A 486,814-nucleotide genomic window follows, 5' to 3' on the forward strand; every position below is an offset into this window, starting at 1 on the left:
CTTTCAAAAATGTAAAAATAATATAAACATATTTTAAAATGCATTAGTCAATTGCACTATAGTGAAAAATTGCAGCATATACCATTTCACTCTTAATTCAGGTCAATAATTATACAATTTCCACAGTTGCGAGGCGATAAGCTTCTGAAATCAAGCGTAATGGTTCAGTATGTTCTGATATGATGCACTTAATGAGATTTGAGGTGGTTTTGCCAGATATAGCATTACTACAAATTGCATTGCCCTCGCTAATCAAATCAAATGCAACGCTCGAAAAAAATAGGCCACGTATGATGTTTGTCGCACCATAATTTCACAGCAAAGCTCCTGTTTTAATTAAAGCAGCCCACGCAGGATAGTCCAGGCATTTCGAAGAATACTTGCCCCTCCTTTGTCCTTTTTTTCATCCTCGGTGCAGATTTGCATGAGCCGTTGCGGTAGGAGGTGACTCCCCCATACTGCATTTACATACATAAATCTGTGGAGCACATTTGTCCATTACAGCTGAGTATCCTAAGAGCAGGGCCTCGGGGTCCGGCGGTCTAATAAGCCATGCGCTGTCAGAGCCGCGGTGCATCATCATAAATTGTGCATGGAGGTTATGTTTTAAACATTGCACTGCTAGCATGCGCGCACACACACACACACGCACCCAAATAAACAGCGCGTGCACACAAAAATCACGTTGAGCTGTATGTATCGTATACGTACAGGCCTATAGGATCTGTTCTTGTCTGAGCGGGTAGTGTTGGTTTCACCAGACGGACGAGCAACTGAACCAGAGGGTGTGATGCAGCCCATCTGTATCAAACGGAGCGCTCATGTAGGCACCCATATTGCCCAGTGGTTTGAGTCTTAATTTCCAGGAAGGGGGCTGGGATTTCTTCTGATGTGTGAGAGCACACGTCTGTATGCATGTGTGCTAAAGCATGCCTGGATGCATCGTGCATTTTGGCAGCACACAATCTGTATATGCAAAAGGGAGGCTGAAGTGGATTGTTAAATTCGAGTGTTTCAAACCAAACAACATAACCAACCGCAAATGAGAGGTGCAAAGATGCAAATTCCCATAAATATGTCTTTATCTGTATGGGCACACGATTCATTCGGTGTAATTGACACAGAAGTGAATCCCAGCTACCAGGCACAGACAGCAACAAGTCATTTTTAGCTGTGTGCTGAGGATATATAGAGAACAGAGAAAAGCATAAAACAGGGCGGTAAGAAGTGCAAATGATATCCCAGCAAACAGAACATTTCCATAACGTTAGCATATGGTTCCCATTTGTTTTTGTTTTTTGGGGGGTTTTTTTGGGAACCAAATAGTAACATTGTAGGAATTTTTCTCTGTAGGTTTTTGTAACCAATTGTAAGTCGCTTTGGATAAAAGCATCTGCAAAATGACTAAATATAAATGTAACCAAAAACTAGCCCTCCCAGAACTTTTGTTTGTGACAACCTAAAGAGAACCTATACAGAACATTCTCTAGTTATTTTTAGTGTTTTTTAATAACTGAAATTAGTCCCTTTGCACCCTGAAACTGCTATTATATTAAAATCTAAAAATAAAAATTGTTGGGCAATTTGAAATAAAACAAATGTTAACTCAAATAATATATGTCGGTGTGTGTCACGGAACGGTCAGGCTCCACCGCCACTCAAGCACAACGATCACTATCACCTGAGTTCTGATCACCTGCACCCAATCATCTCATCATCAGCCAGTATAAAGGCACACACCTCAGTCAGCACATTTGTCTGGTCTTGTACTCACGAAGTGGACTCTCTGTCTTAGTACAGCTCTATTATACTTACCAGTGTGACTTACCCCTTGTGTTCTTCCATAGTTCTCCTAGTCAGTGTGCTGAGGGGTGTGCTCCTTCGACTCGTCTCCGGTTCTCCTGGATCCCTGTAAGACAAGACACGCAGTTACTTCTCTGCTCCGATTCTCAAGAAAGATCTCTTAGGACTATTACTCACCCGCTGATCTTCCTGCCTGTTTCTCCATTGACTCTTCTGTGCACATTTTAATTATACGTGCCATCTGTGTCCAGCCACTTCTGTTACAGTATGCACAGAATGGGCATCCACGATCCATTTCAAGAGCTGGTGGATTCTCTCCAGCGGGTTCTGCTCCATGCACCATTATACTTTGTGTGTGTGTGTACTTACTGTATTTCAGCTACATTTCTCGTTTTTGTTTAATTTAATTTAAAGTTCTAAAATAACTAAACTAATAAATAAAAGTTAATAACAGAAAAATTGAATAAAAACTACTAATACTTTAACAAAAATTAAAGTGAAAACAGAAAATATAAAAAGTTGATAGCATATTTTTTTTTTATAAATATTAAAATTTAAATTTATCTGAATATTATTATTTTTTTATTTATTATTAAAATATATTGTTTTTATACTTATCAATGAATTTTTATATTGTACTATTTTTGATGGCATCATCTGCAGTGCATCATGGGATAGTTTACTGGTTCATGGCATTCGGAAGTGTTAAGAATTTGTAAAAATGCTTATGGTAAAAATGAATGGGGAAAATGCTTCTGATAAAGTGGGCGTCACCGCTCCTCGGCCTGTGGAGATGCAGCGATCGTCGGTTCTTCATTGCATTGGTGCTACTCCATCTTTCTCTCTCTCCACCCCCTTCCCATTGTCGACCGCCCGTCAAAACCCACTCAGCCCTTCCCCATCACCCCCCAACGACAGCCACCTCCCCTCCCTCCCTCCCGCCCTTCCATGAGTGTAGCATTTAGTGATTAATGTGAGTTTTAATTGTCAAGCTCACTTTTATGCTCATTAAAGTGTATTATGCAGCAGTTAGGGTATTAAAGTTCAGTGAGAAATTTCATGCATACTAATCAGAATGCAAATGAGGCTGGCATAAAAGAATCCCTAGGTGCTGGCAGAAGTGTCGTTAGTTATCTCTCGCCGTGGCTGTCTCCAGCAAGCTAAAGAAATGACTCGGGCTAAATAGATTTTTTTGGTACATGTGCAGGGATGGAGCAGACCATGTAAAAAGCCAGCTTAAGAATGGAAAGGAGCATGATAAAAAGAACTATTCATTGCCGTGTAACAATTAGGACAATGGCGCTAGATAGAAATAGCTTTCTGTACAGAAAGGGAAAAAGCTGCGGCAGCCATTGTGAATGGAAAACGTACATTGTGTGACGCTGTTTGCACTGGAATCTCGTGTAAGAACAGCCGAAATTATGGCCGCTTTTGTGAGCATACAAGCACAAAGGAAATATTTTTATATATTAACATATTTTACATACTTATTTGATTATGGTGAAAAGAACGAAAACAAGGCATTTAAATATAAACAGTCAAAATATTAAACTTAAAAGAAATAGTTCAGGCAAATATGAAAATTCTGTCATTTACTTGCACTCATGTCCAAACCTGTATCAGTTTCTTTTTTCTATGGAGCACAAAAGCAGAAAGTAGCTCTTCTGTACAATGAAAGTGGATGAAAGCAGCCAAATCCAAAAGGACAAAAAAGTGACTTGTTATTGAAAATGTTTCCTTTTATCATAAAGCCAGTGCAAGTGTTCAGATAATATCCATCCAACACTTTTGGAAATAAAGTTTCCAAAAGGGGGTTTTCACAGTCAGCAATGCCCTGCCATAGAAGAGCCATTTTAGGTTTCCCTAAGAACCTTTCTTAAAGGAATAGTTCACCCAAAAATGAACATTTGCTGAGCAGTTACACGCCCTCAGGCCATCAAAGATGTAGATGAGTTTGTTTCTTCATGGAAACAAATTCTGAGAAATTTAGCAATTCATCACTTGCTCACCAATGGATGCCCTGAAGTGAATGGGTGCCGTCAGAATGAGAGTCCAAACAGCTGATAAAAACATCGCAATAATTAACAAGTAATCCACACCACGCCAGTCCATCAGTTAACATCTTGTGAAGCGAAAAGCTGCATGTTTGTAAGAAAGAAATACATAATTAAGGAAATTTTAACTTTAAATCGTTGCTGCAGGCCAAACTGCTACTCCACTATCTATAATATGGTTTCCTCCAGTGAAAAAGTTGTCTGCTCTGAATCAGGAGAGAAATCTGCACAAATCAAGCACAGTTTACAAAGGAAAAAACAAGTCCAAAAGAGTTCTGAACAAATATATGGATGAATTTTTATGTGAGAGGACAACCGAGGATGGACGTTTTCACTGGAGGAAGCGTTATTAAGGATTATAGACACTTCTGTATTTTGGCCAGAAGAGATGGTTTAAAGTTAAAAGTCCTTTTGTGATGGATTTGTTTCTTTCAAACATGCAGCTTTTCAGTTCACAAGACAATAATTGATGGACTGGAGTGGTGTGGATAACTTGTGATGTTTTTATCAGTTGTTTGGATTGTCATTCTGACGGCACCCATTCACTGCAGAGGATCCAATGGTGATGTAATGTTAAATTTCTCCAAATCTGTTGGAGAAATGAGGGCGAGTAATTTTCAGCAAATTTTCATTTTTGGATGAACTATTCCGTTAAAATAACTATTTTTTCCTATACTGTATTTTTTAGAAATGTAAAGAACCTTCTTCTACTGTAAAGAACCTTTTGTGGAACGTGGAAAGGTTCCATGCATGTTAAAGTCCCTGTGAAATCAAAATTTTAGTTTTTTGGGAAAAGATTTAGTATCAATATGTTAGTCTTGAGGTTATCTATAAGCCATTGTGCTCCAAAACAGTGACAAAATTCGCACTATTTTTTTCTTTACGTCACCTCATACTTCAGCTTCTCATCAAATCGTCTGAACAATCAAACACTCTCTAGAATCCGAAGCGTCCGCCCCCTACACTATAAATAGACGCTGAAGTGCCAGCTGAGATCAGTCACTTGTTCACAGGATTTGTCCAACCTGAATTCCGGAAATGTTGGGATGTTTTTTTAATAATGAATAAAATGTAAATTAAAAGATTTTCAAATCCCTTGAGCCAATATTTTATTCACAACAGAACATAAAGAACATAACAAATGTTGAAATGGAGAAATTTTATACTTTTATCCACTAAATGAGTTCATTTCAAATTTGATGCCTGGTACAGGTCTCAAATAAGTTGGCACGGGGAAACAAAGGCCTGAAAAAGCAAGAAATTTTGAAAAGATTCACCTGGGAGAACATCTAGCAACTAATTAAGTTAATTGACATCAGGTCTGTAACATGATTAGCTATAAAAGGGATGTCTTAGAGAGGCAGAGTCTCTCAGAAGTAAAGATGGGCAGAGGCTCTCCAATCTGTGAAAGAGTGTGTAAAAAGATTGTGGAATGCTTTAAAAACAACGTTACTCAACGTCAAGTTGCAAAGGCTTTGCAAATCTCATCATCTACAGTGCATAACATCATCAAACGATTCAGAGAAACTGGAGAAATCTCTGTGCGTAAGGGACAAGGCCGAAGATCTTTGTTGGAAGCCTGTGGTCTTCGGGCCCTCAGACGACACTGCATCACTCATCGGCATGATTCTGTCATTGACATTACTAAATGGGCCCAGGAATACTTCCAGAAACCACTGTCGGTAAACACAATCCGCCGTGCCATCTGCAGATGCCACCTAAGCTCTATGTGAACATGGTCCAGAAGATCCGTCATGTCCTGTGGGCCAAAGCTCATTTAAAATGGACTGTTTCAAAGTGGAAAAGTGTTCTATGGTCAGACGAGTCCAAATTGGACATTCTTGTTGGAAATCACGGATGCCATGTCCTCCAGCTACAGAGGAGGGAGACGTTCCAGCGTGTTATCAGCGTTCAGTTCAAAATCCAGCATCTCTGATGTATGGGGGTGCATAAGTGCATCCGGTATGGGCAGCTTGCATGTTTTGGAAGGCATCATGAACGCTGAAACATATATAAAGGTTTTAGAGCAACATATGCTCCCCTCCAGACGACGTCTATTTCAAGGAAGGCCTTGTGTATTTCAGCAGGACAATGCAAAACCACATACTGCAGCTATTACAACAGCATGGCTTCGTAGTAGAAGAGTCTGGGTACTGAATTTGCCTGCCTGCAGTCCAGATCTTTCACCTATAGAGAACATTTGCCATATCATTAAACAAAAATACATCAAAGACGACCACAAACTCTTCAGCAACTGGAAACCGATATCAGGCAAGAATGGGACCAAATTCTAACACCAAAACTCCAGAAACTCATAACCTCGATGCCCAGACGTCTTCAAACGAAGAGGAGATGCTACACCACGGTAAACATGCCCCCGTCCCAACTATTTTGAGACCTGTAGCAGGCATCAAAATAGATTTTGTGCATAAAATTGTAAACTTTCTCAGTTTAAACCTTTGTTATGCTATCTATGTTCTATTGTGAATAAAATATTGGCTCATGTGATTTGAAATTATTTTAGTTTTCAATTTATTCAAATTTAAAAAACTTTGGAATTCGGGATGTATTTTCTGTACAGTGAATGGCACGTAGTGCACTATATAGGGGATAGGGAACGATTCAGACAGTGTAATTATGCTTTAAATTGGGGCAAAAGAAGTTTGGTTTCGCGCTATGTCACACTAACCGATGCACCGCGCACACACAGTCTGCTCCGGTCAAGACATGATAGCACGGAGCAGATATGCTCGAGTTGGCGCAGACCACAAAACGTATCGGACCGATTTGAATTTTACACAGAATACAAAATTTTATAGCAATATGGATAAGATTATGGCTGTCATGCCCTGTCAAATGTGTTATAAATGAATGCTATTGGGTATTTAAAAAGGGGGCGGGCTCTTATTTTTAAGAGTGTAGAACTAAAAAAATTATGCAGTATGCTTTTAAAAGCTAACAAAAATGCAAATAGGAAATATTATCATTTTTAAGTTATTTAGTGAAAAAATGATCTCCTGTTATTGCGAAAGCAAAGATGAATGTACGAAGTGTGCACGTGTGTGACTAAGAGCATAAACGAGTGCCCTCTCTTGCCCCTCACAGTGGCACACACGCGGGGAGAAGAGCTTCTGTCATTATAGCTGCTCCATATTCCTGTCTGCAGGGCAAGATGAAACAATAATAAAGATATTCAAAATGAGGCCCATACATTTTCTCCCCAGCGTGATGTGAGCGCACAGCGATATGACAGCGCTGGTCCGATTGCTCGGCACCAGGAGGGGGTTCCTGGATGTTAATGAGATTCACACAGGTATTTGGGAACAATGCAAAACCTTACTGGCTACCCACAATTCAGCTTGCATCGCATTGCATGAAATTGTCTTGTTTTTCTTGACCTCTTTTCTTTTTTGAGAGCTGTGTGAGCAACAGTACCAAAGACTGAAGACAGACAGTGTATATGTCCTGCTTTACTCTATATGCTTTTCAAAGTCTCAAGATGACTTAAAAGTATTTAAATGTATAAGTTGTTATTAAAATATTAGAATAACCAAATGCTATCTAAATTAAAATGGTAAAAACAAAAAAACATAATTCACTAAAATGTATTTAATATAATGTAATACAAATAATATTTACATTTATGATTGTTAATATATTAAAATACTCGAAACCAAAATGCTAAAAAAAATACATAACTCAAGATTTCATCTGAAATGTATTCATGTAAAATAATGTAATATATAAAATAAAATAAAAATAATACAATATTTTAAGTATTTAATTGTATAATTATCAATATATTAAAATATTTAAACTCTAAATCATAAATCAAGAGATTTTAATGTAAAATTTAATGTTATTTAAAAAAAGTTAATATTTAAATGTATAATTATCAATATATTAAAACAATAAACGCTAAATTGACAGTTTAAAAATACCTAAATCAAGACATTTTTATGTAATAAAAATAATAAATAATAAAATAAAAATAATTTAAGTATCTAAATGTATTAATTATATATATTGAAATAATTAAACCAATCTAAATTAAAATGGTAAAAAAATACATAAATCAAGAAATGTATTTTAATGTATAATATAATAAAAAATAATCAATGATAAAATAAATAGAAAATAATTTAAGTATTTAAATATATACTTTATATATATTTAAATACTTAAATATAAAGTATATATTTAAGTATTTAAATATATATAAAGTATATATTTAAATACTTAAATATATACTTTATATTTAATATAATGCATTTTTATGCAATATTATCATGTAATAAAAATAATAAATGTAAATATTGTACAAAACGCATCTCTTTAACTAGTCTATATTTTTCAGTTCATTTTATTTATTTTTTTACTTTGTTTTGCATTACATTTTAATCACTGCAACATCAGTATCACACTACAATATTATATTCAAAATTCTATTCAGGTACGACCCATAAAGACGTTTTGCTAGGTTTGATGTCTGTTACTAAACATGACACACCAAGTTGACTTCAGAAGAGCACACGAGTCATATAAAAAATATCGAGAAACATAAACAATCACAAATATTCACAGAAAAAGCAGGCTTATGAGAAAAATAATGAACTAATTAGTTACTTGAACTGTTCTTTTAATCATTCACACTTCTCTTTGGATAGTGTATGCCAAATTAATAAATGTTCTCAGAAGTTCTCAGTTCTGTTTTATCCCTGAAATAGAAATGATTGCACATGTGACATTAAGCAGAAGAGGCGATGCCGTCGTAAATACATCGACACACTTTAAAGGGAAACAAAAGTGATAGAGTTTAATACCAGCAAAATAGTCTTGCTATGATAAATCTATGTGTGTGTCTGTATAATTAAAAACACGGGAAAGATCAGAGTACAGGCGACTCGGGCCGGTCCAAATCCCCTGATTCTCTGTTTTGCCAGCTGTCATTTACATGATGCCAAAATGTTGTCAGATCAAACAGATTTGTTTTGGCCAAGCCTGTACGGATCCTTTGATCAATTATCCTAATTAGGAGGGCAGTTATCCAGGATAGAATTCCATATGCATGAATAAAAGTTTGTCCTCTGTGACAGAGCAGCCCGAACTTTTCAAGAGTACAGAACCACCTGAATGTCACATGGCTCACAAGGGCAGCTTATTGACTGGGATCATATGAAAAAAACTAATTATATTTTGTCTTCTAAGGAATATGCAGACATGATAAAATGATTGTAACTGAACCAGGGTTATTTTTGCTAACTAAAACATTTTTCATGTTAATTCAAATACATTAAAATCAAATAATTTGTTTAAATGTCTACGTTGTTGTCAATATAATTCAATATTTGAACTCTAATCTAAATAAAAAAGCTAATCTTATGTATACAGTATAATGTAATAAAACAATAAATAATAAAATAAAAGTAATAAAAAGTAAGTGTTTAAACGTATAAATGATTAATATATTAAAATAATTAAACTCTAACCTAACTTAAAATGCTAAAATACATACATCAAAATGTAAACTGATATGCATTTCTTATGTAATACTATAATGCAATAAAATAAGATGATAAAATAAGTGTTAAAATGTATAACATATAAATTACTAAATACTAAAATAGATGTATTTCTTATGTAATATAATAATGTTAGAGAAATAATACATAGTAAATTAAAATAATAATATAATTTAAGTATTTAAATGTATAAATTATTATCCATATTTTTTTTATTTAAACTGTATTTGTAATTAAAATGCTACAAAACACATGTAAACTGTATACTTTTCATGTAATATTCTAAGGTAATAAAATAATTTAAATGTATAAATTATTAAAACGCTAAAAATACATTAATAAAGACATTTATTTCTAATGCAATATTGTAATATTATAGAAATAATGAATAGTACATTTAAAATAATAATACAATTTAGGTATTTAAATGTATGTATTATTATTGATATATTAAAATATAAAATCTTATTTGAAATACTAAAAAAATACTAAAAAACACATAAATCAATGTAATCCAAATAATAAATACAAATATTACAATAATGTATTTAAATGTATAAATTATTAATATTTTAAAATAATGCAACTCTAATCTAAATTAAAATGCTAAAATAATACATTACAAATATATCAAATATAAATATTAGATGAAAAACTAAATAAAATAACTAAAAACTAAAACTGAATAAATGAAACCTATAATGCAATATTAAAAAAGTAATAAAATTATCATAAAAAGCACATAATAAAACTCCTAAACATTTACATAAAATTAAATTGAAAACTGAAAATTTAAAAATTAAAGCTAATTCAAAATGTTATAACAATATCCATAAACGCTTATTGTAAATAAAATGGAGATTTTAAGAATATTTCACTGAAGATTTTGACAGTATCATGTAAACAAACCTTTGATAAATTTAAACAAACAGTCTGAAGTGTGTGCATTTTCATGCAAACTAAGTAATAAAAAAAGCTTTATTAAAAAAGCAAGATAAATGCTTCATTTGTAGAAATATTACACTGAACCACATGCTTTCATCAAAAACACTGCCTACTAAACGCTCTGGCACGCTGCATGTGTCCATTAAAACCTCTGAAATGACAGATGAGGGAAGCGGACACTAATCTGAAATACATTGCATTGATCGGCTGGAGATTACAACATCCCAGCAATGAGTTGCAATTAGTTACATCACATTTCTCAATCAATTAAACTTACCCTGAGGCCACACTTTTTAATATCACCGGTGAGACTCTTGCATGAAATTAAATTAGCGCTCTCTCTCGTTAGGTGGTACCTTCTCCTTTTGTAGTTTTATCACAGACACCGACTGTGGTCTTCAGATCTGTCTCTTGATCAGATGTAGAATCACCTGGAATGAAAATGAGGAGAGACTTTACCCTTCACGGACTGGAGTTAATTTGAACATCTGACTATAGCAAAGATAAGAGTTAAAACAGGTGAAATATGAAAGATCTGCACAGAATGACTCTGGATTGACTGCTGAAATGTGGCATAAAGTTTGCTTGAATTCACCTTCAGGTTGTGTGAAGGATAACTCTCTCAGCAAACGTTTGATCCGTTTAAATTGGGAGCAAACCTTTTCCCTTTACACTGCACATTTAAGATTAATAGATCTCATTTATCTGTTTAGCAGAAGCCTTTAAACCAAAGCAGCATAAAAGATAAATGAAATTACTGTGTTGGATTCTGCAGCATTTGAGCAAGGGAAGAAATATTTAGAATAGGGATGAACAATATCACTTATTTTCATTTCAGTCTGGTAAAGGACACACACACACACACACACACACACATGTTGGGTTTCCATGTTTTATGGGGACATCCCATAGGCGCAATGGTTTTTATACTGTACAATCTGTGTGTGCTATTGCCCTACACCAACCCTACACCTAAACTTAGCCCTCACAGGAAACATGCTGCATTTTTAGATTTTCAAAAAACTTTATGCTGTATGATTTATAAGCTTGTTTCCTCATGGGGACCAAAAAATGTCCCCACAAGATTAAGATTTACTGGTATTACTATCCTTGTGGGGACATTTGGTCCCCAGGACGTGATAAATACCAGGTGCACACACACACACACACTCACACACACTCACACACACACACACACACACACACACACACACACACACACACACACACACACACACACACACACACACTCACACTCACACACTCACACACACACACACACACACACTCAAACACACACACTCACACACTCACACACACTCACACACACACACACACACACACACACACACACACACACACACTCAAACACACACACACACACACACACACACACACACACTCAAACACACACACACACACACACACACACACTCAAACACACACACACACACACACACACACACTCAAACACACACACACACACACACACACACAGGGTAAACGGCTTTGGTTGAGAATTTAGGATCAGTGTTTAAAATATGTGTATGGCATCAATAAAGCAAGACAAAAATCTAGAACAGAATTTAGAATAGAATTTATTGCAAAAAGTCTAGTAGATTTGTGTGTTGTGACTTACCAGCCCACATTTCTTTTATTTCAGGGGTTTTCCAATCGGTTTATGACAAAATCTTAGAGAACAATGGTCAACTTATTTTCATTTTGGGGGGGGGGGGGGGGGGGGGGCAGAAAAACAATCAGTTCATCAATAATCTATGTATATACTGATAATACAAATTGTTATTTATTTATTAGAACAGATTAAATAAATCCATGTTTTCAAAATAAAATAAATAAATAAAATTATATTTATTTGTATTTTTTCTTTGCCTTTATAATTACATATTACCATACATACTATTTACTACTTTATTTTTGATGTACAACAAAATGTTATAGAAAAAAAGGAAATTAAATAAAACCAAATATATATTTTTTGGGGAAAATTATATATATATCTATGTATTATTATATATATATATATATATATATATGTATGTATATATATATATATATATATATATATATATATATATATATACATATATACAGTGTGCATATATATATATATATATATATATATATAATTCTTACATTATACATGCACACACAAACAAATACATAAATATATATAATTTTGTCAAAATTATATATGTATAATTATATACATATATGTATGTGTATATATATATATATATATATAATATATAGATTTTATTTGTCAAAATTTGATAAATATATATATATATAAATTAATTATATAATTTAAATATATTTATAATATAATATAATTGTATTACAAAGATATTTATAATATAATTATAAAGTTAATAAATGTATTAATTTATATAAATATAATTATCTATCTATCTATTTTTGACAAATAAAAGCTTTTAATAATGAACATGTTGTCTTTATAATAACATGCATGCTTTGCAGTATTTTTACACGTATAGTATAATTGTGTCTGTATAGGGGGTAATAGGTAGGTTTTCTATATTTTGACAGCTTGTGTAGGACGCAGCTCTCGTACGCTATTCATATTTACATGCCTGTTTTTTAATTTCCTCTAATACCTACGATTTCTGTTTTTCTTTCATTCGTGTGTGGACGGCGTTTCCAAGCTCTCATGCCTCTTCCTGTTGTGAACTTCTGACACTCATTATGACTCCAGCAAGGATTCCGCCTTCCATGCCTTTTTTAGCACGGCTGTAGACGCGCAGGCCACGCCCCTTGCTTATTTTGTCTACGCAAAGGCTCCGAAGCCCCGCCCTTTTGACCAAATAAGTCCAGGCTGTCCTTACACGGAGAACAATCGATGCGCGTCGCAACCTTTTCCTTTCCTCATCCCGTTTATATAGTACGGCGACTTCCGCCCTTGCCGTTAAAGCAGTGCGATCATGGCGGAGCGCGTTCAGCAGCCCCCAGCTAAACGGTTCTGCTGCCGACCCGGGTATAGTACGACGTGTAGACAGGGGCAGCGAGCCAGTGGAACGGTATGCGGCGGTTCTGGTTCAGGCCAAGGGGGATCCAGCAAAACCCAGAGCCCCGAGACTCTCCTGGACATTGCAGCGCGGAAAGTAGCGGAGAAGTGGCCGTTCCAACGGGTGGAGGAGCGTTTCGAGCGCATCCCGGAGCCCGTACAGCGGCGGATCGTGTACTGGTCTTTCCCGAGGAGCGAACGGGAGATCTGCATGTATTCCTCGTTCAACACTGGCGGAGAGGAGAGCGCGTCTAGCGGGGAGAACGTAGACGAGACGCGGTTACCGTTCCGCCGCGGCATCGCATTGCTGGAGAGCGGCTGTGTGGACAACGTATTACAAGTCGGTGAGTGTGGATGTAAACCCGCGGCTTGGAAAACGTTTAAATCTACCGATTCCAGTCACCATCGCGCAGACACAGTCGAGAGAAAACGTTCGTATGTCGTTTAAAAGAGGAACACGAGTCGAATGAAAAGGACTATTGAATTAACGGCGAACAAAGGGAGGAATACAACGGGTTTAAATCTCTCGACAGGGTGCCGGTGATGTCGTTTCGCACTTTTAGACACCGAGCTCCGGTTTATCGATGCGTTCTGGGAACGAATACACCGCAGCGCTTCTGTATCTGCGCGAGATAAACAGCGCGGAAGTGCAGCTCGACGCCTGTCGCTCATCCATTCAGCGTTTAAACCACATTTTCTAGACTTTTTCGTTATTCTTTCACCTCGGACTTGTTTTGTAGTTCGACTTTAGTCGGTGTAGCGACACATTAATCGTGTGTTTTTTCGTAAAGCGATTGAAATGTCACATCTTCCGAAGCTTGTCTGGTCTGTTTATTTTTCTGAAGTGAAAGCGCGAGGAGGAGGTGGTACTGGTGTAGTAAGACTGCTGGATGTAGATCATGTCAACTAAAATAGCATGAATAGACGCGAATATTTGTTGTTATTGCAGACAAGACCCTGACTCTTGTTTTTAGCAGCGAAACACCGCTGGGTTTTGTGTTTAGTGGGTGCGCATATCAAATAGCCCTATTGAAATTGGCACTTTGTTCCCATTTTCATGTTCATTTGTGTCTTTTCAGCTTTCCGTCACCCTCCAAAAGGAAGGGAAACAAAAGCTGCTTTTTATTTTCTTTCAGTGCTTGTTAAATGGAAAAGATTTGGGAAAGGGGTGGGAGGAATGGCGATTTAAAGACGCAGCGCCTCGATTTCTTTTTAAACGTCTCCTAATTATATGCAGACGTTCCGGCTGACCCTCGTGACGTCAGCGTGCGCCTAAAATTGTCAAAGTAGCTCCGAACGCGATATTCAGCTCTGGCATGTAGTGATTCACCCGCTTTGTTGTTTAGCAACTTTATCCACCTTTGTTTTTAAAGTCCCTGCAATTGATTCTGCAGCTCTCCGCCCTTTGGAAACAATTCAAGATTTTAATCGCATTAGTGCCTTTGCTTAATTCGAATTGTAATGCAATAAGCGGACGTAATTTTCTGCATAACCATTCCCCCTCTCCTCCACGTCTGTAGCCTGCAAGAGAAGAGGTGCCTCAGCTGGGCTCTGTGCCCTCACCCTTCAGCCAAAATGGGTTTGTGCTCTCAGGGAAACGCACACACTGGCCCATGTGTGTCTTCCCTGCCCGGAGCCTCTCGAGTGGACTGGCTGTCTTGGAAGATCAAGGGCTCTTGCCCTTTTTCCAACAGGCTACGTGGAGCTCTCTGCTTTTGATTCTGCTTTTTCCCTTTGTGTGCGCCTCATTCCGAGCTCCGGCGATGGGAAATGACAAGCCTGCGTGCACGGGGAGGGTTTCTTGGCTGATTGCATCCCAGTATGGAATGCTCTGCAAAAATAAAGCCAAGTGGCGATAAATAAAAGATGCAATCTTGCGATGCAGGCCGGGCTGGGGGGGTTGCTTCCAGCAGACCCGGATTAGCCCCGATAGGTAGAGCTCACCGTGACGAACGAGCCGAGACTGAATTCAGGACAGGAATTTGTTTTCCTTTCTGTCATATGCAGGGGGAGGGGATGCAATAAAGCGATATATTTCTCATAAATATGTCCGTGGCGTCGCTCGGCTGGCAGTTGGCCACGATACTCTATATTTACATACCAAGGGCATCCAAGCAGCCCTCCTCTTTTAGCGCACGCAGGGAATGTTTATCGCATTACAGGATATGTAGATGATACATGCAGCACTGATCTTGGGGGAAAGTGTGTGTGTGTGTGTTTTCATGAACAATTTGGCTGAAGCACACTGCTGTGGAAACGCAGGCGATATAGCTCTGGGTTGCAATTGCAAACCCAGTAGAAGTTATGAATTTATTACCAGTGCTTATGCGCTCTATTGCTGCGACTTGCGTCGTATTGATCACCCAGAGCCTTAAAGGTCACCGGGTTCAAGTTCAACCCCCTTCTTTCCAGCCTTGTGTTGCATTTCCATCTGTTATGACTTTATTAGGCTGCCTATCGGTGATCCTATTATCTTATAATCTGTCTTTTGCTTGCGATATGTTTGCCAATATGCTCAGCTGTTAAAGATCAATCGGAATTAACCACAAATACCATGTGATGCATGTCGGTGATGTGCTGTTTGATGTGTAATAACAATACCGAGGCAAAGATCACAGGTCTCCATAGTATATGTCAGTACTTTCAGTTGGCGTAATAACGTGACAGTTAAATCTCAAAGCGACCCAGTGATGTCAATTTCCATTAATATAGCTCGAGTCAGGACGTTTTGCGGCGTGTTCTCGGAAATACTGGAGGTTTTTTGAAATTCTAGCATTGTAGATGTTAATGGAAGAACCATATGTGAGTCCCAGAGGTGTATTGATCAGATGAAGAAGACGGTGTCATAGCGGCGTAATGATATAACGGGACGGAGTAAACTGATTTGTTTATTGATCGTGCATCAGAGGAGATGCACATTTCCATCAGCCTTATTAACCCAGAAAGGGTGTGTGTGTGTGTGTGTAAAGAATGACAAACAGAGCTGCACATGCTGTAATGTGTGTTCTAGCTCAGTGAGCCAGTGGAAAGAAAAGCCTTATGCCCGCGTTAACGTTTCTGCCATTCATACACAGAAGTGCAAAATTTAAGATGTACAACTTAAATCTTGCATGAGGCTGTTGCTTTTGGGGCCTGTCAGAAATGCCATGTGGAAGAGAGCGTTGCTGAGTGTTTAACGGTTTGGTAGATTCGAGGTCAGTGTGCCGGTGTAATTGCTTTATGATGCTTTATAAGATGTGTGACGTGTCTGTAAAACTGCTGATGCTTTTTCTACCTTCCTTTCATTTCCCCCTTTCATTTTTCTCATTTTCACTCAGAAACTGATAGTAAATTATATAATTATAATAATATAAAAATATAATTGCAATTATTTGTGACAGCAAGTAGCATGGAATTAAACATTACAATTTAAAGACTGATATATTTAAACATACTTGAATAGTCTTTATTTACAACTTCTAAAATAGTTTTTTACAATGTAGAAGAAATTTAGTTGAAATATGTAAATTAATTCATGGGTAATGGACTTGGCATGCTATAATACTACCATTCAGTATATATAGCTAACTTGTGAATATACACATTTTTTGTATGCATACAATAGTCACAATGCAATGTGGTTGACTTGATATTCTACTGAACCTAAAGTAATATCAGTCATGGTTTTTAACATCTTTCTTTAATGAGACTGCCAAAAATACTGCAAAATCTGTTTATTTCTTAGATGCTTAACTATTTGAAATACATAAAGTATATTATAAATAAAAAGTTCTGTTTCACAATGTTTTAAAAACAGAAAGCAGTATTTCATAATATTTCTTTACAAATGCAGATAATGTTTCAGAAACTCACATATTGTTTTATGTGAGTTTTTTTTTTTTAAATATTGTTTTAGCTCAGCATTAAATCAGATTACATGGTCTTGCCGTAAACGCTATGTTTTCCGCAGCAGCTTTGAGAAGTCAGATTGACAGTAAGCTACAGATTTGCACCATGTATTGAAAGTTAGCGCTCCACCCACGATGATCTTTGATATAGTTTGTGGTGGAGGGCGTAAGATCTGCTCTCTGCTGCAGGGTCTTCTATAATATTAGACTGTAGTTTTCTTCACACGTCACATGCTTCAGCTAAAAATCTACCACAGCTTTATTACCAGCATTACCAGTCATATAAAAACCCAGCGATTCATTCTTGTGGAATTCAGCCTGTTCTGGAGATTTGGTGAGCTACGTTGCGAAATATCACATCATAACAAAGTGCATTTTGACTTCATTGTGAAGTTTAGCCTGAATGTTACATTCCAAACTACTGCTGTGACCCAAAGCACTCGGTTTCAGCTAAACTAGAAACCTGCAGTTGTCAGATGAAAGCTAGTCTTCCTAGTTTGGATGCTAGGTTGAACTCAAATGTTTACATGCATGACAGACTATTCGACAAAGCAAAGATGGAGGATTCTGGCATTGAGCGAGCTTCTGTGCTCTTCCATTCCCTGGAGAAGTTTGCTCTTGTGAGTTGTAATGCGTAATGATGTGATATGCATTTAAGTGATGTTGGTCAGAAAGTGGACTTGCTCGGCATCTTCATATTTCGTTGTCTTTTCACTCCCCAATGAAGATAGGAAGCTTTTATAGTACAAAAAAAGATGCATTAGGTGTGTAATCGATGCTTTGTGTTCTCATGCTGTCACAGAGAATGATGGGAGATATAGTTTAGCCTCGTAGACTGGTGAAATGTTTCTGGCAAGCTTGTAAAAGTTAAAATCCACAGTGAAAACAATATCAGCGAGCTTCTGATTTGGGGTGTTTGAGTTTGCAATGCTTTATTTCAAAATGTTAAAATTATAATTCAAAACGAAAACATAATTATGATTAATATCAATGACTTTGTGATTTGATTTCTGCGATTCTTTTTATTATAAAGGATCAGAGGTGTTTTATGAATTTTCAGTGCTCCATGAACTTCCAGGTTGATTTCGATGATTTGATATTACGAGAATCAATCATATGTTGAAATGAGTAAATAAAGAAATTAATTTAGTTTTATTTTAATAGGCGTCAATATCCGTGAGCTTCCGATTGGATTACTATGATTTAAAAAAAATAATCAGATTTTTTTTTTTTTATGAATTTGAGGGGCGTTGTTTTATTTTAATAGATGTCAAAATGTTCAAATTAAAATTCACAATGAAAATGTTTATGGTCAATATCAGCAGCTTCTGATTTGATTTCTATGATGTCATAATAAGAATCAGAAATGTTTTACAGTCACGACATAAATAAATGTCGACCTGTGACTGCACATACTATGTGCAAGTTGTTCATTTTGATGATTAATATGTGCAGATTTAACTATTTATTGAATTTTGGAATCTTTGGTCACATTGCTTTTACTGCTACTTGAGGTCGTAGAGATTTTACCCTGGTAAAGGGGTTTGCGGCTGTAGTAAAACACTGAAATTCATGCGTCTCAATCTCCTTTGTGAGATAAATGAAGTGCATCCAGTAAGCAGTCGGCAGTCATTTTCTGTAGCGTTTGACCTTGTTCTGGAGGATTGTAGTGTTTCTCGGTATGGTAATATCTGCATGCACTTCAGTTTGAGAGCGGCGTCATGGTCAAGTATCTGGAGAGGATCAAGGAGTTTGACATCGCAAAGCTTCCTCTCCACAGGATCACAGAGCAACGACAGGCTGCCCTTGTATCATTATTTAATAGCCACCCTTCCTGTTCCTCCCTGTATTATTTTGTAGCGTAGGCCTAAACTAAGATGTTACTCAGTAGCCACTTGTGTATGCGTCTCAGACCATGATTGACTGGAATGTGCTCCGCTTCCCAGCATCTACATACTTGAGCAGCATCCAGTGCCCTGGACGGGTGGAGTTTGGTCACAAGGCCCTGCCTGGGCCCTCTTAGATCTCACCAACAGCCAAACACGGTTCCAACTGATGGTTTCGGAAAGAAAAAGATTGCAAACGTTTGCATTTTTTTTTTCCTCTGTATTTTTTTCCTCGAGTTCTATTTTTGAAATCAATAGTTTTTCAGTGTCATAGTGTAAAGTTTAGCATGCATTCATCCTTACTATTTACGGACTGTTGCTTTATTCCCCGTTGCGCTTGTTGTTCTGTTTAAAATGCATATATAGTCAACAATGAAAAACTATTAATATTTATTTATTTATTAATAAAACTATTAATAAATTTCAAAAAATGCAAAATCATTTGTTTTAATTTTTAATGTTTATTTTAAATTAATTCATGTTTGTTTATAGTATCTTAATATTAATTCAAACAGAATGAAATAGAAAAATTATAATAAGAATTGTCACCATCTTCATTCTTCAGTTTGAGATGCATATCTGATAAACAATGTGATAAACTTTTTTTATTACTTCATTAATTATTTATTTAGTTAGATCAGTATGTTACATTATTTAATTTTACATTGAACATTACTTTTTTTGTTCATTCATTTTTGGTTAATAATCCATTTAGTTAATTTATGAAGCTAGAAATATTAAAAAAAATTGTGAATGAAAAAATAACACCTTTATTAATAAATGTTATTGTAATATACATATGATACATATGCGTCAGCAATGCACAATATATGTTCTATATGTTAACATTTGTTAATGCATTTTGCATCATGAACTAACAATGAAGAATTAAATTTTTTAATTTTTAATGTTTATGTTGGTTTACATTGTGTTTATTGTATATAGACATACATTTGGTTTATTCATTGTGTATAGACATTAATGCTAATTTATACAGCTTGAAATAATATGAAAATTGTAAATGGAAAAAAAAAGAACATTAACCTAGTGTCACGCTCGTCTGTTTCAAATGCATATGCGCTCCATCTGTGCGTATGGTGTTGTCATATTAAGTTTGACTGCCCAGCGAATACCTTTTGAATCTGACTCAGTTATTAGTAATCTGAGCGGTTAGAGTGCGTTCTGCTCCTTATGGAGTTTCTGTGTTGACGTGCAGCAGTACAGCCCTCATCTGTGAACATACTGAAGCTTTAGGTGTTTCTAGACGGAATGGGGTTTTTTTTTGGATTGTGCTCAGGCCTGAATGAAGACACCTCGCCCTCATTCACCTGTCATTGTTTCCCTTCATTGCCTGAATCAATCTGTTCAGCTAAAGATAATGGCTGATCATTGAAATGCATGGCATAAGCGAAGCATTTAGTGTACTGAATGAAGCTGTTGACATGTTTTTCTGTGCATTCATCGGGTGTTTATCAGCATTGCTTTAAATGCAAATGGGATTCAATGCTATTTGTACAGAATCAATTTTTATTCATGTGGCAGTGATTCAGGAGCTGTATTGAGCTGAAGTAGAGAGTTCAAGCACATGAACCCGAGGCCGCGGTCAGTGATTTCAAAAGGTTATGCTTTAGTTGTCTTTGAGAGGCTTTGAATCTCTAACTAAGCTAGTGGCCTGAGACTGAGAGAAAGTATTTTTGATCAAATAAATGCAGCCTTGATGAACATAAAATGCATATCTTGCAGAAATGGTAAGAGGTAGCATGCTATTCTGAACGCACTTCCCCTTTAAGAGCCTTTCTGTACTAACCTTCAACATGCACTTGGGCAAGGAGCATGGGAAGTCTAAATATTATTAGCTCATACTCTGGTTTGTTTCATAGGGAGGCGTTTGATGGAGGAGCGAGCGTCTTTAATTGCTTTTAGGGCCGCAGCTGTATGGGTTTTTTTGTTAGTTAATATTTAGTTAATCTCTAGACTCCAGACCTGCGGGAGAGTTTTCCAGCACCTCTTCATCCATCTTGCGCTGATCTGTATTCCTCCAGCACCATTAACCTTCACTGAGGGCGAGGAAGAGGGGGGAGAGGAGTCGAGTTTGTGGGGGCAGGGATACCGAGGACTCTCTCCGCTCTGTTTGTTTTCCATTACACGCCTCTACGATCGGCCACGCTCTCCTGGCCTATGTTTGCAGCAGACATCAGGGCTCACCGCAGGCCCATACGGCACCGGGCCCTATAAAAAGGCTCAAACGTCGGGGCCCAGTATTCCCGAACGCAGGGAATTACCTCAAAAGCCAGATTGCCTGTCCTGTCCCTAATCCAGGCTACAGCGAGACACTGGCAGCGGATCTGGATTCGGACGGAAACCCCGAAGCGCGCTGACGCACAAACCGGGTGATTCGCACAGGGGAACGGGCCGTCGGATCTCGCGACCTCTCGCGCTCCGTATGTTGACTTCTACGAGGGACGGCGAGTGGGTTGTTTGTCCCGAACCATCTTCTTTTTCGACTAGGGCCCGATCGGTCTTCATTATCTAGGCCGCAGCTGAGACCTGGAAACAGCTCGGTGATGAATGAGACCTTTAAGCTCGCATTAATAGCTAAGTATTGCTCATAAGGAGCTTTAGATTGGTGCTCGCTGCTTGATTGGTGCGCCGCTCGCCGCTAATGTCTTTGTGTGTCTTTGAAGAGCGTTTCGAGTGCTTGTGCTGCTTTTAGAATGATAAAGCCACCATTTTGCGTGTTTTAGGTCGCTCAGAGGCCTCTAGATTGGTAAAGTGCTGCAGGCTTTGACATGTAGAGTCCATAGAGGGACGTAAGAAAATTCAACATTGCTCTGCATGTAATGTTATCAAGTTTTGTCATTTACTCATCCTCAAGCTCCAAAAATGACAAAAAGCACCATAGTGTGTATGAATATCTGAAGATACCTGATCATTTTTTTCAGAAGAACAGACCCAGTACTGCTGCATCTGTTGCACATGCTTGTATTTATACTTCACGTTTGAGTAGATCATCTTTTTTTTTTTTTTTGTTATGGTCATTTTTCTACTCATTTTGATGAAAATATCCTTTACGCTGCCGGTTAAATGTTTGGGGGTCAGTAAGATTTTATTTTTTAAAGAAATGTATTATTTTATTCAGCAAAGATGCATTAAATTGGTCGAAAGTGACAGTAAAGACATTTATAATGTTAATAAGAATTGCTATTTCAGATAAATGCTGTTCTTTTTAACTGGCTGTTTATCAAAGAATTTTAAAAATCCACAGTTTCCACAAAATATTAGATGTTTTCAACATTGAGAATAATCAGAAATGTTTCTTGTGCAGCAAATCAAGATATTAGAATGATATCTGAAGGATCATGTGACACTGAAGACTGGAGTAATGATGCTGAAAATTCGTTCATTCTTTGTCTGTTTGTCTTCACAAAGTGATTAACACATTCTGACTAGTGCGTAACGTAATTAAGATTCACTATTCATAATAAAGTGCTTTAGTTTACCGGTTTCACGAACTCGAGAGGGTCAATCCTCTCGATAAACTATTCTTTCTTGATTTGTTATTTGCCTGTTTTTTAGAGCCTAATTTTCTTGTGTGGAAAGAGCAGCTTTAACATTCTGCTCAATATCTCCTTTAGTGTTTCACAGAGGAAATAAAAGAATGCAGGTCTGAGGGCGAGTAAATCACGTGATTTTAATTTGTAGGCGCTCTCTCTCTTTAAAGAGCTCAGCTGTGAGCGTGTAGAGGAGGAGCTCGGCTTGGCGCGGCACGTTTGATGGTGATATAGCGGGCTGTGACGGAGGGGCTGTTATTTCCCTTTTCTCTTGTTTTTCTTCTCTTTTGTCTAAGCGTGGTTAACCTGACCACGGAGCAGAGCTAGCAGCTGTTCTCCTGACGATCAGTTTCAAAAGCAAACCCGGGTCACCACTTATCCACCATTTCCTGCTGCAGCTCCTACTTCTGGGACCCATGTGCTGGATAGACTTACACACACACACACACACACACACCCCTCCTCCTCCACCCCTGCCTTCCGTCTGCATGCCGGCTCTAATGAGCTATGAAGAACAGGACGCCGAGAGTTTAACCTTCCCGTTCAAACGGCCCGTCTTTAGGTAAACAAAACAAACACAGGCTCCTTCAGGGGCCGCACATGCTCGCACAGGCCCTTCGTGCCCCGTGTGAATCGCTGTTGTTGATCCAAAACCTCGCCCATCTCGGTCTCACCCTTCGAGAACCAGTAGATCCTGAAGTCAAACAGGTTGAAATGGATCACGAAGCGCAGGCCTGGTGACGCGCCGCACGAGATGAACGTAGGCTATTTGGCGTGAGCGCTTGGCAGAAGTGTGTGTTGGGAGTCGCAGCGGATTGAACGTGAATCACACATGGGCCCGTTTACTTCCTTAATGCATGTTTCTGGTTTTGTGAATGATTCATCAGTTATTCACAAAAATGCGCTTGTTATTGTAATCTTTCCTTACTTTCTTTATTAGCTGCGTCAACAATCAGTCATGCTTTTTCATTCCCTCCCCTGTTGCCAGTGTTATTTTAGAATTATTCATGCACTTTTGGAGTTTTCATTAATTTTGTTTTAACTTTTAGTTTTAGTTTTTGACATGTAGAGTCCATAGAGGGACGTAAGAAAATTCTACATTGCTGTGATGCTCAAATCATTTTTTTATTTGAGTTTTAGTTTGTCATTTCAGTACTTAAACGTAATTTATTTCAGTTTGTTGCCAAGGTAAAATTTCTAATTTAAGTTTCCCATCTAATAATTATATTTTATTTCATTTTTGCTTTTGGCCGAAAACGTCATTTTAATTTCAGTTAACTTAACACTGGTTGAACATTTTTCATTATCCGTTCAATTCTTGATGGATAAAATCATGTTTTTTGTCACTAAATGTTTTGTTTTACTCACTAACTTGTTGGATTGCAGAACTAAAATGAGTTGTGAGTGATGATTCATGTTGACTTTTTAGTGTTTAGGGCTCAGTATCCACTTTAAGGCTGTTTTGAAGGGTACACTATCAAAATATCTGATGAAATCGGGCGCGATGATGATTCTCTATGGCAGATGATATTGTTTTATTGTTTTAGTGTGTGTGTGCGGTGGCATGTTTTCCCATCAGGTTTTGAAATGAGGATGCCAGACGGGGGAAATGGAAACACTGCGGCGGCTCGATTTGCTTGCTGAGCCGGAGTATGCAAACTATTGACAGACCTTTATCATTTTTATTTACTGGAGCGCGGGAGGCAGGAGTGTGTGTCAATTCGCTGGCAGAGCCCAAAACCGTCCGAGATTTATGGGTGCATAAGGAAGATGAATGGATGGGTCCCACTTCCTCCGCCGAACGCCTTCCGATGACAGAATACGCCATAAATGACACATTTAGAACTGTGAGAATTGGGCGGCATCCATTAATTTAGTGTGGGTATTGACAATGACTTGAAAACGGGGGGGAAAGAGGCTAGTTGTGAACTGTAATAATGATTGTAATTCCATCCGTGAGCTGCGAGAAAAGCTACAAAACAGAATAGGATTCAGAAATGGTGTGCAGCATGACAAATCACCCGTGCCAGACCAAAAGGGTTAGCAGTCTGTAAATTACACCCGGAGAAAGAAAACAAAAGCTTGGGAGCGTTTGGAAATGCATTTATTTTTTACGTCAGTTCACCAGCATGTAATCTGACTTACTCCTACAAGATGGAATTGTGCAAAATTGCTTGTAAAAGACACCGTGAGCCTTTGTTTAGTTTGTAGCCTCTTGCCTAACCTGAACGATTAGTCGTTGTGTTTGGGATGAAAGGTGACGCCATCGGCGCATTAAGTTGACGTTAAGTGAATGAATTGTTCGAGACGTGCTGTAAGATAAGCGAACAAGTCATTCTTTGTGTTTGACTCAGCTACAAGCCTGCTTTTGTGCCTCATAAGAGTTCACAGCACCCCCATAAAACCAGCTAGTGAGTCAGTAACTGTTCAAACGTGGTTTGGAGTGGCTCATATCCTCTAAACGAGTTTTTCTGGATAAGGAATCATTTAACACCAGGCCAGGAGACTTTAAGAACTCCCCAGTAAGCATTTTCTCTCAGAAACACGAGTAATATGTTTAACGTTAAGGAAAATCGGTCTGCGGTTTTGCGACGGGACAGCCGCACTGGCATGGCAGCCCTTTGCAGTAAGTCTACTGTGACTTTGACACGCTTTTAAAAAGTTCTTGAGCGGAGCACAGCTGTGCTGGCACTGATTGTCTCCACACACACACACACACACATGGCTGCCAGCAGGTGTGGGTGGCGTTTGCATTACTAAGGTTTTGGCATGTTTGTCTCTGACAAGGTTAAAGTTTTAAATGGGCATTGTGTCACAGCACCCTGCATCTGTGGAGAAGAAACAACTGAAATGCTCACATAATTAACTTTTGGAGATTTGTTGCAAGCGGTTATGAAAGGCAAAGGGCTATTTTTCTCTCAAGCATTTTGTTTCATTTTATGCTGCGGTCATGTCTCGTCGAAGCTGTTCACGTTCCCAGACTCAGAAATCGCTCATTTTCTAAAGAGGATCTATGGGCGGCTGTGTTGTTGATGATGGCAAAACTAGTTTTGTGTCTTTATGCATGGTAGCTTTGAGGTTAATCTATATGCTAGGGCTTAAATTTTGCCAGCAGATTCAGTCTTTGTGTTTCAGGAAAACAGACCAAAATGATTAATCATCATCTTGGACTTTTTGTTCGGTACGAGAATAAGAACATCCACCCACATTGAAATACTATGCAAAAATATTCCTATTTTAAGCATTCTTTTTTCATTAAAAATATCCGAAAAACAAGATTGATTTATTTGAAGTGATTTTAAGACTTGTTTTCAGAGATTGTCTATTTTATGTTAGTGTAATTTGTCTTGCTGCACTGGCAGATTTTTACACTTGTTTTCATCTTGTTTATACTTGTATTAAAGAGACAATCTATGAAAATGAGTCTTAAAATCTTATGCAGTGTTTCTGAAGTAAATTTATCTTGTTTTAAGGATTTTTGGATATGTTTTTTTAATAGAAAACAAGATTTATCAATGATTTTTAGATGCTATAGCTGGAAAATCAGACAAAAATACTAAATACTCATTAAGAATTTATATTTTTTTTTGGAGTTTAGCAAATCATGATTCATGGCTATGATGTAAACTAAGTAGCCCTGCTATATGCTACTTCCTGTTTAAGTAGGAAGTAAGATTTTAATGGGTGATTAATGTATTCTCTTGCTAAATATTTAATTACAAAGCACCCCAGGTACAATTGCAAAATTTTGGTGAAAATTTGCATGCAAAAATTAGTTGTCAATAGTGTTGCGACATACCGTTCACACAGAAGTCACTTTCAAAACAAGCAGCTGTCTTTTGGTCAATGTGGTGATTTTGCGTGGGCGAACGTCGTGTAAAACTGCATTGCATAGATTTCTATAAATATGACTGGATTTTTGGACATTTTGCAAAGGAATTGTAAATGTAATTGCACTTTAACACTGGCTGCTACCTTTTTGATAATATGCAAATTGGAAACTTGTATTCATATTCAACAAAGATGTGAACGTTTTATACTAGGTCACAAACTTGTAATTCCGACATTGGCCTGACTGCTGTTCACAGTGAGATGCTTCAGTACCGAATAGATGGTGGTCACCAGTCAGAACTGCAGCTGCGGACAGAAAACGTAAGCGGGCCGCTGACAAAACCCTGGGGGATCTCGAGAGGTTTCAGCTGTCTCCGCAACACACACTGAGAATAATGGATCTGTTTGTGTTGTGCTCTGAATGACACATCGGACCCAATTTATACGTTCTGACACACAAGTTTGTGCTAACACACCTCTGCAGATCACCAATACTGATACGATCTGGGCGCAGCACGTTTTTGTTTGCTGTCGGTTTCTGCTGTGTCCTTCTGGGAAGTGGCCGCATGTGCCTCCAGCACTGATCACACACTGGGAATTAGGTCTGACACACACATGGCTGGTTGGCTCGCTTGCTCTCTCTCGCTCACTCAATCCGGGGGAGGAGGTGTGGAGAGGCGGAGCTTGGCAGCAGAATTCCTTCTTTGTGCTGCAGTTGTAGGCCCGGCTTTGTCTCGAATTTTATGGCGGTTGATGTCGTAGACCGAGGACATGTGTGCTCGTTAGCTTTAAAAATGAGCCATGTGGCTAAAATGAGCAGCGCCACAATACCCATCTCCTTAGCCGTGTTCCAGCGGGCACAATGAGGGCTTGGCATGACAGCCTGTCGCCATGCCACTCCACCCAATGGCTCCAGCTGCACGCTGGTCCCGTTCCCGCTGTGCGAGAGGTCTTTTCCAGATGGAACATGTCCACCTTCCACTTTCCCCTCAGACAGGAATGCGCCACCTCCCTGCTGGATCCGAGTTTAGGTTTTGGCCATTAACCTCTACAAACAAATGACAACTGGCTCTTTCTGATCAGCCCAAGTGGGAGCATATGTGGCGGGCCGCTCTTTCTTCTTCTACCGAACCAGAAGGATCGGACGTTGTTTATAACCACCTTCCTTTGTCCGTGAGCCGATGCAGCATGTGGTGCCAATTGAGAATCTTTTTCTGTTGTAATAACTCTTTCCAGTCAGCTTTGAACAAACTTCTTTGAAAAGTTTCTGCTAACAGGAAGTGCAGCTGAGTAGCTGGAGGCCGTTAAATGAACTGTTGAATATGACTGTCTTGACCGCCAAGGTGACAGATTCTTGTTCAAATTGGATTGTTTTTTTTTTTTCTGCCTATTTATGCAGCCTGCGCACCTGTTGGAGTTAAGAGGTCAAGGGTCGTACTGCTCTGTTTGTGCCCTGCCCCCAGTCTCTGAGCAGCAGCAAGTGTTCATTTGTGCAGGTGGAGAAGCACCGGCGGCTCTCAAATGGTGCTGGGCAGTTGACTTTAAAGTGACAGACTGTTGACAGGTTTTACTCCAACTGCACATTGCTAACAGATAGCTTTAATTAACATGCCTGCTCTTGGGCTTGTTTAATAGCATTGGTGTTTTGTGAATTCCACTGTATTCCAATGTGTGTATGTGACTTAAGTCCTTTTGAGGCGGTTCACTCTTTTTAATAGTAATATAAATTAAATATTTAATATTTTAATATAAAAAAAATTATTTAATACATTCATACATTTATATGATGTATACATTTAATTTATACATATTTATTGTTTTAAGTCACTAATCCAAATTTTATCAATTGGTGTTACTATACAATAACACATTGGCTCAAACTATTTTTTTTAAATGTTGAAATAAATTGACAGCTGTGTAGACCAAGTGTAAATATGTATATGTCAGTGTTGATCAATGTAATATTGACTTTAAACAACTTAATTCCAAACAGAGATCTGTAGGCACAACTATAAACACAAGCTCTTTCCAGCTAATATCACCATCAGCCAGTGTTTGCATGTTAAATATTGTTTCTGTTATCTGGTCTGTTACAGCTGCAGGCTCCATTCATATTTTCATTGTTAAAAAATGTATTTGGCTTTTTACAGCATTAAATTTCTGTTGCAATAACAAATGTTACAGTAACATTTTAAATTATAGCCTAATTAAAAACCGACAACAGTGTTATAGATAAATTGAAAGTCACTTGAAAATGTTTGCTATTGAGGTTTGCCTTTTTTTACAAACTGAAATAGAAATTAAGAGTTTTTTTGTAACACGTGACAACATAAAATATGCTTTTTACTTTTGAATTTATTTAAATTTGATTTTCTCTTGAAATTACAGCATTTTACCGTAGGCCCCTGCAAGTTTTTTATATCTTCTTTAATCTAACAGTTTTTTCAGCTCATTAGCTCACTAGTAGAGGGTCCAAACCTGAAATAGTGGTGCCAGATACAGGAAAATCTCTAAAATGTGTTGTTTGAGGGGCCTCCAGGAATCACTTTTAGAAACGCTGCTTTAGATGATTTCAAGGAGAGCATTTGTGACTTCTGTCCTGGCACACACGGCCTTTTTTCTGTTGTAATCTGAGATTTTTATAATGTTTCACTTCCTCTATCGTCCCACGCAAGGTTCACGCGAGGCAGGCTGATGAATATTCATGAGCGTGGAGGTTTTCTCCTCTGATCTGTGGTTGGCAAAGATCTGAGGGCAGAAGGCATCCTTATGACATTTCCCTTCAAAAGAATCATTTCAGAGGGTGATTTCTCTCTCTCAGTATCGAACACTGTTTCGTTTAGCTGTTCGCTCGTTCTTGTGCTCTGCCCTTCATTGATTAACCCGTTAAGTGTTTGGTTTTGTTAATGAACATCATACATCATGGCCACAGTACGAATCTTATCCCATCTCTGAAAGCCGCCTACATGCTTAAAATCCAAGAATAAGTGATTAAACCAATCTGAAGGTGAAATGTAATGTTATTTTTCATGTCTGTTCTGAATGCAGTGATGTTTGGATGAGATGAAGCTTCTGAAATAAAGAAGCATTGTTGTGTCTGTGGGCCGAAGTGAAGCTCTCAGGACTGCTTTACTTTAGGAGGCTCCTCTCGTGTGTTATGGAGCTCTTTAGTCGTTTCCCTTGCAGCTGGCTCTGAGAACAGCTGACACAACCAGAGCCCAGGAGGCTTGTGGGAAGCCGTGGCCCGTCAGTAGGGGGAATGAGGGGGTTTTGGCCGTAGCCTTTACTGCAGGAACAGCTGGAAGCAAGCGGTGTTCACATGCGTTCAGAGCCTCTGGTCTTCATGCAGGCCGAAGGGCTCGGGGAGCATCTAAACGTCCCTTTGCTCAGTCCTCCAGTGACTGTATGTTATGAAAGGCTGATAACTGTGTTTTCTGGCTGCTTGAACTTATTTTTAGACTCATTCATGACATTTATTGTAATTTGTTGTTAAGTATCTATACCTATACTTTATTACATACATAAATTGAGGATTAAACGATAAAGTAAAGTGTATATATATATATATATATATATATATATATATATATATATATATATATATATATATATATATATTAGTAAAATATATTATTATAGGATTATATTTAAATTTAGTTTAATATTTTTATTTCTTTATCCATTAATCCTCAATTTATGTATGTAATAATGTATAGGTATAGATACTTTAATAATAATAATAATAATAATAATAATAATAATAACATTTATTATTTTAAGAAATTATATTATTTCAAATAACCGGTTGATAGTAATTTATTTTCATTTGTGTGTGTGTGTACATTTAATTAATAAAATCTAATTAATAAAATGTAATACATTTTATTTTCTATTATTATTGTTATTTAATCAATTTAAGCATAATTTGTTCATTAAAATACAATGCAAAATATAATTTGTTTTTTTACTTATTTGAGAAACAAAGAAATACGTTACATGAAAATATATAAAATAATATATTTTAATTATTTGTTATAAATGTATTATAATTAATTGTAGTAATATAAATATGTAAATGTATAAATAAAATATATTATTATAATTAATTTATTATGAAAATATTATTAATTATTATAAAATACTTTAAATATTTATTTGACTTTTTTTTTCTACTTTATGTAATGTTTGTATGAATTCTTAAAATGTAGCTTATTTAACGATGTATTGTGTACTTTAACAATACTTTTTCTTCTGGATATCAGTTATCAGTCATTTAAATATTAAACATCTAATAATCGTATCATTTGGATATTACATCAGGATTGTGGGTATTATGTCATTATTTCCCCCTGCATTTGAGCTCATGGTAGATGCATTATCACTAAAAAAATGGAGCTTTTTGTGGTGTTTTTTCCAAGTAACATTTATTAATTTTTATTTTAATATACATTGGCCAGAGTTCTGGAAGCTTTTGTGTTTGCAGAACGACTTGAGAGCAGATGAGGAAGTTGGAAAGAGTGTCAGGAAAGAAGATAGAAAACAAGGAGGGGTTCGGTGGGCGTCAGCCTCGCCAAACCCTCAAAAGTGTCTCGGAGAGCCTCACAGAAAAAACTAAAGATGGCCGACTAGGCCAGCTCTGTTAAATATGTTTTCATTTTAAGTAGCAGACAGACACTGGGGCTTTGGTTTATAGCGGAACAAAGCTGAAAGCCATATGCCCGACTCTGATCAATGGGACCTCGCAGCACGTCGATGTGCCTTTATAGCCGGTGCCTATATTTAATTACCCATCCACCCCCACCTGATCATTCCCACATGTTTGTTGCTCGCGTTTAGTTGTCAAAAACACGACGCTGCTTGGTCCGTGACGACAGTAAGGTCTGGGTGGCGAAGTAAGCTGTCGTTTGCTTGTGCTCGTATTAATTTGTGTTCTTGCGTGCGAAATGCAACCAGACGTATTTGGGTTACAGATTGTAGTGCTCTTGAGAGAACCGTGTTCTTTAAAGCCTGTTGGAGGTTTGCTTTCATATTCAATGAAATGGCTCTAATGCATCCCGCGCGCCTCTGTCCTCCCCCTTCGCTCTATTATGCTCTCTCTATCTCTCTCGCTCTGCTTTTCAGTTCTCCGCTGATCCAAAAACTCAAGCACTACTTGTCAAGTCGCTCTCCAAGCTTGTGTCCTTGAGAATCAAACGGAGAGAAAAAAAAAAAAAGTGTCTGTTTCTCCCGGCTCTTTGGAGGCTTTGTCCCGCTCCCGGTGAGAACTTGGAGCCGAATGCGCTGTTTGTTGACATGCCCGAGTGTGTGCGCGTCCGGCTTTCGTATGATGTGGCTTTTTACCCGTGAGCTGACCGTGATGGAGCGGCACCGATGGCCCTGTTCTCCTGATAAGGCCATGTTATAGTTACCGCCTCTCGGCCCTCTTCCCCCGCTCCTATCGGCCCGGAAGGAGATCCAGGCTCTCGGTGGAGCCGTTTTAGCCCTGTTTTTCCTTCCTTATCATCAAGAGAGAGTCTAAATATGAGCGTGTCAGGAAAATAGGCCTGACCCTGCGTGATCTGCAGCAGTGCTTCTCAACTCGTGGTTCAGATGGGGTCACGGACAGCAGGGAAGAAACTATTTTGAATGCAAATAAAATGCAGCTAGTTGGGTATAGTTTAGACAGATTTGTAAATATGTATAAGTAAATGTATTTCATATATTAAATATGAAATGTATTTAAATATATGAATGTGTTCATTATTATTTTATTCATTTGATTATTTAAATTTAAATATATTATGTTGTTATGTATTTAAATATGACTATTAAAAATATTAATTTGATTATTTTTGAGATTTATATTAATTTTAAACATTGCAGAGATCATTATTTTATATTTATTTATAATATTTATATGTTATTTAAGTATATGAAATCTACTTGTATTATTTATATTATTATTATTATTATTATAAATGATCATTAATATCTGTTTAGTTTAAATATGTATATAAAAATATGTATAATATTTTATGTAAATATTAAATAAATATTTTAATACATTCATATATTTATTATAGTTAAATATACAAATGTATGAATATATGCATTTTATGTATAATATTTATTTTAAATATTTAATTACATAATACACATAAATACATATTTAAATAAAATGTATGTATAATATTATAAATATTACTAATATATTTTTAGTGTATGCACATGTCCTCTATTTAAATCAAGTCATCTGATGCTCTTCAAGTTCATCTTTAAAACACTAATAATTTAATAAGACTATTAAATGAAATCTTAGTTAAAATGTTAGAATAAAGATATCTTAAATCTAACCTTATACATTTTATAGAGATCTTTTTTTTTTTTTTTTTTTTTTTTTTTTGCTGTAATGCCTGAATTCAGTTGCTTCATTTAAAATGATTGTTTGTTTATTTACTTTAAAAAATATTCAACTAAATAGTTTGGAATTTATTATATTAGAATGTCAATTTGAATTAGAATTCAACACTTATTTTAATATTAAATTTTTTTAAGGACCCCTTTGTTCACTTTTGTATGACTTGGGCAGAGTGTTGGGTCACAACTCCGTGTCCATGTAAAGTCGTGACGCTCAACAGTGCGTAGTTTACCGTCTGGGTCTGGATCTTCTCTCTCGCCTCCCTTCTGCGACCCCGTTCCAGTCGTGACGCGCCCGTGTCCTTTCTTAATTGAAACACAGACCTGCGTGTCGCTGCGGAGGAGGACGGTTCGCGCTGCGGCTCCCCTCTCTGCGCAGGAATTCTGGGAGTTAAAGGTGAGGGAAGTGAAAAGGCTGACTGCGCTGTGTGTGTTTGCATTGCGCCTGATCTGTGTGTCAAAGCGCCACGACTGTGAACTAGCCAGCTGACCTGTCTGATGAATGACCACTGCTTTTACTGCTCTTAGCTGTTGCTGTTGGAAATGCGCGGGATAAAGGGGAATTTTCATAGAGGCTAAAACCAATATCTGACCGGGCATTCACTCTCGGACAGAATGCTTTCAATGTGCAACTAATTAGTGGAACTTTGTTTTGAGAGCAAGGGGGGGGGGATTGTTTAGGATGAGCGATGTGACCGTTTCGTGTCAGGAAAAGGTTCCTGCGGTATTTGAAGAGAACTATCTTTTTACATTTGCTGAAGAAAATGTGCATGCCAATGCAGAATTCACTGCCAGGATGCCAGGAGGTTGTGGGTGCTTGCCAGGACGTTGCTATGCAGTTGCTAGGGTGTTCTGGATGGTTGCTAGATGATTGTTTTCTGGCCCAAGTCTTTGTGATGCTTGAGTCTCTGCACCAGTTTACGTCTAGATTCTATTATTAATTTATTATTATTGTTATTCTTATTAAGTAGTTTTTATTGTATTTCATCTTATGTTTTATTTGTCTTTCTTTTGTTCTGTTTTATTTGATCTTTTAGCCATGTTATTGTTTGTTTGAATTTTGCTTTTTGTTTCATTTACTTTTTTCTTTTCTTTGCCTTTTATCTTTGTCTCTCATAGTTTACAGATTTTTATTTTTTATCTTTTAGCCATTTTATCATTCATTTAATTATTTTTTTGTTTTTTCTTTGCCGTTTTATACTTTTAGCCATTTTATTCTTGGTTTTATTATTTTTTTATTTTGTCATTTTACAGATTTATTTTGTTTTTATTTTATCTTATGTTTTGGTGTTCATAGTTTTTAAGTTTTTGTTTATATATATTATTATATTATGATTTAAAAAAAAAAACATTTTATTGTTAATTTTCATTTAGGTTTTTTTTTCATTGATTTTAGAGTTTTTATTTTTAGTATTTGTATTTTATTTGATCTTTTTGTTTTATTCTTTACAAAATATTATTTTATATTTTGGCATTTTAAGTTTTGCCATTTTATTTGAATTCTTTGCTGTTTATTTGTTTGTTTGTTTTTTTCTACCAGGTAAGCATTATAAGTTTGGCCGCTAAGAAAAGTAATTGCACACCTCTCCTCAACAAGCTGCATGATTCAACCTGTCATTTGTTTTGGAATTATTATTGCATATTATTATTATTATAATTATTATGGAATTATTGCATGATTCAAACCGTGAGGGACAAGCTACACAGAAAAGTGTACTACCTTAAGTGTAAGCAATAGTAATCACGTTACTTGCTTTAGTGAAAACCCACTAATAACTTGCTGCCATCCATTTTGCTCATGAAAGCCAGTCGGGTAACAACCACATATTATAATCTATTATTCAGAGAGCTAAGTGCATGAACTTTCCCTCCAATTAGGCCTAAGTGTTGGTTGCACTAAAGTAAAGATTAGAGCAAAGACTGTCAAATTTCAGTTCTAAAACGGAACTCTTCTCTCTGGTACACACTGAGTGGTTGCGTTCAGTCATGCTACTTGATTTCCAGTAATAAAAACAATAAAAATCGCCAGCAGCAGTTATAGTTTTGGTAAGGATGTCGTTTTGGTCATGAATGTTTTGGTGATTGTAATGAGTCATTCCAAGTTGGCATGTGTTAACGTCACATTTGTGGTCACCAGCATGCTTGTCGAATCAAGCCCAGACTTTATAACAAGTCTTACGGGAATGGAGACGTTGTCAGCAAATTTCTCTGGTTTTAGATGAGATTCTGTATCCCATAATCACCGCTGTGATCCCTGATCGCTAGCTAACTAATCGCTGAAGTATCTGAACATCATTCATCACTGATGTTGGCGGATCTCTGTAGGTCTTTAATAGTTGAGCGATGCATGTCTCGGCTGGAATTAACGCCGGTTAAAGGCGAGTCGTTAGTCAGTAATGCTATACAGCTGGTAGAGATGCCACTGGCCTTTTTTTTACAAGCTTACATACTTAAACACACATGTTGTAGCTTTCTGTACTTCGTTGTTTGAATAATCTGTCAGCTTTGTTTTGAAAGAGAAGACTCAAGCTGTGACCTTATTATTGTACGTTGACCTCACTTTCTCCACCCTGTCTCTCCACCCACGTTGCAATTAGTGAGTTGCAGCGAGCGTGATAATCCCCATTCAGATCGGTCATTCTGTCGACTCAGACCTAAAGAGTGCATCCTCCTCTGTGCCTCAACCATGGGTCTTCTGCTGCCGAAAGCCAAAAATCCAGTCATTCCCATGGCCAGATGGAGCTCTTTTATTTTAAAGCTAATGTTTGAAGAGGAGCCCACCAGTTTCCTCAAATGAGTCTTGGCAGGCTTCGGCGGAGGCATGATGGTCGCAATTAGACTCAAAATGTCACCGGACCGCCCTCAGAGATGAGTTCTGAGTGGTTTGATCGGTTTGTTGCCAGTAAAGTCTCTCATAGACCTCAGAAGAATTAACTGGTGTGACGTCACTTTGAACAAAATCAGGCCAAAATGAAGTTTATTTCAGGAGTTTGAAACAGCTTGTCAAAGCGGACTTTCGGAAAAGTTGGCTTTGGCTGGTAAATACCTTCCAGGTCCTATTGGTCCATGGCGATTATCTAATAGTTAGGCTCCGCCTTCTTTGACGTGGAAATCTTCTCTGGTTAATTTCTTCAGTTCAATCAAAACATGAATGCACTGGAGAGCTGCTTTAGTATAAATTGACGTTGTAATTATTATTCAAAGTGACCGTAATTGTTTTCATCCAAAGTTGCTAATTTAGCTTATGCACAGAATTGGAATATCGCATAAAACGTTTGCAAATAAAGCACTGTTTCCATTCGGTGAGTTGACGAGAACAATTTTGTAACATCGTAACAAACTGCCAGCAGATATCTCAAATAAACGTGGAATTTACTGCAATAGGAGAAGCCACTGTGGGTGTTCTTCGTATATAATAAATGATTTGCACCTTAGAGCGTACAGAGAGAATGCTACTTGTGTTTGGATACCCGATGTTTGGGAATGCAACTGTGTGACAGTTCTGGGATATCTGATTCTGGCAGTTCTGATTATGCAAAATCATTTTGACGACTGGCATTTTGATTCAAGCATTTTAGAATGATTAAAGGTGCAGTATGTAATATTGACTGCTAATGGCTGAAATGGATACTGCAGTCTAAATTCTAAATATTAGAGCCATTTCTCCCGCCTGCTCCTCCTCAGACTCCGTTCACGTGGGTTGCCAGATTAGGGTACGCTAGAAGAACGATTGCAATTGACAATGAAAAAGGACAAGCCAAACCATGTAAGCTGTTGAGCTGATTTATCCGCTTTTTAATATTCCTCTTGGTCATTGAGCTTTTTAGATGGATGCCGAGGCTTTTTAGCTCGGTCAGAATCTGCAATCTCTGACCCGGTTTGTTTGCTGGCTCCCATGGCTGAAATTTGCTGTGTTATCTGCGAACTTGCAACCCGGGCAGTTGAAATACTATTGGTTAAATTGGCAGTGGGCGGAGTCACACAGACCAAAACAATTCCAACATGAAACACACATTTGAAAAGTACAGGCAGTAGTCTTGTTCTTTTGGGGTAACAAGTATGTTAACATGCTTCCAAAATATCTGCAAACATATTATGGTATTTTTATGCTTTAGCACAGTCCAAAAAAAACGCATATAGCACCCTTAAAACAACATTTGAGTTTTGTGATGCGATTGATCTGCTGGTCAGTCCAGTTATTTAGTCACATCATTCGTTGAGGCAAAGTCACCCGAGTTTTTTGTTGCGCATCGAGAAATTTATTCGGTAAGAGTGTTTCCATAATTAGTTTATTTGCATACCTTCTTATCAACTTCATTGAGCACATACATTTTTTTTAAAGAGCATTTTTTGAATTTATGCTCATCTTGCTGTTTCCATCCAGCATTTATTTTTAATTTTTTATGCAGTATCCCAAAATTTGCATAAAATTAGACAAACTCCCGGAACGAACTTCGTTTTGGCCTGCTTTTGTTTGAAACGGTTACACCAGTTCATTCTTTGAATTAATTTGAAGTATATCAGGGCCTTAACTCCTCAGATTCAAGCTGGCAAACTTGTGTGGCACACCCATCCACCCTCATCTCGATTTGTTTCATCAGGCTCTAATTCATCAGAGTTTCAATTGACCTAGTTTGGGGGGAAATCCTCATTGACCTAATTTGTGGACAGCTTGCTTGCATATATCCCAGTTCCTCCCCCAGCTCCCATCACATGCTCCTCTACTTCTCATTGTTGTCGCCTGCTTGGAGGTCTTTGGCGTTTTGGGCTGGAAGGCCTTGGCGACTCCTTTTGTGGTTCTCCAAGGGCCGTGGAGAGGGGTTTGGAGGCCTATTGTTGGCGAATCTTTAGTTGGAGAGCCCCTCACTCTTCTTGACAATTACGTACCGACCTAAACCCCACCCCCTCTTCGGTTCGACCCCTCCAGGGACTAGCTGGTGTGTCTAAACGAGAGATTGGGTTCTCTATTGTAAGCGGGGCTTACAGCTACCTTACACTGCACACCTAACCCCGCACATTCAGTCGCACATAATGCCGGGCTGGGAGGGAAGCCGGAGGTCTTGTAGGAGGGGTGGGATGCTGTTGAAAGAGGTGGAGAATGCTATTGTGTCCCGGGCCTGCAGTTAAAGACAGGTCTAGTCACAGCAAGTTGAGAATGACCCCCTCCAGACAGTCGTGTCAACCGTCTCTTGAGCGCCCCGGCCACCACCGCTGCTCTGAATGGGGAGGAAGCGCCTGATGGTGCCTTGGCTCTTTTACAGCTTCCTCTCATGGCCGGTTTTGGCTCGCTGGCTCAGTGAAGTGGTGGTGCCATTTTGTTTGCTAAAGCCATTGAAAGATAAAGCTGTTTACAATCCAATTTAAACCAAACAAACAATGGCAGAAATTAATGAACTTTTGAGTTTCGTCAACCGATATGGGTCTTTCAGTTGCCAGTGTTGGTGATATTAAAGCAGGGTGGGAATATAATATAGATCTTTATATGTGTATGTGTATGAAGTATGTGTTCCTTTTTATTTTATTTTTTCTTGTATTTGTTAATTATAAAAAAAAAAATCTTTATTTCTTGTGTGTGTGTGTGTGTGTGTGTGTATATATATGTGTATATATATCAATCACATCCAAAAGAAAAGTTTGTATTTATATAATATATACGTGTTTTTTAATATATATGTAATATTTTTAAATTTGTATATTTATTATTAAATGTATTTTTATATATTAATTAATATTTATTATATATCTAAATAAATAAATAAATAAATAAATAAATACAATACAATTCATATTCATGTGTATATATATTATTTATATACACACACACACACATATTATGTAAACGCAAACTTCTTTTTTATTTTGGATGCGATAAATTGATTTGACAGCCCTAATGTGCGTGTTTATTCATTTATTTGTTTTGGAAGATGGATACATTTTTTATAATACATTGAATAGCAAATGAGACATTCACAAAATTGTGAATATAAACCAGAACCTTATATACTAATTATTTACAAAAACTGTTTTGAAAACAAGCAAAAGTAAAATAAAAATAGCGTAAATGTAAGTTTTATGAATAATTTACAAACAGGGTTCATATGATCCTTGAAATATTGAGGAATTTTAAACTTTATGTACATTTAACATATATTTTATATATTGCATGAAAATTTTAGCCTTTTATGCAAAATTCATGGAAAAATCATGCAAATTAAGAAATTGTGGGAATCCTGTACACAGAAATCTTGAACAATGCTCAGTGTTTATTATAGATTTAAACCTCAAAAGTAGCCAAATAATCTTATATCGCAGTCTAGTTTACTTGGTAAATCTAATTTCAATCCAGCAGCACGTCTTTCAGGCCTCTGCTGTGGATTGGAGGACACACACAGACTGTCTTATAACCCGTCCACGTTCAGGGACACAAGGCTGCCAGGTGTAATTTGTAGGCAAGGGGACCTTCCTCCTCAGGGGTGACATTTAAATCTTATTTGTGGGCGATGCAGTGAAGTTTCACCTTTTCAAACATGCCATTTGCTCTCCTTTTTTTAGCTGTGCGCACGTCTGTCTCCTAGGATTGGAGGATATTATAGAGCCAGGCCGCTGGCTGTGTATTAACGCACCAATGAAAAGCAGATAAACATTTATGAGATGCCGTAGTCTTATGGCTGAATTCAAATTCTTGCTCATGCATAAAGGGAACTAGATTAGACTTTTTAAAAAGGTCCGCCCGCACAAAGCTCGAGATTCTCTTTGCCACTTGTCTGGTCGCGTTTCTAACCTCTGAACGCCGGACTCGTGTCAAATGCCATTACGTGCCCTTCCTGTCCATCAAAGGCCATGTCTGCTGATGCTTTGAGTTCCAGTAGGATATTTTCATATCTGGCAGTGCAGTAGGCGTTGGGCAAGAACTTGGTGTTTCGAAGAGCTGCAGGACGTGGGTATTTGAATTCTGGGAAGGAGATTTGCTTGTTTATTTCGTGTTTTTGGTATAGCACACGTCATGCGTTCATTTTAACCCTCCACATGGCGTGTGCACAAAATAGTGACCAGGATGCAAAGAGTTAAAGGTTGGCGGCTGTGGCGGCCCGCGCTATTATGCAAGCTGTTAAGCAAAAAGGAAGTGCATTACAAAATGCTGAGCTCAGAGGTCTGGCGTGCGGCCAAGCCTTGTTTTTTTTTGTTTTTTTCTTCGCCACAGCTGAGGGCTTTCTAAGCTTCCCACCAGTGGGTTTGTCTACTGTTTAGGAATTCTCTCTCTCTCTCGCTCCTCCCTCGTGTGCCCGTGACGTCAGCAGTTCAGCTCGGGGCCAGGCACGGTTCGGGGTTGAGCCACACAGGGGAGTGTCTGTGGCACGTTTGTGTGTGGGTTTACTTGGCTGTACTTTCAGGATGAATTTATCCCCAGACGTTAGTGAGATTTGACTCCTTTTGAGGACGCCTTCATTGGAAAAATGTGTCTGGAACATATTTTTTATTCTTAAAATGCAGTTTTATTTTAGAGCGTTTATGAAAACAAAGATGGCAAAAGCAAAATGCAGTCTCAACACATTCTGACAATTGAATCATGTCATTTTTAGCAATCCCAGTCAAATGTATTCATATAAATTCGATGCGTATGTAAAAATATTATTTATTTACGTCATGTTTTATTTTAGTTGCTTTCACTAGGACTTGGCTATTATAGATAAAAAAGACTTTTAATGGAAACATAATTTATTAATATTTTTCAACCTTTTGCTCAAAATAACTTTTGAATTTTATGCTCATTTAAAATTTATAATATTTATTATATTATGAATCCTCATTTATATGCACTAATATAACGATACATAATGGACAGAAATACCTACATATATTTTCTAAGTTGTATGTCAACATCAAAATCATCAGATATGTTGTGAATATTTAATGCAAATTGCATTTGTGTGTTTGTCCAACATTAATTTTTATTTGTTATTTATTAATTATTTATAGATTTTTTTTCATTTTTTTTTTCTTTAGGAAAGAAAATCACTGCTCCACCAACAATTTCAATATAGACACTATACATTTCCACCATTACATTATTTATTTATTTATTTATTTATTTATGTTTATTATTCTTTAGATTAATCACTGCTCTACCAAAGTTTTTAATATATATGCAGTTATATATACACAAAAAAAAAAAAAAAAAAAATATATATATATATATATAAAAAATTAACAATGTTTTTAATTTAGAAATGTTTTATGTTAGGTTTAGATTTGTAGTTTTTGTTAGTCTATAGTAATCATACTTTACTAGGAACAATTCTAGTGTACATTTAGATGGCCAAGAAATTTAATTAAATTTTTTGAAAGGGTACTGTTCTCCATAAGGCTTTTTAATAAGTGAATTATTACAAACGAGGCGTGTGTGTGTTTGGCAGTGGAGCTGTGGGCGGCTCTTCGTCTGTGAGTGGGTGCTGGTGACTGACAGCATGTGCAGCACATCCCGTGTGGCCTCTGTGTCACATGACTGTGGAGTAAAACGGGCAGGGTTTGTCTGGGGAGGTCTCTTCACATCCACTACATATTTGCCAACCCCTCTCATCCGCGGGCCTCCGTGCGTGTCTGCTTTCCTCTTGTGCACATTATTAGTCAGGTTTTCCAGTCGGTTAGTCTGGGTGTAAATTCCAGGCATACTAACCGAGCAAGCGTCTCTAAGGAGAAGTGAAAAGCTTGAAGTGTGCACATCTTCACCACTGTTTTCCACTAATAACCGCTTGGTTCTTGAAGCCTAAAATTAGTTTTGAGACTAGTAAACTTAAGACTTTAATTTGTAGTTACGTCCTATCATTACACCTCTTAAAGGCTTTGTATGTTTTTATAGAAACTTACTAACAAAGCTTGTCTAAAATAGATTATTTTGTCTTTTAAAAATCTAATATTACTTGGTGGGTGAATAGTTAATTCTGATTATTACTAATAAATATAACTAATATAGTATATACGTAACTTATAACTAATAAATTGAGCAATAGTGTCATGTTTTAGGCCTAAATTTATTATAATACATAAATATTTATGTATTTGAATTGTGTATAATCCATCTGGGTTACACAGTTTTAAACATATACTAATAAACTTAATGTGATGCATATTTCTCAGTCATACAAAAATGAAACGGATACGATTTTTCACAATCAGATTTATGTTTATTCCAAGCAATTTGAAAAAAAAAAACTAAAGAGATTATTTAAATAAAATCAAGTAGATGCAAAGTTAATAAACTATGCCATTATTTTTCTTATCTGTGTTGTATATGTATAATTGACAAATATACATAACATTAAGTTTGTTATTTTATATTAAAACTATCCAAGCAGATAGAAATTTATGTAATTCAAATACATGCATCTTTCATAAATTTGTGCCTTTTTATTTTATTTTGTGTATAAAAGCAAATATCCACTAAAAGTTGTGCATCACTGTTATTTCTTCAAGTTTGTTTTGCTCTCTTTATTAAATTCTTATTACATTTTTTTAGCTTTACAGATCTTTATCCTTCTGTATCATAAAAGAAACGGCATTAAGCGTGTGGTATGTCGAGTAAAAATGATCTCCTAAAGCCTCATGTGCATGTAGCTATTGCTGATATTATGTGGCAAAGGGGCGTAAACGCAGTTCGTCCCACGTTACGTGGCTCCTTCCTATTTTTAAATGGCGTTACCGCCGGGATTCTAATGTGCAGGGAGGGGTCCAGATCTGAGCCCTCGTCTGGGGAGAGACGGGCGGATGGTCGTGGCCTGGCAGACTCAGCGCTGACATTACTCACACAGCCGGCAGGCCTCAATCAGGTCAGACTGTGCGCACACTGGTTAGACGCCACATTTCCACCCTGTTTATTCCTAGAAAGTCTCTGGCTCCTGCAGCAGGAGTCTGTTTTACTAAAACCTAGTGAACGGCCCACCTTGATGGCATTTTTAGGCAGCCTAGATGTGCTCCATATATGTGAAGGCTAGACTAAACGCTAGAACATCGTCTGAATGTTCGTCTGAACATCGTCTGGGGCAGTCGTGGCCTAATGGTTAGAGAGTCGGACTCGTAATCCAAAGGTTGCGGGTTCGAGTCTCAGGCCGGCAGGGATTGTAGGTGGGGGGAGTGAATGTCCAGCGCTCTCTCCACCTTCAATACCACGACTGAGGTGCCCTTGAGCAAGGCACCGAACCCCCAACTGCTCCCCGGGCGCTGCAGCATAAATGGCTGCCCACTGCTCCGGGTGTGTGTTCACGGTGTGTGTGTGTGTGTGTGTGTGTGTGTGTGTGTGCACTTGGATGGGTTAAATGAAGAGCACAATTTCTGAGTATGGGTCACCATAATTGGCCACACGTCACTTCACTTTCACTGAAATTAGCACTGTATGTATGATTCATAAATAAGGCGATCTCAGAATGCATTGTGATAAACTGGTGAATAGTAAAATGTTGAGTATAGATTAGTTTATAATTAAGATGTGTGGTTTTTATTCTGTACAGAAAAGTAACAATAGAATTATATATGGTTCTATCTAGTTATTAATTAGTATCATTGATGTACTGTTGTAGTTTTTGTTAATAATTTGAATTAGACTGTATTTCTTTATATTTTCTGTAATGTTAAAGTTTTATACATTTAGTTTTTTAAATGTTTATATATTTATTATTTTTGTTTATTAGTTTTCATTTAATTCGTTCTAGTTATTTTAGTACTTCTAAACTTTAAACAATTTCTATATTTTATTTTATTTAAATTAATGTTTATTTATAAATGGCTTCATCCATCAGTGCTTTTTAGTATCACTGATAAACTATTATAGTTTTTGTTAATATTTTGAATATTTTGTTTCCACTTTAAATTTAGTCAAAGTTTTAATTTTATGTGTGTGTATTTTGTTTTCATATGTCTACATAGTATTTATTTATATATATTTTAATTTATTTATTTTTAGATATTTTTATTTATTTATTTTAGTGCATAAACTAAGCAAAAAAAAGAAATGTTGCCTTGACAACTAAATGGAATAAGTTTACTTTTTAATATTTTATTTCAGTTAACATTTTACTTTAACATTTTATTTCAAGTAACAATTTTCTTTATGGTAATAGCTTTAGTTAACGACAATAACCCTGCTGTCTAATGAAAAAATGCATCATTTTTATTGTGTATTTTACTACTTTAACAGTTTTAAACTAGTCTCCTAGCATGTCACAGCTGAAAAGTGTTTAAAACCAGCCTTGTTGGGCTGGGAGACCAGCAAACTAGCTTAGGCTGGTTTAAGCTGTTTTTTGCAGTAAAGTAAGAACACAAGGTTCACCAGGTTCTGGACCGTATCTTATCTTAAACTACCACTCTTTTTCTTTAAGTGGCTGATGGCTAACGCTAATGATTGGCATGGTGGGAGCTCCGATCCTGAAGCCTGACCCTACTGAAACACTAAGTGTGTCCCAAATAGTAGTTTTCCACTTCCCCGGCAGGCCGAGCTGAACGTCAGTGCTGTTGTTCCCTGCAGTGATGAAGTGGACCAGCACTCATGATAAAGGGCAGGAACGTTATATTTAGGAGCTTTTACCACCAGTGTTCAGACTCAAACTTTAGCTTTGCTTATCTTGTCTTCTCCCTGGATGCTTTACTGAGAAACTTTGTCCATGTTTCCACAGGGTGATTTAGCCTGTTTTTGCTTTTAGTTCTCATCTTTTAGTTTGAGCTTAATAATAATAATAATAATAATAATTATCATCATGATCATCATCACAAATAATATTATTATTATTAGTTATTTTATTAATACCAATTATTATTTGTATTAATAATATTAAGAAACTATAAATTATTGTTGATATTAGTTATTTTATTAATATTATTAGTATTACTATTTAAAAAAATCTTTCATTGGTATTTATTCCTGGTATTTAATTAATAATAACATTTAATAATAATAAAAAATAAATAAATAAAAAGCTTCCAAAATATTAAGGAATTATATACGCCTAGTATTTATTTATTTATTATACTTATGAATTTGTCTCTTTTTTTGTAAAGGAATAGTTCTTTGAATGGACTACAAGGCTTTTGTAACACTATGCTTATGTTTGTTCTGCTGTGCAGAGGGACTCATGCAGGTGCTTTCTTACGTTTGAGGAAACAAGGGTGGATGTTGTGTTGTAACGTGTGGATATTTTAACAGCTTCAGTGCTCAGCGTGTAGTTCGATCCCGAGCACCAGGGAAGCGGTTCGTCCGTAGCCTTCGGTGCTGTTCCCTCGTCATGTGTTTCCAACAACCTGGTTTTCTGTTTCATCCTGTAACACGAATCAGCAGCGTATAGCGTCTCCGAGCCCACCGCAGGAAACAGGTGTACGTCTGGAGGGGTGTGTTCCTCTGGTGTCCGCTCCTCCTCTCTCGTGTGTTTTGGGAAAGCGATCCGCTGAGCAAACAGAGTGCTGGAAGAGGAGGTGGAGAGCCGGCTGGTGGACGAGGGCCCCGTGTGGCACGGTAAAGCCTGATTGTTGTGAAAACACTGCTGGGCTGCAGCTGTGCTTTTCCAGGCCTCTAGAGCCGAGTGGAGAAGACCTGTGGCACGCTGTTTACCGACGGACCACACACCAAGACTTTTACACTCCACATATCAGCGTAAGATGTGGAACCACACGGAGTCATGCATTAAGCAGGTATACGCTTGCAAATCAGCATGAAATCAAATGCAACTTTCTTATTACGCATTTTGCATTGCATTATGGAAGTAAAAAGGCTTATGAATGGCGTTTACATGTAAACATTAGGTAAATGGCTGAATGTTGCTGTGGCGAGTCCCTGTAGTGTCTGTTTTCAGTGGTTTTCAGGAGACCAGATGTAATTCCAGCCTGCAGATCGAGGGCCATTTTCTGGTTATTTTCAGTCGGCCTTTCACAGAGACAATATAGACAGTCTAATACCCAGAATGCAGCTCTCTGTGGGTCAGAGGGGGATTCATTCATTACGTCTGACTGACCGTGCTGTGCCAATATCCATGAATTCATGAGCTCGCCTGTGCTTTCGAAAGAAGTCTCTTCTGCTCACCAAGGCTGCATTTATTTGATTGAAAATACAGTAAAAATAGTAATATTGTGAAATATTATTACAATTTAAAAAAACTGTTTTTATTTGAATATATTGTAAGATGTAATTTATTGCTGTGATGCAAAGCTGTATTTTCAGTATCATTACTCCAGTCTTCAGTGTCACATGATCCTTCAGGAATCATTCTAATATTCTGATTTACTGCTCCGTGAGCATTTCTGATTATTAACAAATGTTGAAAGCAACTCTGCTTTTATGAACAGCATTTATGTGAAATAGAAATCCATTGTAACATTATTGTCTTTACTGCCACTTCTGATCAATTTAAAAAAATTATATATATATATACATACACACACACACACACACACACACACACATATATATACATATACATATACATGCATACTTCACTGGGATTTTCCAAACTCAGTTAGACATGTATTTGGCTATGGAATTAAATTTGCTGAAGTATTCACAAATATAAGATGTAAGGCTGCGATTGCAGTCATTAATGTTTTCCAAACGTCTCATGAGATCAATTATTTAATTTGTAAGCAGGGAAGCAGCTCCTCCTTGACCCCGCTCAAGGTTTCCAGCTCAAGTTTCGCAAGCGTTATATACTATATTTGGCTGCATTTATTTGACTTTGAATTGGAATCTCATTTTTTTCTTGAAGTGGTGAGCTCTGAGGGGACGTGGTAGTAATCGCTCCACCGACCGTTTTTAGCAGACTTTAACTGCTGTGTTGAAAATGCTTTTGATCCGCTTCCGTGTGTTTGGGTGGTCCAGAGAAGAAAACAAACTGGTTTGTGTAGAAACGGAGTGAGGCTTTCAGTACGGTTAACTTGGTTTCTGGGACAACGTCTCAGTGTTGGCTCGGGCTAAAATTGGCTACTTTTGAGACGCACTGGCCTCTGTGGGAACTCGTGTATGACCCTCCTTAAGGGCGCGGAGGGGTTGAAATGTCAGCGTTTAATAACTTGCACATGAGATACTGAAACGCACATGTTTTCTAATCATGCTGGGATGAGGAAAAAGAGCGCAGACATGTTTTTTTCCCTTATAGATAGTTCAAAGCTGCATTTAATTGAATTAGAAATCTTTTGGAACATTGTAAATGTGTTTACTGTCACTTTTGGTCAATTTATTGCATTGCAGAATTAATAATAGCAATAATCATATTTCCTTTTTCTTTTTTTATGTAATTTTTAGTTTTTGATTTGATGGCTTACTAAGTTAAACCATTTTTTCCTCTCCTTTCTAGTCTTAAATAGAAGGATTTTTAAAAATGTTCTCACCCTCAGGCCATCCACGATGTGGAGGAGTTTATTTCTTCATCGGATTTGGAGAAATGTAGTATTGCATCACTTGTTGACCAATGCAGTGAATGGGTGCCGTCAGAATGAGAGTCCAAACAGCTGATTAAAACATCACAATAATCCACACCACTCCAGTCCATCAATTAATGTCTTGTGAAGTGAAAAGCTGCATGTTTGTAAGTCCATAATCCATAATAACGCCTCCTTAAGTGAAAAAATCTTCTGTTGTCCTCTCACATCAGAATCCACCCACATATTTGTTTAGATCTATTTTGGACTTTTTTTGCTTGTAAACAGTGTTTGATCTGTGCATATTTCTCTCCTGATTCAGACAAGACAACTTTTTCCCAGGAAAAAAAACAATATCATGGATGGAGGACTCGTAATTTAGCTGGAAAAATGTCTTGATGGAATTGTTTTTTACAAACATGCAGCTTTTCACTTCACAAGACATTAATTGATGGACTGGTGTAGAGTGGATTATTGTGATGTTCTTATCAGCTGTTTGGACTCTCATTCACTGCAGAGGATCTATAGCTTAGCAAGTGATGGAATGCTACATTTCTCAAAATCTTAATGAAGAAATAAACTCATCTACATCTTGGATGACCTGAGGGTGAGTAAATTTCTGCAAATTTTTTGGTGAACTTTCGTTAAAAAATGGCTTCACATTCTCAACACTATCTTGTTTTTCCTCTTCATGACCGAAGCGCTTTATAAAGCAGGTGGCGTCTCGCTGCTCATCTGGAGGGCTGTGACTGGAGCCAGTGAGCTGAAAACACACATCACATACAATTTGGTTAGTTCTTGCCAGTGTGGCTGGAGTAAGATGATGGCCAGAGACAGGCCTGCAAAGATAAACACGTTTTGCATCATTAAGCACAGTGTTTCGAATCACTGCCATCGTTCCCAAAGCAAACATTCCCTGGCTCCGATATCTTCCAGCATAAAGGAAACCACTTGTTTGTTTGCACGAGCGATGTTGAGCAATGCATTGTGGGTTTCCTTGTGAAAACGAGTAGTGCGACACAGATGTCGGCCCTTCTTGTTGTAAAATCTTCGATATGCGTGGTTCTGTTTGTATGCATGAGACGTTTGTCTTCATGTTTAGTAGCTGTGCTGCATTCCTCTGCCTTTTCCAATGTGTAGGTCAGAGCTAATTGGACATTTTGAGACAGAAATACTTGAAAAGGTCGGTTTTGGGGCCGGAAAGGTTAGATGCATGTCTGTTTGAAGGCCGGCATGGGACGTAGCGCTCCGGCGTTGGACGGGAGAGGATTTACGGTGGAAATCTGCACCGCACTCAGACTTGTCGATCTCTGTCTGCGCACATTTCTGCTGTGCTTTTCATTCCAGCCACCATTCTTCTTCATTTACTTTGTCAGGGTGTGTGAGAGTGACTAGCTTCGCTGTCGGCCAGGAAACGAGGAGTTATCAATCTCCTCGACTCAGTAGCGTCAGGTCCTCGTGGCAGATCCAGCAGCTCGTCTGAGAGAAACTTCACCTCGCCGCTTGCATAAATGCACCCTTACGTAGATCTAGATCTGTGGTTCTCAACTAGTTTTTTTTTGAGAACTCACAGGATTTACACTTTCTATTTGTTGTTTTGTATAATAGGTGTTCATAAGAAGCCGAAACCTTTATCTCAGTCGGGTTGTATTTTCTTTTTGTGTAGTTTCGTTTTTGAGGATGTGGGCTTGTCACACTATCCTTATATGTTGACACTGGCATAGTTTGGCTAGTTTTGCCAAGTGACCAATGAATTTATGCCAAAATACAGCTTGATTGGAAGCACAACTTTTGTCATTCCCCAAAAAAAGGGAACTGCTTTCACCCGTTTAAAAAAAAAACCTGTTTAGTTTGTTGTAGGTGAACATAGGTCAGTAAAATGAAGGCATAGGTCAATAAAAATTGTATATAAAGTTATATGAAAATTATTTAATATATAAATACATATTCAAAAAGTAATGTCTAAAGTAAAATGTATTATTTAGTTTGTTTATTTATAATTTCATTGATATTTATAGTAATCTTCAAATATATTTTTATATATATTTTGCTTTAAGAAAAATCCTATTTTGGTACTATGTTATTTTTATTTATTTTTATATTTTATTTTTTATATTATTATTTTTTATTTATTTGTTTTGTGACCTAACATGCTATTACCTGTTAAAGAAAATCTTCTAACATTTGTTTGTTTGGAAAAAACTAAAGACAATCTAACAAAAACAAGTCAGTAGGGTTCAATATTGTTTGTAGTGGTTTTTTTTTTTCAATAAAAATATGAAATGAAAGCCATACATGTTTGTAATGACATGACGGTGAATAAATGATTAAAATTTAAATTTTTGGGTCAGCTATCCCTTTAACAATCTATGCTTAGAAAAGAAAAAACTATGCAAAACGTCATATGCAGCTGTCTTCCAGTTGATAACCGCCACAGTAGATGCCACAGTACATCCATAATCTAAATCCTGATCTTATTAGCGGTCAGAAAAAGTTCAAAACTCTCAAATCAGCTTATTTCTGCCACTTGTAGCTGCGTTGCGTTAGCATTTCTAGTATGTTGTAATTTCTCGCCGTCCCAAGCGGAGTATTAGCTATAGATTGTCCTGCTGTGCCAGTCTGAAGTGTGTGAACTCCTCAGGGTTTTACCGAAGTGCTTTAATAAAACTGACCACAGAGAAAATGTCTTAATTAAAGTCGTACTAATTGTCTTGTTGCCCCAGCTATTCCATTAACTCTGCCTTAAACATTATCTGTCGGTGCAGTAAATCCCCCTGCAGGACAGGCGCTGACATAACTCACGCACGCGTCCAACAGCTCCCGCTTATAAAAGCATGATATACGACACGGGGTGTAATTATTTGTCATAAAAACCCAATAAATGTCATTGTGGCATGTGCGAGGTACATTGAAGCTGTTTTCGCCATTGCGTAGCGTACATAGTGTTATTATAATTGAAAATGCCTTCACTTGAAATACTTGACGTGTGCTGTGCTATGCCGTACTTTCATGCATGCATCTTTTATGAGCTCAATTGCAAGTTTATATGGAATATATTTTTTATGTGTATTTTTAGATTTAAAAAATGTGTACATATAAATATTTAAATATATAACCAAATAGTTTTTAATGTACATTTTTTAAATAATTTTTTTTACAAATATATTTAAATATATATATATTTTTAATAAGAATATGTAAATATTAAAAATACTTAAATATTTAATAAATACTTAAAGATATGTAGATATTTAGAAAATATGTGAATGTTTTAATGTAAATATTTTTCTCATATTTACATATTTAAATGTGTAAATATAAAAAATGCTTGTTTAAAAATATTTGCATGGCGTGTGAATATTTTTTTGTTTTATAAAAAAATTATGTAAATAATAAAAATATTAAAATAAAAAAACTTACATGTAATTATTAAATTATGAAAATGTTTTTAATGTAATGTTTCCTCAAGTGTGTTTTTTTTTTTAAATATGCAAAATATTTAAAAATATATATAAATATTTATGAATTAAATTTTTTACATATAAAAATATGTAAAAATGAAAAATAGAGAATTTCAAATGAACATTTTTAAAATGCATCTTTAAATTTTTCACTTATGTTCTCAAACATATTTTTAAAATATGTAAGTATAAATTATAATAAAAATCAATAAATATTTCAAATTGTTTGTAGTGCTGTAGAATCGACTGCTTCAGTGAATCTTCCCAAAAAACAGAGATGAAGTAGCTTACGCTCGGCAGTGTAATGCAGGGAGAAAGTGGTGTTTGATGGAGGTGAGGCTAATTATTTAGCAGGCTGTCAGAGAACAGCAGGAAGCTCCCAGCAGCCTTTAACCCGGTCTAACAGATGGCTCCGTTCTGATGAACTGTCCTGGAGACACGGCTCCTCGCACGATACGAGGACTCAGGAGACTCTGTGCTCTCCCTGTACGACATCCTCTCCTGACGCCGGCAGCTCGTTAAAGAGCTCCCCCATCTCCAAATCCACCTCTTATGCCAAGAAAACCATTTAGAGTGTGATTGTTTGTGTGTGTGTGTGTGTGTGTGCGCGCTGCTGTGTATCGTCAGGGTCTGTCTATGGGTAACTCTATATACAGGTCATATTTCACCCTGAAATCTAAAGAATGGAATGGAGAAAATACACTTTGCTCAAAGAACAAAACTTATTTGTGCTTAATTGGTGTCATTGCATTCATCTGAATATGAAATGTTAATTTGTACTTTTTTGGTATATATCAATCAACAATTACCCTCGCTCACCTGTAGGTGATTGATAGGTGTGTAGGATAAGTTATCTTATATATATCTTTATCTATATATATCTTTTCTGTTTTTAACTTCATAAGGTAACCCAGAATGGTTTGTCGTCTGTTAATGCAGCGATTCCCAACACCGGCGCCCACGTGCTGCTCCACATTCATTTGGGTCATGATGAATAGCAGAATCTCTCCCGCGTTTGTTTATATTGGCTTCCAATTCTGCGCTTGCTTTCATTATTACCTTCCCTGTCCTCGGGGAGCGTTTTAGAGAAAAATAATTTTGATTATGAAGCTCGCTGCTGAGCTCGTCGTCTGAGAGTTTAAGTGTTTGTGTCTGGTGATGAACAGAGCGCTGTAAGTGGCCACCTTGAGACGGCCTGCGTAATTAGTTGATTTGCTGTGATATACGAAACATCGCTGCTTTTGTTTGCATCCCGTGCAGATGAATAGAAGTGCTGTTTCCTGAGGCGGATGGCAGTTTGCGTTGAGGAATCCCCCCTAAAGACGTCTAGACATGCATCACGTGTTTATTTAGGATCAGGCCGTCTTAAACACTAAGCAGGGTTTGACGATGCGGCACGTCTAAAGTGAGTAGTCAGAGCACTAGGTGGGTGTATTAGCCTCGTCTTTTTGTTTCCACACAAACCTGCACATGACGGGTGCAAACAGAGGATCAAACGGCGTCTTACGCAAGCGTTGTTGGCGAAAGCATGGATCGGAGCGCCGCCGGCCAGTTCCTCTGCATTCGGCCTTCTGTAAAAGCTTTTCTTGAACTCTGTTTCGAAATCGCTTCTGGCGTCTTCTTTCTCCACATCCTACAAGCGAAGGCTTTTCTCAAGTGATTGAATATATTTAGCACTGTGGAAAGGCGTATAGGTGGACACTGCTGGGTCAGCACTTTGGGAAAGGAAGTGAAACTTGAACATTCATCCCTTTTCTCTTGTACCAGTAGTGGGCTGCTCCCACCGCTAACAGGATATGTGCTGTTTAAGGGTGAGGAGGCTTTCTTATCCTTCAGGCAAGAGCTCATTTGGATGTGAGGCACAGAGTCCATTAAATAGAAGTAGTTTATGATATTATTTTAATGCAGGTTGGTGGTTTTGATGTTTATGTGTACTAGGGTAGCAAGAATAGACTAGGATTGTCTCAATAATAAAATAGTAGTAGTCAATACAAACAAAACTAATATTGAACACAGTCCTTTATGTAAAAGTTTAAAAACACAGTATTTTTAAATATGTATTTATATTATTTACATTTTCAGATTCTGATTTTTGACATGTTTATAAATGTATTTTTGTCAGTGGGAATTAAAAAAAAATGTATGGGAATTTTTTATTTTATTTTAATTTATTTATTTGGGTTATTTGGTTTTTATTTCATATCTTCCAATTATTTTATTTAGTTTTTTTTTTGTCTTGTTATAAATATTTATATATATATATATATATATATATATATATATATATATATATATATATATATATATATATATATATATATATATATATATATATATATATATATATATATATATATATATATATATATTATATATATTTTTTTAAAAGTATTTATTGATCTTATTTATAATTAATATTTTTTAATTTTAAAAGTATTTTATTTGGTTTATAAATTAATTTTAGAAGTACTTTTTATTTAATTATTTTTTTTCTCTACATTTAATACATTTTTTAATGACATTTTTGTAACAATTTTAATCAGTGGGATGAATGAAAACAGTATTTGTAAATTATTAATATATATTATTTTATTTTTTTAATTGTACGTTTTGTTGCTGTTTTTATTAATTTATTTTTGGACAATCTACTTGGCAAGCAGTAGGACAAATGAAAGCAATAGAACAAAGGCACAAATAAAGTACTTAAGTGCTTAAATATTGGAAGCAGCCCGAGCAGGAAGTGAAGTCAGCCGTAGACGGGCACATTTGAACTCCCTGGGCGTTGGGCGGCTCATTAATGTCTGCTTTACTTCCTAGTAAATGTACGATTCTCCGCCTCTTTTGGATCGAAACTTCAAATAATATTCAAATGAGCATCTGTATTATTCAGTCCTGCCTTTGTAATGGCACACGCCAGTCACCGAGGAGCTCCACCCACATTGCCCACCCCAACACACACACACACACACACACACACATCTGTTCACCACTCGTAGACTGAAACTTCCTCATCCTCTCTCCGCTATGCATTCTGCCTGTATCCATTTTCACTTTATCATGACATTTAATATTGAATGGTTGCTAATGTGTTCTGCCTGGTTGCTAGGTTGCTGATTATGCAGCCAGACTGGTAGATAGGGGAAATTTTTTTTAGATTCAGAATTTTTAAATTCTGAATCTAAAAGTGGGATTTATTTATTTGTTGTTTTTTAAATACATTTTTTATTTGAAAATTATTTTATTTATTTTTAAGTTTTTTTATTTTATCTTTAAAAAAAATCATTTTATACATTTTTATTTATTTTGTTTGTTTTTTTGATATGTTGATTTCATTTTTTTTTCTTTTGTTTTATTTTTAATTCATAGTTAGCATTTTTGTTTTTACTTTTTTTTTTTAAAGTATTTTTTGCCTTTTAATTTTTAAATTTTTGATTCATTTTTTAAGCATTTATTTATTTATTCGGTTTTATTCATTTTTTATTTTTAAAAATATTGTTTGTTTATTTATTTAATCCACTACACTACAGGAAAACCAGTTGAAAATCAGTTGGCAAAATAAAGCCCGATCATTTAAAATGCTGAATTTAAGTGAAGCGTCAAAGCTCTTGGAGAAAATATAATCAGAAAACATTTATGTAATTATCTGGACTTTTCCAAAGAGTTGAAAAAAATCCAAAGTTGAACTCTTTCTTTGTCTCTGTGTCTCAGGTTTCCATTTGAGCGGCACAGTAACGGAACCGGCCACGTCGTCAGAACCCGAGATGGTGTGCAGCGTAGCCATTAGCTTCGACCGCTGCAAGATTACCTCCGTAACGTGCGGCTGCGGAAACAAGGACATCTTCTACTGCGCCCATGTGGTGGCGCTGTCCCTGTACCGCGTACGGCGGCCCGAGCAGGTCAAACTTCACCTCCCCATCTCAGAGACTCTATTTCAGATGAACAGGGACCAGTTGCAGAAGTTTGTGCAGTATCTGATCACCGTCCACCACACGGAAGTGCTGCCCACGGCCCAGAAACTGGCCGACGAGATTCTCTCCCAGAACTCAGAGATCAATCAAGTGCACGGTGAGCTCCGGCTGCGTCCGAGGAGTGTGCTTGAAGCACCCTTGATATCAAGAGCATTACTGCTTGACGTTCCTACTGTCTATCAGAGCTAACTACCAGACTAGGCTTAAACTTTCATAGTTTCTATTTATATAATATTTATTATACTATAACAGATTTATTGTTTAAAATGTTTACATTTACAAAACAAATCTAAAAATAAATAAAACAAACAATATTCATATATATATATTTATATTATATTTTTTTTTTTTTTTTTTTTGTGTTAAGGAGGCCATATTCTACAAAAAGTTGTTTTTTTTCAGTTTTATTTATTTATTTTACTATATTGAGATTAAAAGGCATTGTGTTGTTTGGATTTTTTGGATGCTTTTTGTTATAACATCAAAGGCCCATATTCTGCATTTTGTAGCTTTTTTTTTTAGATCTTTATAATAAAATATTTTCTGCATATTTTTTTTTATTTTTTTTTTAGTCATTATTCTTATAAAATAAATACAAAAATCTATTACAAAATGAAAATATTAGTTTTATTTATATTTAGATTTCATTATTTATACTTTTATATTATTTATATTATTTTTATTTATTATTATGTTGAGCTTAAAATGTATCATAGTGGCCAAATATTATTCTTGATTAATTAATTTATTTACTTTTCTTTCTTTTTTTTTTTCTTTTTTTTTTTACTTTATTTTGTAATGAATTAATTTATTTTACATAACCATTTTCTCACCCTCTGTCTATCCTTAGAAGTAAACAAGCTGTTTTTCTGCAGCACCTTTCAGATTTCTGTTTTCTGTTCTGATTATCCAGTTTTCCATGTGCGAAAGCACTGACTTGTGGGTTGCCTGTAAATGTAGTCACGAATGTAAAGTGTGGTATCACAAACATGAAGATAACGTCTTCAGACACTTTTGCAGCTTAGTTTCTATAGATCTGCTGAAAATGGCAAACAAAATCCATATTTCCATAACTGGACCCTTTAAAAATGAGTTGGCTGATTTTGTAAAGTGCACACAGATTAGTATTAGCACTGTTTCTAGGCTCTGCTGCGTCCTGGAGCTGTTGCTGTGAGTATTATACCCTGATGACATAAATCTAAAGGGAAAGAAAGACTCTTATAGTCTCTCTTATCGTTTCGACATTAGGCACAATGGTCATATTATATTTCACTTTTGTCGGGAAAGGGAAATCTAAAGCGGATGTGCCAATTATAGGGGAAAAAAGCGTCAGCAAACAGCACATTGCAGAACTGGGGGGGGGGGGGGGGGAGTGCTTTCATCAGGCTGGGCCTGTGTGAGGTCACGGCTGGAATGCAGGAAGTTGGTTTGATGTGGCGTCTAATAAATCTTTACTATAGACCCTCAGCATTGGTGACGGCGCTTAAATCATCAGCCTTTGTTTGGGGTTCGAGGGGGTTTCCTTCTCAAACACCAGGGTGCTTCTGCATTGCATTAAGGCTCTGTGTCGATCGCACTAATTGCGTGGAAGAATTTTGGCTGATAAATAATCTCTGGTTTTGATTTTCCATGACTATAATCTGTAATGCCTCGTTTTACGGGCTTTTATTTTGTGAAAGTCCCATTTGATCAACATAAGCATCACCATACTGTTCGCTGATCGCTTGATTGTGTGTTTCTAAATCAGGGGCCCCGGACCCCACGGCGGGGGCCAGCGTGGACGATGAGAACTGCTGGCATTTGGACGAGGAGCAGGTCCAGGAGCAGGTCAAACTCTTCCTGTCCCAGGGGGGATACCATGGCTCGGGCAAACAGCTCAATCTCCTGTTCTCAAAGGTGGGCTGGAGCTCCAGGAGCCGCTCGTGATGATTTCAACTTCTCCACATCACCGCATTAGCATTTTAAGCGATCAAATAATGCTTAAAGTTTAGCATGGTCTCTGAAAAGATATCCTAACCAGGCATGATGCAACCTTGAACAAAAAAAAATGTTCTGTTTTGCAAATAAAATATTTTAGGAAGCTACAAAATCAAGGCCAATCAAAAAACATTCCATGTTAAATTGCATAAGCCACACCGTCAGTTGAAAGAAATTGATTATTTTATTCCGCAAAATGCATTAAATTGAGAAAAAGTGACCTTTATTATAAAGAAAAATGAATGCTGTTCTTCTGAACTTTCTGTTCATTAAAGAATCCTTACAAAGAAAATGTGTCATGGTTTCCACAAAATTATTAATCAGCTGTTTTCTGATTTATGACACTGAATATATTTTATAAAATCTTTAGATTTATTTATTTCTGTACGTTAATGACACTAATATATTTTAATTAAAATTAATTATAAATGATTTTATATTACTTTTTTTGATCATATTCTTATAAAATATATTCAAATAAATTTAAATGAGGAATAGAATTACCTCAGGAATAAATGTATACTGCTATACATATGTGAGCGATATAATGTTTCCAGAACGGCAATAAAAAAATATAGTTCACAGTATTTGATCAATTAAATGCAGCCTTGGTGAGCAGAAGAGACTTATTTAAAAACATTAAAAAAATCTGGTAATGTTTGTGTGTTTGAACAAAAATTAATTGTAGAGAGAGGATGTTCACTTTTAATCATGTCTGCTTTGGATATGGTATGCCTGTTCTTAAATCTTGCATGCGTGTACTCATTTTCCTGCAGGTACGGGAGATGCTGAAGATGCGGGACTCGAACGGCGCTCGCATGCTAACGCTAATCACAGAGCAGTTCATGGCCGACCCGCGGCTGGCTCTGTGGCGGCAGCAGGGAACCACAATGACGGACAAATACCGGCAGCTGTGGGACGAGTTAGGTGAGAACAACACAAACAATAAACTTTTTTAGCTTTTTCAGCACCAGAATTTCGGCTGAATTTTTAATTAATTTTTTTCTGAATTTTTTAAATTCCAGACTTATTGTGCTAGATTGCACGTCTTAAGTGGCATCTGTATGGGAACTGGTCGGTTGTATTGTTTCTCGCAGTCCGCCGTGTTTTTCGAGTCCGTCTTCACTGCACTCAGCGTCTGTGCGGATCTCCGTTTAAAATCCACCTGCGTCTCTGAGGACCGCCATTTAGGGGATGCTGCCGTTGCCAGATTGCAATATTGCTTGATCAATATTGCATATTCTTTTCCCACTTAAAACCCTCTCGGGTGTTTCCATCTAAAATATACTGTGGTAAGCACACGAGCCAACCCAAGCACTAGAAACGGGCGACGCACTTTAGGCCGTTTCCGAAGTGCTGCGTCCTGCTTCTATTGCTTCAATTACTGTAACTGGATCAAAACGTACAGAGCCAACAACAAATGTTGTTTTACTGCCATTCAATCCACCTAGAGTACTATATGTATGGAATATATCATGTTTTTTCCGCCTTTCCGTCTCAATCTCCTGCTATCAGCAATATTGGAATGAAAGCGGTGAAAATTGGAAGGACGTGTAATCATTTTAATTGTGACTGGCTCGCCGCATCGTGTCAGCCTGCCAATTCTCAAATCCTGTGATGTTTCATCAATTATGCCTTGGCACTCTGCGGCAGTAGGCACAATTGCTGGTGTCCAGGTCCCTTGGTGCCAAGCGCTGAAGCAGAGCGGGAGATAAGCAGTAGACCAATGGACCCGCAAATCAGACGTTCAAGCATTTGATGAGATAATATGGGAACGCAAACGTTTCGAGCTGCTTGATCTTGTGTGTCGAAATGTGGCCAAATGCAGTTGATAATGTGGTGCAAGTGCAATGTTCCTCAGTGTTTTTGCACTGGTATTGTTGCATGCATTAGAGTAAACTAGTACTTCATCTACTGTGCATTGGCAAAGCTTATATAAAATACTTTTCAGCAAGGATGCATTAAATTGGTTAAAAGTTAGAGAAAAGACATCTTCAAATGCTGTTCTTTTGTACTTTCTATTCGTTAAATAAACGTTTCAGCATGCATAAATCGGCATATTAGAATGATCTCTGAAGGATCATGTGACTCTGAAGACTGGAGTAAGGATGCTGAAAATTCAGCTTTGCATCACAGGAATAAATTACGTCTTACAATATATTCAAATTATATATTCAGTTATTTGAAATCTTAATAATATTTTACAATATTACTGTTTTAACAGTATTTTTGATCAAATGAATGCAGTCTCAGTAAGCATAAGAGACTTTGTTCAAAAACATTAAAACATTTAAGTGCTTGTGTAAAGTATGTTTCTGTCCTCAGTTTGAAAGTTTCGAGGGCTGAAGTGTTCGAGGCTGATGCTTTTGTGTCCGAGCTGACGCTGTGACAAGGAATTTGTGGGGCTGAACAAGATTAGCAGGCGTTTGTGTGCAGTGAGGCCTTCTGTGTCACATTTTTGTTTGACGGAGGATGAGGAGAGGCTGCAGGAAGGGGAAGAGAGGCCTTTTGTGTCTCAAAGGGAAGTGGGCTGTTTAACGAGTGGCCCCTGGATGGGGGCTCCCAACCAACACCAGTCCTACTCCCTTATAATGTTGCATCCCACAGAATTTAAGGGTGCTTTCACATCTGTAGTTCGGTTCATTTGGTCCAGACCAAAGGCAAAAAATGATACATTGTAGCTATTTTTAGCCGTTTTGGTTCCTTTTCACACCACACTGTTTGCTCTGGTCCGAACCAGCTGAAACGAACCAAAACGCAGTCACGTGACATCCGCTTCACTTGTTGGCTAGATGTGTCTTTGAACGCATTCCCTAAACTGCTTTTCGATTGGTCAGAAAGAGTGTGCGGGAAAATTCCAACGGTGCTTTACAGGAGTAAAATGCAGCAGACAGCACACTGCTATTACATTATTATTACTCACCACAAACGAACCGCTCCAGGGTTCGTTTGAAAGCGTGCCGAGACCACCTCTTCAATGAGGTCTCTGTACACTTGTTTGGTCTGCTTTTGGTGCGCACCCGAGTGCAATTGCTGCATTCTCACCTGCCCAATCGAACTGCACCAAGAGGGAAAACGAACTCTAGTGCGATTCAACCGAACTAAATGAGGCAGGTGTGAAAGCAACCTAAGGGAAATGCAGTGTGCAATATGTGCAGTCTTTCCCAGGTTTCTAGTCTTGTCTGGTCTGGTTTACAGATTAATTTGGTCAAGAGCAGCCCACATAGACAGGAAGAGAAGCAAGTTCTGCTTCATTGCTTTATATTTAGGAGATATTTGAAAACCAATGATACCACAATAATGGACAGAAGCAAGCGGTTACACTAAAGAAAATGAGAGGAAAATGGGTCTTTGTTCATTTTTATTACATTTTATTGTATTTAATTATTATTATTATTATTATTGTTTCTATAACACCTTTTAAAACCCTTTGAACCTACATATATAATTTTTTTGCATGTTCAGAAGAAGAGCTGCCCTGTCTGCAATATAAACTGGTCTGTGTCAGTAAATTGCTCAGTGCAAAGAAAGAGAAGTAATGGGAACCTGGTATTTCTGGGGTTTTTTTCATGTGTCTAATAGACATGAACATGTTCTTTGAAAAACATCTATGACCTTTGAAACATGTCTACTCTTCATGCTCTGTTTACTATGGTTTCAATAATAATAAACATACATTTGCATGAAGTATCCATATTTGTTCATGCCCATGTTAGAGTATTGAAAACTTGAAAAGTAGTCATTTAAGGTACATTTAGAACAAATAAAAGTGCGATTAATCACGAGTTAACTCATGACAATCATGCGATTTAATCGCGATTTAAATATTTTAATCGATTGACAGCCCTAATTATATTATATTATATTATTAGAATCTTATTAAACCCTTTGAACCCATTGTTGTATTTATATTATCATTTCTCAGCAAAAGACCTTTACATTATTATTATGACAGATTATTTTATAATTTATTATCATTAATATCATTATCATTTCTCAGCATATAAACCTTTGCACCCATTCTTTAATTGAATTGAATTTATTTTATTATTTTGCATTTGCATCCTGATTCCTTTGAGTTGTTTTATTAAGTACCCTTGTGAAAAAGAAGTGTACTTAAGTATAATTTTATAAAGTGTACTTATTGCAGAAGTAACATACTTTAAAAGAACACACAAGTGCAAATTAAATGTTATTTTCGACGCTTAAATACATTGAATTTGTAATTAACTTCAAATGTATCACATTTTAAAGTGATTATTAAATGCAATACGTTGAAATTGAGTGTTTTTTTTAAAACCACTTAAGTGGTACTTTTTAGTACATCTTTATATGTACTTTCATAATTGTTTCTAGTGTCTTTTAGAATATGGTTAAAATGTACTACTAATGTACTAAGCAATTAATGTTAACTAAAATATACTTTAATGTCAGTTAACAATACACTTAAGCATGAATTAAATGTAATATTTTCGACCACCTAAATGCATGTTATTTGTAATTGATTTCAAATATATTACAGTTTAAAATGACATTAAATGCAATTAGTTGAACTTTGAGTGATATTTTTGAACCACTTAAGTGGGACTTTAGTATATTTTATATGTACTTTGAAATATGGTAAATATGTCCTTCTCAATAAGCAATTCGTGTGAACTAACATATACTTAAATGTCATTTAGTATAGGCAATTTAAAATTTTATTTAAAAAATCTCTTAATTACCTAGTTACAATCAACACAATAAAAACCCACTACATTTATTGACAAAACAATCTCTAAAACAAATACATAAAAATGCTTTTTGCAACACTTTGTTCTCCAGGCTCTTACTTATAAGTGAGTTAATGCAAAATCACTTACATACAAAAGTAACTAATCTCGCCATCATAGAAAACATCATTCTGTTTCCTCATCGGGGACCTAAAAATGTCCACAAGGTCAAAATTTACTGATATTACTATCCTTGTGGAGTCATTTGGTCTCCATAACGTATAGGATTACTAACAAACACACTTAATAAGAAAATTATTATTCGTACAACAAATGAGACCTTATTGTAAAAGATTACCAAACTGTGTTAATGGTACCCTAACTTCCACAGACGAGGCTTAAGACCAGCCCCATTCTAAAATGTAATTCTGAGCTGTTTCAACTGAAAGAAACTTGCATTGACTGATCTTTATAAATACCAGTGCCTTTGTTTTGTCTCAAGATGCACCCCAGTAATGTTTTTTCTAAGGCATGTTAATGAAAATGACTTAAATGTCCTTATTGAACTATGGCCTAATCTGGTCTTGGTCTAAGCCCGGTCTGTGAAACCAGGCCATAAATTCTCAAACCTGTACTAGCACCAACATTAAACGGGACCAAAAGGTTTCTTGTAAAATCTTACTCCAGCATTAGTGAATGCAAGTTTGACTAAATAAAGTTCCAAATGAACTTGCTGTGAAGCAGTGATTGTCAGTGTCCCAGAAACTCTTCATCGGCAGTAAACTTCAAATGTCATGAAGCTGCACACCATCTCTCCACAGAACGGAAACGTTCCAAAGAGGCAGGAAAGTCAGAAAAAAATTCCTTGAGGAAAGAAAAAGAACAATTGTTATAAAACATATCCAGTCATTATAAATGGTTCAGTTGAGTGAAAGCAAGTTGCAACACAGTTGCAGCCCAAAGTTTATATACGCCTTGCAGTATCTGCAAAATGTTAATAATTTAAGCAGTAAGAGGGTAGAGGGGTAGAATTATTAAAAAAATGGCAGTTTCTGCTCTGATGAAGAAGTTTATTCTGCAAGGTGTAATGTAAACTTTTGACCACATCTGCATCAGGTAGAGGTAAAGGACCTCAATCATCAGGGCAACATCGTAGTAGAACGCTGTTCCTTCAGATTTCCTGATCACACCATCTTCACTGACACTGGGCTTTAAAAATACTTTAAAGGGAATAAAACATAACTTTATCAATTACCCAAATATAGATAAATATCCCAAAATCTATGAAAATGAAGAAAGCTACCTTACATTTTTTCTCCCTCATCTTGCCTTGCAAGTTTCTCTCGCAGATCTTCATGAAGAACATTCCTGTATTTACCACGACTAACACAGCAAAGCTGCTGTCCTCTTCCTTTGGTTTGTTACCTGTAAAATACAAGATGATTAAAGGAGATCTGTAAATGCACAGATGGGAATATATTACTTGCAAATGGAAAAGATTCAAAGAATTTCAAATTCATGCGTGATCAGGGTGAGCTGACTTACTTCTAACATCACGTTTCCATACTGTATCTCCAGTAACAAATCTGTACTGACCTTGCAAAATGAATAACTCCAGATAAGTACAAAATATTACATATTGTAAACAACCAGTAATGAAACATCTCGCTCTTCAAATGCAAAAAAAACCACAACATTATTTCTAGAGGTGGCTGATATATTGAATATTACTGGTGGTTATAATATCGATTATATACATTAAATATTACAAGATCGGGTCTTTGAATTTTGCCTAGTAGCGTTACATTGAATTTTAAATAGTTTAGTTAAAAATACAATATTGTATTTTCAGCAGTCAAATTTCTTGGTCCACACACGATAACATTCCGATGTCAGAATGCATTCATAGATGAATTATAGGACACGATTAATTCTCCTCCCGAGTGCATATAGCAAGAACTGCCAGGTGTGAATGACTCTAAATTAAGAGTAAAGAAAGCTTATATCAAGATATACTTACCTGATTCATTATCTGCCGTACATAGTCTCATCTGTAATCCTCCCTCACGCGTCGCAATTACAAAAACTTGACGTAGTATTTTTGCCGCATGCGCATAAAACGAGATACTTGGGTGCGTGGTTACATGTTATTTCAGGCTTTTCATTTCTGTTCAAGTTCAACTTGTCCTAATTCATTGTGTAATTAGACCAAAGACTATTAGACTCATTCATGACTCATTCACCTAACTAAAGTCAGCCATTTTTTACAGTGCAGTAGAGCCCTGCGTTTCGGCCAGGGCCCAATGGGCCCTGACTTTTTTACGCCTCTAGGGCCGGGCTTCAGGCCAATTTCCACGTCATAGTTCAGACGCGGGCTGGGCCTCGGGCCTGTTTTGGGTTTCTCCTTATTTTTATATTGTAGACATCCATCGATTAGTGATGAAAAAAATTGCCATGCTGGTGGAAACAACAAAGACGGGCTCGGGTCGGACTCGGGTCGGTAATTCTGATAAGCTGTCGGACGTGGGCTGGGCTAGGGCCTGAGCGTCTCGGGCCAGGGCTGGGCTAGGGCCTAAATTTGAGGCCCGGCACGGCTCTACAGTACAGTACAGTACAGGCCTGGTCTAATTAAAATCAAATGTATTTGAAAGCAAATTAATTTTGTTTAGATCTGTTAAACTTTTGCTTGCAATTAAATGTGTTTAAGTGAGAACAACATAATGATATTGAAAGTATTTTGTACACCGATATAAAGTACAGTTTTATTGGAGTATTCTATAAGAGTGTATTTAAGTTTAGAAGAAAAATACATTTCAAGTGCATTAACAAATGCAATTTTGAAGAACACACTTAAGTTGAAATTAAAATCAATTATTTTACATGTGCTTTAATATATTGATAAATATATCAAAATGTGTACTTATTTAAAACACAATAAAATCATAATTATGTCAAATGTATAAGTAATACTTAATTAGACATTATTATTATTATTATTATTATAATTATAAAGTGCATTTTTAAAAAGTGCACTTAAGTATGTTAAGACCTATTGTCATTAAAGTGTACTCCCTTTAAGTACACTTAAGTGGCCTTTAATTTAGATTATATTATATTATCTGCAAGTGCACTTTTTAAAAAGTATACTTTTAATAATTGAAGTACACAAAAAATACACTTTTACTGCAATTAAACACACTACTTTTTCACAAGGGTATAAGGCAGACTGTTTGGAGCTTTGTTTTGCTCTCATGATTTTATTTTTGTGTTTTTGGCGAACATTCTGTGGACGTGTTGACTCAATCCAGATAAACACCGGAGGAGTCCCTTCTGGGCGAGCTCCGCCATTTTGAGAGCTCTTACACCCCTGAAGAACCCGTGGAGGGGCCCTGGTTCATTAAAAAGAGGAGGCGAGCGAGATCGGAGGGGCACATCTTCCCTCTCTCCCTCTCTCAGATGAATCATTACACCTGTCAGGCCCTCTAAGCCCTGGCGTAATTGGAGAAGCCTTCGTTATGAAGGCTGCCCCCTCCTCTTCCTCCCTGACAAGCACGATAATGCGAAGACTGTTTCATTAAATCCCGGACACTTAATCTGACACCGGCGGTCAGGTAGGCTGAGGATGAGGAGCGGAGGAGACGGCTGCCAGCGAGTGCGAGAGGGAGATTACAGCCCAGATTTATATGCTCGCCCCTCCCAGCATCCTTCACTCCGCTGCTTCCTTCATCCGTCTCTCGCTCCCTCTGCTGCGAGCGGGTCGCTTTTGTTGGGGGAACAAAGGCACGCTTGCATCAGGCAGGTCTCGGATCGCTTTTATTCATTATTTTCACAATTACGTTTGGTGCAGCTAGTGGCAGTCGCTCTGCTCGCCGTCGGCCCCATAGAAAACCCATACTGCTGGAGCAGTCGCAGTGTTCATGCTCTCATAATGACTGATCCTCACCAATCACACTATACTAGTTGTGTGGATGTCGTCTGCTTGTTGTTGTGTCACGATAACAACTTTTTGTTGCACGATATATTGCCCCAGAAATAATTGCGATAAGCAATATTTTTGTTATAAGACCATTTTATGCCACTGAATATATGTGACCCTGGAGCACAAAACCAGTCATGAGTAGCACAGGTATATTTGTAGCAATAGCTGACAATACATTGTATGGGTCAAAATTATTAATTTTCCTTTTATGCCAAAATCATTAGGATATTAAGTAAAGCTCATGTTCCATCAATACATTTTGTAAATTTTCTACCGTATATATATATTAAAACGTAATTTTTGATTTGTAATATGCATTGCTAAGAACTTAATTTGGACAACTTTAAAGGCGATTTTCTCAATATTAAAATTTTTTTTGCGCCCTCAGATTCCAGGTTTTCAAATAGTTATATCTCGGCCAAATACTGTCCTATCCTAACAAACCATACATCAATGGAAAGCTTATTTATTCATTTAACTTGAAAGAAATTGACCCTTATGACTGGTTTTGTGGTCCAGGGTCACATATGATCATAATATAACAGCATAATAATGCTAGAAGGCCTACACACTTTCAAATGACAACAAACGCTCAATTATGTATTATATTATGTATTAACTATGATGATTATTGTTTTTGATGTAAAATTTCACATTTTATTATATATTATAAATTATTATTTTCCCCAAAACCTTCGCACCCATATATTATATTACATTATGTTATGATGTTTTATTATTATTATTATTATTTTGGCCGCCCTGGTCGATCCCATAGAAAAGGCCAAATTGCTTGAGCATTTGCTATGTTTATGCATGTGTGTTTCTGAGAGAGTGGAACCATGGGATGCTTTGGGCTCGAGACAGGCGTGCTGACAGCAGGGATGAGATTTGGAGTGAAAGCTCAAATTAGGCCCGTGAAAGACACGGTCAGAGCGAAGGGGGAGGGCTGTGTGCGCTTGATTGTGTGGATGAATTTATTCAGCAAAACTCAATATTGTTTTAATTAATCTGGGCACAGGGGCCTGTGTGCTGAAAGCGACTCCTTTTCATCTAGGTTACGTATGACTGAGGAGGCTGGAAATTAGGCCACGACTTCTCTCAGCTGACATAATTACACTAGCGAGCGCTAATCCTTCACATTGTCCAAACACAAAGCCGTATAGCCAGCAAGTTTAAGACAATGGCGGGCTAAATAGCCAACGGCGTCTTGATTAGCACGTAGCATTCTCCCCTCCCTCGCGTCGCACCTCACTTATTATGATCTTGTCGTAATGAATTACAGCTGCTTTAACCATTTTTTGCTTTCAATCAGTGGTTTGTGAGAGATACTGGACGATGTGACAGATGAGTTTAGCTTTGGTTTAGCCATAACAACCACTTTGAGGTGTTTTATTATGTCTTCTTTGCTGTTGTTTGTGGTGTTTACTGTCTTGTTCGTTGTAGATCCGTTCGCGCCTGTCTAGGAATGGTAACCATAAGAAATTTGCCAGTTCTCATTTCCACTGAATACATGTTTATACTGTAAGCAACCTTGTCTCGTAGTTCCCTACACTGGAAGTGTCGTAGGTGCCACCTAAGAATGTTCACTAACTAGTTATCGGCAAGTTATGGGCAACTGGAAAATGGGTGAATAACTTTTTTTGCCTGATGTAGACACGGTTTCATTTAGCAAGTCTTGGCGCTGTTTTAGTAGCATTTATTAGAAAAGAACTCCAGAAGTGTATCTTTAACTGGAGTCATGAGTCATTCAAAAGAATCGACTCTAAGAATCATTCACTCACATATCAGACTTATCACATATCAGATGTTGTTTGTAAGGACATCGAATTTAATGTCTTATTTTATTGAGAGCTTTAGTTTAGTGTTACACAGGAGAATGCTGACGCTCATAAATTCATGAGAATCTGGATTTCTGTAATATTTGATTGATTTCTAACCCTACTCCTGTCCTAGAGGCATTCAAGTCATTATTATATTATTATATTATATTAAATTAATTTGTTGGCTGTTGTTATAATAATATTATTATTATTATTATTATTATTATTATTATTAAATTTTTTATTTAAATTTTATTTTATTTCCCAGAACAAAAAAGGAACTATATTATATTTATTATTATTATTATTATTATTATTTTTTTATTTAAATTTTATTTTATTTCCCAGAACAAAAAAGGAACTATATTATTATTATTATTATTATTATTATTATTAATAGTAGTGGTATTTTGCAGCAAAGAACTTTGCACCTAATTTTATATTATTATAATGCAATGCAATACATTTATTATACTTTGATTATTATATTTGTACCCTGACTCCTGCCTCTAAACTTCTCCTGGCATAGAGGCATTGAAGTCTCTGAGATTTGCATTTTTCAGATGTGCCGCTGCGTCCTGTGTTTGCATGTTCCATGGTGCATGTTTTCTCATCTCTTCCACGTCTGTTGTCCTTCATGCCCAAACAAAGAGCCGAGACTCGGTCCCATCCCCCCACGAGTCTCCCATGCTCCTCCAGATTTCCTCACATCTCTCCCTCCTGCTTTCCTTCTCTCTCTCTCCTCCTTTGTCTTCCACTCTTTTCTCTCACCACTATCTAATTCCTCTCCTGCCATCATACATTTGTCTCTCCCGCTCGCTTCATTTCTCCCCCCTTCTCGTTGTTTTCTCCTTCGCCCCTCCTCCATCTCTAGTTCTCGTTCTCTCAGCTGGCTCTTGCAGGTATTCTCAGTATGTCACTGTGGAGCACTCTGGGAGTGATTAAACCATCATACACAATCCGTATGGCACGGCGCTCGCGTCAGGCTCCATACATCACTGCCTAATGCAGCCAATGGGATGAATTAGAGGAGAAATGAACCTCAAGGGTTGCGGCTGCTCGGCGGTGACGTTCTGCAGCTTTGCCCTGTGAGGGACGTACGTGTATCGATCCGGAGCTTTATGCTCAACTTCTTTGTACCTTTTGGCTTAAAAGAGGCCTGTATTTCAGGATGGATGTCATCTAACTTATTTTTATTACTTTTTTAAATCAGGGATTGTGAGCATTTGGTGTATTTATAGAGTAGAAACTCCACTCGCTGCCATCATTTTTGAGCAACCAACACATCAGATGGACAGTTCATCATCAGATATGAAGTATATTTGATTGTGCTAAAGTGGAACTACTGCAAGTATTCTTCAGGTGTACTTTAAATATCTTGCATTTAAAGACCAATATTATTCAGAGATCACGCAATCCTCATCAACAGTGACAATAAAACACATTTTAGGGCTTTATATTAAGAAATGTGCATTGTGCACAAGTAGTACTCCAAATAAAGTTTAATTATCATTTTTATATCTGTAAGTCTCGAGTGATATGTCAGTAAATATGTTAATAGATACTTCATATGAAATAAATATATTTGTGTATATATATTACTTTTTACTAGGGCCATATTGATATAAAAACACAAAGAGAAAGAATATATATTCCATTCGTTGTTATCAACAACATGAAGTGCATTAAACTACATCAAAGTTTACCAAAATTGACTTTGTGAAGAAACTGCAGGGGGGTTCCTGAGTTTAATGTAAAGGTAATAATTAATTAAATCATCAAATTAAAATAATTATTTTTTTTAATTACAACAATCAAAATAAAACGCTTAAAAATATTAACTATTATTTTGATTTATCGGCATGTCAAGTGACCATGTGAATATGTAATCAATAAAAAAGTAACTGAAGTCTGATTATGAGTATTTTAATGTTATATAATTTAGTTATGTGTTCCAGATTAATCTCACATACAGATAGATAGGTCATCATTAATTTGCATTGTAAAATTGCCAATCCAAAATTTGCAAATCCAAATTCTGTATCTTCATTTTCAATGTGCATAGAGCAGAAAGTTACATCACAACAATATAAATCCAAAAATGATATCTGGTTATTCATCCAATCAAAAGGATTGCATTCAGTTCCTTGTCAACTTCAGTAAGCCCGAGCAAAAATACATGAAGCTGATTCTGAGAAATTGCTGTCATTAGTGGCTCAGGATTATATGATTACCATCAAATTTAAAGCGGAGCATAAAGGAAACGATTTGACGAGCTCTCTGAGGTCGTTTGTCTGCGTTAAAGGTAACGGCGTTCAGTCGAGCAGTCAGCTGACCTATTTATCTGTTTGTCTGTCAGACATAATGAAGCTCTCTGTCTGTTTGTACCATATGAACCTCCCAGGCCGATTCGGAGGCTGTATGGTGAGGCCTACATCATCTATTTCTTAAGAACCCACCAAGCTTCCCTCCATATTGCTTTGTGTTGACGCTCCATGTCTTTCCCAGGTGCCTTGTGGATGTGTATCGTGCTGAACCCCCACTGTAAGCCGGAACAGAAGGCCGCTTGGCTCAGGCAGCTCAAGAAGTGGAACAGTGTGGACGTGTGTCCCTTGGAGGACGGTAACCACGGCAACGAGCTGCCCAATTTAACCAATGCCTTGCCTCAAGGTGCACACGGCAACCAAGGTAAGCGTGTGTGTGTGTGTGTCATGGCGGTGGGGGTAGAAACAGGGTGTTTTAATCAACCGTGCCTCCGTGCGCCCCTTTTATTAGGCTTTGTGTGACTAATGGAATGCCCCTAATAACAGCGGTTCAGTACTTCCTCCCTGGCTTTTGTCCTTGCTGTGCTAATCATAACTCTGGGCGAAAGCGAGGGTTGGGGCGGGGGGGGAAATAGCTCCATTGAAACTTTTCGATTAGTCAGGTCTTTTATACCGAGGCGACAGCGTCTGCAGAGATTTTATGATGTGTTTTGTTATAAATATTCATGCTCCAGACAGGTAATTGCAAAGAAATGACTTCCCCTTTTCCTAAGGCATGAGTATTTTGGGCATGAATGGGCTCTAGACTGGTTGGCACAGAGGTTGTATAGATTTAATTAGAGTTTTTGTCTGGGATGCACCAAGGCTGGGCGATATAGCTTTATTGTTTCTGTTGACAATAAAGCAATGAATTGATGAATTAATCAACTCAGTGTGCTTCAGTTGCTGTTTATAGACTGTTCAAAAGTTTGGTGTCCGTATTATTTGTATTTATTGTTAAAAGAATTGAATGTTTATTCAGCAAGGATGCATTAAATTGATCAAAAGTGACAGTAAAGGCATTTATATAATGTTTCCGTTCCAAATGAATACTGTTATTTTGAACTTTCTGTTCATCACAGAACATTGAAAAAAAATCACGATTTCCACATAAATATGTATCAGCACAACTGTTTTCCGCGCTAATAACAATAAGAAATGTTTCTTGAGCATATCAGAATGATTTCTGAAGGATCATGTGACACTGAAGACTGGAGTAATGATGCTGAAATTCAGCTTTGATCACAGCAATAAATAATAAAATTACTGTTTTTGTTTTTTTAAATCAAATAAATCCTGCCTTGGTGAGCAAAAGAGACTGACTTCTGCATATAAGACCCCAAACTTTTGAACTGACTGTCTAATTCAATGATTAATTTGTGTTATCACTCAAATGTTTACAGAAGTCCCTGCATCACATAGTTTACTTTGTTTTTGCATAATATGAAATATTATCAAAAGGCTTGATATAATCATTTCTTATAGCTAGATCACCCAGCCCATGTAATGCCATCTTGCAGCGGTCATGTCGGTATCTGCACCACCTGTGAATGACAGTTCAGCTCGCTGCACTAATCTACGGACTTATTTCCGAAGGTTTTACCGTTTGCCCCTGACTGACAGGCCCCCAGGGGCCTCGCTCTCAGAGCTAGCATTGAGAATGACAGAGCAATTTCCTTTCCCTTTTCCCTGTCTCTCCTCCTCCTCCTCCTCTTCTTCGTCCTCAGATTCGGGCACCCGGCCCCACCGGACGGTTTTCACGCGAGCCATCGAGGCATGCGATCTCCACTGGCAAGACAGCCACTTACAGCACATTATCAACGACGACCTCTACACCAACTACTGTTACCATGACAACACTGAAAATTCGCTCTTTGACTCTCGCGGCTGGCCCCTGTGGCACGGTGAGCGGCTCGGCCAGAAAAAGACGTTTGTTTGACTCGCCTCTTTGTGTTATGCAGTCTATAGCATTAAGAAAAAAAGCAGAGCAAGTTTAAGAAAAAAAGCAATGAATGGAGGCTTTATTGGGAGCGAGAACAAGAGTTTCTAACAAAATGAAAGGCATTTTTATTTTCTGTCCTGCTGGCCTTTTGCGTGCGGGTGAATATGTTTCTATTGTGCCCATCTGAGGTTTGTTAAAGGATTTTTTTGGGCGGTTTCTATCACAGAACACGTCCCTACGGCCTGTGCCAGGGTAGATGCACTGAGATCTCACGGTTACCCACGGGAAGCACTGCGATTGGCCATCGCCATCGTCAACACCCTGCGCCGGCAGCAGCAGAAACAGCTGGAGCTCTTCCGAAACCACAAGAAAGGTGAGTTAAAAACTGTATTGAATTTATTCTGTATTCTATTGTATTATAGAATGATGTAATGCCTCAGATGAACTTGCTAACATTCGACTAACATTCGACTACAACCATGGCTACATTTCCAAAAACCTTTAAGCCTAAGTAGCTCATGGAAGCATTAGCACCAATGGTCTCTATGATCAACTTAGCTCATAATGCTTTTGGGAAAGGCAGCCCATGTCTGAGTTATTAATGGTATTTGATGCATCGCATCACTGCTTATTTGCATAGTATTCTAAAGTATTTTAGTAATCTAAACCTCAGGTGTCCCCAGAATGTGTCTGTGAAGTTTCAGCTCCAAATACACCATAAGTCATTTATTATATCATTTTGAAAATGCCTGTTTTGAATGGAAGCAGTCTGTTTTTGTGCATGTATCTTTAAATGCAAAAGAGCTGCTGTACCTCAGATACTCTGCCAAAAATCATCGGTTTGGTTTTGATGTCTATCGCACTGAAATCATGCGTTTTAAAGCCATATCGGTTTATACGGTTCGGATATACGGGTTTCTGAGCATGCACATCCGAAGCACGTGCACAGAAAGCAGCTGTTACACGGCATGTGAGTACTATGTCTAATTGCGTTTAAACTGTCAAGTTTATGTTAAAAACGCACATAAGTTACAAAAACACAGTCTGTTATGTTTGGGAAAGGTATCGCATGTCTTTATTAGATCTGTGTATTAAGTGACAGCAGCGTCTACGCTGTTAATATGACCCAAACAATAAAATAAAAACAGAAAATCACTCACTGCTCTGAACTGAATAACTTCTGTAGATTTAATAAAAAGATATTTCTTACTTGAATGCTGCGCTTAAATGCTCTAGCGTGAAGATAAACATGATGGATTGTGTGCAGCTCACTCAGGGCAGGGTCCCTGCTAATACGGCAGTGTCCGTCAACAGTCGTGGGTGGGGCTTGTAAAATGTGATGTCACATTTTACAGATTCTGCGAACGGCTCATTATAAGACACTGCTTATGATTTATGGGGATTAAAATAGGAGTGGGTGGATTTTTTATCCTTATTGGGGTGGTTGTGTACACACACTGCCAACACACATTTATGTTCAAACAACATGTAAAAGTGAATTTTTTTTTTTAGATTGGACAGACCCTCATTGTATTGCCAACAGCCACTTGTGTTGCCAGATATCATTCATTTTTATTTTAAAACAGTGATTTGCAGATGCTTTGATGCTGCAGATCATGTCGTATATGTGCAGTTTAAGTCTGACATGTTCTCTCTGTAATTTAACGTCTTTTTTCTGTCCTCCGTATCATTAACGGTGCCAAAAAGGCCAAAAAATGCCCAATTATCTTTTCAGTACTGTGTTCCTGTGCTCGCTGTCTCAGTATCTAATGGCCAGGTAACGGTTTCATGCAGCACTGCTCTTCACTAGAGCTGAATGTCCACTCATGCCCAGCAGGGCTCAGGTCAATTGCATTTAAATGCAAATGACTGCTTGTTGTGGTAAAAGTGCCAACGCATAATTCATATTATTTAAATGAGGCAGCTCTATGGCCCGGTTCTGGGCTTTATGTAAAACACCAGTGCTGTGATTCCACGAGACGGATGCTATAGGAAATCACAGTCTCCCACTGTTCACCTCACATAGTCAGACTCTAGATACGGTGTTGTCTTTTGGTAGATTGTGTGCTATTTGTATCACTACAGTATGTTATGTATTTATTTCTTTATTGAATTACATATATTTATAATTTCTCTAGTCATCTGCAGTGACTTAAGAATCAACTAGAGTATGACTCATATTAATAATGACTCGCCCTAATAAGCACAATAAATAACTCAAATAGTGAGTAAAATTGTGCATTTTTACTTACTTTTTTATCAATGCATGTCATTACTAAATAAAATTCTCAAGTTTGTTGCAATGCTTTCTGGAATAGTTGCTGGCAATTACAAAGTACCATGTAAAGCAGTGCAGTTTTCTTCTTTTTGGAACAGCATTAGCTTAGGGAACATGCCTTTTGATGTAGGTTGCCTAGATAGGGAGCTCTCTGGGGTTTGGAACAGAGCTTGAAGGCCATTGCTTGCATAAATAAGGTCAAAAAGAGTGTTTCTTTGTGTACCATCCAAAAACAAACCATTTTATATTTTTCTCTATCTAGATCTGCTTCATAAAGGGGTGACATCCATCACTAATTTAGAGGGATGGGTGGGACACCCTTTGGACCCCATTGGAACGCTCTTCAGCACGCTGATGGAAACGGGCCGCGGGGATGAAGACAGTTCGCAAGGCGGGTTTCTAGATTTCTCAGGTACAAAGACGTGAGATGCCGCAGCATGAGTCTTATTACAAGTCTTATTAACACCCTGTTAAAGCTTCAGGCATCTTAAGCATCTTCTGTAATATTTATAGTAAAAACTGTTAATGTAAACATTTATACAGTATATTTCATGCGCCATGTGCTCCACTTAGGAAAAGTCAGTCTGTAAATCATGTCGTTTTTGCTTTATCGACAGAATGTCTGTTTGCAACAAGAGTTTTCAGGTTTTTAAACCACCGTAGTAGAACCGATCAACCCTCTCTCGAATTAACCTCACGTATGCTGCTACTTTACCCTCTGATTAAAAAGATATGGTATATATTAAGAGTAAAGCATGAGTCTCTTTTATCTGAGCCTAAAAGTCATAACTTTATTCCCTGCTGCATTTTTAATTCACTTTTAATTTTAATGATTTCTGTTGCCATCTCTTATTCATGAGCTTTGATTGGAGAGATGACTGTATCATAATCAGAGAACACAGTGCTGCAATTATACATTATTGTTACCTTTGGGCTCATGCCCATTCTGATTGGCACCTGAAAGGGTAGATGCGATCGCCCATCTCCAGCAAGCCCACTCAAGATGGAGACCACAGAGCCACAAGTCTTGTGTTCATGCAAATTCCTATCTACACTTGAACCCCTTAATGAACTTATACCTGATTAGGAATCTTATGGTCCATAAGGGATTTTGATGAGGATAGGATTTTGTATGATACCGGATATCTGTGGACTATGTAGGAGCTGTAACTTTGCCCGACATATCCCTATGTAGCCGTCCAAATCTCCCAGCTTCCTGTCTAGTGCTTCCTGTTAGGTTCAGTCAGTCTAAGAGTAGACAAGGCTCTCCTTAAGCCAAAGCACTGGCTTTTATTTCTCTCTTGCTGTGGTTGGCTTTGAATTTAGAGTTTATTAGGGAAGGAGAAAGAAAGAGATTTGGTGGTGGGAGTGCAGAATAAAAGAAGGTGTGAAGCCTCAAGCTTCCCTCTTTGCGCAAATTTTTGATTAGGACATTAAATCCTCCCGGAGCCAGCCGCACGGGTCCAAAGAGGCATCATTAAAACATTATGATGCTTCTCATTATTAGCCCCAAATGAGTCGCCAATGGTATTAATGTGTAACCGAGAACATGGAGCTCTGGATTCACTTTGCTGTTAAAATGGTAACGACATGAACAATTTTTTTTTTATGTATTTTTTTAATACATGGCTCGTTTGCTGTTTTTCAAGGTTTTAAGGGAGGGGTTTGCGCAAAAGTCCTTTTGTAAAGCTTGTTTTAATCTAAGCATATCTTTAGGCCTTCAGGCATAACACATATCATTTTGGCCCAGTGTTTGCATGGTGGAATCTCAATTTTAGAAACCAGAGGGAATGAATCTTTACTACCAATTAAAAGCCTGGAATTGATGCTGATGGGTCAATGATGCCCAGCCAATCAGATTCCTGACTCCCTAGGACCAAATCCAGCCTTTTGAATGGCTGCATAGGATTGGTTCCTCGTTTTTAGCACTGAGGGCTTAACCTCTCAGCCAATCAAAGGAATTGGTGCAAGTAACTCACAGCCAAAAGTCTGGTTGGGGAGTCAATCTTTAGCACCATATTCAGCCTTTTCAATCGACTACTGTGCAACCAATTAAAAAGCTGTATTTGGTCCTTAGGGATTGGCCCCTTAGCAAATTAAAAGGTTGAATTTGGTGCTAATCAAATGGCTCAGTTTGGTCTTGAGGGACTGCCTCCTCAGCAACAAATCTGCTTTTTGATTGCACGCACAGGTTCTGTTCCTCACACCCAATAAGACGACTGGATTTGGTGCCAAAGGATCGATGTCTCCGCCAATAATATAGCTGGATTTGGTGCTAAGGATAAGTTTCTCAAAGCCAGTTGAAAGACTGGTTTAGGCATCAATCCTTAGCACCATATTTGGCCTTTTAATTGGCCGAGGTGTTGAGCCTTCGGCACTAAATACAGCCTTTTGATTGGTTAAGGGGCTAATCCTCGGCACAATCGACTTTCAGTCGACTCCAGTTCAGCCAATTAAAAAGCTGGATTTGATGCCGAGTTGTCGGGAGTTGGCGGCCATGTAGCTGGAGATCAGTGAAGAGTGAAGAGCAGGGGCTCAGCCTGTCTGTCTTTCTGTCTGTCTCGCTCTCAACCTAGTTACTAAATACAGCCTGGGCCTCGTCATATCCAATAGCATTTCGTACCATCTCACAGATATGAATGTGATGCGTGAAACATCCAATGCATTTGTGAGTCCAGGGTACAGTGTATTACCTCAGTCACTCAGGAGCCTAATTGAGCATGCCTTGCCTTATGCCCTATCAGGCTGAGCTGCTTCATTAGACCAGGCAGAGTCCAGGCAGAGTTCCTCTCTGGTGCCTCATTATACGACAAGACCTGTCCAAGAACCAGTGCCTGGGAGGAAGGTCTCACTACGGTGGATAACTCCGGAGGTGTCACCACCTCCCGGTTTCTTACGTTCTTTCTGTTTCTCGCCCTCTGCAGCCAGCACAATGAGCTCGAGCAAGCACAGCGAGCTGCACTTGTTTCCGTCCACGCGCCGCTTCCTGGAGGAGGGCGAGTCATATCTGGCCCTGGCGGTGGAAACGGCCCTGATGGGACTGGGTCAGCAGAGAATCATGCCCGATGGACTGTACGCCCAAGAGAAGGTGTGCCGCAACGAGGAGCACCTCATCGCCAAGCTGCAGGAAGTTGACCTGGACGACACCCTGGTCAAGATCTTCCGCAAGCAAGCTGTCTTCCTGTTAGAGGGTAAGTCTTGGTGATTTACAGTGCGAGGGAATGACGGCAATGCTGTTTGTTTTTCATTAACTGAGGCTGAAAGCAATAGCCTGGGGAAGCAATTTGGACATAGCTAACAATTCTGGAATGGGTGCATCTGATTTCCTCTTGCATCAGCGTAATATCTAGCCAAATAGTTTGTGAAGCGTGTCTTTTAAAAAATCTGCTCTAGGATAGCACATACTATATACCAAGGGTGTCCAATTCTGCTCTCTGAGGACTGCCTTCATGCAGATTGAATGTTCCTAGTAATCTTGAAGACCTTGATTATCTGGTTCAGTTGTTGGTTCAGAAGGTGATGCTCTGGAAGTTGATACTGTAATAAGCATGAAAAATACAGTTAAATCTAATGTATTTTTTTTTTACTAAACATACAGATGATGTTAAACTATCTAGGGATCGCAACCTTGTGGAGGCCTCCCCAGCAAAATTCGCCACCATGATGTTGAAATTATCTTAGCAACCTTACCTGTATTTGTGAATCCATTGCTAATGTTTCAGAATCATTTCTAGGGCATTGGTAGGGTGTTCTGGGTGGATGCTAGTCAGTTGCAAACCTTGTTAGATGGTCGCTTACTTCGCAAGGCCCTAGTAACCACTTAGAATATCTTAGCAACTAACCTAGAACAGTCTAGCAAACGATTCAGAAACTTAAGAAATTCATGAGCTGGGAAAGTTGTGAAGCTAAGAGCCGCCTCTGAACGCCACTGGGTTGTTTTGAAAAGAATGAAGAGAACTGATAAACTGAATCCACACAGTCAGAGCATGACTGTGTGGATTCCTCCACCTAGCATATGCCAAGAGCATGACGGGGGCACAAAAACCATTTTAAATGATCCGCAGCAGTTATTCATGCGCCTTTACAAAACCTGTTTAATACATATTTTGAATATTTAAAGATCTTTGTCAGCATATACATATACACACAACTCATTCATGAAACACAAGCAGAAGGAAAATCGTTCTTTCAAGTATTCTTGAGTAAATTGACATTCATTTCAAAGCAACAATTTAAGCTTAGTTTTACAAATTAACACTGAAATCAGTTCTGCTTGTTCTTTCTTTTCGCATTCTCTTCAGTATGTATGTTTCCATCCAAGTTGCAAATTTAATATATGCACAAAATTTTAATATAGCGAAAATGTTTGTATTTGTTTCGAAGCAACGATATATATTTGGTTTTACGAAATAAGAAGCAAAACTGATTTTGGTGGTAATAATTCATAAAACTAAGTGAAAATTGTAGCCTTGAAACAACAAATATGTAAATAAATGCAAATTTGTTATTTACCCCAAAAATTGCACACAAAAATTTTAATTTCCAAGTAATGTATGTTTCCATTCAAATTGATATATTAGTTTCAAAGAAACAATTGGTTTAGTTCTATGAATTATCACTGAAATCACTTCTGCTTGTTTTTATATGAATTGTTGCATTCATCTAAGTATAGATGTTTCCATCCAGTTCATGAGCTGGGAAAGTTGTGAAACTACCAAACTTAAACATCATGGTGGCATGTTTTGCAGGGGCAAGAACCATGCTTGTTTTCTTCAGAAAGCCTAGTTGTTTTCCTCTTTTAACAAAGTTTCAGACTCCATTAAGTTGTATTTCCCTCAGAGCAGTGTTCAGCATGCGCAAAGGCGCTCAGTGGTGGACGAGGCTGTTTGTTTCACTCGCGGCTGGTGATGGGAGTAAAAGGAAACTGTCTTTGCCTGCAGAGCCGCCTCTGATCGCCACTGGGTTGTTTTGAAAGAATGAAGAGAACTGATAAACTGGCCCCGCTGTGTGGATTCCTCCACCCAGCATATGCCAAGAGCGTGACGGGGGCACAATAAACAGGAAGGCACGCATTCTATTGGATACAGGGTTTGGGGGAGTTCTGGCCAAATGTGAAAATCCATCAAAACAACAAGAGCGTTCTCACACTGAGACACATCCAGTGCATGCCACCCCCTTCCAGCACACGCTTTAATAGAGTTAGCATGCTCAGCTGTTGTGTGTGTTTGTGTGTGTTCAGTTAGTATCTTCAGCAAGATGTGGCTGTAGCTCTGTTGCACGCCTAGTGAGCTGCCTTGCTGTCAGCTGGCTACATAAGCAGATGCTTACTAAGGTTCAATTGAACAGAGGTTGACCAAACACTTTACATATACCAAGACGGTTTACTCATATTACTATGAATGGGAAAATGTTCAATGCGCAAAATTGCAGAATATATCCTACATTCTAATTAAAAGAGCCAGTAGCCAATTGACCCTTCTCAAAGACCTGCCCCCCTTTGTTACTGTTGCTATGTCCGACAAGCCATGGCGCTCTCACGCCACACATCATGTTCTCACGCAGTGAAAAATACATCGCGAAATAAAGAGGACACTGACAACATGCTGACAGACAAAACACAGCAGGTCGCTTTTGATATAAAACTCTCATCTTTCAAAGTTTGTCTTTTTTTTTTTTATTATTTCAAAGACAGTTTTATGGATCTTTAGTGTGTTGTGACAGATTGCTGTAACGCCAGTTAAAGCAGCACATGAACCAATCATCTCTTCCTCTTTTCTACTTATAGCGCCATATAAACATGAATGAACATCAGAAGGTATCTTTATTCAACCGTGGAAAAATGTCAATACACACCATTTTTCAAGTTCAAGTCCACCAGTGTTAATCTACTCTCCTGTCTGGTTTGTTTGTTAGACAAAAATGGCAGATTCGGCGTGATGATTGGTCAGATTGCCTGTCAATCAAACTCCCTGCGACGGGTCAGTTGGTTTAAAGTCATCGCATCACTGCAGTTGACATTAGAGGCCACCCTAAGCTTTACCATCCTGAAATATACAATATACAAGTTTGAACTTAAAAAAACAACATTTATTGGTCAGATTTGATTGCCAGTTTGAAATGTTATTTAAATGTGACTTGAGATTTCAGTATTTCCACATGCATGTATATAAAAACAGCTTGAAGCTCTAATAAGTATAAAATACATAGTACAGTCCAATTCAGTTTTTTGTTTGCTATTTTTTTCTATTAAATACATAGTCATGAAATGATTTATTTTTCGCTCAAAGCTTATCACAAGGCATTCTGGGAAGTATACATGCAGTGCTGTGCTTATAATTTAGCCAAAACAAGGGATGTTATGAGGCAGCATGATTAGAACTGTTCCTAGCTCCCGCGGTGCAAACACGCCAAAAAGGCAATCCCAGAATGCCTTGCAAAGAAGGCAATCCCAGAATGCTTTGCAACAAACTCTGTGGAGATTGTGTATCCTTGATGACTAATTAGTCAAGATAGATGTTGATTATACATATACTTTAATATTTAGTTATACTACTATATAATATTACTAAATATTTGTGTAATATATATTTTTAATGCTTATCAGAGTTAGCTAGTCAAGTCTAGTCGAGTGCTATTTGTGAGTTTCTGCCTATGCAGAGCATCACATATGAGGTTTTATTTTGGTTTATTTTGGCCTAGGAAGCTGGTAACACGTTATGCCTCTCATGAATGTTTGTTAGTGTCTGTTTCTATGTCCAGTGCCGTGTGTATTTGTGAAGTGGCTTGTGGTCGCTGTGCTCTGTCGAAAATAATCTAATGACAGGGAAAGCTAAGCTCTCACATATGGCTTCTAGCATTGCAGTTTATATTGTAGGCAAGTGTGAAAAGGCCTGCATGCTTGAAAGTGGGTGTGTGGTTTTCATCTGGTTTGAGGATGAGGAGAGGGAGGGTCTGTAAAACGATGCAGCACTCGCCCCCGGAAACACCACGGACCGCTTTTTGTGCGTTTGGCCTGCAAATGGATAACGTTACTTGATGCTTTTCAGAGAAGATGTTATCAGTGTTCACTCTTGAACTACAGTACGACCAATCTATGGTGTTGGAGAGAAACCGATGGTGATACGCTTACAATACCATGGCGGTGTTTAAAGCAGAATGCAAATACTAAGTGATGGCAGCACCACTGTACTTTGTGGTTTTCATGTGTCATGCTGAAGGGTATCTTAGGTGTGTTTGCATCACTTGATTGTGTGGTGAAACATGAACCCCGAAGGCGTTTCTTTCTCACAAACACACTCTTACACCCTGTTTGTACCTACAAATCTGTGCATTTCTAACCACATCTCACACCTTCAGAAGGGCATGTGCTGTATCTTCTGAAGGTGTACGACAGCTTTATTCAAATCATTGTTCACGCTTTTTCAAACTTGCTGTTTATATTGGTGATGAAAATAACTAAATGTTAAAAAAAGTACTTTCTATAAGTTTCATCCATATCTTATGTGACAGTGTTGTTTTAAACATTTCACAGAAGTGTTACACCTATATAAATTGAGTAGTATGTATGAATGGACATTAATAACTCTGTTCATTTAAATCAGTGATTCCTAAACTGGGGAGTTGATAATTATTTAAATTTATAAATATGTCAACTTACAATTAATCAGTCATTTTAAATCATAATGAAATGCATAGCATACCCTGGAGAACCAAAAAAGGTGAATGTGTTCAATTTGACACATTAACTTCAATCTGCAAAGCCAGAAATTAAATAGAAAAATAATGCAATGCATTGAAATTTGAAATGCAATGGTTTATTGCACCTTTAGTCAACATCTAAATAATCTGTTATTTGTTGAGTACCGTATTTGACACATCAGGCTTTTTTTTGGCTCATACAGCGTGATATAATGAAAATTTGGAGCTTAAATTTTTATTCAGAAGTCCAAACGGAGCAAAAGTATGCAATTTGGTGCAGTTGTTAAAGGCCTTTTACTTGTTAAAAAACTAAAAGCTATCAGTCAGATGACAGAAGGCAATGTAGTAGACTGTGTGCAACAAGTTTTTCAGCAAAGTTTGATCATGTTGATTATTTAGAGGCCTTGCGTTTTACAAATGATAGTAGGCTTTTTAGGGTTAAAATATCCGGGGGGACCTAAAGTAAATGTAAAAATTGGCTGACAAAAAATTTGGGAATCCCTGATTTAAATAAGTAAATGCAATTGTTCCTGTATGTTTTTGGGTGCATGAACGGGTGTGTTTTTCTCTTGCAGGTGGACCCTACAGTGGTTTGGGAGAGCTCATCTATAGAGAGAGCGTTCCGATGCACACGTTTGCCAAGTATCTCTTCACATGCCTCCTACCTCACGATGCCGAACTGGCATACAAAATTGCACTGAGAGCAATGCGGTGAGTTTCCACAGGCCGCATGGGCGACACACTGCTGCCAAAACCATCACGTTCACCTAAAGTAATGAACACGCCCACGGCTGTGGCTTATTTTCCCCTCGCGTCTCTTGTTTTTACCGTCTTTACTCACCCTGAGAAGGCACGGTTACGTCTTCGCTGATTCTCAGATGTGTGTGTGTGTGTGTGTGTGTGTAGGGCGTGAGGTTATCTGGGGCACCGTTTAATCAAAAGGGACCTTTTGCTTGGAAAACTGTTAAATAATTCATGGCCACTGAAAATGAGTTTTTGAAAAAGTGTGAATAATAAATATGTGTCGTTGAGTCTAATTTGGGCTGCAGAGGTAACGCAGAGCACTCCTTTCACCCCACACTCCCCCTCGACTCCTCAAGCGCATTTGTGGCCGTTTGTGTATGCGCACTTGTACAAACCCCGTGTTAGCAACAATTTTACATTATCAGCAGCAGTTATTCATGCGCCTTTACAAAACCTGTTTAATGCATATTTTGAATATTTAAATAAGGTCTTTGTCAGCATATACATAACTCATTCATGAAACACAAGCAGAAAGAAAATCGTTCTTTCAACTATTCTTGAGTAAATTGACATTCATTTCAAAGCAACAATTTAAGCTTAGTTTTACAAATTATTAACACTGAAATCAGTTCTGCTTGTTCTTATGTACATTTTCGCATGTACCAAAGTAGCAAATTTAATATATGCACAAAATTAACGATATATATTTGGTTTTACGAATTAAGAAGCAAAACTGATTTCGGTGGTAATAATTCATCAAACTAAGTGAACATTGTAGTCTTGAAACAACAAATATATAAATAAATGCAAATTTATGTAATTTACCCAAAAATGACACACAAAAATTTCAATTTCCAAGTAATGCATGTTTCCATTCAAATTGATATATTCGCTTCAAAGAAAAAATTGGTTTAGTTTTACGAATTATCACTTCTGCTTGTTTTTATATAAATTGTTGCATTCATCTAAGTATAGATGTTTCCATCCAAGTTGTAAATTTAATTTACACGTAAATTGATAATTGCGACATATTTAGTTTTGCGAATCAACACAAATCCGTTTTGCTTGTTCTTATTCAAATTGTCACATTCACTTAAATATAGATGTTTCCATCTAGGTTGCCAATTTAATGTATGCGCAAAATTGGAATTTTGCATAAATTGATGTACTCACGTATTTCAAAGCAACAGTTTACGTTTAGTTTTACGAATTAACACCGAAATCAGTTTTGCTTGTTATGATGTAAATTGGTCCATTCACTCGAGTATTATGTTTCCAACCAAGTTGCAAAGTTAAACTGTGCGCAAAATTTGGATATCGTAAAAAACAGTTTGCGATAAAACGGCACTTCCAACCCATGTGTTCAAGCAAACTATGCTGTCATTTTCAGGCAAATTGGTGCAAAGTAGAAATGAAAGTGAGAGGTAATAGTAGCCAGTCATCTGAGTGTGACATGACCTGATGAAAACTAGCTGTGAACGTTTTTGCAAGAATGATTCACTGAAATTTTGTTAGTTATGCTTGTGTTTCTTAAATGAGTGTCGATGTGCAACAGAAATTCTTAAACTGTGTCCTAAATAGGTGTCATGCAATAATTGGTTGATCCACACTGAAAGCAAAAATGATGTGCAGCGCGATCACGGCCAGTCCGAATATATTTAATGCTTAATATGCAGTTAATCGCAGTGGACTTCACTGTGAACATCAGTGTTATCTTTGATCGTATGTTGCTTTATGGCTGGTTCTGGCAGGGTTTCCAACTTCAGGCTGGTCCAACAGATTTATATAAACATCTTGTCATGGATTTCCTCTCATATGTTTTATTAATTTTCCTTTTTTGACCAACCCACATAAAAAAATCCAAATCTGTATGGTATTATATTTTGATTGGATTGTGTTTAACGGGGGATTTGCAGCTAAGGATACCGTATAAAGTCGATGGTATCAAACAAAGATCCACATCAATTTAGCCAGCGCAGGAGCTTCGGGCTCAGTATTGACGTTCTCTATAAAAAGACCGTGGCCTCCAAATAACTGCTCTCCATGGCATTGGCTCAGACGAGGGCTGATCTCCTCATACTACAATTCCCTTTGTAGATGGCTTGGTAATTAGCTCCATGCCAGGACATGGTGCTTTGACACATTTGCGCTGCACTGGAGACGAAGGACGAAATCCTGCTCCGACATGAATATGCGTGATCAGATCATTTTTAGTTGCATATGATCGGAAAGCCAAGGTAGCCTCAAAGCCATCAAAGATGCCCAACATGCAACTAACGGCCAATTTACAAGATCATATTCGACATCTGCACATAATGAGGATGTCAATTTTGTAAGTGCACAGCAAAAATATGCTCCTATTAAGATCTCTGAAGTTCATGTCACGATTCAAACAGGGTCGAATCCAGTCAGATGCGCCTGTTGGCCTCATTGTAGTATTTCAGAAGCGTAGTGAGTGTCCAGACAAACAGGATATTCAGTAATGGGGTGTGTGTAAAGGCCGCGGGCCGCCTCCAGGCTCATGTTAGCTGGCTAAAACAATACAGCAAAACCTCTGTTTGAGAACGACACACTGTCCTTTCCCTGAGGAAACTTCTGCTGTGGTTCTAGAGCAGGTGAAATATTCAGTATTGTCTTGTTATACTGTATTTTATTATTTACATCCATAAATCAGTCCTTTCTTGTCAGTTAATAACATTTTAATAACACAATTTTTTTTTTTATAATAATAACCTGATATATATAGTAATAATAAAGTGAAAGTCTATGCATTTACATCAGTGTTAGATGATGAATGCATAATTTTTTTATTAAAGGGAACCTATTATGCTCCTTTTTACAAGATGTAAAATAAGTCTCTGATATCATGATGCATGGCATGCTATCACAAACTTTATAAGTCCCACTCGTGATTTATGAGCTCAACAAACTCAAGCAATCACCTCACATTGCTTTCATATGCAACTTTTAACCACCACATTCCTATTCACGATCATTCATGAAGGCAGCACCAGTGAAAACAGACAGAGATGATGGTAGCTTTAGCATCATTGGCCTTACAGAGTACCAAGAAGCTCTTTCAGAAAGGCAATTTGGAAAACAAACACGTGATACTTACTTTGTCTGGAGCAGGCGCTCGTGCACAAAGCGTTGGTATTGTTCCCTACACGTATTGCGGACTTTTCCAGGACATTTCCTTAGACAATGAAACTTAACCCCACTGCCCTCAGTGGCTCAGATGGAGGGAGTCTATGGAGACTCCTCGTTAGTGCATCCCAAAACACAGGCAAATTCACTTTCTGACAGCAGGTGGCGCTTATAGAACAGCAATAACAATATAGTGTTTCCACTGCTGTACACCGCTCCGTGCTTATAAACACTCATTTAATACTGTATGTATTTTACAGAGGTAAGAGGAAAAGAAAATGCCATCAAAACTTTTCTGAAGACAGTTCTCCTCAGAAATACATTCAAATACCCCCACCCCAATTCAGTATTTATGGTTTTCTTCCAGTATTTCGAGCAACTATTCTCTCCTCTTCGTGTCCGTCTTCAGTGCATTTTTGTAATATCATGATGATCACTACGTTTGTGTTACCAAATGGTGTCTTGTCAGTAATAACCTTCCCGCGCGGTATATGGGCCATTTTTTATTACTGTCACATGGTGTGACGTGCCGCCCTGCAACAGCCCAGTAGTCTGCACTGGACGCCACAAAGCGACTATTGCAAATAATTTGATTAGAATCATGCATCAGTTTTACTGCCGGGGATTTGTCATGTTGCACAAGCACCGTATTGTATACTGTATTTTTCCGCATCATGCCGGGCCGCTTGCGTCCAGTGTAGACACGTGTCATCATTGCTGTAGGAAAGGAATTCTTGCCTTTTCGTGCACATTAGTTGGACCAGCCTGAAAAATAAATTTTTACACATTTACTGTGCAACATTTACTGTCCACATACCACTGTCATGTGTTATTGATGATTGACTGTACTCCTCCACAGGATGTGGTTTGGAACTAACTCTGGTGTTAATCTTTTTTTTGTTCGCAGGTTACCAGTGTTGGAATCCATGGCTCCTTCGGGCGACATGTCCCGGCATCACCATATAGTATCAGTCGTCCCCAATCGTTATCCAAGATGGTTCACCCTCAGCCACATCGAGTCCCAGCAGTGTGAGCTGGCCTCCACCATGCTCACTGCAGCCAAAGGTTAGCACGTTGCATTCGCCAGCGCGTCCATCACTCACGCACAGGCTGCAATTACCCTGACAATAGCAAAATCCGTAAAGTCAAATCTGCATTCGTCTCCTCGTTTTGGAGAAACGAGACGCTTGGAGAAGTTGCAAATTCACAGCACTATTTTTAAGATCTAATCTCACCGCAGTGCAGAGAAGCTGGAATCAGAGGAAATCAACAAGCTTTTGAAGGTTTTCTCAGCGTCTTGCATCACACAAAGCGTCTGGCACTAGTGCTGACTCACGGCTCATTATGCAGCTCTGTGTGTGTGTGTGTGTGTGTGTGTGTGTGTGTGTGTGTGTGAGCATGCACGTGTGTGCATGTGTGATGCAGTGCTGTAGACGGGGGAAAGGTTTCTGAGCGCCTGATGTTTCTCCAAGGTCACTTGTGACTGTTTGCAGTGTTTACAAAAATGGCCAGTCATGTCAAATTTCCATCACTTGTGTGAATCCGTTTATATCCCATGAAATATTTACGAAATATTAAACATTCTCTGTCCTCCCTTGTATTTTTAGTTGAGATGGACATGAAGACCTGAGTAGTCAATGTTTGATCATCTTTAATTAAATAAATAATATTAATTAAATTAATTATATTAACATTAAATATTTGTATACTGACAACATTTAATCATAAATGCATAAATATTATATTTATGTATTATTTATTATTAACATATTTATATTTTATATATAGAAAGAGAAATATGTAAAAATACACTCTATTATATGTTTAATTATTATTTTAAATATTTTGCATTATACATCTAAAATGTATACATATAAAATATATAAAACTCTTTCTCTATACTTCTCTATACTTTTTTGGTCACTGCATAATTTGCACATTTCCATGCGTTATATTTCAGTTTTAATAGCTTTACCATGTAGAAATCATTCGTACAGATGTCTACGTCTTAACGCGTTGTTTTCCTGTGTTGTTTGTAGGTGATGCTCGAAGGTTAGAGACAGTATTAGAGTCCATACAGAAGAACATTCACTCCTCCTCTCATATCTTCAAACTGGCGCAGGATGCCTTTAAGATAGCGACGCTCATGGACAGTCTGCCGGACATCACTCTGCTGAAGGTCTCCCTGGAGCTGGGTCTTCAGGTATCCACTTCTTCATCCATCAGCACACCGTGATCTCTACTTTTAACTGTTTTTACCCATTTCCTTGTGTTTTCTTTTCTAAATCGCAGGTAATGCGTATGACGCTTTCAACGCTCAACTGGCGGCGGCGAGAGATGGTACGATGGCTAGTCACATGTGCCACAGAAGTTGGTAAGTTTGAGCCTTCATCTTTCACTGTAAGCAGATTTTGGCCATTACAACGGTATGATAGCGAAACTGGGTTGAGTAACCTAAACAGCCATGACTTACTTGTTGCCTGTGTAAAATTGCAAAAATTGATTTAAAAATACAATAAATAATTCAGTTTATTAATGATAAAATAAAAAAGATTTTTCTATCATCAGGTCTTTGCTGGTTACAAAAAAAGCAATTAGGTCTAGTCAGTCTAGGCCTCACCTTACAGTGATTTTACCACGTTGTGGTAGTGAAGCAGAGTAAAATTGCATTTTGATTAAAAAAAAAATACTGTTCAAGAGTTATTCAGTTTATTAATAGTCAAATAATATAATGTAATGATTTAAATCAAAACAGTAAAATAATACTAATCATTGCATAGCCATTGCAAAAATTATAATAATAATAAAAAAATTATAATGGATGCATCACTATTAATTTTATGAATTTAATATTAATAAAAAGTATTATAAATATATAAAAAATAAAAAATATCTAAACGTATATAAATATTATATATACATATAGTATAATTAAAAATATTAATATACTATGAATTAAATAATAAATATGCATGTGTAATGCATCTTACATTTAAGTTGTGCAATTGTTTAAATTAAACAAAATAATTAAAAAAAATGCTAATAATTACTTATGACATTTCGAGTAAAAATATAATTTATTACATTTTGATGAAATATTATGAAGACTTTTTTATGTGCTCTGACAAATTGAGCACAGCACGAGCATGTATAAAGTAAGTAAACAGGGACAGTCTTGTTTTACGGAAATTGAGTGACATTCTGCTCCCTCGTGTGTGTCTGCAGGGGTCTACGCACTGGACAGCATCATGCAGAGCTGGTTCACCCTCTTCACACCCACCGAGGCTACGAGCATCGTGGCCACCACGGTCATGTCCAACAGCACCATCGTCCGGCTGCACCTCGACTGCCATCAGCAGGAGAACCTGGCGAGCAGCGCGCGGACGTTAGCCCTGCAGTGCGCCATGAAGGACCCTCAGAACTGCGCGCTGTCGGCCCTCACGCTCTGCGAGAAGGACCACATCGCCTTCGAGACGGCCTACCAGATCGTGCTGGACGCGGCCACCACGGGCATGAGCTACACGCAGCTGTTCACCATCGCGCGCTACATGGAGCACCGCGGCTACCCCATGCGCGCGTACAAACTGGCCACGCTCGCGATGGTGCATTTGAACCTGAGCTACAACCAGGACACGCATCCCGCCATCAACGACGTGCTTTGGGCTTGTGCGCTCAGCCACTCGCTGGGAAAGAACGAGCTCGCCGCCATCATCCCGCTGGTGGTGAAGAGCGTCAAGTGCGCCACCGTGCTTTCGGACATATTGCGACGTTGCACGCTGACCACGCCTGGCATGGTGGCGCTGCACAGCCGCAGGAACTCTGGGAAGTTGATGTCATTGGACAAAGCCCCTCTAAGACAGCTTTTGGACGCTACGATCGGGGCCTACATCAACACAACGCACTCGAGGCTCACGCACATCAGCCCACGGCACTACAGCGAGTTCATAGAGTTCCTCAGCAAAGCCAGAGAGACTTTCCTCATGGCACACGACGGACACATTCAGTTCACACAGTTCATAGACAACCTGAAACAGATATACAAAGGCAAAAAGAAACTCATGATGCTCGTGCGCGAGCGCTTCGGCTAGTCCGCCTTTGTATGCTTTCTAAGTCAAAAAAAAAAAAAAAGAAACGACAAAAACAATACGAACCACACCGGTATTATGTGTATAGACTTGCGTTTGCGCAAAAAAACGGAAAAAAAAGTGGAGCGTTGTCATGTTGTGGAAGTTTGTGTGTTTCCCCTTTATTTGTGTGAAAGCGTGTGAGAGTATGTCACGACGTTTCGGTTTACACTGAGTATATGTTGTCCAGTGGCGAAAGTCCACACAGCACTCCAGATCTCTCTGTTAAACATTCACAGCCTCAAAGTGAAAAAGAAATATGGCTTTAAACCAAACAACACCTCCATCCTAAGTGACAAGTACCTCGTACGGCTTCAGCTTTACTCCTTCCTGAACCAGTCACACATTACCAGTGTACTAAAGAAGTGTTAGAAACGAGAAAAACAAAAACACGTCTCCATTTTTTGAGTTTCCTTTTCAGTTCACCAGGCTAATTGCGTGGCTTTGCAGTGCTTTTTCGTCCAAAAGCATGTCTCACACACACACACACGCTCTTCAACCCCATTGTGCTTGCGCTTGTGGAAACTTAGCGACTGTCGACATACATCTCAGGGATTCTCTTTGAAAAAAAAAGGAAAAAAAAGAAGAAAAAAATGGTCATGAAAGAATGAGAGGATTTTATTGTACTGTATATATGATAGTATATGTCTGAATATTGAAAAATGTATACGTTAACTAATTTATAAAAAGAATATTCTATGTAATGCAAAATACTTGAAGCTGCAGTACCTTGGTTTGAAACTAAACATATCAGAGGGACTAAAAGCGAGCCTCGGGCTGTGTTCGGAACGGAAGGCTAGCGCGCTGCTTACTGCGAAACAGGCATTATTCCACAATTAACGTTTCACGTGATTTCATGACGTTGCATGTTTAATTCAGTTCATCTTGGAAATGAAACTAGGTGTTTTTCACATTTAATCCAATTTAAAGCGCATTGCATTGCACAGTGTCCATACTACACACTGCAGCCGCAGGAGCAGTACGCTAGCGTGTTATTCCGAACACAGCCGTGCTGTCGGGGCTGGAATCGGGCAGTGAACCTGTGTGCTGGGTATCTATGCAGAGCCACCTCCGATGCACGATCCGAGCGGTACGGGATGCGTTGGCGTAGACCCGACCGCGCAGGGCACCAGTGGTTTGGACGGACACCCAGTGAACCAGAGCAGCAAGCCTTAGCATTAAGAATTGGGAATGCAAGAAACGCAGGCCCACGTGCCTCAAAAAACGCCTAGAAATGTAGATCCAACAGTATCGATGTTAACGCAAACATGCCGAGCGATTGGCCTGACGCTCTTGTTTCTTTCCACAATAATCGAGTCACGACGAAGCTCCATTTTTATGCACAATAACATGTACATGCCTATCTGCTGACATCTTAACTTTGTGCAAGACAGAAAGTTGCTGTGTAGGTCTGACTGTTCAAACGTTTTTAAAACGCTTTTTTGGTTCTTTTGTTTGTTTTTTACGTTTCTTGTTTTTTTTTTTGTCGTTCCTATAGGATTCCTCAACGAAAACAGCCTTCTTTCTTGCCTTGTCTTAACGCTTTAAAATAACCAAACTGGAGTTCTAACTACCAAACTTGTTCGTTAAAAATGAAAGCCAACCGACTTTGGTTACAACTTTACCGTCTTTAATTTGAGCTGAATTTGCTGGTTCTGTGTTCTGTGCTTTAAAAAGCAGTTCTCCTATGTTTTAGGTGCAAAAACATTGTCGAGTGTCCCCTTCCTTAGAGGTATGTCTGTAGCTCTTTTTCTTTTTTTTGTTCGTTTAGAAACAAAACTATCATTTTTCTCCATTTTATTTATTATGAAAGGTAAACGATTGTACTTCTTCACCCGTGTCAACATTCTCATGAAGTTGAATTTAAGATTTGATACACCGATATCAATTTATTTATGTAACTAAATCACTGTTTTATAAACTTGTTAATGATTCAACATTTTTGTTTTAATTAAAATTAGTTTTTTGAGAGGAAGCAAATCATCGAGTCATTTGTGTGCACAACACTCACTTTTTCCATGACTGATTTTCATAGAATGTTCATCTGTTTAGGATATAAACAAATAATAATGAGAAAAATTTACATTTATCATTTATAATACATTTCTTAGACTCGGATCATTTTGCTTGTATTTTTCACCAAATGTGTAATGCATTCTGGAATTAAGAACAAGAAATAATTGTGCATTTTAGAAAATCCTACACATTGGGAATCTGCTTAAAATGGTAGCTATTCACTAGATTTGGAACAAATGGTTAGTATAAATCAGAAAATGCGCTCAGTTTTACGTAAAAGTCTTAAACTATCATTATGGGTTATCCAGCAATCCCTCCTTTGTCTTGTGCTTCTGAGTTAGATCAGCTTTAAGATTTACAGTTTAGTAATTTCCAGATGCCAGTTCTACAAAGACGTGTCCCTCTTGTCTAAACCAAACAGGAAGTGGACAAACGGGCTGCAGTGGAAGATTATGACACTTGCGTTGCTCCTTCACACTGGGATCGGAACGATAAGGTTGACCACAGTTACTCAAAAACTGATCCTCTCACACTCTCGATTGCTTTTATTGGCAAACTTCCAGGAATTACAAGCCAAGAGCTTGAAGCCATTGAGATGTCAAGAACGTGAAGGACTGAACGATGTTAAATACTGCAGGAAAAACTCATTCTCACACTGATAAGGTGGGCAACCTCACACGGTGTAAATTACATTTGTCGTAAATTACACCCCCCCCCCGCGCGATTTTTCCTGAGCATCAACCCAGAACGTGATCCCGGGGCCCCTCCTGGAGATTTGCTTAGGGCCCCCATAACCTAAATGCCCCTGGATAAGGTGCGGTCACTTTTACCATTGTTTTGTGAATTTTCGTGGGCAAATTCCGATCAGGAATCAACAGGATCAGAAATTTCATGTGAAAAAAGTTCATTTAGAAACTGGTTCATTTGGTCATGCAAATTCACCTTGATTACAACAGAAAGCTGCTTGGTTTGAAAGTGAACGTTACTTTAGTTGATTAATATGACCATATGTCCGGTTTCAAAATGCCATGGGATTTGAAATGCCAGCCAGGAACTCGATGCTCTTTTGCCATTCATTCATCACTATTTTATACCTAATTCAATGGTAATGTTATATCATAAATGCAAATATAAAAAAAAAAACGGTATGTCTAAATTAATATTAAGTGACCTTTTATACTAGGGTGACCATACGTGCCATTTTTCCCGGACACGTCCTGGCCAGGATTTCTCTTGGAAAACATGAGGAACCGATGTCATACACTGATCGGTCTGCACATGCAAGCAAAGCCAAATCCTAGATATTTTATGCAATATAGAAATCCTGGCCAGGATGTGTCCGGGAAAAATGCCACGTATGGTCACCCTTTTTTATACACAATATTGTCTGTTTTTGCACTATTCAGCCAACGAAAATAGTTCTAAACAGAGTCGATGATACTTTGTTTTTTGAACAAATTGGTTGTCAATGATTCAGTGACCCATTCATAAAGACATTCTTGTGCTTCGTTTCTGATTGAATCAGCCGTTTTGAAGAAATCAGTTGAATGAATGAATCAATGACTCACTTAAGACTTGCTTCCACCTACTTGCAGTTTTAGTTTCACATTTAGAGTATCATTTCATTTTCTCCCAATATTACATATACTGAACCAGTTAATCAAAGAATCTTTTTAGTGATACAGAAATGACCTCCCTACTTGAATAAAGTTACTGTTTAATGAAAGCACCACAGTTTACATTCTGTAGCTGCACAATAATAGGCTATATTAATTACATTATTTCAGAAGAGGAAAAAAAATCGCACTCTGCCCCTTTTAACTTGAAACAGAAATTAATGTTTTAAAAGAATGCATATGGATGCTTTTCCACATTTGCTTTGGGCTGCAAAAACCACAGAGTTTTGCAGTTTTTCCACCTCTCTTCATCAGCAGAACGGACAGATGGGACGAAGACCTGTGCTGACCGACGCTTTTCACTCTCATTTTGTTACTGAGAGCACAGATGCACAGTCAATCCAAGATGGAGCACTTTGCCCAGACCATCAGCCCCTCAGTACATTTGGAAGGACAAACTGTAATAGCCTCAGCCATAATTCCCATGAAGCATTTTCAGGCCTGTGAGGAGATCTGTTCCTGCCAAAGCGGTGTGGAACAGGAGGCCGGGGGGTTCGGGGGGAGATATCCAAGTGCTTGATTGAAGACAGTGACAAATTCAAGCTTTTCTGTGACTTCAGGCCTGGCACAACATACCACTGACCGCAGACACAGGATCCATGCACTAAAACAATAGCACTGACATTAATGTTTGCTTATATTTACAGTAAAATATTACTTTGTGGTTTAAAATAGTATGTGAAACAGCAGCTTTTCACACTGCGCTAAACTTTGTTGTTCTAAACCCTATGTTTATCCCCGGTAGAGGAAGGTTTCACACTTATGATTTTGAAGCGTATTTAGTGCCGCTTCTTACCCAGGGTTAATCCCGCATTACCCTGCCAAACATGTACAGTGTGAATCGATGCTGTGTTAGAATGCTCCACCTAGATGCTTGGCAACAAACAACCAATCGCTCCATCTTATTCACATGCTTTAGTACAGTAATGGAAACTCGTTTCAATATTTGAGGGTGAAAAAAAAAAAATTCAGTGAAACCGTTTAATGCCTAGCTTTATAGTACAAAAAAATCCATGCATTTGATATTACATTGTATACGAGGATAGAGATATGTGTTCATCCAATCATTGACACAGACGCCGTAAAATATGCAAATGAGAACGTTAACCCAGGGTTTTATGCAGATTCAGCATATGAATATTAAGTGTTAACCCCAGCTAAATTATGAGCAGTGTGAAACATAAAATAAAATAACCCTGGATTTCATTTACCAGAGGGGTTAGAATGACCCTGGGTTAACTATGTAAGTGTGAAAAGCACTTAAGACTAGACAGGTCTTAGACTAAACCAGGGTTAGGCCATTGTTCAATTAGGACATTTAAGTAATTTTATAAACGTGCCTTTGGAAAAAAAACATTACTGGTGTGTATCTAAAGACAAAACAACGGCACTGACATGTTTTAAGATCAGTAAGTGCAAGTTTATTTCAGTTAAAACAGCTCAGACTTTCATTTTAGACTGGGACTAGTCTTAAGCCTTGTTTGTGAAACCGGGGGAATATGTTAAATTGTTGTCACTTAACTTAACCATGTTGCTTGATTAATACAGTGGCATCTAGTTAGCATGTCAGAAATATTATAATTTCTGACAGTTTCTCATTTATTTAGTATTTTTAATGGTTTTGTTTTGCTTCACATGAAATGCACTGTAAACTACCTACACAAATAGCATGCAAAACTTTGAAATGTTTCAAAGATAAGTATGCAAATAAAGGTTTAAGTATGTTCTCCCATTGTTGAATATTTAATTGAGCATATTATTTGATTTAGTTTTATTCAATTCTGCATAATGGACCTTTTGCCCATTTGATCAAATAAGTAGTAAAGAGTTTAAAAATTACAGCTGATATCACATTTGGTTTATTAATCAATCTGAGAGCATTGCATTATGGGATTTGGCCCTGACACACAGTGATCTGGTTGTTTACTTCACATTTTAGCAAATGTATTAGGTCATCTGGGTATTCAATTCATGCAGAAGATCCGCATTTAAACATCGCATGAGCAGTAAGCCATTCTGAGCATACACCCACTGATATTTGAACATTTTTAAAAAATGCATGCAGCTATAAAGCATTAAACGGGTTCCTTTTAAACCTTTCATTGCCCATGAGACATTTGTGAAATTTCCTTTTCTCCAACTCATCGACCAGTGCTCTGAACGGCCGGATAAAGAGATACGGTATCTATTGTAACGGCAGCAGAGCGCTGTACACTTCCTCCTTGGGAGGAAACGCTGGTTGTAAATGTCGTCTGTTGACATGTGTTGCTAACACAGGCGTTTAGTGCTGGGCAGTGGTCAACTTTGATCCTTTATCATAAGACAACCAGACCCAAACACCCTACAATTACTGCAGAGCCAGCTGGGCCGGACAGAACCTCTCACAGCCTCAACAGGAAGCAGAATCCCTGATACAATGAACGACTGCAGCCAGGAACACCACAACCTCCTGCTTTCACAGACACACATCCACAGAAAACTCTCAAAATGCCTCAAAGTACTCCAAGGTCACATAATACATCTCATCCCCCATTAAATGTCTCTTAATATGTTTTTTATTACAATATCACAATTAAGTAGACGTAAATTGTAAATCACTTTGAGAAGATGTTTAAATTTTTATAAAAGACAACATCCCAGTTGTTTATTCATTTAGTTGTTTCAAATAAAACTTTTCTTGGGAATATTGTTTGAGCTGATAATCCATTTATAGGTTTGTCCTGGAATCCTGTTAGTCTTCAGTAAAATCCCTTTAACAAACTAAAGCCTCAGTGACATCACGGCCCAGGAAGTGACATGATTTTGGAGGGGAAACAACAGCACTAATAAGTAAGTGATATTTTGTGGTGTTACTTGGTTTGTGTCACTATATACTCTATCCTGTTTAATCAAACTACACAAAGTTAACTTTATGGTTATGTTTAGCCGTGTATTTCCATCATTTCCTTGCATCATTTTTGTAAACAATCAAGTTCTAATAAATAAGGTTTAATTGTCTGAGACTGACCAGAGCATATAGAACTGCTTTCTGTAGATTACCAGCATATTTATATTTTAAAATACACTGAATTCAGTATGGGAAGAAATGATCTAATGATCTCAGTTTGGTATAAGAACTGTTGTATTCCAGAATAAGGCAAAGACTCAAGGTTTTATATTGTTGGAGCTTTACCAGCTGGCTGGATACCTCCAGTGTTGTGCTTTGACAAGAATATGGAAGGGAGATGGAAGGAAACATTTTTTGGAAATGTTCCTCGAGTGAGGTTTAAGAAGATATCCAGAAGGAAGCCAGGGGTGAAAAGTAGTATAGTTCTTCCTTCAGGCCATTGATGTTTTCTGGAGACTGTTCATAAGATCATATCCGACTAATGTAGGCATTTATTTCATTTTATTAACCCATGAAATTAATAATAGGTTTTTGAGTCGCTTTTTATCCATTCACCATCCAATTAATTCCTTATGGAATAAATCAAGATTTATTTTTCAATTTTATTTTCAAATTATGAAAGTAAAATGGATTAAGATATGGTTGTAAAACTAAATTATTGTTAATTATTTTAATAATTTTTTTAGCACAAAAGCGTCGGCTAACGTTATAAGTGCACCTCAGGGAATAAAGCACAATGTTTTTAAAAAAGTGTATGATATAAGTGAGGGCGTCAAACTTTACTTTAACTGCAGAAATGAGCTGGTAAATGCCACTGGTCATAATGTGGGAGCAACAGAACGCACTGACCAATCAATACGCTTCACATTTTACCCAGTCGCCACTGTTTGCTCTTTTGGAAAAAAGTATTTCCATATGAGGGCTTTGAAGGCCACCTTTTGAACTTTCACATTCTCAAGATTTTCAGATCTCACTTTTCAATTATGCATGCTTTAACCTTTCATGCTCTCCTGTGCAAATCAGTGTCAGTTCTCTGTGATCTGTTTCTTTCACAATCTGAGGGCTTTAAAACTAATCATTGCATTAAATAATGCTTGATTTAGACAATGTGGACCAGACCACATCTGGCCCGGTTATCAATCATGAGTGGGCTTAGAACACACAGAGCGTATAGTGTGATCAAACCTGAACCTCTGACAGACAGAAAACATGCGTTGGTGTTTGTGTGTAATCTGTTGAGCGGATAATGTTGTGTTTTACCACACTGTCACAGTAAAAGCATGTTGGTGATAAGCATCACAGTCACATGCAGTAATCCTGTTGGCTGAATACACCAGACATGTGGAAGGCAGAAAGGGCCAAAAGTCTTTAAACAGAACAATGTCAACATGCACTTTTTGTCCATGTTAACGTGACACCATGCATAGCAGCCAATGAGATTTCTGTATTTGAGACTATTTTTGCATATGGGTCGCAATAGAACATTGACGTGTTTATTCCCAAAGGTGTTGGTATGCTGTATGCAAACATCAGGCATTATATTTTTTCATAAGAGTTAATACATTGGTGCACTGTGTGTGATGTCAATCTTATGTCATGATTTGTCATGTCCTTTTTACACCATGTCCTAAAAACACGCAATGCGACAAAATTCCAGCGACAAGCAATTTGGGAGTCCACACCAGACACAACGCGACAGAATCAATCAAATATCACAGCCAATCAGAAGCACTCTGCACTGGCAATGAAATGGATACTTTTATAATCTAATTCATAAATATTAAAGCTTTTTAACATCATTAAATGTACATACTGAGTGACTGATAACATCTGTTATGGAATACACTCGTTGGTTCGCAGTGAGTTCACAGTTTTAACAGACATCTTTGCTTTAATTAATTTTCAAGATCTGAGGTAAACTATCTGTTGTTGCTTTCAGTATGACTATACGGTCACTCAAAATGATATTTAAACACATATTAGGCACGTTTAACTTTGAATAAAGCACATAATCACCTGAGATTATATACTGTCATGTTTGTATGTTGTTGTTCCGTCGCCGTCACAGCTAGTTAGGACAAAAACTCTGATTAACATGGAAAAGATACCTTTTATCGTATAGTTATAAAGTTTTTTCTTAGGTAGAAAAGTCTTCATTTGCATTATAACATTAATTAATTTACTCTGGCACAGTAGATATCAACAAAGCAATGCTGCAATAACTTAAAGAAAGGATTAATGTGTAGGTAAATCTGCTTTAAAAAGAGTATTACACACTCTAATATGACCAGAATGTGTGTGTTGAGAAACACATTCAAATTTGGAGTCTGAACACCATAAAACTCATCTTGACAGGTAGGCTATACTAAAGAAATGTGGTGCAAACTGATGCCCTAAAATTACCAGAATGTGCATGTCTACAAATACAAAAGAAACTGTTTGTCGCGTTAACACAGACTAACCGTACACGTTGACAAGAACAAGTTTTGGCCCCGTCTGCCTTCCATAGACACATCATATTACTATGTGTAGTTGCAAAGTTAAATACATATTGATTTGAAAACAGATATTGATCTGAATTGATAGATAGTGAGTTTTAAGGTTTATTTATATAAAGATACATGCATCTGCACTGACTCCAGATATTGTGTGTATTTGTCTCTTTAATAGAAACCCATAATATTACGCTACGCTATATCATGAAAACACCCCAAAGCGTTTCAAGCAAATCAAATTAACACACATATTAATAATTCCTGCTGAATGTGTGTATGTGAGTGTGTTGCAGCAGGATTTCATAGGGTAGCGTCTTCTTACGACACACTGAGATAAACCGCGGGAGGTGTGTGGGGGCCGTGCGGGATTAAATTAGGCACACAGGGGCTTATAGGAACCGAAGGACAGCGTAGGCAGTGATACCTCACAGCTCACCTGAGCGAGTGTGTCCTTGAGAGATAGGAGTCTGTAATCCCTGTGCCTCCGCTGGGAACGCCGGGAATGCGGCGAGAATTCATGCATCAGGCTTAAGGTCACACTCGCTCACTCCAGTGATGCTGGATTTGCTGTATGTGCACCTACATGCACAAGTGAAGTGACTGACAGGTGAGTAAATGGTTAGTTATGCTGATGTTAGTCTGCATGTTCAACAACAATAACAACAACAACAAAAAAAGCCATTTCTAATCGCTTATTTAAGACATGGGCAAAACCAAAGTTTTCCATGTTAATAGCATCAAATCTTTTAAAGATCTCAAAGTTTTGTTTAAGGCACAAGTTCCCTAGTTATTCATAAGCAGATATCTGTTTGCAAAGTTATTTTTATTTTTATGACTAAAATTCTTAAAATGATTGACAAAACTATAATAGCAATAATTGCTCTCTATTAAGTTTTTATATGTCCCTGATGAGGAAGAGGGACAATTAATTGGTATTTTTATTGTGGTGTAATTCAGGGTTATAAATGTTAACTAAAATAAAAAGAAGTTTACAAATCTTTAAAATAAAAAATGAATAATATATAAAAAAATACATAATATATATAAAAAATAAAATAATATATATGTATTATATAAAAAATGAAAAAGACTAAAATGTAATTAAAATTTAAATTTAAAATTTAAAATGTTTCTATGTAGGTGCTATAAAAATTTTAAATCTAAAGCATAAAACTATATAGACATAAAAGATATATAAACATGACACAAACCACACAAAATTGCTACATCTAACTAACTTTAAAATGAAAACAGAAAATATAAAATGTTTCTATGCAGTTGCTAAACTAAAAAACTATTATCTAAAACATAATAGAAACATGCAAAAAAAGATTAAAAAATGACCAAAAACACACAAAATTACTCAAATATAACTAAAATTAAAATGTAAGCAGAAATAAAAAAATAAATGAAATATATTTTTAAAATATTTAATATTATAATCTACTTGACATTTACTCAGTCCTATTAAACACGTGTGAATTTTGCTGATTTTCCCCTAGAATAAGTGTATAAAATGCCAAAAGAAGTATATCTGGGCATGGTTATCAAGGATAAACTGTGTTAAAATCTGATTTAATGAAGTATAAGTATGGGCAGTTTATGATAAATGTGGGCTCAGATCTGTTAAAGAAAAATCTAAGGTGCCCTTTAAGTTCATTAACTTAACTATTGACCCTGTGATCTAAAAATGTCAGCCTCCTCAAGTTCCCCGTGAGGGGGATTTCCTTGTGGTTGGCGAATTTGATTCCCCCCCCCCTTTCGATACAGAACTAGCCTTGACGTTCTCCCCTGGGCGATGAGGAAACTTTGGGGCTGAAGCGACTGCTGGCGTTTGAAGCCTCCAGGCCCTCGTCCCCATTGCTGGGCTTCAAAGACGATCTGGCCACAGATGCACCGTTAACCTGGAGATTTAAACAAGGTCTTTGCAAGTTCTTCTTATATCTAAAACATCTATCAGCATGTGATACATTGCACCAGGGTATTTGTGACCTTTTCTCTGGAGATGAAAGCCCCATCACACGCTTTCATCTAAAGTAGCTGCACTCTCAAGATTTGAAGCCACTGTCGCGTTGTATTTTTGAGTCTCTGGACAGGCGAGTGACATCCTAACATCTCAACTTTAAAGGCAAATGAAAATGTCACACATAGGAACAATTGCTGTCCATAAAGTTTTCATAAATGTCACTGCTAAGGAAAGAAGAAAATGATGGACAATTAACTGACCTGGATTAATAGCTTTTTTGTAAACATGCATTTAATTTACTAGATATTTACATTTTCTGTAAACACGTGATTTTTTTCCTGTGCAAAACAGGCTACACATAATATTATAGAGTGCAGCTATGTTTTTTAATGTTTTAGAAAAAAGGCTGCAATTATTTGATAAAAAAAAAAAAAAAAAAAACTATTTTAAATAACTGTTTTCTAAAAATATAATTTATTCCTGTGATCAAAGCTTAATTTTTAGTATATTAATCCAGTCTTCAGTGTCACATGATCCTTCAGAAATCATTTTAATATACTGATTTACTGCTCAAGAAACATTTCTGATTATGTAAAAAACAGTTGTGCTGCTTCATATTTTTGTGGAAACTGATACATTGTTTTTCACGATTGAGCTTCATATTTGTTCAAATGTCTAACGCACAGTGTGATTCCAGGGACCAATAAACTATTTTTTTTATATATATTTTATTAATTTAATTCATTTTTAGTTTTAGTCAGTATGAAGTTTTTTTGCATTTGATTTTATTTCAGTTAAAATTTTGTCACAAAATTGCTTTTTTTAGTATAAAGTTTTAGTTAATTATACTAACCTAGTGCTTAACATATCAGTAGTTGATGAATACATATGAAAATTAATTATATAGCTCATTTTTGATTGGGTTGAGCTATTATTTCATTATTATGAAAATAATATTATGAATGAAATAGAGATATATTTATAACTCGCCATATTTGATGAAAATTAGCACTGAGCTCACTGATGTGTTTCCCAGAATGAAACACGCTTATCAGACTTAGAAGTCGGCCAAGACGTCTTAAAAGGCAGCATGAGAGGTGGTGTTTGGAGGATAAAATCAGACTGTCTCGACTTTTATATATAACTTTTACTGACAGGAGTCTTTCCTGAAGTTCGTATTAATATTGGGCCCTAACTTGCCTCTGTCTCTTGTGTAAAATCTCCTCTAGTTTCTCCTCTGTAAAGCCACGTTGTGTAACTCCAGAGAGACTAGCGGCACACTCTCTGATTTATTTATCTCACAAAAATGCCCTTCCTTCACATCCCAAGTGGATTTCTATAAATGCCTCATGAATACCCCTTTTATTTTTATTTATGGGCCAGGCTTTTATAATTGAATAGTAATTAATACCGTCAGTCTCCAGCCCCGGCTCCGTTCTTTACATAGACGCTCTCAGGTGATGAATGGGGCCCATCTATTACGCTACCTAACAAGGGCCGGTTCCTCACGTCATTCCTGATTAAAGTATCGTTCCTCCGTGCTCATTTTCACACGAAAAAAGACTGGCTCTCAATTTAATTTCGAAATTGCCCTCGATAACGTCGGACTGTTCTCCGGCAACCTGACCACTCAGTAAAATAGATCTCTTGTAAGATTCATAATAGATGAAGAAGAATAGAGACCATTAATAAAACTGATAACTTCATTTAGGCATTGTGAATTCAGGAGCATTTTACCAGAGGGCCCCCATTACTTTTTATTGTATTTAAAGGAGATATAATTAATGTCCGTGATCAGTGAAATTCCAAAATACCTTGACAGAGCAGGTAATTATGGGTATGACTGATATTCTAATATTCACTTCTGCTCTGTTCTGTAATGCTTCCTTTTAACTGCTTCTCAGAATGACATCATGGTAAATAATGTGAGGCTTAAATGCTGACGTATTCAACACGGAAACAAATAATACCATTAGGAGAGGATGCCATTACAATTCAAATATATAATATGTTTTCAGGTCATTTTAATGGTGTGCTATAAAGAATTTGTGTGTATATGTGTATATATATATATATATAATTTAAGAATATATATGCTTTTTAATGGTATATTTTTAAGGATATATATATACGCACACACACACACACACACAGACAGATATAATACAAATATATAATATATAATACAAAATTTATTTGAAAAGTCTTCTTGTCACTAGTGGCACAGACAGAGTATATTTGGATTTATTAACATTTTTAATTGGCTGTTTCCATTTTAATTTAGGTTTTAGTGTTTTTTTTTTATGTGTTTTTTAGTTTAACGTTTGTACTGCAATTTATTTGTTAGTTTCTGATTTTTTTTGTTTTGTTTGTTTTAATGCTTATTTACATGCATATTGGAAGTTCTTATACGTCAAATAAACCAGATCTGGCTCGTTTAAATGAAGCTCTGGATGGCTGACCTTTAGCTAACTGTACTTTGGTTGTGTTTAAAAGTTCTAAAAAGGACCTATAGAAGTTCCTGTTATAGACCTGAACCACTTATAAGGCATTGAATAATTTGGATGAATCCAATGCTAATTTAATAGGTTAAAGATTGTCTGGTTATATCAGCGGTTAATGCCTGCTAGATGCCATGACAACACCATGTGGGCAAAAAAGCATCAGTAACACTTTACTTTAACCCTTTAGGTATAATGCATTATATTCATAATGTACCTTGTAATGCATTATATATTTTCATAAATAATTGTAACCAAAGTAAAAATATAATATTTTCATATTCCTTGTTACATCTGAAATTGGTTGTTTGTAGTGTTTTAATGCCATATACGTTCTGAAGGTGCACCAATGAATAAATTAATTTTATAATGCATTATAACTGTGGTTAGAATTAATAATGAGACCACACAATGCATTATAAGGTGCATTACAAGGCATAATTAATGCATTAAAGATACTTTTATAATGCATTATAATATAAAGCCTTCAAGTAAAGTGTTCAAGCATTCTACACTGTAAAAAAAATATTCATATACTGAAATACTGAAAATAATTTTTGTATCCATTAAAAAAAGCTATAAATAAAACAAAGATTATTTCCTTTATTTAACCAGGAAAATCCCATTACGATATTACAATCTCTTCTTTCAGTGAGATTATTGAAGTAAGTTTTAAAATAAAATGGGGTGGTGACGGCGCAGTGGATAAGACACATGCCTTTGGTGTGAGAGACCCGGGTTCGAATCCACTGTGAGACACCAATGTGTCCCTGAGCAAGACACTTAACCCCTAGTTGCTCCAGAGGCGTGCGACCTCTGACATATATAGCACTTGTAAGTCGCTTTGGATAAAAGCGTCAGCTAAATGTAAAATGCTATTTTAGTTTTTTCTGTTTATTAATTTAATGTTAATGTTCTTTGCAATTGTTTGTGAAATTTACTAGAAATGTCTTTGTGAAATAGAAATGTGAATAATTGTTTCTACACCAGAAACAATTCATATTTTTCAGTGTATATAAACCTTCAAATATAGCATATTTTTCCATTTACAGCCATGTAAAAGTATGGACATATTTTGAAAAAATACATTGTGTTGCAAGCAACATAAAAATACCCATAATGTATTACGTTGTAGTAGAATTGTTTACCATTTGTTTGTTTGTTTTTTCTTATTTTTGTGTTCATAAACATGTGACAAATACATTGCGTCACATGACATTTATGGCTCAGGAGATTGGTTACAAATAAAGCAAAGTAGAACCTTTCAGCCAATCAGAATCCTCCTATCACTCCAGAGCAGCACAAGTGCAGAAACACACACATTAACCTGACAGACAAGCACTTTCTGTGACCACCAAGAGCTGAACGCACATCAAAGCACTTTGTGTCTCATTGGCAGGGGGCCATTTTTCTTCTATTGTTCTCAGCCATCCTCCAAATCTCACACACACACACACACACATACTGTATCAACTGTGTAATGACAGCATTAGCGCAGGCAGCATAGGCAGCTCCGGTGAACTAAAAGTCACCACTTGTCTTTGCGTTTTCAGCTTGAGTGTTTCGTCTCTGCTGATTATTTTGCAGTTTGTTTCCCTGCTTGGGCTTCTGAAGTGAGGTGTGAGCCACCGAGACAATGAACACCTTATGTTCCGCTCCACCTGTTCACTGACAGGCAGTCGAGCAGGTGTGTGTGTGTGTGTGTGTGTGTGTGTGTGTGTTGTAGTAAACATGCAGAGCGGGTTCCCAGGTGACAACACACTGACACATATACACATGCACAAACACACACACACACACACACCGGCACACTTTTAACATCTCAATTTAACCTGATTTATACACAAACTGGAGCATGTTGAAATGAGGGCCTGTTCTTGTCATTTTGTGGTTTAGATGCGACATCTTTCTATATACAGTACACTATCGTTTGAGGTCAGTGAGACTCTTTTTTTTAAAAGAAAGTAATACTTTTATTCAGCTAGTATGCATTAAATTGACCAAAAGTGACCGTAAAGACATTTGTCATATGAAAAAATATTTAATAAAACTAAAATCTGAAGCAGCACAACTGTTTTCAACATAGATAATAACCAGAAATGTTTCCTGAGCAGCAAATCAGCATATTAGAATGATTTCTGAAGGATTGTATGACACTGAAGACTAGAGTAATTACATTTTTAAATACGTTAAATTAGAAAACAGCTATTTTTAAATTGCAATATTTCACTGCCTTCTTTTTCATTTTCATTACTTAAAATAAAATAAATGCTATAAAGAGAGTATATATCATTATTTTAATTGTATTAAATATAACAATGCAATATAAAAAATGTTAAATGTTAATAAAAACTGTTATAGTATCTCAATGACATTAAAATAACAGTATATAGTGTTTATTCTATGCAGGTACGCATATGTGAATGCTTGGCCAACGGATGTCATTGCATCACTGTGGCAGGTCTCTGAACTCAAAGGTGATGGAGTGTCCTGTGCTATTCAAACAGATGTGTTGTTATTCAGGTAGCTTCCCATAAACATGTTTAGTTTAACTAACTTGCTTGCTTTATTTAAAAGAGAAAACCTGACTGTAGAAGGCGGCAATTCATGCTAACGTTTGCTTTAGTGCCCCTTGTGACATGCATTGCTTTATGAATTCTGATGCATAGAATTGAGTTAATGGATGACGTTCAAGCTAATATTCTCCTACTTTTGGAAGTAATACAGATTTTGTGGATTTTTAACTTTCAATGGTTCAATTTCCAACGCCGCAGGAACAAAGCCTTCCTGATTAAAATCGCAGGCAGTGTGTTGTTTGACGGCTTTTCACTGTAATTTTATGACGTGACCCCTCCTGTTAAGTGAGCTATTAGAGCCTAACTGTCCATTTAATACACATAACCAGCGCAGCAGCTCGCAGAAAGCTTCATTAAGAAAGCATGTTTGGGCTAGCAAAAACACTATGCAGATATAAAGAGAGAAGTAATTACTGGAAATTAGCTGAACATCTGCTTGTGGTTTTGGGTTACCCTGAGATTAATTAAATGAAATATGGAGATATCTGGTGTGTGTTTTTTCCATCAAACAGTGATGCTGCAGTGTGGCCACATTGAAATGCTGAGATGAAATGAGATTTTGAAGCGCTTGCTGATTTGTGAACCGCAGCTGGACAGCGATAGTTTTGGCAAGCCCTCACACCTCTGACCTGAAGTGGATCTCCACAGATTTAACAACTGTACTCAGGATATGTGATGGAATTGGGCTTTAACATCTAAAAGTAATCTGTCAATGTGGATTAAAGGAAAGGTTCACCCAAAAATACAAATTTGCTGAAAATTGACTCACCCTCAGGTCATCTGGGATGTTTATTGTTTATCCTCATTAGCTTTCACGTGAATGTAATTTAACCTTCGCCGGTAGCCACGATAACTTTATATGCATATCACTAACATTGGGCCGAAACTGATAATGAAGCACTATGGCTGCTCTGTTCTGAACCATCTGAAGTTTTTTTTTAGCACTTGGCCATACCATAGGGTAGTACTCGAGATGCGATAAAACTAATGACTGTACCGCATCTTTTAAAAGTGAAGACGGGATAAATGCAGAACATTTCCTGGCCACGGCTATACCTTTACCCATAGTACTTACTATATAATCTATATGTTTGGACCAGGACAACGTATTGTCAAGCATCACACCCAGCAACTTAACATGTATTACTTGTTCCATTGGCACCCCATTAATAAATAAATTCAAATCAGCAGCTTTAGTCATACTATTTTTGTTACTAAAAACAATACATTTGTTTTTTTCTAAATTTTAAATCAATTTATTCATTCGAACCCACTTTGTAATTGTTAACAACTCATCACTTAGGTTTTTCTGAAGCTCAGTTAATGTATGTGCCGCGGAAAGCATTGTAGAATCATCAGCATACATGACTATATTTGCCTTATCAATAGCATATGGTAAATCATTTATAAAAATGGAAAACAATAATGGGCCTAAACAACTACCCTGTGGTACACCACAGTAGATATTTATAGCCTCCGAGAAAGATCCATTATAAAACACTCTCTGTTTTCTATTAGAAAGATAACTTCCGATCCAATCAAGAGCAGTGAGTGAAAAACCATAACATTTTAGTTTAGCAACAAGAATGTCATGATCAATAACATCAAAAGTATAGTCTAATAAGACAGCACCCACCAGTTTCTTATCATCTAGGGTTGCTAACCATTCGTCTGTCATGTGTATAAGAGCAGTACTTGTGGGGTGTCCTGGTCTGTAACCATGTTGTGTATTAGTAAATAATCCATCGATTCTAACATTTGTTTAAAAATCATTTTCTCCAAGAGCTTGCTCAAAATAGGAAGAATATTAATTGGCCTACAATTAGATCCTGAAAAGTCTGTTTTCCCCTTTTTAAGTAATGGTATAATTTTAGATTATTTCCATAGATTCGGATATACACCACTAAGCAAACATCTATTAAATATATGACAGATTGGTTGAGCGAGCTGACTAGCTACTGTTTTTAGCGATTTGTCATCTAGATGATCAACTCCACAAGATTTATCATCTGGAATTAAAAGCAGCATCTGTTCTACTGTGTTTTGATCAATAGGACTAAAATTAAAACAACATATTTTATCTTTCAACATTTTAACAAGTCATTAATATACATGTTAGATCTTAAATTATTCACTTTATTAATAAAAAAAGTGTTAAAATAATTAGCTATATCTAAGGGTTTAATGATAAACTGTCCATCATTTTCCACACACCCTTGCAAATTGTTAGTCTTTCTACACATTATTTAATTTAATGTTTTCCACAATTCCTTTCTGTCACCAGCTGCACATCTTATTTTATTCTTATAATATTCCCTCTTTTTGATATAATTTAACTTTGTAACATTGTTTCTTAACTTACGATACAATTGTTTATTATGGTCATTTCCTGATTTCTGTGCAGCCTCCTTTGCCTTATCTCTTTGAAGCATTAATGACCTCAGATCATCATCGAGGCAAGGTGCAATTTTAGCTTTTACTGATCTTTTTGTAAGTGGAGCATATTTATCAATTAACTTATTTACTGTATCCATAAAAATATTGGGGGCTAGTTTGACATCTTGTTTCTTCATCAGATTTGAAGAAATTTAGCATTACATCACTTGCGGAAGTCGTGGCCTAATGGTTAGAGAGTCGGACTCGTAATCGAAAGGTTGCGGGTTCGAGTCCCCGGCCGGCAGGGATTGTAGGTGGGGGGAGTGAATGTACAGCGCTCTCTCCACCCTCAATACCACGACTGAGGTGCCCTTGAGCAAGGCACCGAACCCCCAATTGCTCCCCGGGCGCCGCAGCATGGCTGCCCACTGCTCCGGGTGTGTGTTCACGGTGTGTGTGTGTGTGTGTGTGTGTGTGTGTGTGTGTGTGTGTGTGTGTGCATGTGCATTTGTTCACTACTCACTGCTGTGTGTGTGCACTTGGATGGGTTACAAATGGGTGTGTGCACCAATTTCGAGTATGGGTCACCATACTTGACAATACGTCACGACTGCTCACCAGTGGATCCTCTGCAGTGAATGGGTGCCGTCAGAATGAGAGTCCAAGCATCTGATAAAAACATCACAATAATCCACAACAAATGAAAAGCAGTATGTTTGTAAGAAACAAATCCATCATTAAATAACTTTAAACCATTGCTTCTGGCCTAAAAATACTCTCTTTCTGACGGCACCCATTCACTGCAGAGGATCCATAGGTGAGCAAGTGATGTAATGCTACATTTCTCCAAATCTGATGAAGAAACAAACTCATCTACATCCCAGATGGCCTGAGGGTAAGTACATTTTCAGCACATTTTTCTTTTTGGGATGAACTTTAAATTAGTTTCATCCCACTATATAAGAAACACAATCTTGTCAACCAGAAAACTTGTGTTCTATTATTTGCACTAACATCTGATGAAATTGGATGTTCGTTTACTACAAAAAAAAAATTAAATTACACTTTATATGCTGATTAGCTAAACACCATCTGCAGGTAATCACTTCCATCTAAGCTTGTTTCAAAAACTTTAAAATCCTAAATATTGAAACAAATTGTCAAAAACATACGCAAATTGTCTAAAACATATATCTTCCTGCTGACACTGCTCAAATCATATAGCAAACTGTTCGTATGCTACCAAGTAAAAAAAAAAAAAAAAAAAAAAAAAAGATTTTGTATTTAATCATGTGTTTTGACTGCAGATGCAATGCAAAAAAAAAAAATATTACTCAGTATTTCTGTCTTGTTTAGTACAAATCTAAACATTCATAAAACAAGCTAAATTTACTGGAGAAACAAAAAATAAATCTTGCTTGCTAAAACATAAAAAAATAGTGATTCAATGATTAAAACAAGAAAAAACTGAAAAATTAGATTGTTTTCCCTTTGAATTAAGTTTAATATTCTTGCATTGGCAGTATAAACTCACATTTTTCTGAAAACAAGACTTGAGAAGGAAAATTATTTAAGACATTAAGGCCTGGTTTCATAGACACTGTTTAGCCTAATCCAGGATTTGGTCATGGTTCAATTAGGACATTTAAGTAATTTTTATAAACATGCCTTAGAAAAAAGCATCACTCGTATGCATCTTAAGACAAAACAAAAGCACTGACATGTTTTAAGATCAGTCAATGCAAGTTTCTTTCAGTTGAAATAGCTCAGATTTACATTTTAGTCTAGGACTGGACTTTAGCCTTGTCTGTGAAACCAGGGCTAAGTCTTGTTTTCTGAAAAAAGAAAAAAACAATCTAAACAAATATTAATCTTATGTTATCTTATTTTGTTTATCAAGTAAATATATCTTGATTAAAGAGTGTTTTGATAATTGTACTGGAAAACGAGACAAAAACACACATGCAGGTCAGCCTGCATTAATTCTCATTAAGCGCTTCATATCTCATCAGGATGAAGAGGTGTTTGCTCTTTCGAAACCTACATCCCTTCACCCCTGTGTCAGTTGTCTGTTTTTCTTTGTGTCATCTGGGCAAAGTCTACCAGTTGTCATGGCTTTGCGCTTCGAGTGTCTATCATCGGTTCCTCGCCGCGCTCCTCTGAGAGAGAGAGAGAGAGAGAGAGCACGCGTTCTGACCGGAGAATACAGCTATAAACACAGTGACATTTCCATAATAAGCTATACGGTAATGACTGGCTAAACTATAAAGGGAGTTTATGATGTCAGTAGGAAATGAGAGGCAAAGTGCACGAGTTAGAAATAAAGGCATGTGGCGTTTCGGAAGCAGAGACGGAGAGAGATAGAGGGGGGTGGAGCTCTTTTCCACCAGCCATCATCCCAGATAATAAGCGGGGAGGTTGGCCCAGCGGTGGGGCTGTCACACACACACACACACACACATTCCGCACAGATGAAGGCCAAGCTGAGCTGAGAAGCCCAGGCAGGTCCCAGTGGCACTGATGGAGCCATCAGCTGCTGGCGTGACAGGTGCCCCCTCGTCCCCGCGCAGAGGTGATCATTTTCTGCCGCTGCATAATGGACCATTGTTCCGCGCTACAGACCCCCCCCTTCCTGTTGTTTCGCTCGCGCGCTCTCTTTGTCTCTTGCTGCCTTTAAGTCATGTGGAATTATTGTATTTACGAGCGCACTTGAGCACCACCAAAATAGCGTAATTACCGGTGGGCAACTCGAGACTTTTGCTGCATTCAGGTGCACATGGTAAACGTCTACTTTGGAGGTGGAGCTATTCGTTGGCATTCATATTTATCTCAATGTCAGTTGCTTGGCTGGCGCACAATATTCAAAACATGTCTGCTATATGAGGAACTAAAGCATGGTCATGTTAACCAGATATCAGGGTTATTATAGTTAACTAAAACTAAAACCATAGAAACAGACACGTTTTTGCTATACTTGAAATAAAAATAACAGAAATTAAATTACATAAAATAAAGAACTTAATTTATTTCAGCTAGTTGCCAAAGTAACATTTCGCATTTTTTATTTAGTTAAACCTTCGGTGCCAAAATAACTAAGGGGGCCTTTGCAGGACACCATTTTCAACTAAAAACAGAAAACGTTTTATGCGTTTTAGTCGTTCATTTACACAACAGTGGTGTTTTGGGGGCTTGAAAATGCTAACTTTTGAAAACAGGTTTCGACGTTCAAGTTTTTGAAAATGATGTTCTTATTGCATACAAAAATGCTAATTTGTGAAAACGGTGATGTCATACACATTCATATTATGTGTTCACTCTATAGGTACTGTGTTTCTTTAAAGGTGACATCACCGACTACTGGCCGGGCATGCATATTGCAGCATTTTAGTCATTTTCGTGCATTTGTGTAAATAGGGATAATTTTGTCTGTATGATAAAGTTTTTTTCCATTTTCAGAACATCACTGTTGTGTAAACGTACCCTAAAACACTAATAAAAATGAATAACAACTATATAGACATTTAAAACAATAGCTAATAAAAATGACAGAAACACAATTGAAATTGCTATAACTTTAAAAAATAAAATGAAATGGAAAAACAAAAAAAAAAGTATTTTTTCTTAGTAAGTCAGAAACCTGTTACACTTGCTGCCTTCATGTCATCTTATAAATGCAGTGCATTTCAACGTAACTTAAAAGCATGAAGCAACAGCTCCATAACACATTTTTACTCTTCCTTTTGTTGCGTAGGTCTAAAATAAAAATGCGCATTTAATATCTAATATTTGTTTGTAATTCCAAGTCCCGACCTCATAAGTAGGAACTTCCCAAGAGGAGCATGTCTCTTTTCACCTTGTTTGTCGAGCAGCGCCCCGTTACGTTCTGCTGCGACCGTCTGAAGTTGTTTGTTGGCGTAATGCTCACATAAAACACACGTGGCAGATGGTGATGCTGAGATTTTGCAGCAAGATTTCTTTGGCTCGCAGGAACACAGAAGCTCTCAGCCGCTCATGTCAGATATCAGCAGTCAGGTGAATAGATGAAGCAATTTGTGGGGGTGCGAAGGCGTACTGAAAGAGCGGAGGATGAGAGAAGGTGGAGACAGGCGGGTGAGAAGGTGATGTGATGGTCTGGGGTGAGAGTGATGCTTCCTTGGGGGAAGGGTGAGAGGCAGGCGGATCACAGGAAGTCCACAGGGGAGCAAATCTAGGGATGTGTCAGGATTCAGGCTCCCGCTCCAAACCCCTTCATCCAGATTTCTGTGCCAAAATCCTCCAGCTCTGAGAACTCGGCTCGTACGGGGATATGTGCACATCAAATCTTTCTGAAATCCATGTATCCTGCTTTCTTTCTGCATTTCCTTCATGTTCATTTTATTTGTAATATAATTTCACATCTGCTTCTGCATCTTACAGATAAATCTATTTGAAATTACAATGCATTTTTTTATTTTCTCCTTTTTTTTGTTTTTTGTTTTTCAATAGCATAAAATCAATTTACTTTTTGTAAATGTTTTACAAAAATATATACATCTGGTATGTAACACCCTCACAGATGGATAAAGTCCCACAGGTTTTTTTTTAGTTTTTTTTATATATATATATATATATTTTATGTGAAAACATCACATTAAAATATTAAATTGTATTAATGTTGCCTTGGCTGTTATCTTAAATAAAATAATTTTAAGTTGAAGTATAAAATTGCTAAAACTAAAATATAAAATAAATTAAAATAATAAAAAAACAAGAACTAACAGAAATTATACAAAATTACTAAAACTAAACTTAAAATTAAAACATTTAATAAATACTATAAACAGTATATAAATAATACTAAAATAATGCTGATTAAATTGTTTCTCATGATGGTCTCCTACATTAACCAAAAGGCTATTTCTACTACAGGTTATGATACTAATCACAACGATGGTGACTTTGATTATTTTATTGTATTTTAGAGAGTACATTTTTTTTTTTTTTTTTTTTTTTTTTAAGCATTGCATGTTGTTTTCTAACAAATAGCTCATTTTGCTTTGAAATTAAAATAGTCATCGTTATCCTTAAAATATTACAATCTATTTCCTATTTAATGTTTAATTAAGTTTTTTTTTTTTCTGATTTCATATTCAGACCTGTGAAGCAGCTGAATGTTGTATGTAAAGTTGTATGCAACTAATTTGATTTAATATATTATGAACATAATTCAGCATATGAGGGCGTTGCTATTTGATTCTTATGGGTGTTCTAAAACCTAAAATGATTATTATAAGTGAATCAAATCTAGTAAATTCATTGCATTCCCTTCATGACTTGACCCTCAGGAAGCAGAAGCGGCAGAAAACAGTCTGTGTCTCTTTCAGACGCGACACCTGAGCAGAAGGTCACCAAGCAGATGAACTGAAGAGGCAGGCCGTCCTCATCCCAGCATCTCTCCATCACTGCCTGCCGATATTGTGTCCCGCATCATAATGGCTTCCAAGAGTATTCATTTGCTGAAGAGTCTCACATACCTGGAATTCGTGAGAGCGTCACTTCAGATTCACTCTTTCTTCGGCACTCATTCTGCACTTTATTACACTGAAACGCTTCTGACCCTGGCTATAATTCCCATTCTATTTCAAGGAGAGCATCGCAATAAAGCACAAATCTAGGGGTGGGAGTGAAATCCAATGGGGTCCTGGATTGTGAATGTCAGAGCGAGCAAACAGAGGGGGATGGGCTGGAGAGAAGGAAGAGAAAAAGCGCAAGAACAGAGAAAGGGAGAGTGTGTGATGGCTTACTGTGAATATTTTTGCGCCTCTTGTGTTCTATCTGTTATCACGGCGTTTGACTCGCCTCTTGACGTGTCAGTCCCGACTTCAAAAGAATCCAGGCACCAGCCTTTCACCCCCCACTATATATGCTTCGGAATCGCTTCTGGGATTGAATTAGGGCAAATCCATTATACAGTTGCCATGGAGACCAAGGCACAAATGCTGATAAAGTGTGCGTGTGCGTTTTTTTTCTCGCCAAATAGGCTCGATGAAACAGACTGCATGCATGCGAGCCACATTCCGCACAGAATGACAGCAAAACTTCCTGTGTGTGTGTGTGTGTGTGAGTGTTTGCCATGAAAGGTCTGACTCCGATTGGGAATGCTTAAGTAGTCGAGCGCCTGCAGGAGTGCTGCGCTTACCCATACTATCATTGTGGCGCTGAGACAGAATCGAGCTCGGGTGCCAATTAAGGGAAGGTTGGGCCGCTGCTGGAGCAGCCACAAATAATCTGTCACTTTCATTGGATGGCTACAAACGGTTGAGATGGTTATCATTACAAAAACAAGAGCATGTTCAATCAGACGGAGGGATAAATCACACCGCGTCTGACGTGGAACAAAGGCACCTGGGGTTGAGAGATACAGGCGCTGTATCACCTGAATATAAAAACACATGCAGTACAGAAGCTCCTGATGCCACGTTTAGAAGAACAAAATACTGGCTTCGTTGACTTACCTGCATGCCGCTCAAATTGCATATATGATATTTTCCATTACATGGACCATACTAGCTGTCATACTATTATATAATAAAGCATATAGTAGCTATATATATATATTTGGTGAAAACAAAGGACAAAAGTGGAGACCAAACCTACTGCCTGTATTTAAGCCCATATTGTATTTTCATTTAGTTTGAGATGAATGGGAATGCTGACTATGTCATGCCTATAGAATTTAGTATTTCATTAATTTCCTTCTGGTTTTTATGGGACTAGTTTAGCCAAAAGTGAAAATACTGTTACTTCCTCACATGTTGCTCAAATCACATTTTTTTAAGTTAAATGGGCCACATAGTACAGCAATTCTTTTGCTGAATTTTTTTATTATTTTTTATAGCATCTATGCACTTAAATGAACAATTCTATGTTAATTCTAGGTTTTGTCGAGTCCAGGTAAACTCAACATGAGGACATGATAATATACTGTGCGCATCCTTTTGAACTAAGGCTGGTGCTAGCTGTATCATATATTGTAATACATGAATATGTAATATATAATATAATTCCTCTTTTTAGCTTTATTTCATTGCATTTCACTATGCAGCATCAATTTGATATGGGCGGTGCCAGAGTGATTAGCCACAGATGATTGGCTCAGACTAAACTCAAGATGGCAGCATGCAGGTCATGTACTTTCAAATCAGAACTGAATTTAGAAAGCCTTTTAAACTGCAATTTGAATTTGAATGTAAGGATCTAAAAAGAATAGAAATTCATACAACTGTCACTTTTAACTAGAAAAATACTCTTGATGTGGCCTGAATGCAGGAAAAAGCCATCAAAGCAGTCACATTTCACAAAAGACAGACCTCAGCCAGTGCATGGACGCAAACGAGCGTGATTTGTTCCCTTAAAATATTCTTTAGAGATGTGATTGTGCAGTTTTTGGGCAAGAATGATTTTACGCACACAGCCATGTGTGTGTGTGTGTGTGTGTGTGTGTGTCAGCATCTGCGTTTCAGTAAGCCGCTCTGTAATTCATGCGACCTTTCTTTGTGTTCAAGCCATACAGTAAGTCAATACTCTCTTTCTGCCGGCACAATCTTTAAACTCTTTTATTTTATGCAGACAAGCAGAATTCCATATTAGCTTATTTCCAGGGAGCGCCGTTGGAAGTCGTGGAAGCACCTCTAGCCATGTCATTATAATATATTATACACAAATTTGCTGCAGATCACTTTCATCCTGGGCAAATGGCTGCGGAGAGACGGAGAAATGAGAGGGAAGGGAGGCAACAGCGTGGCCGTGCGCCACCATTCAACAGAATCCAATTTACAGAGGCAATGAGGGATATGACACATAATGTATACTAATTTCACATCAGGCTAATATAACCTCAAACATGCTCTCTTTACCGAACACGCATACATAAACGGCCCCGGCCTCATCCGAAGCTTGGAAAGCTAAAATGCTAAAACATCACAGAATGACACTCTGTGAAGATGGTTTTGTGAGAGTAATTGTGACTTTTATTTCCCCAAACTAAACAGAATCAAGCAATATCACAATGTCAAATGTGATTCATGCATATTAAAACTTGCCACTGGATTTAATATCAGCGGCACTGGTTTATGCATCTTATACGTCAACATGAAACTTTTTACTGTATCTTCTGTCTCGGTTGCACCAATTGACCGTTGAAATGTAAAAGTTGCATTGTTATATAAATAACCCAATAAACACTCAGAATAACCCAACAAGCGATCCAATATGTTTAACACAGATATTGGGTACCCAATGTTTTTTAGAGTGTAGGAAAAATATTAGTTAAAAAATATTAGACGGCGATGACAGAATTTTCATTATTTGTGAAGGTAATTGTTTTCCCTGTTCTTTACATCAGTGAGAACCCGTGTCCTTGACTGTCTAAACCAAAGGCTGTGTGACTCTGAAAGGCCATTAGTCTCTGAGACGTTCAGCTGAAATCCTCCTCTGTGTGGAGTTGTTTCATATCCACATGCAGCAGAACAGCTGTACTGATATGTTAGTATGCACATGAAGTGCATGTCTGCCTGTTGGCTAGAAGAGATACTGCGCAGCATATGACCGCATATCTCCCTGTTGACATTTAGAGAGTTTTGGTATGCAAATGGAACTCCATGTATGTGCCATCTGTGTAATGTCTTTTGTTGCGTATGTGCGCCTGTAAATTGAGCCCGAGAGAGAAAGTGAGGCCATTGCACATAATCAGGCACAAAAAACACACAACCAACACACATTTTGTGATGTCGGACATATATGAAGGTTGAATAATAAAAAATTTGCATATTCTATCATATCAAACTTTTAAGAAATCTAAAATAATAACTTACAAAATGTATAAAAACTTTTTTTTTTAAACGAGAAAAGGCTTGTCTTAATGTTTCAATAGACCTCAGATTTTGCATTATCTATATTTCTTTATTTATTGTGTGTTTGTTAGTTAATATTTCATATTTTTTAAAAGACTGGTTTATTTCATAGACGTTTTGCTACCTGCTTTTAAACTGATACTGCTGAGGCATTTGTTTAAAAAAAAAAATCATAATTTTATGGGGGTCTTTTAAAAGGGTGCTTTATCAAATATTTTATTAAATGTATTTAATTTTTAAACAACTTTTTTACTAAAGGAGTCTGACAATTGCCAACCTCTCTGTTAATGATCATGTTTAAACCAAAAAGTTGTGACTTCTTATCTACAGTCTGTATCACCTTTGTTCTAATATGCTAATGTGTGCATATATTAATAAGATTGGGCCTAATATGCATATTTTACACCAATAAAGATGCGAAATTTGTTTTCGTGCATTTTGATTTGTCAGTTTTATTTTTATGAAATAACCCTTCTCCTGTATTTCCTCCCCTTAAGAGTAGTTCACCCTAAAATCATAATTTACTTTATGCATTTCTTTCTTAAGTGGAACACAAAAGAATTTTCATTTTTGGGTGGGCTATCCCTTTAACAAAGAACCAAATGAAGCCATGTGAAGACAAAAGAGAATTTCCTCCCACTGTTTTTTCATGCACAATCTCTGCCAGACCAAAAGTGCTTCAGAGTTCATTTGTCACTTCACAGATCACTAGTTCCTGTTAAGAGTGGCTGAACGCGGGGGCCCAAATGTGCGCCGGAGAGACGTGTCGCTGTTTGTCATGCCGAGAGAGATGCATTGCGATTTGCACAGGATGTGTGAAGCCTCACCCCCCGTCCCGTTCCGTTCCACCACTTCAGGGGCCCGGCCGCATCCATGCACACGCATCCTTGATGTGGGGACGAGAAACATCTTTTATCACCATTGTGTGGTGCAGCGCGCGCGGTCCAGATGGAGGGATAAAACATGCATGAGTCGCCCGCAGCTCTGAAAATAATTATACTCATTTACCAGAGACAGAGAGCGTGCATCCAACCAAGTCACCACCCATCATAGAGACAAGCTCCCAGCATACTAATGAAGACACAAGACAATGACTGACCACCATAGAGGGAAACAGCGAGCATGTGAGAGAATGTGTGTCTGTAACTTTTAAGAAAGAGTGAGGGAAAGTGTGTGAGAGAGATAGACAGGTGTCACGCAGACCATGTGCTGGTTTAGCACTTGTGTCATAAGGAGTTTAACAGTGTCATAGTTCTCCTTAAAGGGATATTTCGCATTTTCGCAGAGAAGAGCAAAGTAGCCAGTCACAGACATGTTTATTGATTTCTACAACGCAATGGCCAATCAGAGGTGTTTAGGTTGGAATCCACCCACTCACAGCTTTTTGTCAAGTGCCGAGTTCTATCATGCTCGTAACTTCATAAAAAAAAGTTTCATTGTGTGGTCACATTTATTGGTTAAAACAGAAATTTGTAAGTTCGTGATGAATGAGTGACAGTTTTTAATACATTTAAAGGTAGCACTCTTTGCATGCTGTATACGATAATATATTCAGAATTTAAATAAAACTTGTTTTTCAGCTTGACAAGCGACCACGTACGACACAGAGATAGCTAACTATTACACTATATAGATCAAGATAATAATTTCAGAGGCACAGAGTGATGTGATTCTGCAACAGAGCCTGATCCAAATGCGGGATTTAGGTAAGGAAACTGTTATTAATTATTTGTATTTGCTGCCATGCCAAATCATGCACCTACTTGCTTTTCTGTTTAATTTAAGTGTTAGTGAATTATTGTAGTGTTACCCAAATAATGCATTTTTTTTGCATTACTTGAAAACCAAACGCACGTATAAAAGCCCCGCCAAGTCGTGCGTCCTGGTGCCGGGCCTGATCCCCTCCCTGGCACATGAGGAAAGAACTCTTTCTCAGAGATGGGGCACCCTCTGGCACCCGCGTCCAGATCTGTGGAACCTCCACGTGTGGTCCCTAGACAGGACGCGGAGGTCCCAGGTGATCTACCCCAGGTGGACACTGCAAGAGCACCCTCTACGAGGCATGCCTATACCTTGAAGTGGAACCTTTTCGTTGAATGGTGCTCTTCTCACCAGGAAGACCCCCGGAGATTCCCGATCAGAGTGGTGCTTTCCTTCCTTCAGGAGGGGTTGGAGCGAAGGCTGTCTCCTTCCAACCTAAAAGTGTATGTTGCCGCAATTGGCGTACATCACGATCCAGTGATGCTCAAATCTGGCTCGCGAGATCCACTTTCCTGCAGAGTTTAGCTCCAACTCTGATCAAACTCACCTACCTGTGATTTTCTAATGATCCTGAAGATTGATTAGCATGCTCAGGTGTGTTTGATTAGGGTTAGAGCTAAACTCTGTAGGAAAGTGGATCTCACGAGCCAGATTTGAGGATCCCTGCTGTAGACTGAGTCTTTGGGGAAGCATGACCTGATCATCAGGTTCCTGAAGGGCGCAAGGAGACTAAATCCTCTTACCCTCTTGGGATCCCAAATGCGATAAATATGAACGGCTTGGTGTCAGTTTTGACGTAAACAACATCTTCTCCGCATGATGTTCTCTTTTTCCGCAATATTTTGAATGAACAATGTAGCAGCGCCGCATCCAGTGGGTTCAACTGGATAGGCAAAAAAACAACAACATTAAAATGCAAAGACACCTACATCATCATCACATCATCATCGCATCATGTGTGCCACTGATAAGGCTGCCTGATGCACATGTAAAATTCGAATGCAACATTTTTATTAAGGATTTTTATTTTAAATTCGAAAATGTTAAGCAAATGAATGCCAGTGGGAAGGGCCTATGGTAAGAAGACTATTCGTCGATGTCTTGCTCTGGAGGCAGTGTTTATGCAAACGAGTGCATCTAGGTGACGTCACCTTGCACCTCAGATCCAAAACAAGCCGTTTTTGGAGCTTGATTAAAAAAACAGAGTGTCTATTTACACTATGTGCACAAAGCCCGCCTTGTTGGCAAAGGCTATTTACTCTAACTCCGCCCACCAACCTGTGATTGGGATAGTCAACAATGCAAAAAGACACTCAAACATCTGTCTCAGTGGTGTAGATGGTAAATTGCGTGCTTTTTAACGCGATCAACCTGAGTTCTCGCCTTTTGCCAAACTTTTTTTCCTCCCTTCAAATCTCATCTTGCATCGGAAAGGCATTTATCTTCAATAAAAATAATCAAAAAGTTGAAAATAAAGTATCGGGTAGGGTTAGGGTAGGTGTAGGGAGGGCTTTGTCCCAATCAGGTGGCATCTATTTAATAGCCTAATTTGAATTAAAACTATAATTTACACTCAATACGTTATTATTGCGTACTGTTTTATAATGTACTACAATACTGAGGTGCAGATAATTGCCACTGTTTGCAATAAGTAGTATAAATAGCAGAAAATCTTGTTATTTTAACATAGTGTAAATAGAATCTATAGCAATTAACACTTAGTGTAAATAGCATATCGTTAAAAAATACTGCTATTTTCACTTAGAGTAAATAGAATCCATTGCTATGTGCATTTAGTGTAAATAGCAGCTATCACTATTTACACTTAGTGCAGCCGCTGCCTTAAAAAATGCTTTTTTATATATAATGAGGAGGACGTTTTAAGCTATGAAACTTGCAGGATGTTTTAATGGCACAAAGACCTCTTATATGCCAAAAAGTCAAGGCAAATTTGATTTCTCATGTCATGACCCCTTTAAAATTGTGGGGAGGACCAACAGTTTCAGTACATTTATATGTAAAATAGCTGGCTTACATTGTAGTGCATTTGATGTAAACACAGTTTGTGTTCTATTTCACAATATGAAACATAAAACTATGTAGGGCAGTCATTGCATGTACAGTTTAGCATCATATTTGACTGCAGAATGATGCAGATGAGCAGAAGAGAGCTATTCAGTGGTCATTTAAAACCAGCACAGGCTACAGGTAACTCTCGGCCTGCAGAGACCGTTCATGGACATTGTGTTCGTGGAGTCGTGTGTATTTGGGATGTGCATTCTGCCGCCGGCGCTACAGTAATTGATGAATGTGCTGTTTAAACGGTGGAATATGAATGAACAGCAGGTCCCCTTGAGAATATTCCGCAGTATTGTAATCAACCCTGCTGATAGTGTCCCTACCTTTGACTAATGGCCTTAAAAGAAGCCTCTTAGAGCTCAGTTATTAAATTTACGATTCACACAGCCAGGCGTCCCATCTCTGACCCAGTCGGACTTCCGTGCAACAGACTGAATTATTAGCCTAGTTGCTTGAAGACAGTGAAATTATTAAACAATATTACAGCTCTGTATGCACGCTACATTTTGTGAAAAATGTAATGGATTTAGACCTTCATGAATGATTCAAATAGAGTTTTATGTTTGTTAATGAAGCTCATAAGTTTAAGATTCACGATGTATTGCTTGCATGATCAGAAAAGTCTCTGTTGTACTTTATCACATAAATGCAGCCATGATTAAACAGCACTAAATGTAGACAATATAGTGTAGTGTATTTCATGTAATGTCTTTTGTGATGCCTAAAACATTAATAAAATTACAGAGAAGATTTGGTATGTATATACAAACATGCTGCATAAACCAAAGCCATGATAATGTGCTAGATACACTCTTAAAAATAAATGCTCCAAAAGAGCGATGCCATAGAAAAACCATTATCGGTTCCACAAAGAACCTCTCAGTGTTCTTGAAAGAACATGTTTGTGTGAAGAACATTTTCCTTATCTAAAGAACCTTTTTCTACTATAAAGAACCTTTTGCGGAATGGAAAGGTTCCATGAATGTTAAAATTCTTCATGGAACCATATATACATTTATTTATAAGAGTGTACCATAGAAAAAAATTTAATATTAGAATTATTTGTAAATATTGGCTGTTCTGAAAACAATGTTTTGATTGCTTGTAACACATCTCTCTCTCTCTCTCTCTCTCTCTCTCTCTCACTCCAGTGAACCTGTTCGAAAACTTTCCGGACGGAGGTGGAAATCTGCTCAATGAGCCTTGATTTATGTCTTTCGATATTAACACATTTTTCATCCAGAGGCCGGATGGAAAGCAAAGCTGATGAAGGATGGGAGGTAATCAAGGGTCTAATGTGGAGCAATGCCTGACCACAAATGAGTAATGAAGTTGCTAAGAATTCAAATGGCATTAGTTCAGACATTATATAATGAATATTACATTGACTTTCAGTCATTCTATAATGTCCCCTGGTAAAGTAACGGCAGGTAACGAATTTGTTTGCCCTACTTATGTTTGCTTTAGTAGTTTACAGTATGATTCTGTAAAATCACTTTCGATAACATGGTGTCTTGTATATTTAAATATGTATAGATATAGGGATATAAATTGTGTATTAATATATATTATATATTAATTATAATATATATATATATATACTGTGTATATATATTTTTTTCATACACATCTCTATCTGTATATCTATCTATATCTATAGATATAATCTAAATTTTTGCAAAAATATTGTAATTATTTGATGGCTGGTTAATATACATGTATAAAACTATTAATATATTAATTCTCTCTATCTCTCTGTCTCTCTCTCTCTCTCTCTCTCTATATATATATATATATATATATACAAGCATGATAGCAATTATAAAATATTTAACCTAAAAATGAACAAAATATAGATATCTTATATAAATATATGCACTTTTCACACTTATGACTTATTGTGGATAATGTTAATTTAATTAATAATTGGTGCATTGTGGAATATTGCAGTAAATATATGCATTAATCAGAACTGCACTCAGAAACTAACTGTATATGCCTTATGTATAGCGCACAGGTATAAGCTATTAGATCTGCTTATGCATGTATAGATTCAGAACAGTACACTAATAAACGCATGCAAGTGGCCTTTAGCAACTGTCCTTTGAGACTCGCCATTGACAAACCTACAAGCAGTAATTGGACCATTACGAGTCCCTGGGATCTGTATTGATTTTTCTGTTTTTAGGGCCCAGTCAAATAGTCATGGTCTAGACATCAGGGCTTGTTTCTTAAGTCCTTCTGCCATAATCAGCATATGTTGGCTGATCTCTGTGCATTTCCATGTTGTGTTTAATACAGGATTATGCTGGATTAAAGATGATCACCATCTCTCTAAATTGCGCTTATCCTCCAGTTTCTTGAGAGAGGGAAACATAAATTATTGGCTTTGGTGGTCATGATAAATCAGGATATTGGACATAGACCTCTGCATTTAAATCCAAACCGATCATCGTATGGATCGAGAATGGAGAAACCTCTGTTGCACACAGTAACCAACGGACCTTGTGATACCTAAGATAAACTGAATCAGTTTTTAACCCTTGTGCATCAATTTAAAAAAGTTATATGTCCATACTGGACAAAAATGCCCATGTCAAAAAACTGTCATAAAAATTTGAAGCTTGGGAGCACAGTTAAGTTCGGTCTCATTTTAAAGATGACCCATGGCAGATTATTGTTGAATTAAACAGTTTAAAAAGTTAAACAAAAAAAAAAAGTTATAGAGGTTTAAGTTTATGATAATGCTTTTTGAACAATATTTTATATAAAATATATATTTTAATAAACATGTTGAACTCTAAACCTGCTAGAAAATCAAAGCCATAAATATAATGAGGCTAATATCTCAAAAAATGAGCTTTCAGTAAGATTTTGTTTGGGCGTAGTACCACATTTTCCCCATTAGATGCCAGCAAAACTCTGGTTGGATTTGTGATTTGCAGTGGAGTTTTTCTCTCTCAAATATTACAAGCACACACACACACACACATTGTTTATGACACATACAAACCACACTCTTACATCCATACCAACACACTCACGCAATTATAGCTGCATTATTTATCCAGTTGGCTCTATAATATGCAGGAGCAGGAAACAGGAATAAACCAAGTATTTGCTTTTTAGGCCAAACCTGAAAAAATGGCACCATCTGGTAAAACAATAGTAGAAAATTACATTTTGAAGGCTTGCCAACTGAATGAAAGCCTATTAACAAAAATTGCATAATTAAAAATAGCAGTTTTAATGGGTTTCAATGGGGACATTTTTGTCCTTAAGGTCCTGAGAGGAACAATTTTGTGTACCTAGTGCAAAACAGATTTATTAAAGGAAATTGAAGTGAAATAGAAAGATTCAAATAAAAATACACACCTGTGCCAAAATATATGCAGTTGGTAATAACAGACAAAAATGTCCAAAAGGTTGCACCAGGTGTTAATGTTTTAGTGAGTGTGAATGCAGTATGCAATATGCAATTGTTTCTCACAATTCTGACTTTTTTCTCTGAATTCTGAGTTCTCTGAGTTTCTCTGAATTCTGAATTCTAAATCTTGCAACTGTTTTTTTTCCCTTCTGAATTCAAAATTGTTCCCACCCCAGAATAAAACATATGAAGCATAATTGCAACATTTTATCTCACAATTCTGACTTTTTTTCTTGTAATTGCAAGTTCATATTCATATTTCACAATTATGAATTTTTGCAATTTCATTTTTATGTCTCACAATTTGAAATTTGTTTCTCGCAATTCTGAAAAAAGTCGGAAATTGCTAGATATAAACAGAGACTTTTTTCTCGCAATTGCTCAGTTTATATCTCGCAACTCTGTTTTTCTTTGAATTCTGAGTTTTCATCTCCCAATTCCCTTTTTTTCCACCATCGAATAAAAAATACAAAAGGTAATTCTGACTTTATGTCTCACAAGTCTGAAATTTTCTTGAAATTCTGTTTATATCTCACTCCAGTTTTTATCTTGCTTTTCTTTTCTTTTTTTCCTCAATTCTGTGTTTATATCTCATAATTCCAAGTTTATATGTCACATTTCCGAGTTTATATGTCACAATTCGGAGTTCATATCTCACAATTCGGAGTTTATAAAGAATGTTGGAAAAAATTATGGAAAAAAAAAGTTATGAGATAAAAAGTTGCAATTACCTTTTTAATGTTTTTATCCTTGTGGCAGAAACCAGCTTCTATACATTTGTGCTACATAAATAATGACTATTTCCAAACAGGTTTGCCAGTCATGTAGCTCCGCCCCAAACTCATGCCATTGGATGAGGCAAAAGTTTTGTGTTCCGACGTTTATAATCCGAAGCAGAGAGATCATCCAGAGCGTTTAAGAAAGTGTTCTGTAAAGTGTGAGTTTGGGACAGGCCGTGACTTCCTACTGGCTGAAATATTCATCAACGGCTGTCTGAGGGAAACACATGTGCTAATGCCTACAAGCTCAGTGCCAAGGGCTCTTTTCACATCGTCAGTCACAGGACATCACATCAAACGCTCATCTGAACAAAAGAAAGGCCCAGTGCAGCCAGATGCGCCAAACCTGCCCACACGCTCCGAGATAAAAATACTCATCGATCATGACAAATCATGACAAACAGTACGGATATGGCTCACATACAAGTCTCTATGGTGTGATGTGGTCATGTTTAGTCCTGTATAGACAATACATCACTAATGCCTCATTATAGCACACGACAGTGATTATGGCCTTTATATAAAAAAGCTTTAATCCAGCTACACTGTATACAGTAGAATAGTATGACTTATTGTTAACTATATATATATATATAGTTATTTTTATATTTTATATATTTTTAAAACTTTAATTAGTCTTTACTATGACTTTTTATTCATTTAACACATCTAACACATTTCATTTAACACATTTAACATATATATATATATATCTATCACAGGTCCCCAAAAAAATAAAAATAAGCAGCACAACAGTTTCCAACATTGAATCATATACAGTCGTATAAATCAGTATATTAGAATGATTTCTGAAGGATCATGTGACACTGAAGACTGGAGTAATGATGCTGAAAATTCAGCTTTGTTTACAGAAATAAATTATATTTTAAAGTATATTAAAATAGAAAACTGTTATTTTAAATTGCAATAATATTTCACAAAATAACAGTTTTTTTCTGTATTTTTGATCAAATAGATAAAGCCTTGATGAGCAGAAGAAACTTCTTTAAAAAACAATACAATTGTTGACCTTATATTTAAAGAAAAGAAAAAAAAAGAAATTTATGTGGATGTCTTACAATATTACATTTTATATAATGTATCATAATAAACCTATTTTAATAAGAATTATCTATTTCATTTATATATTCTATAAAATAATAAAGTCAACTGAGTAATCAAAATGTTTTATTGTTATTAATGAAATAGTTCATATTTATTACATATATTATTTTTAATAATGAAATGTGGAATTACTTGGACGTGATGTGCAACACTTAAAACATAATATCCCTACAGAAAATAATCAAATAACACCAGGTGGACCTGAATATATTTTTTTATGTCATTCTTGGCTGTGTTTACTGGTTTCAGTCCGTTCAAACTAAATTAGCTCACTGTATATTTCCACAGTTGGCCTTAAAATAGCAGACGCTGTAAATGTTTTATTAAAAAGTTCAATTTATGGCAAAGTCTAATATCTACAGATATCCCAGGATTCAGTTCTCCAGCTCTAAGAGCAGGCAGGGCAATATGACACAAGATAGATGCGTCTCATTTGAGACGAGCTTTGCATATTCAGGAGCCGCTATAATAAAGTCAGATGGATGGGGTGTGCATCGTTCATGATAGGTAGAGGAGGAGCGGGATGTGTGAGAGAGAGAGAGAGAGAGAGATGTAAACAGTGAGTGACACGGTGCTCTAAAATAAGCCCTTCATAACCCTTGTGTCTCCTATCTGACAGTAGCTGTAAATCCCAAATGTAATGATGATACGGCTGCAAAAGCAGCTCTGTGAGGCCTCTGGATACAATATCTGAATGTGAGCAATAATTCAAGACTTGTGCGGAGGCCTTCCTCTTCATCAAGGCTTTAAAAGACTGATCAAAATATAGCAATGCATAATGACTGCCATTGAAGGACTCGCTACCCACCAGTAACTCTAAAAACCAAACAAGCATCTGCTTTTCTATAGGGTCTTTGTTTTACTTTTAAGCATATGTCTGGTTTTCCATATTGGTAAGATTTTAGAAAGTCTGCATTATGAAATGCAGCAGTTTCAGACAGATCAGTTAACATTCTCCAATAACCTCAGCAGCCGAAGCGGCATCAGTCAGAAAAGAGCATTTGTGGATGAAGGTTTATTTGATGATGAAAATTATTAAGACAGCATTTTTGGGGGTAATAACATGCACTGATTAATCATTCATGATATAAACAAGATGTGCAATGTTTAGATCAAACCATGTTTAATCTTTTACTTTTATGTAACAGATTAGAATAAAGTTTAATTATGAACAAAACTTTGAATATGAATATTGCATATTTACTATAGTTAAATAAAACTAAAACCATTAAAAACATTTTTGTTTCTTGAAATGACATAATTGTTAACTAAAATCAAATATAAAAATATAAATGAACTTAAACTTATATTTCTGCTAGTTGCCAACATTTCCCATTTTTGTTTAGTTTACCTTGTAGTAAATACATTGAAGTAGTATAAGTTTAACTATATACACATATAAAAACGAATAAATGATAAAAACACAACAAAATTACTAAAACTTTCAAATTAAAGTGAAAAAATAAAAAAATAAAAATCGTATCAAATTCAAAATATTAACAAACTATAAATGATGCTAAAATAACACTGGAATATTTTATCTAGCATGAAAATGGCATCTTACACTGTTTTCATATCTGTTCAAGTTGAAATAAAATTACTATGTTCAAACATTTTTTTTTATCATAGGCTATTATTTACTGTATACAGAATGAGTACACTATGTTCCCAGCTAACAAAAATATGTCCTAAGGATGTTTTACTAACATTCCCAATAAGTTCTCTGAACATTATAAAGGTCCAGTTATTAAAAAAAAAAATGAAATTTTTTTTATTATGCAAATATTTAGGAAACATTCAATTTGATCATTTTGGCAACGTTTGGAAACATTATGGGAAAGTTACTTTTGAATGTTCTCTGAAAATTCTGAAACAAGTTGTAACATTCATTGAGCAGATGACTTTGACTGAATGTTCTATTAACATTACTGGAACAATGTTAGTTCCGAACTTTGAGAGAACGTTCGCCAAGGTTCTGAAAGTGATCCTTGTTTGCTGGGATGCATGTTTAATTTACAAAGTGGCATCTAATTGCAATTTGAGGCAAGTAATAAGCTAATTCACATTCCAATTTTGTGGAAAGAAATCTGTAAGTTTCAAATCACAGTCAAGAAAGAGATTTGATATTGCTCCAGTTTAAACGACTATATGTAATGCAAATGTAAATGGAAGTTGAGTATATTCCAGCGTTCTTTGTTTGTATAGGCTACTCCACATTTACATAAAAGTATTTCGGTATACATAAATACATGCTGTGCAGTACATGTAACGCACAAGTAGTGTATTTCCATTGAAGAATGTGTGGTTGTGAGCCTGCATCTGCAAGTCCAAATAACACAGCACGTGGCCGCGTGACAAAGGCTGTCCAAAGTGAGGCCTGAAAATAAGCATGCTCTTTGTAATCATCGTTAAGTAATTTATATATTTATTTATTTTTACAAATGCTTCTGTTCTTTTTCATCTAAAAATGAATGTTGTGCCGTACACATTGTTGTTTATGTGATATCAGAAACTTCTCCAAAGCCTATAAATTATTCTCAGCGTCCCTTTGATTCCCCCAAAACGACTTTCGTGCTTTTCCTACACAACTGGGCATGCATTTTTAAAAAGTAGTCATATGGTTTGAATAGTTATTCTGAAGCTGCCGTGCATGCAAGTTTAATGGGAAAACTAGATTAGTCATTGAATTCACCCGGTGGAAATGCATAAAATCACTTCAGAGTGATTCTATAATTAGGGGTACATGTCATCTCCATGGACTCTATTATCAATTTTACAAATTTTTCATTAACTTTTCACTTCAAACAATGACCACTTTTATATCAGGGGACATTTGTAATTAATTTAATACAAAAATTCAACAGATATCCATCTTTTATCTTGCAAAAATGGCTTATTCTATACTGGAAGTTGCTGTTTTTGTGCTGTCCGATTTGTTATATTTATAAATATGTAGAGAAAGAATATAAAAACATAAGTTAATCAAGTTCTTGTACTTATTAGTCCAAGGTCAACAGTTTGCACAAGGCCCTAAAATGGCCGAAATGTCAACTGTGTTATCTGTCAACTGTGTTACCCATCAGCTGTAACTCAGTTGACAAGGATTAACACGGTTGACATTGTTGGCAATTTAGGGTCAATGTATGCAATTTATACACACCGAAGAAGGCCTTTGAGCCGGAACGTATGTGTCCTTGTCCTATTGGTGATAAAATGTTGAATAAAACGAAAAGAAAAGACTATTTCGTGTGAATGTGGATCATGGTTTTGTGTAATAAGTGATTTAATGGATCAACGCGTCTAAACGAAAGATCAAGCGACGAAAGAGTGCAGTGCAAACAACTTTTGTGGGTCTATTTATGCTCCCACTGAGTACTGTTGATAAAATAAATATTCACAAACTATTGTCATTATACGGAAATTACATAGGAATTGCCTAAATACCATGATTTGCATTACAATGGATAAACTTAACTGATCTGGCCACACTTTCTATGAACTCAGTAGACCTATCCATAATATTATATACACATTATATTCACATTTGTCAAGGGTTATAATGCATTCAGAATTCCTCATGATTGACTTAAACCTATATAATATTATAGATTTGGCATATATCTGTTTCTGTAGGGTGACCATATGTGCCATTTTTCCCGGACACGTACTGGCCAGGATTTCTTCATTGCCTAAAATATCTAGGTTTTGGCTTTGTTTGCGTGTGGTGTATGACTTTGGTTCCTTATGTTTTCTAAACGCTCTCGAGGTACTTTGAATCAAAGCAATATAGAAATATAGACGCCGCAAGCCGACTCTGAGCCGGGCCTCTCAGTGCCACTACCCGTTTGAGGTGAGAACACAGGAGGAAACCGGTTCGACACGTAGGCTATAAAACCTAGCGAACGTGTTGGGAGTCGCCGAACCCGCAGCTCTACAGATGTCTGCTAGCGAGGCACCACGAGTCAGCGCCCAGGACGATGCGACACCCCTAGTGGAGTGAGCACGCAACCTGAGCGGGCAGGGCACACCTTGTGCTTCATAGGCCAAGGTGACGGCATCCACTATCCAGTGGGCCATCCTCTGCTTGGAGACAGCCTTCCCCTTCTGCTGTCCTCCGTAACAGACAAAGAGCTGTTCCGAGGTCCTGAAGCTCTGAGTTCTATCCACGTACTGTCGCAGTTCGCGTACAGGACAGAGCAAAGCTAGGGCTGGGTCTGCCTCCTCCAGGGGCAGCGCTTGCAAGTTCACTACCTGGCCCTAAAGGGAGGGGTAGGAACCTTAGGCACATAGCCGGGCCGGGGCCTCAGTGTTACACTGGAGTCAGCCGGCCCAAACTCAAGGCACGATTCGTCGACCGAAAATGCCTGCAGGTCCCCCACCCTCTTGATCGAGGCCAATACAGTCAGGAGTAGGGTCTTCATAGAGAGAAACTTCAACTCGACTGAGTGCAAAGGCTCAAAGGGGGCAGTTTGTAGGTCATCTCTGGGTTTGGCTCGGACAACGCTACCACACCCGAAGGGGGAAACGCAGCCGAGTCGTCATCCCCGGAGAGAGAGTGCTCACCCTCCGATGCAGCGATCGCCATCTGGTCGTCAGAGGGGGCACCGAAGTGAAAGGGAACGTGACTCGGAGTGACCGACTGAAAGGGAACAAACGTTAATTTGCATTAACATATTTAAAAAGACATTAGAGCTTAAGCTTGCCAAATAATTAATTTAGCACATTAAGGGGATATATTATTCAACCACCTAGTTTATTTATCAAAAAAGAATACTAATTTTCTGAGTTCTTGGCTGACCTGAAATGTACCCCTAAATATAGAATGACTCTTCACAGCAGATCGAGATGTCTGGCATGTTAGACTTTATAAAATATCACGCTTCCTGATGTTACAGCAGCACTTGCACCGAAAGAGCTTTGCGCGTCTGTCACAAGTCTCGTTTGGGAATTGCATTTATTTATTTATTAGGCAGAGATGCCAAATATCAGTATAAGTTAGATTAGATGGAGATCCGCTTTGAGGGTCTGACAGTAGTGAATAATTTACAGAGACAAACATGCAGATTTAACACAAGCAGTGATCACACCAGTCTGGTAACACGCTGTCACGCGAGCGCGCAGGTGCGCACTTTGTCATTTGAACATCAGCCCTTCGCGCTTTGTTGATGGAGTATCAAATGCGTTTAGAATGAAACTGGAATATACAATTCTGAATGGAAATTGACAAATAATGAAAATTAATAGCGGCTCACGCTGTGCAGAGGTGTGACAGCGCTTTGAATAGAGGAGGAGATAATGACTTTATCATCAAAGCGCCGTATAAATGACAGCCAGCAGACTGGAGATGAGAAATAAAGCACTTCATAAAACACACAGATCAGCTGATGGCACGAGACTAGTCTGCGTTTATTTGTTAGCTTGCTTTAAAAGCTGAGATTTGTATGTTTGTATTCCAGCAGATCATCTCAGCTTGGTTTGTTTTCATTAGGTGTATGGAAACATCAATGAGTTTTAAGATGCGTAATAACATTTTAGAACTCAGTTTTGAACGGATTAACCATTTGAATGCACTGCCTACTTCTAACAGTAAACTTTTTCAGACTAATGTTCTGGCAAGTTATGAACAAACCAAACCAGTAACTTTAACGGAGTGTCTATTTACTCTAAGTGCAAATAGCCCTTCTTGTTGGCAAAGGCTATTTACAATAACTCCGCCCACCAGCGTGTGATTGGGTTAGTCAACTATAAAATAAGCATCAGTTTGGTACGGCCCATGCTTTTTGACGCGATCGACCCGAGTTCGAGTCCTTTTCAAATCTCATATCGCATCGGAAAGGCATTTATGTTCAATAAAAATTAAGGAAATAATCAAAAAGTTGAAAATAATGTATCGGGTAGGTGTAGGGAGGACTTTATTGTCCCAATAAGGTGGCATCTATTTAATAATTTGAATTAAAACTATAATTTACATGCAATACATTATTGTTGTGTACTGTTTTATAATGTACTACAATACTGAGGTGAAGATAATTGCCACTATTTGCAATAAGTAGTATAAATAGCAGAAAATATTGCTATTTTAACAGTGTAAATAGAATCTATAGCTATTTGCACTTAGTGTAAATAGCATATTGTTAAAAATATTGCTATTTTCACTTGGTGTAAACAGAATCCATTTCCATTTGCATTTAGTGTAAATAGTATCTATCGCTAAAAAAAATGCTATTTGTACTTAGTGTAAATAGCCGCTGCCTAACTTTCATAGAACATTCCTTCAAAGTTATCTGCATGGCCTTGAATAATGTTCTCAAAACGTCAGAACTGTTTAAACATTCCCATAATGTTTTCAAAATGATCAAATTGCGTATTCCCTTAATGTTTGCAGTAGCTGGGTTATTGTTCATTTCAGTCTGTTTAGAAAACAAAGTTCAACGTTATATGGTCATTAATAATTTTTTGTCCAACGGAATGTTCAGAGAATGTTCAAAAATAACTTTCCCATAATGTTTGCAAAATTTAAAAAAATATGGAATGTTGCTTTAACATTCACATAACCGGGAAATACCTTTTTTATGAATTAAAAATTAGAGAACATGCAGAAATAACGTTTTCATAACTTAATAGGAAAATTTTTGTTAGCTGTGTTATTATTCATTTCAGTCTGTTGGCTATAGAAAACAATCGAGTTCAAAATTATCTGGTCTTTCATAATGTTCTCAAAATGCCAGCACAAAACTTTATTTATCGTTCATGGAATGTTTTTTTCTGAAACATTTTAGTTGGATGCTGACTTAACATTTTTTAAATGTTACTACTTGTCTCAGAACGTTCGGAAAACTCTCAGAAGTATAATTTCCATAATGTTTGCAAAATTCTAAAATGGAATGTTTTCTTAAAGTTAATAGCCAAAAAAAATAAATAATAAAGTTTTTTAAAAATCTGGAAGTTCAGAAATAACGTTTTCATAACTTAATATTTTTGTTATTTGGGTTATTATTTTAATCCTTATAGAAATAAGTTGTATGGGTCTTTTATGATATCACGTGAATATGTTTTGATGGAGCTCAAAAGATAGAGCAGGCGCTAGCAACAGGTCATGGGTTCAATTCCCAGGGAAGGCATGAATTGAAAAAATAAATGCAAAGCAAGTCACTTTGGAAAAAAGCATCTGCCAAATGGATAAAAGTAATTGAGATACATAGGCCTACCGCACATGATGCACTAAATATACCCTAATATGAAGCGAATCAAGTGCAGTGCATTGTGGGATAGGTCATGCTGCACATTTTGCCAAATTTAGTAGGTCATGCACAATTTTTGCATACTGTGCACGGCTTACATACTCTCTATGAAAGTAGTATGCTATTGTGATCAGTCTGCACGCCGAAAAGACCAGCCCTGACTCACTGCAAATGTGTATTGAAATAAACGCTGGACATTCAGTTTTGCTGTTTTATATTAGTTTTCAAATGTTTGCCGTGATGTCCTTTGCTCTCTTTCCAAGCGTGAGGCCTTTGTAATCTCACACCGGTAGCAGGGGTGAGAAAGCACGAACACACAACAAACAAACGCATTGTTTTTCTGCAGCACACAATCTCATTCTGCGCTTCAGAGTCTCTGGAGGAAGTCTTTCAGTCGCCTTTCACCTCGCTGTGGGTCCCGATCAGCCCGCGTGTCGTCTGTCAAATCTCCACGCAGGAGAAGAAAAAGACTCAGAATGAGGGAGCGCCGCATCCGAATTCATTCCCCAGGTAATTCATCTCCTGCTGTGTGAAAGAAAAATGAGTGGAAAGAAAGTAAATACGCTCCATTCAGAGACAGATGCATCATGGGATGTGTGTTGTCTTCCTCTCCACTGCCTCAATCATCTAAACAGAAACCGTCCCGAACCCTAGACACCCTGATCAGAGGGAACACAATGAAATAATGATATTGGCCGTGACATTTTGCTGTGATTTTCAGAGGGATATTTAATTGTATTCATCACATAGAGCCAACAGGAGCAGAAGATGCAGATTCTGACCGGGAAGAAGCCATTAGTCAAATTACACACACCGTCTAGGTCTTTACAAAAGCCAATATCTGACACCAGCCTCTTTTATTGCAGAAGAATGATGGCAATTCTAGCGTGACACATTCATTTCTTTGGTTCAGACGGGCTGTGTAAAGGGCTTAGATGAGGAATTTCTTTGTCATCGCAGAACAAAGCCAAAACAGACACAGCAACATTAAAGAAATATGATATTTTGTAAGAGGGAGTTTAACTATATCACATGATCACAGCGGAGTGCCATATGCTTTGTTTACTGCATAAGTCAAGTACTACTAGCTACACACACTGAAGGAAGGTCATGGGTTCAATACTTGAGTTTTTGATTGCCACAGAATATGAATTTGATTCATTCTTCATTTTGTCTAAAATAAAATTCAAATGTCACATTTATGTTATGTGATGAACAGTCAAATAAATGCTATTTTTAAAGGGGTCATGAACTGAGAAACCAAAATTCTCTTGATCTTTTGACAGATGAGGTCGTTGTACTATAAAAACATGTTGTAAGTTTCAGAACTCAAAACTTTCTTGTTGGTCTAAAAACAGCTTATATTGAAGTCAGTCTGCCAAAATGACAGCTAATGGAATGTGCCACTCTATGATGCAATGGTGTGGATAAGCACCGCCTCCACAGAAGATGATCAACGCCTACTTCTACATCGCTGCCTGTTTAGCCCCGCCCACCGATTCGCACATGTGGTGTTTACGAAAGAGGCGAAAATGCAGGTCTACACAGAAACCAAAAAAATATGCCTCTGAAGACAAGAAGATGCTGTGCAGTGCCAAGTTGTGGAAAAACTCAGTCTTTGCATTGCCCTCCTTCTGATCCCAACATTAGGAAAGCGTTAATTAACTTTATTTTTAACGTTTTTAACCTATATCACTGCAGCGTCCATCTGTGAAGGATGTAAAAACAGGACAAAAAATAGCCTATTACTTCTAAATTATGACATTTTTGATGGAAAAATCTTGAAAACATAATGTAAGTGGACCTCAGAGAACAGTACAAAATAAAAAAACAAAGGCAGTTCATGACCTCTTTAAAGTATAACTACAAGAATTGTACATTAGTATACAGACTTTAATATTTCTGTAATTATGCATACCATAAATAAAAATATCTACAAATAAAAACACATATTATGTTATATAATATTATTTTTAACTAACTGAGGGATGAGTCCAAATGATATTGATTTAAATATCCAATAGGCCAAAAAATTAACTTACAAAGCACCTGTACAAATTATTATATTATATTATATTGTATTGTATTATATTAAAATTTTGTAGTTTCTTTGCAAGTTTTTCTTTTTCTTATTTTTTGTGGCCTCGTGGAGATTAAAAGAATTAAAATGAATTTTTACAAACCTTTTTCTTAGTTATCGAGGGATAAATGAGTAAAATTTACAAAGAATCTGTTCAAACTAATATAATATATAATATAATATAATTTTATATTTGTTCAATAATTGTGCGATTTTTCCAAATATTTTTTTTAATTAAGAATAAATTGCAAAGCGACTATACAAATATTATATTATATTTTTGTATTACTAATTAAGGGATAAGTCAAAATTTATATTTATTTCTTTAATCTCCAAGAGGCCCAAAAAAGTAAAACTTATAATGCAACTGTAAAAAAATAAATATAATACTAATTATGGGAGTCAAAAACTTTTTTTCCCCTTTAATCTCCAAAAAGTAAAAAAAAATCCCATTTATATCCCTTTTGGAAATATGTATGTCATTCTTTGGTCAATGAGTTTTCTGAACTAGTTCTAGTTTCAGATATATGACTGAACAGTCTTGTTATTCCATTCCATGTTGGAGTTTTAATCAGGTCTGACCTCAAACAGACAGCCGGTATGATTATGTATGAGAGGCCAAAAACATATTAGTTATGTTGCCACTGCAAACAAAGAGAGCAGGGCAAAGTTGTGCGGTGAATCTCTGGGGTGTTTTGCAGCTCCAATGCACAGGAGTAAGGGCCGTGCTTCTGCCGTCTCCCATTATTCATGAAACCTCTCTTTTGGGTTTATTCTCTCTCTTTCCCCTCATTTCCACGGCGACTTACACACTGGAGTCTGAGGTTGCGTGACATTAATTAAACCCGGGAAACCTGCCATGACTCGGAGCAGAAATCTGCCTTCATTTGTTTGCTTCTTTATGAACCACTGACTTTAGTGGCCAATGAGATGAACGCCAATCTGCTTTTAAACTGTTGCCTAATTGAAAACATTTCTCAGATCTAAAGAAAAATAAGATTGCATGCGTGTTACAGATAAAAAGGTCTTAAAATTGCATGCATTTCATTGTATTAGGTAACGATATGCTCCTGTATAAACGCTGAGACTGTGGCAGGGCCGGTTGACTGTTACTGGAGAAACAGATGATGAGAGAGTGATGACGAACCCACCCGGGACTGAAGAGGTGCGTTCAGCTGACAGCGAGAGTGGCCCGCTCCATTCATCTCCACCAATAGATTGTCATCATACAGAAGAATGACAGCACAGTTCAAGGCAAAGGAGCTGAGGAAGTGTCTGCGTCTGACAGATGTTTCCAGCTCACAAGAACAACACATTTTCTCATTCAGAAGACCTGCGTCTAGTGTTCACTTCAAACATTGCATGCTGTAACACTTTAGGGTTCAAACTGAATCCAATATTAAATGTGAGTTTCTCAGGTGCTTGTTTGATTTCGGCCTCAGTAAAGTAAAAGTGACATATAAATAATTTTACAAAAGGGTCAAACAAGACAATTAAGGGTCAGGTGTAGTTTTTAAAAAATACAATCATATGTAAAAATATGCACATATAGTATACATTTCATTCTATTGTATCCCGTAGCCTACTGTACATGATCATTCAAAGTTTTTAGAGTAAGTTTGAAGTCTCTCTTGCTCTTTTTATTTAATCAAAAATACAGTAATATTGTGAAATATTATTGGTATTTCAAATAACCAGTTTCTATTGTAATATATTGTAAAATGCAATTTATACCTGTGATGTCAAAGCTGCATTTTCAGCATCATTACTCCAGTCTTCAGTGTCACATGATCCTTCAGAAATCATAATATGCTGATTTGTGCTCAAGAAACATTTATGATTATCAATGTAAAAAACCCCAAAAAACATGAATATTTTTAGTTACTGAATCCATAAATGTTTATTTTATAGATTATTGTTCACACAAAAGTAGCTTACTTATGTTTTAAAAGTTATGTAAAACAATAAATCACTGAACAATGAGGTTTCCTCATAATTAAACTGTTTCTTTCAGCGCATTTCACGCAAAACAGCCCTTTGCTGCCATCATGTGTATTTCTGAAAAAAATGAATATAATTTAAGTTACATCCTTAGGAATGAAATATTTTAAATTAATTTTATTTACAGTTTAAATGGAAGCAATTAAACTGATTTTATGTCAAGTTAGTAGATTAAATATAAGATATAGTACTAGTTTATTAGGAAGAAAGCATACATATATATTTTTTTGATATTTTTTGACATAAATCTTGTTTTATTTATTTGATTTGTATTAAAAAAATTATGTTAATTAAAAGCAATCTTACTCGAGAAAAAAGAAAAAACCAACAACAACTGTTGGACATATTGCGTCCAATGCAACTAGACAAAAGAGGCTGATGTGACATTCTGTGATGGGTGTGTGAGCGCTCTGCGCATGCGCGCTCTTCCTTCTCTCCCTCCTGACCTCCTCCCGGTTTCCGCTGCGCTGCTGCCGCTGATCAACTTCTCCCGTGAAAGCCGCTCAAAATCCTCCATACAGATCCTGGCACACACATGAGGCATGGCAGGTCTCTTCGGGAAGATCCAGATCGGCATTTATGTGGAGATCAAGCGCAGTGATGGTGAGTCACACCCAGCAGCAGCTCGTTTATCAGACTGAGATGCAGTTTGTCGGTGCATCATCTTTGTTTAACCCGGTAAACCCGTTTAACGCAAGACATCTGGTGCAAACGACGGGAGAGGCTCGATATACGCCTGTGCATAAACATACAATACCCTTCCGTCCTTGGCACGCCGTTGTATTGCCTGTTTTTTGGGATGCATGCTCCTGCTAACCCGTTAGAGAATTTACGAATGCTACTATGGCAGAGGTTTGACTCATTAAATATTAATGAGGTCGTCCTGACGTTGCTTGGTAACCGTGTTAGAGCGCTTTACGCTGATGTGAGGATTTCAGCCAATCAGAGAAGCGTACTGGGAAAACTTCACGGAACGTAATTAATATTCATAAGCCAAGCTATAGTACATGAATAAATTCGCAGTCTGTTAGCATCATCCATGAGGCAGACGCACAGAGACATCGCCTGCTAAACTCGTGTGTACTGCTGTTGTAGTTTACTTGGTGTTTTAGTTTAGTTTATTGTCATTTCGGGAATTTGCAAGTCTAAAGTTCAGGCAAATTTAATTTCTGCCGTGAATATTACAGATAAGAATTCATTTGAAACTAGTACAATAAACAAAATAATACACATTTTACTAATATTAGCCTATTGTTAATACAATGCAGGTGTAGATATGCAGGCATAGGGTCTGTAAGTGGAAGGTTGCAGGTTTGAGACCTGAATACACATTTGAAGGAATTGTTCACCAAAAAATGAAAATTTGCTTAAAATTTTTTTGAAATGTATGAGTTTGTTTCTTTACTTGCTCATCAGTGGATCCTCTGCAGTGAATGAGTTTCGTAATAATTAGTTCAAATTCAGCTATCAATTTGCACTGGCCACCAATTCAAGGCATTAATGTTTGCCTACAAAACCAGCTCTGGCTCTGCACCCCTTTACCTAAATTCATTACTTCAGACCTATGTGCTTCTAGAAGCTTGCGTTCTGCAAGTGAACGTCGCTTTGTGCCATCCCAAAGACACACAATCACTTTCACAGACTTTTACATTAAATGTTCCCTCCTGGTGGAATGACCTGCCCGACTCAATCTGAGCAGCTGAGTCCTTATCCATCTTCAAGAATCGGCTAAAACACATCTCTTCCATCTTTACTTGACCCTCTAACTCTAGCACTCTCTATTCTAATTCTATTCTCAAAAAAAAAGCTTGTCTCACTTGCACTCTATTCATTTACTAATTGCTTGTTTTCTTTAAAAAAAAAATTAGCTTGCTCTTTATTTATTATACAATTAACAAAAGCAAAAAAAAAGGCCTCAAATGCTAGCTTTCTATTCTATCGGTTTTCTTTTTATTTATTATATAATTAAAAACCCATGCTACATGTACTACTTTAAGCTAACTGAGACTTGTTATAGCACTTGCATATTGTTGCTGTTTTGTTGATTTTGATTGCTTCCATTGTCCTCATTTGTAAGTCGCTTTGGATAAAAGCATCTGCTAAATGTAAATGTAAACGGCTGATAAAAACATCACAATAATCCACACTACTCCAGTCCATCAATTAATGTCTTGCAAAACAAAAATCTGCAAGTTTGTAAGAAATCCATCAAGATGTTTTAACTTAAACCTTCAGTCATCTCATCTGAATTAGGAGAGAAATATGCACAGATGAAACATTGTTTACAAGCCGAAACAGTCCTAAATTTGATGTGAGAGGAGAAACACAGATTAACTTTTTAATTTTACATTTATGCATTTAGCAGACCTTACATTGCATTCAAGTTACAGTTTTTACATTTTATCAGCTCTTGCTTTCCCTGGGAATCGAACCCATGACTTTGGCGTTGCTAGCGCCATGCTCTACTATTTGAGCTACAGGAAAGTCAAGTACAGGAAGATGAACTTTTACACTGGAGGAAGTGTTATTATGGATTATGGACCCTTTATTTTGGGGCGTTATTAAGTGTTTGTAGTGCTATCATAGAGCTGCAGATTTCTGCAGTAAACCCTTGTTTTATTATGTATTCCAGGAAGAATCCACCAGGCCATGGTGACGTCACTGAACGAAGACAATGACAGCGTGACGGTGGAGTGGATTGAAAACGGAGACACAAAAGGGAAAGAGGTGAACGTCTCAATCATATTCAGTATGTCCATCATAATGCACTGAAGACAAAAGCTTATATGTTTCATTCATGGTTGTATGTCTTTGTAGTTGTACATCTGTAATAGAGACACACAGATAAAACACTGATGTGTCAGCAAGCATCAAGGGAGATTTATTCTAAAGCAGCTTTTCTACCTCTGCCTTAAATAGCTTCCAGGTTTATCAGCAGTCTTTAGTTATTAAATGCTGTGCATTAATGTGTGTATGAAATTTAAAAACCTAGACAAAAGTTTATTGCTCACATGTTGCTCCATTATAGCTAAATATCAACTGAATCTCAGATGTTTCTCCAAGCAGTCCTCATGAGAAATCGAGGTATAAAATGAATATGGATAGCATACTGCCAGGTATGGTGACCCATACTCGGAATTCGTGCTCTGCATTTAACCCATGCAAAGTGCACACACACACACACACACACCGTGAACACACACCCGGAGCAGTGGGCAGCCATTTATGCTGCGGTGCCCGGGGAGCAGTTGGGGGTTCGGTGCCTTGCTCAAGGGCACCTCAGTCGTGGTATTGAGGGTGGAGAGAGCGCTGGACATTCACTCCCCCCACCTACAATCCCTGCCGGCCCGAGACTCAAACCCACAACCTTTGGATTACAAGTTCAACTCTCTAACCATTATCTGAACACACTTTCTGATCTTCATAGGAGTCTGTATTTTATCTCTTTGCTGTCCAGGAGAAACAGCTGAGATACTGAGATCTCGTTTTGTTCCTGTGGGATGATTATTTTTAGCAGCTTTTACAACTGTGGAAAATCCTGTGTGCCGTGAGTAGAAGTGCTTTTGAAACTGACAGCCTGATGCTCGTGCTCTCGTTCTCCGTGTACAGGTCGATCTGGAGAGCATATTTGCACTAAATCCAGACATTGCACCTGAAGAGGAAATCCCACAAAGTCCTGAGACCCCTCCACCGCCCGTGTCCAGTGCCAGCAAAATCAACAAGATCCCTCAAAACAAGGTCTGTGTCCATTTCGCTACACCTTAATAGTCGTAACCAAGAGGAGGAATGAGCACAGAAGCAGACAGACAGATGATTGTAGCGCACTCAATATGGTTTTTATAACTTCTCAGATGGATTTCTAGACAGGAGTCATAAAGTCATAAAAAAAACTGTTTCAAGTTTTTACGGTGAAATCAATACAGGCTGGGTCATTACTAGTCGTAAACACACAAAAAAACACTAAAATACCTTGCATTGTGGCATCCTATGTTACCCATAAGCCCTTACGCATGTGTGTGTGTGTCTATATATCTATAAAAATATACTACAAAAATATAAATTAGTTGTACTACTAAATTATAATAGTTTAATTTTTTTTTTTCCATTTAATGGATTGTAAGTCTACCATGGTAAATTACTGTATATATGTAGCAACTAGTAGGCGGTAATTTGGCATAAATTCACTGTGAATGTTTTATTGTGTAGATGTATATTGCAGCTAAATGAAAAGATGCTTCAAATTGGATTATATGAAACATGTTTATTTTCTTGGGTTCATCATTTCTAGAATCGTCGAACAGTAGCGCCACCGAAAAATGAAACGCCTGCAAGGGATAATCGAGGTATGATGTCATGCATAGTAATTTCAGCTTGCTCAGGATTTTAAAATATTTTGATATGAAAGCTTGATATCAGTGTTATTTAGTATTATTTATATATTATAATAGTAATTAATTTTTGAAATGAATTAGCTTTTATTTTCATATTTTCAATTTTCATTTGAATTTGTTTTTGTAAATTTCTACTTAGCTTTATTTTCCTTTGTTTTAGTTCTTTAACTTAAGTTATTTCGGTTAGTTGCCAAGGCAAGATTTCCAATTTTTTTGTTTTTCATCTACTATGTATATTTTATTTCAGCCTTTCAATTAACGAAAGCATTTTCATAGACAAAGACAAAAATTGCCTTTAAGTTTTTTTTCTTAAGGCATTTAAGTTGATGATCGAGTAATAATATAATAAAAGCATTAACAAGCACATCTGTTCCTCTTCAATACTGTTTAAAGCATCCCAGGATGCACTTCATGAAGTTTTCATTTGTGTCATGTTTTGAACAACATTCTCATATTTCCACTTATGTTATTTCAGAATTATAACTTGCTGTTATTTTAGCATGATAGACAAAAAAGCTTGTCTGTCTACATGTTTGTCTGATAGCTGTGGCACTTGATCTGTCAATCTTTTTATGGTCTGTGATGTGATCTCCATTATTCAGTCACTGTAGGTACGACTCGAGCGCGGCCGAGCCAACAGACCGAACCTCCTCCACCAGCGCCCATCCCGCCTCCACCCATCCAAAACCAGACCCTACAGCAGCAGAACGGTACCACAACACCTCACTAATGTTTTGTGGTTTTCCACAAAAATATGAAGCAGCACAACTGTTTTCAACATTGATAATATTAAGAAATGTTTGTTGAGCACAAATCAGCATATTATACTGATTTCTGAAAGATCATGTGACACTGAAGACTGGAGTAATGATGCTGAAAATACAGCTTTGCATCATAGGAATAAATTACATTTTACAATATATTAAAATAGAAAACAGTTACCGTATTGACCCGAATATAAGACAATGTTTTTTTCTTGAAAATATTTTTTTTTTTAAATGTGGTCGTCTTATATTCAGGGTCTAGACTTTGACATGTCAATAATACACCCACAACAATAGGTGGCACCAAACACGCATAAAACGAGCGTGCCATGAAATATATAATGTAATGTGTGTTGTAAAGATTGTGAGTGAAAACAAAAGAAAAAGAAAATGCTTACAGTGGCATGAGTCGTGACTGTCATGTTAGCCTGATGGGACTAAATTTATTTTGTTAGCACACATTGCTATTTTTGTGGTGAACAATTCATCCATGCAAGTCAATCCACAAAAAAAATTTGTTTGCCTTCATAATCTTTAATCCAAATCTGAAAATGCTCCTCCTCTCTAAAATGATGGGTCTTCTCTGATGACATCAGTTTGACGGATTGGGCGTGAGCATGGCATCCTTAACCACGCCCCTCCAACTGTCAGTGTTAATTTCCGAATGAAACGCCTACTTTAATACATCAAATCAATTCGCAGTAGAAAAAACAAGCCATGCCCTCTATTTTCCTCATTCAGTATTCTGTTTCTCTCGGAAGTATGTCACAATACGGAAGTAAAAACGGTCGCAAACTTCCCGTACTATGAGATGAATAGCCTAAATGTTATATAATTCAGATGGGCTACCTGTTGTTTTTATGGTATGTCAAAAAGTGTATATTTTTAAATTGTTGGTACATTTTACCAGTATTTACCATAGTTTCAAAACAAAAATGAAAATAGGAAAAATATGCAATATGAAAATAATTTAAGAAAAAATGTGTTTTATAGAGAAAAAAAACCAAACAAGATTTGGTTTTCAAAAAGCCTTTTTCCCAAAAGGTACATCTGGAAAAAGGGGGGTCGTCTTATATTTGGGTCAATACGGTCATTTAAATTATAATAATATTTCACAATATTACTGTTATTTTGATCGAATAAATGTAGCCTTAGTGAGCAGAAAGAGACTTTTTAAGAAAAAATATATAATCGTACTGACCCCAAACCTTTGAACAGTTGTGTAATTATTGGCACACATCATGTGTGTGTGTGTTGTGATGATGTTGAGAGTGTGTGATATCTGAAGAGGAGAGACTGAGGGGCAGTCACATCAGAACAAAAGCAGCATTTAGAGTTGTTTTCCAGAGATGAGCCCTCATGTTGCCATTGTTGACGTTAAACACCTACTAATTCACACTGACTTTAGAATTATGTAACACAAAACGCCTGTTACAGTGAGTTTAACTGATCAGTATTATTAATGATAAATGTAAGTGTTTGTAAAATATTGAGTCTGTTTCCAGTGTCAGAGTTGTGTGTGTGTGTCTGCAGCTCGCAGGAAGTCCAACTGTGTCAAGGAAGTGGAGAAACTTCAAGAGAAGCGGGAGAAGAGGCGATTACAGCAGCAGGAGCTGAGAGAGAAAAGAGCACAGGTGACCGAAAACACTGGAATACTAGTGTTGCTTAATGCATATTATAATTATAAATAAGTTCATTTATATATATTTATATATGTGTGTGTGTGTGTGGTGTTTTATTGCCTAATGTGCGTTGCAATTGTAATGTTCTTTATTAATTTATGTTGCTTATTGCACATTATAATAAAATTTTATCTGTTTATTTATTTATTATATACTATGAATATTATTGGCTTGGTGACAAATAGCATTTGGCAGGTTGGCGGGTGTTAATTTCAAACTCTGCTTACAATATTAACAGAGTTTTTTTTATTACACAGGAAATCGATGTCATAACCCCTAATTATGAAATCATGTGCATGATCCGAGACTTCCGAGCGAGTTTGGACTACAGACCGCTGACCACTGCAGATCTGGTGAAGAACTGCATCAGCACCATCATGTGCTCCCACACTTATTTAATTTCCATGTGATACATTAGCTGTGCTGCATGATATTATAATAGATATGGCTTTATAATATGTATATGTTCTCAGATTGAGGACCACAGGATATGCGTGTGTGTTCGGACGCGTCCACTGAACAAGAAAGGTAAGGATGAAATCTTGTGATTCTGTATTGTCAGTGTGTTGGTGTTGTTTGTGATGCAGCACATCATGTGTGTTGACTCTCAGAGCTGACCGTGAAGGATCTGGACGTCATCACCATCCCCAGTAAAGACGTGGTCATGGTGCACGAGCCCAAGCAGAAAGTGGATTTAACCAGATACCTGGAGAACCAGACGTTCCGCTTCGATTACGCTTTCGACGACACCTCGACAAACGAAATGGTGTACAGGTCAGTTATTTGTGGTTTGACAGAGAAATAGTGAGTATGAAAGACGAGAGAGAAAAAAATAACCTGTTCAGTCTCATGCTGTGAAAAGTAACAAATATAAATACATATATATTTCATAAAAGTAAAATATATAAATGTTAATATATTAAAAAATATATATATAAAAACAATTTGTGGAGTCTTACACTATGCGAAGTAACAAATATATTAATATGTGAAAAAAAATTTGTTTTACACTGTACAAAGTCACATGTATAACAATATATTTATATGAAAAAAAAAACATAAAAATTTTATTTGTTCAGACTCGAGCTGTACAAAGTAACAAATTTACAAATATATATATTTTTATAAAATGTTAATATATAAAAATATTAATATTTAAAAAATATCATATTTCTTCCGTTTTGCAGTGTAAAAAGTAACAAATTAATATTTTTTATAAAAACAAATATATAAAAAATACATACAATTGTGTTTGCTCAGTCTTGCACTAAATATATAAAATGCCATTATTTCTGAATAAAAGAGTGTTTTCTAATCTCTTAATATTGTTTTCTCTACTTACATGGCATAGGTAATATTAGCAGACAAGAAATTTATTTTAGAGACAAGAGAAAGTCATTTCATTCTGAAGAAAAAATTCTGAGAACAATAATTTTTTTTAAATTAGAATAACATGCATTTATGAATAAGATTATAGATGTATTAGTAATAGTCATATAATATAAAGTGAAGTCTCTGGGTGTGATGTGTTTCAGGTTCACCGCTCGGCCGCTGGTGGAGACCATATTTGAGAGGGGAATGGCCACTTGTTTTGCTTACGGTCAGACGGGCAGCGGGAAAACTCATGTAAGCAGATGACATCACATTACAGGAACAGGGCCCGTATTCCTAAAGATTCTAAGAATCCTTTTAGAGAGCTCCTAATTTAGCTTAAACATTTCTAACTAGGAGTCTTAGCTTAAAAGTGATTCAGGACCATATATATATATATATATATATATATATATATATATATATATATATATATATATATATATTCTTTATTTTTTATTATCCATGCTGTCATACGTAACATATTTTATAAGAAATGAAGAGCAACATAATAAGTGCTGTAACAGACCCAAATCATCACTGCTGCATAGTTGCATTTTTCCAGTTGCCAAATATGTTAATGTAGTGATTACATCCATTTCTGGCGCTATGGCATTTCAGCGCGGTGTCGGAGTTAGTGTGTCTCTAATAAGATCGGTCACAAACATGATCCCTGCACGATCTAATGTGTAGCGTCTTATTAACTCACATGTGTGCAACACATTTCTTCTCCCTCTTCATGTTTCGTTCATTTTCTCCGCTGCTAAAGAAACTCTTCAGCCCCTTAAAAGTCCTCGTCCGCACTCCTAACAATTTTGGACCTTAAGACCTCTTTTAAGGGTTAAGATGCTTTCTGAATTATGTTTTTCTTTATCTTTTCTTTAATTTTAAGAGGAAACACCCACATTTCTAAGATTTTTCTTAGAATTTTGTTACTAGGAGCAACTCTCAGCACTAAGATTTTTCATGAATACGGGCCCAGATCTTCCCAGAGGATCCTCTGTTTGTCATAATCCATTTTCCCTTCATTCCAGACCATGGGAGGAGATTTTTCTGGGAAGAACCAGGATTGCTCCAAAGGGATCTACGCTCTCGCTGGTGTGTGTCCGACTGAGTGTTTTCTGTTCAAATATTGAGTGATCATTTTCCTTAATGTGACTGTGCTCTTCTTTCAGCACGGGATGTTTTTCTCATGTTAAAAAAACCAAACTACAAGAAGTTGGATCTTCAGGTGTACGCGACGTTCTTTGAAATCTACAGCGGGAAGGCAAGTTCTGTGGTTCACAGTAATAATTCATGTAATAAACGAGTTAATGAAAAAATAATAAAATATTTATTATAAAAATAGCAGTGTTATTGTAGTATTATTTATATACTACCGTATTGACCCGAATATAAGACAACCCTGGCTATAAGACGACCCCCCTTTTTCCAGATTGGAAAAAGGCTTTTTGAAAACCTTTTACTGAGAAAAAAAAAAATCTTAAATTATTTTCATATTGCATATTTTTCCTATTTTAATTTTTGGTTTGAAAGTATGGTAAATACTGGTAAAATGTACCAACAATCACATTTAAAAATGTACACTTTTTGATATACCATAAAAATAGCCTGAATATCTGAATTATATAACATTTAGTCTATCCATCTCATAGTAGCCTACCAACATTTTATTAACAGTAAAAGTGAAATCTTATTGTAGTCTTCAAATCTGGGTACTGTCTTACATTTTAAAATCACTTACAGAGGAAGTTTGTTCCCATCAGGCTAACATGACAGTCACGACTCGTGCCGCTGTAAGCTTTTCTTTTTCTTTTGTTTTCACTCGCAATCTTCTAACATTATTACAACACACATTGCATTATGTATTTCATGAAACACTCGTTTTATTGCTTGTTTGACGCCGCCTATTGTTGTGGGTGTATTATTGACATGTCAAAGTCTAGACCAGGGGTGTCAAACTCAGTTCCTGGAGGGCCGCAGCCTGCAGAGTTTTCCAACCCTGCTCCAACACACATAGCATGTAGTTTTCAAATATGCCTGAAGGACTTGATTAGCTGGATCAGGTGTGTTAAATTTTAGAGTTGAATCTAAATCTGCTGGGCTGTTGCCCTCCAGGAAGTGAGTTTTACACCCCTGGGCCCGTATCCCTAAAGATTCTGAGAATCCTCTCAGAGAGCTCCTAACTCAACCTAAAAATTCCTTGCCAGGAGTTTTAGCTTAGAAGTGATTCCAGAACATTTTCAGTGAACTCTGAGCAAGGAATGGATGGAAAATCCTATCTTAGTGAGGAGGTGTGGTTGACCCCGTTGCTAGGTATGAGTCATCATTTCAAAAGCCGTGATTGGTTGATCCTACAAGTTTGATGAAAATGAACTTTTGGTGATAATGAGCAAAGGATGTACCCTCAAATCAATAAACATAATTATACACTCTAATCTTATGCAGACTGTAATTGTAAATAATATTTCACATTCAAGAAAATATCTGGAAAATGAATAGTATGCTGTAGGGGTTATAGCCTAACATTAGAATCTAAAATATGTGAAAACTTAAGCTCATTACACCCTGTTCAAATAATGATTTGTGTCTTATTTGCTCATATTAATATCCTAGCTGGCATATTTTGTACTTTCACTCCCATATGGACCCCATTGAAAACAAGATGGCCTATCTCAAGGGGCTGTCCTTAATGAAGTAGTAATTGCATCTCTAAGGAGATCCAACACAAACATGATTCCTGCACGATACAATCTGTAGCGTCTCAATAATTCCCTGTCATCCAGTGTTTGCAGGACATCTCTCCTGCCTCCTCTGTTGGCCATTTTGTGCAGCTGCTTAGGGGAACTCCTAAGCCACTAAAAGTCCTCTTCCCTGCTCTTAGCAGATCTCGCCTTAGGAGCCCTTTTAAGCGCTGGGAATCTTGAGGAATAGCTTTTATATTAACTGGGATTTTCGTGTCACTTTTAGGGGAAATTCGAAGAAAACATCATGACTCTGAGAATTTTCTTAGAATTTGGCCGCTAGGAGCCACTTTTTGCACAAAAATTCTTTAGGGATACGGGCCCAGGTCTAGACCCTGAATATAAGACGACCCCGGTTTTTCAGATGTATTTCCAAGAAAAAAAACATTGTCTTATATTCGGGCCAATACGGTTATTTTAATTTTACTTTAGTAATGTTTTGTGATTTGACATTTGTATTAGTTAAATATATTAATAAGAAGTTATTAGTTATATAGTTAGGGCTGTGCAATTAATCGCATGCGATTGTCATGCGCATCTCGTCAGAAAAGCCGGTTCTGTGATTAGCGCTAAATCTCCATCACCTGCTTTCAAATGGAGCGGCATTTAATACACAGAGCCGTAGTTCACTGACAAGCTAGGCAATATCGCGTTCATAATCGCAGATGAATCGCATTCGATTATGAACGATTAAGTCAAATTTGAGTGGGCCGTTGCAGGTGTTTGACCTTCTGAACAGGAAGGCGAAGCTGCGTGTTCTTGAAGACGGGAAGCAGCAGGTTCAGGTGGTTGGGCTGCAGGAACGAGAGGTCAAATGCACCGAGGACGTGCTCAAACTCATCGAGATGGGCAACAGCTGCAGGTATGACCAGTCCCAAGAATTTATAAATAGAATTCAGTTTAAGAATTGCAGTTTGTTAGTAAAAAATAAATAAATATACATACATGCATGCATATATATATATATATATATATATATATATATATATATATATATATATATATTGACATTGACGTGACATACGGCCAAGTATAGTGACCCATACTCGGAATGCGTGCTCTGCATTTAACCCATCCAACATGCACAGACACAGCAGTGAACACACACACACACACATATATATATATATATATTTCAAATTCTTTATTTTATTTATGTGAATAATTTGTAAAAATCAGAAGTTTCCAACAGTGTCACCATTAAAACAGTCATATTATGGTATTAATCTTGTTTTTTTTGTGTGTGTGCTTTTCCTCAGGACATCTGGACAGACCTCGGCTAACGCTCACTCGTCCCGCAGTCACGCCGTGTTTCAGATTATCCTCCGCAGGAGGGGCAAAATGCACGGTAAATTCTCTCTCATCGACCTGGCAGGGAACGAGCGAGGGGCGGACACGTCGAGCGCCGACCGACAGACGCGTCTCGAGGGTGCCGAGATCAACAAAAGTCTGCTGGCGCTGAAGGTTTGTGCTCCACATCGTCTCACACGGCTCATGTTTTGATGTTCCACACCTGTGAACTGTATCATCATGTTAGTATCTGGGTTGATTTCTGTTTGTGTGACAGGAGTGCATCAGGGCTTTGGGTCGAAACAAACCACATACTCCGTTTAGAGCCAGTAAACTCACACAGGTCTTAAGAGATTCCTTCATCGGAGAAAACTCTAGAACATGTATGGTAAGAACACTGGGATATTCATATATTCATTTTCAACACATAGTGGCATTTGTGAGTGATTTAAATGTGTTTGATCTTTTGTGAATAGATCGCTACAATCTCTCCTGGAATGGCATCATGTGAAAACACATTAAACACTCTGAGATACGCCAACAGGTACGGATGTGAGCTCATGAGACACTGCAGCTGGTGTTACAAACACAAAATGTTGTATACACTACATAAAGCCTTTCACTATATCCAGATATTTGCCGAATGTTGTTTAACCCTTTTTTTCAACGTTTATAAAGCAAGTAACCAGACAGCCACATCCAGTGAGATCTGGGGGCTGTGATTAATGGGAAAAAATCATATATATTTGAATCATATACACACATTTTTTTCACAAGAATATAAAATAGAATTTGTTTGAGTTTTAAGATGTTGTATGTAAAAATAGAGTATATTTATATTATGCACACTGTATTTATGTACATATTCATAAATTTGCATTATTTTCTTATTAAAATTTGTTACGTAAAACTAAGTAAAATTCTGAAATTATGTATAATCCTTCATCTAATTGTATGTATTAATACACTATATTTTTATCATTTTCTTTTTTTTATTTAAATTGATTATGCATATTTTTTTTACATGACTATAAAAACAATGAGTTTAAATAATTGCATGTAAGTACAAATGTGTAGTAATAAATAAATGTATTATTTATTTTAAAAAAAGTATTAAAGTATATCTATATAAATATGTACAGTGGTGGCCGAAATTGTTAGAACACCTGACAGATCTGAAAATATTGACCTTTTTTGTCTCCAAAACATGATTTAATTTCATAATGTTCATGAAACATGCAGATGGTTGTTCTGAACACAACAAATACTAGATGAAGATAGTCGTAAAGTTTTTATCCACTCATAACTTTAATATTTGATGTGTCCACCTTTTGCAGCAATTCCAGCAGCACATCTCTCTGGCATAGTGTCAATATATTTCCTGAGTACTTCAGATTTATACACATATTCTATAAATAAATATTATTTTTTGTACATATGAATATATTTATTTTCATATTCAAATTTAAACAATTTTAATGATTTGTAAAATTCTATTTTTATAACAAAATATATTGTATTATTTATTATACACATACACATTAATTTATAATGAATCATATTAATAATTATTACATATGACATTGATAGATATGCTGATTTGGAAAGATGATGAATCCGGAATCCTGTAACAGCTGAATGTTAGGGTTAGGATGTCGTTTGTGTTGGAGGGGTTTGTAATTCCTGTCTGTCGTCCCGTCTTCAGAGTGAAGGAGTTTGGGATCAGTCCCTCCGACATTCCCTTCTCTCAGGGGGGCGGCGGGCGCTCCGATCTCTCTCCTACCTATGAGTACGATGACTTTGCTACCTCACCCAGCAGGTCTCACCCTTTTCCAGTTTCAAGCCTGTCTCACTTCAGACAGAGCCTCCACACGAGTCCTGTGTTTCTAATGATTTGCTTCCGTTATGCTCCTTTATGTTTTGGTCCCTTGTTTTTCGAGTCCATTTTTTCCCATTTCAGGCATGTTTCTGTTTTGCGTTGCTGCTGCACTAACATTTGAACAGTTAGTGCTTGCTTGTGCCTTATAGAGCGACTGGAGTCCGTCATTATCATGCTGCATGAACATGTTTATGTAACATTACCCATTCTGTTGGTTTATTGTGTCTTGAGTCCCTCATGCTTTCATATGGTGACTGCGGTGAATTATTATGCAATCGAGGTTTATGGACATGTTCATAAATTTACACAATTTTCTTATTAAAATTTCTTATACAATTGTTTATAATCAATTACATTGCATCGATGTATTTATACACTTTATATTTTATTTTTTATAGTTGAGAATGTTTATATGCATAATTTTTCACAAGAATAAAAAAAAAAGTACATGAATTTTGAAAATTGCATGCATGTATAAAATATACGTGTGTGTATATATATATATATATATATATATATATATATATATATATATATATAGAGAGAGAGAGAGAGATGCACACGTGCACGCATACATTCTATAATTTATTTAAATGTTTATGAACTTCTTTATATTACATTTTAAAAATTAATCAAATATAATGTATCTCTATAGACTATTTTTAGAATAGAAATTTTAAGTTTAAATATATACTCTTAAAAATTCTATTTTATATATTTAAACTACATTAATCATTTGTAGCACTTTTAATCAAATATATTGATTAAAAATGTTACAAAGCATTAATGTAGTTTAAACAGTTAAAATGTATATCATGTCTAATATATTTATATTAATATAGTATTATAAAGAGTTTGTAAAATGCTAAAATTATCAGTTTACATATCACATTCATATGTATATTTATCATTTATATTTTGTGTGTACTTTTCAGGCATGTTTCTGTTATGATTTTGCGATGCAGCTGCACTAACATGTTAGTTTGTGTTTGCTTGTGCCTTATAGAGCAGCTGGAGCCCGTCATTATGCTGCATGAACATGTTTATATAACATTACCCATTCTGTTGGTTTATTGGATCCTAAATGCTGTTACACGTTGACTGCGGTGAACTGAGACGCTGTCTGTGACCGTAGGGTGAAGGAGCTGAGCATCGACCCCAGTGCGGTGATGGAGGGGCTCTCCGCTGGACACTCGGTCAGTCAGCTGGACGTGCTGGAGGCTCAGTGGGGAGTGGGCAGCTCTCCTCAGAGAGACGATCTCAAGCTGCTCTGTGAACAAAACGTAAGCTCTAACCTCACAGCTCAGCTTGTTTGGGCTGGTATGAAAACTTGATGTTGATGTTGTGCACAGGAAGAGGAAGTGTCCCCGCAGCTCTTCACCTTCCATGAGATGGTGTCTCAGCTGGTGGAGATGGAGGAGCAGGTTCTGGAGGACCACCGCGCTGTGTTTCAGGTGTGTGCTGTTATCCACAGAGGAGAAACTTAGATCGGGCGTATGGAGCACTTTATCTGTCATTAAACTGCCTTAAAGTAGCCTTCAAATAAGGTCAACTTGCTTTAGAAGTAAAACTACAAAAGGTGCTAAACTGTTAAACATGTATAACATAACTATTATAATACAGGGCTGGCAACTCTCACGCAATTAACACTTTTCTCACGCTCTCACGCCACACATCCATTTTCTCACGCAGTCAAAAGCACCTTTAGTTAAAACTATAATAATAAGATATTAGCGAAACATATTTGGTAAAGGCTCCATGTGCGCATTTGTGTTTGTGCTCTGGAAAGCGTCGAGTTTCTTTACAACGTGTTTTCGTAGCGTTGAGCAATGTAGCCAATCACAGACATATGCATTCATTTCTTGAACACCTGTGATTGGCCATTGCGCTCACTCACTTCTAAACTCGTGTAAATAAGAGATTCATTATTTCGCGATGAACTGAAGTAAGTGACACCTTTTTTAGTGATTTTAAAGGAATGGCTATTTGCACACATTCTAATCCGTTGAATAAAAGTTTTATTTTTTGTGCCTCTAACGCTAAAATTTTACTTTGCCAAGCCAAATACAGTTTTTAAAGTAAATGGGTGCCTTCCACTCCTCCCGTTTTTTCTTTTCACTGTTTGGCAGAAATGATGGGTTTTTCCAAAATATATGGTCACATGACAGTAAAAGTGTACAGTTGACAAGATACAAGGTGTGGGTCAACTTACCCACTGGCTCATCTTACCCCACTCTTCCTATAACATTAACTACTATGTCCAGATGTCGGACAAAACTCTGGTGTTTTATATATTTTTTTATTTAAAATGTGTGTGTTTGTGTGTGTGTGTGTGTGCATGTTTATGAGGACACAAATTTGTATAACGACATGGGTATGACAGAGGTATTACAATATGAAGGTGGTTTATGAGGACACTGCCTATGTCCCCGTAATACAAAAGGCTTAAAAAACATACTAAATGGTGTTTTTTTTGAAAATCTAAAAATGCACAAAGTTTCCTGTGAGGGCTAAGTTTAGGTGTAGGGTTGGTGTAGGGCAATAGCACACACAGTTTGTTCAGTATAAAAACCATTACGCCTATGGAGAGTCCCCATAAACCACAAAAACCAACATGTGTGTGTGTGTGTGTGTGTGTATATACATATACATATACATACATACATGCATATATTCCTGGAATTCTCACTCCAAGTTGAACTCAAAAGTTGGCAGCCCTGTATTATATCTGACTATATGCTGTTCACGGGTTAAGAATTATTAATGCTTGTAAAAAAAAAAGTGTCTTCTGCTCATCAAAGCTGCATTTATTTGATTAGAAATACATTAAATAGTAATATTTTGAAATATTATTTCAATTTAAAATTATGGTTTTCTCTTTGACAATTTTTCAGCATCATTACGCCAGTCTTCAGTGTCACATGATCCTTCAGAAATCATTTTAATTGATTTGCTGCTTAAGAAACATTTCTGATTATCAATATTGAAAATGGTTAATTTTTCAGAATTCTTTGAATAGAAAGTTCGAAAGAACAGCATTTATTTGAAATGGAAGTATTTTGTAATATTACAAATGTCTTTACTGTCACTTTTGATCAATTTAATGTCCTTTCATTCCTTTAAAAAAAAACTTTTGATCTGTAGTTTTTTGTGCTTATAAAGTTAGGGGGGAAATCCTTAAAAACATGTAATTAAAAATAGTAATACAAAGTTTTATTAATATTTTTTATTTTATTTTATATACATAATATACATTCTAGAAATATTATTTATCATGCATTTCTATTCAAGTTCTTTATGTAAACCATATTAATTTGTAAAATTCTTAAATTATCAATTATATTCTATCTATATGCATTTATATAGTCTTATAACTGTAAACAATATATAATGTTTGTGCACATATCTATGTATAAACAATTACTAAAATAAAATAAAAAAATGCCAAACCTTTGAACTGCACTGTATATCTTGATTTTGCTTAGGCTTAAAAAAAATTTTGTTTTGTTTTAAAAATGTCTTGTTAGTTTGGCGGTCATGTTGTGTTTGGTGTTGTAGGAGTCCATACGCTGGCTGGAGGATGAGAAGGTTCTTCTAGAGATGACAGAGGAAGTTGATTATGATGTGGAATCATTTGCCACTCAGCTTGAGCAAATCCTGGATCAGAAGATTGATGTGTTAACAGAGCTCAGAGGTCAGTGTGTTCACAGTCGTCCTCCAAGAACCTGCATTTAGAAGAAAATAACTGTCTAAAGGTCCTTGCACACTGAATCCGAAAATTTTGCGTGCGTTTTTCCATTTTTCTCATCCTTTCCTATCAAAATGCATGCTACGGATGCGAAAACGCAGAAAATCGATCCTGATCTGATTTTTTTTTTATGACGGGCGAACGTTTCAGAGGCAGTGTGTAAACGTGATTGACACAACGTGAGGTCATATTTATTTTTTAACGTGCAAAAATTTCGGACTCAGCGTGCAATGGCCTTAAGTCTTAGATGTCACAGGTTTAAATGTGATGCATATTAATTAAAGACAAAAATAAGTGGAAATTGTTTATTTTTAGAACATAAATTTTCTCCAAAAAAAACCCAATTACTGTAGTTTAAATTCATTTTCAATTTAATGAAGTGATGTTCTGCATTATAATACATGATTTAAAAAATTGTTGTCAATTTTAAAGAATAATATAAAAAGTAATGTCAAAAATGACAAATGTTTTATTATAGACTTAAGTTTTAAAATAGACTTTATATGCATACAGTAAAATTCTAAAATGTAGAAAATTATCTATTTACATGTTTGTTTAATAGAAAAATAGATGAATGGACTTCAAATAGACTTCAGTTTCTTTAAACAAAATAAACACTTCTGTGTTTGGGGCTGAAATGTAATCTGAATAAGAGAGAGTTTCATTTTTTTATCATTGATTGAATCTCAGGCAACAGTATGACAAACCCATCATTCTTGCGTCTCTTATGAAGTTGTTTTCTTCATGTCAAATCAAATGCGTTGCCAGTGTGCCACAGTAAACTGTGTTTGGTTTGGTCTCAGATAAAGTGAAGTCTTTCCGCTCGGCTCTTCAGGAAGAGGAACAGGCCAGTAAGCAGATCAACCCCAAACGCCCACGAGCCCTGTAGCCACACAGCACCAGCAGAACAATCCCATCAGCCCTCATCTCATCAGTGTATCTACATGTGTAACCTGTACGTGATGTGACGCTTTCTTTCATTCGAAAAGCACATTTTAACTGTATAGATGATTTGAGTTCTTACTCAATTGAATGATGATAGAGTTTAAGGCCATGAGAGGGCATACGGTGAGCTAATGCATGAACAAACTGGAGAATCCTGTAAATATGTCATTGACTCATTCATGCTTTTCAGATGTATATATATACTGCTCATCTACTCTCATAACAGTTTGCCAGTTAATGAAATGAGATTATACCGTCCCAATGGAAAAGAGCGGATACAGTCTAGAAATAGTCACAATTAGGGATGCACTGATATAGACATTTCAACCACTTATTTTTATGACTACTAATTAAGGAAGCTGGTTTCCAACACAGGATGACAAAATAAAGGTACTTAATTGTTTTTGGGATGAAAAAAAATCTCTGCTATATATATATAGTTTATATCTCAAGATCCAGTTGTTTTTTTTTCTCTCAGAATCATGAGAAACTCTGACTCTCACCATTCTGAGATTTACATCTCGCAATTCTGTACTTTTTAGGCTCTGTTTACACGTGCGTTTCGTTTTAAAACGGTGTTTTAGAATGAAAAAGATTCTCGTCTACACTGGCGTTTCAGAAACGATCTCTGTCTACACTACACAACCGAATACGCATGTCACATGACCATTCATGCAGGTACAACCATAGATATATAGGTAGATACCACATTATTTAGATGGCGGACGCGTCTGCGTGCTTGGAGCGGTCGAATGGGGAATCTACCCATACATATCTATGGGTACAACTATGAGCATGATGTTATAGTTTACACGGTCATCAAGGACACGCAGAGGGAATGTGGGCAGCCATGCCATCGTTTTCAAAAGTCTCTGTTTGGGTCCGTTTACACTGAAACACAACACCGGAGTTTTCAAACTAAAACCGGGTCTGCAGCGTTTTCAAAAGTCTCCTTATTCGACCTCAAACGCCAGAGAAGTGTAAATGATAGGCATAACCGTAGCAAAAGGTATGCGTTTTAAAACGAAAACGCACTAGTGTAAACGGGGCCTTAATTCTGCATATATATAAATAAATAAAGGTAATTGCAACTTCTCACAGTTCTGATTTTTTTTTTTTTTTTTTTTGCGAGTTTGTCTTACAATCAGGACTTTTCTGAGTTTATAGCTCACAATTCTGCTTATATCTCGCAATTCTGACTTCTCTGAATTGGAAGAAAAACAAAAAAAAAAACATAACTGGGATAAAAGGTCGCAATTACCTTTTTTATTTTTTAATCCTGTGATTGAAACAAATTTCTATAGCTAACCAGTCTGTAATGTTTTTTTTTTTTTAACTCTCTGGTGCTCTTAGGTAATTATTTTTTTTTTAACCAAAATCTGGATGGTACAAAACTTGAAGGTTTTGCTACTTGCTATGGGGAACACAGGAAAAAACTAACTTAAAGGTTAAATGGTCCTAAATAAAATAGTCATACACTTGCACTGTTTGCTAACTAATGGGAAATAAATTTCATCTAGTGTAAAAGTTTGTTAGTGCGTCCAAATAAAATTCTACTGAAAGCTCATTTTTTGTGATATCAACCTCAAATTTGGAACCCAACTTTAGATTTATGACTTTTTTTTATTTTTTTTTATAATAAAATGTTTTGGAAAACATTTCTTATAAAATGTAAAAAAATATATATATTTTTGTGCATTTTTCATAAACTTCTATTGCTTTTTTTAAATGCTTTTTTTGTACTCCAAAGCATTCATGATTTAAGACAGTTTATACTTTTTTTTATAAGTGGTTAAAAGACAAATGGATCAACTATTCCATAAATTTTAGTACCATAAAATCCCTTGAAAATACAAGATAAAAACATTATCAAACATATAGTACACTAACTTAATTACAAATAATACAAATTCAGTCCTTTTTCACTGACATCTGAGGAGCACCAGAAGGTTAAACGAAAACACACTGCGAGTCATTTGTGAAGCTCAAACATGACAATTATTTCAAATAATTTTTTTTTTATAAAACAATATGTATATATGTATGAATGACATGCTTCATGTAAAATCAGGCATAAAAATATACAAGTGGGAAATACTGTGTAAGAAAACTGGGGGCCCCATATTGATTGCAATGAAAATTGTAATGGCCCATATTGATATAGTCAGATATATATTGTGCATCCCTAGTTACAGTAGAAGTTGCATGACTGCAATACAGATGATCTCTATGGAGACCTACAGAAACTGCTGAATTTAACTCCTGTAGCAGTGAGACCATACATGACCTTTTTTATTATTGCCAGTAAGAGCCTTTTCTGTAACAAAAAAACAAATGCAGGCCTTATTGCACCAACTTCACAGTAAACTGATAGATTTCCATGAAAGAAACGTGTCAGTGAACAAACTAATCATGCTAATTCAGCTGAGAAGAACAGGCCAGAGAAGTTCAGATATATTAAGAAGAACGATTTTGTTACCATACAGTGTTTTGTTTTCATTTTGAGGAATATGTAAAAGTGGCCATTATAACATTCAGGCTACTGTCTCTTTTTTTATTTTTTATTAACGCATCAGTGTTTTGTTTTTTTTAATGTTGGCCATCAATGCTTGAATGATTTTTTCCCCGTCTCATTTGAAGAGTTTGTGTAATGAGGGGAATCTGGAGCTCTACAGGACTCGGTGTTTCAATGTATTGCGTTGCTAAAATAAAGAGTCATTTGAAGACATTCTTCTGCTAATATTATTCAGAAAACTAAAATGAAATGTCCTCTAAACAATTTGAAACTAGGAAATTAATTTATACATAAAGCACAGTGCCAAAGGAAAAAAATGCAGATTTCTAAAACTACTGTAAGTTGTGACAAATGACATCGTATGTAAATGTTTTCACTTGTGATTCGTTAAAAACATTCATTTGAAAGTGAAACACCACTAATTATATCTTTAGAATTATACTTAAAATTAATACTGTCAAATTGATTAATCATGATTAAATGCATCCAAAATAAAATATAAACTTAATCAAATTAAATTAAAATTTAATTTTAATTGAAGATGTCAACATTGCAACACTGTAAATGCAAATTTATATTAATTTTAATTGAGTTTTAATTATCCTACAGGTTTTAAAGACTGCAAAGATATCTGAAATGTAAATCTGAATATTAAAAAAATAACCCCATTAGTTACAATAAGTATTAAATTAAAAAATAACCCATGCCACTTGGGTTCTTCTATGTGAATTCTAGGGGCCCATCTTATCCAAAGGGTCTAATTTGAGCTTTTTACTTAAAAATGAAAACTTTAACTTTTACTCCACAAATTCAAAAACATGGTAACACTTTACAAAATGGTTCATTATTTAACATTAGTTTAACAACATTAGTAAAAACGAACTAAAAATGAACAATACTTCTACTGCATTTATTAATCTTAATGTTAATTTGAGCATTTACTAATGCATTATTAAAATCACAGGTTGTGTTTTTTAACATTAGACTAACATGAATAAACAACGAACAACTGTTTTTTCATTAACATTAATAAAGATTAATAAATAGTGTAATAAATGCATTGTTCGGGTTAGTTAATACATTAACTAATGTTAACAAATAACACCTTATTGTAAAATGTTACCAAAAACATTGATGTGTCCACAAATCCCTCATTAAAAACCACTTAAAAACATTAATATTCCACATAATGCGGTATCATAGATTACTATTATCTAGAGAGATAGAATTAGATCAGTGAACCTCAGAACTGTTTAGTTTACTAAACTTGTCTTTATGTCACAAATGTTCATATTCAGATGAAACTAAAATTCAGATTTTGTGCCATCTATGGTTAAGAGAAATAATTAAGGTGCGATCAAATTTAGCACGCTTATTGAAATATATTTTGCAATTATTTAAATATGACTAATTTTCAAATAGTTTGTTGTAAATCAACATCTTAGGAAAATGTTGTGGGGTTTCAAATCCAAATATGACCTTTTGCTACAAAACAAGGCATCAATTTTGTGTCTTCTGTAGAGGACATCAAGTCAATACAGGAAGAAATTATAAATCAATATCCCGATGAAATAACATATTCTTATGAATGTTGCCAAGTTATTAATTCCATAATTACACTTCTTTTTTCATTACATGCTGCCCTAAGAACATATTAATATACAAATTAGTTACAATGTATTGATACATTGCGTACACTGTAAAAAATGTCCGTTAAAATAAGTGAAATGCTGTAAAATCACATTAAAATACTGTAAATTGAATTACAGTGAAACATTGTATACTTTACAGTGTAATTTAGTAACATGTTAAACTAAATTCAACATCAAAATTATGTTTTTTAAAAATACTTTCTCTGTGTAAAAGACATATTGATGTTATTTTGACAAACACAAACTGTTTTTGCAATACAATGCAATACAGTATAAATGGCAATGAAATTGTGTTAAAATTACAATTAAATTCTGTAGACATGCATGGTTTCCAAAATGCTGTAAGAAAGACTGTCACTTCAATGTTGCCTATTTATTTAGCCTGTTATTATTTTATGAAAGGTGAGCAGTATTTGGATTGTTTTAGCAATGATTTTAGGGGGAATGTTCAAACAAACACCCTGGGTAAATGAACACTGAAGCACGTTGGAGGACCAGTGCAAAGTGTCTCTGTCTGGTAAGTAGCCTAAAATCGTTGAAAATCTCTATTTTTTCTGCTTCTGCTTCAGTTCAGACATCCTCATTGGATTCTTTGGTTCTAGACTCGTTGCCAAGGTGAGATAACACACGTTCTAGTCCGCGGAGAAGCCTATCGCTGCAGCCTGTAGGATTGATATCCATATCCAAGTCGGCCATATTCATTACGTCACGTTCGATGAGATATCCAAGTAAAACAAACTGCAAAACGACAGAAGACAACTACAAAAGACGAACTTTATGCTGGTAAGTGACCACACATAGTGTCTTATGTTCATAACGACTTTGCTTTGTTGACATTGGGGAACAATAATGCACGTAATACGGTGATATTTGCCTCGTTGTCGTGTCAATTTAACGTTAACGTTAGCTGGAGCAAGCTTGTTCATGCAATATTATCCCGCTGTGCGAAATTAACTATACACATTTTCAGTTTGCTAAATTATGCAAGATTAGTAAGACCTAAGCTGCTGTTATAGCTAAATATGAGTTCGGCATGAAAAACACTAACGTTAGTTTCCAGTGTTGGCCAAAATAACTAAAGTCAGTTAAGCTTTTATAGTGTTGTATCTGCATTTAGTAAGCTTCAGTCATTGCAAGAGTTTTTTTTGTACTTAAGTCCGCGAGCCTAGTTTGTTTCAGCCATATTTGCTGCTCGCGCGCCCTCACTCAGCAAGAACTCTCTCTCTTCTCGTCGTGGTGTTTACAACAGCTTTATACAATTTTGATAGAAAATTAAGTGCTACCTGCTTATATAGCGTGGTAAGTCTGCACTGCCTTTTAGAGACAACAGGCTGCAAAAGTTCGTTTACTTTAAAGTCATCCTTTACTGCTCACATGTCCAGGAAACATGGGGACTGTTCAGCTAGTACCATCAGTGAAATATATAAGGAGGTTACACCACAGTCCTCTGATGCTGCATTTCATGATGCCTCCCAGAATCTAGCCCCAAATGATGCGCCAAATAATGACTTGCCTCAGAATTTGAACGAGACTTTTCTTAGAAATATGTGCATGTTCTATCTTAAGTTGCAAGGCCAGCTCCTCCTTCCAGCTTCAACCATACAAATAATTGTTGAAGAAATGCAAAATTTGCATGAAATGGGACAGGAATACACATCAAGTAAACTGCATACACTTTTGAGAGAGGAACTGAGTCTGACAGATGATGCCATTGATCAAATTGAAGCCTGTTTGAGGGATTCAGATCTCTTCTCCAACTCTCACCAGGGCCCACTGAGGTCAATATATTCAAGAGCACAGATATTCAAAAGCATGTTCCGGTACATAGAACCTACAAAGGTTGCATTAGGAAGTGATGAAAGTTTGACACAGAGGTTTGCTTATTATATTCCAGTGAAGCAGACATTGGCCAACTTATTAGAATCTGAGTTATGGAAAAATGCAATATCACAGTCTTGTGACTCAGATACAGATGTGCTTTGTGATATAAAAGATGGAAAAATCTGCAAGTCAAACAAGTTCTTCAAAGAAAATCCAGGGTGTCTTAAGCTGATTCTGTATCAGGATGCATTTGAAATCGTAAATCCTCTTGGCTCAGCAAAGAAAAAACACAAACTTGTTGCAGTCTTGCCTGTTCATGTGAGGTCCAACACTGATCACATGTCCCTTGTCTTACTATGTGGTGAGAATGATTTAAAACACTTTGGACCTGGTAAGATCTTTTCAGAGTTGTTACAGGATTTAAAAGATTTAGAAGGAAATGGGATCACTGTTGGTGGTGAAACAGTCAAAGGGGCTTTGTATTGTGTTGCTGGTGACAATTTGGGATCACACAGTATTGGAGGGTTTACAGAAAACTTCAGTCAATCTCAGTACTTTTGCAGATACTGTGAAATTACTCGACGTGACTTTCATGATGACCCACATGTTTGTGGTCCACAGCGCAACCCAGACAATTACGAGGCAGCTCTTGGACACCTACAAGCAGAAGGCATCAGAGACGTCAAAGGAATTAAGGTAAATTCCGTTTTCAATAACTTGGAATCCTTTCATGTATGTCAGCTTGGGCCATGACTTATTTGAGGGTATTAACATCACTAATTTGGTAGATTTTTATCCCTTAAAGTCGTACATCATCAATGGGCACCGAGTCATTCCATTAAAGCATAGTATATTGTCACAGTGAATTTCCACACACACTGTACTGTCTACAGCATGCTATCAGACACACTGCGTCAACCAGTAAGCCATGACTTGTTATAGGTATAATGGCAGGTACTTATGTGTATAAACCAGTAAATATAACAGAAGTCCAGTGTGTTATATGCTGGTTTAAACTGTAAAATGTACATGTTATTCGGTAAATTTTGTTGTATATTTTACGGAATTGTTCTGGTAACCCCAGCTGCCAGTTTTTTTCCGTAAAAACTACGGGATTTGTTTTACACTGTAGAATGGGAATACCAAGTTATGGAAATTTTACACAAATATTGTTGCATCAAGTAGAATTGTATATTAAATCATTCTATGCAGGGGCGCACCTGAACATTTGCTGAGGGGTATGCAAAGTTAGTGTTGGTGCCCCCTGTATTCTAGCCCTGAGACTAACTTCTGCAAGTCAATGACCAAAAGCCCATTAACTAGCTTGTGCATGGAGGGATACAAACTCATCGGGAGAAAACAAAAAAGGGTGTTATATAAGAAACATCCCTTTTAACTCCTGAGAGCTGACCCCAGCTTTTTTTTATTTCAAAGACATTTAATATTTCTCACTTTTTAATATTTTTTGTTATTATTCATGTTATTATTCTATGTTAGTCGCCAACAAACCAGCTTCAGACTAACAATGACACTCCAAACTATCCTGTCACTACAGATGAAACAACAGTTTATCTCGGTGGTGTGGGAAGTGAATCAGCAGACCAATGCTACTCGTGTCGAGCAGAAACCGGCGTCTCCGACGCTGCAAAGCATTTCCAGTCCTAACACGGGTCAGAGCTCTTACCTGATCGTAACCCTTCTTTTTACAGTGATATTCCTCTTTGGAAATCGTCTCGGCTCTCTCATGTCTTAATATATATATACAGTATATACAGTCTTTCAACAAATCTCCCACACACTCACTCACTCTGTCCCCCATCATGAACGTAAACACTTGATTGGCTACAAGAGTGTTGTGGTGCTCGGTCTGATTGGTCAGACCCATTTTGTGTATATATATATATATATATATATATATATATATATATATATCCAAACCTGCCATCTCCCACACTTGTGCGTCAGTTTAAAAAACAGTGATGGAAAAAGTAATCAAAAAATCATAAATTTTAGGATTTTAACAAAATTACCACGCTTCAAACTAATTTCTCACTACACACATACAGACACTGCTGTCCATACCAATACCAAAACAATGATAATTACATAATTTCAATTAAATTCTAATTTTTTTCAGTAGAAGTAGAAAACTAGAGAATAAACTCAAGTATTTGCTTAACAGGCCAAACTTGAGAAAATGGTGCGATCAAAGTCCTGAGTGTTCTTTTGTATGTAATGCAAATAAGATTTATGAATAGAAATGAGAGTGAAATATTAAAATTCCAATAAAAATGCACTTCCCCTCCCGTTTAAAAAAAAATTTAACTCAAAGTTTTTTTTATTTTTCAAAAATCTCAAAGTTTTATTGTGTTAGTTAGCTGTTTTTTTTTAAAGGGGTCATCTGATGCCCATTTTCCACAAGTTGATATGATTCTATAGGGTCTTAATGAAAAGTCTGTAACATACTTTGGTTAAATTTTCTCTGTACGTCATTCTGACAGGAATCTCAGAACAGCCTGATTTGAGAAAGGGGATTTTGAAATAGGGATTTTAAAAAATCACTGGGTGGATTTTTATCATTATAGGATGGATGTGTACACACACTTCCAACACACATTTATGTTCAAACTTGTATAGTGAATTTTGCATCCGATGACCCCTTTAACCTTGTCAAAATAACTGCAGTTTGATTGAGATTAATTGGAATGCACAATAAAAATATCCGTTTTTGAAAATGAACTCTTCATACACACACACACACATATATATACAGTGCCCTCCAAAAGTATTGGAACAGTAAGGCCAATTCCTTTATTTTTGCTGTAGACTGAAAACATTTGGGTTTGACATCAAAAGATGAATATGAGATGAGAGATTAACATTTCAGCTTTTATTTACAGGTATTTTCATCTGGATCTGATACACAATTTAGAAGATAGCACCTTTTGTTTGAACCCACCCATTTTTCATGTTACCAAAAGTATTGGAACAGATAGAATTAACAGATTAAAGTGAAAAAGACTTAATATTTAGTTGCAAATCCTTTGCTTTCAATAACTGCATCAAGCCTGTGACCCACTGACATCACCAAACTTTAGCATTCTTCTTTTGTGATGCTTTTCCAGGCTTTCACCGCAGCCTCTTTCAGTTTTGGGGGGTTACTCCCTTCAGTCTCTTCTTTAGCAGGTAAAATGCATACTCTACAGGGTTTAAGTGTGGAGATGGACTTGGCCAGTCTAAAACCTTCCACTTCTTGCCCCTGATGAACTCCTTTGTTGTTTTGGCACTATGTTTCGGGTCATTATCTTGCTGCATGATGAAGGATCTCCCAATCTGTTTGGTTGCATCTTTCTGTAAATTGTCAGAAAATATTTCTGTAGACTTCTGAGTTAATTTAGCTGCTGCCATCATGTGTTACATCATTAATGAAGATTAACGAGCCTGTCCCAGAAGAAGCGATGAAAGCCCAAGCCATTACATTACTTGTGTAATGTGTACTATAATGTACACCTGTGTACACTGTGTTTCAGATGAGCTTGTATGTTTGGGATCATGAGCAGATCCTTTCCTTCTCCAAACCTTAGCCTTTCCATCACTTTGGTCCATAAAATCAGTCCATAAAACCTTGTCCGAGAATTTGTGAGGCTCGTCTCCTATTCTTCTTGCTAATGAGTGGTTTGCATCTTCTGGAGCATCTCCTCTGTACTTTTGTTCATGAAGTCTTCTGCAAACAGTAGATTGTAATCCCTTCACTCCTGCCCTCTGGAGGTTGTTGCTGATGTCACTAACAGGTGTTTTAGGGTCTTTCTTTACAGCTGTCACAATGTTTCTGTCATCAACTGCAAATGTTTTCCTTGATCTACCCGTTTGAGGTGTGTTACTCAGTACACCAGTTTTATTAGTAGTATTATTGTTTGAATAATCAATTAATAGGACACACCAGGGCAACAAAACACACCTGTCAGTCACATGTTCCAATACTTTTGGTAACATGAAAAATGGGTGGGTTCAAACAAAAGGTGCTATCTTCTAAGTTGTGTATCAGATCCAGATGAAAATACCTGTAAATAAAAGCTGAAATGTTAATCTCTCATCTCATATTCATCTTTTGATGTCAAACCCAAATGTTTTCAGTCTACAGCAAAAGTAAAGGAATTGACCTCACTGTTCCAATACTTTTGGAGGGCACTGTGTGTGTATATACACACACTCACCGGCCACTTTATTAGGTACACCTGTTCAATCGCTTGGTAACACAAATTGCTAATCAGCCAATCACATGGGTTCGACGTGTTGTGCATTCAGATGGTATTCTGCATACCTTGGTTGTAACGAGTGGTTATTTGAGGCACTGTTGCCTTTCTATCATCTCTAACCAGTCTGCCCATTCTCCTCTGACCTCTGACATCAACAAGGCATTTTCATCCAAACAACTGCCGCTCACTGGATATTTTCTCTTTTTCGGACCATTCTCTGTAAACCCCAGAGATGATTGTGCGTGAAAATCCCAGTAGATCAGCAGTTTTTGAAATACTCAGGCCCGTCTGTCACCAACAACCATTCCACGTTCAAAGTCACTTAAATCCCCTTTCTTCCCCATTCTGATGCTCGCTTTGAACTTCAGCAAGTCGTCTTCACCACATCTAGATGCCTACATGCATTGAGTTGCTGCCATGTGATTGGCTGATTAGCAATTTGTGTTACCAAGCGATTGAACAGGTGTACCTAATAAAGTGGCCGGTGAGTGTGTGTATGTATATATATATGTATATATGTATATGTATATATATATATATATGTGTGTGTGTGTGTGTGTGTGTGTGTGTGTGTATATATATATATATATATATATATATATATATATATATATATATAGTTTTCACACTTCATAAAGCATGATAAATCACAAAAGACTTTCACAGTTGTCCAACTGTATTTAATCCACAGTACATACAGTTATACATATGAGAGCACTGAACCTGGTAAGAAAACTGTAAAGGAGCGAGTCAGTCCAGATCAGTATATCAACAGGAGTGTTAAAATGAACCTGCAGTACGTCTCCATTCATCATCGAAAAGTTGTTGGGAAAGTGATTCTTTGAAATGATTTGTACAGCAATCTGAAAGTTTTGGCAACAAACAAGATGGGCACAAAACATAAAACCTTCGAGATATTTCACCATATTTATTTCATCCAATCAGCTTGTGTTGTGAAACTCTTGTGCACACTAATCATAACAGCATTTACATGTCAAAAATACTGTAGATGTCAACATTTTACCAGTATTTCTATGCATTTAACACCTGTCTTTCAATATATGCAATTACTCAGATGTCAGTTTTTTTAAAAATATGATTGGATTTGGGATTATCGTTAAGATCATTTAAATATTTGGTAGTAACAATTTATATGATGATCTATATAGACAACAGCATATTCGGAATAACTATAAATTGGAGGTTTGTAGTGTGGCCCATTATTGAAGAGTACAGGAAAGTGTACAAAAGCTCTTCTGTGACATGCAAAGTACAAAAGTGGCTATAATCTGGTTTATCTGAAGATATAATACTCGCACACTGGCCTACAAGCGAGGCCGCAGATGTTTAAACGGATAATTGCCGTGTAAAAACTGTGGCACGAATGTCGATCACAATTTTGTATGATTCCCTGCAATGCAGTTTGGAAATAAACCTCAATGGAGCGCATAAACTTGCCCAACATTGGTGGAAAGTAGCTTGAAAACAGGTTAAAGTAGGTCAGTTCAGATGGCAAGAATGTGTGTGTGTGTGTGTGTGTGGAATAACGTAACGGAAATTTGAAATCTCCAGACTAAGAATTTGTTCAGTGGTTAACATTCAAATTATAAACCAACAACCAAAATTATCTGGATATCAGCGGTACAAGTTCACAAACCTTTCAACATATTCAATTGAGAACCCTGATGTCTAGTACCAAACTAGACGCATTAAAACTGTGAAGACTAGTAATACCAGTCCAAATGCCATTTCGGAGTTGTACAGCACCAATTTAAACTTGGTTGTTTGGAGCGAATTTATCACAGAACCACTTTCACAATTCTGATTCACATTACATGGAAACTTCAACGCGATAAACCGGATTCCAGAGTAGGAGGTCTCCAGAAGATCTGCAGAATAAGAGCGTTTTTGTACACGTGTAGGTGTGCGTGCTCCTTGCCTCGCTTGTTTGCGGAACTGATTGTCCGTGCGGTGGCGGTGGTGGCGTCGTCTAGAGTTTTGCTACGGAAACACGGTCAACGATTATGCACAAGGAGACACGTCATTGGTCCGTTAAAAGAAGCATTTCAGAACTGTTGAACAAAAGAATAAAGCAACACATGGAAACCTGAAATATCCATTATCTTATTAAGCTACAGAAATAAATAAATTCTGACCGTAACATATCCTATATAGTGAAATTTACATCTTTACAGTATCTACACTGTTTGAAGTTCAATTCAGAACATCCGCTCCGGACGAAGCCTCCCGGTTCGATTCCGAGAACAAGTCCGCACATGCAGCATGGCTATTCCAGTGTGTTCATGACACAGAAACAAACTGCGTACAGTTTCACGACTCTGTCATGCTGTCCGATCTAAAATCGTGAAAATTAAAAGCACAATTTCTATATAACTTGAATCACTTATGAACATATGGACAATATCATAGAGAACTGAACTGTAAAGGACTGAAGTTAATCTAAAAATGATTAAAATCTTAAAAACACTATACATGTGCCACCGAAACACTTGGGGAACGTTGCTACAATGCATTGGAAACGTCGGACGTGTTCGGGTTCCTATGATCTGCCTGGTTATGGCACATTTCTTGCGTTTTGTTTTCTATATATCGGAGAAATATATAATCGAGCATATGCGCACAAAATACCCTGCCATAAATAATAAGGGTCATGTACTACACGCCAACGTTATGTAGCGACATGAGATGGTAACAAGGACCTCCACTATTCCACTAGTGCAAAAAAACAATGAGGTTATGCAGTTGCAGAACTACAGCTTTCGAAATGAATCGTTTTGGCCGTCGGCGGAATCGAGTGAGTCGAACCGCTCCCCTGGAAATGAGTGCAAAGGATTTCGAGAGGAAATGATCAAGTGAAATCTTGGAAAAATTGTCCGTCATGCAAATACAGCATGCTGCACGGCGCGTCCTCGATGGGAAATTCTCTCCACGTCGACAGCAACAGCGGAAAAGTTTTACTTCAGCAGATGTGGCGTGTGCTTAGGATCGTGTTTGGTGGCTCAGAAGTGAACAAAACAGCAAGGAGGAAAGAAACGTGACCCAGCAGCCTATGTCGAGGTGGCATCCCGGAGGTATTGCAAGCAGATGGCCTTGTAAAGGGATAGCTGTTCCTTTGAGAGTTTGTTGGTACTCTGAATACAAAGTTAAGGCCTCTGATGACCTGCAGACGGAGTTTGGTGTGATGGGATTTGATCCTTATTGCCAAATGCTGCTGGGAATCGACTCGGAGAGGCTGCCGGGATGGGCCGGCCCAACAGAAACCAATGAGAAGAGGGACGAGAAATGGCCTCTGGGTCTTATCAGCTCCTCGAGTTCATGGCTGCCCTGAGCAGGTAAGAGGAGGCACGTATTTACATGTGTGGGAATCTCGGAAGGGGAATGATGGGAAAAGCGGGAAAAGTCCATACCCACCCAACAATCCGTTTTTCAGTCCCAACAGTACATTCAATCAAGTCAGAGGCGAGGGCCATGACCCAGAGCGATGCTTAAGGCGCTAGATTTCTGGAAAATGTTTGGCTGCCGGACTAAAAAAAATGAAAACATGAACAATTCCCATGCAACAATAGTAATGCCGTGAGGTTCGCTCACAGAGTCTGTTGTAATACTGTGAGATTTTGTCGTGTCTGATCCTGCAGCCCCCATGTGCCTCCAGAATTTGGACCCGGTGGGTGGAGCCTATTTCGGGCTCAAGGCTCCGCCCTCGAGTCTGCTGGTTCGACCCCAGCAGCCGCCGGCGATGCTCATGCTCCTCTGGGCACGTTCTGCCCGCTCGCGGTCGCATTCTGATTGGCTCTGTGCACGTTCGGGACGTCCTATCTGCACGGGCGGCGTGGAGGACGTGGGTTGTGAGGAAATGGTGCGCAACAGGTGATTGCGCTTCCGCAGGAAATCCCCACTGCCGCCAAGCCCGAAACTGCCTTTCCGTAGGACCATGCGAGTGCTGCCGGTCTTGGCAGGTCTCGATCTCTGATTGTATTCTAGCTGGGACAGGTGAGACGCGTAGCCATCGGCGATGAACTGTGGAGAGAGAGCAACAGGTCAGTGAGAGTAAACTATTTTCACTGACTATTATTAGCTATTTTATTAACTATTATTTTATCTCCCAAACTCTGGAATAGCCTTCCTGATAGCGTTCGGGGTTCAGACACACTCTCTCTGTGTAAATCTAAATAAAAGGCATCTCTTTGTCCAAGCATTCACATAATGGATCTCAAAACCCTGTACTTCAGCTATATCTGATCAAATTTGCTTGGATTGAACATCATTATTGCTTGGTTTTTGCTTCTCTGCTTCTGCTATGGGATTGGCATCCCAAGGTAACTAGAAATTACACAAGCTTCAGTCTGGATCCAGCCCCTACAAAGATCTGAGAAGAGATGATACCAACCCCTCAGAGGACCTCAGATGATGCTAACCCTGAACCAACATATAAAACTAAGTTTGAATGCAACATATAATCATTGCTGTTATAGTGTTCACCATCTGTTTGATTACGTCATTAACTAACTGCATGATCACTGTACATTTCTGCCATATGGACATTAACTTGACCGATAAGCTACTACTAAATATAAAGTCGAATTTTTTATTTTCTGTAAAGCTGCTTGGCAACGATTTGTATCGCGAAAAGCGATTTACAAATAAACTTGAATTGAATTGAATTGACAGTGCATAAAAACTAAAGATACCTGGCACTGGTGCTGCATTTTCTTCGTTGGTCTCCCTACGATGTAGATCTGTGATGGCGGCAGACCCAGTGACGTGTACACAGAGATGTCTTTAGTGGATCCATAAGCAGCAAAGATCTTCATATGTGCCTACAAAACAGCAGGATGTTTGAACAATTTAAATATAAGCAAAGACTGACACATTATATGTCTTAGATCTGTTTAAACACCCTCCCTTGTCCTTTTATGCTCTTGTTTGATCACCGGCTGCATTCCAGTTGGCATACTATCCGTACTAGGGGTGGCACGGTTCAACTTTTTCACGGTTCGGTTTGTATCACGGTTTAAGAGTCACGGTTTCGGTATGGTTCGGTATGTTTAGGGAAAAACTATACTGTCCAATAAAAATAACGAAAATAAGAATAATCTATCTAACTACAAGCAACAGCACAAATAAATATACAATAAAGATACAAATAAAATAATCAGTGATTTTCAGGTTTTTTTTAGGTAGGTCTATAAGCATTAGTTTTTAGGTACAGAAATTGAATCAAGTAATCAAATGTAATTGCATTGCATATTTGACTGTATAAATTAAAGATTAATCTTTATTAAAGTCACAAAAGTGATTCAATCAAGAGCAGTGAGTGATTTTTTTGTTGTTGCTGTTTGATTAATTTTAAGAAAGTGCTGTCACTTTAAGAGAATGCAGTAGCTGATCCAGTGCACGGATACTATGCGTTGAGCCGGTTATGTCTGCTATAGGATACTTACCAAGACGGGCATTTTGACATAATTGTTGTGTGAATTTGTCCATTCAAACACAATACTTCAGAGAGAGCTTAATAGTTGAGGCACAAGTTTGCGTGCTTCTGATGATCGAGTGCACGCATCTTCTCACTGCACGTGTGAGCTCGCGTCCTCTGGCTCTTAAATGTTTAAACTGGCAAAGCTTACATGAGTTTAGTTCAAATATCAACGTTTACTGTTCAGTGATGATGGAGTAAATGACTGCTCATAATCCAGCATACGGCACTCACATTGAACAAGAGTGAATGGTTTGTTCACTTTTTTTTCTCCTCGTCGCTGTTATTGTAATGTACTGGGAAGCCAGAATGCGCATCCATTATCAGAAACATACATTAGCCGAACCCTTTTACGTGTTATTTATAACAAACCATATTATACACATGCCTTGTCAGATTTAAATTGAACCGCGGCGCTAGCGCGTGCCGAACCGTGTGTGGAGAACCGTATGGTTCGAACTGTGCCACCCCTAATCTGTACTACATACTAGGGCTGGGCAATATGGCCAAAAATATTAATCACAATATTTCTTTCCACATCATTCAATATTTATAGCAATAATTATTTCAAACCATTATTAAAGAAGGAAATGCATTTTACATTGTTCAAAGAAGTCTTCATAGGGCCCCATTAAATCCCCACAAAGTTTTTTTTCCCAAATTCTGTTTTCCATTAAAATTCTTATTAGAATGTTTATTTTAATCTTTAAAAATGTAATCAAAATGAAAATATAAGAATTAATATATATATATATAAATTATTTGTATAATATATACTGTATTTTGTTTTTCAAATAATGTGCTGCACAACAGAAGTATACTGTATAAATTAAAACATTAAATGTGACCGGTGCTGGCAAAATGAGTCGATTGGAGATTCCAAAGCAGAATCAACATGCAACGTTGCATATTTTCCTCCAATTCTTTTCTTAATAATAATTACTATATTATTAATCACAATATAGCTATTTTTATTTTATCTTTGTTATTCAAAACAAGAACAAAGATGCAAATAAACAGTATTTAATCAAGAGCAGCGAGTGATTTTCTTTTAATGTAACATTTGAGACAGATCTATATTAAGACCTACTGTAATGCATGGATCAAATATAATGTTACACATCAGATTTTCCCCCAACTATTAACTAAACGTTCATGTCAGTCATAACAGATGATGATGTGAATCTCCCCAATACATTCACATTAATGTACTTTATAAGGGAGATCGGGTGCTCGCGGAAAGGCGCGTCTTATGCACTTTTGCTTCGCAAATGTCAGTCAGCACGATCGTCATCAGCATGGGTTTGAAAATCATATTTCACTGATTTGGACTCATGTCATCGAGAATTCGATATGAATATTAACAATATGAAATTCTTTATTATAATATTAATAATAATGATAATTCACTGCAATATTTTAATTAATTGTATTATAAATCATTCTTAATTGTATGAAATGACAATTGTAGTTTTATCCATATTATACAAGTATACTATGAAATATTTATATAGTCTATACAAATTTAAAGAGTTATTTTATTAGAGTATACATTATTACTGTTCATGACAGTACATGACGCAAGCGTGATGACGTTGAACACGCTGGATCTGGATCATGTAATGTCGTGAACGCACGTCCACAAGAGAAACAGTAGAGACGAAAATGTGGAATAAATCTGTATTTTTGTTTTCTTTGCGCAAAAAGTATTCTTGTGGCTTCGTAAAGTTACAGTTGACAGACTGATGTCACATGGACTACTTTGTTGATCATCTTGGTACTTTTCTGGACCTTGATCGTGTTAGGGATCTATGGCAGGGTCTGAGAGCTTTCAGATTCCATCAAAAATATCGTAATTTGTGTTCTGAAGATGAACGGAGGTCTTACGGGGTTTTTTTTATACAACACTTGACAGAATTTTCATTTTTGGGTGAACTATCCCTTTAAGGTCAATGCATTCCAAATGATAGTAATTTATTACCCACATCCCCTTACAGAAGAGAAGGAGTTTGTGTATATTCTCACCTCTGTGATGAGAGACTTGAGGAAGTTGGCTTTGTGTCGGAGGGGGTCGTGTACGAGCCCGTCACAGAAGGACACGATCCCGTGAGGGAAGTTGTGCTGTGAAAGCCAGGCCACCACGCGCTGCTTCTGCATGTCTGGACGGCCCGTCACGTACACTATCAGGTAACCCAGATCCTGCCAGTGCCTAAACCAGGACCAACCACCATCAGGAACAGCAAACATTACAAATGACTGGCCTGTGAGCATTATTAACCCTCTAAAGCCTGACATACAAAATAATAGTCAAATGGTTTTTTTGTTTTTTTTTCAAATGGAAGAGTTTATTGAACCTTTAGACAAAATATTAATTGTTGAGTATCATATTTGATACATCAGGCTTTTATGGCTCATATAGTGTGATATAGTAACAATATGGGCTCATATTGTGAAGGATGAAAAACACCTACATTTTGTTCAGTGGCTCAAACTGAGCAGAAATATGCAATTTGGAGAGGATGCTGATATTTATGTCTTCTAAGATGAAATTCTGATTCTGAAAGAGTCTGAACTATCAATCAGACAACAGAAGGCATGAGATTGTGTACAACAGTTTTTTCAGTAAGGTTTCGATCATGTATCTGATCAGAAATGTGCCTATCAAATGTGATGCATTAGGCTTTATAGAGTTTATAAATTCATAAAGACCTCACCTGACCACATCAACCGCTCCTGCTCGCACTTTAGGGTCGCTGCCCATGATGGACACGCTGGCGGCAAACGAGCCGTCGATGCTGAACACCACAAACTCAGTGCTGCGTGGCAGCACCGTCAGGTAACTATCAGCAGATGTGTGGTCGCCCCTTCAGACACAATGAATATCATTCAATTGATGAAAATACAAGCTTTTCTGTGCAGAATAAATGTAGATTTCAGATGTACCTGACCACCATTTTGACCGGATACACGCCGATGCTCAGCCGCTTGTTCTCGGGAATGGTGTAGAAAACCCGGCCGCTGCTATTGGTCAGTTCTGTGCTGAAATACACCCACTCACCGGACGGAGGCTGGGTCATGATGTGGATGTCCACCTAGAAAACAGCACAAAAATTAGATGACATGAATTAGCAGTGAAACCAAACAAGATACTAGACTTTTAAATGAAATGTTCCCTCCTGGTGGAATGACCTGCCCAACTCAATCTGAGCAGCTGAGTACTTACCCATCTTCAAGAATCAGCTAAAAACTCATCTCTTCCATCTTTACTTGACCCTCTAACTCTAGCACTCTCTATTCTAATTCTATTCTTAAAAAAAAAAAACTTGCCCCTTAAGACTTGTACTCTATTCATTTTACTAATTGTTTTCTTTAAAAACAAAAAACTAAACACTAGCTTCTCTATTCTTTTTGTATTCTATCTATTTGTTTTCTTTTTTATTTATTATACAATTAATAAAAAGCAAAAAAAAAAAAAAGCACTAACACTAGCTTGATCTATTCTTTTTCTATTCTGTTTTATTTTTACTTATTATATAATAAATAAAAAAAACCTTGCTACCTTGCTTGTACTGTTAGGCTAACTGAGACTTGTTATAGCACTTGCATATCGTTGCTCTTTTGTTGATTTTGATTGCTTCCATTGTCCTCATTTGTAAGTCGCTTTGGATAAAAGCATCTAAGAACGTGAGTGAAGTTAAGGTGGTCTTACTCATTTTTCACTGGGATCTACACGAACTGAAGTTCACAGGTCACTAACCTTCTCTCCTGTCAGAGTGACCATGTCCAGCGGCCCATACATGAAGCGACCCGTGACCACCTGATTGCCGTCCTCTGTAAACACGGCATCGTTGACACGGTGGTTTGCCGTAACGTTCTTCGACACAAACACATCTTTACGTCAGCAACATTCCCTTAATGTATTCAACAGTAATTTGGGATTTCAGAGATGTCGAGGTACCGTCTCACCCTGATCTTCACGTGGGTTCTCTTCCTTATCCACTTCTCCCGCGGTTTGGACGGAGTGAATTCTGTCACTTCCTTCCCATCAAGTTCCAGAATACTGGAGTTCTCATGCCTCATTACCTGAGAGCCAGAAAAAGAATAAATAAAATTACATTTGCCTAATTTCATTAGGAATTGTGTTTATAGGATGATTGTTTTAATGGTAAATCCAATGCAACTTTATGCAATTATGCAATAAAAACAAATAAAAAAGCAATAAAAATGTAGGCACTAAGAATTAAAAAATTACGCCCCCAATCTGTACATTCTCCAATTTCATAATTAGTTATTTTCGTTCCTAGATGAAGTATCACCAAAATACAATCTTTTTGTAATTAATTAATAATTAATAAATAAACAAATAAAAAATAACATACTAATACACCTTCATATTTGAATAAAAGCCATGACAAACATTATCAATTATATTATATATGTCCAATTTAATTAAGGAATTGCTATTCTAAGATAATTGCCCTTATTTTTATTACATAATGTTACCAGAAACAGGAGTTTAATTTAATAAAGATTACAATTTTACTATGGTCTTTTAAACATATTTAAATAACTAAATAAAAATGTATAAATACAAAAATGGCATAATAAAAACCTTTTTTTAACTGGGGGGGGGGGGGGGGTGCAGCAAAATAAATTATATTGTATTTGCAATATATATAAATAATACAAATATTATTATTTATTAAAAGGAATGGCTTTTCAAGGATTATTGCCTTTTTTGTTACTGAAAATTGTGAAGTTTAATATAATAAAGATAAGCATTTTATAATAACCCTATTAAACATATTTAAATAACTAAATATAAAATGTATAAAAAAACAACTAAATATTAAATAAAAACGTATTTAAATTGAATGTATTTTAATAAAAGCCAGAAAATAATTATATTATATTTGCCTTATTTCATTATAGTCAACTATTGACAATTATACTAGAAAAGCTGCTCTTTTTTTTCAGTACTACATGCCTGCAATGCACTGTGTATCTGCATAGCGGTGCAAATAACCCCGAACGTTTCTTTAAGCAGAATTAATATTTTATCATCTGGTAATCTTCACCTGTCGGAGCAGGAAAGACACAACGTCTGTTGATTCCCAGTAGGAGGCGTGAAACAGGTGAGGTAGAGCCACAGTGGGGAACGCAGTCAGAGCATCAGGACAGTACAGGGCGAAATCAATGCGCTTCGTGCCCCACCAGCGAGCAGCGACTGCAGGAGAGACGACAGGACGTTCAGTCATGCCTGTCCAAACCATTACTGCTACAACAGCAGCTTCAAATACCATTACAGATTTCGGTTTCATCTGTACATAATTCATGAGCGTTTCATCTGCTGGTTCTAGGACAGGACGAGGACATGTGATGCAGGATTGCTTCAGGGTCTCAAAAGGAATTAAAGAAATGGAAAGTTGTTGTTTTGTAATGTGCACTGGGCCGTGCGAGGCTGTAGTGCACATCTCTTGTCTGCTTCCTCTCATGACCCATTGCAAAGACACTTAAGAACACAACCCAGTTTTTGGTTTGCAATTCTTTCAATCGGGGTTGAATGTTCTTGAATGGCCTCTAGTTCTCTACAACTAGGATTGGGAATCAAAAAACAGACTTGAGTCTGTGCTTCAACTTCACTTCAGCGTCAGCGAAACTGTACTGTGCTCGCAGCGCCTGCTCTTCAATACACGCACAAAGGTGCCGGCCTTAATTAATCGCGATTAATTTCAGAAAATGTGCGATTAGTTATTTTTTTTCGATTGACAATACTAATTAAATTATATAATATTATTTGGGTGAATATTAAATTATTTGCATAATAATATGAATTGTGATGATATTTTTTTAATTATTAGTAATTAATCATTATTTGCATAATACGTGTTAAAATGTTAATAATTTTTTTGTATTTTCTTAATTATTACATTAAAATCTAATTATTGATAACATATTGTAATGTAATAAAGATTACAATTTTGTAATAGTCTTTAAACATTTTTAGTTTAAAATAATAATGAATTTTAATTTAAAAATAAGTAATTTTGCTTAATATATAGTTATGATCACTTACTGGGTGGGGCTGCGTCATCAAATCATAAAGTGGAATCAGAATCACTAAACTCCTTATGATTCCCATCCTTATGTATAAGCGACCGCTAACAGAAGACATACACGCCATGAGCATGATGCACAGCCAGATAATGGGAGCAAGACAAGTTAACATCCTTCAAAGCATCTTCAGAGGGTTTTCATCATTCAGAGCAAACCCAGAGCGGCTCAGGGCTCAGCAGATGAAGAACCAGAGCGCCAGCGCCGAGCTTTAAAAGGAAGGGGGCATGAATTCGAAAAACAAGGGCATCAGAGCTGGGGAGGTCAGCAAGAAAACAGGCTGAAGATTTGGAGGGCTAAAACAGGAAGTAGGAGGGATTGCAGGGAATGCAGTAATGGTAGAAACTAACACAGGCAAACAGGAGAGCGGGTGCATCTCTGACCGGACGTCTACCCACGCTCCAAGTACCTTGCTCGATGTCCAGCGGGACACATGGAGATGGCGGGTCTGAGGCGAGCGAGGGTGAGGACTCAAAGCCTAGAGAGACGCTCTGCTCTGAATCATCCAAACAGCTGGAATCCTGCCTTTCTACCTGCTGCTTATTTTGCGCTTTGCTGGATTTGGGGGAGGAGTTTCGGGAGCCGCTTTTATTATAGGGAAGGGCCAATTGGGACAAAAGACTGAGCTTTTTGGACAGACTAAGTTGGCATGCTTGCGCAACTAGAGAAAAAAACAACATCAAAACAACAGCAGTCAAAAGATGAACATGACATGTGTGATAGTTCCTAGCTATATCTGCAGCGTTAAAATGTAGAAACCCTGTTTTTGCTGTTTAATATTTCTGTGGAAACCACTGTTTCTGTGGAAAGACTTTTATGATGTTACTAAATATTTCTACTCCAAATAAATGCTGCTTTTGAACTTTAAAAAATCCTGGAAAATGTTTAATGGTTTCTACAAAAACATTAAGCAGCAAAACATTGATGATAACACAGCAATATTTTTTTTTATTAAAGAATAATGGAATAAAAACTATTTCATAATCTATATATAATCATAATTGTATATATATATAATGTATGTATGTAGTTATGTACGTATGTATGTGTGTGTGTGTGTGTGTGTGTGTGTGTAATTACAGATTATATATATATCACATTTGCAGAAATAATATTGCTATTTGTATAATAATATTTTTGTATGTTTTTGATGCTTAAAATGTTTTCAACATTAATATATTGTATATTGTAATCATTTTTTAAAATAATAAATTAAATAGATTGAATAAGTAAAATTAATTAGATCAAGTGTAATTAAAGATAATAATAATAATATCACTAATTTTAAATATAAAGTGTACTGTAAAATCTATTTATGCACTACTGCAAATTAAAATTCATGCTCAATGGCTGCTGAAAATTCATCTTTACCATCTTTGCACAGGAATAAATGACACATTAAAATAGAAAAAAAGTTACTTTAAACAGCAATAATATTTTAATATTTTTTAACAGTTTTTACTGTATTTTTGATCAAATAAATGTAGATTTCTTTAAAAAAAAATTTTTTAAAAATTAAAGATCCTGAACTTTTAAAGCATAGTGAGTATATTCATGTTTATATGAGTATATTTTTATTTATTCCATATTTAATGTAAATGGAAAAAAAGTGTTTTGTGGTAAAAACACCAATTACTCAATTACTCCACTGCTGCATTATGATATATTTAATATCTAGACTACTGTATTCTGCTAACTGACTGTGTGTGTGTGTGTTAGCTTACTGTTGGCGATGTTGGAGGCAGTGTAACTGTCCGCTAACCCTGACACCTGGCTGGCGATGCTGGTCTCGCTGGCCCTGCGCGCCCCGCGGAAGGCTGGGATGGATGCTGGAGACGAAGGATTGGAGTGATCCGCAAACATGATGCTGTGAGACTGCATCGCATCCGCTGTGAGGACCAAAACCAGCAATTACTCGCACAGACCAGGAACTGACAGGAAAATTAGGGCCCAGAAATCAGAAAATCCAGTACTGACAAAATCTCTGTTCCAAAACCTAGTGCATCCAAAAGGCATTACAGGTGCGCTCACAGGGCAGCAGAGATCTCACTAGATTTTGGAACGGAGCTTAAATGATGTATCATTATTATTTGTAAAAGGGCCATTTGATTCAAAATGATGAAAGGAAGTGAAAAGAAGAAGCAAACACAAAACCAAAGAGAGATAAAAGTAGTAAATATTGCCCCTGAGTCCATTCTGACAAATTCTGAAGGAATTTAGGAGAGCATTTATAGCTGATTTTATTAGAAGGCCTCATGAGGCATTATTTCCCAAATACACATGCAACCCATCATCAGAATCAGGATTTGTCATTAGTCAAGGTGCTTGAATATAGATTTGTCTTATTATTCTTGTTGTATTGCTATTTTAAAGGTGAAGTGTGTCATTTTTTTTTGGGGGGGGGGGGGGGGGGGGTACAAAAATTGGTTTCCAAACAGGTTTCCTAAACACTGCCCACAGGTTGGACCTATATTTTTCACCAAAACTAAAAAACAAATATTTAGAAATTTAAGGACCATTATTTTCATAAAATTACAAGTACATTTCCAAAAGCATTCCCCATAATTAATTAATATAAAAATAATTATATTTTATTAAATAATATATACTAAAATAATTAATGAATGTCTAAAAATAAATTATATTATATAAAATAATTACATTCTACTATAATTTGTATTCTATTAATTCTAATATTTGAATTTTTTCATAAAAAAAAATTAAAAAAACTAAGCAATTCAAATTCACATAGCTCAAAAGTAAATAGTAAGCAAATAAATTAATTAATTAATTAAATATTTACCTAATGAATGATTGAAAAAATATATTGTATATTTTCATAAATAATATAAAAAATAAATACAACATTAATTAAAATAATTGATGTATGATATAAAAATAAATTATAATTAAAATATACTATATATAAAATACATAAATTGTAATTAATGTATTAATTAAATTAATTTTACACATATATCTTTACAATTCACATTACTCAAAGTAAACAGTGAGTAAATCAATAAATAGATAAATAATTAACTATTCATTAAGTAAATATTTAACAAATTATACACACATATACATATATATATATAAAATTAGTAAAATATTCGTAAAACATCCTGATGCATTACAGTACTAAGTATAGGGGCAAATATATTATGATCTATCTTCAGATTTTTTGGTGAAATGTAACGCTCTTTGCAAGTCAACCCATGAATGGCTTATAAATGTGTCCACACTGAAGTTTTTTAATACTAAAAGAAAATACACACATTGAACACACTTTACCTCTAAACTCAATACCATCAGTTCCACATTGCAGAAACCAGTGGAAGGAAGTCAGTCAAAACTCAAAAAGACAAGCTCAAATCAGAGAATCAATGTCAGAGCAGACGCACAAACACAGCTAATGTGAAATGAGGGCACACGCCACACAGGGTGACACACATAACAGGGGTGATTACGCTAAAGGGATGCAAGAAACCAGGAATGGCTACACACACTCGGCGGGGGCCGGCGTGGCTTGCCAGTTGAGCACAGGGACAGGAATGGAAGTCTCGCTGATGCCATCCTGACAGCGCTGGGCGGCACAGCTCACACTCTCCAACAGGAGGTGAGGGTTACTCTGGATGGTTTCCACTGCCACAAGTCAAACCCAGCGGCATGAGGGACGTGGAGACATGAGAGCGACGGGAAGGGGAGAGAGACAAAGAAACAGAAAATAAAGACTAATAACAGACAGAAATGACACGAACCGAGACACGAGAACAGCAGTCATGAAGCAAATTCACGGCAGAACTGCAGTGATGGACGATGCTCTTAAGTGCTGCTTTAAACCATTCAAATAATAATGAAATACAGGTGATCGCACATTGGCCCCGTTCACAGTGGTATTACCACCCGTTTTGGGTGATACAATGACAAATTTATGTATTTATGATGTATTTAAAAACAATTTGTGCAAACGAGGTCCAAAATACCGTCAGAAATGCATGTGACTACATTGCATTTGAAATGTAAACGCTACTGTGTTCAAATGCATCCTAACCTGTCAATCATCCATGGCACTAAAACAAATATGTAAACATTTATGTGCAGCTTTCTGGGCATATTTAGCATTTTTAATCACATGCTGTGAGACATCACATAGCGAATGATGTATGCAGAAGGGATATTATAGAAAACATACTAAAACTTAAAAACATTAACATTTATGTTTTGAATCGCTCTCGTGTACTGATCGTTCTGCAGCGCTGCTTCATGTCGAATACCCCTAATAACTAGAGCGCATTAGCATCAGTAGTTCACGGCTCAATCGCGAGTTATTGTCATTACCGTTAGTTACTACAGCCTACAGTTTGCTAGCTAGCTATGCCTTCGTCACATACATGCATAATACCTGGTTGCGATCATTTACAAAACAGCTCGGTCTCCTTATTAAATAAGCTGCTAGAGGAAGACAGTTGAGAGAGACGGCAGCTTTCCCGTGAGTGGGCGTGGTTTCAGCGCCGCCAGTGGAAACGCCCCCAGCGTTTGAGAGCAGAGAATACTGCTTATTTTATTTACTTGGCATTTTGTTTTAGCATTCAAATTTGGCTGGGTGATTAATAACACATTTTTCTGTGGTGTGACAAACTCATTTAATATTGACTTTGCACGGACTTCAACTATAATTAAGAGAAAAAAAATTATAAAAATATTAATTTGATAAACTATAATCGTATCTTGATTGTAAAACAGTCATAACATCAGGGACCGTCCACCCAAAATCCAATCACAAGTGGTCAGAGGAGATGCATGTCAATACCAGGTGAAAAACAATGCTCTGTCTCGCCTGACCACTGGTGATCAGATCACTCCAGACAGGTATTATCTGCAGGGGTCCTACACATTTTCCATTTCAAAATTCCATACTTTTCCAGACTCAAATTTCCAAATCTCTCGGTAGATTTTCAGACCTAAATGAATAAATTATTTTAAATAAATTATAACAAATTATTTTCAGCTTTATATTTGGTATATAGTACAGTCATCTTTAAATATTTTTATTTATTTATCATTTAATTATTATTATTTTAATTATGTAAATATTATTATTTATTTATTTGATTGATTTTATCAAAGTGACAACATACAGAGTCCCTAAAATAAAAAAAATAATAAATAAATAAAAAATACAGACTTTTACATGCACACAAGAAACTTTTTTGAGCCCTCAAGAAACTATTCACATGTGCATGGTAATGTTTTGCATGCTTACACATTACAGGTTCTAGTTTTATAAAACCTATTTCCTTTGTGCATCACTGCCATCTTCCTATGAATAAAATGAGGGCATGGATGCACATGAATTAAAAGAGATCTACCTGCTCAAAATGTTGCCCGTCTTATGGTAGTACCTCTAATATAAAGGCCTGATGTCCAATTTAACACATCCTCTGTGGCGGCACAGAAACCATGACACGAAATGGGCTGATGGCATAAAATTTGCCAAGTTCAAGGGTCTATAAAAAAAGACTGGTATTGTAAAAAAAGAGTTTAAGATTTGGCTTTCATTGGGGCAGTATGCCATATTTCAAAGCCTTAGGTAACGCATACTCTGTGGCGGCCAAGAAGTCTCACCACGAAATGAGCTGATGGCACAACAGGTGGCTCAGTGTTCATTGTCCTATATGCTAAATTTAATGGTTCATTGTGCACACATAAAAGTCTGTATATTTTTTTATTTTTGCAAAGGTCCTTGAGGTTATGTAATTCGGTGCTAAGAATATAGTGTGAAGAAACCCAAAATGCTTATAACATGCATTTTGCATAATAAAAATGTGCACCTTGAATTCATTCAGTCATATTTGGCGATCACTAAAGAATCACTAAACAGCTGCCATGAAACCTCACTTCTTGTACGATAAACTTATTTTCATTAAATTCTTAATTTTCTATTCTAAAAAAACTAAATAGGGTCAAAAGTCTGGAAACACAAATATTTTTCCATACTCTGTTTTCTTTTTTCCATACTTTTCCAAACCCCGTAGGAACCCTGAATCTGGGTCATAGCAGGTGTGCGTGTTGACTGAGAAATCTCTCCACTCTTACCCAGCAGCGCTGACTGGCCGTCGCCCAGCGGGAAGCGCTGGTATCGCGGCACGCTAAACGGTGGCATCAGGTGGAAGCGCTTCTCCAGCAGCGGCTCCAGACGAGAAGCGGAGGGATCCGCCGGGTGGAACAGGTTGTAAACCTGCTGGCACGCCGGACGAAGATGAGCCACTGTAGGACGGAAGAATGAAAGACAAGAAAACGTCTAGTATACACATATTGAAATAGAAATACACATTTTTTTTACTCAGCTGGTTTGTTGTAGTTCACTTCTACACTATAGTTCAGAAGTTTGGGGTTGGTAAGATTTATTAATATTTTGAAAGAAGTCTCTTCTGCTGTCTAAAGGTCCTTGCACACAGAGTCCGAAATTTTCGCGTGTTTTTCCATTTTTCCATATTCCTCATCCTTTCCTATCAAAATGCATGCTACGGATACGAAAAAGCAGAAAATGGAAACTGATCAAAATTTTTTTATGACTGACTCAGTGTGCAATAACCTTAAGACTGCATTTATTTGATGAAAAATATAGCAAAAACAGTAATATTATGAAATATTATTACAATTTAAAATAACTGTTTTCTATTTGAATATACTGTAAAATTGATTTATTCCTGTGATGCAAAGCTGAATTTTCAGCAACTTCAGTCTTCGCTGTCACGTGATCCTTCAGAAATCATTCTAATATACTGATTTACTGCTCAAGAATGTTTTTTTTATTAATGTTGAAAACAGTTGTGCTGGGTAATATTTTTGGGGAAATTGATAAATGTACTTTTTCAGGAATCCCTGAGAAATAGAAAGTTCAAAAGAACAGCATTAATTTGAAACAAAAATATTTTATAACATTATTAATGTCTTTACAGTCAATTTTGTTCATTTTAATGCATCCTTGCTGAATAAAAGTATTCATAGTATTAATTTCTTTAAAAAATGACTTCTGAACAGCAGTGTATTTTCAGTAGTTTTTTTCCCATCATAAACTAGCTAAAAAAATAATGTTGCCTTTGGTGTTATGCCTTCAATATTTTATTCAACACATTGATCCTTGTGTTTGTTTTGTCTGACGAGCTCTACATAACAGATGTTGGATTGGGAAACCCCCGTCAGCACACCGTTCACGTTCTAGCCCTCTAAAACAATCGCCCATAATCTGCCAGCAACTGATTTAAGTTGCTTATAGGATTAATATGTTTGAAGCCTTTAAAAGATTTGAAAGACTGGACTTCAGAACAAAAACAGAATGAACAATAGAGATCACACAGTCCTAGTAATGCATCAGAAGAAGTCACACTTTAAATGATCTCTTTGTCATCCACTCTGACAGGATTTCATTCTCTTTCATCCACTAGAATCTATAATAAGAGTATTCAAGGTTAACACACCGTCCAAAGAAGGGACGACGGTTTTCCTCAGAGCGAGGACCAGGCCGAGCGGAGAGCCGAAGAGGAAGAAGTCAGACACTTCGAAGTCGAACTTTCCCAGAGCGCCTCCTCCCTCCAGCATGGTACTGCTGCTGGACCGGCGCGAACCCGGATCGTTCCTCAAAACGCTGGAGTGCAGACTACATACAAACAACTTACACAATTATCTTTATAACTGCATCTTTTACATTATTACAACACTGATATGGAAATGTCAAGAAATGTATAATATATTGGTCCCATTGTAACCCGCCTCCTCTCCACGCGGAGGGATGTTGAAAGTCGTTCACAACTAGTTACAATATGGCCTAAGCATTCGCCTATTTTTCATTTACATTACATTTACATTTACATTTATTCATTTAGCTGACGCTTTTATCCAAAGCGACTTACAATTGCTATATATGTCAGAGGTCGCACGCCTCTGGAGCAACTAGGGGTTAAGTGTCTTGCTCAGGGACACATTGGTGTCTCACAGTGGATTCGAACCCGGGTCTCTCACACCAAAGGCATGTGTCTTATCCTCTGCGCCATCACCACCCATTTTTCACAATAATAATCTTTTATCAGGCAGTACTCCATTTCATTGTCTGCAATGGACTCATAATAAAGTATTAGTGGTTTAAAATCCTTCCAGAATATCAAAACTTAATATAACCTGCCAGTCACCTCCTTTTTTATGTATTTGTGCATTAGATGGGCCCTACGGGTGTATGGGGTGCCTTGGATCTCTCAGCTGCCTGTTCACCCTTTGCACAAACTAACCCTTCCTTCTGAGGAATCTCCCTCCTCTGCTTCAGTCATTCAAACCTTTATCTATTACTACTGTTTGGGCTAAGGATCTTAATGAGGATGTGCATGTTTTATTTTTGGATCAGGTATGTTTAAATTGTCACCAAATGATTCATTGGAAATTGCTGCATAGGGTTTGCTTTTATATGAATCTGTCGTCTTCTCCTAAGTGTAATCTCCGTTCCTAAGGAGTTTTAGGCACGTTTTTGCATTTTTTTGGGGAGTGACCCTCTCTCTCACCTTTTTGGACTTCTTTTGGAATTGGTTTCCTTTTTAGAAAAATGGAAATTTGTATTGCTGAAATTGCATATATTAATAACTGTGAAAACTAAACCCATTTAGTGCATTTAATTGCCATATTACATTCAAAATGCAAATACAAATATATAAAAATCTATTTCAAATTACTTTGAAAAAGATAAACATAGTACAACCTAAAACTCGACATAAATCAAAATAATAGTAATAAAAAAAAAACCAATAAAACCTAAACAATGTGCAACTTAACTTTCAAGTTTCAGCCTAACTACAGCTCAGGCATCACATAAGCCTTTACTGTATTCTTAGAAGGCCTTGTGGCTTTTGTAAGAGGCACAAATGAGTGGACAGGAAGCTAACATGGAACAAAAACAAGCGTCCATACACATAAAATTGTCCACATTTTTCAGCAACATGAATTTAAAGTTATGTGGAGAATGAACCCTCTTAAATGTCTCTCTGCATACTGGTGTGTGTGTGTGTGTGTGTAATCCTTTAAAGGAGCATGTAGTTGCAAACACAGTGCTCTGTATACAGTTACAGTAAATGGTAAAGATGCACCGAAATGATAATTATGGGCCGAAACTGAGAATTCTGGATGTGCTTGGTCGAAAACCGAAACCGAAAATGCTTTGTAATAATTATTTATTTTATTAAATAAAGTAACTTTTTAATTTAACTCAATTTTAATGACACAGAATTTAAAAAAACACAAGCCAATAAAATAACCACACTTTTATTTAAAGAAAATTGGACAGAAAATATATTAATATTAAATATTATTTTTATTCAGTTCTATGCAACAGTATCAGACATAACTGTTGTTGGTGTTGTTTTTGACTAATTATCCAAATAATGTATAGTCCTGCAAACGGTTTTTCCTTTCTCAAAATTCGGCGGAGGTGGTACCATCCTGATCCTGAGCACACAATGTACCTAACCATCAACTGGCTGAAACAAACACTTGCTATGATTAAAGAAAATAACAATTATAAAGTTATGTTTTATTTTCTCTCACCTAATGTTATTTATTCTTAAAATAGCTTTATGAAATGTTTTCTTTTTCCTCAGACATTCTATGTATCTGTTTCTCAAATGAAGGCATAAAACATTAATTTCATTTATCTTTATATTATTGAAAATTAAACTTTTTGGCAAACAAAGGGGATTTACTATTAAAATTAAAACATGGAAGAAATGTTGTGTGATCATTCCTGGTAGTATGTACATTCTGCTGAACAAATATATTTCTGCTGCAATGTCTTCAAATTAAACCGGACTTTTATTTTGATGGGTTGCCGTGAATGCCTTTAAATTTCTGTGTATATGATATGACGCTAGTTTTACTCAAATGAAACGGTAAAACGCTCATGAAGTGACTCTCAGATCAGTTCTGGAGATGTTTGTGTGTTTATGTCCTCATTGAGACAGTGTGTGTGGTAAAGGACAGTGCATCCCTAGTAAATGGACTAAACGATTCTTCGAATCACATCATTTGCCTTGATGATTTTTTGTATTCGAATTACTCTGGTTACTCGAGGAATCTTTTCAGCCCTAAATTTAATATAATATAATATATTATATTATTCAATATTTAAATATTTCGATTTTTACTACATATTTGCCCATGAATTTGCATCAGTTCTAAGATTTTTCATCTCTTTCTCCAGGACTGGAAAGCAATTAAATAAATATTACTTTTTGCAGGTTTTCCATGACCATGAGAACCCTTTTTTTTTTTTATATACATGTTTAAAAATATATATATTTGTAATATTTTGAATTATCTTATATTTTTGAAAACTGCCCCTTATTGCTTGAAATAGAAACATAATCTCTGCTATTATCTGCTTTCCCGACATGCTAAAGAAAAGCTAATATTGGCCAATTCAAATACTGTCATGAGTATATTGGGTCCCTAATTATGATAAATAAAAAAAGACACATTCATTTAAATGATAAATGAAGTCAGTGGCTCACCTGGTCAGGAAGGCTTGGTGCTGTTTGATGGTGTCGAGCTCGTAGGTGGAGGAGTCGCTGCGTTTGCGGGGCAGCTGTTTTTTAGGGTCGTCCTGACCGCTGGAACGAGGAATGTCTATATTACTGCGGCTGAGGTGCCGACTGCCCTCCAGAGTCAAACCCGAGCCTGAACCCGAGCAGTGAGAGCTGTTTATAATGATCCCTGGTGACAGCAGGTCATTGTCCTGCAGAGGAAGTGAAGCCATGATTAGCATTACAGGGTTCATGTGATGGAAAACAGCATTTTTCATGCTCTTCTGAAATAAAAGACTTTGATGTATTACTGCTATTGACACACAAATACAAAATTATGCATTTAGTCTTATCTGTTATGTTGTGATTGATTACGGGTAATTAATAACTGTCTGGATGTGTTCACCTGCACACTGACAATGCTGCCGCGTCGGCTGCTGTTTTGACTCTCTGACACGGTGATGTTGCTGCTGCAGAGAGCATCAAATCCCAGAATGCCTCCCACACAGTCACCAATCAGACACACCTGCACACAGACACACATTACATCACATACAGAGAGTCGTGTGCTGGGCAATGAATGAGGAAAATTACCATTTAAAAACAACATTCACAGCACTTCCATGATGTGACACACAGCGTCACTGTTGCTAGCAGTTTAACATGTTGCTCACGTTTCTATTGAGTTAGCTCATTGCTAACATGTTTTATCATAGATACCTCATTAGCGACTCTTTCTATGGGCCGCGATACGCAAGCCATCTGCCATTTTTTAGAACGGTCTGCGAACCTTTGAGCGCGTTGACTGTGTGCGTCTACAACAGCAACTTATACACTTGTATATCTTTGAATACTCATTGATCATTATGGTGAATGACAAGTTGACCAAAATGGCGGACGCGTCAACTTATCTGGAGTGGTTGAATAGGGCATCTATACATATCTATGTGTTTTAACATGTTACTAGCATGATTTAACACCGTGTTAACATGTTTCTAGTATGTATTAACACATTGGTAGCATGTTTCAAGCATGATTTAACACATAGCTAACATGTTTTTACATGTTGCTAGCATGATTTAACACCTTGTTAACATGTTTCTAGTATGTATTAACACATTGGTAGCATGTTTCAAGCATGATTTAACACATAGCTAACATGTTTTTACATGTTGCTAGCATGATTTAACACCTTGTTAACATGTTTCTAGTATGTATTAACACATTGGTAGCATGTTTCAACATGCAGCTAACATGTTTCAAGCATGATTTAACACATAGCTAACATGTTTTTACATGTTGCTAGCATGATTTAACACCTTGTTAACATGTTTCTAGTATGTATTAACACATTGGTAGCATGTTTCAAGCATGATTTAACACATAGCTAACATGTTGTTACATGTTGCTAGCATGATTTAACACCTTGTTAACATGTTTCTAGTATGTATTAACACATTGGTAGCATGTTTCAAGCATGATTTAACACATAGCTAACATGTTGTTACATGTTGCTAGCATGATTTAACACACTGCTAACATGTTTCTAGTATGTATTAACACATTGGTAGCATGTTTCAACATGCAGCTAACATGTTTCAAGCATGATTTAACACATTGCTAACATGTTTTTACATGTTGCTAGCATGATTTAACACCTTGTTAACATGTTTCTAGCATGTAATAGCACATTGCTAGCATTATTTAACAACTTGCTTACATGTTTCTAACACATTTAACACATTGTTAACATGTTTTAACATCTTCATAACATGATTTTACATATTGTTTGTTTTAGCCTGTTGCTAGCATGATTTAACATGCTGTTAACAAGTTTCTAACATAATTTAACACATTGCTAGCATGTTTTAAAATATTGCTAACATGATTTAACAAATTGCTAACATGTCATAATGCTGCTAGCATGATTTAAAACATTGCTTGCGGGATCTAATTTGATAAGCACGATTGAGCACATTGATAATGTTTTAACATATTGTTAGCATGATTTAGCACACTGCTAACATGTTATAACATGCTACTAACCTGATTTAATATATGGCTTGCATGTTTTAACTTGTTAACATGATTTAACACACTGCTAACATGTTTTAACATTGCAAGCATGATTTAACGACTTGCTTACATGTTTCTATTGAATTAGCAAATTACTAACATGTTAACATGTTACTAGCATGATTTAACACCTTGTTAATATATTTCTAGCATGTATTAGTGCTATAACATGCTGCTAGCATTACACATTGTTAATAAGTTTTAACATGTTTGTTAATAATTTAACATGTTAGCATGTTTGTAGCATAATTTAGCACATTGTTTAATTTTTTGCATTTTGTTAGCACGACTTAGCATGTTGCTAGCATGTTTAAAACATTACTAGCTAGCATGTCCAGCTATGTGGGACTTGTCTATGAAAGTCTAAAGGCCCTTTCACACCAAGCACGATAACTATAAAGATAACAATAAAGATCTAAAAATCATTCTCAATATTAAAGAAATGCAGAGTCCACACCACAACTATAACAATAAAGGCACAGAGACTTTCAGAACGATTTTTTCCAGTTGATGAATGATACAAACACCGACGCTTCGAATAAACAGACGATGTGTGTGGACGCTAATATCTTTATCTTTATAGTTATCTATATAGTTTTTCTCGATTGCTAACACACTATAACTGATTCATTTGACCCAATTTTCCAAACCATTCATACAGTTCTCGAAACAAAGACACGTTTCTTAAAACTTTTAACACATTTCACCTGTTTTCTCAGTGTTTTCTGCAAAGCTCTACACAAGAACGGCATCATTTTGCACAGGTCTCATTCAGAAAACACAAACACACAATATAACTACCTCATGAATCACAAAATGAACACAAATAGCACACATTTATCCATGTGTGAACATTCAGCAGCAAAACTGATGACACACAGGTCAGAATCTCAGGATGATATGAGCAGGAGCACAGCTGATTATGTGTTTTGGAAAATGAATCCTGGTAATGGGATACAAAGAGGAATAGGAGGAGAAAAGAAAAATGAATGGGATGAGGTCAAGGGTCATTTGTTGCTGATGAAATATAAAGCATTGTAGTTGACCACGTTCTTGTGCATGGAACGACCCATAAGGAAAGCTGCCTGCAGGCTCATCTACAGGGTTTTACACTGCTTACACATTACACTTGCAGTACATATAGCAGTATTTCAGTTGAGAGGACTTTCATTATTCTTTCTATACTGCACCACACACCCTCAAACTCATAACTGTTCAATTGATTTGTAGCCAAGTACTTCTTACATGTATTTGTGAGGAACTGAGAGTTGACTGTCTAGGGGAGGAAACATCTTTTGTCAGAAGACTAAGAAACTGCTATAGTATAACAAATAAGGATATTACCAATACTGTAATGCAACTTGGCAGAGGATGCAGAATTAATTAAATTTATTACAGTAACTGACAGCAGGGGTGGGAATCGCAGGGTACCTCACGATACGATATAATCACGATACATGGCTCACGATAATATCACGATACAGTGATTCTGTGATATATTGCTAGACAATCATATAATGATACATCACAATATCTGTCTTACTATGAAAACAAAATGCCTGTGAAAAGGTTAAGTGCAAGTTATCTTTCTTTAAGTCCAAATTGTTAGAAAACAGCAAAAACAAGTTCTGTAAATCAATTTTAACAAATAAATTAATCATTTTATTCTTGGACTTCTTAAAAGCTTATACTTTTCTCTGTGTGTAGACCAACACATTTAACTGCTTATCAACATATATATATATATATATATATATAAACCTGGTACATTTCAAAATGTACCTGAAATGCTATTCATCTACTGTAAGATAACTTTACAGTACTGTAATGAAAGTAAACTTTTCTTCAAGTTTATTGGTGAATGTTACTGTATCTGCACCGCTCTATTTATGCTGCAGACTGTAACAGTCATTGAATAGCAAGATGTTTCCTGTTTCCCAAAAGGAGGTTTTTGTAACAGTGTTTTGAATTGATCTCACTAGTGTTCTCTAGTCAGGAAGATAGTTTGTGTATCATCTGAGGCCAAAAATTTGATTCTGACAAAAGAGAATATGTTTTAGACTAAAATGTTTGACTTTGACCTGGAAGTTTGAATTTTACACAAGTTGCTGTGTAGTTTTGAGATTAAGTTTATAGTTGTGAGAAAATGGTGAAATGTTTCATGAATTGTGTGTTAGCAGTTGAGAAAAACTAGATTTTTCACTTTTTAATGTGTGGTTTACAAAAATCTGATGTCCGATCAGTTAGAAATGATACATTTATTATAGTTTTTATTTTGTTGACATGATCATGTCAACAAAATAAAAACTCAAATAGAACCTCAATGATACTAAAATTATATAATTTTAAGAGCACATCATTTGATGTTCTTCTTCAGCACATTGATCCCAAAAGTTAATTTTAGACTCTTTATCAAACACACTAAAACTAGATGCATATATGACTGGCACACAGTTTATAAATAATCTGTAAATAGAGAGAGAAAAACCCAAAGCACTGACCTGTCCGGTGAAAGTGGCTCCCTCCAGGGATTTGATGAAGTCACCGTAGACCTGATTGGCTCGCACTATGACCGTTGCCACGGCGTCCTGGTACTGTGGTGCAGAGGTGGCCAATAGGGGCAGGGCGGCCAGAGGGATGTGATCCTGACTGTTGGAGAGGCAGCCTTCGTCATAGCTGTAGGGACTCAAACTGTGTCAAGGACACAAGAACAGAGAGCATGCTGGGTCACCGGATTAGCACGAAGAACTGCATACTACCATACTAGTCTTTCTGCAGCATACACTCATATGATCTACTGCAATTGCCAAAATGCGCTGTGTTTACAGCAGTTAAAACTCTATCCCACAATGCAATGTGTTTTCAAAGGTGTAATGAATTAATCAATATCAACAACAATTTGATATCTTTTTCTCACTCCTTATTTGAATGGACACAAAATTGGATGTTACTTACTAAATTAAACATGTGATACAGTGAAGGCACTGACAACGTAGCAAGTGATTTATATAAAAATGTATAACTTTCAGATCTGATCCAAAACATTAAGGATCTCAGACTAAAACATTTGAATACATTTACACAATATACAAACTAATAAAAAACTTAAATATAATTAAAATTTAAAATAAACAACAGCATTTAACATTTTTTAAATTATTTGTTATTATGAAGCAACAATAATAAACATAAATGAGTATATATATTATTATTATTTAATAAATAAATTATTAAATTATTAATTGCAGGGAATTAAAAAGTATTAATTTACAATTGATTTCTTTACTAATTAATTAAATGCTAAGTAATTAATTAGTAAATAAATAAATAAAATAAAGGACTTTCTGGGAACATTATTATGCAATAATTTTAATCTATTTTTCTATACCAAATAAATAAAAGTATGTATGTATGCATTTATTTACTTATTTTTTGAAAATAAATTACTTAATTACAGGGACTTTCTGGAAACATTATTAAGCAATAATTCTTAACCATTTTTCTATACCAAATTATTTTACTATTTAAAATACAATAAAATAAAAGCAGGGACTCTGGAACCATTACTAAGTGATAATTGTCAAGCTACTGAAATATTCAAAAGTTGTAAGTGTTGCCAGTTTAAGTTACACCTTATGACCTAATGACTACCAGAGGTGGTGTTTATTCTCCTGGCAGTGGATTGCGTGTGTGTTCATGCTCACTTCGACACCAGAGAGAAGGCCTCCACACACACGGCCGGACACGGAACTGGGCGTATGGCAATGCGGCCCAATGCAGCGGGGTAATGAACCCGCATCACAGCATCAAACGCACTGCTGATGGTGTTGACGTCCCCCTGCTTGCTGTTCTGGTCTCCGCTGCCCGTATCCAGGATGTTTCCGCCATGCAGGACCAGGATGAGGACGTGGATCTTGGACGGCTGTAAGCACTGCTGTGAGGAACAGTCCTGAGGGACACATTTGGACAGCTGTATATGGTTCGTTTAAAACATCCACACACACTCGTGACAACATGCTATTGTGAAAGAGAACGACTTACTAACAAACAACACGGTACAGAAGGCTTCCGGAAGTACAAATCCCATTCAACATCTCCATAGATAAATCAATTTTCAGTTCAAACACATAAATCTTTCAACACAGACCTGCCTTGAGAAACACGGACATATGCTTCTGTAGAAACCACGTCACAAGTGGGTCGACTCGGATGACCAGAGCTAATATTAGCTACCTATATAGCATTAGTGGGGCTGCTGTGGTGTTAAAAATAAAATAACATAAAATACATCAGAGGTGATTTCTAATAAGAAGCTGTCATTATGTTGATTATGACATTTTGGCTGACTTCACTGTCATACAAATTATTGCTCGTTAATTTTTATGCTCAATATCAAAAATAATTATGCATAAAAGTTTAATCATATTTGTTCATGCTAGTTGCATGTACAGATGTTTAATATTCAAAACTCTTATTAATAATACTAAAATAAAAAGAATAATAAAATGAAAAAAGGAAATGAAGCATTCAATTATTTTTTTATAATTAATATTTTTATATTCTCTTAATAAAATGAATGAATAATTTATACATTTAATTTAATAAAATAATATTGTATAATAATAATATTTTAAAATATATATTTATTTTATAAATTGAGATAATTATATAATATATATTATATATATTTTAATGTTATTAAAATTAACACTTTACAATAAGGTTGCACTAGTTTAATGCTAGTTAATGCACTAGTTGATGAATTAAATGAAATTTATTAACAAAGGGCAATACATTTGTCACAGTATTTTTAAATCTTTGTTAAATTTAGTTTAAAAAATGCTGAAGTTCATTGTTAGTTCATGTAAACTCAGATAGAGTCGATTATGCTACCAGATACAACTTTTAAAAAATGTTATAATGCATTATTAAATGTTGAAATTAACATCAAAGGTGACATATCATGAAACAGTTTGATTTGTCCTATGGACAAGACGAATGGGAAAACACTTCCAGAACACAGACTGCCAAAAATGGGCATCACTGTTGACTTAAGGAATGCATTGATAAAACTTCTACGCCACAGAATAACTACATGTCTACATCTGAAGAGTGTGTCTACTTTACAAAACAACACTTCTGACAGCATAAAGATCAGCTAAACTAAGCAAACAACACAGTAAAACGCCTTTGATTCTACATAACTTAAGAGCTACACGTCTAGCGGATGTAAACAGATGATGTCGCTGTGACTCACAGCTGGGCGTTTGCGTGCTGTACGTCGACGCTTACGGACGCTGGATCGCCGCATGGCCCTGCGTCTCTGAGGAGCAGAGTTAAAGAGCACTGAGATCATCCTAAAGGCCCTCAACCCCTGATCGTGCTCTTCCACCACACGCCCCATCAAACCCTTCACACCATGAGAACTTGACCTTATGACTATATGCTGAGCCGACCTTTGCAATGACAGACCGCCGTTTCATTTAGTCAAAGGTCATATGGTTTGTTCACTGATAGTGTGGCGCAGATGCAAAATGAAATCGCTTTTGCATAACATACCCTCAGAGAAGCTCTAATGCTTTTTTCCCCATTTTCTCGTCAGCATAAACACAGCGTGACTATTGCTGAATTTCTCCTCCATTAGTGTGAGTACAGATCAATGCGTTTTTCACTGCTGCAGTTGCATTAACAGTACAACACTGCTGCATAAATATGTATTATGTAACGTTTATGTTGTAGTATATTTCCATTCATTTTAATGGGAAAGTGTGCATTAAAATACACAGCTCCAGATATACCTCATTGAGCCGCTCCACGCTGGTGGTCCCAGAAAACTCCCCACCCGATTCTTGATAGTCACCTAGAAACATAAAATGAATGTGCTTAATGCAAGGGGGAGGGTGGGGATGGGTCACATATGCATCATGATAAAAAAACCATATGCATTGATGAAAAAGAAAAAACTCAAATCATTTATCATATTAAGAAAACTGTAACTATTTAGAAAAATTAAGTATTTATTTATTAAGTATTATATATATAAATAACTATTCAATTAATATACTTTATTATTAATTGATATTAAAATATTTATATGTTGCTTAATTTATTCTCTCAGATTAATCTGCATTGATGCAAAATAAAAAAATAAAAAGTCAAATGAATAAAATAATTGTATTAATATTAATAAAGTACAGAAATAATAATAATGTAATTATTATAGTGCTGTCAAAATTAGCGCGTTAACGCAGACGATTAATTTTTTCAGTTCAACGCATTCAAATTATTTATCGCCGTTAACGCAGGGGCGGGGCCTAGGGTTGGCCACTCCACTCATAACTGCTAATTCGGTGTCTTTTTTCTTGACAAGAAGTGCATTTATTCAGTCGCAGAACGTCTTTACGAGCACATCAAACAGGAGACGTTTCAGATGCGGAAACTGTACTGTGCTTGCAGTGAGCGGCACTCATTTCATATCAAATTGTGAAAGAATCTACAAGCATGCAATGATTGACAGCACTAAATTATTAATAAGAATATATACACTTAATTTTATTAATATTAATAATATATTAGATGTGTGTAAACTCAATTTATAAATATTAAATTAATAATTCATTCAAATAATAACTATATTTTTCTATATTACTTATATTAATATTACTACAAAATGTAGTTTTAAATTAGCATTATAATATTAATTTAATAATTTAACTACATATTTAATAATTTAAATTAATATATATTTCTAAATGGCTAAGTAATGATTATTTTAATATTATTAGCATGGAATTCAGTGTAATTAGTGTTCCATAATCTCACACTGTTTGACACAGACCCTAACCTCCTCAGAGTCAATGGGGCTCCTTTACCGCTAATCCTATTAAAGATGTGAAAATCTCTGTATTTGGAGGATGAATGGAAAAAAAACTCCTTCTAGCGGGCTCGGTTTATGCATTACAAAACCAAAGCATCAGAAAAAATGCTTTGCATCACCCGCCTCGGCGGCCCAAAATACCCCCCTACAATTGGAGAGCGTGTCGGATGGGTGAAGATAATCCCAGCGTACCCTGGGCTTCCTCTGCCTCCGCTGTGTCGATTTTATCCATCAGATCATTGGAGTTCCATTTGGTGATCTCCTTGGCAAAGATCTCCTCGTTGTCAGAGAAGTCCTCTGAGGAACATGGATTCAGACTTTAGTAAATAACAGACTGCCATGAGCACCTTCTAAAACTCAGGATCAATCCTGCATTACCGTGAGCGTCAAAGAACTCGTCGTCTGTGCTGTCCTCCGAATCTCTGGCGATGCTCTGCATGCGCCATTCAGAAATGCTGTGACGTGAAGGACTTCCTGCACACACATTATGAAAACAATGCATGGAAAAAAATAATAATCACATATACATCATGATTCTCTCTCAAACTAATAAGCATTGATGAAAGAGGCAAAAATAAAATAAAAAGGACTAACCATAGTTGTAGTACTATTAATAAAAATAAATAATACAATTTATTATTAATGAATTAATTATAAAAAATATGTATAATACATAGATATATATAATAATATACATATACACTTAAATTAATTTACATACAAAATTCATACATTTATGTATTCTACATAATATAAAGACATATTATATAATATACACAATTATATAACTATTAGTGTAATACTATTAGTAGTACAGTATAGTTATATAGTGTAATACTATTACATTAATACATTTTTTATATTAAAATAAACTATTTAAAAAAAGAATTTCATAATATTATGAAATATTATTTTCAGCAACATTACTCCAGTCTTCAGTGTCACATGCAGAGGTGGGAAGTAACGAGTTACATTTACTTGAGTTCATTTTTGGGGTAACTAATACTTTTAGAGTATATTTTAAAATGGGTACTTTTACTCTTACTCAAGTACATTTTTAGTGAAAAAACGGTTCTTTTACTTCGTTACTGTGGGCGACGCTCCTCTCGTTACTTTATCTTAATGCAATACAAGTTAAAAATGCTTCAATTTATCCCAAGCGCGCCGTCTACTTTCACTGGGCAATGAGAGATGCCCATTTGCGAATGATTCATTCTTTTGAGTCGATTCTGTTCAAAGGCTTGATCAAACCAGTTGGCAAACCAGTGAATCGATTCACGAATCAGTTTATCAGTAACCACATCAGTAATCAGTAAATAAAAATATAATATAGATATACAGCATATGATCCAAAGTAACTAGTAACTAACTACTTGAGTAGTTTTTTTTATCCGATACTTTTTTACTCTTACTCAAGTAACTATTCAGACTATTGCTTTTACTTGAGTAAATATTTCTACAAGTACTTTTAGTTGAGTACAGTTTTTGGGTACTCTACCCACCTCTGGTCACATGATCCTTCAGAAATCCTTCTAATATGCTGATTTGCTGCTCAACAAACAATTCTTATCAATATTTAAAATAGTTGCACTGATTAATATTTTTGCGCAAAAAAAAAAATTTTTTTCAAGATTCTTTGAACAAAGTTCAAAAGAACAGCATTTATTTTAAATAAAAATATTATATAACATGACAAATGTCTTTACTGTCACATTTGACCAATTTAATGCATATATATATATATATATATATGTGTGTGTGTGTGTGTGTGTGTGTCTACTGATCACCATGCATTTTTGAAGTATGGCGGTGTGTACGTACCCCCTCTCTTCGAGGAACGTGAGGACCTGGAAGAGGTGGACCACTGCTTGGTCAGCTCTCCTCGCGCCTGCAGCGTGTCCCCCATGGTCCTCGTCGTGCCCTCGGCTTCGATGGAGCTGATGGCCTCCTTGGCTTCGTGCTGTTTCTCGGGGCTGGTGACGGCGCCGTTGTTCTCGCCACCCTCCTCGTTGCAGCTGTACTGCGCCATCTTCTGTGCCAGAGCCAGCTGCGTCTCCAGCTCCAGCTGCCGGATATCCTCCATGGTCAGACCGTACCACTCATCCTGCCAACACCAGGCCTGCCGATGAGCGCGTACCATCACCTTCCTCAGCCCTGATGAGAAGATATCATGATTTTAAAGGTCATTGCAAGCCAACTAGTTTAGGGAGGGAAGCAACTGTTTGCGGTAGATTTTTACATCTTCTGAAGATAATAATAATAATTTGTTACATTTATATAGTGCTTTTCTGGGTACTCAAAGCACTTTACATTGTGAGGGCGTAACGGTTGCAGAAGTCAGCACCCCATGCTATGTTTTTGCGAAGGTGTTTGGAATGGTTTTTAATGCATTTATGTGGTCGCTAAGGTCTTCTGAATGGTTGTTAGGTCTACGAGTTGAGTACAGCACTTACATGCTAGAAAAAGAGCCTCAGACAACAGATGTGAGAAAATGTAAAACATTACTTTAACAAAGTAACATAATTAGTAACAATTAATTAGCTAGGTTACTTTTAAAAGTAACATTCCTCAAAACTGCTGTCAACCATACAATTATAGTTTTTTTTTTTATTAAATTTCTTTTTTCTGTTTTCATTTTTTCCTTGAATTTGAGCTATTTTCATGTATGTTTTGTCATTTCTATTAGTTTTATTAATTTAATTAATTTATTATTTTTTTCATAGATTTTCTTTTAATGTGTTACTTTAGTACTTTGACAAACTAAACAAAATTTAGAAATGTGCATTTTCTAGTTGAAATATGTTTTTTGTAATTTCAAGTTATTTTAAGTAATAAAAATAAACACGATGCATTTCTAAAACTAATAATACAGTATGTATAATAATATACACATACACTTTTAATCTATTAATTTGCATACATAATTAGCAATTATGCAATTTTTCATAATTCAGAAATGTTCCTTACTGCTTTTATTTCAAGTAATGAAATGTTTTTTTACAGTTTTAGTTTTAGTTAACTAAAATAACCCTGCTTCACTGATGACTCTGTCTGTGAGATCGCTCAACATTTAGGGTGGATGTGTGGTTTGGCTTATTTCCTTGTGCGATTTCCTCGACTGATTAAGATGTGTCTAAGACGAAGCTAACCAGTCTTTCAGATAATTGAACTTGGTAATAAAGAGACGTGCAAACAAAATTGTTTTCACAGCGGCCAGGAAACAGCGAGAGGAAAAATTGATAAAAATAAAAGGAAATCGGCCAAAGATGGGAAAGAGTTTCGTAAATGGGGAACGGCAACAGTCCGCCCGCAAATTATCAGAGAAAGGAGCCAATAAACAAACAGATATCAAAGTAATGAAAAAGATTAAGTGGCGCTCAAACGGCACATGGAAAGGAAATTAATTTTGCCTTGATGTAGTCAGGAGGAGGCGGTTCTCTGAGAGCGTTGATTTTCACTGCATCAATCTCCTTTTCATTAAGTGCAGGTTAATGATCAAGGGCTTTTTTCCTGACAGAAAGCTTGACACCTGCTGCCCACCCACGCACAACGATAACAGGACGTTACCAAGCATCATTTCACGCAAATATGCAGCAGATGGATCAGCTGACTCATATAGAATTATTGGAGAGACAAATGTCCTCTCAGAGCTAATAACACTGGTGGACATATGGTAGAGGACACCACTGATAACAGTACCGGTACTAAGTTAATAATAAATTCACTGGATTATCGAAAATATTCATTGTTATATCATTTAAAAAGGTTTCGTTTGAACATTTCCGAACACTTACCCACATCGTGAATGAAGCGCTCAATCTTGGACTGCATGCCCCAGTATCGAAACTCCACTTTACACAACTTGTAAGCGCACATGACGGGCATTTTGCCTGGGTTGTTGTTGATTTCCGCGATCCAGTCATCAGACAGGGGGCCCCGCTGGGTTTTATATGACTTGTAGAGTTTGGGGTCTTCCTCAGCCAGGTACTCATGAGGGGCGACGAATTCATTCACAATATCGATGGGATCTGTGAAAGACCACTGTTCCATTAGCAATCACTTTTTTTTGGGAGAACAAGGCACGATGGGTGAACAGGATCATATTTAGACTTTTATTGCTACCAAATCAGTTCATCAGAGATTTTATAGGACCTTCTGAAAGGTAATAACACAGACATTGAGGCTGTAAAACCTGGTTTATCTGTTTGTCTTATGTGCCATAAAGCTTTTCTTTTATTCAAACAGCTTTGGCATAAGGAATCGAGCTGTTCCATTAAAAAAAACAACTTTGTTTAGAAAGACTGACATGAAAATAGCATTGACTGTATGTAGTGTGTGTATAGATTTCTTTTTACTCTACTTTGTTTGCTAACTTGTCTTTTTTTAAAGACCAAGTCTTATAGGAACAGTTCATCCAAAAATAAAAATCTGCTGAAAACTTACTCTCAGGCCATCCGAGATGTAGATGATTTTGTTTCTTCATGGAAACACATTTAGAGAAATTTAGCATTACGTCACTTGTTCATCAATGGATGCTCTGCAGTGAATGGGTGCCGTCAGAATGAGAGTCCAAACAGTTTATAATCCACAAGTAATCCACACAGCTCCAGTCCAATAATTAACGTCTTCTGAACTGAAAAGCTATATGTTTGTAAGAAACAAATCCATCACAAAAGTCTTTTAACTTTAAACCATCTCTTCTAGCCAAAATACCAGTCCATAATCCATAATAATGCTTCCTCCAGTGAAAACGTTGTTGGGACTTTTCCAAACTCCCTCAAAACTGCAGTTGTTAAGCCCCTTCTGAAAAAGCGCAATCTTGATAACACCATGTTGAGCAACTATAGACCCATATCAAATCTTCCTTTCATAGGTAAGATTATTGAAAAGGTAGTTTTTAATCAGCTGAACAACTACTTAAAGTCAAATGGATACCTGGACAATTTTCAGTCTGGTTTCCGAGCACATCACAGAACAGAGACAGCACTCATTAAGATAATAAATGATATTCGCGTCAATTCTGATTCTGGCAAAATATCAGTGCTGGTACTACTAGATCTTAGTGCTGCGTTTGACACTGTCGATCATAACATACTTTTAGAGAGACTGGAAAACTGGGTCGGGCTTTCTGGGATGGCACTCAAATGGTTCAGGTCATACTTAGAAGGGAGAGGTTATTATGTGAGTATAGGAGAGCATAAGTCTAAGTGGACGGCCATGACATGTGGAGTCCCACAAGGCTCAATTCTTGCACCGCTCTTGTTTAACCTGTATATGCTCCCACTAAGTCAGATAATGAGGAAGAACCAAATTGCCTATCACAGCTATGCTGATGATACTCAGATTTACCTAGCCTTATCTCCAAATGACTACAGCCCCATTGACTCCCTCTGCCAATGCATTGATGAAATTAACAGTTGGATGTGCCAGAACTTTCTTCAGTTAAACAAGGAGAAAACTGAAGTCATTGCATTTGGAAACAAAGATGAAGTTCTCAAGGTGAATGCATACCTTGACTCTAGGGGTCAAACAACTAAAAATCAAGTCAGAAATCTTGGGGTGATTCTGGAGACAGACCTTAGTTTCAGTAGTCATGTCAAAGCAATAACTAAATCAGCATACTATCATCTCAAAAATATTGCAAGAATTAGATGTTTTGTCTCCAATCAAGACTTGGAGAAACTTGTTCATGCCTTTATCACCAGCAGGGTGGATTACTGTAATGGTCTCCTCACCGGCCTTCCCAAGAAGACCATTAGACAACTGCAGCTCATCCAGAACGCTGCTGCCAGGATTCTGACTAGAACCAGAAAATCTGAGCATATCACACCAGTCCTCAGGTCCTTACACTGGCTTCCAGTTACATTTAGGATTGATTTTAAAGTACTTTTACTCGTTTATAAGTCACTCAATGGCCTAGGACCTAAATATATTGCTGATATGCTCACTGAATATAAACCAAACAGACCACTCAGATCATTAGGATCGAGTCAGTTAGAAATACCAAGGGTTCACACAAAACAAGGGGAGTCTGCTTTTAGCTATTATGCGGCCCGCAGCTGGAACCAGCTTCCAGAAGAGATCAGATGTGCTAAAACATTAGCAACATTTAAATCAAGACTCAAAACTCACCTGTTTAACTGTGCATTTGAATGAGCACTGTGCTGTATGTCCGAACTGACTGCAATACATTTTATGTATAATCATTTTCTTTAAATTTATTTTAAATCATTTTCTATATCATTTTAAAATTCCTTGTTTTTATTATTCTTATTTCCATGTTTTTATTGATTTTAATGTCTATTTCACTTTCTTTTATGTAAAGCACTTTGAATTACCACTGTGTATGAAATGTGCTATATAAATAAACTTGCCTTGCCTTGCCTTCCCTCACATCAAAATCCTGATTAGATCTGTTTGGGCTGTTTTTGCTTGTAAACGATGCTTGATCTGTGTACATCACTCTCCTGATTCAGACGAGACGACTTGTTCACCAGACAAAGCAATAGTATGGACAGAACTTAAAAACCCCTTGAAGGTTTTATTCATTACAATTCGCTTCACAAGATGATTATTTGTGGATTAATGTGATGTTTTTATCAGCTGTTCGGACTCTCCTTCTGACGGCACCCATTCTCTGCAGAGGATCCTTTGGTGAACAAGTGATGTAATGCTCAATTTCTCCAAACCTGTTGAAGAAACAAACTCATTCACAGCTTGAATCTATTTCTATTTCTTTATTTTTCTACAATGTCCTCATTTGTATAGCTGTATAGTTGTATGTACATATGTTTAAACTGTATTATCTGTATTTGAACGTGTTTAATGTTAACTGTATGCACCAAGGGTCTGAGAGTAATGCAATTTCAATTCTCTGTATGTATGTGCCGTACATGTGGAAGAATTGACAATAAAGCAGACTTGACTTGACTTGAATGACCTGAGGGTGAGTACATTTTCAGCAATTTTTCATTATTGGACGAACTATCCATTTAATTCAGAGCTGTAATCTTTACTGTGTTGAGAACCTAACTTTGTAGGTCTTCAATTATTCACAGTTGCAAGGTGCAGATTGGTTTCTGATCTTGAGTTGTTTCCTGTTTGTAGACTGCCGTGTCATCAGACGGCCTCTAGGTGTCTCTACAGCACACTCATGAAGGTACATGTTGTCAGTAAGGAATGGAGTTATGTAACAGCAGTCACAGGGCGCTTCCCCCTGCAGTGCCTGGTCTGTCTATGTTTAGCTCAGAAAGCCTCCAGTACCTGTCCCAGAGTGCAACGGGGCACTCGTGCCGCGGCACGCTACTCAACAGCAGCATGGTACTATGTCAATGAATCGGCACGCTGTCTGCATCTTAAACACTGAAGCATGACTCGAGAGCTCTTCCTGCTGGAATGCTTGAGATTGGTCTCACAAGCAAGCAGGGCTCACGTGTAAAGAAGCATGCTAAGGACAGGATCTCTTGGAAATGCAACTGCTCAAAATGCTCAGTTGTGCTTTTGCAGTTAAAAAACTGTCAAAAGCATCAAATATATGCATTAAGCAGAGTAAAAATAAAGAAGGTGCAACAGTACCTATATCCCGTTGCCTCTTTTCAGCCGAGGACATGTTGAAGACGTCATTATGGCAACCCGTATCCGGCTTGTAGTACGTCTCGATATCGATGGAGAACTTTTCGACGAAAGGACACGTGTAGCTGCAGGACAGGCGAGGAGAGATTAACTCTGATGTAATTTCATCATATCAGTGTCATGCATTAACGCAAGCGCTCTGCAATGAGGTTCATGTGAGCTTATCCCTTCTTAAGTAACAGATATATGTTTATTGCAGTAGGAGCTGAGCTGAACTCAACGTGCTTTGATGCAACATTCCCTATTAAACCAAAAAGATGCTTTAAGAAAGTAAACACAGGTCTATTTTGATTCCATGTTGAGTCCAAGATCAAAACAGCAAGGCCTGACTTGAATGTTAAAAGCTGATGTGGGTATTTACCAGAGTACTTTTGAAAGAGAGCCAGAGGGTTTTATTATTAGGAGATAGCACACTCACCGTGTGCGGGTGTATGGGTAGGCGTTCCAGGATTCCTCTTCCACACGAAGAGCGGCTTTTGGCAAGATGGAGCGGAACCAGCTAGGTATGTGTTGGCCGATGTGGTAAACCTTATGGGTGTATTGACCAGAGCCACCTGGGCCATCCGTGTAGGGTCGGTTCTCCAGAATCTCCACCCCGCTCCCCTCGCCTTCGCTCTCTTCACGACTCTTTTTCTGCAGGGAGGGAAAGGTCTGGGATAAGGGTTCACTTTTTTTGTATTAATCTCTTTGTACAATACAGATACTTTCAAAGCAGCTTCATATTAGTACAAAGGAAAAGAACAGTGTTAATGTTGTAGAATTCACCAATTATGAAACCAATTCAATTTCAGCTATAAAAGCAGCTCTGCAAGAGCCAAGTGTGTCAATATTCAACCCAAGTCAGTTCAATGATGATTCGCTTCAGTTGAATGAGTGTCCATGTGCAAAGTTAGTGTCATTATCAAATTTGTTGTTTCAATTCAGTTCAACAGTTATGTCAATGTTGCAAAGTACAGGTACATCTAAAAAAATTGGAATATATTTTTTGTCACTCATTTCAGAAAGTGAAACCCATATATTATATAGATTCATTACACAAAGAGTGAAATATTTCAAGCCTTTATTTCTTGAAATGTTGATGATTATGACTTACAATTAATGAAAACCCAAAATTCAGTTTCTCAGAAAATTTCAATATTACATAAGATCAATAAAAAAAGGATATTTTAAACAGAAATGTCAGGCTTCTGAAAAGTAGGTTAATTTCTATGCACTCAATACTTGGTAGGGGCTCCTCTTGCATGAATTACTGCATCAATGCGGCGTGGCATGGAGTTGACCAGCCTGTGGCACTGCTCAGGTGTAATTGAAGCCCAGGTTGCTTTGATAGCAGCCTTCAGGTCATCTGCATTGTTGGGTCTGGTGTCTCTCATCTTCCTCTTGACAATACCCCACAGATTCTCTATGGGGTTCAGCTCAGGCGAGTTTGCTGGCCAATCAAGCACAGTAACACCATGGTCACTGAACCAGCTCTTGGTACCTTTGGCAGTGTGGGCAGGTGCCAAGTCCTGCTGGAAAATGAAATCAGCATCTCCATAAAGCTTGTCAGCAGAAGGAAGCATGAAGTGCTCTAAAATTTCCTGGTAGATGGCTGCGTTGACTGTGGACTTCAGAAAACACAGTGGACCAACATCAGCAGATGACATGGCAGCCCAAATCATCACTGACTGTGGAAACTTCACACTGGACTTCAAGCAACATGGATTCTGTGCCTCTCCACTGTTCCTCCAGACTCTGGGACCTTGATTTCCAAATAAAATGCAAAATTTACTTTCATCTGAAAAGAGGACTTTGGACCACTGAGCAACAGTCCAGTTCTTTTTCTCCACAGCCCAGGTAAGACGCTTCTGGCGTTGTCTCTGGTTCAGAAGTGGCTTGGTAGCCCTTTTCCTGAAGACGTCTGAGCGTGGAGACTCTTGATGCACTGACTCCAGCTTCAGTCCACTCCTTGTGAAGCTCTTCCAAGTGATTGAATCAGCTTTGCTCGACAGTATTCTCAAGCTTGCAGTCATCCCTGTTGCTTGTGCACCTTTTCGTACCCAATTTCTTCCTTCCAGTCAACTTTGCATTTAATATGCTTTGATACAGCACTCTGTGAACAGCCACAGCTTTCAGTAATGACCCTCTGTGACTTACCCTCTTTGTGGAGGGCGTCAATGTTCATCTTCTGGATCATTGCCAAGTCAGCAGTCTTCCCCATTATTGTGGTTTCAAAGAACAAGAGATACTCAGAATTTATACTGTAGAGATGGTCATTAATTGAAACTCAAATGTAAATATTCTAATATTTTGAGATACTGATTTTTGACTTTCATGAGCTGTAAGCTCTAATCATCAAAATTAAAACAAAAAAACTTTTGAAATGTTTTACTTTACATGCAATGAATCTAAAATATATGAAAGTTTCACTTTTTGAAATAAGTTACACATTTTTTTTAAACTTTTTCCCGATATTCAAATTTGAGATGTACCGTACATCAGCTATTAAATTAAATTGAGTTGAATGAGTGTCAATTTTGCAGTGTCGTTATTCAGCACAATTCCATTTAAATTGATTTAAACTCAATTCAAAAACAATGTTGATGCTGCAAAGTTAGTGTCGTTGTCCAGCTTAATTCAGTTCATATTTGTTGTTCATATTTGTTGATTCAATTCAGATCAGTAACTGTGTAAAGTTCATCAATTATGAAACAAATTAAATTAAGCTACAAGCAGCTCTAGAGAAGGCTATTGTGTTGTTATTCAGCTCAAGTCAGTTCAATGTTGATTCAATTCAGATGAATGAGTGTCAATGCTGCAAAGTTGGTGTCATTATCAAATTCTGTTGTTTCAATTCAGTTCAATAATTGTCAACGTTGAAAAATTCATCGATTACGAAATGGGTTTAACTCAGACAAGTGGCTGTACAGAAGACAATAGTGTTGTTATTTAGCTCAATTGTGTTCAATTTTAATTCAATTCAGTTGAATGAGTGTCGATGCCACAAAGTCATTTAAAGGTACAATATGTACGTTTTTGCCACTAGAGGTCGCATTTTCAAAACAATAACAAAGGTGAAGCTTGACGATGCTATGAAGGAGGATGTTCACGGATGAGGTAATGGATACATTTTTTTATTACTTGTACCTTCCACAGCTATTTTACATTGTCAAAGAACATTATGACTGACTTAAGTCTAGCGCGAGTTTAAGCACTCTCAAAAAACTCCCCTTATACTCAGTAAAGCTGTCTATACACGGTTTTATGAATGAATCTCTTACATCATACATACATCTACACTTTGTTGTCTATGATAAGAGAATTTGCGTGAGAGCTGAATTCAGTCAGCGAGCGCGTGCAGTGAACAAAAAACTCTGATTGGCCATTGTATTCATAAGCTCAACAGACTCGTGTGTGATTGGTTATAATGCGCAACACTATAAAATCGCATTTAAAAAAATCATGGCGCAACATTGAGCAGATCTAAATTTAATGCTGCGGTAAACACTTTTCATTTCATTTTCATGTTCAATAACTGTGTCAATGCTGCAAAGTTGATCAATTCTAAAACAAGTTCAAATGAGCTATAAACGGCTCTACAGAAGACAAGTCACTATTCACCTCAATTCCATTTAAATTAGTTTCAACTCAATTCAAAAACAGTTGTCAGTGCTGCAAAATCTATCAAATGTCAATCAACTTAAGCTATAAAGCAGTTCTAGAAAAGACAAGTGTCATTAATCCATTCAATCCAGTTCAATAACTGTCAATATTTCACAGTTCATAAATTCTGAACAAATTCAATTCAACTATAAACAGCACTACAGAAGAGAACAGCATCATTATTTCATTCATGTCCGTTCATTTCAGCTGAATAACAGTCGATATTGCAAAGTTACATTCTAAAAGTTATAATACATTAAATTACATTCATTATCCAGTTCAAGTTCTGTTCTCATCCAATAGTGTCAGTACAGTTTAATCGATAATATTACGCTGGAAGCTTAAAACCTCCTTAGGAAACTCAATGTTAAAGGAAGCTGACAGTCTATCCCAAAACAGAATTGACTCCAACCCAACAGAAGTCAACTACACACTCAGCGATGTTGGTGCTGGCCAATCAAGGAACGCCACACCTTCAGCTTTGTCAGTAAGATAAGCCAAGTCTCAGTGTGATTGCCAGCAGACAGATCCGTGAAAATAGGGTACAGTTTTGGCACGGCTCCTGAGCTGTGAATTCTGGGAGAAAGCCCACTGTGCCAGTCAGGGTGGCACATGCCATCATATCTGCCTCGCTGAAGGTGGTCATATGAAGATGGTGGCTAATTGCATTCCAATTAACTTATGAATTCATCAGGGACAAGTTTGGCCCACTTAGGTCCACTATGGCATTGCCACTATGGAGAAGAAGTTTGTCCTGGGCCCCGAATGTGAAGATAAAATTCAGAACACATTGCAAAACATCGTTTTAATTTTGTACAGCATTTTTTAAATTTCTATTTGAACTAATTGACATTGATATAGGTGTAATTATGTAATTATTATGCGCCCTCTGTGTTTAAATAAAAGACGGATGATGACAGGCCAGTGAAGCTGGCACACTTGCAGGGCAGATGGCCACACAGATCCCATCAGCCATGACTCTGCATTAGCAAGATGATAGTGGGGTGATTAAAAGCCAACAAAGCTTGCTTAAGACCTTCATTAAGGTGAAGTTTGTTACAGAGATGCAGAAGAATGTTATAGTGTTTTCATTTCATCTGAGTGCTCTCATGAGACGACCGCATGGGCACTGAATGCCAACACAGTCTAAAGATGGAAAACGTGGTAATCATATTATTGCAGAAGCTGTTAGTATTTCTTTATGACCTAACTTCACTGATTTATTTTTTTTTCAATAACATTTTTATAATAAATGTATATTTTTATTTATATTAAAATGATATATTTATTTTATAAGTTTGTTTGGGAATTTGGTTGCACGATAGAACGAGAGAGACAGATAGACAGAGAGACAGATAGATATATAACAATAGAACGACAGAAAGAACGATAGAACGCTAAAATTATAGATCAAATGAACAAACGATAGATAGAAATACAACGATACAACAATAGCTAACTTCATTTCCCAGAATGCATTGCCTGTGTTACAAAGTGTCCATTCGTTTCAATTTAGTGATAATTCCTCTTCCTCTCATTTCAATTCGTATTCAACTTCCTGTGTGTCGTGGCAAATACAATTCAAATTCACACTCATGAATTGAAAGGAAGCTAATTCTTCAAATGTGAGAAAGGCACGCTTTTTGTAAAATGCGGTGCAAAACGACCTCGCCCCCGAGACGCCTCAGAAACCATCATTCTTGGCCTCTCAGTTTCAGGCGTTACTAATGCATCCTCAATCACTGGATACGTGGTGAGTAATACATTTCCATTTTAAAAGCACAGGCCCGTGCCAGCGAGGGAATAGATGTCGCACCTCTCTCAATGTCAGACCGCTGCTTCTCTCTCTTTCTGCCAGGCTACTGTCAAACTCACAGACTGCACTGTCAGGACTGACGTCGTTAGGCGTGTGAAGCAGCAGCCCGTCGGAGGCGATCCGCAGGTCTGGAGCTCACAGGTGCTGAAACGGGCCGATCACGTCCTCTTGTTAGAGGTGAGATGTCAGCAGCTGGTGGTGGCAGGCGGGACAGGCGAGAGAGGGAACGGACAGCAGAAGCACTGGGCTGCGGTATCTGTTTTTGCTCATCCTCCGAGCGTGGAGTCGCCAGCACTTCATTATGGCGCTGACAGATGACATGAGGCCCTGCACCCGCTACAATCAATCCCTCGCACACACCTCAGAGAAGTGTGGTCCCGATAACATGAGGCTGTGCAATAGGGATGCAACGATATCAAAATCTCACAATACAATAATAATAACTCCACGAGATGATATTTATTGCGATATAAAAAAAAAAGAAATTAAGAATTGAAAAAATAATGTTTTTTAAAGTTAAATTAATCTATATAATACACTTTGAAAATTCAAAATTAAGAGCTGCAACCCATGTTCTTAACTAAGAAACTTAAATCAGAAAAAAGTCAGTGAATTGACTTATACCAGAACTTACCAGAACCACGTACTCTTTTTATTTGTCTCAGTGTAAATTACATTCACACTGGTATTTTAGGAAGCCAAACTAATTAAAATAATAATAATAACAACAATGACAGTAATAGCCATATATTGTAAAACAACTGCACTGTAAAATAAATGAAAATTAATATTTCATGGGAATATTATTTCTTATTTACACTACAGTAGGGAAATTACAATACTTCTTTCCTTAAATGTCACTTGAAAGAGATATTTTTAATTTGGACCGCATTTAAACCGCTAATCAAGCTAAAACATGCTAACAAAATGCTAACTACATGGTAGTCATGCTAAAACATGCTAGCAACATATTAATCAGGTTAAAACATGTTAACCATGCTAAAAACATCCTAGCAACATATTAATCAGGTTAAAACATGTTAACCATGCTAAAAACATGTTAAATCATGTTAACAACATGCTATCAACATCTGTCTAATCTATCTATACTTTCAAACGTTAAGCTTTTATAACTGCTTCAAACTTTCAGATTAGGCTCTCTCAACAAATTACATTTCAACTGTAAAATGACAATACTAATATTAAATCTGTCTTAAAGGGATAGTTCATCCAAAGAACCAAGAACCAACATTCTGAAAAATCTTCTTGTATGTTCAAAAGAAGAAAGAAATGCATGTAGGTTTGGGACGACATGAGGGTGAGTAAATCATGACTATTTTCATTTTGGGGCGAACTGTCCCTTTAATTTCTTCATTACGCTAAATCACCATTTTTATTATAACAGAAAACTGCAGAAAGCTTCTCTTTTGTTGATAAGAGTTTCTCAATATGAGAAGATGATTGCCACATGTTGCACTTACAAATGCATGATAAAATGACCCAAACCCAGAGCATATGCAGAGACGAGTTTGATAACTGAACTAAGCCAGATAACGATTTTGTTTTTCATTATTAATCGTGCAGCCCTATTTATTGTTGAAAAAGCATTTAGCATTGTTTTTTTCCTCCAACCACAACCTTATCAGGACAGACCAGTGACCTGTTTTTCGGTCACAACGCACTAGCTGAAGAACCAGTTTTTCAGTGCAATGTTTTTAAATAAACATCACCTCACTTTGCACAGTCTATGAGATGTTGAACTCGCAAAAGTGAAGAGAGATGATGATCTTGCTTGTGCAATTCAATTTGTGATGCATGTAATCAATCATCATTTGATGTCTGCGCAGGATGAGTAACGCACCAAAATGTAATTCTTGTTTTATTGACTTAGTATTTCCATGTATTTTTAAGTGCAAGAATATGCAAAAGATAACTTAATATCACACTTAAACTGATAGATACACATAAAAATATCAGAATGCTTATCTGAATGTGAAAAACAGATGTGCATTAGTATATTAGATCTGTGCATTAGGCCTCAAAGTTACAGGTCAAATAACCAAAACAAACCTTTTTTTAAATATTTTAAATCATCTTATAATTTTGGCAAGGCAAGTAAAAATCCTTAGCCTTGCTCCAACTGACTTTCAAATATTTGCTTTAAATAAGAAAAGAAAAAAGACTTGATTGAGTAAACTACGATTCTGAACACAATCAATCACTTGTTGATAGAAACTCTAATGATGAATTTTAATGACCCAGTTTGATAGAATAGCAATAATGATAAAATAAGAGTAATAATTTAGTTGGATTCATTTCTTTTACGAAGGTAGTGCTGATGGTACAAAGGTATGCTGTGCTGAGAAATCACTTTGCTCAGCGTTTATGACAAAATACAAATATATTTGAAAGGCCAATAACTGCTGAGAGGTCACAATGAAGACAGGAAAAATGCACGGTTGGCACCGAGTGCCTCGTTGTGACTACTGTAAGTGATGGAAAGCAGAAAACTGGAGCTAAGTTTTGCCTGGCAGGATTCCTGTGCACTCTAGCTAATTACATATTTCACATGGATGACTTTAATTCAAATGAAAAACGACTAGACCCTACATGGAGCGTCCACTGAGATTTGCTGCTCTCCAGTTGATTTCTACCACCTGGGATTTGCCCTCAAAATATTCGCCCATCTTGCTGAAGCCGTGCCGGGCTCTACTCTTAATTTAGTATCTCAGTGGATGGACGGAACGCAAATGCTGCCCTATATGGACACAGACGGCCAAGATCATGTGAGAGGTTTAACCTCGGCGCGATGCACCTCCGCTGCCCATCTGTGGACAGCAGAAATCACGGGAGTGAAGTTGCCCTGGCAACAGGCCTGCATCATCATGACCTCTCCCTCCGTCTTCTGCTCTCGCGCCGCAAACAAATGACTGCAGCGAGCGCCACGCTCCGGCTGATGTCACGGGTATCCATGGCAACCGGAGCTCAGCTGTGACGCTGCAGAGGATGGGGTCTGACCGGAGGGGAGAGAAACAGGAGCGCCAGAGATGCCGCGGGAAGCTTCAGAAAGCCAAATTCCTGCCGTTTGCTGGTGTGCGGAACAAAAATGACCATATTCAATATATACCTCAAAATAATTGTTTGCTTGCCTTGAAATGGATTAAAATGACCTTTTTTTTTTTTTTGACCGGCACATAACAATTACATTTTTTTTTTTTGTCATTGTTGCCAAATAGATTTGAAAGGTTTCATATTTTTAAAATCTAGGTAAAAGTGAATATAAAGTCAAAGAAAAAAATACATTTAAAAATTAAGTTAAAAAAAGGTGTTTCAAAGGTGTTGGCATAATTAAGTAAAAGATCTTGTATATCTACAAGCATATTTAACTAAACATTAAACATTTTTTAACAAAAATATAAACAGCAAAAATAATTACATATTTTAAACTAAAACAGTATATAAATGCATAAAGAGCAAGCTACATATATTTGAACTAAAACAATTTCATATAATATAAATAAACAGTATTATTATTAACTGAAACATTTTAATTATATAAACTTAATAACGCCAACATTAATCTACACATTTTTAACAAACATTTTAATATAATAAAACAATCAAAAAGCTACATTAATTTACATTATATTTTTAATTAATATTTTTCATATTTTTTATTATTATAAAATAAATATGTTATTTTATTAATATATATAAATTTTATTAATATATATAAATATGTTTTATAATATTATTATATAATATATAATTATATAATAATATTATTATTATATAATATTATATTATTGTTATAAACATTTTAAGACAAAAATTATTAACAGCAACAGTAAGCTACATATACTTTTAACTAAAAGTTAATATAGTTATTATAATAATTTAATATTTAAAATAATTTAGTAACGTAACAGCAAAATTTGATCTGAAACATTTTGATATAATATATAAATATATAAACAGCAACTCACTTGTTTCTGATTTACATCATTTATCATGTTTAAATCAGAAACACTTAAAATATTAAGAAAAAAAAAAATCTTAAATGGCATGTGGTTTAGGAAACTTAATGACCAGACACAAAGTGCACTTAAAATCGCTGCAATATCCATGATGTGGCTTAATTTGATCGCCCCCCCCCCTAGCCTGAACTAATCAATCTAAATCTATAATGCACTGTAACGCGAACGGATGACACACAGCAGCTTACGACATGAAAAACTCTTCTTTGGTGCATCACACACAGCAAAAGGCACCTCACGCCAACCACAGAAGAACTAGATTTGTTTATATTTCCACCAGCGTTGAACATCTGTTCACAGTTCCTGACCAGAGTTCTGCTGTGTAACACGAAGCTCATAGAATGGCACTCACACACACACACACCCCGGTTTACTACTACACCAGCGGGGTCACACTGACGGTGTACACGCATGCCAAACCATGTGCCTGCCCTCCGCACGCTCATTAGGCCAGCTCTGCGATGGCATGTCAACAGATGGTGCTTATAAACAGCAGAGCTCAGAAAGAACGGAAAAAACCCAAATAAACAAGTGAAACTAACTTTAACAAGGACGAGGACACAAATGCTCTCTGTAGATGCAGATTCAATGTGTTACTTGGCTTCGAACTTCGATTCTCCGCGCCAAACCGAAACGATTCGACCATCAGTCATATGGACGCAACTTCACACTTTCGATGACTCACGCTTTCAGAAATCTGCTAATTAGACAACGTTCCCGCAGGACTTGAAGTCTTATGCGAGTCAACATCGCTTAGGCTCAATTCTGATGTCTACTGACTTTGCACAAGTGCTTAAATTTAGCACGCCTGTTGCAATTGGACAGTAACATACTGGTTGTCTATAGGGCCGCTCGCTTAATACCCCACTGACAACAGCAGTGAGAGACAGCTGCGTTGACAGAGCGCTAATTAACCTTATAAGACCATTCAGAGAAAGCCGAGCATGTGGGAGGAAGCTCAGTTAGATCTGTGGCCGTAACCTCGCTGTGAGCTCCAACAACGATCTGAGCACTCGTTAAACTTCATGCAATCCTCCACAGACAGACATTCACTAGATACAGATCTGTCGAATGCTTTACGCAACATTGTGGCAGACAAATGAACTTGAGAGACTCCAACAGAGTTTGACATTTACATGTTGCTGCATTATTGCCACATTAATCCATAAAGCATAAGAAATACATAGCATTCACAAATATTGGGTAAAACACCCTATTTTAGGGTTAGTAGGACTGCACAATTTGGGAAGAACAGTTTAAATGCACCTTTTCTGATAAAACTGCAATTAAAAATCTCCAGGTTTGTGGTGCTTATTTGTAAGGCTGAACATTTTGTGATTATATATGGATATGACTATAAAATAATAACAGTACTGTAAAATACTGTCAAATGAATTATTATTATATTGACTTAAAATACAAAATAATAAACATATCTATTATAATACATGACTGTAAAGTATAAATGTAGTATTTGAGAAAAAGAATGCCTAAATTAAGAAAAATACACTAATTAATCATAGTAAAATTACAATTCTGATATTTATAGTTGTCTTAATTTCTTAAATTTCAAATATTAAACCATCAAGCTTTTATTTGGGCAGAAAACTGGAAGGAGTATTTAATGTAAATAATATAATAATACTGTGCAATTATAATACTATTTTTTTATTTTTTCTTAATTTCTTCATTTTCAAACGATAATCCATCAATCTTTTATTTTGTAAGGATAATTCTGGGAGTATTTAAGAAAAATAATATTATGCAACATTTATTTTACAGTACAACTGTATAGTTGCAATACTAATACTTATTGTTGTCTTAATTTCTTCATTTTCAAATATTAGACCATCATACTTTTATTTTGGTGGAAAAATGCCGGGAGCCCTTAACAACAAATATGATTTAATATTGATTAATTCTATTTCACTGAACTATTCTTGTTGATTTACACTCACTCAACATTCCTTTCACATTATTTGCTATCTTTCTTTTGTTTTTTGAGCTCGGCGCAGTGCATTGTGGGATTGACTTCTTTAAGAAGGATCCTTATAATTTGGCCAAAGCAAAATTTAAAAAAGATATTGCTTATCCTCTGGAACAGCTTTTGTGATTATGATGTTTTACAATGCTGTCTATCTAGGGAGCTTACTAGGTCTCAGAACACAGCTATTAACTTGTCAACCAATAACAGAGTAAACAAACAACATTAGCTCATCTAGACACACTACCTACATCTACATCAGCACATCGCGGTGGTCCGTATTGATTCCTGGCTGCCGATGAGCATCAGCGTTTCTCCATCAGCTCGCTGGTGGTTTCGGCATCAGCACAATGCGTAAGGTGCTTCCTGCCTCGCCAGCACCCACAACATCTCTCAGGGGATCTCGGACCAAATTCAGTGAAATATTTAGAGCGTGCAGTGTACAGCATGTTTCAAAAAGGAAACACCAAGCAAGCCAGCTGTGAGTCACAGCTTTTTGTATGCTACGCGCTTCACGTCGCACCGAAACAACAGAAGAAGACGCGCTTAAAAGGAACACCAAAATATGAAGATTATTATTTCATACTCGTGTTGTTCCACACCCACAGGCTGTTATTTTTCTCAGTGGAACACAAAAGGAGATTCACACAGCTCTTTTCCACATGGTTCACAGTGACCATACGAACCAAACAGGCTTAAAAAAAGCACCATAAAATTAACCCAGATGACTCAACGCAAGTCCTCTGAAGTTACACGTTAGTTTCCGGTGAGGAACAGACCACTATTTAAATCACAGATCGCAAATAAAATATGACACAGATTAGCCGCCATTGGTTTTTGTGCATCATGGTAAAACACCATTGACGTCAAACCACAGGTTATTTTTTTTCCTAATTCCATTTTTTCTGTTTTATTTTTTGGGGCTCCATTTTTAAAGGGACAGTTCACCCAAAAATGAAAATTCTGTCATAATTTACTCACCCTTTATTCACTTCATGATTTTTTTTCTTTTGTTGAGCCCAAAAGAAGATATTTTGAAGAATGTTGGTCTCCAAACAGTTGACGGTAGCCACTGACTTCCATAATATCTAAAAAAAAATTATATGGAAGTCAATGACTGCCATCAACTGTTTGATGACAGAATGTTTATTTATGGGTGAACTCTCACTTTAATGGTTAAATTAAATTTAAAAACCATGTCTAATTAATTGAAATCATGAAACTTATACAATTTAACAACTTTTTTTATTATTATTAACAAAAATGTATTTTTAAGGGCCCTATGAATTTTTTTCTCAATTTCTGATTTTTTTTTTTTTTTTTTACCAAATTCTGTGTTTTCAATTTTATTTTTCCTGAAAATTTTAAATAAACTTTAGTAATCAATATTATTATAAATTTTTATAATAATAGAGCTTTATGAACTGTTCTTTGTGCATTTTCCTTTTTATGGTAATTCCGGAATTCATAGGCTCCTACCTTACATGACTCATCTAAAGCCGCAATTTTTGATTTGAGATGTGTGTTATTTTTCTTATTTAAAATTTTAAAAATACAGTATGCTTGCCATACAAAGACATTGCATGAATTCTCATTCTTTTTGGAGCTTGACAGACGTGGTCTTTATGAACATCACTGTTTGACAAAGAATTTTGTGACAAAGAGTAAATGACGACAGTTTTCGACTGCTTTAACACAAGATAAAAGCATGAGCAAACCTGAATCATATAGAGTTGAGCGATGCGGTACTCCTCCACGCTCATGGGCATGGGGATGCGGTACTCTTTGATCAGCATGTTGGCCGTGGAGCGGGGCTGGGGCTGGAAACGCTCCGCTGGGTCAGGGGCAAATCCACCAGGACAGCCCTTAGCTCGAGTGCATCAGAGAGAAGGAGCCGAGCTCATTTCTCAGACCTGGGCAGAAAACACACAGATAGACAAATCAGAGCTGAAAATCATCTACAGACGTCCAGAGGAAAGCTCAAGTGATCAAGCGTCCCAGAGACGCCCATCTGAGGGAAGTATACGGAGACTCAAAAAAGAAAGAAAGAAAGAAAGAAAGAAAGAAATACAATAAATAGTGTTTCTAAAATGAAAATATCTAAACATAAACATAAACTGCATACATTCAAAGTCTTGCATAAAAAAATAAACCTAATTCAAGATTTTTTGCTCTAAAAAAGTCTTGCTAAGTAAATTTATCTTGCTTGAAGGATGCTGTGGTAATGTTTACAATAACACTGATACAAAAATACTGAGTAAGAAAATTACACAAGATAGTTTTTAAAAAAAGTCATACTCAGCAAAAACAGCAGATCTGAGATTTTATTTTTAACTCAAGTGTTGCAAAATGCAGTTCTCCAGTGAAAATATCTAAACATAATCAATCTTTATCATAAACAAAATTTAGCAAGATTTGCCTAAATGCATAAAACAAAAAAATTAAGATATTTTGTTTGAAAACAACCCCTAATGTCACGTGCAAGTTTGCTTCTTGATTAAATTTATGTTGTTCTGAAGGATGTTGCGATGAATGAATGAATGAGGCATTTAAATAGTGCTTTATTGTGTATTGTTGTACACCCAAAGCGCTTTACAATCATATAGGGGGTCTCTCCTCAACCACCACCAGTGTGCAGCATCCACCTGGATGATGTGACGGCAGCCACAGCACAACGGCACCAGTGCGCTCACCACACACCAGCTACAGGTGGAGAGGAGAGAGAGATAGAGCCAATCAAGTGGATGGGGATTATTGGGAGGCCATGATTGACAAGGGCCAGTGGTGGGAATTTGGCCAGGACACCGGGGTTACACCCCTACTCTTTACGATGAGTGTCATGGGATTTTTAATGACCACAGAGAGTCGGGACCTCGGTTTAACGTCTCATCCGAAAGACGGTGCTCTTTTGACAGTATAGTGTCCCCGGCACTATACTGGGGCATTAGGACCCACACAGACCGCAGGGTGAGCACCCCCTGCTGGCCTCACTAACACCTCTTCCAACAGCAACCTAGTTTTCACCGGAGGTCTCCCATCCAGGTACTGACCAGGCTCAACCCTGCTTAGCTTCCGTGGGCAACCGGTCTTGGGCTGCAGGGTGATAGATATTTTTACAGTAAAAAAAATACAAAAATAATTTTGATTAAGAAAATGACTAAAGATGTGTTTTTAAAAGGTGAACCACTTTGATCAGTAGTTTCTTTAAAAAGCTGAAAAAACAGCAAAATATGTTACAATGGCATCTCTCTCTCGCACAAATGCATCCACACACAGAAAAAAATACAATAGATTTAAGAATGTCCCAGAGATGCATATGGAGAAGCAATACGAAATAAAAACAATAATTAAGAGATTTTGTTTTTAAGTGTTGCATTGATTCTCTGAAAACAAGTCTTAATATCATATGCAAGTTTGCTTCTTGAGTAAATGTATGTTTGAATAAATGCGTCTTTAAAAGGTGAACTGATTTTACCAAAAATAGTGTCTTAAACGAGCAGCAGTCATGCTGAAAAACAAAAGCCTGAGAAGCTGAAAGACCACACTTAAAAACAAGGATACAACAGATTTTTACATATATGTAGGGAAACACTGCTAAAGCATCTTCAAACTAAACTGCTCATTAATAAACTGTATTTCTCCATTTACAAACTGGCATATTCTATATTACTTAGAAATCATTACTTCTAACTGCTTATTTGACAAACACTGGAATCGCATTTTTAAACTGAAGCGCATACGGTATTTAAAACCTGTGTATTTCTCTGTTTACAAAAGTAGCATATTCTATATTGCTTCATAATCACTCACAAAACCCAAAACCAACAGCTGTTCTGTATAATCACATAGTGGTCTCAAACACATGCAGCACTACCAACTCACAATTAATAAATACAGTGTTACTGTACGCCAGCAGTGCTGTAATGGAATCCAACTGTCCAGGAGTGACATCTATGCAAACGACTTCCAGAAGAAAAAAAAATTAAACCGAACACGAGGGGCCTCGATTTGACCTTCGGCTGCTGTAAGAAACGTAAATCCACCTGCTGATGACACAGAGGTCCGGCACACACCATAACTCTCCTGCGAGCGTCACATGACACAGACCGCTTAGTGTAAGACGGATTATCCACAGTCAATTTACCCAACTCTTCCCTGAGAGGTAAAGCGGAGCATGCGTGCAGAAAGGTGAGCTAGTGTAAACATAAACATCACCAAACATCAACCAAACGACCATCTCAAGCTTCCCAAGAGGAGCCATGTTAGGTGCAACAGCTGTCTGCGCTAAAAACAGCATCCGTGACGAAAAAATATCTAGCTATTTGGTCTATAAATAGCTGGCATGGCTCAGTTGCGTCATGCACACTCGCAGTAAAAAGGTTTGTGCTGTGATTGCGCTTCCTTGCTTCTGGTGAAAAGGAAGCATTCAACACAATTACAATAGATTGGCTGGACCCTCGACGAGTCTCTAAAAATAGTAATAATAATCAAAGGGTCACAAAAGGAAAGGATCGAGACCAAATGACTGTTTATCACCACTGCTTCATTCCAAGATACTCCAAAGCTTAGGTATTAATATAGGAAATGATAGGCAATAGTTCACCCAACACTGAAAACTGTCATCGTTTCCTCACCCTCATGTTGTTCCAAACCTGTATTTATTTTTTTATTACTACATGTAATAATATTTGGGGAGAGTAAGGTTTTTTTTTTTAAAGAAATTATATTTTAATGAAGTACAGTTGCATTAAGTGAAAAGTGGTAATAAAGACATTAATGATGATTTTTGTTTCTATTTCTGATTCAAACATGCTGTGTTTCTGAATTTTCTATTCTAAGAATCCTGAAAACAAACATACATCACGGTTTCCACAAAAACATGAAGCAGCACAGCAGTTTTCAACATTCATATTAATAATCAGAAATGTTTCTTGAGCATCAAATCAGAATGATTTCTGAAGGATGATGTGACACTGAAGATTGGAGTAATGATGCTGAAAAATGAGCTTTGAATCACAAGAATAAATTACATTTTATAATATAATCAAATAGAAAACAGTTATTTTACATTGCAATAATATTTCAGAATATTTCAGTTTTTACTGTATCTTTGATCAAATAAATGAAGCCTTGGTGAGACTTCTGAATTTAGAAACCCCAACATTATAATATACAGTATGAAATACACTATATGCTATCTGATAAAGATTACATTTAACAGTTTCAATAAATTATTAGCCTGAAGAAAGATTAACTTTAGATGCTAAAGATCTAAATGTATAAAAAAAAAAAAAAAAAAAAAGTCATGCAGGTTTGAATTGAAACTATCTATATTACGGAAATTAAATACAATAGTTAGCCTAAGTGCTTTAGAGAGGATTTTCGGTGTTAAAACAAAAGGATAAAATTACTGCATTTATTCTCGGTTCACTTATAAATATCAGAAAAGGGTTTCGTCATTCTTCCACAGGAAAAACGTTAAAAGATCACAACTGGACGGGATTATTGAGAGCATGGTCAGCGCTGGTGAGTCACAGCTGCCAGCGCTGGAGCATTTTGGTCTTGAACTAGGTCAGGGACCCGGAGCATCGCAGCTACTCCGGACTACTGGCTAGACCTGAAATATCAGACAAATGCCTTGAGACACCATCGTGAAGGCCTGAGACGTTCTGCTGCATGCCAGAGACAGAAGCCACACTACAATACCGACACAGCTGCTCCTTGAACAGACATCTAGCTATTCTTTAAAGGACATTACGGATGACATTTTCACTCCCACTGAAACCAGTCCGTCCTGATGCCACACCGCTGCCGTCACCTGCCGTGCCATTTTACAACAAAACACAAGCGCTACGGGATTCATTTGTGTCAGACGTGTCGCGAAACACTGACATATGTACCTACTGAGAGGGATTTCAGCGCATTATCTTTCTGTTTCTCACCAGCTGGTTATGTCTTACTACATTGGAGCATGTGTTGCCATCGATCTGTAACGAGAAAGTAAACACAACACACTATAACCGCATCAGATGCAATATTCCATAAATATGTTGGGAAGGTTTCTAAAAATTCCTCCCGTTGGCAAGTATCTACAGTGCCTATGAGAGGACAGTTCCCTACTGAGACTGCTTTCCCAGGACCTGTGTGTCTAAACAGTCTTTTTTTAAACACATCTCAGAAGCAGAGTGCAAAATACAGTGACTGAAAAGAGTGCAATAACATTTAATGGCATATTAATTAGCATACTGCATTAGAGAGAAATGGAAAAGGTAATTGCTTGTTTGTGTCAAGTGTCCACATAGTAATATAATTTCAATGTGTCACATTTCAACAGGCATTTGACACCTAGAGAAACTGTTATGTATGTAAATACAAAAATACGAGGAAATGCTGGCTGAGCTGACAGCATCTGTAACGTACAGCCTTACAAAACATCACCATTAACCATTTCCTTTAAGATTAACCATTAAGATTTTTCCCCACTTCAGCCTCCATCTTAATACGTCAAGGCGTGTATCAGTTAAACTGCGAGGTGAGGTGAGGCTATTTGGGTTTTGAAAAGCCCAAATCACAGCCGAGACTCACAGATGGATTTGCATGTGAAAATACTGTGGGATTGATGAGCATTCCATTAGAGACTCGGATCAAAACCAGGAAAGCACAGCATGCAGCCCTCAGTCCCCTCAAAAAACACCTGTTTCCCAGTCACGTCGAGAAGCAGGCGCTGAGATGCCAGACGTTTGTCCGAGCGTAGATGTCTTACCTGTTAGATGATGCTTGTCATGCTGTCTATCCAACTGATCCGATCAATGGACAGAAAGCAGCCGATCAATGGACAGAAAGCAGCCGGTCCACGTCTCATTCCCAAACAGAAGCATTCTAGCATCCTGCCACCATTGTTGTGCTGCTTTATCTTCTGGTATGAATGAAGATGTCATCAAACGCTGTCGGTAAAATCATCGGGAAAACATGAAGGGAAAAAAAAAAAATCATCTCTTTTTTCATCTCCTTCTCACTTGCAACCTTTTTCCTCTGCCGTTTCGCCTGTATCCATCTCTTGTGGGGCTATAAAGCGCTGTTGCCATGGAAATGCAAAAGGCTGTTACGGGATTGGCTGGGGAGGGTGATGAAGCAGCTCGGGGACGGCCCTCAAACTGCCGCTCTCGTGAACGGCCCTGCCTCCTCCTGCTTGCATTCGCTCTTCCAGACTGACTGATAGCTATTAGATTCAGTCAGGGAGAGGAGAGGAACATCTGCAGCTTCATATGAGCGCAGGTCTGTCAATAAGCATTACGCAGCATCGATGCAATAAAAGAAAATTAATGAGGGGGAAAAAATGAACAGGGAGGAGTCACTGAAAATGCCATAATGACATCAATCTCATAAATAGACTCAAGCCGGCAGACTTCTTTAGCTACTCCTGCACTGATTTTGGAGGGAAATGTACAGAGTTTTATGGAACAAATTTAAAAACGGCGAGGTAAAACATTTAAAACATGTATTGCATTCCTGTACTGATTTTGTAGGGTAATCTGTGGAATAAATTCAAAAACGTATGTAAAATGTAAAAAAGTATGCCTATATATATATATACTCATGCATGCTTTTTGGACTAACATTACCCACAACTAATAATTACTGATGGAAAATCAATATCTAGACAGGTGGTATAACTTTAATGAAATTTAAGGTAATATCATGTAAAATAATTTACATCTAAATGTGCCATACTTAAATATTCCAGGCTATTCAGTATAAGCATTATATCGCCATCCTGCACTCTAAATATCAGCATCAGCCAATGAAAACCCATAACGGTCAACTACTACCCACAATCCCTTGCACTACAGAAGTGTACCGGTTAAGTTTGACATGTCCAGAACAGAAAAATGATGAGGAATGTGAGATAAAGCTGCACAGCTGTACTGTCTTACAACACTTAGTATGTACTATCTTAACAGTAAAGTAAAAGAAGATAAACATATGAAAAAAGTTCTCATCATATTTTACCACTAGGTCTTTAATTGTAAAACATATCTGGACATCTGCCATCTGTCTGGTTTGCTCTCGAGAACACTGTGTTCTAGTGTTTAATCAAACTATAGACATTAATGGCTGCTTTGATTTACTTTCAAAAAGAGCTTCAACTTGCAAATATACAGTCTCTCAGCTCGTTCTGTTATTAATCTTTCAAAAATTACTTACACGTGATTATTTGCATGTACTAAAATTTCCCTTCAGACATCTGAGAGAGCATGTTCTGGCTTAAAGCGACGGTGTTTTGCACTGGAAAAACTTACATAATCATATGTGGAAAACCATCAGTGATGAATATTAGCTCACTGAAGCCACACCACGGTTCCCAGAAAAACATTGAGCTCTTAGATTAATTCACTTAAACAGTGCTAATGTGAGGTCGGCCCGTAGATTAGATATGTGTGACATTTCATATGGCGCTGCCTTAAGCTCTGCAGGGACGCTAAGAGCTCTTTATTGATTCCTTTAAGGTTGGCGACCAGCACGATTGGGAATCTGGAAGCGGTGTACAATTACGACAACGCATCAGGTTAGTTATTCAGCACAGCAGTTTCAGACGTCCGATTTCATACTGAATGCCTACAGGAGAGAAACTGAAAACTATCATGACACGATGATGATGTAGCTCATTTCATCTGGCATTAAACACTGTTATTTGAATAATTATTTGGAAACTCTAGAGGTAGTGGTTACATGATAGTTTTAAATTGGTTAATATTTTACTTTAAAATGATCATATAAAATATCTTCTTTAATATTTGCACTATGGTTTGGAAGTCTGATGATGTCTTAAGAAATAAATACTGTTTTTTTTTTTAATCAAGGATGCAAAAGAGACAATAAAGACATTTATAATGTCAAAGATTCAAATATATGCTGTTCTTTTGAACATTCTATTAATCAAAGAAAGAATGTATCAGAGTTTCCACAAAAATAAAAGCAGCACAACTCCTTTGAAAAGATAAGAAATGATAAGAAATGAGCATATCAGAATGATTTCTGAAGGATCAGGTGAAACTGAATAATGATGCTTTAACGTCAGAAATAAATTACATTTTAAAATATATTCAAATACAAAACAGTTATTTGAAATGGTTAAAATATATTTTTGATTAAATAAATGCAAGCCTTGGTAAGCACAAAACACTTCTTTAAAAAAAAAAAACCTTTGACGCCAAACTTCTGAAGCTTTTAAAGTGTGTACTATGAAAATTAGTCTTATGCATCTACAAATTTCACTCACATGGCTATCTTGAGAACCACACTCGAAGCCTTAAAAGATGTGGTGTGCATATCTCAGTATGTGTTATTCAAAAACAGGAAGTACAATGGGGACCTTGGGTATGTTTGACATTTCACATCCTTCTAGCCGACCTGACGACAGAACCTGTTGTGTTCAGCACCAAACGCCACTCATCCGTTATCCCACCATCAGCAGGTTTCTGTTAACAGACCCGTCTATCTCACAACAGCAATTAGTTAAATTTAATTGATCTGAAGTCCTCTGGCGTCTCAACGCAGCCGACATAACACAGACGCAGGAGTCTGACACTCGCTGGCTCTGAACGCACACGACCCACGTCACTGGTCCAGCGTAACTGCTGAACACTACAAAATAAAACTGGATTTTAAAATGCAAAGCTAAATCTCTGAGCACACAACAGTGACAAAGGACTTCCTTCTGTTTCCTTTGCTTTGGATACATTGCATAACAGAACAAAGAACAGGGGAGTACTTTGACTATTACAACTGTTGGCTATTGTGATAAAGAGATTAAACAGCTATTTGCTATGGGCATCGGTGCCATGAGAATACCAACACCATTATCCCATTTCTGAGAGTGTTAAAGGCTAAAGCTAATTCTTTAAAGTGAAATAATTAGCCGTGGAAGATTGTAACAAACCTTTAACCTGAAGCAACTTCATCAAGCACTAAGAATATCTGGGTTCAGGACTTACTTTGAAAATGTTTTTGCTCCACGAATAATTACAAAGAAATGGCAAGTAATGCACTGAATTAAATATGAGATTAAAAGAAAAACAGACTGAAAAAACATGAACAGAACGTATTTTCTTATAAAAAATAATAATGAAAAAACTCCACAAACTACAGATGACAAGACACCTAAAGCCAAAAATATCACAGAAACTGGAGGGAAAACACTCAGAACACCCTAGTAACCACATAGCAACATGATAAAAATAGTCAGAATGCCTTAGCAACCACAAAGCAACACCCTGACAACCAGCCACGTGCAGCATTGTGCTATTTGGACTCGAGAAGCATCACTAATATTTTCTATATAAAACGTAAAAATTTAGATCATACTTAAAATATATTTAAAAAAATTATTAAATCACAAAAAGTTATTTTTTTCATAACTCTGTGAGTATGCTTTTGGCAATGTGCTATTTATATCATTATATATCATTCTGATTCTGATTTGGAATCAGGAAGCATTACCTTTACGATACAAACAAAAAGTAAAATCTAGCTTATATTTAGAACAAAACAAAAAAAACATTTATTTAATTTAATGGTTACTTAAATGAAAAATAATGATAGCTAAATTTCATTGTTTTAATATTATGCCAAAATTATAATATTAAATATTTTCTGTAATATTTACAGTATTATATACAGTATTTGTTTTAAGAAATTAGTACATTTATTCGTCAAGGATGCATTAAATTGATCAAAAGTGACAGTAAAAATTTCTACATTATTACAAAAAAAACCTATTTCAAATAAACACTGTTCTGTTGAACTTTCTATTCATCAAACCCTGTAAAAATCTAGTTCATACAAAAAATATCCACAAAAAATAATAATCCAAAATAAAAATTACATTTATTTTAATTTTTTTTTAATGGTTACTTAAATGAGTAAAAATTATTTCCACGTCATTGTTTGAATTGATTAATATTTTACTTTAAAATGATTTTTTCATAACATTTTTTTTTGCAAAGTCTGCCTATGTGAATTAAAATACTTTGACACAAAAAGTCACCTGTACTTTGGCATTGCATTGTGCAACTTGGAATCAAGAAGCATAACTAAGCATCTATTTCGTAAAATATGCACAAAATGCATTTATTATGACTTTGTGAAGTCTGCCTGTGTAAAATACAATACTCTGACATCAAAAGATAATGTGCATCACTGTCAAAACTGAATAACAGATAATCCATTCCAAAGTGCTTCCCTCTCACTAATCGCACACACGGCGAGGTGCTTTGCTTCCTACGACGCTTTTTCGAAAACGCCATAAAATTCTTATCAGAACATTCGAAGTCTCTTCTGCTTCAGATAAATTAGAGGCAAATAAGTCGGAGACGACGCGCCGCTACACAAGACACATGAATAAATAGAGGAAGAGGGAAGCGCAAACAAACCCTTGACGTGAGGGGCGGATGATGAGAAAAGGCAGTTTATTTATAGAGCGGGCCAGCTGATAGTGGCTCGCCTCCGTGCTCACTCGTTTCTTTAAATTATTGTAATAAATCACTCACCTCACGGGGATTTGAGCTCAGATAATCGTCAGCCACTCATCTCATGCCGAGCCTCTACTCCGAGCTATTAAAAAGCCTTTTTAGGGGCCGGTTGTGGGAAAAATGTAACCTATTGAGAAAAGAGCTTGCGTCGGAGTCTGAGATGCTACCTCTCCAGTGTTGGCAGAGCACATTAAGGGGGCTCGGGGTATAATGCATGAGTTTTATAAGGCCGATACCTGATGCGACTGCTGATATGCTGTTGGGTAATGGGGAGGAACAAATAACGTGGCTAGGAGGGAAAATGCAAAAGCACCGTGACATACAAATGAGACCAAACGCACGTGAGCCAAAGAAAATCTCCCAATCTCAAGTCAAATCATTATCAAGATTCATATATGCAAATATGACACATGTAAGCTGAGAACATGTCATTTTAAACCTAGTTCCTCGGATGCTATAAAACTACGCAACTAAATTATCAATGGCAACCTCTCCTCAACCTTTTGCGTTGCTTTGCGTTGCAAATACCTGCTGAATAACACATGCAAATCTAAAAAAAAAAACCTCACAATAAAATGCAAATTGCTTAACAAGTAAGCAACACAGCTCAACGGGATGATGAAAGGGCCGATGGCGTAAGTGGGTCGCTGTGTGCAGTGGCAGGAAAATTCCACTGGCCCTCGTACATTATCAGATACAAACTTGCAGAGGAACTTTGCTGAACCGCAGAAGCCATAAAGCCTCACCACAGACACAAATGCAGCTAATGAAAGCCAAAGATGCCAGCTAGCTCTTTCCTGATAACGATGAAATCCGTAAATGGAAATGCTGCAGTTTTGATGCAACATGCCAGTTTTTGATGTTAAGCTTATCATATAAATATTCAAATGACATGAAAAATCAGTTTGTAGAACAGGACGACTTGGGCCGTCATCGATGTTTTTTTTAATTAGCATAACTTGAGGCTTGAGAAATCGATCACACTGTTGAATACTGCATCAGGTGTTTGATATTTAGTATCATTTTACAGCAAGATTAAACACAAACAATGCTGGAAACACTGACTGTGCAGCAGTTGTGTAAAAGAGAAACAAACATGGCATCTACTAAAAAGAGCAGATTTTTCAGCTTTTTGACAGTATGCATATGAATATTTATATTGATATATTATGAATTATAAATATAAATCTGAATCATTAAAACTGAGAGATTGACATGATTGATGAAGCAAATTTTGCCAATTCTAACAAATTTTTGATATTAAACCGTTTAAAAATAGAGATGCTACTGAAACGTGCAAGGGAAATGTCACAGGGACTTTTGTGAACAGTTTTTTTGAGACATTACATTATTTAATCAGAGTTTTGAATCAATAAATTGAAATGAATGGTTTTGCACTTACTCATGGAAAACTGAACTGAGAAATCAAAATTCCCTTGATTTTTTGACATATACAAGGTCACTGTACTATAAAAACATTCTGTAAGTTTCAGAACTCAAAGCTTACTCGTTAGTCTAAAAACAGCTTAAACTGAAGTCAGTCTGCCAAAACGAAATCCACACTTTTATGATGTAATAGTGTGGATAAACACCTCCTCCATAGACGAAGATCAACACCGGCTTCTACATCGCTGCCTGTTTAGCCCCGCCCACAGATTCATGCATGTAGTGTAAATAACGAGAGAGCCAAACGCAGGTCTATGCAGAAATCAAACGATAAAGATGCTCTGAAGACAACAAGACGCTGTTCAGTGCCAAGTTGTGGAAAAACAGTAGGCTATTTGCATTGCCTTTCTTCTGATCCCAAAATTAGGAAAAAGTGAATGAAGTTTATTTTTAATTAAGTCAGTAAGAACTTGGTCCTTTGTTCACATTTTACTGCGGATTTGTCTACAAACAAGGCACAATTTGATGCGGGATTTTCAGAAAGACTGAACCTAAAAGACGACGCTGTGCCGACTACACTAGATCTGACAGTAATCGCACCACACAAGTGAGAGTAACTTTGTATTAGGTGGTCACTATTGCTTTGTCTGCTATGACAAATCATTTGACGTGTATTGAGTATTTATGTACTTTTAACTTCAATCAGAGCAGCAAAAACGTATAATCTCAAGATTATACGTGGACCTTAGAGAACAGTACAAAATAATAAAAAAGGCATTACCCCTTTAAATCAGAAGTGTTATAAAAACACGGATGAGTTACAATAAAAGGACGGATCACAATTTAAAGGTGGGGTAAGCGATTTCTGGAAGCCAATGTTGATATTTGAAATCACCAAAACAAACACGCCCCTACAACAAAAGGGTCTCGCCCCTATTTTGATAGCTCCGCCCCACACATTTGTACGCAACACAGGCAACGATTAGTTCTGTGAAACAAAGCAAAACCAATGTTACACCGTGTCTACACCGGACACAAGCGGTGCAACAAAATACTATAGAAGTCAGAGCTCACAAAATCGCTAGCCCGACGTCCCGGGGCTATTGTGTTTTCCAGTCGGGCTACCAAAATGTATCACTGCCCTGCCCGACGGCTACCTTAAAATACAGGGCTCCCGCAGGTCCTTAAAAACTCTTCAATTTAGTTGTATCAAACTTAAGTTAACTTAAATACGTTAAATGGTATAAGAAATGTCTTAATTATAATTTCAAGAGGTCTTACAGTTGGGGACGGGCAGACAAGAATGGCGATACGTCTGGATTAAACTTCAAAGGCAATGATGTCATTGAATAAATATGAGTGCTGCACGTTTCAAATCAAAACACGACACGGATGTCTTTATGTGAATGTATCTGAAGGGAACCGACGTGTTGGTGGCATTTTCATTTCATCTTACCTATAATACCTGATAAAGCAGTGTTTATGAGCGCGGATGGTGCTGCACTGTGTACTGGAAACCGCTATATTAAGCCGCTCCTAAAGCACCACCTCGTGGCAGAGAATAAATTTGCATTTCCAATAAGCCTTTCTTGTATGGTCAGATCAATGCAAATATCGACCATTGTTTTCAAGCAGCAAACACAGAGTTGTAAATGAGAAAGAAGTTAATGTGCCTTCTAAAAATCTAAACAATTAGACAGTAATATTTATTCGTTTTAATTTAATATAATAATTTATATGCTTTATTTATCCCTTTTCATAAAAATGGTCTAAGGCTGAAATGCTGCTGTATAAGATTTTTGTTTTTGTGAAAACCTGTATCTGAACTGTAAATCATGTCATTTTATGGCTTAATACTGTATGTTACCATAGACATTGTCCAAGTCCGCTTATACGGTGTTCATTTTACTTGTGCAGCTCTTAAAATGGGTCATAAATCTGCAGATACCTTGTAAATAGTGAAATCAAATTCCTTCCTTCATATTTGTTGATATTTGTGTATTGAAAATATTTTTGATTGACGATTAGACTCCTATCCGATTTTCTATATTTAAAAAAAAAATTCTACCAAAATCTGAAGAGTACCTGCCCGAAGGGCTACCAGGGATTTAGAAATTTTGCAAGCCCAGGAAGTCATTATAATCAGTGATTCTGTCTACACTGGATGCTGTGCAGCGTGGCAAATCTCAACAGAAGACTGCTGCCGTGTTCTATTTATGAAAAAGGGGAAAGGGAAGTGGTGTGTGGCCAAGTATGGGGGTTCGGTGCCTTGCTCAAGGGTCTCACCTCAGTCGTGGTATTGAGGGTGGAGAGAGTGTTGGTTATTCACTCTCCCCACCTACAAGCACTGCCGGACCTGAGACTCGAACCCATGACCTTCGGGTTACAAGTCCGACTCTCTATCCATTAGGCCGTGACTGCCCCCTTATGACGTGCTGACCAAAGCAACCTCGGCGTCCGATCGCTTCCTTCAGTTCTCTCCAGCGCTGGAAAGCTGATCCGATATTTACACGGGTCCTACTTCTTGCCTTATCATTCCACAGACGTTTTCCTCTTTTGTTTTTTATCCGCCATCTCTATCTTTCTGTCGTCGCTCGGCTAATGTCCGTCCTGTGCACTGAACACTCTCTCCTCCACATCATGAATAGACACGCCCCTTACTGCTGATTGGCTACAAGTTTGTTTTGTTACTCGGCCCGACTCAATTTTCTAAAGCGTTTTTGGAAAATTGCATACCCCACCTTGAATGGCACTGTCTTTAGAACTTAATGGGTAACACTTAACAACATGGTACCATTAGTAAACATTAGTTAATGCATTAACCAATATCATCTAACAATGAGCAATCCATTTGTTACAGTATTTATTATGTTATTAAAAATAAAAACTGTTAGCTCATTAAATAATATCAACAGATACAATTTGATTTCAATAACATATTACTAAATGTTGAAATTAACATTAAAATGTTAAAAATTAACAAATTAAACTTTATTGCAAATGGTTGGCAATCATTACAAATACATCATTAATCTATTTAATACATATCGTCTCTCAGCATCTACCATAAGATCTTTTCACCAGTTACTTTTAGTTCAGAGCCAATGCCATCAATCAAACTCACAGTGGGCGTGGCCTCAGAGCACCACACATGGCCCAATACCATTAGCGTCTGGATGGGCTCCAAGTGCAAAAAGTGAAAAATATACAGTTGCTTCTTGGAGCATTAACGACACGCTGCTTGGAGCCTGCAATGACACAATCAACCCCCAACCCCCCCCCCCCCCCCCCCCAACCCTGGACCCATTTGTTACCAAGATTAGGCATCTATTAAGACCAACGGGCCATTTCCTGATTGCATTCATTAATAATGCTGCTCTGCTTTGTGGAGAACGGCTATTGCCCACACACAAACCAAAACCTGACGAACTGATGTCACAAAAGAGGTTGAAGCAGGTAGGTCTGTACTAATAGAGTGGTGTATTGCCTTTCCGTGTCTATTACTGTAAGTGGGGCGGACAAACACTATTAAAATTTCAAAAGACAGTGACGTTTGGCTATGCCGTCACAAGCGGCATGAGCGCAATAACGCTTGGGGATGGTCCTGTGCAACTTTTCCATTTGTGAAATTGGGACGAGGTCAGTGGATGGAATAATTTCAACACACAGAGGCTTCTGATGGTGTCAGCCAATATGTTTGAGGGGATAGTTCACCCTATAATGAAATTCAGTCATGCTCGCCCTCATGTCAATCCAAACCCGTTTGAGTATCTTCATGTAGCGCTTTCATATACAACAACAGTTGGTGACCATGTCTCCCAAGTTCCAGAACAATAATAAATAACAAAAGTGACAAAAAAAGAACTATTAAAGTAATTCATAACATGTACACCATATTCAAAAGACATATGATAGCTTTGTATAAGAAACAGCCCAAAATGAAGTCATTATTTGCTCCATATTTGAATGGATCAATATTAGGTTTGACAGCTGTACATTTTAAGTCAATAATGGCAAACAGTTTAGATTCGTTCATCATACAAAACTAACACATGACTTCAAAAGACTTGAAAGATGACGCAAAAGAAACGCAGTGCTCTTTTTAGAAGCTTGACAGAGATGGTCACTATTGACTGCTATCAGTTGGGGTAATAAAAAAAGAGCTACATGATCCTTTTGTGTTTCACAGGAAAGTTTGAAAAATATGGAATATGGTTTCTGCCACTGAACAAAAATTTTTAAAATGTAATTGCGACTTTACATCTCACAATTCTCACTTTTTTCTCAGATTTGCAAGATATAAACCTGTAATTGCGAGTTATAAAGATAAATTCGCAAGATATAAACTTTTAACTCATAGTTATAAAGTCAGAATTGCAAGAAATAAATTCGGAATTGTGAGAAATAAATTCAGAACTGTGAGATATAAATTCTGATTTTTTTCTGACTTTATTTCTTGCACTTGCAAATTTATATATTGCAATTCTGACTCTTTTTTGTGCAATTCTTCTTTTTCTCAGAATTGTGAGAAAAAGACAATTTTGTGAGATAAAAAGTGGCAATTACCTTTTTTATTTTTATTCAGTGGCGGAAACAAGCTTCCATAGAAAAGACATGAGGGTGATTAAATAGTTTTCATTTTGTCCGTAAACCATTCCATTAGGATCTCATGATCATTCTGTCAGGTTACGGTTCCTCTTCCAAACCATCTAAAACAGCTCTAGAACGCAGATGCTGTTCCCCTCGTCGACTGCGAGAATCAGCTCTTCCAGATCAGATGAGCTGACTAATGAGCAGAACAGGGAATAGAGACGTCGATGGAGATGGTATGGTTATTTGTAACTTTCCGTAAGTTATATAAAAACACCCAAGCATATGCCCACACAGCTCTTCTGCCAACACCAACACACTTCCTGCTACAGTATGCTTATTAACGAGCACTATGGGTATATTTGGAAGCGGAGATACCAGTGGTGCCCAGTGGAAACGTTCGCCAAGAAAATCCAGCAAGAAATAGAACGGGACGCATCAGTGCCGGAATGACTGATGGGCCGATTCTCAAATACTCAAGGAGATCCAGAACAAGCTATGCTAAACATGATACAAAGCGCTCACACACAAACCTACACACTTCATTTATTAATGGTCTCACCTGAGAGATATACAGTGTCTGGAGACGAGAGGGTCGAGCGTCTCCGTTACACTCTCGGCCCGCTCAAGAGAAAACCGCTACTGTTACACAGGTTAACAGATTCCACTGTACACCAAAAACTGTCAATCATATCACGCATGCGAACTCGAACGATGTAAGATTTGGCTTTTGCATTAATTCATTTTAAAGAAAGGGCTAGGAAGATATGCATGATGGTATGTAACGTGCAATGGCATAAACAATTCAACCTGCGATTCTGATACAGTTTGTACTACGGCGCAAAAGAAAAAACTGTTTACGCTGAAACTTGTCTCGCAGACATGCATTTAGCTGATTGAAATAGGAGCAATCTATGTTTTGTAGGCACGGTTTAAGGGGAGGTTTATGGTTAAGCAAAGCTGCAACTTAATAAAAAATTAGCATAATTAATAAAATTAACATGAAAATCAACTTGCATACAATAGAGAGACTTGATGTCAAAACCTGGAAAACTAATTCAACATAGGTTCCCTTGAGATTTTCCTACGGGTTTTTATAATGGGGCTTTCAATTTATAAGTGAAATAAGGTCTGTGGTAAATATAAATGGACAATACATGGACATTTTGCAATGCATATTGACAACACACATACTGAAAATGCGAATTTTAAAAAGCGCATGTTTGTAATAAGTAACTGCATAAGAATGTTTGGTGTGTGAGCAGTTTACATTGTACAATAAATCATCTACGTGTCAAAAGTTAAGTTTTCCACATACCTTATTTTACTAGAAAAACTCCATTATAAAAACCCACAGGAAAATCTCGTGGGAACCCATGGTGAATTAGTCTCCTGGGTTTTGACGTCAAGGCTGCTGCTCTCTATTACATTTATTCATATATCAGCCACATTACACTGGCTTCAAACATTGCTAATTACATTTTTTTTTTCTGGGTCTTTGTACCATATTTATCCCTAAATACAGTAGTACATACTGGTACCAGGTACATATCAGACTCTAAAATGTACATATTAGTACCTACCCCAGTGGCAGCTACCTACCCCTTTTTTCAGAGTGGAAGTATTACATAAAATGCAAATCTGTTTTTGCTATGATTTAGTATCCAACATATTCATTTAATCATCTTTTCAAGTATATTTAATTCAGTGGATTAACAAAAACAGCAATTTCTATACGTTTATGTAATGTATAAAACATTTTGAGGTTGAATATCCATCAAAGATATCTAAATTGTAATATATACCGTTATTGTGATGTAAAATTAGTCAATTTTTCCCAAGAAAAAGCCACTGTAAAGAAAGCTCAGCACTGGCTCTTTCACAGTAACAACACAATGGATGACAAACTTCCTGGCCTAAATGAACATACGTATGTTCTGTAGCAGCTTCGTGGCCCCTAGCATGCTTCCTTGCCTTGTTTGGAGGGAATACATTTCAATGTTTACTATGTGGCTATAAATAACAAGGTTCAACTGCGTAGTGTCGCCCCGCCGCTTCGCTTCCCTCTCTCTGCTGTGCCACCGGCCCGTCGGGGTCACATCGGCATGCTGTCACGAGCCTGGCAGCGGCCTGCCTTGCCTCCGTCCACCGTACATCCCTGCCGGAGCTGCAGCCATTAGCAGGCGTTCTCCGGCCGGGCCGGGAGGGGGGAGTGGAAGGCAATCAATACTGTGACTCATTCTTTCTACGATGGCTGCTTCATAACAGGATTCATTAAGAACAAACCTAATCATTTTGGCAGGATAATTAGATACAGGGAAGCATTTTTTCCTCTCCCTCGATGTGCTTGAAAAGAACATGGCAAACTATGAGGTCTCGCTAACTAAAAATGTAGGTTGCTGGTGAAAGGGAGTGTCCTGCGAGCGCACGGCAAAACGAGGCTCCGAAGTGGAATAGCAGCTAAAATTAACAATTCCATGACAAGATAATTGTGACCCTGCGATTAAGACGTGAAGAACGTCCCAATTATCTTGACAAGAATGATATTATTACTGGAGGAAGCAGGACTGTGTTCGATGTGTTTATTAATCAAAGACAGATTAAATTAATGCTAGATATCGAGGATGTAACCACATATTTAAGACTGGGGGGACAATGTAGAAATTTACTGATCAACCATTGGTCAACACTAATTTCAATGTTGGGGAGAACCAATAATGGATGGATGGATGGATAAAACAAGCCAAACTACATATACAAAACAATGTTTTACAGCAAACTCTCTTCATCTTTGGGTAACGTATCTTTCAAGGCTTTCTAATCCTTACCCAGGTTAGTTATCTCTGACAGTTGATTAACTTTAGATATCCAACAGACCAAAACAGCCAAACATGACAAAAACTGGCAATTATTATAAGGACATGTACACAAAAACACATGATAGAGAGTCACGTCTGTATCATTCGAGTCAACCACATATGCAAAACACTATTGTAAAATGATAAAATATTTTAAAATTTACTTTGTTTTTTATGTCATATTTTTAAAATCATATTTTATCATGTTATATTCATAAGTATCCATTTCTATCTAATAAGATACTTTAGAGTGTGTAGCAAAATTTGAAAAACCTATCATCAAAAAAGCTATATATTTACACTTTTTTTGCTTAAAACAGTTAATTTTGACATAACTTTTTTTTGGGGGGGGGGGGGGGGGGGTTAAAGTATGCACTGTATAAAAACACAAAGCTGTTTTTCTATTACTTAAAAAATCCATACATCACTGTTTTTCCAGAATGCCGTAACAGTGTTCATCACAAACCGAAAATTTTGACATCAAAAAAAGTTAGGTAACACTTTAAGGTGTCCATAATACAGAGTAATTACCTAATTAAGTACTATGGAACAGCCTGTAATTACAGTTTGTAATTATATAGATGTAATAGGCAGCTACTGTTACACATATGTAACAAACCGAGTCTGTAACACCGCTACTAGTGCACTTAAGTACAATCTTGATACACTTTATTTTAAGTAGCTTATGCCTGTGTAATATTCTGTAATTTTAATGTAATTAGAAAGGCATTACATGTATTTAAGCTGTGTACTGGTGGGTTAAGTCAAACTAAGGTGCAGCTGGATAAGGTGTACAGTATAGATACACATGAAGTACACTTAAGTGCCTGTGTACTTACATTTGCAATTAGTCTGCAACACATGTAACAATCTTTTGGTTACACAAGTAGCTGGTTTGTTACATATGTGTAACAGTAGCTGCCTATTACATCTATATAATTACAAACTCTAATTACAGGCTGTCCCTAACTTAGTTACATGATAAGTAACGTTTGTTTCATGCAAGTACAACGGCTACTACTAAGTACTTAATTAGGTAATTACTCTGTATTATGAACACCTTAAAATAAAGTGTTACCAATAGTTATATTACATATATACAGCACAGTTTGACTTGAATTAGGTGTTCATCAGTCTACTTACAGTAGATAATCTTCTTCAACCAGGAAGGTCATCTCTGACAGCTAATTAACTTTGATTAGCACAAATTCAAAACCCAAAAAAGCAGCTTTCCTGAGGAAAACACATATGCAAAATAATCTATTTCAAAGAATTACACAGAAATATAAATGACAAGTAAGATATCTTGCTAAATACCCATGATAATATAAATAAATTCGATGCTAATTCATGAAAGTGAATAATTAATACAGCATACATTATTACAGGTACAGGTTTGACTACAGTATCAAACGGTGATAATGATTTGACTGCCCAGTGATAACCTCATTAATAATTCATGCTACCGCGAAGATTGGACAATTTATGAATGCCATCTAATCTAGACAACCGTAAAAGACTTAAGATAAGACTAAATATTACAATAATCTCCTCCACAATTAAATAACACCTTTAATACGCGCATACATTAATCTCATTACAACTCCCAAATGGTTTGTTTAAGTGGGGCAATCAGTTAAAAAAATAAAAAATCAGGGTTTAACGCGTTTAATTATTTATTTTGGTCACGAATGACAGCTAGAGAAGGCCGTGACTAACAAACTCACAAGCGACCGTTAAAATTAAAAAAGAGACCGTTGAGAATAACATTTCAGAATGCTTTGTTTTTTCTTACCTTCAGCGCGGAGTTTTCAGCTCAATCAGAGCGACGCGGCCAGCGATATCCGGCGGCTTTAGCTCACACTCATCCCCGCCGCAGGTCGAGGTGTCTGCCGGTCGCTACAACGCTATTTCCCCGCGCTGTCTGTAAGCGAGCCGCTGGCTACCGGTTCAGCCGACTAAATAAACAGCAAAACAGTGTCCTCCATGCAGTCAAAAAATAAAGTCCGGTGCTTTTAAAAAGCGCGTACGGCTGGCAATCCACAACATACACAAGTCAAAGAGGAAGTGACAGCACTGGTTATACCACAGCAGAGCTCGAGCTTGACTGTCACTGGCTTTGCATTGTTTTCAGCGTGAAGTGCAGCGGCACTCGGGCTTCCTGCATCATTATATCCGCTGCAGCTCATATAGTTGATCCCTTAAAAACAGCGTGCAGGTATGCGGATCCGTGCATTCCCGCGGGTACCGCGGGTCTATTTAAAGCTTATGCTGTTTCTCAAAACCTTGACCTATCTTTCAGTGCGAGCACGTCCTTTCCTTCTTTCTATCTTTACCGAAAGCGCGAGCAGCATCATTTCTGGTCCGATATCATTGGATGGTAAATTCGCCTCTCCCCTTCCTCTAGGGTTATTTTCCGTCGCTGTAGCGCCCTCTGCCGACGGAACACGATAATCGCTGCTTTTATTTTAAGTGTTTCTTAAAGAAATATTTCAGTTAAAAATAAACATTCTGCCATTAATTATATCATCATTTACTCATCCTCATGTTGTTCCAGACCTGTATGTTTCTTTCCTCTGTTGAACACAAAAGAAGATATTTTGAAGAATGTTTGTATTTGACAGTATGGGAAAAAATACTGTGGAAGTCAATGGGTGCCGTCAACTGTTTGGTTACGAACACGAGTCCAAGACAAAACAATAACGATTTCGGAACGTTTTTTTGCCTGCTGAGGAACGATAAAAACATTTAACAGCCAATCAGAATCCATCCTGCTTTTAAGTGCTCGAACATTTAAAGCGGCAGACGACGCTAATATAGTTATCATTACTGTTACTGTTCCTGGAGTGAACGGGTCTTTAAGCTCCAAAAAATATAACAATAATAACTATTAAAAAAACATATGACTGTTTTGTGATAAACTAAATTTAAATGTAGTCACACATAAATCCAAAGTCATTATTTTTACTATATGTTCAAAGTTGACAATTACTGAGAATTATGGAAGCCCGTTTCTGCCACTGAATAAATAATAATAAAAAAAGGTTATTGCGACTTTTTATCTCACAATTCGGACTTTTTTTATATAAACTTTAACAATTGCGAGTTAAAGTCCAATTTTGAGGGGGGGGGGGGGTTAATATGTTCCCAAAATTGCGAGTTTATATCACAATTCTGACTTTAGAACTCGCAATTGTGTTATAAAATCAGAATTGTGAGATATAAACTCGCAATTTTGAGAAAATGTCAGAATTGCGAGTTTATATCATGCAATTCTAAGAAAAAAAGACAGAATTGCGAGTTTGTATCACATAATTATGAGAAAAAAAGTCAGAATTGAAAGTGACGTCACATACAGCCAAGTATGGTGACCCATACTCAGAATTCGTGCTCTGCATTTAACCCATGCTAAGTACACACACACAGCAGTGAACACACACACACCGTGAACACACACCCGGAGCAGTGGGCAGCCATTTATGCTGCGGCGCCCGGGGAGCAGTTTGGGGTTCGGTGCCTTGCTCAAGGGCACCTCAGTCGTGGTATTGAGGGTGGAGAGAGCGCTGGACATTCACTCCCCCCACCTACAAATCCTGCCAGACCTGAGACTCGAACCAGCAACCTTTGGATTACGAGTCCGACTCTCTAACCATTAGGCCACGACTTCCCCATTGTGAGATAAGTCGCAATTACCTTTTTTATTAGCCTTCCACCCAAGCTCAAAATCATTTACACTTTTGCATGTACGAATCTGGCAGGTTCCCAACACACACACTTCTTTGTTTACATACATCCAGAATTGAATTGTCCTTTTTTGGTCAAATTATGCCTTTAACACTCAATAGCTCTGATGACCACAAACATATTTCAAGCTCATTTAATGAATGATTTGAGCAAACACCCAAGAGTCTTAACATATTCCAGATGCCATCAAATCATAATGACTCTAACACATGATTCAGTATGCAGTTTTAATTGTGGAACATTTTGTGCAACAGGAAAAAAACCGAACAGTCAACAGCAAACGATGGAAAAGCAGAGAAGAGCATATTTAAAATTTCATGCATCAAAGTAAGCAGTACATCCTGTGCTGCACTGGAAAATGTCAGAGGTCTAGCTTTGATAATCATGTGTAAACAGTCGGTGCTGGTTTGGGTTTGTGTTCTTTGCTTAAGATGATTTCCACAAGGCAATTCAACTCTACTCATCTTATTAGATATGTGCTATCATTCTCTGCTCGCATATGGCACAGGGAATGTTATCATGTAAATTAATGAACATGCCACAGACAGTGAAAGCCTGATGATATTTGAGCAAATTATAAAGCTTTTCAAGTGTCATTTAAATTAAGAGTCGTAAGACACATAGTGGAATGGAAACATGAGCTGCCCTGCAGGTCTGAATTTTTGCCATTCATTTAAATTAGCAGGAAACGAATCAAATAAAAAAATATTGCGTCAAGCATACAATTTTCCATATTTCTGTGACATTAAAAAAGTAAATGTTTTTACAAATCTAGGCATTATTAAAATATACTTTATAGTACGTTCACCATGTAATAAAACATATAAAATAGATCCTACAGTAATAAAAGTAGAAATATTTACTGAACATGTACACATCGGAGTCTGTACAGTGGAACGGCTGATCCATTGTAATAATAGTTCATATGGTCCAGGGTAAAGATCATAATTCATGACGCTTCACAGCAGCCGTTGGCTATATGTTGGCAGAAGATCGCAGGATGTTGAATCGTTTCAGAGTCATGCGGATGAACCCGAGGTCGTGGTTCACCTTTTCTAGGCGATTCTCCAGTGACACCTAAAACCATGAAGTTCAAAATGTTACGCATCTGTTTTTCCACTGATGTCTTTTGTTAGGCATAATCATTTTTTAAATAAAAAAAATAAAAATATAAAAGAAAATACTCAAATGAGACGTAGAGCCTTTCATTTGTAAAGTGTTACTGGATTAACACCAATAGGCATTATCATGGTTACGCAACACTTTGAGGATGAATTTTCCAGCAAAAAAAATAACTATATCATAATATACAGTGCCCTCCATAAGTATTGGAACAGTAAAGACAAAATTGCTCTGTTGGCTGTGGAAATTTGCAAATATGATTAAAAGATGAATATGAGGCAAAACTACAGAATGTCACATTTTATTATTAGTTGTTTCAACACATACATGTTTTACCAAATAAAAAGAACAGCACTTTTAGAGTTCATCCCACTCATTGATGTGAGCATAAGTATTGGGACAGTTGAATATAAGGCAGATATAAAAGATTAAAAGCTATTATTTAGTTGCAGATCACTTGCACACAATCACAGCAGTGAGTCTGTGACCCATAGACATCACAGACTCTTGGTCTCATCCTTTGAAAGACTTTTCCCAGCCTTTAATGCAGCCAATTCCAATTGTTGCTTGTTTTGGGGAGTTTCTGCCTTTATTCTCCTCTTCAGCTGGTGAAATTCATGTTCAATCAGATTTAAATCTGGAGATTGACTTGGGCAATCTAAGACTTTCCATTTCTTTGCCCTTATAAATTCCTTGACTGAACTAACAGGGTGTTTTGGGTCATTGTCCTGATGCAATATGAAGCACTTCCCAATGAATCTGGTGGCATTTTCTTGAATATTGGTAGGCAAGATGGTTTTGTACCCTTCCAAATTCATTCTGCTACTGTCATCATACATTAAGTCATCAGTAAAGTTGAGAGGGTCTGTTCCAGAGGCAGCCATGCATCCCCATGCCATGACACCACCTCCACCATGCTTTACAGATGAGGCTGTATGCTTGGGATCATTGCAGTTCCCTTTTTTTCTCCACATTTTTTCTTTCCCATCACTTAGATAAAGGTTCATCTTTGTCTCATCGGTCCATAAACACAGTTCTTCTGGCTCACCTTTGTGCTTTTTTGCAAACTCTAATCTTGCCTTTCTATTTCTGGTGCTGGTTTGTATCTTGCTGTGTAGCATCTGTAATTCTGTGTCAAAGTCTCCTGAGGACAGTAGATTGTCAGAGCATCACCCCAGCTTTCTGGAAGTTGTTGGTGATTTTACAGACACGTCTTTTAGGGTTCATTTTCACAGCTTTTATGATTTGTCTGTCATCAACTACTGTTGTTTTCTCAGCCGATCAGGTCGTTGTTGGTTGCTGGTGTCGCTGGTAGTTTCCAAACTCTTGATTTCTCCATGTCCTTTGTTTTTGCTAGAGCTCTAACTGACTTCCTCTTTTCTCTTTTAGCATCCAAATTGCTTGCTTTTCTCTAAAAGTCAGCTCCCTCATCTTCATCTTGGTTTGTGTGTGTCATCATCGAATGCAAGATTCAGAATACAGAAGTAATGGATATAACTGATACGACATATTCCCTGCATTTAATATCTGAAGAATTAATGCAACAGGACACAGCTGATCACTTAGAAAGACCTGTGAGGCAACTGCTCCAATACTTATGCTCCCATCAGATAGAGGGATGAAACTCTAAAAGTGCTGAACTTCTTAGCTGCTAAAACATCTATGTGTTGAATCACCCAATAATAAAATGTGACATTCTGTAGTTTTGTCTCATATTAATCTATTAATCATATTTGTAAATGTCTTGACTCCACAGCCAACAGAGCAATTTTGTCTTTACTGTTCCAATACTTTTGGAGGGCACTGTATACCATGGATTTTAGAAATGTCAGCTTAAACTGTAATATGCAGTATACTGAAATATAATTGCATTTAATACATAATTAAATTACAAATGTTATATTTTAACTATATATATATATATATATATATATATATATATATATATATATATATATATATATATATATATATATATATATATATACAGTGCTATGCATAAGTTTAGGCACCCATGCTAAAGTTGACTAAAAAGAGGAATAAAAAATAATCTTTTGGAAATTGAACTTAATGCCTTAATTAAAAAAATTGGGAAAAATCCAACCTTTAAGGACACCAATTTTCTTTGTGAATGAATAATGTATCGTAAATAAATAAATGTTCTTCCTTAAAATACAGGGTGCAATAGTTTGGGCACCCCTATGTTAAATTCCCATAGAGGCAGGCAGATTTTTATTTTTAAAGGCCAGTTACTTCATGGATCCAGGATACTATGCATCCTGATAAAGTTCCCTTGGCTTTTCGAATTAAAATAGTCCCACATCATCACATAGCCTTCACCATACCTAGAGATTGGCATGGTTTTATTTCAGTTAGCCTAATAGCTGGTTTGATTTGCATTGAGAGGTGATCTTATGGAAAGTACTCCATGCCAATCTCTAGGTATGGTGAAGGCTATGTGATGATGTGGGGCTATTTTAATTCGAAAAGCCAAGGGAACTTTATCAGGATGCATAGTATTGGATTTTTCCCAATTTTTTTTAATTAAGGCATTAAGTTCAATTTCCAAAAGATTATTTTTTATTCCTTTTTTTAGTCAACTTTAGCATGGGTGCCTAAACTTATGCATAGCACTGTATATAGTATAATTTTTTTTTTGCCCAGCCCTATTCTATATGCATGTGAATGGAAAGTGATTGTGTTCCCACCTCGTCTAACCTGGTCTGCAACGTGACCCGGGCCCCGGCTCCTGGAATCCGGCTCAGTGCTGCCTCAATCTGTGGAAAATAAATAAATATTGGGTGAAAGCGTCATAGCTTTTAGCAAATTGCTGGATGGAAACAGCTGAGATTAAACAACAGGGTTTTGAATTAGCACTCCTCAGCATGAATAGGAAAAGGGAAGCCTTTGCTAAAAATAGACGTGATTAACCAGCAGCACTATAAAGGCAGGTTATGTAATGTGTAGTGCTGAGGTCACAGCAGAAACACGCTCTGCCATCAATCATCAGTCAGTCTCAAACCAGCACGAGCCGTGAGCGAGTCACACGCTGTCCAAACACTCACGGGATGTTGTGGCATGCCTTCCATGAGCGTTCAGAGTTTCACAATGACTATAGCATGTTTATGGCCAGAATCGAAATAATGAATGAATACAAATGAACTAGAAATAAATCATGGGTTTTAGAAATTGCTAAAAATATAATTTACACACATACACATATAAATATTTTACCAATAATGTGTGTGTTTGTTAAATTTGAATGCATAAATTATATTTTTTAAATATGTAATTTTTATTTATTTATGTAATCCACAGTTGAAGATTATCATATTTCAATGTTTTTGTTCATTGACTTGCAAAGTTTTCCCATTTTAACAATTCATTTTCACAGGTTTCTCAACTGTGCATTTAAAAAATGTAACATGAACCAACAATGAATAATATATTTTTACAGCATTTGATCTTAGAATGCCATGATCGACCAATCAGAATCAAGTGTTTTAGAGAGCCATGTCATAACCGGAAATATCCCACAATCACCTGCTGCTTTTCCTGTGTGAGCTCATCAAAGAGGCGTTCTGCGTCAGCCAGCGACTGAATGCGAGGCTGACAGGAGAGTGTCGTCTCTTCACCGGCAGCTTCCTGTTCCTCCCAGCTGGGTCCGACCGCAAGCTCCTCAGACTCACTGCTCTCTGCAGGCTCAGACGAGCCCACGCTGGACTGAGGGTTCACTGAGGAGGAAGTTCACACAACACTTACGTTTCCTGAGGAAATACCAGTGCTAACAGGGTTAAAGGGTAGCAAATGGGTAGTTTGTTTTTTAGGTAAATTTACCTATATACACTACTGTTAAAAGTTTGGAGTCAGTACAATTTTTAAATGTTTTTCAAAGAAGTGTCTTATGTTCACAGAGGCTGTATTTAATTGATAAATAAATAAACACAGTAAAAACAGTAACATTGTGAAATATTATTACAATTTAAAATAACTGTTTTTATTTGAATATATTTTAAAATGTAATTTATTCCTGCGATGCAAAGATGAATTTTCAGCATCAATACTCCAGGCTTAAGTGTCACGTGATTGTTCAGAAATCATTCTAATATGCTGATTTGCTGCTCAAGAAACATTTCTAATTACAGGTATATCTCAAAAAATTTGAATATCATGAAAAAGGTCAATATTTTTTGTCACTCATTTCAGAAAGTGAAACCCATATATTATATAGATTCATTACACACAGAGTGACATATTTCAAGCCTTTATTTCTTAAAATTTTGATGATTATGGCTTACAATTAAAAATTAATTTAAAAAGTATATACAGAATTTTCCTAAATGACACAAGTCATATATAATAAAGAGATTTAATATTTTCAATGCTAAAACAGCATAACGTTTATAAAAGCAATACATAAAAAGCTATTATATAATATATAAAATCGTAACTAAAGTGTAAAATAAATAAATATAAATATATATATATATATATATATATATATATATATATATATATATATATATGCACATACACACACACACTCATTGGCCACTTTATTAGGTACACCTTGCTAGTACCGGGTTGGACCCCCTTTTGCCTTCAGAACTGCCTTAATTCTTCGTGGCATAGATTCAACTAGGTGTTGGAAACATTCCTCAGAGATTTTGGTCCATATTGACATGACAGCATCACGCAGTTGCTGCAGATTTGTCGGCTGCACATCCATGATGCAAATCTCCCGTTCCACCACATCCCAAAGATGCTCTATTGGATTGAGATCTGGTGACTGTGGAGGCCATTTGAGTAAAGTGAACTCATTGTCATGTTCAAGAAACCAGTCTGAGATGATTTGAGCTTTGTGACATGGTGCATTATCCTGCTGGAAGAAGCCATCAGAAGATGAGTACACTGTAGTCATAAAGGGATGGACATGGTCAGCAACAATACTCAGGTAGGCTGTGGCGTTTAAACGATGCTCAATTGGTACTAAGGGGCCCAAAGTGTGCCAAGAAAATATCCCCCACACCATTACACCACCACCACCAGCCTGAACCATTGAGACAAGGCAGGGTGGATCCATGCTTTCATGTTCTTTATGCCAAATTCTGACCCTACCATCTGAATTTCGCAGCAGAAATCGAGACTCATCAGACCAGGCAATGTTTTTCCAATCTTCTATTGCCTGATTTTGGTGAGCCTGTGTGAATTGTAGCCTCCGTTTCCTGTTCTTAGCTGACAGGACCGGCACCCGGTGTGGTCTTCTGCTGCTGTAGCCCATCTGCTTCAGGGTTCGACGTGTTGTGCGTTCAGATGGTATTCTGCATACCTTGGTTGTAACGAGTGGTTATTTGAGTTACTGTTGCCTTTCTATCATCTCTAACCAGTCTGCCCATTCTCCTCTGACCTCTGATATCAACAAGGCATTTTCATCCACACAACTGCCGCTCACTGGATATTTTCTTTTTTTCGGACCATTCTCTGTAAACCCCAGAGATGGTTGTGCGCGAAAATCCCAGTAGATCAGCAATTTTTGAAATACTCAGACCAGCCCGTCTGGCACCAACAACCATTCCACGTTTAAAGTCACTTAAATCCCCTTTCTTCCCCATTCTGATGCTCGGTTTGAACTTCAGCAAGTCGTCTTCACCACATCTAGATGCATAAATGCATTGCTGCCATGTAATTGGCTGATTAGCAATTTGTGTTACCAAGCAATTGAACAGGTGTACCTAATAAAGTGGCATATATATATGACACTGACAACTGTTTATGGTGCTTACTCATAAGGACTGTGACCGTGTGATAGTTAAACCTGACAAAAGCAATAATACCTTCCAGTCTGTCAGATGCTTTAAACTGTAACCTCTTCCTTGGACTCGGATGGGACAGTAAAGAAGAGCTGACGCCATTTCGATCAAAAACATCAAACCTAAAATACAAAGGCATATATAAGATATTATTTACTGACACCTGATCAGTGCAGATGGCATGTGAGTCATATAGCGGGACAGAAATGTTACCTGCTCTGCAGGTGCTCTTGGGATGGAAGAGGGTGACCCAACGCAGTGGAGAAGTTCTCAGTCGGGCAGCGCTTGGGACTGGACTTGGCTGAGAGAGGCATGAGTAATGTGTCTCTTTTTGCTAACATAAAAAACACATTCAATCAGTAAAGATGGACTTTTATTAGCTATTTTGAAAATACATCAAATGTTAATGCTTTGGGTCACACACTGGGTGTTGCGAGAGGAACGGCTCTCTGTGCTCTGGGGGGCAGAGATGATGACCTGTGGCCCTCTGGAGAGAGACTCCTCTGGGCCCTCAGCACAGCTCCGCTCCGCTCCTCCACCGCGTCCCTCACAGAACTCTCCACAAAAGCCACCGTAGGCCTCCTCCTAGTCAACCCTAAAACACACACCACACAATAAAAATGACAGTGATTGAAAAAGTGTTAGGAGTATTTAAATGACCTAGTGTAGCTTCTCTTACAGATAATTACAACTACAAATACTATAGATGAAATGTGGGCTATTTTAATATTTTTTTAAATGTAATTTATTCTTGTGATGGAATAGCTGATGAGAGTCCAAAAAGCTAATAAAAACCTCTCGATAATCTACAAGTAATCCACACCCCTCCTGTTCATCAATTAACGTCTTGTGAAGTGAAAAGCTTCTTGCCAAAATGACTCCATAAAAAACAATCTCCTGTTGTCCTCTCACATCAAAATCCACCCACATATTCGTTTAGAACGGTTTTAGACTGTTTTGGCTTGTAAACAGTGTTTGATGTGTGTATATTTATCTCCTGATGACTTTTTCACTGGAGAAAACAATATTATGGATATAGGACTCATATTTTAGCCAGAAGCAAAAAGCCAAAAATTAAAAAAAATTCAAGAAAACATTGAAATCATGGTTTCTTACAAATATGCAGCTTTTAACTTCACAAGACGTTAATTGATGGACTGGAGTGGTGTGGATTATTTTATTAGCTGTTTGGACTCTCATTCTGACGGCACCCATTCGTTTTGTGACATACTGGAGGAACCGCAGCCGTTCTTGGATAGCGCGCGGCCCTCAGTGGCTTTGGTGTCCTCCATCTGGATCAGGGCCTTCATCATGGGTGTCAGGGGAACATCCCTCTTCCTCAGCTCTTCAGAGTGACCCTGAGTCTGTTCTCTCTCTGCTGGAGACAGCCGTCTGATGACAGAGGGTAGTTTTCCTTCTCAAAATGAATGCACCACAGCACAGAATGATAAATAAATTAATATTGTGTAGAACTATGAATAAAGCAGTACCCTCTAGCTCCGGATGTCTGATCACCTCTGAGACCAGCGCCGTTCCTCATGCCCACATCAACTTCTCGCTGCCTTTTGTTCGGCGAAAGCAGAAGATCAGGGTGGTGGAACAAACTGGAAAGATTCAATTTGTGAGTTTCAGGTTGGAGTAAAAGCATTTCAGGGATTCGAATCGAAGAAAGAAACAGTTAAGCTGTACACTAGCATCTGTCCATGAATCAATAACTGCTAAATGAGTGTATAAAGTTCAAATTCATTGTTGTAAAACACTAAAAGCTGTGTTTTAGACCCGTGATGAGTATGTGGTGTGTGTTTTGTACCCTGCTCCAGATGGTTGTGAGTGGCTGTGGAGAGATTGACGTGTTTTAGCCAGATTTTCGTGCTGTAGCTGTCGGACTTGAGACTCTAGCTTAGAGATGACTCTACAAAACCATAGAGAAATTCATAAATAAAACGTTAGTACACAAAAAGAAATCATATTATATATAATTATAGCATTCATATTAATACCCATGTTACATATATTACACGTAAATATAATGAATGATCCTAACAAACAAAAATAAATTACATATTAAGAACATTTTATTTGTATTAGTAATTATAATTATGTACATTTCAAAACAAATATGACTTTATTTTATAATATGACTGGTAACACTTTACAGTAAGGTTTCATTTGTTAACATTAGTTACAAGGAACAATAGGTATACAGCACTTATTAATTTAATATTAAATATTATAATTAATATTAATATAATATTTAATTTAAAAGATGTTAAATTCAACATTTACTAATACATTATGAAAATCAAATGGTGTATCTGTTAACATAAATCAGTGCACTATGAATTAACATGAACATGAATATTTTTATTAACTAACATTAACAGGTTAATAAATGCAGTAAAATATATTTCATTGGTCTTTCATTGTTTCATTTCATGTATTAACAAATGTTATCAAATGAGATTATTGTAAAGTGTTACCATATGACTATTTTTAATTAATATATATGCTAAATAATAAATTTAACAATTACATTATAACATTTAACAATTAAATAATCAAATAGAATTGTTCAATTTAATTTAAATTGTTAAATATTACATTTAGAAAATTTTGCTATAATTATACATTTCAGTGTAATAAAATAGTTGATATAATGATACTAATTGCAGATTTGCATTGAAGAAATCGGACTACCTTTTCAGTTCTGATATTTGTTCACTTGCATCAAAGAGCTTATTTTCAGTGGAGACCAACTTGTCCTGTTAGGAAAGAAACAGCTGAATAGTTTGTGCACTTCTATGTACTATTTGTATCATGATGTCAGATAAAACAGCTCTCACCTTCGATCCCTCATGCTCCCTTCTCAGTGAATCATACTCGTGGAGGAGCTGCAAAAAAAAACAGTGCATCACCTTTACGGTCAAATATAACAGCATAAGGGAAGTTTAAAGGATTCTGCTCAGCTCACATCCTGTAGCATCTTGTGTTCTTTCTTCATGCGGGCCTCTTTCTCATCCACCTCCTTACAGGCGTTCTGCACGGCCTCCTCCATCTGATGCAGGCGGTTCTTCAGTTTGGTCACAGTGGCGTCTTTCTCACGGCTGCTGTGTTTGGTCTCTTCTAGCCGCTGCTGCAGGGCCTGGACTGTGGTGCTGGCCGCGTCGTATCGCTCTGGCCATGCAGCCTGGACAACAAACATATAAACTTCAGGTTGGCATGGTGTTTCAACCACATTTCAACCATGCTTCCAGTCATCTATGATCACTATTATGATTAGGGATGTAACGGTATGAAAATTTCTCATCACGATTATAGTGACCAAAATTATCCCAGTTATCAGTATTATCACGGGATTGTTCAAATGTGCTGGAGATGTTCAAAAAGTACCGAAACATAAATCACTTCAAGTTTCATATTTAAAAATCAACAAACAACATTACTTTTTGTTTGCATAATCACTAAAACAATAACATTACCAATGATGTTGGGATTTTAAATGACAACTTGACTGACAACAGTTTAATAACATGTTTAAATAAATAATGTAAATGTTCAAATAAAGCTTTGAAAAAGATTCATAAAAATGTAAACCTCACATTTCAGCCTTTAAATAAAGAAAAGGATTAAGTCAAAATGATAATTGATTAATAAATGATTATATGAATTTTATCTGCTCCAAAAATAACTCTAGATAACTTATCTGAATTGTTTAAATGTGTAGAATCCACATAAATTACAAAAAAACCTGTTTCAGTGACACAACCCCTTTAAAGTGCTTGCATATAATTTATACAATTTTGCTGACTACAAGCACAATTGCCACGTCAACATACGATTCTCTCGTACACAAGCCACTCATGTATTTCCTGTTTTAGATGGAGGCGGTGACTCATACCAGCTGTCTCTCCAAGAGGTGGTTTTTGATCTCCAGCTCTCGGATGCGTGTGCTCGCCTCCGTTAACGCTCGTTCCAGGTGCTGACATCTGCCAAACGATGATCAAAGACACAATCAGTCAGAGTTCATCGGACTCCGCCGATGACAGAGTGTTTATCGTGCGTTAAACACCAGACACCAGATGTCACTGTGCTGATGTGAGCGCAGATACAAACAACAGGCTGAAGACAGAGCCAAATATATATCAATATAGCACATTAGATCTACTGGCTATTAGTAAGTTGTAGGGGTGTAACTATACACTTACGATTTGGTTCGATACGTGATGATACGGTCAAAATGTTAAAATGGAGTTAAAACATTTTTTATTACTTAGACATAGTTAACAAAAAGTATCATTCATTAACCAGAATATAAATATTCTTGACTGAATGTTAAAAACGTCACAATAATCCACAAGTAATCCAGTCCATCAATTAACATTGTGAAGCCAAAAGTTGCATGTTTGTAAGAAACAAATTTATCATTAAGACAATATTTAGACTAAAGTAAGGGTCCTCATCCATAATATTGCTTTCTCCAGAGGCATCTTGTTTGAATCAAGTGAGAAATATACACAGATAAACCACTGTTTACAAGCGGAAACAGTCCAAAACACTTCTAAACAAATATGTGGGTGGATTTTGATGTGAGAGGAAAACTTTTTCACTGGAGGAAGCAATATTATGGATTATGAACTCGTATTTGACCAGAAGAGAAGAGTTCAAATGTCTTCTTGATGGACTTGTTTCCTACAAACACAACTTTTTACTTAACAAGAAGTTAACTGATGGATGGAGTGATGTGGATTGCAAGTGGATTTTTGTCATGTTTTTATCAGCTGTTTGGACTCTCATTTTGACGGCACCCATTCACTGCAGAGGACCCATTGGTCAGCAAGTGATATAATGCTACATTTCTCCAAATCTGTTCTCAAGAAGAAAGAAACTCACTTACATTTTGGATCGATTTATTGAGACAATATATTTTTTTCTTATTAAATTTAATTATGCAATCTGACACACTGCTGGAAAAGTATGAATTCATCCTATGTATTGTTTCTCACCTCTCAAGCAAGATTTGGTTGCTTTTCTCCATGTCAAGAGGCAAATTCACCAGATCTAGTTTCTCCTTCAGGGCACTGATCTCAGCCTCATAGTACGCTCTGAGATCAGCTATGTGACGGGAATGTTTCTCTCTCAGGTTTTGTCTCAATCTAGAAAGATTAGACAAACCATAAGTTAGTGTGGCAGCACTAGAACGTCAGATGTGTGGATATACCAAATAACATTGGATAGGTTCAGTAAAGCACTAAAATATGATCAATCAGCATCTTCAGCTACACTACAGTTCAAAAGGTTCAGGTCGGTAAGATTCTTCAAATCACCAAGGCTGCATTTATTTGATCAAAAGTACAGTGAAAACAGTAATATTGTGAAATACTGTCATAATTTAAAATAACTGTTCTTTATTTTAATAGATTTTAAAGTGTAATTTATTCTTGCGATCAAAGCTGAATTTTCATCATCATTACTCCAGTCTTCAGTGTCACATGATCCATCAGAAATCATTCTAAAATATTGATTTGCTGCTAAAGAAACATTTCTGATTATTAGTAATGCTGAAAACAGTTGTGCTCCTTTATATTTTTGTGGAAACAGTGATGCATTTCTTTTCAGGATTCTTTGACGAACAGAAAGTTCGGAAAGAACAGCGTTTATTTGAAATAGAAAACTTGGAACATAAATGTTTTTACTGACATTTTTGATCAGTTTAATGCATCCTTGAAGAATAATTTCTTGCATTAATTTCTTTAAAAAATATTCTTTTGAATGGTAGCGTTAGAAAATGTTTGCCTAAGGACAGTGAGGAAGTTAAAAGGCAACGACTAAATGCCTTGTAAATGCAATTTTGCATTAATTATTTTAAAGAATTTTTAATAGTCATAGTCCACTTTTTCCAACTTTTTCCCATCTTTTTTCACTTCCAAAAATATCTGATGTAACCTTCCCATAAAGGCCATATGGGAAAATAATAATGATCAACAGGTTTTGATCGTTATGCATTTTTTTTAATGCATCACAAACTTTGTAAGTTCAAAAGAACAGCATTAAATTGAAATAGAATCATGTGTAACATTATAAATGTCTCTTTTTGATCAGTTTAATGCATCTTTGCTGAAGAGAGAGAAGGGAAAAAATAATGACCAGTTATTGATTGTTATGCATTTTTTGTGACCAAGCTTTTCAAAATAATTTTTGACTTTACTGTGCTGTAAATGTCATTTCATGTTAACTTTAGTAGGATTTTCACGACTCTTACAGCGAGAGAACAACCGGGTCCTCCAGCGAGGTCTTCCGCTCCAGTTTCCCACTGCACGTCTCTGGGCTGTTTCTCTTGGGCTTGTACATCTCCAGAGCAGACGGTCCTCTGGGCTGTACGGTGACCGTGGCAGTGTGGCTGCCCTCATCCTCACTGTTGGCCTGGTTTGCTCTCATTGCCGCCGGGGAGGGAGACGTCCGGTCGGGCGCCTGCTGTGCAGACAGACTGCTGGCGTTGGACATGCAGTCGGTGTCGCTGTGGCTGCGCAGGGCCATGGAGTCGGGACTGATAGGACAGGCCCGGACTTGCGCAGATGGACTGCTGAGGTGGGACGGCGACGTGAAGCCTGACGTGCGATCCGAGTGCTTCACATGCACCATGGAGTTCAGAGTCAACACCTGGGTGAGGGAGCAACAGGTGAGACGTTCTGTTCCTTAATTAATTCTTGTGTTAATTGGCTCTGCTCTGACCTGAGGAGATGAGGTGGATGAGTTGATTAAGGAGTCCCATTCGTGGCCTTTGGGATCTGCTCTCTTGCTTTGGTAGATCTCCCGAAGAGACAGACGGTTCTCATCTGGAGTCTGTGTGCCACAGAACAACTACCTGTTCATCAGTTTGTATTTAACCCTATAAAGCCTGCTGTATCATATTTGCTATGCAAATTTAAGGCCTTTAAATGATTAACATGAACGAAACTTCTCTGACAAGCCTGTTGCACACAATCTACAACATGACTTCTGTCATCTGATTGATAGTTTATAATCTTAAGCAAGTAAAATGCTTTTTAGTATGATTGTAAAAACATCAGGTTGTGGTTCATACATCATTTAAAAAAAAAAAAAAAAATCATGTTCAAATATGAGTATCAAATATGATCCATAAGGCTTTTGAGAAAGGTTACATTTGTTCATCCTATTTGTTCATTATATGTTTTGAAACTACAGAGCTTTGATCATAAAACTAGGCATTTAAATCTCACTCAGACATATTATTGGAGAATTTCATAATCAGAATTTCAAAATCTTACTTTTTGCCCATATAAATGTCAGCATAATCACCTTCAGTATGAGATCCATATTCTCACTACATCATACTATACTGTAACTTAAAACCAGTAAAACTAACCAAAACTTGTAGTTCTACATGAAATGCAAAGTGACAGTGAACGAATAAAAATTAAATACAAATGTTTTATTCATGTGATTTATACTATTCTGTCACATTACTCTACTACTCACTGGAAAACATAGCTAGTAACTGGAAAAGCTATTGCTTTGATGCAGTTAAGATAATAAAATTGCTACTTTTTAGTTAGTTTCTCCTAGAGACTAAGTGAATAAAATTTTACCTGCACGAGGACAAAGGAAGCACTTTCAAAGTTGTCAGGTAGAGGGCGGTATAACTCACTCTCATCCAATTTCCAGTAAGACAGGCCTAGAAAATCAAAGGGAATATGAATATGTGCATAGCAATTTCCCAATAATCAGAAATTACTTAAATCTAAAGCCCTAATTCAAAACCTCTTCAAATGTAACATTACAATCACCATTGCATCTCTCCTGTGTGCTGCTGAACAGACAGAGGAGCTTGATTCTTAGTGAAATGTGTTACCTGAGGCTTCAGACACCAGACTGTCACTTCTGTTTAGAGGCAATGGATTCATGGAGGCTGTGCTGCATCCACGCTGAGGAAAAAGCCAGAAAACAAAAGATTATTATACTCAGAAAGCAATTTTAAATGCACACAGAGGCTTCTAGGAATATTCACAGTAATAAGATAAACAGTGATGCTTCATATTGTCACTGAAACAGCAAATGATGCACAATTCAAACGGTTTATCCGAGATGCATGACAGAAATTGACCAATTATAAATCTGATATTTTCTGCATTTAAATTTAGAAACTGGCATGATACAAATATTGTCAATTATATTTTACAGTAGAAAAGAAGGAATGACATTTGAAAGAGTTTACTGCTTGAATTGGTAAAAAAAAATGCTTTGTTATTATATATAAAGATCCTTGCTGTTCATGAAAAAAAAAAATCATTCAATATTAGTATGTGCTCACATCAGGTAAGTGATCTGTGCGCTCCTTAGGAGATCCTGCTCCTGCTGTGCCCCTGTCCCGCTGCTCCTCATGTGACGTCCGGTTTGGTGTCGTTCGGCTCTTTCTCCGTCTGTGTTTTTGCCTTTGGGCCCAGGAGGTCAGGGGTTGACTACACAACATACAACAACACAAAACATCTGGATCTCTAAATGTGATAAAACAATTCAACAGAGTTCATTACAACCATTGTTATTTCAGTGCTTTTATACTACTACTACTTTAATTTGAGTTTACTTTTAGTAATATTGCTATGTGCTTTGTCATTTTTTATTAGTTTTTGTTTTTTACAAATATTTCTAAATGGTTGTGATTATTATTATTATTAATTTAATTATTGTTATAATATACATTACAATTACCACAGTTAATTCTATTTCAGTTTTAGTTTAATTTCAGTTAGTAATTCAACGTAAACGTATTTCAGTTAGCTGCCAAATAAAAAATAGTTTTAAGTAATATTTTAAATGAGCTTTTACTTTTAGATTTTAAAATTTTAGAATATGAATATGAACTTTAAACACATTTGATTGAATTTCTCATGATCTTAAAGTTTTACGTTTTTATCTAAATTCTCATATAAATCTTTGAAATTAGTTTTAGACAAATATAAATTTCATTTTTGGTCACATTCATTTGTGCTATTTCAGTTTTGATGACTACAATCATCCCTAACCATCTGTAACTCTACCTTATTACTCTCTGTTTATCAGTCGGCACATCAAGTGAAACTGTCTCAGTCGTCTGGCGCTTGTCATTGGCTCTGCTCAGTGGGTTTTGGCCCAGAGGGCTTGTGTCAGGTATAGGTGATGGTGTGAGACTCCCGTCCTGCTGGTTCGGGGACCACAGTACCTCGTCCCTCCTCTCTGTGGAACTGGGCCGCCCTGTTTCTAACCCATGCTCCCAGGTGGAAAGAGTCCCATACCCACTGCTCAGCACAGTAACCATCCCCTCCTCCGAGCTCTCCTGAGGATGAATGGTGAGCTGGGGGGGCCACAGAGGTCCTGGAGCCGACGACGTGAAGGTGCTCTCCACCGGGTCCTCTAGAGGCTTGGGGTTCTTACTGGGCTCCAGACAGTGAGTCTGTGTGCTGATTTGGCGGTTCTGTAACTGCACTAATGCCTTAATTTCATCCTGTATGAGCTGGAAGAAAACATGCAAGACCATTAAGACAGAACGAAACAAATTTATTAAGTTAGTTTGGATATTAATAATTTCTCCCAGATTAAGGCCAGAAACACACTGTACAAAAGAACACAAATGCAAAGGTCAATATCAATATATTGAAAGCACAGTTACAGTGCCTTGCGAAATACCCCTTCATTTTTTTTCACGTTTTGTTGCTGTCTTATGTTAACTGCTTTAAATTAGTTGTTTTTTTCTACATCAGTCTACACTCCATACACCATATTGACAAAGCAAAAACAGAATTGTCACAACTTTGTAAATTAATTACAAATAAAAAACTGAAATAAGTACATTGCATAAGTATTCCTACCCTTAACTAAATATTTAGCTGAAGTCTTTTTTGTTTGAAGCGACAAGCTTTGCTCGTCAGCATTTGGCAATTATCTGCTATTCTTCTCCTCACCTCTTCACCTCTCAAGCTCTGTCAGGTTGGATGGGGGCAGACACACATTTTCAGGTTTCTCCAGAAATATTTGATTGGGTTCAAGCTCAGGCTGTGGCTGGACCACTCAAGGACATTCACAGTGTTGTCTATAAGCCACTCTTGCTGTGTGCTTAGGGTCACTGTCCTGTTGGAAGGTAAACCTTTTGCCCGTCTGAGGTTCTGAATGCTCCGGACTGGGTTTTCATTAAGGCTATCTCAATATTTTGGTGCATTGAATATGAGTCCCTCAGTCCCTGCCGCTGAAAAACAGCTCCACAGCATGAGGCTGCTACCAGCACACTTTACTTTTGGGATGGTACTCTGCAGGTGATGAGCAGAGCCTACTTTCCTTCAAATATGATGCTTGGAATTGAGGTTCATCAGACCAGATAATACTATTTCACTGAAAAGAGGATTGAGTCTTGCCACACCGCCATAAAGCCCACATCGATGGAGTGTTGCAGTGATGTTTGTCCTTCTCTAGGTTTCTCCCATCTCCACATATGATCATGGAGCTCAACTACAGTGGTTATCAGCTTCTTCGTCACCACTCTAACCAAAGCCCTTCTCCATCAATTGCTCAGTTTGGCCAGGAGGCCAGCTCTAAGAAGAATCCTGGTTGTTTCAAACTTCTTCCATTAAGGGTAACAGAGACTACATGCTTCTGTGAGCCTTCAATGAAGCAGAATGTTTTTCTGAACTCTTCCCCAGATGTGTAGCTTGATGCAAACCTGTTTCTGAGCTCTACAGACTGTTCTTTTGACCCCAGAACTTGGTTTTTGCTCTGATATGCATTATCAGCTGTTGGACCTTTTATTAAGACATGTGTGCCTTTCCAAATCATACCCTTTCAGTTGAAGTCTAGTAACACCTACAAGCAACATGAATGCTCCTGAGCTAAATTACAACTGTCCCAGATTGAGTACTTAAGCAATGGAATCATTTAAGTTTTTTATTTTTAATAAATTTGCAAAGATGTTAAAAACCTTTTTTTTTTTTGCTTTACCATAATAGTGTATGGAGTGTAGATTGATGTGGAAAAAAGTCATTTAAAATAGTTTAACATAAGGTAGCAACATAATACGTGAAAAAAAAATGAAGGGGTATGAATACTTTCGCAAGGCACTGTAACATGTCTTGCATCACTGTAGCAGTAGTCGTTACTGAATTGACAGAGTTGTGTCTATGTGTACAAACCTGATGTGTTACACAGTTAGTTTGCTCAATGTTAACTAACCTGCTTAGCAAAATTCTGTATAAAAAAAATTAAAAAAGATTTCTGAATACAGAAATGCATAATATTGTAATTTTACAGTTCTACTGTCAAAAACATTTATCATTAATATTATATTATTTTTCTTAAGTAATAATTTTTTATTTTATTGTGAAATAGTATTGTTAATATTTATTTTGTTATACATAACTAGCAATTTCATGAGTACATTATTATTTTTATTAATTATCATAATGAAAATAATAATATTTTAAATTCAAATCAAGCACACACATTATGATTAAACACAGCAGACCTCAAATAATTTTTAAACAGCATTTTACGTCGCAACTGCAATGCTTATCAGAGACAGATGACAGACAGATAGACTTGACTGGTTCGTTTGAGAAACATACCTGTATTTGGCACTGGTACTGCTCCTGCTGAGCAAGGATTTGCTCTTGATATTGCTTTTCCACCAACTGAAAGAGATGAAGCCACCGGCCCTGTTTGAATGAGAGAAAAATACTTTCAATATTTCAGTATGTAACAAAAAAATACAGATTCTCTGGATGCAATGACTTGAAGGAAATGCTAAGACAGACAAATTGGTGTGTTTAGGTTGGATGGGCTAGTAGTTTCACAGCTAGTAAACTTTACAGATGTGAATGTCATATGCCCAATCTCAACATTTAACATTTTTAAAGTCTGATGAACATATATATTTTATATGTTTTAGTTTATATAACCTATTCTTACTATGTGTTTCCAGATCAATACTATCACTACCACTCGCAAACCACATATCACACACTATAGACAGCGCAATCCTATCAACCTGCGCACTTTGTCTATGTCTGCTAATACATTACTTTCTTTTTCTATTGGTCTCTGGAATTGTCAGTCTGCTGTCAACAAAGCTGATTTCATTACTTCCATTACTAGTCATTCAAGTTTAAACCTCATGGCCCTGACAGAGACCTGGATCAAACCAGAAGACAATGTTACACCTGCAGCACTCTCCAATAATTTCTCCTTTTTCCCACACCCCCCGTTTGACTGGAAGAGGTGGAGGTACCGGTCTGCTCATCTCTAATAATTGGAAATTTACTCCTTTACCATCTCTGAGTATCAACAGCTCTTTTGAATCACATTCGGTTACTATTACCTACCCTCTAAAAATCCATTTTGTAGTTGTTCATCGTCCTCCAGGATTACTAGGTAACTTTGTGGAAGAATTAGATTTATTGCTCTCAACCTTTCCTGAGGATGGTACTCCCTTTGTCTTATTTGGAGACTTCAACATCCACCTAGATAAACCTCAGGCTGCAGACTTCCACATTCTGCTTGCCTCTTTTGATCTCAAGAGAGTGCTAACTACGGCTACTCACAAATCAGGCAACCAACTGGACCTTATTTACACACGACACTGCTCCACTGATCATGTGCTGGTTACTCCACTGCACACCTCAGATCACTTCCTCCTCACTCTTAACCTCAACATGAATCCTGACACATCACATACCCCTCCACATGTCACTTTTCGACGTAACTTGCGTTCACTCTCCCCCTAAACAGTTATACTCTCTTGATGCTAACAGTGCTACTGATACTTTCTGTTCCACTCTGACGTCTTGTTTAGATACCTTCTGCCCCTTATCGTCCAAGCCAGCCAGTACCACCCCTTCTGCCCCTTGGCTATCTGATGTTCACCAAAAACATCGTTCTAAACTCAGGGCTGCGGAAAGGGTATGGCGCAAATCACAAAATCCTACTGACCTTAATTTATATCGATCACTCCTCTCTGACTTCTCTGCTAATGTTTCCACTGCTAAAAAGACATACTATCATGACAAAATTAACAATTCGCCTAACTCTCGCATGGTCTTTAAAACATTTTCCTCCCTCCTTTGTCCTCCCCCTCCTTCATCATCTCTAACAGATGACGACTTTGCCACATTCTTCATTAATAAAATTACAAACCTCACTGCATAATTTTCCACACCACAATCTATCAAACATATCTAACCAGCAAACATACACTCGTTCACATCCTTCTCTCCACTCTCTGAGGCAGAAGTCTCTAAACACATCCTTTCCAGTCATCCTACTACCTGTCCGCTTGATCCTATTCCATCTCATCTCCTTCAAGCCATTTCTCCTGCAGTTGTACCTGCACTCACTCACATCATTAATACATCCCTTCACACTGGAATTTTTCCCTCAGCATTTAAACAGGCTCGTATAACTCCACTTCTTAAGAAACCCACTCTTAACCCAACTCTTTTAGGGAACAATAGACCGGTTTCCCTTCTTCCTTTCATTGCAAAAACACTTGAACGAGTTGTGTTCAACCAAGTCTCTGTCGTTCTCACACAAAACAACCTCCTAGACAGTAACCAATCTGGCTTCAGAAGTGGACATTCGACCAAAACTGCCTTGCTTTCTGTTGTTTAAGCCCTAAGACTTGCAAGAGCGGCTTCCAAATCTTCATTAGTTATCTTGCTGGATCTGTCTGCTGCTTTTGATACGGTCAACCATCAGATCCTCTTGTCAACCCAATTGAGAAAGGGCATTTCAGGAACCGCACTCCAGTGGTTTGAGTCTTACCTCTCTGATAGGTCCTTCAAAGTATCTTGGAGAGGTGAGGTATTCAAGTCGCAACATCTAGCTACTGGGGTGCCTCAGGGCTCAGTTCTTGGACCACTTCTCTTTTCTGTCTACATGGCATCACTAGGTTCTGTCATTCAGAAACATGGCTTTTCATATCACTGCTATGCTGATGACACTCAACTCTACCTCTCATTCCATCCTGATGATCCGACGATAGCTGCTCGCATCTCAGCGTGTCTAACAGACATTTCTTGCTGGATGATGGACCATCACCTTCAACTCAACCTAGCTAAGACAGAACTGCTTGTAGTTTCAGCTAACCCATCGCTTCATCACAATATCACCTCCAGTTAGGCTCATCTACCATTACTCCTTTAAAAACAGCCAGAAACCTTGGAGTTGTGATTGATGATAAGCTGAATTTCTCAGACCACATTGCTAAAACTGCTCGGTCCTGCAGATTTGCACTATACAATATTAAGAAGATCAGGCCCTTTCTCTCGGAACATGCAACACAACTCCTTGTTCAGGCTCTTGTTCTGTCCAGACTTGACTATTGCAATGCTCTCTTGGCAGGTCTTCCATCCAATTCTATTAAACCTCTACAATTAATCCAAAATGCCGCTGCAAGATTAATCTTTAATGAGCCAAAAAGAACGCACGTCACACCTCTGTTCATCAATTTGCACTGGCTACCAATAGCTGCTCGCATTAAATTCAAGGCATTAATGTTTGCCTACAGAACCACCACTGGCTCTGCAGCCCTTTACCTAAATTCATTACTTCAGACTTATGTGCCCTCTAGAAGCTTGCGTTCTTCAAGTGAACGACGCATTATTGTACCATGCCAAAGACACACAAAAACACTTTCACTGACTTTTTCATTAACTGTTCCCATCTGGTGGAATGACCTGCCCAACTCGATCCCAGCAGCTGAATCCTTACCCATCTTCAAGAAACGGCTAAAAACTCATCTGTTCCATCTTTACTTGACCCTCTAACTCTAGCACTCTCTATTCTAATTTTATTTTATCTATGTCTTTTTATTTAAAAAAATAAAATAAAAAAATAATAATTCTGTACTGCGTTAGGCTAACCAAGACTTGTAATAGCACGTTGTTGCTCTTTTGTTGGTTTTGATTGCGTCTTACGTCCTCATTTGTAAGTAGCTTTGGATAAAACCGTCTGCTAACTGACTAACTAACTAAATAAATAAATAAATAAATAAATAACTAAATATATATATATAGGATAAATCTGTCATGATAAGTTATTATAGCAACTATTTAAATATTTATTTTAATTTCATGCCAACTTTAAAATCCTCAAGACACTTCTAAATGATCTCATTTGTGATGTCAGGGATCAGCTGCATTGTGGGATGTTCTCCACAGCTCAGAGCGTGGCTGCTGCTGCCTCGACTCCTATGGGAGATCCCAGACGATGGCCCAGAAACCTGGGCTGTGATGACATGAGGGAACAGACAGCATGGTCTCGGGCATCTGTGCACCTCACAGTTCTTCCAGATCTCAGGGTCGGTCTCGCCGCTGCTCTGGATCTCCTGGACCAGGGCTCGGAGTGTCTCTATGGAGCTGGGGTTGATGAAGGGCAAACTTCTCCCTGAGCCGAACTCCTCCTCGGTGCGAAGACACAGATTCCTAAAGCATGTGACACGGGAACAAAGAGCGATTTTAAGTCACATCTTTGTAAGGACAAAAACATCCCGATTTATTTTTGGTTCGTTTTTAGGCTAAATAAAAACTTTAATTTAGGTTTTAGTGAAAAATTTATTTTGGTGCATCACTATCAGGATCTAAAATATGCATTCGTAAAATAGATAGGGTGAATTTTCATTTCATGTCCACTTCAGGCTCAAGACACTTCTAAATGATCTCATTTGTGATGTCAGTAATCAGCTGCATTGTGGGATGTTCATCACACCTCTGAGCATGTAGATAAAAATAAAACAGCAGAGATTTCTGAATAAAATTTTCATTTTTGAGTGAACTATCCCTTTAAAATCAAGCCAAATGCACAACGTATGTTTCAAGCCTCAGAATTGTTGTTGTGGACTTAAAGCAGCTTATTTACAGCCTCTTTGTGAAGACAGAAACAATGCACTAAAGACATCACATGATAAAACAGACCTTATTTTGTTCGAAATGTTGCATGCTGGTGTGGTGGAGGGTCTGTTTTCCCCTTCTGTGGCCTGAAGGAAGCCCTCGGGGTGGGATGCGGAGCGCTCCTCTTCGGGGAGACCCGATACGGTGTCCTCAGAGGAGACAACGGACGCCTCGCTCTCCTTCCCACCATTGGCACTGATCTGGTCGTGGCTCAAGGCCACAGAGCTGGACACGTCCTCAGAGATGCTGTCATCTGTGGACATGCTTAAACAGCCGTGGACAGAGACCGTGTGCGAGAGCTGTTTAAAATAATGAAGAAAAGCAGAGGACAAAACAGTGTAACGGGATCTATATCAAACCAACAAATATTTCATAAAAGTAAACACTTATCCAAAGCAACTAGGGCTCAAACCAGCATCATTCAAATTACCAACCCAGATGTTTAACCAATAAGCAACCTATCCAAAAAAATAAAATCAATATTTATTTACCAATGTATATATTTGAGCTCATATTAAATGAATAAATTGAAGAAAATAAAAAAATTATTAAAAAATAAACTATGTTTAAAATACTACAAATTGTAACTATTCATTCTCATACATTCAAATATATTTGAACCTAAAGTCAGGATGTTGAGAAAATATCCATGTTATCCTTTGTGAAAATAAAATATACTTCTGCATATTCTTTTTTTTTTGTGTGTGTGTGGATGTTTTTACTCCATGGAATGCATTAACAACTCTGAAAAACTATCAAAAAAATATTTTTTCTTAAATTCTGAATAATTTGGTATGTGTTTGACAGATGTTTGATTCATGTTTTATTTTTTTTTCTGCATATTCTTAAAGGCAGGGTATGTAATTTCTCAAAAACGTTTTAGAAAACTGAGTCGGGACCGAGTACCAAAACAAACTTGTAGCAGTAAGGGGCGTGTCTACTCGTGATGTGGAGGAGAGAGCGTTCAGTGAACAGCCGAGCAACAGAAAGATAGAGATGGCGGATAAAAAACAAAAGAGGAAAGAGTCTGTGGACCGATAAGGCAAGAAGTAGGACCCGTGTAAATATAGGATCAGCTTTCCAGCACTAGAGAGAACTCAAGGAGTGGAAGGCCTGATATCGGACACCGAGGTTGCTTTGTTTCTTCCCGATAGGTGAATAACACCGTATCTACACAGGACGCGCCACGCCGCAACAGCTAAAACCTGCCTATACTGGACAAGTGTATTTCAGGCGAGAATGTAATTGTTTAAAACTCAAATCTGCGGTTTATTTATAAAAACAGTGCCTATTTGAAAATGTGCTTCGCTGACATCAGAGCCAATGGCAAACGTTATTTGCCACTGGCTCTGATGTCTCTGTTGTGGATAAACATAAGATATAATTTGTTTTGGGTAAATCTAACAGGTAATCTCTGGTCTTTATTCTATTAATATGTTAAAATGAAAATGAAAACAGGCAATGTTTGATATATTTCGTTTCATTATAATGTATGTATGTTCCCTGAACTACATTTCTGAGGCTATTAATATGTTTAAATGAAAACAAAAAGAGGCAATGTTTGATATATTTTGTCTGTAAATACAGTGATGAAGATTGCAGCAGCCAAGGTGAGCTGACTGACGTTATCAAGCACGCTGCTCTTTGTAGAATTACCGGACTTGCATCGTTCCATCCGCGGGAGTTCACACAACGAGTCTAACTTATGAAGTCCGAACTACTGAGGATGCAAGGCCGAAATTTGCGTACTTGGTATTAAGAAACGCGCGCAGACCTAACGTTACGTCACCAGACTACAAACCCGATTCCAAAAAAGTTGGGACACTGTACAAATTACGAATAAAAAAGGAATGCAATAATTTACAAATCTCATAAACGTATATTTTTTTCACAATAGAATATAGATAACATATCAAATGTTGAAAGTGAGACATTTTGAAATGTCATGCCAAATATTGGCTCATTTTGGATTTCATGAGAGCTACACATTCCAAAAAAGTTGGGACAGGTAGCAATAAGAGGCCGGAAAAGTTAAATGTACATATAAGGAATAGCTGGAGGACCAATTTGCAACTTATTAGGTCAATTGGCAACATGATTGGGTATAAAAAGAGCCTCTCAGAGTGACAGTGTCTCTCAGAAGTCAAGATGGCAAGAGGATCACCAATTCCCCCAATGCTGCGGCGAAAAATAGTGGAGCAATATCAGAAAGGAGTTTCTCAGAGAAAAATTGCAAAGAGTTTGAAGTTATCATCATCTACAGTGCATAATATCATCCAAAGATTCAGAGAATCTGGAACAATCTTTGTGCGTAAGGGTCAAGGCCGGAAAACCATACTGGATGCCCGTGATCTTCGGGCCCTTAGACGGCACTGCATCACATACAGGAATGCTACTGTAATGGAAATCACAACATGGGCTCAGGAATACTTCCAGAAAACATTGTCGGTGAACACAATCCACCGTGCCATTCGCCGTTGCTGGCTAAAACTCTATAGGTTAAAAAAGAAGCCATATCTAAACATGATCCAGAAGCGCAGGCGTTTTCTCTGGGCCAAGGCTTATTTAAAATGGACTGTGGCAAAGTGGAAAACTGTTCTGTGGTCAGACGAATAAAAATTTGAAGTTCTTTTTTGGAAAATTGGGACGTCATGTCATCCGGACTAAAGAGGACAAGGACAACCCAAGTTGTTATCAGCGCTCAGTTCAGAAGCCTGCATCTCTGATGGTATGGGGTTGCATGAGTGAGTGTGGCATGGGCAGCTTACACATCTGGAAAGGCACCATCAATGCTGAAAGGTATATCCAAGTTCTAGAACAACATATGCTCCCATCCAGACGTTGTCTCTTTCAGGGAAGACCTTGCATTTTCCAACATGACAATGCCAGACCACATACTGCATCAATTACAACATCATGGCTGCGTAGAAGGAGGATCCGGGTACTGAAATGGCCAGCCTGCAGTCCAGATCTTTCACCCATAGAAAACATTTGGCGCATCATAAAGAGGAAGATGCGACAAAGAAGACCCAAGACAGTTGAGCAACTAGAAGCCTGTATTAGACAAGAATGGGACAGCATTCCTATTCCTAAACTTGAGCAACTTGTCTCCTCAGTCCCCAGACGTTTGCAGACTGTTATAAAAAGAAGAGGGGATGCCACACAGTGGTAAACATTAACTTTTTTGAGATGTGTTGATGCCATGAAATTTAACAAACCTATTTTTCCCTTAAAATGATAAATTTTCTCAGTTCAAACATTTGATATGTCATCTATGTTGTATTCTGAATAAAATATTGAAATTTGAAACTTCCAACTTTTTATTCACAATTTGTACAGTGTCCCAACTTTTTTGGAATCGGGTTTGTATTTGCCTAATCTTCTCGGTACTTTAGACCGCCATGGAGACGCAACAGGTCTGGGGGGGTGAAGTTCATGGGACATATTGTTGCAAGTAATTTCGGTGGAAAAGCGGTTTATGTTTCACAGAACTAATCGTTGCCTGGGTTGCATAGACTACATATGTGTGGGGCGGATCTATCAAAATAGGGGCGAGACCCTTTTGGGGTAGGGGCGTGTTTGTTTTGGTGGTTTCAAATATCAACAATGGCTTCCAGAAATACCTACCCTACCTTTAAAAAAAGAGAGCTTACAGAAATAATGTACTTTCTTAAAATACTTAAGTGAAATTTGTTACATGAAAATGTGTTATAGTTTAAATTTATCTTAAATGCAATTAGTTTATTTTAGAAAACTTTTTGACATAGGACTTAAGTACATCTTTATGCCCTGGTTTCACAGACAGAGCTTAAGTGTGTTCAGAAACAATCATGAGTGCCTCTCTTTAAATGCACTTAAGGGGCCTTTTATTTTTATTTCATTAATATTATATTATCTGCAAGTACAGTTTTTAGAAAGATTTTGAAATGCACATTCACTACAATTAAGCACACTTCTTTTCACAAGGGTTTTGCTTACTATTTATTTCACATTCATACAATCACACTCAAAATGCTGGATTTTAACCAGGAGTTTAAGCTACATTACAATGATGTTATAAAGGCTAATTATCAAAACTTCAACCAAGAAAAGAAAATTAAAGCATTGTATCCTTTTTGTAAATGACCAGCTAAGGCATAAACAAAGACCCAGCTGTCAGGATTCATGGGCACATCTGGTAAACTCATTGTTTACATGCAGTCGGACAACAACAGATATATTCACACAACAAATGTCATGCATTGCTATGAACTTGGATGGAGATCAACAGCAAGTTATAAGAGCCGATAAAAGCCAGAAGCACACATTTAATCGTCAGATCAGTATACAGCACAAGGCTAATCTGGCATGCTACTAACCCAGCCGGTGGTGTGTTTTATCGCGTAGTTATGCTAATAGATGTCAAGAAGGCTCATAGATGAGGACATGCAGCAAAACACAGACTCGCTATGGCGCTTCCTGCTCGCGCGCGCGCGCGCGCGCACACACACACACACACACACACACACACACACAGCACGCATCACCTCTGCACACAAGCGCTGACACATTTACCATGACAATAACCCCCAAGTGCCATGTCACTTACTTGTTACTTTTTATCATCACTTGTTCTCCCATTATGACATTTCCTCACGCGCCGCGCGCACTCTCTCTTTCTCCTCATCTGTCACTGCTTCTCGCTCAACCCTCTAACGTTCCAACGACGACACACTGCGCCGCGAAACGCCATTGGTTGAATGAGTTCGAAAGGCGTCACTTGATTGGCCAGCACAAATATCAACGTCACTTCGGACTCTGTGATTGGCTCCTCCGCAGGATTCTGCGCATTTTAAGGGCACAACAGAAGTTCTGATTGGTTCTCTTTTGTGTAAGCCCGCCGCTACCGGCTTGTGTGCTCCGAAGAAATACTTTGGCAAAAATAAACAATAATAATAATAATAAAGGGAAATACTTATGTTGTATTTCAGTCAATAACAAAATAATAATAATTTATTTTCCTTAAAGAAAATAGAGCTTTTGTGGAACAAATTTATTAATGTTTTCACCCAAGATTTCATGAACAATGTAAATAATTAATATAGCAATTTTTTATATACATATTTTTTTTTCTTTTGTAAAATAACTGTATTATTGCGGTCATGAAAAGCACTTTTTGAGAATAATTCGAATTTTTAAAAAAACACCACAATACTGTGAATTCAGTAAAAATCTAAAGCGTTTAATTATAACAATGCAAATATTTCCTATGGATCTAAAATTATTAATCTCATAATTAAAAAAAAAAAAAATCTTATTTTTAATTTTGATTATTTCACATGGGGTAAAAACAGAATTCACACAGCAATAATAAATAAAAAGGAATTTACAAAAGTCAATTTGCAATTATAAACTATATTATGGCATTATTTTAAAACATGCAAAGCTATTATTACACCGTACAGCCTTAAATAATTAACATGGTGACTGTTGTTTCATAAAGAATAAACAGTTTCTTCAAAAATATAGGAATCTTTTTTCTTTTGATGTATTTTATTTATTTTGTATTTATTTTGGTGGCTCATCAAACCAGGTTCCCAGTTTTATTGTACTAATACTGTAGTCCGTCTGATTTTTGGTGGAAAATATTCTTACTGTGATAAATTTATGTAAGAATAGCAATATTACAAAGTGTTTCATACACAATGAATGTCATATTTATTGACATATACAAAATTCCAAAGAGTGACCTGTTTTGTCTTTACATGAAAATACATTGTATTACACAAGGTAATAAATACAAATAAAGACGAAAGTCATGGCATCACTATAATACTTTTCAGTATCTCCCAATTAAAAGAAAACTCACCTATCCATTAGTGCGTCCAAAGAAAAAATACTTTACCTTATCCTGAGACCTATTTCTAAAAGCACAAACCTAGTCTAACCTGTAAAAGCCATGCAGATTCTACTGTGGGACCTTTCATCCGGTTGCATGCATTTTTGCTTATTTGTTCTTAAAGATACTATGTGGTCAAAGAAAATGAAATGTATAAAAAAACTCAAATGGCAACAGTTCCGGATGTCTTGCATGTATAAATCAGAAGATATATTCTCTGAATGGTGCCTTATTCCCTCCAAACCGCAGATGAAAAGCGCAACTCGTAACACAAATGCTCCGTTTTTTGATTGTTTTATCCCCTCAAAGGAAAGGCATGCATGACTCCCGTGTGACAGTTCTTTCAGCCGTATGGAGAGAAAGCAGGAGGCGCTAGGATCTGGCGTTTCTCTCTGTCTCTGCCAGACACTCCCGAACAAGCCCTCTAGCATGAATGATTCCTACAACACACAGAAAACCACACAAATCAGTTTCCAAGACGCATTATTTGAGTTTAACATGAGTGCATTTGATCAAATAAAATAAAAATATTTTGTCTTTGATCATGTCCACAAACCTCTTTTGAGTCGCTCCATGGCGCTTTTACTCCCTGCATATGTAGGCCTTATTTCTTTCCCAAGTTCTTCAATAATGGCGAGGAGTTCAGCATATTTACTCTGAGGTACTTGGTTCCCATTTGGACCCTAAACATGAAAAAAATTAAAATTATTATTTTGCTATTGTTGTTGTCAGGATAGGTACAAGTGTAAAAACATACGAGACAATTTCATTTTTTCAGTTTACATTTTAATGCTTGTAGTGTTTTGTTTTTATATTTATTAATGTCCATAGCTTGTTATTAAGTTAATTTATATTTTATTTTCTCATTTTAATTTCAGTGTAATTTGATTATTTTTGTCATTTTTATTAGTTTGTTTTTAACGTGTCTATGCAATTTTAAGTTTTTGTTATTTCAGTACAAGTTTTTTTTTTTAGTACATCAAATAAATACAGTTTTAATAATTTGAATCAGTTTTTGCTTTTAATGTTTTCTGTTTTAATTTTAATTTGTCATTATTAGTTTTATTTGTCTGTTTTATTTTAGTATGTCAAATTAAAGCTAGTTTATTTTTAATTTTTACTTTTGAGTTTTAGCAATTCTGTTTGCTAAATTTTTTAAATTTGTAAAATTATATTTTTGATACATCTACATAGCTTTTATGTCAGGTTTAGTTTTTGTTATTTTAGTAAATCAAGTTAAACTAAATAATGAGAAATGTTGCTTTGGCAACGAGCTGAAATAAAATACGTTTTTTTCATTTTTAAGTGTAAGTTAACTATAATACATACCTGTGGGAATCCCAACGAAGGCGGCCCAAAGTCATTTAGAAATGGCTTGTATGACTGTATAGTTGCCATTGAAGATGGAGAGGGAATGTTTCCTGTTAAAGCAACAACACACGTCATTAACTGTATGATATAACACGCAAATACATTATTTCAAGACAGACATGCATTTGTGCAGCAACTAATCTTTCGTCTCAAAGCCTCAGTTACCCTGTGACAACTAGCCCCGGCCTTCGCTCTGTGCAATACCACCCTCCGCCACTAGGTGTCCCCAAAGCGCGATAAAACGCACGTCTGAATCCGATCAATCAACAGCCCAAGAGACAATCATGGAGGAAACGGCACGGGCTTGATCTTAGCCGCTAAAAGGATTCATTTTTATCACAATCTAGCGGCCTCCACGCAAACCCATCCGGCCACGACGCGACGCGGACCCCTCGGGAAGAACCCAAACATGCATCTCACGCCGATATTTAGCCCTAGCGAAGGCGAGGAAGCGTTTTTTTCACTAGTAATAATGGCGGATGTGAAGGATCTGACCCTGTAGCGATCAGACTGGACAAAAACTACACACGGCTTTTCCCCAGGTATTCTTTCGCACGCCAATTCTTACATTCGACCAAATACACTCAAGACCAAGAGTTTTCCACGCTTTTTCGGCATACCTTGGTTCCCAGAAGTTCCCGGAAGGTGTTGATGGAGATTGGGTTTGTAAGACATACCTGAAGAGATAATAAATGAGAGAAATAAAATTGTCCCTAAAATCAGCGGAGCGTCCGTCTCTCAGACACTTTTTGTTTACAGCGGAGCAGCACCGGCAAATATGGCCGCGTCACTCCTCATGACACCCACACTGCTGTCCATCATCATCACAAAGAACTCTGACAATTAACACATAATTAACAAAAAATCATCAGTGACAACTGGAGAAGTTACAAAATCATTCATTAAAAAAAATATTAGATTTAAACCTTTTAAATGGGTTTTATTTGTAAGAATTTTTTTTTTTTTCAGTTTTTATAAAAAAATACTCACTTTAAAAAAATTTTTTTTTTGCAATGTTTACATTTTCCCCTAAAATCTAACATTTGTAATTTTAGACCCAAATACTCAAATCAAGCGAGATGATCAGATTCCAAAAGAACTTAGTTGAAAGATTTAAAGTGGATTATTATTTTAAAGCTTTTTACATTGTATAATGAAATAAACTTGTTATTTTACATACATTTTCTTTCGAAATGCACCAAGTACTGAAAATAAAAGATTTCAGGTTTACCTACTACAGTTTCCTTCTCGTTCATTCCTTACCACGCTGAAAAATAAAGTTAAATACACATTATGAATGCAAAAAAGAAGTGGTTCCCCTGAAGTAAAGACATTTTGAAATCGAGGTAATCCACAAGATTTATTGGTCATATGCAAGAGGTAGAGATCTTGCAGTCAGTTAAATTTTCCCATAGATTCTTTGTACAACAGATCCATCAGTAGTGCAACTCGTGCAAGGATGAATGACATTGTCTTTAGAGTGCCGTGACATCTACAATTGAGCAAAAACATGACATTTCAGATATGCAACTATACATCGAGATATAGTAGAGACACCGAGCGCGTGTCAAACTAACACATTTACAGCAGAAATTAGGTTTTTGTCCCCAATAACACGAGTGATGGCAAATCATTAAAAGCAAGAAATAGAAAAACTGAGCAAAAGCACTGATTGATGTGTCCCTTCTGTAGAGGACATTCCAGTTTACAAACGCACGCGAACTGAAACTCTGGAAAGCAGCGAAAACCTGCTGACCCGCTTCCGTAATCTAAACAAAATTCAAAGGGTTCGTCAAACCATGCAACGTCTCTGATCCAGTCTTTAGGGTTGGGTCGCGTTCCTGCTTTCAAATCAGGGACTGTATTAAGTGGTAAACAAGCAGCGTCATGCCCAAGACATGCTGGGTCAGAAGGCTGAAGGTAGGGACACATGGAGGCGAGACGAGAAAAAGAAATGGAAAAAGAAACGATTGTGAGTAACCCCTGAGCGCTGTGTCCTGTGTACATAGTAGTGTGTGTGACTTCATAAAGCCACGCATGTCGATGGAAAGCACAGGCCATGATTTAGCAGACTGGAGGTTGTGAAAAGGAAACGGCCTGACTAAATATCGTCCAGGTTCGCCCCTTTCAGTGCGGTTTCCTGACGCACAGAGCTCTGATTCTGTAGCTCCTTTGGTAACGAGTCCTCTTTGGACATGAACCCTGAAATATTAAATACGACACAAGCACCTCTTCCTCGCGGCGTGCCGGAAGAGGAAGGGTGGTTGGCTAGCTTACGATGCCGCATCTGCTCTAAAGCGAGGGGTGTTTGTGTCACGCTGTGTGTTGACTGTGTGGCTGATGCTCTGCGGATGGAGTTGCTGCCACATTTGCTGCTGCTGCACGGCCAGCTGCTGAGACTGATCCGATGACGACAGGATGTTGATCAGCGGTGACACGCAGTTGGCGGGAATGATCAGACCTGAGAAGAAAAAAAGAAAACTGGGTGAAAATTCTAACTTTTTTTAGTGCCCTATGAAATCAGTTTTGTTTTTCCCCCATGTACCATTTTATTTTTTCCTAAATTCATTTTTGTTTTGTTGGTTAAATTCAATTTCATGAGCACTGAAGAAAGCATGGGCTGAAACGTCTGCTCTTTGGTCTGTTTTTAAGACACCTTGCACTTTTGTCACTTTAGCACTTTTGTATATGAAAAATAAAATATATTTTTGAAAGACGTTTTTTGGCCTGATTGCATTTTTCCCCAGTGTGCGGACAACTGGCTACCTGGTTGATTGTACTTTTTTGTTTTACACACCTGAGAACTCATTAGCTTTATTTTTTTCATTAAACACAAGTTTCTGCTGAATTAAATTAAAAAGCATGTCTAATTAATTGAAATGAGAATTACACAACTTTTAAAAATTTAAAAAAAATTTGATACTAAGGGCTAATGAAATACGTTTCATTATTTTATCCCCCCAATAAAAAATAAAAAATATGAATGTCTTAAAATTTTCAATCAAATGAAAATGAAAAATTCCACACAACAGTGGTTTACAGTTAAAATAATTAATTACAATTAAAACATGGAGTAGTTAGTAAGTTTACTATTACTTTGAGAAGTACACTCTACTGTACAATAATAATGTATTTGTACCTGTTTGACAACCTACCCACAATTCTCTGCCCGTCCTCTGTTCTCAAACGAACAATCTGCATCTTCACATTGGCTCCGCTGACTGAGGCCAGCACGCCCTCCACTTTGGTCCACACACTGAGGACAGACCCACAGAGGACATAGTATGTCCTGCACCGCAGCCCGATCTCACACTGTAGACCCACCGACACTTTCTTACAGTTCCCTCGCCTGTCAAAAAGTGTTTCTCATGACAACATTTTCAGACTTCTCAAATCAAAAGTGAAACTGCATGTTTGTTTCTATTTTCACTTCTGAAATGACTTGAAAGAAGCACCTACCAGTACGCATGCGAGCAAACGTTAGCCGAGGAGTTGTACTGATCAATCCAGTGCTGCTTGGCATCATCAGAGAGGACCTATTTTGAGAAGAGAAGGATTAGAGACTGTACGAGCTGACGAAATGACATGAAACAGTCTGCAGGATGCCAAAAGAGGATAAAATTAACACACCAAGCACCAAATAAGAAAGCTAATTTTTTATTTTGGATGTTGACTTATAAGTGGTTTAATCTGCATGATAACATGACCCTCGTTATAGCGATACAGAAGTTTTCAGAACATTAGACATGCAGCTGGGAAGCCTGAAAGTCATGTGACGAACAATACTGGTGTTAAACATTTGAAGATCAAATTTAAGATGTTGTGATCATGACTGTCTGTAATTAGCCCAATGTGCTGCTTGAGAACGGCAGATGTTTTCATCTCAAAGCAACTGACATAAAAAGCATGCTTTGATTTTGGGATATTTTTAAGGTGCTGTTTCACCTTGAGTCTAGCTAGAACAAGCCGTTTCACCTGACACAATAACTAGGGTGTGACCACGTGTCCTCTTTTTCCCAGTCATGTCCTGGCCAAGATTTCTAAATTGCCTAAACATTTGGGTTTTAGCTTTGTTTTGTGTGTGTGCATATTTGCATTGGTTTGACATTCTGTGCATCCTGCGTCCTTGCATGCCACGCTCGGTCAATTATGTACAACGACTGAACCCTACTTTGGTCATATTAGCTTTAACAAGTATGAAAACAATACAACCAAACAACCTGAGCCAAAACATGGACATTTCAGGCAATTTAGAAATCATGACCACAGCATGTCTAGGTACAAGAGGATGTATGGTCAACCAGTGAGATTTGTTGAAAAAAAAATATATATATTGACTGAACTAATGGAAAATACATAGAGCTGATAAAAAAAAAAAAAAGTCTCTTGATGGTAAATTTATAATTTGACCCCAATGATGAACCAAAAACATAAAAATGCTATTAACCTACAGTAATTTAATACCTTTTTACTTCTCTTTTTGATGTCCACATAGGTCTCCAGTTTAACTTGTTTTCCTATATTTGGTCTGTACACCATAAAGAGTCTCTTTCTGGGATTGACCTCCTTTATCAGGATGGCAATTTTCTTGTTATTCCGCACCTTAGGATGAAACAGAATGCTGTTAGGTTTAGTAGTTCAATTAATTGAAAGTTGGGTACATAAAGGGGAAATAAAAAAAACTTGTTCACCTGTACATAAAAGCCATCATCCGGTCCGTTCTGGTCAGCCCAGACGTGGGTAGCATCCTCCCATGACATTCCCCGCTCCACGCTCACCTGAAGACAGAAACAATGTGTGTCCATTAGCCAATTATGACATGCATAATAATAATTGCATCATAAACATGATGCTCATAAACATGGACACCTATTTTACATACTGTATAGAGCTCCACATGCCCTGAGGTGGAATATCCTGGTGTCAAGAATTTCTTTACATCAACTTTCATCACTTTCTCATCTCCAGAGCCCAAATCTGCAAACAAAACATACATTTTAAACTGAAAAAGTGAACAAAATGAAGTCGAAAAAGGTTTTCACTACATTAAAATCCAATTAAAATGCTGGCAAAATGAGTCAATGCGCACAGGCTAATCTTGAGCTACAGGCAAAAAACAAAAGAAACATTTTGGTTGAATCTGAGGTTTTCACAAAAACGAGTTCATTAAGCCTTCGCCTAGTGATCCCAATGCTCCAAATAGTAATTAACCCTTAAATGCATACCTCGGGTCTTTAGCGATCCGGTACATCATTCTCTACCCTCTCCCTCCTTCATTTTTTAAAGTTAGACATCAACTTTCTTAGTATTCCTCAATCTATTCATTATAAACAATATAACAAGAAAAAAATAGTAAAATATAAAAGAATGCCTGTTATCTGATACATTTTTTGTAAAAAAGTGTATAGGGTCGCTAGAGACCCGAGGTATGCAGATGTGTAAGTATTTTATTCCGCGCAACTATATTTACAAATTGAATTGGTTTGAATGGCTTTACTGCAGAGCATTACTATACACAATGAAATATAAATGTCACTGCCATTTGATGCTGGATGTGGTAAATAAGCTGCCAGTGATCAAAATATTGAATATGAAGTCATTGAAAACGATCGTTTTGAGAATATGTTTGAGATTGCGAATATGAGGCAGATGCTGAATGTACCGTGGAAGTGCGCTCTGACGATGACGACGATGGTAAAATCATGTGCTCAAATTGAACCCTTCTAAGTTTCAAAAGGTAACGAAATATGCTTTATTTTATTCTTCTGTAATTGTTCTTAATATCAAGAGAGTTTTTTGCTATTGCAGCAGTTAGAGATCCATCCGTGCTGGATATAAATGTCCGGGTCACTAAAGACCCGAATATGCAATAATGGTTGGCGAAACATTCATGCATTTAAGGGTTAAACATCTAAAATTATCTTTTGGTTGACAAATTTGTATTGGGAGTTTTGTGGCTTATAGCCCAAGATTTGTTTCAGTAGAACTTCCAAATTGAGGTCTTTATAATATTTAAGACTTGTCATGTTTAAACACTCTCTTACCTAAAATCCCCATATCGTATCTTCCACTCTTTTTGGCATTCTGAATGACAGCATTCAAAGTGTCGGCGAAATACTGAAAGAGAGCATTTTGTTGATGGACCTCCATACCAAGAATCCTGTTCAAGAACTTCCCGATGTTGTTGTAGTCTATAAAAAAATTAATATATAATTAAATACAAGTTATGTGGCATGAGAAAATGAAAACTTGGCAATAGACTGGGGCACATTTTCAACTGCAAGTTTAAAATACTTCACGTTTTACTCAATATTTTCATATGTTCAGAAACATACAACAGTAATTCGTTTATAATGTATTGAGCCAATACTAGTCAAATCTGTATAATGAATTAATGTCTCTTTAGTCTTTCCTTCCTGTGACAGGGCAGCCATTCTTCACCTTAAATCGCATTAAGCCAGAAGGTGATTCGAGTTTTTCTGAACTCTTTAAATGATACTTAAACTTTCTTAAACTAAACACTTTCTATGGTTTTAATTTGATCAGACTGAATAAGACATTGAAGACTTTTTAAAGACCAGCAGGCACCCTGAACATTTTGTGAAAAGAAAAACTAAGAATGAAATAGACTGCAAAAATCGCTCACCTTTGTCCAGTGAGAGAACACCAGATCTATCCTCCACATTTATCAGCCCCACTCCAATTAAACCATTGCGGATTTCTGAGAATAATAATAATAAAAAAAAAAAGATAATACAAGCCATTAAGTTAAATTGAGTGGTTTTCTAGTGACTGTTTCCTGTTATTAAAAACAAATCAACTGTACCTTTAAAGAAATCCCCATTAAAGTCAGCAGGTGGAGACACTAAAGGAGAGTCCAGACTGACAATAGACTTCATAACTATTTCCAGAGCATTTCTGCCGTACTGAGGATGAGAAAATGACATCAGCACATAGTCTAGCAACAACCCTATTTAATACTGACGGTGTATGTAATCTAATCTTACTTTGTTGTCAAAGTTAAATCGGCTGAGATCCCTCGTCTCAGTGGCCCTTCTGTCTCCGTGTGTTAACGCCCCCTATTTGAGAAAAATAAACACAATTAGGCTTACAAAATTAAAACTGACCCCATTAGCATGCAACACGTGCATGAGGGACTTACCAGGCTTTCTAGACGTTTGGCAACAATCGAGGCGAATCGTTGCTCTCCAGCGAGTTCAGAGATGAGAAACACATACTCAGGTGCTGTGACCTGGTTGGATCGGTGTGTTCGACCTGTTTGCAAAGAATCCAAAGAGTTTGTGAAAAATTATACTGTATTAATACTCTCATAATATTTACACAAAACATATACACATACAAAAACATAATATTAATAATGAAGATATAATAAATACTATGTACCCACCAAACTGCTGAATAGCTCTGTCAGCACTCCAGGGCAGCTCTAATGTCATGTGTACCCTCCTCCTCTGGTTCTTCACTCTGCGGTCGGCTTGAAGTGAAATACCAGAGCTGGCAGCCTCTGAGATAATTGCGATGTTCTACCAAGGTGAACACGGAGATATTTAAATGCTGTTCACAATATTAAGACATTACACAGGTGTGGGTAAAACCAAAGCAGCATACCTTATCACCATCCATGAACCTCTGCTTCTCCGTGAGGTTTAAGATTTCAACTGGAACATCAAGTTCTGATCGGGACTCGTAGGAAATGCTGCCATCATCATTGCTGACTACCCTGCCTTTGCGACCAGTCATCTGCATTGCATAAGACACACGCATTTAAAATGGCATGCATTGTTTTAATTAAATACAGTGTACACAAAATAACTGGTGGCCCTAAAAATACTCTATGAAAAGACCAACCTCTGCAACATTATCAGGACCTCCTAGCTCATCGATGAGTTCGTCGAGCGTGTTGGGCGGCAGATCCTCTGCCAGCTTCTCCAGTTTCTCCAGCAGGTCCCGTTTCATCCGTTGGGCGTCTTCAACAGCATCCTGACTGGTTACACAGCTGCTCTCCTCTGGCTCACTTTTGGCTTAAGAATAATCAGTGTGATTATTAGTCTTCATTATAGAAGTAACTTATAACTTCATTATACTCCTTTGTTGAAGTACTTTCAGCTATAATTGTCTGTGATGAAACTCACTGCTCACTGGTTACATACCTACAGCAACCGTGTTGTTTGAAGGTTTGATGGTGGGGGTTGTAAAAGTGGGTCTGGTTGTTCCAAGCCCAGAGGCTAACAAGGCACTTTGAATAGAGTCCGGATCAATGCTCTTTTTCTTCTTCTTGTTCCTCTTGTCTTTGCTCTTTTTAGTGTCTTTTCTGATGAGCCACGGATCTACATTTCAAACAGTTGTCAGCATTTGAAAATTAATATGGTACCAAAATTTAATTAAGGTGAATAAATGACACTATTGTCTTCTGTAGAGCTCCTTATAGCTGAACTGGATACATTTTATATCTGATGAACTTTGCAACATTGACACGGTTACTAAACAGAAGTGAATCAATGCTGAACTGACCCAAGTTAAATAATGACAGTATTGTCTTCTGTAGAGTTGCTTTAAAGCTGCAACATTAACAATGCTAATTTCCTGTTTATCAATGTCGAGCTGCTTTGAAATAATCTGTTTGGACCCTTTTCACATTTGCGTTCCCATTTGGCCTAATGTCAGGGGTGGAAATATACAATAGTGCTTTTACAAAAGACGGAAAAATACAGAGAGAGTACATTGATCAGAAGAGAGACATGTCAAATTTGCCATCAGTCCCCCTCCTCCCTCAGCTGCTGTATTAGAAACACTCGCACAAAGGCGTTAACTAGTCTTCTGTAATTTAAAGCCAAGGTAATATAACAATGTATTGAGTTATAATTTACAATGTTAATGACTTTGCATCATCAGTCTGTGAAAAGGGTCCATTGTATAAAGCGCTATAAAAAAAAAAAAAAAAAGACTACAGATTCTCACCATCTTCCTCATCCTCACTGGAATCATCCTTAAAAGGGTTGAAGTCATCTTCATCCTCCCCTGAGCTGACCGACTTGAAGCTGTCGTCGCTTTCCGCATCTTTGTCCGAATCATCAGAATTGCTCTCATCTGAGCTGGTACCAGACAGACCCCCAGATTTACGAGCCTTCTTCACTTGCTTCTTTGTTTCTGGACCTGCAAACACAAGTCACTCTCGGTCATTACTCACTCATTTTCAATTTGAGCAACCCAAAAGCCCAAGAGCGGTTTTACTTCCTCCAACATCGAAATGTGCTCATAGTTTCAGAGTAGAAACTGCTGCTAAATATAACAAGGCATTGCTATTGCGGTTTTCATGTGCATGCGAATAGTACCTTTTCGCTTTTTGCCCTTCTGCTCAGCGATGGTCTCTTTAGGTGAAGGTGTTTCCTTCACACTCAGGTCGATGCCTAAAAGACTGAAGAGTTTTTGTCTGTCTGGAGCAGGAAAATGCTTTTCTACCAGGGACTGCAGTACACCCCTTTAAAAGATCATGCATAGATACATTCAGTTAAAATCATCATTGAAAATTATACTTTGTCCATTTTCATCTGTTACAGACTAAAGCGTGTATAAAAAGGAATTATTTCTCTTTAAGAAAGAGCTCACCTAAAAAATTAAAATTTACTTACCCTCAGGCCATCCAAGATGAGTTTGTTTCTTCATCAGAACAGATTTGGAGAAATTTTGCATTATCACTTGCTCACCAATGGATCCTCTGCATGGAATTTTTGCTGTAATACTACATTTCTCCAAATCTGTTCAGATGAACAAACAAACTCATCTTGGATGGCCTGAGGGAGAGAACATTTACATTTTTGTACAAAATATTAAAACTACTTCCAGCAAATGTATTACACTCACTTTGCAGTGGAGACAAAGTCATTGAGCTCGCCTCCTCCCTCCTCCAAGGCCTCAAGGGTTCGAGCCTCTCCAGTTGATTGAAGACCAATCACCACACACTACAGAGAAGGTTAGAGATCAGAACAACCAAAATCACTGTAATTCTTTCTCTCTGAAAGCTTTATTGTTATAAGAGAATGTTCAATCTAACCTTTCCATTTTTAACATCCTCTCTGGCCAGCTGTACCACTCTCCGAACCTTGGAGGCAATGCACAGGTACTTGAAGAACCTCTGGTGGGCAGACCAGAACTGACCCCACATGGACTTTTTCATCCGTTGTTCAGCATCCATCAGGTTGGCAGCTTGCTGGAACTTCTCTCTTGCACTGACCCACTGCAAGTTTGTAAAATAAATTAATTTACAGATTCAAAGGATTCAAAGTCACACATAGCTAATGGCAAAAAAACAGTTCAGTTTCAGTTTTTGGCATTTTACGCACCAAGCGAACTGCTTTGTTGTACATCTTGATGTAGTTCTGCGTTAAGGGAACTTCTTCGATTTTAAACGTCACGCCTGTGAAGCTCAGCTGTCGAGCGATGTACATTCCTCTCAGCTTCATATCCATGGCAACAATCTCCATGGCACCAACACCTCTAAAATAAATCAACCAAAATAGGGTTGCATTCAATATTGAGGATGCATGCTGGTACTAAAAAGCAAGGTCATGGACACAAACTCTGGTCTGATCGACTTGCCTTCTCTCAACAGCTTGGATAAAATTGGTAAATTCCTTAAATGGAGTTCCTTCCCCCCAGATCCCAAGGCGATTCATGTAGGCCATATTGCGGGGTTCAGACGCTCCTACATAAAACCAAACAAAAGATGTATAAATAGCAAAATACAGAAATGCATTGGAAAAAGAATCATGAATGCATCCATGCTGATAGATACATAACATCCAGAGTCACATACCTGTAGCACTTGCGTACACAACCCGGGCTTTTGGCAGCTTATTCTGCAGCTCTAAAACCGCTAACCCGGTCTTTGTGGGCTTGGATGACCCAATAGGGCAAACATTTTTGGCTTTGTGACACTCATCAAATATGATCTAAGATGCTCAGTCAAGGAAATCAGTCACCATAGTTACCAGAGAGCTGAATACAATAACACCATGTGAAGCGCTTCATTGTGGTTCAGTCAATATGCAAAGCAACGTGATTATTTTTGGTCTAGAGCACGGAATGTTCTTTTAGGAATGTCAGAATGATGTAGTACCAAAATTATGGAAATGAGAATGGTGAATTTATTAACTTTTAAAAATTTTTTTCATTCACTATAAACACTTTCAACCTTAAAGGGGTGGTTGATTGCGATTTAACTTTAACCTTAGTTAGTGTGTAATGTCGCTGTTTGAGCATAAACAATATCCGCAAAGTTTCAGCGCTGAAACTTCAATGCAAACGGAGATAGACTTCTGGCAGTTTAATGCCTAAAAAAACAGCTCGTAGAGACTACAAGTCACTTCCGAACCCAGATAAACCCCGCCCCCGGGAGCTTAATGAGTGGTTCTGTATTATGAGAGTCGCTTTGGTATATAAATCGCAGCACGTTTCAGATGAAAAACACTAACAAGTGGTTCCCTGCATTATTACAGCAAATGCATGATTACAGTTCTGAGCAGCTCTAATGCTATTAAATTAAAGGTGATGTATCAGAGCAAAAAATTAACAGTGAAAGTAACAAACTTGTCAAATGCATTTTAATTGGCATAATTAAGCGTGAAAATAACTGAAGGATATATTTGATAAATTAAGTTCACCAACTAATCTAATACATATTCTTTTGGTTTCAGTACCCAATATTAATTTTTTTTTTTTACAAATACAATGAAAATACCGGTATCGGTACTCTATATTGGCAAGTACCAAAAATAAAAGTATCGAAGCATCCCTACTAGTCATGCACTGATAAATGTTTTCTTTTCCATTAATTTAATTATTCAAATCTGTCTAATTGATCAACACATAAAAACTGAGTTGTATATAAACATTTAAATTGCCCATAAGTTATTAACTTTTTATTGATATTAATTTGCTGCTGAAATATAAACATTTAAATGGTGGCTTTAATAATAACTTGTTTTCATGAGAGATTCAATGACATAACATGCATACATTAATAATGTTAAATGTCACAAACCTAATTAAGAAAACATGTTAAGTAAGAGTTACTTTTTCTAGCTAGCAAGCTGTGGCCATTGAATAGTTTTTCTTAAGCTAAATGTAATGTTACATGCCATTGTTTACAAGCTATTTTATTGACGTCTTTCCAAAGTTGAAATACTGAGTGCCGAAACGCCACATTAAAAGAGCATCAAAACATAATTTATTGTATGAATTTTGTTATAAATTGGCAATCTCAGACTCTCTTTATTGAAAGGATACAACACCATCAAAGTCGTCTCCACACCAGTGTAGTAACTGTTTGAATCTCGTCTTATACTTTCCCCCAGACTGGCTCTCTCCAATCAAGGATGAGTATGTGGCAAAGATCACACCTTTTTTCACACTCCCATTGTGTTTCGATGAGATCTTTCCATATTTGAACTGAAAGAGAAATGTGTAGAAAATTTATTTTCTACTCAAAATACACAAACATCTTGATATGTTGGCTAAGAAGCACTTAATGTACCTTGTTTAGTGAATGGACCTGAATATTCTTTGCTCCAATGTCTCTCAAGTCCCTCTCTGCATCGTATTTCAAGTCATTTGAGACACTAAACCTGTACAGACCAGTGGTGGGAAAAAAAACCCATGAATAATGGTACAATTACACACCAAAAAGCAGCTTGAAGGAGGAAGAAAACAAGTGATTACCAGAGGGACCTTTTCCTGCCAAGAAGATAGTTTTCATATATGATTCCAGCAATGGTTCTTCCCTTTCCAACGCCGGCCCCGTCTCCAATCAAGTAGGCTGCTCTGTCTCCATTTGGTAGGAATGTCTCATGTTGCTGTACAAAGAGACATGATTGAAAGAGACAGATCTAAAATACTGCAATACATCATTTTAGAAAGTATAGTAATTGTGATTTGACCTGAAAAATGAACTTATAGGTTTTCTACGTAGTAATAACATTTTTGAGGTTAGAATATGTAAAAACGGTCCAAACCTGAGAAGCATACGTGACTGCCTCAAGCTGTAGGGCAGATAACCAGCCTCTATCGATGGTCTCCTCTGGAATGGAAAGTCTGTACCAAACATCTGGGGGGTTGACACTGGACAGAGAGCTGGTCTCCACCACAGGATCAGGGTGCCGCAGTCCAATTCTCACTGAGAGACGAAATAAGATGACAGTCTGAGACAAATTTTGAAAATCCTAAAAGATTCCTATAATCCTAGGCTAAAATCTGTAGTTTTTGATGGCTGGTTTGACATGTTCACCGACAGCCGATTAATGGCTGTTGCGATCAAATTTCACCTCAGACGAAATTCTAGCAGTGTCAGAAGATTTGGCGCACAGTCCTGCAGTGTGACTACCCCTACGATGAATGTCAAACTCTCTGTTTTTCAAGACAAGCTATGAGCAGAATTAATGCTAGAGAATTATTCTATTAACCATAAACTCCGGCGCTCCCGTCTTCCGCTCACGGAATTCATCTTAGGTTGCCTTTGCTATATAAACACTGGTTACGCCGCTGTTTTCATGTGGGTGTGTAGAGCTGCATACACTGTTCTTCATAAATACGCTGGTATTGCCACCGTTCATATACATGCAATTCAGTTCGCAGTCACTGGACGTGTATGGGTTGATAATGTAAAACTCCTGACAAGTTCTTGCGCACAACCGTTTTTTTTTCATCTTGACTGTCCTACAATCTGACATTAATGACAAATGAGATCCCACAGTGTGACATGATCATCATGTTCGTACAGTCTGACAAGTACAATCCTAAAGGACTTTTAAAAATCGCACAGTGTGAACCCGGCTTTAGTTGGCACTATTATTAATAAAAATCTAGGACTAGGCGATTTTTCCAATTTTATCGATTAATTCCAATGTAATATTTTGCCACGATTTTATTTTTTCGGGAGGAATCGCGATTTTGAACAAAAATATTACCAGCCGTTAGAATTAGCCACATTGACAATATGCCAATGATAACATAGTAAAGAGAAATGAACGATCCAACCGCATGTGTGACTACTCATATCGCTAGGCGTCGTTCTCTATTATAGATCCTCAGTGCAGGCGCCATTCACACAGAAAACACTTTTGTGTTGACAAAGATGCGACGCGGGCAGTGGAATAGGACAAAATGCCAGAAGATGGGAGTGAACTTCTTTTAACCCTAAAAGAGGCAACGTATCCTGGGGGATACAAACATTTGAGAAGCTGTGGGGAGAACCAGTGAAAGTGTAGGTCTTATTTCTAGGTTTCATTTTGAAAGGGCGTGAATTTTTTTTTGTGAATATTTAGATGAGGTGACTTGTTTCTACATTATTTTTTTTGCTCGCAGGAAGCATTTAAAACTGCATGGCCGCCTGTAGTGGGAAATCTACTCACCCTCCAATAAAAGCTGATTTAGTTCACATATTTACACATGTTGGAGGGGACAACTTTATGAAATGCTTAAATTTTTTTGTAATCAGTCCCTAAATGTTTGTATCTCAGGGGATACGTCGCCCTTTTATGGGTATAAATTAAGATATAAAAACATATACATAGACTCTGTGATTTTGTGGCTTGTGTTTTAGAAAATCAGATCTTTTTGTAATCTTGACAAAACACATATCGTTGGAAATATCTGACAGTCAAGGTTTCCATAGTTGGTAACTGCTTTGTAATAGAAGTGATATCGTGACAGAAAATGATTGATTTGTGACAGAAAACTGCATAAAAAAAAATCTATAGAGTTTGGGTGTAACCCAGTGTTATTTTTGGTATAGTGCCCAAACAAAATCTCACAGGAACCACAATTGTTGTGATATCAACTTCAAATTTGGAACACAACTTGGTTAGACATATGGCTTCGATTTTATAGAAATTTTAGAGTTCAACATTTTATAAAATATTTTATATAAAATAAAAAAAAAATAGTATACTACATTATCTTTATTGTAAAATTAAAACTTCTATAACTTTTTTACATTTACATTTATTCATTTAGCTGACACTTTTATCCAAAGCGACTTACAATTGCTATATATGTCAGAGGTCGCACGCCTCTGGAGCAACTAGGGGTTAAGTGTCTTGCTCAGGGACACATTAGTGTCTCACAGTGGATTCGAACCCGGGTCTCTCACACCAAAGGCATGTGTCTTATCCACTGCGCCATCACCACCACCACAAAGTTTTTTATACTTTCGTTTTTTTAAATGCTTTCACTTCAGCAATAATCTGCAATGTGTCTTCTTTAAAAAGAGACCAACCTTAGGTCTGTTTTCCAAAGCGTTCAGGATTTACAACCATGCTGTAAAAAGCACTGATAAACAAGTGTTCTGTTTTCAGTGAATTTATACCCCAAAGGGACGACGTATCCTGGGGGATACAAACATTAAAATAAAAAAATCATGAAATTGTATTTGAGTAAGATGGAAAATAGAAATAAATGAATTTTCTGATGTCTCTTTATGGTTTTGCCCTTTTTAGGGTTAACTTGAGCACCACGTTTTTTAATGTCGTTTCATGCATGAGACACTGCAAGAGTGCAACAGTCAAACTCGTCCATGTGTAAGGGTGGGCAAAAAACAATGGAAAAGCAGCGCAATTGAATAAAAAAAAAAAGCCTGTGAAGAACTACTACTGTATGTCTGATATTTCATGTTTGCATCATGGTAACAGGCTGAAAAAGCTGTTGTTCATGGTTTTCACAGAACATTTATTGTTAATCGTCTACTTCAGAAGTCAGAAAGAGCTTTATTACCAGGTATGTTTACGCACAAGGAATTTGACTTGAGCTTTCAGTGCAGAAGTGTGGACATAGTGCAAACCAGCGCAGCAGACATAGGAATTACATAGTAGAGATGGAGTATAATACTAATATAAAATTAAATAATGCACTATACACAGAAGTAGAAATATAGAGAAATGTAACTGGTTAAATTAATGGCTGTACATATATATTTACAAGTGTGCAGTTTACAAACGTACAATTTTTGGATTCAATGTATAAAGTCATTTTGAATTTGAATTAGGCTAAACTGACTACTGAGAATTTAAGCATTTTCCTTGTAGCCTTTTATTTCTGAACATATAACATGTATAAGACAAGTTTGCACAGGATGTAGCTGTAGTTCATGCATCTTTTAAGCAGAGCTATTTAACAAGTGATTTGTTTAACATTTACATCATGTTGACAACATGTGTGGTGCACTTGGAATAGAATTTTCTATAACTAGAGAGTCAATAAAGAAAAAGTTACTTGAATCATGTTGTAATTACATTTTTAAGTTGACTAGTTACAAATTGTGAGATTCAATTTTTTGGGTAAATCGTCCAGCCCTATAAAAATCCAATATTTTTCATAGATTACATACAATGTATAACTAAGGAATTGCTGGCTGTGCACAATCCTTTATTTAAGCACTCTGATAACACGATTATACATACGTTTCATCGGCATGTATTCGGCATACGTCTCTGCATGACCCAGCTCCTCTTCTTCCTCTTCCTCTGGTTCCTCTTCCTCCTTCATTCCTGGCAATTTCTACATTCAAAAAAAATAAAAAAATTTAAATGACAGCTAAAGTTCTCAGTGAATGTCTGATTACATTTAAATACAAATAAATAAACTTACATTTACAGGTGAGAAGCTCCGCATTTTCATGTCATCGTTGACCCAGATTCTTGCTACGTCTTTGCTGGAGACTTCCTTTTTCAAGCCATTGTTTAATTCCGCTGAAGAAAACGGAAACAAAAAATATTCACAAATATAAGACAAATATTCACACCCACCCACAGAAGCTTGCCAGAAATGATACGGCCCCACCACAACATGAAAGCACCTGTGAAAACAGACTCAGTGCACTTCAGTTAAAACCCTACCCATAGCTGATCTGTTCATCATCTTTGTGGAGACCAGAATAATTTCTGAAAGGAAGAGCATTGACATTAAAGAAAAAACAGCATGATTACATCCACACAGTCTCTAAACAAGCTTTAGTCAACACTCAAATTTTTAACAATGAAACTCTTCATTGCACCATAAATGCTAGAAATTCTAAACAGTTTTAAATAATCGAACAGTTATTTGGTTTAAAGCAGGGTTATCATTACAAACTATTTAGGAAAACATCTGGTTAACTGAAAAACTGAAATAAAACAAATATTGGATGAAAAACTTCATGAAAATGAGAAATGCGGCCTTGGCAACTGAAAAGTTGCACTACAAATACTAACCTGAAATAAAAATAAAAATGATTTGTATAAAAATAATACTATCATAAAGCACACTGGTTTGAAGCACTGACAACAGTCTTTGGCTGCACTGTGAACATGGCCTAAATCGATAATGGCGTTTTTCCACTGCATGGTACGGCACGTTACGGTTCAGTACGGCTCACTTTTGGGGGATTATCCACTGGGTACAGGACCTGGTACTTTTTTTAGTACCACCTCGGCCGAGGTTCCAAGCGAACTGTACCGTTACCAAAACATGAAGTGTAAACTCTGCTGATCACTGATTGACTGGAGAAAATCATCACTGCCGGCGTCATTTGAACTTGCGGCACAAGACACAGAGCAGACCCGCTAGATTTAAATCAGCATAGCCAGCAAAGGATCGAACGCAACTGTTTTGAATGAGAGCATATTTCTTTTAACAACCAAAAAATGGCTGTTTCGTTGTCTGTTGAGGAAGTACAGACGTTCCTCTCGTTGATAGCCGAGGAGTGGATCCAGCGAGAGTGTGATGGAGCGACACGGAATTAAAACTTTTTCAGGAGTCACGGCAGTAGAGGCGGCGCAACTATAACGACACGTGAATAATCCCGCTCACTCTAAAGATACTAAACTGCAGTGGAAACGCAAACCGAGCCGAACTGAGCCGAGTCGCACCATGCAGTGGAAAAGCGCCAATAATAGACCTAAAAGCAGGTCTATTTCTTAAGAGCATCTAAATTGCTCCATGGGGGCTTGAGCTCATGTTGGTTTCTTGTTTTATCAGCTGGAGGCGGCACTTGAAAGCTGGCACTCAGCGTTAGATCTGCAAAGTGCCACAAAGCCGACAGCTGCATCGACAGACCCTTACAAGCAAAAAACCATCTATGATCGCTCAAGGTCCAGCACGTCTGCCAGTACTCACTTGTGCCTGTGGCTGTTGCCGTAGCAACAGGTTGCACTATGTCAGGTGGGGGCTTCAACTTCATAAGCTCTCCAAGGCTGCTTGTCTTCAGGCTGCTGGTTCTGAGAAGGTCCTTCAACCTGATCTGCTCATTATTCGGTGGGACCACAGTGCAAACAGTGGGAGAGGACGAAGAGCTCCGTTGTGCTGTCGAACTTGTGTGTACGACCTTGGTTACTGTAATGGTCTGCCTGGATGTAGTCCCGGCTGATGGTTTAGTGACTACAATTGTACCCAGCGATGGCAACTGATTCAGTTGATTTAAAACGAAGGTGGTTGTTGAGGGCTGTGGCTTCTCCTGCAAAGACGACACAGAATATACAATCAATGCATAATTCTGACCTTTACAGTCAAATATTAAAATGTCACAAGCAGTAGCTTCAGACAGACCGCCTACAGTTCGCTCACTCACTCACTCTCTGCATTATCTTTCACAGAACAAAAGGCATGAAATCACTAGTTCCAATCTGACTGGCTTGATGCAACTTCCAGAAATAAATGCAAACCATGTTTTTCGTTGCTGTTGTTAAAAAAATAAATTCAGTTCTGTGTGATTCACTTAGTTACAAGTTGGCAGAAACGTATGATGCGCTTCATTTTCAGACTTATAACCAGTGAAATAATCTGTATATCAAGTAGGGGTGGGAGAAAAACAAACAAAAACAAAAAACGATTACATAACTATCGCGATTCTTTTTAAAACAAATTAAAAATCGATTGGTTTATCTCGGAATCGATTTATATTTAATTATTTTACTTTTCCTAAGAGGTGGTGGGGAGAAGTTAGCGCTTTTTAATTCCAACAGAGGGCGAAATGTATAGGTGTGTTAGACTTGGAGCAGCACCGCGCAGACGACCAGCGTATAACATCAAAGTACCGCGAGAGCGATTCGAAAGCATGCGGAGCGGTCTGGTGGTTTGATGTCATATAAAAAACCTTCTGCGTGCGCAGTGCCGCTGCATTACATGATGTCATATACGTTTCAAGCCGGCGCGAGAAAGCAAAACCATGACGGAGGCAGAGGATCAAACCTCTTCCAGAATTCTTTCTGCACCTTCACGTTTTGAATCCGGGAAAATGACGGAAAAACATGACTAAACATGACTGAAACGGTACGCAAAGTAACATAGCACTTTATTTTATTTCAAAAAGTATTTTTTTCTACTCATTTTGTTGAACATTTGACTATTATATTCATGTGAAAGTTCAGGGTTTTGGTACTTGAAAGTTTCATGGTTCAAGGTACTTTAAATAGGCTATCCACGGTGTGTGTGTATGCTCCTGAAATAAAAGTTCAGAAAGATGTGATGCATTGTTTTTGTTAATATGACTCATCATATACAGTCTATTTTAAGGGTATAATTAAGTATTTAAACTTTTTCCCATGGTCTAGAGTTAAAAAAATAAAAATCGCAAGACATATCATATCGTCACCCAAGTATCGAATCGGGAGGTAGGTGTATCGTCCCATCCCTAATATCAGGTAAAACATTTTTTAAAAAATGCTGATAAACTCTATCCTAAACTAAAAAAAAAACAAAAAAACTCTGGTTGGTTGCCTCATGACATACTGGCCTTTCAGCCTAAGTGGGCAGTTCTTGGCTGGGTTATTATGGTTAACTAAAACCATAAGAAGTATTACATTAATTGAAATAAAACATTAATTTAAAAATATATATTTCAGCCAGTTGCCAGGACAAGATTTTTCATTTTAGTTGATCTTGCGTACTAAAATAACTAACACTTAGGCCGCGTGTCCACCAAAGAGTTTTTTCCTGAGGAGAGCGTATTTTTTTCAATTGTTTTCAATGGGAGCACCGAGTTTTTTAACAGAATGTTTCAGCATTGGGTAAAATGCAGCGCTCATCACAGTCACTTTTTAGTCAACTAACCAACCACAGTGGAGGAGGGGCGGGACTAATACTGACCAACCATCATACCCTGCTTGTACTACAACTGAACAACAATGGAGAAGTTAATATTGCTTGTCTCTGAGTATTTATGTCTTTACCAGATGGCGCTGCCGGACTACCATAATACTGTTATGAAAAATAATGCTTAGAGAAACATTTCATTAATGATGCATCTGCCATATTATTTCAGTGGATATTCCATATATGCAACCACAGCGTCTCAACTGAAAAAAAAAAAAAACCCCGCTGCGCTCTCAAGCACTCACAGCTGGGCATTTTCAGCAGAGCGCCTGGCATTTTCAGCTGGCTAAAATGCTTTGGTGGACATGCAGCCTTAATCTTAAAAAAATTATAAAAACTATATTGACATTTAAAAAAAAAACTAGACAACAAATTACAAAAACATGACTAAAACTTTCACTAAAATTAAAATGGAAAATAAAAAAAGAAAATTTCAAACACAAATAAAACTATAATAGTAATTAAATGACACTAAAATAACATTGGTTCTTGGCCAGAATAAGATGAAGATGAAATAAGAGGATTTATTTTATTTCTGAACTAGATTTTAGGCTGTTAGTGATGTTTACCCTGATTGTGACTGTAGGAGTAGGTGGTACTGTAGGTTCAATCCTGACAATTCCAGAAGCTTCATTACTGAGACCGATGTCAAGTGCATTTAATGAGACTGACTGAAAAGGAAAAGAAAAAAAGACGACTCAATCATCATTTGTTAATCACCAAATGTGCGACTTTGAGAAAATGCTTTTAATTTCAGTTTTGTCTTTAGTACGTCTGGGTTGACTATCATTTTGATGAACCAATAATGATCCCAATCTATGCTGCTTTCTATTGTTGCATGTACAAAACTTCACTAAACATTATTTGTAGCGAGCCTTACATCTTACAAGCTCAATAAGGTTTGTGATTTGTTGCTTTTGATATCTCAGCTTTTAAGTTATGGTAATTCTATCACAAAATTCAAACAATAAATGTGGTTTGGGGGCTTTTTAATGTTGTAACAAATCGCTGTAGGGCCTCAGTTCAAGCGGCATGTGAACAGATCATCCCTTCCGCTTTACTACTAGTTATAGCACAAATAAATATGAATGATCATCAGAAGACATGTAATCACTCAATCAAGTGTTTCAACTGCAGAAAGGGGACACATAACCCTCAGAAAAGCCATTCAATATCCATAGCTCATTACATAGCTAGAGAAACAACTCAAGAGTGGAGTATTTTGCTAAATATTTGCAGTATATGACAATCATTATCTTCAATATTTCATGTAGGTTTGAATAAATCCCCTAGTAAAACAAGTTCAAATGATTTTACATGTCAAGTCAAGTCACCTTTATTTATATAGCGCTTTTTACAATGCAAATTGTGTCAAAGCAACTGCACAATATCAAAAAAGGAAAATAATGTGTCAATAAGTTTAAATAGTGTCTTTGCAATCAGGTCGATGATATCGCTGGAACAACAAATTTAAGTAAAACTATTTTAATATAATTGAGAAGTTTTACATGCAACTGAAATTTCTGTATACAATGTTAATTGTATATTGCAATAAAATGTGATAGTTTGGACATTAATTTTAACCTTTAACATTAACGCACCAAATGGCAGGTTCCTTGTATAGTTCTTTTACGAAAAATTAACATGTACAGTACCAGATACACATACAAACTATTAGATACTTTAAACGAACGGATTTGTAAAATCTGTGTTAATACCCTGCCTTAGTTCTGAAATAAGCAGAAAAAACTAAACTGCATGAAGATGAGTAAACCATGTTGCATGTATATGTTTTAAATGACCTGTTGTGAAGCAGGGAATGGAAGTGTGTCCTGAGGATCAACATCAAACAGATCATTAGGGCAGATTCCACTTTCACTAAGAGCAGCCAGAAGCAAATCTTGTCCAGGATCCATCGTCTAAAGGACAGAGAAAACCATGATATTAATGACCATAAAGAGACCATACTTTGCTAAACATCCATCTTTAATAAAGACACTGACGTAAACCCCAATTAAAGATCATATCTTTCCCATCACATGTTAGAACTTTGCTACTGAACACTACATAATAATACATAACCCTAAACAACACATTAGTCAAGAAATGTACTCATAAGACAAACAACGTGCTAAACTAGCTCACCACAACATCCACCTCCACACGTGTTTGCTAAAACTGATCCAACAAGATACTTCCTGGTCTGACGTTGCTGCTGGACGTTAATGTCAGTCAGCTTACACGTTTAGAAACCAGACTAAAAGCAAATTAAAACTCTGATAATAACCTGATAATAACCTGGCGGCTGTGAATACACAACATAAGATAAACGTGCTGCTCCTGAGTCCTCAATATTCAGCGGAGATGTTAAATATTTCCCCGATGAAAACAGATCCTGGGTTAAGACACATTATAACATTAGTGTACGATATAAATACGCCTTTAACATCAAAATAAAGTCTCACTATTTAAAAAAATGCGGTGTAAACAGCTCCTCAGTTCTGGTTACGTTGGCTGTTAGCTAACATAATTCTCCTCACGATTCGTTTAATCAACTTTAACATCAAAAGAGGAGTCAAAACACTCTTTAAATAGGCTATACCCGGGTTTAAATGATCCAAGGACCCTGACAAGCTAAATAAGTCCCAAAAAATTACATATGAGCGAATAATTCCTGTCAGTGACTTTGTCAAAAGTGCGCTAACGGCTCGCCTCAGGTTAACGTTAGCTGCCTAGCGCGAGACTCCCTCAGCTCTCACGCAAACAAACGCATTAAAACTCACTATACTTTCGCGCAGCGGCCCTAAATCGGTCGAAATTGTGAGCGTGACAAAAAACAGAGCAAACCCGCTGCCTGACAGCTAAAGTCCAGTAAGTCAAACACGTACTCCACACGGTTTCTATGGATCCCAAACGTCGCGGCGGAGTAAAGGATGTCGCCGCTGCTCGCGCTGCTTGTTTTCTAACCGCCGGGCGCCATCTTTACCCGAGGCGCGTGCGGGTCACGTGACGCTGCAGCCCACAAAACAGTCGCTTTTGCGTTCGGAAATGTTCCCGACGCGACGCGGATGACGCGTCGCGGAGCATCGGTCGAGAGCCGACCAACGACCATCTTTCAGAAAGCCCCGGAGCCCTTCCATATGAATCGAGGAGTTTAATTATATTTTAAATTCAAAAGTCGTCGGAGAAGGAGAGCGCCGAAGCCCCGTCACGTGACCTATCCCTGACTCATATTCAGGAAGTGACGCGGTAAAAATAGTACCTCTAATGACACGTCCAAAGGACATTGCTGAAGCCATACTGGTAAGGTCAAAGAGTTCTGACCTCTGCTTTTTGACAAAGGTTAAAAACACCCAATATATTTTCAATATATTTCAGCATATTTTAAATCTATGAATTATTAAAAAAAAAAAAATAAATTTGTATATTGTATTTTTTAATATTGACTTCAAAACACTTTGAGAGATGAAGAAAGCACCCTAAATATACATAATATACTAGTGTTGGCATGTAAAACAAAATATGTCCATAAACCATTGAAGTTTTGGGATTTTATATTAGAATTTTCCGTTCGGCCTTGTAAGATTAAAATGAAAAAAAATATGAATATTATTTTATTATTTGTTTTAAGTGGTATATATTATAGTTTCATTGTCTTGCAAGGCTGCTACTTGCTGGTCCTATTGAATCACAAAAAAATACATATATTGTGTTTTGCAAGACTGACCTTAAAACTCTTACAGAAATAAAATAAAACACGTATTATTAATTTTTTTAAAAAAGCTTTTATTTTGAGGAAAATAAAACACAACTCTTCAAAACGTCTTTGTACACTAAAAATGATTAGTCTTTTGTAAGCTTCTTTAAGATGTTTTTAAGTTATTAAGAAAAATATTATTTACATTTTTTTTTTTTTTTGCAAGGCTGCTACTTAATGACCCTATATAATCAATAAACTGTTAAAACTAAATAAGCAAATAAAAATAACGCTTAAAATTAAAACATAAAATGTACAAGCAATACTTTTCGACAGCTATTTTATTTTTTATTATTATTATTGTGACTAATGCTAAAACAGGAAGAGTGAGCCGGATAACAGCCCCATCTTCCGGCTATTTGAACACAACTTCCAAACATTATTGGTTATTTAAAGCTCACATGATTTCCTTCCGTGAATGAGATAAAAGTGCATCATGGCGGCGTGAAACTAGAAACTAGCTCGGATGGAGGAGCATTCATTAAAACAGCTCTGAAGTGTCTAGTTTTTCCGTCGTGAACACGGAGCTGTTGTTTGAATGTCCTCGTTCCTCGTCGTTTAGAAGGACAGAAGTGTAGAGGAGAAAGTGCACTGAAATGAACGGGGTAGGTGTTGCTCGGATCATGATAAACTGCTCTTATTCTCAACTCTCCATCAGAAACACGAGCTCCACTGCTTCATTCGGTTGCTGTTGTATGAATGGATGTGGTATTGTGTGTGTAGTCGGTGTGATGTGTGTTGTGTGTGTGTTAGTACACTTGATTGTGACGTTTAAAGCAGGTAAAAGAACAATAGCGCTGCGGTGTACAACAGTATAAACGGCGCGAGCGCAGCTGTTTACAGGCCCAGTGTGCGCGTGATCAGCAACTATCAATAACATCATAAAGTTACATCTACAATTACATGCTATGCGCTTTACCATCGACTTAGATATTAGTTGTTGTTTTTTTGGTTAGTCGCCTCCTGTTATTTATATATATATATATATATATATATATATATATATATAATACACACACACACACACATTTTATATATATATATTACACACACACACACACGTGTGTGTATGTTTTTTTTGCTACTGCTCTTCACAATTATTTATACTCTATATTGTTTATAATACAATATTATTTATATAATTCTATTACAATAATTAGAATCAGAAAGCTCTTTATTGCCACACACAAGGTATTTTCCTTGGTAAATTAATTTTCCAGTGCACGCATACAAATGCAATATGACACAGGAAATATTCATAATAGAAATAATAAAATGAAAGAAAATATAAAAATGTATAAAGTCACAGACTGGACAGAATAAACACATTTAGATATGTATTTACATGTTTGGTAAACCATTGTTTTTTTTTGTTTTTTTACACTTTTTATATTTACAGTAAATTTAATTTAAAAAAATTTTTTATAAACAAATGAAATAAAATAAAAAAACATTTTATATATATATATATATATATATAAGATTACATAGACATTTAAAAAACTAAACTAAAAAAACAAACAAATGCACAACAGAATTAATAAAGTTAAATAATAGAAATGACAAACTTAAATTCAGTTTTTACAAAAAATATAAAACTATAGTTGATGATAAAATAACACTATACAATGTTTTATGTGGAAATTACAGTTGATTCTAATAATTTTTTTAAATCAAACATTTACACTAAATGTAGGGTTTTTAAAAATAATGTTCATACTTTGTTCATGTCTTTTATCTTTTTAACAGAGTGTGTAAATTTTGACTACAAAATGTGCTTTGTCATGTCTGGTGTTTCCATTGGATGCCTAATACGTGGCCTGTATATTATTTAATGCCTCATAAACCAAAATTTGACATACGCCACTATTTATGCTTAGACGCACAGAAAACTCAAGCCAGTTGGTGCCTCTTTTCTAAATCTCACTGTTTTGCAGGACGTCATATGCAACGGGCACTCGCCATTTCACCGTCTCTTACAGCACAGCAGCTCCAAATCACAGCATCATGAAGCCATCTCCGTCAAACTCATCCAGGACGGAAAAACTTCACGATTATTCTGCACGCAAAATGAGCCACAGAAGCATGGAGATTGTAAGGATGAAGGAAATAAGTGCATGATCTGTCTCTTGACACTGGTCACGTTCACTGCATTTGTTGCAAGTGATTAATTTGTGTGTGTTGCAGCCAGGAGAGGCAGTACTGTAAATGGGGAGTTCATCCTCCCGAAAATGGCTGTGAATGAAGAGCTGCAGCATTCGGTGCACAGAGCCGAGGAGCAGACGCATCAGCTGCACTGCACTGCGTCCTACATCCACGCCAGCAGTGACATCACTTCCCCCAGTCAGAGGAAACCAGCCTGTCGCAAAGCTAAAGTAAAGAAATCTACAAAGAGAATGTAAGTCAGTGATGTATTTGAATCTCAATCACAGAAAGGTTATTAATATTTTTACCAAAAAAATTTTTTTTTTCAGTTTTGTTCAGCTACTAGATGAGCAACTTTCTCGTCTAGCTTTTTGAATTGATGATTTGCTTTATAGAATTTTAATTGTTGTAAGATTGCGTTATCAATTTTATTTGACAACTATGTGTGTGTGTGTGTGTATAGAACCATAAAGAAATTTAATATTAAGACATTTTTATTTAAGCTATTTCTCATTTTTGTTTAGTTTAAGTACAAAAAAAACCCAAAAAATAAACTTTATCATGTATAAAAAAAAATTCAAAAATTAGAAAAACGCATAATTCTTTAACAAATTAAAATGCAAAGTATAAAATCTAATTCAAAATATTCAAAATTATTTTAGTGTCATTAATAATGGCATATCAATGATACAAATTTTTACACAATTGTCTATTTTGTGAATTATTTATTGATGATTATTATTATTATTATTAATATCTACAGAGTATAAAATTACTGTATTATGAACATTTATTTTTGTCTTCCAGTGCTGATCCCAAGAGCCCTCAAAACCGAAAGGTTACAGATTATTTCCCCATCAGAAGAAGCTCCAGAAAAAACAAAAGTGAACTGAAGGTAGTGCTCGGATTCTGTGTATTTCATAGGCGTTACATCAGCCAAAGTTATAATATTAATGCATATGCCTGTTTTCTGTCACCAGTGTGAAGAGAAGAGGCACGTAGACATGCTGATCACAAACGGGATTGAGAATGGAATGATGGTAATTTTGGACATGATGAATTCAGCTTTATTTTAAACTTGCTGGATGGATGCAAACACAACTTCATGTTGTTCTTGACAGGTCAGATACATTGAAGGAAAGGGCAGGGGAGTTTTCGCCTCGCAGAAGTTCCAGAAAGGCCAGTATGTAGTGGAGTATCATGGAGATCTGCTGCAGATAACGGACGCCAAAAAAAGGGAGGCTTTATACGCACAAGATCCAACCACTGGCTGCTACATGTATTACTTCCAGTATCTCAGCAAAACGTATTGGTAGGTACCACACCCACTGTGGGAAAAAAAAAAGTGAAATTTACTGTAAAAAGAAAAAACAGCAGCTTTAACTATCATATGAAATACAGTAGCGACATTTTAACAAATCCTATAGAAGGTGAGGGTGTCATACAAAACAAAACACCATCATGGTAACACGTGCCACTGAAGATATTTTTTTTTCACACGTATAGTAAGGAAAGTATTTATTTTACTGTAGCATTTTAGTGTCATTTTAGCATTGTCAGCATTTTAGCATTTAAGCCGTTCTAAAGTCAAAATTGTTTGCAATACCTTTTTACTTCTCACCTTCAGGCCATCCAAGATGTAGATGAGTTTGTTTCTTCAAGAGAACAGATTTGGAGAAATTTAGCATTATATAACTTGAATCACACTTTTGGATCCTCTGCAGTGAATGGGTGCCGTCAGAATGAGAGTCCAAACAGCTGATCAAAACATCACAATAATCCACACCACTCCAGTCCATCAGTTAACATCTTGTGAAGTGAAAAGCTGTGTGTTTGTAAGAAACCAATCCATCATAAAGACATTTTAACTTCAAACTGTTGTTTGGACACCCGTTCTGACGGCACCCATACACTGCAGAGGATCCATTGGTGTGCAAGGGATATAATGCTAAATTTCTCCAAATCTGTTCTGATGAACAAACAAACTCATCTACATCTATTATGGCATGGGGTGAATAAATTGTCAGCAATTTTTCATTTTTGGCTCAACTATTCCTTTAATGAGCAGTGAAACGCTGTCTGAAATCTTGCACATTTCTTCGCTGACAGTGTGGACGCTACGAAGGAGTCGGATCGATTGGGAAGGCTCATCAACCACAGTAAAAATGGCAATTGTCAAACTAAACTCCATGATATTAATGGAATACCTCACCTTATCCTTGTGGCCTCCAGAGACATCCAGGAAGGAGAAGAACTTCTTTACGACTATGGCGACCGCAGTAAAGCGTCGATAGAAGCTCACCCATGGCTAAAGCATTAATGTATTGAGAGGAGGGAAAAACACCTTGTTTCTTAACTAGACAGTTTTTAATGTAATTATTGCCTTAGTAAACAGAATGTTTTGGGATAGTAAGTGTATGGGTATGTCACACAGTGACTTACATGTCAAACACGTTAGATTGCGGTACATATTCGACGTGTCCTACTTTTAAGATATTTATCCTGCTCTGACATGCTAGTTTCGGCACATTTCTTTTTGTATGTTTTATATATTGGTAGATCAGTGCTTCCAAAGCATGCAGTTATAGTCCAACTTTCTGCATTTTTATAAGAGTTTTCTTAATCTAATCTAATGTAAGGTAGTTAGAGGGTTAGCAATAATTATTTATAATGCCCAAACGTTTATGTTTGACGCAGAAAGCCGGTGATGCTAAAAAGAGCGGCATTTTAAAAGGTTCAGAAAACTGGAATGTGAAACCAAACTTTGATATCATTTGAAATGTTACCGTTGTACAATGCTGAGTGTGTCGTGATTAACCTGAACAAAGCTGTACCTGTTACACAAAACCTGAGTGTTGATGACCAAAAGCTCCAACGGAGAGTTTTCCAATCAATCTGTATGAGATGGTAGATGCATTGTTTAAATAAATGATTTTATGCAGTGCTTTGCCTCTGTTTTTGTATATACAGTGGTGTCTGGACAAAATCTATATATATTCTTTATATGACCGCAGCACTCCAGCTGACTTCATATAAACCTAATGATCATGTTCTCAGCGTGATTTCAATGATTTTTATTTAATTAGTGGCCTTCAATTGGAGCAGAATGTTTCAGAATAAATCATGTCAAGTCCAAAAACTTTATTAATCCCAGATTTTCAATGTGTTCTTAGGCATTTAAATAGAAAGTTTATTATAAAACGTATAGTTCCGGTCCTTTATTCTGATTGGTTGAGCCGCATTCGAAGCTGTTGTAAATTATTCTACAAACATACACCTTTGTTTACATATAGTTGCTTTGTTGCAACTATCTATATATATATACACACACACACATACATATATATATATATATATATATATGGCAACCACTTTGTTGCAACTATATATATACAGGTGCATCTCAATAAATTAGACTGTTATGTATGTTAGAAAGGCTAGATCAGAGGAATATCGGTTAGACCGTATCTGTTTTAACACTCCTACTCCTATTAGTAATATCCCTGTTTGGTTGTTTCCAAAAACTGAGCTAGATTTAAATATAATGGAACTAAAGGATAAATGGGAAGAAAGTGAGAAAGGATACATTGCAAGTCAATACATAAAAAGCGAATTTTACAGTTATTTAGATATTTATACAGATGGATCCAAAGATGAAGAAAATAGGGTAGGTATAGGAATATATATACCAACACTGAATGCAAGTATTGGGAAAAGATTACCTGATCAGGTGTCAGTTTATACGGCAGAGATGATGGCGATTAGGGTTGCAGTGGGTGGAGGAAGTAAAACCAGATAGAGCCCTATATAGTATTCAAAATATGAAATCTAATAGAGAAGATTTAATGCTAGAAATCCATCAAAATGTATTTAGATTGAGAAGGCTTCAGATAGATGTGAGATTCTGCTGGTACCTGCTCATGTAAATATAAAAGGGAATGAGAAAGCAGACAAAATAGCAAAGAAATCAACCAGGGTGAGCGAAATAATAAATATTCCCTTTGGTAAAGGAGAAGCTAAGGCAATAATTAAAAAAGAAATGATGAAGAAATGGCAGGACAGGTGGGGCATGGATAATAGTGGAAGAAAATATGATAGTATACAGAAATGTATTAATACACAGGAAAGAATAGAAGGGAGGAGACAGTTTTAACCAGGCTGAGGTTTGGCCATACAGGGTTAAATAAAACAGGTACAAGTAAATCAGATGAATGTATGGAATGTAAAATCACAGAAAATGTAGAACATATACTGTTGCATTGACGGAGGTATAGAGAAGAGAGCATTAGATTAAAGCAAAAGATCAGTCAGGCAGGAAGAAAACAGAACCTTGAGGGTGTTTAGGGCACAACAGGAGACAGATGCACAGGATGCTGAATATCTGAAGGATATATTATAGGATTTATATAGTAGTGGGGTAAATATTGTTTATGAGTGGAATCATTGAGATATAGGCTAATCCATGCTGCATCCTCCGGTACAGCAGGTGGCGGTATGCACCTGATAAATCATGACTGCAATCCGCCATAAAACTAATAATAATAAGAAGAAGAGTTTCCACGCGGACAAGGTTTGTTTTCATGCTTTTATATTAGTGCATTATGGAAATGTTATGTCATATTATTAAATATGTTTGAATTCGAAAGCATATGACTTCGAGTTGTAAAGTAAAATTGGTAATTGCTTATATTATATTTGAAATGTCTGGATAATATCAGGTAAGGAATATAAAAGCATCAGTGAATCGCCAAAGTACACCGCATTTATAGAGTAAAGAGGGTAGATGTAGCACGTGATGCTCTTTGGTTTATTTTCAGAACATGATCATCATTATTTGTTTGTGTGAGCTCCAGTGCTGTTAACATTAAAGACAAATAAGCGACCTACTGAGACATTTTGATTTCAACATATAATCATTGCTGTTAATAGTGTTCCTCGTCTGTTTGATTGTCATTACCGCCATATGTGCATCAGCTCGACAGCCACTGATAAACTACTAATAAATATATTGTAGAAACATCATTTTCTGCAACGATTGTATTGTGAAAAGCGCTATATAAATAAACTTGAATTTTCTAATTCAAAGAAACGATTTCCCTAGTTCTGTCTTTGAACCCTAAGTTATGATTTACTTAAGAATTCACACAGGAATCAAAATGCTCATTATTTCCTCCTCCTCGTGTCGCCTCGTGCTGGGATTCTGTCACTCACGCGCTACATTATACGATTACGAGGAAAACAAACTGAAGTGTTCCAGAGAAAAACTGTGAGGATGAATAAATAAAGAATATATATATATTTTTTTTTTGAGTTAACAAAAAATTATTGAATTATTGTATAAATTGTTCTAAGGGTAATCTATGACTGTTTAAATGTAAAAAATATATTTAACAAAATGTAAAATAATACAGTCTTTGAGTTAACTTTTCTTTTTAAGAACTGTATTTTACATGCACAACTTTTTCAGGAACTTAGTAGTTTAGGAACCATTTTGCACGAGTTATTGCATAAATTATGCAATCTACAAACTTTTCAATAGAAGGATTATCATTTTTCTTTAGGATTTTGCATTAATCATTGCATCAATTATTCTAAAATGTATAGTAACCATAACTCTCCACCCTCAGATGATGAGTGAGTGGAGTCCTGTGGCGAAGGTTTACGACCCTCTCAAAGCGGGCAGCATTGATGGCACAGATGTGGAGCCCCACGATAAAGCCGTGTGGAGGGCCATGATGGCCCGTTACCAGCCTAACAAGGGTGTGTCCGGTGACCCTCACCTGACGCTGTTCGTGGCGCGCCTGAATCCACAGACGTCTGAGGACAAGCTCCAGGAAGTCTTCTCCAAGTTTGGAGACATCCGGAGGGTACGCCTGGTCCGGGACATCGTGACGGGTTTCTCCAAGCGTTACGCCTTCGTCGAGTACAAGGAGGAGCGTTCGGTGAAGAAAGCCTGGAGAGACGCCAACAAGCTGGTGGTGGACCAATATGAGCTCTTTGTGGACTTCGAACAAGAGCGGACACTCCAAGGCTGGATTCCAAGGCGACTCGGAGGAGGCCAGGGGGGCAAAAAGGAATCGGGTCAGCTGAGGTTTGGAGGCAGGGATAGACCTTTCCGGAAACCCATCAATCTGACATCCATGATGCCCCAGAACAGATCAGCCGATAGATGGGATGCATCAAGTGGGAGGGAGGAAAGACAAAGAGACCAAGAACAAGATAGGGAACACGGACGATGGCGGGAGAGGAAAAGCGACTGGGATCGAGGGAACGATAGAGGTTACTACAAAGAGAAAAGAGACTCAAAACACCCCCGAGACCGAAGCCGAGAGAGAGACTCCAACAGAAAGGAAGATAGAAGACACAGAGATTCTTACAGAGATCGAGAATGAACCTTTGCATACAAGACTTTCTCTTCTTATTCTAGATTTTTTGTTTCCCCACTGATGTGAATTTAGTTTGAAATAAAAGTTTATATAAACAACAAAGCTTGAGGTTGGTAATCATTTTTTTCAGCAAGAATGCATTAAATTGATCAAAAATGACAGTACAGACATTTGTCAAATTAATGTTGTTCTCTTAAACTTTCTATTCACCAAAAATATGAAGTGGCACAAATGTTTTCAACATTGATAATCAGAAATGTTTCTTTAGCAGCAAATCATCAAATCAGAATGATTCCTGAAGGATCATGTAACGCTGAAGACTGGAGTAAAAATTCAGCTTTGCCATCACAGCAATAAATTACATTTTAAAATATATTCCAAATAAACTAATTTCAAATTGTAATATTTCACAATATAACACTTTTTACTGCATTTTTGATCAAATAAATGCAGCCTTGGAGAGCAAAAGAAACTTCTTTTGAACCTAACTTTTTTTTCCCCCCATCGAAGTGAATTTAGTTTGAAATAAGTTTATTAAAAAAATGCTGTCATTATTTACTCATACAAAATAGAATGACATTAAGCTGAGTAAACAATGAAGAAAAAGATTTTCTCTAATTTCTCTGTACTTTTAGTATAGTGACAATAATAAAGAATCTAGAATTAGACTTGTTCTAAAGAACTAATTTGTCCTACGAATAACATGTCAACGACTCAAGATGTTTAAAATGAAGAGCAGCAGTTTCTTAGAATACATGGTATAAAATAGTTTAATACACAATGAGATGAGTTATGCATAATCCTTCATATGATACATTTGATCCAGTTCTTGTTGCTGGATAACATTCTCAGTTGAGTGGAGTACTAGCTGTTCAACAATTGATTTAAGGCCCACAGGCATGTATATTTCTTGCTTACAAAGCTGCCTTTATCAACACACTTTAACATAGTCATGCATTTCCATGCTTTCACTCAAACCTTCTGTTATTGCCAGTGAAAGCACCATTCAAGCAATGCAAACCGCTGGTGAATGACATTTGTCTATGTGATAGATACTTCAGATGCCAATAGTAAACTATGGATTATTCACGTTGTTCTGCTTTAATGCGCTGCAGAACACTTAATGATGCACGTAAAGCTTTGTTTCATGATTCCAGGGTTTAAAGACTTAAATTCAGAACCTGTGACATGCTGTCAATTACCACCGAAAAGGCGTCTGATTTGTCACTCAGTTTGAAAAAAGAAAAAATTAGCATGTGATACTTCTATATAAGTATATAGGGCATTTCAATAGGAGAAATGTTAAAATACACACGCTTTTGATACATGAATACAATGCCGTTCAAACTTTTGGGGTCAGCAAGATATTTTTTTTTATCCAGCAATGCATTCAAATAATCAAAAATGACAGCCAAGTCATTTATAATGTTTCTATTTCAAATTAAATGCTGAAAAAAATGCATCACTTTTTGCACAAAAACATGAAGCAACTGTTTTGAAAGCAAAATGTTGTCAACATTGATAAGAAATGCTTCTTGAGCAGCAAATCAGCATATAAGAATGTTTTCTGAAGGATCATGTGACACTGTGGAGTAATGATGCTGAAAATTCAGCTTTGAATCATAGGAATAAATTACATTTTAAAATATATTTAAATAGAAAACAATTATTTTAAATTGTAATAATATTTCACAATATTAGTGTTTCTATATTACATTGAATGGTAAAGTATCCTCCTACAAAACACAATTCACTGCACTGCAAAAACACGAGTTAATAAAAGGGCTTTTTACATTTACATTTATTCATTTAGCTGACACTTTTATCCAAAGCGACTTACAATTGCTATATATGTCAGAGGTCGCACGCCTCTGGAGCAACTAGGGGTTAAGTGTCTTGCTCAGGGACACATTGGTGTCTCACAGTGGATTCGAACCCGGGTCTCTCACACCAAAGGCATGTGTCTTATCCACTGCGCCATCACCACCCCACCACCCCTTTTTGAAAGGCACATTTCTCCGATCTTAATGTTTTGCCCCATACACCTCCATATCAAGTACAATACTGTAAATACAATGTCTGTTTGTTGTTACAAACTGAGGGACAAGTTGAAATTATTTTCTGTGATAACACAGCATGTCATAAAGGATGTCAATAGAATGAATGCTTGATATTCCTTTCAATTCGGTGTGCCAAAAGAATCAGGCTACTGTGCAATTTCAAAACAAGTTTTAAACATAATTCAACATATAATGCCACCATCCTTTTCAGACAATCTCTGGCCTGGGCGTAGCAACTTAAAATTAAAATCTCACATTTTTCTTCAGCCATGTGCATATTTTTACTCATAATTCAATTTGAATTAAAAATAGATATGTATCTTATCTACTGAAGGCACCTCTCTTTAAACGTCATCAGAATACTGTCTGAAATCTATTCGTCCGCGTCATCTACTTACAGTAACTTGTCATTTGCAATAGCAATAAAATGTCTAACCATCTAACAAAATAGGCACATAAAACTCCCTCGCAGTATCTTTGGGCGAAGGTGAGGGCCACAATCTATCAGTAGCTCTAAACAGCCCCGTCCCCCATGTTCCCTTTGTGAGCTCTTGTCTCATCTGCTTACAGACGTTGTGCTGAGAAAGTGACCATGAAAGGGAGCGTAAACGTGGCATATGGTCACATGGTGCAGGTTAGTGGAGCGTTGTGTTCGTTACATGTGCTGTAATGCCTCCTGGGCCTGTTCTGTGTACGCGTCATCTTTCCCCGCCCACGAGTCGAAGCCGTCACCCTGCGGCATCCTCCTCTGAGAGCCTCGGGTTTTGTCGCGGGAAAAGAAGCTAAACCTGTGAACGTAAGACAGGGCGTCAGCACAATTGGTTTGCATTGTCATGCATGAATGTGTCCGTAAATTAGGTTTATTAAACTAGATTGTTTCATAAACATTTTGGAGTTGATGGGTTGTGTTTACTATGTTACATTTTAGCACTCAGGAACATTTCACGTGTAATTTTCTATTGATAATAATGCATAGTTTATGGCTACGCTACATTGCACAAAGAAATATATTTCACACCAAAATCATAATTTTGAAAAATAAATAAATTGTGCATTATTTCCAAAATAAACAATCGCTGTATGAAGTTTTCTTTTAAATAATAATTTTTTTTTTTTTCTAATGTAAAATTCAAATCAATAATAATAATAATAATAAAAAAATAGCATAAATAATTTCTACACTGATATAATGCGAATACAAATAAAAGGGTTGATTTTTTTTGGTAATGTCATACAAACAATGTCAGAAAGCAAACATTATTTTTTATTTACTATTATTCATACTTTTATGTGTGTGTGTGTATATATATATATATATATATATATATATACAAACACACATTCTCTCATTTTTATTTACTTTGTGTTTTTATTGTCATAATGTCAAAAATTTCAACAACAAAAAAGTTGTATCAGAATGCAAATAAACAAACAAACCCATAATTACATATATATTAAAATAAAATTGTATGTGTATATATATATATATACACATATATAACTTTTGGCATGAAATATGAGCTACACATTTCAAACTACTGTCCCATAACCTCATCCCTACAGTCTCACTATGGTCTGTCCAGATCTAAAGTAACAAAAAGCTTCTCACAAACGTTTGCTGTGTATCTGTGCTCTTGCTTGACACATTTCAGCTCATACAGGCAGTGATAATCAAGCGTTAATCTCTCTACGTCTCTATAAAGCACTCTTTAGTCGCTAGTATACAGAAACAATGTTATATAGTTGTTACTGCACAGCACAAGTGTTAGAGTGAGCGGGACTTTGATTCTGACTGGCTGATTCTAACGATCCTCTTGCTGATTGGTCGCGCAGATAGCCCCACAATCAGCCAATCAGAATATACTCTTTACAGTCAGTGGCTCTACTGAGGAGGAGGGGGGGCATGATGAGGGGGCCATGCAGCTCCATCACATGCAGGGAGGATAAAGTGTTAAAACAGCAAAGAACACAAAGGTGAACCACCAAGGTCATACAAGGGAAATAAGTCGTCTGATTGGCTGTAAAGTGGGGTCATCTGGAATCAACCCAGCCGCCACCATCGGCATAATGGCTGTGAAGATCCTGTTACAAAGAGGCACAAATATGGAGAGTTGAGCAAAGACAAGATACACCCAGAACCACCTGTAGTATAATTCTGCTTCATCTGGTCACATCCTACTGCTTAGTCTTTAGCACTTCAGATGCATATGGCAGCATTAATGATGGTCATGCCTTAAGAATTTAGTAAAACAAGGGTACATGGATGCCAATATGTGTCATTACATGTCATAAAACTCTAAATGTGTCTGTCAAGCTGCAGTTTAGTCAATGTGTAACTGTTATTTAAATAGTCTTGTGTTTCTTTAGCTCAGAATTCCCAGGGAAATTCATGCGCTGATAAAATGCATACATTTGAATAACTGCATACATTTGTAAACATTCTGAATTCATAAATAAATGAAAATATTTTTGGGCAACATATTTGCGCTCCTGACCAAAAGGCTGTTATAAAACTCTAAGGGGTCATATTATGCTGATTTTTAAGAATAAGGGCCAGATTTACTAACAGCTTGTGCCAACGCAAACCCTGTTTTGGCATTAAAAACTGCTGTTAGGATTTACTAAAGTCGTGCAGTGAAAAGTAAGAGCTGAAAAGGTTTGAATACAGTCATTTTTGCAGCTGAACTTATTGCATATGCATTTGAAGCAGTATTCCTTTCAGGCACAAAATTTATGAGAGGAGAGTATTTAAATGTATCATGCAACATGATTTACTAAGGTTTGCGCCTTTATTTACCGCCCAGAAAAGCATTTCTTAATGGTTTTGCACCTGTATTGTTAGTAGATTATACACATCTTACTATCATTGGCTCTGTTTGTTTGCACTGCTCTTGGTAACTTGTGTGGGTCATTGTGGGAATGATCTGACTGCACTATTTTGTGCATAGTCAGTAAATCACCCACAGAACTTTCCACTCCCATCGCGCTTTTATGGGATTGTACCCTCAATTTGCACTGTTTAGTAAATCTGGCCCTAAATGTTTGTAATATAATTGTGTGTGTGTGTGTGTGTGTACATGTTTGGCTCTTGTAGCAGTACGCACAGTCGTTTTATCCCCGACTCGGGCTGAAAGTTGGAGCGCGAGCTTGGCCGGAGGGTAGGAGACGGGTCTGGGAGCGACAGGCCTGTTTCCTCTTCCTGTTCCTCACTGCAAACGTGATCAAAAATTGCTGGTCAGCAATTCATATTTTTCTCACAATTGCTATTTCATATCACAATTTGGACTTTTTTACATCTCGCAATCCTGTTTTTTGTTTCTGCCACAAAAGAAAAAGTAAAAAAAGGTAATTGTGACTTTATCTCACAATTGCAAGTGTACAACTCTCAATTTGGACTTTTTTCACAATTTTCGGAATTCTTGTGATTTTGAATGTATCTCTCACAATTCTTTTTCCTGGCAATTGTGGATTTGTATCTCACAATTCTCACTTTTTTCTCAGAACTGCGAGAAAAAAAATTGCATTTACCTTTTTTATTTTTTTATGCTGTGCGAAAACAAGCTTTCATACATGGTATTATTTAAAAGTAATAATACATAACAGTAATATATTTCATAAATTTATGAATTTCACATAACATATTCCATGTATTTATGAAATGCATGTATGCAATTTCTCAAAACCCTTTTTATAGAGATATTACTGACAGGCTTAAAGTTAAGTATTAAGATGGTTGACCTTTTGTAATATGCGATTTCCTCTTGTAGCATGAAGACTTTAGCTTTCAGCTCATTGCGCTCATGCAGGACGTCCCGCAGCTCTTGCAGGGTAAATCGTGGGCGGTTCGGGTCTTTTGGATCTAAAGAGGACATGTCATCATCACACAGCGCCTCCTGGTGGATGACAGAAACACAGTCATTTACACTATCTTTGACACTGAGAAACTGGCTGCAAAAGAGGTTCATTATCAGAGCATCCACAAAACAACACAAATATCACCTGATTTCACTGCTGTTAATGCACAACACTATATGATTGGTGCTTTATTTTATAATAGACCGCAACCTCTCTATTATGATCCATCATATGATCATTGAGTTAACATTTGATTCAGTCACATGGTTTGCATTCAGTACAAACACTTGCACACATGCAGGCTGTTTAACAGTCAGACTTTCACCAGTCGACACTCTTCACAATGAGTGTGTACCTGTGTAAAGGACTAAAGTCATTAGTGCACTGCTCTTACAGTCTGCTGTATGTTGGTACAGAACCAGTCGCACACTCTGCAGGGTTGTTGTCGCCCTAGCGTGACTCGTGCAAACAGATGCAGATACAGGTCAGATGTTAGTTTACACTCCATGCTATCCTTAGAAGCTGCCGCTGCAGGGTTACCCATAAAAACGCAGCATCTTCATCGTCCTTCTCCTCCTCACTGTCATCTGTCAGGGCTCCTGGGGCCCCGGTGTGGGGGATGAAATGGAGGGGACCTTCCTCTATCTCCAGGCCCCCAGCGAGGAGCTCAGAAGCTAAATCCTGACCCCAGGAAGGGGCCGCTTTAGACGACTGTGGTCACAGACATGTGGATTGCAAATTGCAACCAACATTTTATAGGGAGTGTTTGTTTGAGTGAATAGTTCAAAATAAGCCACTGAATAAAATGGCACAAAATCTGAGTAATAGAAACACAATCATTGATTGATTGATACTTGGATGAATATAAAGCATTTATTTGAAATAGAAATCTTTTGTAACATTACAAATGTCTTTACAGTCCGTTTTGATCAATTTAATGCGTCCTTGCTGAATAAAAGTATTTCTTTAAAAAAAAAAAAAAACCTTGAAAGATAGTGTAAATCAATATAGTGCAAAGCCACCAGGCTCCATCACTTTTTCACTCACATGTGATATTTCATATTAAGGTGGTAAGCTTTGATAATTAAATTAAATCATACATAGACTAATGCAAATAATTTTGAAGAAATGTACCATGCCATACGTCTTTAACTGTCATTAACTTACAAACAATCCATTTAAATATCAAATGAACTAAATGTGTGCACTGCATTGAATTCAACCATGTTCAACATATTCAATTAATCCCAAAAGTTTACAATTAACTGGAAGCCTCAATTCATACATATTTGCAACTTGCATACAAAACCACTTACAGGTGCATCTCAGAAAATTTGAATATGGTGAAAAAGTTCATTTTTTCTTGCAACTTATTTTAAAAAGTGAAATATTTTAGATTCATTACAAGTAAAGTAAAACACTACAAAAGTTTTTTTGTTTTAATTTTGATGATTAGAGCTTACAGCTCATGAAAGTCAAAAATCAGTATCTCAAAATATTAGAATATTTACATTTGAGTTTCAATTAATGACCATCTCTACAGTATAAATTCTGGGTATCTCTTGTTCTTTGAAACCATAATAATGGGGAACACTGCTGACTTGGCAATGGTCCAGAAGACGATCATTGATACCCTCCACAAAGAGGGTAAGTCACAGAGGGTCATTACTGAAAGGGCTGGCTGTTTACAGAGTGCTGTATCAAAGCATATTAAATGCAAAGTTGACTGGAAGGAAGAAATTGGGTAGGAAAAGGTGCACAAGCAACAGGGATGACCGCAAGCTTGAGAATACTGTCAAGCAAAGCTGATTCAAACACTTGGGAGAGCTTCACAAGGAGTGGACTGAAGCTGGAGTCAGTGCATCAAGAGTCTCCACGCTCAGACGTCTTCAGGAAAAGGGCTACCAAGCCACTTCTGAACCAGAGACAACATCAGAAGCGTCTTACCTTGGCTGTGGAGAAAAAGAACTGGACTGTTGCTCAGTGGTCCAAAGTCCTCTTTTCAGATAAATTTAAATTTTGCATTTCATTTGGAAATCAATATCTGGAGTGTGGAGGAAGACTGGAGAGGCACAGAATCCAAGCTGCTTGAAGTCCAGTGTGAAGTTTCCACAGTCGGTGATGATTTGGGGTGCTGTGACGTCTGCTGGTGTTGGTCCATTGTGTTTTATCAAGTCCAGAGTCAATGCATCCGTCAATCAGGAGATTTTGGAGCCCTTAATGCTTCCATCTGCTGACAAGCTTTATGGAGAAGCTGATTTCCTTTTCCAGCAGGACTTTAGCACCTGCCCACAGAGCCAAAATCACTTCTAAGTGCTTTGCTGACCATGATATTACTGTGCTTGATTGGCCAGCCAACATGCCTGACCTGAACCCCATATAATCTATGGTATATTTTCAAGAGAAAGATGAGAAACAGTCGATCCAACAATACAGACGAGCTGAAGGCTCAATAGTGTCTCAGCAGAGCCACTGGCTGATCGCTTCCATGCCATTCCTCACTGATGCTGGAGTTTGTGCTAAAGGAGCCCCGACAAAGTATTGAGTGCATAAATGAACATACTTTAAAGAACTTGGAACTTTTCTGTTTTGCAAATAGTTTTTTTGATTGATTTTAGGAAATATTCTAATATTTTGAGATACTGATTTTTGACTTTCTTGAGCTGTAAGCTCTAATTATCAAAATTAACACAAAAAAACATTTGTAGTGTTTTACTTTACATGTAATGAATCTAAAATATATGAAAGTTTCACTTTTTGAAATAAGTTACAAAAAAATGAACTTTTTCATGATATTCTAATTTTCTGAGATGCACCTGTACACTGTCCACTGATTTTTATTCTCATCCTTGTTTCCTCTGTGAGACTGTGACTCATTGAGGTTTCATTCTGACTCATTATGGACACCATGTGAAGATCCTGACACTTTAGATCGCACTCACTTCCTTTAAATAGAAATAGAAATGACTGAATGCTGCAGTTGAACACTGAAGTGTCTCAATGCATTGGAATTAAGATGCAATGGAAAATTTCAGTTCTTAATCTATTTGTCAGATTTCAGGAGTTTACAGGTACATCTCAAAAAATTAGAATATCATGAAAAAATTTATTTTCTCTTGTAACTTATTTCAAAAAGTGAAATTTTCATATATTTTAGATTCATTACATGTAAAGTAAAACATTTCAAAAGTTTTTTTTTTTAATTTTGATGATTAGAGCTTACAGCTGATGAAATTCAAAAATCAGTATCTCAAAATATTAGAATATTTACATTTGAGTTTCAATTAGTATGTATCTCTTGTTCTTTGAAACCACAATAATGGGGAACACTGCTGACTTGGCAATGATCCAGAAGACTAACATTGATGCCCTCCACAAAGAGGGTAAGTCACAGAGGGTCATTACTGAAAGGGCTGGCTGTTTACAGAGTGCTGTATCAAAGCATATTAAATGCAAATTTGACTGGAAGGAAGAAATTGGGTAAGAAAATGTGCACAAAAGGGAAAGGGCTACCAAGCCACTTCTGAACCAGAGCCAACGCCAGAAGCGTCTTACCTGGGCTGTGGAGAAAAAGAACTGGACTGTTGCTCAGTGGTCCAAAGTCGTCTTTTCAGATAAATTAAAATTTTGCATTTCATTTGGAAATCAAGGTCCCAGAGTCTGGAGGAAGAGTGGAGAGGCACAGAATCCATGTTGCTTGAAGTCCAGTGTGAAGTTTCCACAGTCAGTGATGATTTGGGCTGCCATGTCTTCTGCTGGTGTTGGTCCACTGTGTTTTCTGAAGTCCACAGTCAACGCAGCCATCTACCAGGAGATTTTAGAGCACTTCAGCATCTCCATAAAGCTTGTCAGCAGAAGGAAGCATGATTTCATTTTCCAGCAGGACTTGGCACCTGTCCACACTGCCAAAGGTACCAAAAGCTGGTTCAATGACCATGGTGTTACTGTGCTTGATTGGCCAGCAAACTCGCCTGACCTGAACCCCATAATGAATCTATGGGGTATTGTCAAGAGGAAGATGAGAGACACCAGACCCAACAATGCAGATGACCTGAAGGCCGCTATCAAAGCAACCTGGGCTTCCATTACACCTGAGCAGTGCCACAGGCTGATCACCTCCATGCCGCGCTGCATTGATGCAGTAATTCATGCAAAAGGAGGCCCAACAAAGTATTGAGTGCATAGAAATGAACATACTTTTCAAAAGCCTGACATTTCTGTTTAAAATATCCTTTTTTTTATTGATCTTATGTAATATTCTAATTTTCTGAGACACTTAATTTTGGGTTTTCATTATCTGTAAGCCATAATCATCCAAATTTCAAGAAATAAAGGCTCGAAATATTTCACTCTATGTGAAATGAATCTATATAATATATGGGTTTCACTTTCTGAAATGAGTGACAAAAAATATTGACCTTTTTCATGATATTCTAATATTTTGAGATGTACCTGTATAAACCTATGAAAAACCAACACATTCAACGCAGCACCCATCTACATTCATGTACCTGTGCAGGTGAAGGTGGTCCTACAGGCTCCTCTGTCTCAGCGCTGATCTTGCCCTGCTCTTTAAGTCGCTCCTTGAGACGGGTCACTTCCTGTCGCAGGTTACCCAGCTCCTGCTGCCGTGCCTGGCCAGACGCCTCCAGCTCCACCTTCTGCTCGATCAGCGCTTTACCCTGGGCCTCCACCACCGTGATCTTATGCCTCAGGTCATGGTTGATCTTCATCAGCCGGTTCAACTGCTGCTGGAGCTGGAACAAACGCCATTTGTGCCCCCTTAAATCTCCACAATATGATGAACATTATGTGCACATTAAGCACTTCTGACCCACCGTGATTTCATTAGATGTTTAGATTATGATGCTATTAGATAATATTTTTTTCCAGCAAAAGTTGTTGATTTTAATGACATCTCTTCGTCTTGCTTCCTTGAGATAATGTCTGTGCTAACAATAGGATTTGCTCAGCAAGAACATGGCTCTTTACCGCTTCAATGTCCTCGTTTTTGAGCGTCAGCTCACGGTCTTTGGCACGGATCTCGTCTCGCTGTTTATCTACAACTTCCTTCAGCTTCTTCATCACCTGCCGTTCCCTCTCGGTCATGCCTGACATCACAAATAAAAACAAAAATCAGCACATGCAGCCTCATTTATTACATAGAGAACCGACATTCAAGGAAATAACAAAATATAAGGCATGGATAATTAATAACATATTGGCCATTTCTGATCGACACATTAGCACAGAGGAAGTTTCAGGGTGAAGCTTTTGTTTTGCATGGGACAGGTCACTGGAAATAAGGACAGACGTAAGAAGTCTGACAGACGCTGTAAGAAAATAACTTCCTGACTGTGCGCCCATGTTGCTGCTCCTAAAATAGATGTGTGTCCGTGCGGAGAATCTGACACACAACCACTGACACACTTCACATTTGTCATGACCTAGAAATTTAATATCACATGCCTTAAAGGACTATTTAGAAGTAAATACAACTTTAGAGGTGTTACCTTAAAGAGGTCATCGGATTCCCATTTTACACAAGTTAATATGATTTTTTTAGGGTCTTAATGAAAAGTCTATAACATACTTTGGTTAAAATTTCTCAATGGTAGTGTAAAAAACACCTTCTTTACCCTGTCAAAATCAGCTCTGTCTTCAACACGCTGTTCTAGTTCATGTTGCTTTAAATGCAAGTGAGCTCGCCCCTCTCCCGTGGAGTGATATATATATATATATATATATATATACACGTGTGTGTATATATGCATGTGTGTGTGTTAATATGTATTAATATGATTATTTATAAATTAGTATTAATATAGAATTTAATATTATACATGTATACATGTATATATATATATATATATATATATATATATATATATATATATATATATATATATATAAAAATATAAAATTCTATATTAATACTACATGATAAATTATCATTAATACTTATATACATAATACTACAACATTTATAATTATATATAATATATAAATGTATATTGATATTACATATGTAATCTTGTGTAATATCAAATACAGTTAATTTAAAAATACAAAAATTATATATAATATATTTACAAATCATTTCAAATTAAAATTAATATATTAATTTATAATATATAATTAATATTACATTTACAGAAAGAAAAACTAATACATATACACACATAAAATAGTTTTGTCAATATTCTGTCATATTTTTGAAAATCACCAGCATGCCACAGGTGCTGTCCATGTGCATAAAATAACCAAGAGTATTCTCTTAAAAGCTTATTATGCAAGTAATTTCCTGCATTCTATTTAAACAGGTCTTTGTATCTTTGTATCAGCGTTGAGAGGGAGACTGTTCTGACGGCAGCGGTGCAGGAGCGTGAGTGTGTCAGAGGCACTGTGGAGTCTCTGTGCTGCTCATGCAGTAATGCTCCCTGGCTCGTCTTCACTCACATGGAGAAGGGATGCTTTGTGTGGCATTTGTGTCAGTTCCTAAACAGCTGAAAGAATGCGTGAGAATTCCTATGCACGTGTTTGCTTTTTGTATCCAGAACAGGAATGCTGGGGAAACAGCATTCTGCTATGTTCCAAATGGAACAAATGCAGTAAATAAAAGATGATAAGTGAAACGACATTTGACATTTGTAGCATGCTACGTTATCATCACATGACCTCAGTATGTCTCATGTGAGTGTCGTCCAATTAACACAGCATTTCTGCTGGTTTTATGAAAGCAAATTTAAGATTTTTTAAGACCAAGTAAATAAAACTCTTACTTTTGAATTCACTTAAATTCACTGTTTTCCAGTAAAAATGTTCAAAGATTCTCAAATCAAAATGAATTTACCTGAGAATCAAAATGACATCAGGTAAGAAGTCTTGTTTTCTGTGAAAGTGATCAAAATGTTCAAAGGGCTCACTTAATTCAAACAAGTCATACTCCACTGATAAATGTTTGTTCTTATTTGAAGCATAAACTCACTTAATTCAGTTTCTCAGAAAACAAGACTTCATATCTTTGTTTTGCATCTCAAGTAAATATGTCTTGATGTAGGAATGTTTTAGATATTAAAGGTGGGGTATGTATTCAAAAACACGTCAATAAATATATTGTTTAGGCTGTCAAATAAAGTTGTATTCCATCTAATTAGAAATGGAAGGTCATTGAATTGAAGCGTGGTGCATTGTGGGATATTGTTTTCCAGACAGTGTAAGGCTGACACAAAGCTCTCTTTTTCCAAACCCTGAGCTTAAAGACTACCTTCCTGTTTCTGTATATCCTCTTCCGTCATTGGACACTCTTTGCTGGACATGTTGTTGAGCAGCGTTTTGTTTTCCTCCTGCAGCTGTGCGATCTGGGACAGCAGATCCTGGGCTTCTTCTCTCCACACATCCTCCACAAGCTCCAGCTCCTGTTCACAACCACACACACAAACACACACATTCAGAAGCGGCTCATAAAATACATGAGTGTATATTTAACCACTGACCTTCACTGGAGTTACGTAACGTCTGAAACAATCAGCAAAAACACACAAAGCAAGAGCATAATAACATATTCACAGAAGGACACAGATAAAAGCTGCATTCATAACTCGGTTTATATTCACATATTCATGTTTCTACTCTATTCTTACATTTGTGCGAGATTCTTATGTTCTACAATACCATGGCCATGTAAAACCACAGTATTCTTCATCTTGAAGTAGCATGTAAATAAACATATAGTATAAGAATCAATCATTCAGTAAACAACAAGTTACCATAGCATTAGCACAGTAGAATCTGACCCCACACTGTATTATAGTACTACCTCAATACATTTGACATCAGACTCATAAGATTTGGATTTGTTGCATATTTGCTCAGTGTCCCAGTGGACATGATGTTACATGGTAATGAGGGACTGTAGTTATGATTACATCATTTCCTGTACCAGACAGGAACTTAGAAATTCCCATGCATGCACTGCTTTGTTCTGAAACACCACTGGCAAACAACTTAAGCCAAGAAAAACAACGTATATACATTCATACAAACTAAAAAGAAGTAGAAAAAAAAAGAAGTAGGCCAATACATTCACCAAGGATCTGTTAAACTGATAAAAAGTGACAGTAAAGACTTATAATGTCAGAAAAGAACAAATTCTATTCTAAATAAAATCCTGAAAAAAGTATTACAGGTTCCAAAAAACTGTTTCCAACATTGATAATAAATCAGCATTTAAGAATGATTTCTGAAGGATCGTGTGACGCTGAAGATTGTAGTAATGGCTGATGAAAATTCAGCTTTGCATCAGAAATAAATTACATTAATTAATACAGAAAACAGTTATTTGAAATTGTAATCAAATTTCACATTACTGTATTTTTGATCAAATAAATGCAACCTTGATGAGCATAAGAAACTTCTTTAAAAAACAGCCCAAACTTTTGAACATCAGTGTATATATACACTTTATAATAGGGCAGTCAAGCTATACTTTTTAAAATCTAACTAATCACATATATAATTAAAACAATATCCAATAATAATTATATATATATATATATATATATATATATATGCAATTATGCACTTTAATATATTATTGAATACATTTATTAATTCTAAATGACAGATAGATAGATAGACAGACAGATAGATAGATAATTGAACACGAATACAAAAAATATATTTATAAATTAAAATGTATATTTTTATATGTAAAATACAAACCTAATCACTAGTCACCTGTCTGTTTAATTCTAGTGTTAATAAAACACGAGCTGTTTATTTAGATAAGGTAAATAGATATTCTAGCTTGTGAAAGCACCTTCTTATGTTTCCTCTCCTTCTCCATCCGGTCCATCCGCTCCAGCCGCAGCCGGTCCAGCTCCAGCCGCAGCTCCTCGGTCTCCGGACTGATGCTGTTGCGGCTCACCAGGACCTCCACGATCTCCAGCACACGGACCACTTTGGGCATGAGTTGGGACAGAGCCTCGCATCCGTACTGATCGATAATGTGCTCGAACTCCTGGCCCACGACCGCGGCGATATCGTAGACGTCCATCACGGTCAGATCCGCCACGTTCTTCTCCAGCGCCGAACCCAAATCCTCCATGACCTTAACTTTCTCAGTCCCTTTCAGAAGCCAACAGATCCCCAAAGCCCTCTAAAAACCTTCTAATGACACCCCGTCAAGGATAAAAGCCATCTCGGGATATATTTAGGCCGAATTGGACCGAAATGAGAGTTGTCCCATTGCGGCTCGGTTTCCCTGCCCTTATTTATTCCTCAGAGCGGCGCTTTACGTACCGCGCATGCGCACAGCAGCGGCATATGAGGACGCTGTGGAATCAGTCGAGCGCCACACTGACCTACAATATCAGTCAGAAACACCGTTTACTGAAGTCACTGGATGGATTTCCATTGCCATTGTTAGATCAAAGTATGCACATGTCAAGCTATGCTTATAATCAGTGTTGGGGAGTAACTAGTTGCATGTAACGAAATGACGCAATTTAATTACAAAATAAATGTAACTGTAATCGGTTACAGACAGTTACTGATAAAAAATGTGTAATTAAATTACAGTTACTTATGAAAATGTTAATGATTACAAAGGGGGTTACTTCAGAATGATGTCTTTCCCAAATTGCATTGACTGCTTTAAAACATGAGACACCAATGTTTTAGGAGTTTAGGACACGTGCTTATTCCATAACTGTTTTTATTTCCTGTTTGGGTTTGTTTATGCTTTATTTTTTAAGATGAACAGTTTTTTCCAAAGCATTGTTAGATGCCAGTGTTTCCTGTCATAGTTGTTTTAAATCTGTATTTAACCTTAGAATGATCTCTAAAGTCTGATTTTGTGGTGGCTGTAGCTAGAAATTCAATTACTTTAATCTTAATTCAAGCAATGAAGGATTTTGAGAAGTCTGTCAGTAATGAGTGCTGTAACCCTAAATGTTTGAAAATTATTAACAGTTGAAAACATTCATTAGAAATTTAGAAAAGTTAGAAAAATTACATTAATAAAGTAATTGAAATAGTTTCACTAACTTATTCAATTTTAAATAGGGTAACCTTTAATCTGTAACCTATTACATTTCCAAAGTAATCTTCCCAATACTGCTTATAGTCGTGTATGATTAAGTATGCGTGCAGTTTTTGATAAACATATTAAATTATAGATTTCATGGATGGGTTTTGAATAGATTTCTAACATGTTTTTAATTTGTTGTTGCATCTGTAAATACAGGTGTTAAAAACAACCAGAACATGCATAACTTACCCAACATAATATTTTTTTATTTACCTCAGTTTGCATTTACAACTTCAAGTTCATTTACTTTAAAATTGTAAAAGGTGTTAAAAGATCTCAAATTAACTACCAGCCATCAATAATGCTGATTTATATAAAAAATGTAGTCTTCAGCCTGGTACTAAAAATAAATGCATGATAAAATATTTCACTGTAGCAATTCAATAAATGATAATATAAATTAAAAGCATAATTTCAAATATTTCATTGTCACCATACTGTATTGTCAAAGCATGTAGGAAGATATACAGTAGAGATTCATGATAAAACAATTAAAATAATCTACATTAGGATGGTTTCTTCTTTATATAACCAGGGCTCAGACTCCTTTCACCAAAACTGAGGGAGATAAACAAAGAAAAACAACTAAATTTCATTATAAAGACAATATTGTCATTGGAAATACAGGTAAAGTGGCCGAAAGCGAACAGTGTCTGTGAATACATACTGGATTCTTGAGTCGACTGCCTGATTTATGGAAGATTGAGGTTCGTTTAGAGCTGGTTCTGGCAGGTTCGGGTGCGGGGGGCTCCGGTCTGGGCGGGTCCAGTCGAAGTGGTTCGAATCTGGGTGGGTCCAGTGTGAACGCATCCAGACTGGGCAGTTCCATATTGGGCGGGTCAGGAAAAACAGTAGGCAGTGAACTGTCAAAACTATTGACTGTATTCCCTGGAGGCGTGTCCATGGGGATCCCTCCCATCTCATAGTGCTTTTTCCTGAGTTCTCCCAATCGTATGCGCTCGTTCGCTAGCTCCTTCTCCAACTCTAATACTTTCACCTATAAACAAACATGATGTATGCATTTAAAGTCTATTTCAAGCATGAAAAAGAACTTGCAAATCATTTTACTTGCATGATGGGATTTATTTCATCATTCAATGTGAATTTTGTACTTGATTTAATCCTTTGGGATTTGATTGGATGGCGTAAGGGTGTTTTCACACCTAAAACTACTATTTTTCATTTTGGCAAATTTACCTGAGAATCCATTTCTTCTGTTTTGAGTTTTATAAGAGACATGCTGGAAAAGTCCATGGAGTCTATGGGGAAAAAAACAAGATGACACACTTGGATCCTCTACAGTGAATGGGTGCCGTCAAAACGAGAGTTCAAACAGCTGATAAAAACATCACAATAATCCACAAGTAATCAATACAACTCCATCACTTAATGTCTTGTGAAGCGAAAAGTTGCATGCAAGAAACAAATCCATCAGTAAGGCATTTTAAGTTTAAACCGTCACTTCTGGCTAAAATGCGAGTCCATAATCCATAATAACGCTTCCTCCAGTGAAGTTCATCCCCTGTTGTCCTTTTTTAAAAATTGTTTTGGCTTGTAAACATTGCTTGATATGAGTATATATTTCTCTTCTGATTCAGAAGAGATAACTTTTTCACTCGAGAAGGCAATAATATGAATAAAGGACTCATATTTTAGACAGAAACAATGGTTTAATCATGTTTAAAACGCCTTGATGTACTGCATTTGTTCTTACAAACACCCACCTTTTTATTTAACGAGACGTTAACTGAAGGACTGGAGTGGTGTGGATTATTGTGATGTTTTTATCAGCTGTTTGGACTCTCATTCTGACGGCACCCATTCACTGCATATGATCAATTGGTGAGCAGATGACCTAATGCTAAATTTCTCCAAATCTGTTCCCATGAAGAAACAAACTCATCTACATCTTGGATGAGTACATTTTCAGCTAGTTTTAATTTTGGGGAGAACTATTCCTTTAATGTGCATTCTGGCATTGTTGGTGATAACAAACTTTACTATTTGCAGGTAGTATGTTTCTTGTTGCATGTGTCCATGACACTCACTCTTGTTCTCAATCTGCATTTGTCCTGATTTAGTAGACGACACCACAACGGCGGCCATGTCATTCACGTGACGGGATGCTTGCTGTAAAGTTTGGAGCTTCTTGTTGCCTCGATCTGCCTTTACCTGTTAAATGAAGGATTGCTTTGTCAGAATCATCAGATTTGATTCGATTAAACACACTTATATTGGTCTGATGAATTTTACCTTTGAAGCAGCGACAAGTTGTGCCGTACTGGCGGCGATCTCATGAGAGCAGACAATCAGCTCTTCATATTTCCCTTTGTCAGTCACGACTTTATCAGCCGATTCACTTTGTGAGATAATTAATCACAGTTACAGGCATTGACACTAATAAATCCAGGTTAAAGCTTTAAATATTCTACACACTCACAGCATCTGCGTTGCACCCCATCCTACAGCCTTTGATGCTGAGATGAGTCCCTCCGTTCAACGTGAATTTTTAGCATAGAAATCTTTGACAGAACCAGCACCCTAAGATGGAATAGGGCAATAAGGTGTTTGAGTATGTAAGTATGCATGATTTATGAAAATGACCTAAAATTGTCCATATAGCCAAATCATACCCGGCCACTTTCCACAATGTCTCTCTGCAGGTCAGTAGCGGCCGTCACCAGCATGTGTATAGCCTATGGACAAAAGAGATGAAAAATCTTGATATACATTACCAATTTAAAAAGTTTAGGGTCAGTATTTTTTATGTTTTAGAAAAAAGTAGCTTAGGCTGCATTTATTTGATTAAAAATACAATAAAAACAGATATTTTGAAATATTAATTGCATTTAAAATAACTGTTTTCTATTTGAATATATGTTGAAATGTCATTTATTCATGTGATCAAAGCTGAATTTTCAGCATCATTACTCCAGTCTTCAGTGTCGTGATCCTTCAGAAATCTTTCTAATATACTGATTTGCTGCTCAAGAAACATTTATAATTATTATGAATGTTGAGCTGCTTAATATTTTTGTGGAAACCATGATACATTTTTTCAGGATTAAAAGAAAATTCAAAAGAACAGCATTTATTTGAAATGTTTTGTACATTATACATGTCTTTACTGTCCGTTTTACATGCATTTTAAATGGTAATGTATTTAACAACATATTCATCTCTGTGAATCTAAACGTACCTTCATTAGATCTGAACATGAGCCAATGATGCTGTAATAGAACAAAACAAAAATTTAAATGCATAACACAAACTACAAATCGTGTGTGTTATTTATAAAACTATGTCTCGAACTGACTTTTGGTTAACTTCCAGCTTCACTCCAGATAAATCTCTTCTTGCCTGGCTCAATATTTCCTGTATTACATAAGAAAAAACTCATGAAGTCATAGCAAATCCTGAGTTCAATCCAGCATCATTAACACGGTGTAACTTACATGCATTCTCAGCACAGCATCTTCAATGGCAGTGGAAGTCGCAGCCATTTCCTTATCCACCATTTCTGCCAGCTCTTCTTTCCGCACGTCTGCTCCCCTGGGCCGCAGGTCCTGCAGGAGACCAGGAGAGAGGTCACTTATTATTTCACGCAAACACAGATCAAGTCTGAAGATGCCATCTCTGGTCCGCCGCACCTGTCCTTGGTTGAGGATACGCTGGACCACATAGCGGACAGCAGTAGGGTCAGCTCTCGGGAGCGTGGCCTTCAACTTCAGCTCTTTCAGATACTGGAGGCAGTGAGTGGCACAATCCCGGCAGTTATCTGTCAAACCTATGGAGAAATGAACCAAAAATCATCAGATTGCTGGGAAAAAAACAGCTTTTACCAGTTTAAGGTGGTGAAGATGGTTTTAGGAGCATGGTAAATGATTTGCTACTGGATTGAGATAGTAAACCAGCTCTAACTAGCTTGATCAAAGTGCTCTACCAGGTTGCAACCAGGTCTACAGTTGATTAGCCATCTAAGGACTATAGATGAGAAGTTTGGACCTGCTAAATGCCATGCAAAACCATCTGGTATTAGCTTGATTTTCTAATGCATATCATCAGGACAAAGTACAACAATTGAAGAACTTTAAAGACTGTTAAGTTTCAAGTTGGTTTTATTTATCAGCACATTTCAAAACAGCAAGCACGGCTGACCAAAGTGCTGAACAAACAAAGACATAGAACACAGGACAATACCACAGATTCATACCATAAACTCACAGTGAATTAATAGCCAAAGAAAAGAAAAAGGTTTTAAGAGATGATTTAAAAACAGTTAAAGACTGTGCCGATCTGATATAGACTGGAAGGCTGTTCCACAGCCTAGGGCCAGCAACCGCAAAGGCTCTATCCCCTCTATGCTTTAACCGTGATCTGGGGACAGAGAGAAGTCTCTAATCACCAGACATCAGATTTTGAGTAGGATTGTATGGATAATGCTGATCAGATAGATAGCTCGGTGCCAGATTATTTATAGATTTAAAAACATAGAGAAGAATTTTGAACTCAATTCTAAGATGCACAGGTAACCAATGTCAAATTTACGTTGTCCTTTGAGGAATTTAGCAACGGCGTTTTGTACTAATTGGAGACTAGCGATGGAAGATTCTGAATTTAGAAGATTTAATTTATTGCAAAACTTAAATAGCTTCAAAGATTGTAGTAATTTGAAACTTATTTTTAAAGAAATGATAAATTATATCTAGACCAGCAGCTAAACCAGCTTGGACCATCTGGACAAAAATAAGCAGTTTGGACCATCTAAAAACCAAAACTGTGTCATATTGGCTGGATTTTCTGAAGCAAATCATCTGTGCAGATTTTATAATACAAAATCTTAAATCATTTTAAACACTGTGTTAATGCAACTTATAATTATAAATGTTTTGTGTATGTTTTGTAATACTACAGCAAGTTTGATTTTGAATGTCAACAGCAATACATGTATATGAAATGTGCATGTGCCCACTTTTAATAATAAATAATAATTAGGACTCTCAAGGTCTGCTTGGTCTGTTGGTGCTGAGTGTGCAGTTCCTGCTCCATTCACAATAGTGTCAGCGATGAGATGGGAGAACTGGGTCACCGACCTCAACAAACCACTGGCATCTAGAAGAGGAGGAAGAGATTACATCACACTAACACCTGAACCTGTAGCTTACTAATGAGAATGACCGACATCTTACCATCCATATTCCTCAAATAGGCCGCATGACTCTACTGCATCTTATCAATGGATGCCAACGTCAGCTCAGCCCGATTGATCAAATAATCTGCAAGCAGAGATTAGATATATGTAGAGTAAAAGAAGTGATGAGGATATTCAGAGTTATGAGGAGGAGGAGGGTGAGGAAGGACAGACCTGGGGTGCTGATGCAGCGCACGTGTAGTGGATCGTCCACTTTGGCCACAGCGTCCAGCACGATGCCCTCGGCCTCCACCACAGCGCACTGCAACAGACTGAACTGCTCATCCTGCAGCTTCTGCAGCAACAGTCCTGAGTCCTGACTTAACTGTACAGAAAAAACACACAACAGAAGAACTAATTAAGACCCTCAATAGACACTACAGTAGCTAAACCTGGGCTACATCCCAATGTGCATACGGTTCATCCTATACAAAAATAAACCGTCCCAAATCATAGTATGACTTTGAAAATGTATCATATATTTCACCATTATATCAGCTATCAGTCAGCCCACTCTCTAAATATTGACATAAGTAATATTTATATATTATATTACACAAAAAAAATATATTTATAATTGTATCTATCAGTCAGATCACTTTCTAAATAATGACATAACTAATATTTATATAAGATTAGATGAGATAAAAATATTTACTTTTATTAAATAGTATTATATATTAAAATTAGTGCTGTCAAAATAGAAGTTTTTGTTTACATATATGTGCGTATACGGTGTATATTTATTATGTATATATAAATACAAACACATGCATGTATATTTATGCATGTATATTTAAGAAAAATATGTTATGTTTATATTTTAAATATGTTTATATATAATAATTATATATAATTTGAGAAAAACATTTATTTCATAATGATATTTCCCCCCATTTTAAATTCTTATTATCCAATGAAAGGTTAGCTTTTTGTGAATTTTTTTAATAAAAGATCAAAAGGATTAACAAAGCAGGTTAATTTTCACAGTCTTCTTTGATCATATTTACCAAGGGTTCCAATAATTCTGACCACAACTGTATGTGTAAATTCACTAAGATTTAGAGTCAGTAAGATTTTTTTTTTCTTTTATTGAGAAAGGATTAATTAAATTGCCCAAAAGTGACAGTAAAGACATTTATAATGTTACAGAAGATTTAGAATTCAAATAAATGCTGTTCTTTTGAACATTGCATTCATTAAATGATCATTAAATATGTGACAGTTTCCATTAAAATATGAAGCAGCACAACTGTTTTTAACATTGATAATAATAAGAAATGTATCTTTAGCAGCAGATCATCATATTAAAATGATTTCTGAAGGATCATGTGACACTGAAGACTGGAGTAATGATGCTGAAAATTCAGCTTTGAATCACAGGAATAAATTACATTTTAAAAATAATGTATTTTTAATCTACTGTATTTTTAATTAAATAAATACATTAAATTTCATTAATTTTGTTTTCATACTACAATAATACTATTATTAAAACTATAATATTGGAATATTTGCATCAGCCACTGAAAATCTCCTAATGGTCAGCTCACCTATATAATTCCAGGTTAGTATGAATGGTAAGGCAATTTTTAAATCTCAAGAATTACTGAAATCATAAACATAAAAGTGTGTAATGTGACCTTGGAGCTGTTGTCCTGTTTCAGTTGTTCCACCTCTACCGTCAAATGCTGTTTGTTAGTGAGCAGCTCCTCCTGCGCCTGCTGAGTGCCGCTGAGCTGCTTCACCATCTCTGCATTCTGACACAGAAAATCATGACCACTAACAATGACAATAACCATATGGCAAAGACATTTCACTAGTTTATCTGACAAATGAAGACACCTTTTTTCTCATATTAGGCCATAACAGAAATATGAGGAAGACAATCACAATGTGTCAAAGTATAATTGTAATGGAGGATCACATACCGTGTAATTGATGCTGTGAGTGACAAAGTTACTGGCACTGTTTATCAATAACATTTACATTTACATTTATTCATTTAGCTGACGCTTTTATCCAAAGCGACTTACAATTGCTATATATGTCAGAGGTCGCACGCCTCTGGAGCAACTAGGGGGTTAAGTGTCTTGCTCAGGGACACATGTCTCACAGTGGATTCGAACCCGGGTCTCTCACACCAAAGGCATGTGTCTTATCCACTGCGCCATCACCACCCCTATATATAATAACATGTGAGGAAAGTGGCACAAAATTGTCTTTACCTTCCGCATGAGATCAGCATGTCTGCTGACCAGCTCGGCGTGTTTCTCTTTGAGTCGAGTGAAATGTATCTGAGCAGTCTGAGCTCTGCCTAGAAAACATGAAAACAAGATATTTTCATTCATATTACCATTCAAAAATTTGACAAACATTATTTTTTTTTATGTTTTTGAAAGAAGACTCTTATGCTCACCAAGGCTGCATTTATTTGATCAAAAATACAGTAAACACGGTAATATTGTGAAATATTATTTTTCCAATTAACTGGTTTCTTTTCAAATATATTTTAAAATGTAATTTATTCTTGGGATGGAAAGCTGAATTTTTCAGCATCATTACTCCAGTCTTCAGTGTTACATGATCCTTCAGAAATCCTTCTAATATGCTGATTTGATGCTTAAGAAACATTTATTATTATTATCAGTGTTGAAAACAGTTGCGGTACTTAATATTTTGTGGAAAACATGATATATTTTTGTTCAGCATTCTTGAAATGCACAGCATTTATTTAAAATAAAAATCTTTTGTGACATTATTGTCTTTGACTTTTGATCAATATAATGCATCCTTGCTGAATAAAATATTAACTTCTTCCAAACAAACAAACGGTTGCATACAGGTACATCTCAAAAAATTAGAATATCGTGAACTTATTTCAAAAAGTTCAACTTTCATATATATTTTAGATTCATTACATGTAAAGCAAGACATTTCAAAAGTTTTTTTGTTTTAATTTTGATGATTAGAGCTTACAGCTCATGAAAGTCAAAATCCAGTATCTCAAAATATTAGAATATTTCCTAAGATCAATCAAAAAAACTATTTGCAAAGCAGAAAAGTTCTTTAAAGTATGTTCATTTATGCACTCAATACTTTGTCAGGGTGAGGAATGGCATGGAAGTGATCAGCCAGTGGCTCTGCTGAGGCACTATTGAGCCTTCAGCTCGTCTGTATTGTTGGATTAACTGTTTCTCATCTTTCTCTTGAAAATATACCATAGATTCTATGGGGTTCAGGTCAGGCATGTTGGCTGGCCAATCAATAATATATATGAAAGTTTCACTTTTTGAAATAAGCTACAAAACAAAAGAAGTTTTTCATGATATTCAAATTTTTTGGGATGTACCTGTATGTCGTGTATGTGAGTCTGGGGTCAGAGGTCACTCACTGCCCGCGTCCTCGACCGTGGCCTGTATGCTGGCAGCGACTGCGGTCTGTGCTCTGAGGTTCTCCACCTCCATGCGCAGACGTTCGTTCTCCACCAGCGCCATCTGCTTGTGCGTCCGCTGGTCCTCAAGCTCAGATTCCAGTTTATTGACCTGACTTTTGAGATGGACCACAGCACGCTGGGCCTGAAAACACATGGATGATGGGATTCAATCACAGGAGAAGAAAACACTTTTCAAGACAGATACAAATAAAGACAAAGGGCTTTACCTCCACTTTTATGAGCTCCAGCTCTGGTTTCACCACTTCAAGTTCCTTCCTCAGAGTATCAGCCTCTGTGTGAGAGTTTATTATAGATAAAATGAAAAGAAATTTCAAACATTTGGACACCAATTTGTTCTTTAATTATGTCACTATTATCCACAATTTAGAATAATAGTAAAGTCATCAAAACTATGAAATAACAACTTATCTTTATGTTTAAAACTATTAAAAGGCTTTAATGATCATAAGAAACATAATTTCAGTGAAAAGTGAACGTTTGATAGACTTCTAGCTTTGTCTCCCTTTTACGCAAATAAGTCATGTCTACATCAGGGTTATTATCATTAAGTAAAACTAAAGCAATTTTAATATTAAAACATTTTAAAGCAAAAAAAAAATTGTTACTTGAAAAAAAAACAACAACATTTTATTTCATTAACTGCCAAGACAGCATTGCTAATTTTTGTTTAATTTAAGTTTAATTACTAAAATAACTCAAACTAAATAATCTAAATAAAATAATATTTACAAATTAATAGAAACTATATAGACATTTAAAAAAAAATAACAATAATAATAACTTGTTAAATAAAAATAACAAAAACACAACAAAATTGTGAAACAGAAGATATATGAAAACAGAAGATATATGAATAAATCTCATTCATACAAAGAAACTATAATATTTATCTGTCAATTCACGTGATTTTGGAAGAAGTTGATGCGAACTGAAAATGAGAATATTGAGTTATATTATTTAGATCTCTGACAAATCTGAGCACGGTTTGAGATATTGTTGAGCTCTCTTCTGAAACTCTAGACGTCTGCATTTGCATTTAGTCTCACTGTTGTCAAAGAAAAACTGATAAATAGTTTAATAGATTTAATTTGTGAGCTTTCTTTCATAAAGTGGTATGTCACCTTTGCTCTGGTATGTCAGTTGGAGGGTCAAACTGGTTGTATCCGTAATACTGTTGAACAAAATAAGCAAATGTTAAAATTGTCACAAATGTGTAAAAACACTTTCTCTGAGCCAATCTACAACGCTTGACCAATCCAGGTTGTTTTTACCACCTGATAGTTTCCTTCACCGAAATCCAGCTGTGTGTCTGTTTCATCATAGCCAGGGAATGTCTCATTCTGAACAACCACAGGCTTCACGTGATCAGCAAATGAAGCCGCACGCAGGAAATTTGGAGGCTCCTACAACATTCATATGCTTATATTAATCTGTTCAGCATTTTACGCCATCTGTTTCTTTTATAGCAGTTTGTAAAAACATTTTCAGTAAACACGACTTGAAATTCAATTATTCATGGATGTAAAGATCTTACATCTGGAAGATCAGGAATCTGAATGATAGATTTGACAAACTCCATCCCTCTTGCTCTCTCGAAAAACTGCGTCAAACTGTGGAGGACAAAGACAGACCAAAAACTACTCAAAGCACCAGTAATGTCATGAACTCCACTTTTGCATTTTGTGAATTTAATTGGATAAAAGCATCCGCCAAATTATAAATGTAAATGCACTGTAAATAAATGCTGTTCTTTTGAACTTCCTATTCATCAAAGAATCCTAAAAATCACAGTTTCCATGCAAATATGAGGCAGCACAACTGTTTTTAACATCAATAATAATAAGAAATGTTTCTTGAGCAGCAAATCAGCATATTAGAAATTTAAATTGTAATAATATTTTACAATATTTCTATTTTTACTATATTTTTAAATCAAATAAATGCAGAGCATAAGAGATTTCTTTCAAAACAAACAAACAAAAAAAATCTTACCGACCCCAAATGCTTTCCAATTATAGTGTACATTACATCAGTAATGTCTGATATTATTATTATTGTTATTATTATTATTTATTTTTTATAAATCAATGTCGTTATGATTAGGCTGATATTGGTAGCTGATAATATCAGGGTTTCTTGTTGTCATGAAGAATGCTTATTTCAATAAATATATATTAGTCAGTGGCAATAACAAACACAATTTTCTGCTTTTTGCTATTGGACAAAACAGTCCATTCTTACACAATACTGCAGTCCACCGTTACCTGTTGAACTGCTCACGGAATCGGTCTCTGTGTCCTAACAGAGCGTCCACCGGTATTCCTGTGACACAGATGCACAGCGTTGGTAAACTCAATGAAAATGATGCATATAAATGAAGAGAGCAGCATGTAAACAACAAGACTCATGGCTGTGTAGCTTGAACAAGAGCTTGACCAGGAAATGGTAGAGCGGACCGCAGTCCTGGATGATGAGAACCAGCGGTGCCAGACGGCACTGACCCACTGGAGTGGTAGAGCTGGTGGAGTTGGACTCCATCTGCCGGAAAACTGCATTTAAAAAGTAAAAAATATTTATTATACACACACTGCCACAGAGTTCTGCTCACCAAGGCTGCATTTATTTGATCAAAAATGCAGTAAAAACTGAAATATTGTTACAATTTAAAATGTTTTCTATGTTAATATTTTTTGTGATGCAAAGCTGAATTTTCAGCATCACTACTCCAGTCTTCAGTGTCACATTATACTTATTTATTTATATTTTGTGCAATACGTGATACATTTTTTCAGAATTCTTTGACGCGTAGAAAGAAAAACAGCACTTTAAATGGAACTCTGTAAATGTCTTTACTGTCACTTTTGATCAATTTAATGTGTAATTAATGAATCAGCGTATTAAAAGCATTTTTCGGGTAAAACATTATGTTTACCTGTTTCTTGCAGCTTTAGAGCTGCTTCCATGTACTCCAGAACCTCACCTGTCATGTCAAACCTGTATACACAATAATCATGAGTAATTCATTTACATCAATGGATTATTCAAGCTCACTAAAATCATTAGCAATGTACTTACACTTTGTTGATATCAATGGAAATGGTTTTATCAAGAACCTGTTCAGGAGCTTCAAGGTTTGGTGGGATTTCCAGATGCTGTGGTGGAAACAAGATAGATAGATAGATAGATAGACAGATAGATAGATAATTATTTTTTAACTCATGTCAATGAAGGAAACATTAAACTTACCTTTAAATGGAAATCGATTTTAATACACAGCAGCTTGGCATACAGCGCAACAATATGTCCATATCGATCATGTAGATTCCCCTAAAACACAGCAAACACGTACAAAATTTAAGATGAAAGATGATGTAAATGACTTGCTCAACAGAAAAACATCCAGATCATCTCAACACTCACCCATAATGTTCCCATCTGTCTAATGCTTGTGGTGTGACCTCTGCTGTCTCGTAAAGTCTACAAGAAATACATACATTTGTATTTGTAGGGTCATTTTAGACAAACAATGTCAAATGAAAGTCATTTTCATCTGATGACACTGTGGTAGACGGGACTGACGTTAGGATGGCCATCTCTTAGCAGTTTGTGCACCACGTGGCAGAACTTCCAGCTGAGGATGGCGTTACTGGACAGCGGCAGACTCACAGCATGAGACCAGAACGGCACCACCTTCCTTATGTGTGCCTAAAATTATATCTGTGCAGAAGTTAAGGACAATGCACAAGTCCAGATGATATTTAGCAAAGATGATTCATAGCATTTGCTATAAAGCAAATTTCAAATGCCTGAATTTTATTGTATCTTAAAATGCAACTATATTATCACCCAGCTCTTTATATAAAGTTGGAAATATATAAATAAATCCAACTTTATTCATATACATGGAGTACACTCACATAAAGCTATATATACATATCTAATATAGCAAATCTCAGTTGCATGAGTGTTTACATTGCAGTAAAATGTGAACAATATTATAGGTGTCTTTTATACAGGTAAAGAGCTGAGATTAGGAGCACTCTCTTAAAGGGAAAAAAAAAGTTGTTACCTGTTTAAAAGACACCTGTCCACAGAAGCAATCAATCAGCAAGCAAACTCTCCACAATGGCCAAGACCAAAGAGCTGTCCAAGGATGTCAGGGACAAGATTGTAGACCTACACAAGGCTGGAATGGGCTACAAGACCATCGCCAAGCAGCTTGGTGAGAAGGTGACAACAGTTGGTGCAATTATTCACAAATGGAAGAAACACAAAATAACGGTCAATCTCCCTCGGAGATCAACTCATCTCGGCATGTTTGGAGGAGGAGGAATGCTGCCTATGACCCCAAGAACACCATCCCCACCGTCAAACATGGAGGTGGAAACATTATGCTTTGGGGGTGTTTTTCTGCTAAGGGGACAGGACAACTGCATTAAAGGGACAATGGACGGGGTCATGTAGGTGTGTATTCAAGCATGACAATGACCCAAAACACACGGCCAAGGCAACAAAGGAGTGGTTCAAGAAGAAGCACATTAAGGTCCTGGAGTGGCCTAGCCAGTCTCCAGACCTTAATCCCATAGAAAATCTGTGGAGGGAGCTGAAGGTTCGAGTTGCCAAACGTCAGCCTCGAAACCTTAATGACTTGGAGAGGATCTGCAAAGAGGAGTGGGACAAAATCCCTCCAGAGATGTGTGCAAACCTGTTTTTTTGTGAAGCTGCTTTGAAACAGTGTATTGCAAAAGCGCTATACAACTAAATTTGACTGATTGACCAAGCATCTGTGTGTAAGCTCACTACAACACACAATGAACATGATTATAAACATAAGAAATGCTGTAATAAACCAATACTAAAGGATACTGCGTCCATATTTCTCTTTGATAGGGGCCTCCACATTGGTGATGGATTTGGTGATGCTTTGAAGCTGTAAAGCAGATGAAATGGAGATATGATATAACATCATTAATTAAACAATAAATAATGCACACCTATAAATGTAAATGAATATGACTGTTTAAAATATTAAATAATACACATTGCAATTAAGTGAAGCACAAATTCATAACCAGTAAATAATTGTGGGCAGGATGACCATCTGAGTCTAGTCTTACATGTGTTTACCATTAGCATAGCAGTTCAGTTATTGGTAATGTAATAATACAATACCATATACACACCATGGGATTTACATGGTACTTCAATAATACCATATTAATATGGTAAAAGACATTACAATGTTACACTTCCATACAAAACCTTTTTAGACATGTATGGCACATGTCCAAAAAAAGATTATGGTATTAAACGTATTACTGTATCAAACATGTTTTTACTGTGGTACATACCAAGAAGCATTATTACCGTGGTGCATGTCAAAAAAGCATGGTATTATAACGGTGCATGTCCAAAAAACAAGGAATGTGCAATAAAACACTGTTTTTAAAACATAATGGCAATTGCTTTTAGGCGACACGTATATACAATAAAATGTGAGGATTTAAAAGTGGAAAACTATTTAGTTTCAAAGATAAGGTAATATGACAAAAACACCTGATAAATAGTCTATTAATCACCACCTTATCATTGAATTCTCACCTGAAGTTTGACGAATTGCTCCTTTTCTGCAGCTAAAGCTTTTTCAGATTTATCCGTTTTCTCGTTTTTCTTCGATTCGGTTTTCTTTGAGGCCATGTTTAACTCCTTCCTCAGATGAAACCAGTACAAGTGATCGAGTGAGTCCCGACACACACACACACACACACACCTGAGATCCACCTGTCACGTTAACACACACAGGTGAGTTTCCTCACGTGCTCTATGAAGAGCGTTTACTCAATCTGAAAACTGTATTTCAGTCAAAATACTATAAAATTACATTTTTTTTAAAAAAACAGTAAACAAAATTAAATATTCCAACTACTTAAAACGTCAACTACTTGTTTTTATATATAAAAATTACAAATAAACACTAAAATGAGTAGCTCAAAATCACCATTTAAAAGAAAAAGTTAATCACAGCATGTAAAGATCTTTATTGCTCTTTCAAATGTCCTGAGATTAGGCAAATATCAGCGGCTTTTGAAAAGGCCTATGGCTCCTTGTCCTTACTGTGAGAACAAGACTGCTTTCAGGAGTAAAACACAATGATCAGGACAAGAGCCACATCACAGTTCATTATCTTTGAAACCAAACAGGTTCGATGACAGTGAAACTGGAATGACAAAAAAACAACCAGCACCACTGCGTCATCTTGTACGACAGGTTTAACACTTGAAGAAAGTAGTTTATAAATAACAACAGTCTATACATTGTTCAGAGGTACTGCTTCTGTAGCATTAATCATTAATGCTTATTTTTATACACATATCATAAAAATAGATTTTGATAAACATGTAGAATTATATCATCTGTAAAAACTACTTGTTAGCTTCACAAAACTCCTCTTTGGTTGTAAAGAACTGATTTATTTTCAGAAGATGGAAGTAAGCGGGGATTCGCTGCTTCTCGTGGCTTTATGGACCACTTTACTTGCTTCCTTGATGCAAACGTGGGCTGCTTTCGATCTGGGAGTCACTTTCCTTTAGGACAGTAAGAAGAAAATGGCATTTAGCTGCAGTTTTATTGAAGAATACTATGCATTAAACTGTTACGTAAATGAGTTTTGTGATGTAATAGGTACCCCGTGTGTTTGTCTGCCCTCCTGGCAATGGGTGGAGGTTTGGGAGTGGCTGCCATTGCCATGGTAACTGTGGAGGTGACAAATGGCGTCGCAGTTCATTGGGCTCTGAGGTTTCGTTGGGCTGACAGATTTTTTGGTAGAACTTTCCAAACTTGCCACCATTTCCTGAGACTCAGCCAGCAGTCGCTGTAACCGTGTCGTTGACGAGCTGTAGCCCTCCTGCGTGGTATGAAAATACACATGAGAGCTTAATACTCTTGTATTGTACAAAATAAGTATTTTATAATAATCATCATCATCATAATTATTAAAAATTATAAAAATTGAAATAAAAAAATATATATATTACTTTTGCAACAATACTTTTGTCCAATGCAAAATGAGTATTTAATAATAAAATATTTTACTATTGCAATAATACTACTGTACTGTAAAAATTTAACAATAATAAAAATAATTTATTATTTTACAGAAAAAAGTAATGCAATTTAAGTGTATTTGAAAATGCAGCAATTTACAAAATTCACATGGGTTATACTTTTCAGATAGGAAAATACAGAAATCTGTATATTTTGCTACACAGAAAAAAAAAAATAAAAAAAAAATATAATAATATATATGTATGTATAGGCCCGGTTTCACAGACAGGGCTTAGACTAAGCCAGGATTAGACCATTGTTCAATTAGGACATTTAAGTAATTTTTATAAACATGCTTAGGAAAAAACATTACTGTTGTGCATCTTGAGACAAAACAAAAACACTGATATATTTAAAGATCAGTCACTGCAAATTTCTTTTAGTTGAAACAGCTCAGACTTACATTTTAGTCTAGGACTAGTCTTAAAGGATTAGTTCACTTTTAAAAATACTTTTGCTGATAATTTACTCACCCCCATGTCATCCAAGATGTCCATGTCTTTCTTTCTTCAGTCGAAAAGAAATTAAGGTTTTTGATGAAAACATTTCTCCATATAATGGACTTCAATGGGACCCAAACGGTTCAAGGTCCAAATGACAGTTTCAGTGCAGCTTCAAAGGGCTTTAAACGACACCAGACGATGAATAAGGGTCTTATCTAGCGAAACGATCTGTCATTTCAAAAATAAATAAAAAAGTTTAAGTTTTATAAGCACAAATGCTCGTCTTGCTCTGTTCTGTGATGCGCGTTCGCGACGTCACGTAATACGCAATGACGTTGAAAAGGTCACGGTTGACTTAGGCGGAAGTACCAATGAAGTCCATTTTATGGAGAAATATTTTCATCAAAAACCTTAATTTCTTTTCGACTGAAGAAAGAAAGACATGGACATCTTGGATGACATGGGGGTGAGTAAATTATTAGCAAAAGTTTTTTTAAAAGTGAACTAATCCTTCAAGCCTTGTCTGTGAAACCAGGGGATAGAGTTGTACTTTTGCATTGTATTGTTGAGCTACCTCATTGCCATGGCGAGCTACATCATTGGCACAGAGTTCAATGCTTAGCGTAGAATCGGGTAAACAGACAGAGCTCCGCCTACTTCTGTGACAGGGGGAGGGGCAATCCAGATGAAGAAGGCTCAGATCTGCTGCACTAGTGAATGAGAAAGTCACGGTTATGATCAGGCCAACAAAATCAGCATTGTTTTTTTGCCTGCTTGATCTTAAAACATATCTACATAAAATTATGCTGCTATATTCAGTGCAAAGGATTTTATTATGGACATAGTAAAACTGAGCTCTCCTTTAATAAACCACCAAAAAAGAGGAAATATTATTTTTTAAATTGGTATGTGCTTTTAGCATCGCCAAGGTGCGTGTCTGATTCCCAGGGAATCCATGAACTGATAAAACTGAATGAATGCAATGAAAGTTGCTTTGGATAAAAGCATTTGCCACATGCATAAATGTAAATGCTTTTAATTGAATGGGGGGTGGACAACAACAAGCAACTTTGCTCTCGGATTCATTGGAGTTTTTGTCTAAACCTATGATTACGACCTAACTTGCAAGATGTTTTAATAAAGCTAGAGAAGCCTACCAAGAGAATCTTGGACTGATATCCACATTGACAACACATACAGGAGTTCCTGTCTCTGAATCATAGTCAATGACAGCCATTAAATCCACATCAGCTCTAGTGTCACAATACACTGCCTGACAGTGTGGATCTTCTGATGGGCTGTCAGCATTATCACAGCAGAGAGACGGGGATGACGGCTCAACACAGTTGTTCACTCTCTCCTTCATTTCCATCTTGGGTGATTCTTGTTCATTGATGTCACACTGGCTAGTTGCACAGCTGTTCTTTATGTTGGCGCCACAGCAACTTTCCACTACAGCTGAAAGCTTTGCGAATTCATGGTTTGTGGTGCTCAAAGCTGCCCCAAAGTCATGCTCAAAGTCAGTCTGCGTTTCCATTTCAATACAAGGACGCTGCATTAAAATCGATGGGGCATTTCCGCTTGTGCTGTGGCACATGGTGGATATTAGCCCTGTTTCTAGTTCTGTCCCTTCCTGATGATCAGTGTTTTCTAGCACATGACTATCTCCTAAACCAGAATCAGCCCTACGAACACAACAACACTCATAACTCAAGACGCCTAGACCAGGGTTAATAAATTTAAAAAGTTGGAAATATTGCTTTGGCAAATAACTGAAATAAGTTACTAAATAAGAACTAAAATGACTAAATGGAAATACAAATACAAACTAAAAATGAAATAAAACCAAAATAAAAATAAATTAAACCTATATAAGTAATACTACTAAACATATAAAATATAAAAACTAATTTAAAATAAAATTACTAATCCGGAAATGAATAAAAATATATTAGACTTAAATAGTAATATTTAAAAAAATATAACAACAACAGAAGTATTTCTCTATATAACAATTTACTTAAAATGAAACTTAAAATATAAAAATAAAATAATTCAATATATTAAAAAAGGATAATAGTAAAAAAAATAATAATAATCCTAAAACACTGGTCTGGACTGATGTAAAGCCAGTGGCTGAAATAAGCTATTTCATTTGATAAAACACTGCATGTTGTAGATCCCCACCTCTCATGTGACCTTTGACCCTCATGATGTCGGAGTGCCTCTCTGGCGCTCTCCAAGTTCAATTTCAGCAGCTGGAGGTCATTCTGTTGGCTTTCACACACCTGTCACAAACATATGCAATAATCATAATAACCCTATCAATCATTTATTATTTGCTGACTTGGTGTGAAGAAAATCCTAACCAATCAGAACATTTCTGATGCTTCAAGTACAGAAATATGGATCAGGATTATAGGGAAATATTAAAAAAAGCCTCTTATAAGAAAATTATTAATATTTAAAAAGGAGGGTAATCATCGCTAACTAAAACGACCATAAAATATTTTTTTTTACTTTGAACTTTAACTGAAATCAAAGAAAAAAAACACCTTAAAACTATTTTATTTTAGCTAAGGCAAATTTCTCATTTTCCTCAAGTACTAAAATAAAACTAAAGTAAAAATAAAAAAGTTAAATAAAAATAAATCAAAAATTCACAATAAAATTACAACAAAAAATTTAACTGAAAACTGTAAATATAAAAACTATAATAGCATCTCATTACTAAAGTAACACTGGGTTATAGCCTGCTTTTATAAGATTACTGGTGCTGTTTTAGAAGAGATCACGGCCGTGTTTAAAACACTAAGTCATGAAAAAGGAATGCAGGAAGTCTTACAAGCTTGCAGAAAAACCGGAAAAACTACTCCGGGAACAAATGGGAAGGAAGATTTCTAAAAATGAGCGCTAGCTGGCATTGGATGATGTAAAGGGAGGGAGTTTTGAAAGACAGTACCTGCCGCAGACAGAGCAGCTCAGATTCCACTCGAGCTTGTTTTGATCGGGAGAGTTCAAGTAATTCATCCCTCCAGCTTTTATCTTCATCTGGGCAACAGACACAACAACCTCCATTCATTTAAAACCGTAAGCATAAGCAATCATGAAAAGACTGGAAAATATGTTTCTGCATCTGCACAAATCAGTGTTTAGGCATTGCTGCGGTTTATGATCAGTTTTTAACAGATGCAGTCTACGGCTCTGTTCTGAAACCAGTGAAGGTGAAATCATCAAATCTTGCTTTCAAAGATTTCAACCATTACATTTTTAAAAAGAACAAATTTCATTTTTATGCAATAGGCAAGATCACAAGATCTCAAGTGTTTGTAATATGTATTTAAAAACTTTTACTGATACACCCTTAAAAATCTCACTACAGCAATAGCCTGCTAACTAATTTTCAGATTTGTATTTATTAATTAATTTTTTTATTAACAGTCATGCAGTTACTTGAAAATAATAGAGGTTCCCCAAACTAGAGAATACTGCGTGGAATTCTTGAGTTGATGAAAAGCTAATAATTAATTCAATTATAAAAATGTAAAATTAAAATAAATAATTTTAAAATAAAAACCACAGAAATATTATTTTTTTTGCAAATATTAAATGTTTAAAATATATTTAAAAATATCAGATATTGCATTTGTTTACCTGCATGTCATGTGACTATTAAACAACATCAAAGAACCGTAAACGTGAATTTGTTTTTAAATTATTTAAATACAAACAGGGAGTACTTAAGTAAATATTTTAGGTCAACTGATTTGAAAAGCTGACAAAAAGTTTGGGAGTCCAATATAGTTAGATGTTAACATTTTTCTAGCAACCAAATACTCAAATAAAAATAAATACAATACATATAAACAAATACTGAGTGAATGTGTGTGTCATTTTTTTAATTACATCATTTTCGGTGCTGAACAAAAATATGTATTTTTAATCATGTCAATACACTATCCTGATTAGTGAAGAATACATGCAATGTTTCTATAGATGTTTCTGTGTCTGAAGCACATCTATGATGCTGTCTATGCAGAAAGGTATCTAGGGTTTGAAACAGAGCCTATGTTATACTATGAAACATGCAGTAGTGGCATACTCATCATCTGAAGTTCAACAGAAGTGATGTCTTTCTTCAACAGCTGGTTTTCCTGTTTTAAGCGGATGAGCTCTTCTCTCTGGCTGTTGTTCTCGATGGTTTTCTCCTGAAGCTCAGCTGCAAAAAACATGACGTACTGACAACATCCTGATGAATCCAGCATGAATTCATTCACACTACACATGAATACTATTTAGAATGTACTTTTTTAACAGTCGTGAAGAAAGTTTCAAACCAAATAAAGTAGCTACTAAACAGTATTCAATTTGGGAGACAGCGATAGATTGTGAAATAACACTGTCTACCTTTCAGTTGAGCGTTTTTGTGTCTGCTCTCTCTAAAACGGTGTTTGTGTTCCTCCATTTCTCGCAGCGTTTTGCTCTCACGTGTTCGCAGCTCTTCGAGCGATTTCTCTAGTTCGCAAAGACGACCGGACAGCTCTAAAATGTGATTGGTGGCCTCAATCATATCTTTATCCTGGTGAAAAAAATCATGTGCTTACATTAATGTGTCTGAATAATCAGTATATAAGATAATGGATGTGTGCGCGAGTTTCTCCTACCTTCAGTTTAAGCATGGAGCTCAGCTCCTCCTCGCGCACCTGCAACTGCCCCACCTGTGATGACAGAATCATGACCGTGGAGTTCAGACTCTGGTTCCTCTCCTATGAATAATAACGTATTAGAAATTATAATAACAAGTTGTGGAGTATTTGTCTCATAAGATAAAGAGAGTGGACAAGACATGTGGGAAGATGGAGGAATGGGAACAGGATATGGGCCAAAAGTTCAGACCTAAAAACAGATTTGACTTCACCTCCAAGTCCTGCTCATGTCTGGTGGTGTTCATCTGTCTGCAGCTCAGCTCGTGTAGCTGCTGTTGGGTGCTGTTGAGCTCTCTGTACACGTCTTTCTCTCTCGATTCTGCCACCTTCGTCTGCTTACTGAGAGCTCTGATCACCTCGTTACGCTTCTCCAGCTCATCTAAGGAAACATGAGCAGTCAAATACATTACCGTTCAGGTTTTAAGAAATTAATACTTTAATCAGCAAGGATACATAAAATTGACTGTAAACTTTCGCAAAAATATGAATAATGTGACAAAGACTGGAGTAATGATGCTGAAAATTTTGCTTTGCATCACCGGAATAAATTGCATTTTACAATATATTCAAATAGAAAACAGTTATTTGAAATCATAATAATATTTTGCAATAAGTACTGTATTTTTGATCAAATAAATGCAGCCTTGGTGAGCAGAAGACACTGTAGCTCTAATTACGTTTAGATTCAAGGAAAACTGAATTTCCTGCCACTTTGAATCAGAAGAGATCACGGCTCAAAATGATCCAGTTCATTTCTTTAAACAGATTTATTTATTGAAACTAAGGTGCAAAAGTAGAGCAATGTTTTGAAACTTCAACAGTACATAACAGTGTTTACATTTGTGACCCTGGAGCACAAAACCAGTCTTAAGTCGCTGGGGTATATTTGTAGCAATAGTCAAAAATACACTGTATGGGTCAAAATTATAGATTTTTCTTTTATGCCAAAAATCATTAGGATATTAAGTAATCATGTTCCATGAAGATAATTAGTAAATTTCTTACCGTAAATATATCAAAACTTCATTTTTGATTAGTAATATGCATTGCTAAGTACTTCATTTGGACAACTTTAAAGGTGATATTCTTTTTTTTTCTCAAAAGTTGTTTTTAAAAGTGAACTAATCCTTTAAGTGTAAATTTAAGTAATGTTGTTATATATTTTTGACATTTACAATTGAAGTTTAACTTATTTTTATTTCAGTTTTAGTTTTAATTCCAGTTAGTAATGGTAGTGCTTCAACTTAAACTTTGTTTTTCATGTTTTATGTCAGCTTTATTTCAGTTAACAAAAATGTATTTAATAGTCTCAGTTTGATTTTTAGTTAACCCTGCTCTGGAGTCACTCTCACCCTCCAGTCGGACACATCTCTGTTCCAGGATCAGCACTCTCTGGCGGTCCTGCTCCCAGGACAGCAGCTGCTTGTGATGGGCTGCTGCCATAGTGTTGAGCTCCTGGTCACGGTCCTTCAGTTCTGCTATGAGCAGCTGCAGCTCCAGACGCTGCCTCTGGATAGTGGAGACCTCCAGTCCATTAACTGGGGTCTAGTAACATCACAAAAACACAAAGTCATCCAAAGTTACCATGGCATTCATGCTAAACCAAAAATGAAAATTTGCAGAAAATAAATTCCAAACACACAGCTTTTTGCTTCACAAGATGTTAATTGATGGACTGGAGTGGTGTGGATTATTGTGATGTTTTTAATCAGCTGTCATCTTTTATCAGGTAATGCCAAGTGATGTAATGCTAAATTTCTCCAAGCCTGTTACCATGAAGAAACCAGCTAGCTCATCTATATCTTGAATGGCCTGAGAGTAAACTGTCAGCAAATTTTCATTTTTGCATGAACTATTCCTTCAAAATACAATTATATTCTGGAAAACTGGGAATTATAAAGCAAAAAGCAGCCAAACAGATTTTGGAAATCGGTTCAAGCCACTTCAAACGTGTTACCTGGAAATCCCGTGTTAATGAGAAAGAGGACATTGGTTTTGAGAGGTCATGTAGACAAAGTCCTGCAGGCCCTGTTCTGTTTCCATCTCTGAGTTTGGTGGAGGAAACATCTGGCGCCTCATTAGCAGCAAAACGATTCTGAAAGATCGAGTATCATAAACTCAGAATCAAACCTTCATTCACCAATGAGTGTAAAGTTAAATTTGAAATATAACTGCTCGAACAAGGTTACAATAAATACAAAGGAACATGAACATCACAATATAGACACAATCTACAATGTGCCATATAAACTATGCAAACAGAAACGCAACACAATACATATTCAAAGTATAATTAGTATTCAATATATATAAAGAGAAAATTTTGTTATTTTTATAAGATTAGATATCAGTCAGAATTCGAGCCTCTACTCATCACTTCACATCTGTTTTCCACATTTTAGGATGATCATAAATTCATCGTAAGTATGAAATATCACAAATGGAATTGTCTATCAAATAAATACTATATTATTTTTTAGCTTCTTCAAAGTTACCATGCAATGTGTTTTTCAGCTCTGTACACTTGCTCAACCAACTTCACGAGTTGCATCCTGAGATGCTTTTAAATAGTATTGAATGAGTTCCTATGCATGACAGACAGGCCCTTCACTATCCATTAATGACCGATATTGTACATAAAACCATTAAAAAACAACCAACCAACCTGTTTTACAGGAGTACTGTGCCAGGGCTCCACTGGAGATCCTGTAAATTAATTAATTTGTGCAAAGAACAATCATCATGTTTTAGATTTGAGGGGTTTCTAATATTCATTCATGTTTATATGATGTTTATCACCTTTTGATATCGAAAAACTTCCAAGAGTTCTAGAGTTTCTTCTTTCATTGAACCCCTCCATCACATCTCGCATTGGACAAACACTGAGAGACAAGACTTAACTTCACTTTAAATGAACAAAACAGCAGCGTCAGCATCATAGCGATGCACAATATCAATATCGTGTTATCGGTGCCTGATTATGACCCAGAGTTTAGTTTGATTGTTTTTAAAGATGCATTATTTAAGCGTAAACAAAAAACAATAAATGCGATATAAACAACCTAACTCCTAATCCAAATCCCTGTTAACTTTTTTAAAAATGTGCAATTCAATATCTGATTTCAGAATGGACAAGAAGAGGGTGATTATTTTCGGAACTCTCAAACGGCATGTTATGATGCGCGCTTAACGGGGCTGTCCAACGAGATGCCCGGTTTAAAAAATTCGTTCAAAATTCTGTTTATACATATGCTTTTCATTCAATTACATAAAATCTCTTATGTAAAAATCATATTACACAGTTTAAAATTATTAATTCAGTATTACCTGAAAATATTTAATCACGAAGTACGTACGTAACACGGCAAAGGCGCGAACTACGCAGTTGCTCTGCCTCAGAGAGGCGTTGTCAGGACCCAAAGCCAAATCAGACAGTGAAGGTGTGCTGAGCAACAGTGGAACTCTTTCACCCTTTAAGGAACATCCGCACGAGTTAATTTAATAATGATCAAGGTGTTACTCAAAAGCAAGTTATACTGAGATTATTTCGACGGGGTATGTATGAGCTTGAGCGCGTAGCTGCTGCAGGAGAGCTGTGATTAGCGGTGCTGGCTAATGAATGGGTGCTCAATGGAGTGGATGGATGAGCATTGTGGCGGAGGCTTCTAGATTCAAGTCGCTGTCAGTGACTCTAGAAGAGTTTTAAACTATATTTGAATGCATTTATTAGTGTAACAAGAAGAACCTTTGATCAGACCCATTGCATCTGATCATAGTGTTGGTTAGTATATCTAAAGCACCACTAGGGTGTTGCTGGCACTTGACAATTTATGTGTTTACATGTACTTAAATGCATCTTTTGTGATTTTATTAACCAACATAGTACGTTTTGAGAGTCTAATTAATTTAAAACGGTTATTAAAATTTACCCAAGATTGATAAATCGTGCAGAAGTGACATTCTCTCCTGTCAGATGGGCCTTTTGTAATTAGATGGATAGATCTTTGGTTGACGATATTTCACTTTCAACCCAACAATTTATTCCAGATGTATGATTAGTTATATCTATTATAGATGGAGTATAACCATTTTCAGACAGACCACATTTCTGTATGCATTATGAAGTCAATATATTGGTTTTGCAATTTTTGTAAACTAAACATTTTACTCTAGGTTTTTGTGAATATCTTGTAAATGCACTTTTTTGTTGCAAGGTATTCAAGTGTTGGTCTCAGTCTAAAATAACCCTTCTGCATGATCTGTGTAGATTCATGTAATATGGCTACTACTGAGAATGCAGAGTCGGGTTCACCAGAAAATAAAGTGGATCGGGCTCACCCCGATGCAAAATACCCACTGAAAGTCCTCTATTGTGGAGGTGAGAAAATGCACATGAAAAGTCATGAATGCACTGCCAATGCTAACTGTGATATATTAATTAAATAAAAAGTATATAACATTTGATTTATTATTCTTAATTCTGGTTTGCAGTCACGTAACAACATTTCTCTCCTCTTTTACTTACAGTGTGTTCTCTGCCAGCAGAGGTGAGTACATCACATCTTAAAGGAATAGTTCACCTAAACATTTGCTGAAAATGTACTCACCCTCAGGCCATACAAGATGTAGATGAGTTTGTTTCTTCATGGGAACAGATTTGGAGGAATTTAGCATTACATCACTTGCTCACCAATGGATGCTCTGCAGTGAATGGGTGCGGTCAGAATGAGAGTCCAAACAGCTGATAAAAACATCACAATAATCCACTCCAGTCCAGTCCATCAGTTAACATTTTGTGAAGCAAAAAACTGTAATAAACAGACCCATCATAAAAGCATTTTTAACTTTAAAGCACTGCTTCAGGCTAAAATACAAGTCCGTAATTAATAATAATTGCTTTCTCCAGTGGAAAAGTCATCTAGGAGAGAAATATGGACAGATTGAGCAACATTTAAAAGCGAGAACAATCAATCAATTAGAATACTTCATAAGATCAATAAAAAAAAATATTTTTAGTGAATTGTTGGCCTTCTGGAAAGTATGTTCATTTACTGTATATGTACTCAATACTTGGTAGAGGCTCCTTTTGCATGAATTACTGCATCAATGCGGTGCGGCATGGAGGTGATCAGTTTGTGGCACTGCTCAGGTGTAATGGAAGCCCAGGTTGCTTTGATAGCGGCCTTCAGGTCATCTGCATTGTTGGGTCTGGTGTCTCTCATCTTCCTCTTGACAATACCCCATAGATTCTCTATGGGGTTCAGGTCAGGCGAGTTTGCTGGCCAATCAAGCACAGTAACATCATGGTCATTGAACCAGCTTTTGGTACCTTTGGCAGTGTGGGCAGGTGCCAAGTCTTGCTGGAAAATGAAATCAGCATCTCCATAAAGTTTGTCAGCAGAAGGAAGCATGAAGTGCTCTAAAATCTCCTGGTAGATGGCTGCGTTGACTGTGGACTTCAGAAAACACAATGGACCAACACCAGCAGATGACATGGCAGCCCAAATCATCACTGACTGTGGAAACTTCACACTGGACTTCAAGCAACATGGATTCTGTGCCTCTCCACTCTTCCTCCAGACTCTGGGACCTTGATTTCCAAATGAAATGCAAAATTTACTTTCATCTGAAAAGACGACTTTGGACCACTGAGCAACAGTCCAGTTCTTTTTCTCCACAGCCCAGGTAAGACGCTTCTGACGTTGTCTCTGGTTCAGAAGTGGCTTGGTAGCCCTTTTCCTGAAGACGTCTGAGCGTGGAGACTCTTGATGCACTGACTCCAGCTTCAGTCCACTCCTTGTGAAGCTCTCCCAAGTGTTTGAATCAGCTTTGCTTGACAGTATTCTCAAGCTTGCGGTCATCCCTGTTGCTTGTGCACCTTTTCCTACCCAATTTCTTCCTTCCAGTCAACTTTATTTAATATGCTTTGATACAGCACTCTGTAAACAGCTACACCTTTCAGTAATGACCCTCTGTGACTTACCCTCTTTGTGGAGGGCGTCAATGTTAGTCTTCTGGATCATTGCCAAGTCAGCAGTGTTCTCCATTATTGTGGTTTCAAAGAACAAGAGATACCCAGAATTTATACTGTAGAGATGGTCATTTATTGAAACTCAAATGTAAATATTCTAATATTTTGAGATACTGATTTTTGACTTTCATGAGCTGTAAGCTCTAATCATCAAAATTAAAACCAAAAAAACTTCTGAAGTGTTTTACTTTACATGCAATGAATCTAAAATATATGAAAGTTTCACTTTTTGAAATAACTTACAAGAAAAAAATTAACTTTTTCACGACACTAATTTGAGATGCATATATATATATATATATATATCTCAGTGGATTTTGATGTGCGTGCAGTGGACAGACTTTTTCACTGGAGGAATCATTATTATGGACTAATATTTTGGCCAGAAGCAATGATTTAATCCATTTTAAGTTTGCTCTCTTGATGGACTGGAGTGGTGTGGATTATTGTTTTTATCAGCTGTTTGGACTCTCATTCTGACGGTACCCATCCACTGCAGAGGATCCATTGGTGAGCAAGTGATGTAATGCTTAATTTTCTGATGAAGAAACAAACTCATCAACATCTTGCATGGCCTGAGGGTGAGCACATTTTAATTTTTGTGTGAAGTATTCTTCACATATTCTGTTGTTAAAAAGCGAATGAATAAAATGCTTCTGCTTTGTTCTGCTAGTACTGTGAGTACATGCCTGAGCCGGCCAAATGCAAACAGTGGCTTGAGAAGAACTTTCCTGATGTGTTTGCTAAACTGACTCTTGGTAAGTCGATTTTCTTTCACAGCAACTTTTAAAATGTCACAAAATTATATGAAGTCTTATAAAGTGCTTTATCTTTCCATTTTATTTATGCCTCTATAGTTTTGACTCTTGCAGGATTGTTTGATCTCTGAGTGTCTTTTTCATATTTGACACTGAGACTAAGAGAATATTTGGTCGGCACCATTATGACATGAGCTGCTGTATCAGTTAATAGTTTGCTCACTGATGTTACTGCTGTTGTGTAAGTACAGGACCCAAGAAGGAAACAACCGGAGGAGGAGGAGGTGGAGGTGGTGGCGGTGGAGAGGCGCCCCCTGTGGGAGAGGAAGAGGAGAAGAAGAAACAGAAGAGAGGTTAAACATTTTTCTTTTATATTTAACATCTATAAACAAAAATTATTTGGAGCAGTGGAAAGTGGAAGTATCACACTACATCCAACACTTTTTTTTTGAATGTCTTAAAGGGTAAGTTCCCAGATTTTCGACCAGATTTGTATTGTTACAATGTTCCAAGTTACCTGCACAAAGATATCCGTGCATTCATCAGCAAACGTTTGCCAGATGACATAAAACGCATCATCCAGCGAACTTTTGACAGTGCCAGGGATTTTGTGAAAACTACAGATAGTACTTTCACCTTTTTTTAAATACCACTAATGTTTAGTCTGATTGAGCCCAATGCATTATGGGTGTTAAAGTTTTCCTTGCTTTTTTCACTACAGCCCTTTTTTCTCACATTTCTATCATCATGTAGCAGTTTTTTGGGGGTTTTTTTAATAATTGCATTTCTACTGCGTAGACTACTGTTATTAAAACCCCATCTTGCAAGTGGTATATTACCCCTATATCTGCCCAATGAAAACATTTGAAATTATAGCTAACGGGAAGTTTATTTTGCTTTTATGTCCATGGTTAATATGAGCTTCAATAACAGGCTACTTTAATTCCTTTCATTTTTATGTAAACACCAATTCAAACCTATCGGTGTTATTTTAGTATTATTTATATATTAAATATAGTATTTATTAATATTTTCAATTAACCTTTATGGTTATACTTTCAGTTTTAATTTTAGTTTGGGCTTCTGTCATTTTATTAGTTTTTGTTGTTTTTAATTTAATTTAAACTCTATTTCAGTTAATTGTCAACACAACTTTAAGTATGTTTTACATAAAATATTTTATTTCAGTTTCCGAAAACGATTTGTAACAATGTTTTAGTTGCTACCAACAAACACCACTGACATGTTTAATATTTGAGTTTTTCTGGCTGTGAAATTCTAATTGAATATTAATTTAGTTTTTCCCCTTTGCAGGTGGAAGAGGTCAAATCAAACAGAAAAAGAAGACCGTGCCGCAAAAAGTCACAATAGCAAAAATCCCCAGAGCTAAAAAGAAATATGTCACAAGGGTGTGTGGCCTGGCCACTTTCGGTAAGGCTGTGATTGTAGGTACATGACTGTCCTAATGTTTGTCATCTGTATTTTCACCCTGTGGTAACTTTGTTGTTGTTTTGTGATCCACATCAGACATTGACCTTAAAGAGGCTCAGAGGTTCTTTGCTCAAAAATTCTCCTGCGGTGCCTCGGTGACCGCAGATGATGAAATCATCATTCAGGGAGACTTTACAGATGACATCATCGACGTCATCCAGGAAAAGTGGCCTGAGGTAAGCAAACATCCCAGATCCAGCTGCAAAATCTGACCAGAAGAACCTTTATCGAAGCCGTTTTTGACATGTTCTCTAACCCCACACACAGGTGGACGACGACAGCATTGACGATCTTGGAGAGGTCAAAAAGTGAAGCCCAATATGCACTTTTACTGAAACGGATGCGACGTGACACAGCAAACCTGGCCAAATGTACACATTGACATAAAGCCCTTTTATATCTATTTTATTTACTGTATAGAATTTCCGTGGACTTGGCTTCATCCTTGGGGTTTTTCAGTTCTTGATAGCTGCTTTGTCTCTTGGTTGCCAAAGGTCTGGAATGATGTGACAAAGCATTTCTCACATGCAAACAGTAGACTAATAAATTTCAGTCTCATTCGACACACTTCTATTGTGTATTGTTTCTTTTATCACTGCCTCCAATGCAACCCTGAGGCCTTTAGTTTGATGATTTACAAATGTATTTCGAAAGGATAACAACAAAAAAGGAAATAATTTACTCACCCGCATAATATCGTTCCAAACCCTATTTCTTCTGCAAAACACAAAAAGAAGTATTTTAATGAATATCCAGTTGGGTAAATTCAATACAATATCAGTGCGATTTTGTCTTATTATTTTGACTTACTTTAAAGTTTCATTATCCATGCAGCTTGCTGATCATTTTCCAAATGCTCCAGTCAGTTTTGGTGAAAATCAACCTGATATTTAACCCATAGCACAAAATCCCTCTCCTGTGCTTCAGGCCTTACTCCAGTCCAGTAGGTGGTGGAAATGCATCTTATGTTTGACATCTGCCATTAAAATGCCAGAAAAATATTATCGCTACAAAAGTATATCTATTCAAACGTTATAATGCATCCTGAATCAAAGTTCTAACACCCAAAATCTGCAAATATAGCTCTTCTACTTCTCCAATGCCATGAGCTGAAGGTTGTGTACAGCAGCCGTTCTAAGACCCCTGCTGATTTGATTCATCCCTACACTCCTGCTTGGTCTGACGGACTCTCAAGTCCTCTGGTGCCAATTTATTCACTATGTTCTCCATGGGGAGCAGGTCCTTCAGAGCAACAGCCCCTAGATGCTGGAACTCTCCCCCCTGCATCCCCACCTTTTCAAGTTAACAAAAAGCATTTGTTTACTAAGTGATATTAAAATGTTATGATTAAAATTGTTGCCTAACTTTGTTTGTACTTGTTTCTTCTGCCTTTTGTCTTGGATCTCTAATACCTCTGTCATTTACTTTCTGTTCTAGATGTTGTGAAGCTTACTTGGGTTTGTGAAAAGCGTTTTATGTATGTATGTACATTATCATTATTATTATTAAATTATTTTGTACAATCAAACCAGACATGAGAGAACCGTTGGTGTCAGTTGTATTGCAAAAGATTCTGTCGAATGCTTTAACCTGCATTTGCTTATTTAAAAAAAAAAAAACATTTTGCAGGAATAAAAATACGATTTTTATTTGCACTGACATTTTCAGGACAATAATGTTAGTAATGGCCCCAACTAATTTCAGTAGCATATTATAATGTGAAAAATTTGTCCTCATTAGTCTAAAACAAAAAATATTATTTAAACATAAATGAAAAAAAAAATATTAAACAAAATCTTTTGCAGGGAAAAATGTACATTTGTAAAGAACAATTGTGTAAATCATGATTTAAGTTAATATCAGCTTGTTTTATACAATTAAAAAATATATAAATAAAAAATCTTATTAATCAAAGTATTTTTCTTTTTAAGCTAAATATACTTTGGATTAAAATATAACCTGAACAGTTCTTTTGAGAGATTCACATTACACCAACAAAACATGCAAAATCATGTTCAACAAAAACAAAAAGTTCTCGGTTAATTATATTGTTCACTTTTTCATTGTTTGCTTGTATGCCCAAGTGTAAAGTATCCTTCCTGTAATCATTTTAATGGCGCTTTTGGAGAGTCCCAAGTTGCAGAGCGATATGATTATTAAATTCACAGGAGGCACAAATGCCTCCTGAGACCATTTACCCATCACACCTGGGTTTTTTGTTGTCCATGTGCATGCTTACAGCTACACCGTTTGCATGTGAGCAAACATCTTAAGAACAAGTCTCATGGGAATCAATGCCGTATGAGTCGAAACAGTGAAAAGATCTGAAGTTCTCTGACTTTTGTCTAGTTTCACAGCAGCACCATAATCATGAACAACTCCTCAATGTGCTGCACTTACGAAACGCCCATGCTGGACCAATACCTCCCCCCTGTAATGTTCACGGAGTTTGTGTTAGGCCTTATGGGGAACGTTCTCGCCCTTTCAATGTTCTTCTTCCACAGGGACACCTGGAAGCCCAATTCTATTTATCTTGCCCATCTAGCTCTGGCCGACTCATTGGTCCTTTTCTGCCTTCCTTTCAGGGCCGACTACTACCGCAGGGGCAAGGACTGGGTCTACGGAGACGCTTTCTGTCGTATTTTACTCTTTCTTTTGGCCGCCAACAGAGCCGGCGGTATATTCTTCCTCACTGCTGTCGCCGTGGACCGATACCTGAAGATCGTCCACCCTCTCAACCGCATCAACCGAATGGGTCTGCGTTACGCCCTGTGGGTCTCTGCTGGCCTGTGGGTTCTCATCATAGCCATGACTGTCTACCTCCTAACAGATGAACATTTCTACTATCTAAACAACCACACGCAGTGCGAGAGCTTCAACATCTGCTTTGGGAATAATTCACGGTTCAACTGGCACAACGTCTTCTACGTTCTCCAGTTCTTTGTGCCCACGGCCATTGTTATCTACTGCACAACCTGCATAACGTGGCAGTTGAAGAGTAAGACAGTGGACACACAAGGCAAAATCAAAAGAGCCGTGAAGTTCATCTTAACAGTGGCTGCGGTTTTCATTATATGTTTCTTCCCAAGCAACATCTCGCGTATCGCCATGTACGTCCTGAAACTCTGGTATAACGAGTGCCACTATTTCAGTGAGGCAAATGATGCGTTTAAAACTAGTGTCTGCTTTACCTACTTCAACAGCGTGCTCAATCCCATCGTCTATTACTTCTCAAGCCCTGCCTTCAGTGGATCCTTCAGGAAAATCTTCATGAGACTTATGGGAAAGAAAATTGAGGAATAGTTATAATTATGCGACAATATTCAAGTAGACACTGGCCCTGTCCCAAATGCTGTCCTAAGCCCTTGCAGTTCCTCAAAGAGTTCAAAGTTAGGTAACATCAAGTGTGCTTGGCAAAAGTGCATTCAAATGAGACACTGGTGAGCACATTACTGAAGCCTGAACTTAAGATACTCTACAGTCACACAACAGCAATCACACAACGGTGCATTTAAAGGGTGCCATTTGGGACAGGGCCACTATATGGACATTTTAAAGTGGGATATTATTTCATTTAAATTTAAATAATATAATATATATTCATGTAACCTTCAAAACCTTGTACTGACAAACAGTGGTATACATTTATTTAAACCATTGTTGAGTTATATTTAAACATATTTCTTGCTGTCTATTTGGAATATTGATTTGCTGGTTATTCAATGCTCCATAAATCTGATTAGTATTTTGTGTATTTGTGCATTTTGTCTTTTCAGTGCAGACATATTCTGCTGCATGGACAAAATAAATCAATAAAGCATTTAATACATTTCTTCAATAGTCCTTTTGGTTTTCCTGTGTGATTATTTTATTTGATGGACTTCTGTAATGTTTTAAACCTTTGGCATGAATGACATTGCTTTTAAAGATGTGTCTTTGTCATTTTGTTTTAATTACACATCGCTTTAATTAAGTGTTCTGTATGTCTTTGTGTTTTGCATTTCTGTTATTGTTTAGAAAATTGTTAAGATGACCAACATCTTAATGCTGTTAGTCAGTTTGAGTCACAAACCTCAAATTTAACACACACACACACACACACACACACACACACACACACACAGCTGTGCATGATGAACAAATCTACTGCTTGCATTTATCATGTTTTTTTCTTTTCTTTTTTGGATTATAGTAAATAAAGATTCCTCTCATGAACTTCTCAACCAGGTGAAATTTGGTGTTCATCATCTTTCGACAAATATCTAACAAAACTGTGAAGAAAAAGTTACACAAACATTTGCAGACTAAAAAAAAAATACTGTATATGTTGTACAATATTGAAATTTCATAGACCGACTTTACTGAAATTTCCCATACTGATCTGATATCATGAAGATCATTAAGGATCAGCCTTCTATGCACACTTGATGTATATCCTCAAGGTTTTTTGCCATTTAAATATATGTGTCTTACCACTAAAATCCAGAAGAGGGAGATTTTGAGCTTTGAAATGATGAGAGCAGGAGGATGCTATATGGTTTTCATTATAGTTATGCCATTATTAATAGATGTTATAGATGTAGCAGATAACAGAATAGAGAATCTGTTTCAGAGGAAAACTCAGAAGTGAATAAAACTACATAGAGAATACAATCCTGATTCCCAATCTTGATCTAAATGTTTAATCTGCACTTAATTTCCTACGTTTCTGTTGTTTTGCTCTGAACCTGCAGTGCCGCTTATATTTTTAATATGCATTTTCGATATTGCGGCAATTTTTTGGATCCATTTTGATTCATTGTGTTGCATATGGTGCTTATTACTAAATATATCACTTTTTCTTTTTAAAAATGCACTTGCAAAAATGCCATTCGAGTTACTTAATTATTTTGTTGTATGAGAAATTAAAAATGTATATGGTCTAAAGAAAATACAAACTTATATACTCTTATATAATTCAGTTTTTCTTTCCTTACATGCCAGCTGGATACACAGCCTGTGAAGAATAGCTTTAGCACAAGCATCAGAGGCCACTGCTGCTGCTCACCCTGATGGAAGCAAGTGGAAGAGAGAACAGACGCCATCCCACTACAAAAGGATGAAAAACATGAACAGATCACAAATGATTATTAAATCCATAAGAGGCACAAATCCCCCTTGAGGCCATTTACCAACCACACCTGGGCCTGTTGTCCATGTGGATCCTTAAAGCTACGCCCTTTGCGTGTGAGCAAACCACTGATGTTATGGGGAAGCCAGTTGGATATGTGGGGTGAGCAACAAAAGTCAATATGAAATGTAATAGAATTCATTTTTGGAGATTTCTCTCATTTTTACATGACAGTCAAGCGAGAGTGTAAAACAGGGGAAACACTACTGTCACAATGAAAACTGCAACGCATTGCAGTGCTTCAATATATGGGCATCTCTTAAAAACAGCATTTTAATTAAGTCTATTGAAAGCAGTGAACTAAAATAAATGGTATTTTATTGAAATCAAAATATATATATTTAGTTTAAAATAATTTATTAAAATAAATCGGGTTTTGAGCTTGTTTATTTGATTAACAAATACTCAACCTATAATCCCATATGCAAATGTAATATGTACATATATTACATTTCCACAACAAATATATGAATAAAAACATATAAAACCAATTAAAAATTGGAACAATTTCATATATTAACACATCTAGCCCATAAAAATATGTGTTTAAAAATAAACATAAATATACATAATGTATATGAATTATTGTTGACATACAGTTGCTATATACATAGAAAAACATCATATAGATATTATTAACATATATACAATTAAAAGTAAATTTTACTATGGGATTTGATATGTGTTACCAACTTATATCTTCATCTACCCAAAGAATGTACATGTGAAAATTATATACAGTCTTATTGGTAACATATATGGCAATATCACTTTCAATATCGGTCAGTATATGTTTTATATATATTACATTTCTCTATGGAATATAAATATTTTTTTTTAAACAGCTGGTATTACTTTAATTTAGCTAACAGTGACCATGCGCTTACTCATAATTATAATAGAGCTCCACTTAAAGCTTTATACAAAGGTATTAGTAGGGGTTTTACTTAAAAGTAATGTTGTTAGTAATGTAAAATAATAAATCTAATCACTATTTTAGTTAAGTAATTAGTAATGTGTAATTAATTTGAGTAACTCACCCAACTCAGGATCTAAAAGACAACTCAGCAAACATGAAGCATGACTACCAGCGCCGACAATCTGACAAAAAAAAAAATCTTAATTAGAATTTAATTAAATATTCCTGCAACAAGGTTTCTTCCCCTTTTTTCAACAGAACAAAATAGAGAAACTACAGACAGAAAAAGTGATGGGTTAATGACATCCATGCCACACATTAAAACACAATTCAGCTACATTAGTATATGAATGAAACCAAAACTACAATTAGTAGCACACAATTAAAGTAAATTATAACAATTTTAAAAAATCACTAACAAATCTAGTCATGGTTCAACGAAAATAGGTGTGTAAGTTACATTATTAGATTTTAAAATAAGCGCACAGACAACTTGAACTGTTTGAAAGGTTCTGTATCAGCGTTAAACGGTGACTCCTAAGGTTCCCGACAACGCCTCTTCTACGCTTAAGACTTAAATAGCCAATAATAAATTAGAAAGAAATATAAAAGCCAATCTAAGCTAAAACTTTCATTTGACTGATTTTCAATTGGGTGGGCACTGCCCACCCTTGCCCACACATAGCCACGCCTCTGGAGCAAACATCTTAAGATCAAGTCTTAGGGGAATCATTGGCATATTCAGTACTGAGACGAAACAATAAAGGTCTGAAGTTCTCCGAGTCTCTCAGCATCAGAATCATGGACAACTCTTCAAAGTGCTGTGCTTTCGAAGCACCCATCTTGGATGAAGTCCTACCTCCGATACTATTCGTCGAATTCATTTTAGGCCTTATGGGGAACGTCCTCGCCCTCTCTATGTTCTTCTTCCACAGGGACACCTGGAAGCCCAATTCTGTTTATCTTGCCCATCTCGCTGTGGCAGATTCAGTGGTTCTTTTCTGCCTTCCTTTCAGGGCCGACTACTACCGCAGGGGCAAGGACTGGGTCTACGGAGACGCTTTCTGTCGTATTTTGCTGTTTCTTTTGGCCGCCAACAGAGCTGCTGGTATATTCTTCCTCACTGCTGTCGCCGTGGACCGATACCTGAAGATCGTCCACCCTCTCAACCGCATTAACCGAATGGGTTTGACCTACGCCCTGTGGGTCTCTGTTGGCCTGTGGGGTCTCATCATAGCCATGACTGTCTACCTCCTATCAGACAAGCATTTCTACTATCGAAATAACCGCACGCAGTGTGAGAGCTTCAACATATGTCTAGGTCGCAATGCATTGTCTGACTGGCACAATTCATTCTACATTATCCAGTTCTTTGTGCCCACCGGCATTGTTATCTATTGCACGGCTTGTATTACGTGGCAGCTGAAGAGTAAGACAGTGGACACACAGGGCAAAATCAAAAGAGCCGTGCAGTTTATATTAGCAGTCGCTGTAGTTTTCATTATATGTTTCTTCCCGAGCAATGTCTCCCGTATTGCCGTCTGGGTGTTGAAGAGCTGGTATAGTGAGTGCCAGTATTTCCGTGATGCAAATGTGGCTTTCTACACAACTGTCTGCTTTACCTACTTCAACAGCGTGCTCAATCCCATCGTCTATTACTTCTCCAGCCCAGCGTTCAGTGGATCCCTCAAGAAAGTCTACATGAAACTTCTAGGAAAGAAAATGGTCGATGAGGAGGACGATGAGAAGAACACTCACAGTTCTGTTACAGTATCAGCTAATGTATCTTAAGTTAATATTCACTATGTAGTGTTGATATTATAAAGTCATACACTTTATAATTCATAATGTTTATTCAGTTGTCAACGATAGCTGTTAATGTATATAGCCTAATCATTGATTTGTGACCTTCATAAACATTTAATATGCCCTTGACATTATCTGTTTATATACCTACACAAATGACTTCACTAATACTTTAATAAATGTCTTCAGCAGTCCTCTAGCTTTGTCTGATTATTTAATTGTAAAAATAGAAATATAGTAAAATTAACACTATGGAAATATTCAATGTCTTAGATAGGAACAAAGTTTTTTTAATCAAATGTGACTATAATTTCTATTACTGTCTGAACCTATGTTGTTGTCATATTGTGCTGTATTTTCCTGATTTAAAAAGCTTTTAAAAATAATTACTGCATATTTTCACTTATTTACTTACAAACATGCATATTTTACTTATAAAAATTCCTTCAGTCCTAATTTAATATGCTTTCTTTTTTTAAAGCAAACATAGGCTATTCAATTTACAATAGGCTAGCAAATCTTTGTTTTTGAGTGTATTAAATATTGTATCATGTATTCATATCATTATTATTATATTATTATAATATTGCATTATAGTATTATTAATATTGATATTTATTATATTGTATTAATACTAACTATATGCTATTGTTAATATCAATAAATATTGTTATGATTGTATTAAGTCATGTAGGCTATATCAAATTCCTAATAATAATAATATTGATTTGAATATTGAAATCATAGCATGCCGATATAAAATCACGTTTTCATTCAATGTTTCGTACCGTCTTATTGACAAGAGGAGCTATGAAATGACAAACCCACACATTAAAAACAACCTTCGCAAGATTGCGTAAATTACTGCACGCTAATTACGCGAAGGATAAAACACTCCAAAAGAACAAAAGAGTTTGAATCGGGTCTCGCAGTGTATTTGGCGCAGGCGCGCTGTATTCGGTGTGTGCGCGCATTGTGTGTGTGAACTGCCGGCGAGCTTAAAAATATTACCGAGCGGAGGGAATGTCTGGCAGGTCAGTGCGCGCAGAGACCCGGAGCAGAGCCAAAGATGACATCAAACGCGTTATGGCCGCTATTGATAAAGTACGAAAATGGTAAGATCGCGGGAAAAAGCCCTGTGTTTGTTCCACTGGAGGAAAAAAAATGCGCTTGTGGGGGAGGAGAGAGAAAGAACAAACGAGAAGGACAGAGCGTGAAATTATAAGGGTCATTTTTGAGAAGTGAACTCGAGCGCACGCCAGGTGCTATGCGCTCACCCGACACCATGCACTAAAAACTGAATGTTTTGGAGGGATTTCAAAGGTTTCTGATGGACATGAAGTGGGTTGAACCCAGAAGCCATTTCGTTGCACTCACATGAAGCCATTTTTCGCTGCAGTTTGGCGCACTGTGATGTGCAACATCTGTGTTTTGGGGATGAAAGGCTGGGTAAACTCACCTGTGCGCGCGAGAGTCACAGTCGCTGTAACACAATGAGTTGAAATGCAGCTCAGAGTCTCTTTACATCAAATAAAGCTGAACACATGGAGCGCTGTGGGGGCTGGGACGGGGAAGTGAGCGGCTGCATGCCTCATATTTCATTAACAACATTTCAAAGATTTGTTTTTTAGACAAAGGATGTTATCTTTAGACATTTTACATATAAACCCATTTTAATTCGGAGTGTAAGTTTTTGATATTATGAAGCACAACATTTTACCTAGCTTTTCTTGTAACCACAGGCATTTTTTCTTACATATTTTTTATTTATTGGATATGACTTTTTAATATGCTCTTTTTTGCATATAATATCTAATTTTATTAGATGTATTATCTGTGTTTCATATGGCTCTTATTGCTATGTTATTTTAAAATTTCTGCCATTGCAAAAAAATATATCAGGTTCATTTAAGTGTATTTTATTTTAGGTAAAGACAAAATCAGTAATGGCTTATTTACTTTTTAAATACTCATTCCTGGTCTTATTGTACAAAATTCATCAGTGTGCATTAATTACTGCAATGAATATATTTGGCTTTTTAAATCAGAATGTGATTTTCTCTTAATCACAGGCCATGTAAGCTATTGGGTAATGCTAACCAGTAACCAAATAACTATGTAGGTTTTGAAGTACTACCTCTTTTTGGGCTACAGATCTTTGTTTTAACAATTCACAGGGAGAAAAAATGGGTGACGGTTGGAGACACTTCACTGCGTATCTTCAAATGGGTTCCAGTGACTGAGCCAAAGTCAGACGATGTAAGTATTAAGGTGTGCGACAACTGTGCATTCTTCTCTTTTTATGAAGTTGTAGTTCATTAATATTCTGTCTGACTTCTGAACAGAAGAACAAAAAAAAGAAGGGCAGAATGGAGAAATATGGATCCGAGGTGACGACTCCAGAGAACAGTTCCTCTCCGGGAATGATGGACATGCACGGTCAGTCTCTTAACCATGCCCAGATTTTAATGTAATTTGACAGTACGGACTCTTAAATAACAAGCTGCGGTTTCCCTTATAGATGAGAACAGTAATCAGAGCTCAATAGCTGATTCCTCTCCAGTGAAGATGGAGAACAGCTGTAGCACGAGCCCGACACCAGAGGCCACTGCTGCTGCTCATGCTGATGGAAACAAGTGCAAGGCAGAACATACGCCATCCCCTGACAAAGGTACGAAAACCCACTCTGATCACATGAATACATTTCATGTTTACACAAAAAAAGTTGCTGAAAATGTACTCACTCTCAGGTCATCCAAGATGTAGATCTGTTTGTGTCCTCATAGCAACAGATTTAGAGAAATTCAGCACATCACTTGCTTCCCAGTGGATCCTCTGGGTGCCGTCAGAATGAGTCCAAACAGCTGATAACAACATCACCATAATCCACACTACTGCAGTCCATCAATTAATGTCTTGTGAAGTGAAAAGCTTCATGTTTATAAGAAACAAATCCATCATGAACGCATGCATTTAACTTCAAAATGTTGCTTCAGGCCAAAAGTCCTCTATCCACAATATGATTTCTCTAGTGAAAAAGTCCATCTCCTGTTGTCCTCTCACATCAAACTGCACCCACAAATTAGTTTAGAACTAATTTCTCTTGTAAACAGTGCTTGATCTGTACATATTTCTTTCCTGATTCAGACCAGATTACTTTTTCACTGGAGAAGGCAATTATTATGGATGGAGAACGGAAGCAAAAGTTTGAAATTAAAAACGTCTTGATGGATTTGTTTGTTTCAAAAACACAGCTTTTCACTTATCAAGACGTTAATTGATGGACTGGAGTGGTGTGGATTATTGTGATGTTTACATCAGTTGTTTGGACTCTCATTCTGACGGCACCCATCCACTGCAGAGGATCCATTGGTGAACAAATGATACAATGTTAAATTTCTCAGAATCTGTTGCGACGAAGAAACAAACTCATCTACATCTTGGATGGCCTGAGGGTGAGTACAGTTTCATAGAGACGGTATCCAAAACACTGCATCCAAGATCTGAAAGAAATGCGATGCATCACAATTAGATGAATCACAATTGTAGTTGATTTTTTTTTACAGGAAATTGTAACTCCAACCCTTCAGAGACCTCAACAAGCAAAAAAGATACTCAGTTACCAGAGGAGAAGGAGTCCCCATCAGACACCTCGACAAACACTCAGGTAAAAGCATCACTTAAGTTCACGTCAGAAGAAAATAATCAAAGCTGGGAATGACTTGAGGGTGAGAAAAAGTTTTGCTTTTTGTGTTTTGTTAGGAAAGTGAAGATGGCTCCCCACCCACAAAGAAAAGTAAAGTGGAATCATCTTCTCAGGACTTAGATAACTAAAGCTGACTAGATGGCTCCCAAGTTTCAAACACGTCACTGTCCTGTGACGTGTAAAACCATTCCTGATCTTCACGTACAGCTTCACCTTCTCACCTGGAGCGAACGTTTGCAGACGTCACTGTGCCAGGGAACCGAGGTTGATGGCAAACTCTGACCTGATCCTGTGAGAAACCTGCAGCCTCGCTCCATCCAATACATGCACGATATACAGCGTTAGTTTAACAGTAACGAGAGTGAATGCACTGCATAGATTTGACAAGATAAAAGATGGATTTGCTGCTGTGATCATCTTTGTTTTAAATTTTGTATTTAAATGAAAGACTCTAGTAGTTGTTTTTCTAACTACTTTGCAGATTGTTGTATGGTTATAGTGCAGGTGTTTGATTTGTTTCTAGATTCTCTACTGGTTTGTGTGCCTTCTGGCGCCATGATGTGTGCTTTTGTTTTTAAAGCTTTTCAAAGCATTACTGCTTTTTAAGGGGAGGAAGAATTTTTTTGTTAGACGTCAAAATGACTCGATATATACCTCATTTCCAAACCAGCTGAGCTGGAACTTAATTCTTGATTGATGGACAATAAATCCAATTCACTGAACACAATCTGGCAGTTTTTAAATATCATTTTCAACAATAAATCCAGTCTGACTTCAATCTGATGTAGCAACGTACAAGGAGCTCACAATGATATGCTCTTGGGACCATGTTTTCTTTAAATGATTTTGTCTTGTACAGTTGATTAATTTTGGTTTTATTTATTTCCATCATTAGTGCTTGTTTTTAGCATATTCAGTTTGTTTTAATAAAAAATGTTAACTGACTTGGTTATGACTAGCCTGTTTTTTGACTAGCCTACTACTTTTACCTTCATGGCTCTTTTAGAGTATTTTAGAGCTTTTTATAATTTAAAGATGGTCCTGGTAATACAGCTAAACATTTCGTTTTGAAAAGGCTAAGAATGTTTTCATATTTTATATATACCACAGATGTATTTTTCATATATTTAACGTTACTCAATGCTGCATAAAAGTTGTTGTTAGCACGCCCGCTAACGACACTTGATCGCATATTAACCCGTGCAAATTACACTTGCATATTGTCCAGAAATGTTTTGATACGAGCATGATTTAAAGCGTTCACTAAAAACATGGGTAAAAATGCGAAAGAGATCAAATATAAGACTTTTTTTCTCCACAACTAAGAATTCATATTACATCGAGGCTATATGTTCCTTAATAAACCTTTACCAGATTTTACCTGCAGTTAACCTACTGACTGCAGGTCTAGTTAACCTACCTAACTAATCGTTATAACATTACTCTATTTTAGTTAACTTTTGAAGGGTTTGTTGATATAATTCGTGTTAAGTATTTTACCTCAGATGCGGCGTCCTGTCAAACTGCGCGCGCTTTTCAACGGTGTTTGATTATTTTTTGTCTCGCGAACTCGTTCAGCAGCTATATTATAGAATTATAATTTATTTGACAAACTTTTGGCAGACGTGGTAAATTCCCCTTTTTATATAAAATGGACATTGTTAAAAAAAAAAAAATTTAACTTGTATTTTGGACATAAAAACACACTTCTAATTAGCAAACACCACTAATTATCCCTAATTAGTTTAGCAAAAAAGCGTCAAATTTACATCAAATATGCTATTCTCCTTATTTTATGTGGGGTTCAGAATCAGGCTGCATTTTTAAGGGACATGAATTATTGACCAGGCCCCTTCTATTCTATTTAGGAGCTGTAGGCCATTGTGATGGGATCTGCTGATGAACCCTTGCATGAAATTGAGAGACTATAAGAGCGGCGTTTCAAACTTTGGCTACAAGCACAGTTATAAAACTTTGAGATATAAATTTAGATGAAAGATCAAGACTGAAGTCATAGGTGAAGTGGTTTTATTATGTAGGATAATAACTGTATACAATGGATCAAACCAGTGACTTAAATACTGAATCTAAATTGTGGCTATAACGTCCTTATGTCGTTCATGAAATGTTTAAAACGTTTTCACAAAAACATGGTCAGAATCAATGTGTAGTCAGAAAGCGGTGCAATATATCCAACGACACAAGAAAAATCTTTGAATGTTTGTATTGAGTTCAAGTGAATATACAGTACATGAAACAGTACAATAGTTAAAGCCTGTCACAATATTTCAGTAGAAACAGACCATATATTTGCAATTAATGCAAAATTTTCTGATGCATTTAAATCAAAGGGGAATAATCATGAATATTATACATATTTAATATAATCTTGCACACCATTTCATTGCGGGTTACCAATTCTAACACTTGCAGTTTATTAGGTTGCTAAATAAACTGTTAATATTACATCAATAATAAGAGATACAATATGATCTTGTGCTTTAGTAAAGGTCCGTTCACACCAAGTTTGAGGGGACTAAAATATATGGAATTATAAAATATTTGGAAGCCATTTTTTCCCATTCTACACTGTTTTTGATGCAGAATTTTCTTCATTCTCTGAAAAAAAAAGTCTGGATACCTGAAGTAACTGTTCGGCATTTTATTTCATCAATGTTGAATCCGTACACAAAAAAAGATTCAACTTGCCGTGCATTTATTTTATGCCAAAAAGTTGGTGTGAATAGGCCTGAAATCTACAGGACATACCATCGAAATACACATAAAATGCCATTCATATGACAATATTATAACTATGCCTCTGACGTTTAACAGTAAAAATAACTTTGTTCCAAACAATGGCAGTTAAACTCATGTGCTGTATACATTTAAAGTGAGAAGTGCAATAAGTTAATAGTGGTTAGCTTCAGCTTTGTTTGGTGCACTTGTACTGTTTTGAGTCTGTTACGAGCTCTTCATTGTTGTTTAATTAAAAATAACTTCATTAAAATCTTCCATCCTGGTTTAATATGCAGAGACAACTGTAAGTAGACCATTCGTAGGGCGAATTACTGAATAGTGCAACAACCGTGGCTATGTTCGGAATAGCATACTACATATACTGTGCATAGTATGTCTAATTTCTGTATGCACAGAATACCTGGGTGAAAATGTGCAGTATACAATCAGATCCCATAATGCAATGTGCTCGACATGAGTCGATTCAACATGAGTAAGCTTAAATAAAAATCCACTATAATTTTAAACAAAATTTATCTTAATTTTTATGGTTGCATAATGCGTACCATTTCACATACTATCTAAAAAATAGTGGGCAGTATTCAGTGTATACTGACTAGTGTGCACTACGCAGTGTGCTAGTATACCAATCCGAACACAGGCTACAGCTTTGTGGAGCTTTCAAAACATTGCTGTTTGTTTGAGCATCCTGAAATTTCAGCTTCGGACTCAACCAATGGGTTGACTTTGGGGTGGAGCTACAATAGTAGAGAGAGGAAAACCTGTTCGGATACAGTCATTATTTTTGCAATTCCATTTTGTGCCACTAGAAATTACACACAGCTGCTTTAAATACACTGCAAAGTATCGCTAAACCGTTCCCAAATTTCTTGCTGGTAATTCATCATTAGATCAATCAACACAGGACAGTGAAAAACGTACGAAACACACAAAACAGTATTGATAACACAGCGGCTTCATAATATTCAAATTCCATAAATGCAGCATACCTTAGCCTTCATTTGGGCGGATTCATTTAGGGAATGTACAAGAGGTTCGAATGTATATATGCTGTGTACAAAAATAGCGTATAATCTGGTTGAAAGCGAACTGTGCATAGCCTGCTCACAGGCCGAGGGGTTGAGGGGAAGTTCAGAAGGTTTGGTCATCGTTGCAAGAGTCTGTCCAGTGACCGAACGCTTCGCAGATGTCGCAGTACGGTCGTTCGCCGCTGCGGCTCCCGTGGTGTGTGGTGTGTGGAGGCGAGTCTGGGGATTGCGTTTGAGTGGGACAGTCCTCCGTGTCGTGCAGGTCGAAGCAGTCGCAGATGTCGCAGAAAACGCGTGGTGGGGCTTTCTTCTTCTTTTTGACCTCGCCAAGACTTGAGAGACAGAGGATTACATTTTTTTATTTTTCGTAAACCTTGTGCGAAGAATAATAGCAGCAACGAAGATGCAAGTAATGCAATGCTTGTCAAGTATGTACAGCATGACCATGTGCCAGGGTTATTACGGTTAACAGAAACAATTCATTTTCATTTAGTTTAACTTGATGTACTAAAACTGAAATAAAAAAATTAAATACAAAACTAGACATTTAAAAAAAATTAGGGTAATGACAAAAACACCCCAAAAAATTACTAAAACTAAACTAAATAAACTTAAACATTTAAATAGAAAATATAAAACTAAAAACAAAAAAATATTTTGCAAGATGTCAAAACTCAATTGGACTCACCCATCATTTTCATCATTTCCGTTGAACTCGGTCAAAGCCATTTTCTTCAGCTTTACCTTCAGTTCTTCATTCTTCCTCTGGAGGTCCACAATGACTGAGTTCAGGAAGTTGATCTGATCCATGCAGGAAAAGATGGCAGAATTTAGAAACGTACACATATATCCTAAAAACAGAATCCAAATATAGAGCAGAAGAGTTTTACCTGTCCCTCAGCAAACTCTTTCTCTTCTCTCAGTTGGTCTATATCAGCATCACCTACAGGTGAAACACACAAACAGAAATTCAGTCAGTGAGAAAAGCGCTGTATGTCTATGTTGGAATTAAGGAGGATTTGTTACAAATTTAAGTTTGTTTAGTTTTAGATTCATTTTTCATATTGCACATGGAAATAAAAATAGTACGGTATGTATTACTCATTCTACCATTTCCAGTGTAAAAAAATTCAATGCAAAAGCAACTGTCATTTTTAACAAATATGAAGACACTTTTACATAAAATTGGAATAAGACGAGAACTATTTTTTTCTCTTCTGAGATGAGAACTTTGAATCATTGATCAAATAATGGCAGGCTTGGTGAGCAATAGAGACTTAAATGATGAATTAAATGTGAAGTAGCTGGCAATATACAGTAAACAGTACAGAATGCAAAATATATAATGTGTTCCAAATATAAATACGCTGACGGACCCGAACTGACTTCCTCTCCATTCCCTGTCTGCCGGACCTCCAGCTTTTGCTCCAGGCTGTTCACTCGGCTCTGCAGCTGGGCTTTGTCCCTCTCTAGAGACGTCACAGCTGACTGGAGTGTCTTGGCCATGGCATTTTCCACACGAAGCACTGCAATCTGGAATGAAATGTTTTTTTTCCCTTATCCGACAATATTAAGTTCCAACAATACAAAGTTTAATATAAAAATAAAAAAATACGAACAACTGCTTTAGACAGCTTTAGTGTTTTGATATGACTTTAAACTACAGGGTGGGCCATTTATATGGATACACCGTAATAACATGCGAATGGTTGGTGATATTAAAGTCCTGTTTGTGGCACATTAGTATATGTGAGGGGGCAAACTCCTCAAGATGGGTGGTGACCATGGTGGCCATTTAGAAGTCGGCCATCTTGGATACAACTTTAGTTTTTTCAATAGGAAGAGGGCCATGTGACACATCAAACTTATTGGTAATGTCACAAGAAAAACAATGGTGTGCTTGGTTTCAACGTAACTGTATTCGTTCATGAGTTATTTACAAGTTTCTGACCACTTATAAAATGTGTTCAATGTGCTGCCCATTGTGTTGGATTGTCAATGCAACCCTCTTCTCCCACTCTTCTAAGGGGGTCAGATCGGGAGACCTTGGGGGCCATTCAACTGGCCCACGACGACCAATCCACTTTCCAGGAAACTGTTCATCTAGGAATGCTCGGACCTGGCACCCATAATGTGGTGGTGCACTATCAATGGAAACCTCAAGGCCACTGGATATTTGAAATTGCTACATGATGATATGTTTCCCTCTTTATGCACTGAAGCTGGCACGCTCCCTGAGTTTTTCCAGCAAGATGGTGCACCACCACATTATGGGTGCCAGGTCCGAGCATTCCTAGATGAACAGTTTCCTGGAAAGTGGATTGGTCGTCGTGGGCCAGTTGAATGGCCCCCAAGGTCTCCCGATCTGACCCCCTTAGACTTTTATCTTTGGGGTCATCTGAAGGCAATTGTCTATGGTGTGAAGATACGAGATGTGCAGCACCTGAAACTACGGATACTGGATGCCTGTGCTGGCATTTCTCCTGCGGTGTTGCTATCAGTGTGTGAAGAGTGGGAGAAGAGGGTTGCATTGACAATCCAACACAATGGGCAGCACATTGAACACATTTTATAAGTGGTCAGAAACTTGTAAATAACTCATGAACGAATACAGTTACGTTGAAACCAAGCACACCATTGTTTTTCTTGTGACATTACCAATAAGTTTGATGTGTCACATGGCCCTCTTCCTATTGAAAAAACAAAAGTTGTATCCAAGATGGCCGACTTCTAAATGGCCACCATGGTCACCACCCATGTTGAGGATTTTGCCCCCTCACATATACTAATGTGCCACAAACAGGACTTTAATATCACCAACCATTCGCATGTTATTACGGTGTATCCATATAAATGGCCCACCCTGTACTAGAAGCTTTCTTTTTATATATGACAAATTCAGTCATAGTTCACAGTGAATAAAACATACTTTGAAGAATGATCCAGAGGTTTAGTAAGACGTTCTTACCTCATTTCGTAGTGTCTCTAGCTCTTTGTCTTTATCAGACATCACTGCATTGAAGTTCTCACTGTGAGGACAGACAAGAGCTCATTGTAACTGGTTGGATTTACAGTCATGTTACAAAAGCCATATCCACTCTGAGAACATGCATAACACCATCTCTCAATGGAGCTCCAAAGATTAAAAGCTTACAGAAAAACATGAAAAAATGAACAGATATCCATTGGGACTGCGCAGTATTTTTAGGGTGGAGGAAAACAATAGATCTGAAGCCAAAAACTTTTTTATTTGAGCTTTTCAACTAAACAGCAGTCATGGAAACAGATCATCTCTCTAGATGTGGTAATCTTGGTGTATCATAAAACACAGATCTGTAAAGAAAGTGTACTGACAAGCTTTTTTGAAAGCCCACGAGATGAAATTACATTTAAAGCCTCCAGAGTACATGTGATCTCAAATCCAGCTCTCTTTTGAACTATTACTAAGACAGAGCTCCATTAAGCACCATCAAAAGCATCTGTGACATGCTGTTTTTAACCACAGATAATACATTTGCGTTTGAAAGCTTGTGAAGACATTTAAAGGAATACTTCATCCAAAAATGAATAGTTGCTTTCAATGTACTCACCTTCAGGCCATCCAAGATGTAGATGAGTTTTTTTCTTCATCAGAACAGATTCGGAGAAATTGAGCATTACTTCACTTGCTCACCAATGGATCCTCAGCAGTGAATGGGTGCCGTCAGAATGAGAGTCCAAACAGCTGATAAAAAACATCACAATAATCCACACCAATCCAGTCCATCAATTAATGTCTTGTGAAACAAAAAGCTGGATTATGGAGTATTTTGGCCTGAAGCCATGGTTTAAAGTTATATCACCTTAAGGAATTGTTTATTGCAAATATGCAGCTTTTCACTTCATAAGATGTTAACTGATGGACTGTAGTAGTGTGGATTATTGTGATGTTTTTATCAGCTGTTTGGACTCTCATTCTGACGGCACCCATTCACTGCAGAGCATCCATTAGTGAGCAAGTGATGTAATTCTACATTTCTTCAAATCTGTTCAGCTGAAGAAACAAACTCATCTACATCCTGGGTGACCTGAGGCTGAATAAGCTTTACATTTTTGCTTTTAAACTTCCAATTGAATATTTCTGTCTTGATTTGATTGAATGAACTTAATACTGAATCAAAGACATGTGCTTACCTCTCTGTAATCTCCAGCTGGCCAGTCAGAGCTTCGCTGCCAAGCTGCCAAAGAAAGAAAAAAAACATGATACATGATAACTCAATCACTCAAACTGATGGAGAACGTCACAGGGCAACACATTTTAGAAGAGCTGACAGGAAACGTCTAAGGAGAGACGCAGACAGATAAACACCTTCTGCTGCGCGTGGACGTCCAACTCCTGAGCCAACCTCCCTTTCTCGTCCTGGAGTGACACCTGCTTCTGAGACTTCTGATTGGCTGACAGTTTTAGCTCCTCACTACACAGAGAGAGAGATAAGGGGAGAGTTAATGCCTATACTATCAAACAGGACTAGCATACTCACATACTAGTATTCTACACTACCATTCAAACGTTCGTGGTCAGTAAGATTTTTATTCATCAAGGACACATTAAATTGATTAGAAGTTTTAAATTGTAATAATATTTCAAAATATTACTGATTAAAATAAATGCAGCCTTTGTGAGCATAATAGACTTCTTTCAAAATCACAGAAAAAATCTTACTGATCCCAGACTTTTGAACAGTAGTGCACCGCATTTACCAAAATATGTAGCATACCAGAGTACACTGTGTGGAATATACTGTACCCACAATGCAATACGCTCAACTTGACTTTCTAGTTCATATATGACAAATTATTAACTTCCAGTTAATTGGTCATATTTAATTTTAACATTTAGTTAAATAGTCTAGATTCTATGTAGTACACTACTGAATATCATAATATTCTGCAGCATATAGTACATACACACTCACCGGCCACTTTATTAGGTACACCTGTTCAATTGCTTAGTAAAACAAATTGCTAATCAGCCAATCACATGGCAGCAACTCAATGCATTTATGCATCTAGATGTGGTGAAGACGACTTGCTGAAGTTCAAACTGAGCATCAGAATGGGCACAGGCTCACCAAAATCAGGCAATAGAAGATTGGAAAAATGTTGCCTGGTCTGATGAGTCTCGATTTCTGCTGCGACATTCAGATGGTAGGGTCAGAATTTGGCGTAAAGAACATGAAAGCATGGATCCATCCTGCCTTGTCTCAATGGTTCAGGCTGGTGGTGGTGGTGTAATGGTGTGGGGGATATTTTCTTGGCAAACTTTGGGCCCCTTAGTACCAATTGAGCATCGTTTAAACGCCACAGCCTACCTGAGTATTGTTGCTGACCAAGTCCATCCATTTATGACCTCAGTGTACCCATCTTCTGATGGCTACTTCCAGCAGGATAATGTCACAAAGCTCAAATCATCTCAGACTGGTTTCTTGAACATGACAATGAGTTGACTTTACTCAAATGGCCTCCACAGTCACCAGATCTCAATCCAATAGAGCATCTTTGGGATGTGGTGGAACAGGAGATTCGCATCATGGATGTGCAGCCGACAAATCTGCAGCAACTGCGTGATGCTATCATGTCAATATGGACCAAAATCTGAAGAATGTTTCCAACACCTTGTTGAATCTATGCCACGAAGAATTAAGGGGGTCCAACCCGGTACTAGTAAGGTGTACCTAATAAAGTGGCCAATGAGTGTAATGTGCACTCATTGAGCTGAGTCAAAAACAAATTCTGAGCATAAAATGCTGTTGTTGTTTTTCATTTCTGTATTTTTGCATTATAATGCACAGAGATTTTCATGTTCTTTTTGATGGTAGTGACAACAAGCCCTCAACCCTTCAATCCACCCTGATGTCAATCCTGTTATCTTTTCCTATTTTCCTCTCAAAGCAATGCACATTGTTTAATATGTCATCTTTCCTTTCCATCACGACCCGTCAGCAGTTAAGACATTTCAAAGACCAAGTGCTTGACAAATAACAGCGTTTGGTTTCAAAAAGTGATAGTAAAAATGTGAGCTCGAAAAATAAATAAAAACACTTCAGAAAGGTCACCGTCATCCTCCTCATGTGTAACGAATGAGCCAATCTGTTTTTACCCAGGGTGCATTATGAACCAGGAATAAATCAAATCATGCACGCTCAAAACTCAAGCAGAAAATCAAGGTGAAGTCTCTAAATTATAAGAACAAATGCACCGTCGTAAAAAAAACTACAACCTATAAGAGCCCCACAAATTCAAAAAGAATATTGTGTGTTCAATAAAGCTTAACATCTTTTTTTTCCATAAAGAAAAGAACATCGAAAAAAAATTATTATTGTAAGCTACACTATGATACATATTCATGAGCATCAGAAGATCAACAGAGTGTTATGAAAGGAACTCAATGGGCTCTCACGTGGAGTCGAGACCATTAGACAGGCGGAAAACAGCAGCTGTAGCTGTAAAGATGCAGTTACGTAAAACTCCCTGGAGGAGAGAAGCGCACTTCTGAAACGTTCGGCTACGAATATATTCAGCACAAGAGTTCAAAAGAGGCTCCACATGGGTACCTGCTTGCATCACTGGAGCCGTCATTCGCTGGACGCACCAATCAACCGCGGCTTGAAGGAGTGTGTCGGATCAGCTCGAGTTATAAAGGCTTTGAGCATCGCTTTGTGGCACTTCAATTCAGAATCAACATGAATTCAGAATGGACCCCACTAGATTTTACACCACCAGAAATGTTCATTGTGGTTGTGAAAGCATTTTGAGCTAAAGGTTTCTGCCTTAATGCCTCAAATTTATTTTGCAGACAGATTTATTGCAAATAAATTGCAAAATAAACTGCTTAAATATAAAAAATGAAAAATTAATTTTTTAAATATTTATTTTATTTTAATATCTTATTTTTCAATTCCTGGTGTATAAAATCAGGTTCTGCCCTAAATTTTTTCTTATTGATTATCCTGATTGTGAAATTCTGCAAGCCAGATTCAAAAGCTCTTTGTGTCAGAACATGTGCATTATGCTTGTTATTTAAAAACTGAGATAATTTAGCAAACAAATAAAAAAATTAAAATGAAAACATTTTCAAAATTGAAAAAATGATTTTTTAAATAAATTTAAATACATTTTTAAATTAAAGTAAATCCAAATTGTGCTTAAATATGAAAAGTGAAATTTTATATTTAAACTTTATATATATATTTTTTAAATCTTTTAGGTATATTAAGTATTTATCCCTTAAGCGAGTGTCACCAAACCCTCTTATTTTTTAAACACTTTCATATAGAGACACTTTTCACCATTCATTCAATTACTGTTGGATCAAATCAGGTTCTGCCCTATATTTTTTCTTATTGATTATACTGAATGTAAAATGCTGCAAGCCAGATTCCACCTCTTATTGCACGTGAGCAGAACTGCACATTACGCCTGTTGTTATTCAGAAATCAAAGATGTGTGACCATGTGGACTTGTGATGTCATCCTGTGACTCACAGATCTAATTTAATCACCACAATGACGCCAACATGGCACTTAACTGACTAATTAAGATCAAGATCCGTTATAGCTCCAACTAAGCAGACAATTAATGTAATAAGATGCAGTTGAAAGATGTTAAATGGTGCTCATTTGTTGCAGCTGTTGTTCAGTGGTCAGCAAACGTGAACTAATCCATGTGAGGCTGGATCATGTCATTTCTTCTCCTCGCTATTATTTCCAGTCCTCTCACTACTATCACTATCAGTGAAAGGGTCAAAAAGTCCCAAATAAATAATGAAACGGTCAATGATGAGAAAATGCATGGGTGCATGTCAGCAAGAGACTCACATTTCTTTGCGGAGGCTGACGATGCTCTGTGTTTCTGAACTCAGCTGCTCCTGATACTGAGAGTTCTGCTGCTTCAGGGCCTCAAGCTGGTGGACGAGATAAAAGACAAATAAATCAAGTGAAAGAAAGAGGTTTTAGGAAAAACGATTTTGGACAAAACAGTGGGGCGAATGTCAAGAAACCTTTCAAAAACATGTATTTTGCAAATTGCTTATTTAAGGACTATTTTTTCATGTCTTTTTTTGGGTTCTTAAATTATTTTAATGGCAATCAAGCATACTCCCATTTCAAATTCTCATTACCATAAAAAATATCTACATTTCATACCTGCAATGTAAAAAAAAAAATTAAAATAAAAAATTATATATCTCACACTGAGGACAACTGAGGGACTCATATGCAACTATTCCAGAAGGTTCAAACGCTCACTGATGCTCCAGAATGAAAAACCATGCATTAAGAGGCGGGCTGTGAAAACTGTTTGATTTTGATGATCAAGGTAAATTTAACTTAATTTGTCTTCTGGAAAACATGCAAGTATCTCCTGTTGCTTCTGAAGGGCAGTATTAAGTGAAAAAATATGATATTTAGGCAAAACAAGAAAAATGCACTCATCTTCATTCTGTTCAAAAGTTTTCACGCCCCGGCTCTTAATGCATGGCTTTTCCTTCTGGAGCATCAGTGAGCGTTTGAATCTTCTGTAATAGTTGCATATGAGTCCCTCAGTTGTCCTCAGTGTGGAAAGATGAATTGATGAAGCACCTGATTACTCAACTAAGTTATCCTTTGAGCTAATACTGCCAAAACACACAACGTTTACATATAGACTCAGTTGGTTATGTCGAAAATGAAAGTAAACAGTGGAAACGATACTGAACTAAACATGCAGCCGACTGTCATAAAAGGGATAGTTCACCCTAAAATTTAATTTCTGTCATTATTTACTCACTCACATGTTGTCCCAAACCTGTATTAATTTCTGTCATGTGTTGAAGACAAAAGAAGATATTTTGAAGAACGTGGGTAACTAAACAGTTGCTGGTCCACATTGAATTTGATAGTAGGAAAAAAATCCTATGGAAGTCACTGTGGACCAGCAACTGTTTGGCTTTCCACGTTCTTCAAAATAGCATTTATGTTCAGCAGAAGAAAGAAACTCATTCAGGTTTAAAACAATTTTTGAGTAAATGATGATATAAATATAAAAATAATATGAAATAATTCATAATTGTTTCTCTCAAATACACGTTGGACACAATTATTGGCACCCCTAGAAATTCTTATGAGAACAATATCTCTGAAGTATATTCCCATTCATATTCACAATTTTGAGCACTCCAGGGTGATTATGAACATGAAATTATCCAGCCATGGCTTCCTGTTTCACAAAAATATAAATAGGAGGGAAAACAAAGCCCAAATTCACTTAATCATCCATCACAATGAGAAAAACCAAAGAATGTATTTCTGATGTGCAGCAAAAGATAATCGAGCTTCACAAATTAGTGAAGTGGCTTTAAGAAAAGAGCTAGAGCAGTGATAATTCCCATTTCCACCATCAGGGCAATAATTAAGTATTTCCCATCAACATAAATGTTATGAAACTGCCTGGAAGAGGACGTGTGTCTATATCGTCCTAATGCACGGTGAGGAGGAGAGTTTGAGTGGCTAAAGACTATCCAAGGACCACAGCTGGAGAATTGCAGAAAATAGTTGAGTCTCGGGGTCAGAAAACCTTTAAAAAAAAAATTGTCAAACAGCACCTACATCACCACATGTTGTTTGGGAGGGTTTCAAGAAAAATATGCAGCAACTAAAATAAATAAAATATATTTAAGTACTAAAAATTATTAAAACTAAAACATTAAAACAGCTAAATAGTAATATTTAAAATAACCAAAGGACATAACAAAATGACTGAAACAAACACAAAATAACATTAGAATAAAAACTGAAAATATAAAAATAAAAGCTAAATTAAAATGATCAATAAATACCAAAATATATATATAATACTAAAATAACACTGGGTAAAAGGCATTAAATTTTCATGAAATAATAATGTGATTATGCACAAAGGTGTTCTGGGTGTTTTTTAACATCTTTTTAAATGTCCAAAAATGGTAAAAATCAGACACCCCCTCGTCAACATGATACACACTGAAGTACTAATTATTTCTGTAGCACAAAAACCGCAAGTTAAATGCTAAAGTTTAAAACTAAGAGTTAGAAATGGGAACAAATACATAATCCTAAGCAAGAGTGATAATAGTGATGCTTGCTTTAGCAAACACCTGTAAAAGTCAAGCGGGAAAAAAAAAGGGTTTAGTACAATGGATGAGAGCAGAGAAGATAGATCACATTTCGGAGTAATGCATACACAACAAATATTTAGAAAAAGCATGTCAGACCGTCACATCTGGTGAAGTCAGATTACTGTTCCCACGAGACCCCTAATTCAATCCCATCACACTGGTGCTGGCTCACTGTGAGTAACTGGTCTGCATCAGACTGAAGCTTTAATTACACTCTTCAGCACAAACACCCACAACTGGCCGAGCCGATAATTAATATCATCTACATGACAAGAACCAACATCAGCAGAGATTCGCCTGTGCTGATATCTCTGAGTGATTCAGTGTTTACATCAGAAAGCCTGAGAGAATTACACTGTCATCAAACAACCATTTCATTCACACTCAAGACACGTGAAAGCATTCTTCAACTCAGTGTCCACAGCTTAACATCTATCTCTATTACTCACAGAAATAACACGCAAGACATACAGGATTTTCTTTCTTTTCTGTGCATAAAAAATGCAAAAAATCAGAGAGACAAAAATTGTGACGCATAGCTGAAAATTATTTTTATGCTAATTACCAATATCCAACATTATGGCCAATATCGGAGGGAAAATTCAAAATGGTAGAAAAAAAGAAATGCCCTGTAATAAATCCTTTTTATTTGTTATATCTGAAATTTTTCTCAAATTTCTCTTATAAGCCTAACACATTATTGCCAGGTGGAGAATTTAATCCAAAGCAATGATTTAAATATAAATTCAAATATCTGTTTTATGGTTATACAACTATTTATAAAAGCTTGTGTTATAATCATATGGTTATTATTATTTATGGATATAAAAAATTATATTTCTCAAATATCAGCAAAATATCCCATAATTTTTGGGAAAAGCAGTGTTGTTAGTGTTAAATAAATCTAAAACTAAAATTCTAAAAATGCTTTCTTACTTAAACCAGAAATAAATATAAATATTAGCTGATAAAATTCAACTAAAACTAAATTAACACAAAAAATATATAAAATTATCCTACTTATACAGATGGGGAATTTATTTTAATGTGTTGACTGAATTAAAGTATCTGAGGGTGTTTTATGGTTATAAAACTCCTAAAAATAAACTCGAGGAACTCAATATTTTAACTTAATAATTAAGTTTCTGACACTGGTCGAAATTCTAAATCAATACACTGGGAAAAAACTCAAAAAACAACAACTACAACAAATAGCGCTCACATTAAACCTCCAATCTAGAATTCTAAAAACTTCAAATGCAATCAGGCACCAAAACTAAATAGGAAAATGAATTTAAATAGGAAGAAATAAGCCCATATAGCAATATCATCCTAACCCAGTTCTAATATTTAGAAAAATGCTAACATTGCTGAATACCGACATGGTCACCGATATACAGTATCATGCATCCCAACAAAGTGCACTACAGAAGAGCGATCTTTACCTGGCACAGAGAGCTATAAACGCTGCCCGTGTAGTTCTGTTGGAGTGCCGTCACATCCATGCTGCTGTGTCTTTCCTGTGTTTTCCAAACAAATGTGCCCTATCAATAATACATCCCCCTACGGCCCCCTGCAGCGAGAGGGAGGCACAAGCTCTCGCTCCGCTGGCGTTCCAGCACACGCTCACGTTTGCGCAAACACACGCTCTGAAAAGCATCACACAGGACAGCTTCATTATGTAAGGACGACAAGCCCTGCCCCTCTCGACATCACCCTGCTGTCCCCGCCCCCTCCTTCTGCTGTTCTCCATCATCTGCCTGTTCTCGTCCTCAATGCTCATTCATCCTGTATTAGCCGTTTCTACATGATGATACATGTTTGTCTCTGGTGTAATCAGACAAATGAAAATCCTTGCATGAGCAAAGCCTCTATTAACCCTTTATTTTATGAATAAATATATAAACAGATTAAAAAGATTCTGAAGGATCATGTGACACTTAAGCCTGGAGTAATGATGCTGAAAATTCAGCTTTGCATTACAGGAATAGATTACATTTTAAAATATATTCAAATAAAAAACAGCTATTTCACATTGTAATAATATTTCACAACATTACTGTTTTTACTTGATCAAATAAATGCAGCCTTGGTGAGCATATGCATGAAAAACCCTTACATATCTCTAACTTTTGTACAGTTGTGTATTTTATTTTTAAAGCTGCAGCACAGGACGAGCAAGAGACTTCAATCCTTGCATGACACAAAAAAAGAATGAAATTCAGGCTAAACTAAATTAGCTCTGCTTTTTTAAACCTAAAGGGGACAAAAGTCCAAAATGAGGTCACAATAAGGTTGTCTTTTTCAATACAGAAACCAAAAATACATTTAAAGGGACAGTTCACCCAAATATTTTCACTCACACATGTCGTTTCAAAACAAAAAAGAAGAACTTTTGAAAAATGTTCATGCTCCTTGTTTTCATATAACATCAGGTCATAGTTACAAATAAGTAGTCCATATCACTTGTGTGCTAAAATTCAAAGTAATTTGTGTACATCTTTATATTTGTCTATATATTTATACACAAATATCTTTGAGTAAGAAATAGAGCAAAATGTTACTGTATGGCTCCAAAAGAGTTGGAATACAGTGCAAAAAGAAGATTGAGCATTCACCAAAACTCAATTTGTGCTCTATGGAGGCATGTCTCCTCTGATAAGTGCAGGCCGTTGGGGTGATTATGTAAGGCCACGTATGAGCGAACTGAACATGCTTTACATGCAGCCTGCAGGCGGTCAGATGTAAAGGACTCATGCATGAATTAACAGTGTGTCTGAACCATTATGTCAGTAAAAGTACAGTTACACAGTGAAAAATCTCTGCTCATCTCTGAAGCAAACGTGTTTATTCAGCTACAAACGCAAAATATGTTTAATGTTGCTACTGGCATGTTCACATGCATTTTTTATGGTGATTACTGATGTCTGCTAAGCTGACCATGACTTAACTAAGTGATTTGAACAAACTCATAACACTAAGTATTAAAATTTACCGTACACCAGTGATACTGTATGGACATGAATACCTCAAATCATCTGGTCTGTGAAGGAGATCCAGTGAGCAACCGCCTAGCAATCACCCAGAACACCCTAGCAACAACTCATGACATCCTAGCAACACGGAGGTGACTTTTGAACTGGTAGACACTAATTCAAATAACTCAATAAGTCACACCCTTCCAAGTCCCTTTCAGACAGCAGATATGACCTGACAGTAACCAGAGGTCACTGTTTATCTTCATTATATAAAGAATAAAGTATATTTACCTCCTCCTGCAACTCCTTATTCCTCTTCGTCATCTGCTCCTGCTTTTCACCAGACTGTAAACTCTGTTAGCGTGAGAGAAAACCTGTGGTCACTCATGTGCCATTTGACCAACATGCTCAAATATAAACTATCATATAAAAGCTTGGGGTTGGTAGAAGATTATTTTTTCAAAGAACTCTCTTCTGCTCACCAAGGCTGCATTTATTTGATCAAAAACCCAGTAAAAACAGTAATATTTTGAAATATTATTACAATTTAAAAAACTGCTTACTATTCGAATATATTTAAAAATGTAATTTATTCCTGTGATGCAAAGCTGAATTTTCAGCATCATTACTCCAGTCTTCAGTGTCACATGGTTCTTCAGAAATCATTCTAATATGCTACAAATAACAATACCATCTTAATCTTACCCACACCAAACTTTTGAGCAGTAGTGTATAAAAGAGCAGGAGCTACTGGGCATGTGTTTTAAAAATGTCATTCAGTCACCTGGGTTTGGTCTTTGAAGGCTTTCTGTTCCACAACCTGCTGCTCCAGCTCAGCACTTCTCTCTGTGATTCTGTTCAGCTCTCCTTCTGCTCGGCTCAACTTCTCCTTCAGCTCCTTCATCTGAAGCTCTCTCTCTTCACCCTTCGCCTGTTCCTGCTGCTGCCGGACGGCCACATCCCTCTGCAGGTCCTCGTTCTCCCCGAACACCTGATCCAGCTTCTCTCTCTGCATTTTAATGTTCCTTTCCATTTCTGCCGCCGAACAGAAGTAGTCATAAAGAAGCTCATGTAGCAGTATTTGTGCTAAAATGATCATTTTCTCCAAACTTTCACACAAATTGGACTACTGAGCAAGTAAAAGTGTGCTGTTGTGAATTATGGCTCCACTTGGAATGGCTGGTTTATCTCATGAACATGCAAAAATGACGTTGTGAAGCTGTTGGTGCAGGTTCAAATGACAGGGATGCAAATATATAAATGCTCAGATGCTCAACGGTATGGCATTTACGTGCGTTTGATGAGTCTTGTTTTGCTTACCTTGCATGGCTAGTGTTGCTTTATTATTGTCCTCTGCTGCTGTGTTAAGTTTCTGCTTCTGAAATCAAACAAAGAATTGGTAAAAAAAAAAAAAAATCCTTTAAAATATTAAAAGATCAAATTCAGTATTCACCATATTAATGATGCATAGTTTACATAGGCAAGCAGATGAGGCCGGAATATGAACGCAATCCACTTAATGGTTCAGTGTTTTCCTTATAACTGTTTTCTATGGGAAGCCATTTAACGTTAAACTTTGTACACTGTGATTATATTTTGGCTTCATCTTCTTGCCTGTACAAAATATACATCATCAATAAGGTGTTTACTGAATTTCGCCTTTTAATATCTGATAGTAATACATGCAAACAAACAAACAAACTGGACGCAAGAACAGCTGTTACTTCTTGTCCAACTGGTTAATGAAAACAAGGACATAATCAAAGGAAAATTTGGAGTTGGGATACCCTCCAAAACCAAAGGTGAGACCTTTTTAAAAGGCCATTGTCATCAAATGTTTCTAAAATGTTTATGTTCAGAGGCAGATTGCCGGGAACACCCATTTTAGGAATATTTTGTGGCTTGGACTTAGGAGTCCTCTTCACTACTCCTAACGTTTCACAGATTGAGGAACTAGTTTTAGCGCTAAAACGCTTAGAGCAAAAATGTAAGAGTCCTAAATTTAGGATTGACACGCCCATTATTTTTAAGATTTTCTCTTAATTCGGCGAGTTATGAGCTACTTTTAGCCTTAAGATGTTTTGTGAATACGGGCCCAGGTTTTTAGGTTAGTAAATAAGCAGTACTAGTGTTGAATACCAGATCTTGCAGCTGCTGCTGGAGGGATGTTTTCTCCTGTTCAGAGGAGGCGAGTTTCTGCTGGAATATGAGCACTTCCTTCTGTCTGTTTTCCAATTCAAAGTTCAGCTCCTTGATCTATAAGAATGCAGAGAATACAATTCTAATGATGCAAATGTTTTCTGATGTACAGTAACATGTCATAATGCATCTTGTTTAGATGGATTCGAGGGGGGTGAATGGACCTTTTTGTCTTGTAATGGAGGTGAGGCTGATCCCGCGGTCTCGGCCCGGAGAGTTCTCAGCTGAAGATGCAAATCGCACACCTCCTTTTCCAGCTCCATGATTCTGGAGCGCTCAGACACTGTGGCCACCTACAGTGGGACACAAGACTTCATCAGCCGCTTAGTAACCATTATTTTCTGCTATTTTCTCGTTAATTTAATATATAATTTATATAATCAAATTTGATCCATTTCAGATTCACATTATGGTCATGTGGGGAAAAAAATTAAAGCAAAATCATCATGCACGTACTATCATTCAAAGGATAAAAAAAAAAAAGAAATTAACACTTATTTAGTAAGACTGCATTCAAATTGATCAAAGGTGACAGTAAAAAAAATCTGATTTTATATCTCGCAATTTAGATTTTTTCCTCTGAATTCTAAGCATTTTCTCAGAATTTCTCAGACTTTTCTTCTCAGAATTGTGAGTTTGTATCTTGCATTTGAGCAAGATACTTGTATTGAGCATAAATCTAGCAAATTCTGCAGCAAATAGAGGAAGCAAGCTTCCATATTGATAATAATGAGATTTTTTTTTTGGCGGGCAGCAAATCAGCATATTAGAATGACTTCTGAAGGATCATGTGACACTGATGGCTGAAGTAATGATGCTGAAAATTCAGCTTTGCCATTACAGGAATAAATTACATTTTTAAATATATTCAAATAGAAAACTGTTTTTTTAAATTGTAATACTATTTCACAATATTACTGTTTTTACTATACTTTTTATCAAATAAATGCAGCCTTGGTGAGCAGAAGAGATTTCTTTCAAAAACATTTAAAAAATCCAAATTTGAACAGTAGTGTAAACCTACAAATATACCTATAAAATACACATTACACTTTAAATCGTATATATTTTCCCAAATTACATTAGGCTATTGAGAATTGAGATGAAAATGTGTTTAAATGTCATGAAAAACCTACATGGACCTAAAAAAAATTTGAACTAAAAATATTTTTTATGCAAAACAATTTCTTATATTCTTCACTTGATTTTGGGATGAAAAACGACTTGCAGAGATGCATCCAGTGGTGCTTACAAAAACAAAAGAGACCTACCTCAATCCATCATGGAATAAAAAAGTGATCACTTTCCCAAAATAAGCTAAATCTCTTCCGTGCATGGGGATCTGACATTTACCCAGAAAGAAATCTCTCTCACCCTCCCATACGACAAACTGATTTACCCTAGTATCCTCTAACTCCCTCTGGAGTTTATCTGCTTTGGTCTTTTCAAAGAGAAGACTCTGTTCGAGCTCCTTAATGTGGGCATGCTCCAGTTTGGTCTGCGTCTGTTAGTAGACAGAAGAGGAAAAGAGAGAGACAACACCATCGGCGCGGTCACGTGCCAGCCAAAAGCCAAGTACGAAGAGCTTCATGCAGACCTTGACATCATCCTCCTCTATGAATGAGGACAAAGACAGCAGTGACACACACACAGAGCAGCATGAAGACGGAAGATCGCATAAAAAAAAAAAACAAGAACACAAAGACATGAAACAAATGCGGCTCAAAGAGCAGGCAGATGAAAGAAAGATGGAAGTGTCAATAATAAAAGAATGAAGGAAGGAATGAAATGTGTAAACGTGATCAAAGATGAAAAAAGAAGAATGCAGTGAATGAATGAACAAATAAAGAGAATAAGGGGAATGAAGCATCAAAGAGTCAATGCTACAAGAACTACAAACAGAAGTGATGCACGGTTAATTACTTATGAAAGAAAGTTTAATAAATCTTCTCCAAAGTGATTTTTTAAAGAACTTGATCCTCGTGTAATTAATGATTCGATCTTGAGACAAAATTAATGAATGAAAGAATTTATCCATCTATAGTGGTCAATCATTTAATAATACCTTTCTATGAATAAATCACTGAATTAATGAATCTATCTATCTATCTATCCATCTATCAGTGTGGTCATTAGTTTACAAATACCTTTCTATAAATGAATCAATGATTCACTGAACTAATGAATTAAGGAATCAATTAATCTATCTATCTATAATTGTGGGCATTAGTTTACAAATACATTTCTATGAATGAATCACTGATCTCATCTTTACATATATGCACTTTTCTCCTGTGAATTTGTCTTGCTAAAATATAAGCATAAAAGCCTGATCTGATCATTTCTGCATTAACACAGACTGGTCTGTTAAAGACAGGTTACTGCTCTGGTCCGCTCATATCCAGTTTCTTTCATTGTAAACATATATGATAGGATCACTTTACCTCGAGGTCACCTTTGGTAATGCAAGCTTCCTCTACACGGAACTGCAGGTCCTCCACTTTTCTGTGGGCCAAAAAGTACACTTTTAAGCCCTCAAATGTTTCTTCAGATATTCAGAATATTGCATGTTCTTCAGTAGCAATCAATTACTATACAAAGTATTTTTACCTTTTTTCCTCTTCCAGTTGATTCATCAGCTCCACTTTATCTCTGTCTGCAGTCTCCACGAGTCTCCGCAACTGGTCCAATTTGGCTTCCATCTCCAGAGCGTACTTCAAAAACATGCAAAAACAGAGTCTTGTTTATCATCCAAAACATTATGACTTTCACATAATGATGCCCATAATGATGACAGAACGGCTACTGACCTGTTCCTGGCCCTGTCTGAGCAGCGCCAGCTCTTGCTGCACCTCTCCGGCATGACTTGTGGCTCGTGCCACTTCCGTCCTCTCCAGGTCCCGCTCGGCCAAGAGTTGCTCGATGTGCTGCTGCTTCTCCTTCAGGGCCTCCTGCAGGGCCGTGGTGCCTGAGATCTTCCGTGCGTACCGAGCCGACGTCTCTGTGAGCTGAGAGATTATTGACAGGTATTATTTCAAATAATATTTAAAGAAAAGCATAAAATGTAAATGAAAGGTGTGGGACTGTACCAGGCCTGCTCGGCTGGGTTTGCCTCCAACTGAGGAGGTGACAGAGCTGAGAGAGCTGATGGAGGACGCGCTGGGGCTGTTCTTTAGGGTCGACCTGCGCCTGGAGGATTTGGATTTAGCAGGAGTGGTGGACGGGAATCCAATGCGGGTGACTTTGTGAGTAGGAGCGAACAGTCCGTACTTTGGTAGGCACTGGAAATATCTATGGGAGTAAAGCATATACTGTAAACATGCTGCTACTGCTCAAAAGTCTGGAGACTTTTAAATGTTTTTGAAAGAAGTCTCTTATGCTCACCAAGGCTTCATTTTTACACATAAGTGTACTCTATTTTAATATATTATAATATTTATTCCTGTGATACAAAGCTGAATTTTCAGCATCATTACTAAAGTCTTTAATGTCACATGATCCTTCAGAAACATTTCTAATATTCTGATTTCTTATAATTATCAATGTTGAAAACAGTTGTGCTGCTTAATACTTTTGTGGAAACCAGGATACATTTTTTCAGTATTCTTTACTGAATAGAAAGATCAAAGAACAGCATTTATTTGAAAAAGAAACCTTTTGTAACATTTTAGATATGTTTACTATAAGTTTTGATCAATTTAATGTGTCTTTTCTAAGTAATTTTTTTTTCTCCAAAAAAATTACATTTGACTTTTGAATGTCAGCATATAAACTGTCCGGGGAATATCTAAGATCTTCTTCTTCTTATCATTTAGCTTACAATAACTTCTCATAAAGAAATTTCAGAGTAACCCGAGGTTAAAGCCACCACAAAAAAGCACTAATAACCCATTTTACTTCCACAATAAAACTGAATTTTTTCCCCATTTCTTCCATTGGAATTGAACATTTACTTTATTATATATAGCTGAAAAAAGACCCTAGTAATCGCACACAACTCTTCTATAATTTCAAAGGAGATATCAAAAGTCTCTTAAAACTCTATAGTTAGATTCACTTAGATAAGTAAGACCTGAAAAATCAGTTTTATAAATGTGTTTTAAAACAGATCGTCCTTTTCCCACGGTTTGATTTTATGTAATTCTGGTAAATTGAGGCCTTACCTTGCACCAGCCACTGCCCCATCATTCTTGCCAAGAGGCTCATCCAACTCAACACCGCACCAATCACCTTTCGCAAAGTCAGTTTCGCCCAGAAAACGCACAACACCTGCCTTGGTTCCACCAACCTGAGGAGTGCAAGCAAAACGTTCCCTCAAACTTCTCTCAATGTGCCACTAAGCATGAAGACAGACCAGTGATGGGCTTTACCAGAACACGATCACCCAACTTCAGTTCCCGTTGCAACTTCTTGGCCGAATCCGTCTCAGACAGATTGGATGCAGACTCGCTGGCGGCCCTGGTTAGGTTTGTTGAGGTCTTGGTGGTTGCACTAGTGGTTTGAGTGACAGGAACGGGATCTTTGGCAGGGGAGGTGGACGTCTTGTTGGCAGGCGTCTGTGTGCCATTGGCCTCACGCTCTGGCATGGGAGTGCGGGACAGTTTGGAGGGCCGAGTAAATATACCTCGCAAATCCTCACACTGGAAGTAGCGCACTCCAGCCACAGAGCCATCATTCTTCCCAATGTGCTCGTCTAGAACTATTCCCGCCCATTGACCCAGTGCAAACTGGGTCCCTCCGATGAACTGTACATTACCCGGTTTATTTCCATTGACCCAAACCCGTTCGCCAACAGAGAAATCTGACGCAGCATCTTGGCCTGTATTAGCGGCTGGGGATGTTACAGCCTTGGCGCCAGCTACAATCAGAAAAAAATAAGAGCATGTCAGCACTGTATCAGTGTGTTTCTTATGTAATCAATGGGTGACTCACCTGAGGTGGGCGAGGTTTTGGTTGGCGTTGCAGCTGGTTTACCAATCTTGGTGGGTGGTTTGAGACCACTCGGCTTCCCTGTACTCATTTTCCCTGCTTTATGCACACAAATGTGCTATTCCTGTAGGACCTGGATGAATGACAACCCTCCCTGACCAGATAAGATTCCCTAACAGAAGAAAATACAAGTTGAGAATACAGTTTTATTGCATTTAGTTGTTTAATTGTGTGATAAACCAAGAACCATGGTATCCATATTAATTGACCCTTCGCAAAGAGCTTGACTGACAGGCGATCTGACCAATAATAATGCCAAATCCACCATTTTTTCTGACAAACAAATCAGACAGGAGAGTTTATTAAATTCAGTGGACTTAAACTGTGTGTATTGACGTCTTTCCACGGTTGATATAAAATACGTTGTGATGTTCATTCATGTTTATTTTGTGCTTTAAGTAAATATGAAAAGACAATCGGTTTATGTGCCGCTTGAACTGAGGCAATACAGCGATTGTCACGACATATTGAAGAGCCACAAAATGGTATTTATTGTTCGCATTTCTTTCAAACATGAGGTGGGTGTGTTGGTATTGCTTTGATACATAACATGGTACTGAATCATTATGTTTCTGCATGGTAACACCATTATTGTCACAGTGTTGTTTATCAAATTCATGGTATTTTTGTTAGTGACTGCTGAAGGAAGAATCCATATTTATTATGATGATTAACATTCTAAATGCTGTCACCATGGTAGTTTGGTGGGAACTGTTGTTACCATGGTAACCAAGGCTATTTGTGTCAACTAATGACAGTTAATCATTTATATTTACGCTAATCCACAACATGACACTCAATGAAACTCAACGTTTAAACAACGCACTTACAAAAAAGTACGGTAATATAATCTATCATGTTACCACCAAAGTAGTTTTTATGACACCAATTATAACATAATTGTTTACTTTATCCATTAATAATAAAACAGTGGTTATTCGTTTCATTTTAAGAAAGTGTAAGAGTAAATAAAGTTACCTGGTAAGTTATATTTGGACTGAACCGTTAACATGATTAAATATCATTGTTTATTTTTAGCGAGCTAATGATAACTAGCCAAAGGATAACTGTCAAAACAAACTATCCTCGAATTTCACTTTGTATTCCTTAATATAAATATCAAAATGTGTGTTTTCAGTCAGTAATTCAGTGTATTTGTGTTTCTACGTGTCATAACAAACTAGCTAGCTAGCCGACATTAGCCACAGGAGCTAATCCTCTAAATGCAACACAAATGAGCTCAATGCAGTGAGCTTTAGAGAAAACGACGTGATTATATTCTCTTACCTGAACCGTTTTAATGTGTAGCATTCCTCCGTGGTAAAGGGAATGAGGGATTTCGTGTTTGTCTGGATGATCTCACACTAGTGCTGATGATGGGTGAGGCAGTTCAACACAAAGCTGCACCCAAACACTTTACTTTTGGCATGACATCTGAATAATGTAAATGAGCAAGTTCAACAACAATTAAAATGGGGTGGCATCAAAGAAAGTGGGGGAAAGTGGATTTATGAAATGATGCATGGGGACTTTTATTGCAGAATAAGTTAGATTGTAAAACATCTGTCTTTCAGGCGATTGCAATGTCTCGATATGGAGAAGCAGAAAATGTGTTGACCTGTGGTAAAAAAAGCATAATTTTCAGTCTGAATTCTGTAATATATATTCATCAATAATAATAACACAGATATACCTTTTGGATCACCTTTGGGGACATCCCAAAATCATATTAAAAAATAGCCCATGACCGTATTGATTGCAACGTTCCAGTTAAATTGCAATATTGTCGCATGCATATTCACAAATTTCCTTATCTAACATCCGGGGAACTTCGAAATTGTTCTTCAGACATAATTCCGTTGTGTGCAACATCTGCATGACTGTGTGCACGTGCATCACCAGAGGGCGCATGCACTGGGCATTGCTGTACTGATCCATTATAATATTACGGACATATCTCCATAATATGGTCATATCTGCACCTAAACTCAGTAGGCAGTAGGTATAGATCTTGCAGTAATCAGCACATGCATGTTTTCGTCTGAATGCAGAGCTCGTATTGCGTGCTAATCACATGCATCTGTGTTGACATGCTGACACGTGCCAAAATACCACTCTGGCCAGAGCAAGGCAGCAGTTTATGTCAGATGTTCTAAAACAGGCTCTCTCAACCCTGATCCTTGAGGGCCACTGTCCTGTACATTTTAGCTCCAACCCTAATCAAACACACCTGAACCAGCTAATTAAGCTGTTCTGGATTACTAGTAAGCTACAGGTTGATCAAAGCAAAACTATGCAGGGCAGTGGCCCTCCAGGACCAGGGTTGAGAACCCTGTTCTAAAACAAAAAAGCGTGATAAAAAAAAAAGCGATGATAATCGACTCGTTGACTACACACAGCCAAACAGCGTAGATCATACATAAAAACGTATATAAAAGAATGCTCATGAGCAAACGTCTACACCAATAAGCTCCGCTGTATCATAAGCGTGTCGCCCCGCCCCTTCGTCCAGACTGCACTCTGGAGCTACTCGTAGATTTTGCAGTAATCAGCACATGCATGTTTTCGTCTGAATGCAGAGCTCGTGTTGCGTGCTAATCACATGCATCTGTGTTCCTCAAGCAGACCGAGAGCTTCTGCAATAGACTGGAAGACCAGGAAACCAAAGGACTCCATACAGGATTTGTGTCCAACACGAAACGCCTTGTATAAGGTAAGATGCACACAAAGCCTGGTTTGAATTCATCACAGACGTTTGTTGTTTCGTAGGCGATTTTCTAATGTCATGGTGCGTTTCATCGTTTTACAAAGAAAGAAAATACTTATTTGCAAAGATCTTTTCACATTGCAGCTAGTGCCATTTTGTTTGTATTAACCCTCCCGGTTCCGTTCGTTCACTGTAAGCAGATACAACTTCCTCTCTATTTATATAGGGTTTCCCTCATAAGAGCTGCACAAGGCCTGGTGACTTTTAATCATTTAAATACATACAAAGTGTTCAATACAAATCGTAAACAAGTCGACCAATCAGGCTCAATGCAGAACACAAACAAAGAAATGAAAGGCAGTATAACACAGCAATAGAGCATTCATATTAAATGTTGTCCAAAAAAATAAATAAAGATTTGCCCAACCTAAAAGCAGCATGATATTGTCATATATCCGATTTGCAGTGATGTCATGTTTGTATGTTAACATGTAACTGTAAATGTACTGATTTGGCTGCAGTTTAAAGGGTTACTCCACCCCAAAAATAAAATTTTGTCATTAATCACTTACCCCCATGTCATTCCAAACCCATAAAAGCTTTGATCGTCTTTAGAGCACAATTTAAGTTATTTTAGATGAAAACCAAGAGGCTTGTGACTGTCCCATTGACTGCCAAGTAAATAACACTGTCAAGGCCCAGAAAAGTATGAAAGATATCGCCAAAATAGTCCATCTGCCATCAGTGGTTCAACCGTAACATTATGAAGCTATGAGAATACTTTTTGTACGCAAAGAAAACAAAAATTACTTTATTCAACAATTCGTCTCCTCTGTGTCAGCATAGCATCATTTTGTAGAGTATCCGCTGGACGCAAACTAATGGACTATTTTGTCGATGTCTTTCATACTTTTCTGGGCCTTGACAGTGGTATTTACTTGGCAGTCAATGGGACAGTCACAAGCCTCCCGGTTTTCATCCAAAATATCTTAAATTGTGTTGCGAAGACGAACGACGTGGGGGTAAGTGATTAATGACAAAATTGTAATTTTGGGGTGGAGTAACCCTTTAATTTAACCGATCAGTAAGATTTGCCAGAAGGCGCTGCTCAGCCAATGGGTGGCGCGTGTGATGTCCCTAACCCTAACCTATCTCTAAACATTAGCTAGATAAAGCTCCAGCTAGGTTGAGCTGGATTAGCTCAAGCTCCACTCATTTGACCTATTTGGCTCTGTAGTGAGCACCACTTGAGATTTGCTGCTTGCAGTCAGGGGAGGTGTTGAAAACAGAGATGTAAAGTTGGGCACTATGTACTTCCTATAGTTATGCTTGTGTGGTGTTTGCATACTATATTAGATGAAGTGGATTAGATACAATATTTGTCCCACACTTTTAATTTAGTACTTGATGTACTGCTCAATACAGTGCCTGTATGTACAAGAATAAAGCCAATGAAGTGGGTGACACAACGTCTCCATTGTCTCAAGTCGGACAGTAATTCTAACCAGTATGCACTCCTTCAGGTTAGATGCTAATCAGTTTGCAAAGCACTGCATAAGTCGAACACACCTAACCATTTATCTCTAATTTATATTTCAAAATCTGTTTAATTATGTGTGAGGAGGGCTACAAAAATAAATTAACTAATCACACAAACCTGTGCATATCATTAGATTTAAAGGGATAGTTAATTACAATTAATTACTCAACCTCATGTCATTCCAAACCCATAAGACCTTCGTTCATCTTCGGAACACAATTTAAGATCATTTTGATAAAATCCGAGAGCTCTCTGACCCTCCATAGACGGCAAGGGTACTACCACGGTCAAGGCACAGAAATGTAGTAAGGACATCGTTAAAATAGTCCATGTGACATAGGGCTGCACGATATATCGGTTCAGCATCGATATTGCAATGTGCACATTGCAAGGATGTGCGATTTTTAGTATTTAGTATTTTTAGTAGATTTACTCTCTGGGATTTACTGTGTCATGCTGCATCCAGTGTAGACAGCATCACTGATTATAATGGGTTCTATTGTATCTTGTCTCATTGCACCGCACCGCGCCGCTTGTGTCCGGTGTAGACAAGGTGAGAGCCACGCAGATGCATGTGAACACTGAGTTCCGTTCAATTCTGTAGCTTCACAGTGAAGACTGTGCAGTGTTATTTTACATTTGATTATTAAAACCAGTATACCTGAATACTGTTAGACTTGCCAGAAAAATATAAAGCACTATTTATTTTAATTTATATCTTTGCTCTATTATATTTATCTGTTTGTAATTTGTTTATTTTTCTATGCTAATTTACTCACCTACAACATCACCCCAATCATAGATTTTTTTTCCCAAATAGAGCTTTAAGTCGTCTGTTTTTTTTTCTTTGTTGTTGTTGTTGTTTTTTTTCATATCGCAATATATAAATCGCAGAAATACAAAATATCAGAATGTGAGTTTTTTCCAATATCGCACGGCCCTAATGTGACATCAGTGGTTCATCATAATTTTACGAAGCTACAAGAATACTTTTTGTAAGCAAAGAACGCATGCGTCGTGATACTCTCCAAAATGGTGCCAGGGTGACGCGGAGAAGAAGAATTTAATAAAATAATTTTTGTTTTCTTAACACACAAAAAGTATTCTCGTAGCTTTGTAAAATTACGATTGAACCACTGATGTCACATGGACTATTTTAATGATGTCCTTACTACGTTTCTGTGCATTGACCGTGGTAGTACCCTTGCCATCTATGAAGGGTCAGAGAGCTCTCGCATTTTAATCAAAAAATATCTTAAATTGTGTTCCGAAGATGAACGAAGGTCTTACGGGTTTGGAACGACTTGAGGGTGAGTAATTAATGAAAGAATTTTCATTTTTGAGTGAACTATCCCTTTAAAGCTGCAGTACGTAAGTGTTGCCTCTTTGTCTCTGTTTGAAAACCTAGAATTGCAGATGCTTGCGGAATTATCTTGCTTGCGTGGGCTGTACTCCGGCACGGCTCCAGTGCAGATGAATCTAATGTTTTGAGGTGAATGTGTGGCAATCAGTCACCGCACCAGTGTGGACGTTTACTGTACTTTGCAATCACAGACTCTAGCCTACATATTGGAATATATGATCCAAATAAGAATTTTCATGGTATATAGTCATCTGAACAAGTAAGTAACAAGTCTGCCACATTTGTTCTGACCAACTGAGGAAAAAAGCATTACAAGAAATCGCGCTACCAATGGTGATGAAATCTAACGATCGGTTAGCTCATATCACATCAAACCGTGCAAATTATTATTATTGTTATACTTTATTCTCAAATTATTAATGTTAACAACATCAGCATTGCGTGACTGAGTATAGTGTATACAGTAGGCCTATAGTACAGTCTAATCTAATTGTCATGCCATTTGAATTTCAAATTAAGAAATTCTTTTAACCCAAAAAGCAAATCATGCTCCCTTCAAACTGGTTTCCTTTAAAATACAAATGTAATCCCAGGCTATCTGTAATCAGAAGCACATTTAAAACTGGAATATAATTTAATTTCATTCACTTGTGTTTCATAAACACATAATACTTTCTGGATTACAATCCGCCATCAAAATGATACATTTAATTATTCCAGCTGCTGTGAGAAAAGGCTATAAACGATCCGCCACCTGCAGGATCCTCACATGCGATAGCCTAGTAGCCGGGACAACTTCTGTATGTTTGCACACATTACGTAATGACGCAGTGCCATGCTCGAATTGCCTACAAAAACCTACCCGTACCACTCAAATTAGAAAACATTATTATAAGATAACCGTTGTGAATCGGGCTAGAGTAAGGCGATAGTTTTGAACACTGGCTCGTTATGTTCTTGCTCAAATATTGATTTCGGTTCATTTTTAACAAAAAGTTACGGACTGCAGCTTTAAAGAAAAGCATAATCTGGCCCATTTATGAACTTTTAAGTTTCATAGTAAGGACAGCAAAATGTCCTCCCAAAGTGGTTTTAAATACATGTTTACTGTAAGGTTATAAATGTGGCTTCCTTGGACCTTGCTTGCAGTTCATTCTGAAGCTGCACAATGGAGAGACGGTCTAATGTTGCGAAGAACCTGGCTCTGCTATTTGAGTTTAGTGATGAAGAAAGCGACGTGACCCCACAAACGACAAGTGATAAAGTGATGGAAGAGGAAAGAGACAGGACTCTTCATACAACGAGTGATGGAGGGATGAAAGTGGAAAGAAATGTAACCCTACATATGACATGTGATGAAGAGATGGTAGAGGAAAAAGAGGGGACTTTTTGTATGATGAGTTATGGAGGAATGAAAGTAGAAAGGGATGTAAACCTACATGCAACAAGTGATGGAAGTATGAAAGAGGAAGGAGACACAGCCCTACATACGACAAGTGATGGAGGGATAAAAGTGGAAAGAGATGCAACCCAACATATGACAACTGATGGAGGGATAGGAGAGAAAAGAGACGCAACCCTACATATGACAAGTGATGGAGGAATGAATGTGGAAAGAGATGCAACCCAACATATGACAACTGATGGAGGGATAGAAGAGGAAAGAGACGCAAACCTACATACAACAAGTGATGAAGAAATGGAAGAAGAAAGAGACTCGACTACACAAACTACAAGTGATGGCAGGATGGAAGAGAAAAAATATGTGACCCTACGTACGGTAAGTACTGAATGGATAGAGGAAAGTAATCTGGATGGAGAAGCTGACCTGGAGGTGGAGCTCTCTGATGAAGCATCTGAAACAGAGGACAATACGGAGTTTGACCCAGACTACCACTCTACTGATGGAGAAGAGTCAGAGGAAGAGTCAGAGGTCACTGCTGACGCAGAGACGGCTTATCAGTCCAAAAATGGAAACATATCATGGACTTCAAAATCTCCTCATCCTCGACAACGAAGTAGATTACGAGCTCATCGTATCAAGACATCCACTGGACCAACCAGGTTGGCATGTGCCAATGCTGAAGACATAAGATCAACATTTGAATTGTTTTTCCCAGATGATATTAAACAGATTTTGATTGAAATGACCAATTTAGAGGGGAAACGTGTGTTTGGTGATACCTGGAAGGACGTGGACTGGACAGACTTGCAGGCCTTTCTTGGTCTGTTGATTCTGGCAGGCGTGTATCGATCCCACCATGAGGCCATGGATAGCTTATGGCACGCTGAGTCGGGAAGGCCAATCTTTCGTGCTACCATGTCAAACAATAGTTTTAAGAGTTTGTCAAGGGTCATCTGCTTTTACAAAAAGGACAAAACGCATAGCCAACAGAAAAAAGACAAGCTGGCACCAGTAAGGAACATCTGGGATAAATGGGTCCAACGCCTGCCACTCTTATACAATCCAGGCCCAAACGTCACTATGGATGAGTGCCTGGTCCGTTTCAGAGGTCGCTGTCCCTTCAAACAATATATGTGGAGTAAACCTGGCAAGTGTGGAATTAAAATCTGGGCGGCATGCGATGCCAGATCGAGCTATGCGTGGAACCTGCAGATCTACACTGGCAAAGCTGCCGACAGCAAGTCAGAAAAGAACCAAGGAATGCGAGTGGTCCTGGACATGACAGACGGTCTAGAGGGACACACCATCACGTGTGACAACTTCTTCACCTCGTACGCCCTCGGCCAGGAGCTGCTCCGGAGGAAAATGACCATGATTGGAACCGTCAGATCAAACAAGCCTGAGCTCCCACCTGCTCTCCTGTCAATGAAGAACAGGGCCCGATTTTCATCCATGTTCGCCTTCACTGATACGCACACTCTTGTGTCTTACTGTCCCAGAAAAAATAAAAAAGTGCTTTTGATGAGCACTTTCCACAGAGATGACAAAGTAAGCGACAAAGATCACAAGAAGCCAGAGATAATCCTAGACTACAACCAAACTAAATGCGGAGTTGACAACCTTGACAAGGTATTTTGCTACTTTGCATTATTTAGTCATTTTTATTCAAGGCCAAATGCCACATCTAAAGTGAAATGAAATGTCAGCTGATAATCTAAAGCTTTGGTGTTGTGTGTGTGTGTGTGTGTTTGTTTCCAGCTTGTTGCCACTTACACCTGCCAAAGGAAGACCTCACGTTGGCCCATGGTGATTTTCTTCAACATGTTGGATGTCTCTGCCTACAATGCATTTGTGCTGTGGATGGAAATAAATCCTTCATGGAACAAAGGGAAGAAATATAGAAGGCGGCTCTTTCTGGAAGAGCTAGGGAGAGCTCTGGTGGCTCCTCTCATGATAAGACGGGAAGGTGTTCCCCACACTCCAGCCTCTCAGAATATGTTGATGAAAGCACGAGCAAGCTCTTCGCCAGTCAAAGACTCTCACCTCGCACCAGTAACCCCAGGCAAGAGGAAAAGGTGTCAGGTCTGTGACCGAAAGAAGGACGCAAAAACAAGTTTGACGTGCAGTGAGTGTAACATATACATTTGCGGGTCACATGCTGTTATGACTGCTCACTGCCAAGCATGCAGCAAGGTTTAAACAAGATTTAACCAATGCTTATGTACTGTTTGTTACTTGAGTTTACTGTATGACTAATTCTTTTCTTTTTGTTTTCTTTACTAACTTGTTTACCATTGCAAAATGTGTAATCTGTTTATTGCCCCTTGTTTCATTGACTTTTTTATTAGTTCACTGCATTAGAGTTACTGAATATTCATGTTTAAAATAAATGAAAGGCTACACAATTATGTATACTCAAGTCTTTTCATTGTAACACTATTTGTAAGCATAATGTGGCATCACTGCAAAAACGGACACTTCAAAAGTGGATTTAAAAATGACAATCTTCAACAAATATTCATTTTTCTAGGTAAGTATATTTCCAAAATTATAACTTGTATTTAGAAATTCACTTTAGACATTGGGTTACTGAAATCATAGACCAACATGTGGATCACTAACGCCACCTATATTGTCATTTCATATCATTGTCATGACAGCAGATGTTCAAAAAACATACATGATATTTACCTGATTTTTCAGAAGGAAGCGTATGGTCTTACTGCAGTAAAAGTAATATATAATGTGTTTGTTTTATATGAAAATTTTCAGGTGGCTTTAAAAATGATTCATTTTATAACAATATTTAAAGAATTATTTATTTTTCAACATTCATAGTTCGCACTTGACTGTTTTTATTTATTTTGAGGAATACTGAATCTGTTTTTGTGCAGGTGAGATAAATAAATGCATGTTAACATTTAGTCTAGAACTTTTTTACTTTTAGTCATTTAGCAGACGCTTTTATCCAAAGCGACTTACAAATAAGAAAAAGAAACTAAAACTAAAAGTTAACACTCTGTAAATACTCTATACACACCCATTTAAGAAAATACAGAAATTAAATCAAATTGACAAATGCATACAACAACTATTTCAATAGTAAACGTATAAAGGAAAAAAATAAATAAAATAAAAAGCGATACTACTATCCTTTGCCGGTGTCCCTGCCCGGTGGAGTCGCACGGTAGAGTCGATGGTCTTTACACTCTTTACTTTTAGTCATTTAGCAGACGCTTTTATCCAAACTACAGTAACATCATGTTCACAGCGCACACAATGCCTCTGTACTAACTCCCGATTTCTCTCAACATGGCAAGTCAATACATGGGAAACAAAGTAGTTATTTGAAAAAGTAACTCCGGTATTTCCTTCTAAATTAAAGAGTAATGCTTTACTTTAATAGTTGCTTAAAAAAAGTCATCTGTTTACGTAACTTGTATTACTTGCAATGCCTTACCCCCAACACTCTTGATAATGTAAATATAGAATTGTATTGAATTGATTATTTGTTTAACCTGAAAAATGTGTCAACATTTTTAATTTTGGGGTGAACTGTCCCTTTAATTTTTTTTTTTTTTACTTTTATTTTGTATACATTTTCAGTGTTCTTTTATAGCTCCACTGAAGGCCAGTCCAGATGGCTTTCATGTCCAGACTGTCCCGGTCACGGAGTAATTCCAGATCTCCCAGCAGAAAGGACTCAGAGAAAGGCTCTCCTGTACTAACTGTTGCTGAACTTGAGCGTCTGTTGTACACTGGGAAAACCGCCTGTAATCATGCAGATGAAGTGTGGCCAAGACTCTACATAGGTGACCAGTGAGTAGCCCATGAATACCTGCAGTTTTGGCCATATACAGGATGGTGAACACAATATTATGCTTTAGTTGCTTATAGAAAAAACTAGTATTGAATTAAAAAAAAAAAGAAAGATGTAACATCATGGTCTTCATGGATCATAAAATACCTTGCTTTGAATAATGCATTTAACAAAGCATGAAATAGCAATAAAAGAGTGCAATTTTATCCGTTTAGATAGGTAAACTAGAAATAGCCAGTAAAGTTTTTACTGTGTACAAATTTCTCACTTAAATTTGCAGAGAAATTGCCTCGAACCGCAAAGAACTCGTCAAGCTCGGGATCACGCACATCCTCAACTGTGCTCAGAGCAAATGGAGAGGTGGAGCAGAGTATTATGCTGGCATGAACATCATGTATCACGGCATTGAAGCCCACGACTCACCCTCTTTCGACATGAGTGTCAACTTCTACCCAGCAGCCGAGTTCATTCACAGAGCCCTTAGTAGCGGAGGTCAGTTCATAAGGGGCCTTCTTCTTCAACATGGTTTATCAGTCTTACTAAAATCAGAAGCAAAAAGGGTTTTACATGTTATGCTTTTACATGTTATGTGATGCTTCCGATTTGATAGTTAAACGTGTAAATTAATGAATTACAATCATTAGTGAATAGGGCGCTCGTGCAAGCTCATTCACAATTAGCATAATCCGGCCTACAGCTACTCAAATTGTGTGTCCAGGAACGCAGTGGAATATTCTGGTCTACATTCTCAGGTTTGGCTCCAGTATATTGCATAAATGCAAAAAAGATTAATAAGCTATATGCCTAACAATAAATATTCAATAACGTGTGTGTCCACCAAAGCGTTTTTAGCCACCTGAAAAATGTCAGGTGCTCTTCTGAAAATGGCCAGCTAGTGGTGCTTGAGAATGCTTTGGTGGCACAGCGTTTTTCCAGCTGAGACGCTTTGATTGCAGTGATTTGAAATATCCACAGCAGTAACGTATTACTAGTATCTCATTTTGAAGAATATTGCTGAATATAACCAGTTCTCTATGGATAAAATGAAGTTTTTATATACGGAACCTGACTGTTGCACTCTTTTTTTTTTCTTAATTTATTTACAAAACTATTTATTTACTGGTTTTATTTTTTTTTATTTTTTTTATTTGTTGTTCCTGTGGTTTTATGCATGTGTACTATGTGTGCTTATATGTGGCTTGTATTGATATTTTGAAATTAAAAAAAAAAAAAAAATTACATAAGTGTGCATATGAATGTTGTCCAAAATCCACAAAGATCACAAGTAAAAATTCTTCTATTTCTCAATTCTTTTCTAATTCATGGTTTTAATCACAAATTAAATTATCAGTATAATAATTTGAGCAAAAGTTGGAAAATGTACATGAACTCTTTGTACTTGGCTGTTTTTGTCATTCATATGAACATTTTGACACAGTGACTTGTTTTGCAGGAACGGTTCTTGTGCATTGTGCCATCGGGCTGAGCAGATCTGCTACGCTGGTTCTGGCCTACCTCATGATTCGTCAGAACATGACTTTAGTGGAGGCCATCAAGACCGTGAAGGACCACCGTGGCGTTACGCCAAACCGCGGTTTCCTACGGCAGCTCAGCGGTCTGGATAGCGTACTGCGCGCCAGCCGCAATGCAACATAAACTGGTAGCATCTGAATTTCAACCATTCTGGCCTAATGTGTTTGTATTGCAGTAAATGAGAGCAAGAGTGTCTTTATATACAGTGAGTTTATTCCAGCTGTCCTCCTGCGGTCAATAGAAATGCCTTATTACATCAGGACCTCTAGAAATGTGTGTAATGCCTTATTCACTGTTAAATGTTCACATCTGCTCATGTGACCACCCACTGAAATGTTGCTGTAGCTTGTTAATCATCACAGAGAATGACACACGTGTTTTATTTAAAAGGGGCCATTCACAAAAAACACGTTTTTGTGTTTAAAATGCAATTTTAGTTAGAACAACACAAGGTGTAGACAAGTTTAGAACAGTCTGTCATGTGCATGATGCTGAAGAGAAGTGAAGGCCAACATGTCTGTCTAGTGCATTTTTACAGAGAAAAATAAAGGTAAAGCCGCGCAGTGGAATGCAAAAAAAAAACCCCACACACACTTTTTTTTTTTTTTTTTTGTGAATGGCCCCGAGCTTGGTTTATGCTCGCCGCAAATTCACTTCGTTGTGCATGACAAAAATTAGGTCATCGCACCATTGGCATACAGTTCAAAATGAACTGGACAGGCAGAATGTGCTAGAATGAGATTCGAATGTAATATAGATTTCCCAGACTTAGGCTATGTGCTGGAAACAAATATGGAAAACAAAAACTTCTGCCATCTTGAACAGATTTTAAGCACCTGTTGCTATTGTTCATACTTAAGATTTGAAGAGAAAATAACCATACAAGTATCACAATTTTTTGACCACCTGTCCAACTTATTTTTCTTTTAGACGTGGCCTTTTGTAAATTTTATGGGTCTGGCTTCCAGGCACATTGCATCCAGCTAAAACAGCTCGTTTTGCTGCCTGATATTGCAAATTGGTGTGTCTTACCATATTAATGTATTATCTTAATTATGAACAGACTAGTTTGTAGTGCAAACAGTTTGACCGTTTACTGCACGTTGTTATTCTTGTTATTTCGCTGTAGCCGATAATGAACCTGAAGTCTCGCCCTTACTTGAAGAATTAAGGTGGATAACAATATTGAGTAGCAGAATAGAAAAATGCAACGTTCAGAAACACGTTTTTAAACGTTGACCATAATTTAATGTGAGCGCCACGTTTTTAGAAGGCCTTGTCATGCGAGAGACTCTGCAAAAGGCACAAGATGCGAGCGCAAGGATGGAAAAGCAGTGCAGTATAATGCAAAAACGTGTTAGGAGCCAATGTTTTTTTTAATATTTAGAAATGCCAGATGTGTTGTTGTGGAATAGGGCGAAAAGGCAAGTTTCATAGAAGTTTTAGTGCTGATATTTAGAATGCTGTCATGTGCGAGACACTGTAAATGCTACCAGTCAAAAATGCATCCGTCTAGTGCACGTTTACAGCACCTGTGTCATGCACAAGATGCAATGGCAGCGGTCAAACACGTTTATATAATGCTACAGGAAAAACAGCACCATGGAATGCAAAAACGCGTTCTGTGTGAACAACTGCACAGACCCACATCAATCCCCTCAAAAATATAGTGACCATATAGAATTGGCATCGCAACCATTCAGAGCACTTTAGTAACCACCTAGACAGCAATGTCTTAGCAACTGCCAACAGCACCTTAACAAAAACGAATACTACCATATAGTGACCATCCAGAACACTATTTTGGTGACCAGGTTGTCACTGGACACTGCTCTTATGTCATCCAGAAGATGCAATTTTTCACACACATTCAAAATGTTCCTATTGTGCAGTATTATAATATGAAAGTATGATCCATCCGTTTTGCATTTCAATTTAGGTAATGTAGCTGGTCAAATTCATCACAGTGAATCAGATCATGTCAGATGACACTGAGCTCTAGTGTACATGAGACTATATGCAAATTGCAGTCTGTTTTATTACTCAATACACATTAACTTATCATTGACCGTGTGCTTTGTATAAATACTAAAGATGTCATGTGAAGTATTCTACATGTTTCAAGTTGTCTCTTAACTTTTGTGAGGTATTGTAAAATAGAGTAGCTACTGTACACAAGAAGTGCAGTCTTGTACTTACAAATCCAGCAAATCCTCAAGTGCAGTACAATGTACCGACTGTAGCTGTATGAATTGCATTGTGCTAGCATTGTCATTTCTGTACATTTGTATTATTGGGGACAGCTGTTTATTGCATTTGTGTACGTGTTCATTGTCGTTACATCTCACAAATATTCACTGCAACAGCTTGAGCTGAACTACTGCCAGGACTGCAAATCCCTTCCACTGTACAAGGATCTAAACTACACACCAGTTTGTGTCTTAGGAACAAGTGTTGATCGCTCCGAGATTAAACTTGTTTTGGACCAAATATCTGAGTTTTGAGCAGGAGCATGCAGCCGAAGACGAAACAAAATTTTAAAACATTGTTATTTTATTTATAATGTATGTGAAATCTAATAAACATTTCATTTTCCAAGTTGCTTTTGTGCTTGATCTGGAAATGTCTGTTCATGAATAGCTGTTTAAATTATACTGTATTTCCAGCAAAACATGAAGAAACAGCCATGTATTGATGATTTATTTGATGAAACATAGGCCTGGTTTCACAGACAGGGCTTAGATCAAGCCAGGATTAGGCCACTGTTCAATTAGGACATTTACGTCATTTTTATAAACATGTCTTTGGAAAAAAACATTACTGGTGTGCATCTAAAGACAAAACAAAGGCACTGATATGTTTTAAGATCTTTCAGTTGAAACAGCTCAGATTTACATTTTAGTCTTGGACTAGGCTTAAGCCTTGTTTGTGAAACCGGGGGTTAAAGGCAATATTATAGCCTACAAAAAAGATGTATATGCTACTCTTTTTATTTAATTGTGCAATGTTTTTTTCTTTTTCAATTTAGTTAAATTTTGAGAAGAATAAAATGCTTTGTGCACAATAGTTTATTTGCTTTTTACTTCAGTAAAAACTGAATTTAGATTCCAGTCTAGTCTATACAGGCCTATAAAGCACTAAGATGCAGTGTTGGGAAGGTTACTTTGGAAATGTAATAAGTTACAGATTACAAGTTACCCTACTAAAAATGTAATAAGTAGTGTAACTTTTCAATTACTTTATGGTATTACTTTAAGTAATGCAACTGATTACATTTCTAAATTTCTAATGTTTTCAACTGTTAATCATTTTCAAGCACGTTAACCAGGCAGGGTTAACCTTACAGTAGTACTCAACACTGATTACTGTCCGACTTTCGAAATCTTTCACCACTTGAATTAAGATTATAATATTTTAAACCTCCTACTGCTCCCTGTGCACCGCAGCATTATGGCTGCCCACTGCTCCGGGTGTGTGTTCATGGTGTGTGTGTTCACTACCATGTGTGTGCACTTGGATGGCTTAAATGCACAGCACAAATTCCAAATATGGGTCACCATACTTGGCCACAAGTCACTTCACTTTCACTAATTGTTGTGAAACAACAATTAAATTTCACATTTTACTCCAGACTGTTTTCTGAATGAGGGACAATTCAAGGCAGGTTTTGTTTAAAAAGTTCAAACTCAAGGATGGATCACTTCCACAGAAGAGAGGGGCGGGGTCAGCAGAGCTCATTAGCATGTAAAGAGATATGCACCGAAATGAGTCGCTGTGAACAGAGCTGTTTTTGACGGTAAAAAGGGTGTTGTTTTACACGACCACTGAGACCATTTCAAGAAGACCCTAAAGAATCATACCACCTTGTGGAAAATGGGCATCCGATGTCCGAAGCACAGCCACCACAAAATCAGACTTACTTTGAGATCATTCTGAGGTTAAATACATATTTAAAATCATACCAAGATATAGTTTAATGGCTATGATACTGTTTTTGAAATTTTCATAGCTAGATCTAACAATGCCTTAGAAAAAAAAGTTAATCTTAAAAAAATAAAGCATATATAAGAGTTATTGGATAAGCATGTTATAAACTTGGTGTTTCATATTTTAGAGCAGTTACTGCAATTTATGAAAGAAATCAATTAAATCTGTACGTGGGAGTGTATGTGTGAAAAAAATCAGATTTAACCACCTTTGTAATCCTTAACATTTTCACAAGTAACTGTAATTTAATTACACATTTTGTTCTCAGTAATTGTAACTGATTACAGTTAATTTTATTTTGTAATTAAATTACGTAATTCCGTTACATGTAACTAGTTACTCCCCAACACAATTTCAACACGGATTGAAGTTTAAAATGTCTTTATGATGCTTTTCTCTTTATAAGATGATAATTGATGGACCGGATTGGTGTGAATTACTCATTGTGATGATTTTATCAGCTATTTGGACTCTCATTCTGACGGCACCCATTCACTCCATTGGTCAGCAAGTGATGTAATGCAAAATGTCTCCAAATCTGTTCTAATGAAGAAACTAACTCATCTGAGGGTGAGTACATTTTCAGCAAGTTTTCATTTTTTGGGTGAGCTATTCCTTTAAAACCCTTATTATAGCGCCACCCTGTGGTCAAGTCATTCATCAAGTAGTGCATGTTGCCTTAGCAAATGTTTTGATTTTCATGATGATTAAGTATTCGCAGTTAAAATGACTGACTGATGAAATATGACCTCTGTCCTCACTCTCCTGTGACGGTTGACTCTAAGTTCACTTTGTAGAGGAGTATTTTGCACTGAATGTTGCACTGTGGTGTCATTTAACCTTTGTTAAAGTCTTGTTTGTCAGAGAGCAGAGCTGAATGTTCCCACAGAACCACTGAATGTTTTAGGAATAAGCGAGTTTGTGAATAAGGAAGCATGGATGATTAGGAATCAATCATTTGTTATTTGAAAATGTTGTTAAAAGAGAAACTAAATGTCTACAGACATATTTACAATTAGCTAATTTAAGTAATTATGTAGGTAAAAAGCAATAAAATAAAATGCTAAAACAAAACATTTCTACCAGCACATATTGCATTGGCCTATATACAGTATGTTCTATATATTATGATCTGGGGTGCATTAAGGTTGATCCAAGTTTTTTTTTCTTAATCCCAACAAACAATAGCATAACGAGAATGTGATCAAAATTGAAAATTAAGAATAACTGGTCATAATTCTGTCGTCAGGTTATGCAATGAGCAGCTTTATCTTGAATATTAAATGAATCTTCAGTGAATTCACTCTGATGTCAGACTTGTTAGCAGGGTGTGAACAAATAACCCACTGAGTCAGCATGACCAGCGCCCAGGATACAAAGCCACCGGCCCAAATTTGCCTTTAACCAGGTCAGATATCTGTCTAAACATGCCTTTTAAAATCTCCTTAATTTTTTTTTTTTTTTTTTTTTTTTTTTTAGGTTTAATGTTGCAAAAAAATCCAGAGAATTTAGATAGAAACATTCTGATTTTTAATATTTTTTTATTAATTACATGGAGAACAAACCAGGAGGCTTTAACTGTGATTATTAGATTTTTCTTTCAAATAAAACTTTTTGAAGAAAAATAAAAGTCAAGATATGTTAATTCCGTTTTGTTTTAAATATCAGTTAACAGAAAATATCAGATAAAAATTAATAACTATTCATGCAATACTTTTTATAGCCTAAAGGTTGAGGTCACAAACGCTTTATACTTTGTTATATAGTAGAAATAGAAACACACACACACTAATTATACCATATATTATATTATTACTGTATATGTATTCTTTTTTAATAATGCAATTTAATTAGGTGTGCATGAGAAGCTTTATACGGAGTGAATCTCTGAATAATTAGTGAATCTGGTATTTAGGCTCCGCCTCCTGAATCACAGGCGGGGTTTATTGTTTTCTCCTGCATGTGGATATTTATGTCTGCCGTCCGTTACATTGTTTGACCCCCGTGATGCGTTCGGGACTTTATTTTATTCACATTTACAGGCTCTCAATACTGTATATGTAACCAAACAGTCAGTGATTTATTTGAGTCGTTTTGAAACGTGAGAATGAACAAATCCGAGGATGAAGAATAATCACTGAAGACACTCAGGAGCCTGTTTATAATGGTGAGATATCGTTTTAAATTAATATTTAATGTATTAATATGTTTTCTTTATCTTAATCTAAAGATCCATTTCTGTTAAAAGTAAAAAAAAATGCATTTTCCTGCTTTAAAATATTGATGCTTTTTCTTTGTTTATTTAAACTTAAAAATAGCTAAATGTTACCCTAAGCTTGTTCCAGGCCCGGATTGGCTAATCGGGAGCACCGGGAGGATTCCCGGTGGGCCGGTCTGTTATTTTGGCTGCGAGGGCCGCGGTGTTGTCATGCCACTGGGTTGATATGGAGGCTGTCCCTAGAGTGCCTGCACTCATAGCAGCCCCACTCTTTTTATCTATTATTTTCTCTCAGCCCTTATTATTATTTTCACCAGACCATATCAATAACAAATTCTAAATTGATATTTAATCATTATTTTTGCTCAAATCATTGTTTTGTGAAGTAGCCGTTTGCGGAAGGCTTTAAGACCAAGCGGAATCCTCTGCCGGCTGCTCCTGCTTCACAGCGTGCGGGACACACGCTAACGGCAACCTGCACCGTCTGTGTTTTGACTCTGTCAAATCAGCTTTGGCCAATGCAAGCAACTTATTGATCATGAGACCAACATTTAGCAAGGCAGGAAAACATTCAATCTACCTGAGGGAAGACATCTTTCATTGTAATACTGTTAAACAGAGAGAGTGTGAGAGAGAGAGAGAGAGAGAGAGCGCGAGAGAGAGAGAGAGAGAGAGAGAGAGAAAAAATACATAAAAAAATAAAAATAAATAAACTTCTAGTAGCCTATTCTTAAACTTGGACCTCATTATTAAAGTACAAATCCAAGCACCAGAAGCACCACACTCTCTAAGTTTTCTTTATTTGAAAAATATGCATTTTTATTCATTCAAAGGATATAGTTGCAATAATATTTTAGTTCAAAACTTTAAGTGCTATTGTTTTAAAAAATAATGCTTTATTGACTGACGTTTCATTGACCTTCAGTTGTTATGCGTTCAAATTTCATGCCATTTGTATGCATGTAATTTCACAGTATTTTCACCTCCTAAATTACTACACTTGTGAATTCACAGTTCTATAATGGTACAATTTACACAGGTCAATGACATTTTTTGTATAACATTAAAATTATTTTTAGAATAATTGTGATTATGTCTGAGATTATTACTTCTTTTTAACTTCAGGCAAACAGCCTACATTATGGTACAGTACAAATATTTGGAGCATCCCTTATTCTGCTCCTTATTTTCTTAAAGAATAAACACTTATTTTCTTAAAGAATACAAGAATAAACACTATTTTCTGAAAGAATAAAACATAAAGAATCACAATTGTCCCTTATTTTCCATTTCTGAAGTTAATTGGCAACCCTAATGATGACATAATTATCTGTTGACTTCCCTGACAGCTGCACCTTGCTCAAAAAAAAAAAAAAGTTAGTTGTTGGCGATATGCGAGCAAAAAATAATAGATAAAAAATGGATAATAGAAAGCACAAAGGAGGCACTGAAAAGGCCAGAACAAAAAAATAAATAAAAAAAGTGGGCCGGTCTAAGGCTTGAAACTCCAGGGCTAAAAATTAGTCCCACTCCGGCCCTGGCTTGTTCAGGCTCTTATTGTTATGAAACTGGGTATATGACATATCAATCACTTTTTTTCAGGGCTTCTTTCTTCATCTTCAGGAAATGATTCATATTTAAAGCACCATGCCTCCAGTGACCTCTCAGGAACTCCCCCTCAACATCTATGTGGTCTTCTTTGTTTTAAGCCTGATATTCTGCTGCTTCTTTATTAGGTGAGTGTGACTGTAGTTTACCAGAACAGCCAGTTTGGTCTACGCAGATCCTGGGTGACGTTTCTAAAGCTCTTCTGTGTGACTGGACTTGATCAGTATTGTCCTGTAAATAAGGCTTGTGACAGACTGACAGCCACAGAGCAGAAAGGACTTCCTCCGGCCTCACGCGCTTCCGAACTCGAACAATTCAGGACTTGATTGTATCTCTGTGCTTTTTGTTCACGATGCTATTTTTGACCAAAGGCTTTCGGCTAATGTCATGTCAAACACTGAGAACTACAAACCCTCCTTCGCCAAATTAGTTTAGAAACATACGACACAGGACAGACTTTGCCTATACTGCCATAGGGATGTCTAAAGAAAAAAAAATTACATTGAACGTTTAAAAAATAAATACATTTGTATAATATTTACACTTTTTAAAGTTAGAAATATTAGTTATTTTTCTTGTTAATGAATTGTATGTTTTTCTTTGCAGTAAATTGAGACATCAGGCTCGCAACGTGAGAGCTGGATACAAAATGGTGAGTGTATGATGTGGGATTATATCATAAAATATTTCATCAGAAAGTATTTGACACTTACATCACACTTAAAACCCCGCTGCAGGATTTTTCTCTTCACTAATGTCACTTTTCTTCATGTTTGAAGTCTCACTTTCAATCTGCTGGTGTTTTGGTGATGTTTATTGGATGTATGAAGTCCGTTCTCCTCGAGTTCACACAGGTGTCCTATTAGAGGAACCACAGGTGTAGAAAATCACATTAACTATCAACACATTCACTAACCTCATTCCTTTAAAACTTCCTTTTCAAACATAAATTCGTCAACAGAGAAAGTGTGCTTGTACCATTTCTTAATGAAATGACGCTTGCTATGATTACATCAAGTCACCTTTATTCATAGTACTTTATAAAATAGAGATTGTTTTAAAGCAACCTTACAGTATGAACAGGAAAATAACAGAATCAAATATGAGATTCAGTTTCAGCAAACAGCTCTACATAAGATCATAGTGTCATTATTCAGCTCCAGTCAGTTCAATACTGGTTCAGTTCAGTTGTATTTAAAGATGAAACAACATGGTTACATGCACACGGGGTAAAAGCTTTTATCTGTCAAGTTATTAAAAGGTTAAAGTTATTTGAGTACTTGGAAAGTTTTTAAACTTTAAAGGTTCAGATTTCCCCTCATCTGCATTGTGTTTCTCAGTTAAAATGTGCAGTCTGTTTTGAGGACTTCAGGACAAAAGATGAACTTGGAGTGTTACCATGTCTTTTATCATGCTAATGCTATTTAAGAAAAGAGGTTCATTGAAGCGAACTCAACATGGCCAGTGCCTCGCAACTGTAAAAGCCTGTTCACACCAAGATAAAGAACTATAAAGATAACTCTCGATAATTATCAAAATAACGCTCTGTTTATCATGAGCACGCACGCGCTCGCACTGCCGTTATGTATGGATTCTGATTGGCTGTCAATGTTTTTACCGTCCATCAGCTGGGAAAAGTCATTCTGACTGGGATACCATCGATATCGTACAAATCTGTTTCGACCTCACTCTGACAGTCACTGCGGTCTTAATAGAATGATAACCTTCGTTTCGCCTTCTCTTGAGACCTTTTGTAAACGAAGTCATGCCCATGACCCTGGACATGGAGCTTCCCGCACTATAAAAAGCGGATGAACTTCCGGCTCATTCTCTTACCTTTCTCGCCTCAGGAGACCAAGGACAGATAGGAAAACAGAATTAAATTGATTATCCACAGTTCAATTCATCACCTAGTGGTACAGGTGCCTTGTGTCCCTGTGAGTTGTGGTGGTTCTGGCATTACTGCTACATGGTAGTATCTCCATTGCATTGTTTTGTAGTAGTGTTGTAGTACTCGAGACCGGTCTTAAGACCATTTTTTGATGGTCTTGGTCTTGTCTTGGTCTCGACCACTTTATACTCGGTCTTGGTCTCAGACTAAGAGGACTCGGGATTTTGTTTCAAGACCACAACTGCAGGCATATCACTAAATTGCCAGTACATCGTCTGATTTATTTACAACCATCATTAATGTGACTGAACGTAAAACTTCCTGCTTCAAATGCAATCAATAACTATTTAAAAAACTAAATAAATATAAATAATTTGATTTATACCAGTGGACCCCCTATTTTCCACAACAATATTTGAAGGCCCCCCTCCACTCACCCAAAATATTCTATAGCTTCGCATGACTAGAAAGCTGTATATTCATTATAAAAATAACCAAATACCAAGACATATTTTAGAATTTGACCTGTTTTAGTTCATTTTAATGCTTGTTTTGTCTTATTTTAAATCATTTTAAGTCATCTTGAGGCCCCCTTGGAAGTTTGTTGAGGCCCCATATTGGGCCCCGGCCCCTGGCTGAGAACCACTGATTTATACTGTTATGCCGGGTCAGAAACTATTGAGGGATTGTGTCAAAAATGCCACCAAAATTAATAGATACATTAATGCGGCTCATATGGGTAATGCTTTGGCTAGTCTCCTGGCAGCCTTATAGAAAACATTGTGTGTGTGGAAGATCAAGATTCCAAAATGTTAATTGATTCGGCTTTGGTAGTACATTCACAACAAACACGTGATGTGAGGTAATGTCATCAGCTGTCTTATGTCGCAGACAGATATGGCTGGCTCAGACTTCTTTGCCATAACTGATGAATTTACCAGTAATGCCTGGTCATGTCTTTCATCCAGATTCTCAGGAAATGTTGGACAGACCTGAGCATGTTCAAAGGGCTTGCGGCAATTCCCCGGCCTTTAAACAAAGGTTAAAACACCTCAAAGGCTGCAACAGCCTGCCTGATATTGACATGATGTGGTGGCCCTGCTGGTGTCCAATGTCAATGTCAACTTTAACTATATAGCACCATTAAAAACAACTGTTGACCAAGGTGCTGAACAAAATATCAAAACCTTCAATAAAAACAATTATAACATGACAGATAATACACACTTAAAATTGCTAAATACACAAATTAGCTAAATGCTAAGGAAAATAGATATGTTTTGAGCTTTCCCTTAAAAGCTTGTACTGTAGTAGCAGTTCTAATGTAAACAGGTAAACTGTTCCAGAGTTTTGGTGCAGCAATGGAGAAAGCACAATCACCTTCAGAGTTCAGAGACCTTACTGGATTGCGAATGGAGAGTAGATCAGACAAATATTCAGGTGCTAGACCATTGAAACATTTAAAAACCAGTAGCAACACTTTAAAATCAATTCTGAAACGGACTGGAAGCCAGTGCAGAGAAATTAAAACTGGAGTAATGTGCTCGTTTTTGAACACCTGTAAGAAGCCTGGCAGCGGCATTCTGTACCATCTGAAGACAGGCCAAAGATGACTGATTAATGCCCAAATGAAGGGAGTTACAGTAGTCTAATCTTGTTGAAACAAGAGCATGAATCACTTTTTCAAAGTCCTTAAAAGAAAGAAATGGTTTTACCTTGGCTAGGACTCGGAGATGGAAAAAAACGGTTTTGATCACAGAACTAATCTGTTTGTCAAATTCAAGCGAGCTATCAGAAAACACACCCAAATTCTTCACTAATGGTTTGACAAATGGAGACAGTGGACCAAAATCTAAACAAGAGGAGCTAAAGGCTTCTGAGGATTTAAAAAAAAACTATCATCTCAGTTTTGTTTTCATTGAGATTAAGAAAAATTTAAAACCTTTACCAGTGCCGTTTCTGTAGAGTGGTATTTTGTAAAACCTGACTGGAATGGTAAAAGAAAAAAAAACATTCAGAAAGCTCTGCAGTTGATAAAATACTATTTTCTCCAAAATCTTAGACATAAAAGAAAGGGTAGAAACTGGCCTAAAATTTGACAAACCTGTTGGGTCTAAATTGGGCTTTTTAAGAAGTGGATGAATATGGCATGCTTCATCTCCTCTGGTACAAATTTAGGGGGAAAAACATCAAGGGCAGATCCAGATGGTTTAAGCTGACCTACAATATCTTGCAAAAAGGCAAAGTTACTGGCTCAAACTGATTCAAAATACTAGTGCAAATAGGAGGGACAGAAGGATCATAAAGGGAAGGCACAATGTTCAACCTAATATCCCTAATCTTGTCCACAAAAGTCAAACATTTATCACACATAGACAGAGACGATGTAGGATACAAACCAACAAAGGGGTTAACAGCAGCATTTATAGTATTAAAAAGTATTCTAGGACCGTTCTTTTCATTAAGATCTGAAAAATACTTAGACTTTGCTGATCTCACTGCTTTCTGATACATTAACAAAGTATCCCTTACTATCTCATACGAGATTTGAAGCTCACTTTCTTTCTGCCCTCTGACAGATCTGACGTAAAGCACGAGTAGTATCAATGAGCCAGGGTTCCGAGTTAGATTGACATTTTTTTGGCTTTCAAAGGAACTAATTTAAAATATTAGTGCGGGTAGTATTAAACTGATTGAGCTACTCTGCACCATTCCCATCATAGTAAAACTGGTTGGTTGCATGAGTTACTTTCTTAAAAACAGCAACAAAAATCAATGCTAGTAGTTGATAAAAATGTCAGAGACCAACGAACAGCCTCAGAGGGCAGAGTAACATTAAAACTAGTAGGAACTGTAAATACAATGGGCTTATGATCAGAAATGACATGGTCCTCTATTTCAAAATGGCATACTGTCAGGCCATGTGAAAATACAAAATCAAGAGTATGACCATGAACATGGGTGGGAACATTCACAAACTTTACCAGATCAGAAATTCCTTGACTAAAGAATTAACTGGACAGCACACGTGAACATTCAAATCACCTAGAATCAAAATAAAAAATAACTGTAATCAGTTACAGTTACTGAGAATTTAATTTTTTTTTAAATACAGTTACTTATAAAAATGTTAAAACCAAGAGGGTTACATCTGATTTTTTTTTAATTTTTTCAACACACTCCCACATACAGATTTAATTGATTTCTTTCATAAATTGCAGTGAGTGCTCTAAAATATGAAACACCAATGTTTCAGGAGTTTATTTGATAAACTTCAAAAGTTAGGCTTATTTGATAACTCTTTTATTTCCTATATGGGTTTATGTAAATACTTAATTTTTTAAGATTAACAGTTTTTTTTTTTTTTAAATATTGTTAGATTAGTGTTTCCTGTCATAGCTATGCAAAGATTTGATTTCAAAAACAGTATCATATAGCTATTAAACTATTATGATTTTAAATATGTATTTAACCTCAGAATGATCTCAAAGTAAGTCTGATTTTGTGGTGGCTGTGCTTCAAAGGGGACATCGGATGCCCATTTTCCACAAGTCGGTCGTGTAAGTTGGTACAGCAATTCGTTTCGGTGCATATCTCTTTACATGATAATGAGCTCTGCTCACCCTGCCCCTCTCTTCTGTGGAAGAGCAAAGGCGGTTCGCAAATATCATTAAAAAAAATATAAAGTGTGAGACTTACTACTTCTGGAGGTGCAGCTGGATCATGAACAATGGGTACTGATCCATCCTTGAGTTTTAACTTTTTAACAAAACTTGCCTTGAACTCAGAAATCAAAGGATAAAATGATTTGCGCAGACATAAACAAATTTTGGAGGATTTAGGAGTTGGAAAATTTTTTCAAACTGGTGTGTGAACACTAAGGTGGACTCAGTTCTCTGCCACTTGTCCTTCTTTTTTACAGTTTCAACTGCATCAAGGCAAGGCAGCCAGTAGCAACAAGGGTTATGCCTTGGCTATTTCAACATTTCATGTAGGGCCAATGCCCAGCTATTAGGCCGACTTCCTTTAATAAGGAAGTTGACCTGTGTCCAGACCGTACTCTGCGGGCACCAAGTTCGGACTTGCCTCCTGTATTGAACTCTCTCACTAAGTTCCAGTATGGGCCAATTGTGAAAACAGATTGAAATATGCCTCTCTAAATGGATTTTCTCTTGGCTCTCTGCTCTGCTAAGCAGGTAGGAGAGCTCTGTGCTCTCTCTGTTAGTGGAGATTGTTAGCGGTGGAAGGCGGATGGCACGGGAGTGTCACTTACCCTAACCCTGCATTTTTGCCAAAAGTATTTAAGCCCCAGTTACAATTTAGGAATTGGACGTGGTTCAGTATTAATAATTTCCTCACATGCACAACAGGAGCAGTTTGTTCAGTGAGGGCATTGCGTACTATGTAATTGTACTCAGTCTTTGAGGAAAGCTAATCTTCACCTTTTTGTCTACTACAGTAAGGCCAGGCAGGGGTTGCCGCTGTCTAAACAGTGTCTGTCACATTGGGTAGTCGATATTATTTCTTATACCTTTGCTGAAAGGGGGTTTTCGGTTCCTACAGGAATACGAGCAGACTCCCACGATGAACCACGATCCCACTGCACTAAAAGGAGTTCTGTGGGAGATATTTGTGTGGCAACTTCATGGTCTACTACATGAATATAACTATGGATCTGTGAGACCGAAGGATGACCGAAAATGAGCCGGAAGTTCATTCTGCTTTTTAGTGTGGGAAGCTCCGCCTCCTGGGTCATGGGCATGAATTCATTTACATAAGGTCTCGAGAGAAGGGGGAACGAAGATTATCATTCTATTAAGACCGCAGTGACAGTCATCCGTCGGTCTCACAGATCCAGTTACATTCATTACTTACGTTATCATTATTTAGGGTGACCATACGTCCTCTTTTTTTCTAGACATGTCTTGGTCAGGATTTCTAAAATGTTGAAGGCAAAAGCCAAACAATGGCTCTGACTAAATTGAAAAGTATCTTGCAGGCATTAAACGAAATCGACCAATCGTAGAGTGCGAGTAGGCAGGGTCTACAGAAAATGCTGTAGCAATGTAAATAAGTGTACATAAAATCAATGAGGATTATAAAGAGGAAAAAAAACACAATTTTAGACAATTGAGAAATGAAGAAAATTCCCCTATCGCTATAGCTTTGGCATGGACTTCAATATTCTCATATAATTAGAACGATTATTAAAACTTTATAGTTTATCGTTCTTGGCTTGAACAGGCTACAGTACTTTAAGTATAACTGTTAAGAATTGTTTCTGATGTTTTGTCTTACCAGGTGTCTGGTGAAGTGGCTGGAAGTGAGATGTTCATGTCCCATGTGCAACAACCCCATCAGTGATGCTCTGGGACAAACGCTCAGCCCAGGAAACCTGCTGGATGAACTGCTCTGACCTCATTAAAGATACTTACAATTTAGTTCTCGGAATCTGCCAACATTTCTACCTTATCTTGTACAATTCAAACAAAAGGCCTTAATTTAAAAGCACCACTGTGGTAAAACATCACTTGTAATGTTCTGGTGTGTCTGGTTTAAAATGTTTACATACAATATTGTGGGTTTCTTTTTTGGTGTTCTGTTTTAAGATGTAAGATCATTCATTTAGTGAATTTAAGTCATTTAAACTTAGTGGGAAAGAAACAAATGCTAAATTAAAATCAAATATGAATTTACTTGCATATTTCTGTTGCCTATGCAGTTTATTGTATTAATAGGATACATACTAATGCTTAAGTGTTGGATTTTAAAGACATCAATTTTACTTAAATCAAAACCATTATTTTTCTATCCTTCTGTTAAGAGTTTTATTGCCATTTTCTTTTCGTAATTTAGTTTAAATGTTTATATAATTTTATTATATTTTTTCAATTTCCTTTAAGTTTACTAGTACGTCAAGTTAAACAATGAAAAATGATGCCATGGCAATAGCTGAAATAAAAATGCCAGTTAGTTTATGTTATTTCAAATAAATGTTTTATGGTTTTTAGTTAACCCTGCTGAGAAGCACTGCACTAATAAAGTGACGGAGCGCGCCACCTGCTGGCCAAGAGAGAGAACTGCAGCAGAACGCTGCCATTTTAGAACCAAAAACTTTAATGGGCTCTTTTGAAGACTTCTATATTACAAGAGCATATCAGCACATAATAAATTTAATATCTCAGATTTCTTTAACAATTGAGCTGAGCTGTCTGTTCCAAGAAATGACAGAATACAAAAACCTGTTGAAAGGAATCTTGATCCATCTTTAATCCATGTTTAACAAATTGTGTCCTGGGGACCGTCAGAATACATAAAACAGGACCATGACACATGGAATAAGCATCTCATTTAGGAATGGCAATAAAAAAAAATCAAAAAAAAAATCTATATAGTAAGGAATGTGCATGGTTGGACTGGGAAAGGGGAGTAAGAAACAATTAAAGCTGCCCACAATCAGCAATCACAATCTTGGCAGAGCACTTGCCGCCGCTGCTTCCTTTAGCCTCCATGGCGTCCACCACGTTTAGTCCATCTACCACTTTCCCGAACACAACGTGTTTGCCATCAAGCCTGTTCATGGAGAAACAGCAAGCAGCTTTAGCACTAACATCAAATGGAAACATTTTTATATTCTAAAGAACCTTTAGTGCAATGGAAAAATTCCTAAGATCTTGAAGGTCCTTATTTTAAAGAGTGTATGCAAACATTAATCTCAAAGAAGCCATTTACCAAGCAGTATCAGCAGTGCAGATGAAGAACTGGGAGCCATTGGTGTTCGGTCCGGCGTTGGCCATGGACAGGGTTCCCTTCCCTCCGTGCTTCAGGGTGAAGTTCTCATCCGCAAACTTGTTGCCGTAGATGGACTTTCCACCGGTTCCGTTATGGTTGGTGAAGTCGCCACCCTACATCACGAGAGCACGACATCAGTGTGAGCTGAAATCATTGCATCCGATGACAAAAGGGGGTTCAGATCTTACCTGGCACATGAATTTGGGGATGACGCGATGAAAGCCAGAGCCCTTGTAACCAAAACCCTTATCACCAGTGCACAAAGCACGGAAGTTCTCTGTTTAGACATGGAGACATTAATGCATGAGAAGACAGTGTCTATATTTGTTTATAAGAAACATTTAATGTGGAAAAAGATACTTACCGGCCGTCTTGGGTACAACATCAGCTCTCAGCTGTTTCAAAAGGAGGGGAAATACAAGAAATTTCAATTAAGCTGATGTCTAAGCTTAGAACGTGTGTGAACGTCAATGGATTTCTATTGTCAGATATTTTAAATTAATTAATGGTAAAGTAATTGGCCGTTTTAAGAACATCAGATTATATATATCCAGTAATTTTTGCCTTCATTTTTACACTGACTTTTTAATGCAAAATTTTAAACAATTAACAGAACCAAAGGCAACCAGCCAATTAAATAGAGCAAAATAATAATAATAATAATAATAACAACTTTAAATTATAACGCACTTTACATTTAAACAAAATATCAAAGTTCTACAAATTCAGAAAGTTAAAAAAAAAAGGACAACAAAATAAATAAAAATAAACCAGAAGTTCTAGATAAAAGGCTGGTTTTAAGGCCATATTTAAAATCATCCACAGTCTGCAAGTATTGAGATACACACACACACACACACACACCTTGATAAGGCGTTGCAGTAATTTGCTTTGTTTCTTGTTAAAGTATGAAGGTAGTGAACTTTTTCTGTTTTAAAGGGATTCAAAACAGGTTTCAGACCATAACTTTTAAAATACAAAAACCCTGGCGGGATAAATCTAGCCTATTATGAGGTTAAAAGAGCCCGACTTCCGCGTTTCTCTGCAAACATCTATATTTATATGATCTCGGGAGATGCTGCACAAGTGCATTCACGGCCATTTCTGCAGTACGGATTCAAAACGTGACGCCAGTCGCTCACTAATTTAATCATTATTTGGGAAGAAGTTCAAATATGACAACGCTGTGATGCAAAAAATCCGCTATTCACCCCTCCCTTTTCAAAATGGCATCTTGGGTGAAAATGGCGTCGGTATTAAAAAAAACGTGTTCAGCCTGCGTCTGCAGTCAGTAAAACTCCTCCATGTGCTCTCAGCGGTCAGTGACAGCAGCTCCTCGGACAGCGTTCCATTTCTATCACAATCGGAAACACTGTAGCGTCTGATAATCGGCGAAACGTTACATTGTTGCAGCTCGGCGCGGGAAACAAAATCGCTTCCTCATCCGCCGATTTATATGTAGTGGTGCTAAACAAACATACTACACTCGAGACAAGCTTTTAAAAAAAGTTTTCAATGATAACACCATCCGGTTTAATAAAACTGAGTCACGCTGATTCTGTCATCCATCACATGTAAGTCACTTCTTATGGCCTACCTCCATCACGATCCTCCCAGCACTCTTTCCATCGATGGTGATGTCGAAATAAACTCTAGGATTGGACATGATGACAAATAAAATTCACTCTGTATTAGACGCTGGTCGCCGGACTGAATCCTACAAAATGCCGCAGCTTATCGGGAAGTAGGATGTGTGCGAAAACGGGATATATAGAAGCAGCCAGCAGCCCTTGAACCTATGAAGCGGTGGAAGCGCTGAATGACGTGCGCGTTGTCCAATCAGAAGCGGCGCAGATGAATAAATTACCGCAGCGTTCGAATGCAGAGTTCAGAGGGAAGGGCGTTTGATCGACATCCTCATTGGCCCGTTAGAGTAGGTAGAAATGACGTTCCTGCGTTCCATCCAATGGGCAACGAGGGAATAGTGTTGCCAAGTCCGCGGGTTTATCGCGGAAAGCTACTTTAACGCTGTTGCAGCGGGTTGTTTTTCATATCTACGGGTTGAAGCGATATTTAGCCTCTGGAATGCGAATTTTACCGGAGGATCCCCGTCGAAAAACGTGTATTTTACCCCCTGGAATGCGATTTTTACGGGTGAACCCCGCTCGAAACGCGATTGGGCTATTTTTAAGTAGCAATTGTGCTGGTTTTATTGCGAAAACCTGGCAACCCTGCGGTCGGCATCTGTATCTGTAATGGCGCGAGGGCGGTGGCCAACAGCTGAATTCGCCATTACGGCACAATTTAAATAATATTTAGAGGATTTTTTTCTCTCTCTACATTTCCCAAATGATGATGTCCTTATTGATATTTAAACGGACTAGTGGGAGATATAAAGCGAAATGAGTCAAACAAAGCATTTTTTGTTTTCCTCACAACGCTCGTCTTCTTGCATGACACGCATCTTCCGGACACGCCCCCTTGTGTTCCCGCGGTTTGACACAATGCGGTGCTGCTCCGTCTGCAGTACCGGAGGCGCACTTTCAGGACCGCATTTCTAGGACCCTTGTTTTTGTGACAGCGCCACCTACCGAGGCGGAGAACCGCATTTCCAGGACCCTAGTTTTGGAGGACCGAGAAAAGTGCCATCAAGAGAGTATTTCCACCCAGTTTTAAGTACATTAGAGGTTTTTTTTCCAGTTTTATTACACCCAAAAACTACTTTCTTTATGGCAAGTAAACCTGGTTCCTAGGAATGTTGAGTAATTTTTGGGTCTAAGTAGCATAATATAATTACTGAAGTAAAATAAACAAGGAATCATGGTATAGTGTTTTCAGTCACTAGATCAAGCACATTTTACAGAGGGAAGACACAAGGATAACTCTGGGGGTAGATTTAAGATTGTGTATATTTTATAAAAGAATATATTACAACAGTTGAACTTGAACACACACAAAAACTAATTTGTTCATGATGTGAACCACATAGAAAGAACTTCATGAACAACGTCTTCACCGACTCCTAAGAGAGAGAAGTGAATGAAATAAGGGACATTTAATTGAACATGCTCTACTCTCTAATTTTAAATGTCATATATAAAAGATCTTAGTCACTACAGCGCGCACATACAATACAAAAATAATTATATCAATCTTCATACCAGTTAATGTTCATAATATTATTGCGTACGGTTCAAAGATTTGGAAAAAAATTATTTTGATATTGTGGGAACAAAGGTTCTTGAAACACTCATGTCAATAAAGCCCATCTGAACTGAGAGAAAAGAAAATAATAGAGAGAGATGCAAGAAATCTGAATAGAAATAACATAGACATGACTTTTCCTGACCTTTAAGTGTTTAAAGCACACATTGTGAAGCACTATCTACCACCTGGATGCTCTCCCCTCTTTTCTCAATTACTCTTTTAAATTCTTTCACTTCACTGAAATAGTACATGGAGAACATATTCACTGCTAGGTTAACAGAAATACTGTTAACGCTTAAAAAAAATTGTGTAAAACCCATTTTCTACTCTTACCTGTGATGATAATCAAGACCAGTGAGCATCCTGCAGAGACCAATTCTGAAGCCCAGCCAGGCCATATATGATGGCCTATCAAAGGAAAATTGTTAATTGAAATACAGCATAAGGTATAATATACAGTAGGGTTCAAAAGGGCAGAAACATGCACAATACATTATATTGTTATGCACGTCATATAGAGTACAGTACACAGTAAATGACACAATCTAACACAGTCAATTATTATGATGACCTCTCTGTTATGTCTGACTATTAAAATGTCATATGTCTCAACCAACAATGAAGAGACGTACTCATAACATGTATTGTGGGGTAACGTTAAACAGGCTGTGAGCACGTGACAGTTAAAACATTAAGATTATTTTAACTTAATTAAAATGGAAAAACAATGAGTAATTAACAAGCTTTCACAACGAACGTGCTACAGTTTATTGTGCTGTCAATGTCAACACAGGCTTATCATGCAACAGTTTCGTTAAATAAATGTGCTATCAATTAATTTTACAGCATTAGAGGCTAATATATGATGGCTATGCATTCAAGACTATTTAGCAAATCATGATCACTTCGGCTACGTTAACTTTCCAATGAAATGCATCACAATTGTTTTTAATGTTAAACAAATAAAAATTGATTCACATTTGAAACTCACACTCTGATTGTCATCCATCTTCGCTGGTCCTCTTATTCGGTAGGTGGCGTTGTCACTGAAAACCTAGGGTCCTAGAAATGCGGTCCTAGGACTGCGTTCCTGAAAATGCAGCCTCCGGTTTTGCAGGCAGATGCTACTCTGCTGCTCTTCTCTCCAAATAAAGCCAATGAAACGCAATGGGGCTAAAGTCTTTACTTATAAAACATAATGGAAATATTTCACATCTTTAGAAAAACAAATCGATTTCAATTTTACATGTTTAATTCAATTGATAGAACTTAATGATCCACCAACACATGACAGTCAAACATCTTTTTTTGAACAGTTTGATCAACAAGTGATGCTGGTTTCTCAGTTTTTCATGATTATGGTCACAGATTTTGATGGTGAATTCATTTTTTTTTCTCTTTCTAACAAATTCATAAACTCTGCTAGTTAACACAGAAGAGAGATGCATACAGGCCCATCAATTATCTTTATAATTATAATAATTATTATATAATCAAAGATAAAATTGTATGATACACAAATGACTTCAAACAAACGAAAAAAAGAACAAAAGCACATCCGACGACTCCTGATGCTCCCTGTATTGTTAATATACAAACTGCACTTCGCTAACGGTGCCCAAAGAGCAATGATAAATAATAAAATCAGACAAGACAGGAATCGACAGCAGACTCATCTCCCCTCCACGCCGAGAAAGCAAGCGCTGAATGGAAAACTGGGGGAATGAAGCGCATGTCTGACATGAGCTCTTGTCATAGTGTTTAAAATGTCCTTTTTTCCATATGGGGTTAAGAGAAAGTTCACATCTGCGACAATAATAATACTATATCTGTACATATTTCACATGAATCCCAATGTTTTCCTCCTCAAGTATGAGTGCGGCTATAAACATTAGTTCATTTCCTGTTGTGACGCTCCCACCCACCCAGATTTGTCCGAGCAAAATCACACTACGGGAAGGTGTTAGTCCAAAAAAATGTCTTTGTGTGCATTTGTGTGTTTTATAACCTGTCTACAAGGTGCTACTGGGCTGCTTGTGCTCTGTCTGGTTTCAAAGCTTCACACATTTTGTTGATAAAGAAAACTGATTTTCCACCAAATAACAGCCCAAACTTGCATATTTAAGGGCGAGTGAAATGTGTCTGCAAGTGAGGGTGTGATTTGAGCCGCCGACGATCAAGGATACTAGTACTTTTTCTTATAATGCTAGAAATCCAGACCTCGTGGCCTTAAGCCCACAGGGGAGGAAGACCGTTTTTAAAAAGAACATTGAGGGGGAACGAAACTAACAAGAGACAGACGAAAACAGAGCTGGGTGTGTCATAAAATTAGTCAGAGTTTGTGCCAAAACACACACACAGTGTGGCTTGAGTTGTGCGTGTGTGTATTTGTGTGGGTGCCACAAAAGAAGACTCTTTGCCTTTAATTTCCTTCGTGTGTAGGCAAATACGGTAACTCTTGAAGGGCTTGCTGTGGTGTGCAAAATGTAATAGTGCACTTCTTTAATGCTACTGTTTAAGGTCTGACACATTGTGATTGCCTCTATTAGCACGTTTTAAAAGGGAAAAGGCTACACTTGAGGTCTTCTTCAAGTAAAATTCACTTAAGATCAAGTCATTTGTGGTTTAAAACCATGTTACATCACATGGAGCTAGTTTGTGGTCTTTTTTGGGCAGAAAAAGAAATAAAACATAAGTCTGCCTGTTTATTAAGAGAATTACATTTATCCGTGTTTGTTTTCTTCAAGTTACAACAGAGACACTTTGGCTTTCCCCGTGTGATTTCTGAAGTGTAGTACTTTAGATCAGCACCGAAGTGAATTCCTCATCTAATTTAGATTTAAAACAGGAGCTGCAATGAAAACAAACCAACAATGACCCACCCCACACAATGTCATTTACACCACACGAGTCTGATGTGAGATGAGGAGTCTTTCTACAAATGATTCGAGAGAGGAGTGGAAACTCTTTCAAAATGAAATTCACAATAAAATCTCGACAGAGTTCAGAGAAGCAGACAAACAGTAACATTGTCACAGGAGGAAAAGTAAAAAAAAAAAAAAAAAAGATCTTCGTTGCACCTTCCCATGAGTCACTGCATTCCAGTCTCAGGAGGAAACAGTGCCAAGACGCAATCGGATATCTGTTATGCTTCCCAAAGCTCCCCTCGACGAGCCGGGAGTGTGAGGGGTCAGGGACCGCAATGTGCGACTGATGAATGAGCAGGACGGGGGGGCTCAGTTGCTCTCAAACAGAGAGAGCAGGTCATCGTTACTGTTGTTGGGCAGGTCTGGAGGACCCAAGTAGGAGAGCAACTCATCTGGGTTTGTCAGCTCTGGGAGAAGCTGGAAAACAAAAAGGGAATTCCAGAGTTAAGAGCCGTCCTGTGCAATACTAATGACACTCAAAACACTGTTTATAATCATAGTAATAAATACAACATAGCTGGCTTTTCAAAAGACATTCGCAGACATGCTGCATTATTTACCTAGAAATTATATTCAAAGCAGAGGTCAGAGTTTTTTTGCACCACAAAAGAACGTTTCTGATTTTTAAGTGGAAATGGGAATAACAGTTCTATTAAAAAAAATTGTGCTGGGAAGTCTTTTGAAACGTTTGTTCAATGAATCAGCTGAAATTACAAATCAGTCAATCTTTTAAGTAATCACTAGGCCTGACTGGAATCTTTTGAACTGATTTTGGAGGGAAATCTTTGGAAATTCTTTAATCACGGGAGTTAAAGGAGTAGTTCACCCAAAAATGAAAATGCTGTTATTATTTACTTTCCTTCATGTTGTTCCAAACCCATGGGACTTTGGTTAATCTTCTAATCACAAATTAAGAAATTTGAATGAAATCTCAAATGTTTCTGTCTCTCCAGGTAACCAAAACTTAGAAGATCCAAAAAGATCATAAAGGCGTCACAAAAAAAATCCATGATTTGAGCCATTTAATCCAAATCTTGTGAAGGTATCTCATCACTTTATATGATTAACAGATTGACTTAAGACTTTTATTTACAGCTAAGAAATGACTGACACATACATAGAGCGCATCACACATATGGTAAACATGAAAACTGAAATCATGTGTCCATGATGTGAGAGAACAAATGAGATTTGTTACAGTGTGTGACGTTAACAAACTTAGTGTTTATCAAATGTGATTTGCTCTGTATGTGTGTTCATATGTGAACAAAAGCCTAAATGAAAACTTTTATAATATTAAGCAATTGTATCTCTTCACAAGATAAAAAACAGATTAAACAGCTCGAATCACATCAATAAAATTTTATGACCATTTAAGTTTTGGTTACCTGGACTTTCAATGGAGGAATAGAAATCTTTCAAGTTTCATAAAAAATATCTTAATTTTTGTTTCAATGTCATACAGGTTTGGACAGATATGAGGGTAAACTATCTTTTTAACCACTCTAACTCTGCGGCCTCCCGCGGACCCACCGGTGGGTCCAATATTTCATTTGCATATTGCAAATTCAGATATGCCAAATCCTCTAAAAAATTCAAAATATGCTGCAGAGTTTAAGTGGTTAAGAATAGAACACTGTAACCAATATTACAAAAAAGTGCAAATGTGTCCTAAAGCAGATGTGGGGCTGGCCGTGACCCAAAAGTATTTGCAAAATCTTTCTGAAAAGGAGAACGAACAGCTTTAAACATGCATAACTGCAGGCATGGGACCTAAATTAAGCAAGAACGAGTGGGAAGAAGATCATTATAAGTTGGTAGTGGGTGTACATGGAGTAAAATCCCACAGGAACGGGCGGCTGTGCTCAGCAGACCTTTAATTTAAAGTGTTGACACAATGGCCAAAAGTCATTGCTTTGATCTGGAATAGATGATTGATTCTGACTTACATCAAGGGCCGGCTCTGTAACATCTCCAGGTCCCCCGGGGCCCCCGAGCCCAAAGCTGTCTGTCTGCATCCGGGGATTCTGGGAGTTGCGGGAGTGCATGGGTCCACCGGGGCCACCCATGTTGGAGTTACCATGGAGAGGTTGATGCTGCTGTTGCTGCTGCTGTTGTTGCTGCTGCTGCTGTTGAAGGGGATTGTGGGAAGGGTCCATGCGACTAGAGTGGGTCATCTTTATTCAGGAGGGCAGGTGTAAAGAGAAAAAAAGACAGTCAGTGAAGCTAGTGAACCCATCATCTTTTAGAGCAGGTGAGATGTGGTGCGAAAAGCAGCAGCTGCGAGTGACAGACAGGATCACTGCGCTGTGCTGTCGCACACAGAGACATTTGAGTAGCTCTTATACACTGCAACATACGGGGACGACAGAAACCAAGACGCCAGTAAAACACACTTAGGTATCCAAGGTGAGGGTCATTTCAGTACAATACGTGTGCAGCAAACCAGCTGCGTTTATTCAAGCCATATAGTCAAATACATATATGGATTTACACAATTATTTAATTTTGGCTTTTTTGCAGACTAGTTGGTTGGATGGATGTATAGATACAAACACAGATGGAGCAATAGATGCATAGATGATGAATGAATGGACAAAAAAGATGGGTGAAGAATAGAAAGACAGATGATAGACAGATGGACAGATACAGGTCATATATCTTTGGACACTGACACAATTTTCATCATTTCGGCTCTATATGCCACCAGAACAGAATTGAAAATAAAACAAATCAAGATGAAATTGAAGTGCAGAATTTAAGCTTTAATTCAAGGTGTTGAACAAAAATATAACATAAAATGCTTAGGAATTACAAGCATTTTTATACACAGTCCCCCCATTTTTAGGGGCTCAAATGTAATTGGACAAATAAATATAATCATAAACGAAATGTTCATTTTTAGAAAATGACTGCCTTAAGTCTGGAACTCATGGACATCACCAGGGTTTCCTCCTTTGTGATGCTTTGCCAGGCCTTTACTACTTCAGTTGTTGTTTGTGGGTCTTTAGTTTTGTCTTCAGCAAGTAAAATGTAGCTCAATCGGGTTGAGATCAGGAGATTGACTCGGCCATTGCAGAATAATCCACTTTTTTACCTTCAAAAACTCCTGGGTTGCTTTTGCTGTATGTTTTGGGTCATCATCCATTTGTATTATGAAGCACAGTCCAATCAACTTTGCTGCATTTGACTGAATCTGGGCAGAGAGTATATCCCTATATCCGGCTGCTTCTCTCTTCGGTCTCATCATCACTAAACACCAGTAACCCAGAGCCACTGGAAGCCATGCTCATGCCATCACACTGCTCCATGTTTCACAGATGATGCTGTATGCTTTGATCATGAGCTGCTCCAAGCCTTCGCCATACTTTTTCTTGCTGCCATTCTGGTGCAGGTTGATCTTAATTTCAGCCGTCCAAAGAATGCTTTTCCAGAAGTGGTCTGGCTTTTTTAGATTGTTTTTTGGCAAAGTCTAATCTGGCCTTGTTTGCATCTTGTGGTGAAGCCTCTGTATTTGCTCTGGTGAAGTCTTCTCTTGATTGTAGACTTTGACAGAGACACGTCTGCCTCCTGGAGTCTGTTCTTCTCTTGGCTGGATGTTGTGAAAGGGTTTTTCTTTATCATGGAGACGATTCTCCGATCATCCACCACCGTTGTTCTTCGAGGACGTCCAGGTCTTTTTATGTTGCTGAGCTCACCAGTGCGTTCTTTTTTTCTCAGAATGAACCAAACTGTTAATTTGGCCAATCCGAATGTCCCTGCTATCTCTCTGATGGATTTGTTTTGTTTTTGAAGCCTAACAATCGTCTGTTTCACTTGTATAGAGAGCTCATTTGACTGCATGATGTGGGCTCACTGCAACAGTTTCCAAATGCAAATGGCACACTTAGAATCAATTCCAGACCTTTTACCTGATTAACTGATGTAGAATTAACAAAATAATAGCCCACATTTGTCCATGAAACAGCTTTTGAATCATCTGTCCAATTACTTATGGTCCCTTGTAAAAAGGTACATATTAAATGGCTGTAATTCCTTAACCTTTCCTCCAATTATGATGCCTGTTTCCAAATTTATATGGACTTGACTGTAGATGATGGACAGAAAAAATGGGTGAAGGATAGGACTGATAGAAAAATAGATGTATAGAATGACAGACAGATAGACAAACAGATAGATAGATAGACTATCAATTTCTTGTGGTGAAAATGTAATGATAGGAAAACCCACCTGTCCTGACATCGGGTGTCCCACAGGTTTTTCAGGGGTAAGGAGGCCACTCGGCAGGTCAGACTGGTAGGAGAGAGGGGGCGGCCCAGAGGCAAACTCCCCCAGGGTCGGTGTGCCGGGGGCATTGGGGAAATCTGAGAAGCCTGGTTGGTTGGAATATCCTGAGCCACCTGAAATATATGCAACAACAAATCAGCTGGAGGTCAAACCACATTTTGTCAAATACTCTATTTTGTATGATTACAAAATAGAGTATTTGACTGTGAAATGCTCACTGAAACACTTTCATGTTCATATAAAATGCTTTTGTGGTCATTAAGGCCGCATTTACACTGCATGGTTCAAGTGACCCAATTCAAGCCTCATTCATATGTGGAAATAAATCAGATATGAATCGGATACGTGCATTTGCGCCTGCCGTGTAAGCGGACAAATCGGATATTCCCCTGTAAATGCGACTCCTACGTCATTGAAAAGTTTTTTAAACATTTTGCGGTACAGTCATACCTGTAACAAATGAAACATCTCTAGTTGAGTATTAATTTTGTTCATTTGTGTTAAATAAAAGGCAATCTGACGCTGAAATGTGTTGCTTTTGAAGTGCTCGTTGCTGCTGTTGTTGACGACGGCTCGTGCACAGACAAGCGCTTCAGTCCCGTTCGTTCCATTGAAACCACAAAATAAAATGCACACAAACATGTCCCTGCCTTTGATATACAATCACTGATGAACACATTTGGTTTTAATTACTAAAAAAACACAGACGATGTGACATGTTTAACAGTATCTGACCTGAGTATTATTCCACTCGCAAGCTTTCAGCGGAGCTGCGTACATCACGGTCCTGAAGAATTTGTTCTAGGCTATATAATTATTTTAATGTATAAATATAGCTATTGCATTAAAACGTTTCTATATGAATTCCATGTAAATAAATTAAACTCAATGTACTATTCAAATTGATTTGTGATGTCGTATATACTATTTTTGGCTTGTTTCACCAAGTGCAGTGTAAAATGCACACATCGGGTACGGGTCACTTTTAAAATAAATGTAAGCACGTCATCCAAAAAATCGGATATAGTCACAAAATCGGAATTGGGTCATCAAGACCTGCAGTGTAAATGCAGCCTAAGAGCCCTTTACAGTTGGATAAAACACCTACCTTGGCTGGGATAATCAGGCGTGCTGCTGCTGCCACCTTGTGGCATAGACTGGTAGGGCGAGGAGGCCGGGCCTAAAGCTGCAATCATCTCCATGACGCTGGGCAAGATCATATGACTAGGGCTCAAGGTGCGACAACGTTTCAGGGCAGGGCCGTCTGGGTCCTCTTTAATATGTAGGTCTGGTTTCACCGGGACCGGCTTCCAGCTGCACACCGGATCAATGGTGATCTCCTCATAGTCCGAACTAAACACAAGGAGAAAGTAGTTAAGAACTAGCAGCAGCTTATAGTGACCAAGAACCTTAAACCTTACGTACAGAAACTGAACAATTTTTAAGGACCCAAACCTGACAATTCTGGTGCCATGAACCTAACAAAATTTGGTAAATCTGGCAATCGGTTCTGTCTTGGAAATGCTTATTGAAACAGCCTGGGAACTTATAAACAACAATTTATGTACTCTGACTCTGGGAAATTGGGTAAATGCCAGCCAATCATACTGAACATGCCTATTTCACTCAGCTCTTGCCATTTTTGTGTGCAGTATGCGTCACACGGTTAGGGAACAGTCCATGGACATGCAATTTACAGCTAAAAATTGTATAATTTAGGATCTCTGCAATCACAGTTTAGATGCTCCAGAGGTTATATAAAACTTACTTCTGGATGTAGATGAGAATGCCCAACATGTACTGGTCTACTTCTAGCCCCTCCAGAAGGGCTGTTTTACTGCAAAGAACGGATAAGTTTGAAAAACTGTACAAATACATCAGATATATACCATATAATACACATTTTTAGGAATGCACTTCAGGATGCACAAAGCACATTATGATATTATTTAGGCAAATAAGATAAGTCAATACTTTTTTTGGCCAAATGACATTAAATAAAACAAATCTAATAAAAATATGTATTATTCTAACATTTATATAAATACTAATTGCTTTTTTTTTATTATTTTTACTAATATTAATACAAGCAATAATATTTTAATAATTCATATTAATATAGTATTTTTTATCTAATAAAATTATATAATATTAAAACATATTATTATTATTATTAACAATAATATACATTCATATTAAATGTTAAATTATACTATTTTGCCTGTATAAATGACAAAAATCCCATTAAAAACTAAAATCATTCTAAAAGTGAATTTAGGCATCATAACATTATAATACATAGTACGAGAAATGCATATTCATTCTGAGATTTGTTATAGACTACATTTAACACTGTTATTAAAGTATTAGCGTTTTTAAGTAAGTTTAAGAGAATTTTGCCGAAATAATATCGGTAGATTACCATTACGATATGGATATATTATGCATCCCTAATCATTGTCTTAGTTTTAAAGAGGTCATCGGATAACCATTTTACACAAGTTGATTATTGATTATTTAGGGTCTTAATGAAAAGTCTATAACATACTTTGGTTAAAATTTCTCAGTGGTAGTGTAAAAAACACCTCCTTTACCCTGTCAAAATCAGCTCTGTTTTCATCACGCCGTTTTTTTAGTCCATGTTGCTTTAAAAGCTAGTGAGCTCTGACTCCACCCCTCTCTTCCGTGGCGTGACGAGCAGACCATAGATATGTGTAGATTCCCTATTCAACCACTCCAGATACGTTGACGCGTCAGCCATCTCGCATTCACCATAATGATCAATGAATATTCAAAGATATACAAGCGTATAACTTGCTGTTGTAGACGCACACAGTCAAAGTGTGCGTTTCAAAGATTCGCAGACCGTTCCAAAAATGGATGGCTTACGTATGGTGGCCCATAAAAACAGTCCATAACGAGGCATCTAGGTATTTATATCTATGGAGCATACTAAACGTCAACCGCGAAACTGGCTAACTAGCACATTATTATTAAAGGCGATTTGCAAAGATTCATAAAAACCATTATAATCACTTCTGTACATAAAGCTGGATCACGAATGATTCACGCGAACATAGATGCATTTATGTAGATCAGGTATCGGCGCATTCACTTCAAAGTGAAAGTAACGTTAATCCTCTGCCTCTTCAGTGGCTAAGATGTCGGGAGTTACTGACGACTGCTATATTCATTATTACATCCAACAACTAAACACTTCAATCGCTTAATCGGAGACATCTTGTCTTCCACTGCACCGGAGGCGGACAGCTCTCAGCTCACTCAGGGCGGGTCTAAGGTAAGACGGTCTTGTCAATCAACTATCGTGGCGTTATAGGATGGATGTGTACACACACTTCAAACACACATTTGTGTTCAAATAACTTTTAAAGTGAATTTTGCATCCGATGACTCCTTTAAAACAACAAAAATGCCATGGAGATGAACAGCAAAATGAGAAAGGTTCTTACTTGCACACAGGACAACGCCAAGTTCCTCTCTCACAGTTGAGCTGCAGGTATGATTCCAGGTCGAAGCACTGTGCACCAACAAAGACGTTATTTACCACAGAAATTGACTTTACAAAGTCATGCGATTCAAGCGTAAGCTAGCAGGCCTCCTCACCTGTATATGTCTGCAGTCATGGCCCCTGGCAGGAAGCTGGATGCGTCGGAAGGTGATCGGACACTTGAGCGACACCTTGATGGCCGTCTGTTCCACACCATCCTCGCCGTTAAGGCCGGGAGTTCCTGGGATGGTACCGCTACTGAAGTTCCTCTTAACTACAGAGGAACAGAGCAGGATGAGTTTTCATTTTTCTGCTTTTATTTGATGAAAAATACAGTAATATTGAGAAATATTATTACATAAATGTTATCTATTTGAATACATTTAAAAATGTAATTTGTTCCTGTGATGCAAAGCCGAATTTTCAGAATCATTACTTCAGTCTTCAGTGTCACATGATCCTTCCTTCAGAAATCATTCTGATATACTGATTTGTTGCTCAAGAAACATTTCTCATTATTATCAATGTTGAAAAAGCTGTGCTGCTTCATATTTCTGCAGAAACCGCAATACTTTTTTTTTTTTTCAGGATTCTTTGATGATCACAAAGTTCAAAAGGACAGCATTTTTTTAGAAATCAAATTCTTTTGTAACATTATAAATATCTTTACTGTCACTTTTGATCAATTTAATGCATCCTTGCTAAATAAAATTATTTCTTTAAAAAAAAAAAAAGTGTGTGTAAAAGTGTTCACTTACTCTTAGTGACACAGTGCTCCGCTGGCAGGAGCCTCTTCTTCATCAGACCCTGAAGCACGGAGCGCACAGACGGCCTGTGAACCAGCTGCAGCACGAACAGATGAGACTGTGAGAAAAAAAAAAAACAGGAAATTAATGCTGACCAACATAAAACTCTTATTAGTAGGGCTGTTTGTAATCAAGAAAGGCATTTTCTGAAGGATATGTGCGATGCGAGTCTCTGTACTTACACAGCAGCAGGCCGTGACCGTTATCTGGATGGTGTTGCGTCCCGGCTGGCACACTTGCTTCAGGTAAAGGGGTTTGTGGGAGGTCTTGTTGTCCCCGCGCTCGATGGTGAGAGGCGTGGCGTTGACGCTCACCTGCACCGATGCCGGCCAGTTAGTGTTCATCTGCCGGTCTTCGTGGTGATAGCATTTAAACTGCAGCTCCAGGTCAGGCCTGTTAAACACATGATAGTTCAGATCGCATGTTAAATATGACAACACTGACATTCACAAACACAAAGACTCCTTGAGAAGCTACAAGGTATGAAATGGTCTGACCTCATCATAAGGGTCTTATACACAGAGTCTCGCAACTGGAAGACGTGGTTGCTGACAGCCAGGTTGTGCTCCAATCTAAAGGGCTCCAACACCACCCCGTCCCGTACAGGGAAGGTCAGGCGCAGGTCATCACTGGGGTTTCCTACAGACAGAAGAGTTTCAGTTACTGAGGTGCCACACGGCTTTCATTCATATCTCATACTGCAAGAAACAAAGGCATCTTATAAATATCGAAGATGCACCAAGTATTTTTTTATTCAACAGACATACTGGACTTTTTGTTGACACTTGTGTTTCAGTTTCTTGTTTCAGTTTAGCTTGTTTTAAAGCAAACAATGTCAAACTTAAACTATCCTACCCTTTACCCGACCGATGCAGTGTTATTATCTATAACTAAAACTAATAATATTTAACTGAAAGCTGAAATAAAATATAAATATTAGATGAAAAACGGTTTGACGCCAAGTCAACATTTCTAATTTTTGTTTAAGTTGAAGTACTAAAATGACTAAAAAGAAAACTGAAATAAAAAAACTAAAGCTAAATAGAAAAATAACTAATAAAAATGACAAAAGTACTTATCAAGATCATTACAACTAAAATAAATAAAAAAAAACCTTAAAGCTAATTAAATATTGATAAATACTATAGTAGTATGTAAATAATACTAATACAACACTACCTTTATGTGAAATAAAACAGCTTTATATGAAGTTTTCATTTTATATGATTGAGCATTATTTTAACTAATTTCTGCTTTTTTAAACAATTTTGGTATTGTGACAATTTTTGAGTAAAAGAACATTGATGGGAAAAAAAAGACAACTCTGAATCCATCAGGAATCTACTTGATTGGTGGTCTTTATATGACATGGTTAAAATTGTTAAGCAAATTATTATATTTTGATAAAATATTCTGAAGACGTTTTGTTTTCTCTGGAACAACTTATGCACATAAACCGTTCACAATAAAGCCAGTAGAAATGGTTCATGCTGACTTCATGCCAACTTAAAATATATGGCGGAACTTTTGTTAATTTATTCAGGTGTTGAAGAGGGGGGAAAAAACATGTTTTCCATGTGATAAGCATTTAATGTGACAGCAAAACATTTTTATTTCCATTTACATCACAGAGAATTATAAACAGATTCCAGAGATGGAGGGGGGGGGGGGGGGGGGGGGGGGGGGTTGGCTTGGCTGCAGTTCTGAGTGTTACCTGTAGGGGGCTGCAAAGAGTTAATGTTGGGCTTGACGTCATGGAGGAAGGGTGACTTGACGTCTTGGCCAGGGGACAAATATGGGGTCATCGAACTGCCGGGGGTCATGGGAGGAGTGGGGTTTCCTGGGAGAGGAGAGCTGGGGTATCCTGGCATCGCACGTCCGGGCTGTGAAAGACAAGACGTGTGCGCAGGCATTACAATCTGCAGCCAGATTATCTTTACAGTCAGATTTTCATAACCGATACTGTGCAAAAACACATTCAGCTGAGTGGAGTTTTGACCCCGGCTGCCAAAGTCCAATCAAGGTGCTCACACGAAATGGTGAAATATTAACAGGCAGCTCCTATCAACTCACGTTTCACCAAACACACATGCATGTGAGAGAGAGAACACCAACCCCGTTGACAGCGGCTTGGTTGAAGGTGTTGTACCCAGCTCCCGAAACTCCTGAGGACAGACTGCTGTGGCTGTTGCCCTGTCCGTTAAACTGGTCCGCCTGCTAAACAAACACGAAGCTTTCAACATCAGGCTTAAAACAGAGCAAGTCAACCCTGGTTAAGCATAATTATAGGGAGCTTGGTGCAGTGCATTCTGGGATTGCTTCCTCCACAGAGATACATGGTTTAGAAATTTGCCAAAAGAAGGTATCTAACATCTTACATTTACGCTGTATAGGCAGCTCACTAGGTTTCAGAATGGAGCCTAAGCGTGCACTTGTTTAGTGCACACTACAGCGATATGACAATAGTGATAATCTACCACTGTAATTCCAAACCTGGCATTGGAATGTAAGCCACCCAGGTTGGTTCGCCTTTCACTGATACTTCCAAAAAATCTTTTCACGACTAGATGCCTCTTTAAAGTTCACTGCCGTATTTGTCAGTATCAAATGCCGGTGTGTTTCTCTAAAAATGGCAGCCTCTTTGTCACTAATACGGACAAAAGGAACCTGTTCTTTGGGAAACACGATATCGCTTGCAGTGTGTGACAATTTGCAAGTGAAAGCTTTCTGACAGCTTTCAAGCTGAAAAATATGGCTATAAATAAAATATGATTATAAGTTTTAGAAAGTACCTAAATTTGGTTACTAGGGTGGCTCAAGGCTTTACAAGCAGCTTGATTTGAGGTTTCACACATCTGTAGCATGCCTAAGTTTAATACTCAGGGTTTTTTCCAAATCCTAACTGTAAGTTCGAACAATAATAGCAATGATCTATGTACCTTGTAGTACTGGTTGGGGTTTCCTGGACCTGCAGGATACTGGCCCATATTGGGTTGCTGGAGTGGCATTCGGTGGGTTGGGTAAGACGGAGAAGGAGCGGACCGCTGTGGTCCAGGGCCATGGTACTGCATGGGCTGGCCTGGGTACGGGCCCCCACCTCCCATCCCGGGACCGTATTGCTGACCCGGAAATCCCTGCAACAAAAGAAGAGCAGTCATTCCAGAACAGAACCAAACTGTCAGTACTATTCAAATTTTTTGGTCTAAATTAGATTTACGTTAAAGACAGCTGTTTTGAGGAGCCAACATATAACAAAAATTTGTTTGTTCCAATATCTAACTGTACTCAACTAGTTATGTGATCTCAACATGTCAGCCACCATAATGAGGAACCACACTAACGCAGTGTTATTCTTAACTAAAACAAAAACTATTAGAAGTCATTTTTGTTAAATAAAATAACGATATAAACACCTTCAAAATTTTTAAATGCTGCTTTGGCAACTAACTGAAATAAAATGTGTTTAAGTACTAAAACTGAAAATAATAATAATAGTAATAAAATAAAAATTAAATTGACAAATCACATAACAAATTTACTGAAATCTAAACTAAAATTAAAATGCAAACCACAAATATAAAAATAAAAGTCAATCTATATATATAGTATAAATACTATATATTTATAATAGTCAATCTATATATATATAGTATAAATACTATAACAGTATTTTGTTCAAAAGTTTCTAGTGAGCTGCTATGTGATCTACAGCCTACACAGGCAGCCTCCTAACTGAAAGAAGTCCTAAAACTTCATAAGTGACTGATTTAGAACACACTACAAATGAAGCAACTCACAAACCTTTGCCAAAACCCTTGAAAGTCCTGACATACAATTAGTTTTGGTAGAATACAGCTTTAGTTATAATCCAATTAGTTATGAACATCTGTGTTCTGTTCCTGTGATGTTATTTTCTTCATGAGCAGTTTTTTTTAATAATAGTACATTATACAATAAAAGTAATGAGGTATTTATTAACCAAAACTTTATATTATGGAATAAATTATAAATAACATCTTGGATGACTTTCCTGGAGCTCACAATGCATTATGACATTATCTGTAAATGATACATGTGCATCTTAGATTCTCATAACTTTCGTGTCAGGAACAAGTCTGATGTCAAATAAAACTCTCTAGGTTTTAGAACAGAGCTACTGTGACAGATCAAGTTGGTGAACTTGAGTCTCCACTCACGTCAGAGTTGTAGGGGCGTTTCAGGCCCTGCTGGTGGCGCGGAGGACCCTGCTGGCCTCCAGGGTAGACGGGATGCTGCGGCAACCTCTGGCCCTGCTGTGGGTACATGGGTCCCATGGAAGGGGGTCTGGAGCCGACCATTCCAGAGGGGGCCATGCCGGGCGGGCCCCGGGGTCCGGAGTGCGACAGGAACTGGGTGTTGTAAGAGGAAGCACCACCCATCTGCAGAGCAAAACAACACAGAGATCCACACCCATCAGAACCAGTTCTGGGTAACAATGGCTGGAGACGTGCCTGCCGCCGTGACTTATGGCCGTCAGGCCCTGGGCATGAAAGGGAAACGGCAACTAGGTCACCACCGTAAACAATCAAAAGTCCTGTGTGGCCGTGATGTCTGCCGTCTAAAACCGGGCAGACAGGCGGCATGTGAAATCTGCTGGAAAAATGAGGGGAAAATACTTTGTTTTTTTTGGCAATAATTAAAGCCATGTTTTTGGAATCAAAGCTTGTTCATATGCATTCATCCAGCAGGGGGCAAATTGAGCACAATGAAACCAGAGGTTACTGTGTGTCACACAAGATAGTAATTGCTGAAGTGCAAAGCATTTTCCCAAAAAAATGAAGCAGAGTTTGCGCCAATCAGATTAACGGCATGAAAAAAACAGAGATATTAAACAAGGGGACACGATTCATCACTAAAACATTTAAGCATGGCGAGATCTATTCCAGTGACCTTCCCTTCAGTGCCGTTCACCACAACAAAGGTCAACCGCACATAATGTGAACACAAAAAAGTCAAGTCCCTTACAGGCCCGTAGTTCAGCTCCTGGTTTTGCTTCTCCTGTATCGCAGCGACAGTTGCTGTGGCGGTGGCCGTGGCTGTGGCAGCGGCTGCGGCCACGGCAGCTGCAGCAGCCGCTTGGGTAAAGTCGGTGGGCGGACGGACTCCGTGGGGCGGCATCCCGAGGGAACCCCCTCCGTTATTCGGATAACTAAAGAAAACAGAAGATTACGACAGAAGGTTATGAATTGCATTGCATTCATGTCATAAAATAAATTTAACAACGCTTCTGAATAACGTGACCCGGCATATCAGTAGAATGTGGCGTAAGTGGAACTGATTATTCATGTTGTCGTGACAGCAAGGTGTTGGTCTAGTGAGCCAAGGGGGACGCTGACTGCTCCGAGTCAGTGATTCACAAGATTTATTGCGATGCAAATTGATCTTAAGGGACACCAGCGTGCGTGTGTGTTTCTGTGAGTCAGCGCAGGGCTGGGACGTTACAGCACACACATCCCCCACTTTGGTGACGTCCACTGGCTGCCTGACGTCACGCAACTCCCACGAGGAGGAGAGTCTAAATACAGCCACACAGACACTGGACAATATTTGCTTTCCTCACCTGCCCCCATATCCAGGCCCGGCCGGGTATCCCCCGCTGGGCCGCCCGTACATGCCCTGCTGCATGAAGCCCTTGTTGGGCTCGGGGTAGCCCTGCTGGCTCATGAACTGAGGGGAGTTCATGCCCGGGCTGTTGCCAGGCATCATGTGACCACCAGCTGAGTTTCCGCCTGGACCCATGGGAGCACCAAAAACCTGCCAAGGAGTTTTTTGATTAGTCATGAATGTAACTGAACATTTTTTGTTAGCAATTATTTGCTGACATGGGACAGGATCAGATTTTTTTACATATACATATTCACAAATATATACATATTTGTGTTACATACATACATACACATATAATATACATATTCATATATATTGTCTTTGATGTCTATATTATTACCTAGTGTTTACTTGAATTATTTCAAGAAAACATGAAGCAAATTGAAAATTAATTACATAAATATAGTAATGAATAAATATCAATTACTTACAAATAAATGTAATTTATGTAAATGTAATGTAATTTATGCATTATAAATAAATAAATATATATATATATATATATATATATATATATATATATATATATATATATATATATATATATATATATATATATATATATATATATATATATATATATATATATATATATATATATATATATATGGCAAATTAATTTTAACGGCACTAATTTTATTAATGTGCGATTAACGCAGCGCGCATTTTCTGTTTGACCCATTGCCAAGCCCGTAGTTGGAGAAATGGAGATGCGCAGTGTTGCCAACTTAAGCCTTAAGGTCGCGTTTCAGTCACTATTTCATATTAATTCGGTTGTCTGACAACAGAAACAGTAAAATATAACAATGAAAACAGTTTTATTGAGAATCTGGCTGCATCAAATTACAGTATGTGGGCACAGAGTGGCAAACAAAAGTAATAATAAATAATAAATGTACGTTTTGCATGTTCAGAAGAAGTGAGCTGCACTGTCCTGCAAATAATGTAAACAGGCTTGTGTACCTGGTATTTCTATGTTGTTTTTTCATGTGTCTAATAGAGACGAACAAGTTCTTTGAAAAACATCTATGACCTTTGAAACATGTCTAGTCTTCATGCTCTGTTGCATATGGTTTCACTAATAATAAACATAAATTTGCATAAAGCATTCATATTTGTCCATGCCCATGTTGATTAGTTTTAAAAACTTATTAATTTATTAATTTAAGGTACATTTATTACATTAACAGATAAAAATGTGTGATTAAGTTGCGATTAATCACAAGTTAATTCATGATAATCATGCGATTAATCGCGATTAAATATTTTAATCGATTGACATATACATTTATACACACACACACACACATACATATACATTATATATATATATATATATATATATATATATATATATATATATATATATATATATATATATATATATATATATATATATATATATATATATATATATATATATATATATATATACACATACATACATACATACATACATATATATAGTAGTCAACATTTGAAGTGGATCAATAGGTAATTTATTAATTTGTCAAAAAGTTACTTCTTAAAAAAATAAATGACAAATAATATTAATATTAATACAAACTTTTGAAATAAAAGCAGTGTGTTCAATAGCATACTAGTTATTGCTGGAGTTTGGAAATTAAGAAATTTCACTGGTATCAGTTTTAAATCAGACGTGATTTTGATTATTATAATTATCAATTATAATCAATAAATAATTAATGTATTGATAAATAATTTTTACAGTGAAGTTTATATATTTTTAAGTAATTCATATGTATTATTATGTTTTAATTTACTTTAAAACTAAAAATGTATATTTATTTAAGCATTTCTCAATTAAAGAGGAACTGCTCTGAATGATTCTAAATGATCTGTTAACTGGATCTGCTGATTCATTGACGGCAACAAGAATGTTTTGTTTGAGAACCAGACATGAGCAGGACACCCCTGGAACATGCAGAGCTTTCTTTGAGGTAAACAAGCTGGTGACATTATCGCAGCAGACGGCCCTTCTTACCTGGCTGGGTGAAGGATTGGTTACCCCCCACACTGTGGTTACCACAGAGAGGGAGCCGGCAGGCTGATTGGGGCCTTGTTGCCAGGGGACAGGATCATATGTGGGTAAGAGGCGTCACTGTGGGGCGAGAGAAACACACGGACACCGGGGTTATTAATGCATCTGAGTGCTTCCTGTATAAAACGCCCTTAATGCACTTCTCACTGATCCGCCTCGCATTATCCACATTATATTCCATCTACGTCTTTTGTGCTGGTATGATATCAGCATATGGTGTGAAGTCTGAGTGTGTGAGAGAGAGACGATCTTTCTGCGACTTCAGACGTGCCACAGCCACATGCTCTGGAGGTACTCGGCACAATGTTTCCATGGCGACTCCACAGTTACTTAGAGACAGGAAAGAGTAACGATGCCAAGGGAGAGGGGGGGTGAAAGAGTAAGTGTGTGTGTGTGTGTGTGTGTGTGTCTACTGTTTTCCGTGTAACTGGATCAAACCAGATCGCTCTCAATAATCGCTTGCATCTTTCCATAATTAGCCAAACTACATCACACGCTGATTAGAACAGGGAAACATGGACCTTAGTTAGGACCTTAGAGTCGACGCCATATTTCATTTGACTTGAATGACAACAAGGCTGTGAGGGATGAATGTTGTGAATCAGTTGTACTGTTATGTACATCGTTCCTCTGGAAAGCATGTAAGTATTAGACCTGAATTAAAGTCGTGAAATCTATTGAATGGACTACTAAGGTACATCTAGCCTTCACAGCCTTTGACCCTGGACCACAAAATCAGTCTTAAGTGTAATTTTTTAGAAACATCATCTGAAAGTTGAATAAATAATCTTTCCATTGATGTATGGTTTGTTAGGATCGGACAATATTTGGCTGAGATACAACTATTTGAAAATCTGGAATCTGAGGGTGCAAAAATATCAAAATATTGAGAAAATCGCCTTTAAAGTTGTCCAAATGAAGTTCTTAGCAATGCATATTACTAATCAAAAATGAAGTTTTAATATATTTATGGTAAGAAATTTACAAAATATCTTCATGGAACATGATCTTTAGGGATCATTTTAGGGACTGGAAAAAAGGTCTTGATGGATAGGAATGTGCCCATAAAGCTAACTTGAGACAAAAAGGACGGGAACAGAGCCCAAAATAAACAAATCAATATTAGATAACAAAAGATAGTTGGCTGGTAACTTTGTATTATGACCTGTAACAATGCATGGTCAAACCATAATGTGCAAACGACACTCAACACTGGCTGGTGCAAGTGACATGAGTGAATCATATTTTAGGAAAAATAGAAACGGTGGCAAAAAACATCAGTGACTGTCATGCATCTTCAAAACAACTTGAATAATTTATCATCAGGAGTTCAGCCAAGAAGCCAAATGCATCTTTTATTGTCGTCATAAATCCAAAACCAAAGGAAAACAGACTCTACAATTCAAAAGTTTAAGGCTCAGGTGGGGTTTTTTTTGGAAATAAAATGGATAATTTTAATCCAACAAGGATGCATTAAATTGACCATAAGTGACAGTTAAGACATTTATTATTTTTCAAAAGATTTATATTTTTATAAAATTATGTTCTTTTGAACCTTCTATTCATCAAAGAATACTTAAATTAGTCACAGCTTCTACAAAAACTGATAATTATGCTGAAAATTCAGCTTTGCATCACTATAAATCACCATTTTAAATGTATAACTATTACATAAAAATATATATTACATATTTCTATATTACAATATAGAAAAGTTATTTTAAATAGTAAAACATTTCACAATTGATCAATTAAATGCAGCCTTGATGGGCAAAAGAGACTTTTTTAAATAATTTAATTTAAATGCGTCTAATTAATAAAAGGGCGAGTTCACTAAACAAGCTCTAAATGGTCTTGTTTTTGTCACAGTTTCAACAGCGATTTAACTGCAATACTGTGATGCACTGCAATATATTGAATAAAGTCACTTAAATTATTTAAAAAAAAATACTTAAAATACAGTTTAGAGGTCGACCGATGCAGATATTTAGAAATCAGGGCAGCCGATGGCCGATATATGATGCTGATTTTTTGGGCCAATATGTTTGGCTGATTTTCTTTCTTTTTTTTTTTTTCCCTTCATCTCAGGGATGTTAATTTTTTTCAGTAATTTATCAAAATATTTAAAAATGTTTGCTGCATGGTTAAAATATGCTGTGCGTATAAATTTTTTTTGTGTTTTTTTAGAGAGAGAGAGAAAAGTCACGTATAAGTTGCATTTTATTATTTCATTCAGAAATGGGCCTAATGCCGACGCGAAATGTTTACAAACATTATAATAAACACTGTAAACATAGCTAGGCTATTTTAGTTCCCCTCACTCCACAACAAATGCTTTCAATTAACAGTATTTAGAAAAGAACAAGAATTAAAAATATAAGAAGCTAGCTATAAACAACAAGCCAAAACGAATTCATTTAGGCTAAAACGAAACTGAAACCAACGTTGGGTCTCTCATTCGACACAAAATCAGTTTCCGTATTCGCAATGTATTTGAATGCCAAAATATTATTTATGTACAGGTGCATATCAAATTAGAATGTTGTGAAAAAGTTATTTAAAAAAGTGAAACTTTCATATATTTTAGATCCATTGCCTGACCTGAACCCCATAGAGAATCTATGGGGTATTGTCAAGAGGAAGATGAGAGACACCAGAACCAACAATACAGATGACCTGAAGGCCGCTATCAAAGCAACCTGGGCTTCCATTACACCTGGGCTTCCATACCACCTGAGCAGTGCCACAAACTGATCACCTCCATGCCGCGCCGAATTGAGGCAGTAATTAAAGCAAAAGGAGCCTCTACCAAGTATTGAGTACATATACAGTAAATGAACACACTTTCCAGAAGGCCAACAAATGTTTTTTGTTTATTGGTCTTATGAAGTACTCTAATTTGTTGAGATAGTGAATTGGTGGGTTTTTGTTAAATGTGAGCCTAAATCATCACAATTAAAAGAACCAAAGACTTAAACTACTTCAGTCTGTGTGCACTGAATTTATTTAATACACGAGTTTCATAATTTGAGTTGAATTACTGAAATTAACTTTTCCACGACATTCTAATTTATTGAGATGCACCTGTACTTCACAGAATTACTGAATTTCACAGGAAAGATTTGTTTATTTTTTATAAATTAATAATTGACTAAAGAACTGTATTTCAATAGTTTTCAAATAGTTTTATTACAGACGGGCTGATTTATTCATTTTTAAATATTTGGGATTTTAAGAACAAGTGGAAAATGTGCTGAATGTTTCATTTCATCCAAGAGACTTGCGGAGCAGAACCGGACGCGAGACTGTATGTTTTCTTTAGTTTTAAGTTTTTGCATATGCGCTGGATCAGAGTAATATCGCGTCCACATCACAGACTTTGTGATTAGCAAATCACAACGTCTCAAATCGTGATTGCGATTCGATTTCGATTAATCGCACAGCCCTACCAGGTAGTTCTCGCTTCAAAAAGTTAGCAGGCAGAGGGGGACATCACAGGGTTATCCGTTGTGCCAGTGGAATGGCAATCTGCTTGCCGCACGAGGCAGCATCACGTGTTGCTTGCAGACGTGCCTGTATATTAATCGGCCTAATTTGCAGCACAATCGGCCGATTAATTAAAAAATGCCAAAAAACGGCCGATCAATCGGTCGACCTCTAATACAGTTTAATGGCCAGTAAATCATCTCATTGGCAGGGGTGCCAAAAACCTTGGACACCGAATGGGAGCATTCCAGGTAAAACTTATCCAAGCGGCAACAGCTCAACTGTATCAAGAAAATGAAACCTGCGAGGGTTTATCGAGTGATAACTGGCTCTGAACAGCTTCTCACCCGAACTGACCTGAGACACCTCAACCCCACTGGCACATGAAAGACTCCTCTCTTTAAAGCCCTCGAAGAAAGCAGAGATCCCCTTCTTGACACATTTCCACCTTAACCTGCGGTAAAGTATCCGCTGGCCTGCAGCCCACAGGATATTGAGGTTCCAACAAAGGCTCAAAGCAAGAGTCTCGTTCAGGGGTGTCATTGCACTGCCGGGGCAAATAAACAAACTGAGCTATCAGCGGCTTAGAGGCATTCCATAGGAGGCAGAGGTTTCTCTTCAAGTTCTTCTGCAGGAAAACCACCAGATACCCATGCTCTCTGAAACCGGAAACTGTGGTTTCAAAGCCAAATCCTGCAGCAGCCAATCAGCAGCTGAGAAACAAAGTAGCCAATCAAAATGTAAAAAAACCCAACACTCGTGCAGATTGAGAGCTCAGTAAATGAGAGGAGAAGGTGTGGGCGCAAGGATTCAGTTTGGGGCCCAATTATCTTCAGTGTACTGCAGTGAGAGCGAAATGCTAACTTCCACTTGTTTGCTTCATTATCGTTTCTAAAGCAACATAATTCCCTTTATGTGCTCAAATATCAGTAAAACTCATGAAAATGTGCCACGTACACCTACCTACAGTATCCTGCAGTACATCATTTACTAAATATTAAAAGAGACCAAATTACTATGAAGCTCTACATGAAAGTACCAAGAGCACATGAAGCAATTGGGTTGTATATTTCTCTTCGCTGGTGTGGAGAATTAACCACTCTAGAGCTAATTTGCAAAAAAAAAAAAATAAATCTGTCATCATGTCATTCCTTTAATCGGTGGAACACAAAAATAGTTGCAGAATGTCCAAGCAGCATTTTTCAAAACAATGAAAGTGAATATTAAATATATTAAATGCATTTATTTATATACATATATATATAATACATATATAATTTTTTAAATGTGACCCTGGACTACAAAACAAGTCACAAGGGTACATTTATGGTTTGTTAGGATAGGACAATATTCGGCTGAGATACAACTATTTGAAAATCTGGAATCTGAAGGTGCAAAAATATCCTTAGCAATGCATATTACTAATCAAAAATGAAATTGAGATATATTTATGGTAGGAAATTTACAAAATATCGCCATGGAACATGATCTTCACTAAATATCCTAATGATTTTTGGTAAAAAATAAAAATCTATCATTTTGACCCATACAATGTATTGTTGACTATTGCTACAAATATACCCGTGCGACTTAAGACTGGATTTGTGGTCCAGGGTCACAAACATATTTAAATAAGTCAAATAAATAACTATATTATAATATGTGTATTATAAATTATATATGAAATAAATTATAATGCATATATATTTTATAATAATATATTAACATATGTAATATATCATTTTAATAAATTTACTTTAAAACAAAATTTATATAGAAAAATATAAACTATTAGGGATAAACTATTTAACTTATTATACGCCATTCATGCTGCTGTTCACTTTCATTTTAGGTATAACATCATCTTTGACATTTTGCTTAACTTCCCTTTGTGTTCCACAGAAGTCAGTCAGTCATGTGTTTGAAATGACATGAGGGTGAGTAAATGATATTCGTCAATTTGAGTGTCCCTTTAAAAATAAAGGTTCCAAACAGAACTAAATAAAATTCCAAAGAACATTTGAATCCTGGATTCTTTAGAAAACCACCTATATACTGGTACTTCACCTATAGTGTAACATCAAGAACTTGTTTTTCTCTCCAAATAACCATAAAGCACTCTTTGGGACCCTTAAACAGCTTCAAAGAAGCAAAACACAACAAGCTAACTGACAAAAGGAAAAAAACACAATTAAACTGCATGCCAGGGCTAATCTCATCCAGATAAGGCTGCAAAACAATAAAAACACATTAATTCCCTGAAGCGATTCCCAAATAATAGTTCAAATATGCAAAATCAACAATCAAAACATCAGTGCTATGGTGCAGACTGTTAGGTGCAGCGCTCAGGGAAGCAGGTGTCAGTTTGAAGTTCAGAATGTCGTTAGAGAGGAAACTGTGGGCGCGAGTCACACTTTGACTCACACTTTGACTTTGAGCTGACGTGCAGGAGCTACTGACCTGTGTGGCGTTGGAGGCAGGGCAGGTTTCATGGAGTTGATGGGGTTCATCGGAGGAACCTAGGGGTCTATGGGACACCCCGAATCTCCTCAACCTAGCAGGCAGTCTGCAAAAGAAAGAAATAAAAAAAGAAAGAGAGACACGTTAGACTGACAGCACTCAATCAAAACAAAGGCCCTGTTCCGCTGTGACTAGGGCTGTCGCGATTCGTCGATTTTAGTCGACTAGTCGATTTTTAAAAATCGCCGACTTCATTTTGCTTGCGTCAACTAACCGGCAAAATACCGGAAGTGACGCATTTCACGGATGAGAATCCATAAAACACATTATTATACTATTTTCCAAGGCTGCATGATATATTAAACCCATTTAAAAATCATAATTAAGCATAATTGTGAATTCACAAAAGCTATGATTTATTTAAATAAGTATATGCGATGCAGTTCACACAGTATATACTTAATTATTTCCATGCGTGTAGGTTAAGCACGTGCGTCTCACAGCGGCTCCTCAGAAACTGTTATCATTTACATGTGTGGAGCGTCTCAAACTCATCTCTGCATGCTGTTGTGAGCTTGGGTTTATTATAACGTTAATCTGGGAACGCAACGCGTGCCATTTCATCAGATTTGTAAGGTACATCATTTATAAATTCACACAAACACAGGAGAATACATCGTGATTTCAAATTAAAAGCTCAAACCCTCACTCTGAGTTTACACGGTTTGATGTCCACATATTCATGTAATTACAGCGGCTATAGCACTTCTGTCCTAAAGAAATGGACAAATATTAAAGATTAAGTGTACGTTTGAATTAAATGGTGCTTGGTCAATATTAAACAGTAATGTGTAAAAATAATCATCAGGCCGTCGGCGCCCCGGCAGGCCTTTGTTGTTATGCGTAATCTACATTAGCTCTATTGTTTATAATACATTATATATTTGAACAGTTTTGTTCAATAAAACCATATGATTTCTTGCTTTTGATACTTTATTTGAACTAATTATTATTGCATCATTGCTATTATATATGTAGTTTAAGTCATTTGAAAAGCTATTGTTCACTTAGATCCATTTTTATTACCACAAAAAAATATATATATAAATAAATAAATTATAATTATAGTGCCCTATGAAATCCGTTTTATTTCCAAATTCGTTTTTTTTAAATTTGATTAATCAAAAAGGCTGTCTAATTAATTGAGTTTTACAGTTTTATCTGTACCAAATTCTGTTTTCCATTATTTTCTGGATTCCATTTTAATTGTTCCATTAAATGTTAATAATAAAAAGCATATCCAATTAATTGATTTTATATTAAAAAAAGTATTTTTTCAGAAATACTGCACATTTACATTTTTCACCTAAATAAATTCTGGTAAATAATATTTCTGGTAAATACTCCTTTAAAAAGTGTTTTTTGATTTTAATTTTATTATTATTAGACTAGAACACGTGGATATGTTGTCATTCTCACACTATAATACTGAACTGATTTCAGTGATTGGGACTATGAGATGGACACTATATTAAAGTTCTGCAATATATAAATATATTGTGGAAACTTAAATTCCTGTAGAGCTGCTTTGCAACGATTTGTATCGTAAAAAGCACTATACAAATAAACTTGAATTGAATTGAATTGAACTTGCTTCCTGCACTCTATGTTGCACTTCACTTTTGCTTTAAAAAAGGATTTCATAGAAATTTGTATTTCATTTCGTTTAATAAAATATTTTTAAGTAAATTTTTTTTAACAAATAACAATAAAAAAAAAATAATTTTACGAGAAATTAATCGTTTAGATTAATTGATTAATTGAAAAATTAGTCGATAGATTAATCGAAATAAAAATAGTCGCTAGTGGCAGCCCTAGCTGTGACTCACTGAGGCAGACGTGTAACGCTGCTGTAGTGGCTTTAACCAATTTCATTTGGAGGGCTCTCAGATGGCTGCGGTTCTGCTCAGAGGCACAAGGGGTTAATCAACAACTGACTGCGCCAGCACATCTTTCTCCGCACATCAGCACATCTTCTTGATAGGGTGGGTTTTGCAATCGCTTCCTCGAGTTGGAGCCTTTCCACCAATCACAGTTTAAAAAGCAGCCAGTACCGCACACAAAGGAGCAAGATTTGACAGCATGTGGCATCTCTCGGGCTGCTGCACCGCAGTCGAGAGAATCGAGACAAAAGCCAGTGCAAAGCTGGAGCTTTAAAAGAGAGCGACGGGTCGCAACGGTGGACGACCCGAACTCTACGTCTTACTGCAGGATCCTCACGCTCTCTGCGGCACTGGGAGAAGCAGGGGAAGGAGGGAGAGAGGGAGGGAGAGAGGGCTATTTATAGCACGATTTGATTTCAAAAAGAAAAGAGAGATGTGGAAACACGGTGGTTCTCATGGCCGCTGCCACCACCGCTTTGAGATCCGAGCCCTCTGCGAAGATAACGCCTTCAACCCTGCTCAATTATTTAAGCCATCAGGGAGCTTGTTCCGACCAAAGAGGGTGCTTCTTTGTGCGTGCACATTTAGATTGTACAACGTTAATAATGACAACAAGACCCCCTCCGCCCCACCCCACTGCCTCTCCGTCTGTCTCCGCTCTCAGGGTGAAAGCTTGATTAGCACACATGCTAATTTGCCGCCAACATCAGTGGCTGTCAGTCCCCCTACACCCTCTCCACCCCCTCAACATGCTTCTCTGCTTCCATTTTCTTCTCCTTCCTTACAGATTTAGGTCAGACACCCCACAGCTTGAAAAGAAAGGTGGATGAACGCGGCTGCGTCGAGGGGGGCTGCAGGAAGAGTCACTCAGAGGAGTGACAGAGTTGATCAGAGAGAGGTTCACCTACAGGGATAATGAGAGGATCGAGCGGAGGATGAGACAGGGAGGTGGGCGGCAGCGACAAAATGAGATCCTCCATTGTCGTGTTTTGATAACCACTTGACTGAAGCAGGCTTAGCAATATTTACATGCTCGCGTGGCCATTTTCATTAGCAATTACACCAGTTCGGTCCGTGTAAAGAGCCGTTTATTAAACTCGTGTCTGATTTCTGACTCTTATACTGAAGGATTTGTCTATTTATGGTTTGTGCATGTTCTAACAACTACGTGTGCATAATATATAGGTGAAGACCAAAAAAGACCCCCTCCACCACTACCAACATAATTCACCTCAAAATATCCAGATTATATGGAATAATAGGTTGTATATTTCTCAAGGTTGGTTTGATAAAGCTGACTAAAATATTAACTACGAATTTCATTTGTAGTTCATTTCATTTATTATATATATATATATATATATATATATATATATATATATATATATATATATAATAATTCATCATCATTATTATAAAATAAGTAATAATAATAATAAAGTAATCAGTAAATTATAAATATTTCACTATAGGAAAAATGGCCACAGCACTAGCTGCAAAGGCATGCGCTTCATTTTACAGTGAGAATTTATTTATTTAATATTTATTTTTTTTATAAAATGTATAATAAGTTCTAAAATATTATCATTTAGAAATACATTAATTTAATCATAAAAAATAATACATTTATACATAAATTAATACAAATATAATATAATACATAATAAAATCATATATTGAAAATAAATTTAAAATATTTTTCTTAAAGAAATAATTAAATCTAATCTGTTAAAATAAAATTAATAAAAAAAGGCCACAGCAAGAGCTGCAATGGGTGCAAAAAGTACCAAATTTGTCCAAAGCATAGGAATGAAAATAAATTTAGAAAATATTGACCAAGATGTGGAATTACATTTCAATCTCAGTAACTGACTGAAAAATGTCTAAATGTCTTAATTAATAAAAAATAAATACATCAAGATGAATCTATTACTTTAAAAAATTACATATTTATTTATCATATCAATTGTCTGATAAAAGAAAAACTAAGCGGTGTTTGCCCTTGCAAAATTCACTGCCACAATTCTAGGACAGCAGATACTAGGGCACTCTGGGTTGATTTCTTACTGGTCCAGGGCAAAATAGCCCAACCTCATACCTCTACATTTGATAAAAGGCCACTAATAATTATTAGCTCTCTGCATCAAGCCAAAATGCCTGTTTACTACTTCTGATTTCTGGAGCTTGTATCTATGAAACGCATTAACTTATAGCTCTCCAAATTAATTAACCGCTGAGTGACGAGCATTAATGGCGTTTAATTAGCCCAGTACAGCTCAGCCCACCCCTCTCATCATTAATCTCTCATATTGGAACAATCCTTCAGTGAAGGAGCATCTATTCAAACAGTGGACAACCGTAATCCATCCGCTCTGGAAACACGATACGTTGCCTGTGAAGAACACACACACACACACACACACAATACACAACACACACACAGTTAAAGACCCCATGATGTGGCTTGAACACTGTTTGCTTTCCTGTGTTTTCATTTCCTATTACAACAAAGTTTTAAGTCACAGCCACGCAACTTGCTGTTACAATGAAACATTTTCATTCAAGAAAACATCTGATTGGATGAAACAAATTGTACATGCCCCTGAGTGCAAGATGAGTCATCAATTTTTTTGTCCGTTTCCCCAGCAGAGATACAGGAATCACGTTTTTGGAATCAAGCCACAAAAATTCAATTTCAAACATGAGGTCTTTTAAAACATACCCGCACACCAAAGTAAACATCCCAACACCACACACGTGGCAAGCGCAACCATGAGCCAAGGTTTGCTCAAACCGTCAAACACACTCTCTTGAAGCACTAGGTCTTATTTTTTGCAGTGAAATATCGCGGTTCAGCATCTTTGCTTATTGCTTTCCCTTCACTGCGTGACGGATAACAGCACAAACCGTTCTTGCCCTGGAATGAACAGAACACACTGTTCTTTAGTGCTGGGCTTCATCTAACCCCCTCCTCTCTTTTCCTCTAGTTCCACCCCTGGCCTGCAGTGACCTGTTCCTGCTGGGCTTCCCTCCCTTTCTCCAATTCCTCCAACACGTGGGTCATCCTTTCTTTCTCATACTATTTCCCTCGCTTTTAACTTTCTCTACCCCTCGTGGCACGTCAAACACACCGAGTCTCTTCCTGCACCCATCAGACAGGACCGTCCGGTCTGGGACAGCAGGGCAAGACGGCACCACAGGGGTGTGACCATGAAGGTCACGAAACGCCTCTGCTTTTTTTGCCAAGCAGCACACAAAAGCTCACAGGCGTTTGATTTCTGATAGGCCGGAGAAATGCCTGTGCGTCAGCGCTCTTGAAATGAAGTGCAGATTCATCTCTCTACAGGGACTGCGCTTTCAGAGGACAGAACCTGAAACACAGCACAGGTTAAGAGAGTATTCTAGGAACCATCGAGACTGGGATAAAAAGGACTATCGTTCTGCACCTGAATTCACATTTTTCATAATTTTTTTGAAGCTAGAATGTGTGTTTTCTGCATCACTAGCAGCACCAAATGGAATGAACAACTCCAGCTCACATGTGAGTTTGCAATAGGACCCCCTGTTTAAACAATGGAAGGCAAGTAGAGCTTTTGGGAAAATTATTTTCACAATCCTTTTTGGTGCTGCTAGTGTCACAGAAGGGAAAAACTTCAACTAAACAAAACAAAACAAAAAAAAATCATAAAACTAACTGAAATATAAAAAAAAAAAAAAAGATTAGTTTTAGATAAATGTTAACAACAACAATAATAATAATTATTATTATTATTGTTGTTGTTGTTATAACTGTTTTTTTATATCATTATTGTATTATAGTTTAGGATAAAGGGTAATAATCAAAATAACATTACTAATAAGATAAAATTATAATTATAAGAAATTAAAATAATCTAAAATTAATAAAAAATATTATTAATAATAATTAATAATTATACATAATTAAAATATTTAAAGTAAATTGAATATTTATTTATTAAAATATTAATTTGTTATTTATTAAATCATTTGTATTAATTTTTATATTTCGTTATTTGTTATTTCTTTTTAAAGAAACAAATAAATAAAAAAGAAAAATAGTAAATGCATTAACTTTGGCAGCCCTAACATTTATATAAGAAATAGAAATAAAACTAAAATAACTAAACTCTAAACTAACACACTAAAAAGAAAAATAGTAAATGCATTAACTTTGGCAGCCCTAACATTTATATAAGAAATAGAAATAAAACTAAAATAACTAAACTCTAAACTAACACACTGCAGTTTCTAAATGTCCCCCAATCAAAAAGTTAGCTAAAATCTATGTGAAATACAGAATTTATAACAATGAAAGCAAAGCTAAAGAAACAACTTCAACAAAACAGTCTGTTTACACTTTTTTTCCCATCTAACATGACATTGCTTGAGAGCCAGCAACTTCAAATGAGGGACAATCCCAGTGCATCAGTAAGAACAGTGGTAGCTAAAGACTAGCTGGGAAACCGCCTGTCCAAAAATCCACAATTCGTCTGCCTGCCAAATGGGGGAGCGCCTTGGGTCACATGGTTAGGCCTACCCTCCCCCACGTGGCTGAAGCCAAAGCCGAGAATCTGCTGCCAAACAGAGAGAGAGAGAGAGAGAGAGAGAAAAAGAGGCTGGGGGCTGGGGAAGGGGACGGAGGATTAGGAACCACAGGAAGGCCGGGCCTGATAACGCATTCCTCCACAAATGTGCACACAAACACACAGAGCTCTCTGGCTAAAAGTGTCTCAACACTAGCAACGGAGCTGCAGTGAAGAATGTGGGCTTTAAACTGTAAGCAAGAACAGAGTATAATAAAGATCATTGTGGATATAAAAAGACACGAATCTCACGGAGAGCAAGTAAATCGAGGGAAAAATGGGCCGCCGCAATACATACACGCCTACAGACAGTGAGCTGTGAAGAACACTGATCATATCTCTTACCTGAGAGATCAGGAAACAAATTGCCCTGCGATTTACTCAAAGCTGAAAGCATGCAAGGTGTCTGACAGTGTGGCGCAATAAATGCATCAATGCATGGATACTTGAGAGTGCAGATTTTGTATTACGTGTGAAAAAGCACGTAAAAACACGCCACTGATTGAGCCGTTAAGTGTTGTGACTTGTTGGAGTGCTGGGTCAGTTTTAAGTAGGTAAATTGACAATGCATTCAATGCGTCGCCCTCAGACATCCACAAAAAATGTAATGTGCATAACAGTGATGAAAATGGAAATTAGATTCTTTGCAGAGAGACAAAAAGCAAATGTTCCCAGTTAAACTCATACCTGCCTCATTCTCTAATAATCGCGCTTCGCCTTTAGGCCTCGACAGATTGTGTGACGCAAGTTCGGTGTGCAGCAAAGACTCCAACATGGAAAAATATGCAAACGTAACTTGAATCCCTGTGTAGGTAGATAGATATAGATGAGTTGTTTTCAGGAGAGGGAAGCTCAATATAGCTGCAAGGCAGCAGTGACCGCGCTGCTGTTTGTGTGTGTGGCGCATGCCACCTTGTAGGTCAGCTTTATTTGTTCAGTGTCCAGGCCTGTGTTTGGTGCTGTTTGAATTTCTCAAACACACACACAGGACTTGAAGAGTGTGTGAGTGTGTACAAGCCAGTCCGCCACCTCCCTTTGAATAAATTAATTAGCAGCAAACAGAAAGTGAAGAACAACCGGTTTTTGCACATTACCTTGTCCTGGTGTACACCTAGCAAAGCCAGATGCAAGAGATTCAGAAGTTGTGTGAACACTCAGCAGCATGTCAGCATCCAATTATTCTGAGTCCGTTCCAGTTAAAAGTTCAAGTACTTCCAGGGTTTGTTTTAAAGTCAAAGACAAGTGATTTTCAGCCTAATAAAGTTAGTTTAGAGGCATATTTCACCCCAAAAAGTTCGGAGAGACCCTTATTATAACTGATAAAATTAATAAATTATATATGAATAAATTATGTAAATGTAAAGAATGCTTAATATCTATTTAAATACATTTTTGTAAAATACATTAACAAAGAAAAAAATTTAACAAATTACATTTTAAAAATGTGTTTTTACAGAAAACTTAGTATATATTAAAATAAATATTTAAGCATATTATAATATAAAATTTAATATATTTTTTTTTATAAAATTGAATATATTAAATTTTTTAAAAAGTGTTTTTTTTTCCTGTGGAACACACAAAAAAAATATATAATTTGAAGAATGTTGAATTTTTTGTCCAAACAATGAAAGTCAATGGGGACTAAAGCATAATTGACTTCCATTGTATCAAAAAAAAAAATTAAATAAAAAAATACTGAGGCATTTGTTAAAATATCCTATGCTCCACAGAAGAAATAAACTCATACAGGTTTGGAATGATATTAGGTTGAGTACTTTTGGTAGACTATCCCTTTAAATGAAAGCCTAAATTCCAAACGATGCTACCATGACATCGCCAGCATGGAACGTGATAAGCATCCATGTTTCATTACACATCTGTGAGCGGTTTGCGCGTTTGTTTGTGTCTAGAGGAGCGGCAGGGTGTCGGGCCAGAGCAAGTACATAGCAGTGGAACGAAACCGGCAGTGACTATCTTAACTCAGCAGATTTAGTGGGTCCCGCCAGGTCAAGATCTATAACATTCCTCAGTGAAGAACACCTTCATCACTGATTCTAAAGTTGTGGGGAAATGCTCATCTCAAGGCTCATCTCATCACCATAAAACTATCACAAACGCTTCTGCTTCTCGTCTACCGTCCACTTGCAAGTTTGGGAGCATCTCGGACTCTCCAGTGCCAATCAAAACTCTCATAAAGATACTCTTGGTGGAAAGATTTGCTCTCCAACGTCCCAACGAGACATTCCTCAAAGAAAAGGACCAGGAAAGACAATTAATAAGCATATCAACTCTTCATCAGTTCTTCAACTGTGTGTACAGCCATTATATTTTTACCATTCCTCACCATACCCCTCCCCAAAACCCTTTCATCTATTCAGGTCCAAAGTTAAGAGGAAATTACGTTCTACCATCCCGGGTTCTTCAGTGCCAATCAAAAGATATTCTTGATGGAAAGACTTGCTCTCCAATGTCCCCACAAGACATTCCTTAAGGAAAGACAAAATCAATAAGCTCTTCCACTGCATGCCTCGCCATTATATTCGTACCCTCCCCAAAGCTTTTCATCTCTTCAGGTCCAAAATTGGAGAAAAAAGCTTGTCCATACCATTAATCTATCACACATGCTTCTGCTTCTCAATCTACCATCCCAGGGTCTCCAGTGCCAATCAAAAACTCTCATAAAGATATTCTTTGTGAAAAGGAAATTCATTCCTCAAGGAAAATGACTGGGAAAGATTAATAATTAGTTCTTTATCTGCAAGTGGCTACGTGGCCAAAATGCATCAGTGTTTATAGGTTATTAGCAAAGCAAGTTGCATCGCCATTCTCAGAGGCAAGAAAAGGTTGAGTGGAAGCGCACAATGGAACACATTCATTTGGCCGATATCAGATTTCTTTACGGGCATCAGTCTATAAGAGCTCAAGCCTCTCTGCTCTAAAACCCATTTCCCCCGTTCGCGTTCGTTGGAATCGAGCAGCAGCGAATGCAAATGGCGTCACATTGTATTGATTCTCCTTTAATGACTTTGTTACGCCTCTGACTTTTACAAAAGCAGAGCTGGCTGGTTCGTTCAAGGGCCTCCGCTTGATAAACTTGTCTGACTTCAATGCTCAGCTGTTCCGTGCGTGTGTGAGTGAGGTCCCTCTCCCTCTCCCGCTCGCTCGCTCTCCGCTGCAACGTGACTCACTCTGCACACAGCAGCGTCTTTCTCTCCCTCGCTGGTGTAGAGGGAAAAACAGGTTGACTGACTGATGGTTTGGCTGATGAACGGTGACAGAGCCACTCGATGGAGACTTGCATAGAGACAGCGTTCTGCCGGCCAACAGCGGCCCCCCAGCTTGCCGTGTGGCTTCCGCGGGGCAGTAAAAGAGCTTCTGCTGGGATCATAGCTTTCAAATCCTCGCATAATGCAATACTTCCTACAGATGAGTGGGTGGCCTTCTCAATATCAATACGAGGGGCTTGAAAACGAACAAGGTTCAGGCGCATCTTAATCATAGAAACGTGACGAACACTACTCATGCGTGGCAACAAACACGTTTGCATAAAGAAGCTCCCCTGCTGATGACTAGCTGCAATCATGGGACTCATCATGACAACTCAAGAGCCTGGGCTGAGTGCACAACGCAATGACACTGTCAAGCTGATTCTGAACACCACAAACCACCTGTATCCAGAGAGAAAAATCTGATGAAAAAACCCATCCACACCCCAAAGCATTTGCGACTAATTGAGCAATTTGTCTTTTCGTGCATTTATTTTGTCCACGACAAGGTGCGGCTTGAAATGGGAAAAAACAACGCCTGCCCTGTAACCAAAAGGACTGAAGAAATCAACGGCCCGATTCAATCATGGTCACACCACCAGGCCCTGATGAATTTTGGGGACTTTTCTAGGGTCAAAATTCGCAAACTGTGCATTGAATGCAAAATTAACATTGAATGCATTATGTTGGAAATTAGCCAATACCCAATAAACAAATTGTGTGCTGAGACAATTTGTTGACGCTTTATAGATATATAAAAAATTAAGTGTATTTTAAAGATATCTAAATATATAAAGAAAATAAATTACATATTTAAATAAATGAATATTTATATAATTTACATGTTATATTAAATGTGTATTTTAAAAAATAATATAGAGAAAATAATTATATTTTAAAAATAGATATATTTGTTAGGAAAATAAATTAGATATTTACATTATTTAAAAAAATGGGTATTATTAGGCATATGCAAAATTAAATAAATGTATATAATTAAATAGGTACTTTCAATATATTTATATATGAAATAAAACAGACAAAGTTAAAAATATATATTTTATATATAATTACATATTTATATTTGTATACAAAATAAAAAGATATTAGATGTACATGAAATATTTCTATAAATAATTATATATATATATATATATATATATATATATATATATATAAATAAAATACAAATACATATATACACGTGTATATATGTATATTATTAAACAAATGTATTTTTAAAATACATCAATTAAATGGAATAAACATATATACGTATATTACAATAAATGGATATTATACATTACATATAATAATAAATATTTAAATATATTGTAATGTATAAATGAATAAATATGTATATTATAAAATATATAGATATTGGATGTACATAAAATATTTTTATAAATAAATTTATACAGTAAATAAATATGTATATTATTAAACAAACATTTTTAAAATGTATCAAAAATGGAACACATTATATTTAAGTATATACATATAAGAAAGAAAATACAATAGATATTATATATTAAATATATTATATAAATGAATAAATAAATATGTAGATATACAATTATAAACAAATTATTTTACAAATATTTTTACACATACATAATAAATTGAATATATGTACACTTTCTTTTTACAAAAACCCATAACTATGTTTTATGTATAACTACCTCTGTGTGTAAGCTCACCACTTACCACATCTTCAACCACACAGCGATCCTATGACGAGTAACACTGACTTTACAGACAAACACACTTGGAAGCATAGAACCCATCATTTAAAGTCAGCGTTCAATTGGTCAGGCAGTATTTGTCAAGAAACGATGGCCCTTGCAGTGGCAGGTGTATGAACCCTGTGCACTTTCATAAGTCTGACCCACTAATCAGCTTAGGGGAGGAAGAAGGGGAAATCATTGCTCAGAGAGCAGGAAGAACATTATGCTGCTGTAACAGGAAGCTACAGCACACGAGCATCCAAGTAGCCTTGCATCGAATAACACAAAAATGTGAGAAAACGCTAGTCAGAGGGGTCCGTTTGACGACACAGCGTTACACCTCTGTTTTCTCAGGTTGTGGGCGTATTGTGGTCAAGAGGCCAGCGAGAGGAGCCGGGGAATGTTTGTGTATGTGGTAAGACTACGTCAGAGGAACAGGTCAGTCTGTTCATCAATTCTGCCGGGGCTTTACACGGTGTCAGTAAAGAGTGTGTCAGTGTCCCACCCCTGCACTGACTCACCGTTTCAGTCTGACAAACACGCGTTCACACACACCACGGCCTCTCGCCTAACATATCTACCACAGTGCACATGCATCGCCAAGTGCGAAAGCCATAAAAATCAGAGATCCAAGCTGGAGGAAACCCAGGACTACTGCTTCTCCATCACTCAGCCAGACACAGAGCAGATGCTGAGGGCACCTGTGTGGGTAAAGCTGTTACGGGCAACAGATACAAACCAACAGATCCCTGATTAACTGAGTGGTGGGAATGTTACCCTAATCCCACCATCAGCTCAAAAGATCACGCACTGAAACCTCTTTCCCATCTAAACAGGCATGACATGATTTTGATGTAAAAGACGTTTAAGTGACGCAAAGTCTTTCTCCTAGTTTTGAGAATTTAAACCATCAAAATCTGGCCTGATATAATGTTCACATGTCAAGTAACACACTTTATGTACACATGATGTAGTAACTATTAGGGGTATAATGGTACACTAATTCATACCGAAAAATTTTCGGTACAAATATTTTTTATTTTAATGACGTCTTTACTTCAGGCAAGTCATCAGTGTGTACAGCTCGATCTTTGCTAGAGAAATGAAGTCTAGAGAGAACAGCATTTTGCTAAATATTAGACTATATACTTCATAAAATCTTCGGTACGGGTCTTTCGGTTTGGTACACATGTGTACCGAACAAATCATTCAATTTTTTTTCAGGAAATTCAGACAATAAATGCCATTTTGGCGAAACAGATCGCTGTATAAACGCCTCAGTTCTGACAGCAGTGCAAGTGAGCACGATCATCCTTTCCTCTTTATTACAAGTTTTAAGGTGAAACAAACATGAATAAACATCTCACCCCTCATGTAATGGCTCAATTAAGTGTTTCAACATCAGTGTTTCTGCTGTAAAATACTTTCAAAGTAAAGTATTATACAGCAGTCAACATTTGAAGTCGATCAAAAAAGTTGTCCTAAGACAAGAACGCATTTTGGTTTTAGGACAATTTTGATGAAAGATTTTGATCCACTTCAAATGTTGACTAGTGTATTTCAACAAAAAATTTAAATTATATAATTTAGAAGTTAATAAAAATATAAATATACATATTTGCATACATTTTTTGTTTATTTGAGTGTTGATTATTATAGTTAAAAATAAATATTAGTAGAGATCGACTGATATATCGATTTACCGATATTTGTCACGATATCCAAGCATTTTTCCATAATCGGATATCGGTTTTGTAATATCGGATTCACCGATAAACACCGCAGTCTTGTGGGTGTTTTGAGAATTGCACGCAGGATCGCAATTGCAGCGCATCTGAGGGGAGACGAGACAACAACGGCGTGCAGGTACTTGATTTGCTGTAGTTAGTAAACTATTTAATATTACAGTCATTAATGCACAAATATGTAGTTTATGCAACTTGGCTCTAAGAAATATGATAAATAAGATACTCTGTCAAGCCCTGTCCCTATAAAGATATAACTTTGCCTGAAATAACACAGCCATGAATTAGCGCATGTTGGAAACAAAAGCGCTGAATTTAATTCTCTCTCTGTGGTCTATTAGTCTCGTGAAGTCGGAGTCACGTAGACAATCCGTCAAGTCCTCTCCCAATAAAGACGTAACTTTGCATGAATTAAATAATACAGCCATGAATGATTGCATGTTGGAAATAAAAGCATTGAATTTAATTCTCTCTCTGTTGTCTATATGCTCATCATTAGTCTCGTGAAGCCGCATTCATATTGCAGTTCACTCAGCGGTTGATGCTCAATAAATGCTCGGCACGGCCACTGCATGTAACTTTTAACAAGATTCACTTTTTTGAAGCACCCTAAATTGTATTAACACTTACTATATAACCATTATTTCGTTTATAAACATCTAAATTAATACAACTCTATGGAAATTCTCTGCAATCGATCGCAGTTTGAGTAGCCTATAGTTCTGTGTAAATGCATAGATAAACCGCGCTGTCAGCAGCATAATTTACAACGACAAAAAATAGAGCATGGCAGTTGAGAAATGCAATAAAATACAATGCTTGTTATATTCCAATATTCCAGAGAATATTATTCCGTGAATTAACATTATCCAGTGAATTATTCTTCACTCTTTAGCCTATTAAACAGCTTATAAACCTACTAAAACTGTAGTTAAAAATGAAGTTGATATGACTCCGGTCCTTTATTTATTTTCTCCATTTGAAAACATTAGACATTCTACGTTTATTTTGCTTACTGCTAGTATTAGTGTTGCTGCTAAAGCTTTTTTATAAATAAAATGTTTTTTATTGTTGTAATACGAAAATTAAATTTAACATGACAGGGCTCTAGACTGCGACCAAAATGGAAAGCGGAGTGTATTTTAAAAGACCCAGCTCATCCTCTGTGTGATCAATTTGTTTTAGGCAAATTTCAACCATGGTGGATAATAAAAATGTATTGCATTGTACTGTATTGAATGTTCGTTTTAAAACACATAGCTCAGACAGAATCATCATTTCTATAAATTTTCCACTAATTTACTGATAAGCATTAGCACATTCCAGCGCTGTGTGCCAGTATGTATAGCGTTATATGCTTTCTCTCTTCAACATTACATGGCCAAAACACACATTAGGCGGCAAACAGAAGTTCGATGGTGGTTTAAAGTGAGTTTTGAGTAAAAGCATAATATAAGTCTTATGTAGCATGACGCTACAGTGTGCATGAATGGTCACGTAACGCGCACTTTCGGTCGTGTCGAATGGATGGAGATCTTTTCTGAAACGCCATTATGGACGAGGGTCGTTTTCATTTTTAAACAAAAACGCACCAGTGTAAACGTAGCCTTACATATAAGGGTGTTGGGACGCTTTCATGCCACAGCCTCATGTGTGAGCCACATCTCTGAGTGTAACCGGTGTAAACTAATAGGTGTGTTTGATTTGACGCAGCACTGCGCAGGACCGAGAGAGCTATAGAGAGCAGAGACTACTCCGTATGCTTTCGAATCACTCTCGCGAATGTCAAACACTGATCGATCTGCGCAGCGCCGGTTCTAGTCGAACACACCTAGTGCTGCAGGCTTACTGGGTCACTGATGTTGACGAGATTAACCCCTTAGGTATCGAAGTTTGGTACCAAACGACAAGACGTTTTTCGATACTCAATGGTATTAGGGCTGTACAATTAATCTCATGCGATTCTCATGCGCATCTCGTCCGGTTCTGTGATTGGAGGTAAATCTCCATCACCTGTTTTCAAATGGAGCGGCAGTTAATACTAGGGCTGCAGCGATTCGTCGATGTCATCGATTACGTCGGTTATGAAAATACGTCGATTAGCATGGAATGCGTCGTGGAGTCGCACCTTTAGCCACGCCCATTGTGCGAGCCTGCAGTTATCCCTACTTAAGACTGTTTTTCTGCCATGTTCAACACAAAACAAGACTCTAGAGCAGAAGGTAAAGGTTAGTATGGCAATATCACTTCATAGAGTTGCATTCATAGAGCATATTATTACACGACCGTCAGAACCACATATAGCCGAACTGATGCCTTTGCATTGTCAGGATTCACAACCGAATTCAAAGCTGCGCTGAATGAATGGAACAGCACGGGATATCGAGTTGCCTATATAATCACGACGGGTTTAATTCACCCACAGAGACAGAGGAGGAGAAATGATTCGCATTCATCTTAAGATTCACTGGAGCTGCCGTCAGTGCCGTGGACAAGCCTCGACTGGGCTCCTTTATTAAACACGGGCTGTCAACTGTGATAAAACTTCCCGGTGTTATGACGCCATTTTTGATTCTTGAATGCGGTTATGACTTCAGCTCTTCATTCATACAAATATGTATTCAAGCAGATGTTTTAATCTGCTGAATAAATAAAAAATTTCAAGTCTCTCACCTGTAAGCAACTGTGAAAGCAGCAATAATGTGCATTTCTATTGACTGTATCACTGCCCTGTTAATCATTCTTTCTTTCTTGTTATTGTTAGTGTAACGGTTCTACTTCGCCTCGCTCCGAGCGAGATTCGAACCGCGGTCTCCGGCGCGGGAGGCGGGCGCTCTAACGAGGAGGCTAAAGGCCACGGCCTCTAGCGTCAGTCGCTAGAGCGCCACTTCTTTGAGATCAAGGGAGTGAGGTTTACACGCACCAGCACACTTGCCTGCGTCTGTTACACTCACCCCCCTAAACCTCACTCCCGTCCGGGTCAACGGCACCAATGTGACGGTTCTACTTCGCCTCGCTCCGAGCGAGATTCGAACCGCGGTCTCCGGCGCGGGAGGCGGGCGCTCTAACGAGGAGGCTAAAGGCCACGGCCTCTAGCGTCAGTCGCTAGAGCGCCACTTCTTTGAGATCAAGGGAGTGAGGTTTACACGCACCAGCACACTTGCCTGCGTCTGTTACATTAGCCTATTTCTTTCTTGCTTCCTTGCTTTCTTTTCTTTCTTATTAATTATTTAATGCTATTATTTTTCTTTTTCTTATTTTTTATTTATTGTTATTTTCTTTTTCATATTTATTATTTCTTTCTTTTCTCTTTTCTTGTTATTATTTTTCTTTATTGTTATTATTTCTTTTTTTTGTTGGTGTTATTATTTATTTTTGTAAAGTATTAATTATGAGAAAACGTTTGAATAAAATATAAAGATTAATAACAAGAAGTTACTGTTATTATTTATTGATAGTTTAATTAAATAATTCATCAACTGATAATAAAATAATGATTTAATTGAAAAATAATCGATAGATTAGTCGACTAATCGAAAATATAATCGATAGATTAGTCGACAATAAAAATAATCATTAGCTGCAGCCCTAGCTAATACACAGAGCCGTAGTTCACTGACAAGCTAGGCAATATCGCATTCATAATCGCAGATGAATCGTATTCGATTATGAACGTGGTATCACGTAGCTTGTCAGTGAACTACGGCTCTGTGTATTCACTGCCGCTCCATTTGAAAACAGGTGATGGAGATTCACCGCCAATCACGGAACCGGCTTTACTGACGAGATGCGCATGAGAATTGCAAGCGATTAATTGCACAGCCCTAGATGGTATCGAGGCAATTCGGTCAGCGCCTAAAAAGTATCGAACTCGATACCCAGCCCTACTCCCTAGCTGTAAGAAGAGAGATGAGGAACACCAAGCTGTGGAGCGCTAGTGAGACTCGTACACTTATTTTGATTTGTCCTGTGACTGAAAATGCTTTTCAAATGAAAACCCACCACTCCAGGTCAACTTTGTACAGGGGCCATCCTCTGCAGACTTAATGTTAGTGCCAAGCGTAAACGCAGCCTAACACTGCAATATATTAATCCACTAAAAATGTTTTTGAAGAAATATTTAGTAATAATATAATTGTTTCAAAATAATCCAATCATAATCAAATATATGTAAACTAAAGTGCTTTGCTAGCAGGTTAACACTCAAATGCATCTTATACACTAGAGATTAATCAGATATATACACAGCATAAACATAATATTACAGCTTGCGTCTGCACAAAATGACACTAATGCACTAATAAACTTGAACTAAGTTATGCACTAGTCAGAATCTGTAAAACATTAAAACAATGAATTGTTTTTCAGTTTTCATAAAGTTTTAAATGTTGATAAAATGTTTAAATAACATTGACAAGAAAAATGCAAAATCAAAAAGAAAGTAAATAATAATAGTAATAAAAGTTATAATAAATAATGTAACTAAATAATAATAAATGAAGTTATTACAAATTACAAAACATTTTATAAAAATTATTTCAAAATTATATCTCTTATAAATATATAAACATTTATTCAATTATAAATTATATCTAATATATATATATATATATATATATATATATATATATATATATATATATATATATATATATATATATATATATATATATATACACACACACAATTTAAATATGTATTTTAATAAACTACATATATACGCTCTATTCTAATTCTATTCTTTAAAAAAAACTTGCCCCTTTTAGATTTTATTCATTTACTAACATTTACTTTATTAAAAAACTAACACTAGCCTAACTAACACTTTTCTCTTTTTAAAACGCGAAAAAAAAACACTGGCAATGAGAGCAATCTTAAGGGAGAGAAAAAAAAATAAAAAATGTTTTTAAACTTTTCACATCAAGCAATTCTCCTGATCCTGACCTCTGACTGTACTGATTATTGGCTCAAGGTTCTAGCAGGTTCAAGCAGATTTTAGCTTGTATGCAGCAGATTTCAATCGGCCCAGATCTGTGACCAGCTCCGGCACACTCACGAGCCAGCAGACTGTCAAAAGTTTAAGGTATGACACTGCTGGACAGAGTGTACAGTAGTCAGCTTGTGCTGAAGACAGGGGGTTAAGGGTCAGCCAAACCCGACACCCTGTTCGTTTTGTCTGTGACGAGCAGACGGAGAGGTGATGCTGGCTTAGCCGTTCTGGTCCAACAGCCTGCGGGAGTCGCTGCGCCTGCTCTCACCTTGTTATCCTGCCAGCAGGGACTAAGGGCAACATAAGGCCTGAACGCCAGTCACCTTTGTTCTCACCCAGCAAATAAATGTGTTAAAAGCATTAGTGTGACAAATCTAGCTAGGGATTTTTAAGAAAGCACTTGAAAAAGCAAGTTAAGACAGGTCCCTTTTCTAGGAGGTGCTGCTGAAGAGAATCACGACTTGCATCTTGCTTGTTCATCCAGGTGAGATAAAATATATAATATGAAATATTAATGACCATTTCGGCTCCTTTTTAGAGGTGCTTTCTAAGAAAAAGTGGCTCGAGGAAACTCTACGAAGAACCCATGACTTATGTATATATATAACAAAGTCTTGGCAAGGGTGCATGGGGAAACGATAACCTTCACTAACAAGAAGCAAGAACAAACATGCCATTTCAGCTGATGCCAATCAGTAAATTATTAAGCGAAAGCATGAAGACACAGTCTGTTGCTGTAAACGAGTCGCCAGTCGGTTGCACAACAATTTTCTCGTCTCAACAATCACACTCTTTTACTTCACCATCGGCTTTGTTCGCTCACAGCAGGCTAGCGGAGAGGCAGGATAGAGACGCGGGGCTAATGAGGCATCTATCAGAGCCCACGGTGTCCCTGTCACTGAGAACAGAGAATCCATTAACCCTAGTGACCTTGCTTGGTTGTGTCCACTCCACACTAACCAGACAACACCACATCACAGCCTGAGGAGGAACCAGAGGAACAGCTCATTACTGCAGAAAACAGTAGGGAAGGTTTGTGAGGAGCGATGTGTGCGCTCACGGTTCGGCCAAAAGCACAATTTCATGTCTTCGCAGATCGATTTGCCTGTAATTCAAATCAGACTCAAAAGCTGCGGCACACTACTAAGCAAATGATCAACTCAACCACATAAGAAGCCATGGTGTCAAAAATAGATTTTTACTCCACACAACGCCACAATTATTACAATTATTACATTTTAAACCCAATTATAGATGTTAACATTTTATTTGACAAGTGCAAAATAAAATCATCTTAAAGTAATACTAAGTAATATATATATATATATATATATATATATATATATATATATATATATATATATATATATATATATATATATATATATATATAGGGCCTGAGTTTCGGTTTTTAAACTGGGGGGGGGGGGGGGGGGGGAACTCCCCCCTTACATGGGTCACATGGGGGGGGGATTTAAAGATTCTTGGGGGGGGGGAATAAATTGACACATCGGGCGAAATTAATCATCTTCATTTATTTATGTCTACAGTTTTTAATGTATCTTGGTTTTCAAAGAATTATAACAAAATTTGTCATGCTCTCTTTCAAATTGACATTAAGAACTGTATTAAAACTATATATTAAGAATCACTGTATTTGTATATTCCAGTTTCAGTTCAATTTCTTTGTTTTTAAAAAAAACTTTATACAAAATACACCATGCTCTCCTTCAAACTGACATTAAGAACTATATATTAAGGTCTCTCAATTTCAGTGTATTTCATGGGTTTCAGATCAGTTCAGTTCTTTGCTTTTTCAAAACTTCATACAAATATTATGCATACCAAGCTGTTGGCGTCTTCTCGCCATTGCAACATGGGTCGTTACGTGAGAGATGATGACGATCAGTGAACGGGAGTCTAGTTTCTTATGTTCATTCATGTTAACTTTCGATAAAATGCGCATTTTATGATAAGGAGATGATGATTTACTCGCGCTTCGCTGCTGCTGTGTTGAGTCGGCGAGCGCGCTCTATCCACTCACACACTATAAAGAGCAAAACAGCATTTGATGTTTGAATTTCAGGATTAAAATAATATAATTTGGAAGCCGATAACATCTTCACAAGCAACTCATTATGACTCAGAATATTAGAGCGCGTTACACAGCCTTGTGTAAATCTGTGCGACGCGGGCCACGGAGAACACGCCGATGCTCTGCTACAGGACTCAACGACAGAGAAGGCCGGTGCAGCGCTGTTTTAAAAAAAAGACAGGCTGTTTGAACCAGTGATTTATTTTTTTTTCGCGTCTGTAGATGTATTTAATCTGAGATGAAGCAAATATATTTGTGCAGGAATTTCTCGCATTATAAAAGTTAAACTTGCGGGAATGGTTTAAATTATGCGCGATCCCTGCAATCCCGCGCCGAAATTCAAGCCATGTATATGTATATATATATATATATATATATATATATGTGTGTGTATGTATGTATGTATGTATATATGTATGTATGTATTTGTCACAGATCTGTCAGGCTCTGTCACCAATCAATCACAGCGCACTCCCTCACCTAAATACTGATCACACGCACCTCATTGAGCCACTCATTAGCCATGCCATAAATACACACACCTCACAGCACCCCAGTGTCCGGTCTCGCTCATGCGAAGAGGATTGCCATAGCGATCACATTTACATTACATTTACATTTATGCATTTAGACGCTTTTATCCAAAGCGACTTACATTGCATTCAAGTTACAGTTTTAGAAGTAAAATTATTTAAAAACCTTGTGTACTTTCTGTATTCTGATAAATTAAATAATTGTGCTTGTAAATGTCTCTTTGTATCCCCTTATTAAGCTAAAACACCTAATTTGAAAAATTTGCATTGCGCCCCTAAATTTTTTTTAATGTGCTCCTTGGGGAAAAGGTAAGCGTCAAGCCCTGGAGGTGTGTATTCAGTTCGTGTTCCAAGTTCCCTGTCAAAAGAAGATAGTCAAGTTAACCTTTCTCCAGATTACCGAAGACCTTCAGGATTACCATTTACCTGTCACACTCCTTGATGCTCAGCTGATTGCCAATAAATACCTGTTCATTCATCGATCTCACTGTCCGAGTCCTACTTCTGTAACAGAAGACCGGACCTACACCGACAGACAAACAGCATGAGCACTCCCGACCCCTTCCAAGAGCTCGTGGACCGACTCCGATGAGCTCTCACACCAGCACCACCGCCTTCACCTCCCATCACCAGTTCTTCCACTACCTTGACCTCCAGTCCCATGGCCAGGCCAGCGCCCTACTCTGGTGTAGCGGAGGAGTGCAACGGATTTTTGTTGCAATGTTCGCTAGCACTTGAAATGCAACCTCAATTGTACCCCAATGAAAAAGCGAAGATTGCTTTTATCATTTCTCTTCTGAAGGGCAAGGCGTTACAATGGGCAGAAACTATCTGGGCACAAGAAGGTACAGTCACTCAATCCCTACAAAATTTTATACTTAGTTTTATAGTTTTAGACAAACCTGCACATGACACTTCAGTAAGTGACAAATTATATAATTTACGTCAAGATACCATGTCCATTAATGATTATGCCCTTCAGTTCCGCACCCTTGCAGCAGCCAGCGGATGGAACGAACGTGCCCTTTTAACTGCCTACCGTCAAGGGTTGGAGCCCAGACTCTGCTTACAGCTTGCTGCCTACGATGATTCCCATGGATTGGAAAGTCTCATCCAACATTCCATTCGATGCGGTACACGAATGATATCTTGTCTTGCAGAACTAACTCCCATTTCAGGTTGCAATTCACTCCTCCGCCACCAAACAGACCAGCACCCTCCAGAACCAGTCAACGAACCTATGCAAATAGACAATTCACGACTATCTAATCAGGAACGACAAAGAAGATTTTCTCTTGGTTTATGTCTGTATTGTGGAGAGAAGGGGCATCTTTGAGCGTCTTGATGACATCCTCATCTACTCCCGGAGCATGGCCGAACATCGTCACCACGTTGCGGAGGTCCTGCAACGCCTGAGATACTTCCACCTATTCCTCAAGGCAGAGAAGTGCTCTTTCCATCAGTCTTCAGTGCAGTTCCTTGGATATATCATCGACAGCGGTGGCATCCAGATGGACGAGGGGAAGGTGGACGCCATCCGTAAATGGCCCACTCCTGACACTATTAAAGAGCTTCAGCTTTTCCTGGGGTTCGCCAACTTTTACCGCCGCTTCATCCATAATTACAGCTCCATCACCAGGCCACTGACCAACCTGCTCCGTAGCAAACCCAAAGCTCTCTCCTGGACCCCAGCAGCCACCGACGCCTTTGAAAGGCTCAAGGAAGCGTTTACTAACGCCCCAGTCCTTGTACACCCAGACCCCAGGAAACCATTCATTGTGGATTTCGATGCATCCACCTCAGGAGTTGGTGCCATACTCTCCCAGCAGCAGGGGACACCAGCTAAACTCCATCCATGTGCCGTCTTTCGCAAGCTCAGCCCGGCGGAAAGAAACTACGACATAGGTAACAGAACTTCTCACCATTAAATTGGCCCTAGAAGAGTGGAGGCATTGGTTGGAGGGTGCACAACATCCCTTCACAGTTCTCACCGATCACAAGAACCTGCAGTATCTGAGAGAGGCCAAGAGACTGAACCCTCGTCAAGCCCGATGGGCCCTCTTTTTCACACGCTTTAACTTCACGATTTCTTACCGTCCAGGTCCCAAGAATGTCAAAGCCGACGCCCTGTCTCGCCTCTATGACTCAAAGGAAGAAACTAGTGAAGAACCTGAATCCATCATCCCCGAGAAGATCATCGTAAGTCCCATTCAGTGGAATTCAAGTCCGTTCACCCCCACCAATGCTTCCACGGCCACTCCGCTGGGCTGTCCACCCGGCTTGCAATATGTTCCCAGGGCCGTTCATACCCCTCATTCAGTCTGTACATTCATCTCTGGGCACCCAGGGGCCAACAACACCCTCTCGCTGCTAAGAGATCGCTTCTGGTGGCCCAATATGGCCGGAGATGTTAGAAGGTTCGTCCAAGGCTGTGTAGACTGTGCCATGTCCAAGAGTCCACACCACTTATCAATAGGCAAGCTGCTTCATCTGCCCGTTCCCAATCGGCCCTGGTCACACCTAGGAGTCGACTTCGTTACGGACATTCCTGCCTCCGATGGGAACACATGCATTCTGGTGGTGGTTAATCGATTTTCATCAAGTCATGTCGTCTCTTCCTCTCAAAGGCTTACCCACAGCAATGGAGACTTCCGAGTTGATGTTCAACCACGTCTTCCGATACTTTGGTATCCCTGAGGATATCATCTCTGACTATGGAACCCAATTCATATCAAGGGTATGAAAAGCCTTCTTCAAGCTCCAAGGTGTGACCATCAGTCTGTCCTCCGGATACCATCCCCAGACGAACGGGCAGACCGAAAGAAAGATCCAGGAAGTAGCACGATTCCTTCGAACCTTCTGCCATGGCCACCAGGATTCTTGGAACCAGTTCATTGGCTGGGCCGAGTACGCCCAGAATTCTCTGCGCCATCGAGCCACCGGTATGACTCCGTTCCACTTCGGTTACCAGCCACCCATGTTCCCCTGGTCTGGGGAACCGGCGGATGTACCATCAGTAGACTACTGGTTCCGAGAAAGCGAGAGGGTCTGGGACGCTGCTCACCACCATCTTCAGCGAGCAGTGCGTAGGCCCAAAATGACAGCCGACCTTCGACGATCCAAAGCTCCCAAGTACCAACATGGACAGAAGGTCTGGCTGTCAACCAGGGACATCAGGATGCGCCTAACCTGCAAGAAATTAAGTCCCAGATTTGTTGGCTCCTACACCATAATCAAGCAAGTCAACCCAGTCACTTACCAGCTTCAGCTTCCCCCTCAGTACAGGATTCACCCCACATTCCATGTTTCACTGCTTAAACCTTACCACTCTCCTGTTTCTCCCCCCACAGGCTCCCATTGGTCCTGGAAGACAGCGCCATCTACCAAGTTAAGGAGATCTTGGACTCCCGGCGTCGGCTGGAGTATCTTGTAGACTGGGAGGGCTACGGCCCAGAAGAGAGATCATGGGACCCCAGAGATGATGTTCTTGATCCTGTCTTACTTGTAGAGTTCCATGCCAGCCATCCGGAACGTCCAGCACCCAGAGGGAGGGGTAGACCACCACGATGTCAGGGTCCTCGGCCCTCGGGAGCGGGCCGTGGAGAGGGGGGTAGTGTCACAGATCTGCCAGGCTCTGTAACCAACCAATCACAGCGCACTCCCTCACCTGAATACTGATCACACGCACCTGCACATCATTGAGTCACTCATTAGCCATGCCATAAATACACACACCTCACAGCACCCCAGTGTCCGGTCTCGTTCATGCGAAGAGGGCTGCCATAGCTATCACAGCTCTATGCCTACTACTTACCTCCTTGTCTACTTACCTGCAGTGTTTCCTCCTGAGTGTGTTCTCCAGCGATCCCCAGTCAGTTTGCTCCTGCGTTCTGTCCTAGCCTGCCATCCGGGTGAGGTGTGTATTCAGTTCGTGTTCCCTATCAAAAGAAGATAGTTAAGTTAACCTTTCTCCAGATTACCGAAGACCTTCAGGATTACCACTTACCTGTCACACTCCTTGTTGCTCAGCTGATTGCCAATAAATACCTGTTCATTCATCCATCTCACTGTCCGAGTCCTACTTCTGTAACAGTATTATTCCAAAAAATTAATTAAAACAAATTTTATATATATATTTATATAAAATTTCATATTATATATTTTAACTATATTTCCATTATTCATAACATATAAATATATTATAGTAATATTTTTATATATTAATACATTTATATTTTATAATTGTATTATTTATAGTATATTATCTCTTACATTGTTATTATTTATTATATTCTCACACTGCATGTCTATTTTACAACTCAGCAAACAGTGCCCATGAATAATCTCGTCAAATTGTGTTGTATAGCCAACAATATTGCGTATTTCTTTTGCTAGGGTCCTCCTCACCAACCCCCCTTGCCCTCTTTTTGTCCTTATAATGATGAATTGCGCCTTGCCGTCCTCATACGGGGAGCTGCGCCATATGGAGGGTGTGAATGATGACATAGAGCGCTTCTCTCTGGTGGCCAGATTAGATGGAAACAAGCCTGTTTGGGGAGTTGCCTTGTGGTAGGGCAGAGCTGCGGAGGACCTGCGCGGGTTGATGGGAAGATTAGACAGCGGCTGACATTGCAGATGAGACCGCAGGAAAGATTCATTTTGACAACGCGTCCGGTTTTCCTGCATGAGCCAGAGCGACGCATACTCTTGTCGTCATTCTGATCTGATTCTGCTGTTATCAGTTTCAGGCGGCTCGCTTTAAGAACGACAGCTTGTGTTTTAGACTCCGTGTGTTATTTTATTGATCCACAGATTTAATTTTACTATTATTTTCAGTCTTCTTGCTAGTTTTAAGATAGTACAAAAAGGACGGTAAATGAAATAATTCATGATGAATGTAGCTCAATGCATTTGAAATAAATACTTTTGTGAGATTATGTGGCTTCTTACACAGAATAAGGCACACAACATATTTCATAGTATTCTTAGCAGTGATAAAGTCTATGTCGATTAGCATTGCATTATTATATAATTAATTATAATGAAAATTATAATAAGACAAACTCAGATAAACCAAATATTGTCGTAGTTGTGGGTTTATTAGTCACGCTGAATCAATGAAAGCAGTTAAATATTCTGTTTATTCCAGGGGTGTAAGAAAATATCAATAAATGTGAGTATTGCGATATTTTGTTTGGCGATACTGTATCGATTCTGAAAAACGGAATATCAAAGCATTTGTCAGTAATACAGTTCAAATGGGGAAAATATGTGAACGATTGCATTGCAGGCTGATTTAAGGTGTGCCCCTAAATCTTGTGCTTGTGCTCCTAAAAATTTCAGTCAGGGGCTACAGTGCTTCTAGTAAAAAAATAGTTAGTATGGAGCCCTGTATTTAAACCCAGTTTTAACTGTATTTGTCCATATAATAAAAGTCAGTGTTCAAAAACAAAATTGGATCACATTGACTTACATTGTATGGACAAAAAAAAACAACAAAAAAACTTTTCAAACTACCTTCTTTTGTGCTATACATGAGTTTGGCACAACAAATTTTCACTTTAATGCGATTGGTTTGCTTGCTTGTTCTTCATTAAGAGTGAACAAAAAAAATCTGAGAAAGGCATTCAGATTGCACTGAGAGGTTAGAACACTCCCTTGACGGAGAGACTTATCAAAAGGAGGATGCTCACTCGGCATCCCTCTGGCAGACGAGCATGAGATTAGAAACATTCAGAGCTGTCAATACAAATATGTTTCTTTTTATGAGGGCCGTTGGTGTCTGAAGGAAGGATAAAAGAAGTTAGAGAGAGAGACACTTTGTTGCCTGGTGTTTGAACTGCCATAGTGTGTCTAAGCCTTTTCTCAGGTGGCCAAACGCCAATACAGTAGTGCATTTGAGAGTGTGTATTACAAGACATCGAACACAGCATCTAATCCTCCTTATCTGTACCAGGTGTCACCACAGTCAACTAAAAATAAGAGGCGGAAATCGACGCCTCACACCTTCTCACAAACTAGTTGACTGGAGCAAATTAAAGTGTTCAATGCAAGTTAAGGTCAGTGTAGAGTATTTGTGGCTAAATATATGTTGATTAACACAAAAGTAAATTCCACTTGTCCCTCCTATTCTTTCCAAAAAAAAAAAGCGTTACAATGAGGCACTTAAAGAAAGTGAATGAGGCCAATCCATAAATGTTATAATACTTCATATGTCTACAATAAAGCCACAAAATGCAAACATTATGCATCTTAACATGAATTACTAAAGCTTACTTAAGCCCATTTTAACATGTACGTTGGTCCCGGAAAATTGCCAGAGTGCCTTCTGTGTGAACGCAAACACGTCCCGGGATTAATTACGGGATTGATCCCGGGTTGGAGACCTGGTAACATTGCCGGTTTCGGTCCCGGAACGAGCTCTGTGTGAACAAAAGCCAGAACCAATGCCGTAAAGGCTGATGACACGCGTTATCATGCAACTCTTTTTGAAGTTTTAAGGTGTTTTGAAGGCAGATCAACGTTCACACAACGAAAAATGTGCAAACTGGAAAAGCAGCGATCAGGGAGCTCCTCACTATCCGCGCTGAAGCTGAAATCGTTCGCCAGTTTACTGAAATGTCACGTGTCTTTACGGGATCTTTACGGGTTTTGTGTGAACGTACGCACAGATTCAAGAAAATCACTGGCAGTGTGAATGAACTAAAATCAAACAATCCCGGGATGATTCCCGGAACACATTACCCATATATTTTCCGGAATCTGTGTGAAAGAAGCTTAAGTTACACAAATTTTACAACTTTGAAACCAAATGCAATGCCATACATTATGTTGCTAACTAAAACTCTTAAAAATCTTGCAATAAAGGTGACAAAATAAAATGAAATATAAATATTAAATAAAAACTTAAACTTAAGACATGTTTCTTATAAAATAAGCTTCACATTTCTGTTTTCATTAATGTACATGTATGTATGTATGTGTGTGTGTGTGTGTGTGTGTGTATTGAACAAGTATGGAAGAGTCCAAATCTTTGGAGGGTAATCCACATTATGCCAAAATTGAGCTTAACCTGTATTGAAACCAGAAGATTCCTTTAACAAATTTTTAATATTTCACAAAAACTGCACATATGAAGGATCTCTTTCATCACTTTTCACAGAAGTCTTCGCATAATCTAGCGCCCGGGGCGTAGCATATTGACGAGTGGATGACCACAGACACCTCATTGTACTTGAATCACGTGTGGACCCCTGTGGAGAGGGTGAAAAACTTCAAGTACCTCGGTGTAAACATCTCCGAGAACCTGACTTGGACTACACACATCCAAACACAGGTTAAGAAAGCCAGGCAAAGACTGTACCACCTGCGACAGCTGAGGAAATTCAGGGTCTCACCAGCAATCCTGAAAACTTTCTATTCAGGGACCATAGAAAGTGTATTGACTCAGTGCATCTCAGTGTGGTATGGAAACAGCTCCAATCAGGACTGCAAAGCACTACAGAGAGTTGTGCGCTTAGCTGAGCGCATCTCAGGGTCTGCTCTCCCCTCTCTGCAGGACATCTACCTCAAACGCTGAAAAAGTAGAGCTGTCAAAATTATCAAGGACTCAAATCACCCTGGTAACCGTCTATTCACTTTGCTTCCATCTGGTAAGCGCTTCCGTAGCCTGATGGCAAAAACTGAGAGACTTAGGAGGAGCTTCTTCCCCCAGGCCACCAGGCTCCTAAACTCTAACTCTGTGTCATAGCATCACTTGACTTCATGTTAACATCACCATATCAATAAGCTATTCATAATTTCTCTCTACCTCATATTGCTATTTAAATACCTTGTACCTTTTGCACATTCTTTTTGCACATTCCTCTTATTACTAAGTCAACAACATACTGACCTGCACATTGATATTTTTTATTTTATTCTTTTATTTTTTCTACTTTTCTTTTTCTTAATATTTGTATACTTTATACTTGCACTGTCCTTGGAGCGGACCTGACCTACATTTCACTGCTGGTTATACTCTGTATAATTGTGTATGTGACAAATAAAAATCTTGAATCTTGGCCAAAAAACCGAGAGAGAAACCATTAGCTGTTTGTTGTCTACATGAGTACCCCTTTAACTGACATTCCCAGGATTCCTAGCAGCTGGTGAAAAGGTACTCCGGGGTGACCCCTGCGACCCTTGCACACTGATATCCGAGACAAAGTGTCTTTACCTTTCTCTGCGGTTACAGACGAATAAACAGTCCTCGGGCCACAGTCCCTACAGGCGCAATTTGCGTGAGTGGTCAAAAAAGAAAAAAGCGCCCCGCCATCCAAAAGAGATCAAAGCTATTCCTGAGTATCCAAACATGCGGGGGGAGTGAAGAACATCAATTTGCAGAGCAAACGGCAGCTGCTCTGAAAGGGAAAGAGCTACCTGCCCCCATCCCAGAGCGCTCCACATCCACCCCCCACTCCGCCGGTGCAGTCGTCCATCTCTGACATCTATTACAACCCCCTATACACCTCTGGAAGAGGAATTTACTACTCGCGTCCGAGTCTTTGAAATGACGAGCTGTGGAATCATCTCTCCTCCATTAATCCCGTTAGATGTGCTTCCATTTTTTGACGAGGCCTTTGAAGGAGAAGCTTTGCTTGTGGATGAAGAGCTCACCACCTTTCGCCATTAGTGAGGTACAAAGCAGGACCCTATGATTTCTATGATGCAAAAAATTAAGACGGAATCATGGAATCCAGTAATGAATTTACTATATAATTTAACATTTAACTAACAGAATTTAGTACTATATAATGCAGAATGTCACAGAATTTAACTGGGTTTAAAATGAAGCAATTGTGACATATATTACTACTATACAGTAGAATGTAGTTCTCAAAGTAATAATAAAATAATAAAATAAAATTCATATTTTTCTTCCACGTTTTAACAGTAAACCTCTTTGTTTGTCAAAAAAAAGGAAGTGTTACATTTTTGTTTCATAGCATTTTGAAAGATTATTTCAATTGTTAATGTTTTATGGTTTCATCTGATATCACAGACTTTAAATTAAATTGTAAATCCAGAAAAATTTATACAGACAACCCAGGAATTCTGAATTTAATTAATTAATTAAAAATTATTTATTTGACTTATTTATTTAATGAGGCCCTATTATTATAAACATTTGAATATTAAGTTGAAGTTTTATGGATTTAACTGATTATACATAATAAACTTTATAATAAACTTATATAAAATAAAATTAGTAATTATCACAATTCAAATAAACCAATAAAATGAAAAAAAAAAAAATGGAAAACAGAATTTTGGTTAAAAAAAAAAACAGATAAAAATAAACAAGATTTCATAGGGTTTTTTGACTACTAAAATTAAATTTTACTATTTAAACAGAGTCCAGAAATTTTTGGGGAAAAACAAACAAACACAGAATTTAGGAAAAAATGTTTATAGGACCCGAACAAAGCCAACAGTGATGCGGTCTGGATCTCAGTGCCAACGTTATCAGATGGCCGTTTGGGAATGCTAATCATCCGAGGACGGCCACAAGTCTCGACACTTTTGGCAAACCCCGTCCGGCAGCTTGCAATCTGACTTCAGCAATTTCCAGAGTGTTCCTCAACGAGGCAAAACGTCTAATTTGTCTTTCGGGAGAATGTGTGCGGTGGAAAGGGGGGAAGCAAAAAAACCAAAGAAGATTTATCCAGGTTTATGACCTCTGCTCTCTGGCTTTGATCCAGCAGAGGTGTGTGTGGGTAATAAAGCTGTGCTCGCATGCACACAGCTTGTCAATAAGAGGTTACTCGTCTCTCTGTGCCTGTCCTCTAATGCACTGGCTGCAGGCAGGACGCAGGCGGATTGAAAAACAGCAGGCAGGACGCAGGCGGATTACAGCCAGGCCTATCCAATGATCTTCAGGCTGTTCTGTAATACTGCCACCCGCCTGTTAACACGCCGCTCGAGCAACGTCTGAGTGGCATTAATGCAAGATCTCCTTCCTGATGCACGTCTCCACTGCATTCCACATGTTAGCTACATGAAAACTCATTTTAGGTTTATTTAGTGCACATGATGTGTTTTTCTCCATTTCAACAACAGAGAGATTTTATTAATCTGCGTCTTGTAGCGGTTAGCCATTGACATCACAAGGGAGGGAAAAAAGCAACGGAGTGGCTCGAACATCGATTGCATTGATCTGTACCTAAACATCTTAATGTTTAATCACAAAGCAGCCCCCTTTACTCCGCTGTCAAGTGATCCCATTAAACCCTTTAACCACATCTCTCCCCAGGTGGACTGTGGGGGTCCGCACTTCATAGGGGCTCTCGGACCGCTCAGACATTTAACCCACCGCAATTGATGACCGCAGAACAGAACTCAAGAGAGGAAATTGAAGTAACGGAAGAGCTTTTTGAAGTCAGCACACCAAATATAGCCTGGCTAGATCCATACGTGCAGCAGAGACGTTGATTTCAACACTGTGTGCGTTGCTCACTCCGCGGATATAAAAAGAAACTCCCCCAGAGTACTGATACAGTGAGGCAGACAGAAACGAGAGGGCATGGCCGTGAATCTGTCTGTGTGCGCTTTTATTTCTGCAATCTGGAGCATTACTCTCACTTCGCAAGAACTAAACTACGTTCAACCTTACCAAACACCTCCAGGACAAACGTTAACACCATACGTCTAGTTTGAAGATCTGACTGAATTTCTAAGGCTATAACTGACATGTAGTACTAGCATACTGTGCAACACAATGTTTACATTTTAACACAGTATAAACCTATGTAGTGAAGTTAAGTAATAACACTTAACCGCACTACATAGTACGTTCAACCCAGCAAGTGCCAAAGAGTTAAACAAGAAAAAAAGTATATTTTGCATTTCTTAACTAAAAAATTTGCCAATGCAATTGCCTGACTGATATTTCCTCCAAATTTGGCTGCATGGTTTAAGGGGGGGTGACAAATTGCACTTTTTCTAAAAAAATTTTTGTTGTTGTTGTTTGTTTGTAGGGCACACTTCACCCAAAAATATTTCTGATTATTTTGTAAAAAATTTTTTAAAAAACCCAGATATTGTTATATATATATATATATATATATATATATATATATATATATAGTAACCTATTGTTTATTGTTTGACAAAATAAAAATGATTACGAAAAATAATATAATGTTTTACAGCTTAATGGTGAAATTACAATACTAATATAAATGGTTGACAATAGCGGGTTTATAAGTGTTTCTCATTGCAAGTATGGGAAAGTGCATGTTGCGTCCCAAAAGCAAAAGTGTCACTCTGGACACTGAAAACAACGGATCAGGAGGTAGGCCTATACACAAATAAAATAAGAGTTTCACTCTGAAACGTGGTGTATGTATTTATTTAATTAAATTGCAGTGTTCGCTTTTTGATAATCGCACTAAGCCATAACACAATTTCTGTTTTATTTTGATTAATCGTGCAGTCCCACATCGGACTCGTTCAAAGTCAGGTTGGGCATTGTGGGATGCAGTCTCATGCAGTGTGCTCTACATGTATACACCACATTTAAGCATATATATTAGGTGATTCATGTAATAAGGCACATAAAGAAATATGCATACTGCAAAAATAGTGTTATTAAGTCACTGTAAACACAGTTCAACTTAAAACTTAAAATAAATATGCTAAAATATAAAGAGACTTGCATGTGGAGGAATCACTCTTCCTGGACAGTCTTTTATTCATCAGTGTGTGAGATCTGGATTAAATTACCTGCTCATCCTTTTGTTCGTACAGAAGGGCCTCTGTTGACACATCCCCTACAAAACTGCTGTCTTCACACTCCCACTCTGAGCCAAGGTCAAGCACAGTGTTTGCACAAACCAAGGTTAAAAAATAAAGCGATAGGTTTCCCGGTGCAATGACTCTATTTTAAAACCCAGCTCCTGTCCTCAAAGACACAGCATGCTTATGGAGTGGCTTACTGTTACAGTTGAGACACGTGCATGGAAGCTACTAATCATTAACAAGTCAATTAAAGTCAGATGAAAAGACTGATTTGAGTCACGAATGTCAACTTTGAAATATAACAGGAACATGTGTTAAGCTTTAAATGGCATGAAGAACTGCAGCTATGTTAAAGTATATACTATACACTATTAATGCATACTAACAATGCATTATGCAAAGATAAACACTAGTATGTTACATAACGCTTATTACATATGCAGTCTTTTTATCATTTTGAAAATAAAAATGCACTGCAATTTTAATCCAACATTAAGTCTAAACTCAAATTTAAAAGTGTTTATTAACATACTTAAATGTTTAGACATCCACGTATAGACAGATCAATAGTTCTGACAATATATCAATACTACTATAAAATATGACTACTAAATAGTAAATGGATTTTTTTTTAATTTAGTAATAACAATATTTATTATTATTTTATTACTACTATTACTACATAAATATTAAACAAAATGTAATAAGAAATTATTATTGTAATTTAAACCCAAATGTTGAGAATAAAAAACTATAATAATTTTATTTAACAGTAAAACTGTACATTTACAGTAGTAATATTCATGTCTCTATTCCCAAAATTTGTTGATTATATATCAATATGACTACAAAAAGAATAGATTTTATGTTCTTTAATATTTTAGTAGTTATTATTATTATTAATAATACTACAACTGAATAAAAATATTAGAGAAAATAAATAGGAGACAGAATTTTTAAGAATTTAAAATATATATATATATATTAATTTATTTAACAGTAAAACTATACATTTACAATAGTAATATTTATGGCAGTCTTATTTCCAAAATTGCTCTGATTGTATCTCAATATGACTAAAAAAATATGACTACAAAATCATGTTTAGTTAGTAATGGTAACACTTATTCGCTATTAATTACGACTTTTCCCTCAATAAATTCCTAATTTGCTGCTTATTAATAGTAAGATAGTTGTTAAGTTTAGGTATCGGGTAGGATTAGGGATGTAGAATACGGTCATGTAGAATAAGTCATTAATATGTGCTTAATTACTACTAATAAATGGCTAATATTCTAGTAATATGCATGCTAATAAGCAACTAGTTAAGAGACCCTAAAATAAAGTGTTACCTTAGTAATAATAATAATAATAGTTACTATTATTACTACCAATTAAAAATATTAAAGAAAATATAATATTTTATTAGAAGTACTAATTGCAATCTCTGACTATTGCAAATTCACTGTAAAATACACAAACTAGAACAGAAATAATTATTTTACAATAAAACTGTATATGTACAATAATATTTGTCTTATTTTCTTCATTGACAAATAGTAAACCATTGAGCTTTCAAGCTGCTCTTGTATGCAAATATTACCTAATAATACCACAGAAGGGCCATACAAACTCTGAGCACATTTAATAATATTAAGCTGAGGCCTGTATCCACGGAGAGAGGCGACATAAAGCCATGACACTCATCTTTAGGACCGGAGCTTTACTTGACACTGCCGAGGCCGCCCTGCCATCAATTATTGACTAACTCCTCACGACGAGAAGTGCTTTTAGTAAACATTTCCTCGACACATAGAGCACATATGAAGACAATGCAATGTTCAGAATTAAATATTCATGACGATAAGTAATGTCGTCCTCATTTCTTTTTAAAACCAAAAGAACGCCCGATGCTGTTTGTCCAGAATAGCAGATGGGTTCTTATCATAATTAAGTGATCTATCACCGATAGTGTTTTAGAATGACACGACGCATGCAAATTAGGGCCGAAATTTTTTTTAAATCAGCAGAGAGATGTCTGTGGCCATCATTTGATCCCTAGGGATGGGTGGCACAGCATTTATCACCTACCTGGTCTGTGACCTGCAAACACACAGTCTGTAGAGCTGAGGTTCTGTGCACCACCTTCACCATCTGTCCATCTCACCTGCTGTGTGTCGTTACCGGCCTAAAACGCCTCCCGCTACACCAACCTGCCTGTAGGTGTGCTGCTAATATGTAAAGCATCTGGGTGGAGCGCTCTATCATGATGCTAATGCAAAAGGTATTGTGATGCGACAGGCAAAACCCCCCTCCCATGCTGCCTGGTGTATGTGGAGCAACTCGGTTTCAGCTTAGATCCCTAAAAAGACAAGCAGCATGCATTTCACACACACCCTGATACTAACATCTCCTGAAGCAGATCCTGTGATCTCTGATGACAAAATTCAGAGTTTGGCATTCACAACAAATAACTTTACAAACCAAAGAGCCACAATGAAGTGATCACTGTGACAAGCAATACTGAAACACTGAAGTCTTAAATGCATTTATCTGTGAAATTCACTTAAAAGCATCCAAGCTTGATCTAATAACAGCTGCACTATTATAATGCCACACTTTGCACTCCCCAGATCAAACCTGACCACATTTAAAGCCATGTTTGCATTGAGAAAAAACAGAGTGCACCAGCTCAAACTGAGATTCACTGTCTAGCTGTTTACTTCACACATATTTCAGACAATAACCACATAGCATGGGTGTAAAAGCATGCAGAAGTCAAAAGCAATTCAACAACCCTGTCTGGGTCGATTTATAATGTCATTTCTGTCTTTTCACACACATTTTTAAAGACATCCAACCCTGACTGATCATCCAATTCATGCTCTAGCAGGAGGCATTTCAACTGTAAGCTCGTCTGCATAGCTTCAACCTTCCTATACTTAATCATTTGAAGGAAACACACATTTATGACAGATTATTGCTCATTTGATAGCTGTAATAAAGAAGTTAAAAGCAAAGAAAAGCAGGAAACGACTGCACAGGGCCATTCAAATCACCGAGCACGATTGAAAACTAAGCCCTTTGAGTCTTGGATCACACTGAATATCGCTACACACATGTGCACATACAAAAAAATCATCTAAATCGCGTAGGAAAACGTAATAAGATTAAATAGATCACAAAGAGAGCTCTAATGATCCGTCCTCACCTTCCACTTCGGCTGCCCGAGGTTGATCTGTTGGCTGGATTTGATTCCGTGTTCAGCTTTGCTTGTGAGAAAATCCCCTCGAAATGTTCAAAAACAAAAGATGAGGACCTATTTCGATCCTCGCTGGGGCTAAAACGGATAAAAACGCAGCCGTTTCTGTCTTTTCTTGGATATCTACGGTTACCTCAGAAATCGGAAGCCGTGCGAGTACGTTAAAACCGTTAAAACTGGATCATATTATTCTTGAAAGTGTCGGATTTCTATTTATATGATCCATATGTAGTGGAATAAAACACCCTAAGCGTTCCGTCTCCCAGCATTTGTGTGTTTTAATGAAATGTTTTTGTGTAAATCCAAAGAGTCGCGGCTGCTCTCGCGCTGCTGCTCCTGCGCGCGCGTGCGTGTGTATGTGTGTGCGCGCGCGAGTCTGCTCGACTGCATTCCTCCCTCTATTGCACAATGAGTCGCTATAATTTATTCATGAGATCATGGGGATGGAGGTGCTCTGTCGGAAGAAAGAGAGGCAGTTTTTCTCTTTCTTGCTTGCTTGCTTTCTTTCTTTCTTTCTCTCTCTCTCTCTCTCTTTCTTTTTGTGTGTGTGTGTGTGTCACTCACCCCCTCCCCAGCTGACTGACTTCCCCTCGAATGCGAGACTCATTAATGGAGTGTCGAGAGATCGAACGATCGAGCGAGACTGGGCTGGGCTGGGTGACGATTGTGCTGCGCTCGATGATGAATGAAATATATGGGGGATTCTTCAATGAAGGGCATTTAATCTACACTAACTATGAAGCAAATGTAATCTTTCACTTTGAGAAATTGGGAAAAGAGAATAAATGAAACGTGTAAAGCTATTATTTTTATCATTATATTTTAGTATTATTACATAAATACACTATTTCTTTTTTTTGCCTAAATTCTTAGGTAATTTTTTAGTTTTTAAAGTATTTCTCTTTAGCTTTAATTTATTTTATATTTCAGTTCTGGTCTTAATTTTAGTGCTTCAATTTAAACTTCACTTTTTTAAGTTTAAGTTTTTTAATCGAATATTTTTATTTTATTTCAGATTTATTTCAGTTAATTGTACTATTTTTTGTTTTATTTAGCAACAACACTAATTCTATTTTTCTTCTTTTGGGGAATTATTTTTATTAATGTCAAGAAAATCTTACACAATGTATTACTTACAGCAATAATAAAGAAGCACCAAAATGTCTCACACACAGAATACTGTAAAAAAAAATAATAATAATAATATTTGTGTAGTGACCAGCCCAGATTCCAGTTATGGTATAAACTCTGTGCTTATGACATGAGACATGGCCGCCATTGTGGCTCTGTGGGATCATATTGTTATGTTAATGAAAGGAATTTTTAGGGAGGGTGGGAGATGCTTGAGCCAAAATGGCGCACTGTTGCTGCATTATATAAATGTTCAGTCATGCCTGTGTTAATGGAGTTATGTCACTGACAAGCTACTGCCATTTCACACCTGATGGATTCAGAAAATTTGGGGATTTTTTTTTTCTCAACATGTATTTTTTGCCTTTTCTTGTCTTTTTGACATGATTAAAAATGATTACTCTGTATGAATAGATAATTGCGTAATTAACACTAATGTTCAAAAGTTTGAGGTCAGTAAGTTTTTAACTTTTATTTATCAATGAATCCTGAAAAAATGCATCACAGTTTCCACACAAATATGAAGCGGCACAACAGTTTTCAACACTGATGATAATAATATGAAATATTTTTTGAGCAGCAAATCAGCATATTAGAATGATTTCTGAGGGATCATGTGACACTGAAGACTGATATTAAAAAATCTGAAATTAATTACTTTTTAAAATATATTCAAATAGAAAAAAGTTCTTTTAAACTGTAATAATATTTTACAATATCACTGTTTTTACTGTATTTTTAATCAAATAAATGCAGCCGTTATTAAAAATAAAACACTTAAAAGAAAATATAATGACCTCAAATTCAATTAATCATGTCAAATTATTATTAAATGATTTCTCCTGAATCACAGATGAATTATTTATCCAAATTATTTCATCAAAGTTAGCCTCATTCATGAAACACAAGCAGAACGAATGTAAAATCAATTATAAAAAATATACATTTTACATTTCAAGTGATTTCTTGTATTAGATGTCTAAACAGTTTACACAGAAATTCCTTCCACTTGTGCTTCATGAATGAGGTTCGAAGTGTTCAGGGACATGTTTTTCACACGGGCAAGTAGCCAAAGTGTTTTTAAATCATGAATTAGAAGAGCTGTGGTGTGCGCTGTCCCCTAAAAAGCAGCAGGCAGTGAAAGGACTGGTTCAGACTGCTGCAAACCTCACAATAGAGAGGTCAGAGAAGGGCGAACTCAACTTCTCTCAACCCTTCGTATGCTTAGATATCAGCTGCACTCTCTCAATTTATTTCATTATTGATCTCATTACATTATTTTCTCTGGAATAGCATACACGGTGAATCGTTCACAACCAGGACCGTGAATTAAAACAGTCAATTTTGGTGACTGAGAGCTGCTTCAGATCCAGCAGAAAGGAGCAGCAGTAGTTTAGCTGTGAAACAGATGTATGGCAATCTGGCAGCAGTCAGCGGCGCTGCGTTTGGCAGAGACGGTGTCATGTTAAGGTTTGAATTCAGCTTCTGGGCATGAGGTGACAGAGACAGACGGTGTTCATCAGCCTGATCTTTCATCTGCTTTCCTGGCTTTCTCTCGCCCCTGCATTTGTATGTTTGTGATTTGTTCTGATGCTCTTTTGCCTCTGTGATGTTATCGTGGAAAGAGGCAGCACTCACGTCGTCCATTTTGTTAGTTTATCAAGCGCTGGCTTTCATGCAGTGACATAATTGTTATTCCTCTCTCATTCCTGTCCTGTTAAGATCTCGCAGGGCACTGCGAGAAAAACAGGAAGAGAACTGCCCTTAAGACATTGAGTCAATAAAACAGGCACTTTACTACACCGTGAGGGGATCGGGTTGTGCAATGTTTGTGCAACAGAGGGGTGGGAGGTACACGTTATGTCTACACATATCAAACTCTCTTAATATTATCACCGTGCCTCACCAACACTTCTGTGAACAGAGGCCTTACATGGAGTTAAAAAGCAAATGTTGGTAGAGAAATCAGCGTGGAGGCGCAAAGAGCTCCTGTTTGGTTTCTACTCACCCCTCTTTGAGAATGGTACGCCCCACGCCAATGGCAAGAACATATCATGGGAATTATCCAGCAGAGAGAATGAAGGGAGGGCGGGGGAGAGCAATAGCGCCAGGGCTAGACTGGAGCTGCTGAGGAAAGAACAATAGATCTGCAGTCTTGATGAGCATGACTGAACGTTAGTCTGGAGGTTTGGGGCCAGACGAAGAGCTGTAGGGAAACAGTACAGAATATTCTTTGTCAGAGGTAGAAAGGACAAAGACAGTCAGCTGAGCAGGTAACAAGGAGACGGACACGAATACTGTGCAAAACACATTATTTCTAATCATTCTGATGTTAGTATGCTTAAAATAAGTTGTTGTTTTTTTGCAGTGATGCCATAGAAGATCCGTTTTGGTTCCCCAAAAACCTTTCGATTAACAGTTCTTAAAAGAACCATTATAGTGTGAAGAATATGTTATATAATCTAAAGAATCTTTTTTTTCACTATAAAGAACCTTTTGTTCAATGGAAGGATTCCATGGATGTTAATCCCTAAAGAATTTATTCCACTCATATATGACAATTCTGTCATTTAACATCAAGCTACTCTTTTTTCAATTGTTCGATGTGATCATGCTCAAGAAAGCACTGCAGAAATTGTCCATACAACTTGCACACTAAATATAATTTTTATTTGTTCGACAAACGGACTCTCAAATCTCATTTTCCATCTCATTATAACACACTAATAGCAAACACTCTTAAAAATAAAGGTAGCAAAAGGGAAAGAATCATTATGAGTTCTCAACAGAACCTTTTAAGGAACAATTCTTTAAAGAACAATTTTTTTCAAAGATGCGGTGGCATTTAATGTTGTTCAGCGAATTTTCACTTGCAAAAAGCAGCTTGGTTTGGAAGTGACTTCTTCTTGATACATTGCAACACTTGAAAGACAATATACAATGGACCTTTTTTTTGCCTGCAAAGTTTTGCTCATGTGAACCTTTAGTGTAAAGAACATTTTCGTAATCTTAAAAATAAAGGTTCTTTATTGGCTCCTGGTTTCCTTGAAGAACCGTTAAAATTCATGGAAACTTTCCATTGCACTAAAGGTTCTTTATACTGGAAAAAACATCTTTATTTTATTAAAGTAGTTCTTTACACGAAGAAAAAATGGTTCTTTTAGGAACTTTTCATTGGTAGGTTCTTTGGGGAAGATGGTTCTTCTATCACACAGCTGTGAAACCCCTCTTTATTTTTAAGAGTGTAAAATACATTTTGTCCAATGAAAAGGTTCCATGTTAAAAGGTTCTTCATGCAACCAAATGCCAATCAAGAACCTTTATTTTCAAGAAACTGAACATCATGGCAAAATTAAATGTAAGAATTTTGCTGAAGCTCAAAATTTTACGATTTACATTTCCATCTGTTTATCACACAAACCTATCTTCATATTTGCATTGTTGGAGACTAACAGACGTGGTCATGGCTGCGGTATGTAGGAAAGTTACGTAAATGTTCTTCAAAAAGTCTGCTTAATGTTTCATGAAAAAATGTTAGGGTTTGGAACGACACAGGCAGTGTGATTCTAATGCCGAATATTAATCTTTAGCCTTTAATTATCCAGGTTTCCATAACATTTTCGATGTTCAAACCCCGAGTCTTTATTAGTTTGTGTGCGCGCGTCAGTCTGAAGTGCCTGCATCACTGCATGCGGTCAGTGCAGGGGGGGGTCAGACTTATGCTCAGCAGCTCCCTGTTGCCCTGGAAACAGGTGCTGAGATTCTTTTGCCTTTTTTCATCTTTCTCCTCGCTATCGATGTCAATGCCACCTCCCACAGGCTCCCTTCCCCCACGACCTGCTGCATCCCCCCTCCCTCTCCCCATCTACTGCAGTCATTTAACAATGTCACAGGCGAGAACAACCAACCAACCCCCCTCGATCCGCGCACCACATCGCCCACTGTATGAGGGTCAAACAGCACTCGGCTATTGATCCTCATGAGCGCTGTCAAACCGCGCGTTTTGACGCGCCGCGTCGTCAATCTGACCCCGGCTAATAATCTCAGTGCACGGCAGATTGCGAGCTAGAATGCCGCTCTGTCGGCTCTGCCCGTCTTTGTGCTCCCATTGGGTGAGCAAAAAAGGACAGACAAAGAGTAATCTGACTGCTGAAAAAGACGTCCCCCTCCCGCTCACTCAGACGCAGCGCGGCTGATAAATCCACAACCTGATGCGATCATACGCAGCGTTCAAACGCGCGTTTGGGATGCAGCTGTGTTTAAAGCGAGATAATTAAACACTGATTTGTCGAGGTTCTATTTGCGCTCTAAAGAAAGCGTTCAAATGCGATGCGCGCGCATCCAGATCCAGATCGATTTCGTTTTCTGACCTTTTTAAGTCAACATTGTTGTGCGCTGCATTCCATTGCAGTGACTTCTGCCTGGCCTGAAGAGGAACATTCCTGGGAAGTGGCTGACCGACAATAACAGTCGGCAGCAAAAAGGGGCAGGAGCGGTTTGAAAGAGCTGTTCTTTCCAGCCTTGTTCTCTCAAACACCTCCAAAAAGAAGCAGCTTTACCTCATCTGCTGCATTTGCATCATCTGGAACAGCGCTGCTTGCAGCTCACCGAGTCTGTTCAGGTCGCATAAAAGAATGCGAAATCATAAACTGCAATCGGGCATAATTAAAACAATCAGGCTTATCAAATTTCAAAAGGAGGAGCAGGCAAGAACTGATCAAATGCATGCAATATTAGTCGATTTGGATAAAAGCGTCTGCCAAATGCATAAATGTCAATGCAAATGCATTTTAGCATTGACTGTGTCATTAGGAAATATGGGTTAGGGTTAGAGTAAAAAAACGTGATCCTATGTTTGTTCCATATGTTTGGATAGGCTATCACTTTTGCAGTTGTTTATGCCTTCAGTTTTCTTCCTAACCCTGCCATGTTCATTTTAAGTATTTTTCTAATAAATATTTTTTAAATTAATTTAATACTTAAAATTTTAAGAATTGTATTTATGACACCACAGGTTAAAAAGTTTGGGGTTGGTAGGACTTTTTAGTGTTTTATTTAGTCTCATGCTCACAGTAAAGTTTAAAGCAACACAAAACCGTAATATTGTTAAATAAAAAAAAGCATGATATATTTTGTATAAATTTTACTCAGAATTTCAGAATAAAACTGTCAATTTATGTAAAAAAGTGGTCCTCTCAGTATGATTTTATATAGATAGATAGATAAACATTGTCTATATTTGTTATTTTTATATTATATTTATTATAGATTTTTCTTTTAATGTTATTTCTTGTTCTTTTTTTCTATTTTTATAACAAAAAAACAGACTAAAACGAGAAAACGGACGTTCTTTGAAAGACTCTACACCTGTTGTCGAACCTCCTCACACACTATTTGTTGTTACGAGGCCAGTCATCAAACTACAGTTGTCATATTAGAAATGTAGAGTCACCTAAGGCGCCGTGTGTTGTATAAAGCTGCTGGATCATATGCAGTTCCATAACTCAGACAGACATTAACAGCCACATCAGAAGCAGAGGCAGCGATTGAAGAGGACATTCTGTCTGTCTCAATCATGCCACAGCCCTCCTAATTAGGATGAAAACAGAGAAAGCTGGAAGAAAGTGTGTCATCCAAGATATATGAGCTCTCAAAAAGAGGTATCTGTGATTTATGCTTGCATATTGATTATATTTTAGGTTTGCCATTGTTAAAAATAATGACTGTAATAGAATAAACCTGATTCAACACTAAGTCAATGTATTCAGTATTTTGCTGTTGAGTTTGGGGTTGTAGGGCCAGTAGAAGTAGCAGAGATAATGAGATTGCAGCTCAGGGCAGCAGGCCAATCATGTGATGGTCAGACAGCAGAGGGTGCAGGAGAAAAAAACCCTCAGGAAAGGACCAACCATCTGACTCAAACAGGGAGAGCTTTTCACATTTAAAGAGAGCTGTTGTTCCTCTAGCCTGAGGTGAATCTCTGTCCATGGCGTCCCGCTGAGGGGTTCAGGCACCAGTGAGCACAGGTTTGTCCGACAGACATTATGCAGACCTAACTGAGACACAATGGCCAGTGGATAGTATAGCTGCAGTTTTGTGAAAACACCAAATTTTAAGTACAACTCTAAAGAAAAATACTACATTTTCGGGGGGGGGGGGGGGGGGGGGGGAGTACAAAAGATGTCACTGGGGCGGTACCCTTTCAAAAGGTACTACTTACAGTGCCCTCCAAAAGTATTGGAACAGTAAGGCCAACTAAATATTAAGTCTTCCAATACTTTTGGTAACATGAAAAATGGGTGGGTTCAAACAAAAGGTGCTATCTTCTAAGTTGTGTGTCAGATCCAGATGAAAATACCTGTAAATAAAAGCTAAAATGTTAATCTCTCATCTCATATTCATCTTTTGATGTCAAACCCAAATGTTTTCAGTCTACAGCAAAAATAAAGGAATTGGCCTCACTGTTACAATACATTTGGAGGGCACTGTATATGTACCACTTAGGAACTGATATGTACACTTAAGGTACCAATATGTACAGATTTAATATGTTAAGATTCTAATATGCATCCTTTTAGGAGTTAATAAGGCACAACAGTGTACCATTTCAAACGGTACCATCCAAGTTACAGCCTTTGCTCCTGAGAGCGTAGCTAGAAATAGCACGGTTTTAATATTTTCTAATTCAAATTAGGTTACATTTCAACATGACATTCACATAAAGCGAAATGAATTTCAGCATGAATAAGATAAGTTTATTAAAAAAATATTAATAATAATGAATGGTTATAATAATTGGAGTGTGGCGCTATCTTGTGGTTAACATGACGAACGCCAATCGAACATTGGCAGGTTTGACAAATAAATGTATAGGCTCTCATGATCATCACAAGCATACACAGAGACTGAACGTCAACATCTAGATATTATTTACCTTTTTTTCCTCTCAATTCTGCTTCACTTCAGTTATAGTAGCTATAGCTACTTTTAAAAACAATAATGCTTTTAAAGACTGTAGCCTACACACAATTCACAAAATCAAAAGTGAAAAAGCTCCATACACTACATAATGTATATAAGTCATTTTAATTGAAAGGATATTCAGGGTCTATTTCAGCATCCTTTTTTATTTTTTTATTTTACACTAGCCTACATACTTTTTTTTTTTTACAACATAATGTGTTTATCTTTTTTTCTCCTACTGCAATTGCATTTAGTTTAATTACCCTAAGATTTAATCATGATAATAATAGTTTCTGCCAAAATAAAAATCGCTTTCAGTATCATTTTAGCCAATGAGTGAAATATTGTTGCAACGTCGAACCCCGGTAAAACATGCAGTATGTAAACTTTCACAAATAAAAATGAATCTTTTTTTGTTCTATATTCTAATCTATATGATGTGTGTTCTTTATCCTCCTGAGACTCAGCCACAAGGGGGAATGTCCTGACATTATACTTTAATAAATTTCTGTGAGACCATACAAGTCTCAGTTTTGGCCTACTATAAAGAGTACATTCAGAGCTTTTCAGAGATGTTTGGAGGTTTAACCATGACAACTCCCTTCTTAGGGGTCTTTAAACATTCTTATGGGAATTTGATCATATTTTTTTATTAAAAAGCAAAGTAAAATAGTGTATCAAATCATACAATAGTTGAGAAATCTTGCACAAAGTTTGGTTCAGGTGGAAGTTTGCTAGAGCTGTCAAATAGCTGAAAGCTCCATTTAATGCAGACACTACAAAAAAACATTTTCTAAATTTTTTTTTACCAAAATTATTCACATATCTGTTTTACAGAGGACGTTACAAAAAAAGTAACCTGGAACCTAAAAATTGACTGGTATATCAAATATAAAATTGAAATTAAAAAAATGTTTTAATATTGTTTTTATTTTATAGTCCTGGTGTCTTCTACATAGGGAATTTCATTAAAAAATTAATTCATTCATTCATGCATGCATGCATGCTTCTTATGCTCCACACAGTATTGATTTTTTAAAACTTTTTTCTATGGTTCTCAAACCAGCCCATTCAAAGTGCAGCTATGAAGACTTCAGCTGCTTCCAGCTCAGGAACAAACCCAAAGCAGGGATCCACATATCCCATCAAGAACCTCAAGACAATGCAAGACTTCACAGAGGAGCTTAACCAATCACTTCTCACGAAAGGACATACAGTACTCATATATGTCAGAAGAACCATGCAACTTTATCCATATTCTTGTATTCTAATCTTACTTTATAACAAATACTGATTTGGTCATAATTCATGTTACTGGCTTGT

General features: G+C 37.1%; 21 protein-coding genes across 62 annotated transcripts; 11 read left to right on the forward strand and 10 right to left on the reverse strand.

Annotated features, from left to right (window-relative positions):
- Positions 1-13,155: 13,155 nt before the first annotated feature.
- Positions 13,156-91,432, forward strand: LOC306863874 (zinc finger SWIM domain-containing protein 6-like). The gene is made up of 14 exons (XM_079407446.1): positions 13,156-13,711; positions 54,479-54,835; positions 56,486-56,634; positions 57,492-57,642; positions 69,738-69,917; positions 71,260-71,436; positions 71,701-71,847; positions 74,015-74,164; positions 76,677-76,943; positions 82,026-82,161; positions 86,249-86,406; positions 87,381-87,544; positions 87,634-87,715; positions 88,567-91,432. Exons 1-14 carry the CDS (start codon positions 13,285-13,287, stop codon positions 89,427-89,429), a joined length of 3,408 nt encoding a protein of 1,135 aa, XP_079263572.1. The 5' UTR covers positions 13,156-13,284; the 3' UTR covers positions 89,430-91,432.
- A 46,437-nt stretch (positions 91,433-137,869) lies between these two features.
- On the forward strand, positions 137,870-156,134 carry LOC306863965 (kinesin-like protein KIF2A). 3 transcript variants are annotated; one of them, XM_079407593.1, is made up of 21 exons: positions 137,870-137,945; positions 139,975-140,069; positions 140,952-141,086; positions 141,631-141,685; positions 142,336-142,443; positions 144,031-144,131; positions 144,437-144,532; positions 144,653-144,707; positions 144,791-144,953; positions 145,715-145,805; positions 146,585-146,648; positions 146,726-146,817; positions 149,014-149,156; positions 149,554-149,758; positions 149,862-149,972; positions 150,061-150,128; positions 151,290-151,403; positions 152,599-152,746; positions 152,816-152,917; positions 155,022-155,157; positions 156,015-156,134. In XM_079407593.1, the coding sequence occupies exons 1-21, from the start codon at positions 137,885-137,887 to the stop codon at positions 156,098-156,100; spliced, it is 2,229 nt and encodes a 742-aa protein (XP_079263719.1). In that variant the 5' UTR covers positions 137,870-137,884; the 3' UTR covers positions 156,101-156,134. The 3 variants fall into 3 exon arrangements, with proteins under 3 accessions (XP_079263719.1, XP_079263720.1, XP_079263721.1); XM_079407594.1 differs by having other exon boundaries at positions 140,952-141,080; XM_079407595.1 differs by having other exon boundaries at positions 140,952-141,080; positions 142,345-142,443.
- A 10,921-nt stretch (positions 156,135-167,055) lies between these two features.
- Positions 167,056-239,397, reverse strand: pitpnm2 (phosphatidylinositol transfer protein, membrane-associated 2). Of its 3 annotated transcripts, XM_079407901.1 has the most exons (26): positions 238,798-239,397; positions 218,356-218,550; positions 205,577-205,791; positions 205,102-205,223; positions 201,321-201,554; positions 199,348-199,680; positions 197,905-198,000; positions 197,719-197,823; positions 196,448-196,509; positions 194,354-194,598; positions 193,151-193,340; positions 188,980-189,099; positions 188,562-188,785; positions 185,493-185,671; positions 184,108-184,278; positions 181,516-181,653; positions 179,733-179,897; positions 178,418-178,669; positions 176,973-177,121; positions 175,861-175,977; positions 175,652-175,768; positions 174,838-174,986; positions 174,609-174,758; positions 173,920-174,103; positions 171,110-171,238; positions 167,062-170,438 (listed from the first exon to the last, which is right to left on the reverse strand). In XM_079407901.1, exons 2-26 carry the CDS (start codon positions 218,431-218,433, stop codon positions 170,097-170,099), a joined length of 4,266 nt encoding a protein of 1,421 aa, XP_079264027.1. In that variant the 5' UTR covers positions 218,434-218,550; positions 238,798-239,397; the 3' UTR covers positions 167,062-170,096. The 3 variants fall into 3 exon arrangements, with proteins under 3 accessions (XP_079264025.1, XP_079264027.1, XP_079264026.1); XM_079407899.1 differs by lacking the exon at positions 178,418-178,669 and having other exon boundaries at positions 167,056-170,438; XM_079407900.1 differs by lacking the exons at positions 178,418-178,669; positions 181,516-181,653.
- Positions 239,398-240,663: 1,266 nt separating this feature from the next.
- On the reverse strand, positions 240,664-268,314 carry mphosph9 (M-phase phosphoprotein 9). Its single transcript, XM_079408130.1, has 24 exons — positions 268,193-268,314; positions 263,629-263,903; positions 262,992-263,139; positions 259,285-259,374; positions 256,735-257,186; positions 256,008-256,155; positions 255,549-255,621; positions 255,286-255,371; positions 254,408-254,518; positions 253,938-254,335; positions 252,682-252,831; positions 251,577-251,664; positions 250,650-250,865; positions 250,522-250,569; positions 250,376-250,440; positions 249,489-249,590; positions 249,169-249,282; positions 248,910-249,070; positions 248,103-248,273; positions 247,892-248,012; positions 247,703-247,800; positions 245,412-245,602; positions 244,577-244,645; positions 240,664-241,823 (listed from the first exon to the last, which is right to left on the reverse strand). Exons 2-24 carry the CDS (start codon positions 263,865-263,867, stop codon positions 241,722-241,724), a joined length of 3,441 nt encoding a protein of 1,146 aa, XP_079264256.1. The 5' UTR covers positions 263,868-263,903; positions 268,193-268,314; the 3' UTR covers positions 240,664-241,721.
- A 412-nt stretch (positions 268,315-268,726) lies between these two features.
- cdk2ap1 (cyclin dependent kinase 2 associated protein 1) lies at positions 268,727-272,623 on the reverse strand. The gene is made up of 5 exons (XM_079408159.1): positions 272,085-272,623; positions 271,474-271,530; positions 270,812-270,903; positions 270,039-270,165; positions 268,727-269,922 (listed from the first exon to the last, which is right to left on the reverse strand). The coding sequence occupies exons 1-5, from the start codon at positions 272,107-272,109 to the stop codon at positions 269,855-269,857; spliced, it is 369 nt and encodes a 122-aa protein (XP_079264285.1). The 5' UTR covers positions 272,110-272,623; the 3' UTR covers positions 268,727-269,854.
- On the reverse strand, positions 271,820-294,243 carry sbno1 (strawberry notch homolog 1). Of its 12 annotated transcripts, none has more exons than XM_079408122.1 (33): positions 293,881-294,243; positions 292,795-292,911; positions 291,562-291,663; positions 289,019-289,355; positions 287,761-287,805; positions 287,513-287,613; positions 287,326-287,422; positions 283,885-284,045; positions 283,592-283,725; positions 283,407-283,497; positions 283,160-283,321; positions 281,688-281,823; positions 281,471-281,576; positions 281,215-281,368; positions 280,926-281,108; positions 280,736-280,833; positions 280,207-280,352; positions 279,833-280,027; positions 279,025-279,201; positions 278,723-278,895; positions 278,483-278,614; positions 278,262-278,397; positions 278,016-278,128; positions 277,861-277,932; positions 277,680-277,779; positions 277,500-277,574; positions 276,898-277,044; positions 275,736-275,830; positions 275,545-275,631; positions 275,318-275,455; positions 274,313-274,389; positions 274,009-274,202; positions 271,820-273,314 (listed from the first exon to the last, which is right to left on the reverse strand). In XM_079408122.1, exons 2-33 carry the CDS (start codon positions 292,906-292,908, stop codon positions 273,127-273,129), a joined length of 4,266 nt encoding a protein of 1,421 aa, XP_079264248.1. In that variant the 5' UTR covers positions 292,909-292,911; positions 293,881-294,243; the 3' UTR covers positions 271,820-273,126. The 12 variants fall into 12 exon arrangements, with proteins under 12 accessions (XP_079264248.1, XP_079264250.1, XP_079264249.1 ...); XM_079408124.1 differs by having other exon boundaries at positions 293,280-294,235; XM_079408123.1 differs by having other exon boundaries at positions 293,138-294,235.
- Positions 294,244-295,097: 854 nt separating this feature from the next.
- Positions 295,098-299,860, forward strand: kmt5aa (lysine methyltransferase 5Aa). The gene is made up of 7 exons (XM_079408151.1): positions 295,098-295,354; positions 296,687-296,843; positions 296,937-297,147; positions 297,702-297,789; positions 297,875-297,934; positions 298,016-298,206; positions 299,004-299,860. Exons 1-7 carry the CDS (start codon positions 295,346-295,348, stop codon positions 299,212-299,214), a joined length of 927 nt encoding a protein of 308 aa, XP_079264277.1. The 5' UTR covers positions 295,098-295,345; the 3' UTR covers positions 299,215-299,860.
- A 1,578-nt stretch (positions 299,861-301,438) lies between these two features.
- Positions 301,439-303,947, forward strand: snrnp35 (small nuclear ribonucleoprotein 35 (U11/U12)). Its single transcript, XM_079408152.1, has 2 exons — positions 301,439-301,464; positions 302,522-303,947. Exon 2 carries the CDS (start codon positions 302,522-302,524, stop codon positions 303,284-303,286), a length of 765 nt encoding a protein of 254 aa, XP_079264278.1. The 5' UTR covers positions 301,439-301,464; the 3' UTR covers positions 303,287-303,947.
- rilpl1 (Rab interacting lysosomal protein-like 1) lies at positions 303,798-318,505 on the reverse strand (the record flags this gene model as incomplete). 7 transcript variants are annotated; one of them, XR_013783767.1, is made up of 11 exons in its annotated part: positions 318,017-318,505; positions 316,463-316,613; positions 314,188-314,306; positions 313,707-313,952; positions 309,736-309,906; positions 309,079-309,233; positions 308,445-308,549; positions 307,335-307,422; positions 305,293-306,128; positions 304,607-305,065; positions 303,942-304,542 (listed from the first exon to the last, which is right to left on the reverse strand). XR_013783767.1 is itself a non-coding variant. In XM_079408147.1 (9 exons), exons 1-9 carry the CDS (start codon positions 318,302-318,304, stop codon positions 306,123-306,125), a joined length of 1,329 nt encoding a protein of 442 aa, XP_079264273.1. In that variant the 5' UTR covers positions 318,305-318,499. The 7 variants fall into 7 exon arrangements, 3 of the variants coding, with proteins under 3 accessions (XP_079264272.1, XP_079264273.1, XP_079264274.1); XR_013783768.1 differs by lacking the exon at positions 309,736-309,906 and having other exon boundaries at positions 304,031-304,542; positions 318,017-318,499; XR_013783769.1 differs by lacking the exon at positions 307,335-307,422 and having other exon boundaries at positions 304,031-304,542; positions 318,017-318,499.
- A 970-nt stretch (positions 318,506-319,475) lies between these two features.
- On the reverse strand, positions 319,476-333,633 carry hip1r (huntingtin interacting protein 1 related; the record flags this gene model as incomplete). Its single annotated transcript, XM_079407369.1, is given in 33 exon segments — positions 319,476-319,846; positions 319,956-320,285; positions 320,486-320,547; positions 321,337-321,460; positions 321,542-321,647; positions 321,729-321,784; positions 321,788-321,829; positions 321,922-321,984; positions 322,488-322,518; positions 322,605-322,663; positions 322,744-322,854; positions 322,939-323,075; positions 324,287-324,400; positions 324,478-324,508; positions 324,512-324,564; positions 324,654-324,804; positions 326,123-326,239; positions 326,708-326,796; positions 327,874-328,057; positions 328,143-328,215; positions 329,058-329,107; positions 329,208-329,339; positions 329,471-329,546; positions 330,201-330,258; positions 330,345-330,485; positions 330,869-330,930; positions 331,012-331,088; positions 331,183-331,263; positions 331,357-331,413; positions 331,516-331,618; positions 331,620-331,653; positions 332,803-332,866; positions 333,538-333,633. Coding segments are annotated over 33 exon segments (2,973 nt in total). The 3' UTR covers positions 319,476-319,837.
- A 326-nt stretch (positions 333,634-333,959) lies between these two features.
- Positions 333,960-361,634, reverse strand: ccdc62 (coiled-coil domain containing 62). Of its 16 annotated transcripts, XM_079408131.1 has the most exons (22): positions 361,571-361,614; positions 356,185-356,268; positions 354,680-354,740; positions 353,446-353,557; positions 351,665-351,745; positions 349,280-349,445; positions 349,156-349,186; positions 347,202-347,292; positions 342,989-343,071; positions 342,855-342,895; positions 342,147-342,284; positions 341,542-341,734; positions 340,402-340,568; positions 340,148-340,249; positions 339,891-340,062; positions 339,586-339,702; positions 338,446-338,534; positions 337,671-337,771; positions 336,641-337,168; positions 336,058-336,193; positions 334,622-334,840; positions 333,960-334,520 (listed from the first exon to the last, which is right to left on the reverse strand). In XM_079408131.1, exons 9-22 carry the CDS (start codon positions 343,059-343,061, stop codon positions 334,467-334,469), a joined length of 2,130 nt encoding a protein of 709 aa, XP_079264257.1. In that variant the 5' UTR covers positions 343,062-343,071; positions 347,202-347,292; positions 349,156-349,186; positions 349,280-349,445; positions 351,665-351,745; positions 353,446-353,557; positions 354,680-354,740; positions 356,185-356,268; positions 361,571-361,614; the 3' UTR covers positions 333,960-334,466. The 16 variants fall into 16 exon arrangements, 15 of the variants coding, with proteins under 15 accessions (XP_079264257.1, XP_079264271.1, XP_079264258.1 ...); XM_079408145.1 differs by lacking the exon at positions 336,641-337,168; XM_079408132.1 differs by lacking the exons at positions 336,641-337,168; positions 356,185-356,268 and adding an exon at positions 360,292-360,381 and having other exon boundaries at positions 361,571-361,611.
- Positions 343,584-350,019, forward strand: denr (density-regulated protein). Of its 4 annotated transcripts, none has more exons than XM_079408154.1 (8): positions 343,584-343,744; positions 344,457-344,567; positions 344,717-344,736; positions 346,894-346,978; positions 347,230-347,331; positions 348,293-348,409; positions 348,506-348,645; positions 348,737-350,019. In XM_079408154.1, exons 2-8 carry the CDS (start codon positions 344,468-344,470, stop codon positions 348,779-348,781), a joined length of 609 nt encoding a protein of 202 aa, XP_079264280.1. In that variant the 5' UTR covers positions 343,584-343,744; positions 344,457-344,467; the 3' UTR covers positions 348,782-350,019. The 4 variants fall into 4 exon arrangements, with proteins under 4 accessions (XP_079264280.1, XP_079264279.1, XP_079264281.1 ...); XM_079408153.1 differs by having other exon boundaries at positions 343,587-343,715; positions 348,737-349,995; XM_079408155.1 differs by having other exon boundaries at positions 343,587-343,702; positions 348,737-349,995.
- On the forward strand, positions 350,840-351,772 carry hcar1-2 (hydroxycarboxylic acid receptor 1-2; the record flags this gene model as incomplete). The annotated part of the gene is made up of 1 exon (XM_079408150.1): positions 350,840-351,772. One exon carries the CDS (start codon positions 350,840-350,842, stop codon positions 351,770-351,772), a length of 933 nt encoding a protein of 310 aa, XP_079264276.1.
- Positions 355,360-356,349, forward strand: LOC306864253 (hydroxycarboxylic acid receptor 2-like; the record flags this gene model as incomplete). The annotated part of the gene is made up of 1 exon (XM_079408149.1): positions 355,360-356,349. The coding sequence occupies one exon, from the start codon at positions 355,360-355,362 to the stop codon at positions 356,347-356,349; it is 990 nt and encodes a 329-aa protein (XP_079264275.1).
- Positions 357,309-361,015, forward strand: LOC306864258 (B-cell CLL/lymphoma 7 protein family member A-like). 2 transcript variants are annotated; one of them, XM_079408158.1, is made up of 6 exons: positions 357,309-357,468; positions 358,542-358,623; positions 358,710-358,803; positions 358,886-359,035; positions 359,931-360,031; positions 360,127-361,015. In XM_079408158.1, the coding sequence occupies exons 1-6, from the start codon at positions 357,434-357,436 to the stop codon at positions 360,196-360,198; spliced, it is 534 nt and encodes a 177-aa protein (XP_079264284.1). In that variant the 5' UTR covers positions 357,309-357,433; the 3' UTR covers positions 360,199-361,015. The 2 variants fall into 2 exon arrangements, with proteins under 2 accessions (XP_079264284.1, XP_079264283.1); XM_079408157.1 differs by having other exon boundaries at positions 357,318-357,479.
- A 448-nt stretch (positions 361,635-362,082) lies between the features above and the next one.
- clip1b (CAP-GLY domain containing linker protein 1b) lies at positions 362,083-386,087 on the reverse strand. Of its 2 annotated transcripts, XM_079408160.1 has the most exons (23): positions 385,889-386,087; positions 385,483-385,813; positions 384,139-384,307; positions 383,577-384,064; positions 383,370-383,494; positions 382,296-382,497; positions 382,017-382,214; positions 381,817-381,920; positions 381,651-381,711; positions 380,606-380,710; positions 379,371-379,499; positions 379,147-379,263; positions 378,328-378,385; positions 377,792-378,042; positions 377,299-377,361; positions 371,715-371,800; positions 368,207-368,312; positions 368,032-368,075; positions 366,827-366,887; positions 365,235-365,391; positions 364,749-364,801; positions 364,547-364,659; positions 362,083-364,190 (listed from the first exon to the last, which is right to left on the reverse strand). In XM_079408160.1, exons 3-23 carry the CDS (start codon positions 384,224-384,226, stop codon positions 363,962-363,964), a joined length of 2,838 nt encoding a protein of 945 aa, XP_079264286.1. In that variant the 5' UTR covers positions 384,227-384,307; positions 385,483-385,813; positions 385,889-386,087; the 3' UTR covers positions 362,083-363,961. The 2 variants fall into 2 exon arrangements, with proteins under 2 accessions (XP_079264286.1, XP_079264287.1); XM_079408161.1 differs by lacking the exon at positions 380,606-380,710 and having other exon boundaries at positions 385,889-386,056.
- A 623-nt stretch (positions 386,088-386,710) lies between these two features.
- On the forward strand, positions 386,711-394,327 carry LOC306864261 (piggyBac transposable element-derived protein 4-like). The gene is made up of 3 exons (XM_079408162.1): positions 386,711-386,908; positions 390,955-392,839; positions 392,969-394,327. Exons 2-3 carry the CDS (start codon positions 390,974-390,976, stop codon positions 393,407-393,409), a joined length of 2,307 nt encoding a protein of 768 aa, XP_079264288.1. The 5' UTR covers positions 386,711-386,908; positions 390,955-390,973; the 3' UTR covers positions 393,410-394,327.
- Positions 394,328-394,730: 403 nt separating this feature from the next.
- dusp26 (dual specificity phosphatase 26) lies at positions 394,731-399,157 on the forward strand. The gene is made up of 3 exons (XM_079408163.1): positions 394,731-395,029; positions 395,311-395,522; positions 396,484-399,157. Exons 1-3 carry the CDS (start codon positions 394,851-394,853, stop codon positions 396,684-396,686), a joined length of 594 nt encoding a protein of 197 aa, XP_079264289.1. The 5' UTR covers positions 394,731-394,850; the 3' UTR covers positions 396,687-399,157.
- A 3,331-nt stretch (positions 399,158-402,488) lies between these two features.
- LOC306863826 (RING finger protein 122) lies at positions 402,489-411,765 on the forward strand. Its single transcript, XM_079407370.1, has 5 exons — positions 402,489-402,717; positions 404,371-404,504; positions 404,983-405,028; positions 410,831-410,886; positions 411,569-411,765. Exons 2-5 carry the CDS (start codon positions 404,416-404,418, stop codon positions 411,681-411,683), a joined length of 306 nt encoding a protein of 101 aa, XP_079263496.1. The 5' UTR covers positions 402,489-402,717; positions 404,371-404,415; the 3' UTR covers positions 411,684-411,765.
- Positions 411,766-412,509: 744 nt separating this feature from the next.
- Positions 412,510-415,539, reverse strand: ppiab (peptidylprolyl isomerase Ab (cyclophilin A)). The gene is made up of 5 exons (XM_079408207.1): positions 414,657-415,539; positions 413,424-413,454; positions 413,248-413,336; positions 413,000-413,172; positions 412,510-412,840 (listed from the first exon to the last, which is right to left on the reverse strand). Exons 1-5 carry the CDS (start codon positions 414,723-414,725, stop codon positions 412,708-412,710), a joined length of 495 nt encoding a protein of 164 aa, XP_079264333.1. The 5' UTR covers positions 414,726-415,539; the 3' UTR covers positions 412,510-412,707.
- A 1,895-nt stretch (positions 415,540-417,434) lies between these two features.
- On the reverse strand, positions 417,435-477,484 carry zmiz2 (zinc finger, MIZ-type containing 2). Its single transcript, XM_079408206.1, is given in 20 exon segments — positions 417,435-419,610; positions 421,143-421,370; positions 423,424-423,593; positions 424,589-424,833; positions 425,249-425,317; positions 426,951-427,018; positions 427,105-427,262; positions 427,747-427,852; positions 427,977-428,187; positions 428,292-428,433; positions 429,509-429,677; positions 429,910-430,011; positions 430,734-430,928; positions 431,991-432,212; positions 432,799-432,982; positions 433,394-433,587; positions 435,446-435,544; positions 435,547-435,562; positions 441,449-441,554; positions 477,347-477,484. Coding segments are annotated over 19 exon segments (2,736 nt in total). The 5' UTR covers positions 441,499-441,554; positions 477,347-477,484; the 3' UTR covers positions 417,435-419,502.
- Positions 477,485-486,814: the final 9,330 nt, after the last annotated feature.

The sequence above is a fragment of the Barbus barbus genome (assembly GCF_936440315.1).
Source record: "Barbus barbus genome assembly, chromosome: 45".
NCBI classification, from domain to species: domain Eukaryota; kingdom Metazoa; phylum Chordata; class Actinopteri; order Cypriniformes; family Cyprinidae; genus Barbus; species Barbus barbus.

Coding starts and splice junctions, on each gene's coding strand:
- LOC306863874 (XM_079407446.1), top strand. CDS start 13,285: ATGGCGGAGCGCGTTCAGCAGCCCCCAGCTAAACGGTTCTGCTGCCGA. Junction 13,712..54,478: donor GGACAACGTATTACAAGTCG/GTGAGTGTGGAT, acceptor TCTGTGTCTCAG/GTTTCCATTTGAGCGGCACA. Junction 87,545..87,633: donor CCCTGGAGCTGGGTCTTCAG/GTATCCACTTCT, acceptor TCTAAATCGCAG/GTAATGCGTATGACGCTTTC.
- LOC306863965 (XM_079407593.1), top strand. CDS start 137,885: ATGGCAGGTCTCTTCGGGAAGATCCAGATCGGCATTTATGTGGAGATC. Junction 144,132..144,436: donor TGAGAGAGAAAAGAGCACAG/GTGACCGAAAAC, acceptor TTTATTACACAG/GAAATCGATGTCATAACCCC. Junction 152,918..155,021: donor ACCACCGCGCTGTGTTTCAG/GTGTGTGCTGTT, acceptor TTGGTGTTGTAG/GAGTCCATACGCTGGCTGGA.
- pitpnm2 (XM_079407901.1), bottom strand. CDS start 218,433: ATGCTGATCAAAGAGTACCGCATCCCCATGCCCATGAGCGTGGAGGAG. Junction 201,555..205,101: donor AAAGAGGCAACGGGATATAG/GTACTGTTGCAC, acceptor GGTCTTTCACAG/ATCCCATCGATATTGTGAAT. Junction 194,599..196,447: donor GCGTGGAGCGGCTCAATGAG/GTATATCTGGAG, acceptor TGTGTCCCTCAG/GACTGTTCCTCACAGCAGTG.
- mphosph9 (XM_079408130.1), bottom strand. CDS start 263,867: ATGTCCACAGATGACAGCATCTCTGAGGACGTGTCCAGCTCTGTGGCC. Junction 254,519..255,285: donor CTTCCTTTGTCCTCGTGCAG/GTAAAATTTTAT, acceptor TGTGGCACACAG/ACTCCAGATGAGAACCGTCT. Junction 244,646..245,411: donor TCACACAGGAAAAGCAGCAG/GTGATTGTGGGA, acceptor TATTTTCCACAG/ATTGAGGCAGCACTGAGCCG.
- cdk2ap1 (XM_079408159.1), bottom strand. CDS start 272,109: ATGAACGAGAAGGAAACTGTAGTAG. Junction 271,531..272,084: donor CGAGAAGGAAACTGTAGTAG/GTAAACCTGAAA, acceptor TTATCTCTTCAG/GTATGTCTTACAAACCCAAT. Junction 269,923..270,038: donor CATGGAGCGACTCAAAAGAG/GTTTGTGGACAT, acceptor TGTGTGTTGTAG/GAATCATTCATGCTAGAGGG.
- sbno1 (XM_079408117.1), bottom strand. CDS start 294,104: ATGGTCGTTGGTCGGCTCTCGACCGATGCTCCGCGACGCGTCATCCGC. Junction 292,912..293,978: donor GTGACCCGCACGCGCCTCGG/GTAAAGATGGCG, acceptor TCTGTCCTTTAG/ACGATGGATCCTGGACAAGA. Junction 275,456..275,544: donor ATGATGGCTTTTATGTACAG/GTGAACAAGTTT, acceptor TTTCATCCTAAG/GTGCGGAATAACAAGAAAAT.
- kmt5aa (XM_079408151.1), top strand. Junction 297,148..297,701: donor AAGAAATCTACAAAGAGAAT/GTAAGTCAGTGA, acceptor TTTGTCTTCCAG/TGCTGATCCCAAGAGCCCTC. Junction 297,935..298,015: donor GGATTGAGAATGGAATGATG/GTAATTTTGGAC, acceptor TGTTCTTGACAG/GTCAGATACATTGAAGGAAA.
- snrnp35 (XM_079408152.1), top strand. CDS start 302,522: ATGATGAGTGAGTGGAGTCCTGTGGCGAAGGTTTACGACCCTCTCAAA.
- ccdc62 (XM_079408142.1), bottom strand. CDS start 343,061: ATGCGAGATGTGATGGAGGGGTTCAATGAAAGAAGAAACTCTAGAACT. Junction 338,535..339,585: donor TGTTGAACTTCAGATGATGA/GTATGCCACTAC, acceptor TCTGTTGCCCAG/ATGAAGATAAAAGCTGGAGG. Junction 337,772..338,445: donor AGCTGCTCTGTCTGCGGCAG/GTACTGTCTTTC, acceptor TGTTTGTGACAG/GTGTGTGAAAGCCAACAGAA.
- denr (XM_079408153.1), top strand. CDS start 343,694: ATGATCAAGGTGTTACTCAAAA. Junction 344,568..344,716: donor GAAAGTCCTCTATTGTGGAG/GTGAGAAAATGC, acceptor TTTTACTTACAG/TGTGTTCTCTGCCAGCAGAG. Junction 348,410..348,505: donor GTGTGGCCTGGCCACTTTCG/GTAAGGCTGTGA, acceptor GATCCACATCAG/ACATTGACCTTAAAGAGGCT.
- LOC306864258 (XM_079408157.1), top strand. CDS start 357,388: ATGTCTGGCAGGTCAGTGCGCGCAGAGACCCGGAGCAGAGCCAAAGAT. Junction 357,480..358,541: donor ATTGATAAAGTACGAAAATG/GTAAGATCGCGG, acceptor AACAATTCACAG/GGAGAAAAAATGGGTGACGG. Junction 358,804..358,885: donor GGGAATGATGGACATGCACG/GTCAGTCTCTTA, acceptor TTTCCCTTATAG/ATGAGAACAGTAATCAGAGC.
- clip1b (XM_079408160.1), bottom strand. CDS start 384,226: ATGAGTACAGGGAAGCCGAGTGGTCTCAAACCACCCACCAAGATTGGT. Junction 384,065..384,138: donor CAAAACCTCGCCCACCTCAG/GTGAGTCACCCA, acceptor TTCTGATTGTAG/CTGGCGCCAAGGCTGTAACA. Junction 366,888..368,031: donor CAGCTGGAGATTACAGAGAG/GTAAGCACATGT, acceptor CTGTCCTCACAG/TGAGAACTTCAATGCAGTGA.
- LOC306864261 (XM_079408162.1), top strand. CDS start 390,974: ATGGAGAGACGGTCTAATGTTGCGAAGAACCTGGCTCTGCTATTTGAG. Junction 392,840..392,968: donor GAGTTGACAACCTTGACAAG/GTATTTTGCTAC, acceptor GTTTGTTTCCAG/CTTGTTGCCACTTACACCTG.
- dusp26 (XM_079408163.1), top strand. CDS start 394,851: ATGGCTTTCATGTCCAGACTGTCCCGGTCACGGAGTAATTCCAGATCT. Junction 395,030..395,310: donor AGACTCTACATAGGTGACCA/GTGAGTAGCCCA, acceptor TTAAATTTGCAG/AGAAATTGCCTCGAACCGCA. Junction 395,523..396,483: donor CAGAGCCCTTAGTAGCGGAG/GTCAGTTCATAA, acceptor CTTGTTTTGCAG/GAACGGTTCTTGTGCATTGT.
- LOC306863826 (XM_079407370.1), top strand. CDS start 404,416: ATGCCTCCAGTGACCTCTCAGGAACTCCCCCTCAACATCTATGTGGTC. Junction 404,505..404,982: donor TTCTGCTGCTTCTTTATTAG/GTGAGTGTGACT, acceptor TTTTCTTTGCAG/TAAATTGAGACATCAGGCTC. Junction 405,029..410,830: donor TGAGAGCTGGATACAAAATG/GTGAGTGTATGA, acceptor CGGTTCCTACAG/GAATACGAGCAGACTCCCAC.
- ppiab (XM_079408207.1), bottom strand. CDS start 414,725: ATGTCCAATCCTAGAGTTTATTTCGACATCACCATCGATGGAAAGAGT. Junction 413,337..413,423: donor TGTTGTACCCAAGACGGCCG/GTAAGTATCTTT, acceptor ATGTCTAAACAG/AGAACTTCCGTGCTTTGTGC. Junction 412,841..412,999: donor TGCACTGCTGATACTGCTTG/GTAAATGGCTTC, acceptor CTCCATGAACAG/GCTTGATGGCAAACACGTTG.